A 571,278-nucleotide genomic window follows, 5' to 3' on the forward strand; every position below is an offset into this window, starting at 1 on the left:
AGCCCCAGCCGGAGCACAGGTCCAGTCCAGAGTTGCAGGGGAGGGGGCTCCAGGCCCGTCCTAAACAATAACCCAGAGATCAAGCAGTTTTTACTCTGGCATCAGTGTGTGGGGGACATGAGCTGAGCAGCTCATTAAATTCCTGGAGACGTGAGCTGAGCAGCTCTTTGGAGCTGCAGTGAAATTCAGAGTGATGGTGTCCAGAAAAGAACAGACATGAAGCCCTGCTGGCCACTGGGGTCCTCACCCACAGATCTCAGAGCACTTATGTGGGGGAGGATCGATAGCTCCCTCCCACAGGTGGGGAAATGAGGTATGGACATACCCCAGGTCACCTCATCAGTCAGAGCTAGGACTGGACCCCAGGAGTCCTGCAGGCTAATGCCACTCTAGCACTAGCCACAGGCAAAGCATCATGCAGCTCAGCAGCAGCACCAGATGCAGCCAGCACAGGGCGGGGGCAGGGCAGAGGCGGCCAGCATGGGACCGTCGGGGATCAGCCAGTCACTGCTCCATCAGCCAGCACCTGTCACTTGCGCAGGCTGGATTTCTGGCCCCCAAAGGCCTGGGAAGCAGGCTCTGCCCAGCTGCACAGTGCCAGGTGTTTCTGCAGCTGGAATGACCGGACAGAGTGCGTTTCACTGCCCTCAAGTGGTGAGAGGTGGGATTGCAGCAATCTCACTTGCAAGGCTTTCACTGAGCTCCTGAGGGCGGGCAGCAGTTTGTGGGCAGGCCTGGGGCTCCTCTGTGCCCGGCGTGGCACCAAGCAGGCTGTCAGCACTCAACAAAGCCATGCAATTATCAGTGACGCTAACAAGGGGCAACCAGTGCTCCTTGAATCCACCCTCCTCCCAGGGAGAACACTGAGTTAGAAAGTCCATCACTGAAGAAAGAGACTTTCCTAAGAATCGGAGTGGCCGTGTGGTCTGCTCAGGGGCCGGGCATCAGGATCTCCAGTGGATTTGTCCTGCCAGTCTCCTTGAGCCAGTAGCTCCGAGTGTATCAGGTTAACAGCACTAACCTGCCTTCCCTGGGATTTGTGCAGCAGCTTAGCTAGGGTTGGTGAAGCCCTCTGACCCCAGCTCTGCTGCAGGGTGACCCTGGGACGGTCGGTGCTGCCTGTTTCCCTTTATCAGTTGCACCTATTTAGACCGTAGCTCTTGGGGACAAGGCCTGGCTTGTGTGTGCAGCATTCAGAACAATGGGTACTGAGCATGGCTGGGCCCCTACATGCTACTGGAATACAAAGAATAAAGAATTGTCATCAGAGTCCAAGACCAGAAGGGCCTGTAGTGAGCACAGGCCAGAGAATAGCCCTGGGTTGGTTCCAGTTTGAATTAGAGCAGATCTTTTAGAAACTCTTCCAATCTTGATTGCACCACCACAACCTCTAGTAAATTGCTCCAATGGCTAATTACTTTCACTGTTAAAAATGTACACCTTATTTCCTGTCTGAAATTGTCTAACTGCAACTTTCAGCCATTGCATCATGTTAGACCTTCCTCTGCTAGACTGAAGAGGCCTCTATTACCAAATTTCTGTTCCCCATTGTGACCTGGGGTGCCCAGGGCAGCCCTCACTGGAAATGCCAAGGTCAGGACAGACTGCAAAAGGGAGTGCAGGTACTCCCAAGACTGGTGGATAACACTGAGGTTAAACTCCCCAATCAGTCACAAACTGTGCTTCCGATCCCCCCACTGGTTATCAATAAGCAAAAAGAAATCACACAGCGCCCTTATTGCATTCCAGTTCTCTGGCTCCCAATCAGCACCTAGGTCCAGTACAGTGAGAAGTTATTTTAAAACTCTGCTCAAGTATACAAAATGTTCTTCCGACACCAAAGGATCAGCCACATTACCAGGTCAGTATAGGTTTGGATCTTACCCAAAATACCACGCTGCCAGCCCATCCTGTAGTATCTAAAACTAAAGGTTTATTATAAAAAAAGAAGAAGAGAGTTGTTAAATGATAAAGCTGTCACATACATACAAAGATTCAAAGTCCATGAGCTTCCTAGCAGTATTGATGATTTTGCTGGCTTGAAAGTTCATCTGGAACACATCAACAGCTTGGATGGATCATTCAGTCCTTTCTTCAGAGCTTCATTTGTAGAACGGTTACTCCAGAGGCAAGAAGCAGGAATGAAGACAAAATGGAAAAGATGCATCTGCCTTTTATAGTCTTTTGCCATGCGGCCTGCACTTCCTTTGTTCCAAACACAAGCTGCCCAGCACATGGCCTGGAAGCCTGAGAGTTCTGTCCACAGGCATGTCTCTGCATGCCTTGCTGAGTCATAAGATGTATTCCTTGCCTTCTCTCAATGGGTCAATTGTAGAGCTGATGTCCCTTGATGGGCCATCAAGCAGGCTAGGCACTGCTAATACCAATCTGTCTGGGAGTGTCACGCAGATGCACATCACAAGTTTGGAACTACTGACATACCATACATATAATTTACAATACAAAGGTGATACAAACACATTAATGAGGTTATCATACCTGGCAAATTATAACATTTTTGCAGGTACCTTACACGGCATATCTGACACAACACATTGCCATTTTAAAATATTGGTATTCATAATATCCTAAAGTGTCCCCCAGATTCCATACAGCATCACACCCATATAGGTACTGTTAGGGGGCTTATTCCTTCACCCACTCACTTCCCTGGTCCTTCTCGCATGAACAGAGAGCAACAATACCCGAAGTCCAAAGGTGCAAACAATTCGATGTTTATTGGGGTGAACTTCCAGCAAGCATGATTCCAGTTTCCTTCCTTAGTATCCTCCTTCCCAGCTCTGACACCACAGAGCCTTACACCTGTGTCCCTGTTCCTATTCCTGCCCTTAGCCAAACATGATTCCAATTTCCTTACTCCCATTCCCTGTTCCCATTTCCCCCTTTAGCAAAACATGATTCCAATTTCTCCACCCCCATTCCCTGTTCCCATCTCGCCCACGCCCACCCCCTCCCACCAAGGCCCCCTCCTCTACTTCCTGATTGACTGCAGACTATATAGTAAAACTTGAGTTCTGCTTAGCTATACCTTAACCAATCATTTTCCTGAAATTTAACTAACCAATCCTAACATATTGTAACATGATTAGGTAACCAATTATATCCCACCACCTTAATTAGTTTACACCCAGCAAAATTAATTATACAGCAGACAGGAACAATCACAGAACCAGACAGAGATTATACAGACAAACAATAGCAAAGTGGGAATTATAATGACAAAACAATACAGAAGTGAGGATTTCACATCCCAGTATTGATAAGTGAGTTCTTGCCAGACAGGATGCTGTTTCCTTTTACATTTTCTAGGCACTTCCCTTTCTCTGGAGGTGATAGGAATTATCAGGACAGGATTGTATTCAGGACAGGATTGTATTCCTAACAGCCCAATAGCACCTTCTTTCAATGTGGCTAGTTTGGAATGTGAGGATGTGACTGTTCGCTTCCTGGCTTATGGCTGCCTCTGCTGCTTAGCCAAAGGCCTTAGCCTAAGCACAGGGCCTCAAACTGTCACAGTAAGAGACGGCCCTTACACCAGCAGACAGTGATTTTGATTCTTTCTTTTATACCTCTAACTAGCCAAGTAATAAGAATACCCCTAAATTCTTAAAGTATAGGCCTTTACAGGCAGGCCTGAATATCTATATCCTAACAGGTACTTATAGACTGTAATCAAGCCTTCTCTTCTCTGTGCAGACTGAGCTCCTTGAGTCTATCACTGTGTAAGCAGTGTCAGGATGAGCTCCACCCTGACATCTGGTGGTGAGGTGTGGCAAGTTGTGGGAAAAAACTTCAGGGGCCGATCTCATTTGCATAGGCACACCCACCCCACCTAGACTGAGGCCATAGCTGCCCAAATGGTCACTTTGGCTGCTGTGGGATCCCCAGTGTCTCTGTTATTGGGGCAGGAAGAATACATTGTTATTACCCTGATTATGGGAACTGTGCTTGGAACTGTACTTGGCCTTTTGTTATGATGGAGGGACTCACCATCAACTAAGTAGCACTCGCTAGGCAAGGGTCATGGGTTCCAAAACTGTGTGAATTGAGAGAGGCTGGGGACAAGTATTAATACTTGGTGGCATGGGCTCCTTGGTGAGGGTCTTACATGCTAATTGCACTTCTTCCTCCTCTCTCCACTGTGGAATGTCAGAGCTAGTTTTGATTTCATTAAAAGTCTAGTTACAGGCTGCTGAGCTCACTTTGGGCTAATAGTGCACCAGCACTGAGGCTCCCGTACTACAAGCTGAATTCACCAAAGAGCTGAACTGACTAAGAGCTGAAATCACTGAGCATTGTGTTAAGTAGTGGGGGAGCCTGAAGATATATCGTGGAGCAGTTTGCGGGATGGCTGGAGTGCCTTGTGGACAGGCTGGTGGAGCAGTTCGTAGGACAGCGGGAGCTGTTGGTGGGATGCGGAGCAGTTTGTGGGATGGCGGGAGCTGCTTGTGGGCCGTGGAGCGAAGGCCTATGGAGCTGTGGGGCAGTCAGCTTCAGATCATGTAAGGTGCCTCTTACCCCTGTCCCATCTCCACCCAGGGTGGGAGGTAAAGCTCTGCAGATAAACTTTTGAACTCTGGGGCTGCCCTGACCAGGGACAGAGACTTTGGGGTCATTGGACTTTTGGGACTTTGGGTGATTTGGGGTTGCTGGACTCAAGAACCAAAGGGAAAGGGGCATGCCCCAATTTGCTTGGGGTGGGTTTTTTTTGCTCATGGGTTGTGTTATGAATCCTGTTGGTGGTGTTTCCCCAACATAATGCCACATTGTTTCTCTCTGTTATTAAAAGGCTTTTTGCTACACTCAGACTATGTGCTTGCGAGAGGGGAAGTATTGCCTCTTGGAGGCGCCCAGCGGGGGTGGTATATATTTGTCCCAGGTCATTGGGTGGGGGCTCGAGCCGGTTTGCATTGTGTTATTGGAATGGATCCCCTAGATATTGAACCTGGCCCTTGTTGCTGCCAACTCTGACGGGCAGAAGGGTTACAACTGTAAGGCAGGTTTTCTAATCCTTTAATCATTCTCATGGCTCTTCTCTGATCCCTCTCCAACTGATCAACATCCTTCTTGAACTGTGGACGTTAGAACTGGACACACGATTCCAAAAGCGGTCGCATCAGTGCCAAATACATAGGTAAAATAACCTCTATTCTCCTCTATTTGAGATTCCCCTGTTTATACATCCCAGGCTGGCATTAGCCTTTTTAGCCGCTGCATCACAGTGGGAGCTCATGCTCAGCTGATTATCCACCATGATCCCAAGTCTTTGTCAGAGTCCCTGCTTCCCAGGATAGAGTCCCCCATCCTGTAAGCGTGGCCACATTCTTTGTTCTTCCTAGCTGTACATTTGGCCTTATTGAAATGCAGGTTGTTTGCCTGGGCCCAGATTACCAAGCGATCCAGATCGCTCTGTACCAGTGATCTGCCCTCTTCATTAGTTACCACTCCCCCAGTTTTTGTGTCATTTGCAAGCTTTACTATTAAGGGTTTTATGTTTTCTACCAGGCCACTGATACAAATATTAAATAGCATATGGCCAAGAACCGATTCCTGCAGGACCCACTAGAAACACGCCCATGCAGTGATGAGTCCCCATTTACAGTTACATCTTGCGACCTGTCAGCAAATCAGATTTTAATCCGTCTAATGTGGACCATGTTGATTGTAAAATTCCAGTTTCTTAAACAAAATATCATGCAGTACCACGTCAAATGCCTTATAGAAGCCGAAGTATATTACATCAGCCTATTACCTTTATAAATGAAACATGAAATCTCATAAAAAACCAGATATTGTTACTTTGTCAGGATAAGAGGGTTACTTACTATAACTGGAAGTTCTTCAAGATGTGTGGTCCCTATCTGGATTATCTGGATGCCAAACACGTGTGTGTATGCATGCCATGTGCCGGAGCCAGAATTTTTCAGAGTAGTATCGGTTGACCCACGCGTGCGTCAACCACGTGGCACGTCTGAGGCTTTAAGACACTGCATGGGTTAATGCTGCTCCAGTTCCCTCTTACCTGGCAACAGACAAGCCTGGAGCAGAGGGGAACATAAGAACATAAGAACAGCCACACTGGATCAGACCAAAGGTCCATCTAGCCCAGTATCCTGTTTTCCAACAGTGGCCAATGCCAGGTGCTCCAGAGGGAATGAAGAGAACAGGTAATCATCAAGTGATCCATTCCCTGTCACCCATTCCCAGCTTCTGGCAAACAGAGGCTAGAGACACCATCCCCGCCCATCCTGGCTAATAGCCATTGATGGACCTCTCCTTCATGAACTTCTCTAGTCCTTTTTTGAACCCTGTTATAGTTTTGGCCTTCACAGCATCTGCTGGCAATGAGTTCCATAGGCTGACTGTGCGTTATGTAAAGAAGTACATCCTTTTATTTGTTTTAAACCTGCTGCTTATTAATTTCATTTGGTGACCCCTAGTCCTTGTGTTATGAGACGGAGTAAATAACAGGGAAGGAGGGCAGGATTGGAATCCAGATGGGGACCACACATCTCAAAGAACCTCCAGTTGCAGTAAGTAACGTCCTCTTCTTCTTCAACCGCTGGTCCCTATGTGGATTCCAAATGTGGGAGAGTAGCGAACAGTGGTCAGGATGGAGGTGGGCATGAGGGCTCTCAAAAAGACCAAGTCTGTAGGACACCGTGACTGACTGCTGCATCCTTCGTTGTGTAGGGAGAAATGATGTAATGAATGGAGAAGGTGTGGATGAAGGCCCAAGTAGCCATTCGACATATGTCCTGCCACGGAACGTCCGTGAGGAAGGCTGACGTGGCAGCATGTGCCCGTGTGGAGTGGGCTGTGATTCCCAGCGGGAGTGAGTGCCCGATAGCTCCTAACAGGTCTCAATGCAGCGAGAGATCCACTTGGAGAGATGTTGCTAGGAGAGGGCAGAGCCACGGCAGTGCTCCACAATGGTTACAAAGCCAGGGGGACGTGCAGAAGGTGCGGGTGCAACGGAGATAAAAGGCTAGCACCCAACAGACATCAAGGGTGTGGAAGGTGTGTTCCATGGGCAAGGCGTGAGGCTTGGGGTAGAAGACCGGGAGGTGTATACTTTGGTTGAGATGGAAAGAGGAAGCCACCTTGGGCAGAAACTTGGGGTATAGATGTAAGGAGATTTTGTCCTTACAGAAGATGGTAAACGGGGTGTCCGCCATTATGGCCGCCAGTTCACTGACACAGTGTGCGGAGGTGATAGGTCGAAAGGGTGCTTGGTGAGGGCAGAGAGGACCAAAGTGAGATCCCAAGGTGGGGTGGGCCTTTGTACAGGGAGAAAAACATTGAGGAGGCCTTGGAGGACTTGGGAGGTGGTCGGGTGAGGAAAGACAGAGAAGCCGTCCATGGGAGGGAGGAAGGCACTGAGCGCAGCTAGGTGAACATGGACAGGGGCGTGCACTAGGCCCAATTGGTGGAGATGGAGGAGGTAATCCAGGAGAGTAGGAATGGAGACAGAGTCTGTTGAGATGTGGCGGTGGCATGCCCAGGCAGTGAAGCGGCGCCACTTAGCAGCAAAAGACGTGAGAGTGGCTTGGAGCCTGCTGTTAATGAGGATGCTGCGGACAGGCGCAGAGGAGGCCTGGTCTACATGTGATCCCCAACCAAATAGTAGGCTGTGAGGTGAAGAGGACATGGGTTGGGGTGTCGCAGTCGGCCGCAGTCTTGTGTCAGGAGATCCAGGATGGTGGGGAGGGGGATTAGGGGGTGAGCAGAGAGGAGGAGAAGATCGGTGTACTGGTATTGGTGAGGCCAGGAGGGAGCTATGGGATTACTGTTGCCTGATCCCTGCATAACTTGCGTAGGACCTGGGGGAGAAGTGGCGGGAAGGTGTAGAGAAGATCTGAAGTCCAGGGAATGAGAAGGGCGTTGCCCTGAGAGCCCGGGTCCAGGCTCCCTTAGGAGTAGAACAGTCGAAGCTTGCGGTTTATTGGTGTTGCACAGAGATCCCAGCGTGGCGTGCCACACCCACAGAAGAGGGACTGGGGCATGGGGTGGTGGAGCTCACATGCATGGTTTGTGGGGAAGGATTGGCTCAGTCTGTCTGCCCAAGAGGTGCACCGCATATACGGTGATCTCGTGTCAGAGGCACCAATTCCAAAGGCTTCCGTACAAAGAGCAGGGGACCTGGCACTGCCTTGCTTGTTGATGTCTATGACCGTTGTCATGTTGTCTGGCAGTATTTGAATGTGGGGGGAGTGGAGGAAAGCTTGACAGGCAAGGCGGCCTGCCTGGAGCTCTAGGATGTTGATGTGCATCCACACTTCTCATGGTGACAAAAGGCCTTGTGCCATGCGGTCCCAAGATGGGTGCCCCAGCCCACCAAGGAAGCATCTGTGGTAAGGGTGGGGGTGTACCACCAGGCGAAGGAAGCTAACACACAAGCGGGGAAGATGAGTGGTTTGTTTAGTCGGTCTGACTGCGGATCATAGACAGTGCAGAGCCAGTGTTGAAGGCAGGGCATATGGAGGTGGGCATATGGCATAACAGCAGTGCAGGCCGCCATGTGGCCCAGGAGGGAGAGGTACTGAGGGACGCGTGTGCTGGATGGCATTGGAGTGTCGCAAAGGCGGCGAAGCTGTCCTTGGGGAGAAAGGCCCGGGCTGCAAGAGAGTCCAGGTGTGCCCCTATACCAATAAGCATGTGGGTGGGGACAAGGATCAACTTTTCCTCATTGATGCAAATGCTCAAACTGTGGAGTAGGGAGCATAGAGTCCGTAAGGTGGCCAGGAGGCGGGAGCAAGAGGGTGCCATGAGAAGCCAGTCATCCAGGTAAGGAAAAGGGTATGGCCCCATTGGCACACGTGGGCCACCATAACCACGAAGACCTTCATGAAGATGTGGGGGGGGGGAGCGATCCCGAATGGAAGAACACGGAATTGATAATGGGCACTGCCCACTATGAAGTGAAGGAATTTGTGATGAGCGGGGTGGATGTCTATGTGAAAGTATGCATCTTTTATCTTGAGAGCTGTGAACCCAGATCCATGGGGACGAGACGGGATGAAGAAGGGGAGGTGGCCATCCGGAAACTGGTTCAGGAAGCGAAGCGGAGGTCCAGGATGGAACGAAGACCACCCCCTTTCTTTGGAATGAGGAAATAAGGGGAATAGAAGCCACAGCCATGGTAACGTCATGCATCAGGTTCTATGGCACCTTTGTGGAGGAGTGTGGTGGAGAAGATAGTCTTGGGAAGGGTTCGGAGGGTGGCCCCTGCGTGAGTGGCGAGGAGGGAAGGAAAAAAATTTAATAAGGTACCCTGAGGGATGATGTCCAGCACCCAATGGTTGGAGGTGATTCTGCGTCAGTTGTGGGCAAGACGACCCCCAAAGACGACTTGTGGCATGACTGGAAAGGCCAGGGAGAGTTTGCGGGTCTCAAGGGAAGAGTCAAAATGGTTGTTTGGGTGGTCAGTGAGAGGGGGTGGCAGAAGAGGAATGTCGGAGTCGCTGGGAGTGAGGGCGGTGATGAGGTGGGTCAAGTGGTCGCTGGGCACTTACTTGGTGAGTGGTCAGAGGGCAGAAGGATGGCCGTTGCTGTCAGCAGGTGGGGGCTGCAGTATAGATGCCCAGGGAACAGAGGGTAGCTCGGGAGTCCTTGGGGGAGCGAAGGGACTAGTCCGTTTTGTCACGGAATAATTTCTTATTATCGAAAGGGAGGTCCTCAAGGGTCGTCTGGACCTCTTTGGGGCAGCTGCTAGATGGGAGCCAAGAGCCGTGGCAGAGGCTAAGGAGCAAGATGCAATGTCTGGTGCTTCAACCACATCCTGGAGCGCAACCTTGGCTACTAATTTCCCCCCGTCTAGCAGGCGTTGGAGCTCCTGCTGTCGGTCTGGTGGAAGAGAGTCTTGGGAGTCTGCCAGCTTGGAATAGGACAGGAAGTCGTATTTGGCAAGAATAGCCTGGTAGCTGGCGATGTGGAACTGTAACCCTGCTGATGAAGAAACCTTGTGACCCATCAAGTCTAGTTTCTTGACAGCACGGTCGGGGGGGTAGATTTCAAATGTTGCTGAGGGGCACGTTCGGTGATGGCATTGACCACTGGGGAATTAGGTGATGGGTGGGTAAAAAGAAAGTTGGTGCCCTTTGAGGGAATGAAATATCGGCGTTCTGCCCTTTTTGGTGTAAGGGGAGCAGAATGCTGGGGTGTGCCACACCATCTGGGCCGGTTGTATTATGGCAGCATGGGTGGATAAGGCCGTACGAGAGGGTCCAGGAGGTTGAAGAACTGGTCCTGGGGGACCTGAACATCTTCCAGTGGGCCACTGAGAGCAGTAGCCATGTGATGGAGCGGGGACTTGTACTGTGCAAGGTCATCTGGTGGTGAGAGGGAAGGTGGCATAAGGGCATAATCTGGTGATGACGAAGTGCCTGTTGGGGTGGGTGGTTCTGATGGTGCAGCCGGGGCCAGCGGTGCTGATGGAGATGGAGTATCCAGGGGTTCTTCCTGGAGGGTGGCAGTTTGGGCAGCAGATGAGTGGTGCGAGTGATGGATACTGCATACTGCATGATCCCACGAGAGCCAGTAAGGCAGGAGTAGGGGTTGCCATGCATTGCCATGCATTGGCGGTGCCTATGGGTACCGGAAACGTGGGTCAGCTGCAGGACCATAGTCCAGAGGGTAAAACTGGTGTCGAGGGTCTGGCTTAGGTGGGCCAGGAAAAAGGGCCGTGTCCAGGTGGAAAGACCAGTTAGACTCTGAAGGGTCCAGGAAAGGAGGAGCTGTCAGCGCTGGTGGAACTGACGGTGCCAGGTGTGGAGCAGGAGGACAGCTGACGAGCAAGAGGGGCTCGTCTGTCACTGGAGCCAGTGGACAATGATGGAGGACAAGAGGTTTGTCTGCCGGAGAAGGGAGTCTGGAGCTGGGTGGAGGTACAGAGCACTGTGGGGTGCTCACAAAGGGCAACGTAAGCTCTGCCGACGATGTGAGAGGCAATAAACAGCCCGGCGTGTGCGGAACCGGATGCATCAAGCCCAAGGGTCCCGATGGAGTCGACAGTGTCGGGCGTGAAGTAGAAGGTCCAGGTGTCAGGGCGCTAGAAGGTGGGGTAGGTGGTGAGCGCCGGTGTTTGGAGCAGTGCCCCAGGCACGCTCTCTTCGGGGTCGGTGTTGAAGCTGAACCTTCTGCTGTGACACATGACTTCTCACCTGACTATCAAGGCTCGGGGAGGGAAGACTGTGTTTTGAGGCAGTCCCCACTGGGGAGCTGCCTTCGTGCCCGTGCTTCTTGTGTGCGGTGGGGCTTAGGTAGATATGACGGTGCCGCTGGTGCCACATTTGAGGGACCCAGTGAGGTGCTCACCACCGGTGACGGGTGCCGCTCCAGTGGTTCCAGCGGAGCCGGGTCTGGTTGTGCACGCGGGTGCATTGCCTCCTCTACGTAGGGATAGGATACAGAGGGCCCTAGACAAATTAGAGGATTGGGCCAAAAGAAATCTCATGAGGTTCAACAAGGACAAGTGCAGAGTCCTGCACTTAGGACGGAAGAATCCAATGTACCGCTACAGACTAGGGACCGAATGGCTCGGCAGCAGTTCTGCAGAAAAGGACCTAGGGGTTACAGTGGATGAGAAGCTGGATATGAGTCAACAGTGTGCCCTTGTTGCCAAGAAGGCCAATGGCATTTTGGGATGTATAAGTAGGGGCATTGCCAGCAGATCGAGGGATGTGATCGTTCCCCTCTATTCGACACTGGTGAGGCCTCATCTGGAGTACTGTGTCCAGTTTTGGGCCCCACACTACAAGAAGGATGTGGAAAAATTGGAAAGAGTCCAGCGGAGGACAACAAAAATGATTAGGGGACTGGAACACATGACTTATGAGGAGAGGCTGAGGGAACTGGGATTGTTTAGTCTGCGGAAAAGAAGAATGAGGGGGGATTTGATAGCTGCTTTCAACTACCTGAAAGAGGGTTCCAAAGAGGATGGATCTAGACTGTTCTCAGTGGTAGTTGATGACAGAACAAGGAATAATGGTCTCAAGTTGCAGTGGGGGAGGTTTAGGTTGGATATTAGGAAAAACTTTTTCACTAGGAGAGTGGTAAAACACTGGAATGCGTTACCTAGGGAGGTGCTGGAATCTCCTTCCTTAGCCCTGGTCTACACTAGGACTTTAGGTCAAATTTAGCAGCGTTAAATCGATGTAAACCTGCACCCGTCCACACGATGAAGCCCTTTATTTTGACTTAAAGGGCTCTTAAAATCGATTTCCTTACTCCACCCCTGACAAGTGGATTAGCGCTTAAATCGGCCTTGCCGGGTCGAATTTGGGGTACTGTGGACACAATTCAACGGTATTGGCCTCTGGGAGCTATCCCAGAGTGCTCCATTGTGACCGCTCTGGACAGCACTCTCAACTCAGATGCACTGGCCAGGTAGACAGGAAAAGAACCGCGAACTTTTGAATCTCATTTCCTGTTTGGCCAGCATGGCAAGCCGCAGGTGACCATGCAGAGCTCATCAGCAGAGGTGACCATGATGGAGTCCCAGAATCGCAAAAGAGCTCCAGCATGGACTGAACGGGAGGTACGGGATCTGATCGCTGTATGGGGAGAGGAATCCGTGCTATCAGAACTCTGTTCCAGTTTTCAAAATGCCAAAACCTTTGTCAAAATCTCCCAGGGTATGAAGGACAGAGGCCATAACAGGGACTCGAAGCAGTGCCGCGTGAAACTTAAGGAGCTGAGGCAAGTCTAGCAGAAAACCAGACAGGCAAACGGCCGCTCCGGGTCAGAGCCCCAAACATGCCGCTTCTGTGATGAGCTGCATGCCATTTTAGGGGGTTCAGCCACCACTACCCCAGCCGTGTTGTTTGACTCCTTCAATGGAGATGGAGGCAACACGGAAGCAGGTTTTGGGGATGAAGAAGATGATGATGATGATGAGGTTGTAGATAGCTCACAGCAAGCAAGTGGAGAAACCGGTTTTCCCAACAGCCAGGAACTGTTTCTCACCCTGGACCTGGAGCCACTACCCCCCGAACCCACCCAAGGCTGCCTCCTGGACCCGGCAGGCAGAGAAGGGACCTCCAGTGAGTGTACCTTTTAAAATACTATACATGGTTTAAAAGCAAGCATGTGAAAGGATTAATTTGCCCTGGCATTCGCGGCTCTCCTGGATGTACTCCCAAAGCCTTTGCAAAAGGTTTCTGGGGAGGGCAGCCTTATTGCGTCCTCCATGGTAGGACACTTTACCACTCCAGGCCAGTAACACGTACTCGGGAATCATTGTACAACAAAGCATTGCAGTGTATGTTTGCTGGCGTTCAAACAACATCCGTTCTTTATCTCTCTGTGTTATCCTCAGGAGAGTGAGATATCATTTATGGTCACCTGGTTGAAATAGGGTGCTTTTCTTCAGGGGACACTCAGAGGTGCCCATTCCTGCTGGGCTGTTTGCCTGTGGCTGAACAGAAATGTTCCCCGCTGTTAGCCACGGGGAGGGGGGAAGGTTGAGGGGGTAGCCACGAGGTGGGGGGAGGCAAAATGCGACTTTGTAACGAAAGCACATGTGCTATGTATGTAATGTTAACAGCAAGGTTTACCCTGAAAGAGTGTAGCCACTGTTTTATAAAATGTGTCTTTTTAAATACCGCTGTCCTTTTTTTTTCTCCACCAGCTGCATGTGTTTCAATGACTACAGGATCTTCTCCTTCCCAGAGGCTAGTGAAGATTAGAAAGAAAAAAAACCGCACTCATGATGAAATGTTCTCTGAGCTCATGCTGTCCTCCCACACTCACAGAGCACAGACAAATGCGTGGAGGCAAATAATGTCAGAGAGCAGGAAAGCACAAAATGACCAGGAGGAGAGGTGGCAGGCTGAAGAGAGTAAGTGGCGGGCTGAAGAGAGTAAGTGGCAGGCTGAAGACAGGGCTGAAGCTCAAATGTGGCGGCAGCGTGATGAGAGGAGGCAGGATTCAATGCTGAAGCTGCTGGAGGATCAAACCAGTATGCTCCAGTGTATGATTGAGCTGCAGCAAAGGCAGCTGGAGCACAGACTGCCAGTACAGCCCCTGTGTAACCAACTGCCCTCCTCCCCAAGTTCCATAGCCTCCACACCCAGATGCCCAAGAATGCGGTGGGGGGGCCTCCGGCCAACCAGCCACTCCACCACAGAGGATTGCCCAAAAAAAAGAAGGCTGTCATTCAATAAATTTTAAAGTTGTAAACTTTTAAAGTGCTGTGTGGCATTTTCCTTCCCTCCTCCACCACCCCTCCTGGGCTACCTTGGTAGTCATCCCCCTATTTGTGTGATGAATGAATAAAGAATGCATGAATGTGAAGCAACAATGACTTTATTGCCTCTGCAAGTGGTGATCGAAGGGAGGAGGGGAGGGTGGTTAGCTCACAGGGAAGTAGAGTGAACCAAGGGGCGGGGGGTTTCATCAAGGAGAAACAAACAGAACTTTCACACCGTAGCCTGGCCAGTCATGAAACTGGTTTTCAAAGCTTCTCTGATGCGTACTGCGCCATCCTGTGCTCTTCTAACCGCCCTGGTGTCTGGCTGCACGTAACCAGCAGCCAGGCGATTTGCCTCAACCTCCCACCCCGCCATAAACGTCTCCCCCTTACTCTCACAGATATTGTGGAGCGCACAGCAAGCAGTAATAACAGTGGGAATATTGGTTTTGCTGAGGTCTAAGCGAGTCAGTAAACTGCGCCAGCGTGCCTTTAAACATCCAAATGCACATTCTACCACCATTCTGCACTTGCTCAGCCTGTAGTTGAACAGCTCCTGACTACTGTCCAGGCTGCCTGTGTATGGCTTCATGAGCCATGGCATTAAGGGGTAGGCTGGGTCCCCAAGGATAACTATAGGCATTTCAACATCCCCAACAGTTATTTTCTGGTCTGGGAATAAAGTCCCTTCCTGCAGCTTTTGAAACAGACCAGAGTTCCTGAAGATGCGAGCGTCATGTACCTTTCCCGGTCATCCCACGTTGATGTTGGTGAAACGTCCCTTGTGATCCACCAGAGCTTGCAGCACCTTTGAAAAGTACCCCTTGCAGTTTATGTACTCGCCGGCTTGGTGCTCTGGTGCCAAGATAGGGATATGGGTTCTGTCTATGGCCCCACCACATAGGGAATCCCATTGCAGCAAAGCCATCCACTATGACCTGCACATTTCCCAGGATCACTACCCTTGATATCAGCAGATCTTTGATTGCGTTGGCTACTTGCATCACAGCAGCCCCCACAGTAGATTTGCCCACTCCAAATTGATTCCCAACTGACCAGTAGCTGTCTGGCGTTGCAAGCTTCCACAGGGCTATCGCCACTCGCTTCTCAACTGTGAGGGCTGCTCTCATCTTGGTATTCATATGCTTCAGGGCAGGGGAAAGCAAGTCACAAAGTTCCATGAAAGTGCCCTTACGCATGCGAAAGTTTCGCAGCCACTGGGAATCGTCCCAGACCTGCAACACTATGCGGTCCCACCAGTCTGTGCTTGTTTCCCGAGCCCAGAATCGGCGTTCCACCACATGAACCTGCCCCATTAGCACCATGATGCATGCATTGGCAGGGCCCAGGCTTTCAGAGAAATCTGTGTCCATGTCCTGATCACTCATGTGACCGCGCTGACGTCGCCTCCTCTCCCCGGTATCACTCTGCCAGGTTCTGGTGCTGCATATACTGCCGGATAATGCGTGTGGTGTTTAATGTGCTCCTAATTGCCAAAGTGAGCTGAGCGGCCTCCATGCTTGCCTTGGTATGGTGCCCGCACAGAAAAAAGGAGCGGAACGATTGTCTGCCGTTGCTCTGACGCAGGGAGGGGCGACTGACGACATGGCTTACAGGGTTGGCTTACAGGGAATTAAAATCAACAAAGGGGGTGGCTTTACAACAAGGAGTATTTCAGGCAGGACTTCACGGAGGGTTCCAATAAGAAATGGTGCACCTAAGTAATTGTTCTTATTGGAACAAGGAGGTTGATCTGGCCTCTGATTGATACATGGCTAGATTTACCTCGCTGCACCTTCTCTGTGAGTGACTGCAGAGTGACCTAGAGGAAGGAGTCCCCTAGACGGGGGAGGGGGGGAAAGCAAATGAGTACAAAACAAAACTGGTCTATTTCTTGTTTTGATCCACTCCATCTATCTTTTACATCTTTGGCTGGCAGCAGATGGTGCAGAAGGACTGCAAGCCATCACATCTCATGGCTGCTCGGCAGAAGATGGTACAATAGGACTGCTAGCCATCCTCATCTCTTGCCTGCCCGGCAGAAGATGATGCAATAGGACTGCTAGCAATCCATATCACCTGCCTGCTCACCATAAGATGGTTCAATAGGACTGACTGCAGGACTAAAGAGAATGACCTGGTCAAGTCACTTCTAATGTAGTCCCTGCACCCACGTGTGGCCAGGAGCACCTCGGACATGATGAGGCCAATAGGCTACCAGTCCTATTGTACCGTCTGCTGCCACAAGGCAATGGGTTGCTGCTGCTGTGTAGCAATGCAGTACCACGTCTGCCAGCACCCAGGAGACATATGGTGACGGTTACCTGAGCGGGTTCCATGCTTGCCGTGGTATGGCATCTGCACAGGTAACTCAAGAAAAAAGGTGCGAAACGATTGTCTGCTGCTGCTTTCACGGAGGGAGGGAGGGAACGGGGGCCTGACGATATGTACCCAGAACCACCCGCGACAATGTTTTAGCCCCATCAGGCATTGGGATCTCAACCCAGAATTCCAATGGGCAGCGGAGACTGCGGGAACTGTGGGATAGCTACTCACAGTGCAACACTCCGGAAATCGATGCTTGCCTCGGTACTGTGGAAGCACTCCGCCGAGTTAATGCACTTAATGCACTTAGAGCATTTTCTGTGGGGACACACACACTCGAATATATAAAACCGATTTCTAAAAAACCGACTTCTATAAATTCGACCTAATTTCGTAGTGTAGACATACCCTTAGATATTTTTAAGGTCAGGCTTGACAAAGCCCTGGCTGGGATGATTTAGTGGGGGATTGGTCCTGCTTTGAGCAGGGGGTTGGACTAGATGACCTCCTGAGGTCCCTTCCAACCCTGATATTCTATGATTCTATTAAAAAATTACAGAGGTGAAGTTCACAACCTGCTCGAGTCTGTGATGGGAATGAGCGGCAGATGGAGCAGCGGGAAACTCTATGGGATTTACCCAGGCAGTACAGGCAATGGGTGTACTCGTCACTCACTGCGAAGGAGCAAGGGCACAAGGCACAATTTTTGAAGCCAGCTTGACAGGGCATAGTCCCTGGGCCGGAAGGGAGGAGAAGTCCCCAAGAGGGGGAGTCCAAGGAGAGAACCTAAGTACAATGAATAATGGACAACTAATTAACTAGATAAGAAAACTATATACTATGAAAGGTTTGATTGCAGTACTCTTAGATCGCTAAGAACACCAAGGAACAGGGGTTCCGACTCCGGCCACGTGGTGGTAAGAGGAAACTGGAGCGGCATCAACCCACACAACGTCTTAAAGCCTCAGACATGCCACGTCACTGATGGACAATGCACACATGGGTCAACTATGAACAGTTCCATCTCCAGCACGCGACACGCATACACACCCGCGTTTGGAATCCACGTAGGGACCAGCACTCAAAGAAGAATGATTTTTCATGGTGATTGTCTTTAATTATACTATTCACAATGAATTATTAATTGATTCTCATATCAGCCATTCTATCATTTCACCTGGGATCAATGTCAGGTTGACAGGTCTATTCTTACTTATTCATCCTATTTACTCTTTTTTAAATAATTGCACAACATTAACTTTCTTGTAGTCCTTGGGAATGACCCTGGTGTTCAAAGACACCTTGAAAATAAACATTAATGGGTCTAAAAGCTCCTCAGCCAGCTCTTCGAAAGCTCTTGGAGGCAAGTTATCTAGAGCTGCTGATTTAAAAATGTCTAACTTAGTGGCTGCTAGTTAACATCCAGCTGAGTTACTCTCTATATGGAAAGTATTTAATCATCATTATATGATATGGTAATAACTCATCCTGCTTTTTTCCCCAAAAAAGAAATATTTATCGAACACTTTTGCCTTTTCTGCATTATAATTGACAATTCTACCATTTCCATCTAGCAATGGACCAGTACCATTGCTAGGACTTCCTTTGTTTCTAATATACTTTAAAAACTCCTTCTTATTGTCCTTAAGTCTGTTGGCCATAGAGTTTTCCTTGTGTCCTTTTGCTTCCCTTATCAATTTTCTACAACACTGAACTTCCAATTTATATTCATTTTCATCAACTTCCCCTTTTACTATTTGTTACATATCAGGGAGGTGGATGAAGTAGAGAGGGGTAGTTACAGCTGTTTCCATTTTCTTTCTAAACCAGCTTGATTGTTTTTAGCCTTTCTTCTTGATTCCGAGAGTGTGGCTTTTGGGTCACTTAATTAAAATATTCTTAAAAAGTCTCTCATCATAATTTGCATTTTTCTGTATAAATACGTCCTCCCAGCTGATCGTTGTTTTCAGCTTTGTAAAATTGGCCTTTTGAAGCACTGAAGACACCATCACACTTGCTCCCCTTCTTTTCTGTCTCAGCAGGGAAACTGAGGAGGACTGAATGGGTCACTGAATTAGCTCCCTTCCTATGAGTACAGGGGGGCTCCCTCCAGGGCAGGGATGAGGCATTGGTGGGAGCTGTGCTAGGATGCTTGCTCTGCCACTGCTAGTGTTCTCGTGGCACAATCTAGCTCCCATTGTGGAAGCTGGTTTCAATGGGGCAGGCTCAGGGCCTAACAGATCTGTGGCTAAACTGAGGCTGCCCTTCAGCAAGGGGACAGGGGATTAGGGGAGACCTGTGCTGGTTGTTAAAAGTCTCTTGATTGAGATTTATGGCAACATTCCCTAGTTAAACCTCCACAAATGTATTTTTAACCATCAAATCGCTCAGAGTCTTAATATATCGGTGTACCCAGTGTGCCTCAGGTGTACCCGGTGTGCCTCAGGCCTGGCAGCGTGAGTGGGATCAGTTACTATTCACAGAGGTGGCAAGGCTGTGAATGTTGCTGGCAAATTCATAACCTGTGAACCCTCCCCCGTGACAGCAGGGATCCAGTTGCCCCTGGCATGGAAAATCTGGGACTTTGCAAAGTTCCCAATAGCCCGCATCTGCCTGACTCCCCTGCGGGAAGGAACAAGGAGAGGAGGCTCCAGTGCAGGGCTGAGGGGTGGTCCAGAATCTAGCCACAGCACTGCCACTGCCTCCCAGGGGAATATTGGGTGAGCCACTGTCCTGTGCCTCAGTTTCCCCACCTGTCAAATAGAATAGCTGAGGACTACACCTGCTTTCCTGCCTCCCAAATCCAGTTCCTTGCTGTGTGACATCACCACTGGTTGCCATGGCAACAATGGTGATGTCACAGAGAAGGCAATGGCTTCAGGAGCCAGAGCAGGAGAACTGTTTGCTCCCAACCACCCTAGTGGCTTCTCCTCATGGCCAGCTCCACACAGGCGCTACATGTGGTGCAGCAGGAGAGCAGCACTGGGCCCACAGGAGCCAAGGCAGGTGCCCTTTAAGGGGCAGGGCCTTTCCCTACCCTCCCTGTGTCCCCTATTAGCCCCTTCTGCTCCCACACTCTGCTAAGTGAGAGGCCAGCAGCACCTCTCTTCCCAGAGTTCCTCCAGGCAGCTCGCCCAGCCATCAGGGTACAAGTGGGGGAGCAGCATGACTTGGGGGCAGCCCTGCCTTGCCGCTGGCATGGCTGATGGGCAGAAAGCTGGGAAGAGTGAGCCTTGGCACCCTGCACTGCTGGCATGGGCTGGGCTTTGCACTGGGAGTGGAAGGCAGATGCTGGCTCTCCATAAGGCCTGCCCTGTGCCCTGGAGAGCCATGGCTTTGTCCAGCCCCTGCTTCTAGGGGGTCTGCACCACTGCTGAGATGGCTGTGTAACGCTGCAACCCTGGGAGGGTCACCGGCAGCAGGGATCAAACCTGCGGTCACCAGATCTGACACCATCAGCCTCTGAGCTAAAGCCTGCTGTGCAGGCCAGGAATGCTCAGCAACCTGTGTGTGGCCCAGCCACCACTAGATGGGGGACAGAGCACCACACAGAGCCTGTGCAGGGTACAATCGTAGTGCCCCAAGCTCGCCCCCATGTGGTGGGAATGGGAAGCAGTATGTTGAATCCTATCCCACTGGCTGCAGCAGTGCCCAGCTAGGAGACCTGCCAGGGCATGGCCAAGAGAGACAGAGCCAGCTCCTCCCCCAGCCCCACTGCAGGGCAAAGACCCCATCCAGCACTGAGCCATGGCAGCCCCACAGCCACATCTGAGGCCCGATCAGGGCTGCCCCTGCCCGCAACAGCAATCACACCCAGCCCCACCGATAGGTGACGGCTCCTCCACATCAGCCCTGCTAGCCCACTTGGGCAGTGACTCCTCCATCTGGGTCAGTGGCTCTGAGCCCCACTGGGCACTGGGTCTGCCCCTCCCACCGGATCCATGGTTCCCAGCTAGCTGGGCCGTTTAGCCAGGGGTGCTGAGTGCCTCATTGGTACTGCAGCCAACATGGGCGGGGCCAGAGATGCTGCCCCCCTCAGGCAGCCTTGAATGCCAGGAGCAGGGGCTAGCCGTAGCCAGCTGCCAGTGCCAACTGCTTCTCCATGGCAACCCACGCTGGTCTTAGATGGCCATGGAGGCATTGGGCAGTGTCCCAGCCCAATGCGTTAGCTACTAGACCACACTCTATGTATCTCTCATTCCACCACGGGTCTGTACAGCACCTAGCACAATGATGCCCTGAGCTCAGTGGGGACCTCTAGGCACAACCATCATACTGAGCAACAGCATGCTAAGCTATTTGTAGCCCCACCCACAAACAAACTCCACCCCCATAGGGTGTACAGCCCTGCATGCTTGCAGCGCTGCAGTGAGGTTGCGGCTCGGGGACAGTGCTCGCTAGTGGAGTCCCCAGTGCTTCCAGCCCCAGCACTCCTCTTTAATGGACCATGTGAGGTGCATGGCAGGGCTGAGTCACAGAGGAGCCACGCGGCATGGAGCTGTGCTGGGAGCAGGGCATGGCCAGGCGCCCTACAGCACCTGTCAGGTTGTCAGGCAGCTCCTCGGGTCCCATCCCCACCCCCAGCACAGACAGGCAGATGCTGGATACCTCCTTGCTGGCTTGCGGGCCTCCCTCATTGAGACTGGTGCCTTCTCTCAGCTCGGCTCTACAGCACGCTCATGGCCCAGCGGGGCACTGCCGTGAATCCGGCCACTGACTTCAGCCTTTACACGGCCACTTATTCTGGAGTGGAGGCAGGGGCTCTTTGTTCAGCATGGCATGGGCCTCTGGCCCAGCTCTACGGCCTCACAGCTAGGGCACAGCTGAGTCTCACTGGTCTCACTTGGGCTCGCATCGAGTGAGACAGCCCATCTTGTGTTCTACATGACAATGGGCCAGCACTGTGGAACGGGCATCTACTCAGGAGGCATGGGGCTGGGATCTGCTCCTAGCTGTGATGCCCTCCTAGCTGGGGTCTATTCCTAGCTGTGCCACTGGCCTGCTGAGTGACTTTGGGCAAGTCAGCTTGTTGCTTTGTGCCTCAGTTTCCCTATCTGTGAAATGGAGGTTATGCTACGTAACCTCCTTTGTAAAGCACTTTGAGCTGGTGGGAGGAAAGAGAGGGACATGCTATGGGGCTGGTGTTAAGAAGGGCTGTATTTTCACTGCCTCCCCCACCTCTGTCTGTCTTCCAGGTGTTCCTATCTTTTGCCTTCCCCTGTCAGTTCACCGCCTTGCTGATGGTCTGTGTAGCTCCCTTGCATGGCCCCGGCCCTGTCTCACACCCTCCTCACAGCGCATTTACTAATATCACATTTGCTTTCAGTAAAAACTCACTCAAGCTCACAACGACCTGGAAATACCCTGCAAGGCCTTTCTCTTTCCCAAGGCTCAACACCGCCACCCAGTGGCTGGGAGAGCCCACGTGGTGCGAAGCATCTGGCTTGTGTGTGAAATTAACCCCATGCAGAGAGTCAGCACGAGCCCTCAGGGCATAAGTGGGACCCTGCCCAAGGGTGAAATTCATGCTCTGGATCTGCCTACACTACAGCCACACAGTGATCAAGCTGCTCTCACTGCCAGCCGGCATGCGGTAGGGCCTCCACCCGCAGAACGCCCCCGTGGGCACTGTCACGCTGACTCTGTGAGTCAGGCCGATGAGGGACCCATCACACACTGACTGTGGCTGGCTTACATACTTGGGCAGAGGAAGCCATCCCAAGTGTCCAGCCCCTACAGCAATTTGAATCCTAGCTGTGGGCCAATGCTGGAGACTGAAATGAGGGGCTCAAGTAACACCTGCTGCCCGTGGGATACACCAGCACTTCTGCAAACAGCCATGCTCGGGGGGAATTCTGGGAGAATGTGTCCATGCTCCGGTGCATTCTGGGGGGAAAGGAGCCCACCCCCAGAAATGCCCACAAGTGGCCCCTTTAGCCAGGCTCAAGAGCCCCTGGGGATTTGTGTGTTGCTGCCAGAGGCCCCATTCCAGTTTGTGCCTGCATCGCTGCTGGCACCTGCCCATCTGCACCAAGACGTGCCACACTGCGCTGAGTGGCAGCTGGCAGATTCTATGGGCACCTGGATGAGGCAGCCGCACATGAGCATTTCTAGGGCACCTGGTTTCAGAGTCCAATCTCTCTCCCTCTGAAAGTGCCATGAGTCTGTCCCTGGGAGCTGGGCCAGGAGCATACCATGGGACTGCCCTGGGGGGCAGGTTACAGTTACACTTGGCCTCCAGCTCACTGACTTCCCTGCTGAGCTACAGCCTGCAGGGAGCCCGGGGTGCCCTGGCTGGAAGGAGAAGTCATTGGGCAGGACTATGGGCCAGCGCCCCCGCTGCTATAAATCAACAGCTCTCCGTTGGATCACTGGGACAAGCTCCCCAGCTGTTGTCAATCAGCACTGCTCCATTGGCCTCAGTTTGCACCATCTAACCCTGTGTAGAGCAAGGCATGATCCCTGCTCCCTCTCCTGGGTGTAGTGTAGACATGGGAGTTCATGCATCTTTATTGCCTGGCCCTTTGGAGGCAGGAAAGTGGTGGTAGAGAGAGCAGAATGCTACCTGGAGAGCTGCTAGGCATCAGAGAGGGACAAGGATGCTAACTTGGCACATCGAATGCAACCCCAAGCACTGGGAAGTGCTACCCTGGGCACAGCCTAGCTATACCTGGCCAGGCCACTGGGTGGCAGAGTTGAGCTTTGGCTGTGGAGAATGGCCGCATCCTGCAGCTTGGGGGCTGAGCTGGGGCTTTGCGGGAGCAGGGCAGCATCTGAGGGACAGAGGCTGGCAGTTCAGGCAGTCAGGAAGCACAGTGCTGGGGGAGGCGCCCAGGGCAGAAGCAGCCACCAGCAGGGGGAGCTGCTGCAGCATCTGCTCACTGAAGGAGGCAGCCCCAGGGTGTGCAGGGTGTTGCTCGCATTGCAGGTGTCCCACAGGGAGGATGCAAACTATGCTCACATTGTAGACGTTTCTCCCCTGACCCATGTGGGCAGGTCTGTGGGGTAAGGTTTACACAGCCCTGGGGAAGGGCAGGTTGCTGGCTCATGGCACTGCACAAAGCACCAGCATTGGATGTGCCCGTTACCAACCCATTTTGAATGTCCCTGCACTGGGGTTGGTGGCTGAGAAGCAAGAGGAAAACCACTGTTTGTTGCCAAGAGTATCATCATGGGAGCCTAAGCCTCACCGGGATGGACATCTGGTGCCCCTGGCTGCCCTGGGGAGTGATGGCTGGCTTAGTACACCTGCATGGGACCTGATCACTGTTCTCTGCACCGGCTGCAAATGCCAAGCCAGACATGGCACAAGGGACGTTTCAAATGGAACATGCCCCTGTGTTAGAGGGAGCTGCAACAGCCAAAATGCAGCACATCTGGTGTCTTTAGCTCTGCCTCCTGTGCATGCAAAACTATAGTGTTGTTTATGATGTGTGACAGAGCTGGGAACTGCATGCAATAGCCTGGCCAAACCTCACTGAAAGACGTTTCTGTATCATTGTGGCCAGGGTCTGTCTGCCATGGGGGAGAGGGCCCACAGCCCTGCAGGAATTAGGAACAGTGAGAGGGGATTAGGCACATTCACTCAGGCTGTAACCACGGAGGTACCAGCACCTGGCCAGGATCACACCTGCTGGGTCACATGGGATTCCCCAGAGCCTGACAGCCAAAGAAAGGACTTCTGGGTAAATAGCCTGAGTTCAAACTGCCTTGGTGCCTTCATTCAGATCCAGCAAATGGACAGACCCCTCTGGCCAGTGGATCCCCAATCCTTAGGGAAGGGTTGCGAGGCATGACAGCCCCGGTGGAGCTGGGGGGATGAGCTCTGGTAAGGCTCTTAGCATGTGTGTGGGGTTCTCTGGGATGCTTTGTACCTTACCAATAACTGTCCTTGCTTAGCGAGAGCGGGGTAGTAGCTTACCTGGGGCAATGCACTGTTGACTGTCTCAGAGGAGAGACATAACACAGGCGGCTTAGGCAGCCTGCCTTTGCTGGGGAATTCACGGGGTTGGCAGGGAGCTGTGCAGCTTGGAAAATCCCCACTCAGGAGAGAGAGAGATGCGGGTTGCAGCCCGAGTACGGTTGCCATATGTACAGTTTTTGACCAGAAAGTCCAGTCAAAAGGGGACTTGTACACCAAAAGTCCAGTTACTGCCTGCAGGGACACCAGAATGGGGGGGCCAGGCAGCGCCCTCCACAGCGTGTGTGACCACAGTGGGGCACTTGCGGAGAGTGGGGGCAGCATGGCTGTGAGCCAGGTGGGTGCCAATCCACGCTGTGGGATTGTGTTTGGATCCTGTCCTATTTTCCATGCTTCTCTCTGTTCCCCAGCTCTGCCCCTCCCTGCCTCTGCAGAAACATCCCATCATCATGGGAAGCCACTCCAGGGGCTCTGAGACACACATGATCAGCACCGAGCTGCAACCTGAGCTGGGGATCCCATGTGGGGAGGCCGCTTCTCCCCGGAGCAGAGGAAACTTTGCTGCACCAGTGCCACTTGGATGGGGGCTCAGCCCGGCCTGGGAGGGTAGTGGAGCAGTGCCCTTAAGGTTCAGGGTATGCGGCTCATTGCGAGCCTGGCCTCCAGCTCACACACACAGCGTGGGGAGGGAAGGGCATTTCCCCCAGCCCAGCCTGGCTTGTCCAGACAGACAAACAGACTGATAACACCCCCGCCCCCCACGATTGTTGCCTGCAAATGCTGCTGCCAACCTGGCCCAGGTTGTGGGGACTGGGAGCGCTGCTGGGCCATCAACCTGTGCCAGCCCCTTCTCAGCCAGGGCTGACTCCTACCTGCATCTCATGGGCAGGCGCCGCTTCAGCTCCCACCCCAGCTCTGTAGGTGGCAGGTGAGTCCCGGGGGAAGAGGGGGGAGCAAGCGAACAGGGGAGGGGGGTGGTAGTCTCCAGTTTTAAGAAATTGGAAAGTTGGCAACCCTATGCAAGAGAGGCAGCTGCAGGGAAGTCGCAAGACCGGTGTGGGTGCCCTCACAGGCCTAGCAGGGGGAATACAGGTGCAATTGCCCTGAACTGTGACAACATGGTCACACAGCCACCATCTCTCCGGCTTGTGCCACAGCCAGGCTGGGCTGTTTAATTCTGGGTAACTTAGAGCAGAGAAAGGAGCAGGGGCTGGCTGCCCCATGCAGAGGGAGAAGGGGTGAGACTAGCCTCACGCACAGATCTCAGCTCCACGCAAACTTCCAAGGGAAGGGCCCGTCGGGGCAGCGCCTGGCTGGCTGGACACCCAGCAGTCAAACAGACTCGGCAAGGCCAGGCTTTGGGTAGCAGAGAGAAAAGGGCCACTGCTCAGGTTGCTAGCGGGGCCCAGCCTCAGGCCGAGCGTGCCATCTAGTGGCTGCAACATGGGCTTTAGTCACTGCCGAAGCAGACCTGTCGCTGTGACTGAGCTGCTGTCTCCAAGAGCAGATTTGACAGGAGTGGGATGCACCTCGTGCCCACTCAGTGTAGCAGCTGCTTTGATGCTTTAGAACAGGTTAATCTGCCATTGGGTGGCCAGTGCTTTTGTAACACCGACAGACCCCAGTTATCGGTGGGCAGGATCGAACCTGGGGCCTCTGGAGCTTAGTGCATGAGCCTCTACCCCCTGAGCGAAAAGCCAACTAGCAGTTAGCAAAGGCTGTAGAGCAGACTCAATTTCTCTCTCTTTAAGTGGTCTCAGTGTCGCTACCTGGGACAGAACACCACACCCAGGAGGTGTGTGGGTTACGCTTCCAGCGACCAATGTGGCTATGCTGTGCACAGCTACTCGGGCTTTGGGGGAGGCATCTTGCACAGACCCCAGAGCAAGCCCAGCCCCTCGACAAGGAAAAAGGGGGCCTTTATACAAGCACCCTGGGATCAGAATGCAGTTGGGTTCCTTGTGCCTTGCGCATGGCCAGGCTGTGTGTCAGGACTGGTGTTGTGCCACAGATGGGCATGATGCTTTGGAGAGTAAAGATTCTGCCTGGGGACTTGAGCTAAAAGTTCTGTGGCCATGCGAGCCAGCAGAGTCCTGCTCCCACCATCCCCCAGGGGCCAGTGCTACTGCTTCAGCTCTTTCATCTCTCTCAGGCAAAGGCAGAACAAGAGCCACCAGCTGGATGCTGAAGCCAGACAAATTGAGACTAGAAATAAAGGTGAAAATTCCTAGCTCTCCCCACACAGATCCAGGTCACACCTGGCCCACATAGCAGCCGCAGCAATCACTTCCATGCAGCGATCCCCCGCCCCCAGCTCCTTGCACAGGCAGGCACCAGGGGCTCTTCTTTGCAATGCAGAGCCCGCTAGCTGAGGGAGTAGCAGACCCCACTGAAGAGGGAGCCAGTGTAACCTGCTGGACAGTCTATTCCATCTCCCTCCCTGCCTGATCCCCAGCTGACAAGCCCAGTGTCCCCAAGACAGAGGTTGTCACACTCATTTCACATGAGCTGCTGGCTCCTGTGGGCCACCAGTGAGTAGCCACCCTTTGGGCCAGCTGCAGGGTTGCATGAGGGGGCTCAGAAACGTGCCCAGGCCTGAAGAGCCAACAGCAGCTCAGCACATTAGGCTTCCAGGTCATTCTGAAGCCCAGGTGTGTCTGGCAGCGTGGCTGAGCTGCTCAGAGGTGTGAGCCAGGTGCCACAGTGCTGCCAGCAAAGGCCCTAGTTCAGCCCCAGCTGTGCTTTTACCCTTCGCGTGGCTGCCATAAGCAATGCCAGCGAGCAGGCAGCTTGGCCAGGCTAAGCTGGGTCCCGCTAGGCATGCTAGGGCACCAGCAGAGCTACACCAGCAAACGGCTCCCAGTAGAGAGCGGCCTCAATCTTCTTGCTGTCACATCTCAGCAGCGGCATGAACGATCACACGACACCCATTGGCTCATTGTCCTTAGCACTGTTTAATGCAGCGTGTCCCTCGCCTCCCTGTGCTCCCCAGGCGGGGATACATACCCACGGCCAGAGAGCTAGGGGACACTAACAAGTTCAGTAATCAACAGCTTAGAAAATACACACAACATTGTAAAAAACACCACTCTGGGACGCTGTACAGAGCCCACTGCGCCTTTAGTGTGTACGAAGCACAATGGTACACAAAATATACAACATTAGCACAAACCCCATCATACACAATTGGCACATCCCTGGGCTGGGCCTTGCACGTCAGGCAAGAGGCTTCAGGACTATAACAGCATAGCTGATGCTAGCACCTGGCAGTCAGGGTTACACCCAGGGAGACCCGGCAGCTCATGACCAGCGGGGGCTCCGGGCTGCTCAACACCCACATTTGGGATTCCAAACACTGAGAAGGTTCCTTCCCTCCTGTCTCACTGCCACAGGGAGGCCTTCCTGAGCACCTTCCCCGCATTGGCCAGCAGGGGCTCTGCAGATCCACTTTCCCTCCCCACTTGGACAGCACTCTTAGTCCCTGCTGTAGGTGACCAGATAGCAAGTGTGAAAAATTGAGACAGGGGTGGGGGGTAATAGGAGCCCATATAAAAAAAAGCCCCAAATATCGGGACTGTCCTTATACAATCAGGACATCTGGTCACCCTACGCTGCTGGCCAGGGGCTCCCGCATCGCAGCACAGAACAATAGCCATGGGGGTGAGCCCCTGCGTGTTGCTTTCTAGTGGGCAATTGAAATAAGGCTCCCTGCCCACCAGGGCTTTTAGTTAGGGGTATCTGAAGGCCTTTCCCTGACAGGCTCCTGTGCTGAACACAACTGCACATGGAGGGAGGGGGGGAGCTAGCCATGGGGCTGTGGCCAGGGCCTGGGGTGCAGCAGGAAGTAGCAAAAGTGCCATTTGAAAGCCAGTGGAGAGCCCTTTCCAAGCCCCGGGGCCTGCATGTGTACTGCAGGGACTGGAGCCTGGGGCTGTCAAGCCACTGGCCAGGATCAGAAACCAACCAGCAGCCCAGCCACTACACCCACTGAACACAGCTGCCCCAGGCTGTCAGCAAAGGAACCTGTATGCCTGTTGGCTGATAACTGACCGCAACTCTTCCCAACACCCATAGGAAAGCCACAGGCCAGCGGCATGGCACTTTGAGCTACACCTCCAGCGGCTCAAGTCTATGGCATGGGAATTGTGTTGTGGGGCATAGCACCCCATGGCCTGACTTTTCCTGGGCCTTCAGGGCAAGGCAGGAGACCTAGGACAAGAGCCCGTCTCATATACGCCACACGGGGAAAGGACAGGCTGCAGGGGGATGAGGTGAAACTATTAGCATGACGAAGATTTAACCAGAAGGCCTGGCTGGGGCCTATGTGGTTTGACATCATGCAATAAACAATCACATTTGCTAGCTTGTACATGTGGGTGCATCTTGGGCTCTGGGCATATAAATGATTCATTTTCAGGCTCCAAAGGCTTTGGGTGATTTAACCTTCCCTGTAGTGTTAGAAACTCAAATCACGGCAGCCTTGGGTAAGTGCATGAAAATCAGGAAGTGAAACGGACAGTGTGTGATCTTGACCAGGCTAGTTCCACTGTCTTAGATGAGTGAAGTGCGATGGATCCAACAGCCTAGAGGGTGAAAAGCACAGCAGAACTTTTAAATCTGTGTAGTGTTAAGGAGGCTTCGTCATTGCACGTAAGGGGTGTTGGAGATAATTGTTAAGTGGTGCCACGTCCCCGTTCCATTTCTAAACACTCTGGGGGAGGAGACTCATTAAAAGGGGCTGTAACACCGCATCTGCTAATTGCTCAGAAAGGATTCCAGGAATTTGATTCACGTCAGAAATCCAGGGCCCAGCATGGAAACAATGAGGATTTCCAGTTCAATATTCCTGTATTATTTCAGGAGTCTTTTCTCATCCCATGGCTCTAATCAGCTCCTGGAGGGAACAGGATACCCTGCACTGAAATGCTGAGCTCCCTTTGCTGCATTTTCACATAACATTGTAATTACTCAACCTGAATTATTTGGAAATCAGTTGTTTATTTTTCTAAAGCAGCTATTTCCTCTTTGGCTACAGCCAGTTTTATTCAGGTTCCAAGGCTTGATTGGAAAAGATCACGTGCAAATTCAGCAAAAAGCTTATGTTGAATTTCTTTTCAAGGTTTTAGTACTGGATGCGAGAGAGACTTCTGCAGGGTTGGCTCTTACTGCCATGAGCACACTGAAAACATCCAGTCCTTGCTACAATCTCTTCCTGGGTGGAGAAACACTCATCAAAAGTTTAGCATAGTTTCAGTTAGCGTTAAGGAGCACTAGAAGAGTTTAGTGTCTTAGCTATTCCCACAATCACTAGCTCAAAAACTTCCCCTTAAAAAGAGCATGACCCAGATGAGTCATAAGCAAATGACCCATCCCTTTTTAAGTGCTATTTTTATATCACCAAAGGGTTAGGTTATTTTCAATTTATGTCTGTTTTTATGCCTGTCCCTGGCCCACTCCTGGCTGAGGTATCTCACTGGGTGCATGATCACATGGGGAATGGCACATGACAGGGTGTCTGGCTACAGCTAGCTGCCCACTGCATGCCCTGCAGCTGAGTGGGAAGGGAAATGCACTAGAAGGCCGGCCCTGCTCTGACATGGGGCCTGATCCCCATTGGGCACAGAGCACCCGCAACCCCTAATGCAATGAGGGCTCAGTACCTCTCCAGTAGTACAGAGCCCTGATCTGTACAGTCCTATTGGGCATACAACCTGCATCAGCCTATCCCAACCTCTCTGGATGGCACAATGCCAGGGAGAGGCTGGAAATGCATCGGGCAGGGAGGTAGGGTACTGGAAACACTCTAGGATCAGAGTAAGGGCAGGGCCAGGCTGTCTCCCAGTTTAGCTCCATGACCTCAGACCAGCAGCAGCCCAGAACTGTGGCCAGACCCTTGCACTTTTCTCTGACCCTTGGTGAATGGAGAGCTGTGCCCCCTGCATGGGCTCTGCCTGGCACAGCTCCTGCCCATGGTAACAAGTGCTGTCACGTTCCTGTCTCCAGAGAGCTCCTCCTATGCTCCATCCAACTCCACCCCCACACTAGCATTTGCAGCAGGGCTGGCATCCCTGGTGTTCTGGGAATGTGCCCCCCACACCCAGCTGCAGAGCTACAGTAGGGATCTCCCCAGGGGCTGCTAGTGGGAGAGGCAGCCCACTGGTCAGGTTCCTACTCAGCTCCCAGGGGAGGGACAGTCCCTCTGACCTGCCAGAAAGAGAGAGTTCCCAGGGGCTCTGCCCGTCCTGTCAGGAGCCAGCTGGGAGGTAGCACCAGCCTCCTCTCTGTAGTAATAGACTAGGCAGGCTGGTGTTACTGAGATCACAGATAGCAGGGCAGGGGCTCTGAGCCCAGGCGTGGGCCATGCCCAGCACAGCACTGAGAGAGTTAAGCGCCTAGTGGGTTTAGACTATTGTTCCAAACACAATGGAGAGGAAGAGGATGTCGGGGGCTGAGAATTTGTGGCAGATCCCCAGCAAATTCCTTTGGTTACTTAGAAGCCATGTGTATTAGGGGAAGAAATGATTAACCCTTTACAGCCGGAAGTGCTGGAGTGGGGAGGCCCAGGAGGAACAGACCAGCTCAAGTCCTTAATGCCAGGAAATCCCAGCCTGAACCTCTTTCTACAGAACGATAGGATGCTACCATGTCTCTATAGCTACAGTCCAGGTGCAGCTCTCAGGGAGGTAAATCCCAGAACAATGGCATGGGGTTTGCACCTGGGACAGACTGGGATCTGGCTGCTTGGGCCACGCTAAATGCCCAGACAGAGAGAGGGCAGAAAGAGGGTTTGGTTCCTGGGTTAGTGCTTTCTCCTGCTGTCTCTCATCCCTGAGCTGCTTGCTCATGTGGTATAATGTGTTTATAAGGTACCCTGGAGAGCCAGAGCAGCTCCTACAGAGACTGGCAACCAGCAAGACAAGGGGGTACCCAACTGGGACGCCTGCAGCAGCCCATTGCATCAGCAATCCCACACCCAAGAGGGGGGCGCACTCCAGAACCCATTCCACTAGGGCATGGAACTCCACTCCACTTCTGCAATAGGACATGGGGAGCAGATGCCTCCTGGATAGGCATGGTGGTGGCATAGGGTCCAGAGCTGGGGGGGTAAAGCAAGGGGATGGGATGGGCAGGTGCACTGCCACACCTGCACCAACTTGCGCTGTGCAAGGGCACCGGGAGGCTTCCGCCATGGAAACAGGAGCAGGGCAGGTGCAAATGGGACAGGTGCTGAGGGCGGCGAAGGAGAGTCAGTGTCCTAGTGTAAGCATGTGTGACAGCAGGGCCTGGACCCTCCCATCACACACCAAAGCCACCAGAGCTGCTGGCCAAAGGTGCCTAAAGCTGCCCCATGGACAAACGGACGGGTATCCGGACCCCACATGCCCCAGGGAGAGGTGGACGCTGGGACTGAAAGCCAGGGCAGGTGGCCACTTGGCACTAGGTGTCTGAGCTTATCAGAGACAGGACAGTCTCGGATATGGGGGTTTCTACACAGAGCTCCCAGCTCCTTGCCAAGATGCCCAGGTGGCATCATCCCATTGTACAGCAGACGGGAGGGAGGCACAGTAGGTGAGACGGGAAGAGAACCCAGGAGTCCTGGGCTTCCATTCCAAGGCCCCAGCCACTGCCCCACACACCGCCCCACATGGCAACAGCTGGGAATGAGCCGCAACTGCAGCAGAATCTGAGTGTGAGTCTGATACCAGGTGATCCTGGCCTAGGTTCTTGGACCCTCCTGGAATGGACTCAGAACAAATGGTAGGCAAGGGGCCCGCCCAGGGGGACAGTGACTCTCAGCTGTACCCCAGGCGAGGGGCCTGCGCTGGGGGAGCAGTGCCTCCCAAGCTAAACCCCAAGCGAGGGGCCCGCACTGGGGGGGTAGTGCCCACTCCTGGTGTGGAGCTGATGAAGGAGTTGGCCTTGGCTGCAGGAGGGGGAGGTTTTGGTTAAGAACATCCTGAACCTGGTGGGAAGTGAGGGATGTTCAGAGCCCCCCTGACCCCCTCATACCCAAAACAGCGAGGGCTGAGGAAGAGCCAGGCAGCTTGGCAGCCAGCCAGAGGCTCATACCATTCCCTGGCCCTTGGGGGCTGCTGGTTCCAGGCCCTGCTTTGGGTGGAATGCGCAGTCCTAGCGCATGGGCCCAAAGCCAGGACTGGGCAGGAAGGTAGCGTTGGGGACAGGCTCTCTCCAGAGCTAAGGTCCCTGGCTCCTCCCCCTCCCCATGTGCCCCTCCCCATTCCCACATGCCTCTCCCCCTTCCCACAAGGCCCCTCCATAGGAAAAAAGCAATTTAAAATACAAAAATAAATAACATTCGCAGGGATCTCTCTCTCTCTCACACACACACACACACACTGGTATGAGACCCTCTTTGGTCGTGCCAACTGGGGTCATGGCAGTGGGGCAGCAATGCCCTCTACCCCACCCTGCTGGTACCCCCACAGGCACCACGTGAGGGGATCTTTGGGCAGGCAGCAGCAGGGGCCAGTTGCAGGGCTCTCCCGGTGAGATGTAGATCCTGCTGCAAACCTTGGCAAGGGCTGGGGAAGCGAAAGCAACATCCCCTTTGGCGTGTTGAAGAGTCCAGTTTTCTTCGGCTTCCAGTTCACAGCTCCAGAAATCCCGGCCCGCTCTCCAGCAGAGCCCCTCCCACCCGGAGCGCTGTTTGCTTGGCTTTGGTGACCCGGCCTGTGGCAGGTCGGTGCTGGAGGAGATGACTAGTGCACCCTCCCCCTCTTTGGGGCTTCAGGCCGTGGCACCCTGGGAAGTGCTGAACGCCCTATTTGTGCCAGCGCCCTGCTGGATCTTGCTGGCTGGCTGGCACATAGGTTCCCACTGAATTGGTGCACTGGTCGGGAGGGAGGGAGAACGACGCGTGCTGGCACCATTCACCTGGGTCACCAGCTGGGAGGCTGTGGGAGGTGGCGGGATACTCCCACACACCCCTCTCTGCTCCAGGGTCCTCCAGCAGCAGCCCATGAGAAGGCCGTGGCTGTCAGCTCTAGACCACATGACTGTGGAAGAGACCGTGGCCACATGGCCACCAGGAGTGCAGCGCTGGCACTAATAATCTCTGGGCCCAAGCAGGAGACTCTCCCTGAGACACCTGAGCTGCTCCTCCCCCAGCTTGATCTTCTCCTCCAGCTCCCGCTGCTCGATGATGAGGGCTGACTTCATCTTGACAAAGTGCTGGTAGTCCTGGAGCTGCTCGGCCGGCAGGGAGCGCGAGATGGTGCCGAACACGGCCCTCTCTCGCCGGTCCACATGCTCCTTCAGCTCCTTGGCATCCTCCAACTGCTCCGTCAGCTGCCGCTTCTTCTCCAGCAGTGCCAGCTGTTGGGGGGGCAGAGCAGGGAGCAGTGAATGCACACGGCAGACCCACCAGAGACTTGGGGGGGTCAGACACCCCCCAACCAGAGCAGTGCCTGGGTGAGACACACCCCCTCCTCCCCCCCTCCCCCACACACAACAGGGCAGTGCCCGGGTGAGACCCCCCACACAACAGAGCAGTGCTCAGGTGAGACACACACCTCCCTGCCCCCCTTCCCTCCCCCCCACACACAAAAGAGCAGTGCCCAGGTGAGATCTCCCGCCCCCCCCCACACACACACGGCAGTGCCAAGGTGAGACACCCTCCCCCGCCCCCACACGCACACATAACAGAGTAGTGCCCAGGTGAGACACTCCCCCGCGCAATACAACAGGGCAGTACCCAGGCCACATAATTAATTTAAAAATATTGGAGGAAACTGGATGTCAGGGGAGACAGCACAGAAATCTGGGGAAGCTTCCCCTTCATGCACTGCCAGAATCTCAGTTTCAACCCACAGCCCCCTGCAACCCCAGCCCTGGATTTCCACCCCCCACAAGCTCTGCCAATGCCCCTCATTCCTGACCCACAGCCTCTCCTGAACAGAGGCAGAGCACCTGTCTGACCTGTGCTTTGCTAATGCAGCACTAGGGTCAAGGCACTCCTAAATCTTGACCCATAGCCCTGGTGTCCCAGCCACACTTTAACCTGGGTAACCACAATCTGCCCCAGAAATTCATCCTGTGGGTCAGCTGAACACAGGATTCTGCCCCACTTCTGCCTATAGAACGTTGCTGTGCACTGTTGCAGGCACCTCTGGAGTAGGGCATTTATGTCAGCTAAGGGGATGGAGGAGGACAGATTCCTGGGGCTCCGGCAGGATCAGACCTTTGTTGCTACTTGTGACCCACTGTCCTGGTGCCCAGGCTAATGCGGTGACGTGGACGAGCTGGCATGTGCATGCCAATACAGAGGATTGCGCTCCTCCCCAGAGCATCCTCCCCGCATACCTTCTCATCCTCGGTGGCCTCATGGTCCAGGCTGTTGAGGGCATTCTCCACCCGGGCCAGGCGCCCCGAGAGCGACAGCAGCAGATTCACCACCTTGTCCAGGTCTCCGATGAAGAGGCGGAACTTGTCAAACTCATTGGGTTTGCAGACGCCCTTCACCTGGCACTCCACCTCCTCCCCCAGCGCTGTGTTGGCATTGATGTCCTCCTGGAGGCCCCGCTGCGCCTCCTGCAGCACCGCCAGCTTCCTGCTGATGCTCTCGATGAGCTGTGCCTGCGGAGGGAGAGAAATGTGGGGCAGGGGACGGGAGAGGCGATTAAAACCCAGGGGTCATGTCAGGTGCCATGTTCATGAGAGGTGGAGCAGGGGAGCCCAGGAGTCAGGACTCCTGGGTTCTATCCCCGGCTCTGGGAGGGATGTGGGGGCTGGTCGTTAGAGCAGGAGGGGCTGGGAGTCAGGACTCCTGGGTTCTATTCCTGGCAATATCAGGTCCTAGAGACAGTGCACAATCCACATAACCTCCGCCCCACTTTACCTTCTTCTGCGCTAGCTCGTGATCCACCTCCTCCTCTGAGGTCCCCTCCGCTACCTCCGGCAACTCCTTCATCTTGTTGAGCAGCTCAGCCTTGCCCGCCGAGGTGTTGTAATAGGCTGAGTAGGAGGTGGGGCTGACGGTGCCCCCCAGGGGAGGGGAGATGGGCTGGAACTCCTCCCTGTACACATATGGCACACGGGGTCGGACACAGTACAGAGCGGAGGGAAGCTGAGCTCCCAGTTGCAGAATGAGGAAGTTACTGGCAGGGACATGGGGGAATCTGCACCTGAATCCTAATGGCTCCTAACTCCACTAGGCTCTTTGAACCCTAAGCATACAATCTCAGGCCACCAGATCCCCCAATCCCTCAGCTCCAGCTTGGGGACAGGAGCTGCACTTTGCCAGATGGGGAGGAGGGGTTAGACATTGGGGGCTGAGATGCCTGTGACAGCCCATGGGTTTGCTAAGCAGCCTCAGGAGAGCAGGAGCTGGACTTGGCCAGACCCCCAGCGGCCTCTTTTGGTGCCACATGGTGCAGGTGGGTGTCAGCACAGAGACGGCACTTTCTCGCTGTTCTGCCTCCTGCGTCAGAGCAGCAGCAAAGCGCTGCTGGCTGCCTATGCCCAGGTCCCATGCCCGTCCCTGTCTCTGCCCCTGCAGGGTCCAGACCAGCACCTGCTGGCTGCCTGAGCCCTGGGAGCGGGTGTGAAATTCACCCCCACCCCCATTTAGAGCGCAGGGGGATCCCTGCAGTGTCCCCATGCCATTTAGTTGGTGTTGGTCCTGCTTTGAGCAGGGCGTTGGACTAGATGACCTCCTGAGGTCCCTTCCAACCCTGATAGTCTATGATTGGCACCCCAGTATGGGCGCACTGGGGCGGCCCCGTCCCCAAGGCCACATGGAACGACCCGCCACTGCGACGGTGCAGAGGTGACACTGCAATGTTCAGCAACCACAGGGGCTGCTTGGCTGGGGACACAGGGAAACGGGCAACTGAAGGACAAAGCCCAGCAGGAGGGAACATGCTGTGATTGCTCGGGGCTCTGCAGCCACGCTGAAGAAACGTGCACAGAACATGTGACACCCCCTAATGCCCCAGTGATTGCACCAGCACCCACGAGCTACTTACACATCAACATCCAGCCCCGCCAGGAATAGCCAAGACGTCTCCTACCTTTCCTGAGCCTCAGCCTCACTCTGCTTCTCCAGCCGCCAGTCCTGCTGGTAATGGTCCTTCCACGAGCGGCGGTCCCCTGCCGAGAAGAGTTCTCCCATGACCTCCGCAGCTGTCACCATGCCAGAGGCTGGGCTCAGCACACCTGCCAGGGAGCGATCCCTGCCCGCCACGTCTCGCATCAGCTCCTCTGAGGTCATGCGGCAGGGCGGCTGCCTGCCCAGCCGGCAGCTCTCCACCTCTGCGCTCTCCTGGGCCGACTCCACCTCCTCGGGGGCTACAGGAGGAGGCAGGGAGTGAGCGACCACAACTGCCACATGGGCCCATGCCACGGGAATTCACAGGGAAGTACCACTCACCCAGGCAGGGGGGGCTAGGCCGCGGGCGCTCCTGGCCCCAGCTGATCACTTGGTATTGCTCGTCCTTTACAGACCTGCCCATATCCCACCGCGGCGTCTCCTTCACCACCTCCTCTGAGGGCCCGTCTGGCCTGTAGGCACAATCCCAGAGGAAAGGTGTTAGTAGGGAGCCTAAGTAGCGTAGCAGGGCCCAGAGCTTCCAGCCCTTGGGGTACTGGGGGACACCCTCTGGGGAGCTGGAACCCCCCTGCCTCAGGGGGTGACTCTGGACTGGCTGGACTCTGGGAACAGCCTTGGCCCAGGGGCTTTGCCACAAGTTTGACAAGAGTGTGTGCTGGAAAACAGCACATTTGGGGAGCGGGGCACAAAGGCAATTGCACCCGGCCTGGCTTTCAGAGGGTTCAGTCAGTCAATGTCGGGGGAGGCAGAGGGGAGCATTTCTCCCTGCGAGCTCAGCCCATCCCAGTCAGGTCCCACCCTCCCCCGCCAGCATCCAGGGCCACAGGAACCAGGCAGATGGGACACTTAGCTTGACATGCCTTGCTGGGATTTTTGGTTAAAGAGCCCCTTGGACTCAGACATCCAACACACACTTGGGAGAAGGGATCTCAGAGCTAAAGATCCAACATCCGCCCCTTCAGTGGGGGGCTGAGATGCTCCCAAGGATCCCTCCCACAGAGGTGTGGAGGGCCACACTCACTACTGCTGAAGTACCAAACAAGCAGAGGAAAACACAGCCCGGGGCACGGCCCTTCTTCTCTGGCCTTTCCAGGTGTCCCTGCCATCAGGCCGGGCCCAGCAGGGGATCCACCCACCCGCCACCCTCCCTACCCCTGGACATGGACAGCCTGGGCCAACAGCCCTTTGCTCCAGGCTCTTGTGAGCCACGATGGACCAGGGGCCAGGGAATCGGCAGGACAAACAGCCAGCCCAAAGCCACCCCAGAGAGACAGCGCTCATGGGAAAGGGAAGCCCCAAGCCCCATGGTAAGACACATGAGAGCTGAATGGGGGCGGGTGAGGGGGGGGCCATTCCTCAGTCCCCACATGCCTCTGGCGCTGCGGGAATCAGGATCCCAGGGACAAGCCCGTCCTAGTTAACCAACCTGCTGCCAAGCAGGGCATGGATGCCAGCCTGGCTCCTGTGCCAGAGGGGAGTGGGGTGCTGGTGCTGAGCTCAGCCCCTGAGCTGCAAGGAGTGATGGCACAGAAGGGCCTGAGACAGCTCCGAGGGCCATCAGCCTCTCACTTGCTTTAGTGCAGGGGTGGTGGATAGTCCAAGGCCTTGACAGCTCAGCAGCCTGCCTTACACGTGGCTGATGCCCACCAAAGCACTCCAGCCCTTCGCACAGCCCCATAGCCAGCGACTCCCAGTGAGGACGAGGTTTCTCCTCAGCAGAGAGTGGGGCAGGTGCAGTCCCCCTGACATAGGCTCAGAACAGGATGCACGCCAGGAGCCCATTACAACACTTGGGATCGGGGGCAGTGTCCAGCAGCAGCCTCGAGAGGGAACAGATCATGGTATTGAATTAAGTGAGGCCCCTCGGGGGTGAGGGGGCAGTGACAGGCCGTGGGCCCCGCCATCGGGATGAGGGGACCCAGTTTACTTGCCTGGGAGCGTCCCTGGTGCCTGTGTCCAGTGCCAGTGGCTCCCGAGGCGAGACATGGCAGTAATAGTGGCTGCTCCCCTGCTCTGGCAGGTGTCCGGTGTCCGGGGATTCCTGTGGAAGGGTGCCAGGCATTCGAGGCTGTGAGACGGCCATGGGCTTGGCCGAGTCCCCAGGGAGCTTGTCCAGAGGAAGGCTCTGGGAACGCTGTCTTGCTGTCTCCATGCTGCCACCACCCTGGTGGTGAGGCTGTTCCAGGGGCACCGCCAGCAAGGCTGAGCCGGGCTCAGCGGGCTCCAGTGGGTACAGGTGCTGGTGGGAAGCCCGGCGAGTTCTGTACTTCTCCCAGTTTGGGGGTGGGGGCCGTGGAGGGGGCGGCCCTTTCTTTCTGGCTGGACACGGAGTCATCAGGCAGGTCTCGTCTAGCTTGGCCAACGGGGCGTCTCTCCTCTCCTGGCCCTGGGCACTGGGCGGCTCCATGTTGAGGTGGCTCTCGGAGAAGGCCCTGCCCCGGAGCGGGCGGTGGAGCAGCTCGCTTGGGCTCTCTGGTGCGCGCCGCTCGCAATCCCAAGAGAGGTCGAGAGAGGATGCGGCCCGGTAGCACGGGGGCCACGTCTGCTTGGAGCTCTCCAAGCAGGGCCGGAAGGGACCCTCCCTCTGGAAGCCGATCTCGTAGTGCGCCAGCTCGCTGGGGAAAACATTTGGGGGCAGATGCCCCCGAAACCCATTCAATCCCAGCCTGCTTCCTGCCTGGCCTGAGGATAGCTAGCGCTGACGCACCAGGCAGCCACAGGAGCCAGGAGTCAGAGAGAAACCCCTCGGGCAGCTTCTCTATGGGCCAAATCCCCACTGCCATGACAAGCCCAGCCTTGGGGCAGCTCCCAGCCCCATGCATCCAGCGCCCAGAGTGCTGGCCTCTCACTAAGGTACCTATCCGACTCCACCCGTAGTGTCTGGGCCCCCCATCTGCAATGGAATGGCCGTCTCATGCCCCTGGGGTGGAGGTGGGGGGGACTATTCTCCTCATGGCATGGATGGGGAAGGGAGCTGAGCTGGGATTTCCAGAGTCCTAGACCCCCCACTGAACAGTCCTTCCTCTGCCTCCCCTCCCCCCACGCTGATCACAGGGCTGGGCCCAGGGCATCCGGCAGCAGCATGACCCGTGGGAGCTGCCCCAGCTGGTGGTAACTGTCAGTCCCCCCCAGAGGGACAGGCACAGAGCACGCTATTCCCAGCAGCATGGCCTCACTCTCCAGCCCACACCTCGCTTGGCGTCCCCATGGGCTAGGCCAGTGGTGAATTAGCCACTGGACAAATGGGGCCCATGCCCAGGGGCCCCAGACAACTGGGGAGCCCCTGGAAAAAATGGGTGCCCCTGCCTGCCCGGTGGTCCTCAAATCCCCCAAGGCGGGGGGACCGCAGGCGAAAGGGGTGGGGAGGGGCCCCCACTTGCTCTGGCTCAGGGCCCCACAAACCCCTAATCCACCTTTGGCTAGGCCAGAAGGGTGGGAGTGAAAGACCCTGGGCTCAGCTCCCCAGCAATCCCACTGATCATAGCCCCTAACCCACCTAACTGGGTGAGCCCCAGCACCTCAGCTTCAAGCAGCCCTGCGAGAGCCTTGCTCGCAGCAGGCAGGGCAAGGCCAGGGGAGTCTGCCAGCCTTGCCACAGGCCTCAGGGAGCCTGGCACCGAACAACAGCTCTGCTGCTGCCTCTCCCCTGGACATGACACTTGTGTTGGAGACAGCGTGGTCTAGAGGGCAGAGCACTAGACATGGACTCAGGAGACCAGGATCCTATTCCTGGCTCAGCTGGCTGACCCTTGGCCCCTCCCTAGGCCTCAGTTTCCCCATCTGTAAAATGGGAACGATGACACTGACCTCCTGTGTAAAGTGCTTTACAATCTACAGAGGAGAGCTTGGCATGAGGATGATCCCTATGATACCCCATGGAAAATCCTTCCACGGAGGGCTAGACATGCAGTTCTTAGCAGCGCAGCAGCTCTGCGCAGCATGTCACATTCCCAAGGACTGAGGGTGAACAGTCCCTGGCCCTGCCTCAATCCCAGATTCTAGCTATTGCCAGACCCTCATCTCAGCACAGACTGGTGACAGTATCCCTCTGGGCCCTTCTGCTCCGTTCCCTGCTCGCCTGGTAAAGCTGCTAAAATAACTGGCTTGTTTCCTCTGGAACTGCCCTGCCAGCTGCCTTGGGAACAGGCATGTCCACATCTGGCTGCTCTTGGAATGAGGGGTAAGTTCAAAATGAACGCTAGGGGCAGGGAAACCCTGAGGGTCGGGGCTGAGATCACCAGGGCTAGGACCAGCCTTAGGAAATCCCTGACTGGACAAGGCAGAGAGCAGGCCCATTTCAGGGCAACACACTGACCACGCAGCATAACATACAACACCCTGCTGTGTGCTCTGGCTGGGCTTCTGGAAGGGCCCTGTCAGTGGGCGTCTGGCACTAATGCCCTTCAACCCCCAGCTTGTGCACAAATCCAAATCCTGCTGGAGCCAGCTCAAACGCCCGCTTTGCTGAGGCACATGGAGATGTGGTTCTCAGCTACCAGCAGGCAGAGCTGGAGACGGAGGGAAAAACTAAACCTTCCAGGAAAGCTAGCAGCAAGCCTGGGAACACAGCGAGGTGGGGACACCAGCTGGGCACACCTGGGAAAGCCTAGAAATTGAAAGGCAAAGGAATTCTGAACTCCTGTGCTGGTCTCCCCCGTCAGGCAGCCTGGTATCCTCACCCCAGCCATCTTCCCCAGTGAGGCCTTGGTCACACACAAACCTGACTGATTCCCACCGAGGTAACCTGGCCCCGCAGTCACAACTGTAAACGTGCTTACCCCACACCGGCTGGCTCCACCTGGAAGCAGAACAGCTGTACCTGAACAAGGCACTTTCTCCCAGTACAACAGTGTCACCCTGATACCAGCCTTAGTGTATCAGCCCAAATCTCGGGCAGAGCACGGCAGACTCGCCTGGCATGTGGCTCCTGTTCCCTGGATAGCCTGCCTAGCCCTTTGAGCCTCCTCTGCTGACCCCACCTCTGGGAATGTGCTGCATCGTCTCACCCTTTGCCTCCAGTCATAGCCCAGATCCCTCCTGCAGTCTAATTCAGAGCCCATGGCATGGCCACCTCTCAGCTGCACCCACTAACCTGCCCCCCTCTCCTTAGTCCACTGCATGCAACAGAGAATTGGCTACCCCAGGACAGGGACTGACCCACCACGCCACGTGCTGCACCAAACACAGCTCAGCGTGGAAGGGCCAGACAGATCTCCAGCCAGCTCTGCTGGACCAAAACCAGCGGCTTGTGTTCAACTAAGGCAGATCTGCGGGGCCCCGAAGCGTGCCTGTGTGAGAAATGCTGCAAGGCGAGCTAGGCTGGCCACAACCTTGCTCACAGCCAGCGCTGACCGGGCATGTTTCATTGTTACTTTCAAACTGTCGAAAATGACTTGAAAGGTTCAGTCCTGGCCCTCGGCTCTTAGCAGGGTCCACGTGGGAGGAGGCACAGGGCAGAGGACAGGCTGTTTGCTTTGCCTTAGCTTGGCTTTCCACAGTGCCTGCCGAGCATTTGGAATTTCGCTTCCAAACCAAAATCAGATCTGGGAAATTTAGGTTGAGATTTTAAACCAACAGATGCCTAAAACTCAGCCCCTCCAGAGTTCGGCACCAAGACTTTTAGTGGGATTCCTGCTCCTAAATCCCTTAGGATAATTTAACTCCCCAATACCAGGGCTGATTTTAGCCAGCCTTTCTGGATTACAGTCTATCATCTGCATTGTAGGGGTACCTGGGAGGCTCTTCAGAACCCAGGCTAACGGAGCAGATCAGTGCTCTGCACTCTTGAAAATCAGCTGTTATTCAGGGCCCAGATCCTCACAGATATTTCGGTACCTAACTCCCATTGATGTCAATGGGAGTTAGGGGCCTAAGGACCTCTGGGGATCTGGGCCCAAGCACCTCAATAGGATTTGGGGCCCTAAGCTGTGGATCGCCCTTTTGAAAATCTTGGCCCAAGATGACAACATTCTCAGTGTTTCCCTGCTTGGCTGTGCAGCCTTCATGTGCTCAGTGTGGGGATTACTGGCGCTCATCTGCCTGGAAACAGCACTTCAGGCACCTCCTTGATGGGTGGAAGCTCACCACAAATCACCACAGCCAGGGCTGTACCAAACGGCTATCCTGGCAGGGAATCCTGCTGACAGAATCCCCAGGCCTCCTGCAGAAGCAGCACCCTGGGAAGCCCCAACAGCAGGCTGCCTGCCTGTCCCAGACACTGAAACGGTGAGGCCCTAGTTAGACTCTGGTGATCCTATGGATTGTGAGAGCGTGTGCGCGGAGACATGGACTCCTCCTGGCTCCTCGGGGCTGATGCCTGGGCCGGGGTTAAAAAGGGCCTTTCAGCGCTGGCAGCAAGGCTGCAGGTTTCTCTGGCTGTGTGCCCAGAGCTTTGTTGTTGGGTTCGTGAGAGAAGCAGCAGCATGACCCAGGTGCCAACCCTGTGCCCTGGCCCATAGCACTGCATGCAGAGCAGCTCCCCGGGCACAGTCACTCCCATGGGCCAGCTGGCGATCCAGGGAGGATCTGTGGGCTTGGAAGCCAGGTCTGCTATGGTGTCCACCCCGCCACCTCACAGCTCCGGCAAAGCAGGAAACAGCTTTCTCTGAGCCCCACAGTGCAAGCCCCACTGGCTGTCCTGTGCAAGGAGGTGCTGGCTGCTGGAGCCTCCTGTGCTCTGGATTGGCCCAGGCACGCTGCTTAAGAAAAAACACCTGGAGGCTGTCAGTGCAGCTGGGCGGATCCCTGGCTTGCTGCTGCTAACAGACCCTGCTGTGCACGCCTGGTCCCTTGCCTAGCTCCCGGTTCCTGGCCCAGCCCTGCTCCGTGTCCTTGGTCCCTGCTCCGCTCCTGCCCTCTCACCCAGTCTCAGCTCCACTGACCCTGCTTCAGCTGGCTCACTTGGCTCCAGCCTGGCACAACTCATCGACTTGAGTTCAACCTGCTCCTACAACATGGCACTAGCATGGGCTGCTGCTCCTGGCCTGGCCCCCCAGCCTGCACTTGGACCATGTCCCCTCCACGCCAGGCTCAGCTCGACCCACTCCCCACAGCTGGGGCCCTGACACCAGGGCCACAGGGGATGGCCCCAGCTCCAGCACAGCTAAAACATGCTGGGAGACACCCCCACCCTTCGTGCGGCCCCCACCACGGCCTGCAGCACATGATACCCCCAGCCCGGGCTGCTAACTCAGGACCCCGGCACTTTCTGGGGCTTCTTCCTCAGAGCTCTCACCCCCTTGTCTACCTTCAAAGCCTTGAACCACCACAGGTGCTCCCCGCTGGCCAGGAGGGACCCCTCTCCTCCATCAACAGCACCCCGGAGGGGGGAGCAGGTAGGAGCCTGGGCTGGGTAATGGGAGCAGCCCCCCGCCATAGCCCAACCGAGCAGGTACTGCAGGGCAGGGCCACTGCCCCACCCAAGCCACCAGGCCACCACTTGGAAGTGGCAGTGTCCCAGCAAAGTGTCTGGGTGAGCTGAGTGCTGGGGACTCCATCCGGGGTGCACGGGGCTCTCCATGAGATCCAGTGTCACAGGCAGCCTCTGTCCCCTTTGCTGGCTGGCCATTTTATCGGTGACCCCACACCCCAGCCCCACATCAAAGGCTCCTGCCAAGTAGGAACCTGCCCCCCCCGCAGCCCTTACCTCACTGACTGGCTGCCCTTCCTGTTTATCACCCCAGGCTCCCACTCCTCCAGAGGAAATTCCTGCAAACAAGAATCAGAGGAGTGAGATGGCCAGGACGAGCCGCCCGCCCCTCCCACTGGTGCTCTCCAGCCCCCCACCCCTCACATCCCAGGAGCAGGACAGGGGCTATTTTCCGCTCACAGTCCCAAAGACCAGGGCAGAGTCTCAGCAAGGAAACACATCGTCCTGGCAGCCAGCTTAGCGCTCGCCACCCCCCACCGCCCTCCCGTAGAGCCACAAACCTGCTGAGCCTGTTTGCCCTCCCTCCATGGGGCTGGGCTGCAGGGCTGGTTCCCAGCTGCTGCGGAGGGACTGCACTGGGGAAGGCTCCCTGGGCAGTAGAGCTTCAGGGCTCGCACTGGCTCACGCAGGCAGCTCCGGCCACCAAAGCGCAGCAGGCCAGGAAGGTCCTGTCAGAGCCCGACAGATATGGAGCTGGGCGGGGCATGAGCGGGAGAGCCGGGCAGGCACCAGGGCCTCAACCCAGCCCTCAGGACACCCGCCCCCTTGGGGTCTGAGGCCCTGCCAGGAAACGACACCCTCCACCCATCCCTCTTGTCTCCAGTCACCCCCAGCCAAGGGACACCAACGTCCTGCTACTGCCAGCAGCCTGCACTGCCAGGAGAGCGTGACGCCCCCAGGAAGGACGTGTGACACAGCAGGGCTTGGCCACAAACAGGCCACTGGCAGGATGGTGCCAGCTGGCGCGTGGATGGGTGGTTGGCAGGGGCGGGGGGTCAGACAAGGCAGATTCAGCCAAACGAAAACGTGTGGCAGAAACTCTCTGGGGTCTGGGATGGAATCTAGGAGAGGTCAGAACAGCCAGCAGCCCGGCAGGTGGGGCACCCACCTGGGACATGGGAAACCCGGGTTCAAGTGGCTGCTCTGAATCAGGCACCCTTGAACCGGGGTCCCCCCCGGTGAGCGTCCTGATGCCAGGCTGCAGCTCTCTCAGGCTCTGGTCTGCAGACAGCGCTGGGTTTAACAGAAATAAACACCAACCATAATGCTTCTTGTGCCGGAGTCTTGTTCTCCAGCCAGCTCTGCCAGCCAGCAATGCCAAGGTGCCCAGCGGCTACATGGGTTGCCATGCAGCCCTCTCCCATGCTCATGCCACCCCAATGGTATGGGGACACATGGCAGGGTGGGAGGAGGAAGGGCTGATGGGCACAGCGTCACCATTTGTGAGTAATCCCCTGGCTAACGCTCCCCGGCTGAGAGACAAAGCTCCATCCTGCCCTGGCTCAGACCCTCCGCTTCCCTCCCTGGGCTCCCACTGCCCTGGCCCGCAGCTAGCAGTCTGCTGGCCAGGGGTGCACAGCCATGAGGATCCTGACTCCTCGCCCTCCCCTCTCCACCAGTGTAGGAGCAGCACTTAGGGGTGCCAGAGGGACACCGGCTGCCTGCTCCAGGCTTGGCAGGGGCATGTGTGGCGGGGGGCAAGGGGGTCCCCATGGCACATTTCTGGAGAAGGTTGAGTTAAACACAAATGGCAGGGGATGCCAGTCGCTGTCCTGGCAGAGGTGGGCAGGTCACAGGCAAGGGGTACACAATTCCTCCCACACACACCAGGCATGTGCCAGACAGACCCCCTTCCCTAAGCTGGGGAACCACTGGGGATCAAATGCAGTCACGCAATACGCATTTTCCCCTGTCCCCTACTGCCTCCCAGGAACTCTGCCCCTGCCCTTCTCCAACACCCCCTGCCCCACAGCTTCAAACAGCCTGGGAGGGGACTGGTGCCTCCTGCTGCCAGTGGCTGGCATGGCGCAAAGGGCTCAGGATGAGGCAGGGTGAAGGAGGCAGCAACTCCTAGTGTTTAAGCAGGGCTGGCTCCCCATCCCCAGGGACAGACAGACAAATCCCCCTGACAGCCTTCCCCTGCACCTCTCCACAAGCTGATACTCAGCCGGGCCAGGCTCAGCCACAGGGCTCGCCCACCTGGCACCAGGGACCGCTTGCAGGGAGGATCTCTTACCGGCAAGAACGCCTTCCTCCCAGGCCAGGGCTCGCTCTCCTCCAGAGCCTTGTGGGGAACAGAGCAGCAGCAGTCAGAGCACCGTGGCACCCAGGGGTGGGGGTGGCAGCGGTAGCCATGGTGGCTGGGCTGCATGTTCCTCTGCAGCAGTGTGGGGCACATGTCACCGGAGCAGTAGAGGCAGGGCTCGCAACGCAGTGGGGCCGTCCCGGCACAGGCCCGGGCAAAGGGCCGCAGGTACTCGAACTCGGCATGCCGCGGGAGGCCGGCATAGCACACAGGCGGCTCCAGGCAGCACTCAGCGTAGGCGGGGAGATTCTGCCGCCCAGGCGACAGGGGTGGGTACGATTGGTCCACGGAACGGCGCCGCAGCTCCCGGCACTCAGCACTCAGTGGCTGAAAGGCGTGCGGCTCGGCTGCCTTCGGCCGGAAGCTGGGGGGCTTGCTGTGCCGGGCCGGGAGGCGCCCCACGCACCTGCTAGTCTCCTCAAAGAACTTCCTCCGGTCAGCAAAGGGCAGCAGGACAGCATCCTCCGCCAGGCGCAGCGGGGAGGCAGGCGCCTCCGGCCCCTTGGCGTACGCCTCCCCAGGGCTCAGGGCCCGCTGAAGCTTGTGCTCTGGAGACCACCGCCACCGGCCCCCAGCTGCCGGAGCCCTGTGCTTCTCCCTGTCGGGGGCGGGGGGGCTGGGGCCTTTCCGTGCAGACTGGGGGGTGGGGGCACTCCTGTCAGCTGGGTGGCCGGGGCTCCTGCCAAGTTCCCCAGCAGGCGCCACACCCGACGTGGGGCTCAGGCACCTGGCTCTGGCTCGTGCCATGCCTGAGCTAGGCAGCCTGCCCTGTGGCAGGGCTGAGGAATTAGGGGGGCTCTCACACGGCTCGTCAGTCTCCTCCACTGGCTCCTCCCCGCACAGCAGAGCCACAGAGCCCTTGCTCTTCTGCAGCTGGGCCTTCCTCCTCTGGATCTCGTTGCGCAGGTTGGTGGCGAAGCGCTCGCTCCGGCGCCGAAGCTGGGCCGATCGCTGATGAGAAGGGCCCAATTTCCTGGCACATGGCCTGCTCTCCCCGGACTCCTTCCCCTCCTCTACCAGTGCCTCGGAGCTGCATGTGGGGATCAGGCCAGCAGGCTGCGGAGGTGTGGCTGACTCACCGGGGGTGCTGCAGGATCTCTCCAGCTCTGGGTAACACCTGTACGGCCCCTGGCTGTGGCAGGAGTCCTGGGCCCAGCTGGGGGAGTGCTGGGCTTGTGTCGTGTGGTCGTCAGCCCGGTCCGTGCCCATGGCCGGATCCCCGCACAGCTGCTCTTTCGCATCCTCTGTCTGTCGGCCAGGGCACGGCTGCTCCAAGTGCAGCGGGTTCACAGTCCATTGGTGCCTGTCCTGCACCTGGGTATCCCAGCAGCTGCTGCCTGTGGCTACAGTCAGGGAGTGCAGCTGGGATGCCAGCAGCTGCTCAGGGGCACTGTGCCGGTGCCCCTTCCGAGGAGATGGGGGAGGGTCACCGTTGGTGCCTGGCTCTCCTTCGTGGGCACCGTTGTCCTGGCACTGCCCACGGGCAGCTCCGTGGGGATGCTCTGTGCTCTCCCCTAACAGCTGCTCCATGTCCAGGTGGGAGCTCAGCATGTAGTACTGGTCGGCAGACAGGCGCTCCTTCGGATGGCCTCCAACCCCCTCGGGCTCCTTGTCTCGCAGGCACAGCGAGGTGTCCGAGGTCCACCTGCCCGGGAGGTGCAGGACATCGGCGGGCGCGGAGGCCCGGCGTCGCTCGGTGCCAGCCGGCTGGGGGTTGGAGGCCCGGAGGCTGTCCCTCCTGACGGGGGGCTGGGGAGGGGCGCCTGATTTGGAGGAGCCTGACAGGTTGCTCTCGTGGGGGCATGAGGAGGGCCTGGCGTTGGGTGCCAGGTGCCCACACAGCTGGCAGGAGACATCTGCCCCCTCACTGCCTGTCTGCAGGTAGCGCCCCTCCTGGGCTCGGCTGGGGCCCAGGCCCTGGAGGATGGAGTCTGTGGAGGAGGTCTCCTCGGGGCGCAGGGACAGGGCATAGTCCGAGGCGTTGGAGCTGGCTGAGAAGGAGCTGTAGGCAGAGTCACGTTTGTTCTGGTACATGCTCTGGTCCACGGGCGAGAGGCTGCCCTCGTAGTAGGTCTGGCTGGGCGGGTCCAGGCTCTCCATGCTTCCAATGGAGCTGCTCTTCTCTGTGCTGCAATGGCGAGACAGCTGGGCCCACTGCAGGGACAGGTCACTGGAGAGAGACACAGCAAGTGTGAGCAGCACCGGGCAAACACCCTCCCCCCCAGCGCCATGGGCAGAGGAAACCCGGCCTGTGCCACACGGTGCCATTCACAGGCCAGGTATAGACCAGATGCCCCTTGGCCCAGTGCACCCCTCAAACACCCCAGCTCTGCAAGCTCACACAACACTGGCAAGCTCCTGGGCAGCTCCCCTGCCATGGTCAGGAAGGAGTGGCTCCCCTGTGGGCACTGCACAGGGGGCCCAGGGGGAAGTGGGGCAAGAAGCTGGTGCAACAAGGGGTGGGGCCTCCTGCCTGCCCCCACTGGGGACGGTTGGTTCCAGCCTTGCCCTGGCCCCACCGTGGGCAGGGGCTGCCTGCATCAGGTATCTCCCTGTTCGGTGGATTAAGTGGTGGGCAGAGCCAGGTGATGCTCCCGGAAGAGGTGATCTGCCCATCCCAGCTCCGCTCGTCTCACTGCCCTTCGCCCAGCCCCAGGATGCTAGTTCCTATTCCGAGGCAACAGGGGTCGCAGCCAGAATTACTGCACATAAGCGAGGGCAGGATTTGGCCCGCGGGGGGCAGGGGGGGAGCCACTGGGCCCGCAGCATGCTCTCGCCTGTCCTCTGGGCAGTGTGGCATTCGCAGCCCCCCACTTGGCCAAGACGGCTGGGATTTGTGAGCTCCGTGCTCGCAATGCAGCCGGCTCTGGCCCGCCACCCTTCCTGCTCAGGAATCGGAGCTCAGCAGAACAAACCAGAGCTGGAAAAAGGCTGGGAACCATCCCCGGGGAAGACAGGGAGACAGCCACGGAACAGGGCAGCTCTTCCTGTCAAAACGAGCCTAGGGGGCCCTGTGGCAGTGCCAAAGGGCCCCAGTGGGAGGCGGGGCAGCAGCCAGCCAGGCCAGCAGGGGAAGAACGTGCTGGGCTTGGAGACAACCCAGCCCAAGGTGGAAAATTCCAGGGTGAGACATGCACTCATGCTGGGATAAAGCGTGCTCTGGAGAGCTGGCTAATGGTGTGTCACAGGGGCCATGTGGCCCTCTGGTCCGAGCCCTCTGTGTCGCAGCAGGACAAGGATGTTTTCCCCACAGCCCAGGCACAGAGAACACTAAGGCAGAGCTCAGCCAGGGAACTGAAGGGCTAAAGACACGGTGACAAACGGGTTGCATTACCCCGAGGGCCAGGGTGAGAGCAAAGCTCACATCTAAGGGACCTGCTCCTGGGCAGCTCTGGGGAGCATGGCTGGCCTTAACTCTGCCCTCTGCAATCCTCCAGGGAAGAGAAATGAGTCCAGGCTCAAAATCAGCCTCAGCCAACCCGGTGCCACCTATGCCTGGCTGGCAACCAAGCGGCCATTGCTGGGCCCCGGCCCAGCGCCGGAGGCCCAGAGGCAGCCCAAGGCAGGGGCTCCAGAGGTGGGGAGCAGCTAGCTTGGGTCTGGATTGCTCCAGCAAGGGGGCATTTTAGAGCCAGGCACCTGCCAGGCCTCCTCCACCCAGAGGGCTCTCAGGTGCCCAGGGCAGCGAGTCCAGGCAGGCAGAGCCAGTGGCACACACTGGGCTACACCCCAGCTGCTGTGGGACTCACCTGGAGTCACATCCTGAGTGCCAAGACAAGCTGAAGGCGTCGGAGGGACAGTGCATGGTGGCAGCCTCGGTCCGGACCTCGGAGAGTTTGGCCAGGTGCCAGGAGTGGGGCCTGATGACGGGCACGTTCCTCCTGCCAAGAGCAGCACAGAGCCAAGAATGGAGAGGAAACCGGGCTGAGGCATTGGGCTGAGCTCACTTCCTGGAGAACTTCCCGTCCCGTCCTCCACAGAGAGGCTTCCTTAGCAGAACGGACGGGACATCCCGGAGGAGTTCCCCATTAGCTTACTGGGATCTTTGGGGGCGTCCTCTCTCACCCTGTGTCTGCCCAGCCCAGAGGATGGCATCCCACACTCCCCATCCTGGGGGAGCTCCCGTCCCTCTGAGCGAAGGGCTGGGAGCTGCTGGCACGCGGGGGTGGGGAGTGGGAGCCTTCCACCAGGCGGACAAAGCCATCGAGGGCACGGAAGCCCTTTCTCCAGGCTGCCCCTCATGGCTCTCCCCACTCCTGCCTCTCTGCCAGCAGGGCCAGGGATCTGCTCCCCACCAACTGAAACAATGGGGGGACCCCTCCCCCCACAACATTCCAAGAGGCAGAGGAGGAGCCAGCACTATTGGGATAAATGCCCCCCCACCCTTTGCGTGATGAGAATTTCAGTCCCCATTCTCCCCACGCACTGCACCTTCCCTTTCCAGCACAGTACTCCAAAGCCTGGGATATCCTCAAGCCCCAGCTCCCGGAGTCATGGGATTATGCTCGGCCCTCAGTGTGGGATTTTGAAAAAGCAGGTTTCTAGCCCTGGTGGCTGGGAAGAAGAGCTGGCGAAGGGGCTCCGCCAGGCTCAGACGCCAGGAGACGGAGGAACCAGCTTCGGGTCTAACGCCTAAATTTTAAGCCAGTCTCATGATTTCTGTGGGCTGGACTCACACTGGCTGAGTGCTGGGGATTATCCAGGCAGCCCCACCCCCACCCTCTATGGGCATTGCTCCAATAGGTAGGACAACTTGGAAAGTCGGGCTCATACCAGGAAGCCAGGGCAGGGCCCTAAATAAAGATCCCAGCCACCTCCACAGAGCACTAGCCCACGCCTGGCTCTGGATGGCAGGGGGCAGAAGTCAGGCAAATCCCCCCAGTAATTCACAGCCTTGGGTGATCCCATGGGGAGACTGGGAGCCCTCTGACTGCCACTGGGCTACCAGGGTAGGTAGCCAAACTGCCACCCACAGGAGCACCCAGACTGGCAGCACCCTGCCCCCACAGAGCAAACAGGGGCATTTTAGCTGGGCCTGGCTGCACACACAAGCTCTCCACCAGCAGTACAGGGTCCTGCACCGCACTCACAGGCCAACGGTGGGACTCGACCCCAGGCTCCCAGAGCCAGGCCAAGAGACTCCCTGCGATGGCACGTTACTGCTGCCCCAGCCTGAGTATCCCGACAGCACGTGGGGTAGGGCAGGGTGCTGGGGGACGAAGTGGCATGGAGGGAAGGAGCCAGGTTGGCAGGAGACAGAGGAGTCAGCATGAACTATGCACTGGCTGAATTGGCTTTCATCCCCCTTCCCAGCCCCTGGGCCTGCCACGCACAATGCCCCACGGGGGGAGGGAAGGGGACTCTGAGCAGAGCCTTGGAGCTGCTCAGTGCCCCAGAGCCCTACACAACAGCGTCACACCCTGGTTCAGCACAAGCCCCGCGGCCCAGGCTAGACTGAACAGAAACCAAGGTCCAGCACGGTGCGACACAATGAACAGGAGCAAGGGGAAACTGACGCCAGAAGGACAGGGCTGGGAGCGGGAACCAGCCGGGTTCCCAGCACAGGGCCGTGCGGTGCTATTAACAAATGCTGCAGGAGGGAGCAGCCAGGGCCAGCCCAGCCCCTCAGGGAAGAAGTGGGCCCTGCAGAGCCGTCTCCCTGCTCTCAGGGGCGAGGGATTTGGGATCCCAATCCCGGAGACGCTGACGTGCAGGCAGTGCCGGGCGAGAAGTGTAGAGGAAGCTGTTGTATGGGGGTCAGGGACCGCGTGCTGATAGCATGGCAATAATGCCAGGATTTATGGGCTCCGTGGGGTCGGTGCCAGGCCAGCACAGCAGGACCGCACAGTTGCCCGCTCCTGCGGGGAGACGTGCTCCTGGCAGGCGCACGACATGGGGGGAGGGGGGTGTGTGTCAGAATCACCCCCAGGAAGCCCAGAGGGTAGGCTCAGTTGTTCCACTACAGGGCACCACATGAGTCCTGTGGCAGCCCAGCCCAGTGAGGGATGGGCACAGAAAGCTGTGCCAAGCCACATGGTGCCATGGCGCAGGGGCTGGGGGCCCAGCCTGGAATGCCCTGACCTGTCCCTGCACAGCCCTGCACCACCACTGTTAGCTAGCACTGAGCAAGCAACCACTGGCACATGGCCTGGCGCCCCAGTGCTGGCCCTGAGCCCCTGGCTCCTCCAGGAACAGCTGCCCAGTCTAGGCTTCTCCAAGCAGCTGCGTGCCCCAGACGTTGCCTTTGGTCTGATCTGCAAGGGCAGCCCCTCATCCAGCTGCAGACCTCGGGGGATAAGGCCGAGGTGCCCATGCTGCCCAGTCGAGGGCAGTACCAAGATCAGAGGGGGTCTTGCTGAGCCCTGCAGGTTGCATCCTGAGCTGTGAGGGGAGGCAGAGATGACTGCAGCAGCCGGCCACGGGCGAGCCACAAGCCCCTTGCCAGGCCTGGAAAGACAGGGTGCAGTGCAGGGGAACATGCCATTTCCCAGGAGACCCTGACTCCACCCAGACTGGCATTGAGTGAAACGGGCTTCAAAAGCACTAGGAACCTTAGGGGCTTGGCTACATCATGAAACTGTCCCACGACTGGGCAAGACCAGCTGCTTCTGTGTTGTGTGAGGCAGGACTGGGACAGAGGGGTGGTGGAGGGGGGGGCTGGGCTCTGGCAGAGCTGTGTGTGTGGGGAGCCATGGGCTGGGAGAGCAGGGGCTATGGGTCAGGACTGAGGGGCACCAGCAGAGCTGTGTAGAGAGGAGCCCAGGGCTGGGCTAGCAGGGGACTGTGGTTTGGGAGTGAGGGGCACCGGCAGAGCTGGGGTGGAGCCCAGGACTGGGCTAGCAGGGGGCTGCAGATCGGGAGTGAGGGGCACCGGCAGAGCTGTGTGCTCAGCATGGGAGTCACAGGAGGCGATGCTCTGTCAGGATTCAGGCACACTCCAGTGGGAGAGGGGGCAGGTGCTATGCAGGGCCCCAGAGAAGAGCTGTCTGAACGCTGCAGGACAAGCAGTGCTGGGGAGCCCGAGCTGTGCCCCACGTCTCCTGCAGAAGTTGCCAACTTCGGCAAGGCACAAGCCAAGAAGCAGGGCATCCATTCTTCCCCATGTCCCACTGGGCCTGGCTCCCTCCAGGGCAAACCAGGCTGCTCCCCAGAGATAGGCTGTAAGGGGCCATCAGTGCCAGGAGCCAGTGGAGCCCTGCCAGCCCAAGGCCCCGTACTCACCATGGATGCGGGATTCCAGAGAGATCTGGGCTGGGTGTCCCCAAAGACTAGAGCGTTGCGTCCCTCGTGGCCGACCTGCTGCCCCTAACGCCTCCCGCAGGAGCACAGCCCAACCCCCCCGTGCTGTGGAGCCACGAGCCTGAGTGCCACGTCAGACCACATAGACGGTGCCCTCGCTCGCTGGCTGTGCCACACCGGGCAGCCTCTGCTAGCACTGTGGCTGCCGACCCCGATCCCAGTGCTCTCCGGGAGTCTTTGCCGGTCCGGAGAGCCCCACCCCCAGGCCCAGCGGCCAATCGTCTACCTGCTCCCGGGCACCCGCAGCAGCCAGGAAGGGAGTGAGGAAGCGATGTTTAGGGGAGATAAGCTCTGGACAGCAAGGAATTCGCTGCCATATGGGAGAGAAAACAGGGAGGGAGCTGGCTGGGGCTGGAGAGCATCCCAGGGCTTCCTGGCTCCGTGAGTAGCCATGAGGAGGAAATGGGACAGCGGGCAGGAGCAGAGCCGCCAGCACCAGCCCCGCTGGCCCAAGAGCCCCATTAGGCACACTGAGTCAGTGGGACCAACAGGCTCCCAGACAGGCCCCTGCCCTGCTCCTCGCAAGGGACTCAGATCCCAAGAGTCATTAGCGCCCTGGAGGAAAGGGGACCACCCCTGCACCCACAGGCTCTCGGCCAAGACGGGCTGTCCTGGGGATCAGGGAGCATTTCCAGCTGCAGGGGAGAGCAGGGCCTATGCATGGCCTTAGTGCTCCCCTCCTCTTCCCAGTAGCTGCTTCCCACAATGCCAAGGGCCACAGGGCTAGAGAAGGGATCTCTGGCTGGCATGCCCAGGGGCTGCCTTTGCCAACATCTCCCACAGCCATTTGTGAGGGGCCATGGCTGCCCCACATGGCAGCACGAAGAAGAAAGGTCACCTTCTGGCCAGGCAGGCCGGCCAGGCCCTGATGTCAGGGTGCACCCAGCACCCTGTCCCGGGGAGACCCCAGCCAGAGTTGGGGAGGCTGTGGGCTCTGCCCGGGGACTCGCTCCAGCACTAGTGCTGATTGCAACAAAACAAACCACAACAGCTGCAGCCGCTTCCCTGCCCGAAGCAGCTGGGCTTGGCCGCCCCCCACCACCGGCCCTCGCCCTCGCACAGGAAGCCGTGGGAAGAGCCCGGGAAGAAGGAGGTCACAGGGGGGTGGAGATTGGAAGAGATCAAGGGGAACGGGCAGCCCTGCAGCCTCAGCTTTGGGGAGGGTGGCAGGGCCAGGTGGGTTAGGGGAGCCCTGGCTGGGGGCAGGAAACGTGGCTGGAGCCTTGAAAGCCAGCTCAGCTCAGAGCTCGGGGCCAGGGTCGTTTCACCCTCCCCCAATCCTCCAGCCCCAGGTGAAGCTCCCCGGGCAGAGCCCCCAGCCCATGCCACTGAGCAGCCCCATAGCCGCAGCAAGCGCCGGGTTCTGCAGGCTGATCCGGGCTCATCGGGGAGACCTTCTGGCCCAGGGAAATGGTTCCTCGGGGGGCAAGGGAGCACTGTGGTCAGAGATCCTGGGTCCCTTGGGGCGTCACCTCCCAGCCAGTGCCACACGTCTGCAGCTATCTCCCTGCCTGCGGTCGAGGGATGGAGCATGGGGATCCTGGCTGCGCTGGCCCTGGTAGGAGAAGCCAATGGGCCACCACGAGTCCAGGGGCTCCTCTCCCCAAGCAAGGAGCCCTGCTGCCGCAGTGCTCAGGAAAGGCTTCGGGCCCAGACTTCGGGCCAGAGATTGGGTGCCAGCCCCAGGGCAGCCACCCCTCCTGGGAGTGGCGAGGGTCTGGGGCTCAGCAAGGAGCCATCCCTGACACCACGCCAGGGCTCTGGGGCCAACAGACTGTGCTCTGTCCTGCCCCACGCCCCCAGTCCAGGCACTTCTAAACGGTAGAAAACAGTCACATTCCAGCCACCAGAGGGCAGCAGCGGCTCAGGCTGGGAGCACCATAGGACAGGAGGGCCAATGCCTCCCCAGTCCCTGGTCGGGGCTCACCAGGCCTGGAACCGGGGGCGGGGGTCCCTACTGAGCCAGGGCCCCTTACAGCCAGGAGCAGGGGCCTTTCCTAGGTCTCCAGTACACGGGAATCCACACCCAGGCCAGCCTCTTCTGGGGCCCATCACCTGGGTATCTGGCATCGCAGGAGCAAGCTGAAACAGTCAAAAGGCTTTAGGGCTCCCTGGGGCTGCACAGCCCAGAGCCCTGCCCAGGCAGAGACCCAGCTGTGCCCCCATACACCAGAGCTTGCTGCTGGAGCTCAACCGAGGCTGCCTCCCTCCCGGCAGGGGCATCAGGAGGCCCAAAGGGGCAAAGGGCCCTGGCTCCAGCCAGGCCTTCCGCCCAAGTCCTCACACTTTTGCCAGCGCCCCAGGGGGTGGGGGGGCAGGGGGCCTGCTGTCAGCTCCGCAGCGACAGGGGTGCCCTGCCCAGCTTCCTGGACCCCTGCCCAAGAGCTCAGCCACTATTAGGACAGTAAGACCCCCCGCTGCTAGACTCATCCACCCCAAATAATCGGGAGATAAAGGGGGCAGGGCACTGGGGGTCTGGAGATAAGGTGGTGCTGGGGGTCAGCCCCAGGGCTCTCAGAGCAGAGAGGAGACAGACACACCTGACTGCTGGAGGAAGGGGGGGTCCGACCCCCACTGCTCCCCCTCCCTGGGTTTGCGGGTCAGGTGCCTCCAAAGAGACAGGCTGAGCAGGGAGGGGGTTGTGAGGGGTTCCTGAGCTGCCCCCAGCTAGCAGGGGAGCCTGGGCCTGCTGTGGGGAGTGGGGGGCCCAGTAAAACCAAACAGGGTCCAGGAGGCTCCACGTGCAGGAGAGAGGTAACCCGGCTCATTGCCCCTCTGTGAATGGGGAAAGCCCGACACACACGCACACCCCCCACAGTTTCCCCCAACCCCCTGCCCTCACCTGCTGGGACAGCCCTGCTCAGAGCGTCTCCTCCTCAATCCCCAGGTGAGGTGGCCTGGCGGGGGCTGGCAGAGAAGGGAGACAGGGTCCCATGGCCCCCCCTGCACAGCAAGGCAGTGAGCCAGGCACACACCCCGCCCCCAGCTACATGCTCCTAGCCATCCCCAGATGCAGCCTCTAGCCTGGAGCCCTAACTCTGGGCAGTGAGTGCGAGGGGGCTGGGGCTGCCAGGGAAACGCCACTGCTCTGTTCTCTCCCCTGACTGGGCTGGACGGGGCCTGACAGCACCCAGACATACCAACCCAGGGCCCAGTCAGCTCAGCCCCTCGCTGCCCCCCAGGATCTCTGGGGCGGGGGGGGACCCCTCCTTACACTGCTGCCACCTGGATTCTCCTATGGTTCTCTCCTCTGCCCACAGGGTGTGGCCCTCCCTGGGGCCTGGAGACCCCCAGCAGGGCTGGCTCTAGGACAATTCACCCACTCTCCATGCTAGGACAGACCAGCCAGGGCCCCGCTCTCCTACCTCCTCACAATCATCTTCAGCGTGCGATAGGAGCCCTTGATGAGGACGAGCGCCTCCTGCCGGGAGCCGTACAGCGGGGTGCCGTTGATGTTCACCAGCTCGTCCCCGGGCCGCATCTTGCGGGACAGGGCCGCCTTACCCCCATCTTCAACCTAGGCACAGATCCAAGACAGCCCAGATGGTCAGATGGGCCGGGCGCTGCACTCACCCGCGCACAGAGGGGTGTGGGGCGGCCAGGCCCTTGATTTCTGGGGATACCCCAGTGCCCTGGCCAGTGACGCAGGGAACCCGTTTCAACACATCCAGCTGTCCAGCCCTCACCGCGCCCCCCTGGCACCCCTCCTGCCTTCGAGGGGAGCCCCAGGCCCAGCTACTGTAGGACACAGGTCTCGTGGGATTGGGAGTTCACCAAACGATGGGGGTGCCAGGGCCACGAGGCCAGAGCTTGGAACACACCATGTCCATAGAGATGTCCCGCCAGGACCCTTTCAGGTAGGGAGCAGGGTGGTGCATATATTGTGGGGGCTGGAAAGTCATTGCGGGAGTCAGGGCCTGAAGGCCTCCAGGTGACAGCCCTCCTGCTGCCAACCCCTCCCTTCACCCCTACATCCCCATTCATAGGTTTGCCAGGTGTCCTGTTTTCAACCAGAATGCCCGGTCGAAAAGGGGCCCTGACGGCTCCGGTCAGCATTGCTGACCAGGCCATTAAAAGTCCAGTTGGTCACCTGCAGCGGGGCGGGCAGGGTGCCTGCCCGGCTCCGCGCAGCTCCTGGGAAGCGGCCGGCATCTCCTTCCGGCTCCTAGGCATAGGTGCGGCCACGGGGGCTCCATGCGCTGCCCCCGCCCTGAGCGCTAGCTCTGCAGCTCCCATTGGCCGGGAAACGAGGACAATGGGAAATGCGGGGGCGGCGCCTGCAGGCAGGGGCAACGCATGGAGCTGCTGGGCTGCGCCTCCACCTAGGAGCCAGAGGAAGATGCCGGCCACTTTCTGGGAGCTGCCTGAGACTAGCAGCCCACACCTCTCACCCCTTCCTGTGCCACAACCCCCTGCCCTAGCCCTGAGCCCCTTCCTGCATCCAAACTCGAACTCAAGAGTCCCCTCCCATACTCCGACCCCCTCAACCCCAGCCCAGAGCCCACACTCCCAGCCGGAGCCGCAGCCCCTCTCGTGCCCCAACGCCCTGCCCCAGCCCAAAGACCCCTCCTGCACCCCAAACCCCCCACTCCCTCCCACACCTCTGCCCCAGCCTAGTGAAAATGAGTGAGTGTAGGAGAGAGTGAGCAATGGGGGGGGGGGGATGGAGTGAGCAGGGGTGGGGCCTCAGAAACAGGGCAGGGAAGGGGCCTCAGGGAAGGGCAAGGGTGTTTGGTTTTCTGCAAATAGAAAGTTGGCAACCCTACCCATCCATCGCCAACAAAATCCACATACACCCCCATTCCTCCTCCTCTCTCCCAGCGATGACATTCAGCTCCTCTACCTGCCTCCCCACCTGCTCGTCAATCCAAGCTGGGGATGGGGGAAGATGATTTCCTGGGGTGGAGGCGGCAGCAGGGCCCCCAACCCATACCGCCATGACACAGCGCCTGGAGACCAGCTGTCTGGCAGCAAGTATCTCGGCCGGCTAAGGCCAGGGGCCTGGCTGAGCAGCAGACAGGAAACAGCCCCAGGGTAGCTGGAGGGGACAGGGACCCCAGGCTGCAGAAGCTCTGAGCCAGCCTACCAACCAAGCCTCACCATGGAGCTGCTAGAAGCACCCAGCCATCAAACAAGGAAACCCAGGTCCACAGAAAGTGTCTGGAATCCAGCCCAACATGGTGTATCTCTCACACCCAGTGCGTTGCACTGTGCGCGCACACACACGCCCCTTCCTAGGACACACACACACACACGGCCCATTCTAGTCTGAAGGAAGGTGCCAGCATATCACTGGGGACACATGTCCCTGCACAGCCACCAGCAGACCAAGACACAGCTGAATGGACTGGCTGGGCTGGACACCACCCACCCGCTCCCCCCCTCCGCCCCAGTACCCCCTCTGTCGAAGGCATCCGGTTTCCTCCTCCCACAGCCCTAGGTTTTCTCTCGATCCCAGTCATATTACGCTTGAACCCATCACTGAACCTGGCACACAAGAGGTTAAAGGGCACGAAGCAGGGAGGAGGGGCAGCAACTGACTCCCTCCCCCACCCAGCTGGCTGAGGGGAGACGGCCCCTCTGGCTGATGGGGTGCTAGGCTGCCATTTGGGGAAATCCCTCCTCCGGCTCTGACAGGACAGGCCATTCTCAAGTGCTCACCTGGGAGTGCGGCCAGCCAGGAGCATGCGGCTCCATGAGCATGTCACTTGGCCCTGATCCCTACACGCCCAGCAGATCCCCTTACCACCCGTGCCCCAGGGCACGGCAGTCCAACACCAGCTCCCAGGTTGGCTGCTATTAACCCCAGCTGGCTCAGGAAAGAGGGTACCCCCGCTGAGCCTCAGCGTTCTGCCTGAAGCCATCATGCAGCTGCTGGGCGAGGCCCGGGGCTCACAGCCCAGCTCCTAGAGGGGCATGTCCCATGCTACCAGAACCAACTCTGGCCTCCCCTGTGCAGGCGCCTGGAAGGAGACCGAGCTAAAAGGGGCCACAGCGAGAGAGCTTCCATCTCCACCTAGGACGGTCTAGCTGGCGACATTCACTAAGGAAAATCACCCTGCTAAGAGCCTCAAGAGATGATCGCTGGTGTGACGGGGGTCTTGGGTCTCAACCCAGCTTTCTAGGGGATGGGGATTTTTGTGCTGGATCAGAACCGGGGCCCAGTACCCCCCTCAAATGGTGGCCAGGAGCAGTGGCTGAGGAGGAAGCTGTAGGAACTCCCACAGCCAGCAGCAACACGTCCTGGGGAGCCTGCCCAGAGCTGGCTTGTGGGCCTGAAGTGGATGGGGGTCCCGGCCCTCATGCAGCTGCTACCCCCCAGTGTGCTGTGGATGCTCACGTTACCCCCAACCCCTCCCACACCATAAGCCCCAAGCTCCTGAACAGCCCACTCTCCCACACACAGCCCTTGGGGGACCTGGCTGCCAGCCCCCGACCCTGCCCAGCCCTCAGGAACCCGGGTTAATACAGACCAGGTGGGAAGAACATGGATGCAGTGATTGCAGCACAAACAGAAAAAACCAAGCAGCCTCAGAGCAAAGCCCAGGGCTCCCGCCCCAGGGTGGCCAGCCTGAGCCAACGTGCCCCACGCCCCAGGGCAGACTGGGCCCTAGGGTCCACTCACTCACACTGGAGTACCCATCCTGGGCTGCCATGGAGCCCCCTGCCTAACACCAGTGTGCATGGGGGGGGTGTTTATGCCCACTCACGAGGCCAGCACAATACTCAGCTAGACGGACATGCTCCGAAGAGCCTGGCAGCTCTTGGCGGCCCCCACCCACATGGCGCCCCCACTCCAGGACAGCAGCTCCCTGGTCTGGCTGCTGGAATTCCAGAGCTATGGATCTGATCCGACTCTGGCTGCTAGCAGCACCCAAGCTCGCTCTGACAGAGCGAGTAACCCTGCGCCAGGGCCGTTGGGGAGGCCAGCGAGCTAGGCCCACCTGGCCCCAAGTGCCAGGGTCACAGCCTTGTATTGCCCTCCCCACTCTGTGGGAGAAAGGCCATGCAGAACACGCCAGCGACCCTCCAACCCCTCATCCCTGGGCCTAGCCCCACATGGCTCCTGGCAGCCTTGGTGACAACACACCATCCTGCGGCACCGTCCTGCACTGCTAGTCACTGCCCCAGTGCCCATCACCATGGCATGTGGACACCCACCATCCATCAGACATTACCCTATGGGCCCTCCTGCCATGCTGCACCAGTGCAGCTGGGATTCTGGTAAACGCTGGAGAAGCCAGAAGGTGCCTTGAGTCCTGGCCAGGGATCAGCTCCGCGGGGTGATCCTGCGCCCCCAGGAGGCTATCAGGGCTCCTGCCACTGTCTGCTGCACCCACCGAGGGCAACGCCAACCTGCACATCACACAGCAGGTCCAGCCCTGTGCCTGACCCCCACTCTCCCCCAGCACGGGCTGCACAGGTTAGACAGGGCAGGTCTTCCCATCCCAGCCCTCGCTCTGCACGCCCCAGTGCCCATCCTCCACTATGCCCCCTTCCTCACCCATCACTTTGGCACTCCTGTCCCCCAGGGCTTTAACTGCTTCCCTGCTGGGAGGACACCACACCCTGGACCGGTCCCAGATGGGGACCCCCCCACACTCTGCCCACACCATCGGTGCTGCTCCTTTATCTGCAAAGGGGATCGGCCATCAATGCCCCTTCTCCATATCAATGCCCCCAGACACAGCCGAGCCTCCCTTCCCCCACCCTGACCCAACCCTGCTTGTGGAGCTTGGAAACCCCAAAGCAGGAAAGCCGAGTTCCCCCTCCCCCACAAGCAGTGCACTAGGGACCAAGGTTTATACAGCAGCGGCGCTCGTACCACTCTCCAAAGGGTCTGGTGCTCCCGGGCCCACAAAACCAACCTGGCAACTGTTGGATCTTGGCCTGGGGCGGCCGTCGAATCAACCGTGGGGGATCCGCCGTGGGACAGGAGGCTTCTGCCTCAGGGGGCCAGGTGCTCCCAAGACAGGCCAGGCTGGGGTGGAGGCATGCTGAGCCGAGCAGCCCAGCGGGGCTTGGCGTGGCCTGCCTCCCTCCCCCGCCCCAGTCACATGCATCTCACAGCAAAGAAAGGAAGCTGAAAAATGTCTCTTGCTCTCCCCGCAGATTCCCCAGCAGCGTTGGGGCAGCACAAGAGCCCATTGTGCAGCTGAAATGCCAGCCCAGTGTCCAGAGCTCCCAGTCACCCTGTCCATGGTATCAGTACATCCACCCCATGGCAAGCGTAGGACAAGGGGCTCTGTAGGCGAGGGGAGCTGGGCATTCCAGCTCTCGGGCATTGCCAGCCTAGATCAGTGCCCGAAAGTGCTAGTACCGACAGCCCCGCTCGCTGATCGGTGGGCAGCGTGGACTGGGGCCTTGGCTCCTTGCCACTGCACAGAAACTGGCCCCACATTGGCACAGACAGGTTCCCAGTGCTGCCCATCTCCACAGAGAGGCCAATGAGTACATGTGCCTTGGAGGCAAGGCTGCCGCTGTCCCCTGCAAGGGGGCCCCTCCAGCCCAGGGCAGCATCAGGGTGTGTGCGGAGAGGTTCCCCATGCTGCACCTCCTCTGGGGAGGAGACTGCTCCTGGGGCTGGGAGACAAGCACTGAAGCAAACCAACATACGAATCCCTGGGCAGGGTGAATCCACGGGCGCAGCAAGGTGGCCGGTGGCTCCCTGCGCAGAGCGATGGCATCAGCAAGAACATAGCAAAGGTATGCCGGATCTCACCAGCAACAGATGCATGGAGCCCAGCACAGAAGAGGAGGCCGAGGGGGCACACAAATCAAAGTCCAAACCTGGAGCATGGAGCCAGAGGAGGTGAGACTGGGACAGAGCAGCTGAGAGCGTCTCCAACACAAGGGGAGAGCTGGCCTCAAACCATCAGGGGTTAGGAGACAGCCCAAAGCCCTCCCAACTCATCTGGGCAGGCAACTGCCTGCTGCGGCTTCAGCAGCGTTCCCAGCATCGCCTGCCAGATCCCACTGTGCTGGCTCCCGTGCTGCCCCCTCTACACCAGGAAACTCCTGGATCAAACTGCTACTGCCTCCACCTTCAGATCCCTCCATAATGGCCCCTGCAGCCCCGATGCCGACAGAGCCCAGCCGTCTGACCTTAGGGCTTGGCAAGTTCCTCTAGAGCTTCTCGCAAACGGGGTCTGGACCCCCAAATAAAGCAATTCCAAATGCCCAGCGGTGCCTCATGGGAGCTAGAGTTCACAGGGTTGCCAACTCTCGTGATTTCACCCAGCGATATTTGGTGCTTTTTCTCAAGCCCCAGCACCTGGAGTCCTGTGACAAGAGGAGAATCTCAGCCTTCATTTTAAAAACGCCTATGCTTCTAACTCTCCGAAGTGCAGGGCAAATCTCACCAGACCAGCTCAGACACTCAGCAACCAGCAGCCAAACCAAGAGAGCCCACCTTCTACTCTGCATTCGAAATCTCCTGGTTCTGGGGGGCTGACTTGTGATGTTTGAACACTTGGGGTTGGCCACGCTGCATCCAGACTACATCTCCCATGATGCACTGAGGTAAGGGGAATAGGCACATGACAGGCACCGCTTGCCATGGTGCCCCATGGGAAATTTAGTCTGGCCAGAGCACCTGGCCCATAGAGAACGGGAGCCAGAGGGAGCTGAATTACAACTCCCATGAGCAGGGTGGATTTGATTTAAATCACCAGTCAGGAAGACTCGATTTAATCATGCATTTCTACATAAAAGTGCATTCTTGTTGGTTGTTATAACCTTAATACATATTCTTCACAGGTAGAGGAACTTCATTAAAACATTCCCAAACTGGGTCTCTTTTATGGCCTGCTGCCATTATAGGTTTTCCCTTCTAGAGAGAGAATGGTATGGTAGATTTCAAATCACTGAAGTCTACACTCAGAAAGACCTCAAAATTTCTGGAATATGCTGCTCAAACAGTTTCACTTTTGTTTCTACTGCCTGTCCTTCCATTCTCACATTTATCTCCAGACATCTTCTCCTTGTCCAGATCTATTCCGCCCCCAACAATCTTCTATTAATTGAACTTTTTGAAACTTTGCACTTTTAGAGAGAGGTAAGGGATTGACTCTGTACACAAATTTGCAGAGGGACAATAGGGTTGAGGTCTGTTATTTCTCACCTCTATATATTAATTAAAAACATTTTTGCTGTTAAACAAGCATGTTATCTCTGGAGACACAAATCCACAGTTTGAAAACGGCAAAACTAAGCATCTCTGATGGTATCTTCTAGACTCAGCCCCATTGGATAGATAGAAAGATTAACCTAAATAATCTATACAGAAGTCCTTGGAACCCCATAAAATGGGGTCCCTAATCCATGAACTATTGGAAGTCATTTATAAACTTTTTTAAACATTACATGAACATACTGTCTCATACTATAGAATTAGAATTTATAATCCCTATTCCATGATGAGATATCTTTGAGCTATAATGTATCTTAATTAAAACTATCTTTAGATAGGTTTTTTCCTCAAAAAACATTTTATCAAAACAAATCTGATTTAAATTTAAAAAATCAGATTTTTAAAATTTAAAAAAAAACAAATGGATTTTTATCCACCCTGTCCATGAGGCACTGTGATGCCATTTTCACGGCAAATGGAGTCCGTCATTTCAGACCAAATATCGACCCTCCCTGCGGCCTGCAGAGGCTTCTTGTGACAACAATAATTTGACTGGAAAACTTCTGCCCAGCTCTGTAGTCCTCTCCCCTGCCCCTTGCTCTCCACACGACCCCCATGGAAACCACCACCCGAGCTACAAGCCCCAGAACTAGCCAGGCAGGGCCAGGACTTACCCAGATGCATTGGCTTGCACCCCCTTCCCAGCCCACCTCTGTCCTTTGGCTGGAGGCCCGCAGTGCAGCGATGGCCTCCTCTCTGTGTTCATACAGCACCCAGCAGGGCCTCTGAGCACCACCATGCTATCACTATTATCTGCGCCCACTGCAAGCCATGAGGCCACCGTGCCCCTGGCAGGAGCTACCATGCCCCAACATGGTGCATGTGCATCACTAGGGGGTGCTGTGCAGGGGAACAGCGGGGTGGAAGCCAGCCCTGATACAGCACCATTACCTCAGGGGCTTAAAGTGCCGTAGGCAGGCAGGAGTGTAGCACTAGCCCAGGGGTGGACAAACTTTTTGGCCCGAGGGCCACACCGGGGTTGCGAAACTGTATGGAGGGCCGGGTAGGGAAGCCTGGCCCCCCACACCCTATCCACCCCCTCCCACTTCCCGCCGCCTGACTGCCCCCCTCAGAACCCCCGACCCATTCAACCCCCCGGCTCCCTGTCCCCTGACTGCCCCCTCCCGGGATCCCCCACCCCTAACCACCCCCCCTCAGGAACCCCCCCATCCACCCCCTCCCCGCTCCCTGTCCCCTGACTGCCCAAACCTATCCACCCCCCGCCCCCCCCCATGCCTATCCAACTGCCCCCTGCTCCTGTCCTGACTGCCCCTCGGGACCCCCTGCCCCTTATCCAACCCCCCTGCTCCCTGCCTCCTTACCATGCTGCTCAGAGCGGCAGGACTAGCAGCTGCCCCACACCGTTATCTGCGCTACCTGCGCGGCTGCGGGGTAGGGGGGACAGCAAGAGAGGGACCAGAGGTCTAGCCTGCCCGGCCAGGAGCTCAAGGGCCAGGCAGGACGGTCCCATGGGCCAGATGTGGCCCACAGGCTGTAGTTTGCCCACCTCTGCACTAGCTCCACTGCAGCAAGGGAAACTGAGGCACAAACAGGGAGGAGCTTACCCAATGTGGCAAACACAGAAAGAGTCAGGAGTCCAGTGCCCTGCTCAGTTTCACTGCCTCTTTGGGTACAGCGGCCCCCACCACAGGGCACCCCACACACCCCTCCAGGCGAGAGGCCTGTGTTTTGGTCTCCGGTTCTGTTCCCCTGGATCTCCAACAGGCCCAGCCCCCTTTGGGCAGGAGGAGCACCCTGCCTGCCCAGCCCAGGGGGCCAAATGTCTCCCATCCCCAAGCAATGCCAGGGACAGCTTCATGCCACGCCCCACACGCTCACCCCACGCTTGGTGCCACAGCTCGATGGACTCCAGCACAACAGCAGCTCGGCTCTCACTTGGTTCCCCCACCCACTGGGCTCCATTCGGTAGGGTAGGGGGTGGGAACGTCCCACAGGCCAGGGCTGCCCATGGCCCCCCCAGTGCCATGGCACAAATGGGGTGAGTGGGGAGCTTCTGAATGACCCTCCCATGCTTGGTTCTGGTGCCAGAGCACCCACACCAGTCTGCTCCTCCACAGCCCATGCATGGGCAGTGCCAGGGAGGGATGGGCATGGCCATTGGCTCATGCCTAGGCTTGTCCCTGAACAGGATGTGATTGAGGCTGAAGATCCTTCCCGGCTGATGGAGCTGGGTAAACCGGCTCTGCTCCCACAGGGGTACCTTGCCTGAGTCCCTCCCGGGAGGGGCAACAAGGAGCCATTCCAACACCCAACACTACTGAATCCCCACATCACTGACCGCCCCCCCCACCAAAGTGACAGCACGGCTTCTGCAGGATCTGACCTGTGGTCCCCAGCACTGCACTGAACGCCAGGGCATCCACCAGGCCCTGCTCTGGCAGAAGCTGAAAATAACCTGAGCTGGATTCCCAAGTCCCCCGGGAACGGGCTGTGGGGCCCCAGCTTGGCAGAGTCCAATGCGGGGCTTGAGGATGCTACAGGCCAATGCAACCCCCATAGAGCATGTGCTCCCCACCGAGCCAGGGACACCCTGCCCCAGATCCTCACTTCTATGGGCAAACAGCCTGGTGCTGCCAACTGGGTCCAGGGCAACTGACTCAGAGGGGAGCACAGCCATGCCAGCTCCTGCACGCACGCCAGCCATCCCTGGGGACAGCAACTCCCAGCCAAGGAGATACCAGACGTGGCCCTGCTTACCTAGCAAGGCCTGGAAGGAGCTACAGCTTCAGATGAGCCAAGGAGACGAGGTGCATTTCTTGTCACTTCCTCACCTGCAGCTTTGGTCACATCCACTCCACAAGCCCCACGGCCCCCAGCACACAGCGGGCTCCCCCTGGGCGCGCAGTGGGCTGGCCACGGGGCTCCCCACAGGCCCCCCCAACAGGCACGCTGGGGCTCCCCACAGGGCCTAGCAGACTCCCCACAGCCTCCCAGAACACACTGGGTTCCCCCAGCCCCTATGACATGCAGCAGGCTCCCCACAGCCCCCCAGCAGGGCCCCTGAAACACAGCAAGCTCCCCTGGCCCCAGGAACTCCCGGGGCTCCCTGGTGCTCGCTGACAGTGCGACGAGCCACAGGCTCAGCACAAAGTCCTGATCGACGCCAGCCAGGGCAGAGCTGGGATTTCGAAAAGAAAATAAATATCGCTCCAGTTCCCAACGCCGGATTCCTGCCATCTCTGGCACATTGCTGAAATAGAGTCCAGATGAGGGGACGGCCCAGTACAGCTCCCACCCCATCTTTCAGATCCCAGCCAGGAGAGGAATCTCAGCGCCTGGGGGAAGGAGTGGGGAGGGAGTTGCACACCAGCCCCAGGTCACAGCAGGCACTGGGCTCTGTGCAGCCCATGGAGAGAGGTGTCAGCACCACCATCCCTGGCATGCATGGCACAAGGCACCAGGGTGCTGCCCCCAGGTGCTGCCCTCTGGCACTGCCAGCTCCAGCTGAGCCACAGACCAGAGATGGTAACAGCACAAGCTCCCGCTAGCCAACCTGCCCTGGCTGAACCCCTCCGGGGGAGAGAAGGGCTCCGGGGATGTAGCGGGGAGAGAGGGGCTTCAGCCCACCTGCTCTATGTCCCCCCTGCTCATGCTGCAGGCCAGGGAGCTCCCCCAGATGCCTGGAGGCCAAGAGGGGCTCGAAGATGCGGCCGTGGGCAGGCAGGCATGCACAGGGGTCAGAGCTGACTTTGCTTATAGAAGGTGGTTTGTCTGAGTGGTCTGTTTTCTTGGGGTGGGGGTGGTGCAAGGCCAGTGCCAGGCCCAAGGGCAGGAGAGCTGATGGGGCTGGGCTGGGATTTCCCTGCCTGTCCTGGGCGGGGGTGGGGTAGAACACCTCAAGCCTCCCATTCATCCACCTCCGGCCTCCAGGGCTGCTCCTGGGGACAGGGAGCTCCAAGGACAATGTTAAGCACCACTTCGGCAGATACAGCTCAGCCACCAGCTCTCCCCAGAACGGCTGGAATCATGGGGGGGGGGGGGGGGGGGGGGGGGGCGCATGCCAGCGATTCCATAGGACCCCAAATTGGAGAAGAGGGGCCAGGACCAACACAGCCAGAGGGGCTGCAGATCGGGAGTGAGGGGCAGCGGCAGAGCTGGGGGAGGGGGGAACCCAGGGTTGGGTTAGCAGGGGGCAACAGGTTGGGAGTGAGGAGCATGGGCAGAGCTCATAGACTTTAAAGCCAGAAGGGTCTATCGTGATCATCTAGTCTGACCTCTTGCACATTGCAGGCCACAGAACCTCACCCACCCACTCCTATAATAGACCCCTAACCTCTGGCTGAGTCACTGACGTCCTCAAATCATGATTTAAAGACTTCAAGTTACAGAAACTCCATCATTGACACTAGTTTAAACCTGCAAGTGACCCATGCCCCATGCTGCAGAGGAAGGTGAAAACCCCACAGGGTCTGTCTCAATCTGACCCAGCGGAAAATTCCTTCCTGACTGCTAATCTGGTGATCAGTTAGACCCTGAGTATGTGGGCAAGATCCACCAGCCAGACACCTGCAGGGGGAGCCCAGGGCTGGGGGAGCCCAGGGCTGGGCTAGCAGGGGCTGCAGGTCAGGAGTGAGGGGCACTGCGGGAGGGGGCAGAACCACGGGGAGATAGCCCGCAGGGGCTGGGACAGTACCATGCCAGTGAGCATGAAGCACCCTCGACTGTAAAGGCCCATTTGGCATGGACCAGCAGATGACTGGGCGCAAGGTGAAACAGTCACTGGGGGGAGCTGGTAAATGGTGACACCTCCAGAGGGGACAGAGCCCAGCACCCTGATGCTAAGCTCTTCAGGCTGGACATTGGATCAGTGCCCACACTGCCCCCAGAGGTGCCAAGGGAACCGCTCTCCAATAGGCAGGCTGCTCCCATGAGGTGGGCAGCGCAGCTCTGCATGTTGGCAGAGAGCAGGCTCCCTGCCAGCCCCTGGACACAACATGGGATGGTTCCAGGGCATTGCACCCAACAGGAGTTTCCAGCACAGCCTGGGGCCCCCTCTGCCATCCTGGCAGCTGCCCCCCAAGAGGCAGATGCACTGCTGAGCATGGGGGCCCATACAGGGCCCTGCCCGTGGGACATGCCAGCTCTGAGATCTTCACTGATGTGAGCAGCAGCATGGACACTCCAGCCCTACTGCAGCAAAAGCAGGCACCATCTTTGCTGTAACTGCATGGGCTGGCAACAGCCATGCACCCCTTTGCTCTCTGTGCTAACAGGAGGCTGCTCCCCATCCAGGGCTCTTTCAGCAGCAACCCACCATCTGCCAGAGCCCCCTCTCCCTCTGGGGCAGCATCCCCAGCTCACTGTGAAGGACAGCGACCCCCAGCATCAGAGGGCTAGTGACCCAGCTAGGGACACAGCCTGGCCTGAGGCAGCTCATGCTCTGCCCTGACCACTAGGAAACAGCTGCCCAACGGCCCCATCAGCCCAGAGCTGGGAGAGGAGCAGAAGGTTGCAGCCATAGGGATGTACCCAGGGCAGCAGGACAAGAAGAGTCCGTGGCCAGGCACTCACAGCAAGGGCAAGGGAGGGCCTGGGATGAGGAGGGGCAGACCTGGTCAGACTGGGCTTTACTGGTGCTGTTACAGCATCAGCTCCCGCTGCCCCGGGGATCCCAGCCTCTCACGCCCCAAGGCTCCACATGTGGAAATGGAGGCACAGAGGTCACGTGGCCTTGACTGAGGTCATCCATCAGCTGCAGCCAGGATCCCAGAGCGGGACGCATGCCACTCGCTGGGAGCCATGGGTCAGCTTTCACCCTGTGCCACACGAGGGGCGCTGCCCAGGAAAGTGGGCATTGCCCAGCGGGAGCAGCTTTTGGCCTCTGCTCCCCGGCTCCCACTCCTAAGCATCCATGTCAGGGGCAGAGAGTGTGCACTGCCCTTCAGCTTGGCTAAATAGGGAGCCCACCTAGGCTATCACACAGCCAGACCAGGGCCCAGACTCAGGACTCTTGGGTTCTTTTCCTGCCTCTCTGTCAGCCCAGACAGGTGACCTCCTGCCCCTCCCCCAGCTCTGCCCCATTCTCGGGAACATGCCTCATCACCACCAGGCCCATCCCAACCAGAGCCTGGTGGGCAGCAGGTCCCCCTGGGCACAGCGGGGTGCAGGGCCAACACCTAAGGGCCCATGACGACTGGAGACAGTCCCCCGGGGATGGAGCACAGGCATGCACGGCAGCACCAGCACTCACAAATCTCACTTGGGCTTATAAATGGCGCTTCACACAGGGCAGCCAAGGGGGCTCAGAGAGCAGCTGCCGGAGCTCCTGCCCTAACCCAGCCTCTTGGGGCCCCCCACCACACACTGCGGCTTCAGAGGGCAGAGGCAAGGGGCGCCCAGGACCTGCAGCTCGCTGGTCACCTAGCACCACTCCGAGAGCAGCTCCTGATGCCCGCAGGCAGGGCCCCCTGGCTCGGCCCTGAGCGCTCGAGTGAAGATGGAGCAGTGAGGGGGGGCTGCCCTGCTCGCACGCCGGCTTCATCTCTCTGCATCCCGGTGAGGGTCAGGCACTGGCCAGGGGTCACTGGACCTCCTCAAAACAGGCAGGACTGAGGCAGCCCATCCCCCACGCCTGCTGTGCTCACAGGTGTTGGAGCCCCACCAACATCCGCCTGACCCCTGAGATCAGCTCCACTCAGTTCTCCCATTGCTGATGGAACTCGCCCTCCTGCTGTGGCCCAGCCCTGGCGACCAGCCTCACCCTAGGCACCACGAGCTGGTGTCCCCAGCGAAGTCAGACCATCCCAGCCCATCCACTACCCTCAGCCAGGCTCCCCATGCTGCCCCCTGGTGGGCATGTTGGTGCCTGCTCATACACTTCCCCCAAGCCTGAGGGGACTGCAGCCGGCACCCATCATGCCCCTGCCTCTCCTTGGAAACCCCGCTCGGTGTCCCAGCTGCCCCGCACAGTCCATGTCCTGCTCAGAACCGAGCCAGGCCAGATCTGGTCCTGCGACCTATGCCACAGCCCTATGCACGCTGCACAGCAGCTCAGTCACCGTCTCACATCCCCCTCCGCTGTGCAGGGCTCGCTCTCGGCAGACACAGCTCAGGCCACCTGGCGCACATTGGCCTCCAGGGGCGTCAGCAGAGGCTCCCCTGCATCCCCCACCCCCATCTGCCGTATACCACTGGCAAACACAGAACCAGGCCACGCCCCTCCTGCTAGAGCAGAACAGACGTGGCCAGTCCAACAGGGTCTGGGGAGGGAACGGCTCACCAATGGGGCACACTGGGTCCCCAACAGGCCCCAGATCTCTGCAGTCACAGCTCCTGGGCCAGGAGCCCCTGCCTCAAGGCCTCAGGACGAAGGGACGGGGCTGGGGGAGTGACCGGCCCAGGCCTGGCTCTGGCCAAGCACAGCCAGTGGCAGCTGTAGCGGGACACAGTGAACAAGGCGAGTCTAGACGCTGCGCTGACGTCATCACCAGGGTCTCCTCCGGTGACCTGGGAACTATGTAATTCAATTACAGCCAGGCCCAGCAACCTTCCCAGCCAGGAACGGGGAGGAGAAAGTGGCTTTGTCTTAATTAGGGTGGGTTTAAGAGCCGATTTCCTGCAGCTCGGCACACCGCCACCCCCCTCCCCCCGGCTAGCCAGGCCCAGACTCCCAGCCACGGATGGACGCGGGGGAGGGGAAGTCAGCAAAAGGGGCTCGCTTTCCAGGGGAGTCCCAGCCGCTTCACAGCCAGCCCAGCGGGGACCAGAAATGCAGCAGGGAGCGCTCTCCCCTTTGTGGCATGAGGGCGCTGGGCCAGAAGCGCTGCCTTCCTGGACAGCACAGGGGAGAGTCCCTGAGCACACAGGGACTTTTAAATAACAGCCGCATGTGCTTTGCACCCCCAAAGCTCTGTTGTCTTGACCAGACTCCAACTTGGGTTGGTCCAGTCCCCCTGGATCATTCACTTCCTGTCTTAAACTGCGGGGCAGCATTGCTGTGGGCTATACTGCCGCCTTCAGAGGTGGCTGCATTTCAGTGATGGACAAAGTGATTCTCCGTACTGGGCGGAGAAGTACAATGGCCAGGGATCCTTTGGTATGGAGGAGCCCCTCTGGCTTGAGTGACTCAGATAAACTGGTTAGTCTCTAAGGTGCCACAAGTCCTCCTGTTCTTTTTGCGGATACAGACTAATACGGCTGCTGCTCTGCAACCTGTGCAGGCAGGTCGCTGCTACCTGTGCATGCCACATCTCCTTTGCCTAGAGCCCAGGCACAGCCCCTGCATTCACAGGCCCGGACAGGTCGCGTCACAAACACTCATCTAAGGATTTCTTCTGACCAGCCCAGCACTGGGCTGAGCATGCATCCGGGGGCGGGGAGCCAGTCCTGAGTCCCCACCCCCTGGTCCGCTCAGCTCAGAGCTGCTCCTTTCAGCCCAGACAGCCTGTGCCACAAACTCCCTGTCCCCAGCTTCTCCCTGACCTCAGCAGAGAGTGCAGGGGCCTATAAGCCAGAAGCCAAGTGAGGGGAGTGGAGCAGGATCCTCCAAGCAGGCCCAATCTGGCCCTGGATCCCAGTGGCCAGAGACTCCCGCAGCCCCTAGCATTTCACCAGCTCCCCAGGTGGCTCTGGCTGGCTTGTTCCCCAAGCTCACTGGTCACCCTGCCTAAAGCACAGCTGCCTGCCCATTTCAGCACAGCGGATCCCAGTTTACTCACAATTCAGGGAAAGAGCAACTTCCCAACTCTGGGCCAGCCCCTACAGTCCCCGGCCATGCCTGGGGAGCGCTCCCGCCCTCCACGGCCCCAGGATCGCTCAGAGTCTGCCACGTCCTCTAAGCGAGCGAGGATCTTGGCCCTATCAGCTAACCCAGCCAAGCAGAGCGCAACTCCCCACAGATCCCACCTCACTCCATGGGACAGCATGGCTGAACCCATCAGCATTCTTTGTGGGGGCGCTGCCTCCAGTCAGCCACATGGAGAGCACACCTGGGGCTGTCTAGCAAGACCTCTGCCCTTCGAACCCCCGCAGTGCTGGCTGCAGAGCCCAACAGAGGGGCTACAGGAGCTCACACTCTCCCAGAGGACATGATCGGAGTGGGGGAGGGGGGGAGCTTCGGTTGGGAGCCCTCCAGCCATGCTGCTTTACCGACCCTACTGCTGTCCCCAGAGCCAGTTGTACCCAGCAGCAGGGGAACAGAGGCTCAGAGCCCACTCAGGAGCAATCAGAGCATTCAGCAGTTGGGAACATAGCCAGCCCTAGCGCAGCACTCGCTTTACGGCTCCCCGGGGTTGCCGCGCCAAAGGCTCCCACCCAAGGGCTACAGCCGCAGAGGAGCAGGTGTCACATGTGTCCAACCAGCACCCCAGGGAAAGAGGGACAGACGGGGGTGGGAGCCAATAGACATTCCCTTAGGTAGGGCTGCTAGCCCCTTGGGAGACAATGACCTAAAACCCCTCGGTCATCTACCCAGGTATTACTTTCCCTGCTGCTGTGTCTGGCTGGCTGCTGCCCTCCACCCCAGAGGTGGCTGTGTTTCAGCAGTGCTGCACTCCTACCTGGACTGGGGCTGTGTGCGTCTCTGGTCAAAGGGAGGCACAGTCAGGTATGGTAGACACAGGACCATCCCTGTGCTACATCTGTTCTAATAAGCAACGTTGACCAGCTGCAAGGGGAGGGCGGTGGCCACTGTTTCAGTAGGACTTACTTTATTTCTTAGTCTGCCTGCAGTGTCAGTGTGTGTGCACACATAGGGAGATCCCCCATTCCTGCTGGGTGCGCCGTGCTTGTGGAGGGCAGGTAGTCAATGGGGAGCGGCTGGTGGGAAGAAAGGAGCCCTGATGCCTGCACATTTTCCTAACTAGGGCAGCAGGGAGGTTGGCACCAGCCAGGAGAACCAGGGCAGACCCTATTGGAACCCTGGGAGGTGGGTGAGCACAAGTCCACCTACATCTAAAGGCCCCTCCCCTAGCCTTGTGGGAGGGACCACTGGACCCAGGAACCAACTGAAGATGGGGGACAACTAATGAACAACAGGGTCAGGAGTGAAGGTCACAGGTTCAAAAACTAGGGATCCAGAGGGGGACACCAAGCAGAGAACCCCAGACAGCGCCCACTGCTCCTCAAAGCTGTCTAGGGAGCCAGCAGACGCTGCCCAGAGGAACAATGCCCAGATGCATGAGACAAGGGAGGAGCAGAAATAGGCAGGTGACTGGCCCTGCTCCTGTCCCCAAGGGCACAGACCCATCAGAGAGAAATACCAGGATTCTGCCGGCTGGAGCTGAAGGTTATTTGTGGACAGATGGGCGGGGAAGGCAGCTGGGAGCTAACGGGACTGAGTCACTGGCTGTCCCGGCTGGCCGGAGAGCCCAGCCCCAGGGCTCAGACAGGGCCATCCCTTTGTCTGGCAGGTTTCATGAGGGCTGCGTGCACTGGGGAAGGCTCGGGGGCTGGCAGCCCTGCTTCAGGGGCCAATTCCAGCACAAACAGGGGCTTGTTCTGCCTAAGCCACTAAAGACCTCAGTACTGAAGGGAAGAGGCTTCCCAATGCAGGCCTGCTCCCCCGGTCACCACAGGCCAGGGAGAGACATTCCCCATCCCCTTTCCCAGACCTGCCCTCATGGCTGCAGAGAAACCCTTCCGAACACAGCACAAGTGTGACCACAGCAGGGACACCTGCCAATACCCCAAAACAACTCACAGATGTGTTGACCTGAAGCCTAATGATATCACTTTGAAGAGCAGAGCCTGCTCCCGCAGCAGTCAATAGCAAAGTCCCATTGACTTCCCTGGCAGCAGGACCTGGCCCTGCATTTCAGTATCGACATTAATTGTTTCACTGCTAACCACAGTGGTGGGAGCAGGTGGCTAACATGCTCATCCTGCAATTCCGAGGGGCCCAAACCCCCACACTGCCTGGAGAGGCTTGGCTGGAGGATCGCGCTACAAACCCCCAGCAGCCCCAAGCACCCAGCTCCCAAGCCTGCACGGGCAGTTCGGTGCCACTGCGCAAGCTCAAGGCAAGAACCACTCTCTGCCCCTTCCCTTCCCGGGGTCACTCCCACAGCACCTGCCATTTCTCTGGGCTGCCAAAAACCATCAGCCGCGCTCAGCTTCCAGCTCAGCTGGGCAGAGACGGGGCCTTGGAGACAAACCTCCGCCCAGAGATCTGCCTACCGAGAGGGAGCCTCCCCGACAGCATGCAGACAGACACACTCCCCACCTCTCAGCAACATGGTCCCCAGCGCACAAACCCTCCACCCCCACATAACATGCACCCAGAACTCCTCTCCCGTCAGCTCAGTCCCCCGCAGCAGCGCTGCACAACCACATGAGGAGCGTCCTGGACGTGCTGTTGCTAGGGGCAGTCTGAGGACACAGCACACACCTGGGCCCCCCAACTGGAATTCAACCCTCTCCCCTCTGAGCTGCAGGATCTTTCATACCAACCCCGAGGATCACCTTCACAGCTCACCAAAAGCATGGCCCAGCACAGCGCCCTCTAGCACCACCCTGGGATGGGGCACCCCTCTCTGCACCATCGTGGGCTCCCCAGGAGGTTTCCTGGCCAAGCACAGCCAGCTCCAACCCCCAGAGCCCAGGTGAAGCGGGAGCGCCAGGCCCCATCCTCACCCACCATACCCGGGGACCAGAGAGCCCCAGGCAGTCAGGGGAGCAGGTGCTGCCAGTGGACCCTCACCCTGGCGCTGGGCCTCCCCACAGAGCTGCCAATGAGTTTGAGTGGAAAAGGCTGCGTGTGCCAGACACCCCCAAGGCTGGCCCTGCCCTCTCCCGCACACGTCACATCTGCTGCCCTCAGTGCGGGTGTCCATGGTGGATGCAGGCAGAGAAGTGCTCTGGGAATCCCTGGGCATGGGTGCGCTCCCCACCTCTGTCCCCACAGTGGGGACACTCCAGCCCAGGGAGAGTGGCCCCAGCTTCAGCTCAGGGATGACTCACAGCTCTGAGCACCCAGCTCCAGGAGACCTTGGCCCCAGCCCCCCCAAACAGATCCAGTCGCCCTCACTCCTCAGCACAGCTGTGCCCTAGGCCTGCTCCCACTGGCTTCGTACACATCTGGAGAACAGTGGCTGAACAGTGGAGAATAGTTTTACTGGAAACCAGTAACCAGCCAGAGCTGCCAGGCACATCTGCCCATGCTGGACGGGGCCACCTATCACTCCTGGTACAGGCTGACAGCCCCCCAGATGCCCCTCCCGAGAACCTTTCGTCACTGTCAGCAGGTGCAATCACTCCCAGGCAGCACAGCTCTGGCCTTCAGCCTGGCCTCCCCGTCCCCCCCCAGAACCCTAGCACCAGGGGAGGCAGCACGGGCAGACATAGCATGAGACCAGCATCGCTGCAGCCACTCCATGCTCCCCAGCACAGACCCCTGTGTGCCAGCAGCCCCAGGACCCACCCTCCGCCAACAGGAGTGCAAAGAGCAAAGGCTGGGCAGAGGTGGGACAGCACTGGTCACACAGCATGGGACACAATGGAGCCAGCTAGGATCTATGCCTAGCTCCAGCCCCGACGCAGGGAGCGAGGGCTGGCTCTGCCCGGGGAGCTGCCAGGAAGCAGCAGTTCCAGCAAAGCCCTGAGCTGCTCTGGAGGATCCTGCACCTGCAGAGAGCCGCAAAGAAACCGTATCCTTTCAGCCCGCAGGGTGGCACTTCCTCGCAGACATGACGAGGGCCAACAGCACCGCACCAAGGCTCAACGCTGGGCAAGGGACAGGCCTGGGCGAGGGCTAAGCCCCCAGCATCGCAGAGGACTGGCACCAGCCCAGCAGAGCTGCCCAAGGCTCCTACGGACAGGACAGCCTGCGCTGATGGAGCAGAGCACCTGGTGTTACACTAGCCATGGACCATTCACAAGCAGGCCTTTGGAGCGGAGCCCGGAGCTGGAGCGTGGAGCTGCAGTTTTTTGCCTGGAGCTGGAGCGGAGCCGGAGCACAGAAAATCTTGACTGGTCTACTGCTCCAGGTTTTGTTTCCCCCCCCCATTTTCAATCCAAAATGAATGATATTCAGCAAGAAAGTCCTAAAGGTGCCAAAAAGTTTCAGATTGTATAACAACTGATATTAACATCTACTTTACCACTTTACGCAATATGTCACAGTTATTCTCACATCAGCCGAAATCAAGATTGAATGTACAGATACAAAATTACAAAGGTTTTTGGAGATATATTTTATTAAAGAATCAGATAATTATCAGACATCCGGCAACACTGCAGACTGCTCCCACCCTTGTGCCAAGGTTAGGGGAGTACGTACTCGCATAGATTAGTTAGATAGATTAGTATGTGTTGATACTTCTTTTGTAAGGGTTGATCAACGAGACGCGCTGAGTGCTGCGATTATGGAAAAGTATGAAGCAAGACGCAACATTTAAGATATCACAAACAGGTATATTGCAAAAAAAATAATGTTTTTGTTTATTGATATATTAAGATATCACAAGAGATATTAACCACTTAAGCTCATTTCTCACACGGGCTCCCGTTACCATTTGTTCATTTGTACATGCTCCCGTATCACTCTGGAAGACTTATTTTATACGTCATCTGTTCAACGGTCTTTGGTAGCGTTGTTTGTAATTTTAAATTTATTGAAAAAGTCATGTGCAGCAGGCATATAAATATACAGTAAACATTTTTGCATAAATTAGGAGTGATTTTTGTGATATATCCAGAGTGATTGGAAAATGTCCAACAAAACTTTGGGGGTGAATGCTTCGGTCATTTTAAGAAAAAACGTTTCTGTGAAAACGTGTCCTAAAATTCTTCCTAAGGGCGCTACAGTCCCTTCAAGGAGGTGTTGAAAAGTTAATTTCTGATTAATATCTCAAAAATGCTTTAAGTAATGAAATTACGTCTGTGTCTTAGCGTTAGTATGTGCTACCATATTACATTATCCAAAATTATTTAAACCATAGGCGTCCCGAACTGGCGGTGGGTCACTTTTATTTCATATTTCAACAAAGGCTTGTCGTCGACTGCCCCTGGCTACGAGCGGTAATATGTTCCACAATAAATTAATAATTTTGGTTATTATTACATTTAAAATTTATGGTTCCAAAGTTGAAAAATAAGTAATAAGTAAAATTGTTTGTATCAATCTAAGCATCTAAGCAGATTAACATTTCTAAACAGTTTTCTCAGAAATGGTTAATTATACAAAATAAATTAAGAGTACCATTTTAATGCATGTTTTAGCATTAAATCATATTCCAGGGTCGTATCTGTTAAATAGTCAAAGATGTAAAAAATATTAAATAAAATTGGCCCAGTCCCCCCAGTTCACGACACCTGTAATTTAAATAATTTTATTTGAATGATGTTGTACGATAGAACATTGGAGATAAAGTTTAACGGGAAAGCAGATTCAAATTGCAAGCACAGTCCTTTTAGTAAAGAGAGCAAATTTTCGGAAATATGTTTATAATGTTTCCAGCCTGATGAAGGAAAAACATATTTCTGAAAATTTGCTCTCTTTACTAAAAGGACTGTGCTTGCAATTTGAATCTGCTTTCCCGTTAAAGTTTATTTTCAACCTTGTAATGTGTAGCCTCGTTACTTCCCAACGATTAATGTTGTAGAACAGCAATAGCACGTACTAACGCTACGGCACATACCAAATTTCATTGATACATCTATATTAAAGCATTTTTGAGATATTAATTAAAACTTTGGAAAATATTTTGAATATTTTTACCGCAAAATGTCATAAGAAAAACTTGCAATTTATAAATAAAAAAATTATATTAGTTATGTATATTAAAAATACTTTACTTCATTAAAACTGAAAGAAACATGTTAAAATATTAAAATATACTTTAATAATAATTGTGTAAAAAGAAAATGCAATCATTTTTGTCCAGAAAATCCAAAATAAATTCAAAGTACCTTAAGTGGTTAAGATATCACAAGCAGGTACATTAGAAAAAAAATGTAATGCTTTTTGTTCATTGCTTTTCAAAGATCATTTGGAGAACAAGAAACTTGTGCTGCCATGGCTTCAACAAAAAAATCAAATCTGCCCCCCATGATTGATAGCCGATTTACAGAAAAGGATCTCAACGACGTCTTTACTTTTGAATTTGAAAAGCCCAAATTTGGGCTTTTGGGAAAAGCAAAGAAGAAATCGGCAACGTGCAAGGTTGAAAAGGAAGTGAATGGCGAGCTCAAACCATGTAGCTTCAAGACAAGTGAAGCAAGTGCCATGAAAAGTCTCAACCTTTGGCGGCATGTAAAACGTAACCATCCTGAAAACTATGCGTTACCAAAAAGGACCAGGAAGATGAGGCAAAACAGAAAGCTGACGCAGCTAAACAACGTTCATCTGGCTCTTTGAAAACTCCTGGAGAAAAGATTTTTTGCAGCGCTTCATCTGAAAAGAAACCCAAAATTGAGCAAACAAAACTTGACTCATATTTGAAGTCCTCAAAGGTTACAGTCACCCTGGATGCCAATACGTTCCATGAAGGGCTGATGGAAATGGCTTGCTTGAGTTCAACACCACTCACTACCTTTAGGCTAAAGAACAAAGGATTCCAAAAAATTGCAGGTGAAATGGGTCGGCAGCTTGGCATTTCGACGGGGCACGATGCGGTTCGTCATTTAGTTGTCAGCACCGCTGAGTCTGGTCACGAAGAGCTCAAGAAAGCTTTGGAGCAAAAATTGTGCTACCTGAAAATGGATGCGGCAACCCATGGAAACAGAAATTTCCTTGCAATTAGTGCTCAGTACTACGAAGAAGGAAAAGATAAAGCTGTGGTAAAAACCTTGGACATAAAATCGACACTGAAGGGCATCGCAATTCTTTGTACGTGAAAACTCAAGTAAAAGCTATTTTAGAAAAATTTGGGATCAGTGAAATGCAAGTGCTGAGCATCTGCATTGACAATGTAGCAAACATGATGTGTGCCATCAAAAATTTCAGCGAGGACAATGAAACCATTTCTACCTCTGAGAACAGGGATGTGGACAGAACTGAAGCTATTTTGCCTGATGAAGGAACTAAAGGAATGGATGAAATCGAGCTCAACATGGTTGCTGCTGCGCAATGGGTTAATGACCCTAGCCTTATACTTCCAACATGGCTTCATGAGGACTACTCAAAAGTCCAACTGATGAGGTGCGGTATTCACACTCTTCAGTTGGCAATCTGGGATGGACTGAACAAAGAACATGCGAAGAAATTTCTGGCAAAAATTAGACAAGTCGTTGACAAGTATTCAAAGTGTTCTGCTTGATCTACATGTTTGACTCAATCATTGGATACTTTGCCTCGCTGGGGTTCAACATTTGCGATGATTGATCGGCTTCTCGTTTTTCAATCTTACTGTGAACAAGTGGCTGCTGCTGGAACAAGAAAACTCAAGTTAACAAAAGTTGAATGGGACGAAGTGAAGAACCTGCGAGACTTCTTGGCAAAGCCAAACCAAACAACCATGAATCTTCAAGCTGTTGATGTAACCCTGGAAGTTTTAATGAAGGAATGGCGAAAACTGTCAAAATTCTTGAAAGAAAATGGTGGACAAATTGCAGAAGGAATTCTATCCTCCGTGCAGAAAAGCGAAGAGAAGCTTTTTGACAATATTCATTTCCTTGCTGGAGTTTATGTTGACCCATGGTATTGGATTCTTCTTACCTCTAGGGAAATATCAAAGGCAAAGGAAGGGCTCCTTGATATTGCTCAACGACTCGAAAAACAAAATTTATTGCTACATTTGAACTCGGCACAAGAGGTTGAAGAAAACAAAACACAACAAAAGGTGTCATCAACAATCGAATTTGCAGTTTCAGAAAGTTCACATCCTTCAGAAATAGCAGGCTGTTCTCAAACTTCCGTCTCCACTCTGAACTTGTTTGAGTGTCCATCCCAGAAACGTCTTCAACCATCACCGGGAAATGGAGATACTTCAAGCATCAATTCTTCAGAAGATGATGCCTTCGAAAAGGAATTGGATAAACAAGAAAGACGCCGGCGAGTTTCTGCAATTCATAATTGTAATGAAGCATTATTCAAGAGAAACTTTCGGGAAGATTGTGAGGCGATGGAGTCTATTGGTAGGCTAAAAGTTAAGTCTGTTTTTGAGGCCTTTCATAGCTACCCACACCACATTCAGGCTGCCTGTAGAATTGCTTCGAGCATGCCAGCTCAAGCTAGTGTAGAGCGACTGTTTTTGGCTTTAAAGTTAATTTTAAATGATTTGCAGCAGGCTATGAATTGATTGATTGCTGCAATAATTTTTTACAGAATGAATTATGAATCATTCTAGTTTGTATCACTGTTGAAGACATTTAAATTGTTTTAAAAGTCTGAATAAAAATAATGTTTTTTCAAAATTACAGTATGCACTTTTTTTATTTAGTTAAAAATTAATTTGAGTAGGAGCGGAGCTGGAGCAGTCACCACTGGTGCTGGAGCGGAACTGGAGTGGAGCAATTCAAAACTTTGATTGCTCCAAATCCCTGCTCACAAGCCACCTTCAGCTCTTCTAAGGGGGCTCATTTAATAACGGGGTCCTGCACCAGGCAAGCAGGGCCCAGAAGACACAGACACCCCGACATTGGAATGGAAGGTGCTGACCCTGAGCCTGGTTTTTGCACCGTCCAGCACGACCTCTTTTAGAATGAAGAGAGTATCTCTAGTCAGAGAACAGCCCACCTCAGGGCTGGGCCTCAAGGGATCTGAGTTCAGTCCCTGGTTCAGCCACACAGACTTCCCGAGAGGTCACTTTGCCACTCCGTGCCTCAGTTTCCCACCTGGAACAAGGGGATCATGCACAGCAGTGTTGGGGGGACTCATTAGTGGCTGCCAGGAGCTCAGATACTGCAGTGACAGGCCATAGACTGTGCCCCTGCTGCTGGACAAATGCAGCCTGAATAGACCCCACCACTTTAGGGCAAAGCTTCCCATCCCCGCCGACCACTAGGGCTGTTGCTGAAGTACCTATGGCCACATGCCCCTTCTCCGTACCAGAAAGTCACACAGCTCCCCTCACTGGGGCGCGTTAGGAACACTGGGGAGCCCCCCCCCCGAGCAGTGCAAAGAGGCATCACCCCCGTCCAGGGCTCACGCAGCACAGCAGGAGCCAGGCCAGCGCCACCCCACAGCTCCAAACACCCTGGGCTTGGGGGCGTGGGGGGAGCCAGGGCGCCTGCAGGGAATTCTCCCCTGAATACACAGTGCTGTAACAAACGCCCTTTGTTCACCAGCACTAAGCCACGCGCAGCAAGAACAGCCAGGCTCTAGGTAGGGCAGAGGTTTCCTGCACTGACCTTCCACCTCCTGCTCAAGTGCTGCTCCTAGGTCAGAAATAATAATGAGATTTGTCCACAGCACAAAGACAAACAGTTTGAAATGAATGGCAGCCTGTGCACAGGAAACGCCGGGGAAGCTGAATGTCAGGATTGAGGGGCACCAGCAGAGCTGTGTGTGTGGAGAGCCCAGGGCTGGGACAGCAGGGGGCGTGGGTCGGGACTGAGAGGCACCGGCAGAGCTCAGGGGGTGGGGTGGGTGGGGTGGGGTGGGGGTGCCCAAGGCTGGGATAGCAGGGGCTGCAGGTCAGGACTGAGGGGCACCAGCAGAGCTGTCTGTGGGGAGTCACAGGACCAGGACACAGCCTAGACAGGCAGATGTGAGCATGCTGGAGCTGAGAGACTTCTGGGACCGGACTCAAGGGCACTGCTTCTAACTGGGGTGGGCTGAGGAGACAATCGCCGGCCAAGATGATCAGCACAAGCAGCCAACATGCCCGGGATCCTTCTCCAGCAACTATCCTAGAGGGAGCAGCATCTGTGCAGGACGTGCAGCCAGCACATCAGCCCAGAGCCCTGCCCACTCCCACAGGGCCAAGATCCCGGGCCAACTGCCAGCCCATCACAGCTGCTAGTGCATCCCACAGCAGGAGGGCTCAGGGGAGACACGGAGGATGCATCCTGCTCTGGCAGCCAGGAGACCCCAGGGCAACACACCCCACCTGAGCTCAAAGCAGCCCCTCTGAACAAGGCAACAGCTTCCTAGGGGAGGAGATGGGTCCCACTCTCCAGAGTGCAGCCAGGCCAACCCTGTGGCAGGGTGGATGCTTAACTCGGACCTGAGCTGCCTGCAGGCCGGGATCACACATGCACACCCCTCGGCATGCAAACTTCCTTCCTCCCCGAAGGCCTCTGGTTCTCATTACCAGCAAGACGGAGGGAAAGTGTAACCAGAGCCGGAGGCAGCTGGGAGAGGCTCCTCTGGCAGTCAATGCTGATCGCTCACCCAGCCAGCGTAGGGGGACATCACACTGGCTCTGGTTAACCTCGCATAGCTAGGGTGCCCGCAGCTGGGTTACAGGCCACAGGGCCACGGCCACGCTGCCAGAGGAGAGGGCCATGGAGCTGGGGGGGACCAGTAATCTCCATCACACCAGAAGCGGGGGCAGGGGGGTGCAGCAGCAGCATACTGGCCCAGGAGCCCTGGATCACTCCCATGTGAACATGAGCAGCTCCTCCCACTAAAGCACTACCAGCATCTGCAGGGGCTCTGAGGAGCTGCTCTGGCCCTCACTACTGCCAGTCACTCCTGTGTTCCCACTGCCCCCTGACTTGGGAACTCGGAGAGAGGGCAATGGCCCGCTGTTCAACACAGCCATGGGGAGAGCAGAGGCTGGGCTCCCGCAAGGTGTGCCCCTGTCCCGCATACATTTCAGACCTCATAAATGCTGGGGGAAGAAGAACGGCCTGGCTTTGGAAGGACCCTAAGAAACTCCCACTCTTCCCGGCTGCTGCAAGACACCCAGAAACCCAGAGTCCTATATCAAGCACATGGCTCCCTATGACCTGCAGGCACCCATGTGATTCGCCCCCAGCCCTGCCCACAGGACCCCTTCGAGTTCTGGGAGCCTCACAGGACGACGAGCCCCTTGGGAACCCAAGCCCCATGCTGCCTGTACCTGCCAGGGCTCTGGCTAGCAACCCTGGGTCTGCAATACAGAAATGCAAGAACCACAGGGCAGGCCACTTCCTAGCCAATAAGAAAAGGAATACTTGTGGCACCTTAGAGACTAACCAATTTATTTGAGCATAAGCTTTCGTGAGCTACAGCTCACTTCATCGGATGCATTGGATACATACAAACCATGAAAAAATGGGTGTTGGGCCATTTCCAGCATAAATCCAGGTTAACATCCATTTTTTCATGGTTTGTATGTATAAGAACATCTTCTGTGTTTTCCATAGTATGCATCCGATGAAGTGAGCTGTAGCTCACGAAAGCTTATGCTCAAATAAATTGGTTAGTCTCTAAGGTGCCCCAAGTACTCCTTTTCTTTTTTGCGAATATAGACTAACACGGCTGCTACTCTGATTCCTAGCCAATGAGGCTCTAAAGAAAGGGCCCACAGCCCTCCACCCCGTGGGTCAGGGCTCAGAGCATAGATCTTCTCAGTGGTCAAACACTGGAAGCCCAGGTCTGGGGAGCGGACACACGGGATGAAAACCTGGCAGAACCCCGAGCCTGTAGAGCTCACCCTGGGCCCCACACAACATTAATTTTACAGTCTACTTCCAGTCAGAGCTGAACTTCACACTCAATCCAGTTGTTAGCTGCTGGGGACCCCACCTGAGAAAGTCCCCTTTGCAAGGCCGCTGGCAAGAACAGCTGCTGTCGCACCCAGGGCAGTGAACATGGCCAGCGAGACACCAGGGCCAAGGCTGCTAGAGAACAGGCAGCAGCTGCCTGGAGCCCGGGGACCCATCCATGCCTGCAGGAATGCTGTGCCACCTGGAGCAGTTTAACATGGCCTGTGGCTAATGCACTGTTAACACAGCCCAGCAGCTGGCGTGGAGGGGCCGCACCATGGTCAGCAGGGAGGTTTCTCGCCCCACTTCAGCTCCCAGAGGCAGTGCCAGCGGATGCTTCCCCAGCTAAGTGCACGATGGAAGCTCTTGCCCTTCCTCGGAACTGTGGGGCTGGCTGGCCCTTGTCCTGTCTCTTTAGGGCAGCTCCCGCAAGGATGAGGGTAAGAGCAGCAAGGACACGGCTTAGTGCAGCCCACTGTGAACTAGAATGATATTCAGAACCACTACGGCCCCCTCCCCAACCCTGCTCACGGGTCCCAGGCATTCCCGTGTGTGCCAAAATCCTGCCACACTGCCCCCTGGCACCACATCGGTCAGCCAACAAGAGAGGGGCAAGCTCCTTCTCTACCCCACACACAGGCCAGGGGGACCATGCTGTTAGCCTCAACCTGGGGCAAGAGGAATGGGTAACCCCTTGGGAGAGGCCAGGCCACAGCCTAACAGATCTCACAGGTAGGAATGTTTTCCTGAGACCCAGACAAACCGTTCCCTTTTTTCAACTTTGTGCCATTCCCCTGTCACACCCTCTAGCCCAGACCAGTCACCTGCCCTCTTTGGGGATTTCACTTTTCAGATGCTTGTCCACGTTCAGCTTCCTGCCGCCGCCAACCCAGCTTAGGAGGCACTTAGGTAGCTCGGCATCCACGCTGGGGCATTTTCCACCCCCAACTCTCAGATCAACCCCTCTAGCCTCTTCTGTCCCTTTGCTCTCAACTCCCCCTCCCGCATCTTCAGCCCAGACACCCCTGACACATGCATTCTAGACAGCACGGCCACCGCTTGAACCTATCCACCCTGCTCCCTTTCACACCCCTGGGGAACTGTACTTAAACAACCTGACCTGCACTACAGCCTTATGCATTTTTAAATAGTAATAAAGAAAGCTCAAGTGTCAGCCAGCTGGAACGGCTATTAGCAAGTTTGGCTATTTCCACTGCAAGGGTGGAAAGCCAGCCCAGCCCTGAATGGGAAATTAACAGAGTCATGTGTCCACAGCTCCAGGAGCAGCACTTGGGGTTTATTTAACCTCCTCTTCAGCACCCTTTACGTAAGTTTCCACTCTGATCAGAGGCAGCTTCTCATTGCAATCTGCATGAAACTAATGGTGAGGAACCACAGGGCCAGATTCCTAAATCTAAACTTTCCTTAAAAAAAAAAAAAAAAAAGAAAGAAAGCTGCTGGCCTGTCTGATAGCCAAAGTCCCATTCCACATGTGAGCTGAGCAGAACCAGATGCAGTGCTATCTTCCTGAGTCTGCAGACAGCCCCATTGCTTCTGCAGCACCTCACAGCTTTGCCACATTTGCAGTGATGTTAACAAGATGTTGGTCAGTTTCACAGCTGCTGTTCACAGCCACCTGGGATGATCAATGTTACGCTGAGGCAGCAGATTGTGAAAGGCATAATGGAGTTCATCGATTTGAAGGCCTGAAGGGACGACTGTGATCATCAAGTCTGTGTTTAAGACAAACCAGAAGATTCCCCATCATAATCCCTAGAGCAAATCTCTTAAGAAAACACCCAGTCTTGATTTAAAACTTGTCAGGGATGGAGAATCCACCACAGCACTTGGTACATTGTTCCACTAGTTAATCACTTTCATCGTTACAAAATTAGACCTTATTTCCAGTCTGGATTTCTCTAGCTTCAATTTACAGCCATTAGATCATGTTAGACCTTCCTCTGCCAGACTGAAAAGCCCCTTATTAAATATCTGTGCCCCATGTAGGTACCTGTAGACTGTGATCAGCTCCCCCTTAATCTTCTTTGTTAAGCTACATTGATTGAGCTCCTTGCGTCTCTCACTATAAGGCAGGTTTTCTAATCCTTGAATCATTCTCATGGCTCTTCTCTGACCCCCTCTAATTTAACTGGAATTGTGGGCACCAGAAGTGGCCACAGTTCCAGCAAGGGTTGCACCAGTGCCAAATACAGGGGTGCAATAACCCCCCTGCTCCTAATTGAGATTCCTGTTTATGCATCCAAGGATCACATTAGGCCTTTTGACCACAGCATCACACTGGGAACTCACATTCAGCCAATTATCCACCCCACGCCCACATCTTTTTCAGAATCAAAAGTTAGGCACATGGAGAGGAGGACCCACAATAATGGAGAATGGGGTGAGGGGGTGAGTAACAGAGACCCCTGCTCCCTCCAAGCAGCTAAGATCTAGAGGAGGAAAAGAGAGAGTCCCTTCTCCACTGCAGCACCTAAAGCAGCTCAGCTTCAAACACGGACTAGCCAGAGGTGCTCATCAAAGGACAAAGCTCCCAAGCAACAACCAAAGATCAGTTCCTCATTCCTAGCATTGGTGGCAGGGAGCAGTCCCCATCCACCCCACTGTGGCCTTCTGCATCCACTCCTGTGCTCTTCTCCCTTGCCTCTGGCAAACTATCCAAGCCCCAGGGAGCTAGACAGCAGACTGCATGAGACAGCCATTGGCACCCATCTCCATGCCTTCCAATGGCTCGCAGAGGATGGAGAGGAGGGGTTAGTCTCTTTTAGCTCTTCCTCCTCCCGTGCCAGACACACACTGCTCCCAGCGCAGGGGAGGGCAGCTGCAGCTTGTTTTAAAATCCATCTGCTCACCCAAATTCCGGCCTTGACAGGAGCTCAGACCTGGGTCTTCAAGGCGCCCACCCCACCCCCTGCTCCTTTCTTCCCTCAAAGGAGAAAAACACTTTTGGTTCTGAATTTTTTTGCCCTATTAACAGGGAGTGAAGCGCAGCCCGGTGCCACACGCTGCTCCAGCACGTCACCCGGGCTCCTGCCTACTCAACCCCAGGAAACCTTCCACCAACCCCAGTGTCCCTAGCCCTCCAGCCAGCCCTTCCCGCTCTGCAGAGCCCCTGGCCCAGCTCTCCGGTGCGGGACGAGCCGAGCCAGGGACAGACACGGGGGGTGGCCAGAGGCCAGCCTGCAGCGTGTCCTGGCTAGGGGCTGCCACAGCCGGCCTAGGGGGATGGGAAGCCGCGCACGGCTTCTGAAGGGTGACGAGTCTCTTCCCCACTCCCCCAGAGCACAGACCCAGCGTAGAGGCTCTGCCTGGCCCATCCCCAACGCCGGGGGCGCCTGCCTGCAGTACAGCGCCTCCCTGGGCGCCCGGACTGGGCTGCTCCCCGCGCCGCCAACACTGCAGCGAGTGGGGAGCAGCCTCCAGCCCTTCCCGGGCCGCCCCCAGCCCCGGCTGTCTGGAGACCCGCCTCCAGCGCAGAGCGGGCCGGGTCCGCTTCCCTCCTTCCCGGCCCGTCTGATCGCTCCGGGGGCCACTAACGTCCCAAGCCTCCTCCCCTGCGTGTGCGTGTCCCCAGCCCCGGCCAAGCTCCCTGCGCCCTCCTGCCTGGAGCCCGGTCCCGCGCTCCCGGGCCGGCCAGGGCACCCCGCGGCGCCTCCGGCAAACAAAGCGGGGCAGGGGCCGCGGCTCCCGTCGCAACCAGCTTCCAGCCCATCGCGGTGGGACCCCCCGCCCGCTGCCGAGCCGCTTTTCCGCCCCTCGGACAAAAGTTTCCAGCAGGCGCGGCCCGGCCCCGGCTCCCTCCAGCAGGACGAGGCGGCCCCGGCGCCTCTCGGGCTCAGAGCGCCCCCTGCTGGCCGCGCCCCGGCCGCCTCTTACCTTGGAGACGATGAGGGGCTCCCCGTGCTCCAGCCCCCCCTTGAGGGTGAAGCCCCAGGGCGCGCCCCCCTGCAGCTGCACGTGCACGTACTGGAAGGAGACCAACCGGCTCTCGGTGCGCTCCTCCGGCGGCTCCATGGCCACTAGCGCCGCGGCCCCCCGCGCCACATCCCCCGGCCAGCTCGGGCTCCCGCGGCAGGAGGAGGAAATGACACGGAGCAGCCAGCAGCGTGACGGAGGCGGGGGCCGAGCGGGGGCTGGGGCAGCCCCGGGGGCCGGCCAATGAGGCGCGGCCGGGGTGGGGCGCGGGGCTGGCTCGGGCCTCAGTGTTACACTCTCCGCTTGCGGGCGTGGGCTGGGGTATGTATTTACATAGGGAGCTTGAGCACACGTGTGCATGGCCATGTGTGCATGTGGCTATATGTACCTGGGTACGTGGGTACCTCCTTATGCACACTGAGGTGTGTGGGTACGGATGTCTAGAGATGTATACTGAAGGATGCATGTGTGTCTGCACATCCTCACCTGTGTTTGTATGTAGGTACCCTTGTGCATGTGTGTGTAAATCAGCCTTGCACAACTCATGAAACATTAACAGCTCAGGTTTCAGAGTGGTACCTTGTTAGTCTGTATCAGCAAAAACAACAAGGAGTCCTTGTGGCACCTTGGAGACTATCAAATTTATTTGGGCATAAGCTTTTGTGGTGTAGAACCCACTTCATCAGATGCATGCAGTGGAAAATACAGTAGCAGGTATATATATCATATTGGAGATGTGCAGGTGAACGAGCCCCTGATGGTGTGGCTGATGTGGTTAGGTCCTATGATGGTGTCCCTTGACAGCTCAGATGCCTAATCCCTGTGTCCCGCCTTTCTCAGGAGAACTGGTCATAACCAGAAAGCCACTGATATTTTACTCATCCCTCAGAACAATTCCTGTCCCTCTCCAGTGCCCCATGGGCTGCACCCAGCCTTGCAAGGAAAGAGCCTGCGTCCCAGTTAGGGACACTTGGCATGTACCTATAATGCTGTGCCCAGGTGATTAGAAGTTTGACAGGTGACTGTGTGTAACCCCCTTGGTGATATATGTGTGTGGATATATAGGAATGCCTGTAGGTATGTGCTTGGAAAACCAATCTCTGCTTCGTACACAGTCCAGTCTCCACCTCTGGGAAGCAGGCTCAGTCATTGTTCAGTGACTAGGGCAGGCAGGGGCAGAGGGGACTCAAGAGACCTGGAGGTGGCTAATCCTGGCTCTGCCACTGACTTGCTGTGTGCCCTTGGGTGAGTTATATCACCTCTTTGTGTCCCGGTTTTCTTCCCCACTTCTCATTAGATTGCAAACGCTGCGGGGCAGCGCCTGTCTCTGGCCAGGAGTAACGTCCTAGCCCCAGGGAGAGCTTCAGTGAGGCCAAGATTCCTCCACATGTGCCTGCAGTGCCTCGCACAATGGAGCCCTCATCCTGATTAGGGTCTAGTCTAAGTGCTACTAGAATGCAAATAATGACTCAGTCCCAGCTGCCTGCACGGTTTTGCAAAGGCATGTTCACCGTCTCACTCAGAACGTCCTGCGTGCGCGTGTCCCAGCTGGTCACGAGCACGGAGTGAAACAGAACCAGCTGAAAGAGGCAACACCTCATCTGCAGGCTGCTATTCTGCAGTGGTATTTTAAACATGGCCCTTACCCAGCATTACAAGGTATTTTTGCTTCTTGGTCAATTTTTAATTGGTGAGTTTTAAAAACAAATCCTGATTGGAGAAGGAAATGAACCTGCCCAAAGGGGAGGGGGGCAGTATAGCCCTAGATCCCCCCAGACTGGCCATGCTGCACCAAACCTCCTTCATGGTCCTCTGATCTTGGGCCAGCCAGTATAAGTTAGCTACTTACATACCCAGCCCCCATTCCCATAGTATCTGAGCCCTCCCTACCACCAAGGATTTAATCTCCCACACCCCTGTGAAGTGAAACAGGGCCATTGTCTCCACTGTACAGCTAGGTGATTTGCCCACAGGCACACAGGATGCCTGTGGCAGCACGGAGCCGATCCCAGGTCGCTCAACTCACAGACAAGGGCTCTAACCACTGGACCATCCTTCCTCTCTGACATTAGTGCTGCCTCAGGGGCTAATGACCTTATGCTGTTGCCATAGCTACTGGGGCCTGGCCTTTCTGCAATTTCTTTTCAATGAAGTTTATCATTTTTGTGAGCTAGGATCAGATGTGCCCCTGAACGAGCCTGGGCTGAAAATCACTGGGCTGTCCCGCCCGGCTCCCCTTGCAGTTTAACTCTCTGCTGCTGGCTGCACAGTGCTTCACTTCAGCCCTGCCTGGCGTCGCTCTCAGGACACACCAAGCAATTGCCTCATCCCCAGGCTGTCAGGGCATCTGGAGCAGACTGAAAACTTTCCACGCTTCCACCCGAGGTGGAGTGAATCCACTTTGCTCTGGGCAACAGACTGCAGAGGAGCCAGAGGGGTGAGCCACACAGTAGCAAAGCTGCCATGGGCTCTCTGGGGATGTGCTGGCCCCTTCCCTGGGGTGGAGTGGGATGAGGGGGAACCCCTCCAAGCCAGCAATCATCTTACTCTCCCCAGAGCACCTGCTGAGCACGGGATCCTAGCACGTGGCTCTGCTTTGGCTTCAGGCCTGAGTGACTGGCAGGCAGGAAAGCTCCCACAGTGCCCGTAGCCTTTCCCAAAGGCAGAGGGAGACGAGGGAGCAGGGAAAGTGCGGTAACGTTTTCAAGGTGGCACATTCAGGGGCACATCTGATCTTAACTTCAGTTCAATACCTGGGGGGATCCCGGCACAAGGGAGACATCACCAGCTTGAGCACACTCCATGCCTGCCCCGGAACTATTTACTTCCAGTCCCTCTGAGATGGTTGACCCACCTGCCTGCATCCTTCGTGGTCACATTAGCAGGGGGTTGGCCAACTGAAAGCCAACAGATCCCTGCCCTTACCTCACTGAAACGCATACACCAGCGGGGGAAGAGCAGCGCTGAGGGGCCAATCATCAGTGGTTTGAGCATTGGCCTGCTAAACCCAGGGTTGTGAGTTCAATCCTTGAGGGGGCCATTTAGGGATTGGGGCAAAAATTGGGGATTGGTCCTGCTTTGAGCAGGGGGTTGGACTAGATGATCTCCTGAGGTCCCTTCCAACCCTGATATTCTATGGGAAAGCCCCGGTAGCAGGATGTAGCAGGTCCCAGCACATGCACTAGGTGAATTGGGATCAAGCCACACCCTCTAGCTGGCAGACCACACCCCCAGGGCATAGAGTGCCAACTCACCATGCTGTGCACTAGCACAGGAACACGGCCAATGATGTTTTGGACACACTGAAGATCCATCTCCATCTCTTGGCTCTGACAGTGGCAAATGCTAGGCCCTTAGCAGAAGCTGGAAAAGCCTGTGATCAATCTTCAGGATCAAAATTCCTTCCTGAGCCCATCAGAGGATCAGGGCATGCCCAGCATGAAGATTGAGAGCCTTTGTAATGGTTGTCCTAGTAAGGTGCTGCTCTCATTCACAGGAATATAGGAATTGCCAGACTGGATGAGACCGGAGGGTCATCTGGCCCAGTATCCACAGTGGCTGGTACCAGATGCTTTAGAGCGGGGGGGACATTTTGGCCCGAGGGCCACATCGGGGTTGCAAAAGTGTATGGAGGGCCGGGTAGGTAAGGCTGTGCCCCCGTGAACAGCCTGGTCCCTGCCCCCTCCCATTTCCCACCCCCTGACTGTGCCTCTCAGAGCCCCTGACCCATCCAACCCCCCCCGCTTGTCCCCTGATCGCCCCCACCCTGGACTCCCCAGCCCAACCACCCCCCCGGGACCCCACCCCCTATCCAACCCCCCCCCCAGCTCCCTGTCCCTGGACTGCCCCGACCCCATCCACCTGCCCGACAGGCCCCACGGGACACCCACGCCTATCCAACCCCCCCGTTCCCAGTCCCCTAACCACCCCCTCCTGCCCCATCCAACCGTCCCCTGCTCCCTGTCCCCTGACTGGCCCCTGGGACCTGCTGCCCCTTATCCAATCCCCCCCTCTGCGGCCCCTTACAATGCCACTCAAAGCAGCAGGAGCTCGCAGCCCCACCGCCCGGCTGGTGCCAGCCATGCCACCGCGCTGCCCGGCAGGAGCGGCAGGCCAGACCGTTGGCAGCGTGGCGAGCTGAGGCAGCGGGGGAGGGACCAGGGGCTAGCCTCCCCGGCCGGGAGCTCAGGGGCCGGGCCCGACGGTTCTGAGGGCTGGATGTGGCCCACGTGCCATAGTTTGCCCACCTCTGCTTTAGAGGAAGGTATGAGCTACCCACAGTAGCATATGTGGGATAATCTGCCCTCCATGTTAGGTATAAGAGCACTGTGGTAGCAGATCTGCCCCTGACAGTAGGTCTCATCCTTGTCTCACAAAGACTGGCTGAAGCCTGAAGCATGAAGGTTAATACCAGATCAATGTCTAGGGCCAAATTATCTGCTGGTGTAAAGTAATTGAGGTCAATGGAGTTTCACCAGCAAAGGATTTGGACCCTAATCATTCACTGTCTATCTCAGGTGTTGCTCTAGTGCCCATAGCGTCTGAACACTGCCCAGGTAAATCCAGTCTGTTTGGCAAGGTCTTGAGTGGAATGTGGTGCTATCCAGCACAGCAGCAGCAGGTTCCACAGGTGAATTCTACCAGTATTTCCTCTCTGATTCTAGGATTCCTTTGATTCTAAGCCACTGTAAGCTTTTCATTTTGCTGGCTGCCCCTTTGTACATTGTGGGATGGGGTAAATAGCAGCACCCAGCTCGCTTTTGCTGTGCCATTTATTAGTGCATATATGGTTCTGTCAGACTTCATTAAAAAAATAATAATCCTTTGCCTTTCTCTCAGCCCTCCCAACAGAGCATCTCAGAGCACAGCCCAGACATTAGTTCGTTTATCCTCACAGCACCCATATGCGGGAGGTCAGTGTCACTATCCTCATTTTCTAAATGGGGAAACTGTGGCACAGAGCTGCACCTCAAGCCACACAATGAGTCAGTAGCAGAGCCAGGGTCCTGCCCCCGTCTGTTGCTCTTATTCATTTCCTTTCCAGATTAAATAGGCTAAGCCTTTGAAAACCTCTCCCCATGCAAAAAGGGACCTAGCCCTATGTGCTGCCGTTAAGCATATTCATTGCCCTTCTCTGGTCCATTTCTGTGTTCACCATCTTAAGGGTAGATGGGTGTGTGTGGATATACAGAGTGCCTCCTGCTGGCTAGTGGGTGCTGCTGTCTCCCCCAGTGCCCCTGGCCAGGTCACTGCATTGTCATTAACACTCAGGCCTCTCCGGGTGGTTCTCATAATCTTGGCCAAACCATGGGGAAATGATGAAACCGTGTTTCTCTTCTGACGCGCCAGACATCAGACTGAGGGGGATGCATGTCCATGTGTGGGAAACCACAGGGAAAAACTGATCTGGTCCTGCAATCATGCTGCCTTGGGGTGTCTCGCTGTTAGCTCTCGCTAATTACACAATACCAGGCCTGCTTGGTGCTGGGACGGGAAGCCATGGGGAAAGCCCCAGCTACTGCAGAACATGGTGTGAGTGACTCAGCAGGGGTGCTCCTCCCTCTGAGTCAGGCCTGAACCCACCACCCAGCACAGCGCTGGGAGAGGCTGTCTGTCAGGGGATACCAAAACCATGACCTGTCCACGTATGGTCATTCCAGACCCTAGGATGCTTTTCACAGAGCGACCTGCCAGCCCAGGTCTCCTGGCCCGTCTGATTATTCCCTACAACTCCTGCAGTTGCACCGAGACACAGATTCTTTATCCTGGTCCCGCATGGTGTTGCCATCAGACGGCTAATGCCTTTCACATGAACATGGCCCCTAGGAGAGGGGCCCCAGCCAGCCAGTGGTGTGTGGGGTTAACTCCCAGCAGGGGGTTCAGAGACCCAGCAGGGAGGGGCCCCCCATGCTGACCCGGTCAGGTGCAGCTGGGCCTGCTAGACTCAGGCCCTGGGCCATGCTCGTGAGAGGAGCGGCAGGGGTGTTCTCCACAGCTGAGTATTTACCCGCAGGGAGGCCAAGGACAATTCTTATCTTGTGTCAGGGAGTTTGGGGTGTAGGTCCGGCTCCTGTGCACGCCCTGTCTCTGCTCTCCTGGGCCTCCCTGACAGTTTTGCCAGCCCAGTGAAGTAGAGGGGTCATGGCTGCGGAGGGAGAGGCCGCAACTCTCAGGCAACAGGGGCCAGTCCCACTGATGAGCAGGGCAAAGGCCTGGACCTGGATCCGGCACACTGTGGCACCTGGGGGACATCTGATGAGCTGCTGCAGGTTGTCCCGTCTGGAGCTTGTTCAGGCTACAGTGTTTACGTCCTCAGAGTGACAAGCTGCTGCCCAGACACCATAGTGAGGGTTTCACAGACAGACCAGCTACCGCAGTTGTTGCTTTGCCCTGTTGGATGCTGTTTGTTCGGAGGGTACGGATGGCAAAGCTGCAGGACAGGGATGAGGCCAGAGATTCTGCTGCTTTGTGTCCTCTGGCTGGAGGAGGATGCTGTACAGAAACCAGAAGCTGCCAGAGGGTCATTCTGCTTCGTGTCAACCACTGACCTCTGGGCCAGTCAGGCCCTGCCACCGCAGGCTTCTGTCTGTTCAAACGAGTGCCTCACATGTCTTCTGGGCACGGGAGTGGAGGCCTGCTGAGCACAGGGGCCTGGAGGAGGGCTGTGCTGTTTCAGTGATTTGGCCTCCCTTACTGTCGTGTGAGCCTCCTGTCCTCCCGTCCAGTTCCCCACCTCCAACCCTCCCCAATTCCTCCTGCTCCCACTGCCTTTTTAAAATAACCTGTCTACAGCTGCCAGCATGTCATGGGCGTCTCTGTGCTGTGACAGCTGGCATCTTACTGGAGACAACACTCGCTCCAACTCCAAAAACACAGGCCCCAGCCCCTCGAGTCTGAGCAGTACCTCCTTCGGTGTTAACAGGATAGGGCCTATGACACACAGCCGGGCAGTTCCACATACACAATGGCCAGTGCAATGCAGTGGTAGCATGCACAGAAGTTGCAGCTGGGTCAGAGGTTCAGTAATTCTCTGGGAGTGTGGGGCAGAGACAGGTGCACAGAGTCACTGCATCATGCCAAGTACCATATAGCAGCCATGAAGTCCAGCTCCAATCTCACATCCACGTCATGGCCACCTTGGGACAGGAGGAAACTGCGGCTTTTTAGATCGCTGCATTCGTGTCCCAGACGCCCCGTGTCCTGCGGCGTGATCAGCCCAGCTCAGCAAAGGCTGTGGCCAGTGAATGAGGAATTTAACACAGCTCTCTCAGGTGATGACAGCCCACTGCAGGGCCCTTCCCACCCCACCCACAGACACTGCAAGCCCTGATCTGATTAGCTCAGCCATCAAAGCAAACCTCATCCAGCTCTTGGAGCAAGGGAGGTGTCAGTGCCCTGCAGCAGGTTCTGATCTCTGTTCAGGAATAAAGGTGACTTTGTTTCAGGACCTAGCCCTCCAAGGAACAGTCCTGACTTCAGTGCAGCTTGCTAGCTCAGGCCCAGGACTCCTTATGTGAAGGTCCTGAACCTTTTCACCCTCCACCAACTCTGCTCTTGGCTGACTCTGCCTCCTAGTCCTTTGATTGCTTTGCCCCAGGACGGGCTTGAACCAAGGGCCAGAGATTAAAGGTTAGTTCTTTGTGCACAGCGCTTTGAAACCCAGGGGATTGTGGCAGTTCTCAGAGTCTCAGTGTTGAAACCAACTGGCTTCCAGCTGGTAAAGGCTACGTCTGCAGCTGCATATACAAAGGGCCGACGGGTTCCTCTCCCCTCACTCGCAGCGAGAACATTGTGCTCCCAGTGCTTTTGAAGACGACTGGAGTCACAAGGCATCTCACTTCTATGCATCACCAGCAGCCTGCAGCCCAGGATCTCAAGGCATCTTAGCCAAGCTCTGATGTGCCAGGTGGACAAATGCACATCAGCAGCGATCGCACCCGCACCAGTCCCTGCATCTCTGCAGCCCATGTCTGTATAATGGTCTGGGAGCTATCTTAGGAGGTTTCCCATTCAAATCCATCCATGGCAAGGAACGTCACATCCTGCGGAACACTGATTAGAAGGCTGGAGGGCCTGATTGATGGGAAATATCAAACTAATCACACGGGCCAGTTGTAACCATGTGGAACTGCCCAGGCTTGTAGGCATCTGCAAGCTCCAGTCAACACATCCTGTAGCAGCAATCCATGAAGATCTGTATGCTAAGGCCAAGGAGATGTCCATCCGGGGTATCCCTGTGCCACTCCACAGCCTGATGAGCTCGCTGGGACGACACCTGCTCTTGTTGCTCTGAAATGGCATTGTGGCATGTGAAGTGCCAACCCGAAGAAGGAATTCTGGAAAGGGCGCACCATGCAGTCTAGAATGGCGCAGAGCCGGGAGTGGGGCAGACTGCAACCGTTCCATCAGGCAGGGGGTGGCCATTGTGTTCCATCTCGAAGCTGCATGGCCTGGGGGAATCACTTGACTGCATCCCTGACCCTGTCTCCACCATTCCCACTTCTCTAGCTCAGCTGAGGGCTTTTGAATGCACTTTATCAAAATGTCGGCCGTACACTGCAAGCCTTGTTTATTGCTCTCCTGTTCAGAGTATTTAGGAAGCTGCCAACTGACATTGGCTTCCTTTACCCCCAGCACAAGTACATCTTTGCTTGATACTGTAGGGCTGCTCCGTGGGGCAGGTTTCTTACTCTAGGGCTGCCAGGCTTGTTATTGCAAGGCTGCTCGTGGGGCAGGTTTGTTATTGTAGGGCTGCAGGGGAAGGCAGGTTTGTTATTGTAGGACTCCTCTTGGGGCAGGTGTGTTATTGTAGGGTGGCCAGGTGTGTTATTATAGGGCTGCTCCGTGGGGCAGCTTTCTTACTGTAGAGCTGCAGGGGAAGGCAGGAGTGTTGTTGTCAGGCCACCAGGTTTGTCACCATAGGGCTGCCCAGGAAGGTGGGTTTGTTACTGTAAGGTTGTTGAATCCTTCTTGCCATGGGCTCTGAGCTCTCCCTGAGGTCCTTTACTGGTCCCACTTGGGGATGCCTCTAGCACAAAGCTCTGGTTTCCCTGCCCATCCCGCTAATCTCTGGAGCCTGCTTCAAGGAGAGCAGAGCATGCAGCCTAGCAGCCAGGGGCCGCAGCACAGAGCCCAAGGCTTGGCTGTCTAACACCAAACCCTCTGGGGCATTGCAGGGCACCACTGTCCAGGGGAGCAAATTCCTGACACTTTCAGCCTCTTCCCAGCGCCACACTGCTCCTAGGAGATGCCTGTGTCCTGCCCCCTCTGTTAATTATCCCCCTGCGTCCCAGGGAGTTGGACTTTCCCCAGGTTTGCAAAGGATCAACAACAAGGGCAGTTTTATAACTGCTCCCAGTTGGTCCTAGACACTCATTAATAACTATGCGCTGCCCAGCCAGGGGTGACAGCGTCCTCAGCTCCTTGCCCCACTGCCTGTCAAGCAGGAGAGGAGAGGCCAGGAGCTCCCACATGGAGCCTCTTGCCCCCACTAGCACCACTGTCACACACACACACCCCATTAACTGCCAGCCACCTGCAGACCTCTCCCCAGGTCATGAGACCAGGCTAATCATTAACCCGCCAGGGAGTCCAGGTGCTGCGGCTTTCCAGCCACAAGGCCCAGTCCAGCCCCAGGGGATTGCCCTGGTCTATGGCACGGCTGCCCCGCCCTTGCCGTGCTCCAGCCAGCGTGTGCCAGACATGGCAGGAGGCAGGTAACGCAGCCAGCAACCCCAAGGGACAGGGAGAGACTGTGGGCAAGCTTTGCCACTGTTAAACATTGGTACACTGAGCAGCAGGCAACCCCGCTGAGGGGGAGGGGCTGGCAGCACAGGCCCCAGGCGAGTACATTGGGGCTGCATGAGTTCCCCCAAATAGCTCTGCTGATTCACCTCAGTGCTGGCCCATAGCAGCCATCCTACCACAGCCAGGGGCTTCTCCCTGCCCCCAGCTCTGTCAATTCCCCTCAGTTCCAAACTGCAGCCCCTTGCTATCCCAGGCCCGGATTCCCCCCAACCCATCTCTGTCAATTTCCCTTAATCCCAACCTGCAGCCCCCTCACCCCAATAGCCCAGCCCTGGGATCCCCCCAACCCATCCTGTCAATGCCCCTCAATCCCGACCCACAACCCCCTGCTTTGCATCCTCACACAGCTCTGTCCATGTCCCTTTGCATCATCTCATTATTCTAGTTCATCTCCCTGCCCAAAGCTCAGCCAAAGTCACCTCTCTCCCACGCACAGGATTGGGATTCCCCAGGAGCTGGCATTATTAGGGTTCAGATCCTCTCTGCTGATCCTTAGCCATGGAAGAGTTGAAACCCCTACAACCGCTTCTGTGGGATGGAGATGGCCATAGGGCAGCACTGTCCTGAGCTCCACCTGGGAACCTGCTTCACGGTTAGCTACTCCAGGCTGTGCACTGCAGGTAGCCCTTGAGCAAATCAGGTGCCAACCATGAAACACAGTGTCCGCCCCTTGGGGACACCAATCACCCACATATAACAAAGGGCTCCAGGGACCTGGTGTTTGGCGTTACCGTGTTCCAGTGACAGAGGCCAGTGCCCCAGGGCCCCAGTTCCCTTGGGCTCTATGTGCGGGGCCTGATTCACATGGGCTCCATGTGCATGAGGCCCAGGGCCCCAATTCCCTTGTACTCCATATGCATGTGCCCCAGGGCCCAGATTTCCTTGGGCTCCATGTGCACATGCCCCAGGGCCCCAGTTCCCACAGGCTCCATGTGCATGTGCCCACCAGGGCCCAGATTTCCTTGGGCTCCATGTGCACATGCCCCAGGGCCCCAATTCCCCTGGGCTCCATGTACACATGGCCTGGGGCCCTGATTCCCCTGGGCTCCATGTGCAGCCCCGATTCTCCTGGGCTCCATATGCACATGCCCGGGGCCCCGATTCCCATGGGTGCCAGCTGCCAGTGCTCCAGTTCCCATGTGCTCCAACCACCACATATTCCATGCCAGCATGTCATCCTGGCCATCCCGTATTCCATACAGCCCCTTCTACCCATGGAGCTCCAATACCCTGCACTCTGGTGATGCTGCTGCAGCAGATGTGTGCTAAGGCTGAGCTGGAGCTCCATGTGCATGTGCCCATCTCACCATGTAAGTTCCTATATTTGCATCCTCCAGTCTGAGTGATCTGCCCTCGGTGCCCAGGTCATTTACCAAGCCGGGGGACTAGGAGCTCGTCCCAGAGCTAACAAACAAACCCCATTGTTCCCAGCCCAGTGCCTGGTGGCAGCAGCCTGCCACCCTTCCAGACTCTGCCAGCCTGTTGAGAGCAACGGAGCTGGGCAGGACCTTCCCCAGGTGGGTCCCTGCAGCAGAGGCCACACAGAATCCTGTTGCTATGTGGACAGAGCTAACCAGGCCCAGATTCCTTTTCTGTCCCCAGAAGCAGGCCTGGCACCACGCACACCCGGCCAGGCCAGGGCTTTGTAATTCAGCCAGAGGAGCAAAGGGAGCCCAGACGCCAGGTTCTGAGGGACACCCTGTCATGTCCCAAGGCCCGCTCCCAGCTCCTCGCAAGCTGGGGCCCAGCTCAAGGCAAGCAGCTGACAGGCACTCGCTGCTGCTCCATGGCTAGCTGGAGAAACAACCCTGCTGAGAAAGGAGCCAGGCTGGCGAGCAGCATGGACTGTAGCACATCTCGCCATGTCTCGCTTGACGTGCCCCAGCCCCCAGCCAGCCACACCAGCCCCTCCACTGCTTCCTAGTGGACAGTTCCTAGCCGATGGCTGGGGAAAAGGAGGCTGGCTCATTGGCTCTCAGCCCGGCTCCATCCCAAGTGCAAATGGGCCCGAGCAACCGTCCCTTGGACAGCCATGCAGGGCAGGACAGGGACTTGTGTCTTTGTTACCAGCAGCAAAAGAGGAGCAGGCTCACTGTCGAACAAAGCCTCACTGATGAGCTGGGATCTGGCCCAGGCCCTGGCTGCAAGGCGGGGGTTCAGGCCAAAGAGACAATGCTGGATTGGAGGAGCTACAGAGCACAGTGCGGGGGGCGGGGAGAGAGGGGAGGCACAGAGGAATGGTGAGCCCCAGCCGGAGCACAGGTCCAGTCCAGAGTTGCGGGGGAGGGGGCTCCAGGCCCGTCCTAAACAATAACCCAGAGATCAAGCAGTTTTTACTCTGGCATCAGCACCCCTTAAATTCCTGGGGACGTGAGTTGAGCAGCTCATCCCAGCCACCCCTTCTAACCTCCCCACACAGCCTGGGCCACCCCACTGCAGCTCTTTGGAGCTGCAGTGAAACTCAGAATCATGGTGTCCAGAAGAGAACAGACACAAAGCCCTGCTGGCCACTGGGCTCCTCATCCACAGATCTCAGAGCACTTATGTGGGGGAGGATCGATAGCTCCCTCCCACAGGTGGGGAAACTGAGGTATGGACCTACCTGATTTAGTTGGGGATTGGTCCTGCTTTGAGCAGGGGGTTGGATTAGATGACCTCCTGGGGTCTCTTCCAATCCTAATCTTCTATGATTCTACCCCAAGTCACCTCATCAGTCAGAGCCGGGACTGGACCCCAGGAGTCCTGCAGGCTAATGCCACTCTAGCACTAGCCACAGGCAAAGCATCATGCAGCTCAGCAGCAGCACCAGATGCAGCCAGCACAGGGCGGGGGCAGGGCAGAGGCGGCCAGCATGGGACTGTCAGGGCTCAGCCAGTCACTGCTCCATCAGCCAGCACCTGTCACTTGCGCAGGCTGGATTTTTGGCCCCCAAAGGCCTGGGAAGCAGGCTCTGCCCAGCTGCACAGTGCCAGGTGTTTCTGCAGCTGGAATGACTGGACAGAGTGCGTTTCACTGCCCTCAAGTGGTGAGTGGTGGGATTGCAGCGATCTCACTTGCAACTAGGGCCCTCAGCACTTTGCTTCCCTCCAACCCTATGGGGTGTGCCAGCCCAGGAACCACAGCATAGGCGCCAATGTCCCCTCTTTCCTGTGGGTGCTCAATCCCCGCTCTGCCCCCGCCCCTGCCTCGCCCCTTCCCCAAAGTCCCCCCCCAGCTCCGCCCCCTCCCTGCCCCTATTCCAACTCCTTCCCCAAATCCCCGCCCCAGCCCCGCCTCTTCCCCACCTCCTCCCCTGAGCGCGCAATGTTCCCGCTCCTCCCCCTCCTTCCTGGAACGTGCTAAAGCTGCCAAACAGCTGTTTGGTGGCGGTTGGGCAGGAAGTCCTGGGAGGTAGGCAGAAGAGCAGGCACACAACGCACTCGGTGGGGGGGGGGGGGGGGGAGGAGGTGAGGTGGGGGCAGGGGGTGAGGGGAGCTTGGCTGCCAGTGGGTGCAGAACACCCACTAATTTTTCCCTGTGGGTGCTCCGGGGCTGTAGTCGGCACCTATGACCATGGCGTCGCTAGATAACAGGGTCCCCTCCTCTGACGGGCCCAAGACAGCTTGTTGGGGTTCCCTGGCTGTGTGTGCTGGCACTAGCTCTGGTGCTGGAGCGTTTAGGGGTGCAGACTGATGTTTCCCCCCAGTCTCAGCTGCTCTGCGCAGCTCAGAGCAACCCCCCCAGACCCTTAGAGTAAAATCTGGGGAAACGCCTCTTGACTTGAACAGGCCCAAGTCCCTGTTGCCCTCTGCACAGCAAGCCCTGCCCAAGTGTCAGATGAGACAGGTTACAGGTCTGCACTGCCCAGCCCAGCAGGCTAGAGTTGCCAACTTTCTAATCACACAAAACCGAACAACCTTGCCCCGCCCTTTATCCGAGGCCCTGCCCTGCTCACTCCATCCCCTCTCTCTCCCTCATGCACTCTCCCCAACCCTCACTCGCTCGCTCGTTTTTACTGGGGCAAGGGGTTGGAGTGCGGGAGGGGGCTCTGGGAGGGAGTTTGGTGTGAGAGAGGGCTCAGGGCTGGGGCACGGGGTTGGGGTGGGGGGGGTGAGGGCTCCAGCGTGTGGGCTCCAGGGTGAGGCCAGAAATGAGGGGTTCAAGGTGCAGGAAAGGGATCTGGGCTGGGGCAGGGGGTTGAGGTGGGGTGGGGCAGGGTGCAAGCTCCAGAAGGGAGTTTGGGTGCAGAAGGGGGCTCAGGGCTGGGGCAGGGAATTGGAGTGCAGGCTCTGGCTGGGGGTGTGGCCTCTGGGGTGGGGCCAGAAATGAGGGGTTCAGAGTGCAGGAGGGGGCTCTGGGCTGTGGCAGAGGACTGGGGTGTGTGGGGTGCGAGCTCTGGGAGGGAGTTTGGGTGCAGGAGGGGCCTCAGGGCTGGGGCAAGGGGTTGGGGTGGGGGGGGTGTGAGGGCTCCGGCTGGGGTGCGGGCTCTTGGGTGGGGCGGGGGAACAGGGGTTTGTGGTGCAGGAGGTGGTTCGGGGTAAAGGCTCCAGGCAATGCTTACCTCAGGCAGCTCCCGGGACGTGGCTGGCATGGCCGGCTCTGGCTCAGGGGCAGCCAGGAGGCTCCGCGCCCTGCCTGCGCCCACAGGCCTGAAGCTCCCATTGGTCATGGTTCCTGGCCAATGGGAGCTGTGGAGCCGGCGCTCAGAGCGGGGACAGTGCGCAGAGCACCCGTGGCTGCCCCTGCACCTACTGGCTGCAGAGACATACCAGCCACTTCTGGGAACCGTGCAGAGGCAGGGGAGGCAGGAAGCCTGCCTTAGCCCCGCTGCACTGCCGACCAGACTTTTAACGGCCCAGTCAGCGGTGTTGAGCGGAGCCAACAGGGTCCCTTTTCAACTGGGTGTTCCTGTCAAAAACCGGACACCTGGCCACCCTACCAGCAGCCCATTCCCATGGAAATGCCCGAGTGGTTGTCCTGGACAGAGCTGTACAGCTTCGGGCCCAGTATCAAGCAGGGAGAGTCTGGGAGTGGTTTAGGGCACCCCAATTTTACCCACCCCATTTCTGCAACTGCTGAGTGTTGAGGATGTTGCCTCTAGGGCTTGCGCAGAACCACTGGCCATGTGACTATGCCTCTGGGGTAGAGTAGCTGTGTGGGCACATTGGGCGTTAATGCGGGTGGGCACCCAGGGGTTAAGTGCAGGCATTTAGGTAGCCATTCACTGCTAGATGTGGCCAGTGGCACTGAGGACTAGCACAGCCCCAGACGATTTGCCCAGGTTCATTTGGAACGAGGAGAACCGCTGCTGGTGGGAGCATGATTGATATGTGATGGGCAGGACTCCATGCCAAGACACCTGGGTTCTCATCCACCCAGCAGTGCCACTGGCTCACTGGGCGAGCAGCTCCCCTCTCTGTGCCTCAGTTTCCCACTCTGGAGAATAGGCTAGTGATGCTGAGCGGGGTTGGGGACCCTGGAATGTGTTTGCAGGTGTACATGCACGAGGGACCTGAGCCCAGACCCCAGATCCAAGCCTGGTCAGCCCGAAGCTCAGGGGGGTGGGAAGCTGTGGGTCAGCCTGTCTCTGTTACTGTTCCTGCCAACTCCGTGGCTTATGGTGCAGAGAGGGGTTGTGTGTGCCCGGTGCACCCTTTGAGAGGCTGCTGGGGGACCCCAGCCAGTAACCTGGGGAGAGCAGCTGCAGCGCCTGCCCCAGCTCTGCCATGGTTTATGGCTCTGCTGCCGTGTTTATGGCCATGTTAAGCAGCACACAGCATTCCAGCACGGCCTTCCCATTTGCACAGCTCAGGCCTGGCAGCATTGTCCAAAACAAGGAGCACCCGAGCCCAGTGCAGCAAAGCAGCCCCCATCCTATCAGCACCAGCAGGGAGAGCTGGACCTAGCCCCAGGGAACTGTACAACACAGGCCAGGGAACTGCCCCCCAACAATTCCTAGTGCAGATCTCGCAGGAAAACAGCCTGTCTAGATTTAAAAATGCCCAGTGATGAAGAATCTACCACACCTTCAGAAAGTTGTTCCACAGGCTAATTACTCTCACTTTAAAAATGTATGCCCCATTTCGAAGAGCCCATGATTAAATATTTGTTCCCCACATAGATATAGACTGATCAAGTCACCCCTTCACCTTCTCTGTGTTAAGCTAAATTGACTGAGCAAGTTGAGTCTCTCACTATAAGGCAGGTTTTCTAACCCCTTAATCATTCTCGCAGCTCTTCTCTGCACCTTCTCCAGTTTATCACCATCCTTCTTGAATTGTGGGCCCAAGAACTGGACACAGGATTCCAGCAGCGGTCACACCAGTGCCAAATACAGGCGTAAAATACCCTCTCTGCTCCTGCTGAAGATTCCCCTGTTTATGCATCCCAGGGTCACATTAGCCCTTTTGGCCACAGTGTCACATTGGGAGCTCATGTTCAGCTGCTTATCCCCCAAATACCATGGCCCCCAAATTCCCAAGTGCCATGTGAGCACTAACACCCACCCTCCCACAGATGTGTGCAAAGCCCCCATTCCCCCATAGACACACGTAACCGTCGGCCAGATCTATGCACTGGCCCGTCTCTGAGACTTGCCACACTCACCCCATGGATTGCCCCTCTTGCCTCCAGCACATCCTGCTCCCAGCAGGGCCCACAGGAGCTTTGCCTCTGGGCTCCCTGGCAGCAGCCCTGGCTCTGGTGCCCCACTCTGGTCATTTATGCCCCCTCCTCCCAGGGGCCAAAGCCAGCCCAGCAGGGCAGGGGCAGCATCCACGATATGCAGACGCCTCTTGTTCAGTCCCCCTCCTCAGCCTTTGCCTGCCAGGCCCACTTGCCTCTACAGAGCCCCCTGGTGGCCAGCCACAGACACAGCCTGGGTTAGGGCCAGGGGGAGCTCCCCTGGCACCAGGTGGGGAGGACGGGATGCCGCTCTACCACCATTCCCTGTTGCTTTAGCTTCTGGGAAGGGCTCCCTAAGGACCCAAGTCGAGGCCACCTGACTGGTTCACGCCACAGTCACTGTGCATGGTGCTCTGTCCCCTTCCCGGTGTGTGTGTGTGTGTGGGGGGGGACACCGACCCAGGCTGATGAGCCAGCAGAGCGAGATCTTTTCACTCACGCAGGGGACACTCATGCTTTAAAATGCAGAGGTCCCAAGTTCAATCCCTGCTGCCAAACCCCGGGGAGCAGGCAGCATTAGACAGGGCAGCTTAGTGCGAAGGGTGCACTCATCAGAGCGTTTGTCTACATGACAGAGCCACAGGGCCCTTCTTCAGCATTGAGTCTGCTTCAAAGAGCCCCAGGGCTTGAAGAATGGGGCCAGCTACAGTCAGGATTGAGGAACACCAGCAGAGCTGGGGTGGGGGGGAAGCCCAGGGCTGGGTTAGCTGCGGGGGCTGCAGATTGGGACTGCGGGGCACTGACAAAGCTCTGTGTGTGTGGGAAGCCCAGGGCTTGCTCAGCAGGGGGCTACAGGTCGGGACTGAGGGGCACCGACAGAGCTGTGTGTGTATGGGAAGCCCAGAGCTGTCTCAGCAGGGGGCTGCAGGTTGGGACTGCGGGGCACTGACAAAGCTCTGTGTGTGTGGGAAGCCCAGGGCTCGCTCAGCAGGGGGCTACAGGTCAGGACTGAGGGGCACCGACAGACCTGTGTGTGTATGGGAAGCCAAGGGCTGGCTCAGCAGGGGGCTGCTGGTTGGGACTGAGGGGCACCGACAGAGCTGTGTGTGTGTGGGAAGCCCAGGGCTCGCTCAGCAGGGGGCTGCAGGTCGGGACTGAGGGGCACTGGCAGAGCTCATAAGATGCCAACTATCCCTGTTTCAGAGGCCCAGTCCCTACTTTTTCTGGAAGCATTTGCAAGCCTGGCCCTGTGCAAAGCTCTCAGCCTGAAGGCTTTCACCGAAAATGAAAGGTGTGTTCCTCTTCCACCCCGTGTCTCCCTATTTATAGCATTCAAGTGGTGGCAGGTGTGTGCCGGGCGTGTGGGAAGCTCCAGACTGGAATTGCAGGGCATGCTGCAGATCCTTGGTGCAGCTTCATTGTGGCTCTGGCCTCGGGCTGGGGAAGCACAAGGCAGGATTGTGGGGCACTGGCAGAGCTGGGATGGGAGCTGGGTGATCTGCCCCATCCTTCACCCACTGTACCAACTCAAGCCTGTAAGACCAGCCGCTCCCTCCTATGAGTCTCACACATCATTCAGTGAAAAGGGGGCAGTGTCTACAAAAACTCCGCCAGGGGAATCCAGTGCTGGTTAATCATCCGCCAGGCCATGGGATCCCAGTGCTCTGCCCCAGCTGTCCAGAGGCCCCACATCCCCTTGGTACTGCAGCCTAAGCAATGAGTCACCCAGCACCTCAGAGCCGGGGCCCCCAACTACAGCCCCGCACCTGGCTCCCTGAACAGGCCCGGACAGTCAGCTCCCCCCACCACTTGGGAGGCTTGGGAGAGAGCAACTGACCATGCAGTCCCCTCTGCTTTCTGAGCCCGTTCCGGAGTGACAGCACACCCCCTGACCCAGGGAGAGCCCACAGCTGGAGCCAAGCACAGCCCTGCTGGGACTGGGAGCACTGCCCTGCATGCTGGGGGGAGCCCCCCTGGAACGAGAGGGGCGTGTGCGGGAGGCAGCCAGACAGGCTGGTGTGGCCCCTGCAACGCTCTCTCTTGCAATCACTCCTAACCGCAAGGGCCAGCTGTGCCTTCTCCCCAGGATGGGCAAACCCAGCAGGCCCATCTTAGTAGGGCAGGAGCACAGCAACTGAAGTGGGATCCATTCAGGCTAGAAATAAGGCAGGCATTTTTAAAGGGCAGGGGATCCACCTCGGGGAACAGCTCGCCTAGGGATGTGGATCCATCACTTGGAGTGGAGGCCAGCCTGAAACGGCGCTCTCACTCGCCCAGGAGCAATGGCTGGAGGCAGGAATCCCTGCCTTGGACTGGCTGGCCTGCATTAGCCAGGGAATCTGACAGGACAATCACAATGCTCCCTTCCAGCCCTAAAAGCTACGAGTGGCCTAGTCACAAACACCTTGGAGCCAGGACACCTGGGTTCCATTTCCAGCGCTATCGCTCACTCGTTGCCTGAGCTCAGGCAAGTCCCCAAGTCCAGCATATTCAGTGGTTTTGGGAGCCCAGCCTGAGACCCAGGGCATGGTCTCCAGAGGCGCTGAAGCAACGTCGATGGGAGCTGGGGGTGCTCATCTCCGCTGCACCCTTCATGCTGCGGTTTCATCGCCCAGTCCATCGATTCACACCGCATACCCTGGTGCAGCAGAGGAGGGTTACACCCTCGGGGTCCCAAACACAGGGTGCTCCTGACCACTTGAAAATGCTGCCCTGACCCGCTCCATGCCTCAGTTTCCCCACCTGTGAAATGGAACCAAAGCTGGTGGCATTCAGGGCAGAGAGTCAGTTTGGTTTTACAGCATTTGAGCACAAAAGTCCCAACCTGTCTATTCATCTCTGTGCTCCCTGAGAGCCCTGCTGCACTGACAAAGAGTGATGCTCCTCCTCCACCTGGAGTCCAGATGGAAGAGCTGGCCCTTAACTCTCTGGGATACCAGGCCCTGAATGCAGGGGGCAGAGCACAAAAGGGACCCTGGCCCTTTGCTTTTGTAATGGGGAGAAAAGTTTTAATGGGCATAAAGTCAGTGGGATTGTGCAGGTGGCTGGGATTGTGCCGGCGGCTGGGAATGTGGCCCGTAGGTTTCTGGCCAGTGAATTCTCTCATTCCTGGCCTGTTTATCTCTGCATGGGAGCTCTCCAAGTGGGCTGATGCTTTTGGGGTTGCCCCAACACCTGCTAAAACAGTGGAAAGACTCCCATTGACTCCAGTGGGCTTTGGCTCAACCAACTGGGGTCCCAGGCTCTGGAAGGAGCAAGGCCCAGCTCAGGGAGGGGGGAGCTGCCTGATAGCTCCCTTGGCAGAAAGGCTGCCTGTGAGCCGGGACACCCCAACATGAGCTGTGGCTGGCATAGCAGCCACCTGCCTGCCAGGGGAACTCTGCTCCAGAGGTAAGTCTGCCCAGGAGGCCAGTCACTGGCTGGCAGGCGCAAGACGCCTGGAGCACAGAGAGTCACACAGGGTGTCCCTGTCCCCTTTTGAAGAGAGACGCCAACACTTGAAGCCAAGGTCTTTACTCCGACCTCTCTGCACTGCCGCCTGAGGAGAGGTCAAGCTGCATCCACCGGGGGCTGGCACCACCATTGCAGAAGGGAACAGAGCCTGCAGGGACACGCGAGCCCACAGAGGTGTCAGGATCCCATGTGCCAGGTGCCGCTGTGGGGAGAGGGCGGGGCTACTGGGCAATGCCACATGGGCGACCTCCTGACTTGGGGGAGGTGCACACTCTGCCCTCACCTTGGGGAGGAGTGGATTTTATATTTGTTCTTTCTTCCTTTCCTCTAATCCAGTGGTTCTCAAACTGTGGGTTGGGACCCCAAAGTGGGTCATGACCCTGTTGTAATGGGGTCACCAGAGCTGGCATTAGACTTGCTGGGACCTGAGCCCGAGACCAGGTCTGAGCCCTGGGCTGCTGGGCTCAGGTTACAGCTTCCCCCACCTGGGGCTGAAGCCCTCGGGCTTCGACTTTGGTCTCCCGCCAGCTTAGGGCAACAGGGCTCGGATGGGCTCAGGCTTCAGTCCTCCCTCCTGGGGTCGTGTAGTAATTTTTGTTGTGGGAAGGGGGTTGCGGTGCAATGAAGTTTGAGAACCCCTGCTAATCCAATGGAAGTCTGTGCATGCAGGAAACATTGCAGCCAGAGCTAAAGCCACATGCCAGCTAGCCACAAAGCTCTGAGCGGGCTGGAGTAGGCTCCCCTCAGCACCCCCAAAACTCATGAGGTTCTAACTCTCGTGAGATGCATTTTCAGAGCAATTTCCATCATCTCCAGGGCTCATCGACTGGGACAGAAAACTTCCACCGCAATGTCATGGAATACCGATTCCAAAATCCCCATCTCCTCCCACCCCATCACTGAAAAGGCTTACAGTGACCTCTGCTGGAGAATTAGGTCAACTGCAGCCACATGGAAACCGATGCAACACTCAAATATGCTGGAGAGGAAGACAATCTCCCACCTCCAAGCTTGGAGCTAGTGGCTGACTGCTGGGCTATGGTTGGGACAGGCCTTAACGCTTAGGTTGACCTGTGCCCTGGCTGCAGGGAGCACTGACCCCAACCCTTAGACTGGCTCAGAGCATGTGGGACCCACCACTCTGGGGCAGCCCAGGGCATGACATACTCAGGGGCTTGGAGCAGCATCCAGGATTCAGGTAGCTGCTGATGGGAAGGCAGCGCTGTCCCAGTCAGAACAGGGTGGCTTGCATGGGCATCTCCCACCTAGTGGCAGCAAGACTGTGATGCCCTCAGACCCTGGCTAGAGACAGTGAGTTGAGAAGAACTGACAGCCCCAGGTGAAGGCTACGGGGCCTCAGATGCTTGCTTGAGAGGAGATGAACTGTGCTGGGAAAATCCTCCCTGAGTAGGTGGGGACCAGTCCCCAGCCCTTTCTTCATCCCCTTCCATGGCCCTTTCCCCTGGCATGAGAGGCCAGTGGCACAGTCCTCAATGCCCAGGGCTGGGGGAAGGAGACTTGTGCTAAGGACCTCTCCAGGCAGCTCATGACAGCACAGATAATAATCTGCATGTCACCTTCACCTGAGGGGCATGTCCTACAGACCTCGTTGCACAGCGGGGGAAACTTAGGCACAGCATTTGCCCAGGCTCACACAGAGAGTGAGTGGAGGGCTGGGAATAGAATCCAGGAGTCCAGACTCCCAGTGTAGTGCTCTAACCACTGGTTCATGCTGTCCTTGTCAGTCCTCCCATGGAAGCCTTGATCCCCCACTGTGAAGCTGGAGGGATGCGGAGAGGGGGTCTGTGTGGGGAGGAAAGCAAACAGTGCGTGACGCCTCAGAGAGACAATTGCTGCTAGGATGGGCTCTGGTGACACAACAGTGGCAGTGGACCTTTGGGAGCAAACCCTGCCACGCCCCCTTCTCCATGCATTTGGCATCAGCCCTGGCACCAGCACGGGACACCCAGCACCAGACTTACAGGCACTTGGGAACCTTGTGGAGACGCTGTACCCATGCACACTGCATCAGTGGGAGGGGGGACAGGGCTGGCAGCTTTGCTGTTTCTGGAGCAGGGAACCAGGACTCAGGTGTACTGGATCCTTTTCTCAGCTCTGCCACTGATCCACTGAGTGGCTTTGGGCAAGTCACTTCCCCTCTAGAAGGCCAGTAAGGCCACACAGCACTCCCCCTTCAAGGATCTCCAAGCATGTTACAGGCATTGGCCCATCAACCCTCCTGACCCCTTGTGAGGTGGCTCATGATCCTCAAACCCATGTTCCAGATGGGGAAACTGAGGCACAGACCAGGGAGGTGAGTGGCTTACTCACAGTGGCCCAGGAATCCTGTGGCAGGTGGGGAAGAGCACTGAGGTCTCCCTACCCAGGCCTTAGCCTCTAATAATCCTCCCCCAGGTGCTGAAGAGCTGGGAGACCCTGTAAGGCAGCCCCACAGAGAGGAGTCAATTATTGGTAACTAGGCTGCCTCCTCAGCTGTCATTGGCCCTAGTGTGCCTATGGGACAATCTGCAGATGGCTGCCCCCATTGTATCAACTCCCCTGGCAGCTGCCCCCATTGTACCAACTCCCCTGGCTAGTCAGAGTCCGGGAGGCCTATTCTCCCCTGCCTGGCACCTAGTGTTGTAATCTAGATCTGTCTGTCCCTGACCCGCCCCAGCAGAGCAGAGCATGGGGAGCAGGTGGAGAACAGCTCCTGGCCCTTTAAATCCTGATTAACACTGGGCCTTTAAAATGAATGTGAGGGTTAAGCCCTTCTTAACCCAGTGGACTGGGTCAGAGAGGAGGGGCTGGAGCTAGTCTGGGTCCCAAGGATTTTAACCTTCCCCCCCTGCTGAGTGCTGGTCCTGCTGACCTTCTTGGCCCCCCACCCCAGGCCAGTGGGGTTTTTAAACTGCATTCAGAGGAACCCCTTTGTGCCAGGTCCCTGGGGGGCTAGTTTTAATCCTGAAGGGTTTGCCCTCAAGGGAGGGCAATAGGGCAGGGAAGAGAAATTGTCTGATTCTGCCTCAAAACTTTCCTCACCCCCAAGTAAGCTGCCTAAAGGCCCAGCGTGGAAACAGCTGAGTGAAAGCAGGAGAGCCCTGGGACCCTGCCCTTTCTAGGGAGAAAGCACCTGCCTTTGGGGAGGGGAAGAAGAATGCTTCCCCCTTCTCTGTGGCTTCCATAGCACCAGCCCTCTAGAGCTCCCTGCCCACCCCTGTAACCACAGCCTGCTACCCACCCCTTAGCCATGTTTGGAGGGGGCCCTTTCTGCTCCCTTTGGAGCTTGTTCCTCTTGGCTGCACTGCTCCCCCTAGAGCTGAGTATGGGGGAGGAAGAGAAGGAGCCAGCTACCCTAAGTGCCCTGGCTGGGGTGTCCTCCTTGCCCCTCATCCAGATGCTGCTAGAGCAGGTCCCCAGTGTCTGGCCCTGCTGCCGCCGGAAGCAGCTGGCCAGCGGGCAGCCGCTGCGTTACATGCTCAACCTGTACCAGAATGTGGCAGACCGATCTGGAAGACCCCGCCAGAACCGTAAGCTGGGCACCAATGCTGTGCGCCTGGTCAGGCCCTTTACCAAGATGAGGCAGCCTGGGGCAGGTGAGTCACTAGGCATAGGGGTCAGGCAGGTTGGTCTCCTGGGGTGGGTGAGCCACCCGGCAGTGGGCAGGTGGGTCTCCTGGGGTGGTGGAGCCACTGGGGGGTTGGCTGGAGGGGGTGGGAGGAGATGATCGAGCTGGTGCCTCCCTGGAAATGGTTCTGTTACCAGGGGGCTGGTGTTTGAATGGGGGGCACTGGCTGCATAGTGCCCAGGGCTTGAAGGAGATAGCAGTGGGAAGGGCAGCTGTAGGGAGCTAGGAACCCTGCTACCATAACGCTGACTGTGCTTGTAAAGTCACCAATCAGGAGGATTCTGCTTCTTTGCCAGAGCTCCCCACCCTCAGTCCCTCCTCCTCTATGCTGCCTTTAGCTCCCTCCTGCTCTGGCTCACTGGCACTAGAACAGGAGAGCTGATCTTCTGGCAGCAGGTGGCCTTGCAGAGTCTTGTTGCTCCAGGCCTTGTTGTGCAGAACTGGCCCCTGTGTGGGTTCTTTAGATCAGGATCCCAGCTAGTGAGCCTCCCCCTGGCTGGGGGCAGGCTGGATACAGGGGGTCTCCCTGCTCCAGGGATGCTCTGCTCTGTACACTGGCACAAACGGCCATGTTCGTTACTGCAGCATGTTGGCCCTTTCCAGCCCAAAGCACCTGCCTGTGCTCCCTGGTGCCTGGAGCTGGGCAAGCTAGTGACAGGAAGGGTTAAGTCAGTGTCCCACCCACATGCTTCTCTGCGGGTCTTGTGCACGATGGGAACTGTACTGAGCTCTTGGCCAAGGAAGTGAACTCTCGACTTTGCCTTGTCACCTCTGTGCTGCCAACCTCACTCCTCCCTGCACACAACTGCTGTTTGTTTCCACCCCTCCTGCTCTCTGGCTGCACGGTGCTCAGGGACCCTGGTTACCTTGGGACTCTGGTTCTCATGGGCTTCTGGGTGGGAGGGGAGACCTCCATGCCCAGAGAGCTGACCAAGGTATATTGCCCTCCCAGGCACTCGGCAATCTACCCTCAGTCACAACCAGCTGGCCTCCCCTGGCGTCTGCTGCTGGCTGTTTGCAGGAGCACTCAGCTCAGTCATGCAAGTAGCAGCCAAGCGTAACTCTTCATACTAAGACTGTCCAGTCTGTTATGTCAAATGGAGCCGTGGGAAGGGGGTGTGTTCTGCTGTCTGCTGGGGAGAGGCCCAGAGCAGAGACTTGTTTCCTTCATTCAGCTATTTAAAGGGACAAACCCAGAGTCTGGGCCAGGAAGAGCAGTGCTTCCGGTTAGCTCTCTAATTGGGAACCATAAAAAGATTTTTGGGTGTGGGCTGGTTGCTGCCCCCTTCCTCAAGGGCTGGAGCCCAGCCTAGTCACAGCTCTGCATCCCCGCTGGTCTGTGGCAGGAGAATGAGAGTCTGGCTACTGCCTCAATGCGTCAAGCAGCGCGCCTGCTGTTCCCATTGCCAAGGAGGCCATGGAGAGCCAGGAAAGCTCAGCTGTTTCCCAGGCCTCTAATAAAGGGGATGTGATCAGTCTGGCCACGCTTTGCAGTGAGCAGGCTCCTCTTCCGCCCGCACCCCGGTGAGGTGCTCCTGGGACACCCTGTGTCCATGGGGGGGCAACGAGGTCCAGGAATGAAATAATTCTCTCAAGGTCACACAACCAGACCATGGCATGTTAAAGAATGAAACCAAGGTTGCCTGACTCCTGTCCTTACCACTATGCCCGGCTGCCTCAAGTGGATAATGGCATATGACTCTTGCCATGGCAGGTGTTCACATGCAAGGGGGGTTTAGGTTCAGCCAGAGGCTATGTGAGATGGTGCCACAGCACTGGCTCAAGGGAAACTCCTGCCCTCTTGGTGAGGGCCGAGGTTCTTCCCAGCTCTGACATGGCCTTGTCTTGTGCTGGCAGGCATGCTCCTTCCCTCCCCATCTGTCTCTGCTCCTCCAGGCAGCCCTGCAAGATGCTGATATGCTAATCTGGTTCTAGCACCTTCCTGGCTGGGGCTTTGTACCTTCTGGACTTCTCTAATGCCTTCCATGTGACCTTGATGCTTTCCAAATCGGGGGTGGGGGAGGAAATCTTTCGTGCTCTCTCTGATGCATAAAGAGCTTGAACAATTTAGAAGGAATAAGGTCTCTTTCAGAAGATCAGGAATATGGCTCTCTTGCTAGAGATCTCTCTGGGGCACCTGTGGGAGCAGCCTGGAGACTTGATACAGAGCATTCCTCCAACAGTTTGTTGGACACTTGAGTTAAATTAACCAAAACAGCTTCCCCTCTCAATCAAGTTTCACTTCCTTGATTTCTGTAATGATGTAAACATCTCCAGCTGTCCATAAAGCCTTCTAGGAAAAACCAGGTCAAAATTACCTGACTTTCTGACTTGAGGGACAAAACTACTTTCATCAAAAAAATAATAATAATAATCCTGTGTGGCACTCTTTCTAAAGAAGCAAACTGGGCAGAAAAGCCTGGTCTATCCAGGTCATTCTTAGTGCCCCTTTGAGGCCTTCAGGAGATGCATGGGAGCGTTTGAGCTACCTCCTAGGTGGGTGTGGGCAGTTCCAGGAGGAGAGGGTGAAAGGGGGCACTGGCTGTTCCAGGAGCATGGGTACAAACTCCCCAAAGTGGCTTGTATGTAAGTTTGAGGCTGTTCTGTCTTGCTTTTGGGAACACTAACTCCATCTCCTCCCTCCCCCCCCCCCCCCCACAGGTCCCTGGTACATGCAGACTCTCGACTACCACCTGAATGTCCAGCCAGGAAGTGAACATCTGGTGAGAGCCACTGTGGTTTATTCTAAGACTCTGCTAGTGGCTCATGGCCAGCTCTCTTGTGTGGTTCAGCTGGCTGGGGAGGCTGGGGTTCCAAAGCTCTCACCTCCTCAAAGAGGCAAGAGGAATGCCCTTGTCTCCTCTAGGATGGACAGCTGGGAGGAGAGGGACATCACTTCCCACTCTTTGCCATGGGCCTGGGACTCCAAGAAGAGCCAGCTGCTCCGCCTTAGTCACGTGTGTATCTGGTTGGGACCAGCTGATGGCTCAGAGCCTGAAGTTGGCTGGGAGGAGACTGCTTCTATGAATGACCCTTTCCTGTTGCTCTACCTCAATGACACTCGGAAAGGCCTCCGGGCCAAGACAGGGAAAGCTGGCTTGAAGGAGACTCCTGATGGGCCAGTGCTGAGTCGCAAAGCTCGCCAGGCAGGCAACCTCATCCTGGATCTCCCCAGCTACTCGCAGAAGACCAGCGCTGAGAAGGATGAGTGTGCTCTCCATTCCTTCCGGGTCAGCTTCAACCAGCTGGGCTGGGACCACTGGATCATCGCCCCCCACCGGTACAACCCCAAGTACTGCAAGGGCACATGCCCCCGCATCCTGCGTTATGGCTACAACTCCCCCAACCATGCCATCGTGCAGAACTTCATCAACCAGCTGGTGGACCAGAGTGTCCCCCGACCCTCCTGTGTGCCCTACAAGTACAGCCCCATCAGTGTGCTGATGATTGAGCAAAGTGGCAGCATCCTCTATAAAGAGTATGAAGACATGATAGCAGAGTCCTGCACCTGTAGATAAAGCCCTCCCCACTGGAACCATTCACCATGTCTAACAACCATCTGAGCTTGCATGAAGACATGGTGATTCTTCACTTGGCCTCCCCACTCCAACTCAGTCTATGGTGAACCAGATGCCCAGCTGTCTGAAGTAGTTTGCTTAATGTGCATTTAATTTTTTGCATTTTTGACAGCCCCCTCTACACACACACACACAAAAGGATCTGGGTTTTTAAGAAAGTTTGTCCAATTTTTTTTTTTTGGCTTGGTCCTCCGCCTCCATTGCACAATGGACACTGGGCTCTGCTGGGATGTTTTACAAATGGATTTTTATGCAAATGTTGTGGAATAGCAGTTTTTAAAGGGAAGAGTTTGCTGGGCCTTGTATTAAAGGACTGCCACTTTGTATCTTCTCTTCAGGGCACTCCTCTTCCTGCTAGGGAGCTTTACGGGACTGGATGGAAGCATGACTAGTCAAATGGCTCAGTCATTGGCAGGGCGGTGAGATGGACTGACATCTAGAGAATATACTAACTGTCATGCCATCTGGGTTTTGTCTGATGCTCTCTGAGCTTCCTCTTGTATGAAGAGACTGTTCCATCTGTGTTCGAGAACAGTTGCGTGGAAAGGTGGGAACTGGGCATGGCTCCAATGTACCAAGGGGCCATGGAGAAGGTGGCAATGTGCTCCTCAGAACTCTCTAGAGGAATAGTAGCTAGGCTGGAGTTGTAGGTGAGATGCCTGGAGCTTGGGCCTCTTCTACTGAAGATTTTTGGGGCAGGGAAGCTAAATCTTCTGCAGGCAAATGGAACCTAAAATGAGTCTGGAGCAGGGAGCGATGATGCCAATTGGTTCTAATACTCAAAGGCTTCCCCCTATGGGTCAATGTCTCCCTCTCACCAGTGCTGGCTTGTTGGTTTCTGTGTGGGTCCTTCACTTTAAGGGCTTCCATATACTTAATTTGAGTTTAGGCTGGTACTGTCCTGTGACTTCTGTATCTGCTGTCTCTCTGTCCAGCTCTGGCATTGGCCACTAATCCCAGTAGATCACATGTACACTTGACCTGTCCAAATAAATACCTTTGTAGTCTGCATCAGTAGCTTGTTGGGCTATGTGAGCTAGGGGCTGGCCAGAGGGCTCTAGAGACAATGCATGGTGAGGGGGGAGCACAGGATCTGGAGAGTCACTTTCTCAAAGCCCTGGGTCTTTCTGGGCCATGGCTTCAGTGGAGAGGGAAGGGCAGTTTTTAAAAGTCCTTCTCTAGGAACTGAAAAGAACATACTTCAAGTGAAGCACTAAACTTTTTTTTAATCTTAAAAAGGCAACCCCTTGCAGGGCCCGATGGCGTTGAGATGCAACTCATCTCCTAGCACTAGGGCCCAGTCACGCAAGGCCTCCAGCAAGTTCCAGCTAATCCCCTCCAGCTGTGAACTCTAGTAAATTGCCCACCTTTACTAGACACTTGTGTTTTAGACTCTCTTGGAACTACCTGAAACCCATCACTCCCCCAGATCAACTTGGATGAGATTTTAGTCTTTAATGCAACCTTTTTTCTTTTCTTTCCCTTTGGTTCAAAGCACCTTAGAAGCAGAGTCCAGAGACCTTTCTCCTAGTCTTTCCTCTTTACCTTTTGCTGCACCAACCTGACCCAGTTCCACTGAACCCTGGTTACAATGTTGCTTGGCTTTCATTGCTTTCCTTTCTGTGAATGGATTGTAGCCTGCCATAATCTAATGAATTCCTGTTACAGCCTGGATCTTTTCTATTTATTATATGCTGTATTTAAGTGTTATGTAAATAAATTGGTTTGTTTTGCTAAAGAGAATCCTAGCCTTTTCTTGGGCGGGAGGGACCTGTCCTCTACTGGCAGGTCTTTCTAACCACCCCTAATGTGCCAGATTTCCACTGGGCAAGGAGTGGGTTAAGAATCCAAGTCTGGGGGCAGACAACTTCAGGCAAGCAAGGGCTCTATCTTGATTCTGTTAAATAGACCCCATCTTGCTATGCAGCTCCCACAGGCTGAGTCCAGGCCCCTGTCTAGTTTTCCCCTTTCAGCATGTTCCAGGGCTGGTGACTGCTTCACTGGCAGAGGGTCTGCTGAACTTCATGTTTCTGGAAGTGGAAGGTGATTTGGGTGGCATTGTTCTTTCATCTCCCTGGAGGTCATGTGGACTCTTGGCCACTGTCTCAAGGCCATGCCATGGGATGCTATGGCAAAGATCCCTACAACACAGCCCCTCTGCAAGTGAGGGGATTTACTTCTGGGATAGCTAGGAAGGCCTGGCAGCTAGCGCAGAGAGGCGCAGTGACATACGCAGCAGCTGGAGCAGTGGGGTGCCCTTCTTGGGCAGTGCCCAGGAAACAATGGTAGCTACCCACAGACTGATGCACAAGCTTCAAAGCTCAGATCCAAAGCTGGGCTATGCCAAAGGACAATCTGAATCAATGGCAGTGCTGAGGGCAAGATGGTGGCTCTGAACCGGCCCACCACCTTTCCCCAGCAGGGTGCAGGGGGGGGGGGGGGTCTCCTCAACTGTGAAAAGAGCCAGGAGATGGACAATTGCAGAGCTAACCTGTGAGTCTGAGTGAGGTGACATGGTTTGCTAAGAAGGACTCAGATTCCTTCTTACCTCACATGCCCAGGATGATCTCTAGTGCTAGCCCTTGTCCACCTCGGCGACACTGCAGAAGAGGCTAAACAGTGTGCAATGTAAAGTGGTGCTTGGCCCTGAGCTGCCAGCCTTGGAGCCTGCAGTTGTCTGTCACTCCGAGCAGAGGCAGCAGCGAAGCATCCCTGCGCCCCACTCTGTGTGTGGCAGGCTTTCCCTGCAGCTGTGAGCAGAGTTCAGTCTCCAGGGCCTGCTCTGGCCTGGGACCCTCTGAGCTGCATTAAATGCCCCAGCCAGTGTGGGAGGAGACTGGCTGCTTGACTAGATGTGGCAATACCTGGGCTGAGGCTGAAAGGGGAGTTGCTGCTCAGGAGGCCACGGCCATGGCCCCAGCCTCTAGCTGCAGGTGGGGGGTAGTTGGCTTGCACAGGGCTGCCCCTCCCCAGGTGGAAGTTTAGTACCCGTGGATCAATGGGTTTTCATAACCCAGAGGTTGTGTGTAAAGTCATCCCAGATTTCCCAGGGGTGTGTCTGGTTTTAGGCAGCTATTGAATGAATCATTTAATTTTAGAAGATATTTAACAAATCCATATTAATGCAGAGGTGTGTTGCTGAGCTCTAGTTTGTCAGGCTGGCATGGGTCCTGGCTGGCAGTGCTCAGTCAGGGGACTTTGGGGCAGCAAAATTGATCAGCAGGGCAGTGCAGCTGTACAGCTGGCCAAAGGAGTGTCACAAATACCAGCTCTGCTTCAGGGAATCTTGTGTGCTAAAGTGTGTGTATGGGAAGAGAGGGGGATCTTTTTGAACAGCACATTCTTCCCTTTCCCACTGGCCAAGCTGGTGACTTTGGGGAAACCCCCTGACACTAGCACCCAGATCCTCAAAGATATTTAGGCTCCTAACTTCAATGAACCTGACCCTAGTGTCCCCCAGAGTCTGTGGTGGAGGGGGTGTCATGTCTCTCCTCCCCTTTGCCATGTGGTCTTAGAGGGAAAACTTCAGAGGAGCCAGTCAGAGGCTCAACAGCAAACAGAGGCACAGCCAGTGCAGGGAGCTGGGGGCATGCACTCAAAAGCAGCAAGGTCCGATTGCTTCTGCCCTGTGCTGATCTGCTGTCTGCTCCATGTTCCCCCTCAGTTCCTTCACCTTAGCCTCATTCTACCCCTGCCCATCCCTTTTCTCTTCTTTCTATGTAGCTTATCCCTACCCCCCCCCCCCCCCCAAAAAAAAATTACAAAAAACCCCACTGTGGAACTAACCTACCCTTTACTGCCATCATATTGGTTACTTGCTGCTTTGTTCTCCCCCTCCCCTATCTGTCTGTTCTATTTAGATGTCAGTTTTTCATTGTATTCATCTCCTTGTATAGTTAGATTGCAAGCTCTTTGGGACAGGTCTTTGTACAGCACCTTGCACAACAGAGTTCTGGGCTGTGATGGAGGCTTTTTGCTGCTACAGTAATATAAATAATAATAAAGATCCATACTGCTATAGCATCCTTATACAGAGGTGGCAGACTGTTGCTTTCCATTCACAAAGCAGGTATTTCCCATCAAGGTGGCTTCTATGCTACATTAGGGAAAATGGACAAAGAAAGAATGAATATAAAGTCTCCAGCTGAGGGGGAGCACTGTATCTCTTGCTTCATGCAAGATCCTCATGGACAGGGTTAAATGGGGAAGTGCCCAGGGAACAGAAGCTGAGCTGTGTATGCTGTAGGTGTCACCCCAACCCTCTGCCAATAGGGGATGTCACAGCTCTCATGGCCTCAATTATGCTGGTGAAATCAATAAGTATGAGAAAAGGATGCTGGTATGTTCTAGGACCATAACGTATAAGGCCAAGTGGCTTTTTCGGAGCAGGGGGGGGAAGGGGAGGACTGTTTTCCCACTGCTGAAAATGGCTAAAGACAGGCAACCCCCTCCCTGAATGGTGGGAAAATCCACAGTGAAATCCAGGAGAAATTAATGACCATGTTCCAGGGCCTCAGCCAGCTACTAATGGTAGGGAAAGAACTTCCCTTAGGGTCAGATTATTCTGGCGTCATCTGATCCAAAATGGGGGTTCTTGCACCTTCCTGTGAAGCAGCTGGTCTAGGTAACTGCTGGAGCCACATACTGGTCTGGAGGGACCGTGGTTAGCCAGTCCTAGGTTTGCACAGGCACTCTCTGTGTTTCACATGAACTGGGTGGTGACCAACTGTTTAGAAAGAGCTGGGTGAAAGGTGCTGGGTTGAGAGTCCTGGTGGCTGAAGTCCTGTGTCCTCAGAATAGGTACATGATGGACCAGAGCAGAGCAAGCTGCCCAGCCCATGCTGAGATTAACTGTAGTGTGCTATTGGTGGTATGGCCCTGCACAGACCTAGGACGCAGGGCCTGCATGGGCAATTACAGACAAAAACCACACCACTAGGAATGGTACTGAGTCTGTGACTCATTGCCAAGCAGCCCCCCAAGCATCTGTCATATGGGACCCCTTGGTCAAGGACAGGGCACCAGAGTGGGTGTCAGGGATCCTGCCACTGACTCACAACATGAACTTGTTGCTTCCCCTCCCTTTGCCTCAGTTTCCTCTTCTGTAGAAATGGGGATAATGATTGGTATCCACTTTGGTAAAGTGCACTGAGATCTTTGATTCAGAGTAACAGCCGTGTTAGTCTGTATTCTTTTTGAGATCTTTGAAACACAAATGGACAGGTTTGAAAGGATTGTTTAGATAATTGAGTAGACAGGATCACAGCTACACATGCCAGTTACATAGGTATCTAGGAAGCTCTACAGGTGAATGTTCGATTCAGGTACAGTCAGAGATTCAAAGGTGCACAGCAAGTTGCAGCTTCCTTTAGGTGCATAAAAGTTACCTGTCCAGAGTATGGCCTACAATTTCCATGTGTAACTGAGTCCATTGTAGAAGTGTTCGGGCACAGGGTTTAAGCCCCTTGACTGTTGTTCTCCTAAGTAATGGTTTGCCACTACCTCTTTGTTAGAGTGACCAGACAGCAAGTGTGAAATATTGGGATGGGGTGGGGGTAATAGGAGCCTATATAAGAAAAAGGCCCAAAAATTGGGACTGTCCCTGTAAAATCGGGACATCTGGTCGCCCTACCTTCTGTCATTGAATGGGCCCTGAGATTGCTTGAGTCGAGCTGCATTTTGTTGCTTAGCCTGCATTTGCAGAGATATTTACATAGTCATCTCTCCAACATGGATGTTTCTCTTGTGAGTCATGGCTTGGTGATGCATTTCCTAGAGGCTATGAGGTAGTGCCATAGGCTTTCATCATGCTGATTGCTGCAGAGTTTTTCTGAGCTATTATCCAGTGGGATCAAGGGGTTTGGATCCAAAGAAAATATATGTATGGCAGCTTATCTGCCCCCTGCCTGCTCAGAGGAGGGTGGGTGTGCGAGCCCATATGTGGTGTGAGGACGGTCATGTTGAAAATCCATGTGCTAACTTCCCATTGGAAATCTTTGCATGCTGGGCAGACTGTTTGGAGAATATTAGCACAGCATTAAAACTGGCTTCTCGTTGCTCTATTTCAGCTTTATTCAGTGCCCAGGGAGTCTGGTACTGCATGAACACCTTGGAAGAGACAGTCCCTCCCGCAAAGGGTTTACAGCCAAAACTGATAAAGCAGAGAAAGGGTGGGAGAGGAAAGTGTGCACAGAGAGGGGCAGGCCCAGTTCTTCAGAGATATTGAGCCTCCTAACTTCCACGGATCTGGGTGGAGTGACTTCCTCATGGTCTCCTGGCTGCCAGTGCAGGGCCCTAGCCACTGGGCCACAATTCACTGGTCTCAGCTGGCGGCTGCGTGGGGTTGCCAAGGGAGAGTGGAAGGGCAATGTTGCTGCAGCTGGCCATATCTGTGGCAGCTGAATGGTTGGATCTACGGTTCAGATGAGTTGGTGGGAGGCTGGTAAGTTTGTCCTGCTCCTATAGGGCCAGGAAGCCATGGGAGGATCCAAGGGCATGGTCAGGAAAGGGGGGCCATGGAGCTTTCGGACTGGGGCTGTCCCACCTTGCCAATGGTTTAGCTGGCGTGTGGGTGCAGGGAGAGGGGGCAGTCTGCAAAGGGTGCTGGTTTCAGGGACACAGGGAAAGTGCCATCAGTGGATGCTGAGATCCTGCCACTGCCAGCCAGATATGCCAGGGAGCTGCTCACTGATATTCAAGAGGTCGAGGAGCTGGTGCCCTTCCATCCCTGTACAAATGGTGCACTGGGCTGGGACTCAGGACATCTGGAATCAAGCCTTGGCCCTGCCACAAGCTCAGTGTGATCTTGGCCAACTCACATGAAGTCTAGTTCGTCCCAGCATGCAGCCACAGGGAGGTAGTTTGCCAATGGGCGGTTGCAGGGGCTGAGAATCACTGAGTGCCCTGGCCCACCCCAGCGTGCCCTTCGATGCCAGGGCTGCTCCAGCAGAGCTGAGTGCAGGCCTGTGCTAGGATCCTTCGCTGAGAGGGGCCCATGCCTCCCCTATGGCCCCTCTGTGCCAGTGCAGCTGGTGCAAATAGGCTCTAAGGCAACAGTGAATCCAGCCCTTAACTTGCTCCGTGCCTCGGTTTCCCCATCTGTAAAATAGGGATAATGATGTAGTACCTGCAAGGTTACATTCAAGACTACATAGCAGTGCTCAGAGGAGTGGAGCAGAAAGGAGAGGGCCATAGCAACAGAGAGAAATGCTAATGGTCATTACGGTTAACTGGGGCTGGACCCAGGCACTTCAGTCTGAAATCACTAGCAGCAACTCCCTGCAGGGTACCGCACCCAGTTACTCTCTGCCAGAGGGACAGCTGCCTGCAGCTATCCTGACCCTCCCCTGGAAATCAACGTGTTTAGTTCATGGCTTTGTCTGGCATTAGGGGGAGGTGGCTCCCTCATCCTGCTGGGCTCCAGTGAGAGAACTGATTGCTCCGTCCCAGGGAAATCTGAAGGGTAACCCTGCAAAGGGTCTGATAATCCTGAAAATCGCCATGCAGCAGAGCAGGGACAAACCAACTCCCCAGCGCTCCCTCAAGGTGATATTCACTCCACAGCAGCCTTCTCCCAGACACATACCTGTCCTGAAGGCTGACAGATTTGGGCTATTGTAGACAGGAGGGAGGTAAGAGGCCCTCAGGGAGAATCCTAATGTGAGGGGCCCTTGGGGAGAATGCCCTGACAGCAGCCCCCAGTCTTCTAGATTGTTGCCTCTTGGCCTGAGCGGTTTGCCAATATTTAGGCCTTGCTGGATTGTTTCCAGTAGGAGCAGAAATCAGTGAGAGGAGGTGGGTATTTTGTGTGCAATCCTGTTTGTTTACACTGGTGGTTCATGCAGTCCTGGTTCCCTGAACACAGCAGGAACAAACAGCAGCAGGCAGTTTCCTTGCTCACAATTTCAAAGTCTGCCTTTCCAGCCAGTCCTGTGCCCAAGGAGCTCTGTCTCCTACCTTTCTCCCCGGGCCATGCTCATGACTGCATCTCTGTCTGTCTTTCTACCTCTCACACACAGCTAGCTTGCCAAGCAGTCCCCTGCTAGCTCCTGCATTTGCAGCCAGTCTGGGGATACCCTTCAGACCACATGGCTTAGTCCTGCTCAGGCTGTGTCATGCAGCCAATTGCCATGGGCAGTGGCTTCTATTGTCTCCAGCTATCTCATTCCATAAAGGGGCATTTAATTGCTCCTTCCATTCAGCTTGAATGAAGGATGGTTAGCACACCCATCAGTTTTAATCAGGTCTGTGATTGTCTATAGATCAAGGTAGTAGTTGACACCTTCTAACATAACAATATTAGGGGGAGGGTCCTGAGCTGAAGGGAAAGGGGAGCATGGTCTCAGGAATATAGATTCTAATTCTGTGGGCTTTCTAGAATAAAACCAACACCTTAAACACTGCTCCCGCAGCATCCAGTGCAGCTCATGAGCAGGCTGGCAGTGGGGCATTCCCTTTAGCAGACAGGCTGCCATCATGTTCTGCACCAGATTCAGCTGCCAAATGGATTGATGCTCCTCACTCATGCTCTTGTTCTCCTGCCAACTGGGTGTCTGTGTTACTGCCCAGCCTGCTCTACAGTCTTACTGTCAAGGGCTGCCCTTCCATCCCTCCCACAAGTCAGCATTGCAGCCAGACATCATGGTGATGGGCTCAGAGAAATGCCTCAGTGGGGGCATCTCTCTATCAGTCATGCTGCTTCTTGGGCATCCAGCAGAGGTGCCACCTGCAGTGTACTCTCTGGTGCCTCCATTTGTTGACCTCCAGTGAAGGGTCAGCCTGTGTGTTTGTAGTGATCTCAGGGGCTTACAGGATATAGTGATGGCTACTCACCTCCCACATTACAGGGCTTGTATGAGCAGGAGCAGGGGGGCCTCTCCTCCACTTCCCAGAGACTCACTGAGGGGCTGGCTTTGACCAATAACACAATAACATCTAAAGCTGACTTAACTAGCCACTGGGGAAGACATCAGCTTCCTTGGGTGGAGTAGAGCAGGAAGACGGTTGTGCACCCCTCACACCTGTCCAGCGTAGGGGCATGGCCCAGGAGAAGGGGCATGACAGGAGCATGCCGCAGTCGGGCTATTCCCAGCTGCAAAAACAGCCCTAGTGGGGCCTGAAGCTGAGTGTTAGTTGCTTATCCTGGTTACTAATGACTGATGGTTGCTACCAGCTGGTGGCTGTTTGGTAGCTCATGGGGAAGGAAGTACAAGGGAAGGGACAGGCATGACAGGGCCTGTCTGAGGTCTGTGTTTCTCAGCAGGGAAGGGGCTGGGTGCTATGGGGGAAAGGGGAGGGGATGGAGCCAGCTGGGAAGGAGATGGGTCTGTGGACTGTCACATATGGGAGGTGAGTGGGCAAAGTCTATGGCAATAGCTTGGCACGTGTGTTATCCATCAGGTCCAGAGAAATGGAAACAGAGGCATAGTCTGGGGACTTGGGCTAAGGAAGGGCCAGGACCACCCCCGAACTAGATGTGGGCTCAGTCCTCAGCTGAGCTCTGCTTTGATCAGTGGAGGGACGGGGCAAAGGTGGATTTATGCCTAGATCCTGGGGCAACGAGGGGACAGTCCAGCCCTGGCACAACCTCGAACAGCCCCAGGGCTGTTCTGACTTATGTCTCTGCAGCCATTCTGTCAGCTGTAGATCACTGAAAAGCAGCAGTGTTCTGGCCATGGTACTTTCACTGGCTGCACCCCTGTGTTCACAGAGCCCGAGGATTCCTCTGGGCTGGGCAGATCACAGATCAGCCTGTTAAGTCAGAGTAGCCCAGTGCAGCCAGAGTGGGGGCAGGATCTGGCTCTTTCTTTCTTCTGATTCCCATTTTGGGTGTCTGGGAGGGGCTCAGGGGTGCCCTACTCTAAATTGCTTGGACTCCCAGGAGGCCTCAGCTCTGCTTAAGGGTTTGATCTGGTCCTGGCTCCCGGTGAGCAGATGTCCCCCTTGACAAGCTGTGTGGGTTTGTGCTGTTAGTGGTGTGGGAGGCCAAAGAGTGGGAACGCCTTAGCGATACTCATCAACACGCTTTGCTGCGCCTGCAAAACCCCCATCTAGGCTAAAGCTGTTCACTTGAGGGCTGTCCGAGGGCCCCATTCATGCTCATTGCCTGGCTATTTACAGCTATCCAGACTCAGAGTGATGTGATCTCAACTTCCTGTGGCTCTTTGAGAGTTAGTCCAGCAGCCAAAAGCCCAAACCCTTGCCCCATCCCAGTCACATGGCCTCAGGTCAGAGCAGGGGAAGCAGATTAGGGTTTTTTTTTAGCTCCAGTGATCTCTCAGTGGTAAATAAACCTGTCCTGATAGCTGGTGAGGGCACAGCCTGGGAATTGGCCTGGTCAATTATTAAACAAGAGCATATTGAATCATTTCGACCAGAGATGGTGCAATGTGCTGGGTCTATGCAGTCCCAGCTCCTAGCCCAGCTCTGGTGTGTGCTGGAGAGTTGGTCCAGTGGGCTCTGGGCTTGGCCTTTTCAAATGCAAGCCATAGGCATGGGAAAGAAAGGCTTGATCTATGCCCCCCACCCTCCAAACCTGTCCCCACAGCAGGTCCCCAGCTAAGGCAAGGACCCTTCCTTAAGGACACGCTCTCTTCTGTGTTGTTGGCAGCTTCTCCTCTGGAAAGTGACTGTAGAAACAGCTCCTTCACAGCTCTGTCCCAATGTGTGGCAGAGGCAGGGCTGCTCCCTGTAGCTGTCAACACTGCAGAGTCAGCACAGCTAGTGCCAGGGAGCCAGAGTCTAGCCTGGCTCACCATCACCTTCATTACATAAATCACCTGGATAGGTTCCAAGTGTGGGGGGAGACTGTGACCTCGGGGCAGCTGGTGAGCCTTGTCCGTGAAGCCCATGCATTGCCCAGGGAGCACCATCGGAAGGTGAGCAGGCTCCCTGGCTGTCATCAAGGACAGACTCCAGATCGACCAGCAGAGCATTTCAGGAGGGCTGTGTCATTGCTGTCCTGGTGTCGGATGTTGGGTGGGAAGGCCTTGGTGATCGTATCACTCCTGAAAGCTGCCAGGGCACCTCTCTGAGGGTCAGCCAGCCCCCAGGTAATGACAGGAACGGGAGACCACAGTCCCAGGGCCAGATTCTGCCCTCAGTGACATAGCTGCAAATACTGAGCAACTGATGCTACATAGCAGAGTCTGGCCCTGGGCTGCGTCAATGCAAAGGCCAGTTGGGTCCTTTCACATCCAGGAGTGGAGCTCTGCACAATGCTAGGTCGGTAATGGGTATGTTAAATGGGGAAAGAGCAGGGACATGGCCATGGGGAGAAAGCTGAGCTGCAGGTGGCACACTCTTCCCGCTGGGGTAAGGAACATGCTGCCAGGAAATGCCACACTGGGGCAGCACAGCAGACTCCTGCACTGCAGCGAGAATGGCATCATGGGCCCTCGGGATGGAGCACCTGGAGATCGGGCATCATATGAGGCCCAGCCACCCAACCATCTGCCTTGTAGATGGGTGAAATGGCCTTCAACCTGCTGTTTTCTCCAGGCCATTGGGTCCTGTATCCCTGACTAGGGGAGGACAGGCAGGGACACGCTGAGCAGGACTGGGTTCTGGATTTCCTGGGGGGCCTTGGGATGCTAGGTCATGACTCAGCATCGTGTGGTGATGTTGCATCTCTACAAAGTAATATTTCCTCAAGAGGCTGCTAGTCAGCACTGAGGGCCCAACTTAGCAGGGCAGGTGGGCATAGCCATGGGCAGGGGTCATGGGAGGTCAGTTCCAGCACTACCTGCCTGCTGGGGCTGCGTGGCTGGTGCAGCAGCAAAGCTCCTCCAAACCACGTTACCTTGACCCAGAGAGGGAAGCCCAGTGGCAGATGTTCAGGATCAGCTGGGACACTCAGCTGCAGAGCTGGAGGGCCCCCTGGCCCAGGCCATGGCAGGACCACTTTTGGGCCAGGCCAAACCTAAGTGGTGCTGCAACCCTGCATGCCAGGTCACACAGCCACTCGCAGATTTGGAGGGGATGGACATAGGGGATCACAGGTTCAAGCTGCTGGGGCAGAGGCAGCAACTCTTGGGAGGGGAAGAGGAGAGTTGGGGGGAACTGATGGCCCCCAACTTTAAATGGCTCTCCGCAGCCCCTGGCTGGACTCTACCCCTTTTAGCTGCACCCTGGGGTCTGGTTTGTGGCCCAGAGGCAGCAGGTGGGTGGGTGGGCTTCTGGATTAGCACCAATGTGCTGCTAAATTAGCAGCTCACTCTAGAAATTCCTGTTGCCTCCCAATGGCCAATACTCTTTGGCCTCCTGAACTGGAATGGGTGGTGGCAGCTCCCCCAGCTGGGCTCTCAGATGAGCTGCCTGAAATGCCAGCTCAGTCCACAGCTACCCCTGTAGCACTCAGGGCCCAGCATGCTGCTCTGGCCCAGGGATTCCACATGCTTCGCTGAGGAAGGTTTGGAGCTTTTAAGCCATGCTTGGCCTTTCACCCAGCATCAACCTCCATGTTGTTAGCTTAATTGCACTGATTAATTCCAGCTTGGAAACTGGCTGATCAAAGTCAGTTAACCTGGCAAACCAAACCCAGGTCAGATCTCTGTTCTGTGTTCTGCAGGTCAGACAGATGATCACAAGGGTCTCATATGGACTTACAATCTATGAACTCTACCCCACACAGCAGCTTTTCGTGAGCCTCTGTGCAAGCGGAGGGGGATGCAGAGCTTGGGTTAACCCCTTGTGCCCCTGGCACTAAGTAATGCCCTACGGAATCACACCAGCTTCCACCATTGTCTCTAATTCCTCTTCGTGTGACAATAACCCTGAGTTGGCGCAGTGGCTGTTGTGCTGGGAGCTGCACACACAGCTAGTGAGAGACAGACCCTGCCCCAAAGAGCTCATGGGTTAAATAGACAAGGGGCGCGAGGGGAAAGTGAGGCACAGAGAAACAACAGGACTTGCCTGAGGTCATCCAGCAGCAGAGCTGGGATTAGAATCCAGCTGTCTAGGCGCCTGGCCCAGGACCTGGTCTGCTAGGCCACGCTGGTTCTGTTATAGCCTGGAGAGCATGCAGAGCCTGATCCTACTGCAGTCACCAAAGCACTGCCCCCCAGACTCCCTGGCCTGATGTGGGCATTGGCCTTGCACTGGGAAAACAGGGCCAGTCCCAGTGGCTGAGGGGGCAGGTGTGCTCAGTGGTATAGAGTCCAGGAGCACTCGGGCTGTGTGCTGGGGGCCAAATCTCCCTTGCCCTGCTGGGTCACTCAGCTGTGTGCCCCCCCGTGGTGGATCCTCATCTCTCCGGATCGCAAGGGGCTGGCTGGGGAGCTGGCCTGGAGCCTTGTGGATTCGGCCACGGGGGGGAGGGACAGCAGGGAGGCTGGATAAAAGGCAGGAGCAAGGCAGTTACCAAACAGCAGGCACCTGTCAAATATTTGATCACAGGAGAGACGGGTGCCAGGAAACCCAGGGGGACGGAGGAAGCACATAGGTGCCCAGGGCTAGTGGCTGGTGTGTGCTGGGTGGGCAGCACCAGGGTTGTAAGTACACCTGCCCCCTTCCCCAGCCGTGAACAGAGGCAGCATGGCCAGCGGGCTCCCCTCTGTGCTCTGGGGTGCAGGCACCAGGAGGGCACTGCTCATCTGTGTCGTGCTGCTGCTGCTCAGCTCCTGGCAGGTGAGTCTGGTCTGTTTGCACAGAGCATGGGGGATTACGGGCTGAGTGTTGCTCAGGGGACACCAGCGTGAATCTGGAGCCACTCTGGCTCTGCAGTGGAGCAGGCTGCCCTGGAAAGGGCTCACCAGATATTAATATCAATGTGTGCACTGGGTGACTGCCAAGGGAGAGCACTGCCACCTGCCCCAAGCCCAGAGCTTAGTCAGAGGCTTAGACCCATACAGAGAGCCAGAGCCTTGGTGGGTGAGGTGGGCACAGGGTGCTATAGGCCTGGCACTGCTTAAAGGGACAATTCCTCTGCTGTCACGGTGGGGAGACTGCATGGGCGAACCGCAGTGCAAGGAGGGATGGCTCTCCCCAAGTTAGGGATTCTCAGCATGTGGCTCCAGCGCCCTTCAACAGCAGGGCGTGGGGGAGAGGGGGCCACACAGTAGGAACTGGAACTGAGGAAACTGTTGCCAGAATGGAGAAGCTGGAGCTCCACAAATGCTGAACTCCTCTGGATTTACACCAGTGCCACTGAGAGCAGGATGGGGCCCACTCAGATATTTATTTACAGGCATTTCTATGGGACTGGTCCCCAGAGAATCCCAGTTCTGCACAGCCCCACACCCCTCAAGAGAGGGCAATACTGTTGTTAGCCCCATGTTACACTGAAAACTGAGGCACGGATTGGGAAGGGGACTTGCTGCGCCACCCAGGGAGTTTGAGACTGAGGCAGGGGTTGAATCCAGAACTCCCAGCACCTGCTCTAAGCATAGACCATCCAGGCAGGCTCACACAGGGACCTGGGTAACCAGGCACGCGCTCCCCCAGTCTGGCTGCAGTTTTACCCAGGGATCCTCAGCAAACAGCAGCACAGAACTCAGACAGCCCCTTAAGACTCCCTCTGCTTTCCCTGGGACTGGCAAACAGAAGCAGGAAGCCCTAGCAGCCTCACTCAGCCTGGGGCCAGGGGTTCTCATGGGATTCCAAGTCATGGCAGCAGGACCCAGGGGTTTCGACTGCCTGCAAAGATGTTGCATGAGGGTCTGGTGCTGTGAACCCAGCTCCTTTCCCCAGACTGCTTCTCCCACGGGGCACTATTGGATCCTACCTGTGCCTGTGAGAGACTGTACTTTATGGGCTTTCCACACACAGTTCTGCCAGTGCCCCTCAATCCCAACCCACAGCTCCCTGCTATCCCAGCCCTGTGCTTCTGGCAGACACAGCTCTGCCGGTCCCCCTCAATCCCAACCTACAGCCCTCTGCTATTCCAGACCTGATCTTCTTGCTCATCTCTGCTGATGTCACAGAATCATAGAAGATTAGGGTTGGAAGAGACCTCAGGAGGTCATCTAGCCCAACCCCCTGCTCAAAGCAGGACCAACCCCAACTAAATCATCCCAGCCAGAGCTTTGTCAAGCTGGGCCTTAAAAACCTCTAAGGATGGAGATTCCACCACCTCCCTAGGTAACCCATTCCAGTGCTTCATCACCCTCCTAGTGAAAAAGTTTTTCCTAATATTCAACCTAGACCTCCCCCACTGCAACTTGAGACCATTGCTCCTTGTTCTGTCATCTGCCACCACTGAGAACAGCTGAGCTCCATCCTCTTTGGAACCCCCCTTCAGGTAGTTGAAGGCTGCTATCAAATCCCCCCTCATTCTTCTCTTCTGCAGACTAAATAAGCCCAGTTCCCTCTGCCTCTCCTCGTAAGTCATGTGCCCCAGCCCCCTGATCATTTTCGTTGCCCTCCACTGGACTCTCTCCAATTTGTCCACGTCCTTTCTGTAGTGGGGGGCCCAAAACTGGTCATAATACTCCAGATGTGGCCTCACCAGTGCTGAATAGAGGGGAATAATCACTTCCCTCGATCTGCTAGCAATGCTCCTACTAATACAGCCCAATATGCCATTAGCCTTCTTGGCAACAAGGGCACACTGCTGACTCATATCCAGCTTCTCGTCCACTGTAATCCCCAGGTCCTTTTCTGCAGAACTGCCGCATAGCCAGTCAGTCCCCAGCCTGTAGCAATACATGGGATTCTTCGGTCCTAAGTGCAGGACTCTGCACTTGTCCTTGTTGAACCTCATCAGATTTCTTTTGGCCCAATCCTCCAATTTGTCTAGGTCCCTCCGGACCCTACCCCTACCCTCCAGTGTATCTACCTCTCCCCACAGCTTAGTGTCATCTGTGAACTTGCTGAGGGTGCAATCTATCCCATCATCCAGATCATTAATAAAGATGTTGAACAAAACCGGCCCCAGGACAGATCCCTGGGGCACTCCACTTGATACCGGCTGCCAACTAGACATCGAGCCATTGATCACTACCCGTTGAGCCCGACAATCTAGCCAGCTTTCTGTCCACCTTATAGTCCATTCAGCCAATCCATACTTTTTTAACTTGCTGGCAAGAATACTGTGGGGGACCGTATCAAAAGCTTTGCTGAAGTCAAGATAGATCATGTCCACTGCTTTCCCCATATCCACAGAGGCAGTTATCTCATCATAGAAGGTAATCAGGTTGGTCAGGCATGACTTGCCCTTGGTGAATCCATGCTGACTGTCCCTTCATCCTGTCCTGAAATGAGGCATGGAGCTCAGAGTTTAGAAAGCCTGAGAAGCCATGCAGATGGGGGGAGCTGCTCCTGCAACAGGGCTTAACTAAGGAAAGCTCATAGCCCAGTTTGTGCAGACTATTCCCCCATTCCCACTCTGACCTATCTGCCTTTCCTCCTGCTGAGTAACTCCATGCTGAGGCCACATCCTCAATGTCGGTATTTAGATGACTAACTCCCCATACTCCCTTTGAGGCTCTGGGTGCATGTGTATGGATCAGCGCCACATGCCGGGGTCTCCCCACACAGGGCAGATCCATGCCTACACCCCCAATGCCAGGCACCTTGAAGTGATGAGTGAACCACTTCCCTAGCGCTGTGAGTGGCCTTCTGGCCAAAGGTCCCAGCAGAGACACAACTCCCCATCCTTGAGAAGAGATGGCTCCACCTGACCGAGAAGGGGAAAAGCAACTTCGCGCATCAGCTTGCCGCTCTAGGGAGGAGGGTTTTAAATGAGGTTGTAAAGGGGCAGGTGATAAAAACTCACAGGTCAGTACCCACCTTAACAGAGGGTTAGATTTTGGGGGAACATGGAAAATTACAACAAGGTCATAAAAACAACAAGAGGGAAAAGAGTGGGGAAATCTGCTTGACATCTTAGATGTTTGTACACAAATGAAAGGCGTATGGGGAATAAACAGGAAGAATTGGAAGTATTAATTTATAAGCTAAATTATTCCTTAATAGGCACCACAGAGACTTGGGGGGATAATCTCATGACAGGAATATTGGTATAGAGGGGTACAACTTGTTCAGGGAGGACAGGCAGGGTAAAAAGAGAGAAGGGGTTGCACTGTACATCAAAAATATATACACTTGTTCTGAGGTCATGAAGGAGGTGAGAGACAGACCAGTTAAGAGGCTTGGGATAAAGATAAATAGGGTGAAAAACAGGAACTACATCATGGTAGGGGTCTGCTACAGACCACCAAATCAGGAAGAGGAGGTGAATGAGACATTTCTAGAACAAATAACAGAATATCCAGCACATAAGCCCTGGTAGTAATGCGGGATTTTAACAATGCAGACATCTGTAGGAAAAGAAATATGGCAAAACAACAAATTTCCAATAAGTTCTTGGAGTGTGGAGATGATGTCTTGTTTCAGAAAGTGGAGACAGCTGTTTTAGACTTGATTCTGCCCAACAGGGAGGAATTGGTAGCGAATCTTAAGGTTGAAGGCAATTTGGGTAAAAGTGATCATGAAATGATAGATTTCATGATTCTAAGGAAAGGAAGCATGAGTAGAGTTGCTTAGTTCTAGTTCTAACTTAGTTCTAACTAGAATTAGAGTTCAGAGTTGTCCTGGAGTTGCCAGAAATTAATCTTTAATTAGAGATTATGTCATGTGGTGAAACCTCCAGGAATACGTCCAACCAAAACTGGCAGTCCTGAGCATGAGAGCAGCAGAATAAGGACATTGGACTTCAAAAAGCAGACTTTAACAAACTCAGAGAACTGGCAGGTAAGGTCCTGCGGGAAGAAAATCTAAGGGAAAACAGAATTCTGCAGAGCTGCCAGTTTCTCAAGGAGACAGTATTAAAGGCACAATTGCAAACTATCCCAATGTGAAGGAAAGATGGGAAGAATATGAAGAGGTCAATATGGTTCCATCAGCTCTTTCATGACCTGAAAATCAAAAAGGAATCCTACATGGTGGAAACATGGACAAATTGCTAAGGAGAAACAAAACATGTAGGAACAAAATCAGAAAGGCTAAGGCACAAAATGAGTTACACCTAGCGAGGGACATATAGGGCAATAAGGAGAGGCTCTTTAAATACATTAGGGCAGGGGTGGGTAAACTTTTTGGCATGAGGGCCGCATATGGGTATGGAAATTGTATGGAGGGCCATGAATGCTCACAAAATTAACAATTCAGTGATGCAGAGTTTATTTCTATTTAATAAAGATACATTAGGATGTTTTGTTGAAAAATGGCAACTCAAATTGTACTCCTTGAATACCGTGATACTCCCCTGACTGCTGCTCTTATTTCAAACTGCTGTTTTACAAGATTGCACGCACTGTGAAAAAACTGGGCCCTCTCTGTAGCCTGGATTTGTTGGGCGTCAGTGCTCCTGACAATTTTGAGCCATGGCACTCTAGCCCGAGCCCATATGGACAAGAAGAGGCAGAGACAGGTGTAAACTCACCTACATTGCATATTTGAAGCAGTGTGGTGAAGTTACACCTGCAGCGTGGTTCTGTGGGTGCAGAAAGATAGTAGAATTGTGAGTCGGGGGCTGGGGAGTGCCAGGCAGAGCAGAGCAAGCCCCCAACCCTGGCTACCCGGCCGGCACACTGGGTGGAGTGGAGCAAGCCTTCCACCCTCTCCCCGGCCGGAGCTCCGGGATGAGCGGAGCAAGCAAGCCCCTGACCCATTCCCTGGCTGGCATGCCGGGTGGAGTGGAGCAAGCCCCCAACCCCGCTCCCTGGCAGGAGCTTGTGGGCCAGGTAAAAAGGTCTGCTGGGCAGGAGAGCCGTAGTCTGCCCACCCCTGCATTAGGGGCAGGAGAAAGATGAAGGAAAATGTAGGTCCTTTACTTGGTAGAGAAGGAGATTTAATAACTGATGACATCAAGGAAGCCGAGCTGTTTAATGCCTATTTTGCTTCAATCTTCACTAAAAAGTGTAATGGAGAACAGATGCTCAGCATAATTAATATTAACAAGGGGGAAGGAATGCAAGTCAAATAGGGGAAGGACGGGTTAAAGAATATTTGAATAAGTTAAATGTATTAATGTCGACAAGGCCTGATGAAATTCATCCTGGGGTACTTAAGGAACTAGCTGAAGCAATCTCGGAACCACTAGCAATTATCTTTGAGGTCCCAAAAGACTGGAGAAGGGCAAATATACCTGTATCTGTCTTTAAAAAGGGGAACAAAGAGGAACTGGGAAATTATAGACCAGTCAGTTTAACATCAGTACCTGAAAGTTATTGGAACAAATTATTACACAATCAGTTTGTAAGCACCAGGAGGATAATAGGGTTATAAGGAATAGCCACCATGGATTTGTCTAGAACAAATTACGCCAAAATAACCTAATTTCTTTCTTTGACAGGATTACTGGTGTAATGGATGGGGGAACCAGTAGATGTGATATATCTTGACATTAGTAAGGCTTTTGATAAGTCCCACATGATATTCTCATAAGCAAACTAGGGAGATTTGGTCTAGATGAAATTACTGTAAGGTAATTGATTGAGAGACTACTCAGAGACTAGTTATCAATGGATAGCAGTTGCACTGGGAGGGTGTATCTAGTGAGGTCCCACATGAGTCAGTCCTGGGTCCAGTGCTATTCAATATGTTCGGTAATGGGGTGGATAGTATGCTTATAAAATATGTAGCTGACACCAAGCTGGGGTGAGGGGTTGCAAGTATTTGGAGAACAGGATTAGAATTCAAAATGATCTTGACAAATTGGAGAATTGGTCTGAATTCAACAGGATGAAATTCAATAAAGACAAGTGCAAAGTACTACACGTAGGAAAAATCAAATGCACAACTACAACATGGGGAATAGAAGTACCGCTGAAAAGGATCTGGCCCTTATAATGGATCACAAATTGAATATGAGACAATGAAGTGATGCAGCTGTGAAAAAGGCTAATAGTCTGGCGTGTATTAACAGAAGTGTCATATGTAAGATATGGGAGGTAATTGTCCTATTCCACTTGGCACTAGTGAGGCCTTAGCTGTACTGTGTCCAGTACAAATTGTCCAGGAGAAATTGGAGAGAGTCCAGAGGAGAGCAACCAAAATGATAAAAGCTTCAGAACACCTGACCTACGTGGAAAGGCTACAAACCCGGGCACGTTTAATCTTGAGAAAAGAAGACTGAGAGGGAACCTGATCACAGTCTTCAGATACGTTCAGGGTTGTTCTAAAGAGGACAGGGATCAATTGTTTTCCGTGTCCACTAAAGGTAGGATAAGCAGTAATGGGCTTAATCTGCAGCAAGGGAGATTTGGGTTAGATATTAGGAAAAACTTTCTAACTCTCAGGGTAGTTAAGCTCTGGAATTGGCTTCCAAGGGAGGTTGTGGGATCCCCATGCCACAGAGTGCACCCTCAGCTTGTGCTCACTGCCTAGCCCATTGGAGTGGCCTCTTACTCACAGCAAATGCAGTGGCCATTGCTTTGGGTATCTTTAATCTTTAGATTCCAGGCATTACAACAGTATAGGCATGTCGGGAGCAGCCTCCCACCCAGTTTCTCTCCACACCCAGCTCCCTCTCTGCACTCTCCCACTTTACTTGCTGTTTTCCACATTATAGATCTTCTCCTTATTGAGCTAATTACATCATTAGTCTCACCATTGCCCCAGGTGTCAACAATCCCCACCATAACAGGCTAATTGACCCAATTAAGTCTGCAATCTCTGTTAGGCAGTTGCCTAAGTGACTAGGGTGCTACAGAGAGCACTCGTCACTAGAGGTGTTTAAGAGCAGGCTGGCCAACACTGCCAGGGATGGTCTAGGTTCTCTTGGTCCTGCCCCAGTGCTGGGGGATGGACTAGATGACCTCTCGGGGTCCCTTCTAGACCTACTTTGCTATGATTCTATGATTCTCACCCTTTGCTCGGTGTAGGGACCATAGCCAGAAATCCCAGACAAGTGGACAATGCTGGAGCCCACTCCTGCCTATGCTGGGACCATCTTGCTCCCTCCCTCTCTGACTGTGAGGCCACAGGGAGATCTGGCCCATCCCACCAGCATCAGTGGGACTCACACAGCTGGGGCTGCTGGATGGTGACCCCAGGCACAGGGACAGAGCTGCACTGCAGGGTTGTGGCCAGCATGGTCCCTCCCACCTGCTTCTTACTGCCACCCAGGATCTCTTCCTCTACTAGGGTGACCAGATGTCCCGAGTTTATAGAGACAGTCCCGATATTTGGGGCTTTTTCTTATATAGGTGCCAATTACCCGCCACCCCGTGTCCTGATTTTTCACACTTGCTATCTGGTCACCCTATCCTCTACCATGCTGCTGGAGCCCAGCCCCGCCAGCCTGCATGTCCTAGTCCTGTGGCTGGGGTGACACTGATCTGTGGGTTTAACAGGCACATGATACATACTCCTCTGCAGCTCCAGGGGGCGCTCTCACCCAGCCAAGAGGCATTGCCATCTAGCAGAGCAGAGAAGGAGAGGACGCCTGGGTTCTATTCATGGCCCTGACACTGCTTCTGTGTGTGTCCCTACGCGAGTGGCTTTGATCCCTCTGTGCCTCAGTTACACGGGGCGATGGGCATGGGGGCAGGACTTTGGGCACCAATATGTGAGGCTCTCTGAGATATCAGAGCCAAGTGCTTCCCCCAGAGAGCCCTGTACTGCCCCACCATCATCATGGACTGCCCATCATAACTAGCCTCCAGGTGGCTGGGGCTGACCGTGGGTCTTTCAGTTGGGGAACTCCCTGCTTGCTCCATCTGCTGGCTCTCTCTACACCACAGCCAGGGCCTGATCCAGCTGTCTTGATGTTAGATCCCCACCACAGCCATTGGAGTCTGCTCACCAGGCTGGGCATTAGAGGAAAGGTGATGACTGAGGAGGAGGAGGTCCCTGCACTGAGCTGGGGGGGCATGGGGCTGTGCCCTCCTGAGCTTCTCCCAGACCCAGCCCAGAGCTCCCCTTGCCCCATCCCAACCTGCGCCTTGGAATGCCAGGTGGCCACCTCTCATGTTGGTGCTTCTCCCATTCCAGTTCTCCTTGTCCCAGGGCCTCTGGATCACAGAGCCCATGCTGTGACTGGCCTGCCCCATTGTGGAGTTTAGTGCTGACGTGATGCCAGCCCCAGAGGAGTTGGGGGCCAGAAGTGCTGTGCACTGGGACGGAGGTGAGCCCTAGCAACTCCCTCTGTGGGGCTGACTGGGCCAGGCCCATGCTTCTCCTTCCAGCCCTCTCCTGTCACTCTAGGGAACATCAGGCCCTGCTGGGAGCAGGATGTTGCTCAGCACCACAGCCAGCCAGGTCTCCTCCCCACCTGCCATTCTCAAGTCAGGCCCTGATGCGGGACCCGCACACCACCGAGCAGTCAGGATGACGCCCTTCTGGAGGATGGTGGGCAGCAAACCACTGGGAGCCTATTGCCAGCACGGCCTGGAGTGCAGCACCAAGATGTGCAGGTGAGTCTGGAGTGCCGGGAGGAGAGCTACTATTCCAGCCCTGGGCTTTCCACTCCTCTCCGCTGGTGCCCCTCATCCCAACCTGCAGTCCCCTGCTAATCAAGCCCTGGGCTTTCCACTCCAACTCTGCCGGTGCCCCTCAATCCCAACCTGCAGTCCCCTGCTAATCAAGCCCTGGGCTTTCCACTCCAACTCTGCCGGTGCCCCTCAATCCCAACCTGCAGCCCCCTGCTAACCCAGCCCTGGGCTCCCCAAATGCACAGTTCTGCTGGTGACCCTCAATCCCGACCCACAGCCCCCTTCTATTCCAGCCCTGAGTTCCCCCCCGCAGCTGTGCCAGTGCCCCTCAGTCCCGAGCCACAGCCCCCTGCTATTCCAGCCCTGGGTTCCCCACACTCAGCTCTGCTGGTGCCCCTTAGTCCTGAAGCTGTCTGTCCCCCCCCAGCCCTGACTTGCAGGTGGTTGGAGCTGGGGACTGGGTTTGGGCCTGTTTCTACAGTTCACTCTGTTGAGGTGGGGGCACTGATGGTGGGTGTGCAGGGGATGGAGATGAATTGGGGAGCAGGATGGGGGCATGCAATCAGGAGAGCCTGCTGCCCAGGGTATAGGGGTAATGTACACTCCCCCTAGGCTCACGGCTGCTTTTCCTCCCCAGGAATGGGCACTGTGCTCCCCCACAGTATGAGTGCTGAAAGCTGGAAGCTGATGCAATCCCGGCTGGAGACAATGCTCCCCATCTACCCCCAGGCTCAGAGCATCTGCAGACTGGAGGCCATCAATACTTGCCCCTGGGGTGGGACTGTGAGACACATGACCCAGAGGGCTCCAGCCTCCCCACATAGGTGGGAGTGTGTCCCAGTCCCCTCATGTGCACTCTCGGTGAAGGGGAAAGTATTCATAGTCCCAGCGGGGGCGAATTCCAAGCCTGACCCAGCACCCCCCCCCCAGCAGCAGCCATCTGGGGGGCTCCCACAGCGAAGCCTGCACAGACCCAAGCTGCTCGCAGGGACTGCTGTTGCACCTGATACTGAATGGGGGCTGAGAACGCAGGGAGAACCCCAACAACAGCTGGGAGACCAGACCCTTCCTGGCCCCGGCATTGCTCTGTGCAAGGAAAACTGGGGCTCTTAAAGGAGCCACATGTGCAAGCTGTTGCCACTCTATGGCGGGGAAGGATAGCTCAGTTGTTTGAGCATTAGCCTGCTAAACCCAGGGTTGTGAGTTCAGCCCTGGAGGGGGCCATTTAGGGATCCAGGGCAAAAATTGGGGATTGGTCCTGCTTTGAGCAGGGGGTTGGACTAGATGACCTCCTGAGGTCCTTTCCAACTCTGATATTCTATAGGGGCTGAATCCCTCCTCAGAGTCAGCCCAAAGGAAATGTTCCCACAGCCCTACCCAGCAGAGGGATCCTTTTTGTGCCTTCCTGCCAAGCCAAGAAAGCATCCCACCCTCTTCCTCCCCAGGGGATGGGCAGATTTCCAGCCTGCCCCTGGGGACAGGCTCTAGGTGCCAGCTGGAAATCTATTGGGGGGATATCCTCCTGAGCTGGGGGTTTCCACACTCCCCCATTGCAAGGTGATGGGTAGCACCCAAAGCTGCCCCTGCAGGAACCCCAGGGTGGCACCTGGGGTAAACATGGACTTCTTACTGGAAAGCCCTGGATCCCCCAAGGCTCCTGGCTGGCTGTGTCACATGCAGCATGCTGGGTGCCCCAGTACTGCACCTCACAGACTGTTTGAACCCACGTTGCTTGACCAAACAATAAATGCATCTGGCCTGAAAGTCTGTGACTTCCTGACTCTTTCTGAAGGGAGCAGAAAGCAGTCGCTCCCTGATTTCCCCAGCAATCCAACCCTCCAGCTGATCAGCTCTGGGCACCCGAGACAGCTGTGCCTAGGAGCTGGGATGTGTTAGTCACCATCAGGGCTGGGCAAATACCCACATCCCCCAATAGCCCCTTGGCTGCGAACTGAGCCCCTCTGGCCTGTGTTCCCAGGGAACGTGTGTTAGTGGGACCATTCTAACGTGCAGGTTTGCTGGCAGGGCGCGTGGGAACGACAATGTGGAGAATCTCAGCAGTCAGCAGAAGGTCAGTGCACGACCGCTTGGTTTCCACAAGCTCCCCCACAGCCAGTTAGGGACCCAGCCTCTGTGCAGTCTGAACTGCAAACACTGCGGGTTAGCAGGCTCAGGCCATACCACTTTGAAGAGGTAACTGAGCCGATAGCACCAGGCCCACTGATGTGGCTTAGCTGGAAAGCCAAAGAAACTCGTCTCAGGCCAACAGATAAACACCTGTGGTTTCTCTTTGCCAGCACATAAGCCTAGCTCCTTCCTGCACACGCAGGCCGGCTCTGTGCCAAGTGAGGCAGGGGGATAGTTTCCTGCATGCAAGGCCTGATCCTGAGCAGTGCTGAACTCATCCCACGTGGCCTAAGTGTGCTCAGCAACAGTTCTTTGCCCAGCTTTAAAGGCACCGTGTCAGTTTGGCCAGCTGCACTGCTCCAAGGGCCAGGGCCAGCCTGGAGGAGGTGGAGTTGTGGTGCTTAGGGCAGCAGTAGTGTGCAAAGCATTTTGCACTGTAAGGTACAGCCACACGCTGGGGATGTGCCTGCCCAGCCCTGGGGAAAGGCTGACCTCAGGGGGTGCTGTTACTGTAAGTGATCCTGCTGTACAGCTGCCCCCATCCCTGATCCTCTAACATGCTTTGCATGGCTTTGCATTGCAAAGATTCTGCCCTACATGGGACTGGGACTCCTGCTTTGGGTCTCAATACATGTCCCAGGTTCCAACACCCGCCCCAAGCCCACTGCAAAATTCAGTTACAGGAGCCTGGTAGGGGGTGATCCCCACATTCAGTACGGATGGCCCACAGCCCAGAACAGATGCTGCCATAAGTCTGCTCCCATCACTTGGCAGTAGGGTGTCAAGGCATCCAGTTTGCCAACCGAGCCATTAAAAGTCCAGTTGGCAGCGCAGCAGGGGCCTGGGGCTAAGGTAGGCTCCCTGCCAGCCCTAGCTTCACGCAGTTCCTGGAAGCGGCCACCAGGTCCCTGCAGCCCCTAGATGCATGGGAGACCAGGGAGGCTCAGCGCGCTGCCTATGCCCCAAAGGCTGGCTCCCATTGGCCGGGAACCACAATCAATGGGAGTTACAGGGGTGGCGCCTGCTGGCTTGAGGGCAGCATATGGAGCCTCTCTGGCTGCCCATGCATCTAGGGGCTGCAGGGACCTGGCAGCCACTTCCCAGGAGCTGTGGTAAGTGCTGCTGGGACCCCATACCCTCTCCCATGCGCCAACCCCCTTCCCTAGACCAGGGTCCCCTCGTACAACCAAACTCCCTCCCAGAGCCTACACTCCCCCAACACCCTGTCCCAGCCCCCTCCTGCACACCAAATCCCTCATCTCCGCCCCCACCCCAGAGCCTGCATTCCTAGCCAGAGTCCTCACCCCCCTCCCGCACCCCAAGCCCCTGCCCCAGCCTGGAGCCCTCTCCCGTACCCTGAACCCTTATTTCTGGCCCCAACCAGAGCCCTCAGCTCCAGCCCAAAGCCCATACCCACCGTACCCCAACCCCCTGCCCCAGCCCAGAGCTCTCTCCCGTACCCGAAACCCCTCATCCTTGGCCCCATCCCAGAGCCCGCACCTACAGCCGCAGCCCTCCCCCTCCTGCACCCCAGTCCCCTGCCCCAGCCCAGTGAAAGTGAGTGAGGGTGGGGAATGAGTGAGCGGGGGCGGGACCTCTGAGAAGGGGCAGGGCAGGGGTGTTTGATTTTGTGTGATTAGAAAGTTGGCAACCCTACTTGTGCAGGCTGGCACAAAACAGGGCCCAGGACTCCAACCTGTAACTTCCCATTTGCCTGGCTCCAGTGCAAGGGCTGAGTTTGCTGTACTCGCACTGCCACCTGGTGGCTGATCTCAGCAGGTTCAGCTCTAATCTATAAACTCCCTAGGGATGGTTTGTGCAGTCACTGGGTTGTGAGTTTCTTGGTGCTGAGCAAGGCTGCTCCATCCACAACATAGAGATTCATCGAGTCTAAGGTCAGGAGGAGCCATTGTGATAATCTAGTCTGACCTCCTTGTGACAGGTTCGGTCACAGAGACCCCCTTGGGACTGTCACCTGACGTGCTGAGATTACCTCTGAGCCCATTTTCCCTGCCATCTTGGGACTTCCAGAACCCTGTCTTGTTGAGCCAGACTTGCTAGCCTACTGCAATACAGATCAAGGTCTGGTCCACGCCCCCAAAGCTGCAGACTTTAACCAAAAACTGCTCAGCAGGTCACCTATCTCCAGCACCCAGACACCCAGCTCCCAGTGGGATCCAAACCCCAAATAAATCCGTTTTACTGTATAAAGCTTATACAGGTAAACTGATAAAACTGTCCGCCCTCTAACACTGATAGAGAGATATGCACAGTTGTTTGCTCCCCCAGGTATTAATCACTCTGGGTTTACTAATAAACAAAAGTGATTTTATTAAGTATAAAAAGTAGGATTTAAGTGGTTTCAAGTAATAATAGACAGAACAAAGAAAGTCGCCAAGGATAATAAAGCAAAAACTTGCAAATCTAAGCCTAATACATTAAGAAACTGTTTACAGGTAAAACCTCACCCTCACAGATGTTCCAATAAGCTTCAGAGTAGCAGCCGTGTTAGTCTGTATCCACAAAAAGAAAAGGAGTACTTGTGAAATGAGCTGTAGCTCACGAAAGCTTATGCTCAAACAAATTTGTTAGTCTCCAAGGTGCCATGAGTACTCCTTTTCTTTTTCCAATAAGCTTCTTTCACAGACTAGACTCCTTCCTGTTAGGATATAGATATTCAGGCCTGCCTGTAAAGGCCTATACTTTAAGAATTTAGGAATATGTTTATCATTTAGCTAGTTATAGAAGTATAAAAGAAAGAATCTGTGTAAGGGCTTTCTCTCACTGTGACAGTCTGAAGCCCTGTTCTTAGGCTAAGGCCTTTGGGTAAGCAGCAGAGGCAGCCATAAACTGGGAAGCAAATGGTCACACCCTCACATTCCAAACTAGTCACACTGAAATATGGCAATCTGGGGCTGTGAAGAAGGTGGTCCGATCTATCACCTCCAAAGAAAGGGAAGAGCCTAGATTCAAGATGTAAAAGAAAATTTAGTTTGGTCGTTTTCAGTTTGGTAACAACTCACTTATCAATAGACACAGCTGGAAAACCCTTATGTCTTTATAGATGTAGTTGTAAAATCCTTACTTCTATATTGTTTTATCATTATAGTTCCCCCTTTACTATTGTTTATTTGCATGGTCTCTGTCTGGTTCTGTGATTGTTTCTGTCTGCTGTATAATTAATTTTGCTGGGAGTAAACTAATTAAGGTGGTGGAATATAATTGGTTAGCTAATAATGTTACAATATGTTAGGATTGGTAAGGTAAATTTCAGTAGAATGATTGGTTAAGGTATAGCTCAGAATATTACTATCTAAATTAGGGGCAAACAGGAAGTAAATTGCGATTTGAAAATAGGGAAAAAGGAACTTGGATTTAAGCTTGCTGAAAGTTCACCCCAATAAACATTGAATTGTTTGCACCTTCAGACTTCAGGTATTGTTGCTTTCTGTTCATGTGAGAAGGACCAGGGAAGTGGGAGAGTGAAGGAATAAGCTCTCTAACACTTCCTAGTCTGGGCCCAATCCTTTCCCCAGTATAGTCCTTGTTAGTTCCAGCAGACGTCTTAGGTGGAAAACAGGGGTGTTCTCATGACTGGCAGCCCTCTTTGTTCTGTTCCACCCCCTTTTATAGCTTTGGCACAAGGCGGGAATCTTTTGTCTCTCTGGGTCCCCACCCCGCCTTCTAAATGGAAAAGCACCAGGTTTAAGATGGATTCCAGTATCAGGTGACATGGTCACATGTCCTGTGAGACCCCAGCCACCATTCTTCCAGGGCTGGCCCACAGGCACCCAGGAAGGTTTGCAAGTAAACAGACCATTTACAACCAATTGTCCTAGTCAATGAGAGCCATCAAGCTTCCAAACCACCATTAATGGCCCACGCTTTGCATAATTACGATAGGACCTCAGAGTTATACTTTATATTCCTAGTTTCAGATACAAGAATGATACATACATAAAGGTTATAACCTTTATTATGATACCTAACGAGACCTTTTGCATGAAGCATATTCCAGTTACATCATATTCACACTCATAAGCATATTTCCATAAAACATTATGGAGTGCAATGTCACACTCTTGTCTAACTCACGCCAGGGAACTACACTGATTTCTCATCAAGCCCATAGCTTCTGGTTGAGCTAGAATCATAGAATCATAGAATATCAGGGTTGGAAGGGACCTCAGGAGGTCATCTAGACTAACCCCCTGCTCAAAGCAGGACCAATCCCCAACTAAATCATCCCAGCCAGGGCTTTGTCAAGCCTGACCTTAAAAACTTCTAAGGAAGGAGATTCCACCACCTCCCTAGGTGACGCATTCCAGTGTTTCACCACTCTCCTAGTGAAAAAGTTTTTCCTAATATCCAACCTAAACCTCCCCCACTGCAACTTGAGATCATTACTCCTCGTTCTGTCATCTGCTACCACTGAGAACAGTCTAGATCCATCCTCTTTGGAACCCCCTTTCAGGTAGTTGAAAGCAGCTATCAAATTCCCCCCTCATTCTTCTCCTCCACAGACTAAATAATCCCAGTTCCCTCAGCCTCTCCTCATAATGTGTTCCAGTCCCCTAATCATTTTTGTTGCCCTCCGCTGGATGTTTTCCAATTTTTCCACATCCTTCTTGTAGTGTGGGGCCCAAAACTGGACACAGTACTCCAGATGAGGCCTCACCAATGCCGAATAGAGGGGAACGACCATGTACCTCGATCTGCTGGCAATGCCCCTACGTATACATCCCAAAATGCCATTGGCCTTCTTGGCAACAAGGGCACACTGTTGACTCATATCCAGCTTCTCGTCCACTGTAACCCCTAGGTCCTTTTCTGCAGAACGGCTGCCTAGCCATTCGGTCCCTAGTCTATAGTGGTGCATGGGATTCTTCCGTCCTAAGTGCAGGACTCTGCACTTGTCCTTGTTGAACCTCATCAGATTTCTTTTGGCCCAATCCTCTAATTTGTCTAGGGCCCTCTGTATCCTATCCCTACCCTCCAGCGTATCTACCACTCCTCCCAGTTTAGTGTCATCTGCAAACTTGCTGAGGGTGCAATCCATGCCATCCTCCAGATCTTTAATGAAGATATTGAACAAAACCAGCCCAAGGACTGACCCTTGGGGCTCTACTGCCAACTAAACATGGAGCCATTGATCACTACTCGTTGAGCCCGACAATCTAGCCAGCTTTCTATCCACCTTATAATCCATTCATCCAGCCCATTCTTCTTTAACTTGCTGGCAAGAATACTGTGGGAGACTGTGTCAAAAGCTTTGCTAAAGTCAAGGAACAACACGTCCACTGCTTTCCCCTCATCCACAGAGCCAGTTATCTCCTCATAGAAGGCAATTAGATTAGTCAGGCATGACTTGCCCTTGGTGAATCCATGCTGACTGTTCCTGATCACTTTCCTCTCCTCTAAGTGCTTCAGAATTGATTCCTTGAGGACCTGCTCCATGATTTTTCTAGGGACTGAGGTGAGGCTGGCCTGTAGTTCCCTGGATCCTCCTTCTTCCCTTTTTTAAAGATGGGCATTGCATTAGCCTTTTTCCAGTTGTCCGGTACCTCCCCCGATCGCCATGAGTTTTCAAAGATAATGGCCAATGGCTCTGCAATCACAGCCGCCAACTCCTTTAGCACTCTCGGATGCAGCGCATCCAGCCCCATGGAACTTGTGCTCGTCCAGCTTTTCTAAATAGTCCCAAACCACTTCTTTCTCCACAGAGGGCTGGTCACCTCCTCCCCATGCTGTGCTGCCCAGTGCAGTAGTCTGGGAGCTGACCTTGTTATATAAAAAGCTTATATAAAAAGACTTCAAGGATAGAGAAGCCACTATCACCCTCGGTAAATTGTTCCAGTGGTTAATTACCCCCTGCCACGGATCCACAGGATCAGTGCTATGCCCCCAGCTTTGGAAGTGAGTCCCCCTTCAGTGGTGCCTGATCCCCCCAGGGGTCCCACTCTTCCTTCAGGGTAGGCCACATGGCCTCATCTCCTCCTGAGACTGAATCTCTGGGCTCCAACCATTCTGCTTCACACTGTGAATTTGGTCCAGCAAGTCTAACTGAAATAGACTCACTCCTGGTAGAGACAGGTACATCCTGCAGGGATTAATGCACCGCACCCAGTATTAGCTGTGACACTGGAGAAGCACTGTCAAAACAATCAGGTTTATTAGCAACTGGCACATGGCACAGGAAGTCCTTAGGTTAGCACAGAGGAACAAAGGTTAAAGCATAGTCCATTCTAGTCAGCCAAGCTGTAGTGAACCTAAGGGCTTGTCTACACCATGCAGCTTTTAGTGACAAGGCTGTGTTGACTTTATTGTTAGCCTGAATTTGTATAGCTATAGCCTCCAGCCATTGCAATCTGCCTTTGTCTGTTATATTAAAGAACCCTCTATTACAAAATATTCCCCTCCTTCCCCAGATGCCTAGGTACTTAGAAACCATCATCAAGACACCTCTTAACCCTCTCAGAGATGGGGAACAAACAGGGGATCGCCCGCACTCCCCTCAGGCACAGGCAGGCGATTGCCCGCACTCCCCTCAGGCACAGGCAGACAGGCAGGCGATCGCCCGCACTCCCCTCAGGCAAGGGGGAGACAATCAAGGGAACATCCATGCTTCCCTCAGGCAGGGGGAGACAGTCGTGGAATCGACCACGCTCCTCTCAGACAGGGAGAGACAGCTGGGGGATTGTCTGTGCTCCCTCAGGCAGGGAGAGACAACAAATACGGTTGGCAAGTTGGCAACATTGTAAATGTGAGGTCATAAGATTTTCCTGTATGATGTTCAAAACTCATGTAGCGCCAACTGGTCAAACAGGCCTGTCTTGAATAAAAGAGTGTATGTCTGCCTTAAATTGTATAGAAGCAGTAAACAGAATCCTCAAGCAGGAAGGGTAAACACAGGAAGCTCAAACAGGTGAAAAAGAAACACGAGAAAACATCCTTCCACACAGACTTTGTCTCCAAATTCCCAGCTGGAAATGTTTTTCAAGAGGGGTATTGAAACTATAAAATGAAGGGGCAAGCACCCCAAGACACCGCTCTCTCTTCCTGGCCCCTCACATTCTCTGCACCTGAGAAGACTAAAGGAAACAGTCATGGATTTTGTGGGAGGGGTCTTGACCTGAAGAGTTTGGTCTGTAATGTTGCTGGAAGCACGTGATGAGAAATTTTCTTGAATCTAATGTAGTTTAAGTTACGTGCTAGCAAACATTTTCTTTATTTTTCTTGTAACCATTTCTGACTTATATGCCTCATTACTTGTACTAATTTAAAATATCTTTGTAGTTAATAAATTTATTTTACTGTTTTATCTAATCCAGTGTGTTTAAATTGAAAGTCTCTGGGTAACTCTATTAGCTAATATATTATTCCCTCAAAGGAATAATGGACTTAAAATATTTCTACTGTCCAGGAGAGGGCTGGGCAATACAAGACATATATTTCTGGGGGGAAATCTGGGACTGGGGGTGTGTTGGGGTCACTCTGCAGTGTAATCAAGGGTAGTGAGAGCCAGGGTGTAACTGGCTGGCTGCAGTTACACACTGACACTCAGCGTGTGACTTGCATGTTGGAAGGCTGTTTGTGAGCGGCAAAGGTGGGAGCTGCTTCAGCAAGGCATTGTAAGGCACCCAGGGTTGCAGGGCAGAGGTGACATCCCCCCGCCCTGGACCCACCTACCCCACCCAGGTGATCCCAGGACCCACCTACCCGACCAGAAGGGGATCTTCACAGCCGTGTTCAGGTCGGTAGAGCTGAGACTGTTAGAGTTGGAAAATGGAACTGAAACTGAAAGAGCTGGAGGACCATGAGAAGGAGCGGCAGGACCGTGAGAGACAGAGGCAGCATGAACTGGCGATGGTGCAGCTGAGAAGCAGAGAGACCCCTGCTGGGGTGAGTGCGGATGGGCCCAGGGTGGCTAAGCCTGCAGGGAACTCTGATATAAAAGTGGTGGCTCGGTTTAAGGAAGGGGATGATATAGATGCCTTCCTCACTACCTTTGAGAAGGATTGCAATGTGCTCCAGGTTGACCTTGCAGTAGGGTGACCAGACAGCAAGTGTGAAAAATCGGGACAGGGAATGGGGGGGTAATAGGAGCCTATATAAAACCAAGCCCCAAATATCGGGACTGTCCCTATAAAATCGGGATAGCTGGTCACCCTACCTTGCAGATAGACTTCGGCATCTCACCCCCTTACTGGGTCCCAAGGCCATAGGGATGTTCAGCCCTATGGAACCAGGGGACTATGAACTGTTCAAAGAAGCCCTGCTGTGCAAGTTTGAGCTGGAGTACAGAGATCTCCCTGCCCCCTCTGTGACACTTTTCAGGGTTAATTGAGGTGTTCTGGATGAATCACTGCTACCTGATTACAGCGTGAGAGAGCCTTGTCTGTGCCCACCAGGGGAACTCTCCCACAGCTGAGCTGCTGACTACTGGTAACACAAAAAGAAAAGGAGTACTTGTGGCACCTTAGAGACTAACCAATTTATTTGAGCATAAGCTTTCGTGAGCTACAGCTCACTTCATCGGATGCATACTGTGGAAAGTATAGAAGATCTTTTTATACACACAAAGTATGAAAAAATGGGTGTTTACCACTACAAAAGGTTTTCTCTCCCCCCACCCCACTCTCCTGCTGGTAATAGCTTATCTAAAGTGATCACCCTCCTTACAATGTGTATGATAATCAAGGTGGGCCATTTCCAGCACAAATCCAGGGTTTAACAAGAACGTCTGAGGAAGGGGGGGGGGGGTAGGAAAAAACAAGGGGAAATAGGTTACCTTGCATAATGATTTAGCCACTCCCAGTCTCTATTCAAGCCTAAGTTAATTGTATCCAATTTGCAAATGAATTCCAATTCAACAGTCTCTCGCTGGAGTCTGGTTTTGAAGTTTTTTTGTTGTAATATCGCAACTTTCATGTTTGTAATCGTGTGACCAGAGAGATTGAAGTGTTCTCCGACTGGTTTATGAATGTTATAATTCTTGACATCTGGTTTGTGTCCATTTATTCTTTTATGCAGAGACTGTCCAGTTTGACCAATGTACATGGCAGAGGGGCATTGCTGGCACATGATGGCATATATCACATTGGTGGATGTGCAGGTGAACGAGCCTCTGATACTGTGGCTGATGTTATTAGGCCCTATGATGGTGTCCCCTGAATAGATATGTGGGCACAGTTGGCAACGGGCTTTGTTGCAAGGATAGGTTCCTGGGTTAGTGGTTCTGTTGTGTGGTATGTGGTTGCTGGTGAGTATTTGCTTCAGGTTGGAGGGCTGTCTATAGGCAAGGACTGGCCTGTCTCCCAAGATTTGTGAGAGTGTTGGGTCATCCTTCAGGATAGGTTGTAGATCCTTAATAATGCGTTGGAGGGGTTTTAGTTGCCGGCTGAAGGTGACAGCTAGTGGCGTTCTGTTATTTTCTTTGTTAGGCCTGTCCTGTAGTAGGTGATTTCTGGGAACTCTTCTGGCTCTATCAATCTGTTTCTTCACTTCCGCAGGTGGGTATTGTAGTTGTAAGAATGCTTGATAGAGATGTTGTAGGTGTTTGTCTCTGTCTGAGGGGTTGGCGCAAATGCGGTTGTATCGCAGAGCTTGACTGTAGACAATGGATTGTTTGGTGTGGTCAGGGTGAAAGCTGGAGGCATGTAGGTAGGAATAGCGGTCAGTAGGTTTCCGGTATAGGGTGGTGTTTATGTTGCCATTGTTTATTAGCACTGTAGTGTCCAGGAAGTGGATCTCTTGTGTGGACTGGACCAGGCTGAGGTTGATGGTGGGATGGAAATTGTTGAAATCATGGTGGAATTCCTCAAGGGCTTCTTTTCCATGGGTCCAGATGATGAAGATGTCATCAATATAGCGCAAGTAGAGTAGGGGCATGTTAGTAACACGGCTGTTACTCTGAATACTGGTAACACAAGCACTCTGCTCTGAACTCCATGAGCCACACTCTTTTTCTATGCACGTTATCAATTTACATTTTGTTACACTAGAGAGCTCAGTCCCCTATCTACTGGGCATCTGCAATGTACCCCAATTTGCTGCCTCTGGGGAAGCAGTGTACCCAGTTCACTGGTTTCACCTCTGTTCAAGTCTCCTCAGCACCAGGCACTGAGGGCTGGTCTACACTGAAAAGTTCCATCAGCATAGCTATGTTGGTCACCAATGTGAAAAATCCATGCCCCTGAGACACATAGCTAAGCCAACCTATCTAACCCCCCGCTGTAGACAATGCTAGGTGGATGGAAAAATTCTTCCATGAACCTAAATGGATTAACTATAGTTAGGGCCCTACCAAATTCAAGGCCATGAAAAACGTTTCACGGACCTTGAAATCTGGTGTCTTCCCATGAAATCTGGTCTTTTCTGTGCTTTTAACCTATACTATACAGATTTCAGAGGGGAGAGCAGCGTTTCTCAAATTGGGGGTCCTGACCCAAAAGGGAGTTGCATGGGGTCACAAGATTTTGGGGGGGGGGGGGGTTGCAGTATCGCCACCCTTACTTCTGCTCTGCCTTCAGATCTGGGCATCTGGAGAGCAGTGGCTGTTAGCTCTGAAGGCACTGCCCTGCCAAGAGCAGCGCAGAAGTAAGAGTGGCAATACTATAGCATGCCACCCTTACTTCTGAGCTGCTGCCTTCAGAGGTGGGCGGCCAGAGAGTGGCGGCTGCTGACTGAGGACCCAGCTCTGCAGGCAGCAGCGCAGAAGTAAGGGTGGCAATACCATGCCATGCCATCCTTACTTTTGCGCTGCTCCTGGTGGTGGCTCTGCCCTCAGAGCTGGGCTTCCGGCCAGCAGCCACCATTCTCCAGCTGCCCAACTCTGAAGGCAGTGTCTCCGTCATCAGAGCACAGAAGTAAGGGTAGAAATACCGCAACCCCCCCCTACAATAACCTTGCGATCCCCCCCACAACTCCTTTTTGGGACCTCCTGCAATTACAACACCATGAAATTTCAGATTTAAATTTCCGAAATCATGAAATGTATGATTTTTAAAATCCTATGACCATGAAATTGACCAAAAAGGACTGTGAATTTGGTAGGGCCCTAACTATAGTGATGGGAGACTGCCTCGCCTCCTGTAAGCTGCAGCTGTAGCACGTTACCGTTAAGTGTAGGTTTAAAGTAATACCAAGGTGAAGTTTACTTAACAAAGCTTGAGCTAAAGATTCAAATAAAATCAAATATAAGGATTTAGAAACATAAGGTTACAGGTAAAAGAAAAACATAAGAGGCAATCTATAGCCTATACTTATTGACAGGTTACTTTCCTTTCTAATAATCTACTTCTCACTCAAAGGTCAGTCCCTGCAGTACTTGACCAGTCCAAGAGTTGGGAACCACTTTTCCTGAGACACCCCCATTGGCAGAAAGTCTCTTCATGTACTAGATAATTTGGGCCATTTCTTCTGCTCTCATACAGTAGTGCAGGAGACACCCTCTTCAGAGAGCCCTCCTGGGATGTGTTTGTCTTTGTCAATGCTGAAGTCTCGATCTGGATCGGACATTAAACATGGGCTGGGTCCGGGGATGTCCATTTTTCTCCCTGTTGATTGAGTTAGTCCTGAGACCTGCCTTACCTTAGGTGGCAAGTCTCACTTCAACAGTTTTGCAACCTAATGTTCTACATTTTACACATCTCATCAGCTATCGGCCTATAAACATCTGGCAGTAACCATAGCACTCTGCTAGTTCTTAGTTCTCCGCAGAGACCACACACAACCCCCTCGCTGTAATAGTAGGAAAATGGTCAGACACCGATATGTCACATGTCTGTGTCACACCCGCTGAGCTGGGTGCACACACACGCACCCCAGGTAGGCTGGTGGCTCCGTGAACTACTCTGTGGTCTCCCTTGCACACCATCAGGGCCCAGGGGTGTATACCCCAACCCAGTGCCGTTCCCCCTCTGTTCTGCAGGGGGCTGGGGGGGGGGGGGCGTGCGACTGAGACCTTCCCCGCCCTCTGAGTCCGGCACTTTCCCTAAAGCCCCTAAAAGTAACAACCAAATACAAAAAAAGAACAGGAGGACTTGTGGCACCTTAGAGACTAACAAATATATTAGGGCATAAGCTTTCGTGAGCTACAGCCCACTTCACATTGTTTCATGTTCTCTGTGTGTATAAATCTCCCCACTGTATTTTCTACTGCATGCATCCGATGAAGTGAGCTGTAGCTCACGAAAGCTTATGCTCAAATAAATTTGTTAGTCTCTAAGGTGCCACAAGTCCTCCTTTTCTTTTCGCGGATACAGACTAACAGGGCTGCTACTCTGAAACCAAACACAAGTAAACTTCCGAAAGAGACGTTGCCTTTGCTGGGTCCTGGCAGCTCAGTAGCTCATGGGGTCCTGACGGCAGCGTTCCAGTCGCTCTGGGAAATAGAGGCGTCGCGCCCGGTCCTTGTTGGCTTGGCTCGGCTCAGTCCGGCTGCATACACTCTGCCTTGTTCTGACTTCCCATCCTTTAATAGACTCTCTGGGCAGCTATGGTGCTGCCAGGACCTGGGGGGGTCTGAGGTCCCGCCCCCTCCTTTCTCGGCCAATCAGAGTGTACCGGTGTGGCTCGCCGGGGGCAGCGGCTGGGCCGGGCGCGAGCTGTAGGGAAGGAGTTGGGTAGCGGCCGGGTTTAGTCCGCTCGGGCGGGGCTGAGCCTGGCGCGGGGCAGACCGAGCGCTCCCCCGCCATGATCCCCTCCCGCCGCCTGTGAAGGGCCCTGGCGAGCTGAGTCTGCGGGCGGCAGCAGGACCCCGCCCGGCGAGCTGCGCTCTGCGCCCTGCCTCCCTCCCCCGCGCCGGCTCTGAGTAGAGGCTGGCTCCGCTTGGCGGGGGGCGACTCGTTGGAGCTGCCCAGAGCGCGCTGCCCGGCTACAGCTCTCCGGCGCCTCTTTCCCGCCGCCTGGCGAGTTTGGCGCTGCTGGCCAGTGAGGTCTGGGGCCCCTTTGTCCAGCCATGAGGAGCAGGAGTAACTCCGGGGTGAGGCTGGATGGCTATGCCAGGCTGCTGCAGCAGACCATCCTCTGTCACCAGGTGAGGTGGGCTGAGCTATCAGGGCGGCTGCTGGCGGCCGAGGGGAGGTGGGCGCCCCGCTGACTTGGAGGCTGGGAGCTCGGCTCAGTGCTTTGCAGTGGGGTGGCAGGCAGGTGGAATGATGGCACTTGGTGTGGACAGTCTGCTGCTCCATTCTCGAGATCCTTAGCAGACTCTGCCAGCTCACTGCCACCCACCGATGCATAGGGTCATCCAAGGTTGGAAATGGGGAAACTTAGGTAGAGAGCTGCTTCAAGTCCACATGTCACGTCTGTGTTGGAGCTTGGATTCTCTAGCTATCTTTAGTACTTGTCTAATTCTCTCTGGTAGTATCCGAAAGCATCCTGCAATCTCTAATGTATAGCCTCACAACACCCTGTGAGGTAGGGCAGTGCTGCTAGCCCCACTGTATCGATGGGGTACCAAGGCACAATGATGCTACAGCCCAGATCCTCAACGGTATTTGGTGCTTAATTCCCACTGAAATCAATGGAAGTTAGGTGCCTAAATACTTATGAGGGTCTGGGCCTAAGTGACTTTCACAAGGTCACACAAGAAAGAATTAAGATTAGGGCTCTTGAGTAGGGCTAGCGCTGGACCAGCCTTCCTCTCTGGGAGGAAAGAAATTAGAAATTTACAGTCCTGTGTTCAAACCACTGAGTCGCCTTGCCTTTCTGTGAATGTTGTGTTCGCTGTTCAGTTTCCCTGTCAATCCAAGTGACAACTTTGCACTTTCACTATCACTAGCTGGGTGTCTTGAGTTGTATTTTGGGAAACGTTTCATATCATGGATTTTCTTTAAGGGGCTTGGATCATTTGATTCAAATCCAGAGAGCAGAGCATGCACATACAGTCTGTAAATGCATAGGCCAACCAGGGAGAGCATGCCATCAACCCATATGGATGAGAGCAGAAACACTGCTAATCTTCAGTAAAATGAATCTCTGTTTAGAGAACATGTATGAACTAAATCCTATGTCACATAAAATGAGGGTGCACTCTTCACTATGCTAGAACAAGAAGAAACCAGGAGCTGATCCACATGTTTGGTCTATTTAATGCAGTTATACTTGTTGAATAGACCCTTGAAAAACTAAAGAAGCTGTCAAGGTTGTTCAAGCCCAAACTTCTACGTACCCTTCTTATTCTTCTTAAATCCATGTGATTCGTTCTCTGCAGATTGCATCATGGTTAAAGATTGGAGCTGGAGACCAGGGCAAAGAACTGAGTTCTAATCAGGCTGTGCCATTGACTTCGTGGCTTTAAACAAAGTTTGTCTCCTCCTTTCCTGCTCTGTAATATGGGATAATACCTGCCTGAGGGTTATTAAGAAGATTAATTACACATCACTTTGAAAATGTAAAGCATTATATGTGTGCAGTGTAGTTGTAGTAGTGTCAGTCCCAGAATATTAGAGAGACAAGGTGGGTACAGTAATATCTCTCATTGGACCAACTTCTGTTGGTGAGAGAGACGAGCTTTCAAAGACCGGAAGAAGAGCTCTGTGTGGCTTGAAAAGCTTGTCTTTCTCACCAACAGAAGTTGATCCAATAAAAGTTCTCCTCTACCTTGTGTCTCTAAAATATTATATGTCAGGTTTTTAAAAAAATATACTCATCATTAGTTAATAGGAAATATTTCCTGAGAGCTGTGAACTTGAAGGCCATCATCTCCTGCAGGATGTAAATCTTCATTTAAAATTGTACCAAAACTCAGGGTTTTTTTTAATAAAGAAAACTTTCCAGCTGTCACCATACAGCACTGTCTTTCTGAATCTGCAGACAGACTTCTCCAGTGCTGCTGCTCTTATTTTTCCCCAGGCTGTTGCAGAGTGAAATTAACTTGCCTGGTCAGTTCCCCTTGCTGGTATTCAGAGTCTGGTGGGCAGCAGTGAAAAGACTGAGCATTTTGTTGATTTCACCTTATATCTGATTTGGAGGGGTATGAGTAGTAGCTGAGGTAGGGCCTGGAGCTTTCCCCAGGGGAGGATTTAAAAAGTAGAGGTTAAGGGAGGGGTAGAATAGTGGGGGGGGGGGAACCCCTCCCCCCTCAGATCAGATGCTAAGGGTATGTCTAAGCTGGAACTGGAAGGTGTGATTGCTAGTATTGAAAGACGTACCTGCTCTAGCTCTGCTTGAACTAGCATGTTAGGACTACAGTGTAGATGTAGAAGTGCAAGTGATGGGACAGCTAGCCACCCAAGTATGTGTCTAGGGTCTCAGAAGGGATTGTATTCGGTCTGGCTTAGAGTTTGCATGGGTATGTCTACCCCAGCTGGAAATTACATCTACAGTGCCAACATAGACATACGCTAAGAGGCATGGTGGAGGGGGTGGGTTATGGAGATCCTCACATCAAGTCAGAAAGCCTTGGCCTAGGGAGACTGTGGGATAGGAGGCTTCAATTTTCTAACATCTACTGTGCAGAGGTTGCTATGAAGGATGGTGCCCCCAGTGAGGGTCCAAAGGCAGTGCCATTTTTGGAATCCCAGGAACAGGGGGCTGTGCTTCTCACCAGGGCAGATCTGTGTGACTGAGGAGAGGGGAGTGTCTGGGCATGGTGCCCTTCTCTTTTGGATCGTCCTTTACCTGGTGGGTGTCCTCACAAACTCTTCAGGCTCTAGTCTAAGTGCTTATTGCAAACCTGCCAGCATCCAGGGTTAACACCACAATAATGTATGTGTGCAAGGGTGGGGGTGGAGGCAATTTTAATATGGAAGCGGATCTTGCTTCCTTGTTTTTCAGCTCCCTAGTGCATTACAGGCTGGAGCTCCCAGAGCTCTCAAATTCATGACCTTCTGAGCCACAGGCCATTCATCTGCATATGGAGACCAATTGTCAGGCCTGGCAGTCCTTCTAGAGCATTCAATTTCAGACTTCTGAGCGGCTAACTCCCCCAAATTCAAAGTGTCCTAGATCCCCAAAGAATCTGGATATAACAGGATGAGGTCATTGGTGGGTGGGGGGGTAGAGTGGGGGTGAGGGAAATGCACACTTCTGAGAGAAGGCAGCTGAGTGGCGGGGAATCGAGTCATGTGGGGTCTTCAGAGAAGCAGATTTACAGGGGAGTAACTATCTCTTCTCTGGTTTCAGAGTAGCAGCCGTGTTAGTCTGTATTCACAAAAAGAAAAGTAGTACTTGTGGCAGCTTAGAGACTAACAAATTTATTTGACAGTAAGCTTTAGTGAGCTACATCGGATGAAGTGAGCTGTAGCTCACGAAAGCTTATGCTCAAATAAATTTGTTGGTCTCTAAGGTGCCACAAGTACTCCATCACTTCTCTGAAGATGTCCTACTGGTTTCTTTCCTCCTCCCAGGGTGCAGCATGCTGCAAACAGTGTGGTGTGGGTGGGGCCTGTGTACGGAGGGATAGAGGTACCTAAATCAAATAAAGAGCATCCCATTGTTTAAAGTATTCCTCTGCCTTTCTGACCAGTTGTGATTCAGCCATGGAAAGCTCTGAAGCTAACTGAGATTAGCTATAGCCGTGGGAAAGCCTTTTCCACTGTGTATAGCCTGCCCTCTTCAGTTGAGAGAGCACCCTCCCCGCCAGGCCCTTGAAAGGGGTCCCAAACAATGAGTGTTTGTGTTACACTGAAGCAACTGATCTAGTGAATGGGGTTTTAAAACTAGGCCGGGTGCACTGAGATCATAGGACTGGTGGAGGGAGTTTGGCAGGAACCTGGTACAAATGCAGTGGTGTCTGTTTACATGTCAGTCATGATCTTTGCAAATGCCAGGCTGCATGGTGCTGCAATGCCCACATGACACGTTAGCTATCCTCTTGGAGGAGTAGCCTTGCTCCTGCTCAGACTCCAAACAACGCTCTGGCAATTAGTGGCGTATCCTAGATTCTCTTTGTAATGCAGTAATATTTGGGTTTGCTGCCCATGGCAGATTCCTGAGCAGAGCGGGTGATAAGGACCCAGGGAGTTCAAAAATGTGTGAGAGGAAAGGGTGGTGCTCCTGTGCTGGGCAAACCCTTGGTGTGTGGCTGGTGGATGGCTGGCTGGATTGGACTCAGCAGAGAGGATCAGTGCACTGAGCTGGTGTAATGGCTCTGTCATAAATATAAAGGGAAGTGTAAACACCTTTAAAATCCCTCCTGGCCAGAAGAAAAAACCCTTTCACCTGTAAAGGGTTAAAAAGCTAGGATAACCTCGCTGGCACCTGACCAAAATGACCAATGAGGAGACAAGATACTTTCAAAGATGGAGGGGGGAGAAACAAAGGTTCTCTGTCTTTTTTTTTTTTTGCCAGGAACAAAAAAGGAATGGAGTCTTAGAACTTAGTAAGTAATCTAGCTAGATATGCGTTAGATTCTGTTTTGTTTAAATGGCTGATAAAATAAGCTGTGCTGAATGGAATGTATATTCTTGTGTTTGTCTTTTTGTAACTTAAGGTTTTGCCTAGAGGGATTTTCTGTTTTGAATCTGATTACCCTGTAAGGTATTCACCATCCTGATTTTATAGAAGTGATTCTTTTACTTCAATTAAAATTCTTCTTTGAGAACCTGATTGCTTTTTCATTGTTCTTAAGATCCAAGGGTTTGGGTCTGTGTTCACCTATGCAAATTGGTGAGGATTTTTATCAAGCCTTCCCCAGGAAAGGGGGTGTAGGGTTCGGGAGGATTTTTGGGGGAAAGACGTTTCCAAGGGGCTTTTTCCCTGTTACATATTTGTTAGACGCTTGGTGGTGGCAGCAATAAAGTCCAAGGGCAAAGGGTAAAATAGTTTGTACCTTGGGGAAGTTTTAACCTAAGCTGGTAAAAATAAGCTTAGGGAGTTTTTCATGCAGGTCCCCACATCTGTACCCTAAAGTTCAGAGTGGGGAAAGAACCTTGACAGGCTCATTCTGGAATTTGACTGTCTGGCTCGACCCCATTGGTTGGCTATGCTGTAGGAATGACTGAGATGATTCAGGCTGTGATTAACATCTACTGAGTTTTGTAGAACCCCGGGGTCATGTCCTGCTGCTGTTGGGATGTACATGCATGATGGAACAACCTTGGCGGATTGCTGGGCCCCTTGGGAGCATCTGGCTGCACAGAGGAATGCAGTGGCCTGATTGACTTTGCAGCAAAGAGTCTTAAACTTTGATGTTCTTCTTCCAAACTTCAAGCCTGAGTCCTGCAGTGTATGGAACGCAGTCCCTTGTGCTCACATCACAATACGCGCCTGCCCACAAGTCACTTTGGGGGGAGACCCTGGGGAAGTTGGCAGTTGCCTGTCACCTCCTGCAGAACGTGGTGCTTCCAGAGAAAGGGTTAGATCTCTTAGGCAGAAGTTTTCAAAGTAGGTCCTAAGAGCTCTGCATTCTTAAGGTGTCTGCTACATTTCTGGCTGTCCCTTGTGAAACATCTGCCTTTGCAGCATTGTGATCTGTGGTGGTGACTGCGGGTTTGTAGCTTTTCAAAAATGAGATGTCTTGAGCCCCAGAGAATTTGAGATTCTAGGGAGGAAGGAATGTCCAGTGGCTAGGACACCAGCACAGGACTTGGGAAATCAAGGTCCAGTTCCCCCCACTCTTCCATAGCTCCTTGTGTGACTTTGGCCAAGTTACTGAGACTCTGTGCTTCAGCTTCCCCATCTGTAAAATGGGGAGAGAAGCACTTCCCTACTTCATAGGGGGGTAAGATGAAGACCTCGTGGTAATGGCGGGCCAGATGGGTAATGAGATAAGTAAGCTGATGATGCCTTAGCATATAACACTGAGCCCTTGTTGTCCCTTTTATTATGTTTACCTCGTGGATAAACAAGTCTCTCTAGTTTTCTCCCATTCACAACCTGTTTATCTACCTAATGGCCAGCCTTCCCACAAGTTTTCAGGACTGGAAGGCTGATTTCCTGTCTCTTTTCCTCCCTCGCCTGACCTCCCCTCATGCTGCAGGACCCGGTGACAGGATTGCTCCCAGCCAGCAGTGATCATAAAGATGCCTGGGTCCGGGATAACGTCTACAGTGTGCTGTCCATGTGGGGCCTGGGCTTGGCGTACCGCAAAAATGCAGACCGTGATGAGGACAAGGCAAAGGCATACGAACTGGAGCAGGTATGAGAAACGTATGGGAGGGATGGCTTGGAAAGCTCACAGCTGATGTCCCGAGACTCGCATGCAACTCAAATTCTCTAAACACTGGAGACTGAACTAAAGATTAATCTCTTCTTGTAAGCAGGGCCCCCTGTATTTCATCACACAGTAGTAGAGGAATTTGCTGTGGAATTCCACTTTACTCACAAAACAGTGCACCAGAATAACTGTTGATTTTTCTTTCAAGATTAAGGCTTCTAGCCCTTCTAGTTGGCTCTGACATTTAAGGTTAACAGATGCACCCAAAGTCTGTCTGTCTGCCTGCCGACAGCCTGAAACAATCGCTCTGAGAGGAGTGAACTTCTCCAGTTCCACTCACCAGGGTGTTTGTCACCATTAGGCTTTGGAGTTAACAGGACTGCTCTCCATTTGAGTGAAGCTTCTATCTACAGTATCTATCCCACAATCCCCAAATGCTTCCTTGGAGCCAGAAGTCTCAGCTGCTGAAACCTCCAATCTCCCCACCTCTCCTCCCCCAATCCACAGAACCTTCTACATGGTTTTTTTCACCAGAGAATTTTGCAGCACAGTGGAAATGTAGGGGCACTAGTGAACTTAGTATTGAATTACACAATTGGGGATCTGATAGCACAATGATGGGCACTGGTGTAAGAATCATAACTAGGCAGATGGAAAAGGAATTCTATTCTGAATGTCTTAATCACTTTCATATTTAATTCAATAAAATTCCCTCCCCCTCTGTCTTTGTTCCTTTGAAGCTGCTGAAGATTCTTTACTCTGCAATGGGGGAGTAGAATCTAGTTCACTTGCCATGGGGTCTTGTTTGTCAGGCTAACATAAAATGAACAAACCCCAAAAGGTCTGACATTGGAGATACAGCAAGAGCATAGTAACAGACCCATGGAGTTTAAGGCCAGATCATCTAGGCTGTCCTCTTGTATATCACGGGCCCCCAGCACCACACACAATCTCTCCCCTTGCACCTAGCCTTCTGGGATAGCTTAAATTCGGGCAAATCACGTGTCACTTGCCCTTTAACCTATGCTGTAACAAATCCCTCTCTGGGGAGATCTGTATGTGATGGGTGGGCTGTGTATCTGTTAAAGTTCCATGCCATATTTCCAATTTTGTTGTTGCTCTCTTTCATGTTGCTCAGCCGTAAGAAGAGAGGCAGGATGGTCCAGTGATTAGGGTGCTAGCCTATGACTCGGTAGCCCCAAGTTTCAATTCTCTGCTCTAACACAGACACTGTGTGACCTTGAATAAATCACTCAGCCTCTCTGGGCCTCCGTTCCCCACCTGTACAATGGGGATGATAGCAATGCTCTGCCTCATGGGATGTTATGAGGATGAATTTATTAAGGATTGTGAGGTTCTCAATACCTTGGTATTGGGGTTGGGACCATAGAAGTACCTTAGATAGAAGATTGAGGGAAGGAGTCTTTGTTAATCCTTATCATTCAGAATTAACCCCAGAAATATCCAAAGGAAATGTGGAGCCATTCTGGACTGCTGCTCTTCAAGCTGCTGATAGCATCTTAAGGCCCCAGATAGGGAAAGCCAGGGATCTAAAAGCTGTTCTCGGCCAAAGGGCGTGGTTACGCTGGAAACTTCAAAGCGCTGTCATGGGAGCGCTCCCGTGGCAGCGCTTTGAAGTGCGAGTGTGGTCGTGGGCGAGCGCTGGGAGAGAGCTCTCCCAGCACTCCTGGTAATCCACCTCCACAAGGAGATTAGCTCTGAGCGCTGGGAACACAGCTCCCAGCGCTTGGAGCCTGTTATAACAAGAGCGCTTTAAAGCGCTCGTTATACCAATAAAATAAAAATCAGCAGGATCTTATTAAAGGGGGTAAGACAAAAAATCACATTTATTGTGAATACAAAAACAATCATAGTAGGCAGTCAGTTATAGCTATAACATTCCATTCAGTTTCACATTCATTCACACATTCGTTCATACACACACACAGGTTCTGCAGCTGCTGTATAGTTACCAGTCCTGAATGTAGCTTGAGTTCATGGCTTGGGTTTGCAGCTTGTGGTGGCTAGCTGGCCAGGAAAGCCGGGCACGAGGAAGAACTGGGTCTCTGTTGGGCATGCACTGATGCCCTTCCGTGTTGGCAGAAGAATGTTACCTTCCAAAGTCTTCCATCTCACCCATCCTTTTTATAGGCTTTAGTTTGAATCCAGAGTCTATAGGTCTTGCTGTGTCACGCTGCCTCTGGGTTTGGTGTCATTGATCACTCATCAATTGCAGACATGACTTTCAGCCTAGGACCTGGCTTTGATGTTTCTTCAATTGTACTTTTGTTCTTTTCATTTGAGGGTGGACTCCTCTTACTTTGTCAGGGCTGTTGTCTGCATCTTCAGCTGTTGAGTGTTTACACTTTATTTCATCCCGACAGGCTGGTGCTGGAGGTTGATTCCATCATCCATACATACCTCCTTCACACATCTAAACTAATAAGATTACAGCAGGGTTTTGCAAAAATGAAGGTTGCAGCAAGCTTTTACAAAATGAAGTGAGCATTTTAAAATGGAGTTTGAGTTATAATATGTACAAGTGTAAGGAATGGCAAACAGTGAACAGAAGTTACACTGTTTCAACATCGTAAGTTTCAGCGATTTAAGCAGCAATTGGATTGAAAGTGAAACTCAATTAGTCAGTTATTGGGGTAACCGGTTTTGTGAATGAATGTTTCATTCATAAAACGTTGCTTATGAAGTTATAATAAGTGAACAATTAAAAACAATTTCATTGATCAGTTCTACACTCTGACTTGCTGCGCTCAGGGGGGTGATTTTTCTCACCCCTGAGCCAGCAAGTTTGAGCGCTATAAAATGTAAGTATAGTCAAGCCCAAAGGGTTTGTTCTCTGACCTGGATCTTGCTGAAAAATTCCAGGTGAGCCCCGGGAGTTCCCTGAGTAAATCTCACTAGGATCAGAGGAGAACTCTGGAGTGCGAACAGCTCGTGTGTGTGTGTGTGTCTAAAGCAGAGCTGCTTAGAACTCTGGGGAATCTGTATTTGTATCATCTAAATCATCAAACACTTGATGACTCAAACATTTTAGAGCCAGGCTTATTTCTCATAGCATGCTAACCACTGGCTTCACTAAATCCCTAAATCCACTCCATGTGGAGCCTTGCAACCAGAAAAACACATGGAACATATAGTCTAATGGGGAAGCTGATTGCCTTGGCAGGATGGCATTTCAGACCCTCTCCTCCCATGATGTGCATCACCTACTCGTCCCTGGTGGGTGGTTTCAATTTCCCTTGTATTTCTTGTCTTGTAGATAGTTGACTCCTTTGGGCAGGAATGTAGGACTCGATGCTCCCTTCAATGGGGTGGGGAGAGAATCAGGCAACTCCCTGATCCTGTGCCAGCCCAGCTCTGGAATCAATTATTTCAGCCTAGTGAGGAATGGAGGGTAGGTCCAGGAATAGTGTCTTTTGTGGCATTGTAAAGCTTGCATTACAGAGATAGGTGCATTAAAACTGCATGGCTGGAATGTTTACAGCTCAATGCTAGCACCTCTAGAGAGAGAGACACTTAAGGTATTTCTGCACACTCTATTGTGTGGGATATCTTGGGCAACATGAAAAACCAGAGTACTGACTAGGGGAGAGAGAATAACTAACTACCCAGTTTCAGTGGCACAGGGCAGTGGGATGTTATAGCTGAAGTACTGCGTGCAGTGGGCCAGGATCTGTATTACGGTTGGATTATTCACCTCTTGTGGATGACACAGAAGAATTGAGCATTAAGAGGGCCTTGAATATGGCGAGGGTTTGAGGCAGTATGGTGGGGATCTGCTACTGGCAAGATGGGAGTATAATTGCAGACCCGATGCAGGGGGCAGTTTGGAAAAGGCACAGGGGTGGGAGTGGGCAGAGATGACAGGTGGGACGCAAAGCTGGAATTGTTAACAGAATGGACCTGGCTGGCGATACAGACCTGAGTGGGATTGTGTCAGGCAGGGAATCATTCAGGTGATATCAGGAGCTAACGCCAGTGTTACTTGGGCTGGTGAGTAGCTTGGATGCTGAATGTCTGTCACTGCTGTATTGAGGAGGAGGGCTGGACCACGCCCTCAACACATGTGTTGAGGGCATCTGACTCTAGACACTAACTTCACAGCTGGCCAATCTTAACCACTGGATCCAGATATCCTGCTGGGAATCCTGAGGCGTGTGCCTTTCTCAGAGTACAGATGATAGGCCCCCTGAACCCAGGTTTATTCCAGAGATCTGCAGTAGTAGGACAACAAAGAGTCCACTAGAATAAGGCACTTTCTTCCATCAATGTTATGTTATAAATTAAATTGATGAGCGCCAAAGAGCTGGATTTCTTTTCCCGACAAAGGGGTTAGTGTCTGTCTGGCTGAGGGATATGACTAGCTAGCACAGCTAAATTACTTGTATTTTTAAATCGGAATGTGGTGTTTGTGCTGAGTGTGATGTGGTGGGACCTGTTGATGATGCTGCAAGCCTAGTGCCCATAGGTAAGGTCTGCTTTCAGTGAAGCATCCCTGCTCATGCTCTGCCTTCTTGATCCTCAGCAGGCCTGCTCCAGGCTTTGCATGGGGACCCAGACTGGCTGATCAGCTGGGGGCTCCCTGGCTATAGTGCCCAACGTGCAGTGTGCAGCCTTGTTTGTCTTCTGTTAGGGGAGGGGTGGGCATTGCCCAGTCTGGGCCACCATCTAAGCAAAAATGCCCTGATTCCCCAGGGAGATCCAGGGGTTACTTCCTGGGGCTCTGGCAGCACCATATGGCACTGGACATGAGCAGTACATGTCTCAGCAACATCTGAATTTGCCCCTGTTGGTGTTGGGCTACTGAGGAAGGAGGAGGAGTACAGGGGTCCTGCTCCCTGGGGAACTGTCAGATTGGTGTCTCCCACTCCCTTCTGGGGTCCTGCAGGTAAAGGCAGAGGTGTGCTGTGCCGTGCGGGACAGACTGGCTCCACTCATAACGACTGACCTCTCTCTCTCCCTCTCCCTCTCTCCCCTCAGTCCAGAGTCTCTTTCTGTAGGTATAAATGTCCTAACTTTGTCCTTTGCCTTAACTGACTCAAGGCTGATGCAGTCCTAGGGATTTTCTCCTCCCGCAGCAGCAGATCAGGTTGTCCCTCATGATCTGCTCTGCCCCAGCAGCTCCTCTCTCAGCCACTTACCCAGAAAGTAAATGCCATGGAGAATGAGAGCTGCGGGTATAATTACAGGCCGCAGGGCTCTTGAAAGGTCATGAGCCAAATGCCATTGCTGAGTCAGTGCTCTTCCCATCCGGGGATGTGTTTAACAGGCCTGTTTTTCGTTCCTTTCTGCAGAGTGTAGTGAAACTGATGCGGGGATTGCTGCAGTGCATGATGAGACAGGTATGGTACAGGTGGTGTCTCCCCATCCCCTGTAGAGCTGAAATTCTCCTGTTGTAACACACTGACTCAGCAGAGATCTGCCATCAAACTGATGACAAAAAAGCAGTCCTGGCACAGACACAAGGGTCTTTTGGGGAAGGCTTAAAACAAGCCTAGATCCCAGTATCCATCCAGTCACTGAACGTTCTGTCCATGCCATGGAACTAGTGTTCTTACCTGCGCTAGCCTAGTGTCCTAAAGGAATCCCTTCCCCAACAGGTTGCCAATCCCATTGCCCCGCTGGCATTGCCTCCGTCAATCGCTTTGTGTTCATACCATCAAAGTGACCCCTTTTTCTAGGCGTGCTGTATGATGCAAACACACCTGGGAAGGGTCCCCCTGTGGCCAGAACTCCTCCCCTTGTGGCAGTGGAGTTTTGTGTGGCCCTGTAGCCTGTTGAGGCATGAAAGTAAAGTACCATGGGCTTGGAATTTCCTGTCTCAAATGGGATTAAAATCTCAGCCTTTAGGCCCTGATAATGATACCAAGTGTGAATGAATCCCAACTCTGTTCCCATAAGGTCCCCTGGTCTCTGTTGCTGCCAATCTGTGCTCTTGTCCTTTTCTGAATCACTGTTTCCCTTTTACTGCCCCCCACCCCATCTCTGAACCACCTGTGGCTGTTTCCCAGCTCCTGCGTACCCTTTGGGCCCCAGTGTGTTCCAGCAAGCTGCCTCCTAACGGAGAAGTCCCCACAGCATCAGCTGGGGAGACGGAAAGGCTGCTACCCACAGTCTAATCCCTCCAGGTGGATCTTCTCCATTCAGTACTAATGCCAACTGTGCCAAGCCCCAGCTAGACACCCGGCTAATAATAATACCTAGCTCTAATATGACTGCTCCTTTCCCCTGGGCTTGTACCTGCTGTGCCAGAGCTCAGAACCCCTTCGTTCTCAGAACATGCATGGCCCAGAGTGATATTTTTTGTTGCTTTCTGGCGTTCAAGTACAAAATGCTGCAGTGACTCCCAGTGCTATCCGTGTTATCCGCTGGATCAGTTACCATGATGTTGGGGTGGCATAAGAAGTGGAATAGAATGTTTGGGTCCTGGCATGACACAGTCACGCCGCAAACGGTTACAGCCTGTGTGAACCACCAAATGTCTGCCTGCTTCCCTTGCTGCCATCCAGCCAGTGGCTGGAGTGGGCATACGTGACCTGGAGTGCCTGTGCTGTTTGGGTTGCGGACATGCAAACCTAGAATGCTGTCCGTCCCCAAAAACGGGTACTGGTGGCTTGCTGTGACCTCGGCAGGGGGTGAAAGAATCCTCCTCCAGGCTGTGGGGACTGGGTGGATACTCAAGGTCTTGGGTTCCTGAGGAGCCTCTCCCTCCCCTGCTAACAGGGTGAAGTCTCTCTCTCCTCCCCCTCCCCGGCAGTTCTTAGCAGGCGGCAGTTCCAAGAAACCTGTAACTTGAAGCTGTTTACTCTGCAGTTTCTCATAACCTGCCTACAGGGCTCCATAGAGGGCTGGGCTAGGACACCCTGCTAGAGCCCTCCTGTGCCCCCGGCCCGCCCCACAACCCCAGCTGTGAGCATGGCACTGGGGAAGCTAACTGTCTGTTCTTTTTCTAACTGAATGCTGCAGGTGGATAAGGTGGAGGCATTCAAGTACAGCCAGAGCCCCAAGGATTGTTTCCATGCCAAGTACAACACCCACACCTGTGCCACTGTGGTTGGAGATGACCAGTGGGGTCACTTGCAGTTAGACGCCACATCAATTTACCTGCTCATGTTGGCACAAATGACAGCCTCTGGTAATACTTACATCTAGGCATCTCTGATGCTAATTGCTGTGGTATTGCAGCACGTTGGTGTGCTAATGAATTAAGCCTCTCTGCTCCCTGAGAACCAGGGGAAGTATTATTATCCTTGGGGTACAGGTGGGGAAACTGAAGTGTGGGGAGAGAATTGATTTGCCCAAGGCCATAAGGGGGTTGGTGTCAGAGCTGGGAAGTGGACAAAGATCTACTGAATTCCAGTCCTGTGCCCTGTCCATAACTGTGAACTACTACTCCTGAGCCTGACAAAATTCCTCTGCTCCTGGGTTTATCGACGTGTTACCCTCCATGTGATCTAGTGCTTAAAGTAAAGCCTAGAATACAGGAGATCTGGTATCTGTCCCTGGCTTTGCTAAGATTTATTGTGCAGCCCTGGGCAACTCATGTCTCACATCTGTGCCTCAGTTTCCCCATCTATAAAGTGGAGGTGATAATGCTAACCTACCTCAGAGGGTTTGGGAGGCTTCATGAATGACTGAGTGTAAAGAGCTTTGAGGTGCTCCGCTGGAAGGCACTGAAGCAGGTCTGAGTATTATCCAGCACCACCAGCTGTCTTATCGCCTGTACAGAGAAACCCAGAATCATGGCTGAGACTCTGAGCTGTGCCTCTTGGGGGAACAGCACAGAGGGCACAGCCAGGGGGGAGGGGACAGCTTCCAGCAGTCATATGCTGTTCCTGCACTTAGGTAATTCACCCTCTGCCCCTTGAAGCGTGTTTCTGGTGTGCACAGTGCTGGGTCCCCAGAGGATGTCTTGGAGCCCTAAGTTCTCAACCCCAGCCTTAATAGCCTTGCCCTTTAGAGAACGCATGTCTCTTGAGCAACAGTGAAACTTGCCTGACGGCTCGGCAAACCAGCTCGTGCTGGCCTAGAGGTGGCTTTGTAAGGAAGGTGGAGCAGCACTTACTTTAGGGCACGCTCCCAACACATAGTGTCCTCCTTCATAGGCTTCACAGCAGAGTGAGCTCAGCATGCAGAGCCGCTGTTCAGAGGTGGCCGGGATACGCTGGTTGGTGCAGGACCTCCAAAGGCGATGCATGCAGACGAAGGGAAATCAGGAGGAACTGACAGTGTTAACAGAGAACATAGGCTCTTGAGCCAACAAGTGCCCAGTCTGCAACTACTGCGTATCCCCCAGTGCTCTCTGAACGCTGACCACTCAGATAACAGCACTTAGCTGTGCACTGGTTCCCTGTATCTGTATGAAGTCCCTACCACCTCTAATCTGCTGTCCTACAAGTATGGCATGTGACTGGCAGCTGCAGGCAACACAGGTTCAAATTCAGCCCTAGAGTAAGTGGATGCAACAGGGCTGAAGCCTGCATAGCTGTGCCTGCTTATCCCAGGGCTAGACTTGGCTGGCAGGTCCCATAATACGGCAGTTCAGATTGGGTGGGTGCTGGGGACAGAGGAGTGTGGTTCAGATTGAGCTCAGTTGCTGCTCCGGTGGCTTTTTGGTGGTGGTTGATTTGGCCTCAGATCAGTTCCTAGGAGACAGGTGCCCAAAATACACCAGTATAATTGGCAGCCTCACAAGATGGACCTAGGACTGAGTGTGCTACGGAGCCCAGGTTGCCTGGGTCTGGGCTGAAGCTTGTTGGCAGGGGCAAGTGTGTGGAGGCAGCTTCTTTTGCTTCAGCCTGATATGTACCTGTTCCGGGGATGGGTGGATGGATGGAGGTATCTGGTCTCCAGAGGTCTCAAGTTGGTGCCTTCACTAGGGTGAAACTTGCTTTGTTTTTAAATGGCTCAGACTCTCCATTCTCGTCTAAGGTGGGTCTAAACACAGAAGCTGCATGGGTTAAACTAAAAGGGTGATGCTAAATAATACACTAGGTTTAGCTGCCATGAGAGCATCCACACGGGCAGTCACACTAGTTAAACTGGTGGAACTCCTTGACGTAGACTAGACTCCGTGTGTACAAGTAACCCTCATTTGGGACTGAAGTGGCATCTCAGCTGTCACCTTCTCTGTGAGGTACAGGATGCTGGGGAATGTTAGAGGAAAACAACCCCCTGCTTCACTCTCCAGTGGATGTTATTTGTAGCGCCCACAGGCTCCAGGCAGGCTCAGTGCCTGGCTTGTAGCTTCCGTGTATCTTCGTGGTGCACTCTGAACGCTGACAGATCAGATAACGGCATTTTGCTGCACGCTAGTTTCCTGTGTCTGTATGAAGTTCCTGCAGGCTCTAATCCGTTGTCCTACAAGTGCAATGCATGACTGGCATCTGTGAAACATTCAAACACAGGGAAAGGAGCCACTGCACCAAAATTGCTTACGGTCCATGGCCTTGAGCCTGCAAGCTACTCCACAGGGGAGGACCCACATGGAAGTCTGTGGGATTCCTCGTGCTTTTCTTGTGTGGAGTTAATTGCAGGATTGAGGTCTCTATAGGGATGAGACACAGCAAGGGGGGTGGAGGGCTGTGAAGAACACAACAAAGGCTGGGGGTGGGGAAGAGATGAGTGACATGCTGATTGAATTCTTATCTAAGTGTGTGATCCGGAGGCTTTAGTGTGTATGTATTTTAATAAGATAAATGGGTAAGAGTAATGGACCTCTAACAACTGATTGGCTAGGCAGTCAGCCAATGTGTTCATAGATTTTTCTGTTTCAGGGCTTCACATTATCTACAGTCTGGACGAAGTCAATTTCATACAGAACGTTGTGTTTTACATCGAAGCAGCGTATAAAACTGCAGTGAGTAGCCCTTCCACAAATAGGCCTTGGCTTAGTAACCAGATTGTTCCTGGTTTTCCTGCATCTGTTGCTGGCTGGCAAGGTGGTTTGGCCTCTGGGGGGGTGTGTGTTGAGGGAGTTGGTTTGCACTTGTGTAGGGCCATAGGCGTAGCATGAAAAGCTTACTGGTCTCTTCCTAGCCCTGGTGTGACATGCCTGTGCTGCTACAATGAAGATCTGCTTTCCGGCCAATGCATGGAACTTACTGCTGGGGCTGGTCAAACAGCAAAAGGAAATGTATTGAGCAGCTCTTTGCTGTCACAGCAGCACTGGGGAGCTGAGCCTCTCCATGCCAGGGCATTGGGGGTGGAAGAGCTGCTGTCTGTGGGTGTCAGGGACATTAGCGCCAGAGGAACCTTTCAGCTGCCAGTGGCTCTGTGCAGGGATGTTGTGCTCCACTCCCTCCTTCTGATCCTGCTTAAAGCATGACCCATGTGAGCCAAAGGAGAATCACTGTTGGTGTGATAGCTCCTGTGACACAGCAGGGGAGTTCTCGTCACACCCACTAAAGGGAAGTGATTTATTCTGAAATGTTTTCTACTTAAACTTTTGTGCTAGCAGCAATGAAACCCCTGATATTACTTCAAAGAACAATGGCTGTTAGGATACAGTCCGATTTTCCTTTCAAGCATCCTGCATGGAAAGTAAGCCCAACCCTGAGTGTCTGCCCCCTTGAGCCTTCACTAATGTAACCCAAATGCACATTCCTATCCTCCAGCTATTTTTGAACGTGCATTTTGCCTGTTACCCTGGGACGCTTACTAGCACTCAAGTGATCACGTAATTTTTCTTTAAAGTTCATACATTTTGTCAGCATCAGTTGAGAATTTTGAAGTGTGTTTCACGCATTTTTGGCTGGAGGGTGAAATGATTGAAGTGGAAGACTTCCATGGCCCAATGGCTAGGGGCACTGGAGTGTGAGTCAGGAGTCCAGAGTCCTGTGTCTGGTTCTACTGCCGGTATTACTGAATGACTTTGGGCATGTCGCTGTTTTTCTGTGGCTTGGTTTCCCCGCCTGTAAAATAGGATTGTTATGTGGATCAATCAATCTGAGATCTATAGATGAAAAGTCCCAGGTAAGTGCTTGTTTCAGATTTAGGATGCGGTCACTTTAAAAAGAATAAAATCTGGCAGTCTTCTAATTCCCATAGAACTGAGCTTTAATTGTCGTCCCTCCCGAGGGTGGCTGCTCCAGCCAGCACAGCAACCTCAAGCCATGTGGTTTTTTCTTTTTTCCGGAGGGCAGGGGTGGTGGTTTGAATTTTATCCATTTATAAAAAAACATATTTGAACAAGACCAAATACTGAAAGCAAGACTTGAGACCAGCTGCCTGTCCCTCTTAGAGGAAGGATGGCCTAGTGATTAGGCATTAGCCTAGGACTTGGGAGGCCCAGGTTCGATTCCCTGCTCTGTCACAGACTCCCTGTGTGGCCTTAGTTACTGTCCTGGCCTCAGCTCCATCTGTACAATGAGGTAACAGCTATGCCCTGACTCCCAGGGGGTGTGAAGATAAAATCTTTAAAGATGAAGCGCTTTGAGATCTAGTGATGAAAATTAGTATGTAAGAGCTAGGGACTATTATAAAGGTGTTTTTAGGTGTCTGGGACCCTGCAGAATTCTCTCTGCCTTGTGTGACTGTGTTATACAGAGATTTATTACTTCCATCCTATTTAGTGTGGACCAAGTAGATTTCTGTCTCCTCTCAAGCTGGTCTGTGACTCTGCCGTGTGAGTTGCCAGGGCATTCCCTTGTGCAGTGACTCCCTGATGTGATCTAGATGCTGACTGTGCTGTGTCACTTCTGTTTCACCTGCTGCACTGATGTGATGATGTTGATTCATGGCAGGACTTCGGGATATGGGAACGTGGAGACAAGACGAACCAAGGAATCACGGAGCTGAACGTGAGCTCAATCGGCATGGCTAAGGTAAGCCTGGAGAAGGTGCTGGGGGGACATCTGGTGACCTTCAGCAGTTCGTCACCCAAGATGGATTTTGGAGGAGGATGAAATAAAACTCCTTCTAGGGTACATTGACAAGCTATGCTCTCTAGCCTGTCTGATGCAGCTGCTCACTGCTTGTGAGAGAGGAGCATAAAACACCCACCAGTAGCAGCACCCAAGTTGTTAGCCAGGCTTGGCAGCTGCTAAGTAGCAGCTATTCATGAGAACCCGAGTCTCAAGAAAGAGTTAAGCCCATCTCCATTTGGTGAGTGTAAGGTGAGATATGGATCTTTCCCTAGGTTATCGTAGCCTATTTTTCTTTGCAAATTTGTCAGGCCAAGATCACTAGATTGGCAAGGGGAGGTCCTTTGTACAGTAGGCTAGTTTCATAGACAGAAAGCATCTATATGCCTGCTTGTATAGACAGAGAAGTCTCTGTTGTAGCCCATCAGTCTCACGGAAGGGTCTGCACTAGAACCTCTTCATGCTTGGCCAAAGTTTCCTCTCCTTGTATTATTTTGGCTAATTCATCTTAAATTTTTCCGCAGATGTTTTAAAGGGGAAAGGGTTTCCAAGATTTGATCTCTCTTTGGCGTGGGGCTGGTGGGTTCCTTTGTTTGCAATAGTGGCGATAGCATATGTGCTCTGTAGCCTTAGACTGCCAAGCCTGGGGGCAGGACATCCCAGCAGGTTCTACTCCTGCAGTGGAATTTTTCTGTGTGGCCTTGAGCAAGCTGTTGTCTTTCTGTGCCTCAGTTTCCCCATCTGCAAAATGGGGTTCGAATGTTTTGTAAAGCTGCCTATTCAAGGGCACCCTGACTGCAGTTGGGTGATACACTAGCCTACAAACTGTTCAACTGCTGTAAAATTGTCCTTTAAAGTTGAGTGGTGGAGCCCCTAGCTTTCTGGCCACTGTTATTTCAAAATGCCCTCTGTTACTGGAGTCTGTCTCTTGGGTGAGACCCTAAGAGAGAGGGCCTGAGGTAATGGGGGCGGGAGGGTGCAGGGACGGAGTTCCACAGTCCAAACCCAGATCCAGCCCCTGGCTCTCCTGTGGTCACCTCTCAAATCTTGTCTTTGTCTGGTAGAGGCTGGGAGGAATGCTCAGGTTTCAGGATCTGTAGCTGTCATACTAGAGCTACTGTGTGGTGCTGCTGCATCAGCAGCTGTCTTCACGTGTTCTGTTCTCTGCCTGGCTTCCTCCCCCTATCCCTGGTCACAGGCCGCCCTCGAAGCCCTGGATGAACTTGATCTCTTTGGTGCCAAAGGAGGCCCTCAGTCAGTGATCCATGTCCTGACGGATGAGGTGCAGCATTGCCAGGTACGAATGCTGCTCTGACGGTCCAGCAAGCAGTGCTTCCTCCCACCAGTCCAGCAGCCTGGACTCTTGCTGCTGCTCTACAGAGAGGAAGAGCTGTCTGACTTCTTTACTCCTCCGGGTTTAGAGAGGCTTGATTCCAGACCGTGCTGCTCTTGTCTCGGGTCTGGTCTACACTGTGCGGGGGGATCAATCTAAGTTACGCAACTTCAGCTACGTGAATAACATAGCTGAAGTCAACGTACTTAGATCTACGCACTGCGGTGTGTGTTTACTGTGGTGAGTCAACTGCTGCCACTCCTCCATCAACTGCGCCTCTCGCTCTGGTGGAGTACTGGAGTCGACGGGAGAGCGCTCGGCAGTTGATTTATTACGTCTAGACTAGATGCGATAAATTGACACCCCCTCCCCCCCCCCCTCCTCGATTGCTGCCTGTCGATCCAGCTGGTAATGTAGACAAGCCCTCTGCTGCCTGCAGTTGATTGATTTGAGAGGGGGATGTCTTAGAGCACAGCCCTGCACTGGCAGGGGTGGAGTGGATGATCCAATAGGTCTCTCATTCCAGTGATTTATCTCCATCCTGTAGGATCCCTCCAAGTTGGTGCTCTGCTGAGGCAGAATGTTGATGCTGTAGGAAGCAGTAGCTCATGGCATGTGGCTCCCCCAGGAGTGCTGGGGTGGGGGGAAGGACCATACCCCCACTTTTATAAATCAAGTTGGCAGGGGTGCAACAAGGGGGGACCCAGTCCTCCCCTTGGCTCTTGACTGGAGATGAGTGGCATAATGGTAGATCCCCTTCTCTGCAAGCATGACAGATGGGCTGCCAGGCCAAATATGAGTGGTTGGTGTAGCAGCCTGGCTCACATGGTCACCACACCAATCAAATCTTGGCCAATTCTGATTGCTTCTCCCCACCCCTACACACTGTTGCAGTCCTTCCAGCACCATTGGGCTCCCCCAGGTCACAGCCCTTTATAAATTAGAGATGGTTCCAGTCCAAGCACCCTGAACTCTCTTAAAGTTTGGATCTGAGCCTCCTGGCCCAGGCCTGTCTCTAGAATAACCCTAGCTCTTCCTTCTGCCCAGAACTGCCCTGCAAGTCCCATGGCACATTCCACTGCCATAACGGTGCTTTCCCTTGGTAATGCTGTGGCCCGTGGAAGCACTGACCCCATTGCCTCGGCGCTATTAAATGTGTAGAGACCAGTGTTTGGCATTGGAGTTTCTCCTTCTTCCTAGTCTATTCTCCATTCCATGCTGCCAAGGGCTTCGACTTCCAAGGAGATTGATGCCAGCCTCCTCTCAGTCATCTCGTACCCCGCCTTTGCCGTGGAGGACAGTGAGCTGGTGGAGATAACGAAGCAAGAAATCGTTACAAAGCTGCAGGTAAGCGTCTCTCTAGGCTGTTCTTGGCCCTTTCAAGGAGAGCTGTCCAGGACTGCAGGCCCTACTAATCTTCAGTGGCGCAGGGAATAGCCGCTAGGGCTCTACCCCCCAACAGAGAAATCACAGAGGAACAAACACCTCTGTCAAGGCTGAGTTCCCGCTCTGGCACTTCGAGTGCAGAAGGTGGGGACCCACAAGGATTTTAAAAATTAATACTTGCCACTCCAGACTTGTATTAAACTCCCAATGTTACAGCTTTTCTCTGACCTTGACTTGGTAAACGCTGCCACCACCCAATAGCATACCCCTTGGAACCCAGGAAGGCACATTTGGGAGTTCATTTCTGTGGGATAACTTCAAGCCCTTTCACCTCCCCTCCGGGGAAGAGCTGAGAAGGAAAACAAAGGAAATTAGCTGTCGTCCCCCCCCCCCCCCCCCCCCCCAGCTAATTAAACAACATGCACAAACCTCTTAAGGACACACAAATCCAATCCTGTTCTTAAAAAAACTAAATTTTATTAAACCCGAAAGGAAAGGAAATACATTTGGAACTTAGGCTTTTTGCTAGATCTTAAAAGAAACAATTACAAAAATTAAGCATCAAGATATCTCTCCTGAGGTTCAACTTAAAGGTTACAAGCAAAACCATAGCATCTGGGGTTAGCACAGAGGAGTCCACAAGCCAATAAGAAATAACCCTAATCACATCTTTCTAGACAGTCCCTAATTTACTTATTTATCTGAGGCTTCAGATAAGTAGGTTCAAGGTATGAATTGATGATCTATGATCATACCTGGCTTAAAGCTGCTTACAGCATTGCTGCTTTGTGTGTTGTGGTTCTCTGGGAGAGAGCCAAGTTTTTTCCCAATTTTAAAAAGTTCTAGCCCTCCCATTGGCTCTTTTGGTCAGGTGCCCACTCCTTTTCCTTTACCTGGGGGATTTTTGTTAACCCTTTACAAGTAAAGCAAGCAGAAAACAGCCACCAAGAGGGACTTTATAGCTCGCTGTCTGGCTGCCCATAAAAGGGAGCTACCCTGCCCTTCATTTATCACAACCTCCCTGAGACCTATCCCTTCTCCTAGGACCTACAGGTCGTTGAGCTCTGCTACTGTAGCCTGGCCAGCTAGCCAATGGAGGTGGGATAAGGGAAGTAATCCCAGCCCCATACTGACACACAAACCGAGGTGAGCCACCTTGGCTGGTGCAAAGCTAAGGAGAGAGGATGATGAAAGTGGGGGTGGGATAGGTGAGAAGGAGGGCCTGGAAGCCATCGTGGGCTGTATGTTGGGCATAACGCTCTGCTATACAGGAACTCCTCACTTAGTCTTCCCGGTTAATGTTGTTTTGTTATGTTGCTGATCAATTAGGGAACATGCTCGTTTAAAGTTGTGCAATGCTCCCTTATAACGTGGTTTGGCAGCCGCCTGCTTTGTCCACTGCTTGCAGGAAGAGCAGCCTGTTGCAGTGAGCTGGTGGGGGCTTGGAACCAGGGAGGACCGGCAGCCCCCGTATCAGCACCCCGCTCCCCTAAGTTCCCTGTGCGGCAGCTGCCCAGCAGGCTATCAGTTGGCTGCAATTCAGCTGTCCCTCCCCTCACTGCCATGTGCTGCTCCTGCCCTCTGCCTTGGAGCTGCTCCTGGGAGCCTCCTGCTGGCTGTGGAGGAGGTGCAGGGGAAAGAAGGGTGCTAATGTCAGGGTGTCCCCCTGCCCCCCCACTCCTGCCCACCCGCTTACCCCATCTCCATAGAGAGGGGAGGGAGGACAGACGGACATGACAGGGCTCAGGACAAAGGGAGCTTGCTGGCAGCAGCTGCTGTCTCAACTTGCTGATCTACTTAAAAGGGCAGTGTACTTTAGAGTGGGGTCAGCATACTTAAAGGGGCAATGCACGCTCTCTCACACATAGGGTGTGTGTCTGTCTCTCTCTGCCATGCTGTCTCCCCTCCCTCCATTCCTGCTGCCTTGCAGAGTGTGAGGCTACATTGTTGTTAATGTGTTAACCCTTGAGGGCTCAGCCAAGTGCTGGTTCATCATTTAGCAGTAAGGCATTTCTTGGGAAATATTCCACCCTCTGACTATACCATCTCAACCAAGCTTCACAATCATCATTGCTGTGTACAGTATTAAATTGTTTAAAACTTATACTCTGTGTGTGTGTGTGTGTGTGTGTGTGTGTGTGTGTAACTTTTTAATTATTTTTATATAAAATAAATATAAAAAAATTTATATTGTATTATATATATAAAAGTCTTTTCTCTGGCAAAAAAAAATTAGGTCTGGAACCTAACACCCCCTCCCCCATTTACATTAATTCGTATGGGGGACATTGGATTCGTTTAACATCGTTTCGCTTAAAGTAGCATTTTTCAGGAACATAACTACTCGCTTAAAGTTGTAGTTACTGTAACTGCATTGTATCCAGCAGCGAGGAACAGATCCCTGTGCCAAAGTGAATTCCTCTTTCTCTTCCAGGGGCGTTATGGCTGCTGCCGGTTTCTCAGAGATGGGTACAGGACCCCTAGAGAGGTGTGTATTGTGGGGTTTGCTGTCTGGATTTTCCTTTGCTTTGCACCAGGCAGCTGCCTGATGTGGGGGTGGGGGTGTCTTGAGTTCCTTTTACTACATTTAAAACATCAGCCCTGAGATGGTTTAGGTTAATGGAAGTCCATCTAAGGCTGTCTGGCACAGGAGGGGAAGATGGAGGGGCCATTTAATTCAGGAATCACTAAAGCTTCCACATAGTAGCACAGCCAAGAGAGCCAGTGTGCAGTGGCCAATGGAGCAGGAGTGTTGGGTCACAGAGGGAACCCTGGCGGCTGAGGGCTATGGAAGGAGAGGAGGAGTGTTGGCTTTTCAGTGCTGCTAGGGGATGATATCTATCCACCCTGGTGCTGGGGCCTGCTGTGGGGATGGGGCATATTTTCTGGGTTAATGTCTCCAGGGGAGGCAGAGGGGACCTGCCATCTCTTGCAGGAGTCCTGCATAGTCAGGGCCTTCGGCCCACTGCTCTGCTCTGCTTGGGCAAGATTAGCAGCACTTGGACAGCAGATTGGCCTCCTGGGAGAAGTCAGCGACCAACACTGAGCTCCATACTGATCTGCGTCTGGGAAGACCCTTGTCCCTGGAAATATGACCTTCCAAGAGGGGGAGAGTTGCTTGGGAGAAGCCCATTTCCTCCTCTCCCTCCCTAACACCCCCATTCTGCCATCACACAACTGAATGCTTGTGAAAGATGGAACCCTGCTCCTCACCATCCTCCTCACCCTGATGGTGCCATTTGTGTAACACATGCTGGGGGTAAATTATGTACAACTCTACACCTCAGCTTAACTCTGCTGAAGCCAGGCCAGAGATGTCTTTTTCTGGGCCTTGTGGGAACACATTATACAGAGTGAGGCTCACAGCTTTTGCATGCAAAACCTTGAGCTTTGGTGTTCATGACAGCTACCAGTCAGCTGCGAGGAGAGGGAATCCTATGGTTTCTAAGTAAACATTTAATACACACCTTGTAAATAGTATTTGAATACTTACATATTTTAAACAGAAGCTATTGGTTAGTAAATCTACTGGTGTTCCTTGCACTGACTTTCACCACTCTGCTGCTGTCACATATATTTCAGGGTGAGCTCTACACTTTTTAGCAGGCATGTTTCCTACTGATCTTCTTTCAGAGCTGAGTTCTCATTCATTATAGCATAGCCATAAAATGTAGCCTGTGTCACCTGGATTCTTCCCAGCTTGAGAAGAAAGCGCTTCAGAGCTCTGTCAGCAAATAGCAGTCTGGGGATCCTTCCAGCTAGCAGCATTCCAGTCCTTGGGTTAATAATGATGTAAGCTGTAGTAATTGCTATATAATAGCAGTTTATATGGCTATGTATGACCTAGGTATTGACTGGTCTCAGTTTCTGGTGAGATAGGAAAGCTGTAGCCTGTATCCAAAATGATACAGGTGTTGGGATCAGCACGTAAAATAAGCACCCCCTGAACTTCCCTGAGGCTCTCACTCTGGGGGGCACTTTTTCCACAGAAGCCCAGCTAAATCAGGTGAAAATTTACAAACCCTCCTCTCACTGTGCCTGGATCACTTATATTTCTAACATACCCTGAAGTCTGTTGGGCATCAATCTCAGATGGTGAATGTGTGGGGCTGTAAGACTCCTTGCCCTTAATGGAAACTTTCCATTTAGCATCACAAACTGCTACGGAGCATGTCCAGTAATTGCCACATCTGGCTCTCCTAGCTGCCCTGCCTTTCTCTCTGGTCATGTGCAGACACAGGATTCAACCACAAATCCATGTCTCCTCTCCCTCTCTCTCCTCTCTCTCTTTCTCTCTCTCAAATCATATGCTGCTCTAGAAACCTGGGTTATACAGTCATGCACGATGGGCAGCTACCCCCTGCCTTTGGATGCAGTTCCCAGGGCTGGAGCAGTTCATGGCCAGAAGGTCACCATGTGAGCACCCGGCTGCTGAAGGAGTCAGGAGAGGATGACTCAGAAGGGAGAGAGGGACTGGTTCACTGGGCCAGAACAAGCCTCCAGCTGTAGCTTTGCATGACTTGACCTAACTATCTCTGCACAGGACCCAAATCGCCTCTATTACGAGCCTGCTGAGCTGAAGCTCTTTGAGAACATTGAGTGCGAGTGGCCTTTGTTCTGGACCTACTTCATTATCGACGGGCTCTTCAGCGGCAATGTAGAGCAGGTAAGGTGTGGGTTGGAGGGGGCACCTGGGTTGGGGAGGGGAGTCTGGCTTTAAGGGGAAAAATAAGCCGATTGCTTGCTTGTTAAACACAGTCCCCTGGGGTGCCCTTGTCAGTCTCTCTGTCTCCTCCACTCCAGGCACACCCTGCTTTGCTATCCTAGGATCTCAGAACTGCTGGGCTGTCTTTGTGTTGGTTATTACTGTAGTGCCTAGGAGCCCAGTCATGGGCCAGGCCCCCCATTATGCTAGGCCCTGTACAAACCGAACAGAAACACAGCCCCTGCTCACAGTGGTTTACAAGGGAATAAACACTCTGAACTGCTGGCATGGTGGGTGGGGGAGTGGGGCCAGGCTCTGTGCTCTCCTGTGTGCATAGAGTGAGCACGTGGGTGCTGCCTGTTGCTATTTAACGCTTACATGCACATTTCTAATCCCAGCTGATCTGGTGTGGGGTAGGGGACGGGTCTGGGGCTAAGTTCCCTGTAAGCCAGGTGGCCGTGCAGCAGGCTATTAAGCGCTGCATAGGTGCTCAGGGAACCCACCTGGCTGGGACCTGCTGCAGCCAGGGGAGGGGCACCCCAGCCCCGGGGGAGAGGAGGAGGGGCACGTGCTGTGAGGAGTTCATGCACTCTCTTCTCTCTTCCCCCCCCTTGTAGCCCTGGGGCAGCCTGCATCTCATCCCAGAGCCCACACCCCCAGTCCTGAGCCCCTCATTCCAGGCCCCACCCCAGAGCCCGCACCCTCAACTGTAGCCCTCGCACCCCTGTATCCCCAACCCTCCGCCTCAGCTGTGAGCCCCTTCCAACACTCTGAACCCCTCGGCTCCACCCTGCGACATGAATTTTATGTGCACCAATATGGAGGTGATGTGTCATACATCACCTCCGTATTCGTGCATATAACAAAATTCATTCTGCACATGCATGGGGAAAAATTATAGGGAGCACTGGTCTGGGGGCTCTGCCCTTGGGGATGCTGCGTTGGGAGCTGATTCCCTGTGGTGCTTCCCCCTCAGGTCCAGGAGTACAGGGAGGCCCTTGAAGGCGTGCTCATCAAGGGGAAGAATGGAGTTCGCATGGTACCGGAGCTGTACAGTGTCCCTCCCAATAAGGTGAGTGTAGCAGGGCAGCTTCCATCTTGAGCACTTCCCTAACGGCAGGCTGTGGCATGACACACCTGCCTCCATTTCCCCTTTGCAGTCATGTGAAGAGCCACAGTCTGCAGATCCCTCATTGTAAAAGGCAGCTTCTCTCCAAACATGGTCACAGCACAGCAGCTCTTCAGTCCCGTGCCGAGATCGCCCACCCGAGTCATTAACTGCTCGGTCCCAAGACTATTCCCGTGTCCTGGGGACCCACTCTCCAGGCCTCCACCTGAGAGTTCCCAGACCTGCTGGTCTCCCATGAGCCATGAAGCCTTGTTCTCCCTTGAAGCCTTGGGGCTCATCCTTCTCCTGTAGCCCCAAGTCAGGTTTCCTGTGAGAGGGGTTCCACTGCCCCAGGGCTCCTCACCTGGGTGCCCCACCCTGCTCAGGGGAACCTCCCTCCAGGGCCAACCCCTTGCTGCTGGGCTCCTCCCACAGCCCTCCCTCCATTCGGGTCTTCTGCCAAAAGGTGCCCTGCAGTGTAAGTCTCCTAGGCCTCCCCATCTGTGAGGCCATCTCTGCTCCTGGGATCCACCCTCCTGAATTAACCCCTTGCTTCTGGGCCCAGCTTGCACTGACCAAGCTGGCTCTGCCACAAGCTCTCTGGCCCCTTGGTACGGTCCCCCAGCTCTAGCCAGTGCTCCTGACAGTTTTCTTCCGGCGGGTATCCTGCAGCTCTTTCCCTCAGGCAACTCTCTACTCTTTCTGCCAGTTGCCTGGGTTCAGGTGTCTCCGACTTGCCCAGTCTTGTTTTTATTTTGCTCTGTGTATGTGGCCAAGGTGCCTTCTGTTAAGCCCCGTTGGGCATCAGCTGCCCTGTCACAGTCACTGGGCCCTGCTCCCTCTTAAATGAGCCAGTGGCTAACGGGGGGCTGCACCTTATGCCCAGGGCCCAGGCTCTTGCTTAAAACATTAGAGGTAGCAGGAATCAAAAGGGATCCAATCTCCCTTCCCCGCCTCATGCTCTTGCTGCCACCCCATAGATGCTCCCTCTACCAGTGCCCAAAGTGGGGAGGGGGGTTGATGACAGCTGTTACCCAAGACACCTGTGCATCGCTGTCCCCCTGCCTGGCCAGGGGCAATGTGGTGTGAAGCTAGGCACCTCTGCTGTAGGCTCAGAACAGCTGTGGTTGATTCCTGCAGGAATCCCCCTGCTGACTTTCCCCTCCCCCTTCTGCATGGGCTGGGTGTGGTGAGCGTGGCTCGCTGGGTCTCGTCTCCAGCGTGCTCTATTCCTGGTCAGGGCTAAGACTGGGCAGAAGCTGGAGTTGCTGTGACCCCTGCACTGTGGGTTGAGGGCATGCCAGTTCTCTGGGTTAATGCTGCCCCCTTTCCAACTAGTGTGTGAGGCACTTGAGGGGGGGGGGGGGGGGGGGGGGGGCTGTGTGCTCCCTTCCATCTGAGGTCAAAACAGCTGGCTCCAACACCCCCCAATCCCAGGTCTGCTCTCCTCAGGATGGAGTGGGTACATCTGCGCTGCAGCTGAGCATGAATCTGTCTACCTGGTCTGGCAGGCTCGCCCCCAGCTGCAGTGTGGACACAGCTAGCATGTCCAGCTGGGAAGCACAACTCCTTCCATCTCCATGACCTTCAGCTCATTGCAGCGCTCACGGTATGCACGCCAGTAGTTCCAAGGGACGTTGCTTGCTGCTGAGACACCTGCCCTGCCAGGCAGTGCTTTAGCAGGGTGCTAAGCTCTGCTGGCTGCCCTTTGCCCCCTTCTGACAGTCTCTAGGTCTGGCTGCCTGACCCTGATGAACCAAATGTCTGAAAGCAGCCAGGGAGGAAGGGGCATGCAGGGGACAGCTCTGATCTCCTGGGCATGGGTACTTTAAAATATGTCAATTGCCTTTAAAGTCAGCATGCAGCTGCCAAGAGTGAGAAGATGCCACAGCCACACTGGGGATCCTCTGGTAGCCTAAGAACTCTGCTGTGCTAAACCAGGAAGATCCATAGGAATGTTGCTACAATGTTGTGTGGAAACTCTAGCTGCTTCCAAGAGATTTGCATTGGGAGGCCCTGAATGTGTGGTATTGGCCTCCCCTAGTTAACTGGGAGGGGGTGAGGGGTCTCCCATCAGAGCATGGGAGGGAAAGCTTGCCTGGGTAATACCCCACCCCGATAGGAGAGGGCCCCCCGGGTATGTGATGGCAGTACTGAAAACGTTCCCTGCTGGGTGGTAGGTTGGTGCCCTGCAGCATCTCCTAGGCTGTAGGCACTGTCGGCTGCCTGATCTCTCACTTTTTTTTTTTTTTTTCCCTTCCAGGTGGATGAGGAGTATATGAATCCCCACACTGTCGACCGGGTCCCTATGGGCAAGCTGCCCCACATGTGGGGCCAGTCCCTCTACATCCTGGGGTGCCTGATGGCAGAGGTGAGATCACACCTGCCACTCTGGGCTGCCGGTTAGTCCAAGCTTAGCAGCTCTGATCTCTGAGGTGTTTGTCTGCTCAGGAGTCAGTCTTCGTTCCTGTTGCATTAAACATTGAGGTGCTGAGCACTCTTGCCTCCACCGTGGTCAGTGGGAGCTGGGAGAACTTAGCACCAGGCCCGGCAGATCTTTAAATTCGCGAGAACTGCCCATAACTTCATGGAATCTGTGGGTTTTCCTTGTAGTGCCCTACTCCTAGGCGCTCTCTGCATCTGCCTCTGAGTAGCACTTGCCCACAAACACATGGGGCTGTTCTGTTGCCCACTTGCTTGCATTCTACCCAAGGCCTTATTTTCATCTTTTCTTTTTCTGGTCACTGCACTCTGCCTGCGCCGCTTGCTGTCTGGTGCATTGGGTGAGCAGCCTTTTCTGAAATATGCTCATAGGAGTGTCTGGAGGTTTGTCTAAGTAACATCATCCACCACACCATCCCCTCTGCAGTAAAACATCCCTCCACCAGGATAGCAAAATCTCCTGTCAGCATCCAGAGGCCGCTATTCAGCACAGCAGTGCTCTCTACTATGACCACTGCAGTTCATGGCTACTTCACTCATCTTCCAGGCCTGCTTTTATTACACTGTCTGGGTGAGCTCTCCTCCTGCTTCTTATGCTGCTAGCTTCTTCTGCACTGTTGTCTTCTACTTTCGGAAGAGCTGAGACCTGGAGAAGGTGGGATTAAAGAATTAAATATTCTTTCTGGCTAGAGTGTGTTCATTACTGAGTCCCTCTGAGGAAGCAAAATAACTCTGGGTGAAGAAGGATCTGCCACTCCTGTCTCCGAATGGGCTCATCCATGAGTACCAGGAAGGGGAAGAGGTTTTTCCAAACTATCTTTTTCCAGTAGGCTTTAGAAGCCCATTGTAATGCTGATCGACTGAACCTGACAGATGGGGGTTCCCCACCTAATTCAGTCCTCAATGTGTGATCTGTGTTACTGATGTGTTCTGCTGCTAGGGTAATGTTAGCAGGGATCTCTGTAAGCAGCTTGTCTTCTCTGTGAGGGCAATTCCTCTCTCTGGTTATTTCTTCACACAGGGATTTCTGGCTCCAGGTGAAATTGATCCCCTGAATCGCAGGTTTGCTACTGTCCCGAAGCCAGATGTGGTAGTCCAAGGTGAGCATGGCAGTCTGATGTTACAGGTTGCTGTAGGTATGCTACAGAAGAGGGGATGGAAACAGTCTCCAGCTGCAAATGCAGTATGGCTTTCTGCCCACCAGCAGGGCTGGCAGCTTCACCGCACTGGATCTGGTAACTGACTTGATTTGGCAGATGTTATTTGTGTCTGGTAATGGGTGGTGCAGCTGGTCATCCTTTCAGGAGGTTGAAAGCCTTCATACAGGTGGTGAGCGGTGCCATGAGATGATGGCAAAAGTAACGTTTCCCCCTTACGGTTTCTCTGATCCTGTGAGATCACTCAAGCTAAGCAGGGTCGATTCAGATCAATACTTTATTGGAAGACCTCTCAGGTGTCGGTGTATCTGTTGTGGGGACTCTCCCCTCTGAGTCAGTGCTGAGCCAATGCCCCAGCCTGGTTTGCTGCTTGAGATGCTGTTCTTTTGGATGGCACTCTGAGAGTGAAGGGGCCGGGACTCTGATTTAAAGATTCCTTGTCTCCCTTCAGTTAAACAGTTGCTATGTTGTTACACGGAGGTGGCTACATTTCAGCAGTGGCTGAAGTGACATGGGAGCTATATAAAGGAATCTGTTTAAGTATGTAAAGCTCTTAAGGGTCCTTCAGGATAGAAGGTGCTGTAGAAATTTAAGTGCTCCCTTTAAGCCATGACCTCATGCCAGTGCCGTTGCTGACTCATATACTGATGAGTCTTGCTCTCACCTCTGTCACCTGCTAACCTGGACCTCTTGTCCAGTCCACTGTGAAAGCTTCCACATGGCAATTGTTGCTGCCAGAGGGATGGCTCTCAGACCCCCACCCCTCGTGGCGGAGGGCCCAGCTTGTTCTCTAGGGTGGCAGGTTAGCTGGATGGGTGCTGATGCTAATGATGAGGGAACCCAAGCAGTCATTGCCAAGCAACTTGCACCCAGGCTCTGAGCAACCTCCACTGCCCAATGGCCATTCCCCTTTTCTGAAGTTCCTGGCCCGAGATCTCCAGCTGCTGATACTACCCCCTCCACCCTCGCCCAGTGTGCATCCTAGCCGAGACAGACGGCATCAAGGCCATTCTGAAGAAGCAGGGCATCGAGGTGGAGACAGTGGCGGACGTGTACCCCATCAGAGTGCAGCCGGCCCGGATCCTCAGCCACATCTATGCCAGACTGGGTGAGTGGCCGGAGCTTTGCCAAGGCACCTGGGTCGGGGGTGATAGAATATCTGGGTGGGGCAGGGAGAGGCAGCTTGGGAAACGACTCGATCCTCCCTGTGTCTGACTTTCCAATGTACTCTAATGGACAGTGGAGCAGTGGGTCTTGTGACACTGCCACGGCTGAAACACTGTCAGCTCCCACCCTCATTTCTTGTTGGAGAATGTCCTGAGGCTGCCAGTAACCCTTTCCTGACTGAACACAGGTGTGTGTTTTCTCAAACCGTCCCTGCACACCTTCTAACCCTGCTCCTTTAGCAGGCAAAGGACTCTTGGGAGAACTCCCCACCCCGTGTTACCACCCATTCCCCAGAATCCCTCTTTCAACGTCAGTCACCAACCTGCTGACTGTAAGCCCAGGCTGTCATCAATATGCCCATGTTGGTCAAGCTCACTTCCAAATCTAGATCTTGTTATAACAAGCTTCAGCAGAGCCGGAGATCGATGTGAGGTTTTTAACGAGAGGAAAACCATTTCCAACCTCCAGTGCAGAGCCTGCAGCCCAGGTGATGGGCTCCTGCACGCGGACCTCCAACTGGCTCCATACCCTCCAACTGTCCTGGCAGCTTTCATGGGGCGAAAATCTGACAAGGGGCATGGAGGGTGAAAGGTCAATTGGAGTCTGAACGCCCTTGCCATCTAGATAAGGCAGTGGTTCCCAACCAGAGGTACGTGTACCCTTGGGGATATGCAGAGATCTGCCAGGAGGTACATAAACTCCTCTAGCTATTTGTCTAGTTTTACAACAGGCTACAGAAAAAAGCACTAGTGAAGTCAGTACAAACTAACATTTAATAAGACAATGACTTGTTTATGCTGCTTTATATAGTTTACACTAAAATGTAAGTACAATATTTATATTCCGATTGATTTATTTTATAATTACATGGTAAAAATGGGAGTCAACAGTTTGTCAGTAACACTGTGCTGAGACAGTTTTGTGTATTAGGTCTGATTTTTGTAAGCAAGTAGTTTTTAAGTGACATGAAACTTGGGGTACATAAGACAGACTCCTGAAATGGGTACAGTCATCTGGAAAGGTTGAGACCCACTGAGATAAGGGAACACTTCAAAAAGACAGGAGCCCTGTTGTCATCCCAAGCCCTTGACCTGTCCTCTCTCCTTACGGCCAGTTGAATTCAGGCGAGGGAAGTCTGAATTAATGCTGACAGTCCTTCCCTCCCTCCCCCTTTGGAGACTGCTCACTCTTCAGCAGTCCCCTCTTGAGTTGCTTGCTTGATCTCTAGAAGGGAGCTGTTTTGCACCAGATGCTGAGTGTTGTCAAGGGATGGCCTGGGGACGGGAGACCTCTAAGTCCTATCCCAACCCCTGCTTTGTGTAGCTCCAGCCAGTCCTGCCCCTGAAAGCCGTGTGGAGCACGTTGCTAGCACAGCCTTCAGCTTCCTGGCAATCTGCCTGTGATGGGTTCGGTCACAGAGACCCCCTTGGGATTGTCACCTGATGTGCTGAAATTACCTCTGAGCCCATTTTCCCTGCCATCTTGGGACTTCCAGAACCCTGTCTTGTTGAGCCATGCCCCCAAAGCTACAGACTAAACTGAGAACAGCTCAGCAGGTTACTTATCTCCAGCACCCAGACACTTAGTCCCCAATGGGATCCAAACCCCAAATAAATCCATTTTACTCTGTATAGAGCTTATACAGGGTAAACTCATAAATTGTCTGCCCTCTATAACACTGATAGAGAGAGGTGCACAGCTGGTTGCTCCCCCAGATATTAATCACTTACTCTAGGTTTATTAATAAAAAAGTGATTTTATTAAATATAAAAAGTAGGATTTAAGTGGTTTCAAGTAATAGACAGAACAAAGTAAGTCACCAAGCAAAAACATGCAAGTCTAAGCCTAATATTTTAAGAATCTGTTTACAGGTAATATCTCACCCTCAGAGATGTTCCAATAAGCTTCTTTCACAGACTAGACTCCTTCCTAGTCTGGCCCAATCCTTTCCCCTGGTACAGTCCTTGTTACTTCCAGCAGACATCTCCGGTGGTAAGCAGGGGTTTTCTCATGACAGGCAGCCTCTTTTGTCCTGTCCTGCTCTGCTCTGCTCTTCTCTCCTCTCCCCCCCTCCGCCCCCCCAAGTTTTGGCACAAGGCAGGAATCTTTTGTCTCTGCTTTGTCCTCACCCCTGCATCATCAATGAAAAAGTACAAGGATTAAGATGGATTCCAGTATCATGTGACATGGTCACATGTCACTGTAAGACCCCCCTAGTCTCCATTCTTCCTGGGTTGGCCCATATGTATACAGGAAGGCGTGCAGGTAAATAAACCATTTACAACCAATTGTCCTAGTCAGTGGGAGCCATCAAGATTCTAAACCACCATTAATGGCCCACACTTTGCATGATTACAAAAGGACCTCCAGAGTTATACTCCTATTTCTAGCTTCAGATACAAGAATGATACATGCATACAAATAGGAAGAATATATTCAGTAGGTTATAACCTTTGTTATGATACCTTACAAGAGACCTTTTGCATAAAGCATATTCCAGTTATATCATATTCACACTCATAAGCATATTTCCATAAAACATATGGAGTGCAACATCACACTGCCTCCTTCTTCCATTTTGAGAGCACATCTTCATTTAAACAGCGAATAGCTTCCCCACTGCATGTATCTGCTCAGGGAGGTGGGAGCATGTCTCTGTACCCCACTGCCTGGGATTCGCTGCATGCTGGTGAGGAAACCCTTATCCAGTGGTGCCAATATATTAACAAGAGGCTAGACAAACATTCTGGTACAAGCAGTGTGGGACCTAAGAGTTCAAAAGATCCCAGCACCGCTTGCGACGGGAGGCTGGACTCAGTGTAAGTAGGGAGCATATGGCAGTCCTAGCAGCTGGATTTCAATTAAGCTACAAATCCTCAGTCTCCCCTGCAAGGATAACAATGGAGTCTGATCCAGTGGAAGGGCTGTAAACGTTAACTCCTCTCCAGTGCAAGAAGCGTGTTGGAGCAGGGCATAATAATGAGACCCTAGCTCTTATCTAGCACTCTTCATAGCAGTATTGTCCCAATTTTACAGATGGAGAAACAGGCATAGAGCAGCCAAGTGACTTGCCCAAGACCTTCCAACAGGCCAGATGCAGGAATAGAACCCAAATCTCCAGAGTCCCAGTCTAGTGCTCAGATGGGCTCTAATGCCTAAGGTGCAGCATAGCGCATCCAGAGTGGGGAGCTGACCTCTGACTGAAAATCTTGTCACTTTTGGACAAAGCATCACTATTGGAAACACTCTTGCTCCAGATGTGTCTTGGATCAAATGGGTTTCTTTGCGTGGGGACAGCCTTTGAGCCTGAGCCTGTTTGCCCAAATGTCCTGTCTTAGGTCTCCTCTTGGAGCATTTTAGTAACCGAGGCATTGACCTCTCCTCTTCCCACTTCTCACAGGTCGCAACAAGCAAATGAACCTGAGTGGACGACCCTTCCGTTACATGGGAGTCCTGGGCACATCCAAGCTCTATGACATCAGAAAGAACATCTTCACCTTTACACCCCAGGTAGGTGGCCATACTGGGCAGTGTGGCAGCTGAGTGTGTGTCATGGTGGTAGATGTGTATTAACCATGCTGTATCAGCGGTGCAGCTCCAACCAGGTAGGTGCATGGCCTTTAGAGCTCGAAGCACAAGCTTCTTTTTAAAGGATGCTGCAGACTGCTAAGTGTAGTTGTAGCCATGTGGAGCCCAGGGTATTAGAAAGACAAGGTGGGGGAGGGAATGTCTTTTACTGGACCAGCTTCTGTTGGTGAGAGAGACACCGTTTCAAGCGACACAGAGCTCCTCTTCTTAGTCTCTCACCAGCAGAGGCTGGTCCAGTAAAAGGCTGGTCCACCTACCTTGCCTCTCAAAGAGGCATGAAGTCAGAGTTGGGGCCTTCCCAGTCCACGGAAACCTCTGTCAGTTTCTCCATAGCAGGTGCTTCAATGCTGTTTTTTAAAGGAAGTGATCCATGGCAGCAGTCCAGCCCCTGTGTGGATCCTACCATAAAAGCAGTGTGTGCACAGCAATGGAAGGAAATGTCTCTTTGCTCAGCCAGTCCTGGAAACAGTCCTGGCTGCCCATGATACCACATGATGCCATGGTGCTGAAGACTCTGCAGCTGGGCATAGCAACAAAGCAGTTTGTGGAGAAAGCCTCACAAGAAGGGAAAGGGGAACAGCCAGCGCCTCCTGGCTGGGGAGGCACCAAGAGTGTGGGTAGGAAGTGCTCCTGTAAGCAATTCTTCCTTTTCTTTACAAACAGGGAAGCCCACTAGAGGCTGCTGTGAATAAGGAGAAATTAGGAAAAGCCGTAAAACCTGATTTTCTTTTAAAAAAACAAACAAACAAAAAACCCAAAGAAAACACTAAAATCTCTTGGTTTCCTCCTTTTTAAGAACACCAAGAGGGACTGGTAATAGAGCAGGGAGATTTCCACCTTCTAGGTCCCTGGTTCCAGCCCAGGCTAGGGGTGCAACAATCAAAAGCCAGGGTGCATCACTCTGCCCCATGGCTTTGAGAAGGGGGTTGGACTAGATGACCTCCTGAGGTCCCTTCCAACCCTGATATTCTATGATTCTATGGCTCCTATGTGCAGAGAGTAGTTGAGCAATTAAAATCTCCTGCCAACTGGTCCCCAGGCTGGCAGGCATGGCAGAGAGTCTGAGGGCTGCGTGGGCACAGAGGCGGGTCATCCTCTTGCTGCAGCAGGTTACTTCTCTGCATCAGGCCTATGCACACTGGAGAGGCTGTGAAGCCTGCACCATCTGCAGCTCTGTAGGCAAATGGAGGCTGTCAGCCCAGCCTAAAGTCCACAGGCTGTCAGGAGAACACAGAGCAGTCAGAGCTCCCGTCACCAAGATGATACAGCAGCCATGCTTGTGTCTCTTGGGCTAATGACTTGTGTATGGGTGGTAGGAGGGTAAATGAGGAGAGAAGCAGACTATGTGGGAAATAAGTGACACCCCCCCCCACCCCCGCTGCCCCCATGAGGGCATTTATCTAACAGCGATTGCTACAGAGCTGTTGAAATCTGGTCTGTCTCTGTATTGATGTGCTTTGTCACTATGGTAGCTGCTAGAAATGCAGTGGAAGGGCACTTCCCCTCACAGCAGGATGCTGCTGAGCAGCGCCCATTGCTCTTCTCTCCAGAAGTGTCACTGCCACGGATTCTGATTAATTACTCTGTGGCAACCAGCAGGTTCCCATCGCTGTATGACAGCATTAGCATCTTCCCACACCTGCCTATCAGCTGGAGAACTGGCAGCCGTGCCTAAAGCAGGAGTCTTGAATCTGGGGTTGTCAGTCTCCAGGCAGGTTATGTAGAAAGGATTTCCTAGCAGCCAAGAACTAGCTTCTCCCATACAGCCTCTGTGATTCTCCAGTATTGCCTGTCTTGCACTCATGCAGCCTACAGAACATGCCACCTGTAAGACCCCTAAATCCTGCAGATGCCCAGAACCAATCCATGGCAATGGACTGACCTGCTTGCTGTGACATTGCAGAAGCCCTTTCTAGTTTTGCTCCTTCGTCTTATGAATGGTCCACTGCCCACCGCTCCCTGTGCTGCAGCAGCAGTCTGAGTCCTTGTGGCTTTCAGCCTCTCACGCTCACCTCTGCTCCTGCGTCCCCTGCAGTTCATCGATCAGCAGCAGTTCTACTTGGCCCTGGACAACAAGATGATCGTGGAGATGCTGCGGACAGACCTTTCCTACCTGTGCAGCTGCTGGAGGATGACTGGACGGCCGACAATCACCTTCCCCATCTCGCAAACCATGCTCGGTAAAGGGCCCTCTGGCCTGTCTCTCGACGGGTATCCTGAAAGGCAAAGTCAATGCAGCCCTTAAACATAGTGTAGCCTCTTAGCCCCAACCCCTAGAAGATGTGCACTAGGAAGTTCTGTGGAGCCGGTCCGAAGGCCCCAGCTGATCAATGGGAAGGCGGCAGAGCTGTGCTGTCATGCTCTGACCTGTTGTAACAAAGTGGCCTTTGGCGGGACACTACTGAGAGTATCAATTCAGGACAAATTGCTTAGAACATGGCAGTCACAGCCCAAGACTAGGGGTCATTTACTACTAAGGCGCACTAAACCAGCCAAACAGAGAGAACTTCGGTTTTACCCCACTGGCTAACCAGAAGTCATACAAGCAATTCCCTCAGACACTCCAGTTGCCCAGGATCACCACCATGCCACTCCTTATAGAGATGAATGGTTATGAAAACCTATACCCCAGTAAACGAAGAAAAGTTCTCCCAATTCCAAAGGACCAAGCCCCAGACCCAGGTCAATATACCAGTCAGATCTTACCCACAAATCACGCTGTTGCCAATCCTTTAGAACAGGGGTGGCCAAACCTGAGTGTGAGAAGGACCCAGAATTTACCAATGAACATTGCCAAAGAGCCCCAGTAATACCTCGGCAGCCCCCCATCAACCCACCTCCCGCCGACCAGCTGCCCTGCCGCTTGGTGCCTTCCCCTCCCTCCCCGCACATCCCAAACAGCATGCAGGAGGCTCTGGAAGGGGGTGGGGGGAGGAGTGAGGGCACGGCAGGCTCAGGGGAGAGGGTGGAAAGGGGTGGAGTGGGGGCAGGGCCTGTGGCAGAGCCAGGGGTTGAGCAATGAGCACCCCTCAGCACATTGGAAAGTTGGTGCCTGTAGCTCCACCCCCGGAGTCGGTGCCTAGACAAGGAGCTGCATATTAACTTCTAAAGAGCTGCATGTGGCTCTGGAGCCACAGGTTGGCCACCCCTTCTTTAGAATCTAAAGGTTTATTCATAAAAAGAAAGAAATATAGATGAGAGTTAAAATTGGTTAAATGGAATCAAATACATACAACAATTGCGAAGTTCTTAGTTCAGCTTGTTTCAGGGTTTATGGGATTACTGCTAATTTTAAACCAATCGAGTCTCTGGAGTACAGACGTCCCAGCTTGGGTGGGTCATTCAGAGCTTCAGTTTCAAGCACAGTTCCTCCAGAGGTCAGAAGCAGGATTGAAGACAAAATTGGGAAGATGCAGCTGCCTTTTCTAGTCTCTTGTCATGCAGCCTGCGCTTCCTTTGTTCCAAACACAAGCTGCCCAGCACATGGCTTGGAAGCCTGAGAGTTCTCTCCGTAGGCATGGCCCTGCGTGCCTTGCTGAGTCATAAGGTGTATCTGCCTTCTCTCAATGGGTCAGTTGTAGAGCTGATGGTTTTTAATGGGCCATCAAGCAGGCCAGGCAGTGTTGATGCCAAACTGTCTGGGGTATCACCCAGAAGCATAGCACAAGTTTGGAATACAGACAGACAGACATATCTATAACTCCTAATACAAAGGTGATACAAACATATAAACAAGATGATCATATCTGGCAAATTATAAAATTTTTGCAGATATCTTACATGGCATATCTGTCTGATTACGGACCTGGGGATTGCAGTGGATGAGAAGCTGGATTTGAGTCAGCAGTGTGCCCTTGTTGCCAAAAAGGTTAATGGTATATTGGGCTGTATTATTGGGAGCATTGGCAGCAGATCAAGGGAAGTGATTATTCCCTTCTATTTGGCACTGGTGAGGCCACACCTGGAGTATTGGGTCCAGTTTTGGTCCCTCCACAGAAGGGATGTGGACAAATTGGAGAGAGTCCAGGGGAGAGCAACGAAAATGATTAGGGGGCTGGGGCACAGACTTAAGAGGAGAGGCTGAGGGCACTGGGATTGTTTAGTCTGCAGAAGAGAAGAATGAGGGGGATTTGATAGCAGCCTTCAACTACCTGAAGGGGGGTTCCAAAGAGGATAGAGCTAAGCTGTTCTCAGTGGTGGCAGATGACAGAACAAGGAGCAATAGTCTCAAGTTGCAGTCGGGGAGGTCTAGGTTGGATATGTGTAAACACTGTTTCACTAGGAGAGTGGTGAAGCACTGGAATGGGTTACCTAGGGAGGAGGTGGAATGTCCATTCTTAGCAGTTTTTAAGGCCCAGCTTGACAAAGCCCTGGCTGGGATGATTTAGGTGGTGTTGGTCCTGCTTTGAGCAGGGGATCGGACTAGATGACCTCCTGAGGTCTCTTCCAACCCTAATATTCTATGATTACTTCATGGGCGTTGCCCCAGGAGCCAACATTTGAAACAGGTATACGGCCAACACTTACAACTTTAAATACAAAAATGATACATGCATACAGATAGCATAATCATAACCAGCAAATCATAACCTTTTCGTAGACACCTTACTTGACCTCCTTCGTACAAGGTTTGGTGCAACTATAGGACCTTGGTCGCAACAATGATCTATACGATCACGGTTCATGTCAATAATGTCACACATGTGAAGAACTTGCCTTGCTGTGGAAGGCACTGCATCAGGAGGGAAGGGTCAGACTGGACACCATTGCGGTTGGGGCCTCAGAATACAGATCTTTGTTAAAGAGGCTGCATTGTGCAATATTGGCAAAACATTAGCGTTAAATGCCTCCCTCCCTGCCTGTAGGATGTGCCTCCGCCCTCGGGCATTGTAGGTATCTCCAGAATCCATGCCAGCCTAGAGTTCTGCTGTTTTAGCTTGAGCTGGTTGTATTTTTATGAATGAAACACTTCTTTGTAGGAAAAACTGCCTCATCTAGGACATATATTTTTGCAACAATTTCTGTCTGAATTTTCATTTTTCCCCTTCCCTCCCCTCCTCCTTCCTCCATCACTTAAAAAAGAAAAAAATTGTTAAATGGTTGTGAAGGAAAAAGAAGCAATAAAATATTGGCAAAGTGAGCGGTGGCTCCATTTGAGCCCAGTAAAATGGGAACAGAACTGTTCTTCCCTGGTCGGCCAGCCCTGCTGTTGGCCCTACATGGAGAGGGGGACTTTCCTCACACTGTCCCTCTCATTTTCACTGGTGTCCCAGTCTATTTTAAGCCCATTCTGGGTATTTCTAATATAATCCTTGCTGTGGCATCCCATTGCTCTCCCTGCAGTCCCCCTACACTCTTGTACCTAGGGCTGATATTTCATTCCCCTGCCTGTGGAAGCCCTGTCCCTGGAAGCCCTCGAGTTGGGCTGGCTGGGCTTGCAGCCAGGCCCTGTCAGTATAAATCCTAGGTGCTTGGGACGTGTTTGCTTTGCCTGCCCATCGCAGTCTGGCTGGGATCCCCCTATGAGATTGGCATCTGGGAAAGACTTTATATCCTGCCCACTCAGCATCTGTTTCCCTTTTGGAGACTGGCTGCCCTTGCTTCTTCCCACGTGGACATTTCTCCCTGATTTCCTCCAGCCTGTCAGGTGCATAAGTGGCCTGTGACATTACAGAGAGGTTGTTTGATCACAAGGTAATTCTGGAACAAAGGCACTCCCTTGAGACAACTGAGATTTGGCTAGAGGACATCTCACCTGTGCTGAAGGGAAGAAAAAGCCCTTCCTATTCCAGGGCTTGATCCCTTCCATTGCCATATTTGGCAGAGGAACGTGCCCCTCCGGGCCTTTTGCTAGCTTGGGTTTGTAGTGAGATCTTTTGGCTTGCGGGGGAAGTGGAGGGAGCCCCATTGCTTGGCACATCTTAAGTAATCAGCCTGGACAGAACCCAAGTCCATGCACTCTAGGAAACAATCCTGCACTGGTGAGATAAGTTCTACTGGGTTATGGGTCCCTTTGATCTAAGGGCAGGATGAACCATCTCCTGAGGCTGGGTGGAGTCACCTTTGCTCTCACCCACACTCTGTTAATTTCCCTCTCTCTCTGCTATTGATGATCAAGCTCATTCCCATCAATCAGTCCCTTAGTGAGAGGCTTTCTGGCTGCCTTCTTGGAGGTCCCTGTAGAAGAACAGCCGGGAAGGTGACTTGGTGCCCCCCCCGCCCCCCCCCCCCCCCCCCCCCAAAAAAAAAAGCCCTTTGGAAGCCTGTAGTTCTGTTGGAGAACTAGGAATGGATCGGCCAGTGACCTGGCTCCAATGCCATCTGCTTCAGAGGATGTGCAAGAAAACTTGACAGACAACTATAGAATAACCTGCCCTAACTGAAGTGCCTTCCTAGCCTTAGTGATTGGTTAATGCTGAGAGGCATGAGGGCTTATATCCCCTCTTCATCTTTATTCTAACTCATGTAATGGTATCATCTCCTTGTCATTGATCTATGGAAATATCTAAGCCTTTTGTTTGAATCCCGCTAAACTTTTGGCCTCTATCTAGTGGCAATGAGTTCCACATGTTATCTGGTGTGTAAAAAGGTATTTGCTTTTATTGCCCTTAAATTTGCTGCCTTTGAATTAAATTGACTGTCCCTTTGTCCCTTTGGGAAAAGGTGACTAAGAGCATTTCCGTCTCTGTCCCAGTCTGTATAACTTTCTCATGTCTCCTCACTGCAGTAGTCAATCCAGCTGACACATGCTGGTGTCTAGCCTTTGAGTGACTGTGTACACTGTCTGTTACAGTTCAAATGATCATTGTTCTCCTCACATGATTAGGAAACCTCTGGTCACTTTTAGAGGTACCTAATCAACGTAGTTACACCTCATAATCACGTACCTCAATTGTGGAGACTACCTGTTGGGCAGAAGGACTGATCTCCTTGCCCTCACTATCTGTCTCTCACTATCTCTTTCACTATGTATCTTGCCACTGCATGGGTGGTAAGCTGCAGTGTGTTGACTATCACTCTGAGCCCCACACGAGGGTATAGGCCAGCCCTAGCACAGCACACAACTGCTTATGCCTGGGACTTCCAAGAAGTCCTGGCTGAGTGTGTCTTAGATGTTAAATGACCTTGTTATTGTTTGGTGCTTTTGTGGAAGGCAGCCTGCTAAAGAGCGAAGGGGAGCCTCGTTAGGCCTGGTCTGTGCTACAAAATAAGACTGTGACCTGGCCTAAACTAGAGTTAGATTGACGTAAAGCAGCTTGCGTTGATCTAACTATGTCAGTGTCCACACTACAGCCTTGCTCTCGCTGATGTACGTGCTCTACTACACTGACATCATCACTCCACCTCCACAAGTAGTGTAGGGCTCATGTTGGTGTCATTAAGATGACAGTGTCCCTGTAGACACTGTATTACTTCCTTTGGCTGTTGGCTATCATTCTTGTCAATTTCAGGGTTCTGTGCTGGAGCTGTGAAATTGACGAAGTCCACCTCACAGCTTGGGCCATCATTCTGGGACGGATGGGGGGCTGCCCAGGGAGGAGCTGTGCATGGAGTGGAGAGTCCAGGCTCTCAGCGTCCCACTCCGCCCCTCTTAAGAAGGTAGAAGCCCTCCTGGTGAGGACGTGTGACAATGACTGACAGAGGGTAGTGTGGACATGAGCTGGGCTGTAATCTGGCCTAGCATAGGTTGGTTGATTTAAGTTTATAGTGTAGGCATGCCCTGTGTCCCAACACAACAGCTACGTCTTTGGGTGGCCAGGGAAGCCTTTTTTTAGAATAACGGGGGCAGGGGAAGGTCTATGTGTGTTGGCATGCACGAGGGATTCTCATGGAGTTGTGTCCTTCCAGTGGTTGGAGAGAATCATAAACACTATTTAAATAAATAAATAAATAAATAATATATATATATATATATATTATATATAAAAAAAAATGCCCTTTCTGGATTGCCATGAGATTCTGCATGAATGTGTCTCCCTTGAGTCATTCTCATGGCTGGTATCTCTCTGTCTGTGACAGATGACACTGGAACCAGCATCCACCCAACGGTGCTGGCAATGCTGAGGAAGCTGAAGGATGGGTATTTTGGTGGGGCGAGGTAAGCAAGAGCTGCTGTTCCCATAGCGTGTACCTGCTGGCTGATTGTGCTCCAAGGACCATGTGAAGCAGGGTTTGCAGGGATGCTCCTGTGGCAAAGCATTGCCAGCCAGCTCTGATCTGAGGAGATGCAGTCTCAGCTTAATGAAGGTCCAGCAATGCCCCCTCATTGTGATGTGTTTGAGCATTCCATCGCTGACCTGGACATTGGTAGTAACCTTGTCCCTCAGTCCCCCCTCTCTGGGGTAATCCAAGGCGTTTAAAGCCCTAGGGGCAAAGTGCTTGGGTTTGGCATACCTTTCAGTTCAAAGAGGGGCCCTATTTTACCCTGTTCAGCTCGGGGCGGGGGTGGTGGGGGGGAAGGAGTACTACTTCTACCCATGGGCAGAAGGGGTCCCAGAGAAGGGGATTTGAAGTGCTTTGCAACAGGAGGTGTTTTTACTAAACCTTCAGTTACAAAGTCTGCACAGGGACATAGACCAACGCATCAGCTGGGAACCTGCAAATCACTGCGCAGTCTTGCCCCAAGTTCACAGTGCCATGGCCTAACCCTACAAACCCTTATTTCCATTCTTAGTGTCCAATACTTCGATATTGCAGTCGTGGGCATTCTATAAATACCTGAGGTAGATATAAATGTGACTGCATAGGGGAGTAAGCACTATGCATGGGGGTGAATAGCTTCGGAGGTTGGGTTCATATACTTCACAAAAGAAAAATTCTCTAAATTTTCCCTTTTGTCCCTGAGAGACCTATGGGACTTGCCCTCTGTTCCCACCCCACATCTGGTCCCATAGTCCAGTTTGACCATGTCTGGGTGCTTTGTCCCCCTCTAGTGGCTGGATCAAAGAGGTTTACAAGTCTGCTACAGTTGTTGAGCTACCAGAGCTGGCTCTTAGCTCAGGCAGGAGAGGCCTGTATGTCTAGGTCCAGAGGTCCCAACTTCGACCCCTAATGTCAACAACCCACCAAGGGGCATTTCGATAGCTGGTTCATGTTTGTCTGCAAGGTGATTTCAGGTAGACCCTCAGGCATTCCTCCCTCTTTCTGAAGTTCCAGTTCCTAGTTGGAGGGAGTGGCTGTGGCCCAAGTGCTGCCTCAGCAGTGTGCCATGTAATAGAGGTTTGAAGAGCCTCTTCCTCTTTTTTCAGCTAACTCTGCATCTGTTCGTGTGTAATGTTCTGACCTCCCAATAACCAAATTGTCCATCTGTTTCTGTCCCATTCTGCTTTGGTGGCTGTGGATATCTTTCTCCAGTGGTCTTTCTTCTGACTCTCCCTCTCCCTCTCCTGCCTCCGAATGTCTCAGCAGAAGTCAGTATGGCTCCCTATGCTTGTTTGTATCCTCCTCACTTAGCTGGGTTATGGAGAAACATGCAGCACTGGATCGGTTTTTGTTTATTGCTTCTCCAGGCCTGCAGAGGGCGCTCTGAAGTAAAGGTTAAATCCATTAAAGGTTTGGCCCTTAACACATCTGAGGTCAAATCACACTTAATGATGGTCACAATATTGCACAATATCCCCAGTGAGGGCTGTAGTGGACTAGGGCTCACTGAGCAGTCTGACGTTCCAGCCAGTAGCGGGCAGTGCGTGTGGACACATGTTAGCCAGTACACTACAGTTCCATTGGCCCTAGGTTAGGGAAGGGAAGAGGCTGACTCATGCTCTCTGATGTAAAACTAGCAGAACAAGCCCATGGCACTTCTCATCTGATCTCTCCTCTCTGTCTCGCCCAGGACCCAAACGGGTAAGTTGTCTGAGTTCCTGACAACTTCGTGTTGCACGCACCTCAGCTTCATGGATCCTGGTCCAGAGGGTAAGCTCTATGCCGATGATTACGGGCTCAGCATTGACAGCTACAGTGAGCTTGATCCTGAGGAGTGGCTGCATGGCTTTCAATTAGCGAGTGACGGTAAGGAGGAAGGGGTTGGCGACCTTGATGCGCTGGAATAGGCTGTGCTCAGGAGTGCCACGGTTATCTATTAAGTGTTAACTCTGAGGCTCTCAGCAGAAAGCCTTACTAACTTATTTAGTGTACTTGGATTTCCACCTTGGTTTTGTTCTCCCTTGACCCCCCACCAATTAACCATGTCTCTCTAACCTGACTGTGGTGTTAGGAGGATTGAGGGCTGGGTGAATCGCTGACCTGGACATTGAGTCTTTGCTTTTGTGGGTGTGACAGGCAAAAGCCAAGTACAAGGGGAGGAAGCGCTGATTGGAAGCTAAGGAATTTGACTCTCTGCTGTAGGACCAGTGGGGGGAAAATACAGAGGGTGACGTTGCACATTAGCATCTGAATTGGAAAGAACCTGGACAGGACCTGTTTAAAATCCTGGGATATCTTTAGGAAGAGATGATACATGTCTGCATCCAGTTAGCTATATTAAATAGTCTGGAAGGAAGGCTTTAAGACCTGATGAAAGTGAACGTTTTCTAGCTCCATGTAGAGTCCAAGGTGCCAGTTTTATGGGAAAATGTGTAAGACTTTAGGTCTTAAGTGCTTTGCTGAGTCAGGGCTCTGGTCTCGTGGGCTGTATGTCCTGATATGGAGCCAGGTCCGAGCAATCTGTTGCCCTGTTACAGAAAACACCTCCCTGGCTCTAAAGGCAAAGAGTGTCCTGTTCTTCCTCCCAGGTTGGGCCAGTGTAGCTGGCTGAGGTGGTTTGTTTCCTGTCCCATGATGTTGTCCTTGATTTCCCGTTTCCAAAGATCTTTCATAACCAAGTGTCTGTCCCAGTCCCTTTCCTTAACTCTCCTCTATTCTCTCGATTCATCCACTAACCCATTTAGCCCATTAACTGCCTGTAACCAGCTTGCTATTGCATTTCCACCCTCACTCCCAGATAGCTGGTATCCCTGCTCTGGACTTGGCATGGGGTTTTTCTTGTAAGTTCTCTTTTTGCATCTTTTTGGCGTGCATACTGCTAATCTAGATTTCCTTTTACTGTGATGTCTGCATCTTAGGGTGCCTGTGACTGTGCTTGTATGCAGCAGCTGTAGGGCTAAGTTGTAGCCTCTGCTCTGGCCAAATGTGCTCTTTTAACTGGAACCTCTTGAGGCAGCAGAACAGTTGAGTGCTCCTGAAGCTTCCCAGATATCAAGGCTACAGTCCAGATGCCTTCTGCAGCATCTCATAGTCCCACATAAGATGATTAAAAATCCCCTGCACGGTATCTTTGAGTGGCGTCTCTGCTTATGGCTATTGCAAAGAGCCCCTGTCTGAAAGCCCTTCCAGATGCTTGCTAGCCAGGGTGCTAGGGAAGTGCCCCATTCAGACCTGAATACCGGGCAGATGCTGAAACATCTCTGCCTGTATGGACGCCCAGACCTGAACACTGGCTAGACAGTTTGTACAGGAAATCGAATGAAAGTGCGTGTGCTCTAGACTAAGTGTTCACATGAAAGCTGTGTGGCCATGCTCATGCACAGTTAAAGCAAGGGTGTCCCAGCATGACTTTTGCATGCGACTGTCATGGCCTTCATCCTGATGGCATCGCATTTACATAGAATCCATCTATGTTATGTTATACTATAAATGTTCTCCTGCAGGAGGCAGGGTGCTGCAATTCATGCAGGTGCACTGTACTGTAAATCTGTATGGTGTTCTCCATGTTGCATGGCTGGCTAATAACCGACTTTGGTACTGTATGGGCTAGCAATCTGTCACTCATCATCTGCAACGACCCAGACCCTGCCATCCAAGGACGTTCAATTGCTGCCGCAGAGAGCAAGCGAGAGAGAGAGCGAGCGCGGCTGCATGCATGTGACTGTGTAGGCAAGTGGTGTAAATCACACTACAGGCTCGCTTCACTGTTGCTTGAGTGTGTCGAAAACATCTGAGGTGCACTCTTGAGAGAGCCCTGTCAGCAATGTGCTTCCATGTGAGGCAGTGCCCAGGTTGTCTTTGTGTTGTAGCCTCTGGGCCCTCTGTGCAATGCAATAAGGCTTTGATGCGATACTGGTTCTGTTAACAGTGTGGTAATGCCGGGGTGGGGGAGGTGTTCAGCTAGCCATCATAGAAGGTGTAGGACTGGCCAGGAATCCAAGTGCATATAAGCCCTTTTCACTCCACACCAGACTTGTTTGATGTCTTGGTTACTGCTAATCCTGGGCTGTGGGCAGGAAGCGAGGAGATCATGGGGCCAGCAGGTGCCAGGGCTATTTGGGTTTTGACCCCAGGCGGGAGATAGTAGAGTGCAGAGCTAGTAGGATAGAAAAGAGGTGGATGAAGGGAAGGGATTTCCATTCTCACCTGTGATGGCTTGGAGGCAAACTTTGTCTAATAGTTCTTGATTATCTATTAGAAATAATTTATTCATAATAAGAAATAGCATTTTGAGTCCCATCAGGGCCCAGCTGTGCTGAGTCTCTCACAACTAGGAAGAGACAGTCCCTGCTCAGAAGAGCTCAGTCTGGTTGCAGAGAAGTAGTGCCCAGGGGATGTATCGTGCCAAGGGGATGTATCAAACCAATGGGAAATGTGAAGGCTGGGGGCCACGGGGCCAAGCAGACTTGTTTTGTGTGAGGCTTGCAGGGTTTGAGTTCATTTCTTTTATATAAAGAAAGGAGGTATGAATGATGATGGTGACCCCTGGCAGGAGCCTCATGAATGCAGCTCTCTGCCCACCAGGAGCGAGGCTGGAGAAGAGTTTGGAGTGAAACCAAGAAGCATGGTCATGACTGCACTTAAGCCCTCTGTGATCTCAGTAACTCTACATGTGCTGTTTCCTGGAGCAGCTAGGGTTCAATTGTGCTGGGTGCTTGAGATGCACTGAATTGACTTAATGTGGTGTTGCCTTTTAAATGGATACTGCTCTTGCTCTTAGAAATAGCATAAAAATATGCACCTCAAATACTTGGGCTAACCCAGTGAAAGGCTCCACCTCATTTCCCAGATGATGGATAAACTAGGCTTCCTTTGGGTTCCCACTAGGATCACATGCAGCCAGGGGAGGGGGCTGGTGAAGCCCAGACTGATTTTAGTTGAGGGATTTCAGTGTGGTATGTGTGTGCTGCAGCTTACTGCCCCGCATCAGAAAGGAGAACAGCAACAGGACCAAAGGGACAGAGAGCACTGCTGGAGTTGGAGGCTGGGTTTCTGAGGACTGGATTGATAGCAGGCATTGCAAGGTGTGGAGAGGAGGGACTAGGAACCATGTCCGATACAGGAACTGCTCTCCGAGGCTGCTGCTGGTGCTGTACCTGTGTCTGCCTAGTGCATGAGCCAGGCATGCTGTTGCTGCGTCATGTAGGGAGTCTGCGCCTTTTCCATGTTACCAGTGCACTGGAGGCAACAGAAGTTCTCCCTACAGCAAGGAAAACCCAGGGGAGCCTAGGCATAAAGTGACTAAACCCCTCTCTTCTGCCTGCTCTTCCAGCTGACGTTTGTGACGAAGTGGCTCAGTATTTAGATCACCTTTTGGAGCACACAGCTCCCAAGGCCGCCCAGAAGGGAGGGCTGCATCGCTTCCGAGCTGCAGTGCACACCACTTGTGACCTCATGTCCCTGGTGTCCCAAGCCAAAGAGCTGCACGTACAGAGTGAGTAACACACCAGGCGCTGCCCCCGGGAGCAGCTATGTGGCTGGGGTCATACATGGACTCTTCCTCTCTGCAGAGCCAAGCTCTAGGCCCCAGGTGACTCACTGGGAGGTGGGGGGCCTCCATGACCAATGGAGGTATTCCCACCCCTTGCTCTGGGGCAGGTCGGCACGACTGGCAGCCTCTGGAGTAGCAGGGGTGGCATTTCAGGCACAAGGTATGTTGGGGAGCCATGTGGCATGGCAGGCCATGGGAGAGCCAGCCCTTAGAGTCAGTGCCACGATGAATCTTTCATCCCTGGTGTCCCTGGAAGTGAAGATTCTAGCCCGGCCTGTATTACAGCACAGCAGTGAAGATGTGAAACTCTCCCTGTGGCTCCCTTCCCAGCCACCCAGAGCTTTCTCTGGGCCAATGGCTGCAGGCTTCACAGCCGTGTTGATTATGGAGGGAAGAACGATACCCACAGGGGCGGGGCCAAGTAGCCCTGGTGGTAGGGCTGGCCCTGGCTCCTCTGCTGAGCAGCCACTGGGGCCTCTCCCGCAAGGAGGGGCAGCTCAGATATGTGTGCTAGCGTTGTCCAGTGGACACCTGCCTTCCAGTCCTGACTCTGACACTGACTTCCTCTGTGGCCTTGGTCAGAATACTTACCCTTCCTCGTTATTTTCCCCAGATTAGAGGAGGAAGCTACTGCTCCCCTGTCTCACAGCAGATCTGACTTGTTGGCATTTCCGTAGCTTGTTACATATATTCACCAAGTGTTAGTGTCTGACAGAAGCACGGGGGAGGTGGCAGAGGAACTCTGGGACTCAGGGTGAGCAAAGGGCACTGAGCAGCGGGGAAGAGATGATGTAATGGTGGGGGGGAGAGGTGAATAAGAAGTGAGCAGGCAGGATGGATTCAGAGTGAGAAATGGGACGGCTGCATTTTCCAATCTTTCCCCCGTGTTCCATTGGCCCCCTCCATCGCCATGCAGTGCAGCCCGGTGTCTGTCATGCAGCCTCACTGATGTAGCATAGTTTAATTTAGCTGGGAAGCTATTGGCTTTACCTGGCTTCCTGAGAAGCCCAGGGCATTGGGCCAACCTCTACCATATCTGCGTAAGTCACAGGGCTACAGCTGTGAGCTAGTTAAAGATGTGTACACTGGAGGAGCCTGAACAGCCAGAGCAACACTGTCCAGATGAGTGTGGAGCACGGTACCTGTGCTTTGAGTTCTCCTGTAGCACTGACCTTCTCTGTCCGTTGGTCTGTTAGCATTACGGGGCTGGTTGTTATGTACTGCTGAGACAGGAAGGATGTTCGCAGCTCAGTGCCTCCCGTGGCAGGGTGAACAGTGCCTGCATCAGACACTGGTGAACAGGCCACAAGGAGCAATCCTGCCTTGGCTGGGGCAAACCCAAATTTCAAGTGGGGAGCCAAAGGTCTTTGCCACTTTCTGGCTTGTTCAGAAAGTTCTCGCCCTGAAATGGCAGTGCTCTTATGGCACATTCTGGAGTTCTCACGCTGCAGAAGTGCAGGGGTGCTGCATGGATGACACCAGCATACAAACAGCATGGCAGAGCTGTGCAAGACGCTGGAATCGTGCATAGAAATGCCCTTAATGGGGCATGTTCCTCACACTGTGTCCTGGTGTTGATCCTTGACCTCTTGTTTGTATTGGGAGGTGGCATCTTAGCCCCACTCCTGCCTCTGCACTGGCCTAACCTCCTTTGTGAGCAGCTAAAGCCTCCTTAGGCCCAGAGCTCTGCAGCATCCCCTGCTGGCTGCCCCGATGAGCATGCAGCATCTGAACCTTGGGTTCTGTAGGGGTTTGCTACGATTGCAGCCAGTGGTGGTGCAGACCGTTGTACCCAGTGCAGCTTAATCTAACTTGAGGCAGGAATACGCTGAACTGGTGCAAACAGCAGCTTTGCCTGTCTGCACTGGTGACTGGTCCCTAATAGCTGGAATTGGGGCAATATCTATGTTCCCCCTGTGTAGATAGAGCCTTATTTAAATCTGGGTGGGGCCAGGAGCAGAGCTAGCCTCCCAGTGCCTTTTCCCTTCTCTCTGTCCTGGTCTCGAGTTCCTCCATGGCTGGCACAGGGTAGGTCGGATGCAGGGGTTCTCCTGTCTGTCTCTCATATGGTCACCGATCAGGTTCATAAGGAGTTTCTTAGGCTACTGCCTTAGAGGTGGTTGGGGCTTTTCCCGTTCTCTGAGTGGGTCTGTTGTCCCCTCCCCTCCCCCCTCACACTCCCAAAACTTAATATTTCTGCTGCTAACAGAGGAAGCTGCTTCACTGGACACCTTGTCCCCTTTACATCCCATCCTCCAGACACTTCCTTCTCATCTGTCTGTCGTCCCACCATTTGTCTGTCACTGCCAGAGGTGTGCTGTGCGGCTCTGCCCAGGCTGGGGTGCGGAGTGCTTAGTGACAGCAGTGTCACGATGGAGCAAGGCTCACGGCTGCCAGAGCTGTAGTTGCTACCATGGTTGTAGCACTGTTTGCCAGTCTAGACTGACCAAATCAGAAGCCCTGCCTATGCTACAGATGTTATCATGTTGCAAGCATCCCCATCTCTCCACCAACTGCCTCTCGTCTGTGTACACTGAACCTGTTCACCTGTTGATACCCTGTGTGGCTTTGCCTAGAACGGAGTTCACTCAAAGAGCTTGTCTGCACTAAGGAAATGTTGTACCCATTCTTCAGCATCCATGCAGCTGCACTGCCAGTAGCACTGATGTACATGCTAATGCATGTGAGCCTCAGCTGATGCTCGTATTTACATCTCTGCAGAGGCACCATTGCTAAAAAGCGGGTGCAGAAACATCTAGTGTAGATGCCAGCTCGTCTGCTCTAAGAAAGGAGAGGTTGGCAGCAGCCTTCTGAAGTCTGTCAGAACCCTTACAAACTGCTGCTTCCAGCACGCCTCTCATTTGCAGAGACTGGGACCAAATTATGTGTAACTCTGTTGCCAAGTTTTGTGCCAGCCCCGCAAAGTTCAGGGCTGTTGCATGTTTTGATAGCATGGTTATAATGTAGGTTGGGTCCAGCCTAGACAGAGGAGACAGGTTGTGTTCACAATGGGATTGAAATCTGGAGTGGAGATGGGTCCACTGACCACATACCTAGGTAGGCAGGTGGAGAGTCTGAAGTGGGTTCTCAGTCTGTGGGTCGCAACCAGGTGCCACAAATAGAGCTGGGCAAAATTCTTTGGCTGCATCATTTATTTGCTACAAGATGCAGTTTTGGCTCAACCAAAACTATTCACAAATTGGGGTGGAATTTGACGAATACTTTCGAACAAAAGAAAATGAAGACTTACTTATTTTTGTTAAACTTTGTTTAGAAATTTAGCTATGTTTTTTTTAAAAAAAAACAACCAAGGAAAATTCCTGAAAACAAAACAAAAAATGAAAAACAAGGACATTTTTTGTTGCAGGTGAAATTAAACATTTTGTTTGACCTGAAACATACATACCTGTATAGAGAGGTTTTTCAGATGTTTTAGGCATGGCAACCAAAACATCTATTGGTTGTACCCACGCCCCAGCTGTAGTCGTGGCCACTGGGCCCTTCCCACATGGCTAAATGGCAGGAGGGTCCTGGCATAGAACAGATTGAGGACTGGTCCATGAGCACCATCTAGACCAGTGGTTCTCAAACTGTGGGTTGGGACCCCAAAGTGGGTCGTGACCCCATTTTAATAGGGTCACCAGGGCTGGCTTAAACTTGATGGGGTCCAGGGCCGAAGCCCAAGGGCTTCAGCCTGAGGTGGCGGGGCTCTGGTTATAGGCCCCCTGCCTGGGACTGAAGCCCTTGGGCTTCTGCTTTGTTCCCCCTCCCGCACCAGGGTGGTGGGGCTCGGGTGGGCTCAGGCTTCAGTCCCACCTCCTGGGTTGTGTAGTAATTTTTGTTGTCAGAAGGGGGTCGTGCTGCAATGAAGTTTGAGAATCTCTGCTCTAGATCAAGGGTTCTCAAACTTTTGTACTGGTGACCCCTTTCACACAGCAAGCCTCTGAGTGTGACCCCCCCCCCCCTTATAAATTAAAAATGCTTTTTTATATATTTAACACTATTATAAATGCTGGAAGCAAAGCGGAGTTTGGGGTGGAGGCTGACAACTTGCGACCCCCCCCGCCACATAATACCCTCGCAACCCCCGAAGGGTCCTGACCCCCAGTTTGAGAACTCCTGATCTAGAGCATGCTGCCAGGATGCTGCTGTAGCAGTTTAACTATTCCAATCCTGTTGGTCTGTAACTATTGGGAGAAGTTAAATGTAACAGTTACAAATCATGACTCTCTGCTCTTGAGTTAACCCAAGTGTTACAACTGACCAAAGACTAACTGCTGTGTGCGTGAGACATGGGGCATTGACCAGGCTCAGTGCTCACTGTTAGATACAACAGGTTAAAAATCTACAGAGAAACCTGATTGTCCTGATCAGCTCATTTGCACTTCCTTTCTCAAGGCTGGTGGCACTACAGTGAGCAGGTAAAGCTAATCTGCCTCTAGAGCGTTATTAGTGCTCTACAGAAATTAACCCATGAAGGTAAGGTGGGTAAGTATTAACTGCTTGGCTTCCCCATCTGTGAAATGAGGGTAAGTGACTTCCCCAAGGCTGCAGAGGGGTCGGTGTCAGAGTCAGGCTTTGAGAGTTCCAGTGCTGCACAGCTGTTAATAAAACCTACAGAGTAACACCTCCCTGTGTCATGGCCAGCGTGCCCCAGCTGCCATTCTTCTCCTCCTGCCCTCTTCTGCTGATCTAGCCCCTTGTTAAAGCTGCCCTGGGAAGACCCTCTCTCATCAGGCTGCCAAAGAGCCACTTGTAGTAACTCATGGGGAAGGCTGCAGAGCGCTGCCCTCTCTGCTCTCTCCCTGCTAGTCCTCCAGTGTGTGTGAAATCTCTGGAGCATTAAGTAGGTCTCATTTGCTGGATTAATCAAGCAATTAACTAGTTTATAAAATCCTACAGTGTTTGAAGGCCCATGTAATTAATCTTGGCTGCAGCATATCCTCCCAAGTGTAAGCCCTAGTCAGTTAGGGTTCTAATGCCTTGCAGTCTCTACACAAATTTCTAAGAGATTAGAGGATATTAAACAGCCATCAATTCCCCTCCCAATCCTATTCACCTGGGGTGGGGCCAGAGGACTGTGCGTCCCTTCTAAGCACAGTAGGCAGCAGCACTCACTGGAGGCTGTGAGTTAACAAGGATTTAAAACTCTCCTGAGCAGGGCAGGGCCCCAGACACTGTGCTGGGTAAATTGCAGTGTGCTGCAGTTTAAAGCCTTCCAGAATAAACGTTGGTTTCTTGCAGATGTCAACATGTACATCCCGTCCAAGCTGTTCCAGGCCTCCCAGCCTTCAGTGCACTTGCTGGGCTCCACCCATACACCCGAACAGGACAGCCAGGTGACCCTGAGCTGGGAGCGGGGTGGGTGCTGGGGGCGCTGAATGCATTCCGGCTCGAGAGTCAACTGTCTGGCTCTTAACAGTATCCAGTGTGCCAGCTAGAACGTACACAGACTGCTGCCCTGGGGTGGAGCAGCAGAATCCAAGTGGGGAAGTGGCCTGGGTGTCACCTGGGAACAGCTAGAGACATGGATAGTTCTGTTAGCCAGCTGCTCTCCGCAGCCCTGTGACCCACTAGCTGCAGGAAACTCGAGAGGGGGAAGTGGGCAAACTGTAGCAAACAGACGAGCGGGTAGAAGTCCTGACCTCGACAGAGCAGGGCCCACTGGGGAAGAAGGGAAGTGCTGCTGCTCTGGTATGTAACATGAGGGGGCAGTGGAGGTAGATCTGCGAGGCATGGGTGTGGAGCAGGAATCTGCTCACACTAGAGAGGAGGATAGGTTGGGTGGGGAGTTATCAGCAGAGCATCCTGGCTCAGAAGCCAGCCCTGGGCTGGGTCCTCGCAAGCAGAGTGCTGTCCCAGCCCCTAGCAGTAGGGTGGGTCCTGCTTAGTGGAGACGGCAAAGACGTTGGCTGGTGCCATGGCTTTAGCCAGCTTTAGGAGAAGGCATTAACCAGGGAAGAGCAGAGCCAAGGACCAAGTGGGGTGCTCTGGGATTCTAGGGGAGGGGTTGGGACACCAGCTAGAGCTCTAACATGGAACCCAATGACCTCCTTCTCCTCCAGATTCCCTCGCTCCACACCATGGTGAACCTTCCTCGAGACAAGGCTGGAAACGTGGACTGCAAGGCCCTGGTGGATCAGCTGCGAGAGTGCCCCACCCTACAAGAGCAGGCTGACCTTCTCTACATGCTCCACACCCTCAAGTAGGAGTGTGGCTGGCCCCCAGCCTGCATCACCCAAGAAGCCCTTTATATTGCTTTGCTCCTGGCTTTATTTTCCTGATCATGGCATTACCACCCGCAATGAGAAGCCCAGGTGTTGCCCCCTCAGGAGAGGCGAGATGGGTAGCTCCCTGTGTTTCAGCCTCTATAACTAGTCTGGGAAATGTTTTCCAGGTGGGAGGCTGGCGTGAGTTTCTGAAAACATGCCCTTGGTATGGATTCACCTCTTAGCCACTTCGAAAATGATCACAGCAAGGTAGGGCTGGCAGGGACCTTGAGAGGCCATCTAGTCCAGCCCCTTGCTCTGAGGCAGGACCACGTAAACCTAGACCGGAGGTGGGCAAATTATGGCCCGTGGGCCACATGCGGCCCGCAGGACCATCCTGCCCGGTCCTTGAGCTCCCAGCCGGGGAGGCTAGCCCCTGGCCCTCTCCTGCAGCCTCAGCTCGCTGTGCTGCCAGCACTCTGGGCTACAGGGCTGTGAGCTCCTGCTGGGCCCTGCAGCTGCGAGAGCCGCCACCACACATTCCTATGGGAAGCAATTTAATACCCTACGCCAGCCCACCATACAGTTTTGGAACCCCGATGTGGTCCTCAGGCCAAAAAGTTTGCCCACCCCTGACCTAGACCATCCCTGAGGGGGTTTGACAAACCTGTTCTTAGAAACCTCCAATGATAGGGATCCCACAATCTCACTAGGTCACCTGGTCCAGTGCTTGTGTTAGCACCTCTGATGAGATCTGGGTCTTGTTGTGCTGGGCACTGCACATATAATAAGAGATTCAGAATTTGCTATCTGTAAAAGGATTAGTTAGGTACAGTTCTCAAGAGCTGGTGCGTCTAAACAGGTAGCTCCACTGCGTTCCCTCAGCCCGGTGCATTGCTGAGCATGCTATTTACTAGCCAGGAGAGCATCCCCCTCCGTTGGAGTGTTATCGTACTGTTCATGCTGAGCAGTCATGTGTTGCTATGTAATGGTGCTGCCATAGAGTTTGAGGGGGCTGGGTAAATAATCCTGCTCACATAGTCTTTGCTGTGACCTGGCATCTCCTTGAACTCAGGGGGCTTGACTGGGACCTGGAGATCGATGGCCAACCTGGTGCTACGGTCAAGGACCTCCTTACTGAGCTGTATGTCAACGTGGGAGCTACCCGACAGTGGGCCCTGATCCGCTACATCTCCGGGATCTTGAAAAAGAAGGTGGAAGCTCTCGATGAGGTGAGGACTGGGCACAGGGGCCGTGCTCTGATCCCTGGCCTGGCCTGTGAGAAGAGGCAGCGAATGGGCAAATCAATGCCTGACTTCACAAATACCTCTGAGAAACAACTTACCCGTAAGAGTCCGCCGCATCTAGAAAGAACCCTTTCATCTGGAGAGGTGGCCACTGAAATGCCAGACTGTCATTCTTATTGTTTGCCCACGTCATGGCAAGTACAAAGGTCGCTTAGATTTCTGAGATGCCACAGAGACGTACTGATTTATGCGCTCACTTAGAAGTACGTGGCCTGAATGTCCGTGGCTCCTACAGCTGGAATGGGGAGCGCTGGGCCCTGCTAAAAGCTTGGCCCATCATGGTTTGGATTTGCAGACTGTACAGAAAATCCCACTCTGGGGGCTGGGGAGAGGATAGGATCTCACACCAAGCTGAGCCCAGTACAATCCCTGCAGTGAAGATGGAACTCTAGAAAATAGTCCATAAGCCACACTGTGTATCTGAGAGGTGTGCGTGAAGCTCTCGCTGGGAGGGAGGAAAGGAGCGCGCCTGTAAGGCCATGGCGGCTCTTTGGCTATTGAGCATCCATAACCAAGTGCATGATGGTATCTCTGTCTAGGCCTGCACTGACCTCCTCTCTCATCAGAAGCACTTGACAGTGGGGCTTCCTCCAGAGCCTCGGGAGAAGACTATCTCTGCGTGAGTTCAGCTCCTTTTGCCTCAGTGTACCAAGGGGGCCGATACCATTGCATTGATCCGGGGGTCAACTTTGAGATGGGGTGGGGAGGGAGAACATAACAGATGGTGAGTACTCTACTCTACCAAGCTCTGCCCACCTCTGAGGCTCTGCCTCTGCCTGCCCATAGGAAAGAGGCCACTGCTTTCCAAGGCTGGATCTGTATGAGCTCCCTTTCCCCTGAGCCTCGCTGGCTGTGCCCATCGTGCTGGACATATTGCCCCACCTGCTTTGAGGTCACTATGTGGGGGCTGACTAAAGTCAGGTGAAGGGGCATTAGCCCTGCGTTGAGGGGCTATAGATCATGCCTTCCCTGTGTCTGCATGTACTGGGATCTCCTCTTTATTCCCATTGTCTCCTCAGCCCCGTCCCGTATGAGGAGCTCACCCGCCTGATTGACGAAGCCAGTGAGAAGAACATGAGCGTCTCGATCCTGACTCAGGTGACAGGGCTGAGTCCAGCTGGTTCCCGGACACCCTATCAGTGCCCTCACAGGCCAGAGGATGCGCCTGTCCCACTGGTGGGCTGCCTTGTGACCTGTCTCCTTGCTTTTCCCTTTCAGGAAATCATGGTCTACCTGGCCATGTACATACGTACCCAGCCCGCCCTCTTTGCTGAGATGTTCCGCCTGCGCATTGGGCTTATCATCCAGGTGATGGCAACGGAGCTGGCACATTCCCTGCACTGCTCAGGTACCCAGCCCGAGTCCACTGTCCAAAGACAGATGAGACAGACAAAGGGTGGGAGCATCCCTCTAACTCCCAGCCTGCGAGTGGCTGACCGGGGGCCCCCGGTATACAGAACGCCCAGGCTTTGTTGCATGTTGCCTCACAACTGGCATATTAGCAGAGTGGCTGCCTTTTTTCTAACACAGACAACATGGGTGAGGTGTCCAGTCCAGTGTCTGACCCCAGCCAAACCTTCCCCAGGCAGGAAAGGGCTGTGACAACAAACTGTCCCTCAAGCTTTCACTGCAAGACCTCTGGAGTATCTAGGGGAATCTCCATGGGCCCATGTATGTGGGCACCTTGTGTCTGAGTAATGTGATTATACCAGTGGTTCTCAACCGGAGTCCACAGCCCAGTTAGTACACAGCTGCAGCCCAGCTCAGCTGTGTTCTAAAGGCCACAGGCTCCGGTTGAGAATCACTAGTATAATCGCATTACTGGGTTATATAGTCAACTTGTTATATAGTTGGGGCCAATAAAATAAAACTTCTGGGGAAAATGTGAAAGGGAGATGCGTAGCTAGTAGAGTTACTAAGTGCTTGATAGTACTAAAAATATAGCAAGTCCCTGCTCACCAGCTCGGCCACTTTGTTACGTTTTTTTTTTTTTCCTGTTTAAAAACTTGGCTACCTGCTCAAATAGGTCTGAATCCTCACTGTGCATTCAGCTAGCGTGTTGGGATCCTGAGAGAGATTGGGGTGTGAGAACAGCTTTGTTTGATTTTTGGGTGGTGTGAAACTGTTCCTCACTTTGAAGGGACACAGTCAGCCTAAGTTACGCTTGGATTGGGAAACTATTGGCCCTGCAAGTGTTACAAGGAAATGCTGAAGACCAGAGTGGAGGGACAACACAGAGCAGTGGCTCTCAACCTTTCCAGACTACTGTACCCCCTTCAGGAGTCTGATTTGTCTTGTGTATCCCCAAGTTTCACCACACTTAAAATCTACTTGCTTACAAAATCAGACAGAAAAATACAAAAGTGTCACAGTACATTGTTACTGAAAAATTCAACTTTCTCATTTTTTACCATGTAATTATAAAATCAATCGATTGGAATATAAATATTGTACTTACATTTCAGCGTATAGTATATAGAGCAGTATACACAAGTCATTATCTGTATGAAATTGTAGTTAGTACTGACTTCACTAGTGCTTTTTATGTAGCCTGTTGTAAAACTAGGAAAATCTCTAGATGAGTTGAGCTACCCCCTGGACGAACTCTGTGTACCCCCGGAGGTACACGTACCACTGGCCCAGAGCATAGGCCGGGGTGTGGGACTTCAGAGAACCGGGTTCAATTCCTGCTGTGCCACAGACTGTGTGTGACCCTGGGCAAGTCACTTGGGCCAGGTCTACACTTAAATTTTAGGTTGACAAAGCTACATCATTCAGAGGTGTGAAAAAGTCCAACCCCCTGAGTGCCATACCTATTCCAACCTAACCTCCAGCAAAGATACAGCTAGGTTGACAGAAGAATGCTTCCATCCACCTAGTGACTCAGGGAGGAGGTGGTCCTACAGTCATGGAAAAACCATTCCCTTACTGTAGGTTACGTCTATGCTATGGGTTTATGCCAACATAGCTACGGTGCCGTAGCTGTGCTGCTGTAGTCCCTGTAGTGTAGATATGCCCTGAGTCTTTCTGTGCCTCAGTTCCCCATCTGTAGAATGGGGAAAATACTCTACTTCACAGGTTTGTCGTGGGGAAAATACAGTAAAAACTGTGAGGTGCTCAGAGGTAATGGGGGCCATATAAGTACCTTGGATAGACTGATCCCAAAAGAACAGGTTTCTCTAAGCATGTGCACATTTCACAGCATAGTCAGTTTCCCTGTTTCCCGGATGGTTTTGTGGACTTTTTGCACAGTGATTGGGGGAGAGGGTGAGTGGAGTGATTTGATTTGGCCAGGGGCTGTGAGGCAAGTATAGCACCTGCACCATTCTTCCCTCCTGTATCTGTAATCAACTGGATATCAGGCTGACAGTATCGCTTAGCCATATATGTTCTCTTCTGGGGAGGCAGAGCAGGATGAGAACTCAAGTGCTTCATTAATAAATCCTGGTGTGCAACTAATGTATGGAAACACCTAGATTCACTTGTGCCCCTCGAGCCAGGAACCTCTTACTAGAACTTCCTCTAAGAATCCTCCCTTCTCCACTAATGATGTAGGTTAGGAGGGGAAGGAGGTGACCTTGTTGGCAGTGTCTCTTACAATTAATCTCTGATCTCTAGCTGAAGAAGCCACCGAGAGCTTGATGAACCTCAGTCCTTCAGATATGAAGAGTCTTCTACACCACATTCTCTCTGGCAAGGAGTTTGGAGTGGAGAAGAGCGGTGAGTCTGTCTGATTAAGCTGAAATCTTGAAGTGGCTGCCTCTAAAATGATGCTGAATGTTCTTGGAGATGAAACTGCACCATAACCACACTCTGGTCTAGCCTTAGTCTCATTTCCAGCAACTCAGAGGTGTCCATTCCTCTGATGTCCTAGGCACGTGCATCTTACCATAACTTATTCAGGGCTGCGATGTCCTTCACACACCAGTGCCGTGGCTGTTGGCATCCTGAGAGACCCTGGTCGTTCATCCTCATTGCCCATTGCAGTTCGGGCTGCCTGAACACATACAGGCGTGTGTCTGAGCCCAGTCCAGAATTCAGTATTAAAATAACTCCACCCCACGTTTGGTGGTAAAACAGACAGGCCCGGCCAGTGTATGGAGCGGGCATCAGTCAGGGATGACAGGACAGCTACTGGTGATGGAGGAAACTTCTCCTTCCATGGCAGTAGTTCCTGTAGTTCTGGGCTTCTGAAAAGGTTAAAGCAGGGGCACCCCAGGTCCTGCTCGGTGGAGATGCTATAAGAAGGGCCTTGGGAGCACGAGGTGCCCTGACTGTCGCTGAATCTGTGTCCTCAGAGCCCTGGCAGTGAATTCTGACCATGCCTGTCCCCTCCTCCCTTGCAGTGCGTTCTGTTGATTCAGCCCTAACCCCTGCTATTTCCATCCGCGAGGTTGGCGCCGTCGGAGCAACTAAAACAGAGCGAGCTGGGATAGTGAAGTTGAAGAGTGAGATCAAACAGGTGTGTGTTGGTGTGGGGGAGGTGGGTGTATGGAGAGGGGCTGGGATGTTGAGGGGGTTGGGGTTGAGCTATGTGTGAGCCGGATGGAGTACTGGGTGGGGCTGTGGAGGACACTGACTGTGGGTAGCTGTGGGATGGGCTGTGGGCAGGGGATGGCTGATTTTATTGGTATATTGATTTTGCTTGTGTTTCAGAAGGCAATAGGTGGAGAAGCTGTATAGTAGCAAGGCATGTGTGCACCCCTCTGCTGGATGGGATGAGAACTACCCAGCTGTCATGGGCCTTGTCCTGCTAACACAGGGTTGGGCAAACTTTTTGGCCCAAGGGCCACATCAGGGTGCGAAACTGTATGGAGGGCCGGGTAGGGAAGGCTGTGCCTCCCCAAAGAGCCTGGCCCCTGCCTGCCCACCTCAAAACTCCCGACCCATCCAACCCCCCCACTCCTCCCCCGCTCCTTGTCCCCTGACTGCCCCCTCCTGGGACCCCTGCCCCTAACTGCCCCCCAGGATCCCGCCCCCCCCCCCCCCCGAACTTCTGCCCTATCCAACTGCCCCCTGTTTCCCGTCCACTGACTGCCCCCCTCCCCCCAAACCTCCACCCCATCCAACTGCTCCCTGTTCCCTGACTGCCCCTCGGGACCCCCTGCCCCTTATCCAATCCCCTGGCCCCGGCCCCCTTACCATGCCGCTCAGAGCAGCATGTCTGGTTGCCGCGCTGCCCGGCCAGAGCCTGCCATACTACCCTGCATGAGCAGGCAGCCCTGCTGCCCAGAGCTCAGCCTGCGCAGCGGCATGGCTGCAGGGGAGGGGTGACAGCCGGGGAGGGGCCAGGGGCCATCCTCCTCAGCCAGTAGCTCAAGGGCCAGGCAGGACAGATCCGTGGGCCAGATGTGGCCCACGCCCCTTAGTTTGCTCACCTCTGTGCTAACAGCTACTGAGAGTTTCTCCTCTTAGCTCAACTGGCAGGAGTGGGGACTGCCCTTCTGTAGCGAGATGATCAGGGCTTTATCACCACCATTGGCAGGAAATTCCCAGTAGCTAGCATGCAGCATCGTGTGGACACCTGTTCCCGGTGTGCTCTGGTAGCTCTCCAGAAAAGCGTCTGGGTTTCTCTTTGTCCACCTGACTCTGCGGGCCCACTCCCGTACCTTCCCCTGCATGCTTGCTAGTGGGCTGCTGAGTCAAGCTTAGGATTCCTTTGAGATGGCAGTAATAGAGTCACTGAGCAGACATTTCCAGGGCTACTCTTTAATCCTGCGTCTCCCTTGGCTCCAGCATTGCATCCAAGGTATAAAGAAAATGAGGAATCCTGCATCCTGGGGTATATGTCACTGTGAAACCTGTGATGCATCTGTCTTCTGTGTAACTCTGAACTCAGCAGCCTGGCAGCTTGCTGTGCTCCTGTGCGAGCAGGATGCCACGAAGGGTGGGGGTCGGCACACAACATGTGCTCTGCTGGTGACTCTGTTGTAGGGCTTGTTTGTGTGGAAAGCCAGGTTAGCCCGAGGTGTGAATCTGGACCAATGTTAAGTGCACTGATGTGTGCATTCACACACTTGTGGATTTCAGTTTAGCTTAAGCTGGCTGGGAACAGAATTAAGTTAAACTGAAATAAGATTGTCAATACAAACCCCTGGATGGTCTTTCCCATGTAGATAGACTCTTAGATTAAGAGGAGAAACCAAACGAGCAAACATGCAGGTTGTTCTGATGCAAGCGTCTGCTCTTTGAGTGTAAGTGGAAAAGCCGTGAGGACTGGCGGTGAAGCTAGGCTCGTAAGAGGAAGGATGGTTCAGTGGTTAGGGCACTGAGCCACAGGACACCCAGATTCCATTCCCTGCTCTGCCAGAGCAAATCACACAGTTCCCACGTGTACAATGGGGATATGGCCCTGCCCTGTGGTTAGCGATGGAGCCGTTCTGAGGAGGGCCACAGAATTACCTTAGACAGAGACGCAGGCCTCGGAGTGAAGGAGGTGGAAGGGAACAGAAGGTGTAAGTTGTATAGCTAACTGCACTGTGGTCACCAGCCAGACTCTTCCTTGGGCTGTGGAATGCAGCATATCTGTATTGCTGCCCCAGTCAATTGTCTGTATTGTGATCTCCTTTTTATCTTTCAGCAACTGGATAAACGTAGGCAGTCTCTGAGGGACAGTAAGGTGAAACCACCAATGTTCTCTTCAAGCCTTAGCTTACTTGGCAATCTTGCGCACCCAGAAAGCTTCTGAGCATGCATGAGCTAACGGGCTTGTTTCAAGCCGTAGCAAGTGAGCTGGCTTCCCCTCTGACAGCTTAGGGTTTGGGGCTCAGCTCTCCAGCTGGAGGAACTGTGAGCTACAGTTGGCTCACTTGAAGGACCAACCAGCAAACTACAGGCCAGAGCTGTGAGCAAGAGGCTCTTGAGTGGGGTTGTGACTGTGTCTTGTGTTCCCTGAGCTCTAGTCCTCGGCTGGTGGTGACTTGTGGCCTGGGAAGCTGTGAAGAGCGGATGGGATCCAGTGTTGGGTCTCTCTGCCCCAGACTAATAGCATTGCCATTCTGGGACCCAGTCTGGGAACTCCTGTGGTTCTCTGGCCAGGGGTCAGCGTGCTCAGGTCCTGGTGGGGCTGAGAGAGGAATAGGAACAATGGACGTACCATAGTACACAGTGCTGGAGGATCAACGGTGAGGAGCTCTCAGCAGGCCTCTGACCCGCTTTTCTTCTCAAAGCTCTTCCCAGGACCCCTCCAGGGGATAATCTTTGCTAGAGAAGACCACTAGTCTTAGCCAGCTGTTTTAGCAATGCAGGCCTGGTCCACGGGGGAGAAGGGGTGGGGAGACACAGAACAGAATCCAAACGACGGTGCTTTGTTCCATGCTGTGGGACAGACTGGGCCTGTCTGCATAACCAGGGATGTTTAACTTGCTTGAACACACTGGGTCAGGAGCCTGCAGTGAAGCTAAGTAGGCAGCATGTCCCATAGCTAACTACGCTGTGCCCAACAGCCAGACTGTACCTTGCGCTGTGGAATGCAGCACAGCCCCTAATCACACTGCAGGACTCCTGTCAAATAACCCCACCAAGCAAATCGACTTCTGCTCTCCCTTCCCAGCTGCCTGATAGAGCAGTAGGGAACGTGGCTCCCTCTGAATCCCCTGTTGCCTCCTGCCCACTCCCGGGCTGTCACTCTGGGATGGGCTAGCTACTGCTGCAGTGCTGATGTGATGAGCTCACTGGCTCTTTCCAGGCCCTACCTTAAATGGCCTCTAGCTGGGGTACTGTAAACCTCTGTGCCTGAGTAGATCTAAACCTCCAGGACCACCCCCTCCGCACTAGATTCTAACCAGGCTGAGGGGCTGACAGTGTAGCTACTGTGTCCTAAAGCCACAGTCTGGCACGGTAATTCTGGAAGGGGAGCCCAGCTCCTTGGATTTCACACTGTGCAGTGTGTTACCTTGTAAATGCTAAACTGTTTAACCAGCCTCTCCAGGCATCCACCTGGCTCTTTAATCTCCTGCCCTGGTATGTTCCTGCCCCTCTTCCGGCTTTGGTTTAATGTGAAACTCTGTGGTGCATCTTCCTAAACTGGCTCTAAAGTCTCTGGCTAGCCACAATCACCTGGGATAGACACTGAATGAATGACACCAAGCTTTGCCCGTGCTTCTGCTAATGCTTCTGCTGCCTGCTCCATTCCATCAGGCTTTGACTGTCTCTCTTCTCCTCTCTAGTCTTGTGGCTTCCACTCTCTGGAGATGGATTCAGGATCTCCTCTGGTAATGTGCATCTTATGTTTACACATGCAATGTGTCTGTTCCAGAGCATTTTGCTAGCTAGAGGCAGGAATCTCTTCACCCTGGGGTGGAATGCAGCCACCTCTGGAGTGGAATACAGTAGCCCATTAGCAGTGGCTAGGAAAGCTACACAACCATTTAGGACAGGAAGCCAGCTATAGCAGCATTAAGCACAAGCTAGGCACACAGCCACTTGGGAAGACTCTTTCAAGATAGGCTTTGACACTCGGGGCTAATGTAGCTCTCCTGAGGAAGCAGGCCAGGAGGAAATGGTGCTGTCTGGTCAGTCTCCCCAGCCCAGGCTTGATGGTGGAACCATAAGGCAAGGTGGTGATGGGATTCTCCATTTCCACAAGGCCAGCTGTGGAAATGGAGAATCCCATCTCCAGATGCAACTCTGGGGCTCTAGAAAGGTGGAATGTAATAACCCCCTCTGGATTGTCCCCAGGGCACTGGGCTAATGCCCTGACTTGGGCAGAGATTGCCAGGGGATCTGTGGCTTTGTCTCATCAGACAGCATTCTGTGTGTCCTAGTCCATATTAGGACATTGGTTAATGCTGGTTGGGAGAGGAAGTGTCCTCTACTGAATTGTGTTCCTTGGTCTCCCCTTCAAGTACTAGCCCAGCCTGATCCTTCTTGTGTAACTTGAGAGCTGCTGAGATCACAGCCCGGGGGAACGTGGCCAAGTGCTTCTCTGCAGTTAGAGCTCCGCAAGCTAGGGAGGTGCTCTCTCTAGTGCTTCATCCTGGTCCTGTTGCCTTCACTGTAACTCTGTTTTGTCCTCAGAGTTCTGGAAACTCCTTCTTGCCTGCTGGAGGATCCTTTGCTAGCATGCTGGAAGATCAGGTCTCCAGAGATGGCCGCCATGGCCAGTGGCAGCGGAGAAGGCGGCTGGACGGAGCTCTCAACAGGGTCCCGGTGGGGTTCTACCAGAAGGTCTGGAAAATCCTGCAAAAGGTGAGATGATCTCATGCTGCCATTCAACTGTCCCTTCCACACGTGTATGTGTGAGTGCGTGAGCGCACATGCATGCACCTGGCTCCCCTTGGCCAGTGTTTTCACATCATGGGGACGATCCACCAGCAGCGCACACACCTCATTGTTCTGTGTTCTAGCCAGCTGAGCAACTACCCTACCCCTGCCTTGGAGGGCTTATTCCAATAGCTGCTAGCCATGCTGGTTTCCAGAGTTTGCTTGGGAGCTCTGTGACAAAAGCCCAGGTTTGGGCCCCATAAAGCAAGGTGCTTTTTATTACTGCTGGGAGTCCCACCCTGTTGGCTGGCTTTGCTGCTAAATTCTGTTCCCAGGGCTGCATAGGTGTAAAAGGCCCATTTCATCTCTGTGCTGACAGAGGGAGGCAATTTGTGACTCTCTTGTTCAGGGGCTGCAGGGGCACATGTGGCCCCCTGCATTATCCAGGACAGCCCAGATTTGCCTCTCTGCTGCTTTTAAAGTGCAGCTAGAAGCCCAGATGGGTTTACTGCCTGGTGCTGGGGAGGAATTCCTGCACAGACCTAGCTGCTAGTCTGGAGAGGTAGGTCATGGTACCAAACAGCCAACTAGAGGTACAGTCATACAGCAAGGCATGGATGTGAGACATATAGCACTAAACTTGGGGCTTGTCTACATGGTAAATGGAAGCAAAGGGTCTGTTGCAATCCACCCCTTTGTCATTCTGCTGGATGTCTGGGTCTGGACACTCACTTTCAGTAAAAGGGCTTTATCCTTCAGTAAAAAGCCTGTTTCTTGGGAGAACTAATCCAGTTTAACCAAGGTGATACGAAGGCACTTGTACACAGTGTGTGCCCACGCCCAGACCTCAACTGAAATAGCTAGGGGTTGAGTTACTACTGCAATTATTGGTTTCAGAGTAACAGCCGTGTTAGTCTGTATTCGCAAAAAGAAAAGGAGTACTTGTGGAACCTTAGAGACCAACCAATTTATTTGAGCATAAGCTTTCGTGAGCTGTAGCTCACAAAAGCTTATGCTCAAATAAATTGGTTAGTCTCTAAGGTGCCACAAGTACTCCTTTTCTTACTGCAATTATTGTTTCAGGTCCCCTTACCATGTAGAAAAGGCCTAAACTTTACCATGTGTCCACCACATCTGGGTGCTAACTGCATTTCTCAAGGCTGCACGCTCTGCGTGGTGAATGGAAAATGCAGTTATTGGTTTGCAGGGTTTTAAACACTCCGCTCGGGGACGGGTGAGGGGGGAATCCAGGACAGTGAACAGCAGCCTGTCTGGGCTGCAAACACTAACCTTTGGTCTTATTTTGCAGTGCCATGGCCTCTCTGTGGAGGGCTTTGTCCTTCCAGCCTCAACAACCAAAGAGGTAAGAGCTTTGGAGTGGGGGTATCAATTGACCTTATGAGGGTAGATCCATGGGGAAGTGTGTGTGAGAAATTATGTCAAAGTGTTAAGATTGCAAATTCAGGCAGTCAGGTGTTCCAAGGTTAGGACGTGCCAGAATTAAGGCTGCCCATACCAAAAGACTTGGAATGATTATTTTACTGCTGACAAAGCTGTCCTTTACCCCAGCCTCATTCTCAAAGAGCCAGACTGTCTTTGTTCTAACTTCATTGTCCTCGTCTTCCTCCCAACCCCCAAAATAAATCCAGCTCAGACAGAGAACATGCGTGGAAAGGTCAGCCTGGAGAATGATGTTTGTCAGAGTTTGCAAAGCAGTTGAGAATGGTTAGAATGAGAAGCATCAGGTAGCTGTAACATAGGTGTTGCTACCACTCTGCCTCTCTCACTTATCTCCCCACCCTGCAAGTATTTTCATAATACAGTTCTTATTCTCCCTCCCTGCCCATCACCTTTTATCTCCAGGGAGGTCTAAACAGGGCCTGGTTCTCCCAGCACATCAGCTCTTCTCCCTTTCCCCCGTCATCCCAACATCGGGGCTCTAAACAATCCCCCGCCCACTTGTCTGACTGTTCCCCCTCCTGGTTGGTGAGAGTGTCTTGCTGCTTCCTCCCCCTCTTGACTGTGGAGCAGCAGGGTCTCGATTGCTGTTTTCCCCATGTGGGTGAGAGAAGGCCCTGCAACTCTCAACAGTGCTGAGCCTCTGGGCTGGTCAAGCATCTGCTCTCAGGCACAGAGCGGAATGTTGAGTGGCTTTGCTGTGTCATGAGCAAGACCAGTCTGCGATGGCGGCTGCTTCTCCCACATTGTGGCTAGCTGCTCTGTTACTTCTGTGCCAAAAAATTAAAAATTCTGCGCACAATATTTTAAAATTCTGCACAATTCTGCATCTTTTATTTGTCAAAATAACACAATATAATTACACCAGTTTCAATTATTTTTGGTCATTTATTTCAAAATACCTGTCAGCAAGTAAGTCTGTAACAATACAGACAACAAAAAAGATTCAGGATGTGTTTTTTGACATAGATTCCTTACTAGGCATATTAATACAGAATTCTGAGTAATAATTCATTTAAACTACAACACAGAACCATATTTCCCACACCCCTCAGAAGCAGGGCACAGGCCTGTGGGATTCAGGGGTAATGGAGGAGCTGAGTGAGAGGGAAGTAAATTGCTGGGAAAAAGCCTGGCTGTGAACTTGGAGGGTTGTTGGGTATGGGTGGGAAAAGTATGGAACAGGTTTTTTGCGGGAGTGGGGAGGGATTGTTAGGGAGCTTCCCCATGCAGACCCTGGCTGACCCCTAGCCTCTCCCATTCGGTCAGGAACATCTGCCCCTGTCCCCATGTGTTCCTGCACCTTTATGTATCCTTGCACCCCCTGTCCACATGTCCCTCCACCCCCACTCAGACACTCACTCCAGTCCATCCTCATGTGGCCCTGCACCCCATCCCCATGTGTCTCTGTGCCCCCTCCTAGCCACTCCTCTGTCCCTATGTAGCTCTGCACCCCGGCTCCCATCACCATGTGAGCCTGCACCCCCCTCCCTCCTCTGACTCTGTGCCTCCACTCCCATTCAGCCCCTGCCTCAGTCTGTCCACCATCACTAGCCCTTAAGAGCCCCTGTCTGGGCCCACCCCCACCAGCACCCCATGCTGTCTGTCTCCCCATAGCCCCTGTCTCCTGGCCTGACAGGCACGAAGAAGACACTGAAGGCTCTCTTTCCCTTGCTGGCTGGGAGCTGCTGATTTGTTCTATTGCCACAGTGTCCTCTGGTGGGCAAAATGCAGAACTGCAGCAACATTTCAGCAGAAGCTTTTTTTCTAAGCAAAAAATTAAAAATATGCATGGCTTATTAATTATGCATGCACAAAGTAGCATAGAATTCCCCCAAGAGTACTCTGTGAAGCACGATCTTCAGTGCTCCTGACCTCGAGGGCCCCAGCAGCCTCACTCAGCCAGTTGCTCTGTCAGTACATTGCCCCTGCACCGGCACATCCCTTATGGAGGGAGGCGCTCGGAATGTAGGTTCCTAGGTTCCATCCCACTGACTTGCTGGGGAACCCTGGGCAAGGCACTTTCTCTGTCTGTGCTTCTGTTCATCCATCTACACAATGGGGCTAAGGATACTGAGCAATTTGCTGCCTGCTATGAAATGCTACAAAGCGCTAGATTGTGGGTGTTGGGCTGGGTGTGTGCTGTGAGCGTTGTGGGGTTCACTGGAACATGGGACACACCTGCATGAGTATTAATAGGCTTTTGTTTCTCACAGATGACTCCTGGGGAGATCAAGTTTTCAGTCCATGTGGAGTCCGTCTTAAACCGTGTCCCGCAGCCAGAATACAGGCAGCTCCTGGTAGAAGCCATCCTTGTCCTGACCATGCTGGCAGATGTGGAAATACACAGCATTGGGGGCATCATTGCAGTGGAAAAGATTGTGCACATAGCAAATGACTTATTCTGTGAAGAACAGGTACAGAACCTGCCCTCTGCCAGAGGGAATGAGTGAGATGAACCTGGCCGTGGACTGTGTGGGGCTGTGGTGGCAAGCGTGCATGTCGTACGTTCCTTAGCACATGTGGGTCATGGCACAGAGAACTTGCAGCAACAGTGCAGTGAAAGGCTTCTACTGAGTGTCCATTTGAGACTCAAGCCCTGATGGTTAAGAGCGATTTCACATGTCACCTCCAGGGAGTGACCAGATTCCCTGAAATCCAGGACATATTTCTAGCGATGGTGATGAGGGTGGAGAGGAGGAGGAGGTGGTGGTGGTGGCGGCAGGGTTTGGGCAGTAGAAATGGGGGTGCTGGTGGTGCTTGCTGCTGGAGTATAGACAGGATTGGCTGGGGGTGTTGGGTGGAAGTGATGTGGCACTTGGGGATGCACAGGTGGCTGATAACTCCCTTCTCTCCTTTTCCCCACTCCTCACCCACACAGAAAGCACTGGGCGCTGATGACAACATGCTGCAGAAGGATCCTGCCACAGGCATCTGTACCTTGCTATATGACAGTGCCCCTAGTGGCAGGTTTGGCACCATGACCTACCTCTCCAGAGCAGTGGCAACGTATGTGGAGGAGTTCCTCCCCAGCAGTGGCTGCACCATGCAATAGACCCATCTGGGCTTGCAGCTGGAGTTTACAAACTGCCTTGGGTTACCTTTTAGAAGTCAATGGCAGGCGTTAAGCTGGCTTGCTGGTAGACTGTCTCCATGCCATGACAACTTGTTGAATTCAGGGGTGGAACCTACCATCTCCTAGCGTCACCCTGGGGAAAAAAAACACCCTGCTTGCAATAGCTGTTCTCAGCAGGGGGCATGTGTCTCTGCTGACGCCAAGTGATGTTTCAGGAGAGCATGTTTGTGTGATTAAACCATGGCTGTGTTTGCATACAGCCATCCCAGCTGTTCCCTGGCACTGAATCCAGGACCAGGCTCACATGGGAGAGGCCTCTGCTGAGGGTCCCGGGGTCTGATCCCTGCTTGGGTATGGGATATCTGTATGTGTGTTACAAGTCAGCGCTTGGGGTGGGTTTCACTCAGTGAGGTGGTGAATGGGGGAGGGCTCTGCAGATGCACACTGTGGCACTCAGGCTGGTCTCACCTCACTGGCTTCCCTCCATTGTGTTTTGGGTTTTGAACAGGCTCTTGCCGCTTTAGCCCCAATGTGTGTGGAATTTTGAAGAAGGGTTTTATAAACTGAATGGTAGCTTACCCTGTTGTCATAGGGGCGTGGGCCCCGAGCAGACCATGCTGGCATTAACTTGCTGAGCAACCCAAACCTAATCCCTGCACTCTGCCCCGTTAGTCCCACAGGCTTCTTCCCACAGTGCAGTCTGGACCTCTCTGCTCTTCTGCCCCCCAGAGCTGTGAAGCTTTCAGAAACCAGGCAGAATCACTTTAAAGGGCAGGTGTATTGAGACCCTGAACCACTCCCCTGTCTGCTGGGAGCCGTGAAAGAGAGTGCTGATTCTAGGCACTTTTGGCTGTCTCTCCAGCCCCATCCTACACCATATTCAGCCAGGCTTTGACGTGCTGTGTTCCTGCTAATCAGGCCTGTTGTCGACTCACCCTCCTGGAGTACCCCTTGTGGCCTGGGGTGGCATTTTGGTGACTCCGTCTCTCTCCCCTCATCAGGACTTCAGTGGGGACATGGCCCTCTGCCCAGGCTGCTCTGTTGCTCCTCCTCTTGTGGGGTATCGGTGTCACCAATAAATCCTATCTGACAGAATACAGGCAATGAACAAGTCTTCCACCCCCAGCCTCCTCTCCAGTCTCACTTGTTTGCCAGAGCAATGACTCTGGGCTTCCCCCCAGAACCCCTCAGCAAAACCCAAACACCAGCTGACATACAAACCCAGCAACTTCTGCCCAGCCCCAACTTGAGCTTGTAGCCAGGTTAGGTTTTCCCTGGTGCTCCATTCTTCTACCCAACAGCAACCCCCACAAGGGCTGCCTCCCTGGAGTCCTGCCCCCTTTCCTAGGCCCACCACAAGCATGAACTCCACTCATGGCCCTTTCCCACCATACTCCTCCTGCCCGGCTCCTGCAGAGAGGGCCTCCAGACAACCTCTCCTGACTCTCCCTCCCTCCGTGGCACTGACCTCCTCCTCCAGCCTGGCCCCCTTGCAGTTGTAACACAGTGGGGCCCCTTTGTAGTGGGGTGTGGCTTATGCACCCCCTCAAGGCTGTGTCCAGCATGGTACAGATGGTTTCCGTCTCTGAGGTGCAGGACCTGGGCACACAGGGTGTCCAGCTCCTCCTCACACTCACTCGTTGTCAGGAGCTGACAGTCCCTACCCTTCAAGGCCTCACAGAGCAGTTCTCCCTTTCACAGCACCTGCTCCGATGCCAGCAGCTTCTTTTACACATTCTCTGCCACTGTGACCATATGCTTGCACTCTGTCCTGTTCAGTGCCTCTGCAGTAAGGGCCTCAGTCTTTTCACCTAGCCCCCTGCAAGCTGCTAAGAGTTGGTAGTCACCAGCACTTCCCCCGTTTTATTTGAGGCAGTGTCAGAGTCCCCGCTGCAGGCTATTCAGCCTCTCATGTGGGCTCCGCTCCCTTGTGCTCATCTCAGCCCAGAGGGAAACCTGCTTCTGCCCCAGCTGTTGCTGCTGCTTCCAGTGTTCTGCCCCTGCCTTTGCCTAGGCTCGTTCTTGTCTGGCCACTTGGGCCATCACCTCTTGCCAGGCAGTGCCTGTTTCCACTAGCTGTCACTTACAGGCTTTCAGCTGGCCAGGCAGAATCTGCAGGTGACTGATGGCTGCTGGCTGGCTGCTTTCAGCAGCCTCCAGCTGGGTTTCTACCATCTTTGAGTCCTCCCCAGCCTCAGCAGTCCTGGGCTGCAGCTCTTCATTCACCCTAGCCCTTCCCTTCCTTTGCATCATCATCTTCTGTACCAGGGTTGGGAATGCCCACCAATCCCTCCCCAGGATCGCAGGCTGAGGAAGAGTCTTGACTGCTCCAACCTGTATATGCCACCCCTGGCCCCGTACCTCCAGCTCTAGTCGGTCGTGGACCCCCCACCCCGTCTTCCTGGACACGAGATGTGCACTGGCAGGTGTTTGGTCCATGTTTCTTCAGCCCAGCATTTGTCCACACCCTGAACCCACCAGGACATCTACTGCCACTCCTCCCCCTTAGGTAGCCCTGCGTGTGGTAGCTTTTTAACCTTATCCAGGGAGGACCCTGCTGTACAAACTTCAGTGTAATAATTAATGTATCTGTGCTCCATCAATGGACAGTCCCTCCTAAAGCATCCTGGCTTGCTGCACTGACTTCCTTGGCTGCCCCCAGAGGAGCTCCGTTTGACTGAGGGACTAACCGGAAGGCCGGTAGATCTGGAGTGCCCTTGAGAAAACGTCCTCAGTTTCCTGGTAACTCTCCCATTGACGCACCTCGTCCACCTGTCTCCCCTGCTGGGACACTCCTAGTCTGGCTCATCGTTCAGGCTTGGCCCTCTCGGCTTCAAAACAGGCTTTGGTAGGGTTGCCAATTTTGGTTGGATGTATTTCTGGAGGTTTCATCACATGACGTAATCTCTAATTCCTGGTGACTCCAGGACAGATCTGGCAGGTTGGCAGCTCTAGGCTTTGGCCTGCTCTCATCTCGCCTACTGATGGAGGCCAGAACCATCTTACCCCACTTCGGACCCCTCAGGGCACGAGCTGTAGAAATTGCTGCAGGACCACATGGTCCATGACTCTTTTCCACTGAGCTGGTCAAGGCACAGCCACCAGGATGCGAGATCCTGCAAGCCTTGTGCCATTACTTGTGGCAGAGATCCCCCCGGGGAGGGCTGGCTCCAGAACCAGAGCTGATACGCTGCTAGAGTCAGTCCTAGCCTGTTCAAAATGGCAGTCTTTGCCAGCCAGTTCTGCCTTACATCGCAGTATGCAGCCTGAGCCTCTCCTGTCACAAAAAGAGTACTTCACTTGAAGCTGTAGCTCATGAAAGCTTATGCTCAAATAAATTGGTTAGTCTCTCTAAGGTGCCACAAGTACTCCTTTTCTTTTTGCGGATACAGACTAACACGGCTGCTACTCTGAATCCTGTCACAAAGGGCATCATGGGGCTGCCCAGGCTGATCCCTCCAGCTGGCCATGCTGGAGTTTGCTGGAATGCCTCCCCTGGCTTCATCAAACCAAGGACCAACTGTCCTGACTTGTGCTCCCTTGGCCCAGCCGGACTTCCCAGAGCCCCTGGGCCCAGCTGCTTCTTGCTGCTTGTATTGAGCCTTGTGCCACTGCTGTTGGGTGGCAAATGGTGCTTCCTGCTGGTTGTCCTAGTTGTAGGAGTAGCACCTGAGCGTGCCATGGCTGCTGTTGTAGTGCAGCCGTCTGCAGCTATTGCTGGGCCACCGCCAGCAGATGTGCCAGCCCCACTCTTCTTTCCCTTCCCAAATACCGGGCCAGGTCCCTCTGGCCCTATTTCAGAGGCTGATCAAGGTGCTCACATGCTCTGTGTTCTATCGCAGACACACCATTCTGGAGCACCCCCTTGTGGCATGACATGGCATTTCAGCGACTTGGCCTCACTCTTGCCCCTCTGGGCTTCAGTGGTCTGGTGCAGTGGGGCCGTGGTCCTCTGGCCAGGCCATGCTATAGTTCCACCTCTTCTGGGAAATCTGTGTCCCAAACAAATATTATCTGATAGAATAATGGCAATGCACACGTGTTCCACCCTGCAGGCTCTTCTTCAGGCTCTCATTTGCCAGAGCAGTGACTCTGGGCTTCTCTCAGGAGCCCCTCAGCAAAATCTAACACCAGCTAAAATACAAACTCACTTCTGCCCAGCCCCTGCCTGGCTCTCAGCAGCTCTCACCTTCCACAGTCTGGAATCTGCCTGGAGAAAGGGTCCACCCTGGCATGAGTTCTTAGCCCATTTTAGGTTCTTCCCCAAGTGTGACCCCCTGCAGGTGTAACCCTGCGGGGCTGTTAGAGCTCTCAGCTGTAACTAAACCTTCTTGGTTGGTGTGAGATCTGCATCCCATCCCATCCCCATTCATCTCTCCAGGTGAAACCAGCAGTAAATTAACTGCTTCCCGGTCACTGCAGCAGTGGACCATGATGGCGCTGGTCCTCCCTTGCATCCCCAGTACCTGGGTGGAGTGTGTTCACCTCTCAGAGAGCTGGCTGCTGACTCCAGATCCTGAATTTTACCAGTTAGTGATGGTATCTGCTGCAGAGCTCTTTGGGGGTTTAAAGAACCATATGAATCTGCACTAGATCTAACAGGCTAAACCCTTCACAAAGTAGGTCAGTGCCGCACAAACCAGGTCAGTGCATGAGCAAACATCTCTTGCAGTGTGTGGATTTCTCTGCTGGCTTCACCAGAGCTTTTTCCTAAGGCAGCACTGTGGCTAATAGAGTGAAATGGTTTTCCTGTGTGTGTTCAGTAGCTGATGTCTTCATTTCTTTGCCTTTAACAAAGTGTATGCTCCCTGGAGGCATTGGGTGCATTGTCCTCATTGCACAGACACAACACTAGGAAAATCTCCTAGGTGGTCAAATTCTTTTTTTCCATCTTAACTTCTTTCCTCCCACAGCCCCCCAGCCACAAATGAACTCCCCCATCTGATCTTTCAATACCATCAGAACATCTGAAGCCATGGGTGTTAGCGCTGTGTGCGCAGTAGGGGTTCCTGACAGCTCCATGGAAAGGGAAGCTAGGGTATCTGCACTGCCCAGAAACCACCTACCCCTCCCACCCTTTTCACATAATAAAATAACCCTAAACAGGGAAGTAAAAGCTTCTGTTACACTTAGGCCATAGACTACCTGGTGCTTTCTAATTGTCTGTCAGAGAATGATCCTGAATGCCATAGACGTGGCTGGTTCTCATTTATGCACGTCAAGTTCCTTTCTTGGTTGGGAGTAGTTGACCCGTGTATGCGCTATGCAGGCTGCTGTAGGGGTGATCGGAGAATGTAATCAAAAACCAGCTTCTCATAGTGCCAGAGATTTTTACCCACTATAGAAGGTTACAGTGAATGTATAAGGGGGAGCCTCTCCCATTTGAAATGGTTCTATATGTAGGATGACCACACTGTAGTACCATGATTAGTGTCCTCTAGCAATACAGAAGGAGCCCTCCATCAACTGGTGGTCTAACACTTGCAGATACGACACTGACTGCCTCAGATGGGGTATCAGTGATGGGGATTGAATCTGGGACCTCTGGATCTTAATGCAGGAGTGCCTACTGGCTTATTAACTATGTGGCCTGGCCACCAGTAGAAAGGGACAGAGCACCATTGGCTGTCCGTGGGTGGGGACGAAACTACTACAAGCTCCTTGGCTGCACTTCTGCATTAAGATCCAGAGGTCCCAGATTCAATTCCCATCACTGATAGCCCCTATGTCAAAAATCAGATGGGGTCTGAACTGTCCATCCCACCACCACCGTCTTGGCTTCATAGCTTCTGATCCAAGTCCCCTGAAGGTCTGGGACTGACGAACTAATGGTCCAGTGTAAGATTGGGGCTGAGGAACAACATGTATATGTAAAACCCTGTGTTCCCTTTGCAAGGGGAAAGTGCTGCACAGCCACTGCTGAAGGCAGAGTTTGAGGTACTTGGCACCTAATACACACTGGCAATGAGGCTCCCATTGCAGGATGCCAGGAATCAGATCTCCTGCTCTGGGGCTTCTGTTTAGCTGCATTTTTATTGGGGGGGTTTCTCTTAAAATTTGCTTTTGGAGAGTGCCTGCCTAGAGAGCAGGGTCTGAGCTGCACCTCCATAGCAGGCATGAAGCGCTGAAGCCTTGTAAACCCAGCTGAGGGTAGGTAATACCCAGTTGAGTAGGTAGATAGGGTGTTCCAGTGCAGGGCTGCTTGCTGCACTCCACTTTTATGGTTTACTGACTGTAACGCAGTTGCACTCTCTCACTTAGCCACGTAACATTTTCAGACTCCATTTCCTAGATCTCACCTTTGTTTTCAGGGTGTGAGGGCTGAGAGGCACATAAACATTAGTCTTTTTTTCTAATAAAACAAAAAAAGGCAAAACTTGACTGAAGCCTGAAAAGCTAGAATAAAATGCCTCTATTTTCAACACGCCTGTGTTTTCATTTCTGGTCATTGGTGAGCGAGCTGCATGGGGGAGAGTGACTGAGCTTCCTACTCATACAGCTCCCCTGTAGTCTGAGTGGGGGGTGGGGCTGGCTACTGCTGAGGTAGAGCTACAGGCTCTGGCCAAGAGTCATAGCTTGGGACAAATGGGAGTTTGCAGCTTTGAGTGGTGGGGGGTAGTTTATGTGTATTACTGTAAGAGCCTAGGGTGCAAGTCTGACTGGGGCTTCTTTGTGCTAGGTGCTGTGCAACTCCGTCCCAGCCCCCATAGGCTCAGTAGAGGCTCCTGATGTCTATATTTGTGTATTTTAACCAGAGGCCTCTGTAGCCACAGGCAAGTTTAGCTAGGGTAAGAGCAGCATACCTAATTCATCAGCCAGATTCCCATTAGTAATGTTTGTATTGGGGTGGGGCCTAGAACTTCTCAAGGATCAGGGCCCTATTATGCCAGGTGCTGTATGCTAATCCCACAAAAAGTCGGTCCCTAAGAGACAACAGGTTGGGGAGGGGGGCAGGCCAACAGCGAGCTATTATAATTTGTGTAACAGTATCACTAGCCCCAGCCAGACCTAAAAGTGAGTCAGGCCCCAAAATTCACAAGTTCGGTTTTAAAATCACGGTTTTTTTTTGTTTTTTTTTTAAATGGGGTGGTTCTCTGTGGAGACTGAGTCACATTTTCAAACTTAAAGAATGAGGAGTCCTTGTGGAAAATACAGTAGGAAGATACACACACACACACACATACACAGAGAGAACATGAAAAAATGGAGATTGCCATACCACCTCTAACGAGACTAATTAAGGTGGGCTATTAGCAGCAGGAGAAAAAAACTTTTGTAGTGATCATCAGGATGGCCCATTCCAAACCATTGACAAGAAGGTGTGAGTAATAGTAGGGGAAAAATTAGCAGGGAGAAATAGTTTTTAGTTTGCCAGCACTGCCCCTCTGCCATGTACATTGGCCAAACGGGACAGTCCCTACGTAAAAGAATAAATGGACACAAATCAGACGTCAAGAATTATAACATTCAAAAACCAGTCGGAGAACACTTCAGTCTCCATGGACACTCAATTACAGACCTAAAAGTTGCAATTCTTCAACAAAAAAGCTTTAAAACCAGACTCCAACGAGAAACTGCACAACTGGAATTAATTTGCAAACTGGACACCATTAAATTAGGCTTGAATAAAGACTGGGAGTGGATGGGTCATTACACAAAGTAAAAACTATTTCCCCAGGCTAATTTTTCCCCTACTGTTACTCACACTTTGTCAACTGTTTGAAATGGGCCATCCTGATTATCACTACAAAAGTTTTTTTGCCTCCTGCTGCTAATAGCCCACCTTAATTGATTAGTCTCGTTAGAGTTGGTATGGCAACCCCCATTTTTTCAAGTTCTCGGTGTGTGTGTGTGTGTGTGTGTGTGTGTGTGTATATATATTTATATATATACATATCTATCTTCCTACTGTATTTTCCACTGCATGCGTCTGATGAAGTGGGTTTTAGCCCCCAAAAGCTTATGCCCAAATACATTTGTTAGTCTCTAAGGTGCCACAAGGACTCCTCGTTCTTTTTGCTGATCCAGACTAACATAGCTACCACTCTGAAACCATTTTCAAACTTGTTTGAGCAAGAGAGCTCGAAATGTACTTTTCTGTATTCTAAACAAAAGCCATCCTCTCACTCTAGTTAATTCATCCCACTGAAAACTAAGGCTTGACTTGTTCATAGTTGACAAGTGCCAACGTGGTGAAGAGATTTCTGCTTGTAGAGGGCTCTTCAATCCAGCAAAGAAAGACACAATGAGAAACTGAAGCTAGACTAAAAATAAGGCGCATATTCTGAAGAGCAAGGGGAATTTAGCTATTAGAAAAAACTGAGATGGAGCTATGAGGGATTATTGCTGCTCTCTTAAATCCAGCTGAGCTATCATTCGTAAAGGGTGAATTATACTTCCACCCAGAAGTAATGGGCTTGATGCAGGAATTATTGATTGGATTTCTTTGGCCTGTGGTAAGCAGGGGCTCAGACTAGATGATCAGGGGACTGGAACACATGACTTATAAGGAGAGGCTGAGGGAACTGGGATTGTTTAGTCTGCAGAAGAGAAGAATGAGGGGGGATTTGATAGCTGCTTTCAATGACCTTCCAAAGAGGATGGATCTAGACTGTTCTCAGTGGTAGCAGATGACAGAACGAGGCGTAATGGTCTCAAGTTGCAGTGGGGGAGGTTTAGGTTGGATATTAGGAAAAACTTTTTCATGAGGGTGGTGAAACACTGGAATGCGTTACCTAGGGAGGTGGTGGAATCTCCTTCCTTTGAGGTTTCTAAGGTCAGGCTTGACAAAGCCCTGTCTGGGATGATTTAGTTGGGGATTGGTCCTGCTTTGAGCAGGGGGCTGGACTAGATGACCTCCTGAGGTCCTTTCCAAACCTGATATTTTATAGTTCTATGATCATGCTTTTCTGTTCTGGCTTTAAAATCTATGAATCTTCACATAATCCAATGACTCCAGGAGCTGTGATTTCAAGAAAAAAACCAAATATCATAAGACCGTCACTGAACTGGTGAGAGTTAGCAACACTGGAGTGAGCAGCACATGAAGAAGCAGTTGCTGCAATAGCGTTGTCCCAGCCAGTTGAGGACCTGATTAGACTAGCACCAGAACCTTTAACTGCATGAAGCACCTTTTATCCAGCAGAACCAAACACCCCCAAACTTACAGCTTTATCTAGTTCTGTCTCTTGCAGTGTTGTAACTCAATTGAAGTGAATGAAGTCACACCAATTAGAGCAGTGAAAATGAGAGAATGGGGTGTTCATACTGCTGACATAGGCTATCATAGGATATTTACCAGCTGAGCCAGGACTCATTCACCAATCTAGAACTGCAGAAGTGTTGGGAAATCTAAGCATCCTTGGACTTTCAGGAAGCCTTTGACAAGGTCCCTCACCTAAAGCTCTTAAGCGAAGTAAGCAGTCTTGGGATAAGAAGGAAGGTTCTCTCCTGGCTCAGTCACTGGTTAAAAGACAGGAAACAAAGGGTAGGAATAAATTGTCAAGTTTTCACAGTAGAGAGAGGTAAATAATGGGGTCCCCTGAGGAACTGTAGTAGGACTCGTGCTGTTCAACATATTCATAAATGAGCTGGAAAAGGGGGGTAAACAATGAGGTGGCCAAGTTTTCAGATGATACAAAATTACTCAAGATATTTAAGTCCAAAGATGACTGCGAAGAATTTCAGATCTCACTAAACTGGGTGACTGGGCAACAGAAGAACGGCATACTGCATCAGACCAAAGGTCCATCTAGTATGTGTGCCCTGGAGGGAATGAACAGAACAGGTCATCGTCAAATGATCCACTCCATGTCGCCCATTCCTAGCTTCTGGCAAACAAGCTAGGGACACCATCCCTGCCCATCCTGGCTAACAGCCATTGATGGACCTGTCCCCCATGAATTTATCTAGTTCTTTTTTGACCCCTGCTATAGTCTTGGCCTGCACAACATCCTCTGGCAAGGAGTGCCACAGGTTGACTGTTGTATGAAAAAATACTTCCTTTTGTTTCATAGAATTATAGAATATCATGATTGGAAGGGACCTCAGGAGGTCATCTAGTTCAACCCCCTGCTCAAAGCAGGACCAGTCCCCAACTAAATCATCCCAGACAGGGCTTTGTCAAGCCTGACCTTGAAAATCTCTAAGGAAGGAGATTCCACCACCTCCCTAGGTAACCCATTGCTGTGCTTCACCACCCTCCTAGTGAAAAAGTTTTTCCTAATATCCAGCCTAGACCTCCCCCACTGCAACTTGAGACCATTATTCCTTATTCTGTCATCTGGTACCACTGAAAACAGTCTAGATCCAGCTTCTTAGGAACCCCCTTTCATGTAGTTGAAAGCAGCTATCAAATCCCCCCTCATTCTTCTCTTCTGCAGACTAAATAATCCCAATTCCCTCAGCCTCTCCTCATAAATCATGTGCTTCAGCCCCCTAATCATTTTTGTTGCCCTCCGCTGGATGTTTTCCAATTTTTCCACATCCTTCTTGTAGTTTGGGGTACAAAACTGGACACAGTACTCCAGATGAGGCCTCACCAATGTCGAATAGAGGGGAATGATCATGTCTCTCGATCTGTTGGCAATGCTCCTACTTATACAGCCCAAAATGCCATGAGCCTTCTTGGCAACAAGGGCACACTGTTGACTCATATCCAGCTTCTCGTCCACTGTAACCCCTAGGTCCTTTTCTGCAGAACTTTTGCTTAGCCAGTCGGTCCCCAGCCTGCGCATGGGATTCTTCTGTCCTAAGTGCAGGACTCTGCACTTGTCCTTGTTGAACCTCATCAGATTTCTTTTGGCCCAATCCTCTAATTTGTCTAGGTTCCTCCGTATCCTATCTCTACCCTCCAGCATATCTACTACTCCTCCCAGTTTAGTGTCATCTGCAAGCTTGCTGAGGATGCAATCTATCCCATCGTCCAGATCATTAATAAAGATGTTGAACAAAACTGGCCCCAGAACCGACCCTTGGGGCACTCCGCTTGATACTGGCTGCTAACTAGACATGGAGCCATTGATCACTACCTGTTGAGCCCAACAATCTAGCCAGCTTTCTAGCCACCTTATTGTCCATTCATCCAGCCCATACTTTTTTAACTTGCTGGCAAGAATACTGTAGGAGACCGTATCAAAAGCTTTGCTAAAGTCAAGGAATAGCACGTTCACTGCTTTCTCCTCATCCACAGAGCCAGTTATCTCATCAAAGAGGCAATTAGGTTAGTCAGGCATGACTTGCCCTTGGTGAATCCATGCTGACTGTTCCTGATCACTTTCCTCTCCTCTAAGTGCTTCAAAACTGATTCCTAAGAACAAAAAATGGCCATACTGGGTGAGAGCAAAGGTCTATCCAGCCCAGTATCCTGTCTACCTACAGTGGCCAATGCCAGGTGCCCTAGAGGGAATGAACCTAACAGGTAATGATCAAGTGATCTCTCTCCTGCCATCCATCTCCACCCTCTGACAAACAGAGGCTGGGGATACCATTCCTTACCCATCCTGGCTAATAGCCATTAATGGACTTAACCTCCATGAATTTATATAGTTCTCTTTTAAACCCTCTTATAGTCCTAGCCATCTCAACCTCCTCAGGCAAGGAGTTCCACAGGTTGACTGTGCGCTGTGTGAAGAAGAACTTCCTTTTATTTGTTTTAAACCTGCTGCCCATTAATTTTATTTGGTGGCCCCTAGTTCTTATATTATGCGAACAAGTAAATTACTTTTTCTTATTCATTTTCTCCACACCACTCATGATTTTATATACCTCTATCATATCTCCCCTTAGTCTCCTCTTTTCCAAGCTGAAAAGTCCTAGTCTCTTTAATCTCTCCTCATATGGACCCGTTCCAAACCCCTAATCCTTTTAGTTGCCCTTCTCTGAACCTTTTCTAACGCTAGTATATCTTTTTTGAGATGAGGAGACCACATCTGTAAGCAGTATTCAAGATGTGGGCGTACCATGGATTTATATAAGGGCAATAAGATATTTTCCGTCTTATTCTCTATCCCTTTTTTTAATGATTCCTAACATCCTGTTCACTTTTTTGACTGCCGCTGCACACTGCATGGACGTCTTCAGAGAACTATCCACGATGACTCCAAGATCTTTCCTGATTGATTTAGCAAAATTAGCTCCCATCATATTGTATGTATAGTTGGGGTTATTTTTTCCAATGTGCATTACTTTACATTTATCCACATTAAATTTCATTTGCCATTTTGTTGCCTAATCACTTAGTTTTGTGAGATCTTTTTGAAGTTCTTCACAGTCTGCTTTGGTCTTAACTATCTTGAGAAGTTTAGTATTGTCTGCAAACTTTGCCACCTCAATGTTTACCCCTTTCTCCAGATCATTTATGAATAGGTTGAATAGGATTGGTCCTAGGACTGACCCTTGGGGAACACCACTAGTTACCCCTCTCCATTCTGAAAATTTACCATTTATTCCTGCCCTTTGTTCCCTGTCTTTTAACCAGTTCTCAGTCCATGAAAGGGTCTTCCCTCTTATCCCATGACAACTTAATTTACGTAAGAGCCTTTGGTGAGAGACCTTGTCAAAGGCTTTCTGGAAATCTAAGTACACTATGTCCACTGGATCCCTCTTGTCCACATGTTTGTTGACCCCTTCAAAGAACTCTAATGGATTACAGAGTGGTAGCTGTGTTAGTCTGTATCAGCAAAAAAAAAACCATGAGTGCTTGTGGCACCTTAGAGACTAACAAATTTATTTGGGCATAAGCTTTCGTAGCCCACGAAAGCTTATGCCCAAATAAATTTGTTAATCTCTAAGGTGCCACAAGTACTCCTCTAATAGATTAATAAGACATGATCTCCCTTTACAGAAACCATGTTGACTTTTGACCAACAATTTATGTTCTGCTATGTGTCTGACAGTTTTATTCTTTACTATTGTTTCAACTAATTCGCCCAGTACTGACGTTAGACTTATCGGTCTGTAATTGCTGGGATCACCTCTTGAGCCCTTTTTAAATATTGGCATTACATTAGCTATCTTCCAGTCATTGGGTACAGAAGTTGATTTAAAGGACGGGTTACAAATCACAGTTAATAGTTCTGCAATTTCACATTTGAGTTCTTTCAGAACTCTTGGGTGAATGCCATCTGGCCCCGGTGAGTTGTTACTGTTAAGTTTATCAATTAATTCCAAAACTTCCTCTAATTACACTTGAATCTGTGACAAATCCTCCGATTTGTCAGATTCCTTGAGGACCTGCTCCATGATTTGTTTGTTTTAAACCTGCTTCCTATTGAAAAAATGGCAGATGCAATGCAATGTTGATAAATGCAAAATAATGTACATTGAAAAACATCATCCCAACTACACACCTCTACCCCAATATAATGTGGTCCTCGGGAGCCAAAAAATCTTACCGCATTATATTAAACTTGCTTTGGCCTCCAGCATTTCCGTTATTAGTAGTCAGTTCCCGCCCCCTGACTGACCCCTCAGAACCTCTGACCCATCCAACCCCGCCCCCCGCTCCCTGTCCCCTGACTGCCTCGACCCCTATCCACACCCCCGACCCCTGACAGGCCCCCCGGGACTCCCAAGCCCTATCCAACGCCCCCGTTCCCCGTCCCCTGACCGCTCCACCCCCAGAACCTCTGAACCATCCAACCCACCCTGCTCCCTGTCCCCTGACCGCCCCCCAAGACCCTCGGCCCCTTATCCAACCCCTCGGCCCCAGGCTGGCACCCTTAACGCCGCTCAGAGCAGCATGTCGGAGCCTGATGCGCTGATCCACCAGAGTGCGTAGCCCCGCCCCCCAGTGCACTGCTTTACCGCGTTATATGCAAATTCCCGTTATATCGGGGTAGAGGTGTACATACAAAATGATGAAGTCTAAATTAGCTGCTACTACTCAAGAATAGAGATCTTGGAGGCATTATGGAAAACATCCACTCGATGTGCAGCAGCATTAAAAAAAAAGCTAACAATGTTAGGAACGATTAGGTGCCGCGCCGCAGCAGGTAACTCGGGGGGGGGGCGGGGGGGGCGCAGGGGAACGAGTCCCCGCCCCAGCTCACCTCCGCCACCCTTGGCCTGAGCGGGAAGCCGCAGCCTGCTTCTCAGCCCTCCCCGGCTTCCCGCCGAAGAGCTGATTCGCGGGAAGCTGGTGGGGGGGCGGGGGGGGGCGCGGAGAAGCAGAGCGGGGCAGTGGGTTCAGGGGAGGAGGCGGAGCGGAGGTGAGCTGGGGCCGGGCATGGGGTGGGGAGCTGCCGGTGGGTGCTCCAGCCCCGGAGCACCCAGGGAGTCGGCGCCTAAGGCACCACTTTTGATGTGATCAGTGGGGGAGCGGCTGCTCCCCCTGCTCTCCCCCAGCTACACTCCCCTGCCCCTAGGAGCCAGAGGGACCTGCCGGATGCTTCCGGGGAGCTGCCCCAGGTAAGCACTGCCGGGACTCCCCACCTCGCCCCCCGGCAGGTGCCTCTGGCTCTTAGGGGTGGGGTGGGCACCCACTACGGTGGCCAACGAGACCCTCCTGCCCGGTTCTGGGGGCAGTCAGGGGACAGGGAGATGGGTGGATGGGGCAGGGGTCCTGGGTGGGAGGGCGTCAAGGAACACGGGGGGGTTGGATGGAGCAGGAGTCCCGGGGGGCGGGGGTGGGCAACGACGCCCTCGTGGGGTGAGGAGGGAACCCGTTGTTAAGATTTTGGCAGCTCATCACTGATCTGCACTCACTACACCACTGGGAGGGCTTGCAAGAACTCTGGAGGGCAGGATTAGATTTCAAAAAGATCTTGATCAAGTGAGGAATTGGTCTGAAATCTACAAGATGAAATTCTGTGAGAATAAGTGCAAAGTGCGACATTTAGAAAGCAAAACTCAAATGCACAACCACAAAATGGGGAATAACTGGCCAGGTGGTTGCATTGCGGGCAAGGGTCTGGGGTGCTAGTGGGTCACTGATGGAATGTGAGTGATGCAACTGTGAAAAAGGCTCATATTGTTAGGGGTGTATTAACAGGAGTGGGGTACCTGAGACACGGGAGGGAACTGTCCCGCTCTGCTCCGCACTGGTGAGCCCTCAGCTGGGGAAGTGCGTCCAGTTCTGGGCACTGCACTTTCAGAAAGAGGACAAGTTGGAGCATGCCCATAGGACTACAGCTCCCAGCATGCCCTGGGAAGGGCAGGCTGCGCCATAGGACTACAGCTCCCGGCGTGCCCCGGGCCCGGCAGGCTGGCCCCTCGCGTGCCGTTGGTCCGGACAGGCCGGAGGGCGCGGAGCCGGCTTGGGGCCCGATGGAGGCGGCTCTGCCGCTGCGCCCGGTCTATGTCTGTAGCCCAGAGTACCTGGCGCTGTGCGACTCGCTCTGCAAAGTGCCTAAACGGGTGGGTGAGCGGGGGGCCCTGTGGGGGGCGGGGTGGGGAGCTGGGGGCAGGATAGGACGCTGCGGAGTGGGGAGCTGGGGGGGGCAGAGTAGGGTACTGTGGAGTGCGGGGTGGGGTGCTGGGGGGGTGGGGATGTTGGGGGGCAGGATAGGGTACTGCGGGGTGGGGAGGTGTGGGGAGGTTGCGGGGCAGGGTAGGGCGTTGTGGAGTGCAGGGTGGGGAGTTGGGGGGCAGGATAGGGCACTGTGGGATGGGGAGCTTGGGGGGGCCTGTTGTGGGCAGGGTGGGATGGTGCAGGGTGGGGAGCTGTGATGGGCTCGGTGGGAAGCGTGGGGGGTGGGGTGGGGAGTTTGGGGGGGTCCTGTGTGGGGTGGGGTTTCTGGGTGGAGGTGGCAGAGGGTGGTGGATCCTGGGGAGCAGGTTGTGACTTTCCCATCCTACCTGAGAAGGGTCTGGTGTAATCCAGTGGTCTGGGAGCAGCAGCAGGGCGGGTATAAAAGCGGTGTGAAGCACACCCCCTGCCAGTGAGAACATCTGTGTTATAATTGGTATTTGTACATCTGGAGGCCTTTCCGGAGATCAGGGCCCCGTCGTGCTCAGCCCCGCACAGACACATAGCAAGCGATGCTCCCTGCTCCAGAGCTTCAGCTGGCTGAGGGGAAAAGGGGAGCTGCCAAGAGGAAGAGATTTATGTGACAAAATAGCGACATGGGAGCTAATGTACCCCAGAAAGCTTTGTAAGGACCTTTAAAACCTGTCTGAAGGAGAAATAGGGAGCAGGGAACCTTGTTTAGGAAAACGGGGCATAAATCTGTTTTGCTTTGATAACATTTATGTTAAAATCTACTCCTCTTCCCTGTGCTTAACTCCAGAGGGGGGATCTCAGCAGACCTGGCAGTCTCTAGACAAGCTGCTGTTGGGAATGCTCGACCCGGCTGCAACAGATCCCAGACTGAGACAGACCTGGATAAAATCCTTATACCAAACTCTGCACCCCCATGTATTCTGCAAATGCCACGTTCTTCAGAAGAACTATTTCAGATGTAAAAAGAAAAGGAGCACTTGTGGCACCTTAGAGACTAACAAATGTATTTGGGCATAAGCTTTCGTGGCCTAAAACCCTGATGAAGTGGGTTTTAGCCCACAAAAGCTTATACCCAAATACATTTGTTAGTCTCTAAGGTGCCACAAGTACTCCTTGTTCTTTTTGCTGATACAGACTAACATGGCTACCATTCTGAAACCTATTTCAGGTGTGAATAGGAGTAAGAAGATGTTCAAGCCTTATATCTGTATTGCTGCTTAGGTTTCCCCAAGGCTGCCTATAACCATAGTTTTCAAGCACTAAACCCATCCAAGTCACACTGGGAAGGAAATCCATATAAGGGTGGGGGAAAAGAAATATTGAGTGATTCCTTTTAATTAAAAAAAAAAGGAAAAGGAAAACAAAGAAAAAGCTGTTTGAAGCTGCTCAGAGTTCAGGAGTGGTTGATATAGTCCCTGGGAGATGGATCAGTGGGCAGAGTCCAAGTGAGATGGTCAAAGATGCATGATAAATTCAGTATATCACATGGATGTCACCTGTGTGGTATATATAGGCCCTTTGGGTTTGTTTTTTATTTTATTTTTAATTTCTTGGGATTTTCATTTTTATTAATTTAAAAAAAAAAAAAAAAACCCTGGAGAAAATAGGTAAAAACTGAAATCAAAGGGCAGAGTTGGGGTAGGGGGAAGCCGAGTCTCACCATGTGGCAGTAGCCTTCCACTCCTTGCAGTGATCCAGCCCTTTCAGCTTCCAGGACCTAGCTCCCTGCCCTTCTCATTCTACCACTGTGTGGAGGAAGCAGATGGGGCCATGGGGAAGGGCTGAGTTCTGAAGGGGAGCAGAAGGCTGCATCCCTGACTACTGGCCCCTGGTGTACAGAGCCTCTCCTAACCTGGCTTTCCCTTCCACACAGCCACATCTGGTTTCCCTGCGAAAAATTCCTCGGTCCTGAAAAAGCCAAAATTTGGATGAAAATCAGTAAAACATGAATATATATATTTTTTTGAAAACCCAGGAATTTTGTGGGGAAATTGGTAAGGCCCTTCATTATTAGTCTTTTGGTACATATCAGCACCGTTTCAGTTTAGGATCTCTGACATATCTGCTGTATGTTTGTGTGGGGGTTAGGTTGCAAGCTGTTGGGTTCGGGACATTCTTCTGCATATGGCACAGGCCTATTTGGTAACCCATGCATAACTTGGTAACCTGTGCTCTTATGTTTCTATTCTGTAGGCCAGTATGGTGCATTCTTTGATTAAAGCATATTCCTTACTTGACCACATGAGGTAAGTCACATCATCTATTTCCTGAAGACTGTATGCTAATTGCCTGATCCTGTAGGTCAGAGGTGGGCAAACTATGGCCTGCCTGGCCCCTGAGCTCCCGGCCGGGGAGGCTAGCCCCCGGCCCCTCCCCTGCTGTTCCCGCTCTGCCGCAGCCACAGCGCACTGTGCCACCAGCGCACTGGCCTGCCGCTCCTGCCGGGCAGTGCGACGGCGTAGCTGGCTCCGGTATGGTAAGGGAGCGGGGGGTCTCGGGGGGCAGTCAGGGGACAGGGGGCGGTTGGATGGGGTGGAGGTTCTGGGCCGGGGGGGCAGTCAGGGGATGAGGAACAGGGGGAGTTGGATAGGGGGTGGAGTCCCGGGGGGGGGTTGGGGCGGGGGTGTGGATAGGGGTCATGGGAGTCAGGGGACAGAGGGCGGGGGTTGGATGCGGAGGGGGGAGGTTGGGTGGGGTCCTGGGGGGTGGTTAGGGGCGGCGGGGTCCTGTGAGGGGGCTGTCAGGGGTCAAGGAGCAGGGGGGTTGGATTGGTCGGGGGTTCTGAGGGGGGCGGGAAGTGGGAGGGGGTGGATAGGGGGCAGGGGCCTTGCTGTTTGGGGAGGCACAACCTTCCCTACCCGGCCCTCCATACAGTATCACAACCCCGATGTGGCCCTCAGGCCAAAAAGTTTGCCCACCCCTGCTGTAGGTGCTGAGTATCATCAGCTCTCCAGGAACTCAGTGCCATGCAGCACAGTGCAGGATTGGGCCCTGCATTCTGTGTGTTCATAAAACCCATACACTTAGTTCTTGTGTTGTTGATTTGTAAGCAGAATTTGCTTGTTCTGCTAAATGGACAGTGTTACAGTAGTTCTAACAGATGCGATTTATCATCAGACCTCAGAATCTGATAAGAAAAGTCTTCCAGATACTAAGTATCTAGTGCTTTTTTTTTTTTTTTAAATGTGCCATGCCATCTTCAACTTCTATTAATGAGTGACAGTGACCAAGCACTGATTAGCTTTCCTGCTGCTAGTAGAGCCTGATGGGCAGCTGGGAAACCAGCATAGACCATGTCAGTTTCTCATTGCTGCTTGAGAACAGACTAGCCAAGTCTTAGAGCTATTCGTGGGGTACAAAGGACTCAGACAGAGGTTTGGAGTACGGTATTGAAGAGCCCTTCCCTCAGGAGGGTGGTGGGAATTGGGTAGGGAGGAAGAGAGGTCAACACTTCTCTTCCAGCGCTTAAGGGAGCTGGTGTGTGTGTTCAAACATACTGGACGCCTGTTTGCCTGCTACAGATGATAGAACCTCTGAGCAGTGTCCAGTAATAGCATCTTAAAGGAATCCCAGCTTTTCTTTGAATGCTTGTTCATGTTGATTCCATTCTAGGTGTGCGCATGCCCACGTGCACGATCGTTGGAGATTTTTGCCTTAGCGGTATCCGTAGGGTTGGCAGTGGTGCCCCATTGAGTGCCGTGCTCATGCGCTGGTATATCAGATGCCGCCGACCCTACGCCCTCTCAGTTCCTTCTTACCACCCGTGGTGGTTAGTCGGAGTGCCTTTCTTTGCATTGCAAGGGCTAGTGGTTTTCGTCTTACTGACTTCTAGCCTTAGGGCCTTGTAAATAGTTAGTTTATAGTAGTTAATGCTAAGTGTAGTTAATAGTTAGCAGTTAGAGTCCCAGTTGGGACTTTGCCCCAGGTGAGGGATTCCCGGGTCTCCAGGGTTTAAGCCCTGCATGTACTGCAACAGGCCTGTGCTGCCTCAAGTGCCTGGGGGAATCAGATGTTAGAGATAAGTGCTGAATTTGTTAAAACTTTCAGCCCCGCATGCAGAAGGAGTGGGATATTCATTTACAGGCTCTCCTCATGGAATTTGCCCTTCGTCCAGCTTCTGTGCCATCCCACCAGGACTTGCTGAGGGCCTCGGTGTGCTCCCAGCACTGGGCTCCATCCAGCACCATTCCCTGTCACCGGTGCCCAAAAAGAAGGCTAGGAAGCATGGCTCCCTGACATCAGGCAAGAACGGACATGAGCCATTGGGCAAGGGACCCACTTCGAGCCATGCAGCCACTCTGGAGCCCCACACTTGTGCCTCCCCGGTCGGGGCCCTTAGCCCCTTGAAAGATCCACCACTGACTCCCGGGAGCGGCATGGGACCGAAACCCCCGGATGGCACCAACGCTTTCACAAGCTTCCCTGGGGCCAAGAGAGCAAAGGCCTCTGCCTGTGCCGCTGATGCACCATGTGCCTCAGAAACTAGTAAAGGCTCCCCTCGGGGGCAAGCCAGCTGCTAAGACCCCTTGGGGCGGTAGAGTGCCACCGATCCCCCGAGATGAAGCGGCACTCTCCACCTCTGTGCCGCAGGTCACTGGAATGGCAGCCCAGACCCTCTGGGACTTGCCCTAAGTCACCAGCACTGTGGTCGCGGTTCCCAGCATGGATCGCCTAGAGGAAGGTGCTGGTCTCCGTATGACCGGCACTGTTTGCCCTCCCACCAGTTGTTCTCTCAGCGAAGATTCCGGCTGCCTGCCTCATGGGAGTGTTCCCCGTCGTGTTTCTGGTCCCCCCGGCACCGGTCCCCTTGATACCGGCACCAATCCCCTTGCTCCAGGCACCAGTCTCCGACGGCGACAGTCAGCAAACAAACTCAAGCATTGATAGCCCCACCGTGGTCACCGGAAGGGGATTCCTCTGGCATGGAAGCTCAGTTCAGCCCCTTGCCTAGATGGCACTGGGGCAGTGGCCTTATTGGAGCACATGGGGCATGCCGGTTATGGCGATGTCCCCTTCGCACCGCTCATGGGCCGCCGCCTTGGGGCAACAGCTGGCAGCACCAATGGCACCAGGCTTGGTGCACGAGGCATGGCTCAGAGGTTGAGGCAGAGGAAACTTTTAGTTTCAGCCACCGTTGCCCTTCCTCCTCCTCCTGCTCACCTGTGCAGCCCGGCCCAGCAAAACACCCTAGGGGCCAGAAGCACTCATTTTCAGGGTGCAGTCAAGAGCAACGCACCAGTCACCTCCCAGGATTCATTCTGCTCTTTCCGTTTGGCCTGGTCCCGAGTCACCTCAGACCGTTGGGTGCTGGAGATAGAGTCTTAAAGTTACACCCTGTGTTTTTTGGCCACTCCTTCCTTCCAGTCCCCTTCCTTCCCATCCCTCTTCAGGGACCCTTCACATGAGCAACTCCTCGTTCAAGATGGGCGGTGGAGGAGGTCCCTCAGGACATGACAGGGAAGGATTCCACTCCCGTTATTTCCTAATCCCGAAAGCAAAAGGGGGCCTCAGGCCCATTTTGGACCTGTGATGCCTCAGCAATTCTCTCAAGAAGTTGAAGTTTAACATGGTCTCCCTGGCCTCCATCATCCCATCCCTGGATCCAGAAGACTGGTACGTTGCCCTTGGCTTGAAGGATGCATATTTCCATATTCCAAGGTCACAGATGTTTCCTCCATTTCATAGTGGGGGAATGCCATTTCCAGTTTCTTGCTCCTCCTCTCTCTTCCACCTCCATCCAAAGACCACCACCACCAAGCGACTGAAATGCTGATCAAAGGGGAGAGCCTGGCTGAAGGGCAACGAGCCAGCCTGTGGTGAGAAGCATCTTAGTGTGTAAGGGCACTGAAAGTGTTAAGATCAGCTTAGAATGCGTTTTGCTTTTATTTCATTTGACCAAATCTGACTTGTTGTGCCTTGACTTATAATCACTTAAAATATATATATATATATATATATATATATATAAAATCACTATCTTTTGTAGTTAATAAATGTGTTTGTTTATTCTACCTGAAGCAGTGCGTTTGGTTTGAAGCTTGTCAGAGACTCCCCTTGGGATAACAAGCCTGGTATATATACATTTCTTTGTTAAATTGACGAACTCATATAAGCTTGCAGCGTCCAGCGGGCATAACTGGACACTGCAAGACGGAGGTTCCTAGGGTTGTGTCTGGGACTGGAGATATTGGCTAGTGTCATTCGGTTGCACAATCCAAGTAGTGGCTGGCCAAAAGTGCTCACTCACATGCTGGGAGCAGCTTACATGCCAGAGGCTGTGCGTGAACAACTCGGGAGTGCGGGTTCTCACAGCAGAGCAGGGTAAGGCTGGCTCCCAGGGTCAAGGATTGCAGTGATCTAGCAGATCACTGGTCCAGATAACACCAGGGGAATGTCACAGCATGTCCCTGTCATTGATCAGGGTTCACCTGGCCACTATTTCGGTGTTCCACACTCTGTTCCAAGGCAGGTCGGTCTTCACTCACAACATGACAGCCTGGTTCTTGAAAGGTCTGTGGTATCTTTACCCTCACGTCTGGAACCCTGTCCCTCCCTGGGATTTGAATCTCATGCTTTCGAGGCTCATGAGGCCTCCCTTCGAACCTCTGGCTTCTTGCTGTTTTCTGTGTCTCTCCTGGAAGATTGTGTTCCTGGTTTAGCTGCAGAGTGTCTGAGATCAGGGCACTTATGTCAGAACAACCTGACACAGTGTTCTACAAAGATAAGGTCCAGTTGCAGCCCCACCCAGTGTTCCTGCCCAAGGTAGTTTCCTAGTTTCATACCGGCCAGGACATTTTCTTACTGGTCTTCTTTCTGAAGCCCCATAAATCTGAAGAGCCGTGCAGGTTACACACCCTCGATGTCCAGAGGGTGCTGGCCTTGTATCTTGACAGGATACGGCCGTTCCAGGACATGGCTGTTCATTGCGGCGGCAGACAGGATGAAAGGTTGCCCAGTGTCTGCTCAAAGGATTTCGTCCTGGGTTACAGCCTGCGTCCAATACTGCTATGAGCTGGCGAGTGTGCCTCCACCGGCGATAATCAAAGCGCACTCGACTAGAGTGTAAATGTCATCAGCAGCCTTCTCAGCTTAGGTGCTGATCCCAATAGGTCTGTAGAGCGGCTACCTGGTCATCTGTCCATACATTTATGTGCCATTATGCGCTGACCTACCAGGCCTGGAATGATGCTGGCTTTAGCAGGGCAGTGCTGCATGCTGCAAGACCGTGAACTCCAAGCCCACCTCCATTGGCACTGCTGTGAGTTACCTAGGATGGCATAGACATGAGCAAGCACATGAAGAAGAAAAAATGGTTATCTACCTTTTGTAACTTGTTCTTCTAGATGTTGCTCATGTCCATTCCATTACCCACCCTCCTGGCCATCTGTTGGAGTTGCTGGCAAGAAAGAATCGAGAGGGCGTAGGGTCGGCGGCACCTGATATACCGACGCATGATCGCGGCACTTAAGGGTGTGCCACTGCCGGCTCTACGGATACGGGTAAGGCAAAAATCTCCAGCCACGCATGTGAGCGCACGCACATCTAGAGTGGAATGGACGTGAGCAACACATCTTGAAGGACAACCGTTACAAAAGGTAGGTAACCGTTTTTTCCTCTAGCCTGATGGGGTGGTGCCTGGAAATTCCCCTGTGGAAGCTTTGGGGCAGAAAAGGTGGTGGTGGCCAGTGTCACGGTTCCAGGGCTCGCTGCACATTTGGCCCTTCTCTAGTCACATAGGTGATATGCCCTGTGTCTTTAGCTATCTCTGGGTGGAATCCCATGATTCTCCCACTCTCAGGCTACAATGCCCTGTGTATCAACTGTGATTGCTTCACAGATCCAACGAGGTTTGGCTACTTGTGGGTCTTCTCGTTGGCAGCTTTGACCCATGGTGAATACAATGACACACAGCAGTGTTCTTAGAACAAAGTAGTGTTTAATCTCAACAGTAGGAACAAAGCATAACCAACACAGGCACTGGCTTCCAACTGTCCCCGGGGGTGCTCCACCCCCGGCCCTGCCCCCACTCCGCCCCTGCCCCACCTCTTCCAGCCCAATTCCAGCCCCGCCCCTGCTCCTCCCCCTCCCTCCCAGTGCCTTCTGCAGGCTGCAAAACAGCTGATCGTGGAAGGCGCTGAGAGAGACGGGAGGAGTTGATTGGCTGGGCCACCGGCAGGCAGGAGTAGGGGGGAGGGTGGGGAGTTTGGCTGCTGGTGGGTGCTAAGCACTCACTAATTTTTTTTCTGTGGGCGCTCCAGAGTCGGCGCCTATGATAACCAGAGAAAGGGTTTTTAACACTGTAAAAAGTCTACGGTCACACATATCCCTCTTGCTATAGATGTAGGTACTGGTAGGCCTTGCTTATCCCGGACACCCCCATCTCTGGGCACAGGGGTTCAACCTACTCCTCTGCCTCGTTCTCTCCTGTTCTTTAAGGACTGTTCTTTGTTCCAGTTTTTCCTACTTGGATCCCCTTCCGGTAGTTTCCAGATTATTGAAGTCTGTCTGGTGTCAGAGGTCACACTTCAACGTGATTGACACCTGCATTGTCCTTTCTGATGCTGTTATCCCCTTTTCTTGCTATGTGCAAGCAACCCCCACTTGAATGAATCCCTTGTTATCCTATAGCAAACAACATAATAATAGATCGAACTGGTGGGCATATGATATTCATAAAATATTACAGGTGCTCCCTGGTCTTTCAGACCTGATTTATGTTCTCTAAGACAAGGGGCCAATTCATCATTAAAAACAGGAGACCAGTTGGGGAGACTGGAAGCAGGAGGGACTTTGCTTCCTCCAGGGGCGCTGACCAAACACAGAGACTCACAATGGGGCGGAGGGTGAGATCAGACTGAGGGGGATGCATTCAGGAGTTTGCTGTTTTCCATTGATCTGTAACTCTTGTGTTTTGTAGCAGTAAAGTATGTGTGTGGTAACACATTCATTTGCTAAGCCTGGGTGTCCTTGTTTTACTGTGTTGTTGCCCCTGAAGGGGTTAACTCGAAAGCAGAGTTCCCATAGCCAGGTGGACTCCGTGGAATTTGTCTAAACAACTAGGGATTCAGGAAGGCTATGAAACTGGTTCTGGAGTCTGGGGGGCCAGACTGCAGGGTCCTACTGCCCAAGATGGGTGTTTCTGCTCTGGGGTGTGCGCCTGAAAGTCACAGAGCTCGGATCAGCGACCAGTCACTCTCCAGACCCAGGGGCTTAGCAGCATGTGGCATCCAGAGATTGGATTCCTTCATAACGGATTGGTGTCCGTTCAGAGAGTGGGACTAGACCTAGTTGTGACACACAGGTGTTATCATGGGTGGTGAGTATCATGGGAAGGGGGAGGCTGTGCCTCCCCAAACAGCCTAGCATGGCTCTGCCCCCAGGCCAGGCCCCAGTCTTGCACTTCCCAGCACTCTGCCCTGGCTGGCTGGGGCTGGCTGGCCTGCCTCCCGCAGGGACTCAGGGTGGCTGGTGCTGGGGCCGTGCTGCCTGGGGCACCGGGACTGCGGGTGGCTGTAGCTGTGCCACCTGGTGCTCTGGGGCTGGGGGCGCTGCGGCTGGGCCACCTGGTGCACCGGGGCTGGGGCCGGGGGCCACGGTCGGGGTGGTCTGGGGTCCTGCGGGGGAAGGGGGAAAGAGGGGAGCGGGAGAGGGATCACAAGGGGAGGGGCCGGGCCTTTGGCACAAGAGGAGGGGCCAGGGGCTAGCTTCCCCAACGGCCAGGTCACTGGCCACCCGTGGGTGTTACCTATCTATGTGTGTGTGACCAAAATGTTTGGATCTGTAGCCAGTCAGCCAAACTCAGAGCAGCATTAAATAAAAGTGAAAATAGAAATGGAATCCAAACAAGGGCAAAAGATTAATTGCAAAGTAATCTGCAGCCAGTGCCTGCAAGTGCTCCACATCAAAGGCAACCGTGTTAACATTGCCTCACACCCATTAAAATCAGTGGCCCAGCTCGGAGCAGGAGGCTTTTTTCAGTCAGAATGGCAACCTTTTCTGGGTGCTTTGTGTCCTGTTTATCTTAAAAGCATAAGTTGATTCGAGATCCCTAATCTGAGGATCTCCCAGTCAAGTAGTTCCCGCTACACCTTGTGAATCTGCATTACTGCTCTTGTTCCATCTGTCTTGCTAGGATAGTCAAGCCCAAAGTGGCTTCCATGGAGGAGATGGCAAGCTTTCACACTGATGCCTATCTGCAGCACCTCCAGAAGGTTAGTGAGGAGGGGGATGATGACCACCCGGAATCCGTGGAGTATGGACTGGGTAAGGAGCCTTTTTAAGCAAAGATGAATGAAAGATGGTTGTGTTCGTTTTGAGCTTGAAGTCCTGAGCGTTTTCCAGTAGGAGCCGTCAAAGGTTTTCTCCTTTTCAGCTTTCTAAACAAAGTCCGTTTCTGCTCTGATAAGTGACTATAAAAATGGGCTGCTCTTACTGCACAGATCTTCTCCCTGTGTTAATTGGCAGAACTACTAGCTTTCCCAGTGCAAACCTTTTTTAAAAATTGCTCCTTTTAACCTAGAAGAGGCAGCACAGCTCTGTGAAAGGGAACTAGATTCTAGTCTGGCTCATGCATCATTAACATAATGCTAATTGAGTTTCAGTTCGAGAATCTGTATTACTGGGGCTGGTGTGACAAGGAATGAATCCAGCATCTCTCTTAGATCGCTGGGTGAGTTGGCAGGCTGGCAGCTAGACACAAAACAATGGTTTACTTGGAAACGAAGTGCATTTGATCAGGTATGTCTACACAGCCTGAGGCAGCAAGCCTCCCAACCTTGGTCAACAGACTTCGGTTGGTGGATGGGGCTTGTACTAGCGCTCTAAATACAGTTATGTAAACACTGCTTTGAAGTTGCAAACTGGGCTCTGAAGCCTAGGGAGGGGGGTGTCTATATAGCTATTTTTAGAGCTCTAGTGAGTCCTGTCAAGATGGGCTGGGAGGCATGCTGCTGCAGACTTTGTAGAAGTACCCCCTGAGATGATAAAGATGGAGCTCCAAGAGACATTTTGACAAGGCCACTTTCAGGGTAGAACTGTACTTCAGTGGCCATGGCTGAACAAGGAGTGACTTAAACCTTGTCTAGATTGCACATAGGTCCAGATTCTAGCCATTGGTATAACTCCATCCATACACCTCTAGTGTGGATGTGCAAAGCTGATATTTGAACTGCTGGAGCTTATGGGTTTCTGGGGGGGGCAGGAAGGGGGTATTACACAGTGACCATCATGCAGAACTTGCTGTGTTCCTTGGATCTGAGGCTTCACTTTCAGTTTCAAAGGAGCAGAGGGCGCCAGAGAGTGGTCCATGATATAACCTGTTACAGTGTTTCTTAAGAGGTCTGGAAGCCAGGCTTCCTGAACCAGTGATGCAAAGGGGGCGGGTGTGGGGGTGGTGTCTTCCTCCTCCTCAGTGGAGCATTAACTTGAAAACCTAATGATGGATACTTAATTGCCAATGCCATTAACCTCTTCTCTGCTGTTCAGCATGATTCTTGGGTATTGGATTCTCCACTGGACGTTTTGACGTGTGCTGATGTTCCAGGCGTTTGAAAAGCCATTTGATAGGAAGTAGCCACCGAAACCCATGCGCCTTGCAGCAGCAGAAAAGGCAGATGTCCAACAAGCTGGGACTGGCTTTGGTTTTAGCTCCAGCACATGCAAGCAGGAATCACAGGAATAGCAGGAGCTCAGTGGGCTCCAATCACGTACAGTAGCATTGTGCTCTATAGTGGATTTCTACTGCTCACTTGCCTGCCATGGCACTTGCAGCTACTCCTTGAAGTCAGCACTCTGAAGGGCTTTAGCATTTCCAGCTGCACAGTGGGAGGTGAAGTTTGTCATCTTTGTGTGAGACAGCGGGAGACACTACCTCCTTCCTGATGTTACACTGAGCCCGACTACAGAGTCCCGAGTTCTGCACAAAACACTCAAGGCTCTTCCAAGACGACAGGTTTAATTCTAGAAACTGGTCCTGGAATTTTGTGCTGCTCTGAGGTCTGTCTACAGTGCATCAGAAGTGTGACTGCAGCACATCGTTGAAATAGCTTTGATCTAGCTAGCGCCAGTAACAGGAGCAGTGAAGCCAGGGCAGCATGTGTGGTAGTACAGGCTGTAGAAGCCCTCTTGAGTGACTAACCTGTGCTGCTGCAGCTCACTGCTATTGTTTGAGCTAGCAAGGGCAAAGCTAGCATAACGTGCTGCAGCCATACCTCTGATTGCAGTGAAGCCACACCTTGAGATTTTGGATATGCCTGGAAAGGTCTTCAATGCATGGGATGGTGCTGAAGGTGAGAGAGTGGGTTATGTTCTAGGTCCACACCCGCTGAGTTCCCATGTTAGTGTTCAAGTGTAGAAGGGCTCTGCTTCTGGAGACTAAGGATGTTCTGTGTGGTTGTTGGGCAGGTAGAGGGGTTACAGGTACTCCATGTGAAAGAGGGGAATAGAGCAAAGCCAACCCAGTGTATCTGGTAACTGAACCAGTGTTTGTGTGCAAATGGGGCTAACTGGCCTAGCTCTTGCTTGGCACTGAGCCAGGAGGGGTCCATACAACCTCTGAGTATTCTTGGTCTGAGAAAGCCATTTGGCTTTTAATACTTTTTTCTGTGGGGCATGGCCCAAAGAAACCCATCTTGGAAAGCCAGAGGGTGGCATCTTCCACATAGACCATGCTCAAAGAAGGTCAGTCCCCTTGCCAGCAGCCTCGCTTTGGCTCCCTACAGTGGCCAAAATGGAAAGCCAGAACTGTGAATAAAGTGAAATGCAGTTCCCTGGTGTACTTCCACCAGGAATGCAGTGATGTTCCCACTGGAGTCTTCTGTCCTGAGCGACGCTCTCTGGTTCTTGCCCCTAGGTTATGACTGTCCAACCACTGAAGGTATCTTTGACTATGCAGCAGCTGTAGGAGGGGCCAGCATCACAGCAGCCCAGTGTCTGATGGACGGCAAGTGCAAGGTAGCGATTAACTGGCCTGGAGGGTGGCATCATGCAAAGAAGTAAGAAAACAACCTGTTACCGTGTGCTTTCCAACCTGGTATCTGAATTGAGCCTGATCGCTCCTAGCTTTCCACACAAACCATCAGGACGAGGACAAACAATAGCATCCAAAGAGATCAATACAAATGAATCGGGAGTTTTTGGGGGGCGGGGAAGAGGATGGGTGGGTTGAAAGACAAGAGGCAGCTGGGGAAGAAGTGTTGTATAGTGCAGAGGACTGGGAGCCAGGAGTCCTGCATCTAAGTCCTGGTTCTACCATGGGCTTGGTTGTGCAATGTAGACCAATCCCTTAACTTCTCTGTGCCTCGGTGTCTCAGGTTCTGATAGTACCTCATGTACTTCATTGGGGTGTTGCGAGGCTTAATGCTAGTAAAGTAGCACACTGCTGAGATAGAAATGCACACTGCTGGTGTGTTGCCAGGCACTGAAGAGAATGGAAACCTGAAGTATTTGAGAAGAGGTGAGGTGAAATAGAATTGGCTCTTCATATTCCTTCCTATGCTTTGAAAGTATCTGTTAGATCTGTATTGTAATAGCTGTATTGTAATAGCTGAGTTAGGGCTGTACAGTACTGTCAATAACAGTATTTCAGAGCAGCAAGAGAGGAGATGGGCACTTTGCCCCTAAGTTGCTCTCATTCCCAGGAGTTCACAGGACTAAAAATAACGAGGAGTCCTTGTGGCACCTTAGAGACTAACAAATTTATTTGGGCATAAGCTTTCGTGGCCTGGAACCCACGCTGTGGCCTGCACCCTTATTGCTCTCTGAGTTTCAGGGGAAAGTAGTACTTTATCTTCTGAAGCACAAGGACTGTGTTTAATAGCATGTGCAGGTGAGGAAGTGACCCCTCTTTCTAATAAAATCATAAGATTTTTCATACCAGACTGAACCAACAGCCTGTCAGTTTTGGTATACTGCCTGTGATAATAATCTATAGCTGATGCATTGGGGAAAAAAATCCTCAGGAAGTACCTCATCAATTGTGGAATGCTATATTTAGGGGCAGGGCAAGATTCCTTCCTGACGTTTGCGGCTCAGTGTTTTCCTTGAAGAATGAGATTTGGTCCCTCTATTCTATGTATGTCTACCAGATGGAATCATTCATAAAGTTCTCTCATCCCCTTGAAATCCAGCTGCAGCTTTTGCTTCCTGCAGCAGTGCATTTCCTGAGCTGACCAGGAGCTCTGGGAAGAAGTGAGGTCAATGTGCACGCTTTGGGGACCCATCTAAAAATACTGGTAGTTTAAAGTGAACCCGCAGGTCAGCATTAGAACTGTCCAAATCTGGATTTGGATTTTGTTTCCATTGAGTGAGCGTAGTTCAGATTAGTCAAGCAGAACAATCTTATTCTGCTCAGGATGAATGGCGTTTTAGCTTCTTGTGCTGTTCTGTTTTGACTACACTGCCTGGGTTCTGCCTCGTTAGTGATGCCTGGAACTAAGAAACAATCTCAACAGCTTTGCCTCCGATGTGCTGAGCCATTCATGCTGTTTTGGGAACAAATGTTGCATGCTAAAAGGTGCACATTTCACTTACTGATTTTAAAATGTCCTTTCCAGCTTTAGCCAAGGTACCACTAGAGAGAGCTCTAGGTTAAGTCAGAGGGTTTTCCTAACCCTTCAGTGGATTCCCCCCACTTCTGCCAGTATGTGGAATCTGTTAGTTGTGTATTGTGTCTCCATTTCCATTATAAATGTCTGTTCTCAGCAGTTAATAGCTCAGCCATAATGTCTGGCACTAGCCAGAATGTAGTATACTTTGAACAGAACAGTAAGTAGTTGGGATTTTGAAATCAGTCTCCAAATGTCTCACTGAAAATGTCTTAGGAAGTTCTAGTGCGCACTTAAGGCTCACAGGACAGCTGCATTGACAATGATGTAATGATGTCTTTTAGCGTTAGCGTTAGCCTTGCTCAGAGAAAAGCCTTCATTCCAGTAAGCTGGGAAGGGCCCTTGGGAAGCCTCCGTCAGTCACTGATCTGTGAAACAATGCATCCCGAGGTGTGTCCAATAAAGCTGAAGAAAAATCACCTGTGATAGGTGTAGCAGACACCCCCATTGCACCTGTCAATAGTCTGTGTATTCAAATTTCCAAATGAGGAATTTCCCGGATGGCCCTGTCACTCCTGCCCACAACATGCATTTTAAAAACTGGCCTAACTGTGTGTTCTTTGTGATCAGTTTCAGAGGCACCTAAAGTTCCTGTTGATCTGCAGAACCATTAGGGGGGTCTGCTAAACACAGACAAAATCTCTTCCTGTTGCTCTGCTGTCAAGTGAACTGCCTCAGCAATAACATCCCCTCCTCTTCCCCTCGCCCCCCACCCCCAACCTGGACACACTCAGCATCTGCTGTTAGCAGTTCCATTCTTGGCCCTCTGTTTCCATAGGCTCGTTGGTAGAGCTTTGTAAAAAAATCTTCACTGATATATAATCATCCCCTTCCAATGAGATTTGTACAGTAGGGCTTTTTGTTGGTGGCTCTGTTCCGTTCTAAACTTCCAAGTGTAGGTTTCATAGTTGATCCTGGATTGACTGGTACCCCAACAGACAATAATTAATGGAGAAAATGCTGGATTTAATGAGGACTATTGCACAGTTAAAGGCCCTGCTGAAATGTCAGCACAGATTAACTCCCTTAACAATTGGTTTTGTGGCTTTTTACCATATTTGTGTATTTATATACTGGGATTGTTTCCAAACTCCTCAGGGCACTAGCCCCACTGTGCTTTAATTTCTTACTCATGCGTATTGTGCCCTGAGGCCTTCCTTTGCCTCTCATTGTGTCTAAGTGCCAAAACGAAGATGTTAGCTTGAGTTCTCAAGCATTTAATAATTCCCTCCCACTCACACAGCTTGCGCTGCACCCCTACTTGGTTCTAAACTTGGGAGAGCCCCTGACAGAACTTTCTAGGCAAGAGTGCCTATGGTTTGGGCCAAGTTTTCATGATTGCAGATGCTATTCCTGGAGAAATTCTGTGCCAAAAAATTTAAAAATTCTGCGCACAATATTTTAAAAATCTGCAAAATTTTGCATATTTTATTTGTGAAAATAATACAATATAATCACACCAGTTTCAAGTATTTTAATAAATTATTTAAAAATACCTGTCAGCAACTATGTCTGTAACAATACAGACAACAAAAAAGATTCAGGAAATGTTTTTTGACAAATAGATTCCTTACTAGGCATATTAATACAGAACTCTGAGTAATAAGTACAGAACCGTATTTCCCACACCCCTCAGAAGCAGTGCAGAGGCTTAGGTAGTCAGGGGTAATGGAGGAGCTGAGGGACAGGGAAATAATTTTTGGGTAGGAGCCTGGCTGTGAACTTGGAGGGTTGTTGGGTATGGGTGGGAGAAGTAAGGAACAGGCTTCTTTTTGGGTGGGGAGGGATTGTCAGGGAGCCTCCACCATGCAGACCCTGTCTGACCCCTAGCCTTTCTCATTCAGTCAGGCACATCTGTCCCTGCACCCCCACTCATCCTCCCGCTTCCCCCATGTGTCCCTATACCCCCTCCCCCATGTGTCCTTGCATCCCCACTCAGCCACCCCCACCCTTCCATGTGGCCATGCACCCCTCCCCCAATCTCCGTGTGTCCCTGCACCCACTTCCATTGAGTCCCTGCCCCAGTCTGTCCCTTTCTGAACCCCGGTCTGTGACACCCCCCAACCAGCATCCCCGTTTGCCCCATATCACGTGCCTCCTGAGCTGGCCACACAGACAGGTTGCTGTGAGGAAGGCAGCATCCTTCTCTTACCTATCTGCATCCTCTGTCCTGGTGCCACAGTAGCCTCTGCTGGGCGAAAGGAGTAACTGCAGCACCTTTCCAGCAGAATGTATTTTCTTTGGGGAAAAAAACAAAAATTCTGTGGGGCACATGAATTCTGCGCATGCTCAGTAGTCCAGAATTCCCCCAGGAGTAATATGCAACTAATATACCACATTTTCTGCAGATGTGATTGTGCACACAAAAGGCCAGTTAGGAGTGCAGTTGTGGGAACCAGTTTAGGTATGAAGTTATGACAATTTGGCCCCTTATGTCTTTGCCACTCTGAAGAGGGTTACTGATCTTTTTGTGGTCTCCATTTTATATGGATTACTGAAGTTAACGGGGCACCTCTGCAATCCTTAATTTTCAGCACCAGGCATTTCTTTTCCTTTCAAATCCCTCTAGTGTTCTCCCAAGCAGCAACATGCAGTAGTTTTCTGGGTACACAGGGAACCATTTTTCATTATGTACTTTCTTCAGTAAGTGCATGTAAGCATTTGAACCAAACTCATTGGTCCTGTAGGTGTTAAAGTGACATCGGTCTGAAAATCTCATTGGCCTTGAAAATGTTGTATCTGCTTGGGACAGATGTGGGGGTGCGCCTTAATAATTATTGATTCTGGACCTGGTTGAGCAGCAGAGAAGGAGACCCTTTCCAACAGTCACCTAACAGCTTACACTTGGACATCTGTTAGGAGACAATGTCAGAGCAAGCAGTTTAATAACTCCCACCTGCTCTTGTAGCCAGCGTGCAAAAAACAGCTTGAATAGGGCGTGGAGAGAGGGAACCATACTGAGTCCCACAGACACACTAGAGGATCTGGGCTTTGTAAGGGCTTGTCTTCATGAGGAAGTTATTCTGGAAGAAGGTAAGGTGTGAATTTAAACTCCTTTGGCTATTCTGGAATAACTTTCTTTGCGAACACCCTTATTCCAGAGTCAGGGTAAAGGAAGGAGTGAGAACAGAATAAGGACAAGACTTCAAAAAAGGAGACTTAGACTCAGAATGGATAGGTAGGGTCCTGTGGGAAATAAAACTAAAGGGGAAAAGGAGTCCAGGAGAGCTGGCAGTTTCTCAAGGAGACAGTAGTAAAAGCTCAACTGCAAACTATCCCAGTGTGAAGGAAAGATAGGAAAAATTGTAAGAGGCCAATAGGGTCCCACCAGGAGCTCTTTAATGAAGTGAAAAACAAAAAGGAATTTTACAAAAAGTAGAAATATGGACAAATTGCTAAGGAGGAGTACAGACAAGATCAGAAAGGCTAAGGCACAAAATGAGTTACACCTAGCAAGGGACATAAAAGGCAATAAGAAGAGGTTCTTTAAATACATTAGAAGCAAGAGAAAGACAAAGGAAAGTTTAGATTTTCTACTTAGTGGAGAAGGAGAGATAATAACTTATGCTATCACAAAGACTGAGGTGTTTAATGCCTATTCTGCTTCAGTCTTCACTAACATGGTTAATGGTGACCAGTTACTCAACACAGTTAATATCAACAGCAAGGGGGAAGGAACACAAGCCAAAATAGGGAAAGAACAGGTTAAAGACTATTTAGATAAATTAGATGTATTTAAGTCAGTAGAGCTTGATGAAATTCATCACAGGGTACTTCAGGATCTAGCTGAAGCAATCTTGGAACCATTCGCAATTATACTGGGAGGGGCAAACATAGTACCTATCTTTAAAAAGACTGGTCGGTTGAATGCTGATACTTGGAAAGATACTGGAACAAATTATTAATCAATTTTTAAGCACCTAGAGGGTATTAGGCTTATAAGTAAGAATACGATTTGGTCACAGAGGTCATGGATTACGTGACTTTAACAGACCTTCGTGACTACTTTGGCTTCAGCCCCTCCGTGCCCATACTCTCATTTTGTCCTTTTTTGACATAACTATTCCATGAATTTTGCTTAATTGTACCTTGACAAAATTGTATACGTAGTTGCAAGGAATAGCCAGCATGTCAACCCATCATGTTGTCAAGAACAAATCATGCTAAACCAACCTAATTTCTTTCTTTCTTTGACAGGATTACTGGCATAATGAATGTGGGGGAACCCAGTAGATGTGATATATCTTCACTTTAGTAAAGCTTTGATAGTCTCACATAAGTCTCATAAGCAAACTAGTAAAATGTGGTCAAGATGAAATTACTATCAGTTGGGTACACAGCTAGTTGAAAGAGTGTACTCAGATAGTTATCAATGGTTCATTGTCAGACTGGGAGGGGGGTATCTAGTATCGTCCCACAAGGGTCTGACCTGGGTCTTGTACGCTTCAGTATTTTCACTAATGACTTGGTTAATGGAGTGGAGAGTATGCTTATAACATTTGGGGATGACACCAAGCTGTGATGGATTGCAAGCATTTGGGAGGACAGGATTAAAATTCAAAATGATCTTGGTAAATTGGAGAATTGGTCTGAAATCAACAGGATGAAATTTAATAAAGATAAGTACAAAGTACTACACTTACGAAAGAAAAATCAAATGCACAACTACAAAATGAGAAATAACTGGCTAGGTGGTCGTACTGTTGAAAAGGATATTGGGGTTATAGTGAATCACAAATTGAAGGTAAGTTGTCAATGTTATGCAGGCTTTGAAAAAGGCTAATATTCTGGGGTATATTAACAGGAGTGTCGTATGTAAGACGGGGGACCCGGTAATTGTCCTGCTCTACTCAGGACTGGTGAGGCCTCAGCTGGAGTACTGTTTCCAATTCTGGGCAGCACACTTTAACACAAATGTGGACAAATTAGAGACAGTCTGGAGGAGAGCAACTAAAATGGTAAAAGGTTTAGAAAACCTGACACATGAGGAATGGTTAAAAAATGTGGCGATGTTTAGTCTTGAGAAAAGAAGACTATGGGGGACCTGATAACAGTCTTCAAATCTGTTAAGGACAGTTATAAAGAGGATGGTGGTCAATTGTTCTCTGTGTCCCCCATGGGAGCTAGGACATGAAGAAATGGGCTTAATCTGCAGCAAGGGAGATTTTGGTTAGATATTAGGAAAAGCTTTCTAACTATAAGGTTAATTAATCTCTGGGATAGACTTCCAAGGGAGATTGTGGAATGGCAAACCATTGGATGTTTTTAACACCAGGTTAGACAAACATCTGTCAATGATAGTCTAGGTTGACTTGGTCCTGCCTCAGCACAGGGGGTAGGACTCAATGACCTCTCTAGCTCCTTTGCAGCCCTACAGTGCTATGATTCTGTAAGTGGCCCTGCACAGGGAGCTATTGCAGAATAGCTACTCAGGTCAGTTTCCCCTTGTAGTCAGGCCCTAAGTGGTTCTGTTCTGTTCCTGTTACTTAAGAGGAAAGCCTCTTTAAGTGGGGCCATATCTATGCTACAGGCTTCTGCCAGCCTAGCTGTTGGTCAGGGGTGTGAAGAGATGTGATCTCTGACTGACAGAACTGTGCCTGCAGAAGACCCTCGCACAGACGCAATTACGCTGGCAAAGGTGCACTTTTACTGGCATCGCTTGTTTCACTAAGGTGCTGGAATAAACTTACTGGTAAGAGCACAGTTTTGCCAGGATAACCTGTGTCCCTCCTAGGAGCGCTTTACCGGTATGGCTGTACAGGCAAAGTCATCCTAGGGTATGTCTACACTACGGAATAAGGTCGAATTTATAGAAGTCGGTTTTTTAGAAATCGGTTTTATATATTCGAGTGTGTGTGTCCCCACAGAAGTGCATTAAGTGCATTAACTCGGCGGAGTGCTTCCACAGTACCGAGGCTAGAGTCGACTTCCGGAGCGTTGCACTGTGGGTAGCTATCCCACAGTTCCCGCAGTCTCCGCTGCCCATTGGAATTCTGGGTTGAGATCCCAATGCCTGATGGGGCTGAAACATTGTCGCGGGTGGTTCTGGGTGCATATCGTCAGTCCCCCCTTCCCTCCCTCCCTCCCTCCGTGAAAGCAAGGGCAGACAATCGTTTCGCGCCTTTTTTCCTGAGTTACCTGTGCGGACGCCATACCACCGCAAGCATGGAGCCCGCTCAGGTAACCGTCACCGTATGTCTCCTGGGTGCTGGCAGACGCGGTTCTGCATTGCTACACAGTAGCAGCAACCCCTTGCCTTGTGGCAGCAGACGGTACAATACGACTGGTAGCCGTCCTCGTCATGTCCGAGGTGCTCCTGGCCACGTCGGCTGGGAGCGCCTGGGCAGACATGGGCGCAGGGACTAAATTTTGGTGACTTGACCAGGTCATTCTCTTAAGTCCTGCAGTCAGTCCTATTGAACCGTCTTATGGTGAGCAGGTAGGCAATATGTCCTTCTGCACCGTCTGCTGCCAGCCAAAGATGTAAAAGATAGATGGAGTGGATCAAAACAAGAAATAGACCAGATTTGTTTTGTACTCATTTGCCTCCTCTCCTGTCTAGGGGACTCATTCCTCTAGGTCACACTGCAGTCACTCTCAGAGAAGGTGCAGCGAGGTAAATCTAGCCATGTATCAATCAGAGGCCAGGCTAACCTCCTTGTTCCAATAAGAACAATAACTTAGGTGCACCATTTCTTATTGGAACCCTCCGTGAAGTCAACCCTGTAAGCCGTGTCCTCAGTCGCCCCTCCCTGCGTCAGAGCAATGGCAAACAATCGTGCATCTGAGTTGAGAGTGCTGTCCAGAGCAGTCACAATGGAGCACTCTGATTGGGCTAAAACATTGTCGCGGGTGGTTCTGGGTTCATATTGTCCGGCCCCCGTTCCCTCCCTCCCTCCGTGAAGGCAAGGGCAGACAATCGTTTCGCGCCTTTTTTCCTGAGTTACCTGTGCGGACGCCATACCACCGCAAGCATGGAGCCCGCTCGGGTAACCGTCACCGTATGTCTCCTGGGTGCTGGCAGACGCGGTACTGCGTTGCTACACAGTAGCAGCAACCCATTGCCTTGTGGCAGCAGACGGTGCAGTATGACTGGTAGCCGTCCTCGTCATGTCCGAGGTGCTCCTGGCCACGTCGGCTGGGAGCGCCTGGGCAGACATGGGCGCAGGGACTAAATTTTTGGTGACTTGACCAGGTCATTCTCTTTAGTCCTGCAGTCAGTCCTATTGAACCGTCTTATGGTGATCAGGCAGGCAATACGGATTGCTAGCAGTCGTATTGTACCGTCTTCTGCCGGGCAGGCAAGAGATGACGATGGCTAGCAATCGTATTGTACCATCTTCTGCCAGGCAGGCAAGAGATGAGGATGGCTAGCAGTCATATTGCACCATCTTCTGCCAGGCAGGCAAGAGATGTGGGTGGCATGCAGTCCTTCTGCACCGTCTGCTGCCAGCCAAAGATGTAAAAGATAGATGGAGTGGATCAAAACAAGAAATAGACCAGATTTGCTTTGTACTCATTTGCCTCTTCCCCTGTCTAGGGGACTCATTCCTCTAGGTCACACTGCAGTCACTCACAGAGAAGGTGCAGCGAGGTAAATCTAGCCATGTATCAATCAGAGGCCAGACTAACCTCCTTGTTCCAATAAGAACAGAAACTTAGGTGCACCATTTCTTATTGGAACCCTCCATGAACTCCTGCCTGAACTACTCCTTGATTTAAAGCCACCCCCTTTGTGGATTTTAGCTCCCTGAAGCCAACCCTGTAAGCCGTGTCGTCAGTTGCCCCTCCCTCCGTCAGAGCAACGGCAGACAATCATTCCGCGCCTTTTTTCTGTGCGGACGCCATACCAAGGCAAGCATGGAGTCCGCTCAGCTCACTTTGGCAATTAGGAGCACATTAAACACCACACGCATTATCCAGCAGTATATGCAGCACCAGAACCTGGCAAAGCGCTACCGGGCGAGGAGGCGACGTCAGCGCGGTCACGTGAGTGATCAGGACATGGACACAGATTTCTCTGAAAGCATGGGCCCTGCCAATGCATGCATCATGGTGCTAATGGGGCAGGTTCATGCTGTGGAAAGCCGATTCTGGGCTCGGGAAACAAGCACAGACTGGTGGGACCGCATAGTGTTGCGGGTCTGGGACGATTCCCAGTGGCTGCGAAACTTTCGCATGCGTAAGGGCACTTTCATGGAACTCTGTGACTTGCTTTCCCCTGCCCTGAAGCACATGAATACCAAGATGAGAGCAGCCCTCACAGTTGAGAAGCGAGTGGCGATAGCCCTGTGGAAGCTTGCAACGCCAGACAGCTACCGGTCAGTTGGGAATCAATTTGGAGTGGGCAAATCTACTGTTGGGACTGCTGTGATGCAAGTAGCCAACGCAATCAAAGATCTGCTGATATCAAGGGTAGTGACCCTGGGAAATGTGCAGGTCATAGTGGATGGCTTTGCTGCAATGGGATTCCCTAACTGTGGTGGGGCCATAGACGGAACCCATATCCCTATCTTGGCACCGGAGCACCAAGCCGGCGAGTACATAAACCGCAAGGGGTACTTTTCAATAGTGCTGCAAGCTCTGGTGGATCACAAGGGACGTTTCACCAACATCAACGTGGGATGGCCGGGAAAGGTACATGACGCTCGCATCTTAGAATCATAGAATCATAGAATATCAGGGTTGGAAGGGACCCCAGAAGGTCATCTAGTCCAACCCCCTGCTCGAAGCAGGACCAATTCCCAGTTAAATCATCCCAGCCAGGGCTTTGTCAAGCCTGACCTTAAAAACCTCTAAGGAAGGAGATTCTACCACCTCCCTAGGTAACGCATTCCAGTGTTTCACCACCCTCTTAGTGAAAAAGTTTTTCCTAATATCCAATCTAAACCTCCCCCACTGCAACTTGAGACCATTACTCCTCGTTCTGTCATCTGCTACCATTGAGAACAGTCTAGAGCCATCCTCTTTGGAACCCCCTTTCAGGTAGTTGAAAGCAGCTATCAAATCCCCCCTCATTCTTCTCTTCTGCAGACTAAACAATCCCAGCTCCCTCAGCCTCTCCTCATAAGTCATGTGCTCTAGACCCCTAATCATTTTTGTTGCCCTTCGCTGGACTCTCTCCAATTTATCCACGTCCTTCTTGTAGTGTGGGGCCCAAAACTGGACACAGTACTCCAGATGAGGCCTCACCAATGTCGAATAGAGGGGAACGATCACGTCCCTCGATCTGCTCGCTATGCCCCTACTTATACATCCCAAAATGCCATTGGCCTTCTTGGCAACAAGGGCACACTGCTGACTCATATCCAGCTTCTCATCCACTGTCACCCCTAGGTCCTTTTCCGCAGAACTGCTGCCTAGCCATTCGGTCCCTAGTCTGTTTTGGTGCATTGGATTCTTCCATCCTAAGTGCAGGACCCTGCACTTATCCTTATTGAACCTCATCAGATTTCTTTTGGCCCAATCCTCCAATTTGTCTAGGTCCTTCTGTATCCTCTCCCTCCCCTCCAGCGTATCTACCACTCCTCCCAGTTTAGTATCATCCGCAAATTTGCTGAGAGTGCAATCCACACCATCCTCCAGATCATTTATGAAGATATTGAACAAAACCGGCCCCAGGACCGACCCCTGGGGCACTCCACTTGACACCGGCTGCCAACTAGACATGGAGCCATTGATCACTACCCGTTGAGCCCGACAATCTAGCCAGCTTTCTATCCACCTTATAGTGCATTCATCCAGCCCATACTTCCTTAACTTGCTGACAAGAATACTGTGGGAGACCATGTCAAAAGCTTTGCTAAAGTCAAGAAACAATACATCCACTGCTTTCCCTTCATCCACAGAACCAGTAATCTCATCATAAAAGGCGATTAGATTAGTCAGGCATGACCTTCCCTTGGTGAATCCATGCTGACTGTTCCTGATCACTTTCCTCTCATGTAAGTGCTTCAGGATTGATTCTTTGAGGACCTGCTCCATCTTCAGGAACTCTGGTCTGTTTCAAAAGCTGCAAGAAGGGACTTTATTCCCAGACCAGAAAATAACTGTTGGGGATGTTGAAATGCCTATATGTATCCTTGGGGACCCAGCCTACCCCTTAATGCCATGGCTCATGAAGCCATACACAGGCAGCCTGGACAGTAGTCAGGAGCTGTTCAACTACAGGCTGAGCAAGTGCAGAATGGTGGTAGAATGTGCATTTGGACGTTTAAAGGCGCGCTGGCGCAGTTTACTGACTCGCTTAGACCTCAGCGAAACCAATATTCCCACTGTTATTACTGCTTGCTGTGTGCTCCACAATATCTGTGAGAGTAAGGGGGAGACGTTTATGGCGGGGTGGGAGGTTGAGGCAAATCGCCTGGCTGCTGGTTACGCGCAGCCAGACACCAGGGCGGTTAGAAGAGCACAGGATGGCGCGGTACACATCAGAGAAGCTTTGAAAACCAGTTTCATGACTGGCCAGGCTACGGTGTGAAAGTTCTGTTTGTTTCTCCTTGATGAAACCCCCCGCCCCTTGGTTCACTCTACTTCCCTGTGAGCTAACCACCGTCTCCTCCTCCCTTCGATCACCGCTTGCAGAGGCAATAAAGTCATTGTTGCTTCACATTCATGCATTCTTCATTCATTCATCACACAAACAGGGGGATGACTACCAAGGTAGCCCAGGAGGGGTGGTGGAGGAGGGAAGGAAAATGCCACACAGCACTTTAAAAGTTTACAACTTTAAAATTTATTGAATGACAGCCTTCTTTTTTTTGGGCAATCCTCTGTGGTGGAGTGGCTGGTTGGCCGGAGGCCCCCCCACCGCGTTCTTGGGCGTCTGGGTGTGGAGGCTATGGAACTTGGGGAGGAGGGCGGTTGGTTACACAGGGGCTGTAGTGGCAGTCTGTTCTCCAGCTGCCTTTGCTGCAGCTCAACCATACACTGGAGCATACTGGTTTGATCCTCCAGCAGCCTCAGCATTGAATCCTGCCTCCTCTCATCACGCTGCCGCCACATTCGAGCTTCAGCCCTCTCTTCGGCCCGCCACTTACTCTCTTCAGCCCGCCACTTACTCTCTTCAGCCCGCCACCTCTCCTCCCGGTCATTTTGTGCTTTCCTGCAGTCTGACATTATTTGCCTCCACGCATTCGTCTGTGCTCTGTCAGTGTGGGAGGACAGCATCAGCTCGGAGAACATTTCATCTCGAGTGCATTTTTTTTTTCTTTCTAATCTTCACTAGCCTCTGGGAAGGAGAAGATCCTGTGATCATTGAAACACATGCAGCTGGTGGAGAAAAAAAAAGGGACAGCTGTATTTAAAAAGACACATTTTATAAAACACTGGCTACACTCTTTCAGGGTAAACCTTGCTGTTAACATTACATACATAGCACATGTGCTTTCGTTACAAGGTCGCATTTTGCCTTCCCCCACCGCGTGGCTACCCCCTCAACCCTCCCCCCTCCCTGTGGCTAACAGCGGGGAACATTTCTGTTCAGCCGCAGGCAAACAGCCCAGCAGGAATGGGCTCCTCTGAGTGTCCCCTGAAGAAAAGCACCCTATTTCAACCAGGTGACCATGGATTATATCTCACTCTCCTGAGGATAACACAGAGAGATAAAGAACGGATGTTGCTTGAACGCCAGCAAACATACACTGCAATGCTTTGTTGTACAATGATTCCCGAGTACGTGTTACTGGCCTGGAGTGGTAAAGTGTCCTACCATGAAGGACGCAATAAGTCTGCCCTCCCCAGAAACCTTTTGCAAAGGCTTTGGGAGTATATCCAGGAGAGCCGCGAATGCCAGGGCAAAGTAATCCTTTCACATGCTTGCTTTTAAACCATGTATAGTATTTTAAAAGGTACACTCACCGGAGGTCCCTTCTCCGCCTGCTGGGTCCAGGAGGCAGCCTTGGGTGGGTTCGGGGGGTACTGGCTCCGGGTCCAGGGTGAGAAACAGTTCCTGGCTGTCGGGAAAACCGGTTTCTCCGCTTGCTTGCTGTGAGCTATCTACAACCTCCTCCTCATCATCATCTTCTTCGTCCCCAAAACCTGCTTCCGTATTGCCTCCATCTCCATTGAAGGAGTCAAACAACACGGCTGGGGTAGTGGTGGCTGAACCCCCTAAAATGGCATGCAGCTCATCATAGAAGCGGCATGTTTGGGGCTCTGACCCGGAGCGGCCGTTTGCCTCTCTGGTTTTCTGGTAGGCTTGCCTCAGCTCCTTCAGTTTCACGCGGCACTGCTTCGGGTCCCTGTTATGGCCTCTGTCCTTCATGCCCTGGGAGATTTTGACAAAGGTTTTGGCATTTCGAAAACTGGAACGGAGTTCTGATAGCACGGATTCCTCTCCCCATACAGCGATCAGATCCCGTACCTCCCGTTCGGTCCATGCTGGAGCTCTTTTGCGATTCTGAGACTCCATCATGGTCACCTCTGCTGATGAGCTCTGCATGGTCACCTGCAGCTTGCCACGCTGGCCAAACAGGAAATGAGATTCAAAAGTTCGCGGTTCTTTTCCTGTCTACCTGGCCAGTGCATCTGAGTTGAGAGTGCTGTCCAGAGCGGTCAAAATGGAGCTCTCTGGGATAGCTCCCGGAGGCCAATACCGTCGAATTGTGTCCACAGTACCCAAATTCGACCCGGCAAGGCCGATTTAAGCGCTAATCCACTTGTCAGGGGTGGAGTAAGGAAATCGATTTTAAGAGCCCTTTAAGTCGAAATAAACGGCTTCATCGTGTGGACAGGTGCAGGTTTACATCGATTTAACGCTGCTAAATTCGACCTAAAGTCCTAGTGTAGACCAGGGCCTAGTGTGGATGTGGCCTTAGCTTGTGGGAAAGGGAGGTGGTGGAATTACCTAGGGGGGTGGTGAAATCTCCTTCCTTAGAGGTTTTTAAGGCCACGCTTGACAAAACCCTGGCTGGGATGATTTAGTTGGGGATTGGTCCTGCTTTGAGCTGGGGATTGGACTAGATGACCTCCTGAGGTCCCTTCCAGCCCTGATATTTTATGATTCTATGAAAGCGTGAGATTAGATGAGACAATGCATAGAGGCTGCTTACTCTAAAATTTTTCTCTAATCTTTGTTGTAATTGTTAAATAAAAATACTTTGTGTCAAGATGGCAGTTGGTCGCTATTGCTGGTTACAGGTGCCCAAACCCAGTCGGACCTGCAGGGTGATAACCCCAACTATACCTACAGCTTATGTACCTGAGTCCCAGTCTGAGAGTGGGAGAATTGCAGGATTCCACCCGGAAGCAGATGAGGGCAAGAGGCTGAACACCTGAGGCGGTAGTGCTCAGGCAGCCCAGAATGGGGACAAGAGGTGCAGACAGTCCTGTAACTGTAACGGTGCTGTAGTTACAAGTAACACCAAGACCATTGTCAGCGGCTATAAGAGTCTTGGGAAGGCTAAGCCTTTGGAAGCATGCCTCCCTCCCTTTGGAAGCATGCCACCTTTGGAGCGCTGCCGCCGGAAGTTCCTGAGAAGTTGGGGGAAGGCTCCGGCACCTGAACCGTGGTCCTGCCACTGCTTGGCCTCTTCCCCTGTGGCCCTGCCCATGCTCTGCCTCTTCCTGCCCTTGCTGTGCCTCTTCCCCTGAGACCCCCATTTTTTGCTCCCCTCTGCCCTCTCCCTCCTGTTGCTCACCCTTAAGGCAGGAGGGGGGCAGAAAGGAGTGAGTGGGCGGGGGGGTTGGGGGAGGGGGTGGGGAGGAGCAGGCAGCTGGTAGAGAGGAGCAAGTGATGGCAGGGGGAGGGGGCGGAGTGGAGGTGAGAAGAGGCAGAGTGGGGATGGGGCCTCAAGGGAAGAGGCAAAGCGGGTCAGGGCCACTGTCCGGGTACTGGTGGTTCCTCCCACTTCTAAGGAGCTTTTGGTGCTCACATGCTGCATCCTCAAACACAAGAGTCATGTGCTGCATATAGACAACTGTAAGTGGAAGAGGTTAGTAAAAACTCTGTGTTTTGGGTTGCTGGGTTTTTTTTTTGGTTTTTTTTTTTCAGTTTGACTTATATGGTCAGTTTCTCTCTTCATTAAATGACGTTTATAAAAGAAAAGGGAGCTGAAAAACCCTCAAGCCTTTTTTAAAAAGGACGTTAAAAAGAAAATCCTCAGGCTATGCTGTTTAATGGGTGTTTAGTTATAAACAAGGATTTTTTTTGTCAACTCCAAAAAAGTCAAATTGTATCCCTTTAAAACATTAATTAGGTCCACAACTTAATATTGGGGCTGCTAGACTACTAATTTGCTTGCTATGTTTCGTGTTATAATCCAGAGTGAGACTAAGGCCCAGTCCTTATAGCAGATAAATTGGTCTGTGCGGCTTTTTCAGGCTCATATTGTGAAATCTAGTCAATTTAAAAATGGAGTTGTAGTAGTAGATGTTCCCCTGCCAATTTTAATGGGTTTACAGTGACATTTTTCAAATATATCAAGATGTTTCTCTTCTGTGCTGTGCGAAAGACCCATGTGAACAACAGAGGAACCTGAGTACATGGGAAACAGGGCAATGAGCTACCCATAAGGCATTGTCAAATGCACAAAAGTAAACAAGCTGGGGAGGGGGAAGGTCATTTTTTCCGAACTTTCAGTTGTAGTCCTCTGAGGTGCTAGTTGTAACCACAATAGGCCAAACACGTTCAGACTGTGGCTTTTTAAAAAGTTGACTGGGACCCTTTAGCATCAGAAGAATGCACATTGGTGGCATGCATCTGATGAAGTGGGTTTTAGCCCAGGAAAGCTTATGCCCAAATAAATGTTAGTCTCTAAAATGTCACAGGTACTCCTTGGGACTAACACAGCTACCACTCTGAAACATGTCATTGGTGGAATGATCTCCAAAGAGAATGTAGGGAATGAGGTATGAAATTCAATAGTTTAATGATTCCAGGTTTTTTTTACCATCCCCCCATTTTTAATAGAGGAAATAATGGTGGTATAAAACCATAGAAGCCCTTTTCTGCAAAAGTCATTGAGTCAGATCTCACAAGAGAGTTATGCATTTGACAGGCAACTTGAACTGTGATGCGGGGTGGGGAGGAGAGAGGAGAGGCAGAAATACTGGGATTTAACTTTCTAGTAATAAAATAGATATTGGAAAAAGGGGAATCTGGCTGGCTAGATTCTGAACTTCCAGTTCTGGGGGAAGTGTCCATTTTGACAATGAAGGCTCAGGCTTGTCAGTTAATTTACCCTCCTTCAACTCTTTGCACTTATGGAGAAGGGGAAAAATTGGTCTGGAAGATCAGCTGTTCTCTGAAAAGAAATTATGTTAAAACAGGGCTTTAACACCAAAGATCTGTTCCTTGCAATTATACAGACTCAGCTGCTGAGATTAAGGAGGAAAACAAGCTTTTTAACTTCTGGTAGCTCCACAGAGCCTGCAAAGCTATGTGACAGTAGAATCCAAATCACTCTTTCTTGTGCATCAGTAGAATTAAATTCTAATGGGATATGCTGTGCCATTCCCCAGGGTACAGTCTGGACTGCTGGATAACTGTATCCCCTCAACTCTTCAGTCGGGGGGGGGGGGGGTCTTTTACATGGCTTCACTATAAAAACAACCATTCCTGGTCCATTGACACACAACCTCTAATGTGCAAAATCACTCTCAGCTGAATTATATGAGTGCTTCTAGCTAGCCACTCATGAATTACATTACAGAGCAACACCAGCAAATTCCTAGTTCCAGACCTGTCCCCAGAAATATGCATCCTGTACTGCCCAGCACCCTCCTGGACAATACAAGCTCATAGAAAGTCCATCATTTCATTAATAGAAAATAAGATGCGCAAACCCTGATATCTCAAATGGAGGTTTCCAAACACTTCAATCCAAGCACACACTGGTTTAGATAAAACAATAAAACAAGTTTAACTACAGAAAGATAGATTTTTAGTGATAACAAGGAATGAGGCATAAAAGTCAGAATTGGTTACAAAGAAATAAAAGGTAAAATGCAAACTAATAATAACTTAACTAGCTAAGGAAATTTAAAGCCAAAGGTTTCCTCACATGCTTACAGCAGACTGGCTAGGACCCCACCCCCATTCAATGGTGCTTCTTTTGTCTTTCAAATGTTGGTGATGCCATGAGCAGAGATGAGGGGAGAGAGGTGATTTGTGGCCTCTTCCTCATTTTTATTTTTTTCCCTCCTCTTTGAGAATTGTCTTCAGCTGGGGTTCAGGCAACACACAGTCTGTTCACACGGGAAGCCCCAGCTGTTCCATTGCCAAGATGTAAATTTCTCACTCACCCCCTTCTTCCTGCCAAAGAATGGCTGCTTACCCTGGTGGTGGTCTATTTGATTGTGCTGGCACCTGGCTGAGGAGTTAGTTTGCCTTTTGTCTCTGAGGAACTGGTCTGGGCTTCTTCTCCAGATTTAGAATATGCCTTAGTAACATCATACAGTTAAATATTATAACTTTACATACAATGTTGCTGCACCCATTTTACCAGGACAGTGAAGATCAGCAAATTATGAGTTTTCAAATGATACCTCACAAGGCATACTTTGTACAAAATTTATCATAGTTTTGTAAAAGTGGTGAACACAGGGCTACAGTCTGTCACATAAACCTATACAAAACTATTGCAGATGACTGGGCTGCACAGTTATGACTGTGGACTTAATGTGTCCAGCAGGAATTAATTGCAAGTGATTGTTGAAGGAAGGACTCTCAGCTTGACTCTCAGATCCCAGCACTAGTTTGCAGGGTTGGCTGCTAGTTTGAGTAACCTATTTTACTAAGCACATGAGCTATGCAAATCATCGAGAAACAATAATAGTGACTCACTCATCTTGCCCATACTATTTTTAGAGTTAGTTTCCAGAGTAGATTTGCCCTCTGAAAATGTTTCTCTAACCATTTTCATGATCCCTTTTCAATACTACAGACTTCCATTTTTTGGAAACAAAGGGTAGCGGTTAAAGCATACAGCTATTAAGTGTCTTGCATTCTCATCCTGAATCTGCCTCTGACTTCCTGTGTGACCTTGTAGTTACTTAATCCCCCTGTGCCTCTGTTTTCCCATCCGTAAAGAGAACATAATATGGCCTCCCCAGAGTGTTTGTTATGATACTTAATTCATCTGTGTTTGTAAGGTACTTTGAGATCCACTACTGAAAGGCAAAGAATGGCTGTCTGTTACTTAGACAGAGTGTGGTGCTTTAAACATTCCACTCAGATTTAAAATTCTAACATAAAATTAATTACAGTGCTAGTGAAAGATGGCAGATTGTTGCATCGAAAGTCTGAAGCCCTCTTTATCAACAGAATGCATAAGGAATTAGGCAGCAGAAATGCAGCCTTCCCACATGCACTGCTGTGTCCGTGTGCCTCAATCCCAACCCAAAGGGAGCCCATTTAGAGGAGACATTCTCCTGGTCTGTTCAGCCCTCGGTGTATCGTCTGAGACTGCCAACAAGGTTGTTGGCTCTGATGATGGCTTTTTGTGATGGGTACAGGCAGCTATGAAGCAGTGGGCTAAAGCCCCAAACTCATCCGATGTATTTTGAGATCGAAGTAACTGTTGGGAAGTCTCTTGCCATGGCTCTGGCACCTGGATATTTGTTTCCATGAAGCACCTGCTGGTGGAGTGGTTAGAACTCCTGGAAATGTCACTGACTACCAGAGAGCTGCAGTCTCCTTTCTGCTGAATGCCACCCACAGTGTCTAAGGCTTGATGCTCTTCCGGATTCTGGAATGTTTTAAAAAGGGTGGGTCTGTTCTAATTTTATTAAAATTTTGCTTGTTTTGCTGCTGTCAGGTTTGTTAAAACCTCTCAGTGGTGCCACAAAAGTGAAATAAAATGACTACTTACCTCCTCCGTTCCCTCTTCTGGTGAAGTCTGGCCCCGTGCTGCCGACTTCACAGACAAGTCATCTTGCCATGTAGAGGGGGAGCTACAGCAGCCCAGTGCAGTCAAACGGGAAATGGATCTGAAACGGAACACTTGAAAGAAATCAGAAAGCATTAAGAACCCTGAAAGGCTCTTTCCCTGAGTGGTCAGAGGATCTGCTTTCCTGCCCACACCTCTCCCATACTTGCTGCAGGCTTGTGCTAAAATGGAAAGGATTACAAGAGAGTAATGGAAATTGGATTACAAGAGAATGGAAAGGATTACAAGAGAGTTGTTCCTCTTTCGTTGTTCCTGGGTTTTTCTGAGCTTAGGGCTTGGCTACAATTGCGAGTTAGAGCGCATTAAAGTAGCCCCGGGCGCCCTAACTCATGACGCGTCGACACTGGCAAGTCACGTAGAGCGCCCAGACTCCACAGCTGGAGCACTCCTGGTAATCCACCTCCACAAGAAGCATAATGCTGGCTGCACCCCGGCTGGAGCGCTGTGGCGCCATTGTGGACACCCTGGTCTATTAATGCTCTCTGATGGGCCTCCAGAAGTGTCCCACAATGCATGTTCCAGCCATTCTGGCCATCATTTTGAACTCTACTGCCCTGCCCTCAGGTGACCAACCGGCAGACCCGCCCTTTACATTATCTGGGAATTCTGAAAATCTCCTTCCTGTTTGCTGAACAAGGCGTGGAGTGCTCTCAATGAATCTTTCCAGGTGACTATGCCTCCACGCGCCAGGCGATCCCCAGAATGGAGAAGTGGCGAGGTGCTGGACCTCATCAGTGTTTGTGGGGAGGAAGCTGTCCAGTCTGAGCTGTGCTCCAGCCATAGGAATTACGATACCTTCGGGCAGATATCAAGGGACATGATGGAAAGGGGCCATGACGGGGATGCGCTGCAGTGCAGGGTTAAAGTGAAGGAGCTGCGGAATGCCTACCACAAAGCGCACGAGGCAAACAGCAGCTCCGGTGCTGCCCCTGCAACCTGCCATTTCTACAAAGAGCTGGACACTGTACTTGGGAGCGACCCCACCTCCACTTCGAAGACCATCATGGACACTTCAGAGCCCAGTTCAACAAGGCAGGAGGAGGAGGAAAGCGGGAGTGAGGGTGCTGAGGAGAAGGGGGACTGCTCGGCATCCCTAGATGCATGCAGCCAGGAGCTGTTTTCAAGCCAGGAGGAGGTAGCCAGTCGCAACAGGCGGTGCTTGGGGAAGAACAAACACCAGAGGAGGTGCCTGGTAAGCGGCTTTTATTTTGGGAAGGAAGTTGTTTGGTGCGGGCTCTTGGGGTGAGGAGGGTATGGGCTGCATGCATGCCTAGATGCGGAATAGGGCATCGATGTGCTCTCTCACATCGCGGTAATCGGCCTCAGTGATCTCTTCAAAGGTCTCACGCAGAAGCTGGGCAATGCGCTTGCGCAGGTTCCTTGGCAGAGCTACTGTACTCCTTGTCCCAGTAAGGCTAACATGTGCATGCCACTGTGCCGTGATGGGCGGGGGGACCATTGCTGCACCTAGGCAAGCTGCATATGGGCCAGGGCAGAAGCTGCATTGTAGTAGAAGACCCTCCCTTGCTTCCCAGGTCACCCTCAGCAGCGAGATATCTTCCAGGACAAACTCATCCTATGGAAAATGTGGGGACAGTGTTCAATAGAGGGGCGCCCTGCAGCTGTTGGCTCTCCCCAAGGCACAGAACCCCAGAGGACACTACGGCCTTGAAACAATTAGCCCCCCTTGCCCCTGTGCTTACTCACCATTTTGGGGCTCCTGTGGGTTATGTGTGCTCGCTTTTGGACGGGCAATTTCTGCTATTGTGTAGACTGTGCTTGTCTTCAAGTACAGCCGAATCATTGCTCTGTCTGGTATGAACAATGCTGCCTCTGTTAAGTGTTGCATTTTGGCTTTACCGATGCAACCTTGAGATCCCAGCCGACCTTGTTATCAGTGGCCGAAAGACTCCAAAGAATCAGGAAGCATCCATGAAGAAGCAAAGAGGACATGCTGCATGAAGTCATGCAGCAGACCCTTAATGAAAATCAAAAAGTGCAGGAGTGGCGGGAGAGTGAAAGGAGGGTCCACCAACAGAATGTGGATTGCTGGCACCAAAGCACAGAGCAGCTGCTAAGCATCATGGAGCGCCAAGCGGACTCGATACAGACACTTGTAGCAATGCAGGCAGAGCACTTCTGCGCCCTCCCCCACTGCAGCCCTTGTCCCAAAACTCTTTCCCTTGTGCCCCCATGTCACCGCCAACCCACTTTCCCCAACATCCAGGTTCTTATCGCGACCAGCTGCCTCCAACACCTGTAGCTTCACCACCCAGCCCTGCAAACTATGACCCTTACCCACGGCACTCAGCCCCAATCACCATGCATTTTAGCCAGCGTGAAGTGCAGCACTCATTGCACGGCACTCCAGACAGGAAGGCTGAGTATGATAATAGGACATACGCAAATCTGTGACTGCCCCATTCCCCACCCCACCTCCTTCCCTCGTCCCACACAGCACAGATGTGTCATGCCCTTTCTGTTTCCCAAGCAGTTATGTTTCTTTTCAATAAATGAATTTTTTGGCTTTGAAAACCTTCTTTATTATTGCATTAAGTGAAAGATACCGTAGCCCAGGAAAGCAACAGGCACTGCAAGTCAGTGCATCATATGTAGCAAAAACAGATTCCTACTAACATTGAAACCACTGCACTTCCCTCCCGTGCAGGGCACCAAACATTACTGGTGGCTTTCAGCCTCAGATTGCTCCCTCAAGGCATCCCTAATCCTGGCAGCCCTGTGCTGGGCCCCTCTAATAGCTCTGCACTCTGGCTGTTCAAATCCAGCTTCCAGATGTTGAACCTCTGAGGTCCATGCCTGAGTGAATCTTTCACCCTTCCCTTCACAAATGTTATGGAGTTTACAGCATGCAGGTATAACTGGGGGGATGTTGTCATCGGCCAGGTCCAGCTTCCCATACAGAGAGCACCAGCAGCCCTTTAAATGGCCAAAAGCACACTCCACAGTCTTTCTGCACCGACTCAGCCTGTTGAACCATTTCTTGCTGCTGTCAAGGCTCCCTGTGTAGGGTTTCATGAGCCACGGCATTAAAGGGTAAGCGGGGACTCCAAGGATCACAATGGGCATTTCGACTTCCCCTACAGTGATCTTCTGGTCTGGGAAGAAAGTCCCGGCTTGCAGCTTCTTGAACAGGCCTGTGTTCCGAAAGATGCGTGCATCATGCACCTTTCCGGACCAGCCTGCGTTAATGTCAATGAAACGCCCATGGCGATCCACAAGCACCTGGAGAACCATAGAGAAATACCCCTTCTGATTTATGTACTCAGAGGCTAAGTGGGCTGGTGCTAGAATTGGAATATGCGTGCCATCTATTGTCCCTCCGCAGGTAAGGAAACCCATTTGTGCAAAGCCAGCCACAATGTCATGCACATTACCCAGAGTCACAGTTCTTCTGAGCAGGATGCGATTAATGGCCCTGCAAACTTGCATCAACACGATTCCAACGGTCGACTTTCCCACTCCAAACTGGTTAGTGACCAATCGGTAGTTGTCTGGAGTTGCTAGGTTCCAGATTGCAATAGCCACCCGCTTCTCCACCATCAGGGCAGCTCTCAATCTCGTGTCCTTGCAATGCAGGGTAGGGGCAAGCTCAGCACACAGTCCCATGAAAGTGGCTTTTCTCATCCGAAAGTTCTGCAGCCACTGCTCATCATCCCAGATTTGCATGACGATGTGATCCCACCATTCAGTGCTTGTTTCCCAAGCCCAAAAGCAGCATTCTGTGGTGAGCATGTCCATGAATGCCACAAGCAATCTCGTGTCGTATGTGTTATGCGAGTCGACATCATCGTTGGACTCCTCACTGTCAGTTTGTAGCTTAAGGAGTAACTTGACTGCAGTGCGTGACATGCTGGCGAGACCCATCAGCATATTCCTCAGCAGTTCAGGATCCATTCCCGCAGACCGAAAGGGAAGACAGAGCATACAGTACAAAAAACGTTGAAAGATGGCTCCAATTGTGGACGGAAGCACAGGGATTGCTGGGATGCGAAGCGATGCATCATGGAGCATTGGGACAAGACCCAGAATGCCTCACCACCTTCCCACAAGCCACAGCTCTAGAATGGGAAGAGGTGCTCTGTGGGCTAGCTGCCCATGTGCACCGCTCCCAATGCCGCTGCAAGTGCCGCAAATGTGGCAACGCCAGTGCGCTTGCAGCTGACAGTGTGAACGCACTGCAGCGCTTTCCCTGCTGCGGTCTCCGAGGGCTGGTTTAACTCACAGCGCTCTACATCTCCAAGTGTAGCCATGCGATTAGTGTGGAAGAGTTCGGAACCTGATCAGGGAGAGCAGCCTCTTGATCTAGATCAGTTGTCCTAGGCTTTTAGGTCACCTGTGCCAGCTTTTGACTATGGGCTCAGCTGTACTGGAGAGTGCCCTGGGCCACCCATTGAACTAACTCTTGGGGCATGTGCAGCTCAAGGTCCATTGTGGATTATTAGAGCATACAGCTGAGTGGGAAGCAGGCAGCAAGCTGCACCAGGACCTCGCATGGAGGCTATTCACAAAGCCTGAAGCACCAATGCTAATGCAAATTTCAGTGGCTGGCAAACATAGAGTTATGGAATAGGCGCTAGGGATGGAAAAGACCCATGAGATCACCTAGCCCCACCTCCCCAGGGCTCAGTGCAGGATGGCTTCTTGCAGTACATTTTTCTAGTGTCTCATAAAGTCTCGTATTAAAAGTCCCAAGTGGTGGGATATCCAATGCTTGCCAGGAAGACACTTCCACAGCCAGCACACCTTGCTGTTGGGTAGGCTATCCTGATATTCCCCCTAAATTTTTCCTTTCCTAATTTCATCCTCTCACTCTTAATGATATACCAATAAGCCACCCCAATAACTTCTCTCACCTTGGCTCTTCTCACTCCTTAGACACGTATCCCTTCCTAGCCAAGATGGTTAGCCCTTTCCTTGTAGATCAGCTCTCTCTGGCCCCTGAGCATTTTTATTTCTCTTCTCTGAACTCCTTCCAGTCTGTCGGCAGGTTTTGGAGAACGTGGAATGAAATATTCCAGGTGCAGTCAAATTCAGACGGACTGTTATCCCCTGCTCTGGGACATGGGTGCCCTTCCTTCACCCCCCGCCCAAGCATAGAATCATAGAAACATAGAAGATTAGGATTGGAAGAGACCTCAGGAGGTCATCTAGTCCAATCCCCTGCTCAAAGCAGGACCAACCCCAACTAAATCATCCCAGCCAGCGCTTTGTCAAGCTGGGTCTTAAAAACCTCTAAGGATGGAGATTCCACCACCTCCCTAGGTAACCCATTCCAGTGCTTCACCACCCTCCTAGTGAAATAGTGATTCTGAATATCCAACCTAGACCTCCCGCACTGCAACTTGAGACCATTGCTCCTTCTTTGCTCATCTGGTTCCACTGAGAACAGCCTAGCTCCATCCTCTTTGGAAACCCCCTTCATGTAGTTGAAGGCTGCTATCAAATCCTCCCTCACTCTTCTCTTCTGCAGACTAACAAGCCCAGTTCCTTCAGCCTCTCCTCATAAGTCATGTGCCCCAGCCCCCTGATCATTTTTCTTGCCCTCCGTTGGACTCTCTCCAATTTGCCCACATCCTTTCTGTAGTGGGGGGCCCAAAACTGGATGCAGTACTCCAGATGTGACCTCACCGGTGCCGAATAGAGGGGAATAATCACTTCTGTTGATCTGCTAGCAATGCTCCTACTAATGCAGCCCAATATGCTTTTAGCCTTCTTGGCAACAAGGGCACACTGCGGGCTCATATCCAGCTTCTCATCCAGTGTAATCCCCAGGTCTTTTTCTGCAGAACGGCTGCTTAGCCAGTCGGTCCCCAGCCTGTAGCAGTGCATGGGATTCTTCCTTCCTAAGTGCAGGACTCTGCACTTGTCCTTATTGAACCTCATCAGATTTCTTTTAGCCCAATCCTCCAATTTGTCTTGGTCACTCTGGACCCTATCCCTACCCTCCAGCATATCTACTCTCCCCCCAGCTTAGTGTCGTCTGTGAACTTGCTGAGGATGCAATCTATCCCATCGTCCAGATCATTAATAAAGATGTTGAATAAAACTGGCCCCAGGACCAACCCCTGGGGCATTCTGCTTGATACTGGCTGCCAACTAGACATTGAGCCATTGATCACTACCCATTCAATCCGACAATCTAGCCAGCTTTCTATTCACCTTATAGTCCATTCATCCAATCCATACTTTTTTAACTTGCTGGCAAGAATACTGTGGGAGACCGTATCAAAAGCTTTGCTAAAGTCAAGATATATCACGTCCACCACTTTCTCCATATCCACAGAGCCAGTTATCTCATCATAGAATGTAATCAGGTTGGCCAGGCATGACTTGTGCTTGGTGAATCCATGTTGACTGTTCCTGATCACCTTTCTCTCCTCCAAGTGCTTCAAAATGGATTCCTTGAGGACCTGCTCCATGATTTTGCCAGGGACTGAAGTGAGGCTGTAGTCCCCTGGGTTGTCTTTGTTCCCTTTTTTAAATATGGGCACTATATTTGCCTTTTTCCAATCGCCAGGACCGCCCCCAATCGCCATGAATTTTCAAAGATAATTGCCAATGGCTCTGCAATCACATCAGCCAACTCCCTCAGCACCCTTGGATGCGTTAGATCTGGACCCATGGACTTGTGCATGTCCAGCTTTTCTAAATAGTCCTTAACATGTTCTTTCACCACTGAGGGCTGCTCACCTCCTCCCCATACTGTGTTGCCCAGTGCAGCCATCTGGGAGCTGACCTTGTCTGTGAAGACCGAGGCAAAAAAAGCATTGAGTACTTCAGCTTTTTCCACATCATCTGTCACTATGTTGCCTTCCCCATTCAGTCAGGGTCCCACACTTTCTTCTTATTGCTAACATACCTGTAGAAACCCTTCTTGTTATCCTTCACATACCTTGCTAGCTGCAACTGCAATTGTGTTGGTGAATTCATGTCTAGTTTACTGTCCACTAACACCTCTAGGCGGCACTTCAACATTGCTGCATTCTAGGTTTCCCCACATCAAGTATGAGTATTGGGTCATTTTCCCTAGCTGCCTTTTTCCAGGGTCAATCTCATTTAGATTTTTTTAAATCCAAGTTTCCCCTTTCTGTGACTTTTGTGTCCTCACTGCTGTTTTCAATTCCTCCCAATTTAGTAGCGTCTGCAAATTTCATTGTTGTGCTACATAACCTCTCCTCTAGATCGTTAATAAAGTTGTTAAATAAGAGTGGTCCTAACACTGGTCCCTGTCGTCCCCACCTGAGTTGCTACATTGCCAGTTATTTCCCTTTGCTTTCATTCTCTAGTTTTCAGTTCTCATGACAATGTTCTGTTGCAAATCAATTTGAATTATTTCTTTCTGTTAAGATTTTGTGAGACACTGCATCTAATGGCTTACTAAATCCAAATATATTATTCACATAGGTTCCCTTAGCCTGCTGATAATTTAGTAATTCTGTCCAAAAAAGTCAGTTTTGTCTAAAGAATTATTCTTTATAAACTCATGCTGCTTATTGCATGTGAGTCAATTCGGTGGCTCTTTCTTCATGCTGGAGGGACCATCATTTCTCTTGGGGATTGTGTTTAGACTTTCAGATGGTTATTGCTAGGATCATTTTCCTTTTCTCTTTGAATATTGTCTACTTGCTCTTCACTAATTTTTGGTACTTCCCCAGTTATCCATGTCTTCAGAAACAAGTAGCATTACTGTAAAATTTTGTACAATAATCTCACCTATTTCAACATGGGTCTCTGTCTCAAATGTAGCCTTGGCACGTTGAAAGGAATGAGCAATATTCAGGTAAACTGTAAGCATGGTGCAAAACAGAATGAATGGAGAGGGTTTATCTGTTGGACACACACTGTCTCGGTACATGCAATTAAACTAATAATAATCCTTTGTATCTTAGAGGCAGGAGCTGCTGTGCCACACTGAAAGTGAATAAGTACACTCTTCATCTTTTATCTTTCTTGAACTTACTGCTTTTTCTGCAGCCGTTGGGGTGTGGGTGTATACACACACACACGCTTTTATTTTGGATTCCTGAGTCAAATGGGTGTGTATTCAGAATAAGTGCTCCTTTGTCAAAATAATCTGTTTGTGGGGGAAGCAGGATATTGGCTTAATTGCTTCCTGAGGTCATAAGCATGGAAATGGAAACCACAGTCTTCATGGGCTCAGGGCTTGAAGTTCAAAATAGTCTAGGTTGGATTGGAGCTAAGGGTTGGTGCCCTTTATTGATCAAACACTGATGTTTCACCTCTGGTACCATGCTCAAAGCTTTCATCCAGCATGAATCTAGGAGATAAATTATCCCAAATATTATCCTCCCAAAGGAGGCATCTTTGCAGCAGCTAATGCTCCATCCTGGAAGGGCAATAGCTGGTTGGGAGTTGGCAATAGCTGGTTGCCAATAGCACTTGGGCAATAGCTGGTTCTACTTTTCTTTGATTAGTATTTTAAATTTGTAATCTACTATATTTACAAAGATCAACAACTTCAAAAGACCCAAACAGCTGATGTCGCTGTCTTGTCAGCACAGATGGGGTGTAAAAGGCCTCTTTGCCACTCACAGACTTTAAGGCCAGAAGGGACCATCTAGTCTGATCGTCTAGTCTGACCTCCTGTACATCGCAGGCCACAGAACCTCACCCACCCACTCCATTATCACTGCCTGAGTTACCAAATAATAAGTAATAAGCCCATTATCACTGGCTGAGTTACCAAAGTCCTCAAAGTTTGATTTAAAGCCTTCAAATTACAGAAAATCGACCATTTATTCTAGTTCAAATCAGCAAGTGACCAAGGCCCCAAGCTGTAGAGGAAGGGAAAATCCTCAAGGGAAGAAGGAGGATCCTGGGAACTACAGGCCACTCAGCCTCACCTCAGTCCCCGGAAAAATCATGGAGCAGGTCCTCAAGGAATCAATCCTGAAGCACTTACACGAGAGGAAAGTGATCAGGAACAGTCAGCATGGATTCACCAAGGGAAGGTCATGCCTGACTAATCTAATCGCCTTCTATGATGAGATTACTGGTTCTGTGGATGAAGGGAAAGCAGTGGATGTATTGTTTCTTGACTTTAGCAAAGCTTTTGACACGGTCTCCCACAGTATTCTTGTCAGCAAGTTAAAGAAGTATGGGCTGGATGAATGCACTACAAGGTGGGTAGAAAGTTGGCTAGATTGTCGGGCTCAACGAGTAGTGATCAATGACTCCATGTCTAGTTGGCAGCCGGTGTCAAGTGGAGTGCCCCAAGGGTCGGTCCTGGGGCCGGTTTTGTTCAATATCTTCATAAATGATCTGGGGGATGGTGTGGATTGCACTCTCAGCAAATTTGCGGATGATACTAAACTAGGAGGAGTGGTAGATATGCTGGAGGGCAGGGATAGGATACAGAGGGACCTAGACAAATTGGAGGATTGGGCCAAAAGAAATCTGATGAGGTTCAATAAGGATAAGTGCAGGGTCCTGCACTTAGGACGGAAGAACCCAATGCACCGCTACAGACTAGGGACCAAATGGCTAGGCAGCAGTTCTGCGGAAAAGGACCTAGGGGTTACAGTGGATGAGAAGCTGGATATGAGTCAGCAGTGTGCCCTTGTTGCCAAGAAGGCCAATGGCATTTTGGGATGTATAAGTAGGGGCATAGCGAGCAGATCGAGGGACGTGATCGTTCCCCTCTATTCAACATTGGTGAGGTCTCATCTGGAGTACTGTGTCCAGTTTTGGGCCCCACACTACAAGAAGGATGTGGATAAATTGGAGAGAGTCCAGCGAAGGGCAACAAAAATGATTAGGGGTCTGGAACACATGACTTATGAGGAGAGGCTGAGGGAACTGGGATTGTTTAGTCTGCAGAAGAGAAGAATGAGGGGGGATTTGATAGCTGCTTTCAACTACCTGAGAGGTGGTTCCAGAGGGGATAGTTCTAGACTGTTCTCAGTGGTAGAAGAGGACAGGACAAGGAGTAATGGTCTCAAGTTGCAGTGGGGGAGCTTTAGGTTGGATATTAGGAAAAACTTTTTCACTAGGAGGGTGGTGAAACACTGGAATGCGTTACCTAGGGAGGTGGTAGAATCTCCTTCCTTAGAAGTTTTTAAATTGTTAAGGTCAGGCTTGACAAAGCCCTGGCTGGGATGATTCGATTGGGGATTGGTCCTGCTTTGAGCAGGGCGTTGGACTAGATGACCTCCTGAGGTCCCTTCCAACCCTGATATTCTATGATTCTATGTCTGCCCATCCAGAAAATTCCTTTCTGACCCCAAACATGGCAATCTGTTAGACCCGGAGCATGTGGGCAGGACCCACCAATCAGACACCTGGGAAAGAATTCACCGTAGTAACTTAGAGCCCTCTCCCTCTAGTATCTCATCTCCAGCCATTGGAGATATTTGCTAATAGAAATCGTGGGTGGGCCAAATGCCATTATAGGCAATCTAATCATACCATCCTCTCCAGATGAGTCTTGAAACAAGTTAGGGTTTGGGTTTTTTTGCCCCCACTGCTCCCCTTGGAAGGCTGTTCCAGAACTTCGCTACTTTGATGGTTAGAAACCTTCATCTAATTTCAAGTTTTAACTTATTGAGGGCCAGTTTATATGCATTTGTTCCTATGCCAACATTGGCCTTTACCTTAAATAACTCCTCTTCCTCCCTGGTGTTTGTCCCTCTTATGTGTTTAGAAAGAGCAATCCTATCTCCCCATAGCCTTCATTTTGTTAGACTAAACAAGCCACGCTCCTGAAGGCTCCTCTCATAAGGTAGTTTCTCTGTTCCTCGAATCATCCTAGTTGCCCTTCTCTGTACCTGTTCCAGTTTGAATTCATCTTTCTTAAACACGGGAGACCAGAACTGCACACAGCATTCCAGATGAGGTCTCACCAGTGCCTTGTATAATGGTACGAAACACTTCCCTGTCTCTACTTGCAATACCTCACCTGATGCATCCTAAAATTGGATTAGCCTTTTTCATGGCATCTCAGAGTGATCCTGTGATTGAGAAATACACCCAGGTCTTTCTCCCGCTCTGTCACTTCCAACTGATACGTCCCCAGCTTATAGCAAAAAAAAATCTTGTTGTGAGTCCCTAGGTGCATGACCTTGCACTTTGAACTGTTAAATTTCAACTCATTTCTGTTACTCCAGGTTTCAAGGTCATCCAGATCTTCTTTTATGATGTTGCCGTCCTCCTCCGTATTGGCAATACCTCCAGACTTTGTGTCATTTGCAAATTTTATTAGCACACTCCCACTTTTTGTTCCAAAGTCATTAATGGAAATGTTAAATAAGATTGGTCCCAAGACCAAACCCTGAAGAGCTCCAATAGTAACCTCCCTCCAGCCTGACAGTTCACCTTTCAGTATGACCTGTTGTAGTTACCCCTTTAACCATTCTTATCAGCTACGGACAAAAAATTGAAAGCACTTGCCAAAGGGATCCATACGTGCTCTCCTTAGATTGTTTTTGTGTGTCAGTCACCCTGGGATTGCAGCAGTAAAAGTCAGCAATTCTCAGTGTCCTTTCAGTAATTTCCCTAAGATGGTTCTCTCACTGCTCTTATCTGCACTAGCTTTATCTTGGTCAGCTCCACTGGTGGTAGCAATAGTGGGAGTGCTAGTGTAGAGGAGATCCTGGTGGCCACCAGCATCTTAATCCATGTGTCATCTCACTCTGCCATCTAGAAGAATTAGACCTGTCTCTATGAATGGGATTAGGTGACAGGGTTGCCGGGAACTGGACTCTATGATCCTGGAGGACCCCTCCAGTCCAATGCCTGTCTATATAGACCCTACAGTGGTTACAGTTTCCTTTGCTGGTCTACACTGGCACTCCCACCTGGTGTAGAAGCTGTAGTCATGATACAGAGAACAATGGTGTTTCCTTCCATCAGCACCTAATGCAAACTTAAGCCAATATAACTGGGGACAGTAATTCTATTCATGAGAAAAAGAAAAGGAGGAGTTGTGGCACCTTAGGGTATGTCTACACTACGAAATTAGGTCGAATTTATAGAAGTCGGTTTTGAAGAAAGCGGTTTTATACACTTGATTGTGTGTGTCCCCACACAAGTGCTCTAAGTGCATGTAGTCGGCGGAGTGTGTCCACAGTACCGAGGCAACCGTCAACTTCCAGAGCGTTGCACTGTGGGTGGCTATCCTGCAGTCTCCGCTGCCCATCTGAATTCTGGGTAGAAATCCCAGTGCCTGATGGGGCTAGAACATTGTTGCGGGTGGTTCTGGGTACATATCGTCAGGCCCCCGTTCCCTCCCTCCCTCCCTCTGTGAAAGCAGGGACAGACAATGGTTTTGCGCCTTTCTTCTTGAGTTACCTGTGCAGACGCCATACCATGGCAAGCATGGAGCCCGCTCAGCAAACCATCACTGTATGTCTCCTGGGTGCTGGCAGACGTGGTACTGCATTGCTACACAGCAGCAGTTAATTGCCTTTTGGCAGCAGACAGTGCAGTATGACTGGTAGCCGTCATCAACGTAATCCTGGGTGCTCTTTTAATCGGGCGCCTGGGCAAACATGGGAGTGACTCAGCCAGGTCATTTCACTTTTAAGTTTTGCCTCGTGGCGATTCAGTCCTACCGGCAGTGCACTGTCTTTTAACCTCCAGCCAGCAGAAGATGATGGCTAGTCATCATACTGCACCGTCTTCTGCCGAGCACCCAGGAGATGATGATGGCTAGCGGTCGTACTGCACAGTCTGCTGCCAGCAAGATGTATAAAGATAGATGAAGTGGCTCAAAACAAGAAATAGACCAGATTTGTTTTGTATTCATTTTCTCCTCCTTCCCTCTGTGAAATCAACGGCCTGCCAAACCCAGTTTTGAGTTCTATCCTTGAGGTTTTGAGTTGTATCCTTGAGGGGGCCATTCAGTTTCTCGCAAAGCCACCCCCTTTGTTGATTTTAATTCCCTGTAAGCCAACCCTGTAAACCATGTCGTCAGTTGCCCCTCCCTCCGTCAGAGCAACGACGGACAATCGTTCCGCGCCTTTTTTCTGTGCAGACGCCATACCACGGCAAGCATGGAGCCCGCTCAGATCACTTTGGCAATTAGGAGCACATTAAACACCACGCGCATTATCCAGCAGTATATGCAGCACCAGAACCTGGCAAAGCGATACCGGGCGAGTAGGCGACGTCAGCACGGTAACGTGAGTGATGAGGTCATGGACACAGACTTCTCTCAAAGCAGGGGCCCTGGCAGTGTGGGCATCATGGTGCTAATGGGGCAGGTTCATGCGGTGGAACGCCGATTCTGGGCTCGGGAAACAAGCACAGAGTGGTGGGACCACATAGTGTTGCAGGTCTGGGACAATTCCCAGTGGTTGCGAAACTTTCGCATGCGTAAGGGCACTTTTATGGAATTTTGTGACTTGCTTTCCCCTGCCCTGAGGCGCAAGAATACCAAGATGAGAGCAGCCTTCACAGTTGAGAAGCGAGTGGCGATAGCCCTGTGGAAGCTTGCAACGCCAGACAGCTACCGGTCAGTTGGGAATCAATTTGGAGTGGGCAAATCTACTGTTGGGGCTGCTGTGATGCAAGTAGCCCACGCAATCAAAGATCTGCTGATATCAAGGGTAGTGACCCTGGGAAATGTGCAGATCATAGTGGATGGCTTTGCTGCAATGGGATTCCCTAACTGTGGTGCGGCCATAGACGGAACCCATATCCCTATCTTGGCACCGGAGCACCAAGCCGGCGAGTACATAAACCGCAAGAGGTACTTTTCAATAGTGCTGCAATCACTGGTGGATCAGAAGGGACGTTTCACCAACATCAGCGTGGGATGGCCGGGAAAGGTACATGACACTCGCATCTTCAGGAACTCTGGTCTGTCTCAAAAGCTGCAAGAAGGGACTTTATTCCCAGACCCGAAAATAACTGTTGGGGACGTTGAAATGCCTATATGTATCCTTGGGGACCCAGCCTACCCCTTAATGCCATGGCTCATGAAGCCATACACAGGCAGCCTGGACAGTAGTCAGGAGCTGTTCAACTACAGGCTGAGCAAGCGCAGAATGGTGGTAGAATGTACATTTGGACGTTTAAAAGCGCACTGGCGCAGTTTACTGACTCGCTTAGACCTCAGCGAAACCAATATTCCCACTGTTATTACTGCTTGCTGTGTGCTCCATAATATCTGTGAGAGTAAGGGGGAGACATTTATGGCAGGGTGGGAGGTTGAGGCAAATCGCCTGACTGCTGGTTTCACACAGCCAGACACCAAGGCGGTTAGAAGAGCACAGGAGAGCGCGGTGCGCATCAGAGAAGCTTTGAAAACCAGTTTCATGACTGGACAGGCTACGGTGTGAAAGTTCTGTTTGTTTCTCCTTGATGAAACCCCCCGCCCCTTGGTTCACTCTACTTCCCTGTAAGCTAACCACCCTCCCCTCCTCCCTTCGATCACTGCTGTCAGAGGCAATAAAGTCATTGTTGCTTCACATTCATGCACTCTTTATTCATTCATCACACAAATAGGGGGATAACTACCAAGGTAGCCCAGGAGGGGTGGTGGAGGAGAGAAGGACAAGGCCACACAGCACTTTAAAAGTTTAAAACTTTAAAACTTATTGAATGCCAGCCTTCTGTTGCTTGGGCAATCCTCTGGGGTGGAGTGGCCGGAGGCCCACCCACCACGTTCTTGGGCATCTGGGTGAGGAGGCTATGGAACTTGGGGAGGAGGGCGGTTGGTTACACAGGGGCTGTAGTGGTGGTCTGTGCTCCAGCTGCCTTTCCTGCAGCTCAACCATACGCTGGAGCATATTGGTTTGATCCTCCAGCAGCCTCAGCATTGAATCCTGCCTCCTCTCATCACGCTGCCGCCACATTTGAGCTTCAGCCCTCTCTTCAGCCCGCCACTTACTCTCTTCAGCCTGCCACCTCTCCTCCCGGTCATATTGTGCTTTCCTGCACTCTGACATTGTCTGCCTCCACGCAGTCGTCTGTGCTATGTCAGTGTGGGAGGACACCATGAGCTCAGAGAACATTTCATCACGAGTGCATTTTTTTCGCCTTCTAATCTTCACTAGCCTCTGGGAAGGAGAAGATCCTGTGATCATTGAAACACATGCAGCTGGTGGAGGAAAAAAAAAAGTCAGTGGTATTTAAAAAGACACATTTTTTAGAACAATGGCTACACTCTTTCAGGGTAAACCTTGCTGTTAACATTACATACACAGCACATGTGCTTTTGTTCCAAGGTCGCATTTTGCCTCCCCCCACCATGTGGCTAGCCCCTCACCCCTCCCCCCCCCCCCCCGCCCCCGGCTAACAGTGGGGAACATTTCTGTTCAGCCACAGGCAAACAGCCCAGCAGGAACGGGCACCTCTGCATGTCCCCTTAAGAAAAGCACCCTATTTCAACCAGGTGACCATGAATGATATCACTCTCCTGAGGATAACACAGAGAGATAAAGAACGGATGTTGTTTGAATGCCAGCAAACATACACTGCAATGCTTTGTTCTACAATGATTCCCGAGTACGTGCTACTGGCCTGATGTGGTAAAGTGTCCTACCATGGTGGACGGAATAAGGCTGCCCTCCCCAGAAATCTTTTGCAAAGGCTTTGGGAGTACATCCAGGAGAGCCGCAAATGCCAGGGCAAATTAATCATTAAACATGCTTTCTTTTAAACCATGTATAGTATTTGAAAAGGTACACTCACCAGAGGTCCCTTCTCCGCCTGGCGGGTCCGGGAGGCAGCCTTGGGTGGGTCCGGGGGGGACTGCCTCCAGGTCCAGGGTGAGAAACAGTTCTTGGCTGTCGGGAAAACCGGTTTCTCCGCTTGCTTGCTGTGAGCTATCTACAACTTCATCATCATCATCTTCCTCATCCCCAAAACCTGCTTCTGTGTTGCCTCCGTCTCCATTGAAGGAGTCAAACAACATGGCTGGGGTAGTGGTGGCTGAACCCCCTAAAATGGCATGCAACTCATCATAGAAGTGGCATGTTTGGGGCTCTGACCCGGAGCAGTCGTTTGCCTCTCTGGTTTTCTGGTAGGCTTGCCTCAGCTCCTTAAGTTTCACGCGGCATTGCTTCGGGTCCCTGTTATGGCCTCTGTCCTTCATGCCCTGGGAGATTTTGACAAAGGTTTTGGCATTTCGAAAACTGGAACGGAGTTCTGATAGCACGGATTCCTCTCCCCATACAGCGATCAGATCCCGTACCTCCCGTTCGGTCCATGCTGGAGCTCTTTTGCGATTCTGGGACTCCATCATGGTCACCTCTGCTGATGAGCTCTGCATGGTCACCTCTGCTGATGAGCTCTGACCAGCATGGCAAGCTGCAGGTGACCATGCAAACCGGAAATTGAAATTCAAAAGTTCACGGGCCTTTTCCTATCTACCTGGCCAGTGCATCTGAGTTGAGAATGCTGTCCAGAGCGGTCACAATGGAGCACTCTGGGATAGCTCCCGGAGGCCAATACTGTCTAATTGCGTCCAAAGTACCCCAAATTCGACCCGGCAAGGCCGATTTAAGCATTAATCCACTTGTCAGAGGTGGATTAAGGAAATCAATTTTAAGATCCCTTTAAGTCGAAAAAAAGGGCTTCATCGTGTGGACGGGTACAGGTTTACATCGATTTAACGCTTCTAAATTTGACCTAAACTCCTAGTGTAGACCAGGGGTTAGAGACTAACAAATTTATTTGAGCATAAGCTTTCGTGAGCTACAGCTCACTTCATCGGATGCATTCAGTGGAAAATACAGTGGGGAGTGATCTAGCTGTTGGAGACCTGCCCTGGCTTAGAGTCCAGTTGTGCTCTTTTTGGGGAGAGGGAGATTCATTATTTTTAAAAAGTACATTTTTAAAAGTACATTTGATTCTAATAAAGATGGCCAAGAGACAGGGCAGGTGGACGCTGCAGGTTCCCTGCACAGCCCTACCAATGCACCTCCCCAATCCTGTCTTTGTGGCCTTTCCAGTGACCCCTGCTACACCAGTCCTGAACTGCTACCTAGTTTTACCCACTAGCTAAGTGCCCAACTTCAGCATCCTCTGCTAGTCCAGTCCCGGAGAAGATTGTCAGTCATACTGTGAATTGTTAGCTCTGTAATGTGGGCCGTGGTCTATGAGAGACTAGTCCAGGAAGCCATATCATTTGTGACCCGATCAATCTCTTGTGGTGTATGGTTAGTATGCTAAAATACTCTGTCCCCAGTTCTGTGGTGAGGAGGACAGTCTAGCAGGGGCTCTCTTAATGTACTGGTTCAGCAGTTTTATTACCGTGGAGCCCAGGTGAAATTAAGCAGAAGCCATAATCTTAAATGTCAAACATTTAAAATGGGAAAAATAGCCTGTATGTTAGTAAAACTAAAAAATGCTACCTGGATGCTTTTAGAGAAACAGTCCCTAGCGTTTCTCTGTTAATGGAGCTAGAGGGTCTCTGGACAGTACCAGTGCCGATTTGCAGCAGTGAGTGTTAGAAACTACAAGACTACTCTCCAGAGCTTGTTCCCATCTACCCCACAATCTTGTGCCGCAGAGGCAGAGAGTGGTGGTGGTGGGGATACTGAGCAGAGAGAACCACAGGCTGAATATCCAGCAACATTTCCAGTAGTGAGGTCTGAGAACATGGACAAGTCTGGTAAAGGAACAGGGGAGGCCCTGTAACTTGAACCATAGTGGACATGTCTACATTGCTACTGGGAGCAAGTCTGCCAGCCCTGGTCCACAGACTTGTGCTGGCTGTGTAGCTGTTGTGGCTCAGGCTCTCAAGCCCCCTGCCCCTCCCAGCCCCAGAGCTTGAGAGCCTGAGCTCTGGCCCAAGCTGCAGCATCTACACAGCTGTTTTCAGCATGCTAGTGTGAGACTATGGACCCAAGCTGGGAGGCTCATTCCCAGCGGCAGTGTAGACGCACCCTTAAAAGTGGGCTAGAAAGCACTGTATGGGTCAGCCTGCCCTGAGTTACTCCTGAGGGCATTCTGCACCCAAAATTTTAAAAGTCTGCAAAATTTTGCAATTTTTATTTGTCAGTCAATAAATGTGGAGGCTCCAGCATGGCAATGGGAGCCCAGGCACAGAGGTGGGAGATCACCCTGCAGCCCACCCCCCACCCCAGACATGGACTCGACGATAAGGCTGCACCCGACCCTGACACATAGTAAGGGTCAGGCCTGCCCCAGAAACACCCCAGGGCCTCGCCCCACCGTGCCAATCACACTAGCTGTATGGAGGCAGGCAGACTCAGTCCAGCAGGATCCAAGTGTGGAGGGGCTTAGTGTGGGGAGATCCAGGTATGATGGGGTTCTGTTTGGAGCAATCTGGGTGCAGGCGGCTTGGTGAGGGATCTGGGTGACGGGGGGATCTGGATGAATGGGCTTGTTGGGGGTGGTTCTAGGTGCAGAGGTACTGGGACTCTGCAGGGAGGTCAAGGTGAAGGTGGTTGGGGCTCATGGGGGGTGCCTGAGTGCTGGCTTCATGGGGTGGGTCTGTGTGCTGACTTGGTATGGCTCAGTGCGGTGTGGGTGCGGGGAGTGGTGCAGGTGGGGTGGGGCTTCTGGGGTGGGAGTTCAGTTGCAGGTGGCAGTCTGGGTGCAAGGATGGGGTGTGGATGCAGGGAGGTGGGGCTCGGTGGGGGGGTTCTGGGTACAGGGGGTGAGGTTTGGTGGGGCGATCTGTGCCCCTTCCCCCCATAGCTCAGGAGCAATGTAGGCAGGAAACAGAGGGGTGTGGAGCTTCCTGCAGCTGGAGAGGTTTCTGGGGCTGGATCTGACCTAGTCCTGGCTGCTCCTTGCAGGGGAAGAGAAAGTCCCATCCTCCGCAGCCCAGCTGGGACTAGCAGCTGGATAGAAGCCACTGGCCGGGGCATCCCCAGTCCTTTCCCCCAGTGATTAACACCTCTGCTAGCTGCTTCTGGCACCCGAAACGATGCACGCATACTGCTGGGGAGTGGCACGTGACTGCTCTTGCGGCTTCCCTTTGCTTCCCCGTCAGAGAGTAAGTTTTGTGCGGGGAAGCAAAGAAATCTGTCGGGGACATGAATTCTTTCACACGCGCAATGGCACAGAATTCCCCCAGGAGTAACTGAGTGGTGGCCAATTACTTTTGCCTCCCTGGAAGACTTATTGTGGCTGTGCTCCAGGCGCTTACTGTTGCATTGCTGATGCTCTGCTCACAGACGCTAGCTCCAAGCATGACAAGGAGTTGGAGATTGCTGCCAAAGAGAGCAAGGCCCTGGCTGAGAAAAAGTTATCTTGATTTATTGTGTGGATGACTCAAAGTGGGCAGGACTGTAGGTCAGCTTTTGTGACTGGGCTTTGAAAGTGCAGAAGGATTTTCTTCACAGCTTTGCTTTTTATTGGATTGTATCCTGTAAGAAAGGCACCAGCATTCCTTGTTCTGCTAGAATTCAGCATGCTCCTAAACCTCCTGGGATATGGACACCCAAACTTTGGCCAGCCAACGGTCACATGGACAGTGTTCCAGAAGTTGGAGGGCTACCTTTAACTTCCATAAAACGGAAAAGATTGCAGCTGCCCTTCCCTTTAGTGCAGTGGCATGAATATCAGGATCAAGATATTAAGGCTTATGGCCCATGAAGCTTGCAGCTTCATCTTAGATATTGGGTTATTGATATTCTTTCTTTCCCTTTAATGGGCTTTATAGATGGGTGACTGTTGTTACCCCCACTTTACTGGCGGGTGAGGGGATGGGAAACTGAGGCACAAGGCAGTTAAGTGACTTCCCTGCGGTCACACAGCCCGTTAGTGGCAGAACTGGAAATAGAACCCAGGTCTCCTGACTCCTGTTGTGTGGTGCTGAGTTCATTGTGCTGTCCTGCCTCTCAAAGAGAACTCTAGGGGTTGTGCTTAGGTGACTTCTGTATTAACATGCTTTCCACAGCAGATCTGAGCCAGCATTCAGCCTGGATCCTTACAGAGTGGTGATTTCCCCTTTTCCTTTTCTTGCTGTCTCCTTAAATCAGCCTTGTACGTATGAAGAATTTCTGGGATAGGAAAAATAGGACTTTTCTGCAGAGGCAGTGCTGGGAATGTAAAAGTCCCATGCACTAGCTGGGGACAGCAGTTTCCCTACAGCAGCTTGCATTTCCTCCATTTATATGACAATGTGGCAGATACACATGAGCAAGGAAAGCATGTTTCACATTAATTTCATGGGCCCTCCTTTCCATGGGGGGAGGAAGGAAACCATTCCTACCAGCAGCTTAATTCCCACCCCAATGACTCCCTCGCTGGTGAATTTTCTGGAGGGGGAGGAGTGTTTAAAGTTGCACTCCTCTTCCTCTGAGCTGCATTGTAACACTTCATTGGGGATATACACTTCTCGCATGTGCAAGCTATGAGGTGGATTTCAACCATCAAAACTAAATGGAGACTGGGTGGCTGATGGGGATGGGAGTGGGATCCAGCCCAGGATAGCAGTGGTCTGATTGCTGTCCTTGAAGTCAGGCCAATGCTGAGTACTTTGGCTTTATCTGTTGGGTGGCGGAATTCTTGGGGGAGTTCCTAGCAGCAGGAGTCCAGAGCGCCAGACTGCTCACTTTTAGCCCATCAGCTGAGACTGCCTACAAAGATTAGCTTGGGCTTGTAGACCTCCATGGTGGGAGGAAGGCGGGATATGTCTCTCCAAGGTAGGGCTGAGGTACATTGGCAGTGTCTCAGTACTGTGCGCAGACAGAGGAGTTTTAGGCACTGGACTGTCAATCTGCCACCTTTCAGTAGCAGCAAATTCACTTAAAGTGTTTTAGATTTGCAGGAGGCTAATGGCAGCTAAATTTGTGTATTTAGCTGCTCTGTACTTCCCTCTGCTGTTCATCCCTGGGCCACTCGAGCACAGTGTCTCAAGCCACCAGAGGCCGTGATGGCTGTTTTGGTGTGGGATAAGACCAGCAACCTCATATTTAACATTTCAAGCTGGACATCGAGCCCAGGTTTCCAAAGTCCCATGTAACTGATCAGATACTCTGTGTGTCTTGTGGCTGGCTCTCACATTGCTGCTCCTGACCAGTGGGGCTAGTTGACAGCCGTGCCTTAGTGCTCCTTCTTTTAGTCCAGACAAGATGGATGCCATACTGCTGGATGGGGGTTGTGGAGGGTGCAGGGGGCAAAGGTTGGGGCGAGCAGCTGTCTTGTCTCCACTTGGGGATGTTTAACTTCCTGAATGTTTCCTTGCAGAGATGAAGCTTCTGGCTTTTGCTACCTAAATGACGCCGTCCTGGGCATCCTGCGGCTGCGTCAGAAATTCGACCGTATCCTCTATATTGACTTGGACTTGCATCATGGGGATGGTAAGGCCGCCATTGGGGCTGCTAAGCAGTCCTGGCAGGGCAGTGCTTTGGGGAAGCTTTGCGGGAGCCAGGATCGCTGAGGGGCTGTTACTGCAATAGAGATTACCCGCAGCACTTTGAAGAAAAAGTGGCAAGCGGGCAGGCTTTGTGCCTGTTTGTTTGGGTTTATAAAATCACATGAAAAGCCCCAGTGCTGCACTCTTGACACCTCAGCCATAAAGTAAAAATACACTTCTTCAAACAAAATGTACACAAATGAACAGCCTCATCTCGCCCCATTACTGCTCTTGCACAGATTCCAAGTCCAGAGGGGACACCTGTGATCACCTAGTCTGGGCTCCTGTGTAATGCAGGCCACTGGACTACCCCTGCAGAACTGCTGTTTAAACTAGAGCATAACTTTTAGAAAAACATCCCTGCTATTAATCAACTACAACTAAGGGAAAGAAAGCAGTTCCGCTGCCCCATAGAAGAAGGGTGATGAGAGCTGCTCTTCAGGCTGTGAAAATAGATGAGATTTGCATCATGCCCTGAAGTTCGGCAGATCCAGGCTACTTTGGACTATTTAGGTGTGGGGGAAGAGGCTATGCTGCTGAGGGCTCCTCTAGAAGAAGACCCTGCCAGTAGATCCTTCTCTCTAACACCAAGGGGACTTGAAATCAGCAGATGTACTAGAGCTAAACTCCAGCAGTACAGCACAAGGACTGAGAGGTACTCTTAAATGGGAGGGGCCAAACCACTCAGCGCTTAACGGGTCAGAGCCAACACCTTTACATGGTTTCCAGAAACCAGTGTAGATCCAGGAGCTCTGGTTTTCTGCCTTGATACCCTGCATAGCAAGTGGGGTGCTGCAGTCTGTACACACTTGGATTTGCTAGTTGGTTTAAGGTTCACTCCCATGTCGAATGCACGGTGGTACCCTCAGATCAAGGTAATAAACATGTGGATTAGTGGCATCCAAAAAAGTCCCAGCCTTCTAGCTAATGGAGGTGTGAAACAGCTGTCTTGATTGCAATGGCTGGGGATCTAGCCAGATCCTAAGACGGCACATACGCATTCAGAGGGACAGGTATAATTCTGGCCAAATCTTTTCATTGTTTTCCCCAATCTACCAGTATCATTGCAGTCTTCAGTGAGTTGAGCCTTTGTCAGCTAGGCCAGATCCAGGCACCGATCTCTACCTGACCCTTGGTAGAGCGCATGACTGATTCACTTGCGTTAATATAAGTGAAGAGCTAGGGCACGGTGAGGTGTCATCAGCGCCATAGCCCATGTCTCCTCGCCAATGCTGCTGGTGGGAAGTGAAGAGTGGTGAGGCACTGGGGCCCTGCAAACAGACTCGTGTATGGAGGAGGATGTCTAGAGTGCAGCTTTCACAAGCCAGAGGTGCTAGCTCTCATCTTGCTGTAAAGCAGGGGTTCTCAAACTATGGGTCAGTGGGTTGGGACTCTGTTTTAATGGGATTGCCAGGGCTGGCATTAGACTTTCCGGGGTCCAGGGCTGAAGCCCAAGCCCTGCTGCCTGGGGCTGAAGTTGAAGCCTGAGCCCCACCACCTGGGGACAAAGCCAAAGCCCAAGGGCTTCAGCCCTGGGCAGCAGGGCTCAGATTACATGCCCGCTGGCCAGGGCTGAAGCCCTTGATCTTCGGCTTTAGTGCCCCCACCTGGGGCGGTGGGGCTCGGGTTTTGGGCCCCCCAACCCGGGGCAGCAAGCTCAGGCTTCAGTCCCCACTCCTGGGGTCATGTAGTAATTTTTGTTGTCAGAAGGGGGTCACAGTGCAATGAAGTTTGAGAACCGCTGCTGTAAAGAATGGCTTTTTCTCCACTTAGCAAGGTGAGGTTCCCTCAATTCACTTAGGCCCAGGTCTTTAAGGTATTTAAGCACCTAACTCCCATTGATTTTAGTAAGAGTTTAGGTGCCTAAATACCTTTGAGCAGCTAGGGCTAGTTGCTGACTCGTGTTAGGAGATGCCTTGCATGGCTCTCCCAGCACCTGGTGCTTGCTCTGTATTATTAAAACACAAGGCCCTGTGGTGATGTTCTGAGCAGTGGTGGAATATTAAAAACAACAAGCTCTGTATTAACAAGCTCTAATTCTATTAAGTCATTCCGCCAAGGGTCTCCAGCAAGAGGATTTCCTCACTGCCCCTTGCCTTCCATACAGGACACAGGACTGTGTCATGGCCAATCCTGGGGCTTAATTGCTTAATGTTGTCAATGCAGATTTGTGATGTTGCAGTAATCCATACTAAATGATGATTCTATAAAACAAAATCCGGAACGGGCCTTGACTGAAGCTGCTCTCTGCATTGGGGCCATTATTTCAACACTTTTTAACATTTCCTGCTCTCCTAATTTTTATGGTGTGTTTCATTTTGGTCCATTTCCCCCCCACATTTGGTTTGTGTTAAGTCTTCTGCAACTTCTTTCCCAGTGTCTATGTATATTAAAAAGAGACTGCTGAACTGGAGTGCTGCTAAAAGGGATGGACCATTAACTCTGGTTATAATCAGGGACAGGTTTGACCCGGGGCATCCTAATTCTGAGCTGCCAGGCTGTTCTCTGCTCTTCCAGTCTGAGCAGACAATACCAGTGCTGCTGACTTTTGCAATGATTTGTGATGTGGAGATGCATTCACCAATGGTTAGGTTGAGACCAGCAAAACTCATTTCACTTGTCATCCACGCCACATTTGAACTCATCTCCATTTGTTAAGGATGGATTTACTATGTCATGTCTGCCTTTTGCGCATTCTCTCCCTTTCCCCCTACTGCTTGTTTGAGGTGAGCTCTTGTGTTTTCTTTGTAATGTGTAGTTTATGTGAGTAATTGACACCTGACTTTCTTTCTCTCTCCCTGTTAGGTGTGGAAGATGCCTTTAGTTTCACCTCCAAAGTCATGACTGTGTCTCTGCATAAGTTTTCACCAGGATTTTTCCCAGGTAAGCAATCTTATTATGGCTTCACTAACTAGCAGTTTCTGCGCTTGGGTTATGTCCTGTCCCCGTCACTCTTTCCAGGTTTCCCACCACCCATCTGTGTCTGCATCCTCTCTCTACCCAGAAAACAATGTAAGAGGAGCCCACACACTCAGTAGTGCACTTCCTCAGCTTCTTCCTGACACTAAACCTCAAGGGCACAGCCACTGCTGGGTCCATTCCACTGTGCTGCCGCTCTCTGCCTGGGCTGGTGTCCTGCTGTGTAGCAGAGAAAAAAGCAGAGCATCAGCAGTGCTTCAATGAGCCCAGAAGGGGCACTGAGGGCAACCTCACCCTCTGTGTACCTTTAGAGGGGAGAGGGGACAATGCGATGAGATGCAAGGCATCCTTGCTTGTGCGTTTTTCAAGAGAGGGAGGCGGTGAGGCTCTAACGTGGGAATCTCTAGAGCTATGTCTTCACTTACTGCAGCGTTTCGAGTACAGACACTATGTGGTGCAGTGAAAGGCTCTGGCAGCCAGGAGACAGCAGGGACGCTATGCTGCTAAAAATAGCAGTGTAGGCACATGAGGCACTGCTTGGGCTGTACACAGCCCGTGTCGAATATCTACCGTGGGGGTTCAGGCATGTAGGGCACTCTAACCTTCTTGTCTAAGTCCTGTCTCACCGTCTCTACATTGCTAGTTATACCCATGCTAGCTGGGTGGGCAGTGTCTGTACTTTACATGCCACCGTGAATGTAGACATACTGTATGAGTTAGCCTGTCAATGGCTAGGGAGGGCTCTATTGGCACTAGTGAAAGCTTTGCAGGACTCTGTCAAGAAACGTCTGCAGTCGTCCTCTTTACCTGCTTTCAGTTGTGATATGATTAGATGTATAGAAAGAAAAGGAGTACTTGTGGCACCTTAGAGACTAACCAATTTATTTGAGCATAAGCTTTCGTGAGCTACAGTTCACTTCATCGGATGCATACTGTGGAAAATACAGAAGATGTTTTTATACACACAATTCATGAAAAAATGGGTGTTAATCACTACAAAAGGTTTTCTCTCCCCCTATCCCACTCTCCCGCTGGTAATAGCTTATGTAAAGTGATCACTCTCCTTACAATGTGTATGATAATCAAGGTGGGCCATTTCCAGCACAAATCCAGGTTTTCTCCCCACCCCCTACCCCCACCCCACCCCCACACACACAAACCCACTCCCCTGTTGGTAATAGCTTATCTAAAGTGATCACTCTCCTTACAATGTGTATGATAATCAAGAAGCAACTCTTACCAGTGTTTTCCGCTTTTTCATGTGACACACTGTTTGCTCCGATCAGAGGTAAAATTTTTAAAATAGTTTTTTTGTTTAAAGGGAACATTTAATGAATTTTTTAGATTTAGTGTTAAATAAACCTTAAAAGCCTCAATTCATGTCAGCTTTTGTAATTGAAGGAAAATGTAATTCAGACGTCCCCTGCAATGTTGGCAACCCAAACACAACAGTGCTGTGCAGAAAGTGTAACTGACTATAGAAACCCCGCGTGAAGCTGGCAAGTCTAGTTTTACTGTCTGAGCTGAGTGAAATGTAAAGTCAGTGAAGATCTTAAATGATCAGTGAATCTTTCTAAATCCATTCCAGTTTAGTGTTAGGAAATGATTTTCCGTGATACTGACCAAGAAACCTCTTACAACAAGTTTTATCGTCACCATATCCTGTTCATAGGTGCTGTGCAACCCACGTAGGTCTGTCCTGCCATGTGCTGAGCCCTCTGGCCCCAGTCCAGCAAAGCACTTAAGCATGTACTTAACTTTGAGCATTTGAATAGTCCCATTGATTTCACTGGGACGACTTACGTACTTAAAGTTAAGCACATGCTTATGTGCTTTGCTGGATTGGGGCCAGATATCTCGGCGCCTTGCAGGACTGAGCCCGAATAGCACATCTCCTCTGAGGTTGTACCTTCACTACATGTGTGCCAGCAGCATCTAGATACCTGCGCAGCTCAGGGAATAGCTGTAGGCCTTCAAACCACAGGCCAGATTCTTAGCTGGTGTTAACAGTAGAGCTAGGGCTTCTGCTTTTCAGGGATTAATAATTTCACTTTTCAGGGTTTATTTTTAGCAACTTTTGAGTTCCATGTTTCAGGGGTTGGGGGGCTTTTTCTTTGTATATACTGTAATGAGGTTGTGTGTGTGTAAAAAATGTCTATATTATGTGTATATTATATGAATATATGTAGTATATGTCTCCCCCCTGCCTCCCAGTGCAAGAGCCTTTTACTGCAGTGGGGAAAGGCTCCAGCAACTCTCAGCTGCCAGAGCCTTTCACCACTGCCTCCTCCCATTCCGGAGCCTGTTTTAAATAGTACTACATTAAAGCGCACTAGGGAATGTTTAGTGTGCACCAGGAGGGTCTACACTCACTAATTAATGTGCAATGTGGTGGTGTAATTTAGAAATCACACCTTTTATAGTCTTCATCACTGCTCTGTGTAGACAAGGCCTTAAATACAAGTAACATTTCTGGGTTTTTTATTGGTGTTTGTTGGTTAAAAGTGAAAATCTGAAGCCCTGAGTGTAGCTTTGTTGTGGATCAGGCTTCATATTTTTGCAGGCTCTGACCAATTATTGTATTATGATAATGCCCAGAGGCCCCCACAGGACCCATTGTGCTGGGTGCTGTACAGACGCTTCTCACTGCAGAATTAATTCGGGTGATTGGCATCTGGGTTGGCCTAGCCTGGGTGTAGACAGCCATACTGCAAAGCCATACTTAAGTTTCTGTGTCCACACTGGTGCTGGGCTCCCCCATGTGTGTTGCTAGGACTTCTGGGGGCATGTTGCATGGTGCTTAGCACTGCAGTAACTGAGCTGCTCTCTGGTTCTTTTCCAGTGGATTGTGGGAGAACTTGTCTGTGCTTCAGAGCACATGGGGGGGAATTGTGGGAAGGTAATGGAAGACCATCAGCATTCAAATGGCCTGCATCATCACAGCAAAGTAGGCAAGTTAGCAGCCCAAGTGAAAGCAGTATTCAGGCTTTAGTCTTTTGCCAGATGAGCCAGCTATTGCCCATGGAAAGCACCACTGCATTTGGGTCAGAGGTGTGTGCATGTGAATAGGAGCCTGCTTAGAGGCCACGGCTGAGCAAGAGCCCAAGTTCACTCTGCAGTGAAGACACACCCATAGTGAGAGACAGTCCCTGCCCTAAAGAGCTAACAGTCTTGCTGGGCAAGCCAGACAGTAGTTGTGAGAAAGGAAATATTATCCCCATCTTACAGATGGGAAGCTGAGTACAGAGAGACTGAGTGACTTGCCTAAGGAAGTCTGTGACAGAGGTGGGAATCAAACCCAAATCTCCCAAGTCCTAACCACAGGACCATCTTTCTGTCTGTCAGAGTGGTATTTATTATACACCTTAGGGAATATAGAGCCTTAGCACTTGGATAGGTCAGTGCTTTTATCCAAAACTTCAGCAGTATCCTTTTAACTGTCTCCCTTTAATATCAGATTCTACCAAAACCCCTTTCACTGTCAGTTGCAGCAACCTGTGTGTAGGTCTGTTTGTACATACTTCCCTCTCCCACTGTTGCTAATGTGTTGATGTCTCTGAACTCTCTCTGGGGCTGTAGTTTGCAGGGTTTGAAATCTTAGAACTATCTGCCCCAGGGCAGATACTTCTTGAACAAGGTAACTCAGAAACCTCCCCTGTTGGAAGTAGAGTGCAGACTTCTCTGAAGGTGTGCTGTGCATCAATTCTTCCCATCCTGTGGAAGACATCCCTGATCTGTTCAGCTGATGTTATTGAGCTCATTTTCTCCTTAGCTGACTGATAGTTTGGGTTTGTTTTTTATTGCTCAGGAACAGGAGATGTGTCTGACATTGGCCTGGGGAAGGGGCGATATTACAGTGTCAACGTACCTATCCAGGATGGCATTCAGGACGAGAAATATTACCAGATCTGCGAGACGTGAGACCCATTTTCTATCTGTTTTGTTTGAACAGAGGATTTCAGAGAACAAAACCTGTACAGATTTTTAATAATCTTTTTTATTATTTAAGTTTTGGCCCCTTTATGGTGTCAGTTTAAAGACACACAGATATGTTAACTGGTGAGCTCACCCTGTAGGATCCCAAATCCCTATACAGATTGTATATACAGAAGCACTGAACAGCAATGTCATCCACCTCTAAGTGGAAGGGGACAAGCACCCAGTTCAGCTGTGTGTGTATTTTGAGGGGCAGAGGGTGTAATTTTAACCAAGCACACTAGGGCAAATATCTACTCTTAGTGCTGTGGGATCTCTAGTGTCCATACAGAGAGGGACATGGTGGGGGACAAGGTTAAGGTTGTTTGCAAAGCATCTCAAGTGCAAAGCTCCATTAAATTTATTTTATCTATCTTGGAAGGATTAAGGACTGAGCCATCTTTTCTGGAACTGGAACGGTTGGTTCTAAGGAGTCTAATTCTGCACCTTCACAGGTGCATGACACAAACCACTAAACCAGCCTCTCTGGCAAAAAATGAAATCCAGAGCCTGTTCTTTTCTAAAGGTGATTAACTTTAGGACACTGCTGCTGCATGCATTTGTATGTCAATCTAGTGCTCATGAAAGCCAAGGGCTAAACCAGTTGCTAGCTCAAGACACGTGATAGGAAGTCCTTGTGCAAGCTTCCCAATCCAGCTCTGGCAATACATGTTTGTCCTGACCTGTACAGTACCCGACTTCCTCCACTACCTCCATGATTCCAGTCCTGGATCACTTCTGAGCATACTGTGTCAAAATACAAAGTGATTTTAAGAATCCAATAAACATCCACCCAGGAGTAGGATGAGACCATCAGATTTGTTTCTACTTGTGACTCAAGTTGGGATTTAAACCCAAATTCAAAACTATTCAAACAGAATACATTGAAAATCTAAAAATAAAACTTGTGAAGTCCGATGTGCTAAATGGGAAAATCTTGCATTCGCCTGGAGAGCGTTAAATAAGCTAAAAGATCCCTTCCCTCTGACTTCTTTTCTGAAATAAAACAATGATCATAGAGTCAAATTATCCATCCATTTACAAAGTGGTCATGGTATTTGATTCTGTGACCTCCTGTGACAGTGAATCCTGTAAACTGACTACTCCCTGTGCAAAGTATTTCCTTGTATTCTTCTCATCAGTGACCCCTGCTGGCGAGAGAAGCCCCCTTTCATTGGCGGCCTTTTCCTCTTTGGCAAATAGCTGGGCTCCAGACTTGCTCTTTGGCATTCCCACAGCCAAGCACCAGTAAAAAGTTATGCAAAATCATGCCACTTCCCTCCGTCTTGGTGGCAACTGCCTTCCTCGTCTCTATGGAAACTGTCCCATTGCAGCACAATGATATAAATAAATAAAAAGGAAGTTTTGCTCCTGGAGTCTTAAACCATGTGCACTTTGAACTTGCCTCTCTATAAATAAGAGTGCTTGTGTTTGAATGCTTTTGTTCTAGCAGATAAACTCCTATCCTGCTCTTGGGTGGTATGGCATATGTATAATTGCCTATTGTTTCTGGAAATTGAATGACTCAGACTCCAATTAAATGTAATTGTTAGTAATAGCCGCTGTGTGGAACAGAGGCCACGGTGTGACATTTGTTTTTTTAAAAGTCTGACATGTCTTTAAAATATTGTATATAAAGGCAGCCAGAGATGAGACGTTTGAGACTGACAACAGCAGAGCTGGATACTCATCTGCAGCAGTATGCTTCAGTCATACACAGTGCAGAGATGTCCAAGAAATCTGTACACACACACTGCTCTGAAAACTTAGGCACTTACCTATTTCCTCCATCAAAAGAGAAAGTTACATGGGTTCTAGCTAATCACTGACTATCTCTTATTCATAAGATCATCCAGAATAGCTAATTTATTTGATCTTCATGAAAAAGGTTCTGATAAGATGATGGGTACCTTCACCTCTATTTTAAATATTAACCTTCTGAAGATAAAAATACAGCACCTGAACAACATTACAGATGTGGAGAACCATACTAATAAATAATCCAGAACTTGCATTCAAACAGAAATATTTCACAGCATGTTTATTCAAATTGCTGTAGCAGTTAGTATGGTACATTCACATTTAATGATGTGAGGAGGAGAAATTTAGTTAATTCTCGTCTAACAGAGTCAGTGATGTACAAAAGCAGTAAATATTTGTTCACTGGGTCATACACAGTACATTCCAGTGCATAGTATATCACTATTTGTACACGTATGTAGTATGATTATATGTTAGCAGTACATGCTGAGCTGCGGTATCAAGTTTTTCTCAGCATGAGTTTGGGATTGTTGCTTTACTCTTGATTGGAGAAACCACAGTGCAGGTCACCCCAAAAGAGTGAATGTGAAACCTTTATAGCACAGATACCTTTGTGTGTTCTGTATTTAGTAGGGAAGAAGGCTTAAAATGTTAAAGAAGGGTTGGAACTGCATGTTTGTATTCCATCACTGAAGGTTACGAGCCTTAGTTACTTTGGGCCTAGTGATAACACCAGCAGTTACATTATATAGGATACAAGTATAGAAATCTTCAGATTTCCGCATGTGTGTTGACCATTGATTGCCTGGGGTTAATAGGAAATGGCTGCTGTGGGCTGGTTATTCCATATTTTTGTCCATGTTTCTTGCCCCTTCCTCTGAAGCATCTGGCAGTGGTCACTGTCAGAGGCAGGATATTGGACTAGAAGAACCAGATCTGATCAGGTGTGGTGGTTTCTTCTGTCCAGGCTTTTGAGGGAGAGAAAACTATAGTACATCTTAAAAATGATTTAAGCAAGCTTTTCTAAGCATTAGTGCCTTAGTTTGAGGACCTTTCAGGATCAAAACAAGGGTTGAGCCCCCTCTCGGGGAAAGTGGAATCACCCTTTCACAATGGGACAAAATGCCCATTTCTAGCTTTGATGAGTCAAGCAATATCAGATCATAAACCATCTGCTGGCCTAGAATGAACAGTCAATGAACGTAAGAGAGGTGGGTGAATGGAGAGGAGAAAATATTTTCGTGGCAGATTGACTTTTTATTAAACAAGACACCTGTTTAAAGAACTTCAGATTTTGGAATGTTAGGCCCAGTCCTGAGGAAATGGGATCAGACGATAGAGAGTGCACGTGAGGCAGATGGAATGTGCATTTATGGCACATCTCTGTAATTTATAGTTTGCAGTGTTGTTGTAGGCCTGTTGATCCCAGGATATGAGTGAGACAAATAGGTGAGTTAATATCTGTTATTGGACTAACTTCTGTTGGTGGAAGGGACAAGCTTTTGAGTGTCAGAGCTCTTCCTCAAGTCTCGAACAAGTAACCAGAGTGTTGAAAGTAAATACAAGATGGAGCAGGTTATTAAGCATAAGGGGTTCATGCAAGCTGTATGAGACCACTTAAAATGAAGTGCGCAATTAAGACTTAGCAGGTGGGAGACCAATTGGTGTAATGAGCCATAAAACCAGTGTCTCTGTTAAATCCATGTTTTTAGTGTCCAGACAAAGTTATGAATTTAAGTTCTCAGGCTCGTCTTTTGAAGGTTTTGTGCAGGTTTCCTTTGAGGATGCGGACTGAGAGGTCGGATACGGAGTGATCGCTTTGTGAAAAGTATGTACCCCGGGTGACAGGATGGTCTTGTCTTATCACTTTTCTGTGCGAGTTCATTCGAGAGCATAGTGTTTGGTTTCACCCACATAGTTATTGTTGGGGCATTTGATGCACTGGAGGAGGTATACCACACAGCAGTGTAGCCAGGGGGGGAGCGGGGCAGCGGCCGCTCCCCCACCGAGCAGAAGTGGCACCTTTTTAATTCTTCGACGCCTTTTAAATTTTTACTCACCCGGCAGCGCTCCGGGTCTGGGGCGGCGGGTCAGGGGGAGTGGAGATAAAAAAAGGCGCCACCCCCTGGTACTCACCCGGCGGCACTCCGGGTCTTCAGCAGCACTTGGGCGTCAGGCCCTTCACTCGCTCCGAAGACCGGCATTGCGGTGGCGGGGAGGGAGGGTCCTTCGGTCCTGAAGACCGGAGCGAGTGAAGGACCCGACGCTGAAGCGCTGCTGAAGACCCGGAGCGCCGCCGGGTGAGTACCAGGGGGTGGCGCCTTTTTTTAATCTCCGCTCCCCCTGTTTTTTCCACCTGGCCGCGCCATTGATATCACATATTGTGATAGGCATGTGTAGGACCTATGGCTCTTGAAAGTGTGTGGGGAGGGGGAGTATGATCATTGTAGCAGTGGATATATAGCTGCAGGTTTTGCATCTGTTGTTCTGATAGAGTCTGATGCTGCTTTGAAATGGTGTGTCCTGGTGATGATGAGTGTGAGGATGTTGAGTTGCTTGAAGGCCAGAAGAGGAAGTTTGGGAAAGATTTCTTTGCGGGTATGCTCCCCATCAAATATGGGTTGTAATTGTTTGATACCCCATATGGGTTCTAATGTGGGGTGATAGGTAACAACTGGGGGTGTGCAGTCAGTGTGTGTGTGTGGAGCAGTACTGTATTGCATCAAGTTCTCCTCTGGTATTTGGGTCGCCTGTTCCATGATGTGTTTGTGACAGGTTCAGTCACAGAGACTCCCCTCGAGACTGTCACTCGATGAGCTGGAATACCACTGAGAACAATCCTCCTGCCAGAACATGCGCCCCTCCACTCCTGTCTTGCTGAGTTAGACACTCCAGTCAGCTCCAGCACAGACCCAGAGGTTGGGCCATGCCTCTCTGCAGTTCTCTGAAACTGAGATTTACTCAGCCCAGGGCTTCTCAGTTAACAGGGACTTCCCCAGCACCCAGTGTTCAGCCTTTCTGGGAGCCTGAACCCCAAATAAATCCATTTTACTCTGTATAAAGCTTATACAGGATAAATTCATAAATTGTCTACCCTCTGTAACACTAATAGAGAGATATGCACAGCTATTTGCTCCCACAGGTATTAATCACTTACTCTGGGTTTATTAATAAACAAAAGTGATTTTATTAAGTATAGGATTTAAATGGTTTCAAGTAATAACAGACAGAACAAAGTAACTCACCAAGCAAAATAAAGCAAAAACACGCAAGTCTAAGCCTAATACATTAAGAAACTGATTACAAGTAATATCTCACCTTCAGAGATGTTCCAATAAGCTTCTTTCACAGACTAGACTCCTTCCTACCCTGGGCCCAATCCTTTCCCCTGGTACAGTCCTTGTTAGTTCCAGCAGACATCTCAGGTGGTAAGCAGGGGTTTTCTCATGACTGGCAGCCTCCTTTGTCCTGCTCTACCCCCTTTTATAGCTTTGGCACAAGGCGGGAATCTTTTGTCTCTCTGGGTCCCCACCCCTCCTTCTAAACAGAAAAGTACCAGATTTAAGATGGATTTCATTATCAGGTGACATGGTCGCATGTCACTGTAAGACCCTAGTCTCCATTCTCCATGGGCTGGCCCACACATACACAGGAAGGCTTTCAAGTAACTAAGGCCATTTACAACCGATTGTTTCTGGAACATCCTTAATGGCCTCCACTTAATATATTTACATCAGTGATAAAAGTTTCTATCTTATTCTCCTAACTCCAGATATAGAAATAATACATGTAAACAAATAGGATGAACACACTTAGTAGATTACAAGCTTTCTCATGACACCATACAAGGGGGTGTTTAGCCTAAAGCATATTCCAGTTATGTCATATTCATAAGCATATTTCCATAAAGCATATGGAATGCAACATCACAGTGTTGATCTGCTTCTCTGATGGAGTGTGCTTGTTTGATGAGGGCGGTTTTCAGTGTGTTAAGGTGTGTACCCCAGACTTTCTCCTCAGAGAATATTCTGTGGTGTCTGAGTGCCTGGCTGTAGAGAACAGATTTCTTGAGGTGTCTGGGTCAGTGGAAGTAAGTGTGGTGATCTGTGGGGTTCTTGTATATGGGTATCTGTAGGGTTTCATTGTTGAAGCTGATTGTGGTATCCAGGAAGTTGATGCTAGTGTGGGTGTGTTCTAGAGCCAGTTTGATGGATGGATGGTGGTAGTTGAATTGTGGTGGAAATCTGAGGGTGTTTAGGTCATCTGTCTAGTGGATGAAAATATCATTGTTCTATTGTTGGTGGCCCATGAAGAGGTTGGCATATTGTGGAACCATCCTAGTACCCAGGCTGTTCCCATGGAAAGTCCCCACAGACTAGGCCTATGTCTACATTTAAACTTGTGCTGCTGTAGTGCGTCAGTGTAGACACTCATTACAGCAATGTGAGGGGGTTTTCCCATCACTGTACTCAATCCACCTCCCTCGGAGGCAGTAGCTAGGTTGACAGAAGAATTCTTCTGTCAATCTAGCAGTGTCTACACCAGGAGTTAGGTTGGCTTAACTAGGTTGCTCAGTGGTGTTTTTTTTCCACACCCCTGAGTAACATAGCTAGCTCGACCTAACTCTTTAGTGTAAACCTGGCCTAAGACATACCAACTCAAAGCAGCACTAGACCTTGTCAGAACAGTAGATGTAAAACCTGCAGACATATTTCCACTGCTATGATGATCTATACCTCCCACAACACACCTTTCAAGAGGCAGGATATTAGACTAGAAGAACCGGGGTCCTACATGTGGCTATCACAACATGTGAGTGAGTGTGAAACTTCACAACATGGGTGACACCAGACAATCACTACGGTCTCAAATGAACTCACAAAGGAAAATGATAAAAGACAAGAACAACCTACCCTCAATGGGCAAATACATTTCACAGAGCGATCACTCTATATCCAACTTCTGAGTCCTCATCCTCAGAAGAAACCTGCATGACATCTTCAAAAGATGACCCTGGGAATTAAATTCATAATTCTGGCTGAATGCTAAAAAACCATGAACTTAACAGAGACGCTGGTTTTATGGTTCATTACACCAGTTTGTCACTCACCTTACTACCTGCCAGCCCTTAATTGCCCATTTTAAGTGCTCTCCTACAGCATGTGTGAATCTGTCCCACCTTGTATTTAGCTTGGACACTCAGGTTACTTTCTCTAGATCTAAGGTAGAGCTCTGTGTGCTCAAAACTTGTCCCTTCCACCAACAGAAGTTTGTACAATAAAAGACATTTTACTTGTCTCATCTGTAACTTATCACATGGCTAGTGGTCCTGATTCACTTTGCACAAGTGGAGCCAGGTGGGGAGAACTGGGCTCTCCCCTCCAAGTGTGGTGTGTGTTCATAATATAAACATAACTGTGTAAAATACAAAGTAATACTTAAATAAATACATGCCTCCAGGGTTTAAATTCTCAGAGATTATTTCCCAGAGCCCCCCACACCCCTCCCCATTTGGGGGCTCTGGGCTTCAGCTGCAGGGCGGAGGGTCTTAGAGCTTTAGCCCCAAAGGAGGGAGGGTCGGGGGCTCAGGGTTTAGTCCCGTGGGGGTGGGGTGGTGCCCAGGCTTGGGGCTTCAGCCGCATGGCAGGCGCACCAGAGCTCCCGTGGGTTTGAAAATATTTTCCGGAGCTCTGCTTCAGTGGGCTCCAGCTGAATTTAAGACCTGCATACTTCTGCTGTTGTATTGCAAAGCTATGTGATAAACTGCATCTATCCTGCACCTTTGATCACCTCCACCCGCTCTTTACCCATGAATCCCATCTCATCTGGGACTGCTTATCCTTTCCTGTGCCTAGGCATAGATCTGCCACGAGATTGAGAGTGTCTGGAAACATCCAGATTACAGACACTTAGTGTAGACCATGAGCATTATGGGTCTGAAATTGACTGATCCCATATGCCAAACAGTTGCTAACGGATGCAGAAGGTGGCTGCTGCTCCTGTTAACTGTGATGCACATTGAAATGTAGAATGACTAAAAGAACAAGCATGATACCGTGTGCCCATTCAAAGACCATCTGTTTTCAAGGCTTTCCATGAAATAATGTTGGGATTAGGCAGGAGCCACACCTGCTGCTGCTGTGAGGAGAGGAGACGTGCTAATACAGACAAGAAACGGCCGGCTGAAATGAAGTGACCAGGCCGCCTGATTTTTGTGCCTGTTTTAAACACACTTTTTATCATTATTATTTCTCAAGTTATTGTCCCAAGCAAAACCACTGCACTTCTCCAGTCAGCCTGCCTCCTCCACTCTTCAGTCCCTGACATCTTACTCAACACACCTGATAACCAGGACTTCCATCAGTCAGGAGGTGGAGGGAGGGCTTCTAGAAAGCTCCCCTGAGACCTCAGAATAAAGCTAATGACAGGCCAGGCTTTGAAAGCAACTGTGGAGCATGTGGGAGGGAAATGGAGGATCTCTATTTAGAAGAGTCCAAATTCAGGACCTGGACATCAGGATGGGGTACAAGCAATGCAGCTCCCATAAAGAGAGAGGTTTATTCAGGGTGCAGACCCAACAGGTAGGAATGGGAGCACTGCTTGAATGCTGGACTTGGCGCCTGTTTGGGGGGTGGTCTTGGAAGGTCAGGTGCCTACGCTTGTAGGGGTTGCACTCAGCAAAGCACCTGCAACAACTGCAAGATGGCTGGTCCACCATCTGGATTTCTTTGAGTTGATCGGGATTTCATCATGCAACAAGACACTGATTCTAAGTGCTTGGCCAGACTCTGTAAAGTTGACGTGATTAAAAATATACTGCCCTGCAAAAATAACGGCTGCAACAATGGTAAGATTTGCACCTAAACTCTACAGAGACCACGGCATTTGAAATGAGGGCTGAAAACCCAGACCCAAGCTTTCATTTCTTTCTGGCTTGAACACAGGCCCTGGTTCTAATGGGGGACTTCAGTCACCCTGACATCTGCTGGCAGAACAATACAGCAGTGCATAGACAATCCAGGAAGTTTTTGGAGAGTGTTGGGGACAACTTTCTGGTGCAGCTACTGGAGGAACCAGCCAGGGGCCGTTCTCCTCTTGACCTGCTGCTTACAAACAGGGAAGAATTGGTAGGGGAAGTAGAAAGGATGGCAACCTGGGTAGCAGTGACCATGAGATGATTGAGTTCAGGATCCTCACAAAAGGAAGAAAGGAGTGTAGCAAAATATGGACTCTGGACTTCAGAAAAGCAGACTTTGACTCCGTTAAGGAACTGATGGGTAGGATCCCCTGGGAGGCTAATATGAGGGGGAAAGAGATCCAGGAAAGCTGGCTGTATTTTAAAGAAGCTTTATTGAGGGCACAGGAACAAACCATCCCAATGTGCAGAAAGAATAGCAAATATGGCAGGCGACCAGCTTGACTTAACAGTGAAATCTTTGGTGAGCTTAAACACAAAAAGGAAGCTTACAAGAAGTGGAAACTGGATCAGATGACTAAGGAGGAGTATAAAAATATTGCTCGAGCGTGCGGGGGTGTAATCAGGAAGGCCAAAACACAACTGGAGTTGCAGCTAGGAAGGGATGTGCATGGTAACAAGAAGGGTTTCTACAGGTATGTTAGCAACAAGAAAAAGGTCAGGGAAAGTGTGGGACCCTTAATGAAGGGGGGCGGGGGGGTGGAACCTAGTGACAGATGATGTGGAAAAAGCTAAAGTACTCAATGCTTTTTTTGCCTCTGTCTTCACAGACAAGGTCAGCTCCCACACTGCTGTCCTGGGCAACACAGTATGGCGAGGAGGTGAACAGCCCTCAGTGGTGAAAGAACAGGTTAAGGACTATTCAGAAAAGCTGGACATGCACAAGTCCATGGGTCCAGCTCTAATACATCTGAGGGTGCTGAGGGAATTGGCTGATGTGAAAACTGGTGGCGATCATGGGAAGGTTCCGGACGATTGGAAAAAGGAAAATATAGTGCCCATCTTTAATAAAGGGAAGAAGGAGAACCCAGGGAACTACAGACTGGTTAGCCTCACCTCAGTCCCTGGAAAAGTCATGGAGCTGGTCCTCAAGGAAACCATTTTGAAGCACTTGGAGGAAAGGAAGCTGATCAGGAACAGTCAACATGGATTCACCAAGGGCAAGTCATGCCTGACCAACCTGATTGCCTTCTGTGATGAGATATGGATATGGGGAAAGCAGTGGATGTGATATATCTTGACTTTAGCAAAGCTTTTGGTACGGTCTCCCACAGTATTCTTGCCAGCAAGTTAAAAAGTATGGATTGGATGAATGGACTACAAGATGGACAGAAAGCTGGCTAGATTGTCGGGCTCAACAGGTAGTGATCAACGGCGCAAAGTCTAGTTGGCAGCCAGTATCAAGCAGAATGCCCCAAGGATCAGTCCTGGAGCCGGTTTTGTTCAACATCTTTATTAATGATCTGGACGATGGGATAGATTGCACCCTCAGCAAGTTCATAGATGACACTAAGCTGGTGGGAGAGGTAGATATGCTGGAGGGTAGGGATAGGGTCCAGAGTGACCTAGACAAATTGGAAGGTTGGGCTAAAAGAAATCTGATGAGGTTCAATAAGGACAAGTGCAGAGTCCTGCACTTAGGAAGGAAGAATCCATGCACTGCTACAGGCTGGGGACCGACTGGCTAAGCAGCCATTCTGCAGAAAAAGACCTGGGGATTACACTGGATGAGAAGCTGGATATGAGTCAGCAGTGTGCCCTTGTTGCCAAGAAGGCTAAAGGCATATTGGGCTGCATTAGTAGGAGCATTGCTAGCAGATCAACAGAAGTGATTATTCCCCTCTATTCGGCACCGGTGAGGTCACATCTGGAGTACTGCATCCAGTTTTGGGCCCCCCACTACAGAAAGGATGTGGACAAATTGGAGAGAGTCCAATGGAGGGCAAGAAAAATGATCAGGGGGCTGGGACACATGACTTATGAGGAGAGGCTGAAGGAACTGGGCTTGTTTAGTCTGCAGAAGAGAAGAGTGAGGGAGGATTTGATAGCAGTCTTCAACTACATGAAGGGGGTTTCCAAAGAGGATGGAGCTAGGCTGTTCTCAGTGGTGGCAGATGACAGAACAAGGAGCAATGGTCTCAAGTTGCAGTGGGGGAGGTCTAGGTTGGATATTAGGACACACTATTTTACTAGGAGGGTAGTGAAGCACTGGAATGGGTTACCTAGGGAGGTGGTGGAATCTCCATCCTTAGAGGTTTTTCAGGCCCGGTTTGACAAAGCCCTAGCTGGGATGATTTAGTTGGGGATTGGTCCTGCTTTGAGCAGGGGTTTGGACTAAATGACCTCCTGAGGTCTCTTCCAACCCTAATCTTCTATGAATCTTTGATTTTTGGGACTTTTGTGCTGGTGGAAGGTGCCAGTTTGACAGCAGTAGAGCCTGAAATCCTCTAGGCATCAGTATAGGCAAACTTGAATGTGATGGGCTCAAGTACAGCCAGGACCTCAAGTCCGGGTGCCAGGCAAGAAAAGGAGATGGTCCCAATTCCTTTGTAAGCAAAATGAGCTTTGTTTACGAATGTGACTGTTGTCACAGTATGTCCAGTGCAAACTCTGACTTTTCTCTGAACCTAGTGACTGACTGGCCCATCCAGAGTGACTGCGGCCAAAAACTAAAATGTGCTTCCCAAACCAGTGTTCTTGTAGAAGAATGTTAGTTGCATCCCACACTGCACTTTGGGGAGAGATCATAAATGGTTAACAGTGTTTGGTAGGGAGTGCAAGGGGCACACGGCAACTAGCAGATGAATCTGATAAATGGACAAGCTGAACATGGAAATTATCCATTTCTATTGCTTTTGGGTGCCAGGGACAGCTTCATTTTCAAGGCTGTTCCTAGCCTGCATCACAAGATGCATGAGGTTCTCCCCAGAGACCCATTCAATGTGCTTCCCCCTGCACGGCGGAGAACACTCCTCGGGATGAGAAGGGAAAGCCCATTCTCCATGTGATCCATTCTGAAAAGACTGGAGACTGCCAGGAAAATGTGTCAATAGTGAGGGTGTTCTGTGATGCAGTCATCTGCCTGCCTGTAACAGGTCTGAGACCACCAGTGTGCTTCCCATACAGCCTATTGAACAGCCTTCAGATGATGATCAGGTTTGGCTATTACTGGCTGGAGCTGGATTGTGTCTGATGGATTGCTATGCACAGGTCTTGCAGAGCTCTCCAGGCAGTAAAAGGTCTTTCATACCAGTGACCTTCATTAAATGAGCCTCATGGGCAGATTTCAGCCTTAAGTCTTTGGGATTTTGAGAGGGAAGGAGAATCAGGACAAGGATGCCTTTGTTTAATCTGGAAAGGAATGGATGTCATCTGTAAGGACAGAGAGAACAGGCTGAGTGGGGAGAGAGGCAGAATCTGTTACCGTTGAGTGCTGTGGTTGTTGAGAAGGAGAACGGATTTGGGGGGTGGTAGTTTGGTGGTTTTGGGACTCAGTTTCATGAAGGCTAGGGGACTATTCCCTAACTTGTTTTTCGAAGGTCAAGGTAAATGCTTGAAGAGGAGCCCAAACTTAGGGAGCTCTTCCAGATTTTTCAAAACCACAGACCGTACTGAGATTCACCCGTGACTAGCTAAGAGAAGGTTTGAATGCCTCCAGTCCTTTCCTGTGCCTGTGTGATCACTAATGAGTGTAATCAAGGCTAGATAACATTTTGGCTTCCATTCTGTTTTCAGTCAAGAAACTAGAGTGGTTGGCTTTCACATCCCACCCCAACACAAATCCACCTTCTCTTCTCAGCTGCACTCCAGTCAGGAGGCTCCATTCTTCTGACCTTTCAGTATGTAACAAAGGGGTACTTATACTTCTGCCACTTCCTTGTTTTGAGTGAATTTAGAGCTGATGAAAGATGCTGGCCTGACAGCCCGGGGGACTGAGGGCCTCTGTTCAGCTACACAAAGCACAGCACAGGCAATGCCATCTTCTCCCCATATGCTGCCCTGATGGGGTTTAATCAGTTAGCCGACACAATGCTGAACCCAGTTCGTCCTCGTCTACACTGCCCACTAAGCTATGGTCATCGTTGTCACCTCGCTTGATTGTCCACAGTCATGGTCAGGCATGATAGAATCCTGTGAGATAAACTCTTAGAGTGTTGGGCTGACTGGATGCTCTCTGGCCACCTGGAGTTGGTTTCTGTTACATTCTTGCATAGCTTGAAGTTCAGCCTGTTTGTCAAATCTGGCACCAGTATCAGAGGTTGCCTAGAGGAGAAATTCTCCCAGCATGTAGATGGAGCTGACTGCAGAGCAGCACTTCTCATCTCTTCCCAGATCAGTAGAAAGAGTTACTCCCTCCTTGAGTATGGGGCTGAATTATCAACAGAGATTCCAGGAGCTTAGGCAGTATTGATGTTTATTGTTTAGGTAAGGTCTGCAAAGTGCTTTAAAAATGAAAAGTACTGTTTAGGGTAAGTGTTGAAGTTAAAAACTTTTTATATTGTCAGCGAAAGGGTCAGAGCAGCCTGCAGGGACACTTCACTGTCCTAACTGGGAGCTTTTGCTGAGAAATGTTGGGAAGACTTGGGACCTGGATTGGTTCTGTGTGGCTGGAAACCTCTTGCATGTGTCCAGGGTAGTCCTTTTCGGAATGAAGGGAATAATCATAGGGCTTGTGTGGTAGCAATTCTTGCCTTCTGTGGAAGTGGTGGATTCTGCCACAAGAAGAGAATGTCCCCTAGATGAGGCAGGATTAAGGAGACCCAGACCTGTGCAAATGTTTACAGGTTCCAATGGGTGCTGTCGTTGGCGCTGGAGAGCTCTCACAAAATTGCCAATCAATATGTGTATCTTGGAAAGTGGCTGTTGGCAGAAATTTCAGCCCCTCTGACATTGGATCTAATGGCCTTAGACCTTCCCGTTCTTCTCTAGCAAGAGGCAAACATTCCACTGGACATGGCGTTTCACATGTGTCTGCCCTTTGCTAATGGAGCCTCGAGGAATGCAGAGTGCCTTGTTAGGAGAGAGCAAGCTGTTTGAGGTAGCCAGAAAATAGTGTATATCTAACAGAAGTAGAGAACCTCAGCAGAGGGGAGTGTCCTGGGGAAAGGTCAGTTGGGATGAGGGATGACATCAGAGGGTGGGGTTTTGTTTACCTGTTCAATTATCACCTAAATTGTGATTCTTCTCTTCCTCCTCTCACCCCCCCTGCCCCCCCGCTCATGCTGTCTACCAGTTAGCTCTTGGATGGTAGCAACTCTTGGTCATGCCTGCCCTGAGCTGGCTCTGGAGCAGTGGTCTGCTGTAAAGCTGAAGAATCCATATCCTATTGCTAATCTCCTAAGACATCCACTCTCCCCACACTGTACCCTGGTGACTTTCCTATTTGTGTAGCTCTGCTTGCTGAAAGCATCTGAACCTGAGTCAGCCATGGCTGTACAGATCATGTTTCCTGGTTACATACCAAATATGAGATGGGCACCTCGTGTTTAGAAGGAAGTTACTAATATGCTGTAGCCTGATGCACTCCCTACATCCCTTCCCTTTGGCAGGCATACAAAACCTCAAACCTATGACTTGCTGGCTGGGTGTGGTCAGCTACCTCTTGAAACACCCTGATGTGGACAGTGATATTTTAAGTTCAAGTAGTTTCACATCATGGTTGTCAGGTAGAGATTTACAAATTATTAGAGTTCCTACAAAATAGAAAGACTTGACTGTCTCATGTTATTGATCAGTGAAAATCCCTAGCGTATAGCAAAAAGTGTGTCAGGCAAATAGATCGCATGTGATCCTTGTATCATAGAAGCAAAAAAAAGTGCAATGCCAAGGTTAGCAATGCCCTTTGTGACTGTATGGGGAGGTGCAGTGTTTACAAATACAGTTTAGATCCTGTCTGCTGCTCACAAGAAGAAAAAACTCAAGGTTGGTTTATTTTGATGGGGGGTGCGGGTATGAAAGCTCCTCTTTCAGGTTATTAATCTGCTAAAATCATCATTTTCCTCTTTTTATACGAATTCCCACTTCCCTGAGAAGTCCTGCGCCCTTGGGCCAAGGTCTCAGCACATATGGGGCTTTAGTTTCCCTCCCAAATTCTGTGTGGGTAATTACCTACCTCTGCAGACAAACATGGATACAGCTCTTCCCTTCCTATCCTAAACTATTACTGTGTAGACGCCATATTATTGACTATTATTAATGAATGAACACTGGACACTGCTGCACTCTTAAACATTTGTTGCATTTCTCCCAGAAGTGGGTGCACTTCAGGGCTTTTCTACACGGCAATGTAGTGTGCAGCAAGGGTGTGAGTGTACAGCTCACTAGCCTGCTGTGCGCTAAGTTGCCATGTGCACCCTGCTGCTGCACACTTATAGATCCATAGCAGTACATCAGAGTGCACTCCAGAACAGTTAGTGTGCAGTAGCAGGGTCTGCATGGCCAGTTAGTGCGTTGTAGGCTTACACCCCAGCTTGGCACGAACTAAGTCACGAACTAAGCCCTCACTGGTGAATGAAGTAATGCTTTTACCTGAAGCTCATAAAACCCAGTGCCTTGGTCCTGCAGACACTTGTGCACACAAATAACTTTGAGCTCAGTGGGACTGCTCACATGTGTAAAGTTACTTAGGCGAGTAAGTGTTAGTACAACTGGGGCTGAAGTTTCACTAATGTTTGGGATACGTCTGGATGAACGTCATGTAAATGTAAGATCATTATCACATAGGAGCTGTTACCTGTAGCCAGCTCTCTGATTTGTCACATTGTTTTATGTTTATGTATCAAGTGAGATCTGGGTACATTTTTCTCCTCGTTTGCCGAGGTAGAAGTGGTTTTTTTCCCCCAGAAATGTGGGCTAAGAGTGGTCTCTGGACCACAGTTTTGGAGCCGCTGGCCTGGATCTTTGTTGGTATATATGGTACTGCAAAATCACTTCCCATTTTCTTACTGTTTTTAGGCCCTTTTAGTGTGCAGTGTGACTGAAGAGCAGAGTCCAGGTCTACCATGCCTTCCATAACTTTGACCAAAGTGACATTCTGGGAAATAAGAAAGTACTTCTCTGCTCAGAATGTAAAGCCTAGCCAGTGATTGGAAAGGCAAAGTAACAGTGTGCTGTAGCTGGCTGAAATGGCCTGCATATACCACACTGTCTCAATGTTCCATGGAGGTGTGGCCATTTGTGGGAACTCCGTTTTGTTTTATTGCATGCAGTGTGTTGAAGGAGGTGTACATGGCATTCAACCCGGAAGCAGTAGTTCTGCAGCTGGGAGCGGATACGATAGCCGGGGACCCCATGTGTTCATTTAACATGACTCCAGTGGGGATTGGAAAGTGTCTGAAGTACATTCTCCAGTGGCAGCTGGCTACTCTCATCCTGGGAGGAGGTAAGTGCATGAGAGGCTTATTCTGCTCTTCAAGTAACAGGTTAATACGGTTTGCTCCCCTGAGGCTGCTCTTTGAAAGTGAGCCCCTTTGCTTCTGAAAGCGGCATCATTTGAGAAGGGCAGCTGAAGAAATTGAGCACGCGTAGCATAAGGGGGGCACTGTATAGCTGATGCAGTGCTATTTGTACACAGACTTCAACTCTTTGGTACCAACAAGTCCAAGTCTCAATTCCTGACTCCGAGATCCTGGGTTAAAGGTTGCTTGGCCCCTCCAGAGATCAGAAGCTGTTAACCCCAGTGACCTCTGACCCTGTCTGCTCAATGCCAGGTTTGAGTCCCAGCTCTCGTGATCTGCACTGCGGGGCTTCTCTTTAAAAGTAAACATAATGCTCCCAGACCTACCTTGGGCATCTGGCAATGAATTATCTTTTTTGGATTCAGGCAGCGTTTGAATTTTTATTGGCTTTTTTCACAATAATTTTGATACCCAATGGAAGCCCCTTGAGTGCTTTTTCGCTTGTAGCACATTCTGCTGCTTGATATTACTAGCTGCTTGTCCAGTGGATGGGAAATAAGCAATTCCGTGTCAACAAAATGGGGCAATGGGGGAGCACTTTGTCCCAGAAAATCTCCTTAGCTTCTTTTGGAAGATGCCTTACCCACAGCATCAGCTGTTTGAGTAGCAGCTATCATTTTGGGGCCTCGGTTGTATCATTTAAGGGATATCATCAAGTACAATAGATTGGGCCTAAAACTTGACCTAGCTACTGCTAGTTGTGTTGTGAATGTTCTGTGTTAAAACCAGCTGTGAGCGTGAGGAGGCGAGGCACAGAGAATTTTGTTTTACCTACCACTTCTTGCCAAGAAATGAGGAAAACTAGCCACTGTCTTAGGGAAAATAACAAAACTGAGTATCTCCGATGACTCCGTTCTCAGCAGGGAGATTGATGTTTGCCAGAAGGCAAAGAGGGACAGAGTTTGTGAAACTGTTTTCAATCTCCCAAAGTGGAGTTTTGATTAAGTTACCCTTCGTTTTTTCAGGTTTCAGAGTAACAGCCGTGTTAGTCTGTATTCGCAAAAAGAAAAGGAGTACTTGTGGCACCTTAGAGACTAACCAATTTATTTGAGCATGAGCTTTCGTGAGCTACAGCTCACTTCATCGGATGCATACTGTGGAAACTGCAGAAGACATTATATACACAGAGACCATGAAACAATACCTCCTCCCACCCCACTCTATTACCAGCAGGAGAGTGGGGTGGGAGGAGGTATTGTTTCATGGTCTCTGTGTATATAATGTCTTCTGCAGTTTCCACAGTATGCATCCGATGAAGTGAGCTGTAGCTCACGAAAGCTCATGCTCAAATAAATTGGTTAGTCTCTAAGGTGCCACAAGTACTCCTTTTCTTCATTTTTTGTAAGAACTCCTCAACGTTTCTGACGGTTATTTGAATGGAAGGAGTCCCCTTGCACAAAGTATGGACATCAGCGGTGCTGACTGCAAACAGATTGCTGCTTTTGACTAGCTGAGCCCCAGAATGAGCCCTACTTGGGAGTTTGTGTTAATTTGGGGCTGCTCAGATGCTGAACCTACTCACAGGTTGTTTCACCACTTTAATTGGCTTCATATTTTGATCACTACTTTTAAATAAGAGTAAATTCTCCTCCAGAGGGATTCTTGCTCAGAAGGTGGCACCGATGGAAATTTTATCAGCAAATGATCAGTGTTGCTTATCCTTGATTTCATATTGGGTCACAAGCTAAGGTTAAAAGTGAGATCCCAAACTACTGTACCTGATTAGTCTGCTCTGCTCCACTCACGTTAACTCCTTCCATACTGAGCCTGAGCATCTCCCTCCCCACCATGTCACCTTAGGAAATCTTGACCCTTAGAGTCAAAGGCTTGCAGGTATCTCTTGAAGCCAGATCTGGAGGAGTGGATGATATTGCATGTGCAATTGCTGAGATGACCTGTGGGTTCAATTTTGCAAGTCTCCCTTCTTAGTACAGGTGATTAACTGCTTTAACTTAGCCCTATACATCCAACAGGTGCAAAATACAGTTACTATGCATGACTTTGGAAGACCAAATAAAAAGCCTTATTCATATGCATTGCAGATATAAAGTCTCTTGCTTCTCAACAATGCATTCCTTTCATTAAAACTGTCTCTCTCATTCTCTCTCCCTCTTCCCTTCCTAATTTCACTATTCTTGCTGGAGACAGGAGGCTATAACCTTGCCAACACAGCCCGCTGCTGGACATACTTGACTGGGGTCATCCTGGGGAGAACGCTACCCTCCGAGATCCCAGATCACGAGGTAAGGCTTTGACAAACCATCCCTTCTCCTAGAATGAGAGCTGAGTCATTCCACCTAATCAAAACGGCATCCTTGCCACTCAATACTGTTTTGTTGAGAGACGCTCCTGTAACAATAACACACTGTCCCAGCAGCATAGTGGGCTCTTGTTCCCAAAACCCGAGACCATCTGTATCTTTTTACAAGGGATCTTGGAAGCCAGTCGGTTTCAGAGAGGGCTTCACCTGTTTGCACAAAGAGCTCTTTGGGACATGCACATATTTTCACCAGAAAAAAGCAAGCCCTCTCTCAAGTTAAATTTAGCCTTGTTTTCCCTGGATTTATAGAAAGTTCCAGATGCAGCTTCCAAACTGTACCAACTGCTGCTATTCCAAAGGGTCATGTGGTCAGGTGTTGTTCTTTTAACACAAGCTATCTTGAAATGCATGATCTCAACAATGGTATCCTAAAGTGTTAAACAGGGCAAGGGGATCAGCTTGAACAAATGCTGTCTAGATAAAATTTTACACCTTCCAATCTGTTTGTTGAACCCAGATAACTAGGTGTTTCTTCCCAAGCCACATGCCTCAGTGCGCTTCCGTTCCTACATCAAAGTTCAGTGCTAGCAACCCTACCAAAAGAAACCAGTGTGTTCTGCCCAGCCCTACAATAACAGCACAGTACTTGGCAGCTCTGCAGTGCCTTTCGTCTTGAGGATCTAACCAACCAGTATGTGTAGAATGAGGTAAAGAGCAAATGCATGGAAAGGAAATGGATTTCAGATTCAAGCTTGAAAGAGGTGATTAGCAATTATAAGGCTTAAGAAGCCTTTTTAAGTGTGTCCTTTTTAAATGTGAACCTCTGATCACAGTTGGGGAACATTTGAGTGAACCTTGAGTATACATGGAGAGTAAATAAGGTACTATTTCAGGAATTAACAGGTATCGGTCATTATCTTTTTTTCTTGTTAATCTGAATATTCAGCATTTAATGATTTCTAAACAGTATTGAGGGGTTAGTGTAATGCAGAAATGAAACAGTTGGAGGATGTTTCTATACATATAACGTTGCGTCATTTGGCTCCAGGCCTTATGACTTCTTAATCTGAACAAGCTTGGCCAGGGAATGGGTTATGAAAAGTGGGGTGCTTTGCCTGCAAGGTAGGATTGCTCTGAGTTTAGGGTGTGAAATTGGCCAGACCAGATCAGCAGCAGATTCCTGTTGTAGCATTACAGTGCCTGTAATTTTCAAGGGTTGAGATTAAGTTGATGTTCAAAGAGCGGTCTTGAATGCATGTTCCCAGATGGGTGTGCTTGGAGGTGACCCTAGATCACAGTGTTTGGAGAGGCATGGGATCTGGAGGAGGAGTTGCATTGGCTGCCCAGCAGACATCCCCATTCCAGTTGTAGAGCCATCAGCTCAGCTTAAGAATTCTAAGCAGGTTTTCTGCAGCAAGTTCTTTGATCTCAATGCCTGCCAGGAGCATCATGTGTGGCTGTCAGATCATGAAAAGGATGGTAGTAAAAGAATCTCTACGTTTCAGTGTGGTGTGTCCACCAACTGGTTCAGCCAACATAACAGCTGTTGATGGACAGAAGAAGTGTAGAATCTGTTTCTTTGTAAACTGTGTTTCCAAATCTAAGACGCTAGGAATGATCACAGTGTGAAGGTGCACTGATACTTCTGGTCTGATAGCCCTGCTAACATATCAGTACTTGTACCTTCTTACATCCTATTTCTCAAGTTCAGCTATTTCTCCTTAATGCTTTCTGACACTCTGTATTCATGTCTCCTCTCATACTGTCCCCAGTGCCCAGAACAGCCTCTCTTTCTGGACATGAAGCGGTTTCCCTCTCTGCTTAAAGCCCACTTCGATGACCTAGGTTTCCATTGCCAATCAGCTGAGGCAGGTTTCTTGTACCCTAGTCTTTGTATTGCACCATTTATACTGTAAACTGTTCAGGCCAAGGAACGTGACTATGATGCCTTATTTAAACGCCAGGTAAATTGGCTGAAAAATCAGGAATAAAGCTATGAAACACCTAGATGAACAGAGCATGGAGTGAAAGGATTTACTTTTGGAGAAACTGCGTCTCAACTCCATCAATCTATTAGAATACACTTGTGTGTTATCAAAATAGTGGATAAAGTTGAGTCAGTTACACTGGTTTGGATTTTTAAATTTACTTTTAAAAAGCATTTGACAAAGTCCCTCACAAGAAGCTATTAAAGAAAGATGAAGTACTGTCATTGGTCAAATGTTGGCTGAGGTGATGAAACCAGTGTGAAGAAATGGTCTATTGTCATCATGCAGAAGGCTAGCAGCAGCATGCCTGCCACAAGGTCACATACCAGGACCCCTTTTATTGAATATCTGTAATGATCTAGAAAAAGGGGGTGAGCAATAAATTGACAAAATTTGTAGGTGACATAATTATTTAGGTTAATTGAAACCAGAGACGACCAAAGAGCTGCAGAAGGACCTAACCAGGCTAAGTGAATGATCAATACAATGCATTTGTCAACAATGAATTTCAGCTACCAAAGTGACGTGCAACTAGTCATTCCAACTATTCCTTGTCTACACATAATCACACAGGAAAAAGACTTGGGCATCTTTATGGCTTGCTGAATGAAAGTATTTGCTCAGTTGTATAGCAGGGCCAAAGAAGTAAATAAAGTTAGGCTGATATTGAAAATGTTTAGAATCAGTGATACTGTGTTAAATTATGGCCTCCTCCATCTCAGAAAGAGCAGAAATGGAGGGGTCCAGAGTTGTTCTATCAATGTGGTTAGAGGACTGGAAAAACATTCATATGAAGAGATCAAAATGATTGGGTCAGTTTAGGGATTTGTTGAATATGAGGGGAGATGCAGATTGGAAGAGAGAAAGAGATTCTGTATATTGATTCTTTCTGGGAGGTGTTCTGAGACCATGGTGATGGGCATCATGTAAGGACCTAAGTAGAGCCATGATTACATTAAGTAGGATAAACGTAACGGGTATGAAACCATCTGGCTTCAGAATACAAACTGACCACTCAATGACAGGGGTCAAGTAAGAAAAGTTCCCCATGGGCAGGTTTATTCCATAATTGTCCGCTACAGGGTTTCTTGCACTTTCTTCCAAAGGGTTTGACACATGCCACTGCTGAAGACAGGATTGTTGATTATAGTGCAGTTCCTATGTAATTTGTAAAGTCCCATGCATGTCCTACAGCTGTCTGGTATAAGTAAATCTCTTATATTGGAATAGACCAGTGAGCCAGCTAGCCTGCTAGTATCCTCTCTCTGAGAATGGCCAATCCTGGATGCTTCAGAGGAAGGAATTCTTTAAAAAGTGCATCGATTTGTGTGATGCTATCTGGGAGGGAGGGTGAGTGTGATCAGCTGGGAATCAGTTTTTTGCCCTGAAGCATGAAGATTGAGAGCCCTGATTTTTATTCTCACTAGACGGCAGATGCTGTTTTTCATATAAATGCATAATCCTGTTTTGAAACTGTAAGCAGTTTGCATCAATAATATCCTGCAGCCCAGAGCTCCCTAGGCTAATGATTATATTTCCTTTGCAAGGATTTCCTTTTTCAGTTTTTAAATATACTTTTCCAGTTCTCCCCATCAGAGATTGCATGTGTTTCTAGCTCTTGAACTATAACCAAGAGCAACAATTTCTGCAACTGACGGTCTTGACAAGAAGTCTGAAAGATTTTCTTTGTTTTTTTAACATCACCCGCCCACTTTCCACCTCTCCCTGCTGAACAGGATCATTTGCAGATGGACACTAAACTGGGAGGAGTGGTAGATACTCTGGAGGGTAGGGATAGGATACAGAGGGACCTAGACAAATTAGAGGATTGGGCCAAAAGAAATCTGATGGGGTTCAACAAAGACAAGTGCAGAGTCCTGCACTTAGGACGGAAGAATCCCATGCACTGCTACAGACTAGGGACCGAGTGTCTAGGCAGCAGTTCTGCAGAAAAGGACCTAGGGATTACAGTGGACGAGAAGCTGGATATGAGTCAACAGTGTGCCCTTGTTGCCAAGAAGGCTCACAACATTTTGGGCATTGCCAGCATATTGAGGGACGTGATCGTTCCCCTCTATTCGACATTGGTGAGGCCTCATCTGGAGTACTGTGTCCAGTTTTGGGCCCCACACTACAAGAAGGATGTGGAAAAATTGGAAAGAGTCCAGTGGAGGGCAACAAAAATGATTAGGGGGCTGGAGCACATGACTTATGAGGAGAGGCTGAGGGAACTGGGCTTATTTAGTCTGCAGAAGAGAAGAATGAGGGGGGATTTGATAGCTGCTTTCAACTACCTGAAAGGGGATTCCAAAGAGGATGGATCTAGACTGTTCTCAGTGATACCAGGTGACAGAACAAGGAGTAATGGTCTCAAGTTGCAGTGGGGGGGGAGGTTTAGGTTGGATATTAGGAAAAACTTTTTCACTAGGAGGGTGGTGAAGCACTGGAATGGGTTACCTAGGGAGGTGGTGGAATCTCCTTCCTTAGAGGTTTTTACGTCCCGGCTTGACAAAGCCCTGTCTGGGATGATTTAGTTGGGGATTGGTCCTGCTTTGAGCAGGGGGTTGGACTAGATGACCTCCTGAGGTCCCTTCCAACCCTGATATTCTATGATTCCAAAACGCTGAGCATAGTATTTATTTGGCTAAGAGTAAAGGTCCTGCCTGTGCTTTCGTATTGGGTAGTGGAAGATCATGTGCACTGAAGCTGAGATGTCCAACCCTTGACCATTGAAGAGCCATACTGTCAACTTGTTATAAATCTGGGGGTCTCACCTAATAAGCATAGGGTAACTCACATACCACCTGCTCTTATATTTAGTACATAAATGATGTTTATAAACATTCTGCATCCTAGCATGCAGTATTGACTCACAATGTGATCATCCTCTTTCCAGATCCAGATGGAGCCTATTTCTTCAAACCATTTTACCAAGACACACTGTGTGCACCCTCTCAGTACAGCTTCTTGGGGGCAGTGAGCCAGTCAACAGGAATCTTTTAAAATGTCTTTCATTAGCCTACTTCAGGTCCTGAACAAAAACATGAACTGAAAGTGGTAATGTTGCAGACTTGATTAACAAGAGAAGCGTGTTCAGTGACTGAATTGTTTGCATTACTGATTGCAAGTATCCAGGCAGAGAAGTGTGTGGAGAAGGAAAGCACATGCATCAGTGTGCTAGGCTATTTGCTAAACCTATAAGATGGCTGGATCCCTGCTTTAAGGAATTTAAAATGTAAATTACAGAGGGCCTGGTATAGGCATGAAATATATCAGAGGAAGGTGCAGTCTCAAATGAGTTTTAATGAGCTCTCAGCCAAGCATCTTGTGGCCTATGTGCTACATCATGTCCTTTCAGGGCTTATTTAGCAAGACAAACCTTGAAAAGTAGATCTTGCTGCACGGGACAGTGTGTTCATTCTGCACCTGCAGTGACTGAATTGTTTGCATTACTGATTGCAAGTATCCAGGCAGCAGCAAGCCTGCAACGCATTCAGTCCCAGGGCCACAAAGCAGCTTTAGTGGGGCGTATTGAGCTCTGCATGTGGGGGGAGATGGGGGGTGGGGGAGGATGTTGGCATCTTATTGAAAGGGACCGACAGCCAGTGACCACCACAGGGGGAGGTAATAATATAGGGCACTTCTACGGCAGGAGGAGGTCCTGTGGCAGACAAAGTCGCTGTAGCCAGTTTGTATAGGTCTTCATTCTCTTATTCAATCTTTTGTGCTCTTTTCATGACCAGGGATCAAAGAAACACTGCTGTGGTCCTGCTAAGATACCACAAACAGAACCTAGTCATTTTACTGAGGCGCCCCCTCCCCTTCTCCCAGAGCCCCGGGGAGCAGCAACTCAGCACTGTCTGGGGAACAAAAGAGACTTTGTACCTGCTGAATAAACTCCACTCCACTCCCCACTCTACCAGCTGCCACTGTGCTCCCAGAAGTGAGCAAACAGGAGGCCTGCCTTTCCAAGACCATGCAAGGGGTTTGGGGCGGGGAAGAGAGAGATTTGCATTTAGGACGACAAAAAAAAAAAAAAAAAAGCCATCACAAAGCCTGATTGTAAGCATAGTGTAGTCCTTTTGTTGTTTCTCCTGTGTGTGTTGGGGCTTGTTCTAGTGTCTCCTTGCTGCTTGGTGCCTTCTACCTATGAGGCTGGCTAGCCCCTGGGATTGCATTTTAAAAAATGAAACTATTCAATGAGGATGAGGCAAACGGGGAGCCCTCTTCTGAAGTCAACTTTTCTGCCCCACCACTGGGCGAACTTTCATTCTAACCCTGCACAACATGTCTGGGACTTTCCTTCTACTGAGCTACAAATGGAGTTTCCTTTATATCTCAGCTCACTGCAAGGGGGGTTGATCTCTTACTTCCTGTCCTATACCTGTGCAACCTTAATTCAGGCCCCTTGTGCATACACATTATGATGCAGTCTTTAGTTATTATTATTTAGTATTTTCCACTGAATGCATCCGATGAAGTGAGCTGTAGCTCATGAAAGCTTATGCTCAAATAAATTTGTTAGTCTCTAAGGTGCCACAAACGCTCCTTTTCTTTTTTCTTTAGTTACATGATTACATACTGTTTTTTCCACAGGGCCCCTACCTTATGGGCTTTTTCTGTGAGCCATAGAGAGAGTAAATTGTGGGTGGCTGATATGAGATTCCTAGGACTTAATTTTACAGACTACTTAGCATTACATAGCACTTTATATTTTCAAAGCACAGCTTCTATTGATTTCAGCTGCAAGTGCTCAGCACTTCTGTAAATCAGATCCCTTTCTCTTCCCAAAGTTCTCTCCCTCATTCATGACACACCTTCCAACTTCTGCAACAAGCAAGGCAGGGGTCCTACAGACAGCAGCCTTCTTCAGGTCACAGCCCAAGTGTCGACCCAGAGCACTGTCCATCCTGGGTGCTGAATGAGGCGGGGGGCCTGTGGAAAAATAGTATCCATAAAACAAATCCAGAGAAGTGAGGTCTAAATTGATGTGAGTGTTTGCACCACTTTAATTGAATCACTTTAAACCAGTGTGACTTCTGCATGTCCACCATCCCTAAGAACTGTGCTGCTCAACAGACCTCTTCCATACAGCCAGCATTTGAAGAGGGCAGTAGTTAGCCCTATGACTAATTGGAATATAGTGGCATTGGGCCCACCCTGCTAAACCTAGGAGTCCACATGTAGCATTTAGGTCACTCTCTACATGGAAAAATGTTTTTATTAGGAGTGACAGAGCAAGACTGAAGGTTGCCAGCAGGTAAAATTGAGCTGGTAACAATCACTAATGGCTTCTCTAAAAACCAGGTTCACTGAAATTAGAGATTTGGGGAGACGGAGGGAAGCATACTGGGGTAGGTCTTATCTAGCCCTCCCCGCAAAAGCGAACTCTGGCCACTGCACGAATGAGCCCGTCAGTTGACTCTCTAGGGCTTTATTCAATTTTAGATGATGGAAGCAATGAGGTTTCCACCACTTCCCTTAGGAAAATATTCCTCCTTTGAAAAGATTTCCGTAACGGGAAATGCTCAGATATGCTGCTTGATTCCCTTTGTTTAATTTCATCCTACTATCCCATTCCCCTTTGGACCAAACTGTCCTTTGTGTTTACACCCTTCACATCTCCACCATCTCTTTGTTGTTCAGTGCGCACTCCGTTCTAACCTTTCCTCCACCAGTAAATCTTTCTTTCTTTCAAATCAACATTGTGATTTAATAGTTATACTTTTTTGTGGACAAATAAAATGTGACGTGTGCATCTGCTCCTGATGAACCTGGGAATGACTCCTCCCTCCTGTCAACTTGCAGTTTAATCTACAGGACACTGGGCAATGGGTACACTGGAATTTCCATTAGGAGGAAGCTCATCAGTGTTCTGAACTCCTGCTACTGCACAGAAAAGCTGATGATGATGTCAGAATAGTGGGAGTGATATTTTCCTAGCTAACCAGAGAGCTGTCCTTGGCCATTTCTGACCACTCCGTCCCTGCCTGGCTGAGTCTGTCTGGCAAAAAGATTTTGTACTAGGGCTGCAGCAGCAATAAAATGCCCACTTTATTGACACAGCTTTTAACATATACAGGTTAATGGTAACGTAAGTCCTGGTTTCCAGAGCAACACCACTTCTAAACCTCAGGAGCTTTGCTACTGAACCCTAAGAGATGGGCAGTTGTTTCCAAGGATGGAAAGCTCTGTAAATACAGCTACAGAACCCCCTGCAAGGTTCTTAGCAACTTTTGACAACTAATTAAAGACTGTTATCTTTAGAAGCTGCAAGGCCATTCCCGGTGGGATGGCAAGAGAGCAGAGATAATCTGCCTGTCCTGTGCAATCTACATTTGGACTTACAGGCTTCCTTCACCTATTGTACATCCCGTTCATCACAAGAGATCAAAAGACGCAACTCAGCCCCAGCAGCCTGTGGGTGTGTCTTCACTGCATCGTGAACTCAAGCCCTTACTCTGGTGTTGACACTATCCCAGCTCCTGTCCACACCCACAAACCTCTGACCTGAGGGGTGCTAGTGCTTTATACCCAGACTAGCTGGCCGAGCTGAGGATATGGGCTAGAGCCTGGGTGCAGCTTTCACTCAGGCTGGTAACCTGCCCACTTTGCAGTGAGGCTGCAGGCTAAGTCGCATGGATGCTGCTAGTCCTTCAGTGCTGCCTCACAGTTCCCTCTGTGCCAGAAGGACAGACATGTTCTTCCACAATTTGCTGGGAGATAATCATAGAGCAGCTCAGCTCACTGCAGCAAAAAGACCCATGGGATATGCCCCCAGCAGTCCTAGTGCCACGCAGAGGAGTGCAACGCCAACATGGACTCAGTGGAATGGGCACACTCAGGCAGGGCTTTGCAATGTCTCTGCTCTCACTGAGCTAGGTTAGCCCAAGTGCTTAGAGCTGAGTGCCCGTCACCAGCATTAACGCTGCAGTGAAGCTATATCCTAGGGCGAAGCAATTCAAGTGTTGTTTGGGGTTTCTCCCCCCAGTCTGCTCTGTAGGTGCCCCTGAATGGAGAGGAGAGATAGAGAGCTGGAGCCAGAGGACTCCTTACTGATGTAAGCTAGGGACTTGTTTACACAGGGCGTGCTACCTGTTTTAACTGTAGAGAAATTTCTTGTACAGACAAACCCTAAATCAGTACAAGCAAGTTGCAAACCAGTTGAGGTGTGTCCACATATGGGTTTGCACCAGATTAACTCAAATCAGTTTTTAAGAACAAGAACATAAGAATGGCCATAGTGGGTGAGACCAATGGTCTGTCTAGCTCAGTATCCTGTCTTCCGACAGTGGCCGATGCCAGGTGCCCCAGAGGGAATGAACAGAACAGGTAATCATCAAGTGATCCATCCCCTATTGCCCATTCCCAGCCACTGGCAAACTGAGGCTAGGGACACCATCCCTGCCCATCCTGGCTAGTAGCCATTGATTGACCTATCCTCCATGAACTTACCATTTCTTTTTTGAACTCTCTGGCAAAGAATTGCACAGGTTGACTGTGCATTGTGTGAAGAAATACTTCTTTTTGTTTGTTTTAAACCTGCTTCCTATTAATTTCATTTGGTGACTCCTAGTTCTTGTGTTATGAGGAGTAAATAATGCTTCCTTATTTACTGTCTCCACACCAGTCATGATTTTATAGACATCTATCATATCCCCCCTTAGTCATCTTTTCCAAGCTGAAAAGCCCCAGTCTTTTTAATCTCTCCTCATACGAAACCTATTCCATACACGAATGGTTATGCTGTTTTAAAGTTACACAGGGGCAACCTTTGTGTGTAGGCAAGGTCCAAGTGATCTGTGTATACAGTAACTTGGAAAGAAAAGGGGCTTTTAGTTTTGCTAAGTCAGTGTGTGGTGGCATTGAGGAGAGCTGGAAGAAAGGCTTGGGCGATGAAGGGGATATGGGTGGGGAAGGGAGGGCAGAGGCGTTTAGCCAGATTAGGGTTTATTAACTTGAGTTGCGATGGACAGCTGAATGAGAAGTTTGCAGTGATGCTTCCCCATGTATCCTGACCTGTGGGAAGTGATTCAGAGCTGGATTCACAAGCTCTGTAGGTTGCAGCTGTCTCTCTAGGCAATGGTTTCGCACATCCAGCTGCCTTTCGTAGTGAGTCACATGCTAGACTTCTTAGGGTTCATTGACTTAATTGTAGGGATCTAGGGCCAAACTTGAACATGATGTAAGTGGGTGCAGCTGCCTGGGATGTCTCTAGGCCAAGGTCAGCAGTAGTGTAAGTGACACAGTGGCTGTCTGGTGGCATAGTGCAGCTTGAATTTATTTGCCCATCCGGTGTGTTTGCAAAATTCATAATTTACCTGCTGCCAAGAGGGGTGGGGGTGCCTCAGGAGGAGCGGCCAAAGGGGGTATAAGATGAAGCAGATGCCCTCTCCTTATGCCATCCACTGTCTCAAGAAAGTTGAGGCCACGTTCAGACCCTCTCATGCGCAGGCACAATTCTGGTTTCAGTGTTTCTGCTGGTTTTAATTGGTGTCAGTCATGGCTATTCTCAGATCACCAGTGTCAGCCATGTAGGGAAGCAGTTGGTCATCTCTTCCTTTCATCTCTAGGGATGGGCTTCTGCACTGCAGCACTGTGCTTCACAAAGGAATTGTTCCTGTCCAGCTGCCTGTGCTGAGGGGTTGGGCTCTCGGATCACAAGTTCTCCCAGGCTTCAGTTCGTGGTTGAGTTCCCCAAATGTTGTGATTAGATCTGGAATCCCGAAGTGCTTTGGGCTGGGCTAGCTTGTGTTGTCACTGGATAAGTCACATGCAAACAATCAGTTTTGGGTATTATCTAAGTCCCTGAAGTTTCCGTGCACCCCTCAGAGCTCTGTTCCCCTTGAAAGCTTCCGTGCACCCCTCTCACCAACAGAAGTTGGTCCAATAAAAGATATTACCTCCCCCACCTTGTCACTCTAATGTCTCTGTTTAGTCCACCATCTTGAAGGCAAATTCTTTCCCTGTCTGTCAGTTTTATAACCCTGATGAACAGCCACCAGTATTTCCCTTTACATGCAACCTGATCAGAAGGTGAATTCTCCAGCGTATACAAATCCAGGACTGTGTCTGCTGCACAGGCAGGGAGGAGATGGGGGCACTTTCCATCCCCCTCTGAAATATCATGGGATGGGATGGTCATCCCGGGACAGACCATGCCACATGTGTTGGCAGCGTGCTTCAAAAAAAAATGCTAAACACCTCATTCTGAAGTGCCCCATATTCCATCGTCTTCCCCTCTGCAGATGAACTCTCCTTGCACTGGGCGGAAATAGGGCTGTTTTTATTTCATTTTTTCCTCTTGCTCACTGCAGGACGAGGCAAATTCTCCTAAAAACTCCAGCAAGAGAAACAGTCACATGCCGCCTCCCTCCCAAGCCAACACAAACATGCTGTCCCACAGGAGCATTGGCTGTTTTCTTTGCCTCTTCATAGGATAGAGTTTACAACAGGAAGTGGCTCTGTGGTGTTTTCCAGCCATTGTTTTGCAACCCCTCAGCCAGTGCAGGAACTGATGCATCCGCCTGTCACTCAGAGGAAGAACAGTCGGCTGGAAACGTTGCTGATTGGTATTGTCTACCTGTCAGAGAGAAATTAATAGCCAAGACTAATAAACTAGTGGAGCTGTGGAAAAACTGGTTTGCATATTGGTTAGGACTTCTAAACAGTCATTGGCGCACACAAGCCTAGAACTAACACCCAGTCAGGACCCTTGGAGAAATGGTGTCAGTTCAGAGAAGGAATGTACAGGAGGGTTCAGCTTGGCAGTGTGTTGTGAAAGAAGAGAGATTTGGAGACTGTTAGATCACTCTTTAATATTCTTCAGTGCAATGAGATAGGAAAGCAAAAAGTAAAGGCCCCTTTCTGCCTGTTGAATGTAGTGGATACAGTGAAGTCCTCATGTGACTGGTGAAAATGCCATTCCTTCCACCTTTCTTAGCAGATCTTGTCCTTACCTATTTTCAATTTTCCCATTCGGTATATACTCAGCAATGCTCTGGACTCTGAATTTTCTCATTCCAAGGAAAGAGATGATTTGGGGATGAGGATTAGGCATTGGCAAGACACACCTACCCTATTTCAGCACTTTCATCCAAAATGTTTGAGAAAGTTCACTTGAACTATTTTTTTTCTTTCTTCTTCTGACGATTCTGCTTTTGTTTTTCCTGATTCCAGCAATAAATGACACAGGGCCGGGATTGCAGCATCTATCCTCACAATATTCCCAATCCAGTCGGCAGTATAAAGCACTGGGAGTTTCATGAATCTTCCAGCCCAGTTTGGAGAATTCAACAGAGATTCTCAGCTTTGGGTGCTCATCTGAACCGGACCTCAGAGCCTTCTGAGATCAACCCATCACTAGTCATGGCATGTTGATAAATACTGGCTGGGGATTTGCAGCAGGCTGTGTTCTGGCTTGATCTGCATAATCCTCTGTACTAAAGGAGCGTTTCACCCCTAGAGATGGCCCCTGCAGGCTGTGAGGCATTGTTGGGGTCAGGGTGGGACCGTTTATACAACTGCTGCCCACATCGTACTGCTCCCAAGAACAGATATTTCATTCTCCAGGACTGTGAATCTGGCACTTATCACCAGCATTGACAAGAGGAAGCAAGTCAGAGCATAGTTTCAGAAGATGATAGAAGCCAATTCACATTAGCACTAATCTCTCCTAGGAGGCTCATTGCTGAAACCCTGTCTCCAGAGCTGTATGCAGTTTTGCTTTAGCATCTCAGTAGTGCTGATGCGCAGACAAAGGAGCAAAAAGTGAGGCATGTTGGCTCCTGTTGTCATAGGTACCTACATGAACTGCCTGTGATGGGAGAGGCAGGGAGCAGGGTGAGGAGCACAGTGTACATTTCTAGATTAGAGGCACCCACAGCTGTGAATGCTAGTAAGAAGAAAAGCCCATGCTTGCATGCCTTGAGGACACCCTTTCATTTAAAGGGAGCAAGCTTGTAGTGCTAGAGACACCCGGATGCATTGGGTTGTTTGTCTAACTCTTAATAGTGAGGTGCTGCATGGGACTCCAGCAGCATGTGGTCGTTTTCTGTAGGCAAGAAGGTGAGGTGACTTATTTTGATTCGGGTCTTTTAGGTTTAACAGTTAATTTAGACAATGCCCAGTTATGTATTGACCATGGATTCAGTGCATTGCTGTTTGGAGTGCAGCAAAGCCAGCCAAGCTCGTCCCACCAGCTAATTTACATCAACTAGAGCAGGTAGCCGCTATCCTAGTCTTCCATACATAGGCACAGTATGAATTTCTCCGTCTTGATCGGTGTGGCCTAATGGCTTGGCTCAGCCAGGAACGTTGCACGATGCACCTCAGTGTTGAAGCTGACGATGGCTGTGCACTATTTGTCTGAGCGAACTGGGCTGTCTGGACTTAGAGCACCATGCATGTAACTGTCACAGATGTATCTCCCAACTGCCTCAACCCTGAGTCTACCCAGCACTCACTCTTACGATGCAGCCTGAACTTGGAATGGATGACCAGGGCTACACCATTGGGAACTCAGATCATACTGGGGTTGTAATGCAAGGACTCTCCTGTTCTTTCATTCCACCAATGGCCAAACAGATGTATTATTAATGGACACACTTTACGGTGTGGTGCTGTGGAAAGGGGCAACAAGCTTGAACACCCTTACACCAGGATACCGTCAAAGAGGGTATGGATTTAATGTATACAGATTCCCAGGCTGTTTACAAAGCCACCACGTGGTCTAAAGAAAAGAGGACATTTAAAACAACAATTTATCCTAATTTCTGAGTCTGTCCAAAACAGGGTGGTGTTCCCTGCTGGGTTCAGACACAGAAAGATTCACTCTTTTCCTCTGCTGGAGTAGAGAAGAGGTTCCCCTTTAAATGCAGACTCACTTCCCTGAAGAAATGAAGGAGTGTGTGGATGGCCAGGACTTCTCTAGGTAAGGGCTCATGTGTCGATGGCTTTATGCACGGAAGTCCTGCTGAGTTATCAGCCCTTAGGGAAGTGGGCTGGCCACCCTCACTCCTCTCTGCATCCTGTGGGGGAACTGAACCTGTTGTTAAAAGGGAATCTCCCTTCCCAAGCTGTACATAACAAAGGGAACTGGCTTAGCAAACTCTGGGATCTATATCCCCAGTAATCCAGTGGTTTGTGTTCCCTTTCAAGGTTCTACTGCACCAGAAAACTAGCTGGTAGATCAGTTTGCGTGGGCTAACATTTGCCCTACAAAGCACAGTATAGGAGACTGCAAATATATGTCTTGGAGGATTTGACAGTTCCAAAGCATGGAGAGGGTGCAGAAGGGGGAGAAACACATCATCTGCCTCTTTCGGGTCTTCTTTTCCTTCAGCCCCCTACCCCTCTTTACTTTCCAAGAAGCTCTGACCAGCTCACCTCAGTCTTGCTCTCTGTCGATTAATTTAAAATTACTTTTCATTTCTTACCATAATGGGTTCCTCTCTTTGTGGCTAGCATGCTGGCCTGGGGCCAGAAGACCTGGGTTCTTTTTCCAGCTCTGCCACTGACCTGCTGAGTGCCTTTAGATGAATCACTTTCCCTCTCCGTGCCTCAGTTTCCCCTCCTACATTTTGTATGGCTTGTCTATATAGATCATTAGCTCTTCAGGAAAGGGGCTGTCTTACTATATGGTTGTACAGTGTGTCTCATACCGAGGGCCCTGATCTCAGTTGGGGCTGCCAGATGCTACTGTAATCTAAATAATCTATCATCCATTGCTCCCTGGGTCTGATATCATCTTTCCCCTTTGTGCGCTGCAGATTTAACTTCTTCACGGTAGATTCAGGCTCCAAGATAACAAAAATTCTCTCCTCGCTCCAGTGTAATTATAAAGCTGCTGCTTTGAGCAGGTATGTAACAGTTTGCCTTCTAGTCTCTTAAGTAATTAAATGGTAGGGGGAAGAAAAAGAAAAATCTCATCATGTGTCATTAACTTTGTAATGTCTTCTGGGAGTTGTCCTTTTTCATGCATCTACACCACTTCTGTTCTGTACATGCCTGCGCTTGGTAATCTTTGTGGATGCTAATCCAGGCTGCCTGCATTCTACTTTAGGGACAGGTTAGCATATTGATTGTGAACTGGTGGAAGCCGATTTAAAAAACACATCACGCTGGTGGGAAACTGGCTTGGATCTAATGGAAATGTCAGCTGAAATATTTACACAGCTATGAGATAACAGCATGTACTTTCTCTGTGTATATGTCTCTGTGCACAGAACTGCTGTCCGTTTGTCAGGTTCCCAGATTTATTCTGCTGCTCCTGGCAAGGAACCGCTAATGATTTAATAGCCTGTCAACACCTCTACAGAGAAACAAGGGCTGGCACTTCCTGATTCCTTATTTTCTTTGCTTTAAATAGGAACTCCTATTCTGATTAACTGAAACCTGGAAATCAAGCTGTCAGGCAGGGCAGCCTTTTGAGATCCTTAATCGAAGCAGATTGAATGTAATCCAGGGGCCACTTTCCTGCTATACAAACACAGGCTTTGCTCCCCTTTCTAAGGAAACAGTAAGAGTTCATGGCCTGGGAGAGAGCATTTGCTGAAACATGTTGCAACAAAGCAGTTGAAAGTGGAACAATCAGATATGTACCGGTCCTCAGTGTTGCTGAGTCTTGTGATACTTGGTGCTTTACTTAAAGCCCCCAGTTTCTGGAGTCACATGGCTGTGAGAGTAGCTCAGCTTTCATTTAAAAATTAAGTTTCTAGCTCTTTTGGTTGTGGAGAAAGGCTTGAAAATATCACCCCTAAAGACTCAGAAAAAAGAACCCCACTTTTAATGGTTTTAAATAATCTCATGATTTTGGGGGGGCTGATTCATGATTTTTGCATGCTTTGGGTTGGCAGTACAGTGGGCCAGGTGGTAAGTGTAGGACTGAATGCTCCCCTCCATCTGCTGCAGTCTTCTGTTGATGTCAGGGAGAGTTTTGCGGTAAGATCAAGGATAGAATCTGGCCTTTTATGTAGTAACTGAAGTTTGTTTGTTGTTTTGTTCAGTATTTTGGTGTTGCATTTGGCCTCCTCCCTTTTAGGAGCACTGCTATTTCTACCCCTTTATTTCTCTTCACTTCCCATCCTCCTTTCTCTCTTTCTTTCCTTCTCTTCAAATCTTTTCATTTTTCTCCTCTCTATTTCCTTCCTGGCAGCAGCTCCCATGTCCAATCTCCCATGGCATCACTCCCATCCCCTTCATCTTTCCATCCATTAGAATGATCAGCAATGGAATTGTAAATGTTGTCATTGACATGTCATAGGCTTGACTCGCCAGGAGGCAGACTCGGGCGCACATTACTCTCATTTCATTTAAGCACCTTTCAACTGTTTTCCCATTGAAGATTTTTAGCATTGTGCACCAAATGATTTCTGCTCTTTGGTATTTCTACAATGTTTGTACCCACAGTTTTAAAAATCTAGGTTTATAACATCGAAGGTGTTTTTTTGCCAAGGATATATGAATGTGAAGCAAAATGAAGGCTTCTGTCTTTGTCATTATTGGAGCACAAAGTTGCGTTCTCTTAACGTTGTCCTTGTTGTGCCAAGAGAAAAACCAAAATGAGTCTTTTCAATGCCTTGAAAACCATCCCTTGGCAACATCCAGCCTGTGAGGGATTGATTCCAAGATGGCTGCTGTGACTGGGTTGTTTGTAACAGTTTTAGAAACATTAAGTCTCATAAAATCCCCCATGTCAAAGAGAATCAAAGATGGCGGTTTGATTTTTTGGGGCTGGGGTGTCTTCCCGCGCTTGGCCCTCCATAGCTCATCAGAAATAAGCAAATTCCCATGAGTTGTTTGCTGCATGTTTAATTGAGGAGTGGCTGAGAGAATTTATTTAGACATTGTTTTTCTGTGGTTATGTAAAAAAACTATTTTAAGATCACAAATTTTGTTCTAAAACTGTGATACAGCATGGCCAGAGGGCAGCAGGAGAGTGTTAGAAGGGAGCCTTCTTCCCTGTAGAGGGAAGAAAGTTTGCTATAGATTAATTAAAGCACCTGAAGCCAATTAGAGCACCTGAAGCCAGTCACATGATAAAAACCGCCCTGCTTCAATCAGACAAGAGGAGGAGTTGAAGCAGAGTGGATTGGTGTTGGAGCAGAGAGCAGTTTGGAGAAGTGCTGCAGTGGGCTAAGAAGACCACGACCCTAGGTAAAGGGACACCTAGTTTGTGCAGAGGGTGGGCAGGAAGCCCCACAAGCTGAAGGGCAGGAGAGGGAAGTAGCCCAGGGGAAGAAATCGCTAGTTCAGGTGGTTTACCGCTATCCCTAGGGCCCCTGGGCTGGGCCCTGGAGTAGTGGGCGGGCCCAGGTCCCTCCCTCTCCACTCCCCTCCTCTAGGGCACTAGTGGGGCAGTTAATACCCCAGTTCAGGGGCAAGAAACAGTGCCCTGATCCCCCCCTTCACCCCCCAGAAGAGAAAGCACAGGACCCATCATAGTAGTGCCAGCAATTTGCCACACGTGGTGTTTAAAAGTGGGATATATGTGCTGGGGACTTAAACTAGGGTTTGCCAAAACCCTCCCGTCCCTTAGATGGACGACGTGGTCCAGGCCCTAATACAAGCCACCGCAGCCCAGCAGGAGGCTACCCGGGTCCAAGCAACCGCCCAACAGGAGGCAACTCGGATGCAGCAGGAGACTAATCATCTGTTGATGAGTCAGGCTGCCCAGGACCGAGCCCTGCTGCAAAAGCTGGTGAACCAGCTGAAGGCCCTTATGGAGCTGAACCGCAACTGCGACGGGACCCGGACCATACAGGCCAGCCACTGCCCACAGTAAATGACACAGGAGGATGATGTGGAGGCATACCTCCTGGCTTTTGAAAGAGCAGCGCCGCGGGAGGCCTGGCCCCAAGATCAGTGGTCTGGTATCCTCGCCCCGTTCCTGTGTGGGAATTGGAGGTGAATTGGAAAACCCTTTCCAAATTCACCTCAGGGCACAAACCAAGCAAGGAAAATGTCCAACTCTTAAAAGGTGACTATTTCAGAAAGTTGTGGACATGTGAAAAGTAGATGTGCATGGAAACTGTATTGTAAGTTTATCCTTAGTAGCCACTAGGATGGTAGTGTGCTATAACAACCATGGAGTTTTCAGAATATAATGTAACTAGTGGAGATGCCTTATGCATTTGAGGTATGCATATGATAGAAATTACCATTATTATCATGACACTCAGACCATCAGTCAAATCTAAGACTTTATTGAAGAGCGAGGTTAAAATTTTCAAAAGTGATTTAGGTTCCTAGACCCACATCCTCAAAGGTATTTATGCTCCTTACTCCCTTTGAAATCAATGGTAGTTTAACACCTAAATACCCTTGAGGATCTACGGCCTTAGTCTCTTCTGCAAATGGAATTTAAGTGCTTCTGAAAATCTTACCTCTAGGAAAAATGACCCTTCCATTTACATGACCTTCAGCTCCTAACATGCTAGGAGGAATGTGTGTCTTGTTCATACAGGCAGAGTGCTCAAATTATAGTCTAAATGACTGAGATCAGTATTTCAATCTGCTGTTCCATCACCATGAGCGTTACAATAGGTCCTTTTCAGGGCTATCGATTAATCTCAGTTCACTCACGCGATTAACTGAAAAAAATGAATTGCTATTAAAAAAATTAATCGCGATTAATCGCACTGTTAAACAATAGAATACCAATTGAAATTTATTAAATATTGTGGATGTTTTTCTACATTTTCAAATATATTGATTTCTATTACAACACAGAATACAAAGTGTACAGGGCTCAGTTTATATTATTTTTTATTACAAATATTTGCTCTGTAAAAATGATAAAAGAAATAGTATTTTTCAATTCACCTCATACAAGTACTGTAGAGCAATCTCTTTATCTTGAAAGTGTAATTTACAAATGTAGATTTTTTTTGTTACATAACTGCACTCAAAAACAAAACAATGTAAAACTTTAGAGCCTACAAGTTCACTCAGTCCTACTTCTTGTTCAGCCAATCGCTAAGACAAACAAGTTTGTTTACATTTACGGGAGATAATGCTGCCTGCTTCTTATTTACAATGTCACCAGAAAGTGAGAACAGGCATTCGCATGGAAGTTTTATAGCTGTCGTTACAAGGTATTTACGTGCCAGGTATGCTAAACATTTGTATGCCTCTTCATGCTTCAGCCACCATTCCAGAGGACATGCTTCCATGCTGATGATGCTTGTTTAAAAAAAATGCTTTAATTATATTTGTGATTGAACTCCTTGGGGGAGAATTGTATGTCTCCTGTTCTGTTTTACCTGCATTCTGCCATATATTTCATGTTATAGCAGTCTCGGATGATGACCCAGCACATATTCATTTTAAGACCACTTTCACAGCAGATTTGACAAAACACAAAGAAGGTACCAACATGAGATTTCTAAAAATAGCTACAACACTCGATCCAAGGTTTAAAAATCTGAAGTGCCTTCCAAAATCTGAGGGGGATGAGGTTTGGAGCATGCTTTCAGAAGTCTTAAAAGACAACACTCCAATGCAGAAAGTACAGAATCCAAACCACCAAAAAAGAAAATCAGCCTTCTGCTGGTGGCATCTGACTAATGATGATGAAAATGAACATGTGTCGGTCCTCTCTGCTTTGGATCGTTATCGAGCAGAACTCGTCATCAGCATGGATGCATGTCCTCTGGAATGGTGGTTGAAGCATGAAAGGACATATGAATCTTTAGCGCATCTGGCACGTAAATACCTTGCGACACTGGCTACAACAGTGCCATGCGAACGCCTGTTTTCACTTTCAATTGACATTGTAAACAAGAAGCAGGCAGCATTATCTCCTGCAAATTGTAACCAAACTTGTTTGAGCAATTGGCTGAACAAGAAGTAGGACTGAGTAGACTTGTAGGCTCTAAAGCTTTACATAGTTTTATTTTTGAATGCAGTTATTTTTTGTACATAATTCTACATTTGTAAGTTCAACTTTCATGATAAAGAGATTGCTCTACAGTACTTGTATTAGGTGAATTGAAAAATATTATTTCTTTTGTTTTTTACAGTGCAAATATTTGTAATTAAAAATAAATATAAAATAAGCACTGTATACTTTGTATTCCATGTTGTAATTTAAATCAATATATTTGAAAATGTAGAAAACATCCAAAAATATTTAAATAAATGGTATTCTATTATTGTTTAATAGCGCGATTAATCACGCGATTAACTTTTTTAATCGCTTTGCAGCCCTAGTCCTTTTGTATTGTTTTATGGGCTGAAATGACGGCATGAAATGATGAAAGATATGCTGCAACTTCCTCTGAAATACGATATTTATCCTTTAATGGAGGGTTAAATAAACAACGTCAATTTTGTTCCACTGTAAACCTATCCAGCACTTCTCTTAGAACACAGTTACCCATATTTGTGTTCCTCAATCATAGCACCCGTATGTGGATAGTTTTAGGAGAGCAGAAACCAGATACAAAACCTTTCAGCTCTGTCACAGGCTCAAATCCCGCCAAAGTCAATAATGAACTGAATAAAGTCTTAGCTGTGTGTTGGGTGTCTGGTCTGTGTGGTCTGGGGGTTGTGTCCTAGGGAACAGGGGTCCTTGTCAAAATTTTTTGTCACAATTGGCACTTCTTGCCAAGGCTGCCAAGAAAGTTAAGAACTAACTGGGCTATAGAGATTTCTCTCCTCCTCCCCTAGAGATGGTTGCTGGTCATCAGAATTGAAGAACTTTATTGGCTCAGTGTGGGAAAGCTTTCACAGCTGCTGCCTGTGCTGTACGTATTTGTAGATAAATGGGGGATCTCAGCTGCTGGAGCTGCCAAATGACACCTTTCCTATATTAGCGCTGTGTATCATTTAATCATGTGGGGGAGTCCAGCTAGTTTGGCTTTCCCTTAATTTTATAGACTAAGCCTGATTCCTGCATGCCTAATTACTTTCTTGTAAACTGGCCAACCTTTTAGGCTAAGTTTAAATTCAAATGTATACATTTTTTAACACACTTAACTCAAAACCAGCTGAATTTTTAAAACCTCCCATGTGCTGGCTCTGTGCTCGGTGTTGTGTGCTCATGCAATAATTTATGGTATTCTGTATTAATGGGAAAAACTTCAGTTTTTCTCCTATAGACTTAGTTGCACATCTGTAGCACATTGTATGGAGAGGTATGTTAACAGTCTTGTGCCGAGCCCTGTTCCTTACTGTAATTCCTGTCTGATATAGCACCTTCCCGGTGTGCAGGGATCATGCCAGTGAAAGAATGTATTGTGCTAGAGCTGTGCAGGGGGGTGGGTTCAAAGTGTCACCACTCTAGCACAAGGAAATCCAGCCAGAGTGTTGATTTCATTGTGTGTTCTCATTTAATACAGGCAGGTGTGTAGGTACCCAAGTGTGTGATATAACAATGCTAAATGGATTTGCCGGATGTGCCAATGGGGATGAAAAATAAAATTGTATTCACAGCTGCAGTGCTGTAAAATATGTCTCATATATGGAACTTGAATTGTTAGAGCAGTTGTAGAGTTCAAGCAGGTAGAAGCTCCATAACACATGCATTAATTAATTAAACTATGTGAGCTGCCTTGGAGGGGAAGAGGTATTTTACAGATGAGTGGATCAGTGGCAGAGCTGGGAAGAAACTCAGTCTCCTGAATAGAGATGGGAAATAGACACTAAACTAGAGAGAGAGAAAAGCTCTCCATCTGGGATTTCAGGAGCACATTTGGAATCTAGTGGACAACAAGGATGGGAGTCTGTCTCCACTACCTCAAGTCCCACCGCAGATGCTTCCCCCTACTGCATTGTTTTCAGGACAGCTCTCCTGGAACCTCACCCAAACCATTTCTGCCCTGCACAGCGACAACTTTGCTGATTTCCCTTTCCCTGCAGTTTTTCACAAAGTATGGTCCTGATTACGTGCTGGAGATCACACCGAGCTGCAGGCCAGACCGCAACGAGCCACACAAAGTCCAAGAAATCCTCAGCATCATCAAAGGTGAGCTTCCCCAACCTCCTGCCACCTTACTGCCCTGGGAGACCGACTGCTGGCTGTTGGGAAATCCAAAAATATTACATTAAGGAGGAGAATATTTCTCTTGGTATCTTTATGGCCCTGGCTACGAAGCTGTACTCCATGTGCTTGGCAAGTCATAATATACAATGACATCCGTCTTCTGCCCAGCGTTGGATATGGTAACGGGTTGGTTGTGAAGTGCAAATGTTTCTATAGGCATGACCACTGCACTGTGGTCTGTGGCCCGTGGAATTCTATAAAAGGCAGTCCACAGCTGTTGTCCTCTTCATTTCGGAAGGGCAGCCTGCAGAGACCCCAGGGCTTTGTGGTTGTTTATTTTTTCATTGTTTAAACCTGTCTGTACAGCAGCCACAGACGGTAAAGCAAGCACAGAATTAGTTAACAACAGAGCAATAGGCTCATGTGTCCACTAAAGCTAAATCTCTGACACCAGCCAAGAGAATTGAGTTTATACCATGCCCCAAAGGTCAACAGATCTGGCTCTGCTGGAACAACAGGGGACGTGCCCGCAGCCGAGGACCTCTTAGCTCCCCACTCCTGCACACACACCTCTCAAGATTCCCAATTCTAGGGACATTTACTGAGCACACTTCAGCTGCTCTGAACTGTCGAGTGGCGTGTGGGGAACAGCGGGTCTGGCCCAGCTGCTTAGATCAGGATAGAGCGTTCCATGCTGCCACCCATGGTCTGACTGGTCTTCATTTCTGTATTCAATGGGACGGTGTCTATAAAATGCCCAATGCTCCACCAACCAATTTCAGACATCGGGTAATTGGTACACTGCCAAATGCAGCCTTCAGTTGCACCAGTTTGGGTGCCCAATTTTAGTTATTAATTCCATTAACCTGCCTCTGGCACCATCTCAGGCTTGCACTACTCTCTTTCCTTCCCCCCTCCCTACAGACACACACGCCTGGCTCAGACACACACCCTCCTTTAGGAATATTTTAACTTAAAATTTAGCTTTGTGCCAGGTGCTGTATCAAGAGCCCTGGCGACTGCACTCCATCCTGTATCCCCAGAACTGACCAGCACAGGCAGCGGCAGATTCTCCCACACCCTCTTAGTACCATGCTTTACGCTGACGTGGAAGGGTGATCTCTAGAGGTGAGAGGGAAGATTGCTCTTCATGGCCCATTCATTCCTTGGCCTCTCTGGACTCCGATGACAAGGAGGCCAGTGAGTGCCATGTGCAATGGAGGTGCCTTGAGTTGGTCCATTGGGAACTACATTGATAACCCGAATTCATTTCTTGTAAACCACCAAATAGCCACCCAAGGTTGGAAAGCTCCATAGCCCAATTCCAGTCCCAATTCACTGAACTCTCCAGTGCCTTCTACTCTGTGAAAAGATGAGACTGAATCTAACTAGTTTGCAACCCATCTGTAAAGCCACTGTGTCTTGGAGTGGGGTTACCTGGCCCCAGCAGCATTCATGTACATCCTTAGAACGGGTCACAGCTGCTGGACCAGCCAGTTTCCAAAGGTGGAGGAGCTAGCATTATATCAGGATACCCCTATTAGTGTAAATTACATATTTTAGTCCAGATGCGCTCCCATTCTGCATCACAAGCGCTTGAGCAAAGTTTTGTAATTACTTAAATGCAGATTAGGGCTCTTTCTTCAAGTCCCAGATTCCATTGCCATTCTGAACTAGATAGAAGTCGAGTTATAAAAGACACTCCCAGCTCTGTGTAGGGAGAAAATTAGGATTTCCTTTATATTTTAAAAAAAGTGTTGTGACTTGGTACATGATTTCTTATATAATTGGTTTAAACATACTCTAAAATGTACCCTTCTGCCATGCTGGATGCACCGCAGCACCTGTGCTGCAGGGAAACTGAAACTGACCAATTTCATTTTACTGCATGAACTGTAAGTGAATTGCAGAAAGATCACCAAAAGCAGTACCGGGGAAAAGTGAATTTGACCTTAGTGTTCAGTTTTAACAATCTTATATAGAGGTAGAATCACTGTAGAAAAGATTTGTGTCACATCAGTGTCCATTTAAAATGCCTGGTATCAGCTGGATCAGTGAAAATACAAATCAGAAGGTGTGTGCTGGACTGCACAACACAAATGCCCATTAACTGGCCTATGAGAAAACAGTGGGTGTTTGATTATTGGATTAGTGCCGATGCTGTTTTGTAAGAAAGGGACTTCTGAAAAGTATAAAATTTTATAATGTTCTCTTGTGAACACGCACAGTGCTACGAGTCATTCATGCTAGGGAGATAAATGAGGCTCCATACAGAAATACATGGTAGGTCACAGGAGTTGAGAGGACTATATATGATGTAAACTTGGAGAACAGATTATTTTGCATCATGTATTCTGTTCAATAATGTACCCTTCCCCCCATAAATGTGATTAGAGTCTTACGTTAGAAATGTCTCGGCATTCTGGAGACCTGTACAAACTTGTGGTTTATGATTACCATCTTGGATTTACAACCACTTCTAAACAGTTGTGGGGAAGGAAGAACTTGTGCCTCTGTACTGTACATGATAAATCATTCAAAATGTATGCAAAAGGCATGGGTCCTTTGTGGAAGATCCAGATGAACATTCTTAATAGGAACCATGTGCCCAGAGCACCATTTGCCCAACTGAATTCAGATCCCTGTCTCATATGCACTCTAAATTTAAACCCTGCTTTTATTGAAATCACACCAGAGAAAGGACTGCTGCTTCTAGCATGAATTGTAAATTGGTGGTTTATGCTTCAATGTATTTGTTTAGAATAACTTTTTCAGTTAAAAGAGGGTTGAAAACTAAGGATGATGGAGAACAGTGGGGCCATGTGGTACTATCATATTGCTAACTGGATTATAAGAGCGTTTGGGGGATGGATTCTAATCACCTAGCTGTAATCATCTTCCAAACACACACAGGCATCTCTGCTAGCAGAAGGGAGCCCCTGAGGAGGAGAGATGGAGGGCAGGCTAGTTATACTGCAAACAGTAAAACTGTGTATACCCACAGCCTGTGTCTGTCTAGTCTCAGGGTTTTCTATACCGCCCGTTACCCGAGGAAGAAAGGGGAGAAGTCTCTTAGCTCGCTACCTACTTGTCCAGGGTTAGCTTAGCAGCAGTTAAGAATGGAAGGCAGATGGATGGGTTTCAACTATTTCTTTAGGATGTTTTCCCTTCCCAGCCTGAGCTCGGTTTGAGTCAGCTGCTCTCCTGGTGCTGATTTCTTGAAGGTGCCGGGACATCCTTGTGGTGGTACTGGTTGCATTTTACAAAACCAAATGTCCAGCTGAACATCACTGGTATATTGCTGGCAGCAGAGCCCAGGGTGTCTTGGCATCTCTCCAAGTGGTCCCATGTAATACTGAAGAGGAGGGTATGCAGGACATATCCCTAAAGATGCTCTTGGGAAATGGAAAATAAAATACGATATCCTGGGAAGACAATGAGTGAATGCATTGTGGGGGGCAGATCCAAAGCACAGATATTCCATGGGAGGGAGATTCAGGGCATGGGAAAGCAGCAGTAATTAGGCAAATTAGTGGAAAGCAGTTGAGACAGAGCTTGGAATGCAATATAGCAGCAAAAAAGCCAAAGCTTTGCTGGGCTGCATACATAAGGTTGCCTCACCAAGCAAGAATCTAGTTAACCCATCAGTATAGGGCCCTATTTAGATCAACCTACAGTAGGGCATAAGCTGTCGGGTACCTCGCTCTCAGAAAAATGAGAAAGGAGCTAGAGAGTTTGGTTATGAGGAAGCAATACAAGAAACAAATATGTATAGCAAAGCGACAGCCGGTTGGCGGTAGAAATGTACAGGTGCATGAAGGGTGGAAACCAGCAGGGAGAGGAGTTATATAAGGTGGTGCAGGAGCTTAACTGGGAGCAACAGGGTGAAAACAAGGGAGAGGAAGTGGTGAGGTCTACCACTGGCTAGGGAATTTTCTCCATCCCTTGGGTCACTTAAAACGAGCCTGACGGACACCCTGGAGACCACACTGTAGGGAGCAATCCTGCCCCGGCTAGTAGCTGAGGACAGGATGAGTTACTATATACGCCTCCCCTCAGGCCTGCTGTTCTTGGAGGGGAACTTCCTCCTCGTCTAGCTTGATGGCAGGAATCTGAGTTGCCATATTGGAGCCCTGTGCTCAGCAGCAGCACTGCAGCATGTGTCCCCCACAACACATGTTGCACAGCCTGTGTGCTTAGTTTTGGGAGCAGAAGGAAGAGAGGGGGCTGCTACACTGATCCCTGCAGGCAGATAGGTGAGACATGTTTCTATAGGCTCGATGTTCTAGCCCATCTGTAAAGTGGGAATTAGTGTTTTCTCACCTCTGTAAAGCCCTTGAGACCTGCGACTGAACATGCCGTGTAATGCTAAGTACTCGTCTTCCAATGGACTCTGCATATTTCCACCCTCGGGATCTGCCAATGGTGCAATGTGGACCAGTGGAACCTTTTCAAAATGGTGCCTGTCAGAGTGCTCCTCTGTTCCGGACTGTTCCGAGGGTAAAGCTACAAAAGGCGGTGCTGTGTTCTGGCCACCTCAGTTCCCTCCAGCCACAGTAGCAGACAGACCAGGAGCCTCACCAGAGCTCTGTGACCCAGATTTGTCAGAACAGATGATTCCCAGTGCCACTTTAGCTAGCTTTTACACTGATGGATCAGTTCTGCGACTTCAGCCTTATGCCTCGGAATCCAGATGCACATCAAGGGGTGATGTGGAGGGCAAAAGCCTTTTTAAGACTCATAGTCCTAAGGAAATGAGGCTTCGGGTTCCAGTGGTGATGCCGGATGAAGCACTTGAAGTCACCTCAGATTCGTTGGTCCCTCCCAGGTCCATGATTACCATAGTCACTCAGGTTCAGCACCTGGATCCGCAGTCAGATCAGAAAGCCCTTCACACAACATGGAACACAATTTCCTCAGGGCAGAAAGAGACAGAAAAGAAACCACAGAGGGTTGGGCCAATTTCTCTTTTTTTGTCTTCCTTTCTAGGGAAACTTACTAAACCCACTCCCTGGCAGGTGCAGGCGTCCCCAGATATACAGGAACCCCTCCCTAGAACAAGTACCAACTCCCCTGGGGGAAATACCTCACCTGTCTCAATCCTTCTTTTACCAGGGCTAGTACTGCCTCCCATACAGCCACCTCAGATCCACAGTGTGAGGCTGGATCAGGCTCTACCTTCCCTTTTGCCTCCTGAGGCCTGAATCAGATATACTGATACAGTGGCTCTCAGCCTTTCCAGACCACTGTACCTTTCTCAGGAGTCTGATTTGTTTTGTGTACCCCCAAGTTTCACCTCGCTTAAAAACTCCTTGCTTACAAATCAGATATAAAAATACAAAAGTGTCACAGCACGGTGTTACTGAAAAATTGCTTACTTTCTCATTTTTACCATATAATTATAAAATAAATTGAGTGGAATATAAATATTGTATTACATTTCAGTGTATAATATATAGAGCAGTATAAACAAGTTGTATGACTTTTTTTTGTACTAACTTCGCTAGTTCTTTTTATGTAGTCTGTTGTAAAACTAGACAAATATCTAGAAGAGTTGATGTACCCCCTTGAAGATCACTGCGTACCCCCAGAGCTACATGTATCCCTGGTTGAGAACCACTGCACTAGAGACTCTACAGGGGCCATAGGTCAGCATTCTTCCCTGCTGGGGAATTATAGTAGAGAATTTGAGACAGAGTACTGGCAGGACTGGGAGATAACACCATGGGCCAGATGTCCAGTTGGCCTTCACCTAGCTATCACACAACTACAGAAAGACTGGAATTAGCATATAGGGAACCTAGCATATAGGGAACCTCAAGGGGAATCCTGCTGGATCAGTCTCTTCTGCTTGATGAACTGCCTCCATTATTGATCCTGTACACGTTGTCTGAGAAGTCGATTTACCTCCAAGAGACAAACATGGATCCAGCTGTTCAGGGGTCTCCAGATAATGTCTATGTTTGTGGCAGTTTCTCCTTTGGAAGATACCCTGCAGTTCCATGAATTGGTAGAAAGGATGGCTGCAGCCTTTAACATTTTGTTAGTAACTATGATGGACTTGCCTGCTAAAAGAAAAATTATTCTTTTCCTCCTAATGCATAGTGAGACTGTATTTAGTCTAGGGCTGTCAATTAATCACAGTTAACTCGTGATTAACTCAAAAAAATTAATCGTGATTAAAAAAATTAATCATGATTAATCGCAGTTCTAATTGCACTGTTAAACAATAGACTACCAATTGAGATGTATTAAATATTTTGGATGTTTTTCTACATTTTCAAATATATTGATTTCAATTACAACACAGAATCAAAATGTACAGTATTCACTTTATATTATTTTTATTACAAATATTTGCACTGTAAAAATGATAAAAGAAATAGTATTTTTCAATTCACCTCATACAAGTACCATAGTGCAGTGTTTCCCAAACTTGGGACACCACTTGTGCAGGGAAAGCCCCTGGCAGGCCAAGCCGGTTTGTTTACCTTCCGTGTCCGCAGATTCGGCCAATCGCGGCTCCCACTGGCCGCGGTTCGCCGCTGCAGGCCAATGGCGGCTGCAGGAAGCGGCAGCCGGTATATCCCTTGGCTCGTGCCGCTTCCCGCAGCCCCCATTGGCCTGCAGCGGCGAACCGCAGCCAGTGGGAGCCGCGATCGGCCGAACCTGTGGACGCAGCAGGTAAACAAACTGGCCCGGCCCTCCAGGGGCTTTCCCTGAACAAGCAGCGTCCCAAGTTTGGGAAACACTGCCATAGTGGAATCTCTATATCGTGAAAGCAGAACTTACAAATGTAGATTTTTTTTAATACAGTTCTACATTTGTAAGTTCAATTTTCATGAGAAAGAGATTGCAATACAATAGTTATATTAAGTGAATTGAAAAATACTATTATTTTTACAGTGCAGATATTTATAATAATAAATATAAAGTGAGCACTGTACATTTTGTATTCTGTGTTGTAATTAAAATCAATATATTTGCAAATGTGGAAAACATCCACAAATATTTATATAAATAGTATTCTATTATTGTTTAACAGCATGATTAATCCCGATTCATTTTTTAATCACTTGACAGCCCTAATTTAGTCATGATGCAATACAGAGACTTCTGAAGGGAATGATGAATGTCTACACTGCAGTCAAAGAACCCACCCAACATGGGACCTTAGTCTTGGTACTTAGCTCATGGAGGCTCTGTTTGAGCTTTGGAACAATGTTCCTTGTTTCACTTTTCAGTTGACAGGCTTCCTTGTGACCATGGCATCTGCTAGAAGAGCAAGTGAGCTAAAGGCTCTGAGAGCTGCCCCATCTTTTACAGCCCTTCACAAACAAAGTGGTTCTTCATCCACACCGTCAGTTCCTCTCGGAGGTGGTGACAGACGTCCACTTAACCAGTCCATTAACTTGCCAGTATATTTTCCCTAGACCTCACTCAGGGGAGGCAAACTTACATGCCTTAGATAGCAGGAGAGCCTCAGCTTTCTAGCTGGACAGGTCTGAGCAGTTCAGAAATCACCCACACTGTCCAACTCCTATGGGGAAAGAATAGAAATCAGTCGCATCAGAGTGCCTCTGTATGTGGGTGAGGCTTTGTGTGGTGGAATGGTGCAGCAGATCTCTGTTCCTGTCCCAGTGGGGCTTAGATCACACTGCACAAGGGCCAAGTCGGTGTCCATGGCCTACCTTAGACCTACTCCAACTTTAGAGATCTATAGTGCTGCCACCTGCAGCTTGCGTCACACCCTTACAAAACCCTGTTCCCTTGATCTGGCAGCCAGATTGGAGGCTCAGTATGACAATCAGTGTGTAACTAGCACGCTGCAGCCCATTGTCAGGAGGCAGGAGTGCTATGGATCCTATTATTGCAGAAGTCCTGGGAATGTGCAAAGGTCCCTTGAAGAAGAACTGAAGGTTACTCACCTGTAACCAGAGTTCTTTGAGACGGACTTTGCATGTTCACACTCCCACCTGCCACCTTCTCTTCCTTGGAATCCTGTTTGGACCTAGAAAGGGGGCCAGAGCCCAGCATCCCCTTTTATAGTTTTGCCCTAACAGGATTCAGGAGCACTGAGGGAAGGGGGTGGGAGGGCTTCAGTGGGCTCTGCTGCTAGAAAGTTCTGCCAGTTGAAGCTGCGCCATTGGTGCATCCCAAGCATGAGAATGTGTAGACCCCATCTCTGACTCCGGTGATAGGTGGGTAATAGTCACTGCTGCAAGCACCTGTTGTTTGGGAATTAGCTGTTTTCCTCCAGTTGCCATAGTCCCCTGGGAACTGCACTTACTGGATGTGATGTCAGGTCTGTTTATAACTGGAAGAGGCTTCACCACTGTGAGCCCAAGCCCAGATTTAAAGAAAATGGAATTTCAGTTCATGAACTTGAGGGAGAGAGAGGCTTAAAGATTCATAGATTCCAGGGCCTGAAGGGACCACTGTGATCATCTAGTCCGACCTCCTGGAGAACACAGCCCATAAATGAATCCTGGGCGTTCCTGTCCTCCCTGCCTGTCTATCTCAAAGGAGCCACCACTGGCTTTGATCAAGCGGAGGATACTCTTGCCCTGACTAACTGCTGGAGTGAGGGTACATTCCACTCCCCAGATAGTGGGAAGAGACTCCTGCGCACTTTGGTGAGGCTGCAATTTGAGTCAGTGCTGAAGAGAAGACTCAGCTGAATGGAGAGGTGCAGTAGTGCACATTAAGTCCTCTGATCCCTACCTCAGATCATACAATCATAGAAGATTAGGATTGGAAGAGACCTCAGGAGGTCATCTAGTCCAACCCCCTGCTCAAGGCAGGACCAACACCAACTAAATCATCCCAGCCAGGGCTTTGTCAAGCCGGGCCTTAAAAACCTCTAAGGATGGAGATTCCACCACCTCCCTAGGTAACCCATTCCAGTGCTTCACCACCCTCCTAATGAAAAGTGTTTCCTAATATCCAACCTAGACCTCCCCCACTGCACCTTGAGACCATTACTCCTTTTTCTGTCATCTGCCACCACTGAGAACAGCCAAGCTCCATCCTCTTTGGAACCCCCCTTCAGGTAGTTGAAAGCAGCTATCAAATCCCCCCTCACTTGTCTTTTCTGCAGACTAAATAAGCCCAGTTCCCTCAGTGTCTCCTCATAAGTCATGTGCCCCAGCCCCCTAATCATTTTCGTTGCCCTCCACTGGACTCTCTCTAATTTGTCCACATCCTTTCTGTAGTGGGGGGACCAAAACTGGACGCAATACTCCAGGTGTGGTCTCACCAGTGCTGAACAGAGGGGAATAATCACGTCCCTCGATCTGCTGGTAGTGCCCCCACTAATGCAGCCCAATAAGCCGTAAGCCTTCTTGGCAACAAGGGGACACTGCTGACTCATATCCAGCTTCTCGTCCACTGTAATCCCCAGCTCCTTTTCTGCAGAATTGCCGCTTAGCCAGTTGGTCCCTAGTCTGTAGCGGTGCATGGGATTCTTCTGTCCTAAGTGCAGGACTCTGCACTTGTCCTTATTGAACCTCATCAGATTTCTTTTGGCCCAATCCTCCAATTTGTCTTGGTCACTCTGGGACCTATCCCTACCCTCCAGCTTATTTACCTCTCCCCGCAGCTAAGTGTCATCCGTGAACTTGCTGAGGGTGCCATCCATCCCATCATCCAGATCCTTAATGAAGATGTTGAACAAAACCGGCCCAAGGACAGACCTCTGGGGCACTCCGCTTGATACCAGCTGCCAACTAGACATGGAGCCATTGGTCCCTACCCATTGAGCCCGACGATCTAGCCATCTTTCTATCCACCATATAATCCATTCATCCAATCCATACTTTTTTAAATTGCTGGCAAGAATACTGTGGGAGACGAGTGTAAATCCGTGGGAATCTGATTAACAACCTGGCTTTATACAGGGGGCCAGCCCCCCTCATGAAGGGATCCTGCACCCCGACTTCTGTCAACAAAAATGTGCATCCCCTCCTCTGCTCTTAAGCAATAACCGCACCCTGAGGTGTGGGTGACTCGCCCTCACAGCTAGTCAGATACTGGCTGTTGCTAATTTTCCTGGCCCTGCTGCAGCCTGTTTAACATCACTGTAACCTCCTCTCCCTATGCACCATTGCTTGTGCACCTTAGGTGCTAGGAACTGGTTCGCAACAGCTGAGAGCTGTGTTGGTAACTTGAGAGGAACCTGAGAACCTCACTTAATTTGCATGAAATGTAGCCACTCGCACCCATGCTCAGTCCATGTTGAGTATTGATGTGCAAACTGCAGAGAGTACAGCTCCTGCCATGCAATTTTCCATCATGACCCAACTGCAGCTCTACATGGAGCATTGCATGCTGGGAGCCTGTAATTCTGTATTAAAGATGAAGGCAGCTGTGTGTCACATTATAGAATTCTTTAAATGACCTGTGAGCCAGGCTTCAGCCACCCAGGTTTAAATTATATTTTGATTAAAAGCGGGGATGTGAACAGTCTTGAGGGGCACAGTGTTCCCAGCGTAGAGTAGGATATATATAAACATGCACTCCTCTCCCTGCAGTTCCAAGCCGGAATTGCCTGTCTAAGGGTTCATTTCTTTAAATGAAGTTAGACTGTCAAGTCTGTTGAAATGCAGCTCAGCTGGCTGTTGTGTAAGAATGCAGCGTGTGCTTGCCAGTTGGCACCAGTCTTGCCAAGTGTTTAGAGGCTGTCTGGCTGAAACAAATAAAATAAAAGCATCACTGATTAAATGTGCCTGAAGTGCTTAATTGGCTGCCTGAAGAACAGAAAATAAAACAAACTGCTTTCCATGGTGCCAAAAAAGCAGAACAATGGAGAATAACAAAGGCCTGGGGCACGCAGGGAAGCAGCCCATACCGAAGTGTCCTGTTCTGCAGCATGGTGTGTTTTCTTTCTGCCCTTTCCTTTCTTTACAGCTTTAATTTAATTATTTAGTAAATATAAATCAATTGGTGAACGAGCCAGCCAAACAATGCAGAGCCAAGGTGTGTGTCTGCCTGAGAAAGGGCCTCAGCCCAGCGTTTACACACTACTTGCAGTCATCTCTGCACCCCTTCTGGTGTGCAAGTATCTGACCAGTGCTCAATTCATTCTGGACCACCAAGAGCAGGCAAGTCCTTGAGCTGCTGTAACCCACACCCACCCTGTGCCATGCTCTGCCCTCCTCTAGTAGTGGCTGAGCCTGCACCAGCCTGGGTTAGTCTCTTAACTCAGGCAAGAGAGGCTCATGCTTTAAGATCCCAAGGTGCTAGATTCAGTCACACAGCCAGTAGCCCACTTAGGGGTATGGTGTTATGCTGCCTAGTGCACACGTGGCTCCGGCAGAGCAGAAAACTACTGAGATTGCCTTCTCAAATGCTGTCCTCACCTCCATACCAGCAGGCATGTATTGAGTCAAGATCCAGAACTGGGAGGAGGAGAGGAAAGAGACCTCAGTCCTCCCAGCAGCTAGGGAGAGACCCAGATGAGGTGACATTGTTGCGCTGCTGTGGTGTGATGCACCATCAGCATGCGGTAACGTAACCAGATGACGATAATTTCATAAGTCTCCATCTGTGAAAAGCAGAGGGTCCCACTGGTTTCGTTTAGGGCGGCGATGACCATGGGTCAGCAAGGTGTGAACGATACCTTAGCACAGCTACAATTCTGCAACACAGTCAAGTCTGTTCTTAATTTCAGTCTTTGCTTTGCTGACTGCTCAGTTGTTCTGGTTGCTGTCGGCTTTTCCAGCCAAGTCTGTGCTGGTCATAACAGACCCTAACTACTGTGCAAAGCAATAAATTTACACAGTGGTGCATCCATTCCTTGGGCATGCAGTAAAAGCCTTTATGATCTGTTTGGGATGTAAAGCAGTGAGTCTACAGAGAAATTGGTAGTGTTGAAATTGGGGGAGGGAATACCGGCACAGGTCTGTGTGCCATCTTTATTAAGTTGTAGTTGTTGCATATTTGAAAGTAACTAAGCTAGAGTTGCCAAATTAGTTAGGGAAGTGGATTGGACTGAAGAACTTATGTATCTAAAGGCAGAGGAGGCCTGGGATTACTTCAAGTCAAAGCTGGAGAAGCTATCAGAAGCCTACATCCCAAGAAAGGGGAAAACATTCATAGGCAGGAGTTGTAGACCAAGCTGGATGAGCAAGCATCTCAGAGAGGTGATTAAGAAAAAGCCGAAAGCATACAGGGAGTGGAAGATGGGAGGGATCAGCAAGGAAAGCTACCTTATTGAGGTCAGAACATGTAGGGATAAAGTGAGAAAGGCTAAAAGTCAAGTAGAGTTGGACCTTGCAAAGGAAATTAAAACCAATAGTAAAAGGTTCTATAGCCATATAAATAAGAAGAAGAAAAAGAAAGAAGAAGTGGGACCACTAAACACTGAGGATGGAGTGGAAGTTAAGGATAATCTAGGCATGGCCCAATATCTAAATAAATACTTTGCCTCAGTCTTTAATGAGGATCTTAGGGATAATGGCAGGATGCCAAATGGGAATGAGTGTATGGAGGTGGATATTACCACAGCCGAGGTAGAAGCGAAACTCGAACAGCTTAATGGGACTAAATCGGGTGGCCCAGATAATCTTCATCCAAGAATATTAAAGGAATTCACACATGAAATTGCAAGCCCATTAGCAAGAATTTTTAATGAATCTGTAAACTCAGGGGTTGTACCCTATGACTGGAGAATTGCTAAAATAGTTCCTATTTTTAAGAAAGGGAAAAAGGTGATCCGGGTAACTATAGGCCTGTTAGTTTGACATCTATAGTATGTAAGGTCTTGGAAAAAATTTTGAAGGAGAAAGTAGTTAAGGACATTGAGGTCAATGGTAAATGGGACAAAATACAACATGGTTTTACAAAAGGTAGATCGTGCCAAACCAACCTGATTTTCTTCTTTGAGAAAGTAACAGATATTTTAGACAAAGGAAAGGCAGTGGATCTAATTTACCTAGATTTCAGTAAGGCGCTTGATACGGTGCCACATGGGGAATTATTAGTTAAATTGGAAAAGATGGGGATCAATATGAAAATTGAAAGGTGGATAAGGAATTTGTTAAAGGGGAGACTACAGCGGGTCATACTGAAAGGTGAACTGTCAGGCTGGAGGGAAGATAACAGTGGAGTTCCTCAGGGATTGGTTTTGGGACCAATCTTATTTAATCTTTTTATTACTGACCTTGGCACAAAAAGTGGGAGTGTGCTAATAAAGTTTGCGGATGATACAAAGGAGGGAGGTATTGCCAATTCAGAGAAGAACCGGGATATCATACAGGAAGATCTGGATGACCTTGTAAACTGGAGTAATAGTAATAGGATGAAATTTAATAGTGAGAAGTGTAAGGTCATGCATTTAGGGATTAATAACAAGAATTTTAGTTATAAGCTGGGGACGCATCAATTGGAAGTAGCGGAGGAGAAGAAGGACCTTGGAATATTGGTTGACCACAGGATTACTATGAGCCACCAATGTGATATGGCCGTGAAAAAAGCTAATGCGGTCTTGGGATGCATCAGGAGAGGTATTTCTAGTAGAGATAAGGAGGTGTTAGTACCGTTATACAAGGCCCTGGCGAGACCTCATCTGGAATACTGTGTGTAGTTCTGGTCTCCCATGTTTAAGAAGGATGAATTCAAACAGGTACAGAGAAGGGCTACTAGGATGATCCAAGGAATGGAAAACCTGTCTTATGAAAGGAAACTCAAGGAGCTTGGCTTGTTTAGCCTAACCAAATGAAGGCTGAGGGGAGATATGATTGCTCTCTATAAATATATCAGAGGGATAAATATCAGGGAGGGAGAGGAATTATTTAAGCTTAATACCAGTGTGGACCCAAGAGCAAATGGATATAAACTGGCCATCAGGAAGTTTAGACTTGAAATTAGACAAAGGTTTCTAACCATCAGAGGAGTGAAGTTCTGGAACAGCCTTCCAAGGGTAGCAGTGGGGGCAAAAGACCTATCTGGCTTCAAGATTAAGCTCGATAAGTTTCTGGAGGAGAAGGTATGATGGGATAACATGAATTTGGCAATTAATTGATCTTTAACTATTTGTGGTAAATAGGCCCAGTGGCCTGTGATGGGATGTTAGATGGGGTGGGATCTGAGTTACTACAGAGAATTCTTTCCTGGGTATCTGGCTGGTGAAGCTTGCCCACATGCTCAGGGTTCAGCTGATCGCCATATTTGGGGTCGGGAAGGAATTTTCCTCCATGGCTGATTGGAAGAGGCCCTGGGGGTTTTTCACCTTCCTCTGCAGCATGGGGCACGGGTCACTTGCTGGAGGATTCTCTGCACCTTGAAGTCTTTAAACCATGATTTGAGGACTTCAGTAGCTCAGACATAGGTGAGAGGCTTATTGCAGGAGGGGTGGGTGAGATTCTGTGGCCTGCATTGTGCAGGAGGTCAGACTAGATGATCATAATGGTCCCTTCTGACCTTAATGTCTCTGAGTCTACAACTTGTTTGCCAAGAGTCCTGGGAAGCCCTAGCCACTTCTTCCTGTTTGAGACCTAAAGAATAAAAGCTGTAGATAGGCCCAGATCCTCAGTGCCATTGATGCCGATTTACATCTGCTGAGGATCTAACCTAGACCTTCGCTTTTGTGTAGATACAGAATTTATTCACCTTCCTGGCACTGCAGCTGCTTTGAGGAGATCCAAGGGCTTACAGGGGTTTTTGCTCATCAAAGGGAGACAAGATTAGTCTTCTGTTTCCCAGGATGGCTTAGTGGTTATGGCGCTAGCCTAGGACTCTGGAGACCTGCTCCACCCCAAACTGCCTGTATGACCTTAGGCACGTCACTGTGGGTTGGTCTGTGCTACAAAGCTAGGCCAGCTTAACTACATCACCCAAGGCTGTGGAAAATATTGTATCCTGTGTGATTTAATGAAGCTAAGCCCTGGGGTAGACGCTACTTCTATCTCTCAGGGGTGGAGTTACAACAGTGATGGGAGATCCCTTCTATTGCTGCAGTAAGTGTCTACACTACAGTGGCGCAAATGCAGCCCTACTGCTATATAGCTGTAGCGTTTCTGCGTGGATGTACCCTTGGCTTCTCTGAATCCCGGTTCCCTGTCTGTACTCCATGGATAACAGCCCTTCCCTGCCTCCCAAGAGCAGTGGGGATGAATATGGATGGTGTCCCCATCACAAAAGCCACTGTTACAACTGGGGCCTCAGCATGGAGGAGTAGGACTGAATAAGCGGTGGAGTCTGTCACCCATTGGGAAGGTTTCTCAGTGTCAGGGACCAGGTGAGTCAGCAGGGCAGTGGGAGGGAAGCTTGCCATGTATATGTTGTCATGTCAGTAGAGAGGGTATCCATCTGTATGTAGGGCTGTCAGGCCAGTAATTGATTCGCTTATCAGTCCATACATATTCTTGGGCCTCCTGACTTTCACAGTTTAAGCCCACATGTGTTTTTTCCCATCTTATGGCCTGATCCCTTCACCCACTGAAGCCTAGAAAATAGCAAAGCTCCCTTAGATTTCAATGGGAGCAGGCCCCTAATCTTGGCTGGAAAAATCTAGGGTTCTCACACTGTGCTCGTCGCTGGAGTATCTGAGCGCCTTCTAGTCATTCGATAAGCAGCGTGCTAACATCTGTCATGTCCGCCCCCAGGATGAGAAGTGTGCAGTATGCTCCTTGGGTCTGCAGGTTTGTATAATTCTATACCTGCTGCCACGTGTTTATATTAGAGAAGAGAGGCCAAAGAAATGTGTCTGGCCCTTCGAGCGGATGATGGGGAGGTTTGTGATGGTCCTTAGTTCTTGGGGGAGTTTGTTCCACAGACTCAGGTTGGCTCCCGAGGAAGCTTTCTCCTGCACAGACTGTAGAGGGATCCAGCATGCCAGAGGAGTGAAGTTGTCGACAACAGTCTCATCTGCTCGATCCAGGCTATGGAGCGCCTTGAAGATAAGGACCAAGGCCTGGAACTTGAGTCAGTATTCTGTGGGAAGTCAGAGTTGTGCGATAGGCAGGAAGCGACACACTGCTCCTGGTGGGAGGGCTGGACCTTTGAGCCTGTCTGACAGGAGATGGGGAACTGGTTGAGGATTTCAGCAATGGAGTCATGCTAGCATGTTGCAGAGGGATGATGGTCAAGCCTCAGAAAAAGGAGAAGTCAGAGGATCACCACCATCACTTACTGCAGCACCTCGGTGTCCTATCATGGCTTCACATTTGCGTGCCAGCCAGTCCTAACCCTGAGTAGTGGGCAGATGTCCAGCGGTTACAGCTCTTGTCAGCAGGGCTGCAGGCTTAAGGGCTCTGTGAACATCAGAACGGCCCAGAACCACTGGGTCAGACCAATGATCCAGTGTTCCGTCTCCAACAGTGGCCAGTGCCAGGAGTTTCAGAGGGAATGAACAGGACAGGGCAATCATCAAGTGATCCATCCCCTGTCGTCCACTGCCAGCTTCTGGCAAACAGAGGCTAGGGACACCCAGAGCATGGGGTTTTGTCCCTGCCCAACCCAGCTAATAGCCACTGGTGGCCCTATCCTCCAGGGACTTACCTAATTCTTTTTTGAGTCCAGTTAGAGTGTAGGCCTTCACGGTGTCCCCAGTAACGAATTCCTCAGGGTGACACTGCGTTGTGTGAAGAAGCACTTCCTGTTGTTTGTGTTAGACCTGCTGCCTGTTAATTTCATTGGGTGAGCCCTGGTTCTTATGTTATGTGAGGGGGTAAGAAACACTTTCCTATTCACTTTCTCCACACCAGCCATGTGGTTCAAACCCAGGCATTTAATTGACATGCCCCTTTAACACCGTGCTCTTGAAGACCTTTTTCTAACCCTGGCTTAAATCTGTTAAAATTCCGACAGAAGAGTGGTCAGAGAACAAAAATGCAAAGCTTGCTGTGATCCAACATGATTCCAGTTAATAACCCGATCCTGCATCCCTTACCCAGACAGAATCATTATTGACTTCCAGGGAGGGTCTTCAGAGTAAGGAGCCCAGGCAGTGCCTCCAGCCCTATAGGACATCCTGAGCAAGCAAAGACCTCAGGAAATGAAGGGTTCATGGCTGATACATTTGAACTAATTATTAGTCTCCAGTCCGAATGCTTAATGAAAGTGATTCGTTCCCCTTAGCAGCCCCTTAAAGCTGGGTTTGAAAGAGAGCTGTGGAACCCTGCACAAACCCCCTCAATGAGAACAAGATGTTGTCTGGCATGTTGGGAATTTGATCTGCTTTGAGGGCTAGTGTGTCTGTATCACTTACTGATTTGTCAGCTCTGCCAGTGACAGGGAAGGGACAAGTCATAAGCAGTGCTCTAATCTCCCAGAGGTCAGCCCTGCTGGATTTCGCATCAGTGCTTTTCCAACACACTTTTCAAAAATCCCTTCTTCCTGGGGTTTTGAAGGAGAGGAACAACCCCCAGTCGGAGTACAGCAGCGTTGAAGACAAAGCAAAGGGCCATGTATGCAACCAAAAAAAATACCTTGGTCTGCCTCCTTGTGAGACTGAAGCTAGTCTCAATGTAAATGTTGTTTTCTCTCTCCCTTTGTTTACAGGGAATCTGAAGCATGTGGTTTAGCTGAAAAGGAAAGCTCATGTTTCCACAACAGCAGAGCGTTTCCTGTGCCGAAGACAGTGTGTTTATGTGAGCAGCTTGCGGAATTTGTGGCTGCAGGGGAAATTTGGAAGAAATTACTTTTTTTTTTTTTTTTTTAAGTTTCCAAGCAGCAGTGAGTGGCTGTGGCTCTCCGGTGGCTGTGAGCACACAGTGGCCCCAGTGCTGGGGAGTGGGGGAGCTCCCAACTTCCAGCCCCTTGTTCCCACAGATTCCAGCTTATTTTTTACAAAACTGCTTTTATTCTTGCAGATGGTTTTTCTAATTATCTTTTTTAAGGGAGGTGTGGCTCTGAGCCACAGACTCTTCATGGCCTGGTGCCTGTGCCACTTGTACTGGGCCGCCCTCCTGGTGGGACCACAGGCTGTAGGTGTAGATGCTGTGACATGAACTCCAGAGGGGGCGGATTGATCGATAGACACGGGTCCTGTAATCCTGGCTGCAGCCTTATCTGGGGAGGGAGCCACAAACATGTTTTTAAACGAATAAAAGAGTTGAAATATTTCTGCTGTGTCCCGTTTCTTTGCAAGCTGCCTATCACCCTGTGCAGTATCGGCTCCCTGTTCCCTTCAACTCCCCCTTGGTCTGTAGCCATCTGTTGTCCTATACTTACATTGTAAGCTCTGTGCGGCAGGGTTTGTTCAGCACCTAGCAGAGTGGGGTCCTGGTCCATGACTGGGGCTCCCACCACTGCCATAGTACGGATAACAGGCAGCCTAAGCGGGGCACGGCTAGCTCTCAGTAACCCATGCTACCCCTGTGTGGAACTGGGCCCAGCGTCTGCTGTCTGTCGCTGGGGAAAGGGCTTGATTGGGCTGTAGTTGCCGGAGGAGGAAAGTGGCTGACTGGAGCTCGTTATCCAGACTTCTGCTCTCTGCGGGGGGAGCCAGACTCTACAGTTAACCCTTTGTTCCAGGGGTTTGGCCTCCAGAGGTTGGCTTCACCTGCCAGGAGCCACCTCCTCTAGGAGCACTTGAACTAATAGGGGTACAGCTAAGTGCAGGCTGAGGACCCAGTGCTTTTGGCAGTAGGTGTGGTTTTGACCCATAGTGATGGCAGTGCAGCCCTCTGGCTCCTGATGAGCTGCCAAAGTGGCCCTCCTTGGTGCTCTGTTAATAGCTAGTGCCTTGTCACCACAGCCTAAACGTCCTGCAGCCAGGAAACCAACAGGCAGCTTGCACTCAGACCCTGGCTGGGGGCCAAGATACAAGCTAAGCTGTCAGCAAGCCCCAGGAGGCCGTTTATTTCTGTTGCTGATAGCTGGGACACATTCCCTGAACAGGCAGTTACTGTATAATCACCACCAGAAGCTAGAGCAGTGGATCCAGCTGATAAACATCTGCCATACCACAGAAAGTACCTTGCGTTCACCGTAGGGCCTGTTTGCCAATCAACTGGCACTGCTAGAGTGGCCTTTCTGAAGACGGGCTCTGCTCTTCCAGGCGATTCCAGCAGCATATGAAGTGTGGTGGTATCTAGACTAGGTGCCCCAGCTGTGCTGAATCCAGGAGCCACAGCAGAGTGACAGCCAGCGACGCCAGCCCCAGCCACCCCGAAATGCAGGAGGGTTTGACTCCAGATCTGAAAATGTATGAATTGGGCCCAGTGCCAGAAGGAACATTTGCTGACAAAATACAATGCAAACAGATGCGACTGGCCATGCGGCTCACCGATACTAGTATCTAGAACCCCGGCCCTGGGAGCCCCAGCACTTTGTGCTGGACTGTGCAGTGCTTGCTTGGCGGCCTGGGAGTGAATGAGTTGCAGGTGGGGCATTTCCCTGTAAAAGTCTCCCAGGTGGGAGGTTATTTTTTGAGGAAGGTGATGAAGGTGGGGAAGGGAGAGTGTCAGCAGTGGTGCAAATATAACTAAACTTCACTTAAAACGTGCTTCCTGTTTTATGAAGAGTGAGATCCTGCGCTGTCCACCTCCCCACCCCCCGCCTTCCCCCCACGCAGCTCTGAGCAGTGCCCTTCACACACTCCAGCCCTCAAGGAAAACGCACAGAGGTCTCTCTCCTGGGGCAGATGAACAACTCATAGCAGGACCCCCCATCAACCTTGCTCCTTTGCCCTAGGAATAGGCAGATGGAAAACAAATTGTGAAACTGGAAAGACAGAAATTCAGCTGGAAAACACATACCCCCAGGGGGATTCTGTGGGATTATTGGGAACAGAACAGCGAGAAACAATGTTTAAAATTAGTTGTGTCCCTTTAAAAACAAATCCCAGCCCAGCTGGAGAGTGGTTTTTGCACTGTGTATAAAGCTGTTAGTGCCTCCTGCCCCTGGGCTGCAGCAGGGTGGTCCAAGCAGTCAGCTTTGTCCTGTTGAGTTGTCATTAGTGGGTTGTCTATTTGTTTAGAAGCTCCTCCTCCCCCTCCCCCCCTAAAAAAAGAAACCCCAACCAACCCTGGAATCTGTAAGGTTATAACTAGCATGGAGCAAACATGGGGAAAGGGATTGATTGTCTCTGCTGGTTCCTTTGCTCTCCTTGAATAGAAGTGTGACAGCGAAGGCTTTCCCCATGTACCCTTCCCTTCTACCCCCCTTTCTCCCCACCCAAAATCTAAAGTTATAATACCAAGTTGCTTGATGTCAGTCACTGTGCTGCTGTGGAAACCAGTGTGAGGAGTCAAAGCTGTGGTCATGACATCAGGGCAGGGAAAGCTAAGTTGGGAGGGAGCAGATCCTGGGGTTACATTCAAAGATGGCAGTGTGTGTGAGGAGAGCGACTGGAAAGAAATGGTTAACTTTTTAACCCTGTTTGAAATGGCCATGAGCTGCAGCCCTGGGAGCTGGGGTTTGGGCCTGGCTCTGAGTTCTCAGGTGGGGCAGCTCGCAAGATGCAACTGCTCTGAAGCCTAAAGCAGCCTTGCTAATGTCCTCTAAAGACCTGTGCAAAGCACTTGCCAGCATTAGTGTTACTGTTGGCTGAACCCATTTTCTGCCTGGCACAGAGAGATATGCTGTACCCATGAGCCTTCCCAGGGATGACTAGAGCAAGGCACATGTGCTGTTTGCACATTACCTGCACCAAAGAGATGGAGCCAAGCTGCGAGGATTCTGGTATTGGAGGCAGGAAGACAGGGCCATGCATGGCAAAGCCCTGCCTATCCTGCAGTCCCCACATCTGTTCCAAGGGGTAGATGGAAGCAAACTTCAATATCTAGATGCAAAACAAGACTATGTGGTTACTGAGCTGTGAAACGCTAGCTCCAGCTGGTCTAGACCTATGACCCTGGAGAAAGCCCCCGCCCATGCCTGCCTTCTCCCACTGGAAGTCTCCGTCTCTACTCTAGGCGCTCCCTTAAACATATAGAAACAGGGACCCCTGCCACTGTAGCTGCTTTTAATGATGGTTATCTAGTCAGTGCATCTGTCCCCCTGTATGTCTGTCCGGTGGTTTTGGCTTGTACGTGGGTTTGGTTTGGGGTGTACATGCATGTGCATTCATTCACATACAGTATGAAGGGCATAAAAACATAGGGACAAGAGCCTGGGTACCGGGAGCCCATCAGTGGTTGCTTTTTTGCAGTGTCTTTGCGTTGCAGCAACGGAGCTGGGGGAAGCCAGCTGGCAGCGTTAAATGGCTCAGCTTGGTCAATGCAGCCTGGTAAGGCACCTCAGGGACAGACCGCGTGGTGGTGTGTTTTTCAAGGGGGATTGGGCTGGCAAAAGGTGCTGCCCGGCATCCTCGGTCCATAGCACCGGGTGCAGCAATCCCTGCATCCTGTGCAGTGCACTCCCCTTTCACTACAGCTGATGTGGAGGCAGGGCCAGCTGCAGGGTAAGCAGGGCCTGCATCGCTCCTTCACCCCTGATGGACACTTCCTCCACCCCTCCCCAGAATGGTCCCGTTTGGCCTTAAAATCTATGAATCCCTGTTGCACGTCCATTGCAGGTTCCCGGGCTCCAGCTTCATGTTCCTGCTAAGCTGTGGGACCATCTGTAAGGTCAAGAGGGGAACCCACTTCTCAGCCTCTCTGCCAATACCAGGCGTTTGCAGTGGTGTAGCTGTGTCAGTCCCAGGACATTAGAGAGACAAGGTGGGGGAGGGCATATCTTTGATTTCCAGCTTATGCTGACAAGCTCCAAGCAGCTGGAAAGCGTCTCTCTTCCCCCAGCAGAAATTGGTCCCATAAAAGCTATCCCCACCTTGTGTCTCCAACAGCAGGGGTAGCATTTAGTGCCAGCTGCCTCACTGGCCATGCTTGGGGCCCGCTGTTCGAACACAGCCTCCCCGAAGCAGTGGGGCCTGATTCGCAGGGGTGCTGGGTCCCCCCTGCCGTCAGCTGATACAATGGGGTTACAGCATGAGCCTCCTCTGTGGCTGGCCTGACTTACCAGTGGGGTCGCTCCCTGCCAGTGACACTGCTGCTGTAGGACCACCTGGAACCTGCCAGAAGCTAAGCAAGGGGAGAGAGACCTTCCCCGTTCACTGTGCCCCCCACTACCAGGCTGCAGCAGACCCTGGCTGTGCCTATCCCAAGAAGCACTTGACCCTATAGTTAGGGCCCTACCAAATTCATGGCCATGAAAAACGCATCACAGATCATGAAATCTGGTGTCCCCCCATGAAATCTGGTCTTTTGTGTGCCTTTACCGTATACCAGTGGTTCTCAAACTTTAGAATTGGTGACTCCTTTCACATAGCAAGCCTCTGTGTGTGACCCCCCCTTATAAATTAAAAACACTTTTTTACATATTTAACACCATTATAAATTCTGGAGGCAAAGTGGGGTTTCGGGTGGAGGCTGACAGCTCGCGACCCCCCCCACCCATGTAATAACCTCGTGACCCCCTGAGGGGTCCCGACCCCCAGTTTGAGAACCCCTGCCATATACCATACAGATTTCACCCAGCATTTCTCAGACTAGGGGTCCTGACCCAAAAAAGAGTTGCAGGGGGGCTGCCAGGCTATCTTAGGGGGGTTGTGGTATTGCCACCCTTACTTCTGCATTGTCTTCAGAGCTGGGTGGCTGGAGAGCGGTGGCTGCTAACTGAGGGCCCAGCTCTGAAGGCAGCAGCACAGAAGTAGGGGTGGCAATACCATAGCATGTGATCCTTACTTCTGCGCTGCTCCTGGCATGGCTCTGCCTTCAGAGCTGGGCTCCTGGCCAGCAGCTGCCGCTCTCCAGCTGGTCAGTTCTGAAGGCAGCGCCGCCGCCATCAGCAGCGCAGAAGTAAGGGTGGCAGTACCGCAACCCCCGCCCCTACAATAATCTTGCAACTCCCCCAGATTCCTTTTTGGGTCAGGACCCCTACAGTTACAACACCGTGAAATTTCAGATTTAAATATCTGAAATCATGAAGTTTATCATTTTTAAAATCCTATGATCATGAAATTGACCAAAATGGACCGTGAATTTGGTAGGGCCCTAACTATAGGCTTTGGCCTGCTCTGTCTTGTACCTTAGTGGCAGCAGGGGATGGGGCTTCCTTGTGGGCAGCGTTGGGGAAATTCCCACCGTAGGCCTGGTTTTAAATCGAGCCAGTAGAGACAGCATGTTCCTGGGGACCTGATCCCCCACCCCCTCCCCACATGCGCCCTGGCCCTTCTTGCCATTTCTTTTGAAAAAGCCACTCACGCAGAGTCAGTTGCATCCTCCTGCAGTTGCTCCAGGAAAGCTAATTTCCTGCTGCTTTAATTAGATTGCGAAGGAATAAATAGCAGGGTGATGAGATTCCCAGTGCGACCGGGCTTTGTTTTTATCTGTGCTGTTTTTCCCTTTGGATACAAACAACAGGAAATCCAACATGGAGTTACTTCAGCTGGATTCAGTTCCCATGTTCTAGTCTGCCCAGTGAACGCCCCCTGCCCCTGCTGCCCTGAACAGGACATTGAGCCCCGGGTGCTAGAGAGCACCCTCCTTCCCCTCTTTCCTTCCTCGCAGGGAGATTGTTCCCTTTGGTCTTTAGTTAAACACTTATGCCCAGATTAACACACACACACACACACCCAGCTGCCCATATTCTGCTGATTGGTTGGAATGAAAGATTGACAGGCAGTTGCCCACTAGGCCTAGCAGTGGGGCTGCACATACCTGCCCTCCCCAGCGAGCACTGGACATGGGGCCCAGGGGGATCCAAAATGAGGGGCAAAGGGAAAAGAGCCCATTGGTGTGTGACCCCGGCCAGTTTTTCAATCCACATGGAGCTCTGGTTTTGGGGACATGGGCACCACGCCAGTGAGCATAACTTGGGCTTTGGATTCACGGCCTACTCCCAAGGATGCTTCTGTAAAACAAATTGTGGCCTCCTGTCTATGGCACAGTTAGGGCTCAAGGCCTGGGTTCTCTTCCAGGCTCTCTCACGAGCATCCCCTGTGACCTTGGGCAAGTGGGGCGCAGTTTCCCTCTTGAGAGGGCGATGGTGGCACCAATTCACCTTTGCAAAACACTCTGAGACCAGCAAAGAGTTCTGCACAGCCCATGTGTTACTAGTAATGCACTTCTTAGCACTAGCAACGCCCTTGGGGGCCTGACCTGGGAGAGGCCATGGCAGAGCAGAGTTATTACTGACAGGGTTCGTTCCTACAGCTTACAGTTGCAGTAGGAGCTGGTCTAGTGAAGTCCGTACTTACAGTAGAGGGTGACGTTCTCTCCAGTGTGAAATGGCAAGACAATGAGCCACTGTTCAGACTGGCAGGGAGGTGCACATTTTAACAGTGGAGCAATTAGCCATTGGAACAATTTACCAGAGGTTGTGGTGGCTTCTCCATCATTGACCACTTCAAATCCAGATGGGCTGTTTTTCTGCTGCAGGAATTGTTTAAGGGAAGTTCTGTGGCCTATGGACAATAAGCTCCCCCCCGTGATGTAAGTTACATGGTGTGGACAGTGATATGGTGGCAGGATTTTCTCCTGCTGACAGCTACCGTCTCTTGCAGGGGGGGAGTTGTTATGCCAACAACAGGGGAGCTGTCTCCTGTCAGCATGGAGCGTCCTCACCAGATGCACTACAGTCATAGAACTGAGCGCTCTGAGCACCTCCCCGCCTGCTCTGCACATGCCCCTCTGCAGCTGCTGGACGTGGGCATTGTCCGGGCACTTGCTCAGCAGCTGGGGAGGATCTGTGGGGTGGTGCCAGCCTCAGAGACACAGTGAACACCAGTAGTCCCCTGAGCCTTAGGAAAGGCATGTTCCAATTACAGGAGAAGGGACACCTTGAGCAGCCCACAACTTTGGACCCACCCCAGCACTGAGCTGTTCCCTCTCGGGAGGAACAAGCCATAAGCTGCTGCTTTCATTGCACAGCAGAGATCACTGGCACCAAATGCTGCATGTGAAACTGAGATTATCCAACCTGGGCAGCTGCAGTGTGCTTCCCCAGTCTCCCCTGCAGCTGCAGCTTGTTCCTTCAATCAGAACTTCAGCTGGGGGGGAAGAGCTGAAAGGCCAAACTCCCAGTGACAGTGCGGCTTGTGCAGATGTCCGCAATCCCTTGGCTGGCCTATATGCGGTTCCAACATCTCCAGCCCCCTAGCCTCATCAAACCACTTAATGCCTAATTCTCTGATGGACCTTTGGTCTGACCCAGTATGGCCATTCTTATGTTCTGACAGGACCTAGAGTCGTAAGAGTTCCTTCTGCCCTGGCAACAGGCTGAGTCTGTACCTAGACTGTGCTGTGCTCCAATTCGTAAGGCTGCAGTCCTAGACCTCCCCAGTGCTCACACCCTGCAGCCTTTTAGCCCACCCCCACCCTGAGCCCAGCATACTTCTACCATAATAGAGGCTCAATTTAAATGTATACCCCAAATTTAAAAACACAGTAAGAGAACCAAAAAAGTGCCACCATGGCTAAACAACGAAGTAAAAGAAGCAGTGAGAGGCAAAAAGACAGCCTTTAAAAAGTGGAAGTTAAATCCTAGGGAGGAAAATAGAAAGGAGCAAAACTCTGGCAAATGAAGTGTGACAGATCTGAGGAACTGTACCAGATTGAGGTGTCATTAGAGGAGGTTTTGGAACAAATTGATAAACTAAACAGTAATAAGTCACCAGGACCAGATGGTATTCACCCAAGAGTTCTGAAGGAACTCAGATTTGAAATTGCAGAACTACTAACTCTGATTTGTAGCCTATCATTTAAATCAGCTTCTCTACCAAATGACTGGAGGATCGCTAATGTGATGCCAATTTTTAAAAAGGGATCCAGAGATTATCCCGGCAATTGCAGGCCAGTAAACCTGACTTCAGTACTGGGCAAATTAGTTAAAACTATCGTAAAGAACAGAATTGTCAAACACCTAGATGAACATAATTTGTTGGGGAAGAGTCAATAAATGATTTCTGTAAAGGGAAATCATGCCTCACCAATCTACTAGAATTCTTTGAGGGGATCAACAAGCATGTGGACAAGGGAGATCCAATGGATATAGTGTACTTAGATTTTCAGAAAGCCTTTGACAAGGTCCCTCACCAAAGGCTCTTAAGCAAAGTAAGCAGTCATGGGGTAAGACAGAAGGTCCTCTCATGGATCAGTAACTGGTTAAAAGATAGGAAACAAAGGGTAGGAATAAATGGTCAGTTTTCAGAATGGAGAGAGGTAAATAGTGGTGTCCCGTAGGGGTCTGTACTGGGACCAGTCCTATTCAACATATACATAAATGATCTGGGAAAAGGGGTAAACAGTGAGGTGGCAAAATTTGCAGATGATACAAAACAACTCAAGATAAGTCCAAAGCAGACTGCGAAGAGTTACAAAGGGATCTCACAAAACAGGGTGACTGGGCAATAAAATGGCAGATTAAATTCAATGTTGATAAATGCAAAGTAATGCACATTGGAAAACATAACCCCAACTATACATAGAAAATGATGGGGTCTAATTAACTGTTACCATTCAAGAGAGAGATCTTGGCGTCATTGTGGATAGTTCTCTGAAAACGTCCACTCAATGTGCAGTGGCAGTCAAAAAAGCAAACAGAATTTTGGGAATCATTAAGAAAGGGATAGATAATAAGACAGAAAATATAGAATCATAGGACTGGAAGGGACCTCAAGGCAGCATCTAGTCCAGTCCCCTGCACTCATGGTGGGACTAAGTATTATCTAGACCATCCCTGATAGGTGTTTGTCTAACCTGCTCTTTAAAATCTCCAGTGGTGGAGATTCCACAACCTCCCTAGGCAATTTATTTCAGTGCTTAACCACCCCGACAGTTAGGAAGTTTTTCCTAATGTCCACTTCCCTTGCTGCAATTTAAGCCTATGGCTTCTTGTCCTATCCTTAGTGGTTAAGAAGAACAATTTTTCTTCCTCCTCCTTTTAACAACCTTTTATGTACTTGGGGGAGGGATAGCTCTGTGGTTTGAGCTTTGGCCTGTTAAACCCAGCGTTGTGAGTTCAATCCTTGAGGGGGCCATTTAGAGATCTGGGGCAAAAATTGGGGATTGGTCCTGCTTTGAGCAGGGGGTTGGACTAGATGACCTCCTCAGGTCCCTTCCAACCCTGATATTCTATGAAAACAGTTATCATGTCCTGTCATAAATATAAAGGGAAGGGTAACCACCTTTCTGTATACAGTGCTATAAAATCCCTCCTGGCCAGAGGCAAAACCCTTTCACCTGTAAAGGGTTAAGAAGCTAAGGTAACCTCGCTGGCACCCTGACCCAAATGAGGGGACAAGATACTTTCAAATCTGGGGAGGGAAAGGCTTGCTTTTGTCTGTCTGTGTGATACCCTTTGCCGGGAACAGATCAAGGATGCAAGTTCTCCAACTCCTGTAAAGTTAGTAAGTAATCTAGCTAGAAAATGCGTTAGGTTTTCTTTGTTTAATGGCTTGTAAAATTTGCTGTGCTGGATGAAATGTATATTCCTGTTTTTGTGTCTTTTTGTAACTTAAGGTTTTGCCTAGAGGGATTCTCTGTGTTTTGAATCTGATTACCCTGTAAAGTATTTACCATCCTGATTTTACAGAGGTGATTCTTTTACCTTTTCTTTAAATAAAATTCTTCTTTTAAGAACCTGTTTGATTTTTCACTGTTCTTAAAATCCAAGGGTTTGGGTCTGTGTTCACCTGTACAAATTGGTGAGGATATTATTATCAAGCCTTCCCTAGTAAAGGGGGTGTAGGCAGGGGTGAAAGTGAGCCGGTACGGGCCAGTACTACATACCGGTAAGAACCCGCACTGGCCCATACCCAGCCCACATTAAAGCATTGCCGTGGCATCACTTTAATGTCCCTGCCCCTTTTGCCTCCCCTGTCGGCCGCCCTGCTGGTAGGGTCCGTACTGGCAGGGCCACCGACGGAGCGGGGGGAAGGGGCAGCAACGTTAAAGCGCTGCCATGGCAAAGGACCATCCTTAAAGTGCTTATGTGGCAAAGGACCCTGCAGCACTTTAACGTTCCTGCCCCTTTTGGCCCCCCCGGCCGCCGACGGGCGGGGGGGGCAAAGGGAGCAGTTGCCCTGGGGCCAGCGATTTAAAAGGGCCAGGGGCTCCGGACGCCACTGCCGCTACGCCAGCAGCGGTGTCCGGAGCCCCGGGCCCTTTAAATCAACACGGGAGCCCTGGGTGGGACAGGCCAGCTGGACTGGAAGGGCTGGCTGGGGGATGCTGACCCCCCCCAGCTCTGCCCCTTCCACCCGAGGCCCTGTCCCTTCTGGGGGCCAGAGCCGCCCCACCCCGTACCAATAAGTGGCCTCAGTTACTATCTCCCCTGGGTGTAGGGCTTGGGGGAATATTTTGGGGGAATAGGACTCCAAGTGGTCCTTTCCCTGTTCTTTGTCTAAAACACTTGGTGGTGGCAGCATTTTACCTAATCCAAGGGCAAAGACTTTGTGCCTTGGGGAAGTTTTAACCTAAGCTGGTAGAAATAAATTTAGGGGGTCTTTCATGCGGGTCCACACATCTGTACCCTAGAGTTCAGAGTCGGGGAGGAACTTTGACATGTCCCCATTTCAGTCTTCTCTTTTCCAGACTAAACAAACCTAATTTTTTCAATCTTCCCTCATAGGTCATGTTTTCTAGACTTTTAATCATTTTTGTTGCTCTTCTCTGGACTTTCTCCAATTTGTCTACATCTTTCCTGAAATGTGTCACCCAGAATTGGACACAGTACTCCAGTTGAGGCAGAATAGAGTGGAAGAATTATTTCTTGTGTCTTATTTACAACACTCCTGCTAATACATCCCGGAATCGTGTTTGCTTTTTTTGCAACACTGTTACACTTTTCACTCATATTTAGTTTGTGGTCCAGTATGACCCCCAGATCCCTTTACGCAGTACTCCTTCCTAGGCAGTCATTTTCCATTTTGTATGCATGCAACTGATTGTTCCTTCCAAAGTGGAGTACTTTGCATATTGACTCTTGAATACTGCGTGAAGATGTGGTCGCCCCATCTCAAAAAAGATATTTTGAAATTGGACAAGGTTCAGAAAAGGGCAACAAAAATGATTAGGGGTATGAAATGGCTTCCGTCTGAGGAGAGATTAATAAGATTGGGACTTTTCAGCTTAGAAAAGAGACGACTAAGGGGGAATAAGATAGACGTCTATAAAATCATGACTGGTGTGGAGAAAGTAAATAAGGAAGTGTTATTTACTCCTTCCCATAACACAAGAACTAGGGGTCACCAAGTTAAATTAATAGGCAGCAGGTTTAAAACAAACAAAAAGAAGTATTTCTTCACGCAATGCACAGTCAACCTGTGGAACTCCTTGCCAGAGGATGTTGTGAAGGCCAAGACTATAACAGGGTTCAAAAAAGAACTAGATAAATTCATGGAGGATAGGTCCATCCATGGCTATTAGTAGGGCCCTTCCAAATTCACAGTCCATTTTGGTCAATTTCACTATCATAGTATTTTTTAAATTGTAAATTTCATGATTTCACCTATTTAAATCTGAAATTTCACGGTGTTGTAACTGTAGGGGTCCTGAACCAAAAAAGGAGTTGGGGGGGTCGCAAGGTTATCGTACGGGGGGTTGCGGTACTGCTACCCTTACTTTTGTGCTGCTGCTGGTGGCGGCGCTGCCTTCAGAGCTGAGCAGCTGGAGAGCGGCGGCTGCTGCCTGGGAGCCCACCTCTGAAGGCAGAGCTGCCACCAGCAGCAGTGCAGAAGTAAGGATGGCCTGGTATGGTATTTCCGCCCTTATTTCTGCGCTGCTGCTGGCAGGGCAATACCTTCAGAGCTGGGCGCTCGGCCAACAGCCACTGCTCTTTGGCCACCCAGCTCTGAAGGCAGTGCCAAAGTAAGGGTGGCAATACCATGACTCCCCTAAAATAATTTTTGACACCCCCTGCAACTCCATTTTGGATCAGGACCCCCAATTTGAGAATTGCTGGTCTCCCCCATGAAATCTGTATAGTATAGGATAGAAGCACACAAAAGACCAGATTTCACGGTCTGTGATGTGTTTTTCATGGCCAGGAATTTGGTAGCGCCCTAGCTATTAGCCAGGATGGGCAGGGATGGTGTCCCTAGCCTCTATTTGCCAGAAGCTGGGAATGGGCGACAGGGGATGGATCACTTGATGACTACATGTTCTGTTCATTCCCTCTGGGGCACCTGGCATTGAGCACTGTCAGAAAACAGGATACTGGACTAGACAGTCCTTTGGTCTGGCCTAATATGGACGTTCTTATGTTCTTACATCTGAATACATGGCTACACATCTGATGACTCAAGCCTGGTCTACACTACAAACTTAGGTCGACATAAGCCATGTTAAGTCAATCTAATAATATATGTGTCTACACTACTGAGTCCCTTCTGCCAACCTAAGAGGCCTGTAAAGTCGACTTCTGTACTCCACCTCCGCAAGAGGCATAGTGCTTGAGTCGACATCCCCGGGTCAACATGGGGATAGTGTAGACATTGCGTTGTGTAATTTGAATGAATTGGTCTCCAGGAGGTGTCCCACAGTGGTCCGCTGTGACCGCTCTGGAGAGCACTTTGAACTTCACTGCATGTCAGCCAGGTACACAGGAAACAGCTGCTCTCCTGTTAAAGCCCCAGGAACTTTTGAATTTCCATTTTCCATTTGATCAGCATGGAGAGCTCGCCAGCCCAGCTGATCATGGTGTCTCAAGACCGCAAACGTGCTCCAGCATGGAGTACACAGGAGGTGGTGGATCTTATTGATGTGGGGGCAGAAGAGTGCAGGCAGAGCTCCGATCCAGCAGAAGAAACACTGACATCTATGCCAAGATTGCGCGGGGCATGGGGGAGATGGGTTACACCAGGAACACACAGCAGTGCCGTGTGAAAATAAAGGAGCTTTGTCAAGCGTACCAGAAGACAAGGGAGGTGAACAGTTGCTCTGGTTCTGCCCCATAGACATGTTGCTTTTATGAGGCGCTGCATGCGATTCTATGCGGTGACCCCACCCCTACCCCAAAACATTCCATGGATACCTCCCAGGAGCCCTGGGTGACCTCAAGCAACAACAAGGAGGACATTGTTGACGAGGAAGAGGAGGAGGAGGAGAATGTGAGGCAGGCAAGCAGAGGATCCATTCTCCCTGACAGCCAAGAACTATTTTTAGCCCTGGAGCCCGTCCCTTCGCAGGACCCGTTGGCGGCGGAGCATGATGCTGGGGAAGGCACCTCTGGTGAGTACACATTCCCAATCAAACTGTAGGGTAACATGCTATTATTTTTTATGTTTAATCTGAACAACAACGGGTATCAGTGGCCACTCCAGCTACGCAGAGGGTGCTCTCCAAAAAGACTATTTGTGTGCATGGGGATGGCCTGGGAATCCTCCATGGAGATCTCTAGGAAGTTTCATAGAGGTACTCTGCAATCCTTTGCAGAAGGTTTCTGGAAAGGGCTGCCTTATTTTGTCCACCAAGGTAGGACACTTTCCCGCGCCACTCCAGCATTAACTCTGCTGGCATCATTGCGGCACACAACATTGCAGCATAAGGACAGGTCTGTACCCAGACGCTTGCAGCATCTGCTCCCTTGCCGCCTCTGTTACCCTCTGGAGAGTGATATCGCATAGGGTCACCTGGGGGAAATGGGAAAAGTTTTCAATGCTCGTCCTTAAACCGCAAGCAATTTGACAAGTAATCTGCCTCCTGTTTGGTGAAATCTGGGTCACACAACCACATTTTCCCAACATGCCGTGGTTGTGGTTGGAAGGGATCACCGTCTGTTGCATGCAGCATTGGAAAAAAAAGAGGGGGGAGGGGTGATGGCTTCCTGTTCTCTCCCTTCCCCCCCAACCTGGTGCCAATTTTGTAAAAAACAAACTATTTGGGGGGGGGGGGGGGAAGGAAGACAAACAGTTCCTTCTCAAGTTCCAACCAGTGATCTCAAGGATGTCTTCATAAAAGCTGCAGCACAAGACCTCCCACCCATGCTTCGTGGCCTTACTCACCATGGCTGGAGCAGAAAACCGACTCTTGCAATAGCCAGCTGTTGTGATTATGTTGTGACTTGCAGTGAAGTGTATTGAGGGGTGTTTTTTTAATAAAAAAAATTAACCTTGCACAAGAAACAATGTATGTACTGTCAATGCTACCCTTGTGCTTTGCATTCCTTCCAGATGAAACCTTGTCTGTCGGTACATCCTCCACACTGGGTCAGAGACTTTCCCAGATTAGAAGGCGGAAAAAGAAGACTCGGGAGGATATGTTCAATGAGTTAGTGCGCCCCTCCGAGAGTGACAAGAAGGAGCTCAGAGCATGGAGGATTGCACTGTCCGACAACCTGCACATGGACAGAGAGGAGGGAGAGCGTGCAGGGAACAAGAGTGTGGCACACAGGAAGAGATGCTGCAGATTATGAAGGAGCAATCAGACATGTTGAGGCATCTGGTTGAGGTACAAGAAAGACAGCTGGATGCTAGAGTCTCTCTGCAGCCTATGCTGAACCTGCTGCCATCATCGCCCAGTTCCATGTCCTCCTCTCCCAACGGGGGTGGGGGAGGAGAGGAGGAAGTTTTGTATCCCTTGCACTCAATACCAGGGGAGGGTACAAGGACCAGAAGGTGCTCATTCCCACACCTTTGATTGTTATTGCAGTGCATCTGTGTGATGTTATTAATATGAACTGTGACCGTATAGCTCATTGTTGCAACCAAGGTCATATAGTGGCACCAAATCTGGTACAAAGGAGGTCAAGTAATGTGTCTATGAAAAGGTTATGATTTTCTGATTGTGATTATGCTATCTGTACGCATGTATCATTTTTGTATTTAAAGTTATAAGTATTGGCTTTATGCTGTCTGTGTTTCAAACCTGTGCTATGCTTCTGGGTGACAACCCAGACAATTTGGCATCAGCACTGCCTAACCTGCTTGATGGCCTATTAAGGAGCATCAGCTATACAACTGACCCATTGAGAGAAGGTAGATACACCTTGTGATTCAGCAAGGCATGCAGGGACATGCCTATGGACTGAACTCTAAGGTTTTTCCATGCAATGTACTGGGCAGCTTGTGTTTGGAACAAAGGAAGCACAAGCCACATGGCAAAAGGACTATAAAAGGCAGCTGCATCATCTCCATTTTGTCTTCAATCCTGCTTCTTACTTCTGGAGGAACTTTGCTACACTGAAGCTCTGAACAAAGAACTGAATGACCCATCCAAGCTGTGGATGTGCTCCAGAGACTTGATTTGAGCCTGCAGTTTATTCCGTCACCGCTACAAGCCTGAACCAAGAACTTTGCCATTGCTGAATGTAATTGATTACTTTGACCAATTTTAGCTCTCATCTATATTTCTTTCTTTTTATGAATAAGCATTTAGATTTTAGATTCTAAAGGATTGGCAACAGCATGATTTGGGGGTAATATCTGACTTGTATATTGACCTGGGTCTGGGGCTTGGTCCTTTGGGATCGGGAGAACCTTTTTTCTTTTACTGGGTTATTTGTTTTCATAACCATTCATCCCCACAAGGAGTGGTGCTGGTGGTGATACAAGGGAACTGGAGTATCTGAGGGAATTGCTTGTATAACTTCTGGTTAGCCAGTGGGGTAAAACCGAAGTCCTCTCTGTTTGGCTGGTTTGATGTGACTTAATAATAAAGGACACCCAGTCTTGGGCTGTGACTGCCCTGCTCTAAGCAATTTATCCTGAATTGGTACTCTCAGTTGTCCCGCCAGAGGCTGCTTTGTTACAATCTATAAGCAAGCTGTCCTTGTCTCTCCCCCCACAATGTTATCAGACCTTTTGCCCAAGGTTATCTTACTTTTCTTTGCTGTCTCTGTGTGTTTGAGTGCACAATAAAACTTAATGGACTGAGGAGAAAAGGCTCTTTCTTCACTCAACACACAGTGGTTGGTGCGGGTGGAGGTTACAGGGGAGAAAATGCAATGGAGGGGATAGTTTGGTAAGGAACAACAGATAAGTGTCACATTACTCTGGCTTATTGCTGAAACTGGCTTTCAAAGCGTCACAGAGATGCAGAGCCCCTCGATGTGCTCTTCTTATTGCCCCGGTTTCTGGCTGCTCAAAATTGGCTGCCAGGCAATCTACCTCAACCCCTCACCCCAGCGGAAACTTTTCTCCCTTTGTTTCACAGATATTATGCAGCACACAGCAGGCAACAATAACAATGGGGATATTGCTTTCACTGAGGTCTAACCTAGTAAGCAAACAACGCTAGCGACCTTTTAAACATCCAAAGGCACATTCCACCTCCATTCTGCACTTGCTTAGCCTATGGTTGAAATGGTCCTTACTGCTGTCCAGGCTGCCTGTGTACGGCTTCATGAGCCATGGGATCAAGGGGTAGGCTGGGTCTCCCAGGATCATGATTGGCATTTCAACATAACCAATGGTTATTTTGCAATCTGGAAAGAAAGTCCCTGCTTGCAGCTTTCTGTACAGATTTGTGTTCCTAAAGATGCGCACATCATGCACCTTTCCCGACTATCCCACCTTGATGTCGATGAAACAGCACTGTGATCCACCAGCGCTTACAACACCATTGAGGAGTACCCCTTTTGGTTTATGTACTCTTTGGCAAGGTGGTCTGGTGCCAAGATAGGGATATGTGTTCTGTCTGTCACCCCACAGCAGTTAGGGAGTCCCATTGCGGCAAAACTATCCACTATGTCCTGCATGTTGCCCAGAGTCATTACCCTTCTTAGCAAAAGTCTGTTAATAGCCCCGCAAACTTGGATCGATCCCATGGTAGATTTACTGACTCAAAATTGATACCCCACTGACCAGTAGCAGTCTGGCATTGCAAGCTTCCACAGAGCTATCGCCACTCACTTCTCCACTGTCAGAGCAGCTCTCATTTTAGTATTGCTGAGCTTCAGGGCTGGGGAAAGCTCTTCACGCAGTTCCTGGAAAGTGGCCTTACACATTTGAAAGTTCTGCAGCTATTGCTCATCATCCCATAGCTGCATAACAATGTGGTCCCACCAGTCAGTGCTTGTTTCCTGGGCCCAGAAATGGCGCTCAACCATGTCAAGGTGATGCATGACTGTTACCAGCAACTGTGAATTGCTCTGCTTTATGTCTTCTGGCATGGCTGCTTGCATGGCATCACATTGTTCCGCACGGCGGCTCCTGTATCAGCTCTGTAAATTCTGCAGGATAAGGCACGAGGTCTGTGTAATGCTCACAACAACAGTATACAGCTGAGCTGGATCCATACTTATTGTGCTATGGCGTCTGCGCTGATAACCCAGGCTTGCGAAAAAGGCTTGATTTGTTTGCCAGGAAAGGAGGGAGGGAGGTAAGTGCATCATGGGAGGCTAACGTCATGTTCCCATAACCACCCGTGCCAAAGTTTTGTTGCAAACCCAACCCAAAATTTCACTAGCTACATGGGATAGGTACCCACAGTGCAGTGCTCTGTGCGTTGATGCAAGCCCTGCTAGTGAGGATACACTTTGCCAACACAATGAGTGTAGTGTGGCCACACAAGATCGACCTACTTAAATCGGAGGCTCGATGTTGACTTACATGAAGTCGACTTAACTTTGTAGTGTAGACATGGCCTCAATGGCTCCCATTCAGGTTTTCTGCTCAGTGGGGTGCAGCGGTCAGTGGAAGAGCTGAGATGAGAACTCCTGGCTTGTTAGTCAGGGCTCTGGGGTATCTTGCAGGGGAGTCTCTGCATGTGTCTATCACACACACACAGCCATATGCACCAACCAACAGGTGACAGTTCACTGCAGATGCAGGAATGTGTGACAGACCTGCCAAAGTTGTGAGGTCCGGCCTGCTTCTCTGCTCATCCCATTGTTCACCCTCAAATTGCTTTTAAAAACTCCCCCTGTTCACTTCTGCTGGAATCGTACAAACTTGCAGAGTAAAAAAGCTAAAACCCAGCAATGTTAGACAGAGCGAGGGACAAGAAACTGCTAGATCACAACTAAAATAATACAAATCATTCCTCAAGCTACATGTCCAGTAAAGTCACAACTGCTCTACACTGCCACCTACTGACTGAGGGCTGATGTATACTGAAAAGTTATATCAAGACATAGCTATGACCCCTGCCCCAACCAACGTAGCTATGCTGCCATGACCCCTAGCGTAGACTCACCTATGCTGACAACAGAGGGCTTCCTGTCAGCCTAGCTAGCATTGTTGGGGGGAGGAGGGGCTCGTGTTCCTGCTGCGTCTACACTATAGGGCTATACCGGCATAGCTACACCAATATAGTCTCTAGTGTAGATATATCCTTAGACAGAGCTGCAGGGGAACTAAACTTGCCCAGCAACGCTTCTATTATTTGTTTCATGCTGTGGACTGTTGTGTGGTGTTGCTGTGCACTGTTAAACAGCGTTCCATCCCAGAAGTGACAGCCTTTCAATGTTGAGCGAAGTGATTCCTGGATATACATGCTTTAGGCTCCTTACAGAAGAAAAGCAGTATAGCAGGAAGGCTAGTCATACAGATGTGGGCGGACCTGCCCCCAATGTCGTTATGTGGCCTATGTAGCATTGTCAGAATCTCAGCTGCTTCTAGCCTTTGTGGTTACAAAGAAACCTTCCAAGTGTGAATGGAGTGTAGCTGATGCAGGGATGTCTGCCTGAGTCTGCAGGCAGGCTGAAACAATGACTCAGAGTGGTGTGAGTTTCCTTCTCCCCCTCTCCCCCCATGTCTCCTTAAATGTCAGCATTAACTATTTCATTGCTCATTCTAGCAGTGGACTGGGGAAGAGGATGAGGCCCATGAGGAGTCAGGAACTGGAGAGGGAGGAAACGAGGAGCAACACAGGGAAGAAGGAGAGGCACAGAGAAAGGAGGATGCAGGAGGAAGAGAAACAAAGGGCAGACATAGCGATAGGCCTGAAGGAGTGCAGGCTCCCATGGAGCAATGCTGAAATAATGATAGCTAACATACAGGTCACGTCCACCCAGCTCTCTCTGTGCAAACCTCCCACTGGCCCACTCATGCCTTCCCCTGCCTGCCTGAGCCTTTGTATCCCCGCCAACGGCCTGTGGCCACAGTGGACTCCAGCCCCAGCGCAGTGGGCTGGACAAGGGGAATGGTATTGGAAGGAATATGCTGTTTGAGTAACTCGGTGCGAAACTCAGGTCTGCACTTTCAAGGGCTTCGCCGTTAATATAGCAGCTGTGTGGAGTTGTGTTGCTTCATCAGGTATTCACGTTGTCACGAGTCACTGCACAATGGCAGATCTGTTGAAGCAGGTTTCACGCCCCCACCCATCCCCCACTAAACAATTTCAGGGGAGCTCTGGGCTTCCGTCTAGTGCACGGAATTGCCCACAGCACTGGGGCAGTTGTTTCAGAGAAGTGCAGCAGGCTCGTGCACCACCACCCCCCACCCCCGGGACAGAAAGAAACTGGGGTGGACCCTTCCCTGGCGGGGGAGCACTTTTGTGGCCTGCTGCTGACTAAAGGGCAGGATTTCTCCTCTCTGATGCTCATTGTACTGCCATTGTGTGGCAGGCCGATGAGGCGGAGGGCTGGGCTAGAAGAAGGGGTGTGTGTGTCAGGGCAGGCCTTTCTGCTGCCTCTCAATACTGCGCTCACTCAAGGGCTGTTGAGCAACTGAGCTGGGAGACCCTCTGCACAAGAAACTGAGCAGATGCCCCTTTCCAACCATCTCCTGGAGGCTCCTGCAAAACCCGGAGGGGAATCTCAGTGGATCTGGATTCAGAGCACTGCAGGGCCGCTCTCTGACCTTTGAGCTGCCTGCCAGCAGTTGTAGGAAGAGGGATTTACTCCCGAGGAGGGAGTTGGATAATAGTAGACTAACGCAAGCAGCGAGCTGTGCCCAGTATGCCCTTCACACTGTGCTCAAAGCTGGTTTCCACAGAAAGTCCAGCTTGTTCTTTATTTAACCTGCTGAACACAAGGTACATTTCCCAGGGGCCGACATGCAAATGCTCTGTTAACATGCACTAGAATAGAGCTGCGCTAGGGCCACCACCAAGCAATGAAGCAGCCAAGCAATGCAGCTGTGCTGGGAATCTCTTTTCTGGGGCTGGGGGAGGGCAACTCGGCCCCTGCTGCCATTTTGTGCTACAGCAGCATCACTCTGCACTCTCTCTGGCACCCTACAGTAAAAAACAAACAAGGAAAGCAAAAATTAAAACAAACCAAAAAAAAAAAAAAGTCCAGCCTTCTTTATACATTGTATGGAGATTTAAAAGGGCCATACTACCAATCTTGTAAACATCCTTTGCAGGTCACCTTTAAAATAGCTAAAAAAAGTGGATGTGGGGAGAAGGGGAGAGATGAAAGAGCAAGTTCAGCATTGCCAACTCCAATCATTCAAAACCCATGAGTCAGGCCGCCAAACTCAGAATTTGGCTTTAAAATCATGAGAAGTTAAACAGTCAATGTTGGATTCTTTGCATTTGCCTTCTGGTGTCTGATCTTAGAGCTAGAAACTTACTTTCAAAAAAAGGCAAACTGGTTTGATTCTGGCATGTTCACATGACTCCAAGTGCTGGGACTTTAAGAAAAAACAAATCCTGTGTGACTGATAATGCAATTGGGAGAGCTGGCAGCACTATTGTGTGCCCCCTCTACTCTACAACAGGGTGAGCGAGTAGTGTGCAGAAGCCTGAGCAGCTTCAGACTGAGCTGAATGTGCATGGCACTGACGGCAGGCCTGGGCCTCCTCTCCTGGTGTAGTGAATGCCACCTGTCTGAGCCCCTCCTCTCACACCTCTCCATGTCATAGCAGTGCCGCAGGTCCTGCTGCAGGGCCAGGCTCTGGAAGATCCTGGCATAGCTGCTGTGTGCCTGGTTGGCTAAGAACACAGGAATTGCCAGGGTGGCTCAGACCCAAGGTCCACCTGGGCTTCACAGAAAGGCACGAGCCTCACCCAAAGCAGCTGGTGGATCATCTCCCCGCCCAGCAAAGAGCTCATCCGAACCCCTAACCGAGACTGGCTTAACCCTGCCTACATTACAGGGAATTATCCCCTGGCCGGATCACAGTTCACAGGGTACTAACGGGACCTGGCGGGAGACGCCTCCCACTCCCAAAACTCCCGTCCACGTTTTGGGACGGGCTCGGAGAGCCGGGCCATGTGCTAGTAGCTTTCGCCGCGGGTATAAAGGGGGACAGCGCAGCCCGGGTCCGCAGCAGGGCAGAACGGCGCGGTAGTTGGCCCGGGCTGGGGCCTGGCTGCGGAGGCTGCCCTGTTAGCGAGGGGGCCGCGGGCACCGCCGCAGGTTGCTGTGAAGTCAGTGCGGAGCAGCCGCCCCATGGGGAGCGGGGTGTGCCGGCGGGGACGCGTCTGAGTCGGCCGGGGAGCTGCCGAGAGGTGAGAGCGGGGGACGCTCCAGCCGGCCACTCCCGGGGGGTAGCGGGCGCTGGGCATCCTCCCCGGGCAGGGCGGGTCGCCAGGCGGCGCAGTAACTTGTGCAACTTCCTCTGTCGGCACACGCCGGCTGGGCTCGGGCGGGTGCGAGCCGGGGGCAGAAATTCGGGGCGCCCCCGGGCTTCTGCAGCGGCCCCCCCGTGCACACCGCGGCCGCGCTGCCGGCCGGTCCTGCGGGCCTCCCAGCTGCAGCGCTGGGGCTCGAGCCCCGCGCGCCCGCCCGGCACGTGGTGGGCGGACCCCGGGGCCGCTGCGGGGAACCCCCCGCTCCCGGATCGGGCCCGCAGCAGGGTCCCGGGGAGCCGCTTAGCCGGGCTCGGGCGAGGCGGGGACAAAGGGGGCGGCCGCCGGGTACCTCCCAGCCGGGGGCAGGGGAAAGCTGCGCGGTCTGTGGGGCACGGGGCCGAGGTGCGCTCCGGGCCAGGGCTGTGCTGACGGGCCCCAGCTCGGCCGGCTTGTGAATCCGTTTGGGGCTGGAAGGTGTGGGGGAGATGCCAGTGCTGGGGGATGTCTCCCCGGCCCGGCAGGCGGTGGGCACTAGGGGGCGCTCTCCATCCTGGCCTGGTGGTGGAGCCACCTGTGGCTGGGGCTGGGGCTGGGGCCCCGGATCTGGGTGTATGTTCCTCCTTCCCCCCACCCCACCCCCATTAACTGTCACTGCACGTGCAAGTGGCACAGTGGCTTGCCACCACCTGCTGATCCAGTGTGAACCCTGCACTCCCTGGCCTGGGACTGCTTAGCGAGCAGCCTCCTGTGAGGTAGGAAAATGGGTATTGCCTTTGCCAGGTGGGGAAGCTGCCACAGACAGGTGGCATGGCTCATCCAGGCAAGTCAGTAGCAGTGCTAGGCACAGGTGCCCCATCAGAGCTAAAAGTGACCCCATTGCCTGATTTAGTCCTGTGCGCTAACCACTGCACTGCCTCTTTCATCTCACTCTGCTGTAATCATCCCCTGATCTGAAACTGCTCTAGCCTTGGCTTTCAACACCACTTCGATACTGTGAAGAGGGGCTCTTCGGAGGTGCTGTCAGACACCTCCTTATATATAGGCTGGTTACAAGAGACCTTTCCTATAACAAGTATGGTTGGCTTGGCAGGGAGGAGTGTGGGGTGATTATAGCTTCCTGTGTTGTGGGTGTCACCGCTGCCCTCTACTGGATGCACTCAGAATGGCCCAGCTGTGTGTACTAGATCCTGTACAGCTAATAGTGACTCTCCTCTTGTTTGTGCTCTTGGAAGAGGAGGGCCTGTTCTGTGCCTGTTGTTGGTGAGGAGTATGGGCATGACAGCACTTTAGCAAAACTGTGGGAAAGGACTGAGCTCTTCCTGGCTCCTCCCACTGCTGACTCCCATCCACCTCAGCACGTGAGTTGTACTTGTGCTCTGGCCTCGCCTGACAGTCCCAAGCTGGTATTCCAGTGGGGCCTGGGGCTCTGAAATCCCAGCTGGGCTCTGCGCCTTCAGCCTGAATTTCCTTGTTGCTCAGTGGGGTTTTATAGTGTCTCTTCAGAACATGAAAATCTCCCAAAAAGCAGCAGCAGAGGCTAAAACTGGACCAATTCCATTCCCCTGCACTGTCCTGTCTAAGCTAGAGCTTTGGGAGGTGTTACCACATGTTGGCTAACACCTTCTAAGGCCCCGCCTTTCCATCCATTCCCTCTGAGTGGGGGATGGGTTCAAACTGAAACTCAAGTCCGCTTAACGGCCCACTGGCCATCTGTTCAATTCTTCTCTCTTCCCCCCCCCCCCCCCCCCCCCCCAATTCCCCGCCCGCATGCTGCAGCATTCCTGGAGGAAGCATTATTTAACTACTCACAACACTTGTACAGTGCCAGCATCTTCTACCAACAGTTTAACAAGGTCCTCCCTGAGAGAGGTGGGGATTGACCTCTAAGGAAAATGTTATTTGGGGGCCTAACTAGATCTGAAGCTGTCCTCCTTTTCCACCTCTGCTCTGCTGTGAGGAGTGTGCTGTGGACAGAGTGGGCCAGCAGCAGTGCCACATTGATGGACTTTGCATTTTAAGTGGTGATGACCATCAAGCTTTAAAGCTTAAACCCCTACTGAAATAAAGCTCTCATGCAGAGTGCTATTGTATTCCTCTGCTAGCTGCAAGGGCTGTGCTCCAGGGAAGGGGTGGTCCTGCTGGGTGGGTTAAGTGCAGTGCAATGCCCTGGGATGCCCTTTTCCAATGGGGGCAGATCCCAGCCCTCTGGCTATGGCTGCCAAATCATTGTTTTGTATTACCATTGCCTCTAGAAATCATGGAGCAGGAATCAGCTGCAGGTAGGCATATTTCTAGTAACCCTGAAAAGGCACAATCCAGATGATGTCAGTCCCTCCCTGGTTTGGGACTTGCAGGCGTCTCCCCTTGTGCGTTTTGACTTCTAATTGGTCAACACCCTTTGGTGCGGCTCTTGCTGGCTGGTGTCCATGTGAGTGTGTGCCACTCGAGATGCTGAGAGCCGTTGTTAGTGACTGGGATTCCACTGCATGCTGCGGCCATCCAGCACAAAACTTCTGCCGGACAACTGGTGCAATTAGAGATGGGAAGGGGCCCCTCAACCCGAGGGTACCATTTCACTGGGGTGGGGGGGGGGATTGCAAATGGGTCTGGAACAATTACCCTTCCCATATTGCTAAATAGGGGAGGGAAACCAACTAGATCCAAGCACATGGGGTGGGGGATCCTTGCAGGGACACTATTAGAGGATTGCAGCCCTGCATTCCCAGGACAGGTCTGTTCTCTGCCCAGGGTGCTCTTGAGCAGTGTGGAGCCAAATATTCCTTTGTGGCAAAGAGTAATCTGAAGTGCTGTTGGGGCTGGAAGGTAGCTGGGGGCTACCACATCCCACGGGCTGGAGGAAGACTGTTACAGACATTCTGCTTAGCACGTTCTCCCTGCTGGGCAGAGAGGGGAGGAGTGCTCAGGGGCGTCTGTCTCAGCACAAAGGCTGAGGATCCACCAAAGGTACCAGACCCAAATGCATTGAGCTGGACCACCTGCCTGGAGTGCCAGCTCTCTGGCTAGATGCCCCTGTCTAAGGACTATGACCCTCCTAGCGGGATGAGCTCTGCTTAGGCAATTGGACAGAAGCTCAAGATACTTCCTGAGATGTGGGATGGGGTCTCTGCCATGGCCACTGCTGAACAGGGCAGCCTTGCCAGGCAAATGCATCTGCACCAGCCTCTCCACCATGGAAGAGTGGGAAGGGAACTGGAAGCAGGCAGGAGGGGGTCTGGGGGTGGAGCATGGGCAGGGCCACCCCAGGCTGATTGGGGAGGCACAGCCTCCCCCGGCCTATGATACCTGCTGCCCATGCAGGGCAATTACTGGTTGATCCATCCCCTGTCATCCAGTACCAGCATCTGAGGCCTACGGAGACCCAGAGCATGGGGTTGCATCCCTGGCTATCATGGCAATAGCCATTGATGGACCTATCCTCCAGGAACTTACATAAGTTTTTAATTTTATTTTTTTTATACCCAGTTAAACTTTTGGCCTTCACAACATCCTGTGGCAATGAGTTCCACCGGTTAACTGTGTTGTATGAAGAAGTACTTCCTTATGTTTTAAACCTGCCTATTTATTTAATTTGGTGACTCTGGGTTCTTGTGTTATGTGAAGGGATAAATAACACTGCCTTATTTATTTTTTTCTCCACAGCAGTCATGATTTTATAGACCTCTCTCATATCCCCCCTTAGTTGTCTCTTTTCCAAGCTGAACTGTCCCAGTCTTTTTAATCTCCCCTCATATGGAAACTGCTCCAGACCCCGATCATTTTTGTTGCTGTTCTCTGTACCTTTTCCAATTCCAATAGGTCTTTTTTGAGATGGGGCAACCAGACGTGCACACAGTATTGAAGGCGTAGGCGTACCTTGGATTTATAGTGTGGTGTTGTGATATTTACTGTCCTATTATCTATCCCTTCCCTAAGGGTTATGAACACTCTTAGCTTTTTTTGACTGCTGCTGCACATTCTGTCCTAGGGGACACACCCATAATCAAATCCACATCATGACAAGCATCATCCAGCACTCTGGTTGCAAGTTTCAGCCTAGGTTGCCATGGCCTGTGAACTCCCTCCTGGCCTCTCCTCAAGGCCAACCTGAAGGCAGGCTGGCAGAGATGGTGGGTGGCTGGGCGCTTGCCCTGCTGTTATAACAGTTCTATGGCTAAAGAACTCCAGTCTCCGGGGGCAGCAGCTTGGTGGCTTTTGCTAGCACTAAACTCTGCAAGGAATGCAGACTGGCCCAGCATCCAAACCTGAAGGAAGTGGCAGGGCTGCAGGCAGGGGATTGGGATGGACAGGTGGGTAGTTGGGCTGAAAGGGAATACGCCCATGCGAGCACCTGGCTGGGATGGGACTGGAATAGAGCATATGTGAACACAGCTGGGTTTAGCTCCCATGAGGTGGTGGAACCCAGGGTGGCTGCATTCAGAGTTATGGTGAGATCTGCCCATCAGGCGCTGTCCCTCCGCTTGTGCTGGCTCCATGCACAGGGGTCTCCAGCGGTGCAGGGCCTGGTACTGATCCTTAACCCAGGGTGGAATGGCCCTGGTCTGCAGGAGGGGATGGCAAATCTCAAATGCCACTGAAATAGCCTGGGGAATGCCATGGACACCAAACCTGGCAGGCAGGTGATCCAACAACCCCTGCCAGCTGGCTCTGCCTGAGCTGCTCACAGGATCTGGTTCCAGAGGTGCTCTCCTCATTCCCTTCATGGGCTGGCACTTCACTGGCAATGGGGTGGCCCTCAGGTCCCGATTCAGGCTGTGCCGTGAGTGCTGGCTCCCATGTGGGAATGCAGGCTGCAGGGCAGTCCACGGCATGGTGCTTGTCTGTGGTGGTCTCCCAGTGCCTCTAGCAGAGGGCAAGTCCGAGGGGCTGACAGGATCAGGGGAGGGGCACTGGGATGTGGCTCTTGTAGTAAACTCCTGTTTCTCTTCCAGGACCCAGCAGGAGATGAGCTCTCTGGTTTATCCCAGCCTGGGCATGAAGGACCGCAAAGCAGTGACCATCCTGCACTACCCTGGGGTGGGCATGAACGTCAGCAAGGCCAGCACAGGACCCCACATGACCAGTGCGGGCATTATGGCCCCCTCTGCGACCCCCCTACCCTCAAAGCAGCCCTCCTTTACCCTGCCAACGGCCCCTCACCTACTGGCCAGCATGCAGCTGCAGAAACTCAACAGCCAGTACCATGCCATGGGGGTCTCGGGGCACCCAGCGGAGGCTGGGTCCATCCAGAGCTGGGGCTTTGGAGCCCAGCCCCTGGGCCAAGGGGCATTGGCTCCCCCTGCTGGCACCCACAGCCCTGGCATTATTGATTCCGATCCGGTGGATGAGGAGGTGCTGATGTCACTGGTGGTGGAACTGGGCCTGGATAGAGCTAATGAGCTCCCAGAGCTGTGGCTGGGCCAGAACGAGTTTGACTTTGCTGCAGATTTCCCTTCCAGTCGCTGATGCCAGACTGACCTTGACCACAGGCAACCCTGGCAGAGGACTTGAACTGGACAGCTGTCAAGGGGAGGCTGGCACGATGGACTTGGCCCTCCAGCCAACTGAGAGGCCTCTGGACCTGGTTCCTACTGCAGCGGAGTCCCCCTCTGCAAGGCTGCACCCGTGCCATTCAGGACAGTTTGGTGAAGCTGGAGAAACTACAGCGCAGCTGGTGCTCCATGGGGTGTCTTTTGGGCTGCGTGACCTAGCGCCTGGTGGGGTTGCACCTTGCTGTGGAGGGCTAGCGTCTCCTGCTGGAGGTGGGATTTAGCCCCCAGGACACCATTCCCCAAACTGGTGCTGGAGAAGGAGGCGGACTGGCAGGCGAATGTGGCAGGGCAGAAGCTGAAGACACAGGAATGTCAGCTCAAGCAAAACGTACACCCCTGCTGTGGCCTGGGAAAGGGCTGCCCCCAAAGGGGTCCCTCACAGCTCCCAGGGACCAGAGCTGTCTGCCATCCCTGCAGGGGGCCAGTGACTCACACTACAGGGGAGACAGCTGGGGGCTAAGCACAGTACCTGGGGTGCTGGGACTGGGGGGAGACAGGGTCTGTTTTTGCAACAGCATGGGGCTGCTCCTGTGTGGCTTTTCAATAAAACCTGTGGAAGGAATCGGCCTGCCCACAAGGCTGGGGCCTGGCTCCTATCACCCCTTGTGCTGATTTACAGTCAGGCCTGGGGTTGCCAACTTTCTGATTGCAGAAAACCAAACATGCTTGTCCTGCCCCTTCTCCAAGGCCTCACCCTGCTCACTCCATCTCCCATACCTCTGTCACTAGCTCTCTCCCACCCTTGCTCACTCACTCATTTTCACCAGACTGGGGCAGGGGGTTAGGGTGAGGGCTCCAGCTGGGGGTGTGGGCTCAGGAGTGGGGCCAGGGATAAGGAGTTTGGGGTGCAGCAAGGGGCTACAGGCTGGGGCTAAGGGGCTTGGAGTGTGGGTGGGGGCTCTGGGCTGGGGGTGAGGTCTCCAGCGGGGGGTGTGGGCTGTAGGGTGGGGCCAGAAATGAGGAGTTCAGAGTGTGGGCAGGAGGTTGGGGTGCAGGAGGGGGTCAGGACTCAGGGTGGGGGTGCAGGCTTTCAGGTCGGGCTGGTGATGAGGGGTTTGGGGTACAGGAGGGGGCTCCAGGCTGGGGTGGAGTACAGTGGGGCTGGCACACAGGCTGCTGGGGGCATGACCCTGGTTCTTAGCAGTGCAGTGAAGCTGAGCAACTCTGATTTTTTCCCAGCCGCTCACAGGGGAAGGGTAGGAAGGCTGGGCGGGTACATACCCTGGCTGCTGCCATGTGGCCAGGGCCATGTAGACACTGTCACTGCACTGTTTCTATTTGCAGAAAACCAGTGTGGACATGGTAGCTCACATGTTATTTTGCAGCATGGTTGCTCTTGCTCATCTAGGCTAACATGAGAAGAGTGACTCAGGCACAGGTAGCTGGAGTTAGCTCTGCAGTGAAGAGGCATCCAAACGCAACTGCCCATGCTTTGTACATGTACCTGCCATTGAGCACCAATCACCCCACTGTCTAGGCCCAGCCCCACAAATGCTGGGATGTAGGAGAAGCTGTTGAGGACACATTTCATGGTCTTGGCCCCACCCAGTGGCCACAAGGAAAACTGCATGAGCATGTCCATGTGTGGCTAGTACACCCAGCAAGATGGCAGCAGTATCTCGGGGGACGCTTGGTTAAATGGACAGACGAGCCTGGCAGTCTGAGCAGCACCTGTGCAGTGGCAGTGATGGGCCAGGCTTGGAGACATTACAATGACCCAGCAGTCAGGGATCACGGATTGGGTAGGGAGAGGGGCAGCAGGTGCTGGCAAAGAATATGGGGATGAGGGGGTCAGTGCAATGGCCCTGGTCTCTGCCCTGGGTCCAAACCAGGCACCTGTGAAATGAGTTTGGCAACCTGGGCTTAGACAAGAGCAGTGCTCCCTTAGCAAATCCCCTGCACAGCTCCTGTGGGTGCCACTAATGGCTGTGGCTGCTATTAGCCATCAGTCTCTTGCCTAAACTTCCTCCCTCTCATCACCCTTAGGAGACTGGCTCCTCCCCAAAGCACTGTGGGAATTGGCTGAAAGCTGGGCTGGTGGGGAGGGGCTCTAGGGTGGAGCATCTTGCTGGAGCCAACCCCTCCCTCTTGGGAGGCCCTGGGAGATGGGTTGCTGCATCAATGGAGAACCAGCTTTGAGGAGCAGAAAGGGAGTGTGAGATCAGGGGTCCACTTCAGAACCATAATGGGGTGCTGAGATCTGCAAGGCAGCCTAGGGGATTTGGACATGTTTCAATAACTGGATGTTATGTGTCTAAAGCCCCTAGACTGCCTGGGAAATTTCAGCCCCCTTTTTTAGCACTTGAAGAGAGACTGCTACAATGGCCCAACACACTAGGGGTGCTGAAGATTTTAGAATTCAGCTGGTAAAATCCCAGCAGAAAGATGAGAAATGCCCCAAAAGGGACACCAGCAAGAGTAAAACCGTATAAGTAATAACTGAAGTGCCTCCCCTGAGTTGTTCCCCCCACTGGAGATGATTAAAATGGGAATATTTAGCACCTTAGATGTCAGAGTGCCATGCAAACAGGAGCGAATTCTTCCTCAGAAGGTCCCTGTAAAGTAGGTGAGTTTATCACCCTGTGTTACAGATGGGGAAACTGAGGCACAGTGAGGGGCAGCAACTTGTTGAAGGTCACACAGGACATAAGCAACAGTTAGGATTTGGGCCCGTCAGCTTCAAACTCTTAATTTAGTGCCCTGTCATGCTGCAAGTGCCTTAAACACCAAATGAGCTTCTGGTTGGTTTCTACTGTTTCCTTTTTTCCCTGCCCTCAATGCTTTCTCTCTTCAGACCTCACTTTAACACCTCAAAGGGGGGACTGCAGAGCAATGGCTGCCTGCCCGATCCTGCACTGTTGGTAGTTTTGTCACTGACATCAACAGGCTTCGGACTGGACACATTGTGTAGTATCACACCCAGCTTGGAGAGTGAAAGAAGCATGGTGTGTTTCATTTGGTTCTCATGTGCACGGACAAGTGTGGGCCCTAGCCCAGAGCTTGAGGACTGCCCCTGATTTGTATCAAATGCAGCAGGTTGGCCACCCCAGTGGCTCTCAAGGGCAGCTCTGCACTGAAGGGTAAGAGTGAACACGACAGCATGGGGCTCCCTGCTTACGGAGACTCCAGCTCAAATGTTCTTTCCGCAGCCAGCTCCGAGGCTCTGGCCGAGAGCTGGGGCCGTCTGGCTTGCAGGGACACCAACTCTCACAGATTGCCCATGAGAGTCACGCCAGTGGAGGTTTTGCCATAGGTGGTGGGCGGAAACATTCTAGGGGCTGGGGAGGGGGATGAGTAAAATGTAAAGCCAGCTGTGGGGATGTTACGGCACAGGCTGGGCACCTGAGTCCAAACCCGCCCAAGCCCTGTGCCTATGGTAGGGAAGAAGCAGGAGACACTAAACTGGCTAGTGAAGGTGTCCGCTCTGGTACTCCTAGCTATGTGCGGGGCGTGAGATGCAGCCTGGCCCCTGGAGGCTGAGGAACTGCCCTCTTACCCACATGGGAAGGAGGGCTCTGCTCATGGAGGGCAGCTCTCTATGGGGGCAGGCGGAGCAACAAGGTTACCAGGTTTGTGGGGTGGAGGGGGTGTACAGGTCCTGCTTTCTGGGCATGGGGTGTCAGGCCCTGCTCTCCAGTGTGTGTGTGTGTTTCTCTCCTGGACCAGTGGAGAGCAGAGACCCTGGGTGGGGGGGTGTTTGGAGGGTCACCCCCCCCCAGCAGTGGCTCCTGTCCCGCAGGGCTGGGCCCTGCTCTGGCCCGTGGGCTCTTGCCACTCGCAGATTCAGAGCCCACCACAGTGGCTTGTGCCATGCACATCCCCACACAGGTGGGGCCCTCCTGCAATGCCCTGCCCTGCCCCTTTCCTGGACCTGGCACCACTGGACATGGCATTTTACTTGCTGAGCTGGGCATGCACATGGGGTGGCTCAGAAAGTGACAAGACAGAGAGATTGAGGGGGGAGACTGAGCCCCCTTTAGCCCTAGTCACTTGCTGCCCAAGTGTTTTACATAAAGCCACAGGCCCTGGAGTCATGGGATTACATGAGACTCCACTTTAGAGAGGAGCCCAGCACTCCTGGGTGCTAAGACAAGTTTGAACAAGGGGACTTGAGCACACCCTCAAGGCACCCGGACCCCAAGTCATATATAAACTCACCTGATGATTTTTTAAGCCAATGATCATTTGTGGAGCCTGGCTCAGGATCTTTGGCCGCTGCGGCTGGGGCTGCTGCTCACATGCCATCACAACCACTATAGTCAGACACCAGAGACTAACCCTGCCCTTTGTGCTACTCAGGTGCTTCTAATTGGGTTTAGGGGATAGCAAAGGAGCCCCTCTCTTGGGTCTCGAAACATATCAGAAGGCTGTAGGTGGGTAAGGTGGTGGGGGGAAGAGGGCAGCATCCCTGCCCTGCTCTGCAATGGACAGCTCTACCCTCCTGCTTGTTACTATTTGTAGCTAGTGACTCTGATCAGAACCCCATTGTGCTAGGTGCTGCACATCTATAATAACCCTCCCCATCCCAAATAGGGATGCCAACTTTCTATTTGCAGAAAACCAAACACCATTGCCCCATCTCCTGCCCTGAGGCCCTGCCCCTGCCCCACACCTTCTCTGAGGCCTTGCCCCCACTCACTCCATTCCCCCCTTCCTCCATTGCTTGCTCTGCCCCACCCTCGCTCACACTCATTTTCACTGGGCTGGGTCAGGGATGCGGAAGGGGTGGAGGGCTCTGGCTGGGGGTGCAGGCTCCAGTGTGGGGCCAGAAGTGAAGGGTTCAGGGTGAAGGAGGGGGCTCTGGGAGGGAGCTTGGGTGCAGGATGGGGCAGAGGGTTGGGGCATGGGAGGGGGTGAGGGCTCTGGCTGGGGATGCGGGCTCTGGGGTGGGGCCAGGGATGAGGAGTTTGGGGTTCCGGCAGGGGCTCTGGGCTGGGGTCGAGGAATTTGGTGTGCAGGAGGGGTCTCAGGCTGGGATGGGGGTTGGGGTACAGCAGGGGGTTCAGGAAGTGGGATCCAGGCAGCGCTGACCTCAGGTGGCTCCCAGGAAGTGACTGGCATCTCCCTCTGGCTCCTAGGTGGAGATGCAGCCAGGAAGTTCCGTGCGCTGCCCCTGCCTGCAGGTGCCACATCTGCAGCTCCCATTGGTCGCTGTTCCTGGCCAATGGGAGCTGCCGAGCTAGCGCTCGGGGTGGGGACACCACGCGGAGCCCCCGGGCCTGCCCCTATACGTAGGAGCCAGAGGGAGATGCTGGCCACTTCCTGGAAGCCACGCGGAGCCGGGCAGGCACCCTGCCTGCCCCCGCTGTGGGTGGCCAACCTGACTTTCAATGGCCTGGTCAGTGATGCTGACCAGAGCTGCCAGAGTCCCTTTTCGACCAGGTGTTCCAGTCAAAAACCGAACGCCTGGCAACCCTAATCCCAAAGAGTTTACAGCTGCAGCCTATGGAGAGCTAACACAGGAGGGAGATGGGAAGGACAAGCTGTGCTAAGCCCCAGTTTCAGAAGGCCAGCTGCCGTCAGATACAGGCCTTAAGGGGCTTGAAGGGGAGCAGGGTATTTAATGGTTTTCCAGATGGGCGCTTTGCTCTTGAGCAGAGGCTGGCAGCTCACCCCCTTCGGTGGGAGCCCCTGTAAGGACACCACCTGGCAGGCATGCAGAGCTCTGCACCTGTCAGTCCCAGGGCTCTTCTCTCATGGGTTAGGATTTTAATGCTGTGCCCTGGGTGCTTCGTTGGCAGCAGAGGTTGGATCTGAGATTTCAGAGTCGGGGATCTCCAAGCAGGGTTTCTCCTGCCTGAGCTAAGAGCCTGCTCTGGGAGCTCAGAGGCTGTAGCAGATTCTGTGATCCAGCCACTAGAGGGGGACAGAGCCACATGGCGCTAGTGTGGGGTAAGTGCCTATCTCCCCATTGCGGGGAGCAACCATGAGGAGGAGGGACTGGCCCCAGGTCACCTAGCAAGTCAGTAGCAGATTTGGGAATAGACCCCAGGCCAGCTGTACGTGGTGCCCTATGCGTGAGGCTTCCTGCCTGCCCTCATGCCGGTCTCACCATCAAACGCTGCAGAAGGGCCCCCTCCCTGCAGCCTGCATGGGCTGGGGACCCACCGCCCCCCAGGGCTCCACTGGGGTACCCCAAGGTAGAATTTGGCCTTGCAGTTACAGCTCGTTAATAAGTCTGTTGCTGACAGGTGAGCTTGGCTAGCCCCTGGCTCCCTCTCCCAGAGCTGTGCAAGGCCCTTCAGGGCTGATGGCAGTAAAAGCTCCCAAAGGGACACAGACAGGAACTGGTTCTGGCTGGATGCTAGTTTACGCAGCCAGTTCTCAGAGTAGATCTGCCGTGCTCTAATTGATGGGCTGCTGCTAGAGACTCCAGGGGTCAGCAGGCAACACTTCTGGCTTCTTAGATCAAGATAGAGATGGAGGTGGGGGTGAGACAATCAGAGCAATTGTGTGGGCTGGGAGGTAGAGACAAGGGCCCGATTCTCTTTGTACTTAGTCATGTAAATCTCCAGTAACTGCAGCAGTAAGGATTGGTGCAGCGGGGAGCTCCCTGGGGAACATTACGAGGGCTGCAGAGAATTACAAACCCTGACGAAGTGGGACACCATCCCCATAGGGTGAGGCCTTGAGGAGTAGAAGGAGGTAGCAGGCTGCTTCCGCTCTGGACCCCATGGTTCCCCTCTGAGGTCCTGAGAATAGGCCATCATAGGACCTGTAATTGTCGCAGCCTTCACTTCCATATTAAGGCTGAGGGAAGACGGGATGTGGAGTACAGAAGTCTACTGGCTGTATTTATTCTAGGAATGTGTGATGCATTGTTAAAATTGTAAGCTAGCCCTTTACATTTCAGGGAGGATTTCGGGGTCCTGATTTACTCCTGGGGGAATTCTGCACCAAAAAAATAAAAATTCTGCGCACAATATTTTAAAATTCTGCAAAATCTGCAAATTTTATTTGTCAGTAATAAATGTGGAGGCTCCAGCATGGCACTGGGGAGCACAGGCCATTGTTCTGCACAGAGGTGGGAGATCACCCTGCAGCACCTCCCCAGCTCCCAGGACACAGACCTCTGGGGCAGGCCTGGCTCTTGCACTGTGTCAGGGTCAGGTGGAGGTGTCTTTTACTGAGGGTCAGGTGGAGTGTCTTTTACTGAGAGGTTCGGGGGGCTGCAGGGTAATCTCCCACATCCATGCAGCCAGCGGCCTGTGCTCCTCACTGTCCTGCTGGAGCCTCCACATTTATTTATTGACAAATAAATTTGCAGAATTTTAAAATATTGTGGGCAGAAATTTTAATTTATGGAGCACAATTCCCCCAGGGGTAGCAGCCCTAGGCCAGGTGTGGCCAGGCAGGCTTAGCTGTGAAGGGGCTTAGTGTGAGGGGATCCAGGTGTGGGGTGAGAGAGTTTTGTGTGGGGCAATCTGAGCATGGGTGGCCCACTGGGGGGAGGGGGGGTTCGGGCGTGGGGAGGATCTGGAAGCACAGGGGGTCTTTGAGGGGTTCTGGGTGCAGGGTCAATGGGACTCTGCAGGAAGGGTCCAGGTGAAGGTGGTTGGGGCTCAGCGGGGTGTGGGTCCAGATGTGGGGAGCTCATGGAGTGTTCCAGGTGCATAGGGGGTGGGGCTCATCAGGGTGGGGGTTCAAGTGTGGGGGAGTGCAGCAGGGGATGGTCTGGGTGCAGGGGGTGGGGTTCGGCAGGGGTTCTGGATGCAGGGGGTGGTCTGGGTGCAGGAGGAGGGGCTCGGTGGAGAACTAGATGCAGGGGAAGAGGGGCTCAGTGTGGGGTCTGGGTATGGGGGGGTCCGGATGCACGGAGGTTGGGCAGATGGGGGAGCATCTACCTGTAGAGTGACTCCTATCCTCATGGCTGAGGAGCAATGAGGGCAGGAAACAGGGGTGTGTGTGCACGCGGAGCTGGGGGAGGGTTCTGGGGGTGGGTCTGGCTTGGCCTGGGCCACTCCATCCGGGGGAAATGCGCTCCTCCCCAGCCCAGTCGGGACTAACACCTGAGCCCAGTGCAGAGTAGCGGTTTGGGAGAAGGGCTGGGTGTGGGGCGGGGAGGAAGGGGAGGTTTCGTAAGGATAAGGCCTTTGTCTGCAGTCATATTAGGACAGCAGCAGCCATTAGCCAAGAAGGAGAAAGTCACATCCTCACATTCCATCTAAATTACATTAAAACAATGTAAGATCAGGCTGTTAAGAAGGTGATCCTGGCCTAACAGTACCCACCATCACCAGCTAAAGAAACAGATTATAAGATGGTTAAAGAAAACATAGTTTAATAGCATCCTGTCTGGCAAGAAATCACTTATCAACAGTTGTGATTGTAAAATCTATACTTCTATTGTTTTGCCTTTATGATCCCCACTTCTCTATTGTTTATCTGTATGGTCTCTGTCTATTTCTTTGATTGTTTCTGTCTGTTGCATAACTAATTTTTGTGGTTTAAATCAATTAAGGCGGTGGAGTATGATTGGTTAAAGAATTGCTTTACAATATGTTAGGATTGGTTAGAAAATTGTATAGTAATATTTTTAGTAAAATGATTGGTTAAAGTATAGCTTGGCAGGACTCAAGTTTCACTATATGAACTGGGGTCCAAAGGGAAGTTCTTGGGAACCAGCTACAGGACATAGCCCAAGATCAGAGCTGCCAGACCTCAACATGCTGCCAACCCTGTAGTGCAGAAGCTGGAGTCCCCGAGATGACCTGATCCTGACTGGCCATCAATTAAAGTTCATCTGCCTTATTGGGAGCGGTGAGCATTGTATGCTTAGCATGTGAATTCTGTTTTGGTGATTGTTAATAAATAGAGGTTAAGTAGGATATTAGTATGTAAGGCTCTTTCACTGGTAAAAGACCCTGCCAACCCGTAGAATGTAAGGTTACTCCCTGAGTCCATGGAAGGGTGAGGGTGGGTGCCTAAATTAAGATGGTTACGCCTTGAGCCCACAGAAGGGTAAAGGTGGGTGCTCCTAGACTATGTGAGTGACAGAGAATTTTGTGTGGGTAACAGCTTGTCGGGATGGGGGTTCATGTGTGGAGGGCTCAGTGGGGGGTTCTGGGTGCAGGGGGGGCGTGCGCATGGGGTGGGTCTGTATGCACAGGGGTTAGGCAGATGGCAGGTGGGTCTGACCTACCCTGGCTGGGGTGTCCCCAGGTTTGCCCCCCCAAGTGATTTACCTCTCTGCCGGCTGTCAGAAAAGATGCACCCACGCTGCTGGGGAGGGGGTGTGACTGCTCTTGCAGCTTCCCTTTCTTCCCCATCAGAAAGTCATTTTTCTATGAGGAAGCAAAGAAATCTGCACAGGACATGAATTCTGCATGTGTGCAGTGGCACAGAATTCCCCCTGGAGTACTCTCTGTAGGCTAAGGGGCTCTGTAGGGAAGCATGGGATCTGGGTTCAGCAGCAGTGAAGCTACAGAGAGCCAGCCTAAAGTAAGATGTGTTAAATTGTTCCTCTCTGTTTTAGAGCAGCCTGTTTCCTCCCTCCCTCCCTCTCCCTCTCTCTCTCTCTGGTTTTCATTCTGAATTCTAAGTAGTAAAGGAGTGTTGTGTTGGAACCTTCCAGAAAGAGTACTTTATTTAACTTCTCTGTGGAAGTGCTGTGGACATAATCCCGACCATCCCTGTTCTCTGCAGCGCTGACACATTTGGATGTTACACACTGCACAGGCTGTTTGCATTGATTTTAATTAATTACTGAAATAATATAAACTTGTAAAGAAACTTTTAATATTCAGCTCTCATACAGTGCTTTTCATCTGTAAATCTCAAAATGCTTAACAATACCATACTCCTCAGTTCACTGATCACACTGTTGCCAATGCTCATGATTTTACGGTGAGTCTTGCACTACTGTGGGGATGTTTTTTCTTAAAGCCTGAACTCCTTCAGTCACAAAAATGTTAAATAGCCCCATAATCACAAATTCCCTTCCTTCTCCAAAACCTCAATCAGATCCCCCTATGTGTGAAGGCTCCAGTGCGGATCCTCTCCCCCACACCGCTGCCCCTGTATGTCCCGGAATCGTGTGTTGTCCATTTATGTGAGTGGGCCTGAAAGTGGCCTAGGGCAGTGCCCTGATTACTGGTCTAGCCCACACAGTGCATATTTAGTCCCTACATAAACATGCACATACCAGTTTTCCTAGGGACATGGCTGGATTTACACCTTACGCAACCCTAGGAAAAAAGAAAAGGAGGACTTGTGGCACCTTAGAGACTAATAAGCATAACGCATCCGATGAAGTGAGCTGTAGCTCACGAAAGCTTATGCTCAAATAAATTTGTTAGTCTCCAAGGTGCCACAAGTCCTCCTGTTCTTTTTGCGGATACAGACTAACACGGCTGCTACTCTGAAACCCCTAGGAACAGCATCTTCAGCACCCTCACTGCCTACACCTGACCGTTGTGTTTTCCCTAAAAATGGAAAAGAACTATCAATCCAGCCTCCCTGGGAAAGCACAATACCCTCTGCCACTCATGGCGCTCCCAGCCCGAGCCAGGGCACAGACCACCTACCCCAGGTGAGGCGCAAGGGGGGACTGTACCCCTCCCCATGGCGAGTGGTCCCTGGGTGTCCTCCATCCCTCCCGCAGCCCGGCATGGCAGCTCTGGCTCTGCCCCTGCAAGTGAATGGGGCGCTGGCTATGCCCCTCCCCAGCACAGGACGGAGGCAGTGGGGCGGCCAAGGTTGGGAAGGGGCTGGGACCCCGCTCCCAGCAGCACCTTCAGTAGCTGCCCCGCTCGGCTGCGGCTCCCAGCGCCCCCGGGGCAGGCTGACTGGCACACTCGCCCTGCTCCAGCCCCACTCGCTGCGCGGCCACCCACCTGCACCCGGAGCCTGGCTGCCCACAGGGGAGCTCTACGGATGAACTTTGAACCCACTTTTAACTTTTAGGCGCCCCTAGAACGCCGGCACCCCAGGCACCTGCCTACAGTGCTGATCGGAACCCCCACCCTGCCGAGGGAGAGGAGACACCCTGATTTACAGCAAAATAACCCCTCTCCCTGGGGACTGTCTCTGGGGGCTGCCGGGGCTGGCCCTGTTGGGGCTTGGAGGAAGGTAGTTGCCCAACAGCCCACGGGAGCCTCCCCAACCCACGCTGCGCCCGCATGTCAGCCCGGGGCTCTCCGCGGCAGCTTGGAGTCTGGCGGCGCGGCCGCACTGAAGCCTCCCCGCCGGCAGAGGGCGCTATCCGGCGCTCGCGCTTAGCCAGGCTTGTCCTAGCCGGGCCGCGGTCCAGCCGGCCGGATATCCGTGGCTAGGCGGAAGCGGGCGGCCCTTTCCTCGGCAGAGCGCAGCCATGGTGAGTACGCGGCCCAGTCTCTGGCCTCGCCATCCGTCGCCATCCGCGGCCCCGCCGCCGCCTCCCGGCCGGGGCGAGAGGGCCCCGCCGTATGGGACCGGGGGGAGCCGGGCCGGAGCCCTGAGCCGCGCTCCGGCCCCGGCCCCAGAGATCCCCGCGGGGCCGAGCCGGGCCGCAAGGCGGGAGGGAGGAATAGCGGCTTCCCCGAGCTCCTGCCGCGGCTGGCGCCGCCCGGCCGCCGAGGGGCCCGGGGAGTGGGGAGGACGGGCCCGAGCAGCTGGCGTGGCTCCGCCGCGCACGCGGCGTTAAGGGAGCTTGTAGGGAAGCAGGCCGGGTGCGCGCAGGGTAACGCGGCGCGGGGTGTGCGCGGTATTGCACGGGAGCTTTAATCCGTGCAGTCTCGCAGCTACTGAGGCGGCCGATTCAGAAGGGGGGTTGTGGGTGGTAACATGTGGAGGATGATACCGGGCTACGTTTCCGCCTCAGAGCTCCCCAGTCTCTGTTAACAGCACCATAGGTTCTTAGGAACACCTGCTTAGTGAGCCGCTTAGTAGTGTCTTAATCCATCTTTTTCCTACCCAAGGCTCGCGGTCCCAAGAAGCATCTGAAGCGTGTAGCAGCTCCAAAGCATTGGATGCTGGATAAATTGACAGGAGTGTTTGTAAGTATCCCTTTGTGAATTCTGCACCTCAAAATCAAAACAAAAATACCGGTTTCACAGCTGGAATGTTTGTCTCCTTTTAATCTGCCTGTATTTGGTTTAGTAGGTGATTGGGAGCTTCTGTGAGGTTTCAGCCATGTTGCTTCCACAAATCTTTGGCATAATTTGCCCACTGGTGGCAAGTAAGAAAATTCTCTTGGTTGGTGACCACGTGCTTAACTTGGCAAGGGTTGTTCAGGGAGACTTAGAGTGGAGTTTGCAAGAGATGGAGGCCGTTTACATTTGTGGGATGTATTAGTACAGTTATTGCTTTGGCTTGTCACAGAATAACTCAAATGTTTAGACCCAGGGAGTGTTGTTGAGTGTGCCCCTACTGCAGCTGTCTCTGGCAGATAAGGAGCAAGGCTGTCTGTGAGCCAGTGGGATCCAAACTTTATTAAGTTGTGAAGAAATCATAAGTTTAACCTAGTATTTATTGGGCACTTGCTATTTCTGTTTTGGAAGGTGGGCTTTGCTGTTTGCTCATGTGATTGAACAACTGGCAGAAACTTAATTTTTCTTCTGCTTTTCTTCTTTTTTTTTTTTGTTCTATAGGCTCCCCGTCCATCAACAGGTCCCCACAAATTGAGGGAATGCCTTCCACTCATCATTTTCCTTAGGAACAGACTCAAGTATGCCCTGACAGGAGATGAGGTCAAGAAGATCTGCATGCAGAGGTTCATCAAGATTGATGGCAAAGTCCGCACTGACATCACCTATCCTGCTGGCTTCATGGGTGAGTGGAGACAAATCCTGGGAGAGGTGGTGAGGATTGGGGCAAATGCTCAGCTGCTTAAACTGTTGCATGGCCAAAAAATGAGCCTTTCATCACCGTGCTGTGAAAGCCAGTGTTTGATCTTGGGGGTTACCCAACTGGATGGGGTGGCTGTTGCTGTGCAGCGTGGGTCACGTTGGTTAATGTTTTAAGTGCACGTGTAACCAGAGGCCATAATTGGCCAAAACCAGCAATTGGTGCATTATTGACACACTTGCTCCTGATTCTGACAGTGAAGGTAGTTTCTGTGAACCTCAACATATTAAACTGAAGAGAGCAGCTAGTTGACTCTTCAGAACTGTTTGCTTGTGTTCCCAGTTGAACAAATTGCATAAAAGTGCCCTTTTCTGAGCATGCTTGGGCTGATGCTGTGGTTTGTGCTAAGAAATGTTATCATTGGCACATTTGCTATTGCTACTTGGCAGTTTGGTCAAACAGAAAAGAAACCAAGTATATGTAGTGAGATTCTTTTTATTATACCCAGTAAAGTCCAGTATTTTGTGAGGCTTGCAGTTGTACTGGGAAACCACTTCCAAACCATGTTGTTAGCCTTGCGTAATCATTGGACTCTGCCAGTAAGAACATAAGAATGGCCATACTGGGTCAGACCAAAGGTTCATCCAATCCAGTATCCTGTCTACCAACAGTGGCCAATGCCAGGTGCCCCCAGAGGGAGTGAACCTAACAGGTAATGATCAAGTGATCTCTCTCCTGCTATCCATCTCCACCCTCTGACAAACAGAGGCTAGGGACACTATTCTTTACCCAGTAGTTGCTCTGATTTAGTTTTAAGTTGCATACCGCCACTAGTATTAGTAACAAATATTTCCAACCCCCGAGTGGTCCTTTGCACCTGGAACTACTTTCCAACTTATCTGAGCTGAGTCTTGCGTAGCCCACTCTTCTAATTGTAGTCACTTGCCACATAGGCTGGTAGCAATTTAGGAGTGAGGGCTTATGTCGACATGGCTGACCCACTGTACAGAGTTTTTATATACTCCATGGTGCTGTATAAATGAGAACTCCTCACTAATGATGGAACCTCTAGTGTAAATGCTACTGAACGGGGTAGCTTTCAAGCTATGATAAAGGCATAAGAATCTGGAAACTCCTCTCCTAATGAATGTATTTGTTTGAAACCAGATGTCATCAGCATTGAGAAGACAGGTGAGCACTTCCGTCTGGTATACGATACCAAGGGTCGTTTTGCAGTTCACCGCATCACAGCTGAAGAAGCCAAGGTGAGCCCCTCTCTCTGGCAGTGTTTGGGAATGTTTTGTTTGCTTTGGAACTTGGTGCAGCCAGTGGAGTGGCTGGGTTTTGCTGCAGGTATCAAAACTGCCATGTGCATGAATCTAAAAGTTGGTGTCAGTCCTACTGCCTTGAGAGAGAATCTGGGCTATTCAGTGTACTAGGTGCAGTCTACATGGGGTTAAAGGGGAAATGGTGAGGGCTTATGTAGCCTCCATACACAGAAGGGTGCAGCTGGCTGTCAGAATATGGAGATCCAAAGGGATCTCTGTTTAAAACTTGTTTTATTACCTTGCTGTAAGCCTTCCCTGGAGCCTTTTCAGTGGGGTGCATGTGCAGCTGTTCATTGGGGTGTTTACAAAGTGCTTGTTGAAGCAGCAGAGTGCAAGTGGTCAAAATACACAGTGGGCTACAAGATTAGCTGTATTCCTTCTCTGTGCTAAAGTGAATCACTTCAGATGACATTAACTATCTGTTTCTTCACTGAAGACCTGTCATATGGGCTCCCCTGTGGGCAAACATTCTCTCCGGTGCACTCCCAAATTGTTGTGCAGTGCGCTAGTCTCCCTGCATCTATGTTCAAACTAGCCCCTTCCAGAACGCTCTAAAATGATGCTTTAGGCCAGGGGTGGTGAATACGTGGGCTGTGGGCCAAATCTGCGCTGCCAGATGCTTTTCAATGGAACCCAAAATCTTTTTATTTACTTCTTGTTGTTGGACTTTTTTTTTTTGTTTTCTCTGGAGTCAGGTCCTCGACTATATCTTGACAAGAAATTTGGACCTTGACAAAATAATAACTGACTATCCCTCCTTTAGGCCTTGTCTAAGCTAAAAACTTGAAGTAGTTTAACAAATTGCTTTTAAATAACTGGTTAATCTGATGCAACCGCCAAATATAGATTACTGTGACTTTTTAATCAGTTTAGTTTAAGTTTGAGTACAGTTCTAGTACAGACAAAGCCTTATTTTTACCAGAGGCCTAAGGCAGAATTTTCTGGGTGCAGTAACTATTAAACCAGCCTGTAAGTTCCTTTGCTTTAAACAAACAATTATACACTGTCTGATCAAGTTCTAAGACTTGATCCCTGTTTTGCAACAGTAAAAATTGGAATTAATTGCTCAAGAGGCCTGCGTCAATATTCCGTATCTGGTGGTGCGTGAATTGTCACTTATTTTGGGAAGTTGGTATCTCTGGAAGAAATGGCCATTGGGTTGGGTCCTGGTCACTGGAGTAATCTCAGACTCACTAGTGATTTCATCTGTCTTTAAATTGGAAGCCGCAAGGATGTCTGAAGACTGCTGGCCTTATTTGTATTTGTATGCAAAATTGGCTCTTGATGGACGGCATAGAGCACAGGAAGGGTAGTGCGAGCTGTAAAACAGAATGACTATTAACTGGATACAACTCAGCAAAGCTTCTCAAATTCAAATATGAAGTCAAAACCTTTGTACCAACTTACGGACAGACACTAAAATAATGGTTCTCCAACTCTTACATCCGAGAACTTACCTCAGTGTGGCTGTTTTTGTGATTACATGATGAGGTCCTGGCTTGCTTAAACGTTTTTTGTTTAGAAAACAACAAACATTTTTACTCGTAACTGCCAGCCCTGTGGTTTGGCTGGGTTAGTTCTGCCATACATGTGATCTCACTAGTAGACACTGTAGGCCAAATCACTTCCTCAGCGACACTTGTTCCTTCCCCTTTGTTGCCATATCGTGTTGCACTGGTGTCCCTGGTGGGATAATTTGGTCTACAAAAGTGTCTCCTGTTGGTGGTACATGAGCAGGAAAGGTCTCAACTTGACTCCCAGATCCCAGGGCGAGATTTTAGGGCTGGTAGAGGAAAACCTCATTTTACTTGTAAACTCAGCAGTTTAGATCTAAGGGAGGGACAATGGACGCATCTTCACTGTGCTGTTTTTGGATATACTTCTGAGCAGAACCATGCTAAAATCTCTTCGTGGACACCTCTCCTCCCAATCTAGATCTTTTTGGAGCACTTGGGTTATCTAGAAAGTAAAATTAGGGTAGCATTAAGAGAAGGTGAAAATAAACTTGCTTTGCAGCAGTGGGGATGGGTATGTACAGTACTCAATGCTTGACTGCTGTAATCTCCAGGCTACGCTGCAGTCTGATTCTCTCCTGTGTTTGCTGCCCTCTCAGTTATGTTGTGACTCTCAAATTTGATCACTGTTACATTTACACCACAGAGACATGAAGTAGCTATGTAGGGATCAGAGGTTAGAAGGCCATGAGACCACATGAAAGGGTTTTGGCAACTGCTCTTGGTCATGGGCCACAGTCTTGCGACCAACACTAGAAGCAAAAATCTGGAAATCAGTTTCTCTTCTACTTGTCTGCCAGGTTCACAGTTCCCTTTGTAAGAGGCCTTCATCTGGTGTCCGGGAGCACAGAACTCCAATCTGAAAAGACTCAAGTGCAGTGTAATTTGTGTTAAAAATGAACTTGGCCTCAAGCCATGTCTTTTGTTACTGAGCTGGGATGTCAGTGAACACCCAAGGCCAGCAGTGAGACAGTCATGGTGGAAGTACTGGAGATGAGGGAGAGTTGCTCCCTTTAAAAGCCTCTCAGAGGACACTTTGCTCTGGAGTGGAGCTTGGCCGCTGCCCTCGGCACATGGCTTATCGAGCTGTGCTGATACTATTGTGCAGAGGTGGTACTTCATACGTTGTACCTAGGTCCTGTCCTGAACCATATAAGCTGTTGGTCTAGTCTGCTTGCATTCATTGCTGTTGGCTTGTGTTCACAGTACAAGCTGTGCAAGGTGAGGAAGATATTTGTGGGCACTAAAGGAATCCCTCACCTGGTGACCCATGATGCCCGTACCATCCGCTACCCAGATCCCCTCATCAAGGTGAATGACACTATCCAAATTGACCTTGAGACTGGCAAGATCACAGACTTCATCAAGTTTGACACAGGTATGTCCCTCCATCTCCTCCTGCACTTAGCTCTCTCCAAAATAGGAGACCAGGGGTTCGGCTAACTGGGGTTATAGCATCCCCCCTTCAAAGGGAAGAAGCCATTAAGCTGAGCCCCACTGTCTGTGGGATCCAGTTTCATTAGATGCGCACAGAGTGGGCTTGGCGGTGCCAGAGCAGTTTCACAGTGCCATGTCCAAGTGTAACAGCAATACTGACTTCCTAGGTTTAGATCACTGTGCGCTATAACTGCTGGGGAACTTACAAAGTGAAAACTGGCACAGATCTAACATGCAGGCAGCAGCACCTGGGGTATATCACTTTGCCATTTGGGAATAAAATAGGCAACTCCCTTGGGCTAACTGTTGCCTGTTGTAAGGTGAGCATTTGATTCCAGGCATGGGATGGAATAGGAGTGGTAGGGAAATTTCTAGATTTCACTGCTCCTTCCTTGTAACACTCCAGATATAAGCTCTCCCAGTGCACATTGTTTATGATGTCTGGTGCTGTTTCAAATGAGGCACCTCTCTGAAATGTGGATTGCCAAAGACTGTCTTAAGGCAGGTCTGCATTTGAAACGCTGCATCGGCACAGACATAGCGCTGTCTGCACTGGTGCGTAGGTTGGTGTAACTAACTGCATTGCAGAGGGGTGTGGATTATACTTACAGGATGATGTAGTTATACTGAAGTAATTTTGTAGTGTAGACCAGGGCCAAATCTTAATTTCTGTTTCTCAGTAGGGTCTTCTCCACAGGCAGCGTAGGGGTTCGTGTTTCCAGGGCTGCTCTATAATGCTGGAGCGGGACTAGCAGAGGTCTGTTCCCCCAAGGAGAGAAGGTGGTTCTCTAGTTGTCCTGGCAGAGGAGGTGCCCTCTGTGTGACCTGGGGGAGGAGTGGAGACTCTTCCTGGCTTTAGATAGACTGAGTGCACAGGGGCTTGAGTGGGGGAAGTGGAAGAGCCCCAATGCCTGCACTTGAATTGCACTTTTTGGTTGTAGACTGTTCTCTCCCCTCCCCTCCCCCCCCCCCCCCCCCCCCCCCCCCCCCCCCCAAAAAAAAAAATAAAAAATAAAAAGAGAAAATGAAAAAAAAGGGGCAGCACGATGTTTCCTCTTCCCTTGCCCAAACTGGAAGGGATGCCGCATGAACTGTGTGTGTTCCCTGCTGCAAACCCAAATGCATCACTGCTGTTGGGATAATCCCTTGCCCTGGTGTTGGATTTGTGTCTGTTGTGGAGGGGCTGACAGTAACCCGTTCACGTGACATCTTGTGCCATGCTAAGGCGGTAACACGTTCAACGTTGTTGTGCAGTTATATGTAAATTCTTCTAAACGTGTGATGCATGTTTGACATGCCACATCTCAACTTCAGTATTGATCAAGGCAGGAGCTAAAAGAAAGCCTTGATTTCTTTAACTGATTTCTTCATGTTGATCATCACTTCCAGTAGGACAGTGCTGGTGGGGTTGGAGAAACCTGAGTCATAGAAGTGAAACGCTTGGTCTCAAAAATAACACACCCTTACCTCCCATGTTTCAAACTTTGAAAAAAACGTTCCTTGTCTTGTCCTGATGGTCTCTAAATCGTGATGGTGCTGTGAGGGGCCCTCTGTATAGTGCAGTCCTTCGGATAGGAGGAGTGATATTATGACCAGTAGGAATAAAACTGAGCGGATGAAATATGAGTGCACTGGAATAAAGGAGTGAACACCAGCTTCTCACTGCAACTGTTCACATTTGGTGTAAACTTTAACAGCTGCAGCTAGTGCCTCTGTCCATGGACTTGCATGGCCTGAGGTGGCCTCCCTTGCTGGACAGTCAGCCTGATTGTAGTAGGTCATCGGGTGCCAACACAACTAATCGGATCATGTGCCTTGTCTGGTCTTGTCTTTGTAGCATCTTGGTCTGACTGGTAGGGTTTCTGCTTGACCTCTGTACCAGGGCATTACCTTATTGCATCAGCATTAGACCAGACAGTTGGTGCCCCATCTCTAGCAGTGGTCCACACAGAATACAAATGATGGTGTACATTGTCATAAAGGGTTTGGGGTTGATTCAGTTTCACAGACTCACTAATGGCCTTCCTTCCACTTAGGTAACCTGTGTATGGTGACTGGTGGTGCTAACTTGGGCCGTATTGGCGTGATCACTAACCGGGAGAGACACCCAGGCTCGTTCGATGTGGTGCACGTGAAGGATGCCAATGGCAACAGCTTTGCCACCAGGCTCTCTAACATTTTTGTTATTGGCAAAGTAAGTGTGCGCTAATAGAACTTGTATTGCTTTCCTTCCCCGTGGCGTGGCTTTTGCTGAAGAGCCTCCTGCTGGATATATGTCTCACTTAGAGGGAATGGGTAAACAAAGCGCTAACTGCAAGAGAGACAGATGTGTTCCCAAGCTAATTCTGAGCTTGTTCTGTCTGAAGCTGCTGCTCCAACTGCTGTCCGTAGCAAAAGTTAAACATTGGCTGGGGCTGTCATCTGGCGTCACCCCATGTATTCCCAACCTCCTAGAGGCTGTGGCCTGTTCACATGGCTGCCCCCACACCCACATGTTAGTTGTAATGCAAACCTTTTTGACCAAAACAGTCAAATTGCTTCATGAATGTACAGAAACCACTGTGTGCGCCTAATTGAAAAGTGGTGACCTCAGGGCACTGGCTGTGAACCATAAGCTGAGCACGTCCACTCATGCAGGCCATTTTCCCATGAACGTGTCCTTATGCTATGGAACTTGAGAGCAGATTGTGGCTTCTGATCAGCTAGCAGAAGTCACTCTACAAAGCAACAAGGTGCTGTGCTGTGCTAATGGAAATCCACCTGCTCTTTGCCATGTTGACCAGAAGGGACCCTGTGATGATCTAGCTCGCTCTCCAATGTAATGCACACAGGCCATAGAACTGCCCTGAAATAATTCCCTGTTGGAGCTACAGCAGATCGTTTTAAAAAACATCCAGTCTTGATTTTAAACCACCAGTGATGGCAAAGCCACCACAACCCCTGGTAAATTGTTCCAATGGTTAATTATTCTCATGGGGTCCCGTACTGAAAGAGGTGACTGTTCGAGGCCTGAGACCGAAGTGGGGTGCCCTCAATAAGGCTGCAAAGGGGTCACAGGTGCAGTTACCCCAGGTACAGTGACTAGGTGGAGGACTAGTTGTGAACTGCCCCTTTAGCGGGTATTAAGTCATTAAAGGCTCCTGACCAAACAGCAAGCATTAGGAGCACAATCTCTGCTCATTGAATATTTTAAAAATAATTACATACAAGCAACTCATCATTTTTACTTCCAGCAGCAAGGAAAAGGAACAGATATTAGAATATGCTTTGGACAAATTAGCCCAGCCATTAAGGGTCTGATTGTGCAAAGTACTAAATGCCTTCAGCTCCCACTGATCTCGGTGGGAGAGGATGCCTGCCACTTACAGGCTCGGACCATAAGAAAGAATATATATTTTAAATTGGGGCACTTTGCACCAATGCCGCAGTACATGATGGGTAACAAATTCCTGCAGCGATGTTGCCTTTATGTTGTCAAAGAGCTATCTAGGAAAGAGGCAGGGATTCGGCTGCTGTTGCAAAATTCAGAGACCAAATGTGTCCCTGTTGTTACCCCACTGACCTATGGGACACCAGGCTGAATTTAGGCATGTGCCTAACCATGAGTTCTGTCACTCAGTAAACTCTGTCTCACTATACTGGATCTGTTCAGTGGTGCTTGAGTTATGTCCTGCATTTAGGGGAAATGTTCCACTTGATGCTGTAATCTGTGTGTGAAATCTGCTGTGGGTTTGACTGAGGAGCTGGAACTAGGGCATGCACTGGCAGAGCAGCTGACTACCTTGACATTTCTGGTTTAACTTTACTTTGATCCCCATGATGGATTTCTTAGGAAAGGCTAAGGTCTTGTCTAAACAAGGTTTTTTAAAACAGTTGAGTTAAACTGGTACAAATCCCTGTGTGGCTGCTCTTGGTCTGCTTTGAAGCATTTATTTCAGAGTAGCTTAAATCTGTTCCTAATAGACTTAAGATAAACTGAAATGAGTGCCCATGCAGCCTTTTGCACCTGTTTTAACTAAATCTGTTTTAAATCCCACTTTAACACAAAGTTGCACCAGTGAATTTAACAAGGCCTTAGAAGCTGCTGCCAAGAGAGCAGAATTTGCTTCTCGAGAGGGAGGTTCTCCTAGGCATGGAATAACAAGGGGAGGGAAAGGGGGGTGTAGTCTGGAGTTGGAGAAAGCACCGATACTATGAAGGTTGCTTAATTGTACTGTGTTGTGATTCTCTCCTCTTGCTTTAGGGTAACAAGCCATGGATCTCCCTGCCCCGTGGAAAGGGAATCCGTCTGACCATTGCTGAAGAGAGAGACAAGAGACTGGCAGCCAAACAGAGCAGCAGTTAAACCCTCAAAAGTGGACAAACAGCAGGCCATTTCCTTTGTCAAATAAAATTGTTAGCAACTATAAAACACTGCCTTTTTCCCCACCCTCTGAACACCGGTTCTTGCAGTCCCGTGGCTCTGATAAGCTGGCAGTGTACAGCAGGCTACCAAATCACGGGACTCTGGTCACTCTTAAATACTAGGTCACATGTAAAAGGAAGCTGCGGGCTACTAAATTGTCCCTTTTTTAAAAACAAACAAATATGAATGTAAAGTTGCGGGGCGAGGGGGGCTCCTTGTTACTGGGGTCTTATGAAGACGGGCCAGTTGTGAGAAATCTTCTTCACAAAGCCACAGTCCTCTAATGCTTTTCCCCTTAGAGCAAGGGTTCTCAAACTGGGGGTTTTAACCCCTCTGGGTCACGAGGTTATGGGGGGGTTGGGGAGTCGTGAGCTCTCAGCCTCAACCCCCAAACCTTGCTTCACCTGCAACATTTATAATAGTGTGAAATATTAAGAAGTGTTTTTAATTTATAAGGGGGGTGTTGCACTCAGAGGCTTGCAGTGTGAAAGGATTCACCAGTGCGAAAGTTTGAGAACCATTGTCTGCTGTCTCCCAACAAAATTAAACAAAAAATGGGTTGTCGTTTTTTGTATATCTGCACAACAGCATCATCTTCTAGTATAGACAGATCTTCAGAGACAAAGCTGGAGAGGAGGGTTTGTGACCAAGCTGCTGCTAGCTCATGTTGTAATAGTTTAAGATGTTACAAATGTACATCATTTTCTCTGACCCTGGCCCAGCCTGGATCATGGATTGTTGCTCCTCCACCCTATTGATATGGTAAATCTGAGTTGACTGAAGACAGGAAGGCCTCTTATGCTAACACAGTAGAACCTCAGAGTTTAAAAAAAAAAAAAAAGATTTGACAAAGTAAGGAAATGGTTTCTGTGCTTTTTGTTTAAAGTAAGGTGGTTAAAAGCCGCATTTTCTTCTGCAGAGTAATGTTTCTAAGTTGTATTAAGTCAAGAACATTTGAAAGAACCAGAATGTTTTGTTCAGTGTTATGAACAGGAAGCTTACAAGAAATGGAAACTTGGACAGATGACTAGGGAGGAGTATAAAAATATTGCTTGAGCATGCAGGGGTGTAATCAGGAAGGCCAAAACACAACTAGAGTTGCAGCTAGCAAGGGATGTGAAGGGTAACCAGAAGGGTCTCTACAGGTATGTTAGTAACAAGAAAAAGGTCAGGGAAAGTATGGGACTCTTAATGAAGGGAAGGCAACCTAGTGACAGATAATGTGGAAGAACTCAATGCTTTTTTTTTTTTTGCCTTGGTCTTCACAGATAAGGTCAGCTCTCACACTGCTGTCCTGGGCAACACAGTATGGGGAGGAGGTGAGCAGCCCTGTTGTGAAAGAACAGGTTAAGGACTATTTAGAAAAGCTGGACATGCACAAGTCCATGGGTCCAGATCTGATGCATCAAAGGGTGCTGAGGGAATTGGCTGATGTGATTGCAGAGCCATTGGCCATTATCTTTGAAAACTGGTGGTGATCGGGGGAGGTCCTGGATGATTGGAAAAAGGCAAATATAGTGCCCATCTCTAAAAAGGGGAAGAAGGAGAACCCGGGAGACTACAGACCGGTCAGCCTCACCTCAGTCCTTAGAAAAATCATGGAGCAGGTCCTCAAGGAAACAATTTTGAAGCACTTGGAGGAGAGGAAGGTGATCAGGAGCAGGCTACATGGATTCACCAAGGGCAAGTCATGCCTGACCAACCTGATTGCCTTCTATGATGAGATAACTAGCTCTGTGGATATGGGGAAAGCAATGGATGTGATATATATTGAATTTAGCAAAGCTTTTGATACATTCTCCCACAGTATTCTTGCCAGCAAGGTAAAAAAGTATGGCTTGGATGAATGGACTATAAGATGGATAGAACGCTGGCTAGATTGTTGGGCTCAACAGGTAGTGATCAACGGCTCCATGTCTAGTTGGCAGCCGGTATCAAGCGGAGTGCCCCCAGGGGTCAGTCCTGGGGCTGGTTTTGTTCAACATCTTTATTAATGATCTGGATGATGGGATAGACTGCACCCTCAGGAAGTTCGCAGATGACACAAAGCTATGGGGAGAGGTAGATACGCTGGAGAGTAGGGATAGGGTTCAGAGTGACCTAGACAAATTGGAAGATTGGGCCAAAAGAAATCTGATGAGGTTCAAGAAGGACAAGTGCAGAGTGCTGCACTTAGGATGGAAGAATCCATGCACTGCTAAAGGCTGGGGACCGACTGGCTAAATAAGAGTTCTGCAGAAAAGGACCTGGGGATTTCAGTGGATGAGAAGCTGGATATGAGTCAGCAGTGTCCCCTTGTTACCAAGAAGGCTAAGGGCATATTGGGCTGCATTAGTAGGAGTTCGAAGGAAGTGATTATTCCCCTCTGGCACTGGTGAGGCCACATCTGGAATATTGTTGTGATGACTTGGGTCACAAAAACCCCCTTGGGACTGCCATCTGATGTGCTGGAGCTACCTCTGAACGCGTTTTCCCTGGCAGTTTGGGATTTCAGTACCTTGCCTGGTGGTTCCAGTCATGGTAGCCTGCTACAAACAGACCCAGCTCTGAAACATGGCCCCGAAAAGCTGCAGGCTTAACTGAAAACAACTTAAGAAGTGCTACTATCTCCAATACCCAGTTCCCAATGGGATCCAAACCCCAAATAAATCTGCTTTACTTTGTATAAAGTGTATACAGGATAAACTCATAATTGTTCACCCTCTATAACACTGATAGAGAGGTATGCACAGCTGTTTGCTCCCCCAGGAATTAATATTTGCTCTCGGTTAATAAGTAAAAAGTGATTTTATTAAATATGTAACTGGTTCTAAGTAATGACAGACAGAACAAAGTAAATTACTAAGCAAAATAAAATAAAACATGCAAGTCTAAGCCTAATACAGTAAGAAACTAAATGCAGGTAAATCCAATATGCTTCTTTTACAGACTAGACGTCCTCCTAATCTGGGTCCAGCAGTCACTCACACCCCTCTGGTTGCTGTCCTTTGTTCCAGTTTCTTTCAGGCATCTCTTTGGGGTGGAGGGGCTATCTCTTGAGCCAGCTGAAGACAAAATGGAGGGGTCTCCCACGGGCTTATATAGTCTCTCTTGTGGATGGAAACCCCTTTCCCCTGTGTAGAATCACAGCTACAAGATGGAGTTTTGGAGTCACATGGGCAAGTCATGTCCATGCATGACTCAGTTCTTTACAGGCAGATACCATTGCCCACATGTTAGTTTGAAGGTTCCCAGGAAAGCTCAGATGTGGATTGGTGTCTTTCAATGTTCATTGTGAAGTACTCCCAATTACTTGAATAACCCCTTCATACTACGTTGACCAAATCTGTCTTATGTGCTTCCTACAGCAAACGCTTTATATACAAGCGTAGAGCCAACACACATAATTTCAGATATAAAAATGATATCTGCATATGAATAGAATGAATACATTCAATGGAACATAACCTTTGCAAAGATATGTTACATAGCATATGTAGCATAAAACATATTCTAGTTATGTCATATTTACATTCATAAGCATATTTCTATAAAGCATTATGGGGTGCAATGTCACAATTGCGTCCAGTTTTGGGCCCCCACTACAGAAAGGATGTGGACAAATTGGAGAGAGTCCAGCGGAGGGCAACGAAAATGATTAGGGGGCTGGGGCACATGACTTACGAGGAGCGGCTGAGGGAACTGGGCTTGTTTACTCTGTGGAAGAGAAGAATGAGAGGGGATTTGATAGCAGCCTCCAAAGAGGATGGAGCTTGGCTGATGTCAGTGGTGGCAGATGACAGAACAAGAAGCAATGGTCTCAAGTTGCAGTGGGGGAGGTTTAGGTTGGATATTAGGAAACACTATTTCACTAGGAGGGTGGTGAAGCACTGGAACGGGTTACCTAGGGAGGTGGTGGAATCTCCATCCCCAGAGGTTTTTAAGGCCTGGCTTGACAAAGCCCTGGCTGGGATGATTTAGTTGGTGTTGGTCCTGCTTTGAGTAGGGGGTTGGACTAGATGACCTCCTGAGGTCTCCTCCAACCCTGATCTTCTATGATTCTATGAACATTTTAGAGTTATGAACGGCCTCCATTCCTGAGGTGTTCATAACTGAGTTCTACTGTACTGTTCATGGGCTAGGGCTACACATGGCACCTACATCATTCAGGGCTGGAGAGTTGCTAGTTCTCTAACTGCCTGGGTCATGCAGCAGGGGCAAGACCTGTAATTTCTAAAGTTCAAGCCTCCGGAAATCTTTTTGGGAAAATCCTTTCAGGGGCTTACTTATTAAGCAAAAAATGACAGGAGCCCTGTGAGTCCAGAAGTTCTCCCACAAATCACCGGGAAGGGATCAGAGTGGCTCAGCTCATTGTAGCCTTAAGAGCGGCAATTGGATGTGCCCCTGGAAATTGGAGCACTGCTCCTGGGTGAGCACAGCACCAGTGTGGACACAGCAACCCAGACACCAGTCCCTTAAAGGCTCAGCCACTGTTCTCAGCAAGGGCGATCAGATGAAGGGGAACTGGAACTGCTGACAGGTGTGATGCCAGTATCCCAGCTGGCCCAGGGCATCTGAGCTGAGATTCTCAGTCCAGGCTGTGTTCCAGGCCCTGCAGTGCCCTTTCTGGTGGCTGTGGGATGTAACATTTCGGTAGCCAAGCAGTGGGGATTGGGAAGGTGCTGTCCATGAAGGGGTCCTCCTACATCTGGGGGAGTGGGCTCAGCTCTTAACCCCTGCCTGCCAGAGCAGAAAGGGGGGCATGCCAGAGACCATGCTGCTTCTCTGCACTGCTTGCAGTAGCCCCCCCCCTCCCCAATTCTGTGACCCCAGGGAATGACAGCAAGGCCAGCTGGGGCAGAGCAGAGTGGGGCACATTCAGCCTGGAGAGGGGGGTTGTGCCCACACTTGTGGGTGGGCGAGAGCCCCCAAGGGGCATCAGAGAGGCTAGGCTGAGGTGCCCAGAAATGTGTGTGAGGGGGTGAGGTTGCACCCTGCAGTCACACAGCCCCTTAGGGCCTTGTGATGGGAATGGCGCTGCCCTCACTCCCCCTGTAGCTAGCTGCTCCTTCTCCTGGGGTGTTTGCCCCTGCTGTCCCCGTGGGCCTTTCCCCTGCAGGGGTCTGTCTATGTGAGCAGTGAGGGGTTAGTGGGAGCTGAGGCTAGGCTGGATGGGTGGGTGACAGTGGGATGCACCATCCAGAAATGCTTTTCTTCAGAGCCTCCCCGATGCGGGGATTTGAGGAGTGAGCAACTACTGCCCATGCGCTGCCCCAGGCAGGGTGCAGGAGCCAGGTTGCATAACTCTCTCTGCTGCCAGGCTGGCTCAAGGCATCAGGGAAGCTAGTGCGGGATGGTGGGAGGTGGTGTCCCTGCAGTCACAACCTTGCATTGAATTCAGCACTTTGCTGTGGGATTTGGGCCTCTCAAAGTGTGTGCAAAACTGTCTCCTCATGTTGGTATTTGGAAAAACTGCCGAGTCTTGGCAAGTGCTAGTCATCCCTGGGTCACTGGTGAGTTGGGCAGTGCTAGGTGTACCCACGCAATCCTGAGCCGGTGCAGCGCACTCCCCATCACCCTGCTCCCCTGCCACAGCACAAGGGGGGTACTGCAGGCTAGATGGGCCATTTCCGTGCCCTGCAGCCGCAGGAGCAGCCAGCTTCTAGGCACTAGCCACAGCTGCAGTGGGATGGTCCTGCCCGGCCCAACAGCCTCGTCCCAGGGGAGATCCTGGAAAACCATGTGAGATTTGGCAGGGGAACAGCTAGAAAAGCCCAGTTGGAGCACTGAGGGCAGCCCTCTCGTGGAGTCACCCCCGGGAACAAATTCTCCTTGTGCAGGGGGAAGCCTCCAGCATCCCTCTCATCTCCTAAGCACTCTCTGTCGCCTGGCTGCCAGGCCAAGAAAGGCTGGGCCTGACTCTTGGGTGGGCTCGAGTGCCATGACATGAAGGCATCTGCTATCACTGGGGACTGATCTTGCAGCTGTTTACTCTGGGAGCTCTGATCAATCCCAAGCAGCAGTGTTGAATTGCTCAGAAACCTTGGTTCTCTCTGCTGGCCTTGGGAGCTCCTGTCATTGCCTGTGGTTTGGGGGGGTGCTCCTGATCCCCCGTGATGCTGATGCAGAAGATCCCCATCCCTCCCATGGCACTGCCTGCTGTCTGGGACTCCTCATCCCTTGTCCTGTGGCCCCTCCAGTTAGCTTGTGGTGTTCTCTGTCCTGTCATGGCACTGCCTGCTGGCCTAAGAGGCTCCTGGGGTCCCCACAATGCACCAGGCCAGCTTGCATAGCTCCCCATCCTCCATGTGGCACTGCCTGCTAACTGGGAGAGCTCCCCATCTCCTGTGTGGGCCATCCACCAGGTGCCCCCTACTTGTACAGCCTGTATCCAAGGTACTAGTCCCTTTGTCTGCTCCTCCCTTTTCTTCTGCTGGGCTTAACTCCATGATGTTTAAGCTACAAGTGATCACTACAACTGTCACCCCCTTCCCCCCACAGCTCAAACCCACACATTTTTGACTAAAATATTTATTCTCTCTGGCATATATGCTTTCTCGCATGGCATGGATCTCCTACGCTTTCTCAGGATCTGGTGGGGGCCCATTCGGTGCGCTAATAGAAGAAGATCGTGAGAAAACTCTGGACAGAGCACTAGGTACTTTCCTAAACAATGAAGAGCGTTGTCTGGGAACTCTGGAGTCTGAAACAGCAGCAGCTACTGTGGAGAAAACAGAGCAGTGGTGTAACATACCATATTGGGGTGAGTACACGGTGCACTAGCAAGCTGTATTGGAAGTGACTGAGGGATTCCACTAATAAACTACAGGGCTGGATCCTCAGCTGTGGTCAACCACTGTAGAGTTCAGTGTGCGTCTGCTGAAATACTACATGTGAAATGCTAGCTCAGGTACGAAGGGTAGTGTCGGTGAGGTCTGGTGAGAGATGTCTGTAGAACTGTGACCTCCATTTTGTATTATGTGCTGAATCCATGGAGATTTGCCCAAGCAGCTGATTGCACCGTAGACAGAGCCCCAGCCAGTGAAGATGCTTGACACCTTGTCCCTGGACAATGGATGAGAAGCAATAAAAACTGTCTTGGGCCATTGGCTCTGATTGTCTCTCAACTTCCAGCTCCTCTGTGAAACAGGTTTTCTGCTCGGCCCACAGGGTTGGGTGAGCATGAGTCGGGGAGGGGGCTGGAGCATCCCAGGGCAGCTCATGGCAAAGAGAGAAGACATTCTATGTAAGAGGGGATGGGGTGCTGCTGTGTGATGAATGAGACCAACCATAAGGACTGACAGGAGTGAGAGGGCAGGACAGATGCTGGGCAGCCTGCAATGCTGAGGACTCGGATGCACAGGAAGGATGCATTTCCTGGTGCAAGTGCTGGAGGAGCCAACTAGGGGGAGAGCTTTTCTTGACCTGCTGCTCACAAACCGGGAAGAATTAGTAGGGGAAGCAAAAGTGGATGGGAATCTGGGAGGCAGTGACCATGAGTTGGGTGAGTTCAGGATCCTGACACAGGGAAGAAAGGTAAGCAGCAGAATATGGACCCTGGACTTCAGGAAAGCAGACTTCGACTCCCTCAGGGAACTGATGGGTAGGATCCCCTGGGGGAATAACATGAGGGGGAAAGGAGTCCAGGAGAGCTGGCTGTATTTCAAGGAATCCCTATTGAGGTTACAGGGACAAACCATCCTGATGTGTCGAAAGAATAGTAAATATGGCAGGCGACCAACTTGGCTTAAGGGTGAAATCCTTGCAGATCTTAAACGTAAAAAAGAAGCTTCAAGAAGTGGAAGATTGGACAAATGACCAGGGAAGAGTATAAAAATATTGCTCGGGCATGTAGGAATGAAATCAGGAGGGCCAAATCGCACCTGGAGTTGCAGCTAGCAAGAGATGTTAAGAGCAACAAGAAGGGTTTCTTCAGGTATGTTGGCAACAAGAAGAAAGCCAAGGAAAGTGTGGGCCCCTTAATGAATGAGGGAGGCAACCTAGTGACAGAGGATGTGGAAAAAACTAACGTACTCAATGCTTTTTTTGCCTCTGTCTTCACGAACAAGGTCAGCTCCCAGACTGCTGCGCTGGGCAACACAGCATGGGGAGTAGGTGGCCAGCCCTCTGTGGAGAATGAAGTGGTTAGGGACTATTTAGAAAAGCTGGACATGCACAAGTCCATGAGGCCGGATGCGTTGCATCCAAGAGTGCTAAAGGAGTTGGCGGCTGTGATTGCAGAGCCATTGGCCATTATCTTCGAAAACTCGTGGCGAATGGGGGAAGTCCCGGACGCCTGGAAAAAGGCTAATGTAGTGCCAATCTTTAAAAAAGGGAAGAAGGAGGATCCTGGGAACTACAGGCCAGTCAGCCTCACCTCAGTACCTGGAAAAATCATGGAGCAGGTCCTCAAGGAATCAATCCTGAAGCACTTACATGAGAGGAAAGTGATCAGGAACAGTCAGCATGGATTCACCAAGGGAAGGTCATGCCTGACTAATCTAATTGCCTTCTATGATGAGATTACTGGTTCTGTGGATGAAGGGAAAGCAGTGGATGTATTGTTTCTTGACTTTAGCAAAGCTTTTGACACAGTCTCCCACAGTATTCTTGTCAGCAAGTTAAAGAAGTATGGGCTGGATGAATGCACTATAAGGTGGGTAGAAAGTTGGCTAGATTGTTGGGCTCAACGGGTAGTGATCAATGGCTCCATGTCTAGTTGGCAGCCGGTATCAAGTGGAGTGCCCCAAGAGTCGGTCCTGGGGCCGGTTTTGTTCAATATCTTCATAAATGATCTGGAGGATGGTGTGGATTGCACTCTCAGCAAATTTGCGGATGATACTAAACTAGGAGGAGTGGTAGATACGGTGGCAGGTAGGGATAGGATACAGAGGGACCTAGACAAATTGGAGGATTGGGCCAAAAGAAATCTGATGAGGTTTAACAAGGATAAGTGCAGGGTCCTGCACTTAGGACGGAAGAATCCAATGCACCGTTACAGACTAGGGACCGAATGGCTAGGCAGCAGTTCTGCGGAAAAGGACCTAGGGGTGACAGTGGACGAGAAGCTGGATATGAGTCAACAGTGTGCCCTTGTTGCCAAGAAGGCCAATGGCATTTTGGGATGTATAAGTTAGGGCATAGCCAGCAGATCGAGGGACGTGATCGTTCCCCTCTATTCGACATTGGTGAGGCCTCATCTGGAGTACTGTGTCCAGTTTGGGGCCCCACACTACAAGAAGGATGTGGAAAAATTGGAGAGAGTCCAGCGAAGGGCAACAAAAATGATTAGGGGTCTGGAACACATGACCTATGAGGAGAGGCTGAGGGAACTGGGATTGTTTAGTCTGCAGAAGAGAAGAATGAAGGGGGATTTGATAGCTGCTTTCAACTACCTGAGAGGTGGTTCCAAAGAGGATGGTTCTAGACTATTCTCAGTGGTAGAAGATGACAGGACAAGGAGTAATGGTCTCAAGTTGCAGTGGGGGAGGTTTAGGTTGGACATTAGGAAAAACTTTTTCACTAGGAGGGTGGTGAAACACTGGAATGCGTTACCTAGGGAGGTGGTAGAATCTCCTTCCTTAGAAGTTTTTAAGGTCAGGCTTGACAAAGCCCTGGCTGGGATGATTTAATTGGGGATTGGTCCTGCTTTGAGCAGGGGGTTGGACTAGATGACCTCCTGAGGTCCCTTCCAACCGTGATATTCTATGATTCTATGATTCTATGAGCTCAGACTGGGGTGAGAGCAGCTCAGGGCTTGGTTTATTTTCAGAGATCTGTAACTTGCGTGCTATTAAAGTCCCCATGGCTAAGAAACTCCTTTGCTATGCCCGTGTTCCTTACTTTCCTGCCACACTGTCCCTGAGCGCTTGCAGCATAAGTGAAGCTCTGGGGGAGCACATGTGAGCGCCTGGGAGGGTGGCCTCAGGAAGGTGCAGACACTGATTTCAGGGTCTGGGGCAGTGGGGCGACAGTGCCCCATGTCCCAAGAAATGCATCAGATGGGAGGCTTGTGCCCTAAGCCTCAGACCTAGGAACAGCAACCAAACTTGATCCAGAGCCCACTGGCTTGGAAGCATGTGGGAGTCAGCAAATGGATCTGTTTGCAACAGACTGGTAATTGGCCAGAGGGGTATGGGCCAGCTGGTAACAGCTGGTGTAGTGGGTAGGGCAGTGGATGGGGGACTCAGGATACCTGTGTTTAGTTCCTGGCTCAGCCACAGGCTTCCTGGGTGACCCTGGGCAAGTCACTTAATCCACCGTGTCTCCGTTCCCCCTCGGTGTGATAGAGAGAACTCTTTCCTACCTCCCAGGAGCTCTGCAGATAAACTCCACTAAGGAGTGGGAGGTGCAGAGAGCCTGCAGTGAGAAGGGCCACAGAAGTGCTTCGATACCTGTTTTCTCTTGCAATGGGAAGTCTTTATGGCCAACGTCTTCGTAGGGCGAGACAAACTGCACCGTGAGAAGAGTAAGAGAGTCAGTGTATAATTCTGTTTTGTTCCTGCTCTCCAGGGTTATGCAGCTGCAGGATGAGTAAGAGGCAGCTGTTAAAGGGGGTGGAGGACTGTCATTACATCCATGCTTCCTGAGGATGTCGTGAGTGACTAAGGCCTGGGCTACACAACACAGTTAGGTCAACAGTTATGTCAGTGTCCAGTCTACAGCCTTGCTCCTGCGGATGTAAATGTCTTACTACACCAACATCATAACTCCGCCTCCACGAGAGGCGTCGGGCTTATGTCGGTGTTGTTAGGGTGACACTGCAGGTTATTTACATTGACAAGAATGACAGCCAACAGCCAATGCTGGAGCCATGAAATTGACAAGAAAGCCAGGCTGTTACCCCAGGGCAAGTGGGGGGCTCCAGTCGAGCCCAATTGCCCCCTGGGTCCTGGCTCCCAGCCGGGCTGCCCCCCCGGGTGCTGGAGCTGGGGAGCTGAGAGCCTGGGCTGTCAGCCCCTCACACCACCCCTTTTAAGTCGGTGGAAGCGCTCCTTGTAAGAACGCGCACCACCGATAGAAGGTGGGTAGTGTGGACATCAGCCAGCGTAGTAATTACTAACAGAGATTGACTTAAGTTTCTTGTGTAGACATGCCTAAGGGTGAAGCCTGAGTCATTAATTGGAATTGCAGCCCCTTATATCAAATGTAAAGATCTCTGTTTTGAAGTCAGACATGGATCCATCTCCGTTCTTCTCCCTCCCTGCTCCCAGTGCTGTCCCTTCCCCTCCAAACATCTCCTCTGCGCTTGGGTCGTACTGCCCTTCCTTCCTGACAAACTCCTGTTGTGCGTGAACCCCTCCTGCAAACTCCTCCTTGCCCTGCTGCTGCCTCTAGCTACGTGCTCTATGATGTTTGCCAGCAGAGGGCTCCCCTTCCTGCTCTGCTGGCTCCTTCTTCAGTGGCATCAGCACCCATTTCCTTATGCTACAGTGAGGCAGGGGCTGCATGGGTAGGAGCAGACGTTATTGGCCAAATCCGGCAATTCATGGACATGGTGTCTGACCTCTGACTTGTGAGATTCAGCCCCAAACTCTGAGCAGCCTTGCCCATGTTATGAGAGTTGATCCAAAGGGCTGACTGCTCAGAATGATGCAGGTGATGCTGAGCATCACCATGCCTAACTTTTAGGTACCTGGAAAACCCACTGGGATTCACAAAGCCTGAGCTAGGCACCCTGGCTCCTATACAATGAATGGGGCGCCACAGGAGCCTTAGAATGTGACTCACAAAGCCACCTTGCTGGGTGGGGTGGGGTGGAGCCGGCTAAACTAGCCAATGGGAGATGCTGACCAGAGGGGTGTGTGCTAAGCCCCTCCCCTTGCAGAGTTAGGTGCCTCACTCTTCTTGCAGTTCTCACCTGGGGACCTTCTTTGTTGCAAGGGCCCCTCCTTCCCCCATGCCAGTGTAGGAGGAGCCTGGTGGCTGGGTACCCAGCTCACATTCCCCTCCACCTGAGGAGGCCAGAGGATTTGAACAGGGCCTGTCATCTCTCAGAGGGTGCGCTAGGCTATGGGTACTCTAGTGTGGGGCTCCCTCAGTCTCTCCTGTTGAAGCTATTGTACTGTGGCTAGATAATGAAAGAGTGACTGGAGCAGGGGGACTGGACCCTGGGTCTCCCACCACCTGGGTGAGTGCTCTGATCACCAGGCTACAGGGTCATTCTCATACTTGTGTGCTCGCTCTCTCACGCTCTCTCCAAGGGCCATTTGGTCCAGAGAGGGAGGGAGGGAAGGACTCCCTATATCCGAATATCCCATAGCCTGGTAGCCAGAGCACTCACCTGAGTGGTGACAGGTCTGTTCAAACCCCTTACATAGAGGGGGGGATTTGAATGGGGGTCTCCCCCCTCCCAGGTGAGTTTCCTACCCACTGGGCTATAAATGTTGAGAGAGCCCTCCCTGATTTGTGTAAGCTTGCCTGGGGGGCCCAATCCAGTAGGCAGCCTCTGAGCATGCCCACTGGATCAGCCTCTCAGGTGAGTCAGGCAGAGGAGCACCTGTCCTTCCCTGTGTGTGGATCGTACTGGGGCTTAGGTAGGACACAGGCATCCAGACACCCACAGGGAGACAGCAGTGAGCAGGCCAGAGGCAGAAACATAAGAGCCTCAGGATATTTTGCTGCCAAACCTTAGGGTACAGGGTTTAAGTGGGAGTTTTGTGGCTTGCAGTGGTCCCAAAACTGGGACTCAGGCACCTGACTCCATCTGAGCATTCAGCCCAAGCTACGAGTGAGCAACAAAGGGCTGCATGAAATAAGATGGGTTTCAGTGCTAAACCTGCAAAACTAATAAACCTAAGTAGAGGATATCCAGTGCACAGATAATCATCACCATCAGTAACTGTATCTAGAAAGGTTTCAGAGTGGTAGCTATGTTAGTCTGTATCAGCAAAAACAACGAGGAGTCCTTGTGGCACCTTAGAGACTAACACATTTATTTGGGCATAAGCTTTCATGGGCTAAAACCCACTTCATCAGATGCATGGAGTGGAACATATAGTAGGGAGGAATAAATACACAGCATATGAAAAGATGGGAGTTGCCTTACCAAGTGGGGGATCAGTGCTAACGAGCCAATTCAATTAAGGTGGAAGTGGCCTAGTCTCAACAGTTGACAAGAAGAACAGTTGACTCTCACAGACCTTGAGAGGCAAGCCAGTCCTCGCTTACAGACAGCCCCCCAACCTGAAGCAAATACTCACCAGCAACTACACACCACACAACAAAAACACTAACCCAGGAACCAAACCCTGCAACAAACCCTAGTGGCAACTCCGAACGCATATCTATTCAAGGGACACCATCATAGGACCTGACCACCTCAGCCGCACCATCAGGGGCTCGTTCACTTGCACATCTACCAATGTAATATATGCCATCATGTGCCAGCAATGCCCCTCTGCCATGTACATTGGCCAAACAGGACAGTCTCTACGCAAAAGAATAAATGGACACAAATCAGACATCAAGAATTGTAACATTCAAAAACCAGTAGGAGAACACTTCAATCTCCCTGGACACTCAATAACAGATTTAAAAGTGGCAATTCTTCAACAAAAAGACTTCAAAAACAGACTCCAAGGAGAGACTGCAGAACTGGAATTAATTTGCAAACTGGACACCAGCAAATTAGGCCTGAATAAAGACTGGGAGTGGATGGGTCACTACAAAAAGTAATTTTCCCTCTGCTGATCCTCACACCTTCTTGTCAACTGTTGAAAATGGGCCACCTTGATTGCATTGGCCTCATTAACACTACAAAAGTAATTTTCCTCCCTTGGTATTCACCCCTTCTTGTCAACTGTTGAGAATAGGCCACTTCCACCTTAATTGAATTTGCTTGTTAGCACTGACCCCCCACTTGGTAAGGCAACTCCCATCTTTTCATGTGCTATAATATATATTTTGCTTACTGTATTTTTCACTCCATGCATCTGATGAAGTGGGTTTTAGCCCACGAAAGCTTATGCCCAAATAAATTTGTTAGTCTCTAAGGTGCCACAAGGAGTCTTCGTTGTATCTAGAAAGCAGAGTCCAGAAGATCTCGAGTGTTGAGAGACAGCCTGAATAAAGACTGGGAGTGGAAGTGTGCTGCTTGCCTGGAGATAGAATCCAGGATGTGACGGAGTGTTTGCTGAGACTGATCAAGACCTCAGACCGCTACCCCTTCCTACTTCTCCAAGTGGGCACCAATGATACTGCCAAGAATGACCTTGAGCAGATCACTGCAGACTACGTGGCTCTGGGAAGAAGGATACAGGAGTTTGAGGTGCAAGTCGTGTTTGCGTCCATCCTCTCTGTTGAAGGAAAAGGCCCAGGTAGGGACCACTTAATTCTGGAGGTGAATGCGTGGTTACTAAGGTGGTGTTGGAGAAAGGGCTTTGATTCTTCAACCATGGGATGTTGTTCTGGGAAGAAGGATTGCTAGGAAGAGATGGGATCCACCTAACAAAGAGAGGGAAGAGCATCTTCGCAGGCAGGCTTGTTAATCTAGTGAGGAGGACTTTAAACTATGTTGCCTGGGGGATGGTGACCTAAACCCAGAGATAAGTGCAGGAGTGGGATACCGGGAGGAAACACAAGGAGGAGGGTACAAGACGGGATGCCTCCTGATTCATACTGAGAAAGCAGGGCAATCGGCTAGTTATGTTAGGTGCATGTACACGAATGCAAGAAGCCTGTGAAACAAGCAGGAAGAATTGGAAGTCCTGGCACAATCAAGGAACTACGATGTGATTGGAATAACAGAAACTTGGTGGGGCAGTTCACATGACTGGAGCACTGTCATGGATGGGTATATACTGTTCAGGAAGGAAAGGTGGAGGAGTTGCATTTTATGTAAGAGAGTGGTATAATGGCTGAGAGCTCCAGTTTGAAACTGGAGAAAAGCCTGTTGACAGTCTTTGGGTTAAGTTTAGAGACGAGAGCAATGAGAGTGATGTCGTGGTGGGCATGTGCTATAGACCACTGGATCAGAAGGATGAGGTAGACGAGGCTTTCTTTGGACAACTAACTGAAGTTTCCAAATCACAGGCCCTGGTACTAATGGGGGACTTCAATTGCCCTGATATCTGCTGGGAGAGCAATACAACAGTGTACAGACAATCCAGTAAGTTTTTGAAGAGTGCTGGGGGCAACTTCCTGGTACACGTGCTGGAGCAACAGACTAGGGGCCATGCTCCTCTTGACCTGCTGCTTACAAACAGGGAAGAATTGGTAGGGGAAGTAGAAGTGGATGGCAATCTAGGCAGAAGTGACCATGAGATGGTCAGGATCCTCACAAAAGGAAGAAAGAAGAGTAGCAAAATACAGACCCTGGACTTCAGAAAAGCAGACTTAGACTCCCTTAGGGAAATGATGGGCAGGATCCCTTGGGAAGCTAATATGAGGGGGTAAGGAGTCCAGGAGAGCTGGCTGTATTTTAAAGAACCCTTATTGATGGCGCAGGAACAACCATCCCAAAGTGCAGAAAGAATAGCAAGTATGGCAGGCAACCAGCTTGGCTTAACAGTGAAATCTTCGGTGAGCATAAATTCAAAAAGGAAGCTTTTAAGAAGTGGAAATTTGAGCCGATGACTAGGGAGGAGTATAAAAATATTGCTCGAGCATGCAGGGGTGTAATCAGGAAGGCTAAAACACAACTGGAGTTGCAGCTAGGAAGGGATGTGAAGGGTAACAAGAAGGGTTTCTACAGGTATGTTAGCAATAAGAAGGTCAGGGAAAATGTGGGACCCTTACTGAATAGGGGAGGCAACAGTGACAGATGATGTGGAAAAAGCTGAAGTACTCAATGCTTTTTTTGCCTCGGTCTTCACAGACAAGGTCAGCTCCCAGATGGCTGCACTGGGCAACAGTATGGGGAGTAGGTGAGCAGCCCTCAGTGGTGAAAGAACAGGTTAAGGACTATTTAGAAAATCTCGACGTGCACAAGTCCATGGGTCCAGATCTAATGCATCCAAGGGTGCTGAGGGAGTTGGCTGATGTGATTACAGAGCCATTGGCCATTATCTTTGAAAATTTGTAGCGATTGCGGGAGGTCCCAGATGATTGGAAAAAGGCAAATATGGTGCTCATATTTAAAAAAAGGGAAGAAAGAGAACCTGGGGAACTACAGACCGGTCAGCCTCACTTCAGTCCCCAGCAAAATCATGGAGCAGGTCCTCAAGGAATCCATTCTGAAGCACTTGGAGGAGAGGAAGGTGATCAGGAACAGTCAACAAGGATTCACCAAGATTGCCTTCTATGATGAAATAACTAGCTCTGTGGATATGGGGAAAGTGGTAGATGTGATATATTTTGACTTTAGCAAAGCTTTTGATACGGTCTCCCACAGTATTCTTGCCAGCAAGTTAAAAAAGTATGGCTTGGATCAATGAACTATAAGGTGGATAGAAAGCTGGCTAGATCGTCGGGCTCAACGGGTAGTGATCAAAGGCTCGATGTCTAGTTGGTACCCGGTATCAAGCGGAGTGCCATAGGGGTTGGTCCTGGGGCTGGTTTTGTTCAAGATCTTTATCAATGATCTGGATGATGGGATTCATTGCACCCTCAGCAAGTTCGCAGATGACACTAAGATGGGGGGAGAGGTAGATATGCTGGAGGGTAGGGATAGGGTCCAGAGTGACCTAGACAAATTGGAGGATTGGGCCAAAAGAAATCTGATGAGGTTCAACAAGGACAAGTGCAGAGTCCTGCACTTAGGAAGGAAGAATTCCATGCACTGCTAAAGGCTGGGGACCGACTGGCTAAGCAGCAGTTCTGCAGAAAAGGACCTGGGGATTATAGTGGACGAGAAGTTGGATATGAGTGTGCCCTCATTGCCAAGAAGGCCAACGGCATATTGAGCTGTATGAGTAGGAGCATTGCCAGCAGATCAAGGGAAGTGATTATTCCCCTCTATTCAGAACTGGTGAGGCCACACCTGGAGTATTGCATCCAGTTTTGGTCCCCCCACTACAGAAGAGATGTGGACAAATTGGAGAGAGTCCAGTGGAGGGCAATGAAAATGATTAGGGGGCTGGGGCACATGACTTACGAGGAGAGGCTGAGGGAACTGAGGTTATTTAGTCTGCCGAAGAGAAGGGTGATGGGGGATTTGATAGCAGCCTTCAGCTACCTGAAGGGAGGTTCCAAAGAGGATGGAGTTTGGCTGTTCTCAGTGGTGGCAGATGACCGAACAAGAAGCAATGGTCTCAAGTTGCAGTGGGGGAGGTCTAGGTTGGATATTAGGACACACTATTTCACTAGGAGGGTGGTGAAGCACTGGAATGGGTTACCTAGGGAAGTGGTGGAATCTCCATCCTTAGAGGTTTTTATGGCCATTTGACAAAGCCTTGGCTGGGATAATTTAGTTGGTGTTGGTCCTGCTTTGTGCAGGGGATTGGACTAGATGACCTCCTGAGGTGTCTTCCAATCCTAATCTTCTATGATTCTGTAGCAAACTAAATAGAAGCTCCCAGTGTGACACCACTGCTAACAGAAGGACATGCTCTTCCCAGTGCTACAGAAGGAGTGTCTCTCTCAGAAATTTGTAGAGGGTAGAGAGCAGTTTTGGTTCCCACCATTTAGGAATGTTATAGAGAAACTAGAGAAAATACAAAGAAAGGCAACTAAAAGGATGCAAGACTGGAAAAAAGAGAGGAGAGACTAACGCTCTAATGCCGTACAAAGACTTCATAGAATGGATCACTATGATCATCTAACCCAGTCATTCTCAAACTGTGGGTTGGGACCCCAAAGTGGGTCACAACCTTGTTTTAATAGGGTCGCAAGGGCTGGCGTTAGACTTGCTGGGGTCCAGGGCTGATGCCACACAATTTCACCCAGTGATTCCTCCACTGAGCCCAATAGACTCTGGTTGAGCTAGTGGCTGTTCTAAAAAGCCATCCCACCTTCATTTAAAGGTTTCATTCACCGCAGCTCCACGCAAGATGTTCCAACAGTTAATTACCATTACTGTAAAAATGTGCACCTCCTCATTTGTAGTCTGAATTTGTCTCATTTCAGCTTCAAGCCTTTGTTTCCTTCTCTGCCTTTGTCTGCTAGTGTAAGAACCCGAGGCTATCAGAAGTCTTATCCACATGTAGGTATTTATAGACTATGATCAAGTCACCTCTTACCCTTCTCTTTGTTAAGCTAAAGAGATTGACCTTCTGTATTCTTTCACTGCAAGGCCTCAAATCATTCTTACAGCTCAACTTTTTTCCAGTTTGGCAACATCCTTTTTAGTGTGGGCACCAGTACTGGATTCAGTATCCAGTAGTACTCTCACTAATTCGTATACAGCAGTAATAACATCCTTACTTCTATGCTGTACACAACCAAGGTCTACATCTGACTTATCAGCCACCGCATCTCACTGGGAGCTCCTTGTCCGTCGATTTCCACCTAAATGTCCTTTTCTGAGGCACTGCTTTCCACCCTGTAAGAGTGACCTACATTCTTGGTTCCTAGGTGTAGGACCTTGCATTTAGCTGGACTCAAACACGTGTTTAAGTGAGCCCAGTTTACTACGTGATCCAGATCACTCAATAAAATAACCTGCTCTTAATTATTTACCACCCCACCAATTGTGTGATATGCAAACTCTACCAGCAATGATTTTATGTTTTTCCCCGCAGATCATTAGCTTAGAGCCAAGAACAGATCCTTGCAGGAGCCCACTAGAAAACACCCCCATTGGATGACGACTCCCCATTTACAATTACTTTCTGCGTAATTCATAACTTTATGCACATGTGTAAGTCTCTGATCTGGGCTTATGAGAAATAAATGTATCACAGACTATAAATATCTATTTAAGGGAACAGTATACATGAAGGAACAGAATTAATCCACCCCAGAAAATGGATGGGGAGGGGAGTGAAGGAAATGTTTAGATTAGAGAGTAGGAAAAAGTGCCTAATCCTGCTTCCATTGAAGCCAATGGAAAAATACCCATTGACTCAAGTGAGAGCCAGGTTGGAGGTCAAAGACTTTAACAGATGAAGGACCGTGGAATAAACTCCACCGTAGACCGGGTGGAGGCAACATCATTACAGATCACAGAACAGGTTACAGGAAAATGTTAGCGGGAATGGAGCGGTAAAGAGATCTGCAAAATGCAAGGAGGTGGAAGTCTGGAGAAGCCCGATCCCACTCTCTGGGATGTTGTTATTGGCTGTTTTAGAACTTATTTACCTCAAAAAGCTCTGAAGTGTCCTCTGTGTCCCGAGCTTCGTGCATGTTAACATATATTCCTGTAACACATACATAGTTTGCTCAATCATGGCTAATTTCAACTTTCAATGTTGTCTAACATTACTATAGAGCAGTGTCTTGCAACTTTTGTATCTTAATCTGCATGTAAAAATAGTGGGTACTATCTTTTATCTTTAGGAGTTGTGTTTATACACTGGCGTGTTTTTATGTTACTTTTGGGGCATGTCTGGCCAAAGCCTAGCACAATGGGCCATGGCCTCCAGGTACTATGTAATAATAATGATTGATAAGTGGATGATATAATATAGAAGAGTAAACTCTTAGAGTTTGTGCCATTTTTGCAGGTCTTTAGTGAATTGGAATCCTCATGCAATTGTTTTAGATGTTTATATCTATTTCTATCACCACAGCCATTACTGGTGCCCAGAGCTCACCAAGCACTGTGTTCCAAGGAAGCCAGACTGTAAACACCAGTTGCAGGAAGTGAACAGCTGTCCTTTACTCAAACACACATGTTACCTCCGATATAATCCAAAAAAGCCCAAAGGCCCCGAAGGCTGCTGTATCAGTGATTTTGCCCAATGTAATTAACTTTCACTCTCATCATACCTTCTCTTCACTGCCCTCTTGACTGATCCCTTACCACGCTGTCCATAAGAGATTTGCAGTGCAACCACTACTGGTCTGTTTGGTAAAGTTGGCCCAGATCCTCAAAGGTATTTAGGTGCCTAATTCCCATTGAAATGAATGAGAGTTAGGGCCCCAAAAAATCTTTGAGGATCTGGGCTGTCATTAATAACAAAGAGCCATAGGAAGTCATAGAGCTTAAGGCCTGAAGGGACTCTAATCTGACCTCCAGTACATTACAGGCCACTACCCCGCACCAGTTACCCCTGTATTGAATCCAATAATGGCAGTTACATTAAAGTATTTCAGCCCTGAGAATAAGAGGGACTGAGGCACCCCAAGGCCTGATGGACCTGCAATGGCAGGGAACATCATGAGAATGCGTTTGACAACCAATGAAGCAAACGGTCCATTTGTAGCTGGTCTGCCACAGAGACAATGTTCTGTGTAAATCTGTACAGGGAACTGCAAACAGAAAAAGAAAACTAGATCGAAGGCCTGAAGAGCCCCTTTAAAGCTCTTTTCTTTTCTTGACTTTTTTTTCTGCAGTGAGTCAGTTCTTTGGGGGAATTGCTCCCACCTAGGCTTGTCCAGCCTCTTGAGTATCATCTTTTAGTGGGAAGCTTTTTACTGATAAAATCACTGAGATAAAGGAAGGGAAAAACATAAACCCACAAAAAAGTAAAAATACCAAACAAACATTCACCTTTGTCCTGTGTCACAGCAATGGAGGATGTTTTTTCAGCACTCTCACTAAAAACAAAAGGAAGCAGTGATTTGGATTATTAACACTCACAATAACGAGCACTAAAGCGTAGCTTTTATAAGTGTATTCCATCTGCAAATCTTGTTTTGATTGTTAGCTGCGTGGGACCGGATGTGTCTCTACTTTGTACTGTGCCCAGTGTCAAGAGCCTTGTCAGTGCTTAACAAATAATCCTCCCAAGCACTTTACAGACTTTGTGTCCAGTCTTGCTGCCCTGACTTCCGTGTGCAGGACCACTGGGTGGCAACTTGGACGGGGGATCAGGGCTCTTGGGTTCTGTTCTCAGCTCTACCACTGACCTGCTGTGACCGTGGGCAAATGACTTTGTGCTACAGTTCTCCCTTTGGGGAAAATGGAGCTCACAGTGCTGCTCACCCGCCCGTGTTGAACACTTTCAACTTGAGGGTTGAAATGACCTGTATGACACATAGGTATAGTTGAGTAGGATTTTCAAAGGCACCCATGCGATCTAGGAGCACATGCCCCATTAAAAGTCACCTGGACTTGGCTTTAGGAGCTTTTCAATGGAACCTGTGTTCCTAAACCACTTAGGCACTTTTGAAAAGCACCCCCTTATTGTTGACTTCAGTGACAACTTACTGCAGCATCAGGCACATGAACTAATTCAGTTGTTCTCAACCAGGAGTATGTGTGCCCTTGGGGCTACACAGAGGTCTTCCAGGGGGTCCCGCAACTCATCTAGATATTTTACAACAGGCTACATAAAAAGCACTAGTGAAGTCAGTACCAACTAACATTTCATACAGACAATGACTTGTTTATGCTGCTCTATATACACTATACACTGAAATGTAAGTATAATATTTATATTCCAATTGATTTATTTTATAATTATATGGTAAAAATGAGAACGTCAGCAATTTTTCAGTGACGGTGAGCTGTGACACTTTTGTATTTTTGTGTGATTTTGTAAGCAAGTCGTTTTTAAGTGAGGTGAAACTTGGGCTGTATGCAAGACAAATCAGACTCCTGAAAGGGGTACAGTAGTCTGGAAAGGTTGAGAACCACTGAACTAATTCACTTCCTCGTCAGAAATGGTAGAAACTTCTCACACTTCATCTCTACAGGTAGCATCCAAATCAGAATTGGAGTAATGCAAATAGGAAGAAACCCCATATTGCCTTTAAAAAATAAAGGCTTGAGTTTTTAAACGTCATTTGACCTTTATTTAGAGCCCAGTTCTTCTCTATCTCAAGTCAATGCTTCTAAGTTTAACTCCCTGTTTCCTATATATGCCCAGGATCTTCATTCTCATAACTGTTTTGGGTCTCACCTTTAGGGCAAAATCCTGCCCTTTGCTGCTTGGAAGTGCTATGGAGGGAGAGAGCACTGGGAAGCTCTTCCCCCAGCCCAGCAGCAGGGCAATATCCCATACGCAGGGCAGGACTTGCCAGCACAGTGCAGCTGGTTTGGGTCACGCAACTGGTAGATTCTGGATATACACCTGGTGAAACCAGCGCCAGGAGCGAACACCCCAGGGCCAGGGGGCACAGGGGCCCCTATGCTGTACCGATCTCTAGCTGAGGTTTTGGGCTCCTGGTGGCTTTTAGCAGCAGACCCCAGGCTGATCTAACATATACTGCAGGCTGGTCTTGCACATAGCAGCCTCCAGATTACAAAGAGTTCACAGTCTACTTTTATTCCCTCCCCCACATTTAATGCTGTGGGCAGTTGGGCCGGACCCAGGATCTGGTCCACAATGTTCAATAGAATGCTAGGCTGGACTGCACTGCCACAGATAGGAGAGCACAGCTGTGTAGGGGCAAAGTGTGGCAGCTGGTGGTGTAATTTAGTCCCCTGCATCCTTCAGCATAAAGGGCTCGATCCCGAAATATGGTGCATCTCCTGAGAGGGGCCGAACCTACCCCTTCCCCCTGAGCCAGTGGAGTTGAGGAAGCTCAGGGCCTCACAGGAATGGCCCATGCTGCAGCCTGCAGCATCTTCTAGACTGATGTGGGGTTCAAGGTGACCCCCACAATGTAGCCTGCTTCAGCCTCCCTTGTCCATCCTGCCCAGCAGTGCTCAGGGAAGTGAGGCCAGGGAGCCTGGAAAGCATAGCCAAGAAAATGAGTCCCTAAAGTGATCACCTACAAACTTGATGTCAGTGAGCATTTCCAGCTGAGAATATGTGGGGGGCTGAGGATATTTCCTGGTGACAGCACAAATTAATGCTGCCATGCAACTGTGGAGTTTGGTCCCATTGAGCTGTGGAGGACACAGGGCTCTGGTCATAAGCGAAGGAAGAGTTGGATGGAGGCCACTTTTACCTCACATAGAGCCCCCACAAAATCTAGACTAAGCCATGCCCGGTACCTCTGGAGACTCCTGCTGTAATGGGGCTCCATTCATCACATTGGTGCCTCGTGCTCGTTCTTTGGGATTAGCTCTGCAGGTCAATACGCCCACTCCTGCTCCCAGAACCACCTCACTCCAAGGATCGCGGCATCCTCTTCATGACAAAGCCCTCCATCCATGTCAAAATCTGGGTTCCCCCCTTCCAGGGGCAAGTGTTGCAGTCCAGCTGTTCCACCACTTCTCCAGTGAGGACTGCAGTCACTTGTCTGGCCACTTCTCAGCAGCCCCAGTATCCTCTTTGCCCTTGCCTCAGGCCCTCAGCCTGCAACTCCCAGCCACCAGCCAGGAGCTCTTCCCTTGCTCCCCTGGTCCCTGGTAGCAGCACTGCTCTGTCTGTGCTGGCTTCCTTCCATCTGCAAGGCAACCAGTCTTCCCTCCTTGAGCTTCAGGGAGTAACTGACCCTGCTAAGCCCTGCAGCTCTTCTTATATTGGGCTGCCCGGCCCTGATTGGCTGCTCCTCTCAGCCCCTCTCTAATTGGCTACCTCCTGCACAGCCTCCCTAGGGCTCTATTAACCCCTTCAAGACCAGTGTGATGCCAACGCCCCATCATACCCATGCTCAAACACAGACCCTCTCTTGTTTCCACCACGGAAGCAGTTACCTTAAACGTTTGCTGTCCTTGTTTAGAGCAGACACATCTGTGCTTGAGGCTGAGCCGAGGACTCTCTGTTCCAAGTCAGGGAGGGGCCCGTGAGTTAATATTGTGTCTTTCACACTCTGAAGAATAATTACAATTATTTCAGGCAACATTTCAACTCCTTGGCTCACTCATCTTTGCCCTGCTTCTATTCCTTGCCTCTCTTGGTCCCCTTTTGTTACATTCATGGTCACCTCACCTGAATGCTCCTGCCCCAGAGAGGAAATTCAAGGGTAATGAAGGAATCTCATTGTTGGGCAGGTACAAAAGCAGTGATGCATATATTTCTCTGACCTCAGTGGTGTTCACAACATGTCTCCTCGTTAGTAGCATTTATACATTAGGGAGATTAAATTTTTTCACTGGCTATTCAGGTTTAAACAATGTAACAATAAAATAATATTAACACGAGGGAGCTCTAATCCAGAGCTAGAAAATAACCTACATGAAAAATAAATTTAACCTACAGGACATATAATCAAGAGATAGAAAAAATGGCTCAGACAAAAGGCGGGAGATGCCATGCAGGATGAGAGGACAGGTAGGAGTCCAGATGAGCTAAACAAGCCTTGTATGTTTCCACAGTGTAGTAAGATGTACAGGGTAGAATCCAAAAAAGTGCTTAGGTGGCTAAACCCCAGACCTAGGTGCATTAATCTTGGGTTTAGGCACCTGAGTCCCAGTTTTGGCTCCTCACAGAACTCCCATCAAACCCTGTAGCTGGCTTAACTCACTTGGTGCCTATATGTTCAGGGTGAAAATTCCCTTTGGCCTGTGTTTCTACCTCTGGGCATTCATGCTGCTGCCTTCTGCAAGGGGTCCACACGCCTGTCTTGTGCCTAAGCCCAGGGGAAGATAAGTGTTTGTCTGCCTACATCACAAGCAAGGCCCAGTCTGGTAGGTGTGCTCGGAGGCTGTCTTCAGAGATGCATGTGCCTTATAGCCTGGTGATTAGAGCACTCGCCTGGGATGTAGGAGAGTCAGGTTCACTCCCCATCCCCTTCTTCTGGAGTGGGAGAGAGGCTTTGACCAGGGATCCTGAGAGGACAGTTCTCTGAGCTATGGCATATTCTGGGGATGGGGGACTCCCTCGGTAAATCCTCTTGAGGCTGTTCCGTGGTGGCTAAAAATGAACGCAATTGGAGGAGGGGTTGATTGGGGGAGCACTCTCCTGAGAGGTGGGAGGCCCCTGTTGTAATCTTATCTGCCTCGCTTGCAGAGAGAGGGAAGTTAGCCCGGGACTGCCACACCCCAGGTAAGTGCTCTAATCACTGGGCTAAAAGTTACAAGGTGGGCTCCATCTCCTCCTGGCTCCTGTGGAGTGTATTCTTAGGTGTCTATTTTTCCCCATTCAGGATAGAGGGAGCTTAGGTGCCTCACTCAGCTTTGTGGATTGCACCTGTGATTTTTCTAGGCACTTAAAAGTCAGGCGACATGACACTCTGCATTGCACTGCCTAAGTCCCTTTCTGGATCCCACCCACTCTCCATATGTTCAGGTACATTTGCTGGTTGGTATTGACTGCAAATTTAATTACATAGGGACTCCTTTTTCTGATCATTAAGGGGGATCTTAAACAAGATATAGCTCTGATCTCTGCTCCACCTACCCATTAACTATCAACAGCCCTTTGTATGAACATTTCCAGACTGTGAGGGTGAGCTGCTCGTCACATGGGGCTACGGTCCTACGCTCAGTGACATCAGTGAGAGTTTTATCATTGACTTCTGTAGGGGGAGGATTTGGCCAAGCGTCATCAGGGGAACTAGTACAAGTTTCACATACTCCACTTACCTTGTATTGAGCCTCTTTCTCAGTTGATGAGGAGGCAATTAAATTATCCTGTGTACTAGCTGAAGGGATAAGGCTCAGATTATCCTGGTCATCTTTTATTTCTCTGACGATATCTTCAATATCATCAGGAATCGAGTTTGACAAAGCTTGGCAACACTTGCTCAAAGACAGAAATTTCTTCTGGCTGCTAGTGCTTGGCCTGACTTCTGGCAATGAGGCTTCATTCTCATATTGCTGCTTCTCCAATGGACGAGCAGATGCCATGTCCGCTCTCCTTGCTGCATCTGGAGGTGATTGGCTCTCAAAAATCAAAGAGGATTCTACTTTTAAAATTTTTTCAAGAGCTGCCTCTTTCTCCTCCTCTTGCTGCTTCACCTTTGCCTCAATATCATGGGTTACTAGTCTCATGATAAGGTCCTGCTGGTTCTCTACATCTTTTAAAAGCTCCACTTTAGCTATGTCAGGTTTTAACATGTCCCAGAATGAATTTCTGCTGGCAGGCTGAAATTGAAGATAGAGCTTTTGAAGAGAACTCCTGATCATCTAGTCTGACCTTCTGTTCATCACAGGCCACAAAACCTCATCCACCCCCTCCTGAAATAGACCCCGAACTTCTGGCTGAGTTACTGAAGTCCTCAAATCATGGTTTAAAGACTTCAAGTAACAGGGAATCCAAGATTTATACTAGTTTAAAGTGATCCGTGCTCCATGCTACAGACAAAGGCAGAACCTCCCAGGGTCTCTACCAGTCTGTCCTGGAGGAAAATTCCTTCCCAAACCCAAATATGGCGATCAGTTAGACCCTGAGCATGTGGTCAAGACCCAGTAGGCAGACACCTGGAAAGAATTCGCTGTAGTAATTCAGAGCCCTCCCCATCTAGTGTCCCTTCACTAGCCATTGGAGATATTTGCTGCCAGCAGTTGCATATTGGCTGCCTGCCATTGTAGGCAGTCCCATCACACCATCCCCTCCATAAACGTAATCAAGCTTGGTCTTGAAATTGCTAATTTGGGTGCATTTGCCAAAAGAATGGGATTGACACTGAACTGCTCCCCAGTCAGAGAGAGTTGAATCAAACTGAAGGCAGATTGGGGCTAGAAACTGATCAATTTATTGCTCCAGAACCAGACAGTCAAGTGAAGGGACTGGAACAACAGCTAGATGCCAGGCAATGGGGGCACCTTGGTAGGAGCTCAGATAGTATTGTTAATCTCTAACACTAGCTAGAGACCCATGTAATGCTAACGTGACCAACAATAGCAAAGTAGAAACACACGGCAAAGGAGCAGCTGGTTGTGGAGCCAGTCAGCTCCTGCAGCAAGAAAGGAAATAAGGGTGACTGGGGCAGTAGGTTCTTTTATAGCCTTGTGCGCCGTGTCTGGATACCCAAGGTGGCTGACCTATAGCTTCAATATATATGACTTTCTCTGTGGTTCGGAGCTCATGGTGTCAAGGGTGCACATGTCTCAAGAGTGGGGATCTAGCCAGGCAGAGGGACGAATTCTCCTTTGGATGAGGGAGAGCCAGGAGAGAAACTAAATGTTAAATGAACTGAATCATGGGAAACCCCAAGACAAGCCAATGTGAAACTCTAGAATAGAAAATGGAGCCCCACTTTCTCTTCTGAAGAGCCTACTCTGCTGGCCGAGGGGCTGCCACAGCAAAGGCTATAAGTAAGAGGAGAAAAGGAGACACTCCTAGGATGAAATCTAGGTCTCGCTGAAGTCAGTGGGAGGTTATGAGCCACTATCTCTCCTCCTGGAGAGGGAACCAAGTCCAGGAAGTTGCAGCACTTCCAAAATTTGGGTGAAAATCCGTAAAAAACAAATAATGTAAAACCCAGGATTTTTTCAGTAAAAATCCATAGAAACTGGAAACGAAAGGTCTTACTGACGCAGCAAAGCTCTTAAGCTCTTAATCCCATTGACTTCAGTTGGATTCACGTGCTTAAAGTTAAATGTGTGCGTAAATGCTTTTGAGATCATGGCCCTGGGGAGGTTAGGATGAATAATTTTTTAATCAATGTGCATATGAAAATTCCTATGTCACAACCTGCTCCAGTCCTCCTCTCTGGATGGATCTTAGTCAATTGGGATGGAATCCCTCTGCCGAATCCCATGTGCTGCTGAGCCCCTGGGTCTGGCAGGCGATTGGTCATGTTTCTTAGCTCTGGGTCTCTCAGGTGCATTCCCAGGTGCAGACCATGGGTCTGACACTCTTCTTGGGAATGGGACCCTGCAGTCTGACCACCCAGGCCTCAGAACAAAGTGCCTCAGTCTTCCAAAGACACCCCATTGCTTAGATGTGTTGCACCCGGAGACCACCTTGCCATGCGAGTCTGGTTTCTAGTTAACCCCTTCAGGGACCATGTATCAGTAAACCAAGGACACCCAGACTTAGCAAAGGAATTTCTTATCCACACACAGTTTTCTCTTAAAAAACACAGGAGAGTTACAGATCAACAGAGAACATCAAACTCCTGAGCACACCCTACTCAGTCTGATTTCACCACCTTTCTGAGTCCCTAGGTTGTGGAAGCCAGCTCCCTCCTTCCTCCACTCTCTCCATCTGGGTCTTTTGTTTCTGGTGATGAAAAAATCTCCTTGGCTTAGAGAGCACCAGTCTCTACCATGCTGGGACAGGTGGTCAAGTGGAGAAACAAGTTCTCCCAGCTGTGTGCTGAGCAGGTGGGATTCCAGCTGCCCCTCCTCCCCAGACAAATTTCCGTGAAAAGAATCCATTAAAAGTCAGTGGCCCTATTCGCAGCTATCCCCATTTCCCAGCAGGGGAGAGTCATCATGGCTGAGGGCTCATTGTTAACTTTCTAGGACCTTCCCACTGTGACATTCTGTAACTTGGGGGAACACTCAGCCCCCCCACGTTCATCCTTATAATATGATTTTGTGGTATCTAATGCAAAGTTTGTCATGTTGGGTGTCTTCAGTGCACTGAGCATTGTTATAGTAATCGTTGTTATAGTAATGTGATAGGTTGTAATTTCATGTATATAGTTATGAGGCTGAGAATGTGTCTTCATGGCTTAAAGCAAGCCCAGGCAAAAACTCTCCAAGAGCAGAGGGGCTGTTCACACCTCATCAGGGCATATATGGGACAAACCCAGCCCAGCCTCACAGGAACAAAGGATAGTGGCCTAGGCAACAACAAAGGATCTGTTGGACTCTCGAGTGAGTTACCCCCCTTCCGTTGGTCAGTTTGGGATTGCGATGAGTTAATGCTCTCCTGACTCTAATGTGGGGGGGAGGTGGAGAGGGGGCAAAGCCAAGAGGGAAGAAAGAACATGATAAAAGTAAGAGACGTTTGCCATGCTCTTCCTCTCTCTTCCGCCTCCATCTACAGACATCACCACCAAGTGACTGAAGTGCTGATCAAAGGAGAGAGCCTGGCTGAAGGGCAACCAGCCAGCCCTGTGGTGAGAAGCATCTAAGTTTGTAAGGGCACTGAAAGTGTTAAGATCAGTTTAGAATGCTTTTTGCTTTTATTTCATTTGACCAAATCCGATGTGTTATGCTTTGACTTATAATCACTTAAAATCTATCCTTCATAGTTAATACATTTGTTTGTTTATTCTACCTGAAGCAGTGCATTTGGTTTGAAGCGTGTCAGAGACTCCCCTTGGGATAACAACCTGGTACATATCAATTTCTTTGTTAAATTGACAAACTCATATAAGCTTGCAGTGTCCAGCGGGCATAAGTGGACACTGCAAGACAGAGGTTCCTAGGGTTGTGTCTGGGACCAGAGATATTGGCTAGTGTCATTCGTTTGCACAATCCAAGGAGCAGCTTACATGCCAGAGGCTGTGCGTGAACAGCCCAGGAGTGGGGATTTTCACAGCAGAGCAGGGTAAGGCTGGCTCCCAGAGTCAAGGATTGGCGTGACCTACCAGATCACCGGTCCAGATAAAAGCAGAGCGGAATGTCACACCCACCCCTTTTGCATGAGCCTCCACTACCCAGAATAGACCGGTTGTCAACATCCTGGGATGTCTTAACCCAAGATGGACGTTACAATGCAAAGGGACGGTTACAGGGAAGGTTACAAGCATGGCATTCACAAAACACAATGGAGTTTACGAGTTGACACAGACATATCCCCCAAACTGCCAATCTCATTCTGTTTACTTACCTCCTTTGGTTTTACATCCAGCCGTCCTGACGCATCCAGAGAGGGACGTCTTTCTTTTCTTCTCTTTTCTTCAGCTCCACTAGTTTCAGCTGCAGGACTCTTCCCAGCCACTGATACTCTTCTCAGGTCTGTTATACTCAGTCCAGTGTAAGCGAAGCATGCTTTCTTCAGCTCCTCAAGAGGCTCTGTTTTTATGGAAATAACTGCTAAATGTTCCGACACGATGTCCGGATTTATTTGTAATGCCTTGTTTCCAATATAAGGGATTATTTTGATGGGTAGCCTCGTTTCTGTTGGTTGCTCATTTGCATTTTCATCTCTGATTGAACATTCTGGTGCAGGCACTGTATGAAGGGAAACTTGTGTGTGGACTCTGTCAACAACTCTGTCAAGTGCTATAGTGCTCTGGCTGACCACCAGTGGATTGTCTTTAAAAGCAAGTGCTAGATGGCAATTAGAGATTTCATTAATTATTATATTAGCTACTTGTTGAGGAAAATTTGTTCTGGAACTTGTTACATTATCATAAAAGTCTTGCTGAGATCCAGATTTTTCAAGGACATTATTGTAAATAGCACGAGCCACTTCATTAAGAGTCTCGTTGTGTTCTGGATTTGCCATATCACCTGCTGCTTCCACAAGACTGATTTTATTTTTGGACATTAGTTTTTCCATGGACTGTTTCAGCTTCCCAGCAACTTCATTCACTTCAGTCTTCGATAAACTTCTTTTTTCTGGGCTTCTGCTGTGAGTTGACTTTAAGATCTTACACAAGAATCTACTTAATATTTCTTCCACAAACATCACTGGTAACACAGGGATATGTGATGCCGAGGGATGATTTGGCATCTCTATATTGGTAAGAATCTTTTTAACAATATTAACAGCCTCCAGCATTAAAGGTGAACTGGGTGGTGGCTCTTCCTCCGAAATGGGTTGAAATTCATGTTTAGAAGTATCACTTACCATTAAAGAAGCTATTCTGTTAGCTAAAACATCATTCTTGTTTGTTAGATCTTTGTGAATAGAAATGTCAGAGTCAGATTGTTTCAAAATGTGTGTATAAACAGAATTGACAACGTCTCCAGTAGCTTTGCTGTCTTCTTCTTGTAAAGAATCTGGTTCACTGATATTTTCACTAATCTTTACCTGATTTTTTGAAAGGAGCACTTGCAGTGAATTCATTATTTTGGAAGTTATATCCTTTACTGAAGAAATATTTTGTGCATCTAATTCCACAATAGGAAATATGGACAAAAGTTTATGTAAAAGTTTAGCTGAAAGTTCTTCTATGATGAGAGAAGATAATTCACTAATATCTGATGTTATGGGGTTTGTGTGATCCGAGGGTTCGGTGAGGTCTCTAAGCATATCTTCAACAACATTGTCAGCTTCAGCACATTGGTGAGGTGTTAATTCTCCAGAAAAAATGGTCTGCAATTGATTCCCTGAGATCTCTCTTAATACCAAGTCAGCTATTGCTTCAGAAAGAATTGTGCACCCACTTTTTAAACACTTCTGTATTGTTAATTGGGATCCAAACTGTGGCAAAAGCTTATTATACACTGATTCAACAACTGTTTGAATAATTGCATCATCATCTCGATGCAAACATTTAACATACTGAATAATCAAATTCTGGTCTTTAGAGATTACTGTCATAACCTTACTTACTAGCTTCATGTGAATAAAGTCAAATTCTGCAATTTGATTTTCCTTTTCTGCAGAGGAAGACATGTTGGAGTGTTCAGGGAGAATTTTAGATAACAGTTTGGTAATTATATCTTCTAAAAATCCATGTGGTACCCTAATAGTATGTGTGGTGGAAGTCTGGCATTCTGTGCTGAGTTTGTTACCCTTCTGTAAAACCTCTTCAGCAATTAATCCAGATTCTAGAGGTTTAAATATAGTAGAAGATGATGCTTTTGTCAATGGTCCCTGAAATTGGTAATCAATAATTTCTCTCCTTATTGAAGTAGCTAATGTTTCTACTGAAGCACTGTGGTCACTTTTTATGTCTATATAATCTGAGGCTTCAGAACCACATTCTTTCAAAATGTCACATAAACTGGAGTGAATAATTCTTGTAGCCAATTTGCTAACCTGTGGTGGGGGGACGGGACTTTCCAACAGTGGCAGCTCCTTGACTTGAGACTTTGAACACTCGTTTAACATTGAATCAATTAAATTTGTCATCACATGAGAAGGATCAGTGTCAGCCATCTTTCTGTCCTGGGTGTCTATGTTTTGAGAAGCAGTGATTAATTTGCTTATTAGTTCACTACACATTTTTCTCAAAAAACCAGCAGAATTAATACCATCCTGTGACTGTGTTGCCTGATTCTCAGTTTCACATGATGGCAGGCACTCACCATATTCTTCACGCACTGGCCTATGGATTGCTTCCCCTTTAGGAGATTTCTTTATGCCTATTTTACAGAATGACTTTTGTGCAAATTGTCTTCCAATCGGGGGTAGAGTCATCCTGGAGCTAAGTGTTCTTATTGTTTCCAGTGCTGGTCTAGAAGATCTTGGTTTGGGAGCTGTGGTGTAGAAAAGAGACTTCCTGATTCTCTCTGATGTAGTGGGAGCATCCTGTGCAGAGAACTGGTTACACTGGATAGTTGGAAGATTATGGAGAATTTCCTTTTCCATTGCTGTTTTTTTCTCTGAATTAATCACCATGCCAGGAACACTGATAGATGGAAAGGTTTCTCTTAAGTCAATTTTTAATTTTTTAGCAGACATTTTCATTCCTTCTGACATTGTAACACCCTGACCAGGAATTTTATTATTTCCAAATGCTCGTCCAGGTTTTTCCATATGAAGATTTCCAAACTTCGATTCTGAAGTAATTTCCATCTGATTTTGACTGCATTGCTCTAATATGGCACCAGTTATCTCACTTGCCATGATGTTTTCTTCGGAGACGTCATTAAATGGAGAAGTTTCTCTTTGTCTCATTTCTTTTTCAGGATTCCACTTGATGATTTCCAGAATTTTGGTAACAGCAATTTTAGCGTAAATGCTCAGTTCTGAATGGAGTCTTTGGACTTGGCAAATAGCGTTCTGTATGCTTTCCCTGGTAATCACACTGCTAATCCTTGATATGTCGGAAAAACTATGAAAGGGTTCTAATGTGGGCAAAATTCTTTTACTTGTAGTTCCTGGCACTTTATGTTCAAATGATAATTCTATTTCATTTGCTACTTGAGTTGAGAGAGGCCTTAGGAATGGTTTCTGTTGTGCACCAGATCTATTTTCAACAGGGAGTCTCATTATTTCAGAAAATTTACATTTAAAGTCATGTTTAAATTGAAAGGCTACAAATGACTCCAGCGTGAATATAACACTTTCAACCATCTCTTTGGCTATTTTATCGATAGACGCCAAAGAAAAGTGTGGGTCATAAACAGGTAATTCAGATTGCATGAATCTACTTCTTTCTGATTTGGAAACTCCTCTAGTTGAAACTGATGCAGTGGATAGGCTGGACACCAAACACTTGTGAAAGTTATCAAACACAGTTGCTACAATCTCTCTAGCAACTAATCCAATTTCTTTCTGGAAATCTTTATGAAAAGTCCCTGGAGATTCGGTTCTTTTAAATTTACTACAGAACAATCTTTCACTAAGCTCAATTGGAGCCTTCTTTAAAATGCAGACAGAATGATCTAGATCTTTTACCCTCATAAAAACGTCCTTGACAACATTCTCAGCCACCTGTAGCATCTTCAAGTTGTCAATGCCATTTGCTTCCATTCCTCTTTGCTGCTCAAATAATTTTTTGAAAATCCCTTCTGTAGCAAGACTTTGGTTTAAGGCTGAAGAAATATCCCCACCAATCAGACATTTTTTGGGGTTGGCATCTTTTGTTGTCGATTCAAGTTTAAAATAAGTTTGGCTAAATGGAAACGTCTCTGTTTTGAAGTTCTTTCTGGGAAACTCAGCTATAGCTCCCATGCTCATGACCTCCCTGTGCAAACTGGAAATATTTTCAGTCTGAAACTGAGACGTTATTGCTGGTTTTCCCTTGCGAATATTTTCTTTGCGGAACTCACTTTCTAGAGACAACTGTGTGCTCCTTGTCAGAGGTGTGAAAGATGATTTTTGAGCCAGCAGTGGAGTTGGTTTCCCTCCTGTCAAGGTCTTGCAATCAGTTGGTGAGCTGGTGGGTTTTATGCCTGTGTCTGTAAAGATGAACCTTCTGGTCTTGGAGTATGGAAGACTTCCAAACACATCAGAGATCTCTTCATTGCAGCTATTAGAGTTCTCATAAGAGAGTACTGACCCTACAACTGTAGTACGTGTTTTAGCTCTGATTCTCTCTTCATACTTTGTTACAGCGGGGTATAAGATACTTGTTACTTCAGCCAGGAACCATGTCATTATATTCTGAATTTTACTGTTCAGGTCTTCAGTTCTGTTCTGCAATACAAGCAAATGTGAAAGGACATGTTAATATGTTCATTTACTCCAGTTTTACCTTCTTCACATGGTATAAACTACTTACTGTACCTGATTAAAACATTTAGGATGGACAGTAACAGCTGTGACATCTATAAACAGCTAGTTTAGAAAAGGGCTTGTCAGTGAAAGACCAATTAGGGCCACATTGCTTCCTCTGGAGCTCTGAAGGTATGGCAGGTGATCCAGCCTCCTTTATCTTCCAAAGACTCTGGGAAAAATCCTGCCCCCACTGGAGTCCATGGGACTTGTGCCATTGACTTCAGCAGAGCCAGGATCTCACCCATGAGCCCAAGGTGACTGAAGTTTGCCTGTTTGTCCCTACCACAGGTGTCAGGGAGGGCTAGGAGTATGACACACCTCTGAGCACATTCTGTGGGGGTGAAGTCAGGGACTCCATCCTGTGCTGCGTGGGAGAGTGCAGCAAAGCGTGGCTGTTAACCCCTGTACAGTACTGAGCATTCATACAGTCTGATGGAGTCTCATTCCTAGCCAAGGGCCATCGCAACTTGCACTGAAGCAGCCTTGATGCCCAAGCTTTGGTCCTAGACTCTTGCTTTCTTGAGGATGAAACCTCTGAGACATTCTGGCCAATTCATGCTGGAGCTCCTGGGAGTTTCAGAGGAGGCTTTTATACCCCTGCTAGGCCTCAGTAATCACAGTACATCACACAGCTGGGCCAGCTGTGGCCCTCTCTTGGGAACAGCACACCACAGTCATACTTGCCCAGTGGTTAAGCATGCCTGTGGGCACCTGACTGTGAGGCAGCTGTTCTCCCGGCACAGCACATGCGTGACAGGGGCCTGTGCCTGGTGCTGGACTGTCTCCATGTCCCACAGAAGTCACCTGTCAATCAGCACATTTCTCTTTGGGGCAGAGAATCAACTAATCTGCAGGTTGTTTTCTGTGTGTCATAGTGACCGTGGAAGGGTCTGTGTTCTCTTGGTACATACTGCTCTCCGGTCCGCCGAGCTGCAGGAGGAGGCATCCAGCAACACCAATAATACTGCCATACTGCCTACTTTTATATACTCAAAGGGCTGCCCCAACATTGGCTAAATGTCCCTCCAGTCTCCCTTCCCCGCCAGGAGGTAGGTGAAGTAATTATCCACATTTTACCGATGGCAGAACAGAGAAGTAAGTTACTTGCCCAAAGCTCCCATCTAGTAGCCTTGGCCCCTGGACCATGGTGCCCTCCAGATAAATCACTCAGTGACTCTATCTTACTTTTCCCAGTGGGGATGATGATGTCATTTCACATTTACATAGCATATGTTCCTCTGTCGATCTCCAAATGCTTTACAAATCTGGGTATGCCTTGACACAGAGAGGTTAAGGCAGTGTCTACACTAAATTCCCTTCATTGCTACCACAGGGAGAACCGATTCAGGGGCAGTGCAACAAAAGCATAGCTTGATACCTTGTTTCTGCCAAGATGCCTCCTCAGAGTGCTGGCTCATGCCACTGGAATGATTATCTCAGAACTTTGAATTAGTGAAATCTGGCCTGTCAGGGGCCAGAGGCACGAAATCTAGAGTGCAGATCTACTGCACTATGTAACTTTGGAGAACATACTATAGTTCCTCAGCCATGCAGTAGGAAGTTTTGGGGCCTTGCAAGTCAGCTTCCCATTGGAGAAAAAATCAGGGATGCAGAGTATGGGTATTTTCTTAGGGTAACTCGTTTATTTACATCATACACACGAGTCCTTGAACAGATGTGGTCACAAACAGCATACAGGCAATCCCACTTTCAAAAATCTCAGTGCAGGCACCAGTGCCTGGTTCCCAGGAAGCAACTCTGCCACAAGAATTGACTCTGGCCAGAGAGATTAAGGTGGAGAGAGAAAGAGAGAGAGAGCGCAAACTCTCTTCCCATTTGCAACATCTTCCCCCAGAAGAAGATGCATCACAAAACTAATAACAATACAAATTTTCTTCAAAGATTGTACCCTGCTCACAGGCTACAAAAAAGAACTTACAAGAGTATATGTCATCAATATAAAGGGAAGGGTAACCACCTTTCTGTATACAGTGCTATAAAATCCCTCCTGGCCAGAGGCAAAATCCTTTCACCTGTAAAGGGTTAAGAAGCTAAGGTAACCTCACTGGCACCTGACCCAAAATGACCAATGAGGGGACAAGATAGTTTCAAATCTGGAGGGGGGGACAAAGGGTTTTGCCTGTCTGTGTGATACCTTTGCCGGGAACAGATCAAGGATGCAAGCCTTTTAACTCCTGTAAAGTTAGTAAGTAATCTAGCTAGAAAGTCATTACACAAAGTAAAACTATTTCCCCATGTTTATTCCCCCCTCCCCCCACTGTTCCTCACACGTTCTTGTCAACTGCTGAAAATGGCCGACCTTGATTATCACTACAAAAGGTTTTTTTTGTTTTTTTTCCTCTCTCTTCTGTTGGTAATAGCTCACCTTACCTGATCACGCTCGTTACAGTGTGTATGGGAACACCCATTGTTTTATGTTCTCTGTGTATATAAAATCTCCCCACTGTATTTTCCACTGCATGCATCCAATGAAGTGAGCTGTAGTTCACGAAAGCTTATGCTCAAATAAATTTGTTAGTCTCTAAGGTGCCACAAGTACTCCTTTTCTTTTTGCGGATACAGACTAACACGGCTGCTACTCTGAAACTTAGCTAGAAAAATGCGTTAGATTTTCTTTTGTTTTTTTTGGCTTGTGAAATTCGCTGTGCTGGAGGGAATGTATATTCCTGTTTTTGTGTCTTTTTGTAACTTAAGGTTTTGCTTAGAGGGATTCTCTATGTTTTGAATCTGATTACCCTGTAAAGTATTTACCATCCTGATTTTACAGAGGTGATTCTTTTACCTTTTCTTGAAATAAAATTCTTCTTTTAAGAACCTGATTGATTTTTCATTGTTCTTAAGATCCAAGGGTTTGGGTCTGTGTTCACCTGTCCCAATTGGTGAGGATATTATTATCAAGACTTCCCCAGGAAAGGGGGTGTAGGGCTTGGGGGGATTTTGGGGGAAGATGTCTCCAAGTGGTCTCTTTCCCTGTTCTTTGTTTAAATCGTATGGTGGTGGCAGCGTATCAGATTTTTAACCTAAGCTGGTTCCCAAGGCAAGAAAGAAATCTGTGCCTTGGGGAAGTTTTAACCTAAGCTGGTAAGAATAAGTTTAGGGGGTCTTTCATGCAGGTCCCCACATCTGTATCCTAGAGTTCAGAGTGGGGAAGGAACCTTGACAGTATACATAGCAGTGCCATCTGGTGACTTATACATAACAATACATTGCATATGTGCAATATGACAACATGCACCTGTTACTTTTAGTTTTATGACTGGAGATCTGTATGTGCAATCAGTTCATACCTGAAAACATGCTCTTTTCTTGTTCGTGATATTATTAACAATCTGATCAAAAGGCTGTTGAGGGACCATTGAAGTAAGTAAGATTTTCTTTCCATTAACTGAAGGGCGACTAGAGGCATTAGCTCCTGGAAAATAAATTACAAAAAACTTCAGGTGTCTAACTGTTACATATAGAAAATGTGATGGTGTGGGGGAGCTAAAAAGAATTTATTGCCATGAGTTTGGGATGAATACATTGCTCACACATGGAAGAGCCATGAGTGAATTATACAGAATATTCCTAAATCAAATGGCAGTAAAATGTTTATCCTGTACTACACCACTTCATAGTTCATGCCATTTATTTGGTGCATTTCTGGGCCTTCTTTAAGTCTCATTGTTATTTGAACTATATTAGTTTCTATGCAAACAATGACATTAGTATGTGCACAGTTTAGCAACTTCTACAAGTGCCGTATAACATTACTTTTATATTAATTCAAAATGCATCCCATAGTTATGGAAACACAAGAGTTTATGTGGTGGTTATGAGAAGTGACACCTCCAAGAGCATGATGTTTCTTACTATTCATGCAGGGCATTGGGTCAATACTGGCTCCAGTCACTTGGCCTCTTCTCTCCAGTCACTTGGCCTTTTCTGAGCTATGCTGGTTCAAGTGTGATTTTAAATCCGTTTAGTCAAATCAGCGCAAACTCCAGTGTGGATGCACTTATTTCAAGTTAGGTTTATTTCAGTTTAGTTTAAACAATCTCTAATGGAGCTAGGCTAAACTGAAATAAGAGACTCTTAAAGCAATATAAAAATGCAGGGATTTGCACCTGTTTAACTAAAGTGCATTGAAAAACAATTTAATTTAAACTGGTGTAACTTCCTCAGTTGGAAGGATAAGACCTTAAGCATACTGGGCCTCAGTACCTGGAATAAAAATAGCCCTTTGCTTTTTGCCCAGAGGCTTGGGCTCAATGACATTCCATTTTAAACACTCAAGTATATTGTTTGTAGGTTGGGGGTGCCAGGCCCCATGTGCCCTTTGCCTATGTCTGTTTATGTGGGTGACCGCTTTGTCCCTCCCAACTGGGGGGAGGGAGGGCAGGAGGAGAAGAGGAGGGGTCACTGCTGCCTGCGCTGGCTTGTTCTGTCAGCTCCTTGTTCTGTCAGCTGCTACCACTGAGAACAGTCTAGATCCATCCTCTTTGGAACCCGCTTTTAGGTAGTTGAAAGCAGCTATCAAATCCCCCCTCATTCTTCTCTTCTGCAGACTAAACAATCCCGGTTCCCTCAGCCTCTCCTCATAAGTCATGTGCTCCAGCCCCCTAATCATTTTTGTTGCCCTCCGCTGGACGCTTTCCAATTTTTCCACATCCTTCTTCTAGTGTGGGGCCCAAAACTGGACACAGTACTCCAGATGAGGCCTCACCAATGTCGAATAGAGGGGAACAATCACATCCCTCGATCTGCTGGCAATGCCCCTACTTATACACCCCAAAATGCCATTGGCCTTCTTGGTAACAAGGGCACACTGTTATCCAGCTTCATATCCAGCTTCTCGTCCACTGTAACCCCTAGGTCCTTTTCTGCAGAACTGCTGCCAAGCCATTCGGTCCCTAGTCTGTAGCAGTGCATGGGATTCGTCCATCCTAAGTGCAGAACTCTGCACTTGTCCTTGTTGAACCTCATCAGATTTCTTTTGGCCCAATCCTCCAATTTGTCTAGGTCACTCTGGACCCTATCCCTACCCTCCAGTGTATCTACCTCTCCTCCCAGTTTAGTGTCATCTGCAGACTTGCTGAGGGTGCCATCCACACCATTCTCCAGATCATTAATGAAGATATTGAACAAAACCGGCCCGAGGACTGACCTTTGGGGCACTCCACTTGATACCGGCTGCCAACTAGACATGGAGCTATTGATCAGTACCCGTTGAGGCCGACAATCTAGCCAACTTTCTATCCACCTTATAGTCCATTCATCCAGCCCATACTTCTTTAACTTGCTGGCAGAAATACTGTGGGAGACCGTATCAAAAGCTTTGCTAAAGTCAAGGAACAACACGTCCACTGCTTTCCCCTCATCCACAGAGCCAGTTATCTCGTCATAGAAGGCAATTAGATTAGTCAGGCATGACTTGCCCTTAGTGAAACCATGCTGACTGTTCCTGATCACTTTCCTCTCCTCAAGTGCTTCAGAATTGATTCCTTGAGGACCTGCTCCATGATTTTTCCAGGGACTGAGGTAAGGCTGACTGGCCTGTAGTTCCCCGGATCCTCCTTCTTCCCTTTTTTAAAGATGGGCACTACATGAGCCTTTTTCCAGTCCTCGGGGACTTCCCTGTATCGCCATGAGTTTTCAAAGATAATGGCCAATGGCTTTGCAATCACGTCTGCCAACTCCTTTAGCATTCTCGGATGCAGCGCATCCGGCCCCATGGACTTGTGCTCGCCCAGCTTTTCTAAATAGTCCCGAACCACTTCTTTCTCCACAGAGGGCTGGTCACCTCCTCCCCATGCTGTGCTGCCCAGTGCAGTAGTCTGGGAGCTGACCTTGTTCGTGAAGACAGAGGCAAAAAAAGCATTGAGTATATTAGTTTTTTCCACATCCTCTGTCACTAGGTTGCCCCCCTCATTCAGTAAGGGGCCCACACTTTCCTTGACTTTCTTCTTGTTGCTAACATACCTGAAGAAACCCATCTTGTTACTCTTAACATCCCTTGCTAGCTGCACCTGCACCAAGGTGTGATTTGGCCTTCCTGAATCATAGAATCATAGAATCATAGAATATCAGGGTTGGAAGGGACCCCAGAAGGTCATCTAGTCCAACCCCCTGCTCAAAGCAGGACCAAGTCCCAGTTAAATCATCCCAGCCAGGGCTTTGTCAAGCCTGACCTTAAAAACCTGTAAGGAAGGAGATTCTACCACCTCCCTAGGTAACGCATTCCAGTGTTTCACCACTCTCTTAGTGAAAAAGTTTTTCCTAATATCCAATCTAAACCTCCCCCATTGCAACTTGAGACCATTACTCCTCGTTCTGTCATCTGCTACCATTGAGAACAGTCTAGAGCCATCCTCTTTGGAACCCCCTTTCAGGTAGTTGAAAGCAGCTATCAAATCCCCCCTCATTCTTCTCTTCTGCAGACTAAACAATCCCAGCTCCCTCAGCCTCTCTTCATAAGTCATGTGCTCTAGACCCCTAATCATTTTTGTTGCCCTTCGCTGGACTCTTTCCAATTTATCCACATCCTTCTTGTAGTGTGGGGCCCAAAACTGGACACAGTACTCCAGATGAGGCCTCACCAGTGTCGAATAGAGGGGAACGATCACGTCCCTCGATCTGCTCGCTATGCCCCTACTTATACATCCCAAAATGCCATTGGCCTTCTTGGCAACAAGGGCACACTGCTGACTCATATCCAGCTTCTCGTCCACTGTCACCCCTAGGTCCTTTTCCGCAGAACTGCTGCCTAGCCATTCGGTCCCTAGTCTGTAGCGGTGCATTGGGTTCTTCCGTCCTAAGTGCAGGACCCTGCACTTATCCTTATTGAACCTCATCAGATTTCTTTTGGCCCAATCCTCCAATTTGTCTAGGTCCTTCTGTATCCTATCCCTCCCCTCCAGCGTATCTACCACTCCTCCCAGTTTAGTATCATCCGCAAATTTGCTGAGAGTGCAATCCACACCATCCTCCAGATCATTTATGAAGATATTGAACAAAACCGGCCCCAGGACCGACCCCTGGGGCACTCCACTTGACACCGGCTGCCAACTAGACATGGAGCCATTGATCACTACCCGTTGAGCCCGACAATCTAGCCAGCTTTCTACCCACCTTATAGTGCATTCATCCAGCCCATACTTCCTTAACTTGCTGACAAGAATGCTGTGGGAGACCGTGTCAAAAGCTTTGCTAAAGTCAAGAAACAATACATCCACTGCTTTCCCTTCATCCACAGAACCAGTAATCTCATCATAAAAGGCGATTAGATTAGTCAGGCATGACCTTCCCTTGGTGAATCCATGCTGACTGTTCCTGATCACTTTCCTCTCCTCTAAGTGCTTCAGGATTGATTCTTTGAGGACCTGCTCCATGATTTTTCCAGGGACTGAGGTGAGGCTGACTGGCCTGTAGTTCCCAGGATCCTCCTTCTTCCCTTTTTTAAAGATGGGCACTACATTAGCCTTTTTCCAGTCATCCGGGACTTCCCCCGTTCGCCACGAGTTTTCAAAGATAATGGCCAAGGGCTCTGCAATCACAGCCGCCAATTCCTTCAGCACTCTCGGATGCAATTTCACTCCTGCATGCCCGAGCAATATTTTTATACTCTTCCCTGGTCATTTGTGCAATCTTCCACTTCTTGTAAGCTTCTTTTTTGTGTTTAAGATCAGTAAGGATTTCACTGTTAAGCCAAGCTGGTCGCCTGCCATATTTACTATTCTTTCTACACATCCGGATGGTTTGTCCCTGTAACCTCAATAAAGATTCTTTAAAATACAGCCAGCTCTCCTGGACTCCTTTCCCCCTCATGTTATTCTCCCAGGGGATCCTGCCCATCAGTACCCTGAGGGAGTCAAAGTCTGCTTTTCTGAAGTCCAGGGTCCGTATTCTGCTGCTCTCCTTTCTTCCCTGTGTCAGGATCCTGAACTCGACCATCTCATGGTCACTGCCTCCCAGGTTCCCATCCACTTTTGCTTCCCCTTCTAATTCTTCCCGGTTTGTGAGCAGCAGGTCAAGAAGAGCTCTGCCCCAGTTGGTTCCTCCAGCAGCTGCATCAGGAAATTGTCCCCTACCCTTTCGTAAAACTTCCTGGATTGTCTGTGCACTGCTGTATTGCTCTGCCAGCAGATATCAGGGTGATTGAAGTCTCCCATGAGAACCAGGGCCTGCGATCTACTAACTTCCGTGAGTTGCCGGAAGAAAGCCTCGTCAACCTCATCCCCCTGGTCCGGTGGTCTATAGCAGACTCCCACCACGACATACCCTTTGTTGCTCACACTTCTAAACTCTCAGGTTTTTCTGCAGTTTCATACTTGAGCTCTGAGCAGTCATACTGCTCCCTTACATACAATGCAACTCCCCCACCTTTTCTGCACTGCCTGTCCTTCCTGAACAGTTTATATCCATCCATGACAGTACTCCAGTCATGTGAGTTATCCCACCAAGTCTCTGTTATTCCAATCACATCATAATTCCTTGACTGTGCCAGGACTTCCAGTTCTCCCTGCTTGTTTCCCAGGCTTCTTGCATTTGTGTATAGGCACCTGAGATAACTCGCTGATAGTCCCTCTTTCTCAGTATGAGGCAGAAGCCCTCCCCTCTCATGCGCTCCTGCTCGTGCTTCCTCCCAGTATCCCAATTCCGCACTTACCTCAGGGCTTTGGTTTCCTTCTCCTGGTGAACCTAGTTTAAAGCCCTCCTCACTAGGTTAGCCAGCGTGCTTGCGAAGATGCTCTTCCCTCTCTTCGTTAGGTGGAGACCGTCTCTGCCTAGCACTCCTCCTTCTTGGAACACCATCCCATGGTCAAAGAATCCAAAGCCTTCTCTCCGACACCACCTGTGTAGCCATTTGTTGACTTCCACGATTCGACGGTCTCTACCCAGGCCTTTTCCTTCCACGGGGAGGATGGACGAGAAGACCACTTGCACCTCAAACTCCTTTATCCTTCTTCCCAGAGCCACGTAGTCTGCAGTGATCTGCTCAAGGTCATTCTTGTCAGTATCATTGGTGCCCACGTGGAGAAGCAGGAAGGGGTAGCGATCCGAGGGCTTGATGAGTCTCGGCAGTCTCTCCGTCACATCGTGAATCCTAGCTCCTGGCAATGTCTGAGCTATTGAAGTCCTCAAATCACTGTTTAAAGACTTCAAGGAGCAGAGAATCCTCCAGCAAGTGACCTGTGCCCCATGCTACAGAGGAAGGCGAAAAACCTCCAGGGTCTCTTCCAATCTGCCCTGGAGGAAAATTCCTTCCCGACCCCAAATATGGTGATCAGCTAAACCCTGAGCATATGGGCAAGATTCACCAGCCAGATACCCAGGAAAGAATTTTCTGTAGTAACTCAGATTCCACCGCTTCTAACATCCCATCACAGGCCATTGGGCGTTCTACCCCTTGCTATGAAGAAACATGGCTGGTGGCCAGGAGAAGTCTGGTAATTGAGGAGCAAGACAAGAGGAGGTGAGGCCATGACTGAGTTTTGGCAGAGGAGTGGTTAAGATGCATGAGAAGGGAACGCTCTGGAATTGATAGTAAGCATATTTGCAGACCCTGGAGACAAGGCAGGAGGCAAAAGGCAGTTACAGATTCTATACAGATTATTTTATATGTAAAGCCCTTGTTTTGTAATCTCTTAGTCTTCAGATAACGCCTTACCCCAGCCCTTTTCATGATTTTCAGATTCTTCACTTTGATAACCATTCTCATGCAGTTTTCTGAGGTGGGATGCCATTTTTTTCTCTAGCTTTGCTTGTTTCTAGAGTATTTAAAAAGAATGTGAAAGTGTTGTTTAAGATTTCCATTGCAGAGAGCAAAAGAATGTTCTTAGATGCAGTGATATTTTGATAGACGTTTTGTTAAAATTTTTATATCTTCTAATTTATTAGATTATATTATTTGATGTCATCATAACTGCCCACATAGTTACATTATCTCTTTGACTCCCATCTGTGTTTCTTCCCCCAACAACAATTTTATATGTTAAAATGGCTTTGCACCCATTTACACCCAGACTTTTACCAAACTATCTTTTCGGGCTCTTTCCTTCTCTTCTTTCAAAAATGCAAGCAGAACAAGCAATTCAAACTGTTTCTAGAGGAGCTGTGTGTCACACCCATGAAGCTCAAAATTCACAACCATGATGAGATTTTAGGAGGGCTTTCTGTATTGGATAGCGTTATTGATAACCCTTATCTATATACCGCTCTTTTGATCTTAATCATCAGAGGCCTGATTCCCAAAGGCATTTAAATGCCTAACTCTCGGTAATTTTGATGGGAGCTAGGTATCTGAGCCCTGGTCTACACTACGAGTTTAGGTCGGATTTAGCAGCGTTAGATTGGTTTAGCCCTGCACCCGTCCACACTACGAAGCCATTTGCCATTTTTTTTTTACTTTAAGGGCTCTTAAAACCGGTTTCTGTACTCCTCCCCGACGAGTGGATTAGCGCTGAAATAGACCTTGTTGGGTCCAATTTAGGGCAGTGTGGACGCAATTCGATGGTATTGGCCTCCGGGAGCTACCCCAGAGTGCACCAGGGTGACCTCTCTGGACAGTACTCTCAACTCAGATGCACTGGCTACGTAGACAGGAAAAGCCCCGCAAACTTTTGAATTTCATTTCCTATTTGGCCAGTGCGGCGAGCTCATCAGTAGAGGTGACCATGCAGTCCCAGAATAGCAAAAGAGCTCCAGCATGGACCGAACGGGAGGTACTGGATCTGATCGCTGTATGGGGAGATGAATCCGTGCTATCAGAATTCCGTTCCAAAAGACGAAATGCCAAAATATTTGGAAAAATCTCCAAAGACATGAAGGACAGAGGCTATAACAGGGACCTGCAGTAGTGCCACATGAAACTTAAGGATCTCAGGCAAGCCTACCAAAGAACCAGAGAGGCAAATGGCCACTCCGGGTCAGAGCCCCAGACATGCCGCTTCTATGATGAGCTGCATGCCATTCTAGGGGGTGCCCCTAAAACTACCCCAGCCCTGTGCGTGGACTCTGTCAATGGACTCTCACGCAACAGGGATGTGGATTTTGAGGACGAGGAAGATGAGGAGGAGGAGGAAGTTGAAGCACAGCAAGCAGGCAGAGAAACTGTTTTCCCCGACAGCCAGGAACTGTTTCTCACCCTGGATCTAGTACCCTCCCAACCGAAGGCAGGCTCCCGGATCTAGAAGGCGGAGAAGGGACCCTTGGTGAGTGTACCTTTGTAAATATAATACATGGTTTAAAAGCAAGTGTGTTTAATGATTAATTTGCCCAGAAGACTTGGGATGCATTCGCGGCCAGTACAGCTACTGGAAAAGTCTGTTAATGTGTCTGGGGATGGGGCAGAAATCCTCCAGGGACATCTCAATGAAGCTCTCCTGGATGTACTCTCAAATCCTTTGTGAAAGGTTTCTGGGGAGGGCAGCTTTATTCCGTCCTCCATGGTAGGACACTTTACCACAGCAGGCCAGCAGCATGTAGTCTGGAATCATGGCATAACAAAGCATGGCAGTGTATGGTCCCGGTGTTTGCTGGCATTCAAGCAACATCCGTTCCTTATCTCTCTGTGTTATCCTCAGGCGAGTGATATCATTCATGGTCACCTGGTTGAAATAGGGGAATTTTATTAAGGGGACATTCAGAGGTGGCCGTTCCTGCTGGGCTGTTTGCCTGTGGCTGAACAGAAATCATCCCTGCTGTTAGCCACGCGCTGGGGGGAGGGGTGAAGCAATCATCCCAGAGAATTGGGTGTGTGTGGGGGGAGGGGAGGTTAGTTGGGTTTGTGCTGCACGTTAACCCGAAAACTGCAGCCCCTCCTTTTAAATGGCCAACCCATTTTAATGGGCCAACCCAACGGGTGCTTGGTATGTGAAATGGGGGCGCTGCTGTTTGAAACCATTCCCACATGTTAGGAAGGTTAAAGAAGCCAAAAGACTGTGGCTTACCATGTCTGCCTGCAAGCCAAATTCTGTTGCCCGCCGACCCTGTGTGTGTGATCTCTCACACCATACCGGCAGGCCCTTGATATAAGAGGCGAAATGCGACCTTGTAAAGAAAGCACACGTGCTATGTAATGTTAACAGCTTGGTTCACTGTGAAAGAGTCTACCCCTTGTTCTCTAATATGTCTCTTTTTAAAGACTAATCTCCCTTTTTTCCCTCCCTCAGCTCCAAATGTTTCAACTCTCCTCCTATCATCTCCGTCGAAGAGGCTATCAAAGATTAGAAGCTGAAAAAAGCCCCACACTCACGATGAAATGTTCTCTGAGCTCATGCAGGCCTCCCACACTGAAAGAGCCCAGCACAATGTGTTGAGGGAGACAATGTCAGAGTCCAGGAAAGCACAAAATGAACGCGAGGACAGGAGGGACGAGCGAGAGGACAGGAGGGACGAGCGAGAGGAGAGGTGGCATCAGCGTGATTAGAGGAGGCAGGATGCAATGCTGAGGCTACTGGAGGATCAAACTGATATGCTCCGGCGTATGGTTGAGGTACAGGAAAGGCAGCAGGAACACAGACCGCCGCTGCAGCCCCTGTGTAACCAACCACCCTCCTCCCCAAGTTCCATAGCCTCCTGACCCAGACGCCCAAGAACGCGGTGGGGGGGCCTCCAGGCACCCAAGCACTCCACCCCAGAGGACTGCCCAAACAACAGAAAGCTGGCATTCAATAAGTTTTGAAGTGCAGTGTGGCCTTGTCCTTCCGTCCTCCCATCCTCTGCCACCCCACCCAGTGCTTCCCTCCTCCCACACCCCTCCTGGGCTACCTTGACAGTTATCCCCCCATTTGTGTGATGAATTAATAAAGAACGCATGAATTTGAAATAACAATGACTTTATTGCCTCTGCAAGCGATGATCAAAGAAGGGAGGGGAGGGCGGTTGGCTTACAGGGAAGTAGAGTGAACCAAGGGGGTGGGTTTTCATCAAGAAACAAACAGAACTTTTACACTGGAGCCTGGTCAGACATGAAACTGGTTTTCAAAGCTTCTCTGTTGCGCAGCACGCCCTGCTGTGCTCTTCTAATCACCCTGGTGTCTGGCTGCACATAATCGGCAGCCAGGCGATTTGCCTCAACCTCCCACCCCACCATAAATGTCTCCCCCTTACTCTCACAGATATTGTGGAGCACAAAGCAAGCAGTAATAATGATGGGAATATTGGTTTTGCTGAGGTCTAACCGAGTCAGTAAACTGCACCAGCAAGCTTTTAAACATCCAAATGCACATTCTACCACCATTCTGCATTTGCTCGGCCTACAGTTGAACAGCTTCTGACTACTGTCCAGGGTGCATGTGTATGGCCTCATGAGTCATGGCATTAAAGGGCAGGCTGGGTCCCCAAGGATAACTATAGGCATTTCATCATCCCCAGTGGTTATTTTCTGGTCTGGATAGTAAGTCCCTTGCTGCAGCCATTCCCACAGACCAGAGTTCCTAAAGATGGGAGCATCATGTACCTTTCCCGGCCATCCCACGTTGATGTTGGTGAAACGTCCCTTGTGATCCACCAGCGCTTGCAGCACCATTGAAAAGTACCCATTTCGGTTTATGTACTGGCTGCCTTGGTGGTCTTGTCCCAAGATAGGGATATGCATTCCATCTATCGCCCCACCACAGTTAGGGAATCCCATTGCAGCAAAGCCATCCACTATGATCTGCACATTTCCCAGAGTCACTACCCTTGATAGTAGCAGCTCAGTGATCACGTTGGTTACTTGCATCACAGCAGCCCCCACAGTAGATCTGCCCACTTCAAATTGATTCCCAACTGGCGGGTCACTGTTTGGCATTGCAAGCTTCCAGAAGGCTATCACCACTCACTTGTGAACTGTGAGGGCTGCTCTCATCTTGGTATTCTGGTGCTTCAGGGCAGGGGAAAGCAAGTCACAAAGTTTCATGAACGTTTCGCAGCCATTGGGAATCGTCCCAGACCTGCAACACTATGCAGTTCCACCAGTCTGTGTTTGTTTCCCAGGCCCAGAATCGGCGATCCACGGCATGAGTCTGCCCCATTGCCACCAGGATGGCCAAATTGCCAGGGCCCGTACTTTGAGAGAAGTCTGTGTCCATGTCCTCATCACTCTCCTCACCGTGCTGCCATCACCTACTCGCCTGCTTCTGCAGGTTCTGCATATAATGCATGATAATGCATGTGGTGTTTAGAGCGGTCACAACTGCCGTGGTGATCTGAGTGGGCTCCATGCTTGCCGTGGTATCGCGTGAGCAGGAGAGCAGAGTGGCAGCGGAAGCGGTGGGTGGATGATGATGCTGACAGCAATATGGCGCCTGCACGGAAAAAGGCACGAAACGATTGTTGGTCCTTGCTTTCATGGAGGGAGGGAGGGGTAGGCTGGCAGCAGACAGTGCTGCTGCCTGGGAGAGCTATCCCTCTGCCAATATTCCAGGCAGGACTGAATCTCCATTAGACAAAACTTAAAGAAGAGAATGACCTGAGTCACTCCCATTTATGTGCAGGCGCCCCTGAGAGACTTTACTGAGGTCTGCCAGGAGCACCCATGTCAGACCAGGCACCCCTGACAGACCTTACCAAGGTCTGCCAGGAGCACCCATGTCTGCCCAGGTACCCCGACTGACCAGACCGAGGCCAGCCAAGAGCACCCAGGAGATGACGAGGACGGCTACTAGTTGTACTGCACTATCTGCTGCCACAAGGCAATGAGCTGCTGCTGTGTAGCAATGCAGTCCCACGTCTGCCAGCACCCAGGAGACGTATGGTGACGGTGAGCTGAGTGGGCTCCATGCTTGCCGTGGTATGGCGTCTGCACGGGTAACCCATAAAAAAAGGCGTGAAACGATTGTCTGCCATTGCTTTCATGGGGGGGCGGGCTGACTACATGTACCCAGAACTACCCGCGACAATGTTTTTTGCCCCATCAGGCATTGGGATCTCAACCCAGAATTCCAAAGGGTGGTGGAGACTGCGGGAACTGTGGGATAGCTACCCACAGTGCAACGCTCCGGAAGTCGACGCTAGCCTCAGTACTGTGGACGCACTCCACCGACTTAATGGTCTTAAGTGGGGACACATAATTGACTGTATAAAATCGCTTTCAAAAAATTCGACTTCTATAAACTCGACCTAATTTCGTAGTGTAGACATACCCTTAGTATCTTTGAGGATCTTGGCCTAGTGTCCTTGTTCTGTGGCATGTTAGTTTTAAAAGATATAGTATTTTAATATACCTTTTTAGCTTTCTCTTCTCTGTTTTTCCTTCGTAGATGTTCAGTTCTCGATTCTCGTTTAACATCGTCTCCAATTTTCAGCAGAAGTAACATTTCTTTTTTTTTCCATGCCTAAGGATCATAAATTTGCCATGCTGCACCAAAAGGTGATAATTATAAGTGTATTTTACTAAGTGTGTCTGGCACACAACACATTTTCTATTGCTTCATTTAATGATTTTCATATCAGTACATTCTAAACACATTGGGCCAAATTCATTTCTAAGGTCAGATGACTGAAATCAATGGAATTACCAGAGGGAAAAATTTGGTACCTACAAAATTATTTTTCCAAGTTATTAAATTCTACTCTGTTTTAATGCTTGATTGTCAGAGGGCCTGCTGGATAGCAGAATGACAAGTATTCTTCAGGACCGTTCATAAATCTATAAATTCCAAGGCTAGAAGGGACCACTCTCCTGAAGGGACCACCCAAACAATTCCTGGAACACATCTTTTAGAAAACCTTCCAACCCTGATTGAAAAACTGTCAGTGCTGGAGAGTCCACCACAACCCTTGGTAAGCTGTTCCCATGGTTAATTACTCTCACGATTTCAGCCACCAACACCCTGTTGGAATCACTGATGTGCAAAATGCCGTGTTCAATGTGTCCCTGTGTACACCACTCCTTAATGCTACAATTCCAATGTCATGCATTTACGGCTCAATTTTCAGCCAGCTCTCAGCCTGGTCTCCCTTCTTACAAACACAATTTTGCATCCAGAAAAATTCCACTTTTATTTGTTTGGCCCCTACAAATAACCATGGGCACAAATCCCACTGCTAAGACTGCTAAATACCTGATCGTTTGCAGTGTAAATTGTAGCTGTGCTGGTCCCAGGATATTGCAGAGACAAGGTGGGTGAGGGAATATCTTTTGTTTTCAGTTGGTGAAAGAGACAAGTTTTTGAGCATACACAAAGGAAGAACTCTGTGTAAGCCTGAAAGCTTGTCTCTTTCACCAGAAGAAGTCGGTCCAATAAAAGATATTACCTCACCCACCTGGTCTCTCAAATACCTGATTGTGAATGCAAATAAGGGGTGAAACGCTGACTTCACTGATTCAATAGGACTTTTGCCATTGACTTCACTGGAGCCAAGATTTCTTCCCAAGGGCAGAACTGTCTAAGTGGTAGGATTTGTGACTGTAAAAAGCAGGCAGAAAACATCAAGGCAGTGTCCAGAAATTTGAGCCTTAAAATATTAATGTGTAACCCTGCCTATCTGACTTAAAAATGTACAGGTTTTTTTCTTCCAATATATACCCAAACACTTATGCATGTGTTTAACATTAAGCATGTATGCAGTCCTATTAAACTCAACAGAACTGCCCACATAGAATATCAGGGTTGGAAGGGACCTCAGGAGGTCATCTAGTCCAACCCCCTGCTCAAAGCAGGACCAGTCCCCAACTAAATCATCCCAGACAGGGCTTTGTCAAGCCTGACCTTAAGAACCTCAAAGGAAGGAGATTCCACCACCTCCCTAGGTAACGCATTCCAGTGCTTCACCACCCTCCTAGTGAAAAAGTTATTCCTAATATCCAACCTAAACCTCCCCCACTGCAACTTGAGACCATTACTCCTTTTTCTGTCAGCTGCTACCACTGAGAACAGTCTAGATCCATCCTCTTTGGAACCCCCTTTCAGGTAGCTGAAAGCAGCTATCAAATCCCCCCTCATTCTTCTCTTCTGCAGACTAAACAATCCCAGTTTCCTCAGCCTTTCTTCATAAATCATATGTTCCAGTCCCCTAATCATTTTTGTTGCCCTCCGCTGGACGCTTTCCAATTTTTCCACATCCTTCTTCTAGTGTGGGGCCCAAAACTGGACACAGTACTCCAGATGAGGCCTCACCAATGTCGAATAGAGGGGAACGATCACATTCCCTCGATCTGCTGGCAATGCCCCTACTTATACAGTACAAAATGCCATTAGCCTTCTTGGAAAAAAAGGCATACTGTTGACTCATATCCAGCTTCTCGTCCACTGTAACCCCTAGGTCCTTTTCTGCAGAACTGCTGCCTAGCCATTTGGTCCCTAGTCTGTAGCGGTGCCTGGGATTCTTCCGTCCTAAGTGCAGGACTCTGCACTTGTCCTTGTTGAACCTCATCAGATTTCTTTTGGCCCAATCCTCTAATTTGTCTAGGTCCTTCTGTATCCTATCCCTACCCTCCAGAGTATCTACCACTCCTCCCAGTTTAGTGTCATCTGCAAACTTGCTGAGGGTGCAGTCCACGCCATCCTCCAGATCATTAATGAAGATATTGAACAAAACCGGCCCCAGGACTGACCCTTAGGGCACTCCGCTTGATACCGGCTGTCAACCAGACATGGAGCCATTGATCACTAACCGCTGAGCCCGATGATTTAGCCAGCTTTCTACCCACCTTATAGTCCTTTCATCCAGCCCATACTTCTTTAACTTGCTGGCAAGAATACTGTGGGAGACCATATCAAAAGTTTGCTAAACTCAAGGAATAACATGTCCACTGCTTTCCTCTCATCCATAGAATCAGTTATCTCATCACAGAAGGCAATTAGATTAGTCAGGAATGACTTGCCCTTGGTGAATCCATGCTGACTGTTCCTGATCACTTTCCTCTCCTCTAAGTGCTTCAGAATTGATTCCTTGAGGACCTGCTCCATGATTTTTCCAGGGACTGAGGTAAGGCTGACTGGCCTGTAGTTCCCTGGATCCTCCTTCGTCCCTATTTTAAAGATGGGCACATGCTTGAAGTTAAGCACAACATGCATAAGTGTTTGCAAGATTGGGGTCATATTCATTAACTCTTTAAAATTCTTTATGGGCTTGCCAGAAAACTCACTCACTGCTAACAACTTTAAACATTTGTCAGTTGTCTCTTTAAGGTGTGGTGTAAGTATATATATTTGTCTTTGTTTCAGTTTCTTGTTTCTAACCTCCTCCATTTTTTTACGAAGATTAAGTTGTTTCTTTTTGTTTTGGCCGTGTTGCTTTCTCTCTTCCTCAGCCCATTGAAGGTGCAGGTTTTCTTCTCCAGTGGCCTTGATTTTTTCCAATTCCTTATTAATCATGTCTAAATCTCTTTTAAGAAAAGCATAAATAATTGGTTAGAACCAGTTGTGACAATCTCTCCCAGTCAATTTTCTGCTCAGCTCCAGACATCTTCTTTGCCTGGGTTTCTGTTTGCTTAAGCCACCTGAAAAATTTAGAACTGACTTCACAAGGTTCCTAACACAATTCACGCCCTATTAATAAACAATTCTAAATTAGAATGAGGTATTTCATCATTTACACTCAGTATAGATAAAAATAAGGCCCCGTCCTTCTAGGAGCTCTGTGCAGGCCCCCACAGACACTCCCAAGTCAGTAAATTATAAATTCATTTTGTGTCCTGTACCTGTTCCTCATCTGTCCCTTTGGGTCATGTAAATCTGGACTTTCTTCTTGCATCAGCCACTCCCCAAAGTGGCAGGTGTCACCTCCTTCTGGAAGCAGACTAGGTTCTTGTCGTTTTGTCACTCGTTTTTCAAGCATTTTCTGAAAATTGAGAATGGATTTAAGGGCTTTATTCGCCAGGAATGCCTTCACCAATCTGTGTGTTGAGTTCTCAGACAAGCACTTTGCTGATAGTCAAACCCTCCATTTCACCCCTGAAATGATAGACTGAGGAGGGAGCCTTCTGCAGTTCCTAGCCACTGCAGTCTCACAGTCTCCTCCACTTTGGGAATGAGCAACCAGACCTGTAGCCAGGCCCCAGATCCTGACTGAACTGAAAATCAGCAAACTCTTTAAATGGACTTTGAGGGTGAGAAAAAAAGGACCATCAGTGCTGGAACTGGGGGGAGAGGCAGGGGGTCATCGCCCCCCCACTTTTTGACAAAAGAAACATACAAGTTTGACCCCCCTCCCCCAAAGAGACATCCTGTACCTGCTAATAGTGTGGGGGCAAAGTGAGGGCAGCGGCTTCAGTAGATGTTACTGAGCATGCTCAGTACAAACCAAGCCACAAATGTTGGGGGAGGGGGAGCATGTGATCCCGCATGCCCCCCCCATGCGTCGCCTCTGGCCCCATTTCTACAAAGGTTCTAGCACCCTTACAAAGGATTGTCATTTGCTAAAGTTAAGTTCAGTCACTTAGAAGCGTCTTCTACTTTTGTTATATTTGTAACCAATTCTGTTTCTGCGGTCTTCACTCAGTATCATGTAAATCTCTGTTCTTTATTAATAACCTTATTCATGGTTTTCCTATAAGCTGATCTCAGTGCAGTATATTAAAACTAAAGTGCACCCTCAGCTGAGCCAAGCAGGCTGGCGTATGCTCTGCCTCTGGAGACAGAAGAGGTGGTAACTTCTGCGAGTGTTCAGTGCCAGAGCTGGGTACTGCAGGGGAGCGCTCTTCAAGGGGGCCAAGGACAGCCGTGCACCTGAGGATAACCTGCATGGTGAAGTACAGGCTGGCAGAGCATCTAAGGAGATAGGTGGAGGTGCTGACAGACTGGAGTGTCAGGGAGCTGGCACGCACATTAGCTCCAGCCAGGCCCTGTCTCGCTGCGGCTGGAGGTAAAAGGTGACTCACAGTCCTGATGCCCCGAGAAATGTGACAGGACTGAGGCTGTAACCAAGGAGAATAAATGGCCTTAGGCATTCTGGCTGCCCGCATTCTAGCTGCTTGGTGGGTGCTGGAGGCAGAGTGATCTCCAGTACTAAGTTTTCTAAAGGGGTACTAAGTTTTCTAAAGGGAAAGGACTGTGACCAGAAGAGGCAGGAGCCTGGCCACGCTGCCCACTTGGGAGACAGCATCTCCTGTGGCCACACTGGCTGTTCTCCCAGCCCCTGATGTCAAATAGTGTAGAGTTCTGCCTGGGCCCTGCACTGGAGAGCAAGAGAAGCAGTCACATGCTGTTGCGTTGTTTTGTGTTGGCTCATTGTAAGGCAACCTGCCTTGTGCCAGTCAGATGTCTGGAGTGCTGCCTGCATGGCCATGTGTTGCTTCCTACAGGAGTTTTCTGTGAAGGCAAAATAGGCTATAAAATATGATGGGTGTGAATGTAAAAAGCTCTCACTCTTGGCCAAACTCTTGTTCCCATTGAAGTCAATGGCAAAGCTCCCACTGCCTTCTAGGGGAGCAGTCAGGCCAACACTAAGCATTTGTGAACACCCGTCCCCCGCATTACTAACATCACGTGATTTAACCTACTTTGTTCTCATTGGTGACATAGCCTCCTCTTTTAAATCTCCGTTGATTATCTGTGCGCTTGTAGAAGGAATGCAAATGAGGATTGTGGAGACTCGTATATTTCGTCGTCATTATTTGACAGAAAGGATCACCAAGATCGAAACCGCTAGAAGGCTGATAAAGCTGCAAAAATATAAACAAAATATCAGCTGTCTGTAGAAGAGAGACATTCCACAATTCTTTATACATCCGGGCCAAAATTTTAAAACATCATTGGGTCAGATTAATTCCCGGTTTCAGCAGAATTACACTAGGTGTGAATTTTACCCAAACAAAAGATTTATGTACTTCTAGTACTCTTAAAGTGAAAGATAAACTTGTCTTAATCTTAAGCTTGTCAGCGTTTGAGTAACTGCTCGATTGGTTGCTGTACTGAAAAGACTAACTATTTCAGATATTTATAGAGAATTTTAGATGCTCTACTAAAATTTACTTCTGTGGACACAATTTGCACTTGTAGTGAATTGTGCCTGAGTGTGGTATATGCAATATATTCATGTCTTTCTCTGGAAGTCCATTGCAGTTGCAAGTTGTGGATGTTATTTATCGTAAGTGCAAGTTTGCCCCTACAAAAATGGAAGCCTGGTTTGAAAACCAGATCCTAAGATTTTATTCAAGTATTTTAAATTAATTTAAAAAAAATAAAATCTATAGCCAAATTTCAGAAAAACTACAGGCAGAACAATTCAGATTTTCTCTTTCAGTTTGTATATATTGCTCCAAAATACAAATACATACAATAAGCTGTAAGATGTCAAGACACATGAGTAAAGGGACCAGTTTCTGGACAAGGATTCTCCTCACCATATAAATTAATTCCAGTAAATGCCATGCAATAGTAATCTGGAGAATAAAGCCACACACAGGCTCAAAGGGTCAATCAGTTCCCCATGGTGGCAGTTTTCTTTGAATTACTCTAGGCTCCTAAATTATGTACAGGCTGGCTTAGGCCCTAATGTATGCAGATTTGGATTCCTTCCCAAACTCTGTGGCAATATATTTGAAGACAGTCTTTAAAGAGTAAATAACCTTTGAGCCATTTTCATGGTATCGTCCTGAAAGAAAGTCAAGGTATTTTTTCCACTACCATTGACCAGGTAAACAGAGTCTTGGTTAGAGTTCTCAGCAGCTTTTTGGTGTCCTGGCCTCATCCAGAGGGCTTGACAAAATGTCTCCAAGGTAGCAAGATGCTCCAATGACCCTACAAAGGACTCTTGAATCCTGAATGCGTCAAATCCAGACAAGACGACAAGACGCAAGTGTAGAAAGGCAGTCTCTGTGTGAGGAAGGTGACCAGGCCAATGACCCACCTACTGATCAGGTGTACAAATCCCACCCTGGGCCCGAAGGGGTTAAAGGACACTACTGGGCTCAGGTGGACCTCCACCTCCAGAGCATGCTCCAGCTGGACAGGAAGATTAAAAGAGAGCCAGTGCCAATCAGCCCAGAAGGGGAAGGCTGGGGAGGAAGACAGACCTGCTCTGAGGGCTCCTGAATGCTAAAGAAGGCTCACAGTGAGGAAGAAGACTGCCTGCTGAGCCTGGATGGGGCTGAAGGGTTAGTCATATTTTCTTTTGCTATTTATAGGACTTGGAGGCTGTAAGGGAGAAGGATGGTAGGTTGTGACCCAGAAAGGCAGCTCCAGGAGCACACCTGAGTGCCCAACATTGTTGTTTCTTGTGGGCCCTGGGTTGGAGCCTGGTGGAGTGGGAGGGCCCAAGCTCCCCTACCAACTGCCCTTGTTGGAGGAGGGGCATAAATCTCATTTCCACCCCATCTCCCCCTCTAGTAAGGGGAGAGAGGGACACTGAAAGCCTGAGGTGAGGATAAGCCACATTAAGGGATAGGAACTGGCTTGAAGGCCCTTCCTACCCGGAGGTGAGAGACTGGAAAAAGAGGTGTGCTAACCAGTGGGCAACCTGGCTCTCCGAGGACTCTACAACCCCCACAGTGTGCTTAGGTAATTGGCACATGCAAAACTCGAAAGCTGAAAACCTACCTTGTCTCAGGGAGCTGCTGCTAACACAGTGATGCTGTCAGCTAAGCAGTTCAAAGCCCTGAGGAAGATGGGTGTTCTGAGGAACTAGGGAACCGGAAACAGAGCAAGCTGATAAGAAGCTACAGAAACACAGTGCACACCGAAGGCAATCTGGCAAAGCACTGGAAGCAGCTTTAATGGCTCCATTTCCAATGGGGAGCCTCCTCTGTTGAGTCAGTCATTATCTAACCAGAGTAAATGGCACTGGACAAGACACAGGACCCTCTCTGAAATCAAGGTGAGTTGTAGGTGCCCAGAACCTCTTACAATCATGCCACTAATTCAAATATAGATTTGGGAGCCTAAAAGTAGGCACTCAGCTTTGACCCTTTGATGTTAGCACTCAGATGTGTGGCGAACAGATCCGTGTGGTGGAACCATAGATGGGATTTATCGTTAGACCAGACACAGATGCATGAAGAAGGTAGTCAAGCAGTGCTTTGTTGGGAAATTTAAAGGGGCTCACAAGTGCCTGAAGAAAAGGAGTACTTGTGGCACCTTAGAGACTAACAAATTTATTTGAGCATAAGCATAAGCCTGAGTGCAACATGCCGCAACCCTTTCGTAGGTCCTCTGGCTAGAATGCATTCTAGGGTTTTCAGCACCTATTCAGGAACCCCAGGCCTCTGCCCTGTCAGGAAACAGGCTGACAGGGAGACATCTCCTGGGTTGGGATAGAGCAAAATGTCTTGGGTCGGAGTGATCATCTGTGAACAACCTTCGAGCCTGATGGAATTGCCCAACTTCATTGGTAGCAGGGTGGAGCCAGAATTGATCTGTTAGAGCCACTGAACCCTTACCACACCTTTCCTCTAAGAGATATTGGTGGGGAAAGGCATGTGGAGCTTCCATCCTCTGACAGGCTGATACTTACCTATGCAAGATGCTGACGAGATCCACCTTCCGTGTCGCCCCCCCCAAGCAGTAGACTCACCACGTTGTGTTCCAGAGACCACTCATGGTAGGGTCTATTAGCAACTGACTCTGTCTGTGGCTGTTCTCAGCCCTTGGTCCAAGTGGTGACCCGGAATACCTTATGGGTAGGGCCCTATTAAATTCAGGGCCGATTTTGGTCAATTTCACGGTCATAGGATTTTAAATATTGTAAATGTCATGATTTCAGATTTAAATCTGAAATTTCACCATGTTGTAACTGTAGGGCTCCTGACCCAACTCTGAAGGCAGGAGTGCAGAAGTAAGGATGGCACGGTATGGTATTGCCACCTTTACTTCTGCGCTGCTGCTGGCGGGGCGCTGCCTTCAAAGCTGGGTACCTGGCCAGCAGCCGCTGCTCTCCAGCCACTCAGCTCTGAAGGCAGCACAGAAGTAAGGGTGGCAATACTGCAAACCCCAACAATAACCTTGCAATCCCCCCTCCTCCCAACCCCCCATGGCTCTCTTTTGCGTTGGGACCCACGGTTTGAGAAACACTGGTCTTCCCTGTGAAATCTGGTCTTGTGTACTTTTACCCTATACTGTACAGATTTCACGGGGGAGACCAGATTTCACAGACAAAACCCATTCTCACGTATGCAGAGCTTCCCAGCATGAGAAATGCAACCTGGTGTCCCCTGCTTATTCTTGTTATAGAGCATGGTGGTTTTCCACTGGAACCTGGACCCCGTTTTGGGACACCAAGCCTCTCCAAGTCCTTGGTGGGTGTGGGCAGGCCTGCTCTTATATCCTGAATGCATCGCTGCCATTCTTGGTGTGAAGTCCCTCGATGTGGTCTCCGCAGCCCAGCGTGGACGTATCCATGCTCATTACAATTTGTGCTAGTGGAAGTGGGAAGTCAAGTCCATGCTGAGGATTGTTCTTGCCTGCCACCTGGGCAAAGAGGCCCCAAGACCATCTGGATGTGATAGGAGAGTCTCTGTGTGGCTTGTTTAAAATGGGATCTCAGGGTCCAATGAGGTGGTTTCTTGTGCAGACTTGCCATGGGTACCATGACTCCTGTCGAGGCCACAAAATCTAAAATTTGTGTCTACCCATAGCAACTTCTGGCCTTGACAAATCTCCACCAGGCTCATAATACCTTGGAGCAGACCCTGGAGTAGGAAACCTCTGAGCTCAGCCATGACTGCTGGGTCTTTTGCTTATTTCAGAGAGCTGCTGGGTAAGCAAGCTGGGACAAGGTAGCTTATTGTGACCCCTGCTGATTTCAGCACCCTACTGGTGACACAGGTTGATTCACGGATGGCAGTTCCAGAAAGGAGAACACATGCACTCCCTGCTGGGCAGGTAGACAACTACAGCCAAGTTTTCCATGAACACAGAATTAGTAGTGCTGGTCCCCTCTTACAGATCTCAGATATAATCTGTAATTGAGGTGTGTCCATATATGCAAATAGGCTGAGATTTTCAAAGACGTCTAAGGAAATTAGGTGCCCAAATCCCTTAGGTGCCTTTGTAAATCCCAGCCTAAGCATTGGCAAAGTCCAGAATGCATGGCTAGTAGCCTTCTTGTAGAAGGAGTTTCATAATTTCCTGTGTGAGCTTTCCTTTGGACCACTACATCTAATTGGCTAGACAGTGATAAAGGTCCTTGAGATCCAGGATATGCCTGAGCCCTCCTGGTCTTTTTTAGGGATCAGGAATTTGGAATTCCTTCTTTTTCCCAGTGGAATGGACTTGATGGCTTTTTTTGGTCTTGCCTGCAGTATCTTTTTCTGATAAAAAGGTGCCCAAGAACAGTAGGACTTTGTCTTTTAGAGCCAAGAATTTTTTTTTAAATATTGTACATGGTTTGAGAAATTATATTTTGCTAGGATAAGTGATTTTCACACTGATGACTTGGTTTAAGTGCTTTACTTCAAATTATGTAGCATGTTGTTGATATACAGATTAATTATAGAATGAGGATAATAAAAGCTTCTGTTATTCTCTGGCATACTCTACCTATGTAGTGGCAGGAGTGAGGAAAAAAGAAAGTGAGATATTTTGCCACTTTCTACAGCTAATTTTTTACCTGTTTGCCCAAATGGGTGGAACAGAACAACGTACTGGAGCCCGGTAGCAAAGGCAGGTTGGCCCCAAGTGGAATATCCAGGAGCCGATTAGGTGCTAAAGCTGGTAATCGTTTTCTGTGGCTAACCTAGAAAAAGAATATATTCATGGATTTCAGTCTGACATTTGAATAGTCCACTTGCATTGCAGTTCTCATAAACCACCCTGATGGTTTAATAAGCCAAACATTAATTTCTAGAAGAAAACAAAGGATACAGTGTTCTGAGAGTGAGATATTTAAAGCTGGTCTCTGGTTCCGAGACTAGAATTTACAGGTGCTGTTGAGGTAATTCAGACATCTCTGTACCTGACTGTACTCACAGACCAGGTACTGAAATGTCTAAGGGCCTGATGTGAAGCTCCCTGATGTCTGTGGAAAGAAGGAACTTGCAGCTGGGGGTGAAAGCCAGATACTTCGCTCCATAACTTCCTGGCCTCCCACTGGGACCAAACCTTCCACCTCTTCCTTGCCTCCACCTGCTTAAACTAGCCCTACCACTGTGTCTGTTCCCCCCAGGCTGGGGCCCCTATGCCTTAATTACAACCTCCTCTGGCTTCACCGAAGCCTGCTCCCACCTCCCCCTTCCTCACCCTCCTGCTCGCACTTCCCTCAGCCTCACCCCCCTGCTTCCGCCTCCCTCGGCCTCACCCCCCACAGTTCCCACCTCCCCCTTCCTCACCCCACCATGCTCCAACCTCTCCTGGCCTCATCTCTCCTGGTCCCAACTTCCCCTGGCCTCACCCCCCCCCCCCCCCCGCTCTCCCCTCTCCCACCCTCAGCCCCCTGCCTCTCCCTCCTTCACCCCCGCCCGCTCCCACCTGCTCCCTCCTTCACCCTCCCTGCTCCCACCTCCCCCTTCCTCACCCCACCCTGCTCCAGCTGACACCAAGGAAAACCTCGTCCCTCCGCTCCAACTCCCCGAAGCCTCACACCTCCCCCTTGCTCACCTCGTCTACCTCCTCTGTCCCCAACAGCTCATCTGCGGTCCGGGAGCGGGCATAGAGATAGTGCTCCATGGCCGTCTTCAACACCCCCCGTCTGGGACCCGTCATTGTTCTCCTCCAATAACTCCAGCTCCCTGGGCAAGCTCTGGCCCTAACTGCCGCCACTGGTCTGCGATTCTAGAACTGCTGAGCTTGTTGCCCTGGGAGTGTTCTCTCACAATGGCCTTCCCGCCAGCCAGCTTATATGGCTGTCGTCATTTTAGGGGGCAGCTGTTGGAGAACCTAACCAGTCCTTCCTAATTCATACATACCCCCTTCCTGGCACAGAGGATTGGCCAGGGCTCCCTCCAGAGACCCTCACCACTGCTCTTTGAGACCTGGATCCTGCTCCTGTTGATTTCTATAGCAAAACTTCCATTGACTTTGATGTGAGCAGCATCAGGCCTTACCTGACTGCAGGGCCTGTTCTTGAGTTCCCCTTTGCAACACACAGCCCCTGCAGGCCTGGGAGCAAGCGCGTCTGTGACCTGCAGCCTGGGACTATGGTTTTCTTAGCAGTTCCTCTGGGCACTGGGAGGTAAGGGTGGCCCCATCCTCTGGCTTTCTACCTTACTACCTTCTAGCTCAGCTTTGAAGTTAGGGTTTTAATGGTACAAACATTTAAGCACTGCTGAGTTTAACTGGCTCGGCTATAAACTGATGTCTTTCTATTATCTCCAAACATTAAGGAGCTCAATAAGGTGAAGGATGAATCTTTTACTTTCCTGGCTCCTGTGGCATTACAAAGCTTCACAGTGGCTCGGGGTGTTTTCCTTGGCTCTCACTGCCTTACAGAGTTCCTAATTTCCCAGGGTCCTCTGAGTCCCCAGAGCTGGAAACTCCACAGTTTAGTATGAGCTGAGCCAGGGAGGCAGGGGCCCAGGCGGGGAGAGTCTCAAAGCTGGAGAGTTGGTGGCACATTCAATTTTATTCACACAGGGGCAAGGGGCAAATTTCCAAACTTATCTTGAGAAAATGCCTGCTCTGCATGCCTTGGTCATCGCCACACGCGTACACTGGAGCCTTGGGATTTTCAGAGGGATGTTGGCATACACAGAGTGGTACCCAGACAATGCTGTAACCATGGGAATCACTTAGGCATAGCCCTCCCCTACACAGTATGGGACTGCAGAAACTCTACATAACATAAGAATATAAGAATGGCCACACTAGATCAGACCAAAGGTCCATCTAGCCCAGTATCATGTCATCCAACAGTGGCCAATGCCAGGTGCCCCAGAGGGAATGAACAGAACAGGTAATCACCAAGTGATCCATTCCTTGTCACCCATTCCCAGCTTCTGGCAAACAGAGCCTAGGGACACCATCCCTGCCCATCCTGGCTAATAGCCATTGATAGACCTATCCTCCATGAATGTATCTAGTTCCTTTTTGACTGCCACTGCACATTGAGTGGATGTTTTCAGAGAACTATCCGCAATGACTCCGAGATCTTTCTTGAGTGGTAACAGCTATTAGACCCCATCATTTTAGATGTATAGTTGGGATTATGTTTTCCAATGTGCATTACTTTGCATTTATCAACATTGAATTTCATCTGCCAGTTTGTGGCCCAGTCACTCAGTTTTCTGAGAACCCATTGTAGCTCTTCACAGTCTGCTTTGGATTTAACTATCTTGAGTAGTTTTGTATCATCTGCAAATTTTGCCACCTCACTGTTTACCCCTTTTTCCAGATCATTTATAAATATGTTGACTAGGACTGGTCCCAGTACAGATCCCTGGAGGACACCACTATTTACCTCTCTCCGTTTTGAAAACTGACCATTTATTCCTACCTTTTGTTTCCTATCTTTTAACCAGTTACTGATCCATGAGAGGACCTTCCCTCTTATCCCATGACTGCTTACTTTGCTTAAGAGCCTTTGGTGACGGACTTTGTCAAAGGCTTTCTGAAAATCTAAGTACACTATATCCACTGGATCCCTCTTGTCCACATGCTTGTTGACCCCCACAAAGAATTCTAGTAGATTGGTGAGGCATGACTTCCCTTTACAAAAACCACGTTGACTCTTCCCCAACAAATTATGTTCATCATCACATCATGACAATTTTGTTCTTTACTATAGTTTCAACGAGTTTGCCCAGTACTGAAGTGAGGCTTACTGGCCTGTAATTGTCGGGATCACCTCTGGAGCCCTTTTTTAAAAATTGGTGTCACATTAGCTATCCTCCAGTCATTTGGTACAGAAGCTGATTTAAATGATAGGTTACAGACTACAGTCAGTAGTCCTGCAATTTCACATTTGAGTTCCTTCAGAACTCTTGGGTGAATACCATCAGGTCCTGGAGACTTATTACTGTTTAATTTATCAATTTGTTCCAAAACCTCCTCTGACACCTCAATCTGGGACAGTTCCTCAGATTTATCACCTAAAAAGAATGGCTCATGTTTAGGAATCTCCCATCCTCGTCCTTGAAGACCGATGCAAAGAATTCATTTAGTTTCTCCGCAATGGCCTTATTGTGTTTGAGTGCTCCTTTAGTGTCTCGATCGTCCAGTGGCCCCACTGGTTGTTTAGCAGGCTTCCTGCTTCGGATGTACTTAATTTTTTTTGCTATTACTTTTTGAGTCTTTGGCTAGCTGTTCTTCAAATTCTTTTTTGGTCTTCCTAATTATATTTTTACACTTCACTTGCCAGAGTTTTTCTCCTTTCTATTTTCCTCACTAGGATTTAATTTCCACTTTTTAAAGGATGCATTTTTGCCTCTCACTGCTTCTTTTACTTTATTGTTTAGCCACAGTGGCATTTTTCTGGTTCTCTTACTATGTTTTTTTAATTTGGGGTAGACACTTAAGTCAAGTCGCTATTATGGTGTCTTTAAAAAGTTTCCATGCAGCTTGCAGGGATTTCACTTTTGGTGCTGTACTTTTTAATTTCTGTTTCACTAACCTCCTCATTTTTGTGTAGTTCCCCTTTCTGAAATTAAATGCTACTGTGATGGGCTGCTGTGGTGTTTTCCATGCCACTGGGATGTTAAATGTAATTATATTATGGTCACTATTACCAAGCGGTCCAGCTATAGTCACCTCTTGGACCAGATCCTGTGCTCCACTGAGGACTAAATCAAGAATTGCCTTTCCTCTTGTGGTTCCAGGACTAGCCTCTCCAAGAAGCAGTCATTTAAGGTGTCAAGAAACTTTATCTCTGCATCCCGTTCTGAAGTGACATGTACCCAGTCAATATGGGAATAGTTGAAATCCACATTAATATTGAGTTTTATTTGTATAGCCTCTCTAATCTTCCTGAGCATTTCACAGTCACTATCACATGTTGGGTGGACAGGACAAACAGCATATACTCTAGCACAGGCATTGTCCCCAGGTACCTCAAAGAGAGGGAGGAAAGAAGTAGAGGCCCATAAGTCCTTCACTTTCTCACCGGCTCATTCCCCTCTCCCCTTGTTAGGACTATGTGGAGGAGATATGCCACATTTCTAGTTCTGCGCAAACTGTGATGCTATAACTCCCCTAATAATTCTTGTGGCGCATCAGCTTCTGCTCATGTGTCACTACTCCCAAGAGATCACCCCTTACTCCTCTCTCATCAGCTAAACTGGCGACGAGTTGTCTTTGTGGGACTGGGGCCAACAGGTGGTTGCTCTCTGCTGCTGGTTCCATTTGGGCTCCCTGGGCTGCCTCGTCCCCTCCCCACCTGGCTCACTTTGCAAGTCCATGTTCTCTGTTTGAGCCCAATGGCACTCCACTAGGGATAACAGTGTGGGGGAGCCTTCAGCATACTGGGAATATCTGTGTAGAGATGGTTCATCGGGGTTCGTCCCTCTCCAGGGCAGCGGGGAACCACACCACTTCCCTTAGTCCTTGCATGGCCCCTTGGGGAATCAGTCGGCCACAGGAGTCCTGGCTCAAGCTGTCTGGCAGGGGGCTGAGCACACACAGGTAACAATTAACAGATAACTAGCCCAGGCCCTGGGTCAGGGCGGGGTAGTAAAGAGTCAAGTCTCAGGCCCTCAGGCAGGGGCTGAGCAGCAGTTTATATAGTCAGCAGGCCCAGGCCCTGGGTCAGGGCGGGGCAGTAAAGAGTCCAAGGGCTTGGCTACACTTACACTTCATAGCGCTCTAACTTGCTGGCTCATGGGTGTGAAAAATCACCCCCCTGAGTGCAGCAAGTCAGAGGGCTTTAAAGTGCCAGTGTTAACAGGTTCCAAGTGCTGGGAGCCACACTCCCGGCGCTCAGAGCTAATCACCTCATGGAGGTGGATTACCAGGAGCGCCGAGAGAGCTCTCTCCCAGCGCTCGCATGCGACCACACTCTCACTTCAAAGCGCCGTTGCGGGAGCGCTCCCGCGACAGCGCTTTGAAGTTTCCAGAGTAGCCCCAAGGCTCAGGCCCTCAGGCAGGGGCTGAGCAAACACAGGTAAACAGCACACCCAGGCTTCAGGCTCCGAGTGGCCTGGGAGAGGGGGAGACTGCCACCCACACATTGCGTGGCAGGGGGGACGCAGGCCCTCCCACTCCACTGTGTCCCTGCCTGGGGCCCTAGCAGTGGCCAAAGGCTTGCTGCTGTGTCAGTGGGGCTCCTGGCTGCAACACACTGACGTGGGTTCCGGCTGCGTTGCAGCCAGACTCGGGTCAGCTGACCCCAGGCTACTTCCCAACTCCCCCTCTGGAGGTACCTGAGTCAAGGTGGGTTCCTCAGGGGGGTTGATCACCATTGGAGCCTCGGGGTAGCTGGCAAGGGGTAGGCTCGGCAACTCTCCCACATGCTGGGCCGTGTCGAGTGTCAGCCAGTCTCCAGGTCCGCCGCTGGTTGCTGGAGTCTCCCTGGCGGGAACTGGGCCAGAGATGTCTGGCCGCTCCAGCAGCTGCCTCTTGAGTGAGCTCTGGGGTTGAGCTCTTATACTTCCTGTCTGGCCTCTGACCCTCTGGGAGGCGGGCTTGGAGTGCTCTGGCTGTGCCCACTCTGGTGTCCGGCGGAGCTCGTCCCCCTCCAGGGCTCCGGGGAACCACATCGCCTCCCTACAATCTGGTTTTCCATTTTGGGGTCTATAATACTCTACCCCTGCTGCAGACACCTTAATCTCATCTTGAGTAGGGCAAATGCCCTCCCAGTGCCCATGCTGGGGGTCCTTAGGGCGTCGCTGTAGCTGCCTCTGCCCTGCTTGGAGGCAGCACAGTGGGGTGAGTAGCCTGGCATGCAGGGAGTACGCCCTTGCCGCCTGTGAGCTGACGGTCAGGCTACTTTTCCTGCGCTCCTCCCCCAGGCCGTGTCTGTGGGTGGCTGTGCTCTGAGTGCATGGCGTGAGCTGCCGGGGCTCACCAAGAATGGAACCCGCTGTGGAAGTGCCTGACCCTGCCCATGCTGGGGGTCCCAAGCTGTCCAGGATGAACGAGTTGTGGCAAGCCCTGGAGTGTCTGGCCCAGCCTTGACAGGCTTGGACGTTGCAGACACATCACACTGATGAAGCAGAATTGCTCCCCTTTCCTGAATGCTGTGCTTTGCCCTGGGAGCCCTCAGCGGGAGGTCTGTCCTGCCCACGGCACCCAGCCCTGAGGAAACGCAGGTTGTGGCTCTTCTCTCGGTGGGCCTCAGAACTGCTGGAGGAAGCTGGTGGTGAGATCCTGATGGTGTTCCCAATGGTCCTTTGAGAGGTACCTGGTGAGAACACTCAGGGCCACAGTGACCCTGATAGGCACTGCAAAAACACTCCATGTCGCCTTCCCCAGGTCACCTCTCAGCTCCTCACAGATACATGACGGCTTCTGGGGGAACAGCTTGCAGTGGGGGGCGATCTGGCCTCAGGTAGGACAGGAAGGTTCTCTAGGGCTTGTACACACTTTGTGACAGGGCATGGCTTCCTCCTGGGCCTCTGAGCCAGGGCCTGTCTGTTCTTTCTCTTCCTGCCCCTCAACTGCCTCTGCACCTAGAGCAGAAACATGACTGGCTGTGATGCTGTAGATGGTACAAACCCAAGAAACACCCTCCCTTGGCTCCCCCTGTCTTTCCTTCCCTTGCTGCAATTACTCCCTGATCTCTCTACTACTGTACCCCGTCCCCCTGGCTTGGGACACTTTGTTCCCCGCTCCCTCAGTCTGCTAGGGCCCTCCCCCTGACTCAGGACTATTCAATTCAAGGCAGATAGTTGTCTTGGAAGCTCATCAGAACAGCCAAATCTGGAAGTTAATACCCAAGATCCAGTGTATGCTACTGCAAGCTGGACCTCAATTCTGCATCAAGATCCCTGTTCAGCCACTGGGCCCCAGGTCAGGTGTTCTGGTAGATTTTTGTGCCCAGCTATTGACACAGGTGTCCCCTGATAGCCCCTTCCATCCGTCATCCTCACTGACCACCTGGGCATGCATAAGCAGTTGGACAAAATGATGCTACTGGGGGTCATTCTGCTCTGACTTAACTGTTGCACTTTCTGAAGCTCTTATATTCCTAGACCACAGCTGTAATGGAGACCAAAGATTTTTTCTTCTCCACAGTCATATCTGCAAAATCCAGGCCATTGGAATTGTTCTGTACAGAGGGCAGCCTGGGGAAACCAGACCTACTTGGCTACAGAGCTGAGTATCTTTCACTGTGAAGTGTTTCCGGTTGTGGATTAATCCTAGGAATTGGTTGTGTGAGTGCTGTACAGGAACTGAGAAGGACAAATGCAGTCACTTCCGGCTGTGCTGACCCAGAGTTGGTTCCAACGGAGAGAATTGTCGAAAAATAGAAAACTTCTCGTTTGACTTAGGGCCTGACATTACTCACAAGAGGAGGCCTAATGACTTCAGTTGTGCTGCTCATGTGAGCAAGGGCTTTAGGATTTGTAAGGAGGAGAGAAAAATGTTTCAGGCGAAGATATTGAGTCTCTGCTTTTCAGGATTCAGTGCAGCAATTATAGAGTTAATCATGGCAGAATGTATTCTCATGGATTAAACTGGAGTCTGAGTGAGTGGTGTGTTTGTTGGCTAGGCAGCGACTGCCCCAATGGTGGTATATTGTTGCAATTAATATTCCAGCTTTCATCGGTGTTTAATTACTCTGGAGGCAGAGCTATGCCAAGGAAAATTGTCTGGAAGCTGATAACAGCAACTGGCTGCTTTGAACATCTGGGGATCTTCTTTCCTTGTTAAATAAAAGTTTAGCATCTGTTAAGGAAATCCCAGTGTGTATTCTGATTCTTCAACACACAGCATCAGGCTGAGACATGCAGAGGAGGGGCCAGCTCATAGCATTGCTTAGGATCAGAATGCTAGTGGTACCTTTGTTCATGCCAGATTGTCCAGTGCTGACCCTTCAGACTCCCCCATCATTTAAATACTCCCTCTCCCAGAACTTCACCACAAGGTGTTTACACTTAATGCCCCCAAGAGGCACTTGATGGTTGTGACGTATAGAACTTGCACAGTCTCTAACACATTAATGCTCTTTTATACTTAACAGATAAAGCACAAGAGAGTACAGGTGCTCTGTATGAGCACAACCAACATCCTGAATGCAGTGCTCTCACTAGCGCATCCTTACCTTGCGAGTTCTTGAGGGGGCCATCTGTGTCCAGGAAAGAAGGTGGGGCCCCCTGCCTCATGCAGGCCCCTACATGTTGGGTTGCTTCTCCCTCCTGGCATCTCCTTCCCCAGCTTGGCTTCTTTCCTGTCCACTGCTTTCTGTGCACCTTATTTAAGCCCCTGGTTGGTCACCTGGCTTTCTGTTTTGTGTTCATTAACTTTCCATTGCTCCAAACCTGCACCAGCGCCCCTCCCAGCAGAAAGGTAGGATACAGTTACTCTCTTTAGCATAACTATTGTGGCCTTTAAAATTAAGAGCCTTCCCATTGTCCTCTGTCTGGGAAAGGCATGCTTTCAGACTGGTGAGACTTGGTGAATACACATAGAGAGACATTCATGATACAGCAGTTTTCATGAGAGCAAAGTAAAAATAATCCTGAAATGCCAGGGTAGTCAAACTGCTCTGCCAGTGTGTTCCCCAGCTCCACAGTCAAACCTGTAGCAGATTTCACACTCAGATTGTAGGTTAAAGTGGAACATTTCCCCCATGCATGGGGCTTTGTTATCTCTAGGATTACTGCACACAGCCAATACAATATAGCCACGCAGTATAATTTTCTGATTGACAGAACGCATGGGTATGCCCAGGCCCAAATTTATCCCTGGTGTCACTTCCCATAAGTCAGTGGAGTAACACCATGGATGCATTTGGCCTCTGCAGGTGTCTCTGAATTTTGCACCAGTAGTCAAATCCTGGTCTCCTCCTTAGGGAGCTCTTTGAGAGTATGAGAGCAACACAGGCCCAGGCCCAGGCCCTGGAATTTGTTACCCATCTGAGAGGTTATTTATTGTGTACTGTGGCGCTGGTGCAAATGTCCCTATTTTAAAATACTGATTCCTTCTTTCCAAGGGGCTGAGCCCATAAGTGGCATGTGTCCTCATCACCCAGCGAGATCAGTGGGAGCAGAAGGTGTGAAGAGCAGTACAGGTCTCCCACCGTTGGTGGAGGCTCAGATGGGCTGGGGGCATTCCAACCAGACTATCCATGTTGTGTGGGTGGAAATCCACAGTAAGTGACTGTGGAGTACCTGACCCCTTTGGAGTACACAGGTGTCACTTCAGAAGGGGCACATGTGATTCGTGGCTGGAGGGCTGAGCCCCACAGGCAAAAGGGAATGCCACTCCAAACTAGAGACAAGCAATAGGTGGTGACCCCTTTGTGGCCTTCGTAACGGCACCGCAGTCAAATTTCAGGTTTCTAGCCATCACCTTCCTCACGATGGGATCTCACAATCCTCTCCCTCCAGACTGGGTCCTTAGGCTGCCGACTCCTGTGATTCACTGTCATGATCTCAGCAGGGCCAGCTTCTCCTCAGCCCCTGTGGACATATGACAACCTCATATTCTGGGAGCAACATGATTACAGCAATACTGCAAAAGCTGAATGGAGTAGGAAGAAATAAGTATACTGAAAGCATTGGTGTTTCTTCTCCATTGAGAGTTGCAGAGGAAATAGAGCAGAACTGTCACTGTAATGCAGATGACTGAGAGTTTGTTTAGGTGAAGTGGGCACTGATGCAGTTATTATTAATCAGCAACTCAGTCTGAGTTTTAGCTTTATTTTTATGTTAAGTGCAGTAACTGTGTGTGCCCATGGTCATAGCTGTTCAAAGCCATCTCAGATTTAAAGGGACATTGTCAAGTTGTTTTAAAACATTCAGATTTCTGACAGAGCACCCTTTAAATAGCATGGACAGGACGTTTTTCAAAAATTCCTTTTTACAGTGTTTTCAACTCCTGTGATATTTGATGGATATTTTTACATCCTCCCTACCCCTCCGCCCCAGGTCTTGGAGTTGGGACATTATGTGAGAATCTTAGCTTTCATTAAAAGGTAAGTGTCTGGGTTTGCAAATGTGAACTCTAAAGGCAAATAAGACTCTGAAGTTGTTTTTTAAATGCTCATGATTTTTTGGGCCTGACTCACGATGTTTGAACACTTAGGATTGGCAATGCTTCTTTCATATTTTGTTTTATAAGGCTTTTCCTGCTCCCTTCTAATCCTTAACAAGGATCTCTTGGGCATACCTGGCAGCAATACCAACAACCATGCGCACCCTCTGACCTCCACACTTCCCCTGTCCCTTCCTCACTACACATGCCTCCCATTTCAGCTGTGCTGATGCTGTTACCAATAAACAACCACTTGTGGGGTCTGGGGATGAGCGTAGCCATGAGCTCCACCATCACCAGGCCTGGGGAACACTGCCTATGAGTTCCCCTCCCTAATGAATGCATGAGAGTTCTGTCAAAATGGAATTACTACATATATTTCCTCTAATCTCTTTCATTAATAGGAATTTTTGGTACACAACTTTCAGACAGAAATGTGGTTTTCAAGTTGATCCTGCCCCTTTTAATATGGGTTGTGGGAGGCAATCCATGCAGAGGTGTCTGCAGACATTCTGAAGGCACAGATGGCATGTGTTACCTATGAGACTCTTGCCAGTTCAGAACTTCAGCTTGACTTAGAAATCACAGAAGCATTAGTTGATCAGCTGTCAACGGGACTCTAGTCTGAAGATAAGAAAGAAGGAAGACTAGCTCTCATATTCCCTCACTTCACACAAGTCCTATAACAGGATGTAGTAGACCAGATCAAAACTGGGCTTCCAGGGAAGTGGTACCTATTACAGTTACAGCTCTAGGCTTAGTTAGAGCTTCTGGGTCTGTGGATCAGCATTTGGAAGTCAATAGTTATTTGGCTGTGGCACAAGATAGGCAGGGACTGGGGAGTTTTCAGAGACTTCAGGATTAGCAAGTGAACAAGACTTAATGAAGAGTCTGTATTTTCACATTGCTGAGTGAGCCTTCTGCTTATACCATGTACGTCAGCGCCCAGAGCTGTCAAACCTTCTAATGTATGTCATAAACCTTTATTTATATTGTGCTACTTCCTACAGCTCCATCTCCTGGGCCAAAAAATAATCCAAGGGCAAATGAAAATGTAGTTTGGAAAAGAAAAAAACCCTAGTTTTGCATTGGAAAGTGGTACTGTAGTGACTGCATACCCTATGCCACTGCACCCTCCTTCTGCACTCCATCTCTGCAGCAGGATTCCAGCAGGCTCAGTGCTTTATATTATTGTGATGCTATTTGTGGAGGATAGACCATCAATGGCTATTAGCAAGATGGTCAGGGATGCAACCGCATACTCTGAGTGTCCCTAGACCTCTGACTGCCAGAAGCTGGGAGTGGATAACAGGGGATGGATCACTCGATTGCCTGTTCCGTTCATTTGCTCTGAAGCACCTGGCACTGGCAGCTGTTGGAAGACAGGGCACTGGGCTAGATGGACCATTGGTTTGACCCAGCATGGCCGCTCTTATGTACCAAGCAAGGAGTGAAAACTCAGCATTGGCCATCAGGCCACCTTATTTGCCAATCTGGAACAACACTCAGCAGCACACTACTTTGTATCTTCAGCTAAACTCTCGTCCTTCAGGCTGTTTCCATGAAGAGGCCTGGACTAAGTTGTTTCCTGGTCCAAGCTGAGGAGCAGGTAGCAGGTCTCCAGGTGGTCAGGGCCCATTCGATGTTCAAAATGAGGCTGCAGATCCTCAGGGGTGAACTGGGCCTGACCTGTGATTTCATCATACAGAGAAGGTCCAACCCCACCTGCAAGCAAGTGATAGACAGGTGAGTTCAGATGACCCAATGTGGATATATTCAGAGTTGGGCAATGTGGTATGGAACCTTGCTTCTCACCTCACTTGTTCAAACCCAGCCCAGCTGACTAGGGACTGAAGGCTGACACTGCCCAGTGGTCATTCTGTAGTATTTCTAGATCTCACTCCACTTTCTGGTAGATAGATGTCTACAGCACAAAACTGCTGCTGCACCTTGCACTTAGCATGGCAGGGACAGCTGCTGCCACATCAGGGTGATAGGAAGGAATTAGCCAGGCTGCAGTCTAGTCTCAGCTTTGCCTCAATGCACTGTGCAGTTTGGGATGTGTCACATGACTTTTTGGCTTCAGTTTCCCCAGCTGTGAAATGGAGATAAGGGTGATTAGCTACCTGAGAGCCAATCAGGAAGTTCACTGGTTTCAAGTGTGTACAGTGATTGCGCTGGGGATGGACTGTGCTAAGTGTTACTGCACCCCCTCTGGCAGACTCAGCAGAAAGAATGGGCCATAGTGACTGCACTTCACTCCCTCAAGATGTGTCTCAGAGCCCCCCAGAAGGTACCAACAGTAGCATTAGGGAGGTGGGTGGAGTCCCACCCCCCACTCCCACTTCCCACCTGGGGCCTCAGGCTAACGTTGAGCTTTTGAACCTAGGGGTCCCTAGGCCCGTGCCCTGTGTGGAATGATGCAAAGGATTCCGGGACAAGGCATGTGAAGGAGAGAGGTTGTGGGTGGTTGAATTCTATCACAGCATGGAAAAAGCTGAGGACCCTTTTTCACAGCTCAGCTTGTCTCCTGCAAAGCAGAAGCCCAGGAATCAGATGAGCCTAGCCTCCTTGTCCGTTCCCTGCAAACCTGCAGTTAGTATGGAAAGACAAGAAGATTAGTAGTCCCTAGTGCATTTACTGGCTTCCCAGTGTTTCCTCACCTTTGCATGTCTCCCGCAAAGTCTTCAGGGTGGAGGAGAGAACAGCAGGCCCTTGGTGATCCACCTGTTCCTCCTGGAATGCCTCATTGTCAGCTGGCACCTTGATCGCACAGCGAGCATTGCTCACCACCTCCTCCAGGCTGGTTTCCTCAACCTCCTCGAAATCATCAGGGTAATCGGTCAGCTCTGCTTCATCCTTCCACTCTGCAGCGGGAGGGGCAGGGGAGCCCCAAGAGCATTAGTATGGTCTCAGGCTGCTCTTGGTGCTGCTCTCAGGATAGAGCCATATGACATGCTCCTCTGCACCAAACCCCGCCCCCCCATGACACACAACTCAACCTGCTGTGCTACACACACGCTGTACTCATCTCAGTACCCAGCTCCACGCTCCCCCCAACACACTCACTTTCCCTGGCATGTCACACACATCACCTGCCCCTACACAGCACCTCCTCAACATACACAACCTTGTGCCCCCACACAACACACACCTCCTCACACACACACATCACACCTCACCACCCTTCACACCCTGGCCCACCGCCATGCCCTGTCTCCACACCACATTACACAGACCTTCGGCCCTTGCACAGGGGATGGCCTCAGTGAGGCTTGGGGGCGGCCCTGTGCATGTCTCATGCCAGGACTGCAAACCTCCCCAACAGAGCCAGAGAGGTGTGGGATGAGGCCTCCCTGCTACCCTACTTGAGACACACCCTGAGAGGATAGGACTAGCTGGTTCCCCCAGAAGGCTTGTGTTTGCCAGTGACCTATGCTAGTAATTCTCAACCAGGGGCTAGAGCCCCCTGGGGGGCCGCGAGCAGGTTTCAGGGGGTCCGCCAAGCATGGCCATTGTTAGACTCACTAGGCCCAGGGCAGAAAGCCAAAGCCCCACTGTGCAGGACTGCAGCCCAGGGCCTCCAGCCCCACAATCCAGGGCTGAAGCCAAAGCCTGAGCTTTGTGTTGCCCCCTGTGATGTGGGACCCCGGGCAATTGCCCTGCTTCCAAACCCCTAATGCCACCCTGGCTTTCATATGCAGAAAACCAGTTGTTGCGGTACAGCTGAGCCGTGGAGCTTTTATAGCATGTGGGTGTGTGGGGCGGGGACTCAGAAAGAAGGTTGAGGACCCCTTACCTATGCAACTTGTGTCAGAACACTGAGATTTTCAGTGCAGGAAGCAACTTTGTAAAAAGATGAAAGAATTTCCAGTTTGGGCTGGGTTTGATTAATCCGCCAGGGGGCTGGGTGTTCTCTGAATGTTGTCTGACTTGCACAAGGGGATTGCAAAGCGGAGCTTTGACTCTCATGACACTGGGGCTCTTCCCTGACATTCCCAGGCATGCTCCAGAACCATCTTCCTGGATGTATTTTGTCTTTTCCACATCTGTTCCCAGCGTAAACCCAGCTGTACAACAACGCACAGTGTGCAAAAACGAATGGTGGGCACATGGTTGGCGTGGGGGTTATATTGTATCTGACCAAGATCATGCATGCCTTTGTGAAAGTCCTGATCTGGGCTTTCATTGCCCTGGGTTTCAGGGACTGTGCCAACAGGACATGTGAAGGTACCTTGTAAATCTGTGCTCAGAGGGCTGGAGGGTAATAGTCTGTCAGGAGAGCTGCACTGGTCTGCAACAAAGGAAGGAAGACACATGTCAGACAGAGCAGGGGCTTAATGCGGTGGGTTTTCTATGACAACACTGATGTCAACCAGAGATGGTCCTGAGATGCAGAATTCAAATTTGGGTATAGGTCCAGATTTCAGCTCCCTCAAAATTCCAGGTGTCCAGCTCTGGGGCTCTGGTTCAGACCTGTCTCTAGTTTAAATCCTGCTTAAGTCCCCAGTAAAAACATCCACTTGGTTGATCTTATCCTAGATCTGATTTTACCTCATCCCAAAGCCACCAGCCATTTTCGCATGGCTAGCTCTCCCTAATGCCTGCCTGCAATAGCAGAGGCGGCAGCAGGCCAGGCCTGAGGTCCACTGGCAGAGAGTGTTGCGGGGAGGGGCAGGACTAGATTAAGAGGGGATACTGTAGGTCAGGTAGGGGAGTAGAGTCAAAGTTGTATGCATGGGTCTGTCTAATTCTAACTGATGGAAAAGTATGCCTGGTACAAAGCGCTTTATAGCCCTAGACAGCAAACCTCTAGAATATTATGAAGTTGGTTGGGTGTCTTCACCCCCGTCCTGAAATCATGTGCCTCTGAACAGGAGTATGGATGTACACGGTAGTAACCACTTGCAAGATTAGGCCTTATACAGCCCATAATGAGCTGTGGCTACTTACTGCTTATATACCCAACTTAGGGAAACATTTGGGTTACATATTTATTTTTACGTAAATAGGGCTCAGTTTGTGCCTATGATGCACGTCCCTGCTCTGTGGGCAATACAGAGCTGCCCCGGCCAAGGAAAATGCCGAGAGGCCTGGCACTGCCTCCCAGAGCTAGGTGCACAGAGGCCCCATGTCCCTTAGGAACTCCACAGACTCCCCTTGCATGGCTGGCCACTGTGGCCAGTGTCACGGGCTGGCACATAGGGCAGACAGAGCCACATGGCGCTATATGCCTGTGTAAGAACAATCTGACTTGTCCTTATTTTCATACGAAATTTCAGGGGAAATGCTCATCCTTTTTTTATTTTTTTAAGCTCAGACAGTGCAAAAAAAAATTGCCCATGGCCTTATCTGGGGCACTTTTCTATGCTCCTAGAACTTAGAGGTGGAGTTATTTAGCAGTGCCTGGTAACTTTGCAATACATTATATTGTATGGTTCATGGTTTCACAGTGTGCTGCCAGCACCTTCCTGAGAGGTCCTTCTAGCCAACTGCTGGCTCCTCCACAGTGTTGTTAGCTGAAATGTCTGGTGGTTCCAAGGTTAAAAGGGCAAGGACTGAAGTATTTCTCTGTGCCCTCTACATAGCACAGCCATCACCTGGGATTCAGGTCATGGCAGGAGGGAATCCGGGAATCACATGTCTCAAGCCAGTCTTTCAGTTTTGTGTAATGTTCAGACTGAATTAAAGCCAAAGCGGTTGCCTGGATATTTTATTGCCTTGTGCTTGTGCCTTGTGCTTCTCATCCCGAAGATATGCAGATCATACATGGATGTACATGCAGTTGTATGTGTCTGCATCAAGCCTGCATTTCGTATTTGGGTTCTGAATTTGAAAACACTTGAAATTATAGTTTTCCCTTGTAATTTTGACAAAATTAATATTGAGGCCAGGTCTGAGCATTTCCAGTGTGGCTATGAAATTCAATATGATGTGGGAAGGCAGCTGTTTGCTGCTTTCATATGGGGTATGTCTGTAGCTGTATATTTAAGGACAAATTTCCAGCCACCTTCAAAGGGGCCTCTAACTTTGTGCCTGGAAAGTGTGCAGTTAGGCTCACAATTACTTGCCCTGCATGCATAGATGCCTATTTGCATGTAGAAATGTGAGGTTTATGCAAACAAATGCGCATGTGTAATTTTTCAGAAACAAAATTGGAGGCACTTCTTAATATGAAGCCCATAATCTCCTGAGATGCTACATCTGTATATGCAAGTGATGTTTGTCAGGATTTAGGAACCAGCCTTTTTACTGTGGCTGTTTGATTTTCTTATAAATAATAATGAAAACCTCCCATTCTGCACAGGCAAAAAAGTCAAGAACCAGGGCTGGGGGCCTAGCAGGGCTGCTCCCTTTCCTCTCTCCCCACCAAATAAAAACAAACCAGCAAAATCTCACACTTTCCTCTTTTCCATTTCTTGGATTTCAGCCTGGTCTCCGGAGCCTTTCCTCCCCTCCTACACCCAGTGTTCCCTGGTGGCTCTCTGATGTCACTTACTGTTTAAACCCATTATTTTACAATATTTAGAAGCATAGGATAGACTAGTTGAGTAAACTCTCCCCAACAGTGGCCAGTACCCAGCTCTTACTTATCTCTCTTGGCACCTCCTTGATCAGAGGTGGAATGGGTATGTCGTCTTCTAAGTTCTCCTCAATGGAAGACACACTTTCATGCTCAAAGTCTTCAGAGTAATCTGAGCTGCTGTCTAGAGTGCTGAAGAGCTCCTCTGGCTCAAAAAGCTCTGGACTGTGGGTGCTGACATACGGTGGAGCTGACTTTGGCCTTAAGGCTCCCCTCCCTTGGTGAGCCAACAGTGTCTTACTTTGAGATGTGGGTGGGAGGGGATCTGTGTTGTCCTCCTCATGGAGCTTTGCCAGATGTTGCTGCTTGAAGAGTTGGGATTCTTGGTGAAGAAGGAAAAGCTTGAGGTGTTGCTGGACATAAGGGATGTTGAGGACACTGCAGGCACTGGGTCTCTTTCCTGGGCACTTCTCCAGTATGGTTTGGATCAAGCCATGCAGGGGCTCAGAATAGCACTCTGGCACAGCGGCATACTCATCTTTCACAATCTTGTAAAACAAGCTGACCAGATTTATTCCATCAAAGGGTGGTTTTAAGGCACACATTTCAAAGAGAACACATCCCAGTGCCCAGATGTCCGACTTGGAGCTGTACGGCACATCCTCGCAGAGCTCTGGGCTCAAGTAATAGGGTGTGCCTACAAAAGTGCTTGCCATGTCCAGGGTGCTGTTCATGACCTTCGAAATGCCAAAGTCCCCCAGTTTCACCATCCCTTTCTTAGTGAGAAACACATTGGATGTTTTGATATCTCGGTGCAGGATCTTCATGGAGTGGATGTACTGAACAGCCATAGCTAGCTGCACAAACCATTCCATGATTGTGTTCTCGGGAAAGTACCCCTCCTTCCTCATCTTAATGTGGTCATCCAGGGAGCCACCATCACAGTAATCCTGGATGATGAACATATGTTCCTCCTCAAAGAAGTGCTCATGGCAGGTTACAATGTGGGGGTGCCTTAGTTTCCCCTGGATGGTCACCTCCTGAAGCACTGCCTCTTTAGTTCTCATTTTCTTTGATGGATCTGTCTTGATTTTTTTCACGGCAAACAGTTTCTTTGTCTCTGTGTTCCTCATCAGGAAGACCTCAGCACTTGATCCCCTGCCTATGGTTAGTATTTGCTCATACTTCTCCATTGTCTCAACCAGCATTCAAGCTAGAAGGAGAAGCAAAACCTCAGGTTACCATGTTGGAAATGTCAACCAAGTTCACATGCTTTCTGTTTCACGACTGAGGGAGGTTACCCTCAATTTTATGCTAATTGTGTGGTTGTGTTGGTAACAGTATTTGGAGCCTTTCACCTCTACATCACTGGTTTGAATCTGCACCAGGCCAGGAGGGATTGAACGATGTGGCTCTCTGACAGCAGTTGGTTAGTGGGCCTGTGTGAAGGGATTTGCTGGGCTCAGTCCAGTGGCTAGGAGCTACATCACAGAAACCACTATGACACTAATCCCCGTTGTTGGCAATTTTAGCTGAAAGGCCAAGGATTGAATGGGCCATGCTTCACCAACAGAGGTGGCCTCTCCAGGGCAGGGTTGAGGCTTATTGGTGGGGGTTGGTGTTCAGGAAGCTTGCACTGATGCTGGTTTGGAGTGTGACTGTGATGCCTGCAGACCAGGTGCCAGCTCATGCCAACGCCCCTGTGCCTCAGTGGAACATTGACAAATACCTGGTGGGACCAGGCTGGATCACCAGTGAGTTAGAGTGGTTAAAATAGATATTAGGATTATAAATGTGTTTAGTCTTTTTCTGAAGGCTTGTGAGTTGCTGCATGCATTAATCTCACTTATAACATCTGCATCCCGTTTTGTAAGGTAATATTAGAGTGGTTGTATTGTAAGCCTCTGTGACTATGTAAATCACCAGACAGGAGAGATGCATTAACTAGTGTAAAGTGCTAATCTGCAACAGTAGGTGCTACATCCTGCCCAATGGGAAACACCAGATGGATGCCAGATGGTCTATTGTGGGGCATTAAAAGGGACAAAAGACTCTGTTGTCCTACTCTCCCCCACCATGAAGATGAGTTATGCAAGTGAATTCTTCCATCAGCTGAGTTTGCAGTTCAGAGCACATGGAAGGAAGGGGATAAAATCCCAGACAGAAGAAACTGATTGTCTCTATGCTCTTGGCCTCTGGGGGGCAAGGTTTGCTAGGCATAAGCAAAAGATCCTCAGTGCTTAGCCCAAAAGGACATATAGAGCTCGCTTATTATAGAAGCTTCTATTACTTTTTGAAACAAGATTGTAACTCATTTGTGTATATATGTTTATCTGCTTTAACCTTGTAAATAACTCTTATTTCCTTTTCCTACTTTATAAATCTGTATATAGTTTATTATAGGATAGGCTACAAGCTAAGTTCTCTCTAAGCTGTGTGGCCTTGCAGCAGGCTATCAAGGGGAGGAGAGGCACCTCACCCCCACCCCCTGCCCCAGAGCTGCTGCAGCGAGAGAGGGCTGGGTGGAGTCCTCTCTCCCTGCTGCAGCCCCGGGGCAGCCTGCACCCCAAACCCTTCATCCCCAGCCCCACCCCAGAGCCCACACCTGCAGCTAGAGCCCTCACCTCTCTGCACTCCAATCTTCTGCCCCAGCCCTGAGCCCCCTCTCATACCCCAAACCCCTCATCTCTAGCCCCATCCCAGAGCCCGCACCCCAAGCCAGAGCCGTCACCCCCCTGCACCACAAACCTCTATCCCAGCCCTGAGCCCCCTCCCACACTCCGAACCCCTCAGCCCCACCCCCGCCACACATCACTTCCATATTGGTGCACATAACAAAATTCTTTGCGCACATGAATGTAAAAAATTAGTAGGAACATTGGCCACAAGTGTCTTTGGAGTGAGATCTAAGGTACAATTGAACTGAGGTAAATGACTGGTCCTTTTGGACTGGAAGTAACCTGAATACTGCTGAGATCCTTGGTATAAAGGGCCATCTATCACAGTAGCTCTCAACTTTTCCAGACTACTGTACCCTTTTCAGGAGTCTGATTTGTCTTGCGTACCTTCAAGTTTCACCTCACTTAAAATCTACTTGCTTACAAAATCAGACACAAAAAATACCAAAGTCTCAGCACACTAGTACTGAAAAATTGCTGACTTTCTCATTTTTACCATATAATTATAAAATCAATCAATTGGAATATAAATATTGTACTTACATTTTAATGTGAACTATATAAAACAGCATAAACAAGTCACTGCCTGTATGAAATTTTAGTTTGTATTGACTTCGCTAGTGCTTTTTATGTAGCCTGTTATAAAACTAGGAAAATATCTAGATGCATTGATGTACCTCCTGGCAGACCTCTGCGGACCCCCAGGAGTAGGCATAGCCCTGGTTGAGAACCACTGAAATGTCACAAAGGCAGGCTCACTTGGGTGGCAAGACAGATTGGAGAGCCCAAGGGGACTGTCTGTGACTCCATGTTTAGGCTGTTCTAGTGCCTGTGGAGTTTACATTTGATTATTGGTTGGTGAAGTCTAAGTTCTTAACAGGCCGCCCTGAGGTTGGTGCTCACACTCTTGAGTCTTTGAAGGCTGCGTTACAGTGACCAGCGAACTCAAATGGAACTCAAATCCCCTGATTTGAAGTTGTTTGCTTTAACCACAAGTCCATTCTTCCTCCCTAAGAAGTAATGAGCTGCTGGCTGGGGAAGGCATATTTACAAGGGTTGTGAAACAACCAAGAACAAATGCCGTATAGTGCCAAACTATACTTGGCAATCGTCAGCTATAAAACTGGAAAGCATCTGGACAAAAGAGTAGACAGTGGGGAAATGCATGCCTGGCAGAACTGAGACACCTTCTGCCTCCCAGATTCCTGGGAACTCTTGAGGCTAACATGTGAGGGTCTGGCAGAGTTGTGCCTGCAGCATGTGTAGACAGACCCAGACTAGCTCAGGAACCAACATCAGTGAAGTTGCATTAGTGTGCGCTCAACAGACCCGTCTAGGACCCCCAGTGCTTACTCAGTGACTAGTTTGAACTGAAGTTCATACTGCTACGGCTTCACTGTTATCAATGTCTGGCCTAGCTAGACCAAAGCTAGCTCAGGTACATCTACATGTGCTGCACTCCCACATCTGATTGCAGCGTAGACAGACCTGGACACCCAATCTCACCTCAAAGGGGACGCTCCACAGTACACAAGAGCTTGTTGGAAGTGTGGTTGAGCTCTGAAAGGTGTTTGTAGAAAAATGGCCCCTCCTTACTCCACAGTCTGCTGCCCATGTGTGTATCAGGTTCAGAGCTGCTGGCTTTACTTAGCCAACTCCGTTTTCACTCCTGCCTATCCCGTGGAAGAACAACCTGGATTCTGTTTCTCCTGGTGCAGCATCATGACGGTTACAATTACAGGGCCAATCAGTGAAACCTTTGCAAACCCAGGTAAGACAATGGAGTTGCACAGGTGTCACTGAGGGTAGAGTTTGGCCTCTAGGACCTTTATTATTGCCAGTGCTGAGTGAGAAGGAAAGAGCCTCGTCTGACGCTCAAGTACCAGGAATTGATGGGGCTGGCAGTTAGAAAGGAAACCATCTTTTGATGTGTAACCTGAGTGCTTTGCAGATGGAGGCAGGGGAAGATAAAGAGGAGGCCTCTGTGGTGTCATTTCTACAAAGTCAGAGCAGAGCCGTATTTTCAACTTACAGACACCTTCTCTCCATTCTCTCCTGTGCCAGGCTAATGAATGGCTTGCCAGGCTGGAGAATGCAGGCCTCCTGCCATAGCGCAGGCAATGGCAATGTAAGCTTGCCTGGTGACCGTGGCAGTGCACCCAAGCTCTGCCCTGCAGAGACCCCGGATAGGGCGAGAGGTTTGTTCTGTCTCCACAGCCCATCTAGTGTTTGGCTCTGCTGAGGCTGCCATGAAGGGAGGGGGCCAAGTACTGCCCACTGTGCGGGACACCACTGACCCCTTTCCTATCACACATTCATGTGTTTCAGCCACTCCGAACACTGGTTGGACTTGAACTGGTGCCCTGGGCAAAAGGTGTCAACTCCTGAGTCATCCAGTCCCCTATCAGTAGCTCAGGAGCTTGTCACCCACCCGCTACCAGCGGGGCCCCTCCCACACAAGGTGATTAGCACAAGCAGTGGGGACTGAAGAGGGAGCAGAGACGGAAGGAGGGAGGAAGGAAGATGTTGAGAGGAGCCTGGAAAACTCCTGGGGAGGTCCCAGGGGACAGTGAGAGCAGAGGACACACTTTCATGTGGGTTCTTCTTAAATCTTCTCCAATCTCTTTAAATAACTGTAAAACCAGTGCTGTAGCTATGTTCCTCCCTACAGCAGTGCCCCTGAAACAGAACTTTGTTTGTTCTTGGCTTTTCTAACTTCCCATAGTTCCATTTTCTTTTAAGCTGTCAGGTTTCGCCATCAAAGAAACTCACAACAAAAGCAAAGCACAGCAAAGCTACACTAGGCAAATATAGGAACATAGGACCTGCCGGGTCATTGAGTCCAGTCCCCTGATATCACAGGAAACCCCATCAGGTTATCCTGTTCATAAACTTATCTACAGAGTATAAATGAAAAGCACCATTTACAAAACATATCACTGAATGGCTGCTATCACAGTAAATGCTATGTAAATGCATCCGAATGCAATACAAAAAATGTTCATTCCCATTATCTCGATTCAAGAGGGTTTATACCTTATCTCTTTCATCTTTCCTGTGCTGTTCATACATACATACACATACCCACTGTAATCACCAGTCTGTGTTACCCATAGTTTGCTCAGAGTTTCTTTCCTGATCCTTTTTTTTCCTTTTCAATATCTGCCATTTTGGCGCAGCTTTTGCCATGGTCCCCCCAAATATTCATAAAAGGGGCAGTGCAGAAACAAAGTGAGCTAAATCTAACACCCTCTGGGTCAGGTGCATCCCTTCTCTCCTGCCCCTCTCCTCATCCCCTTCTTCCCCTGAAGCCTTCCCCCTCTGGGGGGACGGATCCATGTAGACCCACCTCCCCTAACTGTAAACTGTGCTCCAATGACTTTACACACCATTTCCCCTTAAAACAGTTACTTTTACTAAATCTACCATGATTGCTCTGTGCTCTTGGATAAAAAATGCTGTGACAAAATGCATTGCTATTTCTGAATGTTAACAAACCCACCTCAGTTTATCTGTCCCTTGTTGTTTATTTTGCCCCCTAGGAGTTCTCTAGGTTGTTGACAGGTTTACATGCACCTGCTGATGCAATGACTGAAATAGACAGCAACCACAGCTCGGCCCTGCACTTTGCTTTTCCTGATCTTTGAAACGGTGCTTTCCTTGTTGGCCAGCCCAGCACAGATCAGAGCCCCCCGAGTTCTGAAAAGCAGCCTACCAGTCTGTGGCTCTGTAGCTGTGCGGAGAGATCACTGTCTCACGCGGACGGATTTGCCCAGGGGTATGCAGATTTCCTATTTGCAGGGAGAAGGCTGGTGGGTCTCCAAAGTAGCCCAGGTAAATCTTCTGACGGTTCCCCAGCCAGGAAGTTTGGAGCTGGCGTGTGTTTGTCCTCAGGCTTCCCCACCTGGCTGGGGCCTGGTGCAGCAGTGCACTGCCAGACTTGCTTTGGACGTCTCCATGGCAACCCAGCTTACCCCAGCTGCTGTGCCTGCCTGAAGAGCAATGATGCCGACTTCTGATCAGGCTTCACAGGACACGGAAAGCTCCTGCGGGGCCTTGCAATCCTTTCCCCCAGGTTGAGACAGTCACCAAGGCTAGGCCAGTCTGAACAGGGAACAAAGTTACAGAGTCCTTCAGGGCCCAATCCTCGCTTCAGTTGCACTGATGTAAACCAGACTAACACCAGGGTAAAGCCAGGGTAACTGAGAGGAGAATCAGACTATTTCCTTTACGTTTCCCTAGGAAAAAGTACCACATGCAGTAACGGTACATTATCTAGCTGTGCTTTCACACAGTCCCTGTCACTATGGTACCTGGGCCCGCTACAGTGGACAATAGTAAGAGAGGAATCCTTGTGGCACCTTAGAGACTAACAAATTTATTTGGGCATAAGCTTTCATGGGCTACCACGGCTACCACTCTGAAATAGTAACAGAGCAGCATGTGAGGCTATTACTATATCATTACTCCCAATTAATAATAGCTTGCCAAGGGCATGCCAGGCTAGGGAACCACATGCCCTCGAATGACAAATCACGGCTGTACTTTATAAGGACCGTTGCAAACAGTACAACTTATAGCCGAGTTTGCAGAGTACTGCAGGATGTCTCTTCTGTAAGGGTGCCCATGGTGCTGCTAACCAGACCTGTGGTGCTGGAACATGGAAAGGGAAATGTACATGGTCACGTTTGCCTCTGCAAGCCCCTTGGATTCACAGAATCATAGAATCATAGAATATCAGGGTTGGAAGGGACCTCAGGAGGTCATCTAGTCCAACCCCCTGCTCAAAGCAGGACCAATCCCCAACTAAATCATCCCAGCCAGGGCTTTGTCAAGTCTGACCTTAAAAATATATATATATAAAAAAAAGTATTTCTGTATGCTGTCCCTTCAGGGCTAATGGACTCCTATTTCCATCCACCATTAGAGCTGGATGGAAATAGCACTTCTATTATGAGATTACTGGTTCTGTGGATGAAGGGAAAGCAGTGGATGTATTGTTTCTTGACTTTAGCAAAGCTTTTGACACGGTCTCCCACAGTATTCTTGTCAGCAAGTTAAGGAAGTATGGGCTGGATGAATGCACTATAAGGTGGGTAGAAAGCTGGCTAGATTGTCGGGCTCAACGGGTAGTGATCAATGGCTCCATGTCTAGTTGGCAGCCGGTGTCAAGTGGAGTGCCCCAGGGGTCGGTCCTGGGGCCGGTTTTGTTCAATATCTTCATAAATGATCTGGAGGATGGTGTGGATTGCACTCTCAGCAAATTTGCGGATGATACTAAACTGGGAGGAGTGGTAGATACGCTGGAGGGGAGGGATAGGATACAGAAGGACCTAGACAAATTGGAGGATTGGGCCAAAAGAAATCTGATGAGGTTCAATAAGGATAAGTGCAGGGTCCTGCACTTAGGATGGAAGAATCCAATGCACCGCTACAGACTAGGGACCGAATGGCTAGGCAGCAGTTCTGCGGAAAAGGACCTAGGGGTGACAGTGGACGAGAAGCTGGATATGAGTCAGCAGTGTGCCCTTGTTGCCAAGAAGGCCAATGGCATTTTGGGATGTATAAGTAGGGGCATAGCGAGCAGATCGAGGGACGTGATCGTTCCCCTCTATTCGACACTGGTGAGGCCTCATCTGGAGTACTGTGTCCAGTTTTGGGCCCCACACTACAAGAAGGATGTGGATAAATTGGAGAGAGTCCAGCGAAGGGCAACAAAAATGATTAGGGGTCTAGAGCACATGACTTATGAGGAGAGGCTGAGGGAGCTGGGATTGTTTAGTCTGCAGAAGAGAAGAATGAGGGGGGATTTGATAGCTGCTTTCAACTACCTGAAAGGGGGTTCCAAAGAGGATGGCTCTAGACTGTTCTCAATGGTAGCAGATGACAGAACGAGGAGTAATGGTCTCAAGTTGCAATGGGGGAGGTTTAGATTGGATATTAGGAAAAACTTTTTCACTAAGAGGGTGGTGAAACACTGGAATGCGTTACCTAGGGAGGTGGTAGAATCTCCTTCCTTAGAGGTTTTTAAGGTCAGGCTTGACAAAGCCCTGGCTGGGATGATTTAACTGGGACTTGGTCCTGCTTCGAGCAGGGGGTTGGACTAGATGACCTTCTGGGGTCCCTTCCAACCCTGATATTCTATGATTCTATGATATTCTGCGGAAATGGGATGGATCATTTGATGATTCCCTGTTCTGTTCATTCCCTCTGGGGCACCTGGCATTGGCCACTGTTAGAAGACAGGATACTGGGCGAGATGGACCTTTGATCTGACCCAGTATGGCGGTTCTTATGTTCCAAGTCTTCCAAATTTGTTTTTGTTACAAATTGGAACTAAGAAACGAAATTTTGGAATTTCTCACAGAATGAATATTCCAAAAAATGTTGATTCAGACTTATCAAAATGTTTGGTTTTGATAACCACAGAATCATAGCAATGTAGGGCTGGAAGGGATCCCAAGAGGGCATCTGTCCAACCCCCAGCGCTGAGGCAGGAGCAAGTAAACCTAGCCCATCCCTGGCAAGTGTTTGTCCCATCTGTTCTGAAAAATCTTTCATTTTTATGTCAAAACATTTTATCAGATATGAACTACATGATCTGTTATGTTCAATGCAATATATAAATATATAATATTGAAATTAATATATTAATAGAAAAGTCTGTGATGGGGGCTAGCTGTATGTGATTTATGCAGCATTGGGAAGACTCCAGGCTTAATTAAGGTCAATTAACCAGTTTCTGTTGGGGATTACTGACACTTGGATGGCAGATGGTGGGCCAGTGAGGCAGTTGGCTCCATAAATGGGACGATGTATGTTAGGGAGGACCAGGAAACATAGGTGCTGGCTTCTTCTGGGCCCAGAAGGGTGTTTAACACCCCCACCCTCATCCCGCCTCTTCCCGCCCAGCTTCTTCTGGCCCAGTTCCACCCCTCCCCAGGGCACGGTCCTTCCCACTCCTCCCCCTCCCTCCCAGAGCCTCCTGCATGCCACAAAACAGCTGACTGTGGCAGGTGGGAGGCCGGGGTGCAGGGAAGGTGCAGATCGGCGGGGCAGCAGGCAGGCTGGAGGCGCTGGGAGGCGAAGGGGGGCAGCTGGCTACCAGCCCTGGAGCACCCAAGGAGTCGGCACTTAAGACAGGAAGAATGGGGGTGTTCAGAGGAGAGGAAGAGGGAGAGGAGAGGAATCTGTGTGACAGGCTCCTTCAGCTGTACACCTGGGGTTCTGTTATGCTTTGAAACAGCAGATGAAGTGCACACGAGGCGGAAGAGGAACAGCCTGTGTGCGTCTGTGGCTAGGAGACCCCAAGAACAGGCTAGGCAGCAGTGATCCTGGGTTTGGTGGAGGGCCTGTGACCAGTGTTCCCGCTAATTTTTTACATCCATGTGTGGAACGAATTTTGTTATGTGCACCAATATGGAGGTGTTGTGTGACACATCACCTTCATATTGGTATACATAACAAAATTCCTATGTTGGGGGTAGGGCCGATGGGTTTGGAATGTGGGAGGGGGCTCAGGGCTGGGGCAAAGTGTTGTGGTTTGGGGGGTTGTGGGCTCTGGGGTTGGGCTGGGGCTGAGGGGTCTGGGGTGAGGGATAGGGCTCATGGCTGGGGCTGAGGGTTGGGGTGTGGGGGGTATGGGCTCAGGGGTGGGGCCGGGGATGAGGGGTTTGGGGTACAGGCTGCCCCGGGGCTGCGGTAGGGAGAGAGGATTCCCCCCAGCCCTCTCTTGCCACAGCAGCTTAGGGCCTGTGGAGAGGTGACTCTCCCCGGCCGCAGCAGCTCTGGTGGGGCTGGGCTGAGCCTAGGGAGGGGCTCCTCTCCCCCGGCCGCGGCAAGTCCAGGGCAGGTCCGTGCTAGGGCTAGCAGGGAGGGGCGCCTCTCTCCTCTGCAGAAGGTCTGAGCTTTGGCTGGCGGGGAGGGGCACCTCTCCCCACTGCAGAAGGTCCTATGATCCTGCGTGGGGCTTAATAGGCAGCTGCACGGCCGCGCAGCTGTGCAGTTTAGCGGGAACTTAACCTGTGACCCAATCAGAATGAGAGGGATTAAAAGGATAAAGTCACAATGCACTGGTTTGGCCTTATTGACATGACGCCTTTTGATGTCACACCACAGTGAGAAAGGTGAAATCATTGGTTTAAACTTTTTCCTGTTGAAAATATTGTTGAAATTGACCCATTCCCATGAAATGTTTCCATTCTGACTGAAAACCCCTGCCGGCTATTTTTTGACCAGCTCTGAGAGTGTCACTTCTGCCGCAGCAGCCTGCACTACAAACTGTTTCCCTAGAGCAGAAGGAGGACCCAGTGGGTAGGGGACTAGCCTAGGCCTGGGAAGAGCCAGGCTTAATTCCCTGCTGTACCACAGACTTACTGTATGATCATGGGCAAGTCACTTAGCCTCTCTGGGCCTTGGGTCCTCATCTGTGCAATAGGGCTAAGAGCACCGCACTGCTTCAGTGACCAAAACATCAGTGATTGTGAGATGCTCAGATACTGTGATAATGGGGGTTAGGTAAGTATCACAGATAGATAGATCCCCAATTTTTTCATAAAAAATAACAACGCTTCTGGCTTGTTTTTCCCTCCCCCCTCCAAAAAGTGCTCACCATTCAATAGCTCCTCTCAGGTCCAGGTGCACAGCCCTGTCTCCTGTTTCACTTGCAGACACAGCCTGGAAAACGATAATGTAATAGGATCCTTTCAAGCTGCAGGAGTGGCGCTCACCTGCTCAGAGATGAGTCTACTCCAGCAGACAGGCAGATTCAGCCACAAATTGCTCGCTGTAGCAAGGCGTGCATAGCTATCGAACTGGCATGGCTTTGGTTTCTGTGCATGGTGCCTTTACGTTCCTTAGCAATTTCTAAGGAATAGAACAGGCTGGTAGATTCAGAGTGACACATGGCCAGCATTCATCACGCTTGCAGAGCTCCTTTGTGCCAGTCCTGGCTACTGATGCTTTGCACATGGAATTTAATGAGGATCAAAATTCTAGGATGGGATTTTCCAAAGCACTCAGCATGAGCTCTCTGCTCCTGTTGACTTAAATAGGAGCGGAATAGGGAGAAACATAAGTGTAGGCTGGTAGGTAGAGATGGGAGGGGAGTTTTCTTGGGTTGATTTTTTTGGTCACCTTTTGCTCCTTGACGCTTTCAAATGTGATTTGTTGAGCTGTCTGTTGGTCTAGCTAAGCACTACCAGAGTGCACAGGCTGATGGACATATTTCTAATAAATAAAAAAATATACCAAACTTCTGTTCCAGCAAAGACTGTACAGGAAACATGCAGGTCAGTTGTGCTCCATCTGCCACTTGTGGTCACTAGTGAGACACTTCTGAAGAAATCCTAACACCGCTGGCTCTGAAAAAGAATTATACCCGTACAACAATTGCACAGGAGGACACGCACCATAACACTGTCCGGCTGCAGAAGGGTCAGCTTCCGTCGTGATGCTGTACTTGGCTCCCTGAGCTCCTAATGGAAAAGTGGTGGTCTGCTTGGGGGGCTGTCTGCTGAGCCGAGTGGCCTGCTAGGCTGAGAGCTCACTTACTAATGAGGATCTAGCCTGCTATCCCTCAGTCTATTACCTCTTTAGGGTCCCTTGACACAGGGGCAGGGCTAACTCAGGGAGAACAAAGGTTTAAAAAACCAGCAGCTAGGTGAGGAGAGCAGCTGGTGGCCAGGGGAGTTTTGCAAGGGAGCGTGAGAGGTATTCCTTCCAGGTCCAGCTCTCAGGCGGCGAGGGAGAGGGCATGAGACAGAGTGAGCTGCCAAGGTAAGGTAAGGAGAGTTTCGCTGCAGGGAGCATTGGGAAGCAGCGGGAGGAAGATGAGGGATTCTGCCTAACCACTAGAATGGCACCAGAAAAGCCCACGAGAAAAGAAACATGGGTGGTGGGGGGGAATGGAAGGGGAGCGAGAGAAAAAAACCCCCAAACTAAAAAAAAATCCCCAAACAATTTTCAGCAAGAGTAACAATGACACAGATAGACACCCCGCAGCAGAGTGGGGGCTGCCCAGTGTATTGCACTCAGTGCAGCACGTATGATTCCCTGCCTCACAGGTGTAGTAGGAAGAGAACCTGAGACATAAGCCCTTTTATCAGAGGCCTGGTATGAGGCAGGACCTGCTCACAGAATATGGCAAGAACAGGGCTGACATTGCAAAAATACACATTCCTAATAAGGGTACTATGAAATTCTGAACTACGAAATTAGGTTGACTTCATAGAAGTCAATTTTTAGAAATTGATTTTATACAGTCGATTGTGTATGTCCCCACTAAGCGCATTAAGTCAATGGAGTGTGTCCTCAATACTGTGGCTAGCATTGACTTACATAGCGGTGCACTGTGGGTAGCTATCATAGAATCATAGAATACCAGGGTTGGAAGGGACCTCAGGAGGTCATCTAGTCCAACCCCCTGCTCAAAGCAGGACCAATCCCCAACTAAATCATCCCAGACAGGGCTTTGTCACGCCTGACCTTAAAAACTTCTAAGGAAGGAGATTCCACCATCTCCCTAGGTAATGCATTCCAGTGTGTCACCACCCTCCTAGTGAAAAAGTTATTCTTAATATCCAACCTAAACCTCCCCCACTGCAACTTGAGACCATTACTCCTTGTTCCGTCATCTGCTACCACTGAGAACAGTCTAGATCCACCCTCTTTGGAACCCCCTTTCAGGTAGTTGAAAGCAGCTATCAAATCCCTCCTCATTTTTCTCTTCTGCAGACTAAACAATCCCAGTTCCCTCAGCCTCTCCTCATAAGTCGTGTTCCAGTCCCCTAATCATTTTTGTTGCCCTCCGCTGGATGTTTTCCAATTTTTCCACGTCCTTCTTGTAGTGTGGGGCCCAAAACTGGACACAGTTTGAGATGTGGCCTCACCAGATTCCAGATGAGGCCTCACCAAGGTTGAATAGATGGGAATGATCACGTCCCTCGATCTGCTGGCAATGCCCCTACTTATACACCCCAAAATGCCATTGGTCTTCTTGGCAACAAGGGCACACTGTTGACTCATATCCAGCTTCTCGTCCACAGTAACCTCTAGGTCCTTTTCTGCAGAACTGCTGCCTAGCCATTCTGTCCCTAGTCTGTAGTGGTGCATGGGATTCTTCTGTCCTAAGTGCAGGACTCAGCACTTGTCCTTGTTGAACCTCATCAGATTTCTTTTGGCTCAATCCTCTAATTTGTCTAGGTCCCTCTGTATCCTATCCCTACCCTCCAATGTATCTACCTCTCCTCCCAGTTTAGTGTCACCTGCAAACTTGCTGAGGGTGCAATCCATACCATCCTCCAGATCTTTAATGAAGATATTGAACAAAACTGGCCCGAGGACCAACCCTTGGGGCACTCCACTTGATACCGGCTGCCAACTATCCCACAGTTCCTGCAGTCTCCGCTGACCATTGGAATTCTGGGTTAAGCTCCCAATGCCTGATGCGGCAAAAACATTGTCAAGGGTGGTTTTGGGTACATGTCATCAGTCATCCATCCCTCCTTCCCTCCCTCCATGAAAGCAAAGGCAGACAATCATTTCTGCCTTTTTTCTTGGGTTACCTGTGCAGACGTCATACCATTGCAAGCATGGAGCCTGCTCAGCTCACCGCTGCTGTTGTCAGCATTGTAAACACCTCGCGCATTATCCTGGAGTATGTGCAGAACCCGGCTAAGAGATGCCAGCACGAGGACGATTGTGATGAGGACATGGACACAGACGTTCCTGAAAGCACAGGCTGTGGCAATTGGAACATCATAGTGGCAGTGGGACTGGTTGATACAGTGGAACGCTGATTCTGGTCCCGGCAAACAAGCACAGACTGGTGGGTCCGCATAGTCTTGAAGGTATGGGATGATTCCCAGTGGCTGTGAAACTTTCCCATGAGTAAGGACACTTTCCTTGAACTTTGTGAGTTGCTTTCCCCAGCCCTGAAGTGCAGGAATACCAAGATGAGAGCTGCCCTGACAGTTGAGCAGCGAGTGGTGATAGCCCTGTGGAAGCTTGCAACACCTGGCTGCTACTGGTCAGTCGGGAATCAATTTGGAGTGGGGACTGCTGTGATCCAAGTTGCCAATGCAATCACTGACCTTCTGCTATCAAGGGTAGTGACTCTGGGATATGTGCAGGTCATACTGGATGGTTTTGCTACAATGGGGTTCCCTAACTGTGGAGGGGCGATAGACGGAACACATATCCCTATCTTGGCACCAGACCACCTTGCCAACCAGTATGTAAACTGCAAGGGGAACTTCTCAATCGTGCTGCAAGCACTGGTGGATCACAAAGGACATTTCACCAACATCAACGTGGGATGGCTGGGAAAAGTGCATGACACTCGCATCTTTAGGAACTCCGGGCTGTTCGAGCAGTTGCAAGAAGGGAATTACTTCCCAGACCAGAAAATTACCGTTGGGGATGTTGAAATGCCAATAGTTATCCTTGAGGACCCAGCCTACCCCTTGCTCCCATGGCTCATGAAGCCGTACACAGGCAGCCTGGACAGTAGTGAGGAGCAGTTCAACTATAGGCTGAGCAAGTGCAGAATGGTGGTAGAATGTACTTTTGGATGTTTAAAAGCTCGCTGGCACTGTTTGCTGACTAGGTTAGACCTCAGCGCAACCAACATTCCCACTGTTATTGCTGCTTGCGGTGTGCTCCATAATATCTGTGAGAGTAAGGGGGAGACATTTATGGCGGGGTGGGAGGTTGAGGCAAATTGCCTGGCGGCCGATTTTGAGCAGCCAGACACCAGGGCAATTAGAAGAGCCCAGCTAGATGCGCTGCACATCAGAGAGGCTTTGAAAACCAGTTTCATGACTGGCCAGGCTACGGTGTGACAGTTGTGTGTGTTTCTCCTTGCTGCAAACCTGCCCCCTTTGTTGATTTTAATTCCTTGTAAGCCAACCATCCTCCCCCCTTCAATCACAGCTGGCAAAGGAAATAAAGTAACTATTGTTTTGAAACCATGCATTCTTTCTTTATTAATTAAAAAAAAAGTGAGATAACTGACAAGGTAGCCCGGGTGAGGTGGGGTGCGGGAGGAGGGAAGGACAAGGCCACATTGCTTATTGAAGCCACACTATAAATTAAAATTGTTTGAATGACAGCCTTCTGTTGCTTGGGCCATCCTCTGGAGTGGAGTGGCTGGGTGCCCGGAGCCTCCCTCCCTCCACCCCGCGTTCTTGGGCATCTGGGTGAGGAGGATATGGAACTTGGGGAGGAGGGCAGATGGTTTTGCAATGGATGCAGTGGGGGACTGTGCTCTTGTTGGCTTTCCTGCAGCTCCAACAGATGCTTCATCATGTCCGTTTGCTCCCCCATTAGCCTCAGCATCACCTCCTGCCTCTGCTCTTCATGCTCACTTAATGCTTTCCTGGCCTCTGCCACTGAATGCCTCCGTGCATTAAGCTGTGCCCTATCAGCGTGGGAGGACTGCATGAGCTCGGAAAACATGTCATCGCGAGTGCATTTTTTTCGCCTTCTAATCTGTGATAACCTCAGGGACAGAGATGATAAGGGAAGCATAGAAACATTTGCACCTGGGGGGAGATAAAAAGGGAGAGTAAAATTTAAGATGATACATTTCTGAGAACAGCAGGGAGACTCTTTCACAGTGAATCAAGCAATTCACAGAAGACAGCACATATGCTTTAGGTACAAGGTCGCATTTTGCCTTCTATATTGAGGGCCTGCCGGTATGGTGACACATCACAAATGGCTGGCCAACAGAATTCGGTTTCTAGGCAGCCATGGTAAGCCTTCTGGTATGTGGGGTTGGCTGCTTACGCCTTCATAACATGTGGGAATGATTTCAAACTCCAGCACCATCCTTTCCCATAGCAAGTAATGCCGGTTGGGTTTCACATTTAAAAGGAGGGGTTGCGGTTTTCGGGTGGATATATAGCACACACCTCCCCACACCCCACCGTGTGGCTATTCTCTGGGATGATCCCTTCACCCCTCCCCCTGCCACGTGGCTATTCTCTGGGATGATCCCTTTTAGCCAAGCGCAAACAACCCAGCATGAACGGGGTCCTTTTACTGTTCCCTTACAAAAATTCCCCTATTTCAACCAGTTGACCATGAATAATATCACTCTCCTGAGGCTAACACAGAAAGATAAAGACCGAACATTGCTTGAATGTGACCAAAACCCAGGACCATTCACTGCCATGCTTTGTGCTGCAATGATTCCAAACTACTTGCTACTGGCTTGGCATGGTAAAGTGTCCTATCGTGGAGGACGAAATAAGGCAGCCCTCCCCAGAAATCTTCTTTGCAAAGGCTTTCAGAGTATCTCCAGGAGAGCTTCATGGAGATGTCCCTAGAGGATTCCTGCTCCAATCCCAGACACGTTAACAGACTTTTCTAGTAGCTGTACTGGCCGCGAATGCATCCCAAGTCTTCAGGGAAAATCAAACATTAAACACTATTGCTTTTAAACCCTGTACTGTAGTTACAAATGTGCACTCACCAGAGTTGCCTTCTCAAGCTTCAGAGTCGGGGATCCTGCCTTGGGAGGGTATTGGCTCCAGGGTGATGAAAAGGTTCTGGCTGTTGGGGAGAACGGATTCACTGCTTGCCTGCTGTGCATTCTCCTCCTCCTCCTCCCCTTCCTCATCCACAAAATCCTCCTCCTTGTTGCGTGAGACTCGCCCCTTGCAGGTGTCCACGGACAGTGGTGGGGTAGTGGTAGGGTTCCCACCTAGAATGCCATGCAGCTGATCATAGAAGCAGCATGTATGGGGCTCTGACCCAGAGTGACTATTTGCCTCCTTTGTCTTTTGGTAGGGCTTGCCTGAGCTCCTTAACTTTCACGTGTGTCCCTTTTGTAGCCTCTTTCCACCATGCCCTGTGCGATTTTGGCATATATATTAGCATTTCTTCTTTTTCATCGGAGTTCGGCCTGCACAGATTCTTCCCCCCATACAGCAATCAGATCCTGTGTCTCCCTTTCGGTCCATGCTGGAGATCGTTTGCGATTCTGCGGGGACTACATGGTCACCTGTGCTGCTGAGCTCACCACGCTGACCAAAAAGGCAATGAAATTCAAAATTTCCCAGGGCTTTTCCTGTCTACCTGGCTAGTGCATTGGAGTTCAAAGTGCTGTCCAGAGCGGTCACATTGGAGCACTCTGGGATAGCTCCCGGAGGCAAATACTGTTGAATTGCGTCTGCACTATCCCAAATTTGACCTAGCAAGGTCGATTTTAGCACTAGTCCCCTCATCGGGGAGGAGTACAGAAGTCGATTTTAAGAGCCCTTTAGGTCGATGGAATGGGGTTGGTTGTGTAGACGCATTCATTTTAAAATCGATCTAACGTGGCTAAATTTGACCTAACCCCATATTGTAGATCAGGGCTAAGAAGTGCTAAGCACAAAGTACTCACACAAACACATCCCGATATCAAGGATGGTACAAAAACATTCCCCAAGGATAACAGGAACACACTGACCCCTCCTAAAAGATAAGGACAGGATGACACTTCGTAATAGAAATGTTTTAATCAAACCGACATGTACAAAGTGGTGGGTGATAACTAGCTACGTCAGGGGGCAGTAACTAACAATGTCAGAGGCAGTACATAACTTGTTGGTATCAGGATATAAAGAAGTATCTCAGAGGGAGTATCTTTGTCCAGCCGAGGGAGGAATGGAAAGTGTCACCATTCACTGAGCTATGTCCATTGTCACGTGCATACATGTCTTGGTATCCTCGTAGAGTCTGCCAGCCGCTATTAGCATGCTTTGCTGACAATAAACCTGGCCTAGTGACTTTGTATCTTAACGGATCTTGTGGTCATTGGACAGTTCACTCAAGGTCTGCTGTGCCAGCTGTATGCGCAGAGCTGGGGCAGCACACAGAGAGAACAAACACACGCAGCCAAATATCTAACCACAACAGGCAGCTGGCATGTGTGCCCATGGGGCAAGCAGCTGAGACACACAGTACGGGGTCTCAAGGCCAGGGCAGCTGAACCGGAGGAGCTGAGGGAGACAAAGTGGTGCATAGAGGAGACTTTCCAGGACACAGCAGTGTGGTCCCATCCTAAGTTCCCTATAAGCTGCACGGCCGCGTGACAGCCTTTTTAGCACCGCCCAGGCACGCAGGAAACCTGCACCCAGCCCCGTACCTAGTCTCCTGGCCCCCAACCTGCTGGACGGGGTGCCCCTACCCAGGCCAGAACCCAGTCGGGTTGGTGTGGCCTGGACCCAGCCACGGTGGCCTGGCCCAAACCCGGGCAGCGTGGTGTGGCTCAAACCCAGCCCGGATCCGACCGGGGCAGCGCGGCCTAGATTTGGCTGTGGCCTAGCCTGGACCCGGACCCAGCCGGGGTGGCATGGTCCAAACCCAGGTGGCCCAGCCTGGACCCAGTCGCGGCAGCATAGCTCGGCCCGGACCCAGCTGTGGCCGGGGCGGCCTGGCCTGAACCCAGACGTCCCTCCAAGAACCCAGTCCCGGCCTGGACTGCTTGTGGCCTGGGCACCCCTCCCTGAACCTAGCCCCAGCCTGGACCTGCAGGGACTGGGGGAGGGGTGCCTATCCTGTGGCCCCAGCCCCAGAGCTGCTGCGGTGGGGAGAGGCACCTCTTCCTACCCCAGCCCAAGTGCTTCTGCAGAAAGAGAGGGCTGGGGTGAGTCCTCTCTCCCCGCTGTAGCTCCAGAGCAGCCTCCTGCACCCCAAACCAATCATCCCTGACCCCACCCCAGAGTCTGCACCCCCAGGCGGAGCCCTCTCCCCCTGCATCCAACCCTTTGCCCCATATTTGAGCCCCTCATCCCCGGCCCTACCCCAGAGCCCGCACCCTCAGCCACAGCTCTCACCCACTGCACCCGAACCCTCTGCCCCAGCCCAGAGCCCCCTCCCACACTCCGAACCCCTCAGCCCCACCCCACCACATCACCTCCATATTGGTGTCACACATCACCTCCATATTGGTACACATAACAAAATTCATTCTGCACATGGGTAGGAAAAATTTGAGGGAACATTGGTCCCATCCCCATCTGACAGCCTCGGTGCTGTTGTGGAGGATGAATGTCTCGGGGAAGGAGAACATCAGGCTGGAGTGGAGGGAAACAATCTCACAGCTGGGATCCTCCTTCCAGATGATGTCATGGTATTGTCTTGCAGCCAGGATACCCCTCCGGGGGAGGGAACCCCAGTTATTACTGCTGGAGTTTCAATTATTAGAAATATAGATAGCTGGGTTTGTGATGACTGGGAGAAACACATGGTAAACTGCCTGTCGGGTGTGAAGGTTGCAGATCTCATGAGATATCTAGGCAGGCTTATGTATAATGCTGGGGAAGAGCTGGTGGTACTGGTACATGAAGGTACCAGTAACATAAGGAAAGGCAGGACAGCAGTCCTGGAGGCCAAATTTAGGCTTCTAGGTAAGAGATTGAAGTCCAGGACCTTCATGGAAGCATTCTCTGAAATGCTTCCAGTTCCATGTGCAGGGCCAGTTAGACAGGCAGAACTTCAGGGTCTCAGTGTGTTGATGAGACAATGGTGCAGGGAGGAGGGGTTTAGATTTACTAGGACCTGGGGAACCTTTTGGGAAAGGAGTTGCCTATCCAGGAAGGATGGGCTTCACCTAAATCAAAGCGGAATGAGAATGCTGGCATGTACAATTACAAAGGCTGTAGAGGATTTTTTTAAACTAAGGGTGGTGGTGATGGGAAATCCGACAGGTGCAGAGGAGCACACGGTTTGGGTGGAGATGTCCCTTAGGGATGAATTTACTAAAGGGGGAACTCTATAGCCCAGGAAAGAGGAGAGGATAGAAGTTGATAAAGTTCAGATGGGGCTAGTGAAGAACAAATGTAGTAAGATGAGGCCCTGAAACATAAACCCTTGTATCAGAGGCCCTTTATGAGGCCTAAGGCCTGAGCTAAAGGAGAGTCAAGACTTTGCTAACATAAAGCAAAGTTAAGCTGTGAGCCAGAGGCAGGCCCTGCTCACAGAAGTTGTCAAGAAGAAGGCTGCTAATTGCACGTGTAACCCTTCTGCCCGTCAGAGTTGGCAGCAAAAGGGCCAGGTTCAGTATCTAGGGGTTCCGTTCCAATAACGGAATGCAAAACCGGCTTGAGCCCCCACCCAGTGACCTGGGACAAATATATACCACCCCCCCTGGGTGCCTCTAAGAGGCAATACTTCCCCTCTTGCAAGCACAGAGTCTGAGTGTAGCAAAAGCCTTTTAATAACAGAGAGAAACAATGTGGCATTATGTTGGGGAAACACCACCAACAGGATTCATAACACAAATCATGAACAAAAACCCACCCCAGGCAAATTGGGCCATGTCCTTTCCCCTTGGTTCTTGAATCCAACAACCCAAAAGTCACCCAAAGTCCCAAAAGTCCAACAACGCCAAAGTCCAGCAACCCCAAAGTCTCTGTCTCTGTCCTTGGTGAGTCCAGAGTTCAAAAATTCATCTGCAGAGTTTTAACCACCCCCAGCCTGTGTGAAAATGGGGGGAGGGGAAGTAAAGGGGCACCTTACACGCTCCGATGGCCAACTGCCCTGCCTCCCTGTGGGTTTCTACTACAGGCTTCACCACCAGCTGCTCTTCTCCAGTAGCCATCCTGTGAGCCACCCACCAATATATCTTCAGGCTCCCTACTACTTAACACAGTACTCAGTAATTTCAGCTCTTTAGTGATTTCAACTCGTAGTAGGGGAGCCTCAGTCCTGCTACGCCATTGGCCCAAAGCAAATTCAGCTCTGCAATCTGTAACCAGACTCCTAACAGAATCAAAACTAGCTCTGCTATTGTACAGTAGGAAGAGAAGGCTCCCCTACCACAAGGTACAAATAGCTGTTCCTAACTTTTCTTTATTCACTGAGTTTTGGAACCCATGTCCCTTGCCTAGCGAGTGCTACTTAGTTGATGGTGAGTCCCTCCATCATAACAAAAAGCCAAGTACAGTTCCACTGTCCTTGATTCACATAATCAGAATAATAACACTTTATTCTTCCTGCCCCAATAACAGAGAGACTGGGGATCCCACAGCAGCCAAAGTGACCATCTAGGTGGGGTGGGTGTGCCTATGCAAATGAGATCAGTGCCTGAAGTTCTTTTCCACAACCTGCCACAACACACCACCAGATGTCAGAGTAGAGCTCATCCTGACTCTGCTTACACACGTATACACATATCTAAAAGGTATGAAGTACTAATAGGATGAACATGTGTCAGGATGGCACCAGAACATTCTGGTACGAATACATTCCACAGAGATAATAAGGAACAGGTTAACCCATCCTAAAGACAAGGTCAAAAGAATAATATGATGGATGGAGTTGTTTGTTCGAACCAACATGTACCAGGAGAGAGGCAGCACCCTAACACATAGAGGGGTTGTACCTCAATACGACAGGAGTGACGTGTAACTTGTTTGTACCTGTGTATAAGAACATACCCCTGAAGAGTTGTGTTTGTCCGGCCCAGGGGGCAGTGGTAAATCCTGCCAATGACTGAGCCGGTCCATTGTCAGGGAGCACATATGTACTAGCAGAATTGTAGATATCTGATCTGGGAAGCTAGAGACTGTGTTTCGTTTGGCAATAAACCTGGCCTGGTGCCTTTGTACCTTATCGGAGTCCGTGGCCATTGGGGGTTCTCTCGGGGTCTGCTGTGTCAGCTATCTGCGCAGAGCCAGGGCAGCATACAGAGGGAATACACACACACAGCTGATGTGATTGACAACAACAGTCAAATGTGAAAGAGTCTCATTTAATTATAACACACGAAGGTAAGCAACTGAATATTGACAAAGTGTACAAGTGCTAGAAGTCTAAATGATAATAAGGGTGAACTAGAGTACCTGCCATTAAATGAGAACATTGATAGGTGTTGTGGAAACTCGGTGGCATGAGGCTAATCAATGAGACACGGTAATAGCAGGATACTAAATGTATAGGAATGACAGAGTGGCCCTATATCTGAAAAGAAAGCACAGTGCCATGACTGACAGGTCTTGAGTCAAAGGGTGCCTGGGGACAGCCACACCCCAGTGTGCCACCAGGCAACCTGTTGCTAGGGGCTTACCTGGGACTCATGCAGCCCAGCCCCAGTGTGATCCTCCCCGCCCCCCGAGATCTGACTGGTGGAGTCCCAGAGCCCACTAGTACTACTTAAGCCAGCAGCAGGCAGCAGAAGCTGTTTAGATAATTGGGCTCCCTCCTACTCTAGACTATGTGCCATGGGTGGCGGGTGAACCCCGGGTTTGGGGAGACTAGCCCCTGGCTGTCCTGCCCCTTCTGCCCAGGGCCCCGCTCCTCCTGCCCCCTTCCCCCGCCAGAACCCAGAGGCCCCCACCTCAGCCCCGGAGTGCCCAGTGAGCAAGTAGTCAGCACGACCCCCAGCCCGAGCCCCGGAGTGGCAGGCGTGTGGGCAGGCAGGCAGCTGAGTGCAGGCAGGCGGGCAGTGTGGCCCCCACCACCACCCTGGAGGCCAGGTGGGCGGGCAGTACAGCCACCAGCCCTGGAGTGCCGGGTGGGTGGGTGGTGTGAGCACCGGCTCCAGCTGCCAGGAGTCCCTTGCTGCAGGCTGGCCCCCACTAGCCCCAGCCCAGAGCAAGGGCACCGGAGCCCTCCCAAAAGTATATGGGGGAGGGGCTGGGGGCCCGCTCGAGGTGGAGGTGAACGCAGCCCCCAGGGCCCCTGCCCAGGGCAGGTGGAGGGACTCAGGCTCCTCACAGCTGCCCGAGCGGCTCTCCCCGACCCGGCTCTGGCTGGGGAAGGGGAGGCCTCAGAGCTGCAGCCCTGTCATGATAAGAGCTGGGCGGGCAGCTGTGGAGAGCTGTGGCGGACCCTCCACATGCCCCCGGCCTGTGTTCCTGCCCACCCGGGGAAGCTGGAGGGTTCATGGCTCCTCACAGCTGCTCGCACAGCTCTTAGAATGGCCAGGCTGTGGCTCTGAGGAACCACCCCAAGCCGGAGCCGCGTCGGGAGGAGCTGCGCAGGCAGCTGTGAGGAGCTGCGGAGTCATGGACCTTCCTCCCACCCTGGGTGGGGAGCCAGAGGGGCGGGAACACAGGCTGGGGGCTGCTCTCAGCACCCCCGCACCCCAGGCAGGTGGAGGGTCCACACAGGTCCCATAACTGCCTGGGGTCCCCAGCCGGGTTCCACGCTGGCCTGGCTAGGGGGTGGGGCCTAAGGGGTAAAGGGGGCAGGGTCTGCCCGGGAAAAAAATAGGAGGGCTATGGCCCCCTATCACCTGTGGTTGTGGCGCCACTGGCCCAAGCCTTGGCCAAGAGCTGCAGCAGAGCGCAGCGGGAAGCAGAAGGGGGCCTGGGGGTGGAGTGTGGGCAGGGCCATGCAGGCAGTTTGGGTAGGCTAAGCCTTCCCCTGTCTTTGATACCTGCCACCCATGCTGTGTGCCTCTGCTTCTGCCTCCCCTTTTTGATTTCCTGACATCTGACCTGTGGTTCCTGACCTGCAGTTTGTCTCTGACACTGACCCTCTCGTACCCTGAGATGGCCTGACTCCTGTCTTGTGACTGTGGACTCTGGCTCTGACTCTTAGGTCTGGCCTTCCATGACCTGGGTGAGACACACATAGTCAAATAAAGTAAAAATCTTAAATAAAACAAACAATACTATAGAATCTCTATGGCTAGAAATTCCTTGCTTAAACAATAAGAGTATAGCAGTAGGAATATACGCAGATACAGATAAGTAACCGTTTTCATGTTCTCTCCACAGGTACTAATGCAGACAGTGGACTAGATGATACATCTGAGGGAAGGGAACAGAAGGAGACTCCACTGATTGGAAGGCATGAGATGCACTGTCCTAGGGTTGGGGGTTCCACGACCACCGCTCCCAAAGGAAGGAGGCGGGTGGTGGTGGTCGGGGACTCTGGATTGAGTCATCTATCTGCCACCCGACCGGCAAAACCGAGAAGTCTGCTGCTTGCCAGGAGCTAGGATTCATGATGTGACGGAGAGACTGCTGAGACTCATCAAGCCCTCGGATCGCTACCCCTTCCTGCTTCTCCACGTGGGCACCAATGATACTGCCAAGAATGACCTTGAGCGGATCAGTGCAGACTACGTGGCTCTGGGAAGAAGGATAAAGGAGTTTGAGGTGCAAGTGGTCTTCTCGTCCATCGTCCCCGTGGAAGGAAAAGGCCTGGGTAGAGACCGTCTAATCGTGGAAGTCAACAAATGGCTACGCAGGTGGTGTCGGAGAGAAGGCTTTGGATTCTTTGACCACGGGATGGTGTTCCAAGAAGGAGGAGTGCTAGGCAGAGATGGGCTCCACCTAATGAAGAGAGGGAAGAGCATCTTCGCAAGCATGCTGGCTAACCTAGTGAGGAGGGCTTTAAACTAGGTTCACCGGGGGAAGGAGACCAAAGCCCTGAGGTAAGTGGGGAAGTGGGATACTGGGAGGAAGCACGAGCAGGAGCGCGTGAGAGGGGAGGGCTTCTGCCTCATACTGAGAAAGAGGGACCATCAGCGAGTTATCTCAGGTGCCTATACACAAATGCAAGAAGCCTGGGAAACAAGCAGGGAGAACTGGAAGTCCTGGCACAGTCAAGGAATTATGATGTGATTGGAATAACAGAGACTTGGTGGGATAACTCACATGTCTGGAGTACTGTCATGGATGGATATAAACTGTTCAGGAAGGACAGGCAGTGCAGAAAAGGTGGGGGAGTTGCATTGTATGTAAGGGAGCAGTATGACTGCTCAGAGCTCAAGTATGAAACTGCAGAAAAACCTGAGAGATTAGAAGTGTGAGCAACAAGGGTGATGTTGTGTTGGGAGTCTGCTATAGACCACCGGACCAGGGGGATGAGGTGGACGAGGCTTTCTTCCGGCAACTCACGGAAGTTAGTAGATCGCAGGCCCTGGTTCTCATGGGAGACTTCAATCACCCTGATATCTGCTGGCAGAGCAATACAGCAGTGCACAGACAATCCAGGAAGTTTTTGGAGAGTGTAGGGGACAATTTCCTCGTGCAAGCGCTGGAGGAACCAACTAGGGGCAGAGCTCTTTTTGACCTGCTGTTCACAAACCGGGAAGAATTAGAAGGGGAAGCAAAAGTGGATGGGAACCTGGGAGGCAGTGACCATGAGATGGTCGAGTTCAGGATCCTGACACAGGGAAGAAAGGAGAGCAGCAGAATACGGACCCTGGACTTCAGAAAAGCAGACTTTGACTCCCTCAGGGAACTGATGGGCAGGATCCCCTGGCAGAATAATATGAGGGGAAAAGGAGTCCAGGAGAGCTGGCTGTATTTTAAAGAATCCTTATTGAGTTACCGGGACAAACCATCCCGATGTGTAGAAAGAATAGTAAATATGGCAGGCGACCAGCTTGGCTTAACAGTGAAATCCTTACTGATCTTAAACACAAAAAAGAAGCTTACAAGAAGTGGAAGATTGGACAAATGACCAGGGATGAGTATAAAAATATTGCTCGGGCATGCAGGAGTGAAATCAGGAAGGCCAAATCACACTTGGAGTTGAATCTAGCAAGGGATGTTAAGAGTAACAAGAAGGGTTTCTTCAGGTATGTTAGCAACAAGAAAAAGGTCAAGGAAAGTGTGGGACCCTTACTGAATGAGGGAGGCAACCTAGTGACAGAGGATGTGGAAAAAGGTAATGTACTCAATGCTTTTTTTGCCTCTGTCTTCACGAACAAGGTCAGCTCCCAGACTACTGCACTGGGCAGCACAGCATGCGAAGGAGGTGACCAGCCCCCTGTGGAGAAAGAAGTGGTTTGGGACTATTTAGAAAAGCTGGACGAGCACAAGTCCATGGGGCCGGATATGCTGCATCCGAGAGTGCTAAAGGAATTTGCGGATATGATTGCAGAGCCATTGGCCATTATCTTTGAAAACTCATGGCAATCACGGGAAGTCCCGGAGGACTGGAAAAAGGCTCATGTAGTGCCCATCTTTAAAAAAGGGAAGAAGGAGGATCCGGGGAACTACAGGCCAGTCAGCCTCACCTCAGTCCCTGGAAAAATCATGGAGCAGGTCCTCAAGGAATCAATTCTGAAGCGCTTAGAGGAGAGGAAAGTGATCAGGAACAGTCAGCATGGATTCACCAAGGGCAAGTCATGCCTGACTAATCTAAGTTTTTAAGGTCAGGCTTGATATTAAATTTAATATCCTTGTAGGGAAAAATGCCAAAGAAATCCAACACAGCATTTAATTTCAAAAAGAGTAACTACACAAAAAAATTAGGAAATTAAAGGAACAGTCCCAAGGGTGTAAAGCATGAAAATTGCACGGAGGCAATTTAAAAACATCATAATAGCGCTCAAATTAAATGTATACCCTCCCCCAAAATAGTAAGAGGACCAAAAAATGCCACATGGCTAAACAACAGAGTAAAGTGGCAGTTAGAGGCAAAAAGGCATCCTTTAAAAAGTGGAATCAATCATAGAATTGTAGAAGATTAGGGTTGGAAGAGAACTCAGGAGGTCAACCCCCTGCTCAAAGCAGGACGAACCCCAACTAAATCATTCCAGCCAGGGCTTTTTCAAGCCTGACCTTCAAAACCTCTAAGAAAGGAGATTCCACCACCCTAAGTAACACGTTCCAGTGCTTAACCACCCTGCTAGTGAAATAGTGTTTCCTAATATCCAACCTAGACCTCCCCCATTGCAACTTGAGACCATTGCTCCTTGTTTGGTCATCTGCCACCACTGAGAACAGCCGAGCTCCATCCTCTTTGGAACCCCCCTTCAGTTAGTTGAAGGCTGCTATCAACTCCCCGCTCACTCTTCTCTTCTGCAGACTAAATAAGCCCAGTTCCCTCTGCCTCTCCTCGTAAGTCAAGTTCCCCAGCCCCCGAATCATTTTCATTGCCCTCCGCTGGACTCTTTCTAATTTGTCCACATCCTTTCTGTAGTGGGGGCCCCAAAACTGGATGCAATACTCCAGATGTGGCCTCACCAGTGTCGAATAGAGGGGAATAATCACTTCCCTTGATCTGCTGGCAATGCTCCTACTAATGCCGCCCAATATGCTGCTAGCCTTTTTGGCAACAAGGGCACACTGTTGACTCATATCCAGCTTCTCACCCACTGTAATCCCCAGGTCCTTTTCTGCAGAACGGTTGCTTAGTCAGTTGGCTTCACCAAGGGCAAATCATGCCTGACCCATCTGATTGCCTTCTATGATGAGATAACTAGGGGCGGAGCTCTACTTGACCTGCTGCTCACAAACTGGGAAGAATTAGTAGGGGAAGCAAAAGTGGATGGGAACCTGGGAGGCAGTGACCATGAGATGGTCGAGTTCAGGATCCTGACACAAGGAAGAAAGGAAAGCAGCAGAATACAGACCCAAGACTTCAGAAAAGCAGACTTTGACTCCCTCAGGGAACTGATGGGCAGGATCCCCTGGCAGAATAACATGAGGGAGAAAGGAGTCCAGGAGAGCTGGCTGCATTTTGAAGAATCCTTATTGTGGTTACAGGGACAAACCATCCCGATGTGTAGAAAGAATAGTAAATATGGCAGGCGACCATTTTCAACAGTGAAATTCTTACTGATCTTAAACACAGAAAAGAAGTGGAAGATTGGACAAATGACAAGGGATGAGTATATAAATATTGCTCGGACATGTAGGAATGAAATCAGGAAGGCTAAATCACACCTGGAGTTGCAGCTAGCGAGGGATGTTAATAGTAACAAGAAGGGTTTCTTCAGGTATGTTGGCAACAAGAAGAAAGCCAAGGAAAGTGTGGGCCCCTTACTGAATGAGGGAGGCAACCTAGTGACAGAGGATGTGGAAAAAGCTAATGTACTCAATGCTTTTTTTGCCTCTGTCTTCACGAACAAGGTCAACTAGCTCCCAGACTACTGCACTGGGCAGCACAGCATGGGGAGGAGTGGCCAGCTCTCTGTGAAGAAAGAAATGGTTCGGGACTATTTAGAAAAACTGGACATGCACAAGTCCATGGGGCCAGATGCGTTGTATCCGAGAGTGCTAAAGGAGTTGGCAGATGTGATTGCAGAGCCACTGGCCATTATCTTTGAAAACTCATGGCGATCGGGAGAAGTGCCGGAAGACTGGAAAAAGGCTAATGTAGTGCCAATCTTTAAAAAAGGGAAGAAGGAGGATCCTGGGAACTACAGGCCGGGCAGCCTCACCTCAGTCCCTGGAAAAATCATGGAGCATGTCCTCAAGGAATCAATTCTGAAGCACTTAGAGGAGAGGAAAGTGATCAGGAACAGTCAACATGGATTCACCAAGGGAAAGTCATGCCTGACTAATCTAATTGCCTTCTATGATGAGATAACAGGTTCTGTGGATGAAGGGAAAGCAGTGGACATGTTATTCCTTGACTTTAGCAAAGCTTTTGACTCGGTCTCCCACAGTATTCTTGTCAGCAAGTTAAAGAAGTATGGGCTGGATGGATGCACTACAAGGTGGGTAGAAAATTGGCTAGATTGTCGGGCTCAACAGGTAGTGATCAATGGCTCCATGTCTAGTTGGCAGCCGGTATCTAGCGGAGTGCCCCAAGGGTTGGTCCTGGGGCCGGTTTTGTTCAATATCTTCATTAATGATCTGGAGGATGGTATGGATTGCACCCTCAGCAAGTTTGCGGATGACACTAAACTGGGAGGAGTGGTAGATACGCTGGAGGGTAGGGATAGGATACAGAGGGACCTAGACAAATTGGAGGACTGGGCCAAAGAAATCTGATGAGGTTCAACAAGGACAAGTGCAGAGTCCTGCACTGAGGACGGAAGAATCCAATGCTCCGCTACAGACTAGGGACCGAATGGCTAGGCAGCAGTTCTGCAGAGAAGGACCTAGGGGTGACAGTGGACGAGAAGCTGGATATGAGTCAGCAGTGTGCCCTTGTTGCCAAGAAAGCCAATGGCATTTTGGGGTGTATAAGTAGGGTCATTGCCAGCAGATCGAGGGACGTGATCGTTCCCCTCTATTCGACATTGGTGAGGCCTCATCTGGAGTCCTGTGTCCAGTTTTGGGCCCCACACTACAAGAAGGATGTGGAGAAATTGGAGAGAGTCCAGCGAAGGGCAACAAAAATGATTAGGGGTCTGGAACACATGACTTATGAGGAGAGGCTGAGGGAACTGGGATTGTTTAGTCTATGGAAGAGAAGAATGAGGGGCGATTTGATAGCTGCTTTCAACTACCTGAAAGGTGTATCCAAAGAGGATGGATCTAGACTATTCTCAGTGATAGCAGATGACAGGACAAGGAGTAATGGTCTCAAGTTGCAGTGGGGGAGATTTAGGTTGGATATTAGGAAAAACTTTTTCACTAGGAGGGTGGTGAAACACTGGAATGCGTTACCTAGGGAAGTGGTGGAATCCCCTTCCTTAGAAGTTTTTAAGGTCAGGCTTGCCAAAGCGCTGGCTGGGATGATTTAGTTGGGGATTGGTCCTGCTCTGGGCAGGGGGTTGGACTAGATGACCTCTTGAGGTCCCTTCCAACTCTGATATTCTATGATTCTATGATTCTATTAACTCTCTCTGTGGATATGGGGAAAGTAGTGGACGTGATATACCTTGACTTTAGCAAAGCTTTTGATATGGTCTCCCACAGTATTCTTGCCAGCAAGTTAAAGAAGTATGGATTGGATGAATGGACTATAAGGTGGATAGAAAGCTGGCTAGATTGTCGGGCTCAATGGGTAGTGATCAATGGCTAGATGTCTAATTGGCAGCCGGTATCAAGTGGAGTGCCTCAGGGATCAGTCCTGGGGCCGGTTTTGTTCAACATCTTTATTAATTATCTGGATGATGGGATGGAATTCACCCTCAGCAAGTTCGCAGATGACACTAAGCTGCGGACAGAGGTAGATATGCTGGAGGGTAGGGATAGGGTCTTCAGTGACCTAGACAAATTAGAGGATTGAGCCAAAAGAAATCCTGATGAGGTTCAACAAGTACAGAGTCCTGCACTTAGGACAAAAGAATCACATGCACTGCTACAGGCTGGGGACCAACTGGCTAAGCAGCAGTTCTGCAGAAAAGGACCTGGGGATTAGAGTGGACGAGAAGCTGAATATGAGTCAACAGTGTGCCCTTGTTGCCAAGAAGGCTGTCATAAATATAAAGGGAAGGGTAAGCACCTTTAAAATCCCTCCTGGCCAGAGGAAAAACCCTTTCACCTGTAAAGGGTTAAGAAGCTAGGATAATCTCGCTGGCACCTGACCAAAATGACTAATGAGGAGACAAGATACTTTCAAAAGTTGGGGGGAGGGAGAAACAAAGCCTCTCTCTCGGTCTGTGTGATGCTTTTGCCGGGGACAGAACAGGAATGGAGTCTTAGAACTTAGTAAGTAATCTAGCTAGATATGCGTTAGATTCTGATTTCTTTAAATGGCTGAGAAAAATAAGCTGTGCTGAATGGAATGGATATTCCTGTTTTTGTGTCTTTTTGTAACTTAAGGTTTTGCCTAGACGGATTCTCTATGTTTTGAATCTAATTACCCTGTAAGGTATTTACCATCCTGATTTTACAGGGGTGATTCTTTTTACCTTTTCTTCTATTAAAATTCTTCTTTTAAGAAACTGAATGCTTTTTCATTGTTCTTAAGATCCAAGGGTTTGGGTCTGTGGTCACCTATGCAAATTGGTGAGGATTTTTATCAAGCCTTCCCCAGGAAAGGGGGGTGTAACATTTGGGAGAATTTTGGGGGGAAAGATGTTTCCAAATGGACTCTTTACTGATAATACCGGTTAGACGTTTGGTGGTGGCAACGAAAGTCCAAGGGTGAAAGGTAAAATAGTTTGTACCTTGGGGAAGTTTTAACCTAAACTGGTAAAAGTAAGCTTAGGAGGTTTTCATGCAGGTCCCCACATCTGTACCCTGGAGTTCAGAGTGGGGAAGGAACCTTGACAAAGGCTAATGGCATATTGGGCTGCATTAGTAGGAGCATTGCCAGCAGATCCAGGGAAGTGATTACTCCCCTCTATTCGGCACTGGTGCGGCCACATCTGGAGTATTGTGTCCAGTTTTCTCCAGTACAGAAAGGATGTGGACAAATTAGAGAGAGTCCAGCGGAGGGCAATGAAAATGGTCAGGGGGCTAGGGCACATGACTTTCGAGGAGAGGCTGAGGGAACAGGGCTTGCTTAGTCTGCAGAAGAGAAGAGTGAAGGGGGATTTGATAGCAGCCTTCAACTACCTGAAGGGGGGTTCCAAAGGGGATGGAGCTCGGCTGTTCTCAGTGGTGGCAGATGACCAAACAAGGAGCAATGGTCTCAAGTTGCAGTGGGGGAGGTCTAGGTTGGATATTAGGAAACACTATTTCACTAGGAGGGTGGTGAAGCACTGAAATGGGTTACCTAGGGAGATGGTGGAATCTCCATCCTTAGAGGTTTTTAAGGCCCGGCTTGACAAAGCCCTGTCTGGGATGATTTAGTTGGGGTTGGTCCTGCTTTTAGCAGGGGATTGGACTAGATGACCTCCTGAGGTCTCTTCCAACCCTAATCTTCTAAGATTCTATGATTCTATCTCTGCTAAGTGCTGGTGTGCCAGCATAATGGAAATCTTGGATCCTGTTGCAGAAATGGAACAGGAAGGACAGATTCAGTTCAGCATTCGACTTGGAATCATAGAGGGTAGCTGCTTTCTGTTTGTCTGGACTCCAGCCTGCTCTAGAACAGTGGAGAAAATTCAAGGCCATAAAAAAATGGCATCATATTGACCATCTGCCACACGGTGTCACTGTTTCCCTGCAAATTTGGACAGAAGGCTGGCAGGCAGGGTGGGGTCACAGATGTTTCCTCAGCATTTTTGCGTCTGAAGGCAGGGTACAGTGTGTTCACGGAGAGGGCTTTATTAAGCGAAATGTTTATGCAGACCTCTGACCCTACTAACACCTTGGCCAGTTCCTAATGTTTGAAGGGAAGGCTGCTGTACTTAGAAGTTACAGCTGTGCTCAGGAAAGAGCATCCCATGGGCCTTTCCAAAGCCTTGGAGCTAATTTTAGAAGTCTGGATGCCCCGTTTCCTGTTCCTTGCATCTTCTCAGCCTGGTGCTTCGGAGGCTCTGAATTCCAAGCTCTGCCCCCTCCAGAGTAGAGGGTGCTGGGGAGGCAGCTGCCAAGGTTTGTGTGGCTAGATCCCCAGGTAACCCTTTGACAATGCAGAGATCTTAGTGTCTAGCTGTGCGGATGGCTTTTCTGATGGAACAAAAGGCTCCAGATGTTCGCCTCCTGCTGCTTTGTAGATGCTTGCCACCTGTACCCAGCACTGCAGGTGCCCAGCCTCACTGCCCCTTGGAGAGGGAACATGAAGCTCGGCATCCACCTGCTGATGTTGATCAGTGACGTGGCTGTGCCAGTTTGTAGATTGTTTGGGACACGTATTTCAGGAGACTTGGGAGAGGACTTTTGCTGCCCCAGGCGATGGATCCTCAGGTTGCTAAAACATCAGAGGAATTGCTCTACTTGTATCCCAGACCATGGCTAGCCCCAGAGCCCTATTCTCTCCCTGCAGGGTACAAGTAACATTGACCGCAATGGGGTATTTACCCATGGGTTGTGCAGGGGGGAGGAGGAAAGGAAAAGAGAGGAGACCAGCCCCGCAGGGAGTTGATCATCCCCATGGAACATGTAGCACCACAACTCACTGGTCCATGGGAACCGTGCCCCCCCGGCACACAGGTGAACACTGGAGTGGACACTCACTTCAGTGGGAGAGCGCACCATGATCACATGGGTACAAACACTGGGGTGTGCCAGGGTGAAGAAAGTTGATGCTATGGGATCCCCTAGCTACTCGCCGGATGGGGAGGCAGTAAAAGCCGAAGCGCACCGCCCAGGAGCTGCCCTGCAATTCACACCAGAGCAGAGAGAAGCCTTAGGAGCTCTGTGGATGCCAGATCAAGGGACATCTGGCCAGTCTGCCCAGGAACCTCAGCAAGGGCTATCACAGTGATGCTACGACAGCAAACAGGAGCCAACTGCCACATTGGCACAGATCCGTGAGTGTGGCAAGTTGTCTGTGCCTGGGCCATTCGCATCAGGCAGGCGGCAGGTCGAGGGGAAAAACCAGGGAAACACTGGCCCAGTAGCTGCAGGTAGCTGTTGGATGAGCAGCACCAGAGGTGTTAGAGTAGCAGGCATGCCCTGCTTAGAGTGCACACGGGCACACCGGCACACTGAAACACGGGCACACTGTACTGCTCTGCATCAGCTGAGGAAATGCACTGGTGAACAATTGTTCCATCAATATGCATGATCCGGATCCGTAAAGAAATCACTGCCATGAACCCCCCCCCCCCCTCAATCTGCACAGTGGACATGGGCCGTTGCCTGGTGCTATCGCCTGGGCTGGCTGTTGCTTGCTGCTAAACTGGTTTGCAAGGTCTGCAACAAGTGCGACTGCTCCTTCTGTGCACGTACTCTTGTGCTTGCTGTTCTCCTCCTATGTCCCAGTACACTGGCTCCTGGACTCCATGTTCCTGCCCTGGGTTACAAACAACGCTGCTAAGCGGATGATGCTGTGCAACTTGTATCGGCTTGTCCAGTACATTTAGTGTTGCAGGTTCTCTGCAAGTTCCTGGCTGGGGAAGCTTCCCTGGGTGTAAGCAGCTGTCTCAGAGTCCTGTGCTTTTAATTCTTTGTGCAGTGCTTGGTTGTCCCGTTGTTGCACTATAGTTATGAACAAGTGGCAGCCTCATGGCAGGGCTTAGCATGTGTCTTTTTAGCTTCACAATTTTTGCGGGATGCTTTCTTCCTGTGTGGTCAGATTGTTGATTCACAATGAGAGTGTCTGTTGAAAGATATTGAGCTCAAAGGCCCAAAGAGTGAAAGGTGTTTATAAACTGTCTCTCTGGCCAACATTAAACAGCGCTAGGTCAGCTCAGGAGGACAGGATTATTTTTAATCAGAGCGCTTGGTTTTACTCTGTTACTTGGCAAACACCCCAAAGCATTCATTTAAATTGAAAGATTATTGTTCAACACAAGAAAGAACAAAGAAATCCAACCAGACCTTCCTATTGGAACTCTGGTTGAGTGATTATGCAAAACAAACTTTGTCAAAACCTTTAAAGCCTTTATCCTTTTGGAGGCAAAATATCAGTCTCTCTTAGGTCTTGTCTACACTTGCAAGTTGGAGTGCATTAAATCAGCCCTGGGCGCCCTAACTCTTGAGGTGTCCACACTGGCAATGCATGTAGAGCGCCTGGACTCTGTGGCTGGAGCGCCCCTGGTAATCCACCTCCATGAGAAGCATAGAGCTTGCTGCCACCCGGCTGGAGTGCCACGGTGCCAGTGTGGACGCTCCGGTCTATTAATGTGCTCTGATCGGCCCCCGGAGGTAGCCAGCTTTGGGTTAGACTTTCTCTGCTCTGCCCATATATGCTGTCACAGCCCTGGCTTCTTACGACCCAGTCTTGGATACCGGCTGCCACCACCAAGCTTCTGACTTGGTATTTTTACCTAGGGGCTCCCTTGTCAGGAGCGGAGTCTCCGGATAGGATTGTTGGCATTCTTTGAGGCTGCTATAAGAATCCCCATTCACCCAGCTCCCTCCAGCCTAATGTCACAAACCTGTCATTTACAATTACCGCTGGATGGACTTTGGTACTGATCATCTGCCGGTGCCCACTGACTGTTTCAAGCCCCAGAAAGTCTTAGTTCTGACCCCAATTCAGGCTTGCTTTTCATATTCCCCAGCACCCGATGTTCTCCCTGTCAGGTCTCACCACCCCCTTGAGGCTGCCCGGACTTCTATCACCCTGAGGGACCAGCCTCTGGAGGCTGGAGACCCCTTGCTGGCCAACTTCAGCTGTCCCAGACCAAACCACCTCCAGCTGGCACATGCCCATGTTCCTGCTTCCAGTGGGCTGCAGCCACCTACCACGGCTGGCTGTGAGAACCTCGATGGGACACACAAGAGTAGAATATGGTTCTGCACCTTCTCACACAGCGCCATTTAAATAGTACCTGAACTCACCCCTCAGACACAAGGCAGATGCTTTATCCACTCGGTTTGTGCCCGGTGGGCTCCCCTGGGCTCCCACGTTCCCCTGGCAGTCTCCTGGCCCATGGAACCATTTCCAAAATGGGTTATGGAACAGTGGGAAGGTTGTCCATGCTTCCTTCCTGTATTTTCAGTGAAATACACAAGAGATTTCCGAGGTTTTGATGTTTCCTGCTCACCAAAAGCTAGAAATGACTGCTTGGCTGGCTCCTCCTGGATGTAATCCGACTGCAGGGGAAGGGAAGGTGGCATCTTTATAAATTCATTTCTAATGCTTTGTTAGCCCATGGAAGAGGAAGGAGATTTGCCTCTCCTATGACTGTGCTTCTCCCACCTGAGTGGAGACAGGTGTCTCCATCGCTCTGCTGACTCTATCTCCTGAGCCCTGGGGTGGTCTCCACGCTGGGAGGAAGAGCGGGGCATTGTTCATATCACAGCTCTCCTCTCCTAAGGCTGGGCACTCTGCAAAAGAGCCTGGGGGAAGGATGGGGGCTGAGCCCTGATTCCTGCTCGGTCCAGCCAAAGTTTAGGTTAAACATGTTGTGGTGGAAAGTTATAAGCATTGGGGCATGTTAACAACAGGCTTGTATACCCCCAAAGAACATCAGGGCACTTAAATCAGAGATCAACTTCCCTCTCTGCCAGGTCCCAGTCAGCCCATCCCATGGATAGTACTTGGTCTTGTCCTAAATATCACAAGGGATGATGGGGTTTCCACCACATTTCTTTGGAGTCGATTTCACAGCCTGGTTTCCAGCCCTCCCATTTGTCAGTAAGGGAGGGAGATGCCTGGGGCTATCTGTGCATCTCCTGAGTTACCTGACAAGTGTCCCGAGTCTGTCGGAATCTCATCACAGACTCCCTTTGTGCTTACCGCAAACCTACCCTTAATGTGTTGGGTTTATGCAGGGGAGGCCCAGTGTGGGAACAGCAAGGGCTGTCGAAGGTCAAGAATAATATGCAGAACTAACCTTATCCCAGGCCTGGGCTAGTGGGGAGATGCAGGTTAGGATTGAGCTAGGTGAATTGGCAGAGTGGTGTGTGGAGCCCAGGACTGGGATTTGCAGGTGATGAATCTGGATAGATGGATGGAGAGCATGGGTGGCTCTGCCTTTCCTGGCTGGAGCCGCTGCCACGGGACACTGGGCTGAGGCTGCTCAGGCCGGCCGCACCCAGGCTTGGGTCGGTTGGCTGGCTGGGGCTGGCCGGGGTCTCCTCTGGCAGAGTGTGTGTGTGTGTGTGTGTGACTTGGGGTTCTGGCTGGCCTGGGGCTTCTCTGGCCACGGGGGGAGGGCATCTGAAAGGGGCAGGGCCGTGGGGCTAGCCTCCCCAAAGGGGGGGGGGGGTCCACCAGTCACCCATGATGGAGAAACAGGTAGGCAGTGGGGCAAACAACCTAACTAGCTGTAAAATGAAGCTTGATACATTTATGAATGAGATTAAATGATGGGCGGGCCTGTGACAGCAGGGGTTGGCCTGCATGACCCAGGAGGTCCCATCCAGTCCTACGTTCTTACAGACAGAACTGTGAAAGGGGCCAGGGCTAACCCAAAAGGGAATGCAGCTGTTCAGGTGGGAAGTGCATCATCAGAACCATAGGGAAGCTCACATTTTCTGCCCCACCTAGCCCAGGAAAACGACCCACTGGTTACACTGTGGCCTCGCTGGCCTCCCCCTCTACTTGGGCTGAGAACAGGCGGACTGCTGGTGTAGATGGAGCAAAGCCAAGTTCAGCACCGTTGCAACAGAGTGACTGGGACCAGCTTCACCAGTGACTGGGAGCCATGGAACCCCGGAGCTGCCAGCGTGGGCTCAGCACAGCCAGTCTGGGCCTGGTTTTCATGGGCATCCCCTGTTCACATCCAGTTCAGGAAGAGAAGAAGGGGTGCCTGACTCAGATTCCTGGGCACTGGGGGGAGGATGGGCAGCTTAACATCCTCTGACAACCCCCCTCCATAGGGTGAGAGAGCGACGGAGGCCGATTCTCCTGGCGCTCCCCACACTGGGCATGTGGAGCGGGTGGGACCAGAGGAAAATGGAGCCCAGAGGTTTATCTGACTCATTTGTTCCACAGCCACCCTTTGGTCATTCAACCGAGTGGTTTGGCCAAAAGGAGAGGCCCAGGGAGCCCAGCGATGGCCAGTTCGAACAGATCAATATTTATCAGCCCATAAAGCTCCTGCTAAGAGAACCTGGGATGTGCACTGCATTAGCTCATCTGCGAACGACCCCCACACGACCTGGACTGGATGATCACATTGTGACAGCTGGGAATCCACTTCACTATCTGCAGAGATTTCTCACAAGGCTGCTGTTCAGGCATCTAGGAGAAAACCTGATAAAATTTCCATCTCAGTGACTGGGTTTGGAAACCGGGGACAGGAGGAGCCAATCTGAGCCATCACCTTGCAAGAAACAATGTGGTTACAAGCATCCTGCTGGGGAGTTCCAGTACTCGCAGTGGGCGGATGCATAACCGCGCTCAGACGATGCCACCGCAAGTCCAGCTGCAGGCGGCTACCTGGAAATTTCCTGTGCCCCTGGAACTGAAAAACCTGAAAGCTGATTTGAAATGAGCAGAGCTGCTATAGTGCCCGGAGTTTGTGCCCAGTCCCCCACCCGAGTATAGACTCTTGTGGAGCAATGCAACAGCTTAGCTCCTGTAAGTGACGCTGCTCCTGTGTGTGTGTGTCTGCGGCTCAGGCCCTTGTGTGAGTGAGCAGTGCCCTCTAGTGGCTGACCCATATGGGAATTTTCCTTTAGCTCAAGTCCTAGTCCGTGCATCTGGGATTTGTGTAGTTGGATCTGTTGTGTGCGTTTGTTATACAGTGTGGATATAAAATAGTTTATATCATAAGAGCGGTCATACTGGGTCAGACCAAAGGTCCATCTAGCTCAGAATCCTGTCTTCTGACAGTGGCCAATGCCAGGTGCCCAAGAGGGAATGAACAGAGCAACCAATCATCATCCCCCCGTCGCCCATTCCTGATTTCTGGGAAACAGAGGCTAGGGACACCATCCCTGGCTATCGCTTTAACTCATGCTGAGTGACTCAGGAAATATTAGGAATTAAGCAGGGAAGATGTTGGCCGTAATTAACAATATTGAAAGACTTTAGTGTTTGAGGTGTTTTTCCCTTCAGCTGGTGAATCTTTTCCATTCCTCTGTAATTCAGCAAGTCCCTGTGATTTCTAGTTTTAATGTTAACTGACATGCTGCTGCATTACATTGGATGTTATGGAACCTGGAAGGCTGGAGAAAGGCAGGCTGACTGGATTCCAGCTCCGCATGCTGCCCTCCTCAGCTCTTTCTGCCCTGCGAGGGCAGTGGGGGAGGAGTGACTGTGTGGGGATGGAGTGGGGATAGCAGGAGGTGGATAGAGGGTGTGGAGGGGCCAAAAGGAGAGGGAAGGGCTATGGATCCATTGGAGGATCTGCTTTTCCCTCTTGTCCTCCTTCTCTTCCCCTTGCTGCAGCCTCTCAGCAGGAGGGGTGCCAGCTCCCATGATTTTACCGTGAGTCTCAGGTTATTTTGTGGTTTTCTTAAAGCCCCAACTCCTGGAATCATGTTATTTAATGAGAAACTCAGCTTTTGTTTTTTTTAAAGGTACATTTTTATTCTCAGGCTTGCAAAGAAAAGCTTGAAAACATGTCCCGAGGGGGGTTCCAGGCCATCCTGGCTGGGCTTGGGGCAAGCTGGCATGACTGAGAGCGGCCCCACTCAGACGGGTGTGCGGACGCTCCTGTCACCCTGGGGAGAACTGGTGCAGGATAAACACAAGGGGCAGCTTGTGTGGGCTGGGCCAGGCCAAATGCCCCACGATCGCTGGGACAGTCTGTTCTTGCTGCGGGACGATAACGAAAATCAATAACAAAAACAAGCAGCGTGGGAGCTGGCTGGGAGCCGGGTTATTGGAGCAAGCACAGACAGTGTTGGCAGTGTTTGAATCCTCCGCCTTGGATAGAACAGCTCCTTAGTCAACACTCTTCACGAATGAACCCTGGCTGTTGGACCCTGTCCACGTGGGGCGAGCTTGGTTCCCCCTCCCACAGGGAGCAGGAAACGCTGGTCGCATACCAAGACACGCAGCACTATACACTGCATGGGCGTGTGCACGTGCACACACACATGGACACAGCCAGGATACACCCCCAGAGGCACAGATGCATGGGCATGCACCCAAACACAGCCAAGGGGACACTCACACGTCTGGCATACAACTTCAGGGGCACCCAGGCACAAATGTGCACATCCAGACGTAGGGGGTACAACCCGTATTTAAACACATGGTGGGAGGACATAGGTACTAGGTACTTACAGAGGCACAGGAACACAAGTAAAGGGATATACACCCAAAGCTAATTACACAAGCTTCAGCGTGCGCCTGCACACACACGCACACACATACATACGGCCAGCCAATCATTTCGCATAATTCTTAGCACTTACATAACACTTTGCATTTGCAAAATGCCGTACAAATATAAACCAATTAACAAGTATTTGATGAGTATCAACAAAGACAATTCAAGGGCAAAAACAACTATAAAGCTTAGCTGCTTCCAAGGGGCATCCTGTGACACGGGAAGGAAAGGTTTCGCTCCGCGGTAAGCCAGCTCTTGACAGAGCTCACGCAACCAAACTTGCACAGAAAGATTTTGTTTGGGATGCAAAATATCCTGGCTGAGCCGAGCTGGCAGGGACATGGAATTTCCATCCCACAGGAAGTTCTGAGTGTTTGAGATTTTGTTTTGTTCTGGATTGGAACAAAACGCTGAACCTGAGAATGTTGCCTGAAAGGGAACATGCTGATTTGGCAACATACTGGTGCCACCGCTACCAGCCCCATCTCCTGTGCTGCCCCTTCCTTCTGTGTCATAGATGGGATGGGGGAGGGAAACCCCAGGGCTGATGACAGGAGAAAACCTTGGCTCCCTGGGTAGCTGGGTGCCTGAGGGTGTCCCCAGGGAGCTAGGAGCTGAGCATTCCAGAACCCTGGAAACTGGGAATCCTTGGAGCTGGGCTGCTGGGAAGGTGGATGGCACCAAGGGGGTTGGACTAGATGACCTCCTGAGGTCTCTTCCAACCCTGATATTCTATGATATTCTATGATTCTAAGAGCTTGGCAGTCTGCAAGTCAAGCAACCTGGGGTGCTGGGGAGCAGGGCAGCTCATGAGCTGTGCAGGCCAGGGATCCCGGGATCCCAGCTCCATGACAGCCTGGCCTGGGAAGCCAGGAATCCCAAGGAACCTGACAGCTTGCCCATCAGCTGCATGGATGGCAAGATACAGTCTGCCTGCCTGGATTCCCGCCAGACATTGGATGGTATTGACACATGCCCACAGAATGGTCTGATTTCTTCAAATCTGCCCTTCCTTCCACTGCTTGTCCTGCTCCCTGTGCCCCCCAGAGCACACCTCTCCACTTGCTAGGGGGTCAGGGAAAGCCAATAGCTGGGTGCAGTGTATAATGTATGTCTGACTCACCACTGCGTTACTCCTGATTTACTCCTGAAATCAACAGATTTACCCCAGGTAAAATGGCAAGAACAGAGCAATGAATCAGGCTGGCAGAGACAAAGCATGCATTCAAGAGCTGGCAAGATCATATTCACCGCTCCTTCATTGCACACATTTTTCCCATCAATTGATGGCTAAGTTACTTTGGAATAATTTTCTCTTGCTGGATGCTCCGTTAAATACAGTGTTCCACGCTTGGACCCATGTGCCGGAAGGGAAGGAATTTGGTTTTTATTCAAAAACTTGCATAACTGGAGCAAGAGATTCAGTACTCATATTTGTCGAGGTTTTTTTTTCATTTATTTCTTCTGCGGTGGGGGTTTAGAGCCTTTGTGTTTTCAGTGCTGCTCTAGAGGTAGAAACAATGACAAAATCTTTAAAAAAAATACACACAAGTGACAAGTTAGAACAACCCTAATTCAGGACGAATGGAGCCGATTCCAGCTGCGGATGTGGGATTCCACCCACCAGAAACTCCTTGGCACCTTTGGCCTTCCGCGCCGTATGGGGAGTGCATTTGTTTCAGTGACAATTCTTGTTCCACTCAGGAGAGTTTTTTCTTGTCTTGTGCGCACATGTGCTGCCTGCTGACTCCAGTCCCCTCCTGCATTTCCAGCACACCCTGCAGCTATTGCACATGCCATGCTTCCTGCACGTTAGCTCCTTGGAGGAATTAGTGCCATGTTAGTAGGTCACGGATCTAGGCATGAGGCTGGCCTCTTTCTCATGCAAATACCCAAGCGTTGTTATTTCACATTGGCACCTGCTAGATGGCACTGTCACTATAGACTCTGACCCCTTCTGCACCCCAGCTCCCCACTACACCTCCTCCCCATTCACTGGAAGCTCCTTGCTCTGCTCAGGCCTGGCTCAGGATCAGAGGAATGAGCAGAAAGAGTGAATCCAGTGATTCTGGGGTTAGAATCTAGGACTGAAGGAGGGATTTGGGGTGGGATTTGTTGCTTGAGATGCCTCTCCCCCTTGGAGGGAGCAATGCCCTAGCTGTCTGGTGACGCTGAGTCTACTTCAGGATGCAGGGGAATCTTTGTGTGAGAATCTCACCAACTGCAACATGCTGACAGCAGCTTTAGATGCCACAGTGCAGCCTTGGGAAGCATGAAAGGAGCTACCAAGTTTCCAAGGCCACTCGGCTTAGTGGTTGGAGAATGGGACTTGAAGGCAGGTGTCCTGGGTTCTGCTCCTGACCTTGCCTCCACGGACTAATCAATCTCGCTGTGTCCTAGGTGCCCTCTCAGTAAAATGGAGGAGCTACAAATCCATCTATGTCATGCTCTTGAGATCCTGCTAGAGGAAGAGTCTGGGCAGGTGACCTTAGGAGAATGGTAGAGACAATGCAAATGTGATGATGTAATGTTAGCATTGAATGCCCAGAGTTGGTCCCTGAGCATGCCCAGTGTGAACTTGGTATTTCTGCTGCTTGTGCAGCTAATGAAAAGTGCTGGAACTTGTGTCCTGGCTGGCCTGGGTGCTGAGTGTTGTTATTGCTTTAGAAAAGACAGTGCTCTTCCTGAAACCTCCAACTTCCTCTCTCCTTCCTGGCAGCATCTCCTCCCTGGAAACCCCCTGCCTTTGCCAGTATCCTCTCGTATTTTCCCTTCCAGTGTCTGACTGTCCTGAGCAAAGAAAGCCAAAAGCAAGAGACCATGGGCTCTCTCAGTGCCTCCTGCCCTCTCACGACTTCCATCTGCATCAAAGGCCTGTGGGGAAGAGTTTAAAAATAACCCTGGTGTGGCAAAAATGGTCTCTTTATCTCTCAGCAAACAGCAGAACAGATCACTGGCTGGAAAAATATTAAAAGAGCAGCTAGTTATAAATAGCACCATTGATCAGTAATCCCTGCCTAGTCCACTGAGTTCTCAGTCCTTCTGTGTGCAGGCGGCACTGAAGGGGGAAGGAGAGCAGTCATGAGAAATGTGCTTTTAAAACCACACTGCATCATAAACTCCAGTCAGCAGGAGTCAACTGATTCCATCTGTGGCAGCTGCAGCCTCTCCATTAGCTTCAAAGAGAGCTGGGTGGGGCCTGTGAGAACTTCCCGCTGCTGAGAGCGCAATGGTGCCAGCTCCTGCAGCATTTGGTCTCTTCCTTTGAGCCTCAGCTGCTGGAGTCAGGTGATCACTGGAATGGCTCCACCTCCGTTAAGAAACAAGTGCATGTCCAGCTCCAATAGCTGTGGAGAAACCCTTGAAAACATGAACCCTGAATGTCCCAACCCCAGCAGGCAAAGAACAGAACCTCACTCAGTCCAGGCAAAGAGTCTCTTCTCTTCTAGGTAGTTAATAGCTGGCAGGCTGCCCATCCCCTCTGTCCCTGCACCAGGAATGTTCACATCTGGGATCCAGCGGAAGTGACTCCGCCTTTTCTCACCCCGGCAGATGCATGGCAAGTATCTATGGTGGCTGTGAACGTCTTTAGGCCAAATCCCGCTACTTTTCCTCCTGAGTGGGAGATGCTGTGATGGCCCTTCTGGCTCTTTCCCTGCCATAGTGACACGGGGCACACCCTTTTTACTGTGCTGCTCATGTTTTGTCTGCAGGGGGAATGGTTTAACCCAGACTTCCTTGGCAGGTATAAACAAAGTAGTGCACTGTCCCTTGTCAGATAGTCCTGGGTTCCCATCATTTGCCCTGTGCTCAGTCGGTGGGCCCAATCCTTGCGTGCCTAGCTCCGAGGGTCATCACTGGGCCAAATGCTCCTGTTCTGGCTGGGCAGGGCCCTACACCTTCTTGGGAGTCGCTTGGCAGAGGTGCGGGTGGCTCCATGAGATGCCAGGCCCTGTCGGTTCTGTGATGGTCAGGGATCTTCTGCATGGTTGGATCAGATAGCTACAGGAGAATGAAAGCATTTCAGTTCTCTCGGGCTGCAGAATCCTGCATGGAATTCCCGTGGTTTTCCCTCAGGAGACTCAGGAAGGGCTAATAGGAACATTTAGGTAAGTTTCCAGTCACAGGGGTGATAAACCCCATGTGCTCCATACACACAGATCAGCTCCCTATTGTCGTGAGAGGCCAGCGCCGACGTGCGGGAAGCACTCTGACACAAGGACAGCGATGGGCTCTGCCGCTGAAGCAGTGAATCCAAATTCCCTCTCTGGGGTTTGGCTCAGGGATTTGTACGTTTTAAGGCCAGAAATGAGCATTGGGATCATCTAGTCTGACCTCCTGTGTGCCACAGGGCAGAGACCTGCCCCCAAGAATCCCTAGTGTAAAGAAAGGAACGACCACTTCTTTGTCTGACCTCACATGCACCTTCTGGGAGCTGAGCCGGAGGAAAACAGCCAGGAGATGGCTGCTGTCAGCAGGGGAAGGTACATGTTATCGCAGTCTGCATGCCATTGCTTTTCTTTCACCTGACAAAAGAATGTGCCACACCAGGTGCTTTTGTAGTCTTGTGTTTGGTGAATAAACAGAACGTGTTCACCTTAGAAGACCCCTTCCTGGGCTGTGCAATGCAGACAGAACTCCCTCAATGGCCCAACAGCTGTCCTGAGCCCCCCAATGCCCTCCTGACCTGCTCTTCCAGTTCTAGCAGGAGCCTTCCTAATACAGCTGGTTGGGAATTTTTTGACAAAACCTTTCCCCAGGACTAGAACCCAGAGCTGCAGGTGACCAATGCGGCCACGCTGCTAGCTAGAGCTGGGAGCTATGCACTACAAACACCAGGAGCCTAAGCACCACAGGAAATCCTGCCCACAGCTGACCCAATTGGCAGTATCCCCTCTGGATTTCTGATTGGCCCAGGCACACTATTTAAGCATAGAAGGAGTTCAGGAAGCTGTCTGTGCACCTTGGCAGTATGTGGCCTGGTGTTACAACAGGCTCTGGCTCTGTTCTTTAGCTCTGACGCTTGGCGTGACTCCTGATCCCTCACTCTGACTACGATCTCTGGCAAGATTCCTGACTCTGGTTCTGAGCTTTCACTTGACTTGTGGTGTCTGGATCTGACCCCTGGCTTGACCCCCTAACTCCTGCTCTGACCACTAGACATGACTCCTGCTCCTACCCGCTAGGCCAGACTGTTCATGTCCTGGTCATGACATTCTGTCAGAAAATGCCGATTTGTTAAAACCAAAACTTTTTAGGCAAGAGGCTCAGCTTTGAGGAATTTTCCATTTCAAATAAATTTTTTGGAAAAAAAAAGTTTTGAAATTGCCAGATTGTCCCATTTTGATATTTACTAAATGAAAAGCTCTGGTTTTTGTGCTTGAAATGACTTTTTGTTTTTAAATGTAAGTTAAGTTATAGGAAAATATTGAAATCAAACCAAAATATTTTGAAGTTATCAAAATAGATCATTTCAATTGACCCAAACATTGGGGGGAGGGTAGGGGGGAGGAATTCAGTTCACAACATTTTTTGGGATTTTGACCTTTCATCCTGAATCAGGATGATTTATTTTTTGAAATCTTGAAGATGTTCCTGGGACAGAAAAAACATTTCCCATCCAGGTCTCCCTCCCAATACATATCCTATTTCCAGCTGCCTGTGCAGATATGTAGAATGTCTCTCTCATCATAATATCTATTCAGACAGATAAATACCTCCAGGCTGTGTGCATACCTTCATCTCTCACTGGGAGTTGAGAGCATTTGGCACTGTAGTGGGGCAACTGCCCCATTCCTGAAGAACAGGGTTTAAAAGCAGCCCTGGAGAGGGCTGCAGCTGTGAAAAGCTAGGCTGATTGAGGAAGCAGCCACAGCTGGGGCCACGCCCCAATCAGGCCACAGCTAGCCCTATAAAAGGGCTGTGAGCCAGGAGCTGAGTGAAGCCATGTCTACACTATGAAATTACTCCGATTTTACAGAAGTCAATTTTTGGGAACAGACTGTGTTAAGTCGAGTGCATGCGTCCACACTAAGCCCATTAATTCGGCGGTGTGTGTTCACAGTACCGTGGCAAGCGTCGACATTCCGAGCGGTGCACTGTGGGTAGCTATCCCACAGTTCCCGCAGTCCCCACTGCCCATTGGAATTCTGGGCTGAGCTCCCAATGCCTGATGGAGCCAAAAATTTGTCGTGGGTGGTTATGGGTAAATGTCATCAGTCAACCCTCCGTGAAAGCAACAGCAGAAAATCATTTTGTGCCCTTCTCCCTGGATTGCCCAAGCAGACGCCATAGCACGGCAAGCATGGAGCCTGTTCAGCTCACCACAGCAGTTATGACCATTGTAAACAACTAGCGCATTATCGTGCAGTTTATGCAGAACCAGCACCTGAAAAACCAGGCCAGGAGGCAACGGCAGTGTGGTGATGACGACATGAACACAGATTTCTCTAAAACTGCGGTCCCTGGCAATTTGGAGATCATGGTGTTACTGGGGAGGCTCATGCCATGGAATGCCGATTCTGGGCCCGGGAAACAAGCACAGAGTGGTGGGACCGCATAGTGTTGCAGGTTTGGGATGATTCCCAGTGGCTCTGAAACTTTCGCATGTGTAAGGGCTCTTTCATGGAACTTTGTGACTTGCTTTCCTCTGCCCTGAAGTGCAAGAATACCAAGATAAGAGCAGCCCTCCAGTTCACAAGCGAGTGGCAATAGCCCTCTGGAAGCTTGCAACACCAGACAGCTACCGGTCAGTCGGGAATCAATTTGGAGTGGGCAAATCTACTGTGGGGGTTGCTGTGATGCAAGTAGCCAACACAATCATAGAGCTGCTGCTATCAAAGATAGTGACTCTGGGGAATGTGCAGGTCATACTAGATGGCTTTGCTGCAATGGGATTCCCTAACTGTGGTGGGGCTATAGATGGAACGCATATCCCTATCTTGGGACTGGAGCACCAAGGCAGTCAGTACATAAACTGCAAGGGGTACTTTTCAATGGTGCTGCAACCACTGGTGGATCACAAGGGACGTTTCACCAACATCAGCATGGGATGACTGGGAAAGGTTCATGACTCTCGCGTCTTCAGAACTCTGGTCTGTTTAAACGGCTGCAGGAAGGGATTTACTTCCCAGACCAGAAAATAACTGTTGGGGATGTTGAAATGACTACAGTTATCCTTGGGGACCCAGCTTATCCCTTAATGCCCTGGCTCATGAAGCCGTACACAGGCACCCTGGACAGTAGTAAGGAGCTGTTCAACTATAGGCTGAGAAAGTGCAGAATGGTGGTAGAATGTGCATTTGGATGTTTAAAGGGTCGCTGGTGCAGTTTACTGACTCGCTCAGACCTCAGCGAAACCAATATTCCCATTGTTATTGCTGCTTGCTGTGTGCTCCACAATCTCTGTGAGAGTAAGGGGAAGACGTTTACGGTGGGGTGGGAGGTTGAGGCAAATCGCCTGGCCACTGAATACGCGCAGCCAGACACCAGGGTGGTTAGAAGAGCACAGCAGGAAGCGCTGCGCATCAGAGAAGCTTTGAAAACCAGTTTCATGACTGGCCAGGGTACTGTGTGACACTTCTGTTTGTTTCTCCTTGATGAAAACCCACCCCCTTGGTTGCCTCTAAATTCTCTGTAAGCCATCTGCCCTCCCCCCTTCGATCACAGCTTGCTTGCAAAGGAAATAAAGTCACTATCGTTTAAAAAAATGTATTCTTTATTAATTGATTATAAAAATAGGGAGATAACTCACAAGGTAGCCCGGGTGGGGTGTGGGAGGAGGGTAGGAGGGAAGGAAAAGGCCACTTCAAAACTTGTTGAATGACAGCCTTCTGTTGCTTGGGCTGTCCTCTGGGGTGGAGTGGTTGGGTGCCCGGACTCTCCCCCGCAGCGTGTTCTTGATGAGGAAGCTATAGAACTTGGGGAGGACAGAGGGCGGTTAAACAGGGGCTGCAGCGGCAGTCTGTGATCCTGCTGCTGTTCATGAACCTCCACCAGAAGCCGGAGCATGTCCGTTTGATCCCGCAATAGCCCCAGCTTTGCATCATGCCTCCCCTGATCTTCCTGCTGCCACCTCTCCTCACGTTTATAGGCCACTTTCCTGTACTCTGCTATTGTGTCCCTCCACACATTCTGCCTGGGAGAGAAGGGTACCCGAGGCAGAGCAGTGCTGGGGAATAGGGCAAGGGAGCTGGGGAGCTCTAGCCTGGTAAAACCCCAGGCTTCAGGCCTTGTTAAAGGCCCAAAAAGGTACTGGGGCTGCAGAGGGGCAGCCTGGAGATAGGCAAAGGCAGCAGGTCCTAACCCCTTGCCAATGATGAGTGGCCATTACAGACTGTAGTTTGCCCCAGTGAGCGGGGGCTAGATGATGACTGGCAGTAGCCACTGAGGCAAGGTGGGTTTAGAGGGTTGGGGGTTCCCCTGGGAGGGGAGACCCAGAGTGTGGGGGTACTGTGAGGGCAGAACCCAGGATAAGGGTCCAGGAGGGACACGGGGCCAGTGGCAGGTGTGACACCAGCCAGGAGGAGGTACTCTGAAGGCTGGAAAGAGCTAATTCCTAAGACAACCAGCGGGAGGTGCCAAGCCAGGAAGTCCTCGCTTCGCTACACCTTCAGCATTGGACCCACAATCGCCAGTCACTTTGCCATTGCGTCATGGAGGTAAAGGTAGCTTAAGAAATAAAGCTTCATCTTACTGAATACAGTCACTGCAGGCTCCCCTGGTGCTGCTGCTCACTGGGCCAGGGCTGCTTCACTCGCCTGACTGGAAACAAAGCTAAAAGGGCTGTTGCTGGCTTGTGTGCCGAGAAACAGTGAAAGACAAAGCCTGGGTTGGCAGGAGTGGAGAATGTCCTATCTGAGATGGGTTTCAGTGGTAGCCGTGTTAGTCTGTATCAGCAAAAAAACCAAGGAGTCCTCGTGGCACCTTAGAGACTAACAAATTTATTTGGGCATAAGCTTTCATGGGCTAGAACCCACTTCATCAGATGAGATGTACACCCAATCATGAGTCACGGCAGTGCTCAGATCATAGGCTGTCTCCCATCGTGAATTCGGGTCAGCTCAGGTTTGCCAAAGCATCGCGCAAGCACACGGTTCATATTCACCCGCCAAGCTGGGTGCATGTGTCATTAATCTATTGCCTGGGGTCTTCCTTCAGACTGGGGCTGCCTGTACATTCTGTGAGTAAATGGCTTCTTCTCCAGCCCTGGACTGCAATGAAGGGTAGCTCCCAGAACAGATAGCTAGAGAAGGCCCAATTCTCCACCCTCCACCCTGGTACGCCAATTTGCAGCCGGTGGAGATCCACCATGTAAACCTGGTGGCAGGATGTGAAGAATCTGTCCCATAGCCTGAGGACAAATGTTCTCCGATACATTGCCGGGGTGCATTGTGTATTCTGCACGTGTACTCTAGACATGAAAGGAGTGTGAAACAAGCCACAGCAATCCAGACTCCAGGGAGATTTAGAACAGGAGGTCAAGAAGAGGATTTCCCCTACCATTAGGGACAAATCAGAGTCTATTGCTGAAGGCCCATGTCACCTGGGTGACTTTGTTCAGGTCTATACAGTACAGCTATCAGACTGGAAGCACTAACGATGTGAGGAGAGTGACTTTTTACCACTATGCTGGAGCACGGGTAACACACTGGTGTTGGTATGGGCAAAGTTTTGGTGTGGTTGGAGAATGGTGATTACAGACTGTCTTTCCTGATTAAAATCAATACTAAGATTAATGCTGCTCACTGTCTTAGCATGGCTACTGTTCTTACTGTGTTCTGCGCATCACCATGAGATGGGAACTGATCCGTTGGGGGACCAGTGCTCAGACTCAGTCACTGATAACCAGACGGCTGCCTACAATAAAATGGCATTTCTGGTGAATGTTTTATAATGGTCGCTGGGAAGAAAAACGGTAGCAAATACTATGGGTTTGTCCAAAGGGGCTTTCACAAGGGCTGGGAAGAGTTAGCGGGAGTGTTTGCTTTTTCAGGATCTCAATATAGCAGTTCAGCAGAACACAGAACAGTGCTAAGTCAGCAAATCCAATGGACAGGGGCATCTCATCTGTTTCATGTTGAATAAAACCAGAGATTCCCTAGACACGGATGGTTGGATATTGTTATAAAAGACAATATGCAACTCATTGTAAAAGCAATAATGTGAATTCCAAGCTGAAGAAATTAATTCCTCAGGAAATGAAATCCATTGTTTTTCAATGCTTTGGGCCCGATCCTTCCTGACAATTTAGTCCAGTTGAGGAACACAAGAACGGCCACGCTGGATCAGACCAATGGTCTCTCGAGACTAGTATCCTGTCTCTGACAAGTGCTGGTGCCAGATGATTCAGAAGGAATAAACAGAACAGGGAAATGATCGAGAGTGCCATCCCCTGTTGTCCACTTCCAGCTTCTGCCAGTCAGAGGTTTAGGGAGTATGGGGTTGTCCCTGCCCATCTTGGCTAATAGCCATTGAGGGACCTATCCTCCAGGAACTTACGTAGTTCTTTTTTGAACCCAGTTATACTTCTGGCCTTCACACCATCCCCTGGCAATGAGTTCCACAGAACTGTGTGGTGTGTGAACTGGCCTATACTCTTATCTTCATACCAGATGAGCATGAGCTGCCAGTGGAAATATGTTGAGGAGGATGAAAATCATCAGATCAGATTTTCTCACAAGATTTCTGCCATTGTGGACTAAAATTGTGCAAGAACATCCAGTTTAGAGCTATAGCTAGATTTGGCTTTGGATCTGAACTCTGAACCTAGTCTAACCTTAGTCCTGCCCAAGATCCCTTTAAAACAGGGGTGGGCAAACTTTTTGGCCTGAGGGCCACAACAGGGTTGAAAACTGTATGGAGGACCGGGTAGGGAAGACTGTGCCTCCCCAAACAGCCTGGCCCCTGCCCCCTATCCGCCCCTCCCACTTCCCACCCGCTGACTGCCCCTCTCAGAACCCCCCAACCCATCCAACCCCCCTTGCTCCTTGTCCCTTGACTGCCCTCAGAGCCCCCACCCCTAGCTGCCCCCCCGGGACCCCACCCCCTATCCAACCCCTCCTTGTCCCCTAACTGCCCCCTGGGACCCCATCCCCTACCCAACCCCCCCGCTCCCTGTCCCCTGACTGCCCTGCCCCCTATCCACACCACTGCCCCCTGGACTCCCACGTCTAGCCAACCGCCCCCCCATTCCCTGTCCCCCGACCCCTCCCAGAACCTCTGCCCCATCCAACAGCCCCCTGTCCCCGACTGCCCCCTGGGACCCCCTGCCCCTTATCCAGCCCCCCGGCCCCCTTACCATGCCGCTCAGAGCAGCATGTCTGGCAGCCGCGCCACCTGGCCAGTGCCAGCCACGCTGCCCAGAGTGCTGCCTGCGCGGCGGCATGACTGCAGGGGAGGGGGGACAACTGGGGAGGGGCTGGGGTCTAGCCTCCCCGGCCGGGAGCTCAAGAGCCAAGCAGGATGGTCCCGTGGGCCGGATGTGGCCCACAGGCGGTAGTTTGCCCACCTCTGCTTTAAAATCTGTCTAGGTACATTCTTGTTCAGTGCCCATCATTGATAGCTGAGTGCTCATATATGCTGGATATTGCAAATGTACCTGAACCAGCCACTCACCCCATCTCTAAAATCTATGAGCCAGACTGGGATTTGCTTCTGCACACTTGGGCATGGTGCAGGGGTTGAAGGAAATTTCTCCTCATTAAGTGCCCCTTGCCTTGCAGGGACCAGTCACAAATGCTGTCCTTGGGGAGGGATTGCTCCATCATAGACCCCCCCGTGGGCACTCCTCACTCCAAAGGGCACAGGGAGGAAGATGGACAGGGGGGCAGAGTGCACAGCTGGACAAGGCTACTGTGATGTGGCACTCCATATGTTTTGTGGAAATATGTTTATAAGTGAATATGTGAATGATATGTAACTGGAATATGCTTCATGCAAAAGGTCTCTTGTGAGGTATCATTACAAAGCTTATAATCTACTGAGTGTGGTCATCCTATTTGTATGAATATATCATTCTGGTATATGAAGCTAGAAATATGAAGTATTACTCTGAAGTCCTATTGTAACTATGGAAAGTGTGGGCCATTAATGGTGGTTTAGAATCTTGATGGCTCCCATTGACCAGGACAATTGGTTGTAAATGGCTCTGTTTACTTGTAAGCCTTCCTGTGTTCATGTGAGTCAGGCTGGAAAGATTGGAGGCTGGGGTCTCACAGGACATGTGACCATGTCACCTGGTACTGGAATCCATCTTTCCTACTACAGGACAGGCCTAACAAAGAAAATAACAGAACGCCACTAGCCGTCACCTTCAGCACCCAACTAAAACCCCTCCAACGCATTATTAAGGATCTACAACCTATCATGAAGGATGACCCAACACTCTCACAAATCTTGGGAGACAGGCCAGTCCTTGCCTACCGACAGCCCCCCAACCTGAAGCGAATACTCACCAGCAACCACATACCACACAACAGAACCACTAACCCAGGAACCTATCCTTGCAACAAAGCCCGTTGCCAACTGTGCCCACATATCTATTCAGGGGACACCATCACAGGGCCTAATAACATCAGCCACACTATCAGAGGCTCGTTCACCTGCACATCCACCAATGTGATATATGCCATCATGTGCCAGCAATGCCCCTCCGCCATGTACATTGGTCAAACTGGACAGTCTCTACGTAAAAGAATAAATGGACACAAATCAGATGTCAAGAATTATAACATTCATAAACCAGTCGGAGAACACTTCAATCTCTCTGGTCACACGATTACAGACATGAAAGTTGTGATATTACAACAAAAAAACTTCAAATCCAGACTCCAGCGAGAAACTGTTGAATTGGAATTCATTTGCAGATTTGATGCAATTAACTTAGGCTTGAATAGAGACTGGGAGTGGCTAAGTCATTATGCAAGGTAACCTATTTCCCCTTATTTTTTCCTACCCCCCCGCCCAAGACGTTCTTGTTAAACCCTGGATTTGTGCTGGAAATGGCCCACCTTGATTATCATACACATTGTAAGGAGAGTGGTCACTTTAGATAAGCTATTACCAGCAGGAGAGTGGGTTTGTGTGTGTGTGTTGGCGGGGGGGGTGAGAAAACCTGGATTTGTGCTGGAAATGGCCCAACTTGATTATCATACACATTGTAAGGAGAGTGATCACTTTAGATAAGCTATTACCAGCAGGAGAGTGGGGTGGGAGGAGGTATTTTTTCATGCTTTGTGTGTATATAAAAAGATCTTCTACACTTTCCACAGTATGCATCCGATGAAGTGAGCTGTAGCTCACGAAAGCTTATGCTCAAATAAATTGGTTAGTCTCTAAGGTGCCACAAGTACTCCTTTTCTTTTTGCGAATACAGACTAACACGGCTGTTACTCTGAAACCCATCTTAAATCTGGATTTTAAACCTTTTCCATTTAGACAAAAGATTCCCATCTTGTGCCAAAGCCATAAAATGGGGTGGAACAGAACAAAGGGGGCTGCCAGTCATGAGAAATCCCCTAGTTACCACCTGACCTGGAACTAACAGGACTGTACCAGGGGAAAGGATTGGGCCCAGACTAAGAAGGAGTATAGTTCCAATAAGCTTCTTTCACAGTCATCTCTGAGGGTGAGATTTACCTGTATTCAGTTTCTTTAATATATTAGGCTTAGACTTGTGTGTTTTGTTTCATTTTGCTTGGTAACTTACTTTGTTTTGTTATTACTAAAAACTACTTAAACCCTACTTTTTATACTTAACAAAATCACTTTTATACTTAACAAACCCAGAGTAAGTGATTAATACCTGTGGGAGCAAACAGCTGTGCATATCTCTCTATCAGTGTTATAGAGGGTGAACAATTCATGAGTTTACCCAGTATAAGCTTTATACAGAATAAACCAGCTTTATTTGGGGTTTGGATCCCATTGGGAACTGGGTGTCTGGGTGCTGGAGATAGGTAACCTGCTGAGTGGTTTTCAGTTAAAGCCTGCAGCTTTGGGGGCCAGATTCAGACCTGGGTCTGTGTTGCAGCGGAGTCGTGTGTCTGGCTCAACAAGGAAGGGTTCTGGAGTCCCAAGCCATCAGGGAAAACGGGCTCAGAGGTAATTTCAGCACATCAGGTGACAGTCCCAAGAGGGTCTCTGTAACCGAACCTGTCACAGCTATGCCCTCTGGAAGGACAGGGAAACTGATCTGGAAGGGATTGCATCTCCCTACAATCCCTGAAGGCCCTGCCCCAGGCAGTGCGGCACTGATCCCCCTCCCCAATGCAGGGGGTCTTGGAGCCAACGCTGATCTGCATATCTGTGTCTATCAGCAGCTGTGCAGGCGGGACCTACCAGGGTGGGCAGACTGCCCTCCACCCCCACCGTGGCTTCCCAGGAGATTAAGGTCAGTGGTGAAGAAACTCCTACGAAAATGCTGGATTACAGTGGGATAAGGGGAGATTAGGCCAGCAATAAGCTGGGACTGGGCCACTGCAGATCTCTGCTGTTTGGGCAGGCCAGGCCTTCACCATCCTCTCAGGAGAATGGGGAGGTGCAAAAGGGCTTGTAGGGAGAGGAAGCCCATAGACCTGGGGTCAGAGGCAGAAGCAATGGTCTTGCCCTGAGCTCTCTGGTGCCTGGACTGTGCAACCCCTCGCTCCAGCACCCACCGGGGCCATGTGGGCCTCCAGCTGGAGGGAACGGCACAAACCAGTAGCGCTGAGGCTGTGCGTGGGGGTCACAGTTGCCAGTGGCTGCTCCTCCAGTAGCAAACTCTGGGCTGTTTTTAGCCTCTGCAGGTGGCTGTTGCGGTGACGGCGGAGGAGGTGGGAGACTGAAAGCCGAGGGGACTGAGGCAGTGCCTGAGGGGCTAGAGTGTTCTCCTCTACACCCCATGTCCCAGGCCTCATCCTCCCCCTGACCAAGCCAAGCTGCTCCGAGAGGAGGCAGCCTGCCATTCTCACTGGCATGCGCGCTGTCATGTTGCACTGCTGGGGGCTGTCTCGGGCTGGGAAGGGGCTTTCCCTCTTCTGCCTGACCTTGGCTCAAGCCTGCCCCCCCCCCCCCAACTCCCCTTCCCCACGTCTCCACTGAGCAGGAGCTGGGCCGGATTGTCCTGGTGCCTGATTCCTTCTGATGTTAATGGGAGCGAGGTGCCTTCACAGGAGTGAGATGCTGGGCTGGGCTGACTTGGAGGAGAAGTTTGACAAGATTCATCCCTGGTCTCCTCCTGCCTTCCCCCTCTCTGCCTCCGACTGCTTCGCTAGGTCCCTGCCGTTCTCACCGGGAGCCTCTCTGCCCCTCCCCTTAACCTCTTCCCTGTCTCCTTCTGCTCCATGGCAAACAGGCTCCATCTCCCTGCACCTCACAAACAGGCCTCAGCCCCGCGGGCCTCTTTACTGGCCACCCCCTCTCCTTCTCTGTTTGCCTCTGAAGGCATCGAACAAGCCATGACGGCCCCTGCTGTGGAGTCTGTGACTGCAGGGTGCTGGCTTCCCTGGGCCCGTGCAAGGATTGGTCACCAGCTTTGGGCTAGGAGGCTGGGACCCTTCCCCTCCGGCACAGACCCTGTCACTTTTAGCTTCCCCTTGGTTGCCTCTGGGCTGCACGACTGTAGCGCACTCTGCTTGGGTGGCCTTGGAGAGCTGTCGCGAAGCCTCAGCCAGTGTCAGACACAGCAGTCTGCTTAGTGCCAAGCATATCACACTCAGCCCATCCTCTGCTAGCTCCATTGCTTTGGTGTTTTCAGTTCCAAGTGCAATCACCCTCGCTCTGCTTTTTATCAGCCCAGGTTCCCCTTCCTCGCATGCTGCTCCTGTTAACACTCCTAGAGTCTCTCTAGAGGCAGGGGCTCAAAGCCAGGAGTCTGGCCCTGCAGCACCTGTCAGCCAAGAGCAGGAAGTGCATTAATGGCAGAGCCTCCCTCCATCAATGCCTGGGTCCAGATACACCAGGGAAGAGGCAGTGATGGAATGAGCTAGCGCGGGGAAGGCTTCCCAGCCCATCAGCTGGTGGTTGACTTAGGCTTGAAGCAGCAGAAATGATGTCCCATCTCCTGTCACTGTGGATGTTCTCATTATCCAGAGACGGGGCTAATTCTTTTTTCAAACCCACTAAGCCCCTGGGATCTGACTAAGAATCCAGACACACTGCTCTTTGCAGGATCGGGCCCTAAACCACATTTCCTCAGGGGCCTGGCTGTGAATACCCCTTTTGGGAGTCAGGGGGTGCGCCCTAGTGTGAAAGGCATGTGATCTAGAGACCTGAGCACTGGGCTGGCAGCCAGGAACCCCTGTGCTCAGTGCTGACATTGGCCCTGGGGCAAATCTCTGTGCCTCAGTTTGCTTATCTGTGCCTTGGGTACCTACTGGGAGTGTGGGGGTGTTTTCGTTTGTATTTGCACGGTGCTGTGAAGATGGAGGCTGCTGTGCTGACAGCACGGGGCTGGGGTGTGCGTTGAGTGGCCTCATGGCAGCAGTATTGTGACTCTGTTGTTATTTAGTAATAATGTGTTTAAGGTAAGTGCCCCCAGAGTGGGGGCAGTGATGGGCTCCTAGGGGCACCCACCCAGTCACATGACACAATACCTGCCCACAGGGCTCACGGTCTGAACAGACAAGGCAGGCAACAGATGGGAGAAAGGAAGGGTTGAAACCCGCTGTATAGATGGGAACTAAGGAGCCGAGATTGATTGACTTTCCCGAGGTCATCCAGGGAGGCTGTGGCACAGCCAGGAACTTAGCCAAATCTCCTGGGTCCCAGCCCAGTGCCTTCGCCACAAGCCGCTCCCTCCTTCCTCTCAGCAAGCAGGTCATTAATATGTGACCCTGAATGGCTCTTGCTGCTTCCTCATCACCCCTTCCCATGGGCATCCCAGCCCCTGCCCACAGCCTCCTGCATGCCGCACCGCTTGACTGATCCAGCATGGCTCTTCCATGGAGCTTCTTGCTGATTACTGGGCTTCCTCTGGCCTTTCCCTGGCCCCAGCCCGTGACAGGGGTTCTGTGCAGCATGGCCAAGGGCAGGCTGGGAGCTGCAGTGACCAGCAGCTGCTTCTCCATCCCACTGGACAGCGCCGGCTGAGCCTGTTTCCACCACAAAGGGGGTAGTGCAAGGGGACCCAGCCCTTGTGAGCAGGGGTGGCCGGGATGCCATCAGGCTGCTGGGGGAATGGGAGACTGGAGTGAAGGGGACCTGAACCAGCCAGGCACCAGCACGGCAGCCTGAGCTGTGTCCGACTCCTAGGACCCTGTCGTGTGCAGCAGCCTCACACCAGACCACAAGTTTCTGGTGTGGTTTACTGACTGTTGTCTCTTCCAGGCTCCCTGCCCTGCCTCTCGCTCCTTCCCCACAGGCCTGAGAGGCACATGACAGCCAGTCATCCCTTTATCAGCGTGACAGCCACGGGACGCCAGGCGGAACTCATGCTGCGCATGCACAAGAAACAGGAACTGACTTTACACTTAACGTCTTGCTTCCCGGGGCCTCCCTGGCAGGGACTCCCAGCCCTGCCCGGGTCAGGTCACAGGGATATAGGTCAGGTGGCAACTTGTCTTTGTCCCAATCAGAAGATGCCTCTTTTGTCTCCTTGGCAGCGAGCCCCAGGGTTGCAGCTGAAGCACTGGGTGCCATAATGTACAGTTCCCTGCTGCTGTATGGGTCTAGGCAGGTTGGACAAGCCAGGCAGTGTCTGGGCCAAGTCACAGTCAAAAGGCTGGAGGCTTTAGTGGATGAGGCTGCAGAAGAACTGCATTCAGAGCCTGGTTCTGCCACATGTTCCCTGGGCAACCTTGGGCAACCCCCAGTGCCGCCCCATGCCTCAGTTTCCCCATCTGCAACATGATCTTTCCTTTGTCCATCTTGTCTAATGGGTTTGTAAGGTTGTCAGGGCAGGACTGTCTCTTATTCTGTGTCTGCACAGCACTGAGCACAAGGGGCCCTACTCTTGGCTGGGGCATCTTGATTCTATTGGGATAGAACTAGAAATAAAACCAACAAGCCCTTATGGAAATGGCTGCAGGAATCCCATCTGCTGCTAGGGGGCATAAGTCCTTGTTCTGTTGCTACCATCCCCAACATCAGCCTTGGTACCTGCCTCCCTCTGTCTCCTTCCTGGATCAACCTGGTTTGTCCATTTCTCCTCCACCCTGGCTTTGCCTGGCAAACACACATGGCTCACACATGCCATGGCTTGTGTTCCATTGCTCTCCTTCCCCATTGTCCCCCACAGGGCCAGCTGAGGGCTGGGCCTGAACCAGGTGCATTTCCAAGCATAGAACAATGTGGGATTAGCTCTGCATGCCTTAACAAGCATGCTGATCCCTATCTCCTGTCAGCTCACCTGAACCAGCTCTTCCCCCCTAGCTCTAGCCCAACCTCCCTCTGCCTGGATTTGCTCCATCGCCCAGTCCCTTGGCCACAACACAGTCCTTTTGGAGGGGTGCTAGGGACAGGAAGAGCCAGGCGCATGATTATGTGGGGGCGCAGAGCGATGCTGCCGGCCGTCGTTCTCTCTGCTGGCTGGGCGAGCTACCTGGATCCATGGTACTCTGTCTGCATGAATACAGATGCTGGTGCAATGCTGGTTTGAGACCCCCACCCTTGGGATGCCCTGCATGCTCAGTGCTATGTGCTACCCTGTAGGTGCTCACAGAATACACACCCTGCCCTGTGGCAGACAGGTATCTCACTGCGGCAAGGCAGCACCTATGGGCAGTACTGGACCAGGGTGTCCCAGCCAGTGAGGAGGGCCATAACTTCAGAGTTGGAGCAGGAGTGGGAGCATTGCTAGCTCCTGGCAGGCTCACCCTCAGTGTAAGGCTGCTAGGAACTGACTCAACATGCCGTCCTTCTCACCCATCCTCATGGGCAAAGCTCAGCCAGGCTCCGTCCAAGCACCTCTGCCTGATTGGCAGCAGTGAGCAGGCCATCACCCTGTGGCATGGGAGCTGGGCACAGCCCAGCTCAGTGTTGGCAGCTTTGGGTAGTGATGGCAGGACTGGTTCTCCTGGGTAAGCCAGAGGGCTGTAGCTTTGGCCAAGCCATCGTTGCCAGGGCCCCCCTGGGGTGCAGGCCGGGGTGACAGGCACTCTCTGGCTGTCACTGCCACTAGCTGAGGCTCCTCTGTGGCTGAAACCCTGTTTTCTTTCTACACCAAACTGACTTTCTCTGGGAGCCAACCCCCGGCTGCTCATGAGCCAACCGAGCCCTTGGGAGTGGAGCTGCTGCTGGCATAGGGACTGTCCAAGATAGGGCTGCTGAGGCTTCTAGGGCAAGGGTAAGGAAGGGGAGAGACCTCGGAAGTTTGCTCTGCGCTACAGGACTGTGCACAACACTCCTCTGGACCTTCATTAATATACAAAGCCTCATTAAATGGGATCGAGAGCAAACAGCCCCAAGAATGCACTGCAGAGAGCGCCTGTATTGTCTGGGTTTCTATGTCTGCACAGACATAGCATGCTGCAATGCCAGTGTGCGTCTGGGTGCTGATTTGAGCTCCCCGCCACACGCAATGCACTGTGGGACTTATGCACTGTTCAGACCCAGTTTCTTTCCCAGCCATCACACACTTGGGATGCTGAACGGCCATGGAGAGTAGGCTGGTTTGTGGTACTGTCCGCTCCAGGCCCACCAGAAGCAAGCCTGGGTTTTCTGATTTGGTTCATTTAAAATTCTGGGCAGAGAGCGCAAGCTGCGGCACAAGTGTTGGGGTTTGCACCCAGAGTTGACATCAGCACCTGTGGGAGCCAGTGCTAGGGTCTGTCACATGCATAGGCCATTGCAGGCAGGTCCCGGCCAGAGAGTACAGCAGCCCAAGGGCTGTCTGGAATCCTACTGCATGTAGGGACAACTCTCCCTCTGTGCTGTACCAGTGTCTCCCCTCCAGGTGCCCTTCCCTCCCCCACCAGCAAAGAAGGAGAAAGGATCAGCTTGCACAGCCTGGGGCCCAGTCCCCTGTGGGCGTTTGGCTACCTTAGTAATCGTGCAGCCATGGGGCAGATGTTAGCAGGGCTCCAACATTTTCAAGCATCCCAAAGCCTCTTTGCATGGCTGAGCATGTTCGCAGCCCAGGCAGGAGCGGGCTGTCACGGAGTCCCCCGGGCGATGCTCTGGAACTCCTCCCTACGAAGCCAGTCAGGACTCTGGTGAAGTCTCCTTTCTGTGAGCAGACTGTCTTCAGGGCAAAAGCTCACACAGCTTCCACCTTCCTGGGTCTGACCTCAGAGCATTCAGCATCCTCTACCCCTCCACGCACTTCCCACAGCAAGTCCGCCCAGGTGGGGTCCTGGGGAAGCCAGAGGGTCCTGCACCCCAATTCCGCAGTCAGACGTGACTCTTAGCCCCCCAGTAAAACAGAGGTTTATTAGATGACAGGAACACGGTCTAAAACAGAGCTTGTAGGTACAGAGAACAGGCCCCTCAGCCGGGTCCATCGGGGGGGCGGGGGGGGGGCAGTGAATCAGACAACCACGTCTGCACTTCACTCCATGTCCCCAGCCAGCCAAAACTGACTCACTCTCCATCCCTTCCTCCTCTTTGTCCCTTTCCCTTGTCCCTTTCCCGGGCCAGGAGGTCTCCTGATTCCTTTGTTCTCCTACCCTTTAGCTATCACCTTGCAGGGGGGAAGGGCCCAGGCCATCAGTTGCCAGGAGACAGAGTGGCGGCCATTTATGTACCCTGGCCCGCTCTGCAACAATTACACCCCCTTATCCCACCACCTAGAGACTTAAGAAATGCATAGGGGAAACTGAGGCACCCCCACAATATTCAGAGGAAACTTTAAGAACAGTCCCACTTTATCACACGAGCCAACCAGTTTGGGAAGCATTCCAAGGCAAGCTGGACCAGGGCTTCCAGCAGGGTCCAGCCTGAACCCAGACCTGATCCACCTGGTTGCCAGGGCCCGATTCCCCACAGGGCTGCTCCAGTGGCAGGAAACAGTAGCAGAAGAACATCTGAATGGGGTGAGATGGCCAGAGCTGACCTTTGGCTTTTTAGATGGGCTGTAAAACACCGTTTGCATGTACGCCCTGGCACAGCCAGAATGAGCCTGCCACACCGGACCATCAGCAGTGCTTAGGTTCTGGCGCGGGGACCACTGCCATGTGCCATCCGGAGAAGGGCCAGGAGCCTAGCTGCTTGGGCCCAGACTCCTGTGTAGTTCCTGACATTGGAGAAAGGGTTTCTGGGGCATTCCGTTCCCTGTTTTCCTGAGGACTAGGCAGGGTGGGGATGCAGCTTAGCAGAGCTGTGGGGGGAGCCCAGGTCTGAAACCACAGCGGGGGCTACTGAGTGGCATCGCAGGGCTGAGATGGGGAAGCTTACCCAGTATCTCTGTACCCAAGGCCACTAGCCTTTCCCCATGATTAGCTCCAACTCCTCCCTCGAGTGTGAATTGAAGCACTGTATTCTGGGGGGGACGGGCGGAGGGGTTCACTTGGGCTCGCTTTGTGCTAGTTCTGTGCCAACCCAGACAGCCACTTGCACCGAAGTAAGAATGCCAGAGGTGCATGCATTCCCTGGGCGCTCATGGCTGGCTGGGGAGTGGATGACTTGAGGCCCTGCCCTGCCATGTCAGCCAGCCACCAGTGCCCTGCAGATAGCCTGCCAGGGGCTCACCCCTGCTGTGTGGGCAAAGGGGAACAGTATTTCGAAAGATGACCGGTGCCCATAGTAGAGCAGAGGGGCTGGGAGCATCGGGGTTGAGGATCTGGTCTCTGCTTCTCCCCACTCAGAGATATCAGCGACGGCAAGTCTGCTGTCCCCGGGATGGCTGGGAGGAAACCTGCCTTGGGAGTGGGGTGCAATCCATACGAAGGCCTCCGGTACCCAGCTGTCAGTTCCTTGGTGATGTTAACCGGGTGACTATGTTGTTACAAAGGAGGAGGGAGAAAAATTGTTCTTCTTAACCTCTGAGAACCGGACAAGAAGCCATGGGCTTAAATTGCAGCAAGGGTGGTTTAGGTTGGACATTAGGAAAAACTTCCTAACTGTCAGAGTGGTTAAGCACTGGAATAAATTGCCTAGGGAGGTTGTGGAATCTCCATCACTGGGGATTTTTAAGAACAGGTTAGACAAACACCTGTCAGGGATGGTCTAGACCAGTGGTCTCCAAAGTGGGGTGCGCAAGACTATCCCTGGGGGTGCGTGGCAGGAGGAGCGCCACTGAAGGAGTGCCGCCGGCACGCGGCAGCAGCACTCCTGGACCTTTGATTCTTTGGTGGCATGCTGGCGGCAGCTCGGCTCTCCCCACTCTGTCTTCGGCGGCAAGCCGGCGGCAGCTCGGCTCTCCCCGCTCCGTCTTCGGCGGCATGCCGGTGGCAGCTCGGGTCTCCCCGCTCCGTCTTCAGGGGCACACCGGCAGCAGCTCGGGTCTCCCCGCTCCGTCTTCGGTGGCACGCCGGCGGCAGCTCGGGTCTCCCTGCTCTGTCTTTGGCGGCACGCTGGCGGGCAGCTCGGCTCTCCCCACTCCGTCTTCGGCGGCATGCCGGCTGCAGCTCTTCTTCTTCTTTTCTTTTCTTTTCTTTTTTTTGCTTCCCCAGAGCTGGCCCTGGGGGTGCGTGATTCAAAAAGTTTGGAGACCACTGGTCTAGATAATACTTAATCTTGAATGCAGGGGACTGGACTAGATGACCTCTTGAGGTCCCTTCCAGTTCTATGATTCTATGTTACTATTATTTAGTCTGGTGGTAGCACCCAGCGCCCCATCCTGGCCAGGACCCCATTGGGCTGGGCTGTCTGACCAACAAGCCAGTCCCCTCCTCATGGGCCTTGCCCCCATTTTGCTAGGTCTCCAGGTGCCTCCAAGGCAGACAAGACCAGGATTTTGATTGTAACAACCCCCCGCCCTTCCTGGGTTCATCCTCCAGAGGAAAGACACAGAGAGGGGCAGTGTGGGGCCCTTCAATGGGTGGCGCATGTTGGCGTGGAGTATCCTGGGTGGTAGCCAGCTTGGCACCTGGCACATGGGCTCCGGTCCTGCTCTGCTCTGGGGGCTCTATCTGTCACTAGGAACTGGGTCAGTGACTGTCCTGGCATCTCCTCCTGCCCAGGCCGAGACCCACTGAGTGTGTCTCCGGCCACAGTGCTGAGGAGCAATGGGATGGAGGCAGCCACAGTGAGAAACTGCGACCCAGAGCTTAGGGCACTTGCTCTTCCTCACACTGGAGAGAACAGAGGCCACTGCCCCCCCCCAGAACTGCCGATCCACCCACTGCCCCCCAGAGCCCAGTGCTGCCCTGGACCTTCATAGCTCAGCATTCCCTGCCCCCCAGAACTCCTGACCTTCACAGCTTGGCACCTCCTTCTCCCCACAGCTCAGTGCTGCCCCTCACAGAGCCCAGTGCTTAATGAACAGGCCAGGAGATGGCCCAGTGGCTCGGGCACTGCGCTACCCTGGGACCTGGGGATGGCTACACTTCTGTTTGGCTGTGTAACTCCCAGCCTGAGGAGATGGGCCTCCAGGAGCCCTGACCAAGGGCTAAAGCCAGACTGTCACTGCAGGGCAGCAAATGGTGCCAGGGGTTAGCCAGCCCAAGCACGTGCCTAAAGTCTGAGACAGGATCGCAGTCAGGGCGGCTTCCCCCCCTGCCCAGCCCACACTGCCAGCTACCCTCTGGTTAGTGTACCAGCTCGCTCAGAGCTCCCGTGTGTAGCACTCCTGGAGCTAGGAGTTACCCCTCCAGCTCCACACATAGGCGTCCCCCACCCGGGGCACTGGGCTCAGCCACACTCTCCCCGTGTGACCCTGGACTAATCACTCTGGTTGCTGTGCACTGCAGGGCCCTGTCTGCAAATGGGGCGGTGTCGCTGCAGCTCCTGGGTGGGCGAGGGTGAAATCCGTTAGCAAAGGGGAGGTGTTCAGACACCAGTGCAGAGCCTGTGCAGATAGGCACCCAGGCAGAGCAGAGTGCCCCCTGCCTCTGCTTCGCTACAAGAGCTCCAGTAGCCCCTTGATCATCTAGCTGGTGCAGAGCTGCTGGAACCCAGCAGCCCTGTGCCTCCTAGCTAGCCCTGGACAGCTCCCAGCTGGTGGTAATGCATCAGCAGCCTTGCTCTGAGCCATCCCTCTGGCTAGCTCTCTGCTCTCACAGCCAGGCTATGCTCCCTCAGCTCAGCTTCTCACTGCTCAGGCTTCGCTCCCTGGAGCCCTGCAGTCCATCTCCAGTGCATCTTGGGAGCACCCGGGAGAGCCAGGGAACATCCCGCCTGAGCAGGGCCCAGCAGTGTGAGTGTTAACGGAGCAGGCGGGAAGGAACGTGCGCCAGCAGCACGTCATGGCTCAGATCCGGCACTTTCCCCATTGTTTTGGGAAGAATGGCATTTGTCCGGAGGCAATGGCGTCTCCTGGCTACCACTCCCCGGGAGGCCTCCCCAGGGGACAGCCACAGTCCTGGGAACCCCTGCATGGCACCAAGCCAGCGACCATGCTGCTGGATTCAACCCTGCCCCTGGGCGCACACAGAACCCCCTGGGCTCTGATAAGACCACGGTTTGTGCAGTGTCCTTGGGTCTGATGTTGCTGGGGAAGGGCCAGGGTTGGTGTGTGCTCTTTGGGACGTTGCGATGGGTCTGGTTGCGCTCGGGGAGGGAGTCCATCAGAGGTCTGCATGGGCTCAGGTCTGACATTGCAGCGTGGGGCAGTTTGGGTAGCCGAGGGCTGGATCCCACCCAGGTTAGGCTGTCCCTAGTATACCCGCCGTACAGGGAGCAGAGCTGGCATGGTGGCCAGCTGGCCCAACAGGCTCTGCCCCAAGTGGAACCCTGTTTTTTTGCCCCCTGTATGGAGCTTTCAGCACGCACAGGCCTGCTTGATGGCCATGTAGCGCAGGCGCGACACAGTCTCTGGGGAACAGCAGATGCTCAACCCAATGGGTCACTAGACAATAGGTTTATTGTATCTGCCGTGCAGCTCCTCTTCCTCAGATGCACACAACTGGCCTCTAGATGGCAGCGTTCCTTCGCCCCCAGAACAGCCGCCACAGCGTTTCATGGCTGGGAATCACTGGGGCTGTCGGGGGCGAGGTGGTCGGGAATGCCCCCGGATGCCCTGCAGACTCTGCCAGGGACAGGGAGATCCTGCGGTGCCCAGGGCTGCTAGGAACATAAGGTGCTGCTAGAACAGTCGGGTATCCTGTGAGCACTGCTGTATGCTCTGGGAAAGCCCTAGTAACTCATCCAAGTGCAAAGCCTTTCTGACCCCACAGGGCAAGAGTAACTTATTCCCTAGGGAAGCACTGAACTCCCATCATTGATCCCTGCAGCTATCAGTAAAACTGTTCTTCCTATTGAGGAATCTAATCCTAAAATGTGTTTGCCACAGTAATATCCTAATGCGCTTAGTTCCAGTGGTGAAGGGAGCACTGGGTGCTGCCTTTTCATTTGCCTGCTCTTTGGCAGCCAGCCCCAGTCACTAATGTGTGTACCCACGAGCACTTCCCTTTCCGGTGCCGGGTTAGCCAGAGTCTCTCCCCCACCATCCCAATGCTATTGCTGATTTGCAATGCCCTTTTCCATTTCTGCTGCATGCTTTCGGCAGACAGGCCCTGTGGCTGACTGTGCTGTCCATGAGGGACGTGCCAGTGGGTTATAGAACAGCCTTTGGGCTGTTTGCCCCTGTTCCTTTCTGAATGCAGCCCAACCGCAGACTCGTTGTTTGACCCCTGTTGCACATCGGGAAGGCGTCTTCAACCGACCTGGCCATTTGCTCATTATTTCCCCGGAGTCAGAGCCTTGACAGTCTGGCTAGGCCCTGGGAAGCACTTGCCTTTGTTTATATCCACTGAGCAGCCCTCCAGAGGTACAGCACTGGCCACTGGGTGGCAGCATTCCTGCACCACTCCGGTAGCGGTGGTTGGACTGTACCTGGAGGCCCAGCAGCCTTGCAGCAGATGGATGGGGGATGAGCTCATCCCCAATGGCTCCCCTACCCCTTGGAGCTGTGGCTGGAGCATGACAGTGAGGAGAACGGCTGAGGAGATGCGGGGTCCTGGGGGCGCCCAGTGAATCGTGGCTGGAAACCGGAGCCCTTTGAGAACAGCCGTGTTCAGTGACTCTGGCGGGGTCTGCTGGTGGGCTCATAGCCGCAGCCTTCAGCTTTGCATTGGCACCCGGGAGCAGGGGACAGCTGGGGGAGATGCCATTGGTGTCAGGGGCCGCCCCCCCCCGCAGTAAGAGACAGCTCATTGCCAGGCTGGCTCCGAGAGCAGCTCTGTGGTTAGAGGCAGCGGAGAACGCGGAAGTCGGAAAGAACAAACTGTGCAGACGCCGGCCTTTCCAGCTGCTGCTTTTGAAGTTATCGAACCACCCAACCAAAGAAAACAAGGGCTGTGGTTCCCGCTCCTCTTCCTCAGCAGCTGCCTTGTGACGGGCCGGCCTGGCCTGTGGATGGAGCTCGCAGAGACCGCCCTGGCCCGTATATAAGCCAAGTTGGGTACTGCAGTTCCAGATCTTCCCCAGTGGCCACTCCCAGTGGAGGCCAGCAGTCCCGGCTCTCACCGCCGAGGCCGAGGCCCTTGCGGTTAGCGCCCACTGGCTCCGTTTACCTGGGCTGCTCTGGCCCCCTCCCCTGAGCTTAGGCTGCCCGTGCATGCACAGGACTGGGACAGGGAGCCCACAGTGCCTGGTAGTGCACGTCCCTCCCTGGGAGGTGCAGTGGGCTCAGCACGGCTGTCAGGCAGGATCCAACCAAACCCAGGACCCAAACGACCCTCAGCGTTGGGGAATTGGGGCCTATCACCAGGAGGGGATTGGGCAGCTCAGACCCATCTCTGCTGGGCAGAGAGCCCAGGAGACCAGACTCAAAGTTTGACGGGCCAGTCTCGGTTTCCACCCCATGGGCTGGGAGGTGCTTGGTGGCTCAGCACTGTGCCAGAGCCAGACCCTCTCAGCCCCTGGGGGCGACAATGCTGGCCAAGCCATGCAGAGCCTGTGGGCCTGTGGTGGGACAGCTTTCCCCAGGGATTTGGGTTTACCTCCACATTGCACCCTCAGGGCCCTGGTATGTCTTAGTTGCCCTTGGGGGCCATGGCTCCTCTGGGCTCTTGGTCAATGCTTAACTTTCACTGCATTCCTTCTCTCAGAGAAATGGCTTCGGTGGTGCAGCCTCCAGCCCTCTCCCTTCCCAGCCACAGGGCAGCTGAACAGCCGCCAGGATTTGCATGCACTTTGCATGCCCTGGGACTCGCCCTGGAGACAGGTAAATTTGCATATTAGTGAGAGACAAAGAGCTTCCTGGCTGGAGCCAGGAATGAGCTGTGGCAGCTTCCCACACGCAGGGCGGTGCCCTTGGCCTTCCCCACTAACCTGTGGCACTCCCTGCTCATCCAGGCCATACACAGCTCTGCTGCTGTTCCCGCTCTGTACCCGCAGCCTCTCCAATGGCATCTCAGTCCTGGATCCCCATGTCCTGCACAGCTCTGCTGCTGCCCCAGAATCCTAAACGCAGCCCCTTGCTATTCCAGCCCTGTGTTCCCTCAACACCCAGCTCTGCTGGTGCCTGCAGTCCCCAACTAACCCAGCTCTGGACTCCCACCCCCACTTTGCTGGTGCCCTTCAATCCTGCCTTGCTGCACAGAGGTTGTCAATCAGAATTCTCTGTATGTTGGTGTTTTTTTAGGGGTGCAAATGGCCATTGAAGACAGCTTGGGAACAGCCAATGAAATCCTTGTTAGGATCCCAGCTGGGTTCTGAGGCTCCCTAAGTTGAGAGGCTACTGGATTGCATCAGGGAGGCAGCCAGCTCCCAGAACTGGCTTGCGAAGTGATGCAAAAACGCGACTACAGAGACCTCGCTGGCCAGGAGAACGTTGTCCAGCAGTGTCAAGTGGATAGTGGGAGCAAAAGGGCACAGCAGCCTGGGAGAACAGCCCTCTAAATAACACAGTATTCCCCCTCCTCCCCCAGCTGGAGTGGAGCCACACACTGGGCAGTATGTGGAGGGGAAAGAAGAAACCCCGCTGCTCCTGGACTTGTGGGAAGTGGGTGTCCGTGAGCTGAGGAGAAGGCAGAGAGCTCTGAGTGGGAAGGGGGTGTCTGCGGGCTAGGGAGAAGGCAGAGAGCTCTGAGCGGGAAGGGGGTGTCCACAGGCTAGGGAGAAGGCAGAGAGCTCTGAGCGGGCAGGGGGTGTCCGCGGGCTGGGGAGAAGGCAGAGAGCTCTGAGCGAGAAGGGGGTGTCCGCGGGCTAGGGAGAAGGCAGAGAGCTCTGAGTGGGCAGGGGGTGTCCGCGGGCTGGGGAGAAGGCAGAGAGCTCTGAGCGGGAAGGGGGTGTCCACGGGCTAGGGAGAAGGCAGAGAGCTCTGAGCGGGAAGGGGGTGTCCGCGGGCTGGGGAGAAGGCAGAGAGCTCTGAGCGGGCAGGGGGTTCTGTCCCTAGCTGTGCCACTGACTTGCCATGGGACCTTGGGTGAGTCACTCAATCTCTGTAAGTTACCTTCCCCATTTGTGAAGGGAGGCGACTGTAAAGTTACACTGAGGTGCACAGTCCTTTGGGAATGGCAGATCTGGGATTTCTGTGGGTACCCAGTGATCAGGGGCTACGCACCACAGAGGAATACTCTGAAGGGACCTGGGGGTTGGGTGCATCTGTTGTCAACCTGGAGGGCAAAAACAGGGCTGGCGTAGCCCAGAGGAGCGTGCTTGGGGGGCTGACAGGCTGGTGACAGTCGGGCACTAACATCCAGCTGGCACAGGCGCCACTCCCTCGCACTGAAGGCAGATGATGCAACCCTGGTGGCCCTGAGACTTGGCTGCAGATCTGCAGCTGGAGAGTGCTAGCCAAGTGCTTAGTGCGGCCATGGCGGTGCTGTCGCAGGCAGTGGGCATTGCCTGTCTCCCAGGGAGCTCATGGTACAGGCCGGGAAGAGCCTGCCCCATCACTACTGTGCAGGATGGCCATGGGACTCATGGGGGGCCGCAGAGGGAGTTGCTGGGTCCTGGTGTGGGGCCGTTCTCCAGGGACACGCCTAGGCCTGGAATTCTCCCTGAGGATGGCAAAGCAGGAGGGATGTCTGTGTTCGCTCCCTGCCCTGGGAGGACACTGCTCTGCTTGAGGAGGACATTGCCTTGCTATGGTCAGTGCCACCCCCTTGGGCAGCGCCACCCCATGTACTTCTCCTGGGCTTCCTACTGGGAAAGTAGCGAGAAGACAAGTCTCACCCAGGTGATGCCGCAGGTCACTGGCAGAGCCCTGGCCTGCCTTCCAGGCACGGGTTTGATGCCGTTGCTTAGCAATGCGCCTTTAAAAGTGGTTCTCTCTGCACTTCTTGTTGTAAAGCATCTTGGGATGCCTGGGGCCTGACGATCTCCAGCCCCAAAGAACCCTGATCACGCTCAGCTTTCTCCATCATTTCTCCCGCTGCCTTTCAGCGTCCAGTTGCCCGTGGTTTGTTTTCCTTCACTTTCCCCTGTCTTTAGCCTGGCTGCAGCCTCTCCTCGCCTTCCTCTCGGACTGGGAAATGTTTCTGCTATGGTCACAGAATTTCTGGTTTGAGCTTGGAGTCCAGCAGCCAAGTCCTCCACTTACGTGAGATGTTTCAGCGCCATGGGGTGCATGACTCAGCTTAGTGCAGAGAGCCAGGACCCAGCCAGCGTTCAACCCTGCTCGGGCATTACCCTCCGCAGCACAGAGTTAGAGATACAGCGCTCCGTCTCCTGGACAGATGGTTACAATAACACAGTGGGTGGCAGGAGATTTTTAGCAAGAAGGAACTTTCGCTTCTCCATCCCCAGGCCCTCAGCAGACTTCAGCCCAGATTGGCCTGAGATGCCCCTGCGTTCTTTGGAGTGCAGTGGAGAAGGGAGTTAATTGCAACTTCCTATGCCCTACGCGGGAAGCAACTGATCTCATCTCCCTCCCCTAAACCATGTCCCCCGCCAATAGAGTGCATGTACCTGGGGGTCTGGCCCAGGCTCATATTGCTTTGGGTGGCACTGTATTGACACATCATTGCCTGCCAGTGCCCAGCATGTGTACCATACCATACCAGCTGCTGTTCCTGCTCAGGTGTGTGCCCATGAGCCCTCGGACAGGGAGCTGAAGGAGAGTCCCTAAACACCAGCCGAAGGGGCCCGAGCTCCTTCTCCAGGCAGAGTTCCGGTTTGTGTCAGTGAGAATGTGCCTGGAGCGAAGACAGCAGCATTTGGCCCTTGGAGTATAGATTAGCTTGTAGTGGAAGAGAACCCGGACTGGGCTGTAATATCCCTCAAATTACAGAGTCTATGGCCAGACGGGACCCTCAACTCTAGTCCGACCTCCTGTCTGTGACAGGGCAGAGAATCATGCCTGGTTCATAGAATCATAGAATCATAGAATATCAGGGTTGGAAGGGACCTCAGGAGGTCATCTAGTCCAACGCCCTGCTCAAAGCAGGACCAATCCCCAGTCAAATCATCCCAGCCAAGGCTTTGTCAAGCCTGACCTTAAAAACTTTAAGGAAGGAGATTCTACCACCTCCCTAGGTAACGCATTCCAGTGTTTCACCACCCTCCTAGTGAAAAAGTTTTTCCTAATATCCAACCTAAACCTCCCCCACTGCAACTTGAGACCATTACTCCTTGTCCTGTCCTCTTCTTCCACTGAGAATAGTCTAGAACCATCCTCTCTGGAACCACCTCTCAGGTAGTTGAAAGCAGCTATCAAATCCCCCCTCATTCTTCTCTTCTGCAGACTAAACAATCCCAGTTCCCTCAGCCTCTCCTCATAAGTCATGTGTTCCAGACCCCTAATCACGGAAGTCTGTGAATACAGGGGAGCTGTTGCTGAGCACAGACAGCTCTGGCAAATCTCTCTGTTCCCAGACCAAGTCTGCACTGCCTGCACTACACCTGAAGGCCTAGTCGGGAGCCTGCAGTCCTGGAAGGGACAGCACTGCAGTGATGACTTTGCCCTGTGGGGAAGTAACAGATTGGTTACACATACAGGGTGTAATGGGGATGGGTAGCATGAGATGAAGTGTGTGATCTGGGTATGCAGTAACAGACATAGAGGAACGGTGATATGCACTGTCACCCACATTCACCACGTACAGAGGCTGACTGAGGTTCCTTGGAAGAATGGTGTAACACCAGCGGGCAGCAGTCACCAGTGGCCACAGCGCAGGCACTCGTCCCCCAGTGCAGCAAATGAGTCTCAGGCCCAGTTCAGTGCTGGCCAGCACCTGGATCAGAACAGAGGAGTGTACTCTAGAAGGCTCCACGCCTGGCAAGCTCTGCACACCTGGGAGATTATAGCTCAGAAAGTTCCCTGGACACATTTCCCCCCTCCCCCCATGCCCTCCGTGTCCTGTGTGCACTGCACAAGCCCTGGGGAAGCCTGCTGGCTGTCAAGCTGGCCTGGAAAGAGGTCAGTAGACAGAGACAGATCCATGCACCCTCTTAGATTCATAGACTCCAAGGCCAGAAGGGTCCACTGTGATCATCCAGTCTGACCCCCTGTATTGCACAGTCCAGAGACCTGCCCCCCAATCATTCCTGGAGCAGGTCTCTTTGAAAAACAACCAATCAGGATCGAGAAACGGCCAGTGTTGGAGAATCCACCATGACCCTTGGTAACTTGTTCCAGTGGCTAATTACTCTCACTGTTAAACATTTATACCTTATTTCCAGCCTGAATTTGTCTAGCTTCAACTTCCAGCCACTGGATTGTGTTAGACCTTCCTCTGCTAGACTGAAGAGCACTGGGCCTTTGTCAGGGCCGGCTGAGCAGTGCTGATGGACAGAGCACCCAAAGCAGGTGTGTTCCAGTCCATTCAGCCAACGCCCCAGCACTGTGCGCTCGGTTTGCCAGGCTGGACTCTGTGGGGCAGACTGTGTCTTTGTGTCGCTGGGGTGTGAGGTTGTGTTAGAAAGTAGCACTGCAGCATGAAATGGGTGGCCCAGAGGAAACCTGTGGGCTTTGGGAGCCCGTCTGCAGAGTTCCAGTGGCAGGAAAGGACTAGCCATGGCAGGCCAGGGGAGCCCCCTGCTCTGAGAGTCCATCCCAGAAGCCTAGATGGGAGGAGAGGGGAGGTTTTCAGTTTGAGTTCACCAAACACAAGGCGGGTGGCAGCACTTGGATTCTTAGGGCCACGTCCGACTCTGGAGACCATTCTAGTGCCTGGCAACAGAGCCAAAAAGGGGAAGCTGCGGTTTGAACTGAGCCTCTGAAAACCCAAGTGATATTATTGTCTTGTCATAAGAGCAGAATTCACACGCTCGGGGGGAGGGGGCGAAGGGATGGAGGGGAGGAGGGGAAGTGGCCAGGGGGTGGAGAACTCAGTTATGTCAGGCAAGTCTTACAAGCTTCCTTCCTGTTACAGTGCTACACAGAGGGTATATAAGTGGCTGAGCTATAATTATCCGGGGATCGAGAGCAGCACATGCTGCAAGTCTGAGCTCCCAGGGTGGACAAGCAAAACCAGCGTCTCCTGGGGCGGAAATCTGCACATTGCAGAACTGAATGCAGGGCTTCCATCTGCTCGGACCAGTGAGTCTGCATGTCACCAACAGAAGTTGGCCCACTCCAAGATCTTACCTTACCCACCTTGTCTCTCTAATATCCTGGGACTGACACAGCTACAACACTGCAAGCAGCTGGCTAGAGACAGACAGACAGACACCTACTTGCTGTGTTCTCTAGCTGTCATAAAGAGCTAGGCATAACAGAGACATAAAGAGGAGGCAGAAGATGAAAAATAAATGGAAGCTGCATATAAGGAAGCTGCTCAATCATAGAATTGTAGGACTGAAAGGGATCCTGAGAGGTCATCTTGTCCAGTCCCCTGCACCGAGACAGGGCTAAGTATTATTTAGACCAGGTGTTTGTCTAACCTGTTCTTAACAACCTCTAATGATGGAGATTCCACAACCTCCCTAGGCAATTTGTTCCAGTGCTTAACTACCCTGACAATTAGGAAGTTTTACCTAATGTCCAACCTAAACCGCCCTTGCTGCAATTTAAGCCCATGGCTTCTTGTCCTATCTTCAGTGGTTATGGAGAACAATTAATCACTCTCCTCATTTTAAAAACCTTTTACACACTTGAAGACTGTTACCATGTCCTCTCTTCTGTCTTCTCTTCTCCAGACTAAATAAACCATTTTTTTCAATCTTTCCTCAGAGGTCATGTTTTCTAGCCCGTTAATAATTTTTGTTGCTCTCTTCTGGACTTTGTCCAGGTTTGTTCACATCTTTCCTGAAGCATGGTGCTCAGAACTGGACACAATACTCCAGCTGAGGCCTTAGCAGTATGGAGTAGAATGGAAGAATCACTTCTTGTGTCTTGCTTACAACACTCCTGCTAATACATCCCAGAATGATGTTTGTTTTTTTTGCAACGTTTACAATGTTGATTCATATTTAGTCAATTATGACCCCCAGATCCCTTTCCGCAGTACTCCTCCCTAGGCAGTCATTTCCCATTTTGTCCCATTTTGTATTTCTGCAGTTGATTATTCCTTCCTAGCTGCAGTACTTTGGTATGGTCCTTACTGAATTTCGCCCTATTTATTTCAAACCATTTCTCCAGTTTGTCAAAATCATTTGTAATTTTAATTCTGTTCTCCAAAGTGCTTGCAACCCCTCCTAACTTGATATTGTCCACAGACTTTATAAGTGTACTCTCTGTTCTATTACCCAAATAATTTGACTGGAACTTGACCCAGGACAGATCCATGCAGGACCCCACTTGATATTCCCTTCCAGCCTGACTGTGAGCCACTGATCACTACTCTCTGAGTACGCTTTTCCAACCAGTGCTGCACTCACTTTACGGTAGGTTTGTCTCGGCCATATTTCCCTAGATTGTTTAGGTCATGTGAGACTATCAAAAGCCTTACTGAAGTTGCGATATATCACATCTACTGTTTCTAGCCACAAGACTCTGACAAAAAAGGATAATAGGTTGGTTTGACATGATTTGTTCTTGACAAATCCATGTTGTCTGTTACTTGTCACTTTATTATCTTCTAGGTGCTTACAAACTAATTGTTGGATTATTTGTTTCATTATCTTTCTGGGTCCTGAAGTTAAGCTGACGGGGCTGTAATTACCTGGGTTGTCTTTTTAGAGATAGGTATGAATGGTGAAGTCCTCAAAGCCAGGGAATAGTGTCCCCTGGAAAATTGTGGCAGCCCCATTGGTTAACACAGGATTCTTCTCCCCTTTTGTTCCCACTGGAAGAAGGGAGAAAAATTTTAGAAAGTGAGAGCAAGTTGCTTTGGTTTTTCCCATTGAAATGAAACAAAGATAAAAAAAGAGAAACATTTCATTTCAAAATCTTACATGGAAAACCAAAAGATTTCATGAGAAATTTTGAATAAAATGAAAAAAAAAATGTTCATTTTCCCCTAAGTGCTTCACGATATGTTCTCACCTTTTTTTGACCTGCTCTGGAGGAAATTTTTCAGTCAAAACTTATTTCACCAAAAAATGCAGGTTCAGGTTGACTGAACCATTTTGTAAACTTGTGTCATATTCACCTAATTGTTTTGGTTAAAAATAAATCAGAAAAACCGGAAAGCGTTCATTGAAACATTTGTTAATCAAAAATATTTTGACGTTTCCATTTGAAACAAAGTTTTGATTTGCAATGTGCTGATATTTTAGTTTTTAGAAAGTTTAAAAAATCTCAAAACCAAAACAAAATGTTTTGTTGAACCTGACACTAATTTTTTTATCGGCTTTTTGGTTCACTGAAAAATTTGAAAATAACATGTTGGGGGTTGGCCCAAAATGATTTTTTAAAGACCATTTTGGCTCAGCCGGCAACCTGAAGAATCAGTTCTTCACACAGCTCTAGCAGAGAGCACTCCTACAGGACGGGCCCTGTTCTAGTAGTTCTTTACCATCTCTAGTGTCGAGATGCCAGCGCTGAGCGAATAGCAGGAGAACTTGCACAAATGTGCTCTTGAAGAATGCAGACAAAAAATTCCCCTTGTCTGTGTTGTTGCTTGGCTACTTATGCAGGCAGTATAACCTGAGCATGGCACAGTCTTTGATGTAGTCAGTCCCCTGTCAGATAGAGCAATGCTATGGTGTTCATTTTGCAGATGATGAACTGAGATCTAGAGAGATTAGTTGCCTTGCCTAAGGTCACAAAGGGAGTCTCTGGTAGAGGGGAGAATCAAACCCAGGTCTGAACTATGCCCAGCAAACTGTTCATTCCGCCAGCTTGGCTCCATTCCCGGTGAGCGAATTGTCTGTGAACAAGTATCGGCTGTTATGAATGTGTTTATTCTTTGAAGTGACTCGGTGGAAGCCCGGGGGCGTGCCCCCACTCTGTGGCTCACTGGTGCATCTGGAGGGAGGTGAGACTAAGGTGCCTTACAGAGGATGAGGGAGACCACACTATGCTTGTATGGCGAGGGAACCGGACAGCTGTGAGTGAGAGGCGAGTGGGGGCAGAGGGAGGCCATGGGAGAGGATGAGGGAGAGGTGGGGCAGGATCGGAGCAGGCAGACCCCTCAGTACGGATGGCCATAGAAAAAAGGGCAGGGCTGGCAGCAGGGAGATCATGACAGATCGTCTTGCTTTTTCCTTTGAACAAGTCGATGATATTGTGCAGAGATGGGATAGAGGGGGAGGGACTTAGGAGGGGTCAAAGGTTATCGCACTTGCCAGTGGCAGCTGCGTGGGCCAGATTAACCTTTTGTGGGCCTCAGTGCTCACTCTGTGGCCCCGCCTCCCCCCGCTCCACTTGTGCTCTGCCCTGAGGCCCCACCCACTGCTAGAATGGGGAGTGGGAGGGAGTAGAACATAAGAACAGCCATATTGGGTCAGACCAAAGGTCCATCTAGTCTTCTATCCTGTCTTCCGACAGTGGCCAGTGCCAGGTGCTCCAGAGGGAATGAACAGAACAGGTAATCATCAAGTGATCCATCCCCTGTCACTCATTCCCAGCTTCTGGCAAACAGAGGCTAGGGGCACCATCCCTGCCCATCCTGGCTAATAGCTATTGATGGACCTCTCCTCCATGAATTTATCTAGCTCTTTTTTGAACCCTGTTATGGTCTTGGCCTTCACAGCATCCTCTGGCAAAGAGTTCCACAGGTTGACTGTGTGTTGTGTGAAGAAATACTTCCTTTTATTTGTTTTAAACCTGCTCCCTATTAATTTCATTTGGTGACCCCTAGTTCTTGTGTTATGAGAAGTAGTAAAAAACACTTTCTTATCTACTTTCTCTACACCAGTCATGATTTTATAGACCTCAATCATATCTCCCCTTAGCCATCTCTTTTCCAAGCTGAAAAGTCCCAGTCTTATTAATCTCTCCTCATACAGAAGCCGCTCCATATCCCTAATAATTTTTGTTGCCCTTTTCCGAACCTTTTCCAATTCCAATATATCTTTTTTGAGATGGGGCAACCACATCTGCACACAGTATTCAAAATGTGGGCCTACCATGGATTTATATAGAGGCAACACAATATTTTCTGTCCTATTATCTATCCCTTTTTTAATTATTCCCAGCATTCTGTTCACTTTTTTGACTGCCACTGCACATTGAGTGGATGTTTTCAGAGAACTATCCACAGTGACTCCAAGATCCCTTTCTTGAGTGGTAACAGCTAATTTAAACCCCATCATTTTAGATGTATAGTTGGGATTATGTTTTCCAATGTGCATTACTTTGCATTTATCAACATTAAATTTCATCTGCCATTTTGTTGCCCAGTCCCCCAGTTTTGAGAGATCCTTTTGTAGCTCTTCACAGTCTGCCTGAGTCTTAACTATCTTTAGTAATTTTGTATCATCTGCAAATTTTGCCACTTCACTGTTTACCCCTTTTCCAGATCATTTATGAATATGTTGAATAGGATTGGTCCCAGTACAGATCCCTGGGGAACACCACTATTTACCTCGCTGCATTCTGAAAACTGACCATTTATACCTACCCTTTGTTTCCTGTCTTTTAACCAGTTACCAATCCATGAGAGCACCTTCCTTCTTATCCTATGGCAGCTTACTTTGCATAAGAGCCTTTTGTGAGGGACCTTGTCAAAGGCTTTCTGAAAATCTAAGTACACTATATCCACTGGATCCCCTTGGTCCACATGCTTGTTGACCCCCTCAAAGAATTCTAGTAGATTGGTGAGGCTTGATTTCTCTTTACTAAAACCACAGAATAGTAGGGTTGGAAGGGACCTCAGGAGGTCACCTAGTCCAACCACCTGCTCAAAGCAAGACCCATCCCCAATTTTTTTGCCCCAGATCCCTAAATGGCCCCCTCAGGGATTGAACTCACAACCCTGGGTTTAGCAGGCCAATGCTCAAACCACTGAGCTATCTTTCCCCACCAAAAAAAAAAAGAAAAGAAAAAAAATATAGAATATCAGAGTTGGAAGGGACCTCAGGAGGTTATCTGGTCCAACCCCCTGCTCAAAGCAGGACCAATCCCCAAATAAATCATCCCAGACAGGGCTTTGTCAAGCCTGACCTTAAAAACCTCAAAGGAAGGAGATTCCACCACCTCCCTAGGTAAACCATTCCAGTGTTTCACCACCCTCCTAGTGAAAAAGTTTTTCCTAACATCCAACCTAAACCTCGCTCATTGCAACTTGAGACCATTACTCCTTGTTCTGTCATCCGGAACCGCTGAGAACAGTCTAGATCCATCCTCTTTGGAACCCCCTTTCAGGTAGTTGAAAGCAGCTATCAAATCCCCCCTCATTCTTCTCTTCTGCAGACTAAACAATCCCAGTTCCCTCAGCTTCTCCTCATAAGTCATGTGCTCCAGCCCCCTAATCATTTTTGTTGCCCTCCGCTGGACTCTTTCCAATTTATCCACATCCTTCTTGTAGTGTGGGGCCCAAAACTGGACACAGTACTCCAGATGAGGCCTCACCAATGCCGAATAGAGGGGGAAGATCACGTCCCTCAGTCTGCTGGGAATGCCCCTACTTATATAGCCCAAAATGCCGTTAGCCTTCTTGGCAACAAGGGTACACTGTTGACTCATATACAGCTTCTCGTCCACTGTAACCACTAGGTCCTTTTCTGCAGAACTGCTGCCAAGCCATTCTATCTTGTTGTACCGTAGGGATCAGTAAGTGGGTTATATAGTCCCTTTCTAACAAAGTAAATTTGAGTGCCTGACAGAGAAAGATTGTATTCTGGGCAGCAGTCCTCCAACTGTGGATGGATGTGCCCCAGCTAAATGAGAGGATGGCAAAAAAAAAAAAAAAAAGCTACTTTGCAAACTACTTGAGAGAAAAGCATCCACCTTTCGTATTCAGAAAGGTAAACCCTGCAGATTAGCTGTTCCCGAGACATTCCAGTTATTTACTTCCAGTTATTTCCATTCCAAAAGCTTGTCCTGTTCGAGGCAGATGAAAGACACAAGCAGAATTGCCAGTGGAGCAAGTTCTCTCTATTATTATATCAGGCAACCAGCCTCAGCCAAGGAATTTGCAAGGTGAAAGGTAGAGCAGCAACTCAGGTCTTTTTTCAAGGGCTCTTGTTTTGTGCCACAAAGCTGCGTGTTGACTCACTGTTCCAAAACATCATCTGCAAGCACCTGCCTGGCCTCCAGTGCTTTCCAGGAAGGCAGGGACCGAGGGTGGCAGGGACTGGAGCCTAGCGATGGACGGGCCATCAGCAGGGCAGGTGATGAGGTGTCATCTTCTTCTCATACTTTCCCTATTCTCTGCTGCTCCTGCCCCAAGCCCTTGTTTACATCCATCATGTTCAAAGCTGCCACCTGCCTGGGCTTCTCCTCGGCGGCAGCTTTCCTGGCTTGTCCCTGCTGGAGAAGATTTAAGCAGTTAGCAAAGCCCCCCTACCAGGGATGGCTGGACTTGCTGTGTAGGTGGGTGTAACTCCAACAGACCCCATCGGCGGACAGAATCAAACCTGGGACCAATGGAGCTTAGTGCATGAGCCTCTACTGCATGAGCTAAAAGCCAACTGGCTCTTAGCTAAGGCTGTAGAGCAGACTCAAAACCAGTTGTGGAGCCTTGAGCTCTATACAGGGCAGCTGTTCAGGCTGAGTTGGAAGGGAACCTCCCTCTGTGTCTAGCTAGTGGGAGCCATGGTACGCTGGTCTGCTTTGGAAGTATCTCTGCAGGTCAGACCCCCTGCCCTTCCCCCACTAGTCACTCTCTTGTGTTCTCTCATACTGCTCTTTGCATATCAGACATTGGGGGTGGTAAATAACAAAGAGGACAGGTCCGGATGGCTTGGTAAACTGGGCACAAGCAAACAATCTGTGTTTTAATATAGCTAAATGTAAATGTATACGTCTGGGAATGAAGAATGCAGCCAGACTTACAGGATGGGAACTCTATCCTGGGATGCAGGGACTCTGACAAAGATTTGGAGCTGGTGGTGGATAATCAGCTGACCACGAGCTCCCAATGCCACACTGTGACCAAAAGAGCTAATGAGATCTTGGGATGCATAAAAAGAGGAATCTTGAGTAGAAGTAGGGAGGTTATTTAGCATTGGTGCAACCTCTGTTGGAAGCCTGTGTCCACTTCTGGTGCCCACAATTCCAGAAGGATGTTGATAAATTGCAGAAGGGTCAGAGAAGAGCCACGAGAATGATTCAATGGTTAGAAAACCTGCCTCATAGTGAGAGACTCAAGAAGCTTAATCTATTTAGCTTAACAAAGAGAAGGTGAAGGGGTGACTTGATCCCAGTCTGTAAGTACCTATACGAGGAACACATATTTAATAATTAGTCCTTCAGGCTACCAGACGAAGGTCTAACATGATCCTATGGCTGGAAGTTAAAGCTAGAGAAATTCAGGCTTGCAATAAGGTGTACATTTTTAGGTGAGAGTAATTAACCTATGTAACAATTTGCCAAGGGTTGTGGTGGATTCTCCATTCCTGACAATTTTTAAATCAACATTGGATGTTTAAAAGCTCTGCTCTAGGAATTACTAGGGCAGATCTCTGGCCTGTGTTGTACAAGGGGTCAGACTAGATGATCACAGTGGTCCCTTCTGGCCTTGAAATTGGTGAATCTGTGCCTACATGCACATGCACACACATGCTCCTCTTTTAGCAGCTCTTTTGTGAAGGGAATTGTCTACATGGAGGAAATTGACTAAGGTCAGGTCTACACTAGTGAGCTTATAGCTGCACAGCTGTACCAACGTAGCTGTGCCACTGTAAGGTCTCCGTGTAGGCCCTCTATACCCATTGGAGAGAGCTCTCCCGTCGACATCATTAAACCACTCCCAATGAGTGGCAGTAGCTGTGGCGGTGGGAGAGCGTCTCCTGCTGACATAGTGCTGTCCACACCGACGCTTCTCTTGGTGAAACTTATGTCTCGGGGGGTGGTGGGGGGGGTTCTACACCCCTGAGTGACATAAGTTATACTGGCAAAAGTATAGTGTAGACATAGCCTTAGCATAGCTGTTGCAGAAAAAACTTTTCCAGAATAGCTATTCCATTGTAATTTAGCGGCTCCAGAACAGCTCCCTGTGTGGACACTCGGTTCTGGGATCAAATTACTTTTATTCTGGAATAATTACTTCACTTTGTGAGCAAAGTGCTTATTCCAGAATAAAGTCACTTTTCTTTTGGAGCTGAGTGCCCCCACAGGGAGCTATTCTGGGAGAGCTCTGCTGGAATTGTTACCATAGCTATTCCAGTTAGTTTCCACAGAGACAACCCCTAAGTGATGCTTGAAATTATAAGACATCCTTTAAAGTGAAGCAAAGTGAGTGACTTGCATGTGAGCCCCTTGAGGGCAAGAGCCGGAGTGGGGGATGATCAGACAACACAATCACTGCAAATTCATTAGAAATTTGGGAGAATCCCCTAACATGCCTGATACCTGCAAGCACAGTCTGACCTCTGACTAGGTTCTTCAGGCTTGAAAGACAATGCAGTGACCTGAGTGTTACATAAGTCTCCTTGCTGTGTACCAGGATGCCCTGGTGATGCAGGAGCAGCTGAACACTGCTGACCAGACGTATATCTACAAGACTAGAGCAGAAACAGAAACTCAAACAATGAAAAAACTGAGGAAGCCGCAGAGAGGCTGGATGCAGGATGGGGCAGGTGGGAGGAATTGCAGTCTTGACCTAGCTTCATGCGGTATTTTGGTTAGTTGAAAGACTCAGTACCAAATTTGCTGCAACGCTCCAGCGGCTTTGCCCTGCTCCGGCAATGCAAAGCAGCCATAACCCCAGCTGCACTGGTTAATGTGGGTTATGCTGGGTTTATGTCTCCTTCGTGTGTGCAGAGTGGGACAGAGCAGCCAGAGAGCCAGTGAAGCTGGTCCAGAACTGGGTCCAGTGCATGTTGTTGAAGTAGGATTAAAAGAATATCTCGGGAGAGTATCCTTGCTTTCTCTCACCCTGCGTCTGTCTGGGCTAGTCAAAGCATAAACTCTTGGGGGCCAGGACTGTCACACTGTGAGAGCTGTGACCTGCACAATGGGACCCTGATCTCGGGTGGGGCCACCAGGTGCTCCCATAGCCATGCTGATGAAGAAGAATTACCTTGTGATGCAGTCGGTGATTGGAAGCCTCTTCCTGTGAGCCGCATGCAGAGAACAAGCCTGGAAAACTTTCCTTCATATCTTGTAATCTCTGAATGATCTTGTATTAAACTGGCATGGGGTTGCCATCAACACAGCAGCTCTCCCCAGCAGCCAGCACATACCTCCATGCTCCCAATGGAAACTCACTGAGGTCGTTATTGGCTGGTGGTTGGCCAGTGCTGATTATACTGGGGCGCTGGGTTAGGAGGTCGCCTGAGGTAGCCCTCAGTTTCAGAGAGGAGCAGGATTTGCTAGGCCATGTTGCAGTGGAGAACTGGGCCCAGCGAGCCCTTCCTGGGGGAAGGGTGTATTCAAGGGATGTATGATTGGCCTGAGCTTGGCTTGGGGACGGGCGTTTCTCACTCGCTTGGAGAGGCAAATCTCTCATTGCTTTTAGAGATAGCGCTGGAGGGCCTGTCTGACCCTTGGATGTGCTGATTAATCTGTCTCCACCCTTGGGTCCTGGGACCCGCAGAAAGCTCAGCCTTTAGGGCAGCACTGATGTCTGTCTTCCCCTCCACCCCACCCCCACAATTGCAGTTCATTAACGTGCCCTGGCCCCCTCCGTGACTCAGCTCTGCTGTAACGGAAGGAGCATGAAGGAAAACACAATCTGCTCACAGCCTGACAGCAGGAGAGCATCAGCAGCTAACCATTGCCTGCAGCTGTGTGGAATTAAATCTCCTCATCTTGGTTTGACATGCTTGTTGTTTTCTTCCAGGACAAACCAACCTGGGCTGGCTTTGGGGTTGTGTTTTCCTGCTTGGGCAGAAGGGACATGCCAGCAAAGAGCGCCAGCACAAATAACCTCTCCTTCCTCTGCCCTTCTAATTGTATATTTCCAGTGTCACTGCCACCCAGAGGGGGGTGGGTTCCCTGGTTATATAAGCAAATTCCACTAGCTTACCAACACGGGGTTTGACATCCGCAGATAGCCAGAGAGCACTTTCATCCCAGCAGTGCCAGGATATCAGATCAACTCCCCAGACCAATGATTTTTAGGGAGCTACATTGCACCTGTCACAGTGGTATCTGTGCGCACGCTAAAGGCATTCAGCTGTGTGTGGACCACGGATCTGTGGATCCCATCTGATGCAGAAACCAGCCATCCTGGGCTTACAAGAAGTAGCAGAGCCACTTTGGCTGTAGCAGATTCTCCAGTAGCGGTATGTGGAAGAGGCCTTGACGTCTTTTACCCACAGCATCAAGGGCGAGGCAGGGGTGAGACGCAGAAGGCCATTCTAAACTCAGCCTGAGCCTCGGGCGATGGCCCTAGCTGAGCAGCGCTTCCTGCTTCTCTAGAAAGGACATGTGGGAGAGCAGCCGAGAGCTCATCCCTGACCATAGTCCTGGCTCACTAGGTCATAAAACCAAAAGGCTGGCCTAGGCTATTGCCATGTTGGCAGCACCGATTTAACCAGGCAATCTCCAGTGCCCATACCTAGCATCCCAGGGTGGCAGGGTGGAAGGAGATAACGGAGAGGTGCAGGGAAGGCCGGTCAACCAAGCAGCTCCGACAGGTAGCCAGCCCACCCAGGAGAAATGATAAGTAAATATGGAAAAGTGGCAGGGTTCCTGTTTTAGTTCCTCTGTCTACTCCGTTAACTTGTGCTGTGCTCCCTGCTGTGCCATGAACCGGCTCGGAGCAGCAACCTCCACTTGCCAGTAGGAATCAGGTCGAGAACATACCGAGGGAAGCTGGGGTGGGAGGGTCAGACAAAGCCTGGAGTACAGGAGAGAGAATCACAAATGACAGGTGCAGGGCTGGAGTACAGGGAGAGAGTCACACAAATGGCAGGCATGGGGCAGTGCCTGTAACTGCCAGAAAACAGCCTTTGGGGGCTTTGAGGTGAGAGCAGCATCCTGCCTTGCTATAGGGCACATGTTGCAGGGGAGTGGGAAGGTGATATGCCCTCATTACTGCTATGATTAGTTATAAAGCCCCGTGAAATACCTGGCACTTTGCAACTAGGAAGGCCTGTCTGCTCTGAAGAGCTCACAAGCTATAGTGCACAGTGTGACAGGTTCGGTCACAGAGATCCCCTTGGGACTGTCACCTGATGTGCTGAAGTTACCTCTGAGCCCGTTTTTCCTGCCAGCTTGGGACTTCCAGAACCCTGCCTTGTTGAGCCAGACACGCTACTCTGCTGCAACACTGACCCAGGGTCTGGTCCATGCCCCCAAAGATGCAGGCTTTACATGAAAACAGCTCTGCAGGTTACCTAACTCCAGCACCCAGACACCCAGCTCCCAGTGGGGTCCAAACCCCAAATAAATCTGTTTTACTCTGTATAAAGCTTATACAGGGTAAACTCACAAATTGTCTGCCCTCTGTAACACTGATAGAGAGATATACACAGCTGTTTGCTCCCACAGGTATTAATCACTTACTCTGGGTTTGTTAATAAACAAAAATGATTTTATTAAGTATAAAAAGTAGGATTTAAGCGGTGCCAAGTAATCACAGACAGAACAAAGTAAGTCAAGAAGTAAAATAAAGCAAAAACATGCAAGTCTAATCCTAATACATTAAGAAACTGATTACAAATAATATCTCACCCTCAGAGATGTTCCAATAAGCTTCTTTCACAGACTATACTCCTTCCTAGTCTGGGCCCAATCCTTTCCCCTAGTACAGTCCTGTTAGTTCCAGAAGACATCTTAGGTGGAAAGCAGGGGCTTTCTCATGGCTGGCAGCCCTCTTTCTTCTGCTCCATCCCCTTTTATAGCTTTGGCACAAGGCGGGAATCTTTTGTCTCTCTGGGTCCCCATCCTTCCTTCTAAATGGAAAAGTACCAGATTTAAGATGGATTTCAGCATCAGGTGACATGGTCACATGTCCTGTGAGACCCCAGCCTCCATTCTTCCTGGGCTGACCCACAGGTACACAGGAAGGTTTGCAAGTAAACAGAGCCATTCACAGTTCATTGATTCTGAAGAACCCTTAATGGCTTCCACTTAATATGTTTACAGCAGTAATACAAGTTTATATCTTATTCTCCTAACTCCAGACATATAAATGATACATGCAAACAAATAGGATGACCACACTCAGTAGCTTATAAGCTTTGTAATGATACCTTACAAGAGACCTTTTGCATAAAGCATATTCCAGTTACATCCTATTCACATTCATAAGCATATTTTCATAAAGCATATGGAGTGCAACTTCACACACAGGACAAAGGCTGCTCTCACATGCCAGGGGAACTCTCCACATTCGATAGTTCCTCTGGACTCACACTGCCAAAAAGGAGAGCAGAATTTGGGCCAAAATGGACCAGGCTAACAGCTTGGGAAGAGACAAGCAGCGAAAACTGCTTTCGGGACAGCGTTGTGACAAAGAACCGGGCTGGATTGTTACAAAAGAGCTACTGTTCATTCTGATTTCTGTCTATTTTATTGAGCTCCGGAAGTCTCTCTGGGCTTTTAGGAGCACCAAGGCCATGAAGCTGGGGATGGACCCACATGCAGCCACCTTCTGGGGTAATGAGCAGCAGTTTGGGTGGAAGGTGAGGAGAGTCAGGAGGTGAATGGGGGGTTAAAGCCACACAAGCCAATAGTTTGTGGCCACCTCAGCCCAGGGCTCTTCCCTGGCTCAGCGGTTGCACCACGTGAGTCAGAGCCCGACAGAGATGTGTCCGCAGGTGGCTGCTCTGGGGGAACCATGTGCAGGTAAGCAGGACAAGCTGGTGCCACCAGGGGAAGGCGAGGGAGAAGGAGAGCTCCTGTTAGGCGCCCAGGTCCAGCGGCCTGTGATCCTCCCTGCTCTCAGCCCCTGGTGTTTAGGGGGTCAGCAGGAGGCTGAGGAGGTACGGGGCAAGGATAGTCATCTCCATGTGGCCTGTTATGCCCCTCTGGGGTCTGCAGCTCCTCTGAGGGAGCCATCAGCGTGTGGGGCAGAGGTTCCCCTCCCTAGTGCTGCTCTCAGCTCCCCCAGTGCCCTGTCTGTGTGGCCAGACTCTCCTTGGTCTGTGCCACACCTGATGTTGTGCATGTGGCCACTGGCACGGAGATGGTGAGCCCTCTCACTTCAGGTACTTACGGAAAGGAGATGCCAGCTCCAGCACAGCCATGGTGAACATGCCACCCAGAGGCTGCCTGGCTGATAAGTCATCTGCCCAGGCATAGGAGGGGGGTCACTGGCGGCCCCCAAGCCTGAGTTAGGATCATATTCCCTGGGGGGCTTCTCCAGTGCCTGCACCAGAGGGAGCTCTGGGAGCTGCCCCTCACCTGCCCCGCCATTGCAAACAGCCCCTCACACATCAGCCACATTTCCCGGTTCTCTGTGCTCACAGGATTCGCAGTCCTTACAGCTCCCATCAGCTGGGGCCCATGTGCTCTGCGTGGGCAGAAGCAGATGTTGCTGTTTCTAAACAGAGCCTTGGAGATGGTTACATCCACAGCACAAATGGGCCGGCCTGGCGTGTTCCCTCCCTTACGCTTGGTGACTCGCATCTCCATGGAGGGGCTGCAGTTCACCTGCCAGCCGCACTCCGTGGCCCGCCCTCAGCCTGCACAAGGGAACCGCCAGGGCCTTGCATGCAGACTGGGTGGCTGCATGGGCTGGCTTGGTTAAGTATAGCGCAGTACACGGCCTCAGGCGTGTGCTGTACTGTTTGCAAACAGCAGATTTGCTGACATGCTAAAGTGCAGCACTTCCTGTAGGCTACGTTATCAGGGCTCTCCCATGGCCAGAGCAGAGTCCCAGCCAGCAAGCTGCCCTCCTCTCCTCATGGCCACCAGAACATCAGCCCTGTGCTGCCTTGGCAGTTAGGTAGGAAGCTGGCCCTGGGACTGCCTATGCTGGTCCTGTCGTGTGAATAAGCAGAAATCTGCAGAAATGTCACTCCATGGTCCTGTGTAGTCCCCTTGCATCCCCGCTCCTTCTGAAGTGCAGAGAAGGCCTGGCCGGGGACTCAGGAGACCTGGGTTCTAGTCCTGGCTTGGCCACCAGCCTGCTGGCTGACCTTGGGCAAGTCCTGTCACCGCTCCATGCCTCAGTTTCCCAATTTGTGAAATGGGGGCTAATGATTCTGACCTCCTGTGTAAAGCACTTTGAGATCTAAGGATGACAAGTGTTGTTTGTGTATTACTTCCCTCTAACTGGGCTGAGTAGTCTGTGCCTGGCAGTGTGAGTCCTGGGCATGCTGCCAGTTGTCACATGCTGGAGATGACCAGGTTGATGAATACAGTGGTGCATGCTTTACAGATATCCAGTCTGCCAACAGGTCCTGGCTGTGCTGCTATTCCCAGAAACCTGCCCCCAGCAGGCCTGAGCTTCCAGGAATGATGCTGCACAGCATGGCCAGTTGGCTCTGTGGATCCCTCAGGGCTGTTCTGGGAAGTGGTTTCGCACAGGGGATAATGAAAGAAGCAAATTCCTCCCTTGGCATTTTGTGCCCCTTTCCTGCCAGCTCCTATGGTTCCATTTGCAAAAGAGTTCACTAATTCTGAGTGCCCTCCTTGTTTGAAATTAGACTGTATGTTCCACGGGGCAGGGACTGTGTCTACCTGTCGGTGCAGCATCTGGCACAATGGGACCCCAAGCCTGATGTGGCCTTCGTCTCCCTCTGCAGGATAAATAATAATTACTACCAGAAAACTGTAGACCCCTGCATGATTTCCAGGTGCCCAGAGCATCCCAGCTCCAGTGAAGTCAATGGGAGTTAGAGTACTCATTGCCACTGAAAATCAGACCCATGATGACACCCCAAAACAGGCACTCAGAATAGAAGATGTCTGAAAATACCAGTCCCCCAGTCTTGCTTCTACAGAGGAGACCCCAGGTGGGTTCTCTCCTGCAGCCACCACACATGACAGCCAGATGCTCATGTTTTTCTGTATGGCCCTTGGAAGGACAAGCCAGAGCATGGCAAGCTGGCAGCCACCATGGGCCACACCTCCATATCAGAGGTAAGCCCAGCTAGGGTCTCCTGAAAGGTCTCCATGGTCACATTTAGCAACCTGCAGCCTATGGCCTTGCTCGCTATGCTTCTCCCTAATGATCACTCTTGTCTCAGACAGCCCTTCCTTAAGCCCACAGACTATGTATGATGCCATACATATGATTCCATATGATGATCTATAACCCTCCCCCAGTACTCCATCCCATGCACGTGTGCGCCTACCAGAGGTCGCCAAGCTGGTGGGTCATAGGCGGCTGGCTGGTACATGATGCTGGCTGCTTCTCCCTGGGTCCAGCAGCTGCACCAGGTTAGGAGAAGCTAGAATATTTCCTAGTGTGACTTCCCTGCCATGTTATGGGTTGTGGGAGGGGAGGGAAGTTAGTGGCCTGCAGATGGGAGCGGGTGGGGCCCATGCAATGGTGAATGGAGGGGATGTGGATGAGGTGGTCATGCCTGAAAGAGGAAATGCCCTTTAGGATTGCTTGTGGGTCGGGAGGTAGCTACGAGACCATCTCCCTATTAAGGTGTGGCTCACACTATGCAAAGAGCCCCTGTCCTGTCCATTTTCAGTGAAAAAGACGATGAAGAAACAGATTTGACCTGAGACGTGTCCATATACCTGTGCGCCAACTGCTGCTCTCGGGTATGCTTGGAGCACTGCCCCAAGTAGGCAAGGGGGGTGCGTGCATGTTGCTCAGAGCTGGCCCAGCTGTCTCATGGGCTTGACAATTCACAGTAACATTAGCTTTGGGTTCTGAGGGAAGAGAAGCGTGGCTCTTGTTCACATGGCAGACCTTGCCAGGGAAAGTCACATCTGCCAAGGCAGCCATCCATAGACACCAGGATTTCCTGTGTCCCAGATAGCACCAAGCAAGGATTCCTGGCAAAGGCCGACCTTTCAGACGCAGGCTTCCACGCTGTCCCCAGATGATGCTGCATTCATTGGACGTCCTTTTGTGATGTAGTTCTGGGCTGAAATGGGATCACAGACATTAACTTTGGCAGTGGTGCTCCGCTGTTCGCCAGGGCTGCCATTTGTTGTGCTGCTTATGCTCAGACTCGCTGACATCCTCCCCAGCAACCAAGATGTCCCCTAAAGGTCAGAGATGGCTCAGCACTGTCTTCCCCTGCACTCTGACCACTAGGCAGCACAGCCTTAGCCCCAGTCATACCAACCGCTCTGTGCACATGGAGCCCTGCAAGGGGACTCTCGCATGGAACAGCGTTAAGAAGAGTGCTCCAGGGACATAGAGCAAATGTAATTCCCTTCCTCCCTGAAAAATTGGCCTTTCTGTAACAATCCTCTTGGATCCATCCCTGCAGGGAAAGTGCAGCTGAGTCACCAAGTCTGGCAGAGCTCAGTGGTGTGTACCTGTGCAGTAACCGAATGACTCCAGGAGTCGCGGAGATGGTAACAGGAGTGGGGAGAGGACAGCAGGCTCTAGACAGGGATCCTGGCACAGGGTTCAGTGAGCCAGCCCCCCAGGACGCCGTGTCACAGAACACAAAGGGCTTCCAGAGAGCAGCTGAATGGGCCTCCAAATCACTTTGTTTCGCCTAATTTCATTATCTGGGCTCCTGGTGAGGCTGGCTCTCGACAATGGGATTATGACTCCCCTGGGGAAGGTGGGCCGCTCTGATGAGAAGCGGGTACACGCTTGTAGCAATACGGCAGCCTATAACTCGGCAGAGCCCCATGAAGTTCCTGGCTCTGCTGTGTGCCTCTGCCCCACACGGCGAGATTCTGGGGCCCGCCCAGCTCCCCATCAGGCTCTGTGAGCATCAGTCCTGGAGATAAGACTTAGGGCAGTGTGACCTAGTGCATGGGGCATGGGCATGGGCCTAGGTTCTGTCCTTGGCTCTTCCACTGACTCAGGTGACCTCAGGCAAGTCCCTTCTGCTCTGCCTCTGTTTCCCCTCCTGCCCTTTGCCTTGTCTGGCTCTTT

At 50.7% G+C, this 571,278-nt stretch overlaps 7 protein-coding genes and 2 long non-coding RNA genes across 25 annotated transcripts; 5 read left to right on the forward strand and 4 right to left on the reverse strand.

Annotated features, from left to right (window-relative positions):
• Positions 1–27,388: 27,388 nt before the first annotated feature.
• SHROOM4 (shroom family member 4) lies at positions 27,389–88,464 on the reverse strand. 2 transcript variants are annotated; one of them, XM_037908952.2, is made up of 11 exons: positions 88,183–88,464; positions 56,927–57,078; positions 50,012–50,143; positions 46,194–48,432; positions 44,174–44,235; positions 38,460–39,143; positions 36,850–36,980; positions 36,491–36,767; positions 35,317–35,494; positions 34,782–35,054; positions 27,389–33,794 (listed from the first exon to the last, which is right to left on the reverse strand). In XM_037908952.2, exons 1-11 carry the CDS (start codon positions 88,318–88,320, stop codon positions 33,525–33,527), a joined length of 4,536 nt encoding a protein of 1,511 aa, XP_037764880.1. In that variant the 5' UTR covers positions 88,321–88,464; the 3' UTR covers positions 27,389–33,524. The 2 variants fall into 2 exon arrangements, with proteins under 2 accessions (XP_037764880.1, XP_037764881.1); XM_037908953.2 differs by lacking the exons at positions 56,927–57,078; positions 88,183–88,464 and adding an exon at positions 53,484–53,713.
• A 22,375-nt stretch (positions 88,465–110,839) lies between these two features.
• On the forward strand, positions 110,840–119,025 carry BMP15 (bone morphogenetic protein 15). The gene is made up of 2 exons (XM_027818622.3): positions 110,840–111,680; positions 114,374–119,025. Exons 1-2 carry the CDS (start codon positions 111,335–111,337, stop codon positions 115,228–115,230), a joined length of 1,203 nt encoding a protein of 400 aa, XP_027674423.2. The 5' UTR covers positions 110,840–111,334; the 3' UTR covers positions 115,231–119,025.
• A 1,464-nt stretch (positions 119,026–120,489) lies between these two features.
• On the reverse strand, positions 120,490–147,633 carry LOC122461581. The gene is made up of 2 exons (XR_006283548.1): positions 147,513–147,633; positions 120,490–122,388 (listed from the first exon to the last, which is right to left on the reverse strand). It is a non-coding gene; the product is annotated as an uncharacterized LOC122461581 (long non-coding RNA).
• Positions 147,557–229,035, forward strand: PHKA1 (phosphorylase kinase regulatory subunit alpha 1). 9 transcript variants are annotated; one of them, XM_037909783.2, is made up of 33 exons: positions 147,557–147,695; positions 158,722–158,880; positions 164,211–164,258; positions 165,883–166,051; positions 168,693–168,775; positions 170,661–170,741; positions 171,979–172,077; positions 173,314–173,460; positions 175,934–175,987; positions 178,043–178,165; positions 179,181–179,276; positions 181,576–181,683; positions 182,776–182,854; positions 183,885–184,019; positions 187,479–187,588; positions 189,702–189,846; positions 195,686–195,764; positions 197,499–197,674; positions 201,141–201,302; positions 206,604–206,698; positions 207,425–207,564; positions 208,644–208,800; positions 209,415–209,494; positions 209,895–209,973; positions 210,094–210,223; positions 212,494–212,595; positions 213,222–213,337; positions 215,456–215,494; positions 217,044–217,088; positions 217,894–218,064; positions 219,389–219,442; positions 221,754–221,954; positions 222,419–229,035. In XM_037909783.2, the coding sequence occupies exons 1-33, from the start codon at positions 147,579–147,581 to the stop codon at positions 222,590–222,592; spliced, it is 3,753 nt and encodes a 1,250-aa protein (XP_037765711.1). In that variant the 5' UTR covers positions 147,557–147,578; the 3' UTR covers positions 222,593–229,035. The 9 variants fall into 9 exon arrangements, with proteins under 9 accessions (XP_037765711.1, XP_037765712.1, XP_037765714.1 ...); XM_027818608.3 differs by lacking the exon at positions 147,557–147,695 and adding an exon at positions 152,385–152,832; XM_037909784.2 differs by lacking the exon at positions 215,456–215,494.
• Positions 175,404–186,797, reverse strand: LOC122461580. The gene is made up of 3 exons (XR_006283547.1): positions 186,330–186,797; positions 182,163–182,173; positions 175,404–175,415 (listed from the first exon to the last, which is right to left on the reverse strand). It is a non-coding gene; the product is annotated as an uncharacterized LOC122461580 (long non-coding RNA).
• An 8,707-nt stretch (positions 229,036–237,742) lies between the features above and the next one.
• HDAC8 (histone deacetylase 8) lies at positions 237,743–357,259 on the forward strand. 8 transcript variants are annotated; one of them, XM_043522102.1, is made up of 13 exons: positions 237,797–237,970; positions 240,249–240,301; positions 245,893–245,946; positions 248,188–248,318; positions 250,906–251,047; positions 291,703–291,815; positions 294,677–294,754; positions 298,599–298,707; positions 314,711–314,883; positions 317,108–317,202; positions 337,880–337,956; positions 339,071–339,176; positions 356,697–357,259. In XM_043522102.1, the coding sequence occupies exons 1-13, from the start codon at positions 237,881–237,883 to the stop codon at positions 356,703–356,705; spliced, it is 1,230 nt and encodes a 409-aa protein (XP_043378037.1). In that variant the 5' UTR covers positions 237,797–237,880; the 3' UTR covers positions 356,706–357,259. The 8 variants fall into 8 exon arrangements, with proteins under 8 accessions (XP_037764385.1, XP_043378037.1, XP_037764389.1 ...); XM_037908454.2 differs by lacking the exon at positions 245,893–245,946 and having other exon boundaries at positions 237,799–237,970; XM_043522103.1 differs by lacking the exon at positions 337,880–337,956 and having other exon boundaries at positions 237,800–237,970.
• Positions 357,260–378,187: 20,928 nt separating this feature from the next.
• CITED1 (Cbp/p300 interacting transactivator with Glu/Asp rich carboxy-terminal domain 1) lies at positions 378,188–384,651 on the forward strand. The gene is made up of 2 exons (XM_037909636.2): positions 378,188–378,421; positions 383,434–384,651. The coding sequence occupies exon 2, from the start codon at positions 383,447–383,449 to the stop codon at positions 383,945–383,947; it is 501 nt and encodes a 166-aa protein (XP_037765564.1). The 5' UTR covers positions 378,188–378,421; positions 383,434–383,446; the 3' UTR covers positions 383,948–384,651.
• A 10,562-nt stretch (positions 384,652–395,213) lies between these two features.
• Positions 395,214–405,488, forward strand: RPS4X (ribosomal protein S4 X-linked). The gene is made up of 7 exons (XM_037908849.2): positions 395,214–395,347; positions 395,931–396,008; positions 396,603–396,783; positions 397,966–398,063; positions 400,847–401,018; positions 403,114–403,271; positions 405,321–405,488. Exons 1-7 carry the CDS (start codon positions 395,345–395,347, stop codon positions 405,420–405,422), a joined length of 792 nt encoding a protein of 263 aa, XP_037764777.1. The 5' UTR covers positions 395,214–395,344; the 3' UTR covers positions 405,423–405,488.
• Positions 405,489–474,902: 69,414 nt separating this feature from the next.
• LOC102931067 (serine/threonine-protein kinase Nek5) lies at positions 474,903–488,605 on the reverse strand. The gene is made up of 5 exons (XM_037909002.2): positions 488,369–488,605; positions 482,043–483,188; positions 479,687–479,746; positions 478,116–478,319; positions 474,903–477,177 (listed from the first exon to the last, which is right to left on the reverse strand). Exons 2-5 carry the CDS (start codon positions 483,181–483,183, stop codon positions 477,029–477,031), a joined length of 1,554 nt encoding a protein of 517 aa, XP_037764930.1. The 5' UTR covers positions 483,184–483,188; positions 488,369–488,605; the 3' UTR covers positions 474,903–477,028.
• Between the last annotated feature and the right edge of the window lie 82,673 nt (positions 488,606–571,278).

Source organism: Chelonia mydas, chromosome 9 (assembly GCF_015237465.2).
Source record: "Chelonia mydas isolate rCheMyd1 chromosome 9, rCheMyd1.pri.v2, whole genome shotgun sequence".
Classification (NCBI taxonomy): domain Eukaryota; kingdom Metazoa; phylum Chordata; order Testudines; family Cheloniidae; genus Chelonia; species Chelonia mydas.

Coding starts and splice junctions, on each gene's coding strand:
- PHKA1 (XM_037909783.2), top strand. CDS start 147,579: ATGGAACTGAAACTGAAAGAGCTGGAGGACCATGAGAAGGAGCGGCAG. Junction 168,776..170,660: donor AAGCAGCGTATAAAACTGCA/GTGAGTAGCCCT, acceptor GATTCATGGCAG/GACTTCGGGATATGGGAACG. Junction 189,847..195,685: donor CATCTCGCAAACCATGCTCG/GTAAAGGGCCCT, acceptor TGTCTGTGACAG/ATGACACTGGAACCAGCATC.
- LOC102931067 (XM_037909002.2), bottom strand. CDS start 483,183: ATGCTGGTTGAGACAATGGAGAAGTATGAGCAAATACTAACCATAGGC. Junction 478,320..479,686: donor TCTGAGCACAGATTTACAAG/GTACCTTCACAT, acceptor CTCCCGCTGCAG/AGTGGAAGGATGAAGCAGAG. Junction 477,178..478,115: donor TTTGCGGGAGACATGCAAAG/GTGAGGAAACAC, acceptor ACTTGCTTGCAG/GTGGGGTTGGACCTTCTCTG.
- BMP15 (XM_027818622.3), top strand. CDS start 111,335: ATGTTTGGAGGGGGCCCTTTCTGCTCCCTTTGGAGCTTGTTCCTCTTG. Junction 111,681..114,373: donor GATGAGGCAGCCTGGGGCAG/GTGAGTCACTAG, acceptor CCCCCCCCACAG/GTCCCTGGTACATGCAGACT.
- HDAC8 (XM_043522102.1), top strand. CDS start 237,881: ATGGAGGCGGCTCTGCCGCTGCGCCCGGTCTATGTCTGTAGCCCAGAG. Junction 245,947..248,187: donor GTTGGCAGCTTTGACCCATG/GTGAATACAATG, acceptor CTGTCTTGCTAG/GATAGTCAAGCCCAAAGTGG. Junction 337,957..339,070: donor TCACAGCTGCTGCCTGTGCT/GTACGTATTTGT, acceptor CTTTCCCTGCAG/TTTTTCACAAAGTATGGTCC.
- CITED1 (XM_037909636.2), top strand. CDS start 383,447: ATGAGCTCTCTGGTTTATCCCAGCCTGGGCATGAAGGACCGCAAAGCA.
- SHROOM4 (XM_037908952.2), bottom strand. CDS start 88,320: ATGGAGCCGCCGGAGGAGCGCACCGAGAGCCGGTTGGTCTCCTTCCAG. Junction 39,144..44,173: donor AAGGGCAGCCAGTCAGTGAG/GTAAGGGCTGCG, acceptor TGTTTTCCCCAG/CGAGCTGGCGCACTACGAGA. Junction 33,795..34,781: donor AGGCCACCGAGGATGAGAAG/GTATGCGGGGAG, acceptor CCCCCCCAACAG/CTGGCACTGCTGGAGAAGAA.
- RPS4X (XM_037908849.2), top strand. Junction 398,064..400,846: donor TCACAGCTGAAGAAGCCAAG/GTGAGCCCCTCT, acceptor TTGTGTTCACAG/TACAAGCTGTGCAAGGTGAG. Junction 403,272..405,320: donor ACATTTTTGTTATTGGCAAA/GTAAGTGTGCGC, acceptor CTCTTGCTTTAG/GGTAACAAGCCATGGATCTC.